This window comes from Corvus hawaiiensis, chromosome 2 (assembly GCF_020740725.1).
Source record: "Corvus hawaiiensis isolate bCorHaw1 chromosome 2, bCorHaw1.pri.cur, whole genome shotgun sequence".
Lineage (NCBI taxonomy): Eukaryota > Metazoa > Chordata > Aves > Passeriformes > Corvidae > Corvus > Corvus hawaiiensis.
The window spans coordinates 103,512,069-104,055,555 of record NC_063214.1 but is presented as its reverse complement, the minus strand read 5'-3'; the positions used below and the strand labels follow the sequence as shown (position 1 = coordinate 104,055,555).

At 40.6% G+C, this 543,487-nt stretch overlaps 2 protein-coding genes and 1 long non-coding RNA gene across 12 annotated transcripts; 2 read left to right on the top strand and 1 right to left on the bottom strand.

Moving 5' to 3' along the window:
- Nucleotides 1-63,557: 63,557 nt before the first annotated feature.
- MSL3 (MSL complex subunit 3) lies at nt 63,558-84,973 on the bottom strand. Its single transcript, XM_048329220.1, has 13 exons — nt 84,810-84,973; nt 82,830-82,912; nt 82,168-82,263; nt 81,517-81,617; nt 79,255-79,346; nt 78,410-78,532; nt 77,786-77,946; nt 75,662-75,820; nt 75,138-75,400; nt 74,653-74,762; nt 74,370-74,469; nt 73,854-73,938; nt 63,558-64,473 (listed from the first exon to the last, which is right to left on the bottom strand). The coding sequence occupies exons 1-13, from the start codon at nt 84,906-84,908 to the stop codon at nt 64,374-64,376; spliced, it is 1,572 nt and encodes a 523-aa protein (XP_048185177.1). The 5' UTR covers nt 84,909-84,973; the 3' UTR covers nt 63,558-64,373.
- Nucleotides 84,974-119,891: 34,918 nt separating this feature from the next.
- ARHGAP6 (Rho GTPase activating protein 6) lies at nt 119,892-436,409 on the top strand. Of its 5 annotated transcripts, none has more exons than XM_048329176.1 (13): nt 119,892-120,410; nt 376,478-376,637; nt 395,508-395,579; nt 404,818-405,074; nt 408,994-409,189; nt 412,229-412,284; nt 415,931-416,081; nt 417,300-417,448; nt 420,531-420,710; nt 425,010-425,107; nt 431,181-431,443; nt 433,471-433,551; nt 434,327-436,409. In XM_048329176.1, exons 1-13 carry the CDS (start codon nt 119,907-119,909, stop codon nt 435,031-435,033), a joined length of 2,874 nt encoding a protein of 957 aa, XP_048185133.1. In that variant the 5' UTR covers nt 119,892-119,906; the 3' UTR covers nt 435,034-436,409. The 5 variants fall into 5 exon arrangements, with proteins under 5 accessions (XP_048185133.1, XP_048185145.1, XP_048185142.1 ...); XM_048329188.1 differs by lacking the exon at nt 119,892-120,410 and adding an exon at nt 275,831-275,980; XM_048329185.1 differs by lacking the exon at nt 119,892-120,410 and adding an exon at nt 309,527-309,547.
- Nucleotides 436,410-444,724: 8,315 nt separating this feature from the next.
- On the top strand, nt 444,725-470,862 carry LOC125338419. Of its 6 annotated transcripts, XR_007208301.1 has the most exons (10): nt 444,725-444,930; nt 447,477-447,548; nt 449,490-449,710; nt 451,126-451,210; nt 455,237-455,376; nt 457,356-457,487; nt 463,817-464,118; nt 464,588-464,623; nt 466,753-466,849; nt 467,240-470,862. It is a non-coding gene; the product is annotated as an uncharacterized LOC125338419 (long non-coding RNA). The 6 variants fall into 6 exon arrangements; XR_007208303.1 differs by having other exon boundaries at nt 449,507-449,710; nt 463,817-464,623; XR_007208305.1 differs by having other exon boundaries at nt 463,820-464,623.
- Nucleotides 470,863-543,487: the final 72,625 nt, after the last annotated feature.

Below are 543,487 nucleotides of genomic sequence, written 5' to 3'. Positions count from 1 at the left end.
GTCCTGCCTCACAAACTCCTGAACAAGACAGAAAGCACCCCAGTAGCACTCATTAGACTTTCAGCTGTCTCTGGGCCACCTTTAGGCATTGACAGTTCTTAGGGAAACTAAGTAACCACTTAAATCTCCACATTGACTGGGGAACAACAAAACAAAACAACCGAACAAACAAAAAAACCCTACCAAACTCATGAAACAGGTCAAAAGTATAGGAGTAAAAGGACAGTTTTCACAATAAACTGTGGAGGTCATTCTGATAGGGGGTGGCAGTGATTCCTGGTATGGATGGGTAGAATTATGGAAGAGACACTCACTGAGCGCATCTGAAACAGAGCCGCCACCTCTGAGCTCAGTGTCGGAGCTGTAAATAGTTGGAGGCTAAGAAACCACCCTGGGAAGGTAGCACAATTTCCTTGAAATACTCCAATTTTCTACTCTTACTTTTCTGCTTGTGGCCACTGTTGGGGAACATTTGGCAACACTCAGTACCTCTAGTCTTGCAGTCTTTCATTAAGCTGACAAAGGTGAAAAGGAAATGTAGGCAGACAGAAATAGCAACTCTACCAAAACTACAGTCAAACAAGAGAGAATAATGTGTTGATTTAAGCTTCAGGGAATACTGGCATCACCTACATATTCAAATTACATGCTTAAGGTAGGGAATATAAAAATAGTCTCTCACGAGCATCCACTGAAGCCACTGGCACCCTTTCTACTGGACTTCAGTTGGTTGTTCATCAAACAAAGTAGTCTGTGCAAAAGCATCTCTTTTTCTATGTCTATATCCCAATCAATGGAAATCTGTCTCTGTTATACATACAGACAGAAAAGACATAATATTTGTTTTACAATTACAAACGTCATTTTAGTAGAGCTTCCTTCCCAGGCCCCAGGTTTTTATATTTCAAACATTTCAGATGTGATACCACTCTTTTTTAAGCTTACCTTCATAATTTGCTGTCTAATTTAGTGAAACTCATAGATAAAGTTCCATTTATGAACAATACATTTAGAGGTGTTAGTAGAGGAGCCTCTGAACTACTTCTCAACCATAACATTTTTTTTTTTACCTTGCTGCATTATTCATGATTGTCAGCTCTTTCAGAATTCATTCCTGTCAGTTACTGCCTGCACTTTTTTGGATTATTCTGTACATCTGGGTGAATTGACAGGCAGAAGTATTTAGCATCTCTTCCTACACTGAGTACCAATTAATGCAACCAGTTATCTGATCAAAGCTCCTGGGAAAAAGCTATACTGGATCAAAAGCTACTTCTTAAAATTACTCCTTTTGATTTATTTTGCATATTATGATTAAAAACCTCTCACCTGCTGAATTTTCCTAGAAGAAAAATATTCCTTTGCCTGGAAGAGACTGTATCTCAGCTTATGGCAACAATAAAAACAACAAAATATGTAGCTATGGAAAAACAGGATTATTAAAGAAGCAAACTTAAGTGATGGCCCTCAAAGGACCTGAGCACGCTGCTGTTCCCAAGGACCCCAGCCTCCTTTGAAATAAAGTAAGATGACACTTCTACTTGGTTCAGCTTGCCCTTGGCACAGAGAGCCCTCCCTACCTCTCCTCTCACTACTATACTGATTTGTGCAGTTATTTCTCTTAATATCTTCTCTATGGTAATACTGACAGGAGAGAAACTGCCCATGGGTATGGGCTTTAAAATCAGTTTTATATTAATACTGTTTCCCTTATGGCAAAAAAGTAATTTATTTATTTATTTCCATTCAGGCTGATCTCCTGCCAAGCAATGAACCCAGATCCAAACAGTAGGGTAAGCCACAGTGATAATTTTATACCCTGCAGAACTCTTTACAGTGTTCACACAGGGTTAATATATACATGTTAATGAGCATTCAAATTTGTTCCTGTAATTTATCAGAGGGAAGTGGCTACATTTATTAGGCTTGCTCATCAGTGCATAACAACCATTTAATGTAGCACAAAATACTCCCAGGAAAATTAGATGACCATAAAAACACCATTGACTTTAGCCTTAGAAAATTTCAGGATCACTGCTTTGCCTTCCAGCTGTTCCCAACCCTGTATGAATTACAAATCACCCTGAAAGAAGGAGAGTAAATAATATTTACTGCAGCATACATTAGTAATTAGCACACATAATAAGAAAGATGGGGCAAAGTTGCAAGAAGGGAACAAATTGCCCAGTGCCTTTCATAGACCTAACTAGCTAAAATGTATTTTTGTCCTTTGGTGAGTGGCTCTGTCGCCCCTGCTTCTCACACTAACACCAGAGGGGAGCAACCCCAGGGAGCAACCCCAGCAGAGCTGACAACAACTGAAGGAGAAATAGATGTCCCCAGACCTGAAAAGATTCTGGGCAACCCTTGCTTTATTTGCCTGTAAGCATACTTCTGAAAGAAAGGTCAAATGCTCTGGACAGTTCTGCATGGACATACAAGCTGGGCTGCCAGAAAGCCACTCTCTCTTAGGAATGGATTCTGATCCAAGAGTAAGGAGGAGAGCAATCTTTCCTGCTGCTTACCCAGCTTCCTCAACTCAGAGGCTGTTAAAGCCTTTCTGGGGCTGGCACACCAGATGTTAACAATTCGGAGCATTTTCCTGAAACTGAGTATTTACTCACAAGAGGCGAAAAAATCTGAATGTCTACATAACATAGAACCACCTGCCTCACCTTCCAAATAATATTTTCAATGATAGGCTGTGATGAATAACTCCAGTGTATGCAGCGTGTTATTTTGATGGTAAACAAGAAGGGCTGTTTTAAAGAGCTTACTGCTGCTGGGAGGAAAAAAGAAAAGAAGGTAAAACTATATTTTACAATAATGGAAAGAGTTATAACTCACTTTCAGTCTGGAAATACAGATATCTGCTGCTGATTCACAATGAAAATAGCAACCAAAATGGCAAATAGCATACCAATTAGCCCACTTTCAGAATTAGGAACACAATTCTAAGGCAATATTGAGATATATATTTAAATGCAGAAAAATGAAAGGACACAGTATTAAGGATCCCCTAGTGAATATAAAGTAGTCCTCAAACAAATACAAAGAAAATTAACATGGTTCTCACTTCAGTGCCCTCATGCACCTGTAGACAACAGCCACAGAGTGACTGATTTAATTTGTCTGGCAACAGGTTTTACAGGCATGCTTTTTGAAGCTCTTGAATTTTATTTCTATAGCCCAGAATATCTAAGACAAAAAGAACAGAGAGAAATCAGTGTGCTGGCTGAGCTCACCCTGCTCGTCCTCTGGGGCAATCTCTGGTGGTTTCAGCGAAGCTGTTACAGAACACATGGAGAAACAATTCAGGAGAAACATGAACCTTTTGCAATGAAACCCTGCACTATGCAAAAGTAGCTTTGATTCAGTTAAGAGAGAAAACTAAACATTGTATAGATTAACAGCATGGTTGTCATTAGGATCTGATCTTTTCCAGTTCTTGAAATCAGGAGCTGTTCTCAGGAACGTCCCTGCTTGTTGTGCCCAGGAGGACATGGATGGAAATGGAGATCTCCTGCCTCCAGCCTTGTGTATGTTGGCAATTCTGCTTGCAAGAACTTGGCCTCATAGAATGATTTGCTCGTTTGAACATTTTGGATTGTTCTGAGTTAGTAATACAGGGTCAGGATGCAAAGGTATCAGTGCTACCTTTGGAAAGGGACCCTGAGGAGAGATGTAGGGAGGAGGTGAACATGCTACTGAATGGGAACAAATATTCCCAACATGCTTCAAAGCTTCTCTTCTGGCTGGTTCTGGCTCTCTTCTCCTCTTGCCAGCAGCCTGAGAGAAGGCAGCAGCGTATGATAGAGCTGGGGCAATAAAAATGGGGTAGTAGGAGGAAGGCAAAGATGCTGGTAGAGAGAATGCCCCTGACATCAAATATTTCACTCCAGATGAAAAGAAACCAACCTACCAATGGATTAGGTGCAGAGAAAACAAAGCAGTTCTGCCTCCCTTTCTTAGCAATTTATTCAAAATGTTTTGGGGTGGAATCAGATAAAGCTGATCTTAGCCCCTTTTATTCAAACCATGGAAGGAAAGGGAAAGGGAAAGGGAAAGGGAAAGGGAAAGGGAAAGGGAAAGGGAAAGGGAAAGGGAAAGGGAAAGGGAAAGGGAAAGGGAAGGGGAAAGGGAAAGGGAAAGGGAAAGGGGAAGCGGAAGGGAAAAGCAAAAGGAAAGGGAAAGGGAAAGGGAAAGGGAAAGGGAAAGGGAAAGGGAAAGGGAAAGGGAAAGGGAAAGGAAGAGGAAGTCCCATGAGCAGTGAGCAAATGCAGGCTGTTTTCTTGTGTATCTTTGAAATGTAGCTGATTCAGTGTCTAAATTTAAGTTCCAATTTCAGTTTTCCCTGAAAGGATTCCCTATTTTCTATTGAAATGGAAATAAAACCCCAAACCAGAAACCCTGAACCACCAGGTTTTTGGTTATATGAGGATATTTGCAAGCTCTTTGTCCTCTACTAGGCTACTAATTTTCACCAGCTCTGTCTCTCATTTCTTTGGGCAGCTACAGACTAAACTGCCCAGCAACTTCATTAGTGGACAAGGGAAGAAAAGCCAACAACTGCACCACACAAAGGTAGGCCATTGGATCACAGCCACCAGCCCTCTCCCAAGGATTTCCCTCACCACCAGCCCATGGTACCATAATGAAAGTCGTCACTACCAAGCTTACCTGGTCCTAAGAACTGTTTACATAGGAGGAAGCAGGCACTGTCAGTCTCCATACTGACCAGGCAGGGGAGCATCAAGTCACTTAATCAGACATGCTGAACAGAGGTAACCACCCCTAAATCAGACAGCCTGGATTACAGTTTTAACACACGAGAAAAAAAAATTAATTACTTAGAAAGACCTGTCTGGCCAGAGAACTTTTCTCCCTTTTGGCAGCTTGCTGTTTCTGAGCATGTTAGACACTTCAAGAGATTTGATTTATTTCATACCCAAGTGTTTTAAATAAGTGGAGAGCATCTGCTTGTGAATGCCCAGTTTTAACATTTTAACATTTTCAAACTTAGTAACAATTGTGTACAAAACTGGTATGACAAAAGGCTATAGAGACACACAATAGAAACATTATTTTTCTTTTTATCTAGGGGGAAATTTTTAGGGAAAAATTCTGTTTCTGGTATAGCATTATAGCAAATACTTAAATGGCCTTCATAGTTTTACGCCTTAGTCTAAAATTCTGTACTTAACATTTCGGTTCACTATTGATTCTATTTGAGTATTAAAATTGAGCTAAACTATAGACAAGCTAAATAAAAAACTGCATTCAAAGAAATCATATAACTCAACACTTATTTCAGGAATCCAAAATGGATATTCACTTGGCTTTGGTCAGACTGAATGATTTTCAGTTTTAAGGCAATAAAAACAGCACTTGGGATTCCTACTTACCCTGAATTTACTCCATCACTGCTAATTGTTAGCAGTCTTGCAAGACACTACCTTGCACAGAGCTCAGCTTCTACTTTAAGGCACCAAAAAAAGCTGTAATTCTTAATGGATCAATAGGATTTGAGGTTCACTGGAGGCTGAAGGATCACTTTTCAGGACATATCCTGTGCTATCAAAGAGCAATGGAAATGCATTCATCAAAGTTAGTGAGATCACCTTAAGTTACAGGAATGCAACAAATTGGGATCAGTGGCATTACCCTGCCAAATCCCAGTTATTCATCAATCCAATGCTTACTTATATTTTCAGGTGCCTCAAATCACTCCAAAAACACTGTAGAAAGCCTGCCTGTTACAGGGATTATAATTTTAAGCCCTGTTGTCTCCATGTGTCTCCATTAATTTCTTTTTCACTTGATGGTTCAATGTTTTGGTCATTGATACACCTAACTGCAGGAGAATCTTGGGCTCAGTGGTTATCATATGGCAGTAAGTTCTACATACGGTAGTAAGTTTACTCTGCCAGTGATAAATATAAGAGTACCTTCGTATGTTTCAGATTTTTTATATTCTAGGTGCATCAAGTATCTCCTTAAACACACCACCTGATTGTCTTTCTCTGTACCCAGATTTCACGTATCTGTCATACACTCCTTCAGCTCCTCTGTGAAACAAGGTGTCCCTGTCTATTCAGTTTATATTTCTATGAAAAACTTCCATTGCTTCTAATCATTTCTGCAAGGAGTCCTTAAGCAGGAAAAATGTTATAAAAGACAGTGAAACAGGGGAAGATATTTTTATATGTAAACCAGAAATTTGCATGTACATGTTTCTATGAGCATACAGGCAGAATAGCTGAAGCATTAGCACTTCAGGGGTATAACACCACAAGACTGCACAGAACATCTGAATCATAGGATTATGGTATTAAATATTATTGCTTCTAAAAATTCAGCTCTGTAGATAGGTGAATATTTTATGTCAGTGCATATATGTACTTATGCACTCCCACCCATGCACCCACACATTATGCCTTAAGAAACCTTATGCATGTGCAATAAAGTATGCTACATCTACAATGTAGAATTATTTTTATTATTGCTTATATTCTCATTTAGACATCCAGTCACACTTTGACCATCACTGCAGATAAAGAGGACTTGGCCCTTTCCATCCCTAAGTGTTAGGGATTTTTTTTCACTTTTAAACTAGCAATATTGTCTGTGATACACTTCTGTTGATATATTCCATCTATCATTCCACTGCCACTTTACCTAGCTTGGTGAGGTCCCTCTGTTAGGTGTTTTTCACACTCGATTGCACTTCAGGTGAGCTTTTCCATCATTTGAAATGTATTTGCCAGCATTCATAGTGCAGCTCTGCAGCCATCACTTGGCTGGCCTTTTGCCAGCGTGGTACCTGGGTACTCACCTATAGTCCTTGCTTTTCTATGGCTCGCTGTTCCCTAATCATAATTCTCTCATCTCATGATACTTAATTTCTGTAACAGCCCCACCCCTTCAGGAATTTTGACAAAAGTAGTTTTTAAAAGTCCAAATAAATTTTTTCAGATTATTTTACTTTAGATATTGCTATGTTATCATTTACAATAAAGTGTCAATAGATTGAAAACACCACTTTCTCTTACAGCATCAGTGCTGATTTGTGAGTATTACATCTCTTCCTGTTCCTATTGCTTTCTAATAACTTCCTTTAATTACTGTTTCATCCTCTTGCTCAATAGTGCCACTAGAGATACTTCTTTATCATTTCCATGGTTGCCACAGAGCCTTTGTTAGAGATAGGGCTGAAATTTGCTACCCTAAGGTCTGCTTCTAAAATAACACTGTGCATTTTGTTAACAACATGACCATTCTGTTCTTGTGTTTTCACAGAATACTTGGTGGAACAGCAGCCAAGTTCTCTTTTTAAGTATGCTGCTGCTTAATTGTAGCAGCTTGTTCTAACATCTCTTCTTTTGACACCTTGGTCTCACAAGGTTTCAGCTTTATTAGCTGGAAAACAGCTATTACCGGTATTTTCTGTATCCAAAATGAACGCAAGAAAATAATTTTATTTGAAGACTTCATCTACCTTCTTTACAACTTTAAAGGGACATAGACATGTCTGAGAGAGAGGGAAGAGAGATATCTAGATTCCAATTCCTGCTCTGTGCCCTTGGTCCAAGGACTAGATGGTCCCGAAATACACAAATCAAAGTGGTTTTGGATTTTGACAATACCAAGCAATAAAATTACCACATTTTAATTATTGTCATTAAAGAACACTGTTTGTAGTCAAACTATTTTTAATTTTCTCAATTTCCATATACTATACTATTTCTATACACTGACCCAAAACATAGACTTTAATCAAGTTTTTTATTAATAATATGTAACAGTTAAGCCAGAGGTTTTCAGGACAACAACTGTGAATTTAGGAGTCTAGATTTCATCAGAATTCCCACTTCAACTGAGACCTCTTTATCTGCAATTATCATGCATCTCACTGAAGCTGGAGTACCTGAGGAAGCAAACAAAGCCACAAGGAAGAATTGGTGCCACCACTGCTTCTGAGTGACTGATTTTTTTCTTGGATACTTCCATGAAAGGAGAACACCTGCTTGTTCTTTTGAGAACAAGCTGTCCTGGCTTCTCTGAAAGCTTACTCCAGGAGGGGGCTCACAGGTGTGAAGGCATCTCTAGTCAGCCCAAAATAACACTGCCTGGAGGGAAGCAAGCTCTAAAGCTCTTTAAGTCTCTGTTGCTACCTAGACAGCTCTTGTTTTCGCCTTTACAGGTTCTGTTCTATGGTGCTAATTTTCCTCACACATTGTAGAAAGAGCAGATCCACCTCCTTAAGGAAAGTCGTACTGGGTGAAAGAACACCTTGTAAATCCTCCTTATGACTGCAGACTGAACTATTTGTTACTGTTTAAGCATATAGATTACATCCAACTATGTATCTTTAGCTCTCTCCCCTTGCTCCTGCAAAGTCCTGGCAAGATCCCACACTAAACTTGCCAATGATTTCCTTAAGGCAGTAACACTTTTGCTAACTTGGAATTGGATGTCTATTCCCCCCCCTTTCTTCACCTTACAGCATTAGCACTGTTGCTAACTTGGGAGACTGTGTGTCTAATAAAGGTTTGTAAACTTCCAGTGCAGAGATCTGCCAGCTAGAGATCTGCTTCATGTCGGCAGGTGAGTGGCTGCAGCTGATGAAGAATGCAAGCATAAGGAGGAAGAGTGAGCCTAAAGCACTAAGGAAGATTTCTGCAATTAGAGGAGAAGAGGAAGCTGGTGTTCTAGATGGAGAAGGACCAGCAGGAGTTTCTCTAGAGGTAGTGGAGCAAGGAATGAAACCCTTTGGCCCAGGACTAGCCTAGAAGTGAGTAAAGAACAGTTTGATCTGTGGACAGTGCCACTTGTTAAAAGATTAAACATAGCAAGAAAACTGAAATCTCTTACTTAGTCAGCCCCTCTTCTGTGGTCCTGTGGGAAGCAGGATTCAATAAAGACTAGGAAATACAAGGCTCAATCCTGCCTTTCTATTGAACTCTTAGTTCCTATTGACAGCTGGTTTGGTCTTCAGGGAATGGCAATTTGGTTAGTTGTTGTTCTGTGCCCACTTTATTCAAAACTTTAAACAAAAATGAACAAAACCTCATTAAAAAAGTCAAATAAAGCAAGGTGGAGGAATAGCTCCATTAAACTGTGCAAGACTTAGGACAGGTGTGTTTGCATGAATATTCATACCAAACTCTCCTGCTACCTCAGTCTGACAATCTCTGTTTATTCAAAGCAAAGTTATAAGCCACTAGATAAACTAATCAAAGGACTTGCTCTACAGATTTGTCATATATTGTTCATGAAGTTGGACATTTAGTCTATTCCCTGGAGTCATTTCATACTGAAATGGAGCGCTAACCTAGCATTTCATTAGATTCATAAGCAATATAGGCTGAAACAAATGAATAAAGGCAGAAAAGAATTGAATTTTTTGCAGGCAGCTTTCCAATTGGAATGTTTTTCATTTCTGTTCAGAATTCAAATGTTGCTTGTGTTTTATCAATGTGAAATGTGAATCTACACATATTTCAATTCATTTCATGGAGCAGTGACTCTAGAAAGTTGCCTAGATACATAAGATGACTTAAGGTAATAGAAAGAAAGTGTCGTAGTCACTCTTAATTTCACAGAGCAACTACAGCAGCAGGAATTGCAGTTACCAGCAAATAACATAGTGGCCTGAAGGTGAACATATGGTATTTGTCATACTGCTCAGCTGTGAAACTTGCCAATATGGCCATAGGAGGGAAAAAAGCCCAAACCAAAACAAAATAAACCATTTCAGTGGAGTGTATTACTGATTTCATGTAAGTAAACCATATTGTCAGAGACTGGAAACGAAACTAAAAGATGAGTGTAGAAAATTCTGAAACATTTAAAATGAAAACATTATCTCCTTGTATTGCAGAAGGCCATGTGATTGCTCATGGTGAGAAATTGAAATAATTGAAATTTAGAAAGTTTAATTATACCCCAGTGCAGCAAATAAGAATCTTTATCTCATTGTACTCCTATGAAGTATGGTGTGGGCGAGCATATGGATCTTAGAGATGATTAAATTAGTGACTAATTTACTGCAAAAAGAGAAGAAAACAGACATATAAATAAAAGTTGGAAACAAAAAAATGTCTCTTCTTTTACAGATATGACTAAAAATAGAACATACACAAAATTTGATATTTTAGATAAACATAGGTTCATATTTAAAATATATTCCCTTATATTTTAGCAAAACTTATACCTAATTGGATAAGGGTGGTGGATCTTGCTCCTCTGCTAATGAAATCTATGACTAACAGATGGGTGGTTGTGTTTGAAGTATTGATTTTCACTCACTGTGAGACCTTTGATGGGTCAGCCACTCTCTTTGATCTTGGGAGGATGATAACACAGATATGATGGTTGGGCACTGGAACAGGCTCCCCAGCAAGGTGGTCACAGCACCAGCCTGATAGAGTTCAAAAAGTGCTTGGACAATGCTCTCAGAGATGTGTGACTCTTGGCACTGCCCTGTGCAGGGCCAGGACTTGGTGGTCCTTGTGGGTCTCTTCCAACTCAGCATATTCTATGATTCTGTGATAATAATGCACCTTTCCTGTAAGGACAGAATTTACCTCTTCAGAACACATAGAAACTACTGTGGCAGAGACACTTTAGAAGATGTGCCAAAAATTAGGGTCCAAAAGTTTTATGTGGGCTGGTAAACAAAGGAAAAAATTTCCCAAAGTGCTCAGCTGGCAATAATTTCCCTTCAAGAGACAGCTGATGAGAGCTCAGCGCTGTCAGAAGGAGGTTACTTACTTAAGCATGTATGTTGGAAAGTTTGCATCAAGTGCACGGGATTGGAAAAACGAAAATGTCTTGCTTCTTTAAATCAGTCAGGGTGAAAACAATGCTGACTGAAATGATGGTTAACTGATTAATCTATATAATTTATATAATTTGCTGCCACAAGACCTTATTGAGGCTAAGGGGCAAGTATAATGTGCTATACATGCAAAGTTGTCTTGGTTTAAAAACATCTATTGGTTATCATAGGATGATGGTGTACTTCAGGCTGGGAGGTATCTCAGGAGGTCTCCAGTCCACCTCTGGCCCAAAGCAGGGCCGGGGCTGGAGCCAGACCAGGCTGCTCATGGCTTGGACCACCTGAGGCTTGAAATCCCTCTGAGGATGATGGAGATGGCACGGACACTCAAGGTGACCTGTTCCACTGCCTCCCTCATGGGAAGAGAGCTTCTGTGTATACACAGCCTGAAACTCTCATTTCAAGTTATACCTGATGCCTCTTGTCCTCCCCTCCCTGCATTGCTGTGAGGAACCTGACTCCATCTCCTCCTTGTAGGTACTGTGAGGTGTCTCTCAGGTGCCCCCGTAGCCATCCTCAATTCCTGAAGTGGGACCTGTTGTTGCAAAGCCAAATCTCTTGCTGACAACAGCTGCACAGACAGCTAAAGCCTCTTCCCCAAAGTGGCAGGATCCAGGAGAAAAGCACCAGGACCTGTTCTGGCCTTGCCAGAGGTGCCTGTGTGGAGCAGCTGGTCCCAGGATCTGCCCAAGCCCCCATCAGCAGGCCAGGCTGGGAGACAGGGGCCTCTGTCCCTGTGGGAAGGGGGATCTCCCCCTGCCATGCCTCAGTGCTTCCTCCTGGTCCTGCCATGAGTCTGGGATGCCTCCCTGAGCACAGCTTTCCATCCCCACCTGCCGCGGGGCACTCACGCTCCTTGCAGGCCTGTGCATGGAGGCCCCTGCCTTTTCCAGGACTTGGAAACCCCCCATCTTCCCTGCCATGGGAGACCTCATGTGCCCCACAGCATCCACCTCAACCCTCCTCTCTGCTCAGGGCTTGGGAGGGGCCTCTCAACCTCTCCTTATGAGATCTTACACAAAGCCTCCAGTTCAGCATTGAAAGAACATGCTTTAAACAACCAAACTTCATTCTGCAAGGCATTGTTTTATATGATCTTATATTCTGGAAATCATAAAACCTTTCATGGTTAGACAATCTCTCTCCCTTCTCCAATTTGGGCTGGATCCTGAAAGCAGAGTCACTAAGGAAGAACTGTCTGTAATAGTCCAAGAGATCCAGCTTTTATCTGCTGGTCTTATGCTGGTCTTTGGGCAAGGGGAATAACATCTTAGCTCTACACTGGGACAAGTTCCCAGCTCGTGCTGACTAGTGGGACTCCAGTAAGAGTCCCTATACCTGGAGGTATTTAAAAGATGTGTGGATGTGGCGCTTAAGGACAGGGTTTATTGGTGAACTTGGCAGTGCTGGGTTAGCAGTTGGACTCGATGACCTTAGAGGTCTTCTCCAACCTAAATGTTTCTATGATTCTATTTCTTCAGCTCCTCCTGGGAACAGACCTCCTGCTCTCCTCCTCCTCCCAGGGACAGGCACAGCCATCACCCATGTCACCTCTACCCCTGGGGATATGTCAGAGGCAATGAGCAGCTGGGCTGTGGCCAGAGCATCCCCTGTCCTTCAGCATGGCACTCCTCCCTGGCAGCCTTGTAGCACCACTTGCTCAGCCAGTGCCACCCCAGCAGCTAAGTTTTAAACTGGTTTGGCTAAATCCCACTAATTTTGGGTATGAACTCTAGTAAACTGGTTTAAATTCAGCCTGCAGTGACTCAGCTGGCATTCATAAACACCAGCATAACAAAAAACTAATTCTAAATCCGTCCTTGTGTGTACAGTTGCATCAGCTTAATTGGAGCTGCTTCCAGGCAGAGTTAAGCTAAGCTGGCTCTGCTTGGTTGCAGCAGAGCCTAGGTCTGGAAAAGTTGATGTACAGATACAAGTAAGACTGTCAGTTGTAATTATAAAGTACTTCAGCTTGGGTATCTTCGTGCTGCAGGGCATAAATCAGTCACCCACTGCCACGCCAAACAAGCCTTTCTTCAGGTGCTTTTGGGGGAGCTAACAAATGCTTCCCTCCAAAACACCTGCTGCTGTCCAGGCTTGGGGCCTGCTGTCCTCTTGGGAAGGCTTGTGAGCTGGACAGAATGGTATCCACTTCCATAAAATAATTACAATTCTCAAGAAAAACACAGTGATGTTATCATTGAATTGGGACCAAATCCAAGGTAATAGAGAGCACGGAACAAGCGGTCCCCTTCCACCGGATCAGAAGCCTTTCTTGGCATTAATTGGGAGTGCGTCAGCAGGGGAGGTAACTCTGTTAGCTAAATGAATAATGTTACTGAAGTTTCTCAGGTTGTCTGTGCCAAATCTGTGTTTAATCGGCCTAACTTGGAAAGGCTATAAAGGATCATTTTATTAATCTCTAAGGTCAGGATTTTAGCAAGGATTTTGAATTATTAAAGAAACTGGCTGATAATTGGGGCAGGAGGTAGAGTCACGCTCACCTTTGAAATCACAGCATCAGTAAAACTTTCTTGAGACCTACTACTGGATTCAAAGGGGCCGAGACATGCATTTAGACAGGAGAACTGCATTTTCTGTTGAATGATTTAAAATATACCAGTAAAATCCATGTGGATCAAGCATGTTTTAGCATTTGCTGAACCAAATTGTCCATTCTACTTTCATTGCTTAAGAGACACAGGTACAACACTGTAACCAGACATTTAACATTTCCTGACTTCCATTAAATGGAAATCGTTAAACATGAAGCCATACCAACTTGAACAATTGTACTGAGCTATAAAACATGACTTTGAGAGTTTGGCCTGAGAACACCTCAGGGATGCAGGCAGAGAAGAGAGAGTGGGTGAGCCCTCCTGTTGAGACTACCTCTTGGCAGTGTCAGTGACCTCCTTTCTGCATTGCCAAGAGATTTCTTCTCCTCATGAGGATGAGCTGTCTATCCTGTATATGGTTCTTCTGGACAGGAGGCAAGCTGTAAGACTTCTTGACCTTTTTCCACTAGCTGCCACCCTCAATTCTTAGTGTCCCTTTTGTAGGCTGTGGGACTAACAAGGAGTTTACTCTGGGCAGTGTCTAACCTGAACAATGTAAACACTACGGGTTTCATTCCCTTTCCATTTCTCTAAGGATCTGAACTCTGAACAGATGGGAAGATGTGGATCATACACCACAGATGCAACAGAATAATAAAAGGGAGCAACATCCCCTGAAGATCTGATCTAGTCCTCAGGCTGGTTGGGATAAAATTTCTATGGTTTAAAGCAAATTTTAGTGCCACATTATTATTGTGACCTCAGTTCTACAGCATGGAGGTATAGGTTGTTCTAGTTCAGCTTGTGAATAGGGAAAGAAATTCACTGCAGCTTTGCTCACAGCAACAATGCAGCTATGGCTGACTGGAATTCTCACAGCATAATAACCCAGGCATTTAACTAAAACATTGTAACCTCAATCACCTATTGTCATTAAAATCCAGGATCATTTGAGGAGATCAAAGTGATAACATCTGAAGTTGTAAGATTTCTTTCCTTCCCTTGTTTCCACATGCCTGTAGCTGAAATTGCAATCCAGTTGTATGAAAGGGAAAAAAATTATATTCCTGTAGTGCTTGCTGACCTAATACTAGTGTTATCTTATTGGATGTGAAACCATGCATCCAGACTTCATTTTCTTTTAATAAGAGTGAAACACTTGCTATGTACTTTCTTCTACTCAAGAATTATATTGTACAGAAGGGATATATATCTCCTAATAAACTTTTTTCATTTTCCACTGCTTCTACTTTCTCAGTATCAGCCTTTGAAAAACACTTTAATAGTTCTCTGAATGTTCTTTTTTTTCCATTGCCTGAGCTCTTTCCTGTGTATAAATCAAGATGTTTGGAAAGGCAATATGCTTTCAGATTATTAGAAAATAGTTACATTATTGTTTTTGAAAAAGCCAGCAGCCACAAGATGTTATTAAATGCATTTCTGAATATATTTAATATTCAATTAAAAGGCAGAAGACATGGTCCAAATCAAATCTAAGGATGGGTAGACTCCTTTGGGAAATGCCATCTCCCAAGACTTTTAGCCATAAGGGCAATAAGCCATTGGAATATGATTCCAAAGGACATAAGCAGCATTTTATTGTCTGGAGACTCTAAATCTAGATTGGAAACAAAACCCTAGCCACTCACTTTGGCAGGGATAGGATTTCGCTCTGAATATTTTCTGAATACAGTATCGAACAAAGGTGCTTGGACTTGCCATGTCTTCCATTAAAGGACTGGGGGATATTTTAGGGACTGTTTTGTGTAAATTGGAGTTGATGTTCTGAGTGGATGGAATAGAGGTTTTAAAACCTCTGAAGGATTCCAAAAGTATTAAATTTAATCTTCTAAAATATGTTTATTTTCTGTCTGGGAGTGCATAGTGCTTTACAGCTAAAAGATAAACTAAGTTTTAGCAGTCCTTTGAGATGAGTAACCATGTGCTTCCTACAGATGCAAAAATTGAGGCACATAACCTTGAAGTAACTTTCAAAGAGCCACAGAAAAATATAAAAATATCATTTTCCTGTGATTCATCTGTGCCACTTCCAATCTGACCAGACACTTGACTCCCAGCAGTGATACCTACCTTTCAGTCTACTGGTGAGATACACGAGACACACCCCTGTGGCACACAAAAAGAAACTTAGGTTACAACAGGATATGGGGAAAGGGATGCTGTGCTTTGGCCAACACAGTCCTCTGCCCAGTCTTCTCCAGGTTACTAGGTCAGATAATGGAAAAAGAGATAAAATCACACTAGAAGAAAATAGTTACTTTGAAAAGTAGAGGCTAAGTGAGGATAGGCTAGAAAGGATAATGTTTGACAATAGTCTTGAAACAAAATTTCCTACTTCTAGCTAGGCAATAATGTAATTATGTGAGAAAGACTGACATGATGTCATTTTCCATCCCACAGACATGAGAGAAAAACAGAGTTAGAAGGTACTTTGATGAGAAATCTCTAGAAATTATTTTGTTGATTTATCTCTGATGATTTCTGGTCACTAATATTTTAAAACAGCAGAAGCAAAAAGACATGTTTAGCTTCATACAGGCATAATTGGTCATAATTGCTTTTGATTTTCATTCATCAGCACTTAACTTTCCTAGCAATACACTTGACCTGAAGTTCAATGTCCATAAACAGGGTTTACTCAGCAGTTGACCTGTATCATCTCCTTGCTAAGAAATTATGGGTTGGAATAATATCCTGAGCTGTTCGTTTTTATGATGTCCCTGACCATGGCTCTGAAAGGTTTTAAAAATTCATTTACAACTCAAGAATGAGTCACTGCAGTCCTTCATTATATATGGAAAAAAAAAGTCTAATGACTTCCATTGGGATGATACTGTGTTCCAGTAGAAGGACTGTAAAATCTATTTCTGCTTATGGCACTTCTGGTTTTTAACTCCTTCCTCTGATTTTCTTGCCTTGAAGAACATAAAAAATTCCTAAGAGGCACTTAAGCATTTTTTGTATCCATAGCAGCCAAAGGAAACCCATTTTAAACACTTTCTTAGAAGACTTTATGGAAAAATAAATTTTCAAGATGTGGAGGAAAAAACCTGCTAAAAATACCCTACAAAAGAAAGTCAGTTTATTTATTTAAAAAAAAAAAAAAAAAGACCACCAAGCAAACATTTCTGCTGAAATCATATAATAAAGCTTCTTGTTTGCAGGTGAGCATGGGTATGGCAATACTAAACTGACCACCACGTATGTTTACACATTCAGCAGTACTGGAGAAGACTCACTGACGATACCTACTTCTTATATACCAATAGTGACTTTAACATTTTATTTTAAGAGTGATGTAAATTGTTGGATATGTACTCGTTAAATATAACTATATAAAAAGATACCCATGGTAACTGTCAGTAACTATCAACTCAGTTATCTGTATCTGATTCAGCATCCTGGTACTTTTACTTGCATCATTTCATAAATGCAAGCATGTATTTTCAATGGCTTTGTCATTTTGTTTTTGTTACTTTGCCTACAAACTTGTGTGTAACACAAATAAATGGTTACTTTGAAATAGGAAGAAAAGGAATAAGGTAAATATTTCTTGTTCAGGATAACTGCTTTCATTTCAGCATGTATTCAGTTATTATTTAGCACGAATTTAGTCATGCAACAAATCTGGCTTCACGTCTCAGATTTCCTCCATGACTGTTTCTGTGCCACAGTTCTCTGTCCTGGTCTCAGGTTTGTACATGGTAAGCACTTCAAGGAGGGAAGTTTTTTATGACTAATGAAGTGGTTGCTGGTGTTTTGATGACATGTAAGGTATAGGGGCTCATTTGGTAAAGAAACTAAAAATCTGGTATAATGCCCTTGTAAATTTGCCAGTTGCTGCAGTAAAGGAGGTTGGTCACTCACAACAACTTTGACATGAAAAAGGACTATTAAACCTTGTCCATGTACATGTTTCAGGCTAAAACTTATGGAGGTATTTCCAGTTACTCTCCATGTGACAGGAATGAAGGAAATTCCAATTCATTTTTAGGTGAGGAAGAATAACGCATTATCTAGAAAGTGAGTTTTGTTAATAAATACTTGCAAAGGTGGCTATGTGCACAGAAGACTAAGAGGCAGAGACAGAACTGTTATTTCAAATTTTGGCATTGGAAGAAAAGTACTGTATTTGAAAGAATGGATGAACAGATTGCTCACAAATTGGAAGCAAGCTTCCCGGGACTGAAATCACACATGTGCTTAAAACAACAGGGAATAAGGCCATTATCTCTACATGTAGCTTTTTTTCCTTTGTGTAGGGCAGAGCAGTGAAGATTCGGGCCAAGTGCATGTAACTTATTACTAATTCCCAAGGAAAAAGTTGGATGTTCAGGCAATCACAAGCAGAGGGAATAGCCTGAGCTACTTAATAATAGTGGTTGTAGAATAAATGTATTTTTTCCACATTTAGCAAGGGGAGGAATAAATTAAATCAATTTTAAAAGGAATTAGACAGTATTTTGTATGAATAATTCAAGAAAATTGCCTCAGCCTTGTTATGTGTTAATGGAGCTTTAAGTTTATGGACATCTAAAACTAGTCAGACAATGCAGGAAATCTAGCCAGAGAGATAAAACCCTGTTTGAGCTGTATGCTTCCATAGGTGACACATAGCACTCCTAGAAACAAGGGAGGATGATGAAATGTGAGGGTGCTGGTGCGGGTAGAAATGAAATAATAAATGTGCCTGTTCCCCTAGAGAGCCATGATGGGATAATGGGACTATTGTTAGTGACTGCGTGTCCTCGATGCTGCTGTCGTTCCTTTTAGAGCAAGGGGAAATCTATGAAACAATTGTGTTCCTTTCACTGCAAGGATAGGTCTAATTCTGAACCTCTGACAGCTGTACCAGAAGACCCTTTGATTTATTCTGGGACAAACTAAGGAACTTCATTTGGCTTCTATCCAGCTTCACTTCTGCTTATCCTTGAATATTTGTTGCTAGGAAGTGCATCAAGCTCCAGCTGTGTCAAATAAGAAACTTCAACTATCTACTACCACAACAGCTATATCTATTTGTACTGTGGTACAGACAAGAGTGGGGACAGAACAATTTCAGCTGAAGGATTTGGTTGTTTAAGAACCTTACAGAACAGGCAAATTACTGAGATTCTGTAACAGCTTGCCCTTTCCAGGAGCCTTTCTGAGACATGCAACCCTCACAACTGCACATTTCTTTCACTTCCACATGATCTCACTAACATTTGGTTCCTTTTTCTTCTCTCCCCTCTCTCCAAAAACAAAGCAAAACAAATAAACTAGAAAAAAGCCTTTAAGCCTTGAAAAGGACACTAAACTAAGGTTGCTTGAAGGTTGCTATGTCTATAGCTACTGATGGCACATGGAAGGTTCCTGATGAAGATACTGATGGCATACCACAGAGAGAACTGCTGACTCTAAAACTGACTACTTTAAAATATATCATACTGTGATCATTACCTGTGGTACAGCAAAAAGCCACAATCTGTCTAATTCAGGTAGGGTTCTCCATTTTCCTGTATATCAGTCCTGCAAATTAAGCATCTGCTCTCCCACTCTCAGTACTCTGAGCTGGCAGCCTGTTGGTACTAAAGGTAAAGCTTGGCTGCAGCATGTGGTGAGGTGTTTGTATAGAATGATACGGACTGATCCAACAGGGCTTCAAATGCTCCCTCTGGGACTTCCCTCCAACCACAGCCTTCTGCACACCATCACCATAGCTAGTTAGTGTTTATTTGTTATTTTTAAAAAATCAATCCAAGTCCAGTTGGCCTTCTCCTTCTCCTACACTATCCCAGGTCTCCCTCACATGGCAAAATTGGGACGCTGAAGGACTGAGTGTTGCTTGCTGTACAGAAAAGAACTTCTTGTGAAGAAAGACAGTTTGGCACCTGTAAGAGGCAAGAGAATAAGCTAGGATGGGAAAGGGGAAAACTGTGCTAGGGAGGGTTATTTGGTAGGGAAAAAATAGAAGTGACCTATGCATCCCCTGTAAGCTCCCATCTGCACCCCCCCAGCTCTGGCCAGTGATTCCTCATGCAGAGCTAAGCATAGCCTCCTCTTCAAGCTACTCTTCTGTCTCCTTCCAATCCCAATACAAGCATCTCTGCCACTGTGCAAAGCTGCCTCCCCACACCATGGGCAAGGACAGGGAAGGGATTGTGCTTCTCTTCTTCAAGCACTGAAATTTATTTTGGCTCTGTTGTGGCTGTGCTTTGAGCTGGCTCAGAGTTAAGTCATGGCTTGACAGTGCGCACTGCATCCATGCTGGGGGTGGAGGAGTGACCAGCAGAGGGAGAAAGGGGTCACCAAGCAATTATATTTTACACAATCAGCTGAGATTATGTCGTTTAGTGATCAGAGCAAGGAAAATTAGACCTGGAGCTCCTTAGTTCTATGCCTGGTTTTTTTCTGGCTTACTGCTTGGGTTTCCTTGTTACAGACAGGTCTGATAATCTCCAAATAAGCAGCCTTACATCCTCCTATACAAGCATGTGCTTTCTCATGTTAGAGCCTGGTTTCCATTTGCACTGGCTCACTGCTGTCTTTCTAGGCAGCTAAACCCCAGTATATGTGTGAAGGACACTGCCAAGGGGCTCCGTGGCACAGTGTTGCCCAGTGTCATGGATACAGGAGGCTCTAGGATGGGAAGCATGGAACTTTGTCTGTATTTACCATATTTTGGCAACTATCATCTTGTCTCAGGGCACCATGTGCAAAGGAAGCAAGACACATTTGAGCCTGGAGCCCAGGAATGGTTGTGATTATAGTTAGTAGTGAAGAGTGTACAGACCCTGGGAGAAAGGGGTAGAAGGCAACAAGATGAGAGGAGGGGTGGCTGATACCAGGTCAGAAACAGGGACAGAAGAATGGGAGAAGGCAAGGCACAAGGTGGTGAGGGAGACAACTGGGAGACAACTGGGAGCAAAGGTGTGAGTGAACTGTGACCAGGGCACTGGGGACGGGGAGGGATGCATCCTAGCTGGGTGCAGACTGTGACCAGAGCACAGAGCCAGGAGCTAGTGGTGATGGTTGGGAATAAAGAAAAGAACATAGAGGGACACAAAGGCAGAAGGGATAATTTTCTCCGTACTGAAAATATTTTCAAACTATATACATAGTTAAAAAAAACATATAGTGCCCTGTGAAGGTTTCTGTGTTTTGACCAGATTTATAGATTCTACTCAGCTGAAAGTCAAGGCCTGAGCATTCAATTTCCATTGCATGTTGCTGTTTTCCATTGCTCCAGACACAGCAGGGGGTGACACCTCTGTCTGCAGGAGAAGGTGAGGCCTCACAAAATCCTGCCTCTGGCTGCCTGCCTGAAGGAGCACCTCCTTTACTTTGTCCTCAGACTGCCTGTGTACTTATCCTGGGTTGCATGAAGAAGATGCCACGAGAGATAACAGATTCATGGGTGACAGTGCCTGAAATACCTGATATTAAGGTGTGTGCAAGTAGAGTTTTCTTGGAGGAAAGAGTGCCTTCTGAATGCAGGATAACTACTGATAAAAATCAAATAAAACAGGATGCTTAAGAGTCTGTCATAGGCAGGTGATGGAACAGTAGAAAGCCATATGGGGTTTTTTGACCAGTGCTCTTTTTCGTGATAGGAATCCAAGCCAGATTCCCTTTTAATGCCACACACATCTATTGAAGTCCAAGCAACAGAGTTAATTGCAGCAGGAAATTGCTGTTTCAAAAAGCATATCTGTAAAGAATGGGAGAATGCATATGGCACATATGTGCCTCGACAGTTTTGCTAAATAAACCATGAATTTTGACAAGTGTGTATCTGTAAGTTTGCCATGGAAATAGGATTGTATAACATCACAGCTGAAACAAAAGTTCAGCCTCTGAAAACTGCGGGGGCGTGCTGCTAAAATGTTTGCTTTGAATGTTAGCTGACTAGTTTCATAACTCCTGTGCATGTAGTTAATGCTCTTTTAGACAATACATGGAAAGGATGGATGTCAGAACTGCTTAATAAAAGCATTAAAGTTGTTATATCTAATAGTCAGATCTCAATTTCAGTGTTTCAGAAAATGATAAAAGTTTCTTGTAATAAAAAATTTAAGAGATGAGCCTTCTCAGCTTGTTTATACAGGATTCTATAAAGTGGAGGTCTGGAAAAATATTTGGTTCTCTGTTTAATGAGGAAATTACACTGTAGGGGATATTAGTTTCATTTGTAGAATCTGGTTAGTTTGACAAACCAGTAAGGAATGGGCTGTCAAGGCTTTCTCTTTCAGGTTTTTGATACAGAGCCATTGCCCTGATGCCAAAAGCAGGAATTACAGTGAAGAGGAGTTGTTACTATTAGTGAACCCATGATTCAGCTCAGCAGTCTCATCCAGAACCCAGTGAATATGTTCTCACTCCGTAAACCACTGGCATGTTTGGCAATGCATCAACTGTCCCCTCAACCAATACCAAGAGCTAAGTAGGTGTAAAAGCACATCACCAGAAGGCTTCTAGAAGTGGTTCTGGCACAGGTTTGATATGCTACTTCCTTCATTCTGCCATAAGGTAAGCATGGACATCTTTATCCAAAAGATAAGCAGCAGCATGAGGGTTCAGAGCAGCTTTTGTTGCATTGAACACTAAAAGCCACCCTGCAATGACTTTGCAAATCAGTCATTCCCAATCAACCAATCTTGACCTGCATTCAAGGGATGCAAAACCTAAATTAACAAAACCAGCTTTTCCAAATTTGACCTAAATTTCAAAATCATGTGGATCATTCTTAGTCTTCCCTGAAGATCTGTTTTGTAATTCACACAAATTGGCTCATCCCAGTTTCTGATGGTATTAGCATGACCCTAGCACCTTTTCCAGGTGAGTTTGGCTGCTCCTGGCTATAGAGGGCTTTCGTAGCCTGTCTGCATTCAGCACATGGCAAAGTGAGCCTGCCCCAGATATATGCACCAGGAATGACCACTCCACCATAGCACAGTTTTGCTCTGTCCCAAAAGGAGAACTGGCTGGGGCACGGGGAATGGTCGTGGGTATGTGTGCACACACCTGTGCATAAAGGTATGTGCCTGCACACACATGTGTGTATGTGCATATATGTTGGAAGACAGGCTCTTTAAGCTGCAGCCCTGGAGGAAGCACACTGCTGAAGAGACAAAGTGTCTATTGCTCTGGTTCAGTAGCCACAAAATGTCCCAAGAACTGTGTAAGGCCTGCCTTACCAAGTGTTTTCAGGTTAGCAGGATTTCTCCAGGGAAAATGACCTAGCAATTGCTGTGGCATCTTTCATTGTTTATAAGCAAATTGTTAATTAGGACTCTATTAATGGTAGTGCTCCTTACAATAAGAAGCAAGAAATATGTAAGACACAGTCTACATCTCAATTCAGTCCCTCTAGACTGTTACGCTATGCTATGCTGGAATTGCTTGGTTTATTCTGAGCTGGTGACCTGATTGTGCTTTTATTTTGTGCCTGACAGATTTTGTCTGGCATACACATATGTCACAAGTCCAAACTAACACACTACATGAGACTGAAGTCAGGCACATGAATGACCAAGATATGCACAAAAGCATTTTTACACAGAGACACAGATGACTGTGCCTTGGCTTTTACAGGTGTCACATGAAACATCTCTTGGACCACATGCAGGAAACAGCTGCCAGGGATGGGCATGCCATGGCAGCTGAAGCATGGGTACCAGCTTTTTGCTTTCTGCTCCCATGGGTTAGTTGAAGGTAAAACTAAACAGGAGTTTTGTTATCACAAAGCTTTGACAAATTCTTGAAGTTTGTCTCTGGCTACATCCCTTATATTGCTGTACTCTACAGCAGGGTGATGTGGTTTGCAGGATTGGGGGAGCAGTCATACAGCAAATACAGAGCCTCTTGGTAGGAAATTTGAAATCACCAAATGGCAGAGATCCTGTTACAACAGTTTGTCTCCCCCACAGCCATGACACTTGATATATTAAATAATGGAAATCACAAACCCTTCAGTTTCAGTGCACTGGGAGGATTGTATTAAACTCAGTCAGCAATTATAGGTAATATGGGATAAAAATCTTTACTCTGAAAGTAAGCTCTAAAAGGTCATAATGTAATCACTGCCACTGATGGTCTCTTCAGTGGCTGTTAGTCTGATTGCAAAGCAGCAGAGAAGAAATGCAGATGCATAAATCGAATACAAATCCCAAACTGCTATTTCTGTCACGCTTTTACTGGCAAAATTATAGATGCAGCACACATCATCTTTCTCCCCACTTGCTAGACTTAATAAATTTACCTTCATTCTTCACCAAATTTCCTCTTTATTGTTGTTCTGTGAATGCTCATTATGAGAAAGCACAGAAATGCCAGATGAGACAGGAAAAGTAGGAAGTGTACAAAGGAGACAGTGGGAGAGTCATGTAAGTTTTCCAGGCCCTTTGTATTGCTCACAGAAAATGTGATACATGAATTAAAGCTGCACTGTCAGATGAGATCTGGAGCCGGACATGGCAGCACCTTCCAGTGCAATGAGATGCAGAATAGAGACATTTGCAGCCTGATCCGGGTGGTGTTGGGGTTTGCACCCTGACAGGTGCTATGAGCTGCCAGCTTGCACCAGTGCTGGCAGTCCCTGACTCCCTCACACCAACAAGTTAAATGGTAGAGGCATTTTCTGTGTCATTTCTTCATGCCATTTCTTCATCCAAGGGGCGTTCCCTGCTCAGACACATCTGCAATTCCCTTCCCAAGGGAGACCTGGATCTCTTGGACCTCACCACTTCCCTAAGACAACTGGCACAACAGATTTCAGCTGTTTCTTGGCTGTTTCCAGAATCCTGGTCCCAACCCACGGCCTGCTTATGCACAGTGGTCAGCAGAGTTATCCCAACCCATTTTTAAGGCAGTGCAGGTAAACTTCATCAAAATCTCCTGCAGATGCCCCTCGTACATACTTTAAAAAGTCTCAGATTAATTTAGTGCTTGAGCTACAAGTTTTGAGGTAACATGTTATTGCATGCCAGCTCCTACACAAGCATCTCAGTGTGCTCTCTGCCCTAGCACCACTCTGGCTTGAATGACTTCACTTTTGCTATATATTAAGAACCATTGACAATTACTGCAGATCCCTCATACATAATAATTTGCAACCTAATAGCCTCTACTGCACCACTTAGTTTATATCACTTTGAAAATAATTGCTGCTTAATTGAGTTAAGGTCAACTCTCATTGAGAGAGCTGGTGAAGTGACTAAATGCAGTTCAGCTTATTTACTCTTAACTCATATTTCAACATTTCTGAGTGTTTACATACAAGAAGCAGATTTTTCATACAGGAAACAAACAATTAGGAACATCCTGAGCAGTACAGCTGCTTATCTTCACTGTACGTTGGGATGTGATGCTACACCTCCAAGTATGCCCAGTCCCACTGAAATTAAAATGGTCTCCCCTTCCTGGCAAATTGACTTCTTATTGTAAAATCATTAGTAAGTTACTTCTAATAGTGGCTTTACAAATGTCTCATGTGCTTCTTGAATGGTTCTAATTTGTTTAATAAAAGGACAAATTTTACTTAATCAAAAGCTTCTGAATGGATTCTTAATTAAGTGACTGAGTTGACTGACAGGTAAAATTAATTAGAATTAATTAGAATTTTTCTCCAATTTTTTTAGTTAAAAGAGTAAAATAATCTCTTGCTCATACACATTCCCCTACATATCCCAAGACAGAGGCTACCAGGAGCCTCTCAGGCCTTTATTTTCTGAAAAGCTAATAATATCAAACTCAGTAAAAAATATTAAGTCATGAGTTGGGCATGTGCCATGTGTTCAGGGCTTGTGTAGAGCTGTTTATGCTATCGAAGTGATTTTAAACAATAGAAGTTTTCAGCCTTAGAGCTGCTGCTCCTTCTCTGTTTCCTTTTAGTCCTAAACACAATAGCAACCTGCCTGACCATAGGAAAAGATGTCAGGTCCTGTTTCTGCCATCTTCCCACTGTGCCCTGCCTCCCTCAACAAACTCACCAGCAGTTTCTTCTTCCTTAAAAAGAAAATATTATTGCATGGGATTGAAGTGGGCATCAGCACAGTACCAGAACCCAAATGCTACAAGTTCTGAGTAACCCTCATTCCTGCAGCTTCCAAATCAGGCTCAATATCTCTGCAGTACAAGCTGGGCTTGCAGCAAAATGCAGCCTCTCTGACAAAACCCCAGCTGGTTAATGTAACCACCAATGCTCTGCGGAAAGATGAGACAATTCCTGTATTGACCCAAATCCAAAGCACGCTTGAATCTAAGGTGACCTTCAGCTTTAGATGAGCAGAAATTACAGAGCAACACACTGCAAATCAAAACATAAAATGCTCCTTGCTGCCTCCCGACCTTCTTCCCTCCAGTCCCAGGCACAAGGGAGCCAAAATGTCTTTCTTTCCTCCATGAGTCATTGCCTGAGCCCCAGGCACCCCTTCTGCCACCACAGAAACAGCCCCACAGTGCCTTAGGTGAGCACAGGCAATGTCACCACAAGCACTCCTCTCTGCCACCTTCTTTCCTGACCTCCTGTTGCCCATCAGTCATGGCTGGGCACCTGCCCCCAAGCTCAAGGGCCTTACACAACTGCAGAAGAAACTCTGCTTCAAACTAGCTGTGAAGTAGCTAATTACTGGTGATAGGTGAGAGACTGTTACTGGAGAGGCTCAGGAAAGCACATTCTACCTCCTCAAATAAAATGGTGCTCATTCTGCAGCTGTGATCACAAGCCTGTCATACTTGTGACAGAATATTGCAAGGTGAAGCTGTTTTTGCTTTTTATAGCATTTTCCCCAAAGCGAGAAAGAAAATGGTTGAATAAGGTCCAGAAGATTCTTATTGTCAAATGCAAGTCTGCACATTGTTAAAATACAGCTGGGGTCACTACAGTTCTGAGGTGTTTAATCAAGGGGAGTTGCTGGTTTTTTCTCCCTCAGATTAATTTATAATATTATAAGCTGTTAGAGTACCTGCCTCTGCTCTGGAGAAGTCATAGCCAGATCCAAACCTCTGCTCAGAGCCGGAAAGTTTATGTGGAATTTAATAGGTATTGAAGGTACATAGCACATTTTAGGGCTTGGCCTGGACACAACATAGTCTTCCCCTCCAATGTAAAATGCTGAAACTGAAAGTTATCTGTTTTAGAGATATCTGTACATACCTACTGTGTTCTGCTGTGTTTTTCTGGTATTGCTATCTATATGTCTACGTGTTGTTCCTAATAGCTTGTGAAGCTGCTGGCCGATTTCAAAGAGATTTGACAGAGTAGCAGGAGAATCAAGGGAGTTTGGTTTGAACATGATTCATGGAAAGAGGCAGTGAGGTAGAGAAACGACAGCCACCCAAGCTGAACCAGTGTCTGCATGGTGGCTCAACCTCAAGACATAAATCTTTAGAGAATCAAAGCATAGGACTGGTTCCACTGCTCACTGAACTGCTGCTCCACCACCCTGAAATCCATCAAAAAACATCTGCTGAAACTTCACTGCAAGTGAAGCAGGAGTCTTAGTGAATCAAAGCTTTCACAGACAGCTAACAAATCATATACTTCCTACTGTGAAGGTCAGCCAGCTGCTGTGTTTCTATTCACATATTAAATGAATAATACCTACCCTAGAACTGACAGAACAAGCCATGTCACTGCCTAAGTTCATCCTACCAACAGTGACCTCAGTGAGGGTTAGACTGATTAGTATATAAATACTTATGTCCAGCTTAAAAACAAAAGAATGTGAAACTCAGTGAAGTGGAAGATTAAAGTCCATCAGCATCTTAATAGGCTTTTTCCTGAAAGGTGTAGGCACTGCAGAACAGGAGTCAAAAGCAACTCTATTTGATGTTATTTCAGTATGTGGTATAAATGTTCATGAGAAAAGCTATGGAAAGTTTGCAAAGTTTACTGAATCCCCTATACCTTCACCTCCCATGCCTGTTTCACACAGTGGAGCTGACCCCCTCAGGTAAGGTATCCACATGATTGCAAAAGAAAATGACATTTGTACCAATGGTTTCTTATGTATCTCATTAGGGGCAACTATTTTCAACCATTAGTAGCCTTTGGAATAGACATTGCATGATGTGTTATGGAGGGAGGGTGGAAGCATGCCACATGTAGAAGTATAAATGATACTTCAAACTGGTAACAGTAATAAAGAGACACTATCATGATAACAAATGGACACTGTTCACTGTTATAAAGATTTGTATCCACACTCCCCTAATTTGTTGCCTTCCTTTATATAGTGCCCTTTACAGGTTTTTATTTTGGTCTTGCTAACAGCAAGGGAAGTGTAATTATTCTTGCTAGAAGCTGATGTGGTTTGTGCTATCTCATTCCTTTTCCCATTGATTCCTAAGGTAAATGAAAGAACAGCCTGTATGGTAGTAATTTTTTTTTCTCAGAAATGCAGCTTTTTCTTTGTGTGCACCAGCAAAGCACTAAGCTCAGACTAGGAGGATGGCAGCAACCATGGTAGCACTCACCTGTGCCTATGGGAAAGCCTAAGTCCTCGCACTAGTGGGAGCATGGGACAGCTCCCAAGCCTCCTGTTCCCACAAGCTCCCAAGCCTCCTGTTCCCCCTGTTCTGTTCAAGACAGAGGGGCTGCTTAATGGGGTAATTTATCCCAGACCTAAGTTGGCATCCATTCTCATATGTATGTATATATATTATATATATATATCTGCCCTGCAGTACTGTGTGATAGGAAAGGAGGTTGTGAGCAGTGCCTTTGCAATGTCTGGGCTACCTGCTTATAATAAGCTGCTAAGAAAATGCTGGTACAGCTTACAGCTCTTGGGATGGTCTTACTGCTGGGGGACAAAGATACACTCCACATTCCCTAAACCAGGAAAGAATAGGATGCCTCACAAGCAAATAGGCAGAGGCACGTGTCCAAGTGCATCTGCCAAACCTGAGTATGTGATCTTGGCTCAGAGGAATAACTTAGATGAGAAAAAAGGATTTAATTCTCCCCATTCCCTTGAAAGAAAGAAAGAAACAGAAACATTGCAGTGCAGTTAATACAGTCACGGCTGAAAGACCAAGACTGTGGCTGATTGTACAGCAGCACATCAGCCAACACAATCAGCCAACCCACAGCCTTCCAAAACATGCACAGAAGTCCTTTTCCCTCCCTCTTCCCTTCCCAAACCTAGAACTTCCTCCCCATTAAATCCTTTTTAATCTACAAAGACCAATGGATCAAGGAGCAGGTGGATCCAACACAACTTTGTCCCGTACCCAGCTCCCTTTAGGAATGAGGGAAGCCTGGTCAGGCAGAAGGGAATTCAAGGCCTGCAAGTGTTGTACAATTCAGGTTTTCACCTGACAGCTTTTGTATCAGAAAAACATCCTTTCCACTTATAAAATCTGATTGTTTATATGTCCATATTATTGATTGTGAAGGACATCTGAATATCTTTGTGCATTGTTAAGCAGTTCTAAAGACTGTGCTGAAGTCTGGTGTGTGTACAATGATCAAAAGAAACATCCTCAATTAGTATTGGAATTCAGCCAGGATTGTTCATCTTATCAAAAATTAAAACTGAAGCAAAATTTGGCAGTGTCACTATGCTAGCCTAAATTCCTGTCAACATATATTTTTTTATGCCAATCCTTCTCTCACCTCTCCAAACCCATCCTCTTTGCTGCAGTTTTTGTAGCTGCATACCCAGGTCTTCAACAGCAAAAGACAGTGCCTAGGTAGAAACAAGTACTCTCTGCTCTCTTATTTTGGGCAGGACTTTCAACCTCTTAAAAGAAGAAAGAAACAGACTTTCCTAGTGCTGTTTAAAAAATTACATGCACTAGCATATGAGCTAGACTGGACTTGTCTTCTCTTTCAGAAGTCCATCTAGATTGAATTTTTTTCCTCTTTCAGTTTCTCCCAAAAACTTCACAACCCCCTATGACACGGCACACACAAAAGGTGTGCCCACCTGGTAGCTGTCCTCTGCCCAGATCACCCTCTGAGGGGCTGGAGGGCAGCTGCTGCAGGCACCCCTGCCATGCTGCAGGACACACGGACCTCAGTCTGTCCCCACGTAATGCAGTGGCTGTTCTCAGCACTGAGGATCAATCCTCTGCCAGCACAGAAAGCGGCTACCAAATTAAGTGTTATTACTCACGGGCAAAACTGTTCCTCTTCCACTTCATCCATGACTTCACTGATGTCCCAGGGAACGCAAAGGGTTTGCTTTTTCCCACTGCCCGAGTCCCTCTCCATGATGGAGACAGGAATATATCACCGACCTTGCCCGTGGTGGGAGCAAGGAGCGCATGAAGCCGCTCTGCACCTGCTGCCCCTCAGCTGGAAAAGGCTGGTGCAAGCTGGGCTTACTCCTTTCTCTATCAGAGCAACTCGGGAGAAGGAAAATCGCACACAGAGAAGGGGGGAGAGTGGTGGTGAGTGCATGGAGTCCAATCACTTTACATCATTTTGCAAGTTGGAAACAAGATACGGTTAAGAGGTCATGTGCCCTGAGTGATTTACAAACATAATGTCTGCACAAGCAGCCGCATGAGGTTTTCTTTTCAACAGAAGCAGTGGCTTTTATTGGTAATTTGTCCAACATCCAGGCTTAGAGATTGCCCATCACATATAACAAAAAGTGTTAAAGCACTTAAAAATATATTAAATCAGTTTTGAAACCCACACAGTTGGGGGATGGTGCTTCCTCCAAACAGTTAGCAGAAGTGTAGGATTTAGCACTTTCAGTAGCAGACTGAAAGCCTCTCCAAGGCAGCAAGAAGAGCCTTGGATCCTAACACTCATATTTGATAAGGAAAAATAGCCTCTTTTTCTGAGCCAGGCCAATTTACTACAGGGATAAGGAAGACGACACTGCGAACATGGCTCTCTGTGTATCCACATTCCCCTTTCAAGTGAAAAATGAGGAGCACAGCAGCAGTCCTCCACTTGGTATTGAATCAAGCCAGGATGCTGATAGGAGAGTTTTACACAACACAGTCAATAAAGCACACACCTTTCCTTGTGTACCTTTGTCTGGAAGGGGCTAACCATAAAATGTTTGTAAAAACCAGAAGACGGTCTTTCCTTACAGGAGAAATTGTGAACTCACATTTCCAGTGTTTAAAGTCCACCTAAAGGGAACTTAAAATGCAGCATGATCAGAGAGGAAGTGAAAGCTGTCAGGTATTTAGCTAGCAAGAAAAGGAAAGAAAGAGAGATGCTGAGCACAGGGCAGTGGGCTGAATATCTCTGGAAGCCTTACCTCCAATTATGGAATACAGAGGATGATTTAAAGGGATATTGTAAATTCAAATTCAGTGTTTTAAATAATTTATAGTTAGAACTTGATTCCCTTGAACAGTCTATCCCTACACTGGTTTAGCTTCTCTCATCTGCTTAATATGTTTCACACCTCTCTTGTAAGCACAAACTGAATTTAAAGAGGCTAGAGATTTTCTTTGAGAAAACAAGTTCAAATTTGGTAAAAAATGCAGGAAACATTTGGCACAAAAAAAAGGACTTTTTGTCAGAAGGTATTTTAAAAATCTGCAGTGGCCTCAGAACCTCCTGGGGCTGAAGACCACTCCATGGCTCTTAGTTGTGTTCTGGGCCAAAAGGGGAAAATGTGCAGAATCTTTGTGCACAAGCCCCACCGCACAGGCAAAAAAAAAATGCTAGACAAGTCCCTGATGCTGTCCTTGGACCACCACAAGTAATTCATGTACACTGTACTTTGTGAGGGAGGGCTACACTGCACACTTGATAGAAAATGAAGAGAAAAATGCAGATAGGAAGGAGGCAGAGATCCCAGGAGAGGAAGAGCATCTACCTCTTGGCCACAGCCTTGGGAGAACCAAAGTCTGAGAAAAGGGGTTCATCAGTGCCCTGCTTGCTGCTGCTGCAAGGCGACCATATCTTTCACATCTACTGTAAGCAAGCTGAGCTGGAAATCACTGTCAGCCTTCTCAGGGTAAACCAGCTCGCTGAGTCCTCACACAATCTTCTTCTCACAGCTTTCACAAGTAGATGCCCAGGAGCAAGAGCTTCCCACTGCATTTAAACTGTGGCAGAAATTATGGTGCTAGTCCAGCTGGGCATTGCCCACTTCTGCCTCTCCACCTCCTCCTGACAGTCTCTTGGTGTATATAAAAACTGCAAGCCTGGAAATAGAACCCTCTATTTTAGTTTTACCACCATTTGGTACTGTGAGTCTATGACACACGGCCAAGGCTCCTAGGAAAAACCACAGTGTGAACAGCAATTGGAAGGATGAGAAGAGTCTGGACTGTGATGCTGCTGCCCTGCACCAAAGGTGTTGCAGAGCCTCAGGGATGATGGGAGTGCTGTATGAAACAGCAACCCCTGGACTGCTACCAGGTACCTTGGAAGCAGTTCTTATTCTGAGCCACAAAATACAGATACAAATTAATGATATAAAGTTACTTCTTCCCTCTGTCTGGGCCTCCTTTCCTAAGTTACCTTAGGGAGGTACCTAGGGTATTTCTGACAATGCAGATCTCAGACAGCATCATTTTAATGTGACAGCATTTCTATTTCCCTCTCTAGCTGGACTGTGCTTGGTGTTCTCTCTTCCTACCACATCTAAAATAAGGACACTGCAGCCGTTTTGACAATTCTCATATTGAAATTCCAAATGGTTGTGAGTGCAATGCAGAAAACACTTTAAGGGACTGTGGCTCTTCAATTATTTACGACAATATTATACATCCAGATTTGTCTTAACATAAATAGCATCAAATGGGAGCAGAAAGAGAATAAAACATTTGAGCCTATTTTTGAGACACCTAACATGCCATGGAGCTCCACACCCGCCCTCTGAGATCTGTTTGCTCTACTCGCTGCTGCAGCAGAGGGTGCATTGGTAATCCTGCCAGAGAGGAGAGAAAACCTTCCCTAGAGCAGATAGTATAGTCTGCAAGGTACTTTGCAATTATTAATGAAAATGTCCAACTCCTCTGTTTCTCTTAATGGAGGCTCTAAATACATTTTACTTCATGCTTTATTTTAGTCTGAAAATCCTGGCATGGCTGGCACCGATGCAAATGTCTCGTGCCCCACCAGGGCACAGATGAATTTGTAGGTGATTAGTGGGAGACCAGATGGCTTCTCTGAGCCCTGAGTGTGCAGGACCCCCACTCCCAGTTAAGATACTCTGCCAGACTTGTTACTGCTGCTTCATTTTTCAGGTACCCAAATCAGCAGTCAGCGGAGATTTAGGAGCACTTCATCACATAAAATGCACACTGCATTAGTATTTGGAGTCTTTGTCAAATGACTGGTGAATCTCAGGGTCAAGACAATATATCTTCTCTTGCCTGCATGTATCACAAAGTTAGGAAGTGCAAGACACTCCCGTCTCCCTGAGAACTGCTGGGAGTTACCACTCACTCCCAAGGGGCCCTGTGGATTTAAGCAACTTACTCCAGGTAAGTCTGCAGCAGTGAGGAAGAAAACACCAAAATGGTTTCTCTCCCTTGAGACTTATTTCCTGAAAGTGAATGTCAGTCCAGAAGTACTATGATGTGTTGGGGTCCCTCCCCTGCCGTGCAGCCCTGGGAGAGGGGCCCTGAGGGCACAGACACGGGGCTTCCCTGTCCCTGCTCAGCCTCGTTCCCATTGGTTGGTTTGTGTTCCCTGCGCGGGCAGAAGGACCCTTGGTCCCGTGACTGGAACAGTTCCTGGGCAGAGCTCCGGCCATGCGGCTGGAGAAATAAACATCTCTCTGAAACAGCTATCAAGAATCTGTCTGTCCATATATATTTCCTTTCCACGGGACTCCTGGTTTGATATATGCGTGTTGCATTCTCCACCACTGCAACAAATGGTGGAGATTTGTGAGCAGAACGATCCCCGATCCCTAAGCGACTGATTTGTGTGAGTAAACCCTGGAAACTTTGGATTCCTCTTCTTGGTTTTGCTTTGCTATTCCATATCTAAACTATGGAGGAACCGTGGGAAGACTCTTGGCTCTCAGAGCCGCATATGGACATTTATCTTAAACTTAAAATGATTCTTGAACAACGATTTGTAAATTTTAGCTTGATTCAAGCTCAAAAAGAACTGAAACACTTCCTGGCATGGTTGTTTAAGAACTTTTTCTATGTTTCTTGGGATTTAATTATTACCAAGGGCTTTTGGAAAACCGTTTGGACACAGTTAATACTGGAGTCAAGATATATGCCGATGGAAGAATATTTTCGTGAATATTATTTAGTTACCGAGACTGTTGAGCAGTGTCAGCTGTGTCCTGGCGAAGGGAAGCCTGGCGCAGGGACCGTGCGGCCCAGGCCACGTGCACCGAGCGCTCTGAGAGCAGCAGCGAGGCAGTTCCCGCGCGCGGGCGGAGCCACGCGAGCCGCAGTGTCGGTGGCGGAGCGAGGCGCGGCGGGAGCGGCGGGACCCGGCGGTGCCCGCCCGGTCCTGTGCAGCGCGTGGTGGAGCGAGCCCCGTGAACGCCTGACCGAGAGGGGCGGCACGCGGGCAGCGGCTGGCGGCGATGGCGATGGAACGGAGCCGCGCCCAGCCGAGACGCGCGCTGGAGCAGGGCGCGGGGGAGTCGTCGCTCGGGGGCCCGGCCGAGACGTGGGTGCAGCGCCCGGCAGCGGCAGCGAAGCTGCGACCAGAGGAGGCGACGCACGGAGAACTGAGTGGCGTGGCCCGGCCCGGCCCGCGCAGCCCCGAACGCGACCCCGGGAAGAGCGCGCAGGCACCAGCAGCTCCGACAATTCCAACACGGGAGCGACCGAAAGAGAGAGCAAAGACGGAGCGAGACAGAAAACAGCAGCCACTCGGAAAAAGGAAAAGATCATAGCAACTAAGACCTTAGGGATAGTAAAATGGTATAATGTTAAGCAAAATTATGGTTTTATAACAAGATGTGACAACCAGCAAGACATATTCGTGCATAGAACTGCTATTAAAAAGAATAACCCTGAAAAATGCATCCCAAGCTTGGGAGATGGAGAAGTGGTGGAATTTAATATTGTACTAGGGAGAAAAGGGTTACAAGCATCGCAGGTCACTGGGCCTGATGGTGTTCCTGTAAAAGGCAGTATATATGCAAAAAATCGTAGTCATGTTAGACAGTATCTCCATTGTAAACCCCCCCTACAGTTTCCCTTTCCTAATCCCACCTTTCCCTTTTACTCTATGTCCTATTACCCCCAGTGTATTCCCAATCCGTTTTTTCATCCATGGTTTCCCTCACAAAACCATGCTTTTGCCAATTGTTTCCCCAAAAATCCCTTTCCAATGCCGAGTGGGGGATGAAAAGGGGGAGGGAAGAAGTTAAACCCTCTCCTGCCTCAGTTTCCCCACAAAGCATGCTCAGAGAATTCTGTCTCCCTTCTGTCAGCCCTAAGATGTTCCAGAGAATCTGTTTGGACATTTAAAGACTCAGGAGGGTGGCTTGTTTTGTTTTGAAACTGTTCTTGTTATGTTTATCCAGTTGTTTTCATTCTCCTTTTATTAAAATAAAACGGGTGAGGTGTTGGGGTCCCTCCCCTGCCGTGCAGCCCTGGGAGAGGGGCCCTGAGGGCACAGACACGGGGCTTCCCTGCCCCTGCTCAGCCTCTTTCCCATTGGTTGGTTTGTGTTCCCTGCGCGGGCAGAAGGACCCTTGGTCCCGTGACTGGAACAGTTCCTGGGCAGAGCTCCGGCCATGCGGCTGGAGAAATAAACATCTCTCTGAAACAGCTATCAAGAATCTGTCTGTCCGTATATATTTCCTTTCCACGGGACTCCTGGTTTGATATATGCGTGTTGCAGGATCCCCACTGCAACAATGATGCCTTTATTCCAGAAAGCCAGTTTACACTGACATTTAGAGGAAATACCTTACCTGTACAGGCCCCCTTCTGGGATGCTTTGGCCCACTTCAGGCACAGCCATAGTCCCCCAGTAACTCTAACAACATCAGAGCTGGCTGTTCCCCTCACTATCACTGCCCAGAAAAGCAGATGATCTCTTTCAGACAGTTTAGGAGAAGATATTCAGAAGGGAAAGGAAGAAAATTGACCTTATTTTTTCTTAGACATGGGAAAATATCCCCTTGCTTAGGTATATGACTGTGTTGGAGTAATTTTCATAACTTGGTCATAACAACTAAGGAAAGTTAAACACAGCTCAGGGAGATGCCTTCATGTATTTAATTTGACTTCCAAGAGCAATTCCATGGAAACGTATGGGACTGATCATACAAACAGAGTTACAGGATATGCAAGCTCTCATGACAATGGATTGCTCTATATCCCAGTGACTTTTACAGACCTGAATCTTTGCTGACCAGTGCTCTTTCTTTGGAAATCCCTTCTGCAGCTGGGTTTGCAAGCAGGAGCATGGTGTACAGTGCAGTCACACAGGCAGGCTCTGTGTGTTAGTGATTCCCATGCTGCACAGCCATTCACCAGAGATTTTGTACACAACCTCACTACCTTAAACTCAGTTGTTAGCTAAAAAAGGAAAGAACAGTTGAACAAAGGAAGGAAAATGGAAAAGACAAACAGGTCAGCTTGCCTGTTGAAAGCCTTTACAAAAATACATCAGAAAAATCAAATTAATTTTTTCTTTTCTCTAAGAAAAACATCCAATCCAAAGACATTTTAAATAGGTTCACCAACCCTGAGCATTCTCTGATACATTCTCCCCTTCCTAGGACCTGCAAAAATAAAATTTGCTGGAAAACACCTAATAGCAGAGTCTCTGTTCCTCAACCACACTCCTACTGGAGAGCATCTTTGACTGCAAACCCACCTATGCAGTGCAGGTAGGAGAATTACTGAAGAAAATTATATTCCCATCCTCCATGTATCCCAGTCCTACCTTCCTAAACCCCATCAGGGAGCTGACAGGGTTTAGCATTGCTTGGAGCTTCCTGGCATTGGCTCTGCTATACATGGAGGAAACTTCTGGCAGCTTCTCACCAAAGCCACTCCTGTAGCCTCCCCACTATCAAAACCTGGACATGCAAACCCAATATACTCATCTACATTTCCATTATCTTTTAGGGAGAAAATCAGTTTCTGAATGAAAAGAGAAAACAAAAGTTGTTGTGTAACAGGTGTATCAGAATAACTTTGTTAATTTTCACTGGGTAAAAGGTAGATCAAAAACAAGGGAGTTTTTTCTTTCAAAACCTTATCTCTTCTCGCAGATAAAGAGTAAAAGGAAATCTCTCTGTAATTAGTCAAATTGGTTTTGTACTTTTCCTTTCTAGAGCATAAATCAAATAAGAAATCTTTCTAAAGAAATTATCTTCATCTACTGCAAGGCTTTTCAGAGGCAGTTCAGTATCTAGAAGATCACAGCAAACTTAATGATCTTTTCATTCACATGTAGCCTTCAAAAATATATTTTAATTGACATTAGGAACTTTAAGAACTTGTATTGACTTTTCGAGGTAGGCAAGGCACAATAGCTTTTTTGTTCTCATTCCATTAAATGGAAAAGTATTTTGGAGATGGCACATGCTAGTGCTCAGCATCAGTCTCTGGTGTTCACGCAGGCACCAGCAAAGGTGCAACCTGTAATTTGGAAGATGAATGCAGGCCCTGTCAGGGGATGAAAGTGACTGGGTGTTGTGTCTGCAGGGATTCTTGGACTCACAGTGCCTCCTGTAGGTACTGACGCGTTCCACTGGATGTCACCTTCTGATGAGGACCCCAGTGACTACGGGCAAGTGTTTTCACCCAGGAAGTGTCACCAGTGCAATAGCAAACCCTAATGTCGATTCACAGGACTCCCTTGGAGCTTCTATAGCATTACAGTCCTAACCATTTTAACCCAGTTGGTGTCAGAGAGCAGAAAATTGGTCACTGTTTACTCAATTTTCTTTCTTTTAGAGTTTGAAGCTGTAAGAGTTAGTCAATAACCACAAAAGACTGCAATCTAGATAGATGGGAGGTGGAAACAGAAACAAGACTGCAAGAGACACAAATCGCCTGAAGCCACACAATAGCAAAGAGCAAGTCAATATCCTATAGACAGAATTGGATTTTACCTTTTAATCAGAAACATACCTCAATTTTTTATCATTTATATCATTTTACTTCCAACATCAAATGATAGCTCCATAAAAGTAAAGCAGTTCTCTTAATTGAAACCCTTTCTGGGTTCCTCATTATCTCTGGTACAAGAAGCCTAATAGAGACAAGCCAGGAATCAAGGACTAAATCATTGGTATTGTTACTTTTATTATTATCATAGTTGCATTTGAGCTACCCACAAATTTTACATACAGCTGAAGTGAAGCTGAGCTTTTATTTCTTTCACTGAACCATATGGGCAAAATTATATCAAGTCTCATTACTGCTTTTTAATCCTTCCCATGTTTGGAGCCTTGTTAGCTTGGGAGGAAAAAAAGAGAAAATGCAGCTGACTTTTATCATTAAAACTCAACAACTGTCATTAAAAGACCAACAGGCACATCAGGAATGGCTTGTCTGTGTCACGTGTGAACTCGGCCTCGGCACTGCCCGCACGTGTGTGCAGGTGCACCAAACCTGGCAGTGAAATGGTGGCCTGGGGACATTGGCAGCCCTGGGGACAGCCAGCACCATCCTGTACTTCCGGGCAACTGTGGCTCTCCCGAGTCCTGTGTGGGCTGTCTCTCACAGGTTACAGGCTGAGAGAAAGAGCAGCACCAAAAATGTTGCTTTGCCCTTCCCTTCAAATCAGATTTATCCTCCATGTGGTCACTGTCTGAACCCGTATTGTGGCTGTGCTGTGGGAGAGGAGGATCTGTTCAGAGAAATCCCATCTTTTCCAAGACCAAAAGAGAGAAAAACTGCACAGACAGTGTGACATGATTCTGACTCCCCTGTAAAGCTGGTGGGAAGAGAATAAATGCAAATGCAGGCCCTGCAGCAAGACAGTGTGTGTGCCCTGCCACCAGCCCGGTGCCTGGTCTGGGAGAGCTCCACTCTGTGCACAGGCTGTGGTGGGACTGGGGATGCGAGTGACCCTCAACCCAGGCCTCTCAGAAGTGCCCAGCTCATTTCAGCTCTGAAGAATTGCTAGAAAACCTGATTCTGCATATTTTGTAAACCCATGGTCTCTTGCAACATCATTATCTCATTAGATTGGCTTCTTTTATACCTCTGAAAGATAGAGAGAGCTCTTTGAACTTCCTGGATGGTGATGAGACAGCAACCAGTGATACTCTTTAATACACTGAATTTTATGTACCTTTTTGTACCTCATAAATGTGACACTTTCCTTGTGACTAGGTGGTTGTTTCAGTGTTTACCAGGTACTTACTTCTGTCACAATATACTATTTTGCTCCTGAGACTATAATTCTGTCACATATACAAAGCTGACTTAAAGTGAGAGAACAGGAGATGAACTCCTAAACAATAACATTATTGTTTTCATAAAATTTTCCATAGGGAGGACAGATTTAGCTACTTTTGTTCTTTTAATCTTTTGCTCTTTTCAGTGGATGGGTAAGTCAAGCTGCAGGAATGGGAGCAGAATTTGGCATGTGGAAAACAGTTCTCTTATCTAAGCCTTCCCAAGTCAAAAAGAAGTATCTAGAGTTGGAGTTCTAAACAAAGTTTTTGAAAAATGGTTTTATCAGGCATCACAGATTCTTTCAAGCACTTCATCAGTTCATGATGAAATGAGCTCAAAGATGAGATGAATGGATCAAGTCAGCCTGATCAACAGAAAATGAGAAGATATAAAAAAGAAGGTAATAAACACATTTCAGCTTCTAATTAGTCTATCAAAAGCTCTGCTTTCTCTATAGTCTAAAATAAGAGAAAGATTAATAAGATTTTTCAAAGACTAGCTGTATGATCATTAGACTTTTCCTTTTATTCACATGTATTTTTAACCTTTTCTTATAAGAACATTTTTTTAAAAAAAAACCCTTTATGTAAGGAACATTATTAAGCATCTTTTTCTCTTTTTGTAACATCTACATGTGTGAACAGCAGACAAATTATTACTAAAGCTTTGAAAGAGCCTCAAAACACACTGATTCTGCTAACAGTCAATAGATGAAGGGTACAGAATTTTAACCCACAATCTCCCAAACTCTTTCTCTCATCCTCTATGCACTTGTCTGTCCTGGAGCACAGCAAGGAATATTAAAAGCATATAAAACATATTTTACACTGAATAAATTATACAAACAATTTAATTTAGAAAGTAGACTCGCCCAGACATGGTAGTTCTTCCACCCCACCACTCTTCACCTCAGGGCAGAAGGAGACCTCTGGTACAGACTGTTCACACTTCTGTTCCCTCTACACATGTGATGTTTTGTTTCTGTGAGCAGGCAAGATTGCAGCTCCAGCTTGGATAGGATTGCTAAATGTTTTGACAGTTTGAGAAAAACCCAATAACGCAGCTTGTTCTCATATTGTAAGAGTAACGGTTTGCATAAAAATTCCCAGGGATGCTGCTGGGAGCACTGTTTAACTGGACTGTAAGATCTCATTGCATCGTCAAAAGAGCACAATCAATAAGCCCTACCTACAGCTGCTTTAAAATGGAAGCCATTTAGAAACAATAACAGCTGACAAAACCAATCTAAACCATTACAGTGCTAAAGGCCTTGGTCCTGCTTTACATCCTGCATCATAAACCTGCAGGGATTGGATGGACTTGCTATTTTTTGGCTCAGCTGTGTCAAAGCTGGTGAAAATGGGAACCACACATAATGCAAAGGGCTCCAAACCTGAGCATTATACATGAAACGTGTAACTCTGTTTTCCAAACCTAACAACAGTTGCTGTCAGCTGCATGAAAAGTACAAATCTGAAATCTTCTGCCAAACCAAACTTGAGCCTTAATGTGAAAGCCCAGATTTTATAAAATGGGTAGATATTATTAAGAAGACAGCTAATCAATCAATTGCCAACACTCAGCTTCTCACCAAATCTGGTGCCATTTGTAACACGATCTGAGATCCTTGACTGGAATGAGATGCCGTAGAAAGGCAAAGAATGATTGTGGGCACTCACAGCCCCGTGATGAAGTGCCAAGGAAATGTCAATAGCAGTCAAACAGTAATTTTCCTGATTACAACATGTAATCTAGGCTGCCCTTTACTTGGGGCTGATGCAGAGTTTTAGGTCAACAGCTTCAGACAGCTGAATTACAAGCTGTGGCTAGATGAAAAAAACACGTATTGAATTCTAAATGTATACCTCAGTAACATTATCTTCAGTGGAACATAAGCATATCTGTAGTTTATAAATGTGTCTAAGTGCCATTCTGATGGGAATATGTTGTTAATGAGGCTTACTACAGTAATTTATATTGGAGTCATTTACAGGCCTGAGTCCCAGTGTGTTTGGCATAGCACAAGAATTGGAGTAGCAGTTTCTCTGCTCTCTGAATTACACAGTCAAAGTATGGGAGAGAGAAACAAGTGATTAGCATAAAGAGAGGGGAAGTGGAGAACAAGCAGCAGGTATGTACACAGCAATGGGACATTAGAAAATAATGAGGCAAACAGGGGTCACTGCACATGGAGAATTGCTTTCCTCCCTTTCGTCTAACTTCAGATTTTACAATGTAAATTTGTGAATCTGAGTTGGTTGCCCAATACCATCTGCATCGTGTGCATTTATCTGGATCACCAATTTATGCTGAAGACAAATCATACTTTAACACATATCTTCATCTCTTGGTGCTGCAATGGTGCCCCAAATGACTAACTCAGATGCAGGCATTGTACAAAGTCACTGCCCATAAAAAGTAATAAAAGACAAAGGATTACTTTTAATCCTAATAATAATGTCTCCCACAGTAACTTTAGCTGAAGGGTGGACATTCACAGTGTGTGAAGTTCCTGTATTTATCCAGATGAATTACAAGTCAGGCAGGAGTTCCTGGGAAACCTTGGGGCTTGTCCAGAGAAGGCTTGTCCCCATACAACCCATGACACTGGCCCAGGCAGCCTCGTGTTTGATGTTCAGAGAGAGCCCTTTGCCTGAGTCCTGTGCCATATGTGCAACAGCCTTGTAGCAGCAATACATGGGTGAAGCTGGTCAGGCAGAAGGTCCCTCCACACAGATTTTGCCCTTTCCTGCAGCGGGTTGCTGTGTAAAACTGGTGGGGAGCTGCCATCCACATCCCACTGTGTGAAAGCCTGCAGGCCTTGCAGCTGTACAGTGCTTTCTGCCTCACTGACACTCACCCTGAGCTTAAATGACCTCACTACAGGCTAGGGTTGGCTTTGCTGCAGTCATCCTGTTATTCTAGGTGACCGATTTGGCCTGGACTATGTGGCATTACTGAACACCTGACTCTTCATGTCTGTAGTGCCACTGAAGTCAGTGCATAAGTGTGCCTCTGTCACAACCAAATGTGACATTTTATTTTATATTTAACCAGTCACACAGCATACCTATCTCCTAAGTCTCTCTCCCCTCTCAAAGGGGTAAACCGTCTTACTTCTTGACACACTCTTGGCAGGATCAGGGTCCCAGCTTGATTACCAGTATCTTTTGAAAACACCCAATATTAAGATCTCCAGAAGCAGAAGAGATGTCTGAGGTTTAATTGACCCTAGAGCAAAGCTGCCAGGCAACAGCAGTCTTAGGGTGGATACAAGAAATGCAAGCCAGGAGCACACCTCCTTTTGCTCATTCTCCGGGCTGTACTCCACCAAGCAGGTATTCTGGACCACAGCCTGTTCTGCTAGGTACTGCAAAAGGGAAAATCATAAAGATGGCCCTTAGATTTGAAAACTCACATGATAAAGCAAATGGACATGTAGACCAGATGCTACCACTGTGATGATCTGAGTGTCATCATGCTTGTTTCATAATTTCCTTTGTAACCTTGTCTAGCAATGTCTATAAAGATACTTACGAAGAAGGCATTAGCTTTGCTATGAAGAATTCCTCCATAAAGCACATTGCAAATTATATCACACACTTTTTAAAAAAATTACAATATTCAGTATACCATACCATAGATATTTCTAAAACTTCAACAATTTCTAAATAATTGCCAACTGCAACGGTGTAAATGAAATGCTACAATGAACAGCTATGTTCTGTTGTTCTCTAGATGCATTCGCTGTTTTGGATAATCTTTTATAGTGCTGCAAAAGAGGTTTTGTATTAATTAGGTGGCTCTTTGTTGAAAGCAGCTGATTTACTAAATACCCTGCTTATCAGTGTGGAGGCATAGAACAGAAGGCAACAGTTCATAATTGCATTTTAATAAACAACCTTGAATACTCGATTTTTAATAAGTCACTGGGATACCAGTTTTTCTTTGTGAAGAGATTCAACTGATGGAATCTGATGTTTCCTTTAAATTGATGGTATCCTTTCCTGCCGTGTTCTGTCACACAGTTCTGCCAACTATTCAGGCCAAGAATCACGACTGTGATAGCTCAGTAGATTAGCTGAAATCCCAATGGATCCCAATGCACCCATTGCTGACTCATTTTGCAACCTTGAGCTAATAACCTCATGTCATCTATTCTTGTAAAAAGTGTGTGAAACTGATTCTGTGGTGGTATAACCCCACACAGCCACTCACTCAGTCCCCTACCACTAGCATGGGGAGAAGAATCAGAAGGGTAAATGCACAAAACCTCACAGGTTGAGATAAAGACAGTTTAATAGATAAAGCAAAGAAAATAAGGAATTAATTCACCACTTACCAGGTGTTCAGCCATTTCCACGAAAGCCACACTCTACCACGTGTAACAGTGACTTGGTGAGACAAACACCATCACTCCAAACATCGCTTACTCCCTTCTTCCCCCATCCCTGTAGGCTGAGCATGACACCATATGGTGTGGGATATCCTCTGGGTCAGTTGGGGTCAGCTGTCCTGGCTGTGTCTCCTCCCAACTCCTTGTGCACCCCCAGCCTCCTCGCTGGAGGGGAGTGGTGAGGAGCAGAAGTGGCCTTGGCTCTGTGCAAGTGCTGCTCAGCAAGAACTGAGATGCTGGTGTGTTACCAGCACCTCTCTCACCAACACAAATCCAAAACATAACCCATGTCAGCTCATAGGAAGAAAATTATCTCCATCCCAAACAAAACCAGTACAGATTCATTGTGGGCGTGTATGGCATTTGGAAGAAGTAAAAAGTGAATAAGTATCACCTTTTGCTGTGGGGCAGTGGTTGGGACAGGAATCAGCTCTAGAGTTAACATACCCTCCTATTTCAAATCCTGAGCAGTGTGAGAATCAACATCCTTGGATATCGCTAATGAATCTTACTTCACTTGGAAGCTTTGAAAAATCTTTATTAAAAAAGAGGTATTATTTATGAGAAAACAAGTAAAAACTCAGTTTGAGGAAATCGAATATATCAAAGTGATAAGCAGAACACTGATAACTGATAACTTTGGTGATAACTATTTATTCTTCATTCAAAAATATAAATTCATCAAATTACCAGCTGTGTTTTTACTTTTTCTTCTTACAATAAATCTTACCTGTATTGGAGATATATATCTATAGAGAGAGAGATGTAGATATATATATGCTATTTCATCCTGACCTTAATGGCCCTGCTGGATTTAGCATGCTCAGGATTTTGCCCCAGGATGTGTTTCTACACCTGTGTATGTGGCAGAAGGCATAGGGAAGATATTATTTTCCAGTCTTTGACAGCATGAGCGATTTCAGCACCAATGTTAGGCACACTGAATCTCCTCTCCAAAGCAAAATTAAATCTGCTCATGAAGCAGTGGCACAGCAGAGACTGTCTCAAGTGCATGCTTTCAGATATCACTAAAGTCAAGCAAAAAAAAGGTGCCAGACAAAAAGGAACTCTCTCTGATTAGCCTAACTAGAGATCAAAGAAACTTGGTTACAGTCAACCTGAGACTTTAATCACTAACCTTTTAGTCACCCCTGTCTTTTCCACATTTAAAAAATTAAACAACATGAAAAACACAGCTTATTTGTGGTTCTTGTCATTATGATTCTTAAATAGGCAATGGAGTTTAGGGGAGAATGAGACATAAGAAAGGTGGAATGGGATTTGAACATGCAAGAATGTTTTCTGCATGCAGCCAGGCTAATCCAGATCTCCAGTGAGTCCCTAATTCAGAGACCACTGGGACAACAAAAGGACTGCCCTGACTTCACAGGCTTTTCAGTTCACAATATAAATGCCCAAATTACATTCAGAGTTTTCTGAAATCTGAATCAGTTCAACCTAGAAAATGTTACACCACAGTAAGCACTATCAATTCTTTTCTACCCACACTTACTCTTTGTTACAATATGTTCCATTTAATTTTAAATGTATGCTATTTTTTTAATGGGAAAAGGTTGCTGAGATTTTCAACCCTCTTGTGATTTTGCAGTGCCAAGCACTCCTGGATTACGCCACTCTTGCTCTTCTTTGGTAGCCATTACCTTAGTAGATGTGGAATAGGAAATTTAAAGGAGTAGGTTTTCCTTGTTCAATCTGGGCAAAACATTAGTAAATATCCTTCAGAAAAAGAAAACGTAACAGTGGTTATTCATAGTTTTTACAGTTTTCCTGGAAAACAAGTAATCATAGTTTTTCAATAAGGTTTTCATCTGGAACTGACTATATGGTCAATTTGCAGGCATAAACAATATGGTCAACCCACGTGGCAACCTGTGCTAGCTGAAGACATCCCCAAATACACCTGCATGGTTTTCCAGGGGGAGCCCACAGCGTAAATACTAACTGGGCCAAGAAACCGTCTTGTTAACCCTAATCCTGTCTCCAGAGAAAATCAATTGCTAGTTGAACTGTAGCAATCTGAAGGTATCCATTCTGCCCAGATTGTTAAACACCAGGCAAGCATCCCACCTCAAAATTTCACTCCCTGATAGCCAGAACACGTTCCAAGGATCTTTCCAAAGGATGGAGCATGACAGCTGTGTGAGAAATCTCAATAGCATCTACTGCTGGGGAAGCCATTGGTCCAGAATAATCCACAGCAAGCCTTGGCACACGGGCTGGTGCCAACCTCCATGGCAGATCTCCTTCTCAGCATCCCTTCAAATGGGTGCTTGAAAATTTTGAGGAACACGCTGTTCTTTCCTCCATAACTCTGCATGCTCCCAGCCTATTTGTATGCTTTTGTAGCATGTGCTGAATTCTGAAGGCTGTGATTAATAAATGCTGGTGTTTGCTACTGTTTTTCCATTGAGAAAAATGCATGAGAAACAGAAATTATGTTGCTACATTAACACAGAATCAGGAGAAGGAAGTTACAATGAGTTCCCCAAAAGACAGATGATTCATACATTTCATAAAAATTGTACCATATGCATTAGCTGTCATTCTCAGATAACATTATTGTTGCAAGCATTGTTGCACATAAGTACTTCATTAATCTAAATCGAGACTTTACAGTTCTGCGCACTCTGCAGATCCCAGCCCTGCTATGATGGAATTACTAGCATGATGTAGCAATGTATTATAGTGTCAGATCGACTCACATTTCATATTTTTAACTAAAGAAGATCAAAATAACAAAATGCTGCCATGGAAGGAACAACTGCTCTATCTGTAGCTACTCCTACTTAAAATTTATTAAATAATAGCAGTAAAAATAAAAGAATATGTTGTTACTGACAACCTGTATAGACTGGAATAAAAGATTTGTCTTTTATTGATGCAATTATTTATTTCTACTAGATGAAACATCATTATTTTTTTCCTCTACTACATTTTTGGCCCTCAATATTCAATATCTTCCCAAGCCCAGAATACGTTTCCACTTGATCTTCCGGGATTTGGGGTCTGTCTTACCCTCTTATTTTGATGACTCCATCCTGCCACTTAGCCCTTGCTCACAAATAGGGTTGGTTTCTCTCCCATTCTAACAGGTCCCTGCCTACATTAAGAGTGGTGGGAATGTTGTCAGCACTAGTGGGAACTTTACCTTTCCAAACTTCTTGTTCTCTCAATCTGCTCATACAAGACTTGTGAAGATGGTACCTACAATGGGATAGATGGGAGCTGTAATGTCAACCTGCTTCAGCCATATCAACCTCAAACAGAAAACAAGCACTAGGAGTGTGGGGTCACTCACAGTTCTGATGCCAGGCAGGCAAGCTAAAACTAGATCCAAGAATATGGAAACTAAACATAATTTTAGTACGCAACACTGTGCTCCAAGCTACGTGGAAACTGTAAGAAGTCATTTACTCACTATTCACTTATTCTGCGAGCAGGAGGGAATCTGCTGGGAGACTGACATGATGCAAGTCATAAAATGATCATTGTCACAAACCTGAGCTGGCTCTGCTGGCAGCCTTTCACATTTCATATTTCCAGCTGTAATTAATGAGTCATTTTCCATAATGCAAATAAAAATATTTTTAAAGCTCTTCTTTAAAGCTTTTCAGCTTCTGTTTTCCAGCTGTGTGTTCTCTGAGATAAAGGACATGTAGAAATATAAGGTGGAATGACAACAAGATGCAAAAGGCATAGGAAATTATGTAAATATGTCTAAAACAAAGAACTTCACTTGCCTTGAGACATGTCAGAGTGCATACATTAACTTAATTTCACTTACAAATAAAACTGCCTTTCTTGCAGCTAAGTTAAATTTGAGCCAATGCTTCACTTCACTTTGCATAAAGGCAAGGATGCCAAAACGATACTCCAGGCATGCAAATGTATAAGCCCAGATATCTCAAGACAGGAGTATTGCTTAGGCATCTCTATGCAGTACATTACCAAAAAAACACCAAAAAACAAACAAATAAACAAAAAAAATCCAAAACCACACCACACCCAAAACAAAACCCAATAAACTTGTATTTGTATAGCACCAAGCACTATTGCAGTGGGAGGAAGGGCGCCCCAAATCTCTTTTTAAGAAAAGGCACAGAAGGCACTGAATAGCTGCTCTCTCTTGTAGTTTTCATGTTTTCCAAGGCCTTTTTACTGAACAGGTCAATTAATTCCCATTCTTCAAATCAGTATTTTCTTGTCTTGAATGTCTTGTGCTGGAAAAGCACTTTCAGGTATGACTTGTTGAGTTTCTCTTTGTGTTCTGCATTTAATATTATTATTGGAAAGTAGAACTCTGTCATTATGGCAATTTTTTGCCACAGCATTCTCTGGAATAAAAATTTATTGTAAAGATGATAATTCAGCAATGATGAACCTTTCTGATGGCCCTCTAGATTCAGCAGTATTTTGAAAAGCAATAATTTAAAGATCAAGCCTACCAGTGCCAGTCTACTGGTTTTTCTGGCCAGTTTTTCACAACTTGCTCTAAGAAGATATTTGATATTTGCATGCAGCTGCAGTGTCCCAGCTGGAGTGTCACTGAGGAAGCACAAAGAGAGATTTCCATTACATTCAAATTTCTGCTGAAGTTTGACCATGTATTCTTTGTAAGCTTTGAACTTGTCTTATGTCAAACTAACCAAAGAAGCCCCCAGAATATCCAGCACATAAAATTGTTTTTATGTCATTATTTTAAGAACCTTTCTGTGGTGGCTCTGCCTTGCTCAGCTGAGTTGCTCAATATATTTATGACACTAAGCAAGCATTATAAGTCACAAATTACAGAATCGGTCAGGTTAGAAGGGACCACACTGGGTCATCAGGTTCAATCTCCCTGCTCAAGCAGGATCATCCCAGAGCACAGAATTGTTTTCAGACAGTTCTGGAATATCTCCATTGGGGGAGATTCCACAACCTCTCTGGGCAACCTGTTCCAGAGCATGGTCACATGCACAATAAAGAAGTGTGATATAAATAGAGATATATAAAATACAGCACTCAATACTCAAAGCTTGAAAACACTTGAACTTTGAAAAAAACCCAAAAAACCTCTTCATTTCCAAAGATGAAATTACTTCTCTTTCATTATCTGATACTTCTTGGAGACCTCATCTTTAAAGTTCAGAACCAGAAATATCCAACTACCTTATGTGCAGTATGTTTCAGCAGGGCTGGAGATCACCTAGCAGATAAAACAAAGAGGTTGTCTGAGAGTTCTAGACCAATGAGAAATGCTTTTGTGAATCTGAGCTTTCAGACACTGACACAGCATGAAAGCTTTTGAAAATTTCTCACTCCCAAGCACATCACCCACTGAGAGGGCAAAGACATCATCATTTGATGGAGTTTCTGCTGACTCCATGTTCACTCTTTGCAAGAGGTTCTGGCAAAATATTCAGAAAAGGAGATAATTTTTCTGAAACAAGAGGAGTATATGCTTTTACGTCAGGGTGCTTACGCCTGTAACTCTAAAAATATAGACAGCTTTTATATGGAGATCAATTAAAAGAGTGATGCACTTAGACTGAGAGGCAGTGACTTCATAAAACACAGAAAGCCTTAGAACAACACGATCCAGTAGTTCTGGTGAGATTATAGTGTTGCCATGAATACATCATTTAAAAATAATGCAGTTCGTCTCTGAAGAATATAGATCAACTCAGATTTAATATGGGTTCACTGCTCTCTACTCCCAGCTGCTATTTTATAAGAAGAAGCCAATATATTGAGGAAACATTTTAGAAAGCATGAAACACATTTCAAGTTCCAGTAAAATAATTGGAACCTTCTCAGATTTGTTTAATTATGAAATATAGTTGGTCCCTAGTTAATGATTTAAAACTTAGGTTAAATATATGAGAAACGCCTGTCATTTAATTTGAAATAAATAAGATTTTTTTTTTCACAATAAGTATTTGCATTTTTTTCATATTTGAAAACTCCTATGTTATGATTATGTTGTCCTGCCAAGTTAAGATATTTTAATTAAATTGAAACCAGCTAGACTTGCTATAATCACCAGAGAAAAACAAAACATGAAAAATTAATCTGCAATAAAAAAATCTTCCTTGAGACATTTTATCAAAATGGTGATTTTGAAATCTATTAACAACTGTAGGCCAAACAAGCACATGAAATTATACAGGCTGGCAGGTCCAGAGGTCCTTTATCACTAAAGATGAAACTATAATTTCAATAACAGTTCAGCCATTATATTGTAAATCTGTACTTCAAAAGCTAGCCAGTGGTCAAACTCCTTCTACAACATTCCATGGAACAGAGTTATAGAATTACAGTTATTACAGAATTAAGTACATTTCAAAATGTACAACCAAACATTTATAGAGGTTTGCAGAAATGAGGTTCATCCTGCAGGAGCTCGAGCTTCATGCTGTGCAGAAACAAGAGTGCACCAAGCCTATGCTTGCGGCCTGCTAACGCTGTGATGAACTGGGAGTCTTGCAGCAGCCATTTCCAGAAAGCACACAGAAGGTCAATATTCACAACCTCTGCCTCAAAAATGCAGGCTACTGACTGAGAACAAGGTTTGTCGGGCCACATCCATCCTAGCAGCCCCACTCCCCTGTGGCTCCTCTGCAGCCTGTGTTTCTTCCCCACCATCATGAGGGAGGCAAGCATGGACATTCCACAGGCAAAGCTGCACAGCCCACAGAACACTCAGAAGACATGGAACATGAGAAGGGTTTTGAGGAGGAAAATGACAAAAATTTGCATTGGAATAAGTGGCATCCTGGAAATGGGGAAAATTTCTGTCCCACTGTACTGATGTTCCATTGCTGTGAAGAACGAAAAGCAAGCAAAATGCAGTTGCAGAGAGGTCTGCTATCCTCACCTTCCTTCTGCTACTGCATTGCCTGAGTAACTTGCTGGTTTCTAGCATCCCTTCTACACTATTATCTGCACTGTAAGTCAGAGATCCAAGGGTTAGATTGTGTTAAGGCATTCATATTTTGCAGCAGCAGCCATTGCAGTGTCTGCCTTCCTGGTGCCTGCTGCTGCGTGCCACCTCCACCAGGTTTGTAACAGGCAGAGCTGGGAGCAAGGAGAGACACTGCAGAGAGATATGTGCCTAAGAGCCCAGCACTCGTGTGGCCACACCTGAGTCACAGTTACATTAGCTTCAAGTCATGCCAGGGGACGTTTAGATTGGATATTAGGAAAGATTGCTTCACTGAAAGGTTTGTCAAGACCCAGAACAGTCTGCTCAGGGAAATGGTTGAGTCACCATCCCTGAAGATATTTTAAAGAAACATGTAGATGTGGCTCTTAGGGACAGGGCTTATGGTGGACTTGGCAGTGCTAGGCTTACAGCTTGACTCGATCTTAAAGGTCTTTTCTAACCTTGAGGATTTTGTGATTAGCATCAGGTTGGAACTTCTAGCCTGAAGTCCTCTCCTGCCCTGCAGCTGTACATTGCACTCAGCCCTGCATAACACAGAGAAAAGTCATTGCCTGTGTGACAGGGAAGCAGGAGGCTTCTATTTTAGCCAAATTACTGTGTACAGGTCTCACTTGCTATCCCAACCATCCTGCTGCAGGTTTTATGCTCAGGATGTTCCTCTCCCTTTCTGTTGCAGTCATATTGCTGGGCAACAAGTGATTAAAGAATCAGTGGACTAGAGAAAAGCTGCCTATTTTTTAACCAGTGACTGCGAAACTTGTTCAGAAGTATAGAGGCTTGGTTTCTAACCACTGCTCTAACAGCTATTTGTGTGCACAGAAACAAAATATGTAATACTTGGTGAACAGAAGTATGAAAAACGTACATCTAAAGAACTAGCTTAAGGAATGGCAAGTAAGAATCAAAATTTAGGGTTTAATATGTGAAATTACTCAGTCCCAGTCAGGGGTCCTCAAACCTGTATGAATTTGGGATAATAATGGCAGACCTGAGCCACAGACTCTTCAGACTGAGCTACCAGACTTGCCTTCCCCTCCACCAGCCCTTCAGATAACCATATTAAATGCAAAGGTGTATTCATTCCTGCAACAACAGTGCTTTGACTATTTGTAAAACTACATTAAACTATAATAATAATGAATAATTATAGTAATACTACTACAACTAATAATAAGAAGAACCCTATTTATTTCCTAAATAGCTATCCAACTTCACATGGCCACTGCAGTAGCTGCCCACAGCCTTAAACGTCACGCAGTAATGTGCACACCCTTACCTGGGAGGATGACAATAATCTTAGACCATGAGAAGGTTCATTTCACAGCCTGATTTCCTCCACATTTCCTCTAAAATACTTCCCAAGTTTCTGATACATACAACTACCTTTGCAGATATATTGGTTTATTGTTTTGTTTTTCAGGGATTCACAAAAATAAAAGCACATAAAATTTTGCCAACTTTTGCCTAAAAAGAAAAAATCACATTATTCAGCCAGTGCATGAAACAAAGTTATACAAATAAAAAAAATAGCAACATCTGAATCACTGCCTCAGTTTTTCCACCACTTTTTTGGATATGTTTGGTGGTCGCAGAGACTCCAGGGTTTTGCTTAAGCCTCACCTCTTCCTGTCCCTGCAGCCAAGTTACAAGCAGCCTTTCTCTGATAATCAGAGAAAGGCTGCTTGTAAAATAATCTTTTTCCTTTTATAAGTACTCGTGCCTTTTTTCAGGCAATGTCCTTTGCTACCCAGAAATCAGTTTGGTCATCTGTTTCTTGGCTACCTGCTCATCTGGCAGAATATTATTTGCTTGCCCTTTATCCAAGGAAAACAAACTCACACAGTTTTACAGCCCTGTGCTAAATACGACAGCTTTTCCAACCAGCCCTATGTGTGCCAAATCAAAACAAGGAGGTTATCTTGTGGATATGGAAGCAAACACCAGACACAGGTGGATAAAGATACGTTTAGCCACACACAGACCCACCACATCAAACATGGATGCAAAGTCAACAAGTTTCACTGGCACATTGATTTTGTTTAAGCTTTTGGCAAAGGGCGAGTCTCCCACCACTGTCAAAACATATCTCCAGCCTAACCTCATCCTTTTAAAACACAAGTTTTAAAACTGACAAAACTGGGAACAACAGATTCAAAAAATTTTGCTCGCTTATCCAGTAGCATCTGAAAACAAAATCCTGAAGCCTCTCTGCAGACCTTAGGCACAGAGCTTGTAAGACCAAAAACTGCTGTTAAAATAGAATTTAAACTAACTGTCCCTGGTTACAGGATGTGAGGTGCAGTTACATAAAACTGTCCCTGGCTCCTGATGAAATCAAAGCCCATGTTCTTCCTGAACACATTTGCATTTTTTAGCCTTCTCTTAATCCACGAAAGAGCCTTACATGTATCAAAGTTGCATCTTGTCCTTGAATGCTCCTTTTTTCTCTAAACTCTCTAGTTTATTTGGTGGTTTATCTGTTGTCTCTGCTTTCTTTGAAGCCTCTTGATACCATCTGCGAATTTGACTGATGTGTAAATTTTCTTATTGTTTTAGGTCATTTATAAAGAAGTATTAGACTCAACACCAATCCGCAGTGAGCTCCACTTTGCTACTTTACCCCCCATAGTTGCTTTGGTTTCTGATTTTTCAGGGTTTTTTCTTATTAAAACTGCAATTATTACTGTGGGTTTTTTTAAGAATTTTTTTCAATTGGATTTCCTTTACTGAAAGTCTCAGATCTTTGCAGAACGTTTTCTCCTTCACCTAGTAAAAGTACAAATGACTCAAAGAAAGGAACCAAGTTTGTTGGGCTTCTCTTCAGCCCATGTGGCCTGCGGCATATCAGGTTATATATGAGTGCTTACATAAGGAAGAGTTCTGTATTTGCTGTACTGTAAACAGTATATACACTTCTATATATAGCATACTTCTATACATACTGCATGGAAGTTTAGATTTATAGGACTTATCCACAGCATAATAAATATTTACTTTTGACTCATCATAATGACAGCTGCTTACCCTTGCATGTTTGAAGATACAGAATTTTACTATCAGAAGAGGACCTGGAATTCCTATTCCTTATCTCTTCTTCCTCCAGGCAGGATGGAAAGAGAACTAGCTCAATATTTATGTTTCCTTATAAATGCTTTCTTGGTATAAAACTTCAAAAACAAGGGGCAACTTCCTGTTCTTCTAGAAAAAAATGCAAACTAATTCTTTAATAATTCCAGACAAACAGTAAGCATTAATTAATTAAACCCCATAAAAAGGAGTCTAATGCTGGTCACATACATCTTTCTCCTCTAGAATAACACTGCCTAAAAATCACAGTTTCCACCAGGAAGCAGGGAGCATAGAAAATGTTTGATAGCCAAATCAACGAGACCCTTCCTTGCTGTTCACATTACCTTGTGCCTTGTTCAGCATCACCATGAGATGACAGCACAGAAAACACTCCACTCTGGCAAGTGGATGACCGCTGCTAATCCCAGTATTCAGGAATGGCAAGCATGTGCATCTCCCTGTCCTTACAGCCACCTGTACTTACAATTTTCAAGTTATTTATCAGAGGCAAAGGTGCTGACTTCACTTTGCTCTGTATCATTTCAGCTGAAGCACAATAAATGTTACAAGATGACTGGAAAAATACCTAACACAACCCTGCATTCAAGGAAATGGTGTCATCAAAACTAGGAGAGAGAATTTTTTTAAAAAAATATTTTGACTGATCTGCCTTTTGTGCTTTCAAGTCTGCCACTCATAACTCCACAAGGCTTGTCAAACTCACTTTTCTAAGAGGAAGATGTGAATTTTCTTCTTGTTCTCTCTGAGATGAAATCAAAGAAAATGGAGGTGACTTCTGTAATCTTTCAATACACTATGTTTCTCCCTCCACAGTGGAACAGCATAATTAAGAAGTCCTCATTTAGAGTTTGAAGCTTTAATCATAGTTGTCCTAATAAAATCCTCTCTGGTTTGATGGACTTTATATTACTTCTCCTCGAGCGAACCCCAAACTGATTACTTGACAGGGAGCATTATCTAATTAATTATTTAGAAGAACAACTACCAAATTACACACAGAGATTGAGCAGCATATGGTGATCCAGTTTTAATCTTCTAATCCAGAGTTCAAATCCCAGGTGGGAACTACAATCTTCTGAATATTAATCTAATTGTACCTCTACTGTCCCAGAAAATGAGTTTCTTGTCCTTACGAATTTTTCATTATTTCATCGGTAGTGAGAGAGAAGCCTACATCCATCACAGTTTGGAAAGCATGTACTACGTATCCACAAACTCCACTTCATCCTATTTCTGAGCAGTTCCTCTGTATTTCTGCCTTCTTGGTCCATAACACTGACTTCCATCTTCATCCCTACAATGAAACCCTCAGCACTTGTTTGCCAAGGCATCAAATGCTCTACCCTGGACAAACAAGTCTCCATCAAACCTCTTCAATGCAGGAAGCCCAATTTCTTACCATTTCCTTTCATCTATGCTCAGTACACAGGTGGCCCGTATGGACTTAAGGAAGCAGAATTGGGGTTTTGAGATTTGTGAGCTCTGATTTCTACTCACAAGTCTATTTCTTAAAGTAACCAAGCACTTGAACAGCTAAGTTAGGGTTCAACTGATCCCAAATATGTGTTGCTGCATCTTTTTTTTTTTTAACACAGCCTAAGGATAAATTAACTTCAAAATTGTTTACATATTAAAAAAAGAGAGTATAATGGGGAGAATCAAAACACTGCTTCAAGATGTAGTGCTATGTTTTTCACCCAAATGTCTGTGCAAATGACAAACACAGTGTCAAAGACTAGAATTTGCATGGTCTCAAGCTTAAGGACAGAAATGAAGTATTTAGAAAAATGTATATTCAGAAAGAACTCCTTTCAGTGTCCTGCAGTCTCTTCATCAGACCTTCATCAGACCTTCATAAATAGCCTAAACACCAACCTACTGTTAATCCTAAGGAAAGCCACATAAAATCCCATGCTGCATCCAGTTGTTAAATCCACATGATGGCCCACAGCTTACCCGTACTCAACCCCTTTCACAGCACCATATGGACCACATCCCCACCTCATTCACCAGCTATTCTCCTAAATCTAAACACTGCTCTACAGTAAGTCTCTTCTAGCTACCAACCTAGAGGCAACTTCTTTCCAAGCCAAGTGGAGGCAGGCAAGGGCAGCCTCACAACAAGGCAGTCTGTGTGATGCTACCCATGCCTAAGGTGCCATTGACTACTTAAATCCCCACACGTGGCTTCAATCCATGAAGTACAAAAAGCACGGCTCTCACACTAACACAACAGGCTAGGTGAGAAGAGTGGCAAAACCGAATCCAGGCTGCACCCTCTACTGGTTGTGTGTCACAGGCTCCTGAGCAGAAAAGCAATGACTGATGTTAGCAATTAAAAACTGTGATTGGTATGGGACTGAAGAATGCAGTCCTACCACAAGAAGGATGTTTGAGCTGGGGTTTATTTCTCCCTAAGCAGCACCAGCTGTCACAGCAAGAATTGCTATGGGGTGTTGTGCGTAGGGTCTCTGCTGCAGGACCTGAGAAAGCACAGGTTTCACTGACTGCCTGCACTTGCCAGTGTGACACCAGCACACGTGGACTAAATGTTGCAGGAGAGGCAGGTAAAACCATAGTCTTGATCCTACCTACTCTGTGCCTGTTGTTTGCCTGCTTTCAACTGCACATTGTGCACTCATTAACCAGTTATTTGCCAGCTCTCTTCCTCCACAACTAACAGGTCTTCTTCACGTGTTTGGTGCACTTATTTTTTCCAAGTCTCAATCTTTCCTCTTGTGCCACAAGTCTCAATCTTTCCTCTTGTGCCACAAGTCTCTGAATGCTCTTTTAATAATAACTAGATAGAATAACAGGCAACCTCTCCTGGGTTTGGAGCAAGAGTGATTTATATTTACAAAAATACCCTAAATAAAAGAAAGAAAAACCATGAAGTAAAAGCTCTAGAATGCTCCAAATCGGTTTAAGTGTGTAATTAATAGTACAGGGAGGGACTCCCTCATGTAAATGTATGCCTATGCATCTGTGTCAAGCTCTTGACTCTAGATTCTCTCTCTAAGCAGTGAGAGGTGTTGTGGCTCAGTAGCCTGTGTTCCACACCCACTTCAGGGCAAGATCAGCCACACCATAGAAGTACTACTTCTTTCCAAGGACTACAGAAGTTGTTCAGACAAGGGTATCTCAGATCCATCATCCCTACATGCTTGAGCAGCAACAGAAAAAAAACAAGTTTGGGGGCATTGGTGGTTTGGGGGCTTTTCTTGGCTCTTTACCAGAAGAACTCAAAATTTCAGATTTGTAGTGAGACTTTGGCCCACTCCAAATGCTCACAACCTGGGCCTAGTATTTCTCAGATAAATTACTTCTGTATCTCCTCGCAGGCTGCTGGCAAGGTTGTCCTCAAGGTGTGCTAAGAAAAAAAAAGGAATCCAAGAGCTGTATGAGGAAATCAGAACAAGCAAGTGGAAATAACACTCTCTAGCTCAATGAGAAAGAAAATCCTTCCTTCCTGTGTCTCTCGCAGCCCTTTCTGTGCAGTGAGACACTGTTAGGGGCACTCTCAAAGGAGGCCTCACGCAACAGGGTCTGTAGAGTGCATAGCAAAACTTCTGAGAGGGACTTGGTACCAAACCCAGATCTCCCATTATCTAATCAACCTTTAAACCAGTGTATCTAAAGGGCTTGCCACAGCATTTTCAGCCTGCTCCTCCTGCCACAGCAGCTGCTCTTGCTGTAACATGGGTTGAACTGCCATTGGCAAGAGGCATGTGTCCTCCATCAGATGCAAGTGCAAAACTGGTGCTCACTCTGTGCATCCCACATGGCCTTGCAAGCCTGCCAATAGCGCAAAAAGCTCCGTTTTTCTTTATCTAAATAACTTTACTGGAAAAAACTTAGGCAACTACAGCCATACAGATTACTGTGCTGGATTTAGAAAAAGAAAGGATTTGTGGATTGCTCCCTTCAGCTTATCTGATCTCAGCCTAGATTTTTCTTTAGATACCTACTACCCTTGACAGAGATGGGCCTAAGGTAACAGCAACAACTTGTTATCTTGTCTCAACAAGAGAGAGACAAATAATTCAATGAGTGGGTCTAACAACATAAACAGTACATGAAGTTTGCACATACCATATAGAAACAGCGGAGTTCTCACTTGCTTATTTTCTTTTGATGCATGATTTCATCAACTTCATCATCATGCACAGGGTAATTCTGTTACTATGGTAAACAATTTATCTCTCTCATTTTATTAATAGTCATTCTAAACAATTAAAAAATTGAATCTACAGATTTAGGTTTATGCCTTTGGCAAAGGCAGCCTGTTTTGTAGATTAGCAGATATAACTGTCCTTCTCGGAAAACCTCACTATCCAAGGCTTGTGTTATGTTCACACAGATGTTCACAAATAAATTCAGTCTATGATTATTTTCAGATTAATGACATCCTGCTCTATTAGAGCATTGCCAAATCATCCTTTTATTGTGAATCTTTCAAGGCTTTGTGTTTGTTTTTTGTTTTTGTTTTCTCAAGCTCCAACAGTAAAAGACGTGATTAGTCAAAACCCTCCGTTTTTCTTCCTAAAGTCTCAAGCAAGCCTTGTCGCAAGCTTGACTCATGTTACCTTAGGGGCCCAAAGAACAGAAGTTAATTGTCACATTTTCTTAACCACTTTCAAGACTTTTAAGGGTCTGACTCATGATTTCTAATGCCTAGAGTTGGCAATACTGCATATACATTACATGTGTCATATCATCCATCTGCCAGTAAACAAAATCTTTATGAAATGTCCAATTAGTTACTACTCACCCTGTTTTTAATAAATGAATTTTTAAAATAATGTTCAAATCTCTGGTGCCAAAGAAGTTATATCACTGCAGTAGTCACTCACAGCAACAGAAAATAAATTCCTCATTAATCTGATTAAAATCAATTAGTAAAATCTACCTCCTACTCAAACATGCATGTGAAACCTAAACAGAACCACTTTAGGTTTCTTAACTCAGCAGCCTACAAAACAGAAGGTAAGCCATGGAAACTCTTACTAAATATCAACTATGCAAGCATTTGCTGTACTGCTGTCATTGAAATACAAACCTAAGAGACAACTTGTGAAGGTTTGCTCCATCTAGGGACTCTCTCACTGTGTGCTTACCAATGCCCCAGCCCACCAATGGAAGAACACGAGCACCTTCTGTGTGGGCTGGAGGCATTTTGTGGAGAGCTGCAGGTTACCTTAATCCTGATGCTGAGAACGACACCTTCATCAGGCCAGCCACGTGGCAGCAGATTTGTCATATACTCCATTTCTAAGAAACTTCTGCAGAAAGAAGGGCAGAATGTTTCTTTCCTTGTAACATGAGATGGTAGCATTTCTATGTTTGAATTAAAATTTATGGCAAAATTTGATGTTTTGATTACTCATGTTAACATTTAATCAATTTTACACTTTGGAGAAAGGCCCTCATTTATAATGCTTGGCATCAAGTAACCAGAATCAGAAAGCCACATAAAAAGCAAAAAGACCCCCACCATACAAATATATGCCATAGAACTAATTTCAGGCATATTTAAATTATCCATTAACTCACCTAGATATTTACACCATTCAATTTACCTGACTCTCATTTTGCCTCTACTTTCAAGCCTACAAATAAAAACCTAGTTATATGTTTTACAGATGTGATGATTGTATCTCAGAATGAATCAGAAACATTTAAATGGTTAAGAAAACTATGTGCTCAGACTTGCTTAGTTTGACTCAGAACCATTCTTCTCCCTGTGAACCTCATAAGCATGTTTTTTGCAACTTTCTAGACTAATAGAAAAAATACAAGCAAGGAAAGAAGGGAGTAAAGGTAGAAAATACTTGGGAGATATTTTTGTTTCAAGGATTTTAAAGATCATTAACTTAATTATCAGATTGGTAATTATTAATAGGTTATAACTAAAGACTAAAAAATGTTTAATAAATTGCACATCTACTTGACATTATCTGTTAGAAATCCAACCTGCACACTACTGCTGTAATGGAAGTGGTGTTCATTTTGCCAGGAACTAAACACATTTATCTCCACATTTCTTGCTATATAAACACACTTTGTTTTCTGGCATCACACTGAAATATCCCCAAGAACGTATTTGTATGATTCAATGCTTTAATACCTGGGCTGCTTCCTCCAGAATTAGATCCAGTATCTTGTATTGGTTAAGAGAGAAAGTAACTTATTTTTAATTATTTTTAATCAAAACTTCCCACCATTTCTAGCAACAAAATGGCAGAGAAATTACTCTGTTCCATGGAATGCATTTTAAAGGTCTGTATTAGTGGTGGTATTTATCAATTTGCATCTGAGATTTGTTCATTCTCTTCATGCTGTTGCCCAGCTCACATGATATAAGCGACGACTCCCAACTGACAGACAGCAGGAACAATGTGCACTTCATTTTCCCCCTCATTCTTTTTTTTTAGACAGACTTCATCCTTGAGCACAAGTTTATACTTCACTGGTTTTATTCAGCTTGCTATAATCTTTAGCCTTAATGCAAAAAAGTCATCTGCTCTGTGAGTTAGATGGGGAAAATACATAATGCATGCAATAGGGAGGATGCACTGAGTTAGATCTTAGTAAGCATCTGCCACTCAGTCATTGCTGATAACATTTTCCTGAAGCCACATGTATTCCAAACTTTGGTTTAGGAGTTGGGGGGGAGGGGGTGTTGTCACTGAAGAAAAAAACACCAAAAATTTAGACAGAAATACTGTAGCGTTTCTACCTCCGACTATAGCAGTGTAGCACCTGTATTCAGCAATTTCATACAGAAAATGCACACAGCTATACAAAAAGCTGAAAATCCCTCCAAATTAATTGTTTCATAAGCAAGTGAAAAAGTTGACTATGTAAACACATCAGGGTCATACCAATTATGGTCCAACGCACAACAAACGTAACACACCATTTAGAACTGCTGCTCCTGGGAACCTCGTGACACTGAGATGTATTAACGTAAAAAAACTAAACAGGTTTTTGACTTGTTAATGTTATTAAGTGCCATCACAAAGATTCTACAGTACACAGGACAAAAATGTAACACATTTAGCCAAAGCATACTTGTGCTGTGGCTGCTTGGCATTTTATCCTTGAATTTAGACTAGCCTTTGTGTGCTCTGAAGTGCAATCTTGCTTTCTGCTGCTGCTATTGGTCAAGAAGCTGAAAGTCATCAGACATGCTCCAGCCCAAAGTTAAGACAAGGCTCTCTGTCCAAGAGCTGTCAGCATTGTGCTTTGCTACAGCCAACTACCACAATAAAGGCTTGACTTGAGACTTGGCTAAGGATAATACACATTCCTCCCTTCCCCCTGTCTTGAGCAGCTTATTTCCACCCCAGTACAAGCTTTTCTCTAAGATGCCTGTGGAAAAAATGTGTAACTTTCACAAAATGAAGGATTTAATATACACATACGCATTTTAACTCAAATAACAATCTTCCTGGCATTCTTCCCAAAAGTGTTGATAACACTCTTGATGATATAAACATTCTTGATGATATAAACATGAAAAGCAGTAACAGCTTTTTATTTCCAATCAGCTTTTTACTTCCTCCTTGACTGCAGACACTTCTCCCAGCATAATCCAGAGCAAGTTTGTCCTACACTAGTGTTTGACAAGCTCCCATCAAACATTCCTGATGTAGCAGGTGACGACAGAGTCGCTGTCAGCCCACACCAAGTGCCAAGGGAAACCCTAACATGTGCATAAGCTTGCTTTAAGAATGGGCCATGGAACATATTCTAAATTAGCACTTGGTCACATTTGCATTCATCATCTCAGTGGAAAAGGACCACCCATGAAAGCCTGAGCTTTGAAACAGGAGCTTAAAAAACACAATAGCAAAATGAAAGGCAACACGACAATTCTAGATAGTGCACTTGAAAGAACAGTATGATTTTTTTTTTCCTGAAGGATGCTAGGTACAGAATCAGGCTTAAAATAAGGAAAAAACCAGAAGAGTATTAAAGTTACACTCTGTTTACTCTTCTTTGGTAATCTTTACTGTCTAGGTAAAGCACTTCACGTAAGGTCAGCCTCATAGTCCTGTGGCACCATGGTGAAGTTCCTCAGGCGCCTTCCTGTGCCAGTCAGAGCAGGTACTGAAATAAGTGCTATGAGTGTAGCCCAAGCACCTTGGGCATGCAGGCAGCAGCTCTCTTCCCACCCCATCAGCTGCATTACCTGCTTCTAAACCTAGGCTGCAACTGTTCTCCTCTGCCTTTTCCCAAGCACAGTCATATCCAAAATCTGACACTACCCCCACTGTGAGAGCACATTCTTGAAGGTTAAGTGCAGGACTCACCTTCAGCACAGACTTACCAGTGTAAGTATGCACTGTAATTAGACTAGGATAATTTCCTGAAATACACAGACAAAACTGCCTCCCTTGGAAACAGAGCATGTGTGACGTGCACAAACAGGTATGTTGGTATGAACTACCACTGCCCCTTAACCTGCTTCCTCAGCTTGGCTCCTCCGCTAAAGGAGACTGTCTCTGCTAGCAGACCTGCTACTCTGAAGGCTCCTGTAACCTGCTTCAGTCAGGATTTCATATTCCTCCAGCTAATCCATGCCATTTTGACTGAATCACATTAGAAAACATGATATGAGTAACTCTACAAAGAGCAACTAAATATTGACAAACAGTTAAGTGCATCTTTTATCATCTCAGATAGATGTGGATCCCATCAAGTACCTGATCAGTCAAGGGCATCCAAAGAGTTCCAAATTCACACCTGGCTGTATGACTACACTATTAAGCTTCCCTAGCCACAAGAACCCTTGAACATTACATTCCAAGTGAATTTTGGGGCCCACTCTGGTAAGTCTCTTCGTATTTTAAGACTAGTAAGAACTGCTCCTCTTATGCAATCTGGTTCAAGTTTTTGCAAGTGTCTCCCAGTGCTGCAGCTTAAAAAAATTTTTAAAAATCAGGTATAAAAGCATGAATGCAGTAAATGAAGAGTGACAGTAGAGGGGGATGTCAAAGTTGCACATTACTGTAATTGAATATATAAACCTAAACTTTTAAAATTCAAATATATATTCAAATATGAAAGTTACATCAATTAGAAGTGTCAAGAAGCACAAAGAGGTGCAACTTTGGAGAAAAGTTTTTGGTTATTATGAGAGTAAGATAGTTTGTAATGTTATACCCAACAGCAGCTCCAAGAGAATTTTACCAAAAGTCTGTTCACATGAAGGCTACACTGTAACTGGACTGTCAGAATTTTTCCCCCCTCACATCTTTTGAGCATCTCCACAAGGCAATACCAACAGTATTCCTGACCCCTTCATGCAGAAATTTTCATTTCAACAGTTAAACACACTCACACTCTAGGGTTTAAACTCTGTTCATAGCTTGCCTTATACTCACAGGCGCAAAGAATGGAACAAAACCACATCTGCCCTATTATACCTGAGCATTCTTACAATAGAAAGGATTAAAGTTGAAGTTCAGGCAGCATTCCTAGACTAATCTCATGTTAGACAGTTTATATTTTGTTGAACTGCCTTTTAGAGAAACAGGGTTTAAACTTAAAATGAAACATGTTGGCAAAATTTTGATGTACATGGATTCTGCTAGAGATTCAAAACTACTGTCATTTGAGAATGATGAAAGATTACAAATATGGGGTTTTCTTGGTATAAGAGAAACAGGTTTAAAAAAAGAGTAGTGCTGCTAAATGGTAGTCTTCAGAATTAACAATCACCAAATCTGCATGCATACATGCCAAACACTGGCTTAACAACCACCGAGTTCAACAGTTTTTCTAAAAAGGAGAACCTAAATTACTAAAACCCAGGTAATCCTTATCTTTTGAGTTCTAAAGCTTGAGCACACCACTGCACTCTGAAAAGTGACAACGAATGTCAACAGCAGATTTCACATTTCTTTTGGCCCCTTAGACTAATAAGCTTGCCATTTATGTTTGAAAGATGATTCCTCCAAATTACTAGTTTCTGCAAATCTGTGGGGAAACCTGACTTCTGCATTACAGGTAGAAGTTTTCTGAACCAAGAAAGATTACAGAGTGATTAATACAGTAGTCTGTAAGCCAGAGTCCTGTCTTCCTTCAGTGCTTTGAAAATCTGTGTCTATCTTGATATAGCCAAGGATTTTGAAGGCCACTGTTCTAAGTCCTGCATGCCGTTGCAATGACAAGAATTATGTTTCAATTAATTTCTACTGAATGTGTTGTCAGATTTCTAGGAACTCAGTTCTCACTGAGTTGCTATTTCCAGAGCCAAAGTGTCTAAAACAGTCTAAAGAGACATCCTTCAAGTCTGCAGAAGAACACCCAGTGATATAGAAAGGGCTCCTCTCCATATGTTGTCAGTGCTCCCCCCTCATTATACACACACTTAGCACCCTCAAAAATACTAATTAAGCACAAACAAGATGCTTTAGACAGTCAAAATCACACATCCACACAGCAGCCACCGTGAACTTTATTAGGAAAAGAAGTCTGCCAATTAAACTGCGATGGCTTCACTGACTTTCCCATTTATTTGTAGAAAATCAGTTCTTTCATAATGGTTCTGGAAATCATTTATTGCCAGGTAAATGCAGAATCCCTGGCAGTGTATGGTCTGCTTGGAACCCTGTCAGCTTTACCATGGAAAGGCTTTATACACCTTTGCAAAATGCAAAGTCAGCAACACATCTTTCATTCAAGCAACAAAGTCATTTTTGAGGCAGATGTCATGCTAGCCAAATAGCAAAGCCACCTTTACATTAAGCAATCCTTTCTATCATGACAGTTCCACAAATGAAATGTAATTTGTGAGGAAAACAATCCATAAGATACCAGTTACACATTCTCTTCATGTAACTGTTTAGTCAAGTCTTAGTCCTCAGGCTTTAGAGGCTGAGCTACAATGAAACACAGCATGGTGATTTATCTTCATGAAAATGTCCTGTTGCCAATGCATCTGCTTTTGCCTCCTTTGCTTTTTATTATGCCTGTGCAGTCCTGTGCAGTAAAAGTCAGAACAAGGCTTCTTCATTCATCTGGAGTCAGATTTATATCCAATCCTCTAAGTGACTCACACCAGTGTCTATACACATCTCGGAAAAGTAGTTCTCCATTCCTGAGTAATCCAACAATCACAAAGATGTTCTCCAATGTCTTCAACTCCAGAAGTTGTTTTAATTCCTTTTTCAGCTTGTAGCCATGTAGCAGAATACCATTGTCATGGGCTATGTATAGTAGGATTAATCTTTATTAATAGCTTCAGTAGATTGCCCGAGGATTTTTAGTACTGTAGTAGGCTTCACATGCAGCTACATAAGCAGATTCTGGGAAGAAATCATCATGGTATTCTGCTAGAAACCTGAGAAGAAATCACACCAAAAAAAAAGAACAGAATATGAAACATTTAAGAGAAAAGCTATTTTCAAATTGATTTTTGAGCTCAGCAAAAACACAGCCTGGGAATTAAGAATTATTACTCTTTGAAATTTGAGATACAAAGGACTTGACCTATTTTTTACAAGTTCTAAATAGTGAGAAACAGCCTTCCCCTACCATTCTGAAATCCAACAAGCATTAAAAAAAATTCCTCAAGCTCAATAACAACAACACCCAAAACCAACAATAACAACAAAAAAATTCCAAAAGTTGAAGCTATACTCAGAAAAAGAATTCAAAGAACTAGCATGTAAGGCAACTTCTGTAAGTTACCTGCTCAACACACTATCGCCATTTATGTCCAAACCAGTATTTTCAGCTATCACTGTTTCAGTATCTTATACAAATGGCCAGGAGCCATTAAGTCAAACTCTATCTTTTAAAGCAAGTAAAGCTATGATTTTCCAAATGTTTCATGTGCCTGTGCATTTAGGGTCTCCACCTTACAGGAGTACCTGATTTAAATACGGCTCTCAATGACAAAACACAACCTTTGCAAATTCAGTTCCTTAATTTCCTATTTCTGCAAGATTGCCTTCAAACATTATTCAATCAGCCAAGCAATCAATATTTTATGACGTCTTCCTGCTCTGCTAACACACAACTGCTTCTTTGGTTTAGGACTGAAAATGAAAACAAATAGTGCTGCTAAGAACACCAGTAACAAACAGCTGAAATGACTATAAGCTCTCTCTGCTCCTTCCTTTATAATCAAAGACACTGAGTATATAAATGTGGCAAAAGGGCAAAATGGTTATTAAACTCAAGATTACAATCAAGCTGTACTTCAGAAAAAAACAAAGGCCTTCAAAAATACCTGGATATTAAGGATCAGCGTCAATAAACATGGCAAAATGCTACCTACAGGGTCTCTATTTAAGAGTAGGAAGCAACAGAAAACAGTATCATTTACAGAATCTGGGTTCTCTCAAAAAACAGTGGCTGGGGTGATGACTTCACTACTGGAAGCTGAAAATATCAGTTTTGTATAGCCAATACTTTGGACATAGAAAGTCCAAACTACAAAATGCTCAGGTGAATGCCATAAAAACTACAGTGCTTCTCCAACCTCACTCACTGCTGCACTGCCTGAACTAGGCATGTCCTTTGATCTAAACAGAGCCAAAGAATACTGGCAAGATCCCCTAAATAAAGCACTTTAAATTTAGTAAAGAATATATTAATTGCTCAGAGCTCATAGAAAATGGTGACAATACAAAACTGCAGATAAATGAAAACGGGTTGATTTTTCCCACACACCCCCAATCCTTGCACTTCAACACAGGCATCAAACAAGTGCTAAACTGGAGGAATAACTAGTTACATCCTACTAATTCTAGAAAAAGCAGTGAGAGATACAAACTTTTTTAGAAGAAATCAATCCTTCATGGTGACACTGTTAATTTAGAAGGCACATTGTCAACTTATTTCATAGCAGCTCTGTAATTAACAGTATATAGAGGGACCTAAATGGTTTTGGATGTAAAATGTTTCAAACCACTAAAATAGAGTACTGAAATTATAGCAATTTAGAAGTGAATAAAATACCTGAGTCATCAACTGCTATGACCTCTGACTTTAGTTAGCTACAAATCACCTTCTAGGATGAGGAGCTGGTATGAAGGAAGTGTGGAAATGCCTGAAACTTAACAGACTTGACCTTAACTTTGAACACGCTTAGATTGCACAAGATTAAGATGAGCCACAAGTGGTTTTTAATTAATAATTCTTCATTAACACACATTAATGACTCCAAGACAAAAAATTACAGGGGCTGATGAAAATCTTAGTGCCTTTGGATAATATTCAGTAAAAGACAGTACTAAGAGATAGATCATACAAGGGAGCATGTTTTAAAAGAACCTTCCGAGGGCATTGGGTAGCTGACACTTCCAAGAATTTTAACGGCAAGTAATGGGAAACAGGCTCACTTTCTCTTAAAATTTCCTGACTTTTGCTTAAATCATCCGTCATACATGCCAGTTTGGTGCATGCTAAAGTGACAGCTGGTAGAGATGAGAAATTTTAGCTGAGATGCTGTGCCACAGCTACAGCTCAAAAAAAGGCAGAATGCACACAGTCAAATAGACAAATATACATCTCCCTGTTCTTCATGTAACAGTTGTGAAAAGCAAAATATGCCAGAGCTAGCAAACACAAATTATTTTATGCAGAGAAGAAAACTGCTGGAAGAACGCAGTCAGCTTCTGTCCCAATCCCTTCTGTATCTGTATACAAAGAGTGGGGGCCCTTCTGAAGCTGCTTTCTATTCAAACAACATCACAGTGCAGAACGCTGGCACAGAAGTATTAGGAGTCTCCTAAGACTTTTGCCTACTGGGTATCACTATTGCTTTGCTCTTGGACAAGCTGAAACACCACCAAGACCAATTACAATGTTACCTGCAAGTCAGAAGCCAAGATTTAAAGACAGAGGGAGCTGTACTTAGCAGACAGAGCCAATGTTCAGCAATAGATCAGAAAGCACATTGCTACTGAGCTATTCAGAAATTGTTTCATTAGTTTCAACTTACAAATCTGATCAATTCAGTCACCTGTTGCATTATTGCCTTTTTCATTTTTATGGAGCTCATATGCATACATCTACACAGTTGAGACTGCTTATGAGTAACCAAGTGCTGGGATGCAGAGTCCACACTGATGTGAGACTGCATGCATTTTTCATCATGAACGTCCTCAAAAACAAAACTCATGCTTTACACTCATGCTTAGAACACAGAGATAACATGCTATAGTGAAGCTATTTCCCTCCCTACCACAGGTTCCTAGAAGGGTAACACTTCAGAAGGGACTAGAGGACATGGAGACAAGGGAAAAAGACGTGGGCAACTTAGGAATTCTTCAAGCTATGTTCTGATCTTCAAGCGTGGGTGTATTTAAGCAAGCAGTAGCCTCACAAATATCCTAACATCTGACTGACTTATACAGGCAGATCTACAAAGAAGAGGCACTGAATTACCACTATCCACATTAGAAGGTCATTTGACACATGTCAGGAACATATCTCAACACGAGCCACTGAATTAGTATGAGTTTTACGAGCATCCTCTGGTGGGCCTGACACCACCAACACAACTTATTACCAGAAATCTCTGAATGAAGAAAAAAAAATTCCTTTAAACATCAGCTACCATCACATGAATAAGCTCAGGGACACCCCAGAAAGTGTGAAAATGACAAAAAAAGGAAAACCTTAGTATTTGGAAAGACATCCTCAGCCATTAAGGTATAAAGAAGACTGAGTCCAAATGAAAAGTTTCCAGGAAGGTGATATTTTACACACTTCTGCTACGGAGTTTTAAAAGATAAGCAGATTCTTTGGTGAATTCAGTGGCCAGATCTAGATGCTGTTTGAAAGGCAATTGTAATGACCTATCCAAATTTGCTAGAAGACCATTATGGGTCCTAACTCTGTGGTCACCTCATCAAAAGAAATGTCATCTGCAGATTAAGAAATTACCTCATCTCTGACACTACTACTCAAATGCAGGATTTGAAAACGAAAAGGTTTTAGTTTCACAGAAAAAGCATATGCCACCACCTGACCCTCACCCCTCCCCAATTTATAGGCCTGTCTCCATCCAGAAAGCTGTTCAGGGCAAAAGATGACAAGCCCATTATAACCCCATTGAAATCAACAAAAGAAGTGAATTGAAGTTTCAGATGTTTATTCTAATACCAAATGTGTCAAGAACCACGTTAAAGGAGTAAACTGGCCTGTTTTGCTGACTGGACTCTTGTCACTCTTTGATAGATAGAAACTGAGATCATATTCCTTGGCCTTTTACAGCACAGTGTAGAGAACTCTGAAGATGTTAAGCTGCCATCATAACATTTCCAAGAATCAGATTGAGTGAGTGAAAATTAAATTTTCCCAAAGACCTTTCAGGAAAACAGTCCTACAAGAGCTCAATACAGGAGTCCTTGGTTTGTCTTGAGGATGAAGATCCACTCATGGCCAGGCCAGCACAGGCCCCTAGAGCTGCGTTCTAAAAAAGCTACCATAACACATTTAAAGTATTTTGGGCAACCTCTCAATTTAGATACATGATCCAAACCTCAGCTATTGACTAGCAATATGCTCATTCAAATTCCCAGATACCTGACGATTTGGAAAGCAGAAGGAAGAGAAGCAATTCACATGGTGAGTTTCAGAACAGTTTTTGGCAATGCAACAAAACATTAGTCAAGAACAATAAGCACCAGTGAGCACGTTCTGCAGACCAAGTAGACAGCAAAGCCCCCTGAAAGCAAGAACCTGCACAACATCAGGTACTCACTAAGAAGCATTCTACATAAAGGTGCCAAAAATTTGAGAGGGCCCAAAATGGCAATTACCTTTCTACCCATTCAAGGACTACAGCAATCCCAAATAAATGGTAGTAATGCCCTAAAACAAGGCACTGTGCAAACAGAATTCCTTCAGTTCAAAGGGTTTCAAAACTCGGAAAAAAAATGTTCCTTTACATGTTTGTGCACTCTAAACCCACATCTCCATTTATATTCAGAAACTTAATTTCCTCACATTTAAGTTCCAATTCCATGAAGTTTTCTAGTATGTCATAACCGAGTAACTGGTTAATCCAAAAAATTGAGAGAAAAACCCCCAATATAATTCAACAATATTAAGCAATTAATAATACAACATAAGAAACACTGGCACAACTGCATTCTTTTTCATCTTTCAGAAAGTGATTTTTAATTACTTGGCCTTTTGCAACTGAAGTCACAATGACTCACAATGAACAGGAACTCTATCACAAAGCAACTCTGCCTAACTAAAGATGTCTTCTATTCCATTCACCATGTGCAATGCCTAATTTTTTCATTCTCAGACACAAATAACCTCTCATGAATTGTACATTAGCACAGACTAGTGGTCGTAATTCACCACTGCAGTTCTATATAATAAAATTACTACACATAAAATGTGCTGTCAAAACCAGAAATCTATTTCTTAAGGTTACTTGAAACAACTTGTCATCATTGTATATAGATTTTATTATCACAGTCCTCTAATTTGGTCACATTCTGATTTGGCTTCCTGCTCAGGAAAACTCGAAACAGTTTCAAAATATTTTTCTACCCATGGAACAGAGAGGCATAACAGATACAAGCAGATTTTAGAGCATCAGGGGGAAAAAAAAAAAAAAAAAAAGAGATCTAAGCTTAAGGAAATACTGAGTTTGAAATACCTGTGGGTTTTTAACAAAACTAAAATATTTGACCATTAGTTCTTCATAATCTGAAATAATACATATTGGCCTCATCTGAAAAAAAAACCTTACTAGAAATTTTAGAAGCAATATTTTAGAAATATTTCATCACTTATTCATTATATTTCATGGAAGTCAAAATATCTATGTCTACGCCTTTCTGTACCACTTCATTTTGCCTTTTTTCCTAAAATGAAAATGACATTCTCTGAAATTACCTCAATGAAGATGGGTCCTGCTCTTGTAAGAAGAGACATGCTGTTTTCTCCTAACTTTTAAGTAGCTCCTATTGGTTAACAGACCTGAGAGGAGACCTCTGTTTCCAAAACAGTTTTCCAAGCCAAGGATTTGCTGTGTGCAAATCAATGGAAACAGCAAAACAGAAACAGGCGCCTTCCTGCCAATCATTTCTCATCACTGAGGCAACCTTTGGAGGCATGTTAGGCACCTTACAATGCCAGGAAATTGTAAAATAGAGCATATGCACCATTTTATTTAAAAAGTGGCTGAAATAATGGAATTAGTTTAAAGATAATACTTCCTCTTACTCAGAAGCTATTAACAGGCAAGAGGATTTAATCAGGGGTCTTTCACTAGTCCGATTACCAGTTAGTAAGCACCAGTTAGAGCATCAGCTTCCACTGCTTGGTCCTGAAGAGTAAATGCAAACTAAGTGAAAGTCAGTGAAACCAACTGGTGAGTTTTTCACGAGGTCTATTTCAGACTGCAAGCACTATGAATTATTTCAGAGCTAAATAATTTAAGACTCAGAGTTTTGTACTTAATTTGAGAAACTGATTTCTGTAAATTATATAATTGAGAAATCAACTTTCATGTTCTCCATGAATAAATTTTCATTTTGCACACTTGTAGAAAGCTGGAATAAGCACAGAGGGCAGAGTTTCTACTTAACAAGAAAGTCAAAAAGATGCATTTCATACATTCCTTAAAAACATACATTGTCTGGAAAATTGAGAAAAATCTTGTCTAGAAGCAGTCTGAGGGCATGACTGGAAAATATTATCCATGTAGTATCTCAAAGCTAATTTAATGCATCTATCGTGTCCCAAGTAAACTCAAGACAACAAGCTTCCAAAAAAGTATTACATTATCTAAGTCTCAGTTTCCCAGCCCACAGGAGACTAATAGTACAAATGGCAAGCTGTAAATTTTAGCCACAAAATCATAATTCAAAATTAAACCAGTATCTATGCAAGAACTAAATCAGTTGTGTACTGCATGACAGTTTTATTTAAGAATACATTAATTACTTATACTTGGACTACTCTATCTAGACTTCAAAAAGGATTTAGAAGCAGTTTATTAATGCAAGCAGACACATCAGTCCTTCGTCTGCTATTAGAGAAATAAAGGAGAGTACTTCAGCTTCTCACTGAAGAGCAATTCACTAAAAAAAAAAAAACTTAAGCAGTCGTAAGTAAACTGGCTGCTATTACCTAATGCATACAGACCTTGTAGGGAAGTTCTTACTGTTCAAAAGTTAAGCCAGAACAGAACTGACATAAAATATTTATAATAAACATCCATTAATCCTTTCCCAAAAAGTAAAAGACAGAATGTGAGAATTGAAGAACTAGTATTGATGCCTAAGATCTTTAGCTTTTTTGTATTTTTTTATATTTGTAGTTTTGTAGATTGCTAAAGCATGGCTGTAGTTTCTAGTATTTTTCCTATCTTTCTTCCCTACATTTAGAAACAATAAGCTAACCTTATAAACACATTCCTAAATATTGTTTAGTCTTAACCCAAGAAGAGAACTAACTACAAGGACATTCTATTTTCCAACCAGAGTCTGGACCAGACATAACAAAAGTGGGGCAAAAGAAACTTCTGGACTGCTTTCAGTGGGGCAGCACCCCAGGGAATTATTACCTAACCAACTCACCTTTTAATTGCACAATATATGGTAAGTATACTAATTGACTAACCTTATAAAAATTGTAGAATTACTATACCACATGCGATTTTCGCCATACTGTGTACCTGAAAGCTTTCAAGTAAAGGTTTGCTTTTATATTCACTCTAACACTGCTGGGAAGATCTATTCTATTTTCCAGGCATCAGTAAAAGATGTCACCTAAAACTCAAGTTTTCTTGTGATTACAAACAGATAATGCAAAACTATTTCTGTTCTGTAATCAAACATGAACAACTGTCTAAAAAATGTAATTGTTTGACCACTTTCAATGACACGTGACACAAAGAAATAAATACCCAAATGAAAGACTTTTCAAAGCACCATGTGAATATGTGTTGAGAAAAAAAAAATTAGATATTGCAGTGATTTCTGTTACCTATGTGAATGCCCAATAGCATAGCAGATAAGGAAACTAGACTAAGAAAAATATTTATGACAAAGCCACCTAAGACCAAATGCTTCCTACAGCAGTAACCGTAACTTAGAAGCTTTCTTCACACTGTCAAAAAACAAAGCACTTGAAAAAACACAGCCTTCAAATATTTTATTGTAAGATATGTGATATCCACATCATGCTTGCCTTAAGGGGCTCATTTTGCTTTAGTTGTAGCCTGGCCTCAAGGACTGAAGCACACTTCTGGCTAAGTGTTTTCTAAAAGGAATGCAGGTTGTGTACTCAGAGGACTCTCCACCACAACACAAAGTATGGAAAGTGGGAACTACTGAGAGATTTGCTTCAAAAGCACAGCTCTATCTCCACTAAAAATGCTGACATGGAAACATAATTTATTTTTATTTCTGTTTACAGATGACTACACATTTCAATGAGATGCTCAGATGGAAAAGTGAAACACACAGAGATGCTATCACTAGAAATTTCAGTTCCCTTAAGCAACCCTTTCCCAATAAGTAACCTTTATGGTATGGGGTGTAAGGGACATGTTTCTCTTTTCTTCTGTTCTACTCCACCAAAGCTTATCCACAAAATGGGTATGAAAACACTGTATTAAATATGTTAAAGAACAGAGATATACTCTGATCAACACAGAAGAATCTGAACAGGCAAAGGTCTGATAAAAACTGATCTGATCCACAGTGAGTTAAGCTCCCTACGAAATATTCACTTCAAGCAAAACCAGGTTTCCAACAAAGAGCTTTAATTCTGTCCTGTTTTAATTTAAAGGTATTTCGAATGCCAACAAGGATCTGACAAAAGATAAGCAAAATGGAATCAGTAAAACTTGACAACTAACTGCTTCCAGAACAAAACTGTGTATTGTAGAAACTTTGACATTGGAAACATCTTCTATTTTTAATAAGCAATTAAAGTAAAAGCATTTTAAAGCTTTCATCTCCCTGATCTCTAATACAAATTTTATTTATGCTGGTGTAACCTTTCTGTAAGTGGCTACTTAAGTCACTGACCAAATTTAAATAACAGTTTCTGTATCTGTTCCATTACCATCTACAACACTTTCTCCTGAAAGTTTTCCTTGGCAATTTTATTTTCCAGTGTACTTATGCTGCACAACACAGTGCCACACTAGATTTCTAACTACATCCTCAATGTCATGCAGAAATACTAATTACAGTACCTGATAACCCAATCTGATCACAGTGCAAGTATGACCTTACTGACTCCGGTGGTGGAGCTAGTGTGGTCAGAGAGAGTTGTGTATCTCTACAAACCACTGCTCTGCATCACAGAGAAACCTCTCTGTTCAAAGTTCAGTTAAGACAGACATTTATTTCTTTTAAGAAACCACCATAATTAAAAACACGTCTTAAAGCACAAGTTTCTCCCCCTGCTAATATAAAACATGCTACTTAACCAAGTCAGACTTGTCATTCTATACACAGCAACAAACTTTCACACTTCAGTTCTGTATCACTGTATTTATCAAAATTTGAAGTAGGAAACTCAGATTCCCTTCAATTTGAATTAAAGAATAGAAAATCTTATGTTCATCTTTACTCAAATTGCTATTGTTAAAATTGTATACTAATTTTATCATAATCTTGTAGTTATGGAAAATGCACATCTTATTTTAAACCCCCTTTGTCCTTCCAGGACATTTACATCTATGTAACAATAGAAACACTGCTGTGGTACATTGTGTCACATTACCTCAGAAACATCTCGAAGTGTTTTACTAAAGCCTTTAGGTTTTTGTCAGGAAAGCACATCTTCCCCAGTATTTCTGGTAGCTTTACTGTGAATAAAATAAATAACGTTTATACCTGTTCTTGTAAATGCAACTTCTAATTACTTTTATCCACTATACAAAAAAGAATACAAAAATTTCTTTTCCCCACAGACCCCACTTTTTCTTGCAAGCTAGTTTTGATCTTTCAAAGCCTTACTAAAGAGAAACATGCTGAGAAAGTGAATGCTGCTGGGTTTAATGATGTTTGATAGTGTACTGGAAGTAATGCTGCTTTGCTTTCCTTAAATGAAGGCTTACAGAGTCAGTAAAAGATAACAAAATCTATGAATAGCCTAAAAGTTCCAAGTAGATTAAAATGTACATTCCTCCAAGAATAAAACTAAATGTAAAAAAGCAAACAGAAAAATCACACCAATATCAGCACTGGGGAAAAAAAAAAAAGGAACTTTGAGCAGAGAATTTTGCCATCAGTTTACCAAACATCCTCAGCAAATGTTGAGATCCATAGATATATGAAGGAGGCGGTGGTTGATCACTTGGTGGATAATTCTCTGGCATCAATTTCCAGGACAAAACCTAGACATAAAAGTATTGGTTATGAAAACTTTATAACATCATAAATAATTTAGTCTGTACAGAACTTCAAATTCAAAGATGAACTAAGTAATACCAACAAAATCTGTTCTTACATAGCCCTACTCGGAGGTCCACAAAACCTTTAATCATTGAATCTAGGACAGTAACATCAAAATCTGTTACCTCATTCAATTCGTTGTTTCTTCTACCTTCAAAGCCAGTAAACACCGTGCTCCCTTCTTTGCTAGGAGTCAAAGTTATAGGTGAAGACGACCCGCTATGGACAGGGGTTTCTTCAAAATGAAAGGAAACACAAAACAAAAGAAAAATTTTACTACTTGTAAACTACTACTTGGAACAATAAGCCATTAAATGCTTCTAAAGGCCTGCTGCTAAAATGCTTTAAGTCTTAAACACTGAAATTCAATAAAAGCTATCCTAAAAGAGACACTCAGAAAAGCAGCTCATTGAATTCTGTGGAAAAATACACCAAAGTACTGAGAATATTGCTTTATATTTCTCTGGTAATAAGGCCTCAGAGTTAAAGAACTGATACAAAAAGTAATGAATTCCCACTTTGATCATTCAGTTCACAGTCCACACAGCATTAAAAAAAGAACAGAACTCTATACTTTGTTTGGACCAACAATGCAAAGAGAAGAACCTACTTTTTTCCAGGTGCAGGAAGAGCTTTGGCATAGAGGCTGGGGTCTCGAGGTGCCGCCGTTTAGGTTGTGGGGACGCGCTGCTCTCTGATAACCTGTCACAATTGGAGCTGTGGCGCGTCGAACGCCTGAGCGACTGCAGGATTTCGGGTTCAGCTTTTCGCCTTTTCGGCGTGGCTGGCTCCCCTGTGGTGGGCTGGCTGTCAGTCGACTGAGGCGTGGGTGGATTCAACAGAGGAGGGCTTGGGGAAAGTTCCTCCTGATTTCTAGGAAATTAAGGCAGCTTTACAGAATTGAAGAGATCAGGGCTCTACCCACAAAAGAAATTCTTCTAGCTTCACAGATCTTCTTGAACACTTATTCAGGTAAGACAGTCTCCTCCCAATAACTATTAAAGTGATGAGGGCTTCTATTAAATATTGTTTTCCAGAAGTGTACTTATCTTCAAATTAAAGTTAAAAACCACAAATACCACATTCGCCTACATTTTAAGACAAGCACTATTAAACTTGCTATATCTAACCTACCTGTTAGTATTTGTTGAATTTTCTTTGATAGGAAGAAAGAATTTTGATGAAGTCACCTTCTTAAACTGAGCTTGTTCATAAGGATAGAGCAAAATTAAGGGAAGTGTGAAGTCAAAGGTTATTCTCAGCCCATCCACCATCTCTTTACATAGCTCGACACTAGAGGGGAAAAAAAATTATGAATTTCAAAGTTGCATGGCAAAAATTTTTCTGCATAATTGTACAAAATCGTCCTTTAATACAGTCCATTAACATCATAACTACAATATGCTGATTCAATTACTAAGTAATGATAAGTGATTAAAAACACACTTAAAAAGATGATGATTGCTCTTGTTAACTTCAGAAATATGAATTTTTTTAAATGTCTGCTTCATAACCTCAAACAAAACCACACAACAGTTCTGTTGTGTTACTATTCACTAACTACTACTACTCTACTAACTACTCTACTGCTGTAGAGTAAATAAAATTAGTCGGATGTTTTTCATGTAAATACTATTTTGGTTTTCCAACTTCGCTATGCTGAAAAAAGAGGCACCTGCCAGAAAAAGTAAGTACTCAACAGACTGAATCTCTGTCTACAAGGCATAAGCAGAATTTGACCTACAGGTGCTAAGATGCCGTTAAGGCTGTGCTCAAGAGATATCCAGTGAATCAACAAAACCAGACACATTTGCATTGGAGAGCAATGGTCTGCTCTGGTAATCAGAGCACTACATTTGGAGGCTACCAGGAATTTCAGTTTTAGGTCTCTGTAAAAGACTTATAACATTAGGTGGTGAGTACACAAGCTATTAGAAGCAGAACCAAGAACACACAGTGCAGCCCACCTGCAACACCTCTCACCTTTGTGAAGGTACTCCCCTCTCATGTTTCAAGTGCACTATGTGTATGGTAACAGAATTTGGTTCCACCAAAATGATCCATGTTAGAAATTCCAAACTTCCTATATTTCATACCACCTACTAAAACTACTACATAGGAATTTGGTCGGGGACTATCACGTGCACAAATTCTAAAGAATCCAAGAAGGTCAATAACCTTTAGTGTTAGAGCAGTAAGGAAAATACAGTAAAGATGTAAGCTGAAATCTCTCCTACTTAATGGATCACTGAAACTATACCCATTTTTTTTACTAAAGCACTGCTTTTATTGAGGAAGTTACTTAAACATAAACCTGTAAAAATCTTAATGTGTATAAAACCTTCTGTTCACATTTCTGATATTTCATCTAACTTTTTGTTTGGGAGATTATACTACAAAGAAGGAAAAGTGTCAATCTGTCAAAGAATGAATGACATCAACATAAACCAAGATACTCACATAGGCTAAAATATTGCAAGGAATAGCATAATTACACACCATTGAAATAGAACACTAATGCAAGTCAGGATTTCTCTCTGATAAAATAACAAGAGTTCATTCCACTGTACTTAGATGAAGAAGCAGCCTCATCTAATATGAAAAATCTTTAACATAAGAGGAAAAAAAACCCAAAGCAATCAAAAACCACAATACTGCAAACATGCATGGTTAATGCATTTGTAACTTGGTAGAAGAACATACAGCATGAGTGAGAAAACAGAAACTAAGACACCATCAATTTGAACGAAATAGGATTGGTGTTACCACAGTTTCCCTACTGACTCTAGGATTTAAGATCATATGTCCATTTAAAATAAACAAACAACTTGCACTTGGAATTCTTTGTAAGCGTTTGTATTAAATTTTTAACCTTTTCAAAACTTGAACCTGTTCAAGTTTATCTAAGCAGGGTATTCTTGTATCAGATGTGAAATTCTTCACATTGACAACAGCAACACGTTCTTCCAAATGGATCACGATATTTACAACAATTCACATGATAAAACAGGATATTGACACTTTTGCATAATGACTTCTCAGAGCATAGGGACTCTCTCACTGATAAACAAATTATACTTTTTATAATTACTTTTTATAATTATATTATATTACTATAGGTACCTGTCAAATACTTTAAGCCCTGTAAATAGATATACATCATGGTATAAGCTCACAGAAGTGAACAGCCATAAAACAGAACACAGAATGCAAGGTCATTCTTCTTGTGACAACAGCAGTGGACTTAAGATAACTTACTTCTTCTCTGGTGGCACATAATGAAGATTCATATTAGCATGTGGAGTCATCTGATGGTGCCGAGATCTTTCATTGGCTGAAAAAGCAGCATTAATTGCAAAGTGTTTTACATATGACTCCAAGATGGTTATTATATTTGTTTGGCAAGGAAGCTTCACTAGCTGAAAAAGAAACAACAAATTAATGTCTTACAAAAACAATAAGTAAGTATACCAAGTTAGAAAAGGAGCTTGTAATGTACCAACTAATTTAGTAAATGTCTAGTGCATAAAGCAAATTCAGGACTGTGTAATTTCAACCCTTAAACTGCATCTTTTGTCAACATTAGGAGAAACAAGAAACATGGTCAGATCAACAAGTCTGCTGCATTTCCAGAGTTAAAAAGCAATCTGAATTCTACAGCACAATGAGGTACAGAGACACTACACTGTTAAATATGACAAGTGACTGTTTTAGCTGTAGAGAAGTCTACTCCCTACACTCTTTGTATTCTTCCTTACCCTGAGCTCAACATGAAGCTAAAAATGTAAGTTAAAAACCCCCAGGAGCTGTATACGCAAAAACTACTTTTGACATCCTTCTCACACCCCCATGCACATTACATTCCCAGCTTATATTTCATACCCTTTTTCTTCTATTAATATAGTAGCAGTCTTCCTCAAGTTTCTTTTTCAAGACTTCAGGAATTTCTATGCTTATTGCTCTTTCTTCCATGTCCCTTTTTGTATGAGCGTCTTGTTCTTCTTTCTACAACAGACCAGTGAAAGAAAACAATATATTGGTTTCAAAAAAGAACTTCAGTAGTAAAGATACAAGTGGATAATAGCCTTAATGTAAGCTATTTAACAATACTGCTCTTTAAAGCATCTGCAAATTCATTTTTTTAAACTTTTTTAGATTTAACATTCTCTTAAGTATTTAACTAAAAAAAAAATAAAAAAACCCAGAAATTTGTGAGGTCTTGCTGCTTCAGATCACCCAACTGTAGTAGTTAAATTCTACACATCTTTAGATCAACTGTTTACTGCAGAAAAATAAATAATTTTTTCTTGCAAACAGTCCTCTCTACGTTTTAACTTAAGACCAGGGTTGACATGCCTGTCTCAGAGTAAAATACAAGACAAACATCCTGATGCTATTAGGTTTGTCCAATCTGCACAGACAAGTAAATTTTTACAGCACCCACGAAAGTGGAAAATCTAGTCTGCTGCATTTTCTCCACATAAGCCCTTTGTGTAGAATGAGAGGAAAAGAAACAAATGTGTATTTTTAGAATTATATCATATAGTTCCGTAAGACTATGACATATTGTATAATTTTCAAAATCTCAATCAGAGTAAACACCAGGAGTAAGAAAACTATGCTTTTAATTCCAGCTAAATTACCACCTGTGGCCTATATTTCAATTTTTTCAGAGTTTCAAGTACAGATGTTTAAATTCACTCAACTTAAGGAACACATGAACATACCATTTCTGTCCTCTCATCTATGTCACTTTCTTCACTTTTTATTTCTTCATCTGTTCCTTCATCACTGTCATCAGAAGAAGAACTACTTATAGCTGCATAAAAGAGATTTCACATATTTGTTATTACATTGCAAAGGTTATGACCAGTTTGAGGCCTCAATCCAAAAAAAAACCCCAAAAAACCAAAATCCAACCCACTAAAAAAACACAACTAGCTTGTTATATTTAATGAGAATGAATCATTCTAATTGAATTAAACATGTATTATTTACAGCACACTACAAATGTTTTAAGTATGTAAGATGTGTTTAAAGAAGTATTCTTGCATCCTCTCTAATTGAAAAACACTCACTTTTAAAAGCTCTCTACATTCCTGAGCATCCCCATTTTCAGTGGATTTTAGTTCTGCACAGGGGATTAACATATTAACCATTCAATCAAAAGGTATGAATCTGGGCAGCTGTATTGGGTTGACCCTGAGTTGATGGACAGTCTTTAAGACCAATTACGCTTCTCACAATTTACATATTTAAACCGCACGGAAAGGCGGGACTTCCCCCTTTTGTCGGAGGTCGCCTGCTGGAAGGTGGGGGGGCTCCGAGCCTCCCGGCCCCGCTGGGCCAGGCCGGGGCCACTGCCCCTTTCCCCCTTTCCCAGCGCCACGGCACGGACCCTGGGTCACTGAGAGGGACTGTCCCAGAGCCGCAGGCAGCTCAAACCAGCCATGGACTGCTCACAGCTAAACCCATCCAGCGCGGCTTCTGGGGACAGGCGGGTCCCTCTCCTCTCCATGCGGAGCCGGCGGAGCCAGCGGGAGCCGGCGGAGCCTCCTGTCTGCAGCCAGCACACTCCGTGCTGAACTGAAGAGGACACCACGCAGCCAGCAGCACAGAGGGAGCGAGGCTTTCCCCACCGTAAAGCCTGAACAAGAACACTTCAACATGGCGGCTTCAGAGTCAGAGAGAAAGAGAAGTGAGTCACGTGGGACGGAGCTGGAAATGGCGACGGGAGAAAAGAGGGCGGTGCCGCGATTCTGGCGCGCAGCTTAAAAGAAACCTTCTTGCATGCCGTGGTAAGAAACTGTAATACCACAAACTGTTTGTCTCTTTAATCCATTTGAAGAACATGGGGGGATGGAGTATCTTCGTGTGCCTGTGAAGATTGTGAAGAATGCCTATGCCAGGCTATATAGAAGTAGTAAGAGGCTGTTAGAGACTTGTGGCGAAGAAAAGCCTTTGTGTGCAGGCCAAAATAACTTATCCTTAAAAAGATGAATAACCCCATGTGATGGCCCATGTTTTGTAGTGTGAAGGAACTGTGAGATTTTTCATGGGAGAGATGTTCTACACACAGCAGATTGTTTGTTTCCGGGCGGGTCTGCTATTGGTGGCAGTTTGGGAACCACGTGCAACTGAAGGAAAACCCTTTTTTCCTTAAGCATAAGAGAGAGACTTTTCAAGAACTGGAACACTGACTAACATCCCATGTTCTGTTATCCCTTGTGTGAGCTGGGTAAAAGGAGAGAAGTGCTGGGGGGGGGGGGGGATTTGCTTTAATTTTGTTTTGTTATTTTCTCTTTACTTTTAATTCTATTAGTAATAAAACTCTTTTCATTGTACTGCAACTGTTTAAGGTTTGTGCCTGCTTTGCTTTTTCTCCTAATTCTTATCTCACAGAAGGAAAATAAGTAAGTAATTAATATTTTGAACCAAAACCACTACAGCAGCGACAGTCCCCAGAACATCAGTTAAGTGCCAGCCAATGTTCTGCTGGCTTTCTAGTTGCAAAGGAAAATGAAGGAAATTAAAGACCTGGCTTGAAAGTGAAATCAGCCAGTCAGCTGACAAGAAACAGACCTTTGCACAAGACAGACCAGGGAAAAAAATAATCTTATTGCCCTCAAAAATACACAGACACTAGCAGGGAAATGTTGTGTTTCCTAAAATCAAACAAAGAAAACTGAGGGCTTCTCACACCTATTAATACTACACTAAAGAAAACAGCATTAACCTCTGAAATCACTCATTAGAATAGCTGAGTGGAAGAGATATAAGGAAAAGCCTCTGGAATACACGAAAAAAACAGATATTCTAACTTAACAGATGCTTAGCATGAAACATAGTGCTCACTCTTCATATGACTGCCTCTGTATATTTCAGATAGGACCACGATACTCTCATGGCAAGTGACATCATGCATTTCTCCCCCAGGTGAAGAAGTTAAAGGCATCCCACCAGTTACCAAAGGATGAAAACAAGCTCACAGTTTTCGCTACTCTCATCATTTTCCTCAGCAGGAAGGCTTTTTAACACAGAGTCAACACCAGGCAACCTGCAACGTCTCTTCTTTCTTCCCTTTCTTCTCCTACAAAACATAAAATGGTTCACTGACATTTGGGCAATATTATTTCATTTATTTATCCTAGCTAATTCAATTACATGCAAATGCACAGAAAACATATGTTTGAGTTATTTTCATTAATTAATGTTGACATCATTTGGACAACACTTATTTGAGAGTAGATACCTTAATGTCTGTACATTACTTCATATTTGTGTCCTCAATCAGATCCTCAAGCCATGGCCAACCAATATTAGATTATTGCCTTTAGCTGAAAAATACTTTAGGTTTTCCTAAATTATTTTGCAAGTATGTTTCTTTGGGAAGATGCAGATCCAATACACAGGCATTTCACAGCAATAGTTAAGAATAACATAGTTACTGAGCATTGGTCTTTTAGAGTGTTAACACACAGGTCTCTAGCTCAGAATGGCTCTCTAGAATGCACTGTTATCTACATATCTACTACCTACAGCATGAGCTCAGAGGCCAAGCTCAGTTGTAGACACCTGGATGTACTTGTCTGAATCTGAAAATGAATCTCATTTACGTAGAGGCCAAAAGGATTTCTTACATGCGAGCCACAGCCTTCCGTGCCAATTTACGCTGTAATCTGCGGTTTTCGTCTGTATCCCGAAGAACATGATCTTCAGCTGCCCATCTATCCCAGCTAAGGATAGGCCACAAGAAAATAAAAAATTACTACGAATATATGCCACTCATGATTACCAATGAATTGATATACTTTAAATCTACAAAGGACTCATTTAATGTCATTCAGAAGCAATATCTGTATCACAAGGTTTGCACTCTTCTCTGTTCACATCGCTTCAACTCTCATGTTGCCACCTAAAATCTCTCAAGCTTTGACTTAACCCGCGATAGCCTTTGTAGCACTGACATACTATCAATCCCAGTTGAGACACTGCACTCATGTACTGGCCTTGATAATCAAATAATCCAGGGCTAGATTTAACAAAGCATAAACCTTTATTATTGGGAACTTAGGTGCCATAAGTATATGCCACAGACAGATAACCCATAAGGTTTAAACTCATGTCTATCAAATTTATGGATACAGACCAATGCATCAATATGAGCAAGTATACTAAAGGCATTCACAAAACCAAAAATACTCCTGCAAACATCAATCCTTTGATATTCTGTGCAAAGACAGTGTTTGCAGAATAAAATAGAAGAAATGGAAGAACTGAAACTGCACATACAGTTTCTTACCTTCTGTTCCAACCGTTAAAATGGATCAGATATTCTGGAATCTTTCTGCCTTTCTCATCTTTTCCAACAACAATATCAACAATCTGAAACAGAAATTGAACATATTAAACAGTACATATTAAAAAGCTTGAGAGAAAGTAAACTTTTGGATATTGAGAGAGTTTATGCACAAAGAAAGAAAGAAAATGGAATTAAATAGACTAGTTGTTTTGCCAGTTAATATTGACATGAGCAGAAGATGAGAATTACACTAAATGACGAGAAAACCCAGCCTTCCTGTTGAGTACTCTTAACACTGCAAACTGCTCACCATCTTTGTCCTATTCTCAAATGTCCCATGCTTTCAAGACAAAGGGAGACATCAAACACTGCAGTAGCACAGTATGGATACACAGATTCAGGCTACTAATTTGGGCTTTCTCCCACATGCTGTCTCCTCCAGCCCCCTAAGCAGGAAACAACACAGGTCTCCAGACATAAACCTCAGAAATGCTGTTCTGTTGAACACAACAGACTCTCAGCCACAAAACATTAAAAAGCTTTGGGAATATCTGAGCCTTTGTTTTCTTCCTCTTTCACGAATGTGCAATGGCCAATCTGAAAGGGCCTGCACCTCAGAAGAAAAAGATGTGTTGCCCGCACTTGAGTGGCTTTCAATAGATCATATATCAGTACTTAGGCTACAGTGGTGTTTTAATTTGGGAGCTCAGAATTTAAGAACTATTGATGGATTCGCAGACAGTCATGCCGTTTAGGGTACTTGAAAATAAAAAAGAAAAGGTACTGTACACTTTTGTACTCAGGTTCCAGGTTTATAGGGATAACAACTAAAGCTACCAGGTTGTCAGAACACAGGAATAAGTGTATAAATAAAAGAGCAGCCCAAAATACTACAGGACAGGACATTCCTAATCAAAGATGTTTGAGAAACGCAGAAAAGCCTACCTAGCAAACCTGCAGCAAAAAGTACTAATTTCATCAAGAACCCAGTTGCAATACTTCCTTTTTTATTCCTCGCTGTAACAAAAAACCCCCAGAACTCTGTTTCCAAGTCAGACACAGAGGATTTAGGATTGAAAAATAATCTTGTGTACCACTGATATCCGAAAACAACACTGTATTTACATAAATCTCTATAATTACTATCAGTACTCTTAAGGTCAGGCCCTAACTGAGGCAGTCACCTCTTACTGCAACACTTGTGGCCCACCGCGCACTGCTTACTGTCGTATTTCCGTACACTCTCCTGCACCAGCGGTACCACTTAAACCCTTCTGAAACGCAAAAGGGCTGGCAGTAAGCGTGGGAAAGCGTGAGGAGAAATAAACTACAAAACTGCAGGGGTGGTAATAAGACTTCAGAATTACTTTGCAGGTGTTCAGCCGAGAAGGGAAGGTGGGAAGCGGGTTCGACGCTTCCAGCGCCGCTCGGCGGCTCCGGTCTCTACCTGCCGCGGCAGCCAGGCCCCGAGAGCGCGGGCCCCATCGCTTCTGCTCCCCAGCGCGGGGAAGGCCCGGAGACTCGCGAACAGCTGCTTCGCGCACCCCCCACCCCCGGGGCTCCCGGAGCGCTGAGAGAGAGGTGAGCCCCACCGGGGGAACCTGAGCCGCCCGCAGGGAGCGATGACGGAGGGAGGAGAGGCCCTGCGGGGACGGCACCGCCTCGCTTCGTCTCCCTGTCCCGTGGCGGCCCCCACCCCGCGGCCTCCCCGGCTGCTCTCCCCTCCCCAGGCCAGCGCCCGCTTCCCGCAACAAGTGCAGCTGCCGGTGGAGCCGCCTCCCCCCGCCGCCTGCCCGGCCGGGCCCACAGCCGCTTCCCGCGCCGCCTCCCGCCCGGGGGCGCGCGCAGCGCCCGGCGGGAGCGGTAACGGGAGAGCAGGAGCCGTAACGGGAGCGGGCGGGCCGCGCGCCGGCCCCGCCCCGCGCCCTCCCGCCCGGGCAGACGCGGGAGGGGGAGGCAGGGGCGCGCGCGGCCGGTCACCTTGGCATCATAGAGCACTTTGGCTTTGGTGGGGTCGGGCTCGAAGCAGAGAACTCTCTCTCCCCGGTGGAACTTAAATTTCATTCCCCGCGAGGTCATTTGTTCATCATGGCGCAAAGGAGAGGAGCCCCGCCCGCTCCCGCGGGGAGGTGCCGCGGACGGCCCGGCCCCGCCCCGCCCCCGACTCCTCCGGCGGGGGCGGGCGGCCGGGACAGAGCGGGGATGCAGCGCCCGGCTTCCTCTGCCTTCCGCGGGGGAGCGGCGTTCGGCCCCGGGCGGTGCGGGGACGCGCCGCCCGCCCGTGCCTGCCCGTGCCCGCCCCGCTGGTCACGCGGGGTGCGCGGCACGGGATGCGGGAGCCGGCGGCGGGAGGGGCGGCGGCGGCGGGGGGACGTGTCCCGCCGGACGGAGGGGCGGCCGCCTGCCCCGGGCCAGGGGAGCCTCTGCGGGAGGCGAGAGCTCCCGGCCGTGCCGGCGGTGCCCCAGCGCCATGGGAGCCGGGGCGTGCGCTGAGCCTGTGCCCGCCTGCGGAGCGGGGTGCGGGAGAGGGTTAAGTGAACCCCGAGAACGACAGCTGCCCTTGTCGCTGCTACTGCTTCCCCTAAACATCAGCAGACAAACCCCATTCCTCACCCTCTCCTGTGTTCTCGGCTAAGTGAAGAACCGGCCTTACTCCCAAGATGGCTTTATGTACATTGTAACCTCCCCGAAGGTTTGTTTTGAGCTCCGTTGCCCTTTCAGCCTGCCTTCAACCTGCGACAAAAATGAAGCTAGAAGTAAATAGGGTGTTGAGACTGGAAACCGGATCCAGTGTTTCATTTCAGATTCTACAATCATGCATGTAGTGCAAATAATCAAAATCAATACACAGCTTTTTTGCCAGTTTATGCTGACTGATGCCTGGAAGGGACCTCATGGGGTTCAGCCAGGGGAACACTGCAGTTTCCCACACGATGTTATTAGATGCTCCCTCAGGCTGTTGCAGTTTTTATGCTAGTTTTGGATTTCTGATTTACACAAGACCATAACAGGGCTGGGAGGCCTGGGCTTGGCCAGCCTTGTGCAAAGACCAGTTAATTTGTGATTATTTAGCATTTCTGAAGTTGTTTTTCTGTAAAAGCTGTTCAGGAGACAGATGACTCTAGACTGTGCAACTGAGCATATACTAGTTTGGTGCTAAGGGGAAGAGAATTTTAAATCCTCATATCTTTTTTCCAGTCACTGAGGTTGATAGCAAAGCTGGAAGCTGTAAGGAGTGCCATGGGAAAGAACGTGGAGTTCTAGTGTATTACCGGAAAGCTTCTGAAGGTAAAAAGTGATAGGGGGTACCCAGAAAACAAGATTCTGAGATGGTGCTCCTTGGGATAGGATGGACTGAGTACTTACTTTCTTTTGATTCAAAACTTACATATTTTTTAATAGTAGGAATGGTAGGAAAAACCTGTAAACTTGCTGCTAAGACTGGGTGGAGTGAGAGAAGCCAATTAATGGAAAAGTGTAAGAGAAAATTGAGGAAGGGTTCCTGAAATTGTTCAGAGCCCACTGATGCTAAGGTTAGGAAACAGGCTCCAAAAGTGCACGGATGCAATGTCAATTGCAGGAAGTGTTACTTAAGTTACTTTTTTTTGTGTGTGTGTTTAAGATAAAGAAAATGGTGTTGGACATTTGGAGAACAAAGCTGCTTCCAAGGGACTACCATGCTTTAAAAATGGGGGCAAACAGCAACAATAAAATAAAACAAGGGAAGGAGAACCACCAATTTGTGCATGTGTCCCTGCCTCCAACCTGATGTTAAAGAGTACCCACACAAGAGGAGCCTCACACCACTTCTGCATAAACAGTTTGTGTATTTCCACACTGCCTCCTAGATTCCTCCTTTTCCTTCCTCCCCACTGGTGCCCACTTGCGGACTCTGCTTCTTGTTCGTCTCAGCCTCTCCTAGTTCACCCCAGCCCACTTTTATGGCTCCCACCCAATCTGCTCCTCAAGTCTTTTGATTCAAATTTCTTTTTACTTGGGTCTCCTAATACTTATATACAGCTCTCTGCCTTAGCATTTGAGATCCACTTGTTTCCCTGTCTACTCTCTCCCTGCTCCCACTCTCAGGTGGGTGCACACGTGCATCTGTCCTTATCTCCCTGAGGCACCTTGCTGTTGATAATCCTTGCCTGCAGATCCCTGGCCTTGCCAGATCTCCTACCGAGGCTACTCCTCCAGCAGGGCTTTCAAAAACCTGTATGTGAGCTGTGCTTAACTAAGATTTACCCAAAGGGAGCCGGGAGAGGAGAAATGCTGGTGTGTTTATGGAAAACTCATGATAGTGCTACCCAGGCAATGCCTACTTCTAGACAAAATGCAGAACATGGATTTTTCAAAGGTACTGAATTCTCCATAGTGAAGACTGCCAAATGGCTGTCCAAAATCAAAAATAAAGAGCATTAGCCTTTTGGAAAATTATGTTTGTGTGTGTGTGTACATACTGCCCGTGCAGTGCCTGTCGTGAGTTGTACCTGCCATGTACAGCACATAAACAAAAGGCCCAGTACAGATAAATGAGATTTAGCAAAGCCTGAACGGCAGCTCCTCACTCGTAGGCAGCAAGTCTGCAGCAAGGAGAAAATCACAGGCAGCAGAGCAATGTCAGGCAGCATCTTCGGGGTCATCGTCCCACATGCTGAGGAACAGTGAAGGGCGATGAGTGGTGGGAGAGACCAGCAGCCGGGCTTGTTGAATATTGCTGAACCAGGAGATGAGCCGATCCACCACGTATTTTGAGGACATTCCCAGGACACTACATCGCCTCCAGGAAAGAAAAGCGGCTTTACAGCTCTTCTGGGAGACAGAACAGCCCGGGAGCGGAGACTCTGGCCTCCTGCCAAAGTGAACCCAACGAGATCATGAGTGCTAATTCGTCTAATTTGAGGATCTATTTCAGCTGCCCGCCTCACTGCAGGCTCAAAGCACACTCTGAGAAAGTTGTTCAAGGACAGGTTTTATTGCAACAAGGGGTTGTGTTTCAACAACGCAGCCCGCGGTGTTTGTGAGGGGGAAGATGGAGGCGGCGCAAGGCTCGCTGGGAGCTGTAGTCCGGGGCGGGCGCGGGGCCGGGGCAGCGCCGTGGCCCCGCGGGGAAGAGGTGTCGGGGTCCCTCAAAGAGGAGAATTCTCTGCTCGATCCTTCCTGCGCAGCACCCTGGGGAACACTGAGACTTAGGCTGGCCGGAGAAGAGGGGTGCCCGCGGCCTGCCCACGATCTGCTCCGAGCGGAGCCTTCACTGCCACGGTGTGCGTAACCTCAATTTTACCTCCACGTCTGCTGTTGCCGGGCTTCTCTCCGTACGTCCACAGGCAAACAGAAAGGTGACGGCACCCTACCGACATACCCGCTTAGTCTGGCAGGATGCAATATGCACGGTGTTAGTTGCTGTTGTTTGAATCTGCCCTGCTTTTCATTGTTTCTCCTGGGATCGATGTTCGGGTGCCAGGAGTGTATTTGCCTGGCCCACCTGGATTGGTGCGGTGCTGAAGCGGAAGGCACATCAGCCGAGCGCAGTAGAGACACGGCGTGTTTCCATGAACTCCAGCACCCACACTGTCAGTGCTTCTTGTAAATCCCGGTGAGACTTCGGTTATACCTAAGCAATCGGTATTTTTTTTAGCCCTGCAATGAGTTCTTCAAAAACCCTCCTTCACTTTTTTTTTTCTTTTTAAGCTGGAAACGGCGAGCAGAAACTTTTAAGAATTCTGAGGGTATTTTGGCTTTATGAGGCTCTTATCACATTGGCCACATCAGAATCTCTTAAAACTATATAACTTTCGTTCTAAACTTTTATTTAACAGCCATTGCCTTCATCTTCTCTTCTCTTTTCTTCTCATTTTGTTTGTTAGAAAGCAAAATTATTAGTTTTGGCATTGTTCAGAGCAAGATAGTATATTATTTTTTGCAGAGTGACATTCTTCTTTTTTGCCCACTCGTTTTTCAAAAGTAATTATAACCAGGAGTTTTAGTATTAGAATCATGGAAATTTCCCCATTAACATTACAGGACACTCAGAGGAAGCAGAGGATATCTACAATAAGCAGGAGGAGGAGGCAGTTAGAGTCAAAGCACAGCTCATGAGAAAGAGACAGTCCTTTAAGAATACTGTATTGCATAAAATTCTTGCTGTATTGCGGTGCAGAGAATACAACTTCAGTGAGTGTCTGCACATTTAATGAAGCAATAACACAGTTGTCCTCTCCCTGAAGTTAATAAAAAATTAGCTTAACACCAACATAATACTATCCTTGTTTCTTTGAGATAATCCTCAAAAAAGCTCAAATGGTGAATATTTAATAAGTGGAACATACTTCTTCAGGATCTCTAAACTATATATAGAGATATATAGAAGTATTAAACCATTTGCTTAATTTTATTAAGGCAAACCCTGTTGCTTAACTATTTGCTTGATTTTATTAAGGCAAACCCTGTTGCTTTCAAATCTTCTAAAGTTAATCCCTGGTGTTTACACTCATTTTGCTGTTTACATTGGCTTCATGAAACTTCAGTGTAAACAGAGAAAAAGAAGTAAGGATTCTTCCCATGAAACAGCTCAAGAAAGGAATCCTGACATCACTTAAATGAAGCATGCTTCCTGTTTCAACATAATTAAATTCTGAGATCTTAAAAATAAAAACAAAGAGTAGAAATAAACCACCCTAATTTACTGCAAAGCTGCAGACTCTCAGGGATAAAAAGGGCTACAGATGGTGAAATTATTGTTACCTATGAACGAGATTCCTCCTGATGTTCTTATTTGGGTGTCTGTTTCAGAGAGGTTTCAGCCAAAGTGATTGTTGTTTCTAGGGTCAAAACCAACATTTGTTCTGCACAAGGGCAAAAAGTCTTTCCTGGTTCTAAGGCCCTCAAGGGTTTCAGCAGGATCACAAAATCACAGAATATGCTGAGTTGGAAGGGACCCACAAGGATCATTGAATCCAACTCCTGGCCTTTCACAGCTCCATCCACCTGTGCCTGAGAGTATTGTCCAAATGATGGTGACCTTAGTGTCACATGTGCCTTCTGCCTACCCTGTGAAGGTAAGACCAGATTCTTGCAGCTGGACTATGTTTATAACACCGAAAAAAACAAGTGAAGGCACTTGGCCGAGGCCTGACCAGATCCATTTTACTAAGCAATTGCTTCCTTTCCACAGACCTAAGACACTATCATTAGTATGTTTGTGCTTTTTTTGTTGGCTCTTCCTTTTCCTGAAAAAAAGAGGGTTATTGGAGTGACATTTTCATAGTATGAAGCTGAGAATGTGTCCTATGCCCTGGGGAGTCTGAAGGCAGTGTAAAAAGGTGACGCTGGGCACAGGAAGAGGGAAAAGGGGAGGCTGGTCAGCGTTTGCCTGGTGCATGCTGCCTGCTGGAATGGGCTGCACACTCACCATGTCCTGGTCTGGATTCTGTCTGAGACAGTGTGAGCTGACATGAGCCAAACCTTTTCCAGGACACATGCTTGCAGTTAAGCATAATGGCAATTAGCAGTCAAGTGCTTAAGCTCATTTCCAGACCCTGTTTTTTCTAGTGCTGTGGTCATAGCTTTAGAGTCCTTTGGGTAAAAAAACACCCCACGTTATACTGCATGTGACTGGTAGAGATGTCTTTAATTTTAGAAGGTCTCAGGCTAGGGTTCCTTGAAGAAGCTTAAAAAGTTTCTGCTGCTGGCTGTTGTGCCCCTCCACTTCCAGCTGTCCTGGCATGGCTGTGTGTGCAGTAAGGAGCCTGGTTGGAACATAGGTTGAGCAAATGTAGCTATAGCAAAGTTGAGCAGAAGCTCGGGCTGAACTACAAACAATATATAGTGACAAATATTCTTAGAAACTAATCAAGACTTAAATAACTCCAGGTAGAGTTATGACAAAATACATATTACATTTCACTTCAGTATTTTTGCCTCAGTTCCTGTCTCATGAAATAACAATAATACTTCAAGCTAGCACAGAGCTAAAGCTAAAACTTTCCCACCTTTCTGGTTTAAATGGACTGTGAAGCAGTCTTGCAGTGTGAAATGGTGCTGGCATCAAGGCATGGGGCCTGCAGGCGTCCAGGCAGCAGGCTGTACAATCTTCAGGCCTTCAGTTGTATTTCCAGTTTTATCTTCAGATTTGCCCTTCACCGGCCCAAGACTTCTAGGAGAAAACATACTGAATACATTTATCCTGAGAGAGGCTTGACCACAGTAGCCGAGTGGGGTCAATGAAGCTGTAGAAGTACTTGAGGGGGGAAAAAAGGATGAAATACTCATAATCACAAGTAATTCAAAGGGTGTTCATTGAGGCTTTAGAAATGCTCATCCCCATCTGCATAGAATAAATACAAGGAAAATAGACAAAATTTTACTGGTTTCCTTCAGGGTCTGTCATTATTTTATGTTGCTATGGAGGGCAAAATTTGTAGGGGAAGAGGTAGAAATAAGGTATTTATACATACCACGTATCATGGAAATTATTTGTCTGTAGTAGAAAATATACTCTGGGCATTAGGATTTTGCATGCTTTTCATGGGAAAGAAATGGCTCTGTTGGAATGCAAACCTCCCTCATTCCTGGCCTTCGCACTGTGACATCGTAAATAATTCAGCAAGCTGCTGCCCCAAAGTCAGGAGCTTGGAAAGGAAGAAAAAGATACAGACCTTATGCGTGCCTTGGTGACCAGGGAAGTGCTGAGCAAGGCAGGGTGTGTAAGAGGGCACGTGCAGTTCAGGTTGAGAGGGAACAGCTGAGGCCACTGCAGGAGAGTTAGGTGGGTGTTGTGTGGCTAATCAGATGCAGCCAGTGCCCAAGAGAGCAGAGGGCACCCCAATGCCCCAAGACTGAGGGCAGAAGAAGCTGCTTTCTGGATTTGTGGAGCACGGACAGGCTGTGCAGCAGCATGCATCCCCCAGATGTCAGAGCGGGTCACCCAGGCTCTCAGGAACACAGCCTTAGAAGTCTGCCCTTTCCATTCTGCAGTTCCATAGCACAGAAGTGTTTTTTGCTTTCTTCTTCTCTGTAAAGCCACTCCCTGGGTTTTGATGCTTGTGTTGCTGTAGAGCCCCTTGTAGTTGCAGACAGTCCCTTGATGCGGTCTGTAGAAAAGTCCTCAAGTTCAGGCAGTTGCACAGGCTGAGGTGAAATTCTTTACTTTTGGAGGGGGCCTTGGGATGCACACATAGCTCGTTTTCCTCTTTAATGTAACCTCTGTAACCCTAGCAGTCCTGCTCTTTACCGCCCCCATTTTCTATTTCAACACTTTTTACTTTTCCCTCTTTCATTGTATCACTTGTGATCCCCCATAACCATTTGGTTTTTCTGAAGTGTTTTTCTCACCCATTTTCCATTTTCGTAGGGTGGGGAGAGATGAACTGACACTTTGTTCTATAATGAAATGGGCTGCTATCTCTCCTGGCAAAGAACCTTTTTTTCATTCCCGTTCAATTTTCAGAAAAAAAGAGTAGCTTGAGAGCACCTCCCTGAAGGTTTCTAGTAGTGCTCAGGAAAGACTCCCAATAAAGGAAACTTGCCCATGCCACAACTTCTGGTCTCCTCTTGTAGCCTGCAGCTTCTCACACTTCCCACTCACTTGGTTGGAGTGCGTGTTCCCAGTAATGTTCTTCGGATGTAGGGGTTTTTACATGAGTCGGAAAGGGAAGGGTGAGAATATGCACAAGGTCAAGATTTTTCCTTATGTTTGTGTAAGAGCATAAAATGGCAATTAATGAAAATAAATGGTGGCTGATAAAAACAACAACTGACCAACCAACCAAAAACTGACTTTGTGCACTTATTCAAAGAGGCAGAAAAGTTGCTGTGAAGTACAGGTAAGCAAATTACACCTTCCCCTCTTGATCTATGAAATTACCTTTTTCAAAGAAAGGCATGTCCTCATGCTGCCAAACATACTGCATAGTTTCAACCGATGTACTGGTACAGTAAAGTCTTTCTTTTCATATGCCCATTCTTTTGCTAAGCTCTATTCTTCATGGTCACCTTATTCCAAAGTATAAAGAAGGGGAGAGACTTTAAAAAAGAAATACCTGAGATAACAAGATACAATGTGGTCTTTTATTCTGTAAGATCACTCCATTGACACCTTCTGTTCCTCCTTTTGCTTCTTTACCTGTACGTTGAACAAGTCGGACAAAGCAAAGTTTCAGTCAAAGTACAGAGTGATACTGAAATATGATTTAGCATTCTTGAAAGGTTTAGCTGTTTCTCATACAACAGGATGTGGACTATACTTGTGGAAGATCAATGGAAAAAGTTACCAAGGTAACCTTTGGAAGACCCAAATAACAAGCCTGCTATAAGGAAGATGTATTTCCTTGAAGCATTCTTAACAGTTTTTCATTTGACATGACAAGAGCACTTAGGAATTATTTCTAGATGAACTGACAAGGAAAAATCCATATGGGGGAAATTGTTTCTTAACTTAACCTACATTTACTCTTTTTATTAAAGAAAAAGTGGTGGAGATAAGGCCAATTTTAAAACTTTAAATTAACATTTCATGTTTTTATAATCTGCCCAGTAGTTCAATATTTTCAATGCTTTATTTGGCCCCTATGCTTTTGAATGATTTTTTCTTTTCATAATTCACAGAAGTTTTTTAGGCATCTCCTAAGTTATTTAGACCCTGAACATAAATTTCCCTAATTAAAGCATTTTTGGGATATGTATTTCCTTTTCTTCCTTGCTTGGATAACTCCAAAATTACTTTAGCTGTAAACTTGGCAAGCAGTTGCTTTGGAATAGAGTGTCATTTTTCTGAGTGTGCAAAAAGAAAATGCTCTCTGAAACAGTGAAGCACTCCATGCTCTCCCCGCATGACACATATTTGCAAAAGAGTACTTTAGTTTAGAATGGCAGTCCTGGTTTCATGGGAAATAACCATGAATGGCCTTTGCTATCCTCAGAGTGAGGATCTGACTGATGGCTCTTAGAAAAATAATTATAGAAAGGAGTGTAGTTCTGAAAGCAGTTATGTGTCTTCCCACATTTTCTTCCTATCTTCCCAAGCTGAGACAAATTATTGTGGACAGACAATAGCCCTGTCTACAGTTATAAAATGAAGGATATTTGGCATGAGGTAGAGGTCAGAGGTGGGCTTATGAGTCAAGGACTGGGAGTGGTGAGCAGCAGATGGTGTGGGAAAGAATTTGAGATGCCAAATTGATCTTTGTGAATTGACTTTGTGGTGTGAAATCCCATCCTCTCAGTCCTTCCTTTGCTTCCAAGCTCTGAGTGACTTGGAAACCAGTTCAGAAATAAAGTGCACAAGTTCTCCATCCTTTCTTCCCAGTCAGTCCATCCTAATTAATTTATAAGAAAGGCTACACAAACCAGTCTGAAAATGGGAATGGAAAAAATAAAGCTTTTGTTTTCCCCACTCTCTCATTGCCAGAGATTTTCTCCCATTTCTTAGAATACCACCCAGCATTCAATTCACAAAGTTGTTCACAATGAGCTTTCTACAGGCTTCCCCTAATATTGTTTCACTGTGTATAAATACTGCTGTGAAAAGAGACTAAATGATGAAGACTGACTGCGCAGGCTGGTGGCTGGTCCTTCCTCCAGGAGGCAGGACCTGGACCTGCCCCTGCTCCAGGCAGTGTTTATTCACAGAGACTGAAAAGTGTTAAAACTGTCAGTCTAGCCTAGTCCAGCAGCTGGTGTCCACAGTAATTCCTCAGATATGGGAAGAGGTGGATTTAGATAGCTAAGGTAGAGAAACGGTCATAGCCTGGTCTACCACACCTCCAGAGAATTTTCAATGAACTGAAAATAACAACTCTTTTCCTCTGATAGTTCTGTGATTTTTTGTCCCAAATCAAACCTATCTAATACCTAATATTTAAATTGTTTTCCTAGTTAACGTGAGTTTTTAATTTTTTTCTTTCTCTCAGTTTTAGATATATGATTATTAAAAATCTAGTGATATAAATGTTCCCACTGTGTTTTATTAGTATAATTGAGAGTGTAGTTTATGCTAATTTAAAGCAATTACTTCCTCTTCTTGATTACTCAGGCTGCTGTCACTGTTACATAAAGAATTAAAAATGTGGGTTTATATTCTTTCAAGCCTTGAGTAATTCCCTTCTCACCATATTTATTTTGTGCTAAGTGAATGTGTCTTTGTTCTTTCTTGTCTTTTCTGCCTTCTGGTATTACTTGGTGTGCTCTGGACTAACCAGCCTTTCCCAGGAAAGAATGGTTCAGCTAAAGAACACACAGTGCAATTTATTTATTTTACCATTTGCAAATACAACTAAACAGAGGTAGTGCACCCTGGAAAGAGGAAGACGGAAGGCTTCTCACATGGTGGGCTTGCCTGTGTTCTTTGGTTGTTTTGCTGGAGGCTGAAAATTCAGCAAAACACATGATAAACCCATGTTTGAAATTCCCTGTTTTGTTGGAAATTAGGCACAAGTTGAACTCTGTTCCTATTCAGCAAAGAGTATTAACACATGCTGAAATATCAGTAGCTACTTTGGTGTGACAACACTGAAGGTGCCTGCTTTATCCTATCCAAAGTCAAGAGGCGAACATCATCCCTGTTTTATGTCCAGCATGGTTTCTCCAGGGACCCTCTTGGGCTCTTGAGGGCAGAAGAACAGACTTGAGGGTGATGGCCCAACTGTAGGGGGGACAGGACATTAAAGGACAAATTAATGTCCTAATTAAATCAATCACAAGTAGTTTACCCCTTCAACAAAGCTGTATTTGGTAGATACCATGCTATGAAGGGGTGAAAGAGGAATTACAGTCAGTATACAGTCAGTAGCTGCTTTGAGAGCCCAATGCCAGGATGAAGCTTGTCAAAAACAGTGGACCCAAGTCTGGAGAAAATGTGAAAATCTTTAATGATGATCTTCTTGACAGCCTACTAGGAAAAAAGAAATAGATGAGATACCTTGGAGTCAGCTATCAGAAGTATAAGATGTGCTATGCTTCTTTTCCTTGCATGTGCCAACTAAGAATGACTAAAGGTGGCTGGTAAATCAGAGACCTTCAAGTCCCAGGGGAGCAGAGGCCCTAAGCCCTGGTCCAGCTTCGCTCTTGTGATGCCTAGCATCTCATTGCTCAAGGGTCCTGGGGAGGGCTATGGGATTCATCTTCATCAAGCATCAGATGAGGGATATTTTGGGAGTTCATAACAAAACCTGCAAATCCAGGAGAGCTGGTGCTGGCTGAAATCTTCTTGGTGGGCAGTGGGCTCTGAGATGAGTCTTGGGGTCTCCTCAGATTGTGCATAACATAGGAGTAGAGCTGAGAAAGGCTGAATAAACTATGAAGTGGATCATTCCAACAGCCTGGAAGATTGTTCTTTCCAGTCCTGAATTTGGAAAGATAGGATGTTGGGATTATAGAGAAGCTACTTGGAGTAAGTGGCTCATTTTTGTCCAATATTAATACAGTATTTGGCATCCAAAGTATGATATTTTGCACTTAGATTTCTGTATAAACTAAATCACTTTACACTTTTTTTATATTTATACTTAATTTATTTATTGAAGGCAAGTGTTTATATCAGACTACTCATGCAATGTCCAAACTTTTTTGGATCATGTATACTAAGAATATCCTTGGCTACTGAAAGTGGCATAGATTTATATTTTGTACTTATCTGAAAATACCAAGGACTAGAAAATAGTTTATGAGAAAGTTTTAAATATCTTTTGAAAAGGAAACACAAGAAAACTGATTTATGGCTATAGAGGATCATATAGACAGAGCATAATATGTTAAGAAACATATGGTCTATATATAGCACATGAACTTAAAAATGAAAACTGAAAGACATTTTACTGATTGAGTTCCAGAAAAACTAACAGATGTGAAAAGACATGATTATTTAAAGGCTGAAAAAGGAACTCAAATACTCTTAGATTCGGACTATATTTCAGTGAGTAAACAAATGCAGTCCTTGCTCCACAGTAATGTAACCTGTCATTCCAATGCTAAACACAGTCTGAGGTAAGGAAGATGCTTCATCTGATTGTTTTATGGCCATCTCCCACACTTTAATGTGTTGTAGTGAAATCTAAGTGCGGGCAAGCTACAAAAGAATATAGAGACTCTTTCCAGTTTAAAAGACACTATGAATTGTTATAGTTTACTTCCAGGGAGGTACTGAAGGCCCTCTGAGGTTATTGCAATCTCTCACCCTGCTGAGGTGCTGTCACTGACTGTGGCAGTGTGGCCCTACCTGGCCCTCCTAGCAAGTGGTTGCTGCCGAGCCCCTTCTTGTGCAGGGAAGCAGTGCCTGATGGATAACTGCTGCTTTCTCCTCACTTTTCTGGGACTTCTCTGTGGTACTGTATTTTTCCCTTGTGCAGTAGTTAGTTTTCTTCATTTCAGGGGAGCTCTGTGTACTGTTGGCATGGATGCAGTAATGTGTATGAAAATGCCTTCACTCCAGCTTGGCATCGCCTGGCCATAGCTCGAGTGCCATGTGTTAATGATGTTCTGCTCTGAGTTCATACAGACAATTTCAGGGCAAAGGCACAGCACTAAACTGATTATCAGATTACATTTTATTTGTTAAATTTTTACTGCCAACAGCTTACAGCCTCTCTGGAGACAGCTGATTATGTTTTCCACCCTATTATGAAAATAAATCTCTCTTCCTCAGGATGCCTTTTCTGTTTCAGCAAAATTAAGTATCTGATCTTTTGAAAGACTTGCTGTGGTTAAATCACTGCCTATATTTCCTTTAGTAGTGATCTCAAACGAGTCTGGGAAGATAATAAAACTTTCTGCAACACACTGATTAGTTCTCTTAATTAATAGGGCTGAATAGAGCCAGAAGTATAGCTTCCAGAATACTCTCCCTCAGCCTGGCATGGTGCCGGGTTGCTTCCGGTGTCATTTAAGCATGCTGTTATATTTCCAGGACTTTGGATTGTTTCTTCACATAGAACAGCACTTTGCAAATAGATGATTTCTGGTGCAAATGATTTTCAAAGGCATCCTTGATTCTTGTGGAGGCACATGCAAACATTTTCCTGGTATTTGGCTTCTTCTATTAAAGAGCCATGTAAGTGAATTAACAGCACTTCATATTTTAACAACAGGGAAGCACTCCTCTAGGATGTGCCCTTTTCACATTTTCAGATGCAAAGTGTGCCTCTGGTACCACTGAGAAACTCTGGACCTCTGGTACATGAACCTCTTGAGAACTCCAGCTGCAGAGATTGCACAAAGATGTTATAGCAGCACTGTTTAGATCCCACCAGGCAGACAACCTCTTGTTTAATATTTCCAGCTGAGGGTGGAAAGATATCCATAAGCCTGGAATGATCTTTGGGGTACTAGCTAAACATTGCCAGGTTTAAGGCCAAACTGAAATGTGGAAATCATGGATTAATGGCCTTTTTGTGCAACTTCTCATCTGATTACTTAATTCTGAGCACATGAGGGGTTCCCTTGACCATGTGTGTGTTTTCTGACACTTCAGCTACATGACTGTGCTTGTAAGATTGAAACTTTCTATGAAATAGCTTGTTTTATTATATGCTCAGGCTGTGGTTTGACATGATTATTTAGGGTGTTTCATACCCTATCTAATAGACACAAATTGCAAGGTGCTGGGCAAACTCACTCTGCTGGTTCATACTGGTTCAAAACAATGTAGGTGGGAGGTATGTCTTGTCCTAGAGACTTACACAGTCTGTTTGAATTCTTATTACATAAGCTATGTGTAAGATATTACATAAAGTATTATAACACTTTCTTTTGGCTGTGGTATTGTTTGTCCTCCCATGGCTGGAAAAAAATCAACATACCTAACATATTTTTCACTCTCATTCAGCATAATGCAGAGGTGTTCACATCTGATAGCAGATTACCGGGTGATCCAGTACTACAGCTTCTGTATCCATTACCATGACTTATGTCACTTTTTATGGGAGAACCTAATCCAAAAATGAGCACAACTCTCTCTGAAGTCAGGTGGCTTTGGATCAAGTCAGTCTCTCATTTGCCTTGCTCCCTCCAAGTTGAAACAGACTGGTGACCTTAATTTGTTTCAAAAGAATGCTTCATTTTTCAAGAGAATGATTTTGACATAATCTCATTTAGTAAAATGCTATAAAAGTGAACTTGCCACCAATTAGGAGAAGCACATTTTATATTTAACAGTGGAATATCTTAACTAATTTTTTTAACTGATACATTTATGGTTTTTTTTGAAAAAATCTTCAGTGTAGTTATTGACTTGTTCATGCATCAGTCCTGGGGAGAGGAGGGAACATGTGATGTGCTATCGGTCACGAGATCACCCCTGACTCAAAGGTGACCTCAGCCTAAAACAGATAGCTAAGGCATCTAACAGCAGTAGCTGCTTAAGCTACAAAAATTAGATATAGTTTGGGATTTCAAAGACTTCAAATTATGGGAGAGTTTCAATGTGGTTTTGGTTTTCACCTGGATTAATTACAATGCTCTGTTACCACAGGCTGCTGCTGGTTTCTTTTCCGAGTAGCAAATCTGAATGCACTCCTAATTCTCTTGACCACAACCCATTCCCAAAGGCATACACGTGATATGTGACTCCAGTCACATATACATTGTGACTGGAGTGAAAAATAAAAGCTGCTCACAAAGCTGTGCCTCAAACTTTTTCAGACCTGTAGAATATTCCCAAGATATGTTTCTCTACCTTGCTTTCCAAAAGGTTTGCACCTGCCATGCTGAAGGGGGCCGGTCTTATCAAGGAGGTCATGGAGGCTGGGAGGTTTCGCATCGCAGTGAAACCGCATTGCCTCATCTCTCCAAATAATCACTCACCTGCTCACACACACATGCTTCTGGCTGCAGACTCAGTGTGACATGTGCTGAAGCCACAAAAAAAGGCTGTAGGTTGTTGTGGGAATAGTTGGAAAAAACAGTCAGTGGGCATTTGTGGCATTTTGTTTGAGTTCCTGCATTCTCTGCTTCCCCGGAACATGGCAGCCATAGACCTGAAGGCTTGGAATTGGAAGGGGAAAAATTAAGCCAGTTTAGGTAGTATTATGGGCATATGAGACACACTTAAAAAGGAGATTATTGAGTGATGGCAGTACCAATTAACAAAAAATCGGCTGCAAAATATACAATAAACCCCTGCATCAGTACAGGCCGGGGGCTGACCTGCTGGAAAAAAAAAAAGTGTGAAGCAAGATCAGGTGCGAGGACATGCAGAGCCTCGGGCAAAGCAAGAGAAGCAGAGGATGGTGGTATGGGGAGATGGAGCATGGAGAGGCTGTGGCATACAACAAGAGACAGTCGTGGGAAGCTGAGTGCATGGTGAAGGTCCCAGTTGTAAGGCAAGGGAAAAAAGTTCGCAGTGGTGTTTTTAATCAAATCAACAATAAAAAGAATTTTTAAAAATTAAAGAAGTAATTAATGACAGAGGCAGAAAGAAACAAATAGCCTAGTGACCATGTGTGAAGAGAAAGCTCAGAAAAAACTTTAGAAGAGGAACAGTTCAGATTCGATAATTAAATCTGTATTGTAGGTCGGTATTGACAAAGAGCAAATGGTGTCCTTGAAAGGTGCCTTCTCATATTATCGTCTCTTCTTCATCAGTAAGAAATAGGTCTGTGTCTTTTTACCCCCTACAACTTCCTCTAGAAATTTTTTGCTTAAAAGAAAATATTTATTTTTTCAGAAGAACAAAATGTCAGCTTAAATAGATTGAGAGTGCTTTTTCTTTTAATCTCTTGGTTTGTTTAAGGAGCTGAAGAATCAGTCTGAGGCTCAGCAAGAGCATTTACAGGTACTTTGCAAGTTGCATCCCTCTCCCAGACAGACTAAAACACATCTCTTAGCAAGGCAAAGTAGGAGTGCACACAGAGTTACTGACAAGCACTGCACTGAAACTCAATGACACGACTTGGAAAACATATCTCATTTCCATTGCTTGGCTAAGGATTTGTTCAGCACGTCCTGAAGAGAATGACAAAGCTCATACCCACGAGCTGCTGCCAGGCTGATCCTGAAGACTGCGTTGAATTTCACTGCTCTGCAGTAGGGACCCTCCTGCCAACAACAGGCATATTTCAGCAGTGCACTGAGTGTGACCTCTTGTTTTCAAGCAGGCACGGCTCTGATGCTGGCAGGGGCCAAGATGAGTGAAGTGTAGGGCCAGCTTTGCTGATTCACATCAGTCATACATCTTCCCACACCAGTGACATCCTCAGCTGACCCGTAATCAGTGCAAAGGAGGATGGATCCATTGCTAATGCTGTAACTCTGTAGTTTTTGTGATATTAAAATCTTACCAATTAACGATGCACAGTGGGATGGGTCCATAGAGCTAATCAAAAGCAGAGCTCACACGTTCTTAAATTTTCAAGCTGAAAACAAACGAGTATCTAAATGTAATAGGAACAAAAAAGATTAACAATACATCAAATTAACCATTGCAGTATATTGTCTGTTGGTTGGCTAGGACTTGTTACAGTATTCCTGCTTAAGCTGAAAATGCAAATGTTAGCTGGATGCGAACATGCAGGCAGTTACTGGAAAGAATGGGCAGATTCTGTGTGTTCTTTCTTTTGATCCAAGACACCAAACTACTGCACATACATGAGAAGAAATACACTTGAACTCTGCTTTCCACTTTGGGCAGCTACTAACTCACCATTTCCATTCCAAATGTTCATTTATTTTTTTAATCTTTTCTCATCTCTTTCCCAGGACACATGGTTGTCTCCAGAACAAATTCTCCCTGTTAAAGATCTGCAGTGTATTAGAACTTATTCCTCCAGCCAAAACAACAATCTGTGTAATAATTTCTGCATTATGAAAACAGGCCAACTACTAAAAGATGGTAAAAATCAAAGTACTCATTTGTTACTTGCTCTGTAGTCTGCTGGGAGAATGAAATTGAAAAGACTGTCAATACCTCAGAAGGATAGTGAGAACTATTATTGCCCAGGAAATAAGTTTACATTGAAACTTTGTGGATACCAACCCTGTGCATGTGAAGTTTCATCCTGTTTTAAAACAAGACAAACTTTTTTTTTGATGGTGGGAACTTTTCCTGGGATACAGGAATGATGAACACCAAGAGAGCAACCAAATCAGATTTTCTGTCCTCATGCTGCTGCTTGCCCAAGTTGGTCCAACTAGAGGTGCCTTGATTTTACATGACAAGCCTTGTGATGCTCTTGTGAGATGGCAGCTGAGCCCCACACCACCCCAAATTTCAGACAGGGACTGCTGTTGCAGTTAATAGACGCAACACACCCATGAGTAGTGCATCACCTGAGGCAGCTGACTTCCCAACAGTAGATTCTCTCTCTGCTTTAGAGCTGGGAAAAGTCTGATGGCTCCAACAAACATTTCTGAATTGCAAATGTGGCTTTGAATAAAACAGACACATACAGCCATTTATTTATTTATTTGTTTGTTTATTAATGCTTAGACCACGGACATTTTTTTAAAACTTGAGTATGAAATCCAGTTGGTATTTACACGAGTGTTTTACATTTATATAAACTTTGCTTTGTATTTTGGGGGGAGGGGGAATAAAGGTAGGCAGGCACAATGCTTTGGTGTCCTGTACAGTAGCTCACAGCTCAGTCACATGTAGGTTTAGTCATTGCCCTGGTTGGGACTGGTGTGACTTGGATCCAGTGCTCTCCTATGCCTAGACTGCTTTGTGAGTAAATCCTAGCTCTGTACCTCATGCTACAGAGGTGGACATCTGCCCTGCCCAAAAGGCACAGATGAGCAGCAGTTCCCCTCCTTTGTGTTCCTGTCTTGCTGGGGATGCTTGTGGGGACTCGGACTTGCCAGGACCCACATCCCCAGGATGCTGCCACAGCTCTGTGGTACCTGACGCCAGGATCAGCTCAGCTATCTCTGCACAGAGCACCTCCCTGCTCCCGTAGTGACAGTAAAAGTGAGGGAGTATGCAGCGAGTCACCTCCAAGGATTTGTCATGTGTTTCTTTTTATATTGGTATTGGTAAGGCCTAGTATTAATCTGTTTGCAAGTCTGGATGAGAGAAATTCAGTGCAGCTTTACCAAGCACAATAAAGCCCAGCTACACCAAATGCCTCTCGAGAGGCATCATGTTGCAAGTGTGGACTGGCTGGTACAAGTTATGTCTTGGGAAGACCCAGGAGTGTCCAAAGAAAAAATCCACCCATCTGGAATCACTTGTGTGAGAGCCCATGATTTCTAAATCCCTAAGTGTGAGATCCTACAGGCTGCACACACCCAAAAGTATGATTAACATTGACAGGGGAAATGGCTGCATCAAACAATCTTGAAATGAGAGCTTACTTGTGTTAAATACAGATTAAATTCCAAGTTTAAAGCAGCAGTTAAGTTTTTAACTGCTCTTTTCAGCTGTGGTTTTCTAAGAAGTAGAAAATAACTGCACAAGTGTTGGTTAACTTAGGAAAGTCTACTCTGAAAGTAGCTTTTGCAAAATGTTTGGAATAATAAAACAGAGCCATTTTTGCATTGTGTCAGAAAAAGTCCAAGTTAACAAAAAAAAGTCTGGCTCCAAGCCAGACCACCAAAATAGAAACTAAAGATAGTGCTACAAATATAATCTCAGAAATTGGTTCACATAATTTGGTTATCCTCTAAGGAAAAAAAAAAAAGAAATTATTTTAAATTTCTGATTTTAAAAGGTTTTGAAACATCCCACTTGTATTGCAGGCCATCTTCATTAATGTAGAAGCCAAGAATCATATTTCGTTAGCACACACAACTTTATGCAGTAAAAAGTGCATGAAAAGATTATCATGTACTTCTAGGGTTTTGCAGTAAAGTGAGAGAAATTTCTGTGCAAATTCCTAGATCAATCAATTTTTCTTTCATGGAGTAAAAAGGAACAAAACAGAATAATTGAGATGGGTTTTCAGGACCTTTTCTGTTTTATAGGAATTGCTGTTTTCTGGAAGAAACAAACAACTTTTCTGATGCCACAACCTGTTAAAATAACATCTTTAACAACGAAAACACTCAACTGGAAAATTGGAAATAAATGTACATGAGTGTGATGCTGAAAAAAAGAGGCTCATCTATTGAGAAAAACGGGAGTAATTTTTATATAGTTGCAGTAGGAGCAGCTTCACTTTGAACAATATGGGTTGAATGATATTTTTTGCCATAATGTTGCATCCTAGGTCAGGTGGCTAAGCTTTGTTTTAGAAACATGAGAAGTAAAAGCTTGCACTGTAAAGAACAGCACAGTGTCTCAGAGGACAAGAGACATGACAGGAACAAAATAAACTCGAAGACACAGAAGCTGAGCTTCTCTTACCCACTGCCTAGCAGAAGTATTTAGAGATGTTGGAAGCACCTTCACTCAGAAGACATTAGAAGGAACACTGGGATATTTGGAAATTTGTGGGCTGAATCATCATCTTTAAAGGAAACACTGAGAAATTGTCAAGGGCCCTGTCAAACTGTTGAACTACACAGAACAACAGGAGGTAAAATCCAGCATACATAAAAGCAAAGGAGCACACGTGGAAGGTAAACCATGAGTGTATCTGGGACAGCTCTAAAGAGCTTCTACTCAGGGCATTGCCACTGACTGCCCCTGGGAACTCCTAGTCAAAAAAAAAAAAAGGAAAAAGAGTTTTTCCAGGACAAAGACTGGAGTAGAAGCTGCAATGGAAATAACACAGGGAATAAATGTTCATATGCCACCCTCAACAACTTGATCTGTACAATGCATCTCTGTAATTTATGACTCAGTATTGACAGTCCTTAGCATGACACATGACAAAGTCTTACAGACTTGCTATTTCCTCACTGCTTGAAAGAGGCCTCCAAATAGAGTATTTCCCCTAGTTTATTGTTGACTATGTTTTCTCCAGCCTCCTGTGGGTCTGTAGTTACAATTTCTACAAATTCAAATTTGCCAAACTCATCTTGTCTAGACATCAACTAAATTTCTGCTTCCACCATCACCTCCCGGAGCAAGATGAGCTCAGGCAGTCATTGTGCAGCCCTGGCACAGCACGATGTTGATTTTCTGTACTGTTCCCACCAGCCCTCAGCCACCACTCACCCACCTCTCCCAGCAGCACCAACTGTTCCAGCACCACTTGGAACTCCACAAGCCCAGGTGTCACAGGCAGCAGGGGTGCTGAATTGACCCCTTCCTCCTGCCAAAGCCTCTGCAGCAAGCATGGCAAACAGGCAAGGAGGGAAAGCAGGGAATCTAAAGCCAGCCCCAAACTTCATCCCTTTTCTGGAGCTCTGTGTAAGTACTAGTGTGTGGGGTGGATGCATTTCCTACTTTTCCAAATCCTTACAATGGACCATAGGTGAAAGTCATGAAATACGGACAACTCTCCTATCCTTTCCTACCTCAAAGGGCTCGCTCCTCCTCACTGACCCACCTGGGTGCTGCTGACTCTTTGCCTCTAGTCCTGCCTGTTTTCAAGGGGTGCAGCAACAGAGAGGAGAACATCAGGTAAATGGCACTCTCTGAAGCTCCCTAAGTAAGTCCAGCCTTCACCATGATGCCTGACATTGCTCTCCTTTTCACAGTGGCATCTCTCCCACAGATTGGGACAGGGTGGAAGGGGGAAGGAGGAGGGGGAGGAGAGAAGATGACAGATGAGAAGATTAGGTCCTGTGATTGTTGTGCATAAAATAATAATGATCAATAATGCCAGTGTAAACCTGTGGTTCAACTTCACAGGCATTAAAACATGAATACATCAGTTAATCTAATTGCCACTAGTATTGAGCAGAGCAAAGTCACATATGAAGCTAGCTAGAGCTAACGTTTCAAAGCTTTCAGGTTCTTGCTTGACCAGACCCATTACTTGCATCACTAGTTTTAAAACACTCTACACCAAAAAGGCACACATGCTCAAGGCAACAACACCATCTCAAGAAACTCACTTCGCATTTTGAAAGAGAATTAAGACATATTTTACTTTCTTGTGGCTTGCCAGGTTAAGCCACAGAGTAAGCCATCTTACCAGGACACGTCTGTCAAGTAATTTTCACCTCCTGCCACAGCCAAATCTTCCCATGCCCATGCCATTCAAAATACAGGGCATGCTGTGATACACTCCTGGGCAACACAAGCTACAGCAATAAGTAGGTTTACCTTTTCTGGTCCTCCACCACTTGGAGATATTAACCAGGCTATAACAAACAATTCCCAGACTTAGGAAAGCTGAGTAGCATTGCACTTCTCTTACACTCTACATAAACATCTCAGCCATCTTCACCTGTTTCTCAGTTCCACCACTTCTCGCAGGAGCTTCAGAGAACAAGGTGTCAAGACTGAAGCTGCAGAACAGGAAAAACAAAAAGTAACACAAAAAAGAAGAGTTTCTTTGTTTCCATGCTCTGCAGAAACTGCTCATTCAAGGACTGTGAGAGATCAAGAGAAGCAAAAAGGTACTGTGTATCTCCAAGCCCAGCAGTTCTGATGCTGTGAACCAGTGGGGAACCAGCAGCCCCCAGTTTAGGCAGAGGAGGTTTTAACTCTTGGCCCATGTTGCACATTTCAAGGACATGCCTTGTCCCTGTTTATGCCAGGAACATTCACAGGGGACACACAATCCAGGTCTTCTACCACCATATTGTCTCATAGGTTTTCACCTAAGCAGCCCCACCAACCAACATCAGCACACTTTACTGCCCACTACCTTCATGTAACCTCATATTTGGGGGTAACAGAGGGCATTTATGGACACTCTGAGTATCAGCAATGCAGACGGTGCTTTAATATCTGCAGCCAGTGTAAGCAATGTAGCTGTTTTTAAATAACCACTCCTGACTTTGGATCATTAGAACTGCCATTTGAAGTGGCAAGTGGCATCTTCTACACCTGCTTATGTAGGTTCAGATAAAATGCTCATATTACACAGTTCAGAAAATAAAAAAAATCTGGAAACTGAAAGTGATCCGGGTTGGGTTTTAAATGGAATAAAAAAAAAAAAAAAAGAAAAGAAGCAAAAGAGCTACCTAAGTTTTGTGGAAAGGATTTTATGGATACAAATGTTTGCAATTAAACAATTTAAAGAAAACACTTTGGTTTTTTTATGTAAACATTCCCCTGCTGCCTCGGAAATACTGACACAGCAACACTGCACTGAGACATTGCAAAAAAGAAAATATTTTTTAAAGTAAATAAAGAGCAACAATCACCAAAAAAGGTGAAAGTACTTATTGAATTATTTCAAGTTTACAAATAGTAAGATATCGTAAACATGTTCCTGTATTTATATGTATATATATATGTATTTAAATCTCCACTGCTCTTTAACTGATTGCCCAGAAACTCCTAAACTACAACAATGCCAAGTGGTTTTGATGAGAATTCCCAGGTGAAGAAAAAAAAAACAATGCTGGACCCAGAAGATTTTATGGATAAAAATTTCTGTCCTTTATTGGGTTGGGCTGAGGCATGCTAAACTTCATGACAGGGTAAAAACCAAACCTGGGTACTAAAACAAGATGGGAAAATAAGATCTTTATAATTTCTCCAGCCAGGTTTTCAGAGACAATCTCTTTGTAGGAAGAGCTACCAAAAGCACTTCCACAGACACTATCAATTGTTGCAGTGCCTGTTAAGCATATGACCTAAAAAGAAGTTTGGTAACTCACTAAGCAACATTTCCACCAACACTAAGGCTGTTAGAACTGAGTCACATCCCTTCCCCTCAATGGTTACAACTGTCTCTGGGGCTTTTGGGTTTGATTTTACCAGAGGAGTGGACAGAAAAACATGCTGTCAATGCCACTGGCTTCTCAAAAACACACAAGCCTTGCAGGCAGCTGGGGAGCCTCCAGTGTGCTCTCCATCCAGCCACACTTGAAGACACGCTCTGACCTCCTTCATGCTAGACCACGCAACTTAGTAGAACTACCCACAGGGGGTGAAAGGCTCTGTACATACAGACAGGCTGATCAGACACTGCCCTCAGAACGTTTGCTGTGCTCACCAGGTTTTTATGAAGAAGATAACCAAGTTGGTAAGATGGAGACAGTGGAAGATGGGAAAGCAATGTTTGAAGCTTAAATTAGAAATCACACTGAGCAACTGAGAAGATCTCATCAGAGACTGGAAGTAGTTTTGTTCAACTGCAGATGCAACAGGATACCCCACATGCAAAACATTCTGCTGTCACCTTATCTTTAAAGACATATCATTATACTAATAAGACCAGAAGAGTAGTAACAGCCTTGTCTTTTCAGCTGCTTCAAATACCTCAAACTGAACTGCTGCCCACAGGTGGAAGTTAGAAATCCCATTTATTTGACTCTACCTCTGCTACAGCTCAACTCTGAGCTCCCCAAGCACACCAGCTTGCTTAAAGACTTAAGTATTTTAGTCTTATCCGTATGTTACAACTCATTTTATGCTGTCAGAATCACACTGCACTAGTTTTGGTTTGTTCTTTGCAAAAACAATGCATATCAATCCAGCACATGAAAAAGCACATCTGTGGAAAAAAAAGCTATCCTGCTAGAAATCCCTAAAAAGAAACTTATTTGAAATTACTCCTCAAAAGTATGCCCCTTAATTCTACTTAACTGAGAGAAAACTGTCTTTTCATAAGCTGCTGGTCCTCCCAAACAAATCAATTCACACACATTTCACAAATATCCCCAACTGGAAATTCCATCAGTCTTAGTGAAAAGCTCTGCAGCACTTTTGTAAAAATGCTCAAAGTTTTTTGAGCAAAGCATAAGAAATTGCAGCAACACCAAAGACATTCCCCCATTAGAGAAACAGTATTTATAGAAAAATAACTCCTGTGTATCACTGGTTTCAACTGCAGATCACAATTACTCAAAGAGTAACAGAATCATGGTCGAATCCCAAGCCTCTCTCCAAGTGTGTGCTCTATCCCAACACAGCACTTAGTTAAAGGGTTATTCCCAGTGTCAAGGATAGAAGCAAACCTTTCAGTAACTTAACTGCTGAAATTTGAAGAAACCCCTTGAAGTCCAACACTTTCAATGAGAAACTAGTGTAGAAGGAACTGTCCTGCAGAAGCTTACAGCACAGCAATGAGAGGCAAAGCACACACCCAACAATAAACCCCAAAGCAAGGATGCACAAGTACCAGTGAAACTACAGGGTGGCTCAAAGAGAGTGAGAAAAAAAACAGCAAAGAGGGGAGGAGGTCCCACACGTTGCAAAAACATCACTGCCAATAACACGAAACATACATTTCATTATGAAAGCAGGCAGCAACTTTAAAGCAGCCACTGACACTGGAGAGCAAGGTAGAGCTCTGGCAATTGTCTACAGCAGACATGGAAGACAGGGTGGTCCAACCCAGCACCAGTAGCAACCAGGAGACTGGGAGGTGCCAGAGCGCCAGGAAGGGCAACAGACTGTAAGAAAGCTGGAGAGAGTAACAAACAAACCCAAAACATTCTTGGCAGAAGGTCTCAGCAAAGAACATTAGGAAGTGTTTCAGACTCCAGCTGGCTATGCTGCTCCCGAAGAGGACACAAAAACCAAAACTGTTGCTGCTTTGCTGCTCTGAGTCAGTAGGTTAAGACCCACGCTTGTACAATTCATCAGGGAGACAGTTGAGACCAGTATCTGCTCACCCTTCCTCACTCCACATCCACCTCTTCCCACAACTCTCCCTAATTCCTGCCACTATTACAGCACTTGCTCAGGAGATATCTGCAGCAATGCAGCAGCCATTTAGTTCATATAGCAATGATGGTAACAAACACAGCACAGACCAGCGAGTAACCAAGTTCTGATTTCTTAAAACAAGAGGGCAAGGGAAAAATAGCACGAGTGATCTGATGACTGAGCTTAAGACCCTTCTTGAAAACAAAAAGTACCTTTGTAACATCTGTAAAAGTGCTCTATATTCTACTGTATCAAATGCAGGAATCTCAGCATTTACTAGATCAGTTTCAGTTTGGAGGCCATTAAGATACTGATATTTTAGTACAGAAGCTATTTCATTTTCAAGGCCTGATACTTGCTATCACTGTCTGAACAACTGGCAGATGAATAAGCTACGACAACTACAGCTACATTATGAAGACTTTATGCAAAATATTGGAAGAAAATTCCAAAGGCTGATTTATTTTCACTTGCTAGTTAAAATTCAGTTGTGCTTTAATAACTGAAAACCAGAAGTTGTGTAAAAGGTCAAGTGATGAAAAAAAGTGATTACAAAAAGGAAGTGGCAATACAAGAACAAGGGAGGAAAAAATCCGGTAAGATTAACATTTAAATATAAAAATTTATTTAGGTGAAGTCACAAACAGTTTGATATCAATTTACAAACACTTTATGTTATGCATATTATTGGAACTATCAAGAAAGGGAGAGAAGATAATGGCAGCTTTTTCCTGAAACAACTAAAGGCAAACCCTTTCCATCGTGCGCATTACTGGATCATAGTATTACCCTGACCATACCCCCTAGTATGCAAGGAAAAAGGAGAAAACAAAATACTGAGATGCAGAATGAAAACTGTGAATCAGTGAAAAAGATTTTCATGAACACCAGACTACAAAGGTCTACTCTGATGGTCAGGATTTTAAGTATTCTACTAGGATAAAAACAGAATCATAACTTAGGTCAATTATTATAATTGATGAAGAATTTTGTAATGCACAATTGGGCTCCCTGGCAATGACAGCAATGGTTAATGCAGAACAATTGAGAGAGGATACTGAGCCTCACAGAATAATTCTGTTGACAACCTGAGTTATTATACCGAGTGTATGATCCTTTTTTGAGTCAAATACACATTTATGTTGCAGATACTCTCAATGAAATGGCAAAAGTAACAGCTGTAACAAGACAAGTTATGATTTATTTTTTTTTTTAAACAAATATAATACACAGGGTTTTGAAGTGTCCGGTTGTGATCTGCAAAGATCCAGGATTGCACACAAGTTTGGTCAAATGAGAAGGTTTAATCTGCGCATTAAATTGGCTTTTACTTTCAAAGTAGTATTTTAGGGCAGGGCTCTCCTCCGGGACAGTGTTCCTGACCTCATTCAACCAATGTTCAATTTATTCACCTTCCTGAATCTTTGCCCTCTTTGGATAGTCTGTGACAAGTGCTGCGCTGCAGGAATTCCTGTTTTCCAGCAAACCGGCTTGCTCTGCGGGTTTGTAGTCCATTGTTACAATTGCTGATTGGGTAAAATGAATTTCCTACGTCTTCTCTAGCACAGCTTGCAACGCAACAGAAGCAGAGGTAAAAGAATGCACTAGAATACCAGAGCTCCACTTAAACACCAACGGAGTCAGGCTGTTGGCACCAATAAGAAATTCTGTATTTAACAAATCTGCAAATATTTAAGATCCAAAGTTATTCAGTTTTATAAATAAACTCACCCACTTAGTCTGACTCCCATCCCAACTGGTCTTCTGTTTTCATGGAGTCTGGGGAAAAAAAGAGAATTGTCTGAAGTTATACATACAGACATAAATTTGCAGGAATGAATCTCAGCTATCCTACACACACACAAATTATTGCACTCAAACTAAAACTAGAATTTCTCACTTAGTTCTTTCCAGGTAAAGCAAAGTTACAGCTTCTCACCAGTGCCACTTTGTATACCTTGACTTCATTTTTACTGTTTAACCATCTGTGGAAACGCAGTATCAAGAGATAGAGGCACTAAACTACATGCTGAAATTCAAGGAGTCTTGGACTAAAACGGGAAATGAAATCCAGTCAGGCTGCCTAATGCTATTGCCTTGAAATTATGAAAACAAAAATCAGTTCAAACCAACAATCTGGGAAAAAAGGTTTTTGTAAAACACCTCCTCTTCCTCTTGGCACCATGAATGTGGAAAAGCTTAGGTTCTGTCCAAAGTCTTAAGCCCAAAAAAGGCTATTCTCTCCCATTTTAATTCTACAATTCTTTTGCCCGAGTGTGATGTCACATCTTATTTTGCTAAAGCAGTTTTACACAACATAAATAGAGCTTGCAAGGAGCTGGGGAGATATGGGGGAAATGCACAGGTCACCTCCAAGAAAACATTTCCTTGCTACAACCTTGCCAATGATACACTCATGCTTTATCCTAGGCCTCATCAACATTTGACAGCTGCTCAAACTATCATTTCACTTAAGGACATTTTTAAACAGTTATAAGAGACTATATGCTACCCATTAAAAACTGCTCTAATAACAGAAAGGTGGCCAAAACCACAGTGATTAACTGCACAGGTTTTACTTTTTCATTGTGCTGCTAAAGTACCACTCATTTCACAAACATTAAACTTCTGATATTTTGTAACTTTGTTAAAATAAAGATGTTTATTTTTTTTTTTACACACTTTCTGGGAAAAAAAAATACATCAATGACACTGATAAAAACCACTGAAATTTCAATGAAATCAAACTGGATCTAGACCCCTGGTGCCTCAGCACACAACAGAGCAAAGCTCTGCACTGACAGACCAGCTGCTGTGGAAGAAGTTACAAGAGTGGTTAACATGACAAGCTGAAGGTACAGTCTCAGATGAGAAGAAAGCTATATCCCATTGGTGCTCACATAAGATCTGCAGGAAAACAAGAACCGAGCTATTCATCTTGAGAATGGACAAATGTAAACAGACACATCAGAAAAAGTTGCAGAACACAGAGCATAGACCACAGAAAGCACAAGGCCAACAGGTCTGGGTTTATCTATATTACTGTGTGGTGTTTGCTCCCTTTCTTTGTCACAGGTTGGCCTAGGGAAGTTACTTTTGATAGGTACCAAAGGCAAGACTCAGTGTGACACACCAAATATGTTCAGATGCCTTGTAAAAGGACCAGGCTAACATGAGTCAAACAACTTAGCCACTATGTGCTGGCAATCCCAGGGAAGCACAGCATCTGAAAAATTAGCAAAAATTCTTCTGGAAGGCAAAAGTTCTTTCTACAGTTGTAAAAAAAAAAAAAAAAAAAATTGGTTAGAAACAAACATAGCCAATATAACAGAATCTGTCACCATTCAGCTGGCATGAAACTCAACATTCAGCATTTTCTGTGCTGGGGATTTGGAAGACTGCAATCACCAGTGTAAGAGAAGCAGCACAACCCCTAATATAGGCAGGCAGCCCTTTGTAGCTGTGGAGCTCAGCGTCATGCCTCAGGCAGGAGAGAGGGTAGATGTGCCTGCATCCACCACAGGTTATACCAATTCATATAGTGATGCCTATACTGAAAGCAAAACAAGTACACTAAATCCTCCCTATTTCTCCTAATCACACTCATCATCTTTTCCCACAAAACAGGCTCTAATTTGTGGATTAAATCTACTGAGCCCCAAACCAGGTTTCATTTTAAAGTCATGGTGAATTTGCACACTGTGGCCATTGAAGTTTATCTTTATTCATATCTATTTTTCACCATCCCACACTGCCTGCAACTGCCCACATGCTCCCATAGTAACAGGAAAGTCTGTACTCTTTGTCTTACATACAAATAACTGTACTGCTGAGAAAGTTGATTTTTTTAAAGACAACTCAGAGGAAAAGAACAAAACCACAAAACATCTTTTTTCTAATGTCTTCAGGAAAATACAAAAATATACCAGGAGAGAGAATTAGTGGGGTTTCTATTTTCTGGTGGCTGGAGAAATAAATGCTCAAACATTTGCTCAGAGCATCCATCCACGTGTACACCTCTCACGGTGGCCAGCTGGGCACCCACGATACCATGTCCCTATGGTCAGCACGAGCAAAGGGTCAGTGCCATGAGACGAGAGCTGCCGACCAAGGCAAGGGCACCCCAACTGCCCCTTTCTCCTCTTCCCGTCCGAGGGAGCACCATGCCCAGCCAGCGGAGCAGAGAAACACGCGGCCATCGGCCCATCACACCTGGCTTTTCTCCTCCTGCTTGGGGCTCTGGCCCGGCGGTGGCGGCTGGGCCGGCGAGGCCTGGGTCTCGCTCTCAGCACGCGGGCGCCTGGGGACAAGCGACTTAAGGGGCGCCATCCACTTCATCCACAGGTCCAAGTCGACGTCGCCCCAGGGCAGTGAGGGGTTCTTGGCCGCCCGCCGCCGGAAGTCCTCATCGTAGTTCATCCAGGAGGTGCCCCCGTAGGTGGCGTGCAGCTTGCGGATGGTGTCCAGGTACTTGAACATGGCTCCGCAGCGCGCCGGGTGCTTCTCGCACAGCACGCTGGCGTACACCAGGAAGGCCGAGACCCACTGGTCCAGCGTGTCCCCCGGGCGCGGGCCGTGCTCGGGGGCCAGCTCTGTGTGGAGCAAGGAAAAGAGGTCAATGAACTCCCCCCGCCAGATCCGCTCCTTGGTGGCCTTGGCCAGCTTGTAGCCCAGCGGCCGCCGCAGCCCCACGTAGGGGGTGGCCGCCGCCTCGGCCTCGCCCTGCCCCGCCGCCGCCGCCGGAGCCGGAGCCGGAGCCGGGGCCCCGGCCGCGCCGCTCGCCGCTGCCGCCGCCGCCCCCGCCGCCTCGGCGCAGGGGCTGGCGGCCGCCGCCGCCGCCCCCAGCGCGGCCTGGCGCTCCAGCCAGCGCGGATTCACGTAGACGGTCCGCAGGCGCGGCGCGGCCCCGGCCGCGGCCGCAGCCGCCCGCGCCGAGCCCTCGGCGCCGGGCTGAAGGCGCAGCACGGCCAGGGCGGCGGGCGCGCCGGCGGGCAGGTCGCTGCCGTCCCGCCGCGGGGCCGGCTGGGCCGCCGCCGGCACCTGCAGCAGCGAGGGCGCCGCCCAGGGCGGGGAGCCGCCTCTAGGCCCCGCTGCCGCCGCCAGCGCTTCTAGGCCCGGGAGGCCGAGCCGCGAGCCGGGCGCCACCGCGCCGAGCACCCATCGGGTCTCGGCGATCCCGGCGCGGTCCCGGGGGCTCCGCGACCTCCCCTCCTCGCGGCGCCCGGCGAGCGCCGTCCCCAGCGTCAGCGGGGCCGCGGCTCCGGCCCGGCGGCGGCGGCGGCTCCGCCGCCTCCCACGTGGCATCGACACGGCGGCTCCGGGCGGCGCGCGCGGCGGGGGGCGGGGCCGCGCGGGGGCGGGGCCCGGGGCCCGAATCCCCGCCCCCGCCCGGCCAGGTTCGGCGATCCCCGGGACGTTCCATGGATTCGCCTGTGTGACACTGAAATGCTTGGATTGGCGCGCAGAAGGCATAATACTCTCTCTCTCTCTCTCTTTGGAAAAATAACCCCCAATACTAGTGTATACATATGCATGCTATACATATATATATGTATATCTAAACGTACATATGTATATACGTGTAGACACACACCTATAAATACGTACACCATATTTAGTTATATATTCTATATGCTATAAAATACATACGCATGCTCTGTATATGTAACTGCTGTAAGGATATGTAGTAGACATACAGTAGCAGTCCCCGTTGTCATTGTTATTGCTTCAGTGCAGCAAATGTTTTGAGGAGTAATGGCATTAGATCACTTCTCCCTTCCAGTATAAATAAGCCTCATCTTCCGTTTATAGAAAATGGCTTTTTTTTCTTTTTTTTTTCTTTTTTTTTTCTTTTCTTTTCTCTTTTTAATATTTTTTTTTTTTGTTTGTGTGTGCTGTCACACAGCATCAGCTGTCCTAGCTAAGCACTGACTAGATCACCTGCTGGGTGAAAGTTGAACCCCATGGAGCCAAATCTGGGTGCTGGCTCCTTGTGTGGACTTATGCACCCACTCCACAGCTGCTTCCACAAACACTTCTGTAGCACTCTCTCTTCTGGAGGACTAGCCTTGCGTGCTGTGCTGAAATGTCTATAGATCAATTCCACTGCAATACAGACAAAACTTCTGTAAAAAAAATAACAGCTCTTTTGTTTTCACAGAAAGACTGGAAGAGATATATTTTAGATAAAAGTATTTTTGTCCAAAAATATCAAATCCCAGGAATGACAAAGTAAGGAATTCTTCTGTAAGAAAAGAGTAAGCTAAAAGTGTGGCTTTGGGAATTTTTTTAATGCTTAATAAATTCTAAAGAAATAATTCGAGTAACAAAAAGCTATTTTCCAAATCACCCTTGTTTTCAGGGATTTGTTCAGAAGTCTGAACAAAACAGACTTTTTTTTAATTCTTGAGATGAATACACACACATTTGGATAAACAATTATTTTTTTTAAATTCAACCAAAACAACTGGCAGTATCTCCTTCCAATTTCAGTTTAATGGGGCATTATAAAACCAGACATTGTTAAAATAACAGTAAGACCATCATTTCTCTAAAACTAACCCATTCAATGGGCTTGTTATTAAGTCAGATTATAGGCATTTATGCAAAGTCTCTAAAAAATTTATGCAGGTTAAAGTTTTCTTGACTTTGACTCAAAATTAATATATGTTTAGAACCAGAGAGGGATTCAAGTTGGAAGGAACCTCGAGAGGTCTATAGTGCAACTTCCTGGTCACAGAAGGGCAGAAACTAAACTAAGACTAGGTTGCTTAGTGCCTTTCTCAGTCAGGTCTTGGAAACCACCAATGAGAGGGATTCCACAACCTGTTTCAGTACTGATGATTACCCTTGGTAAATCCATGCTGGGTCTTTCCAGTCACATTTTTTTCCTCTGTGTGCCCAGAAATGGCTTCTAAGAGAACTCGCTTTTGTGATTTTCCTGAAGTGAAGCCACCAGCCTGTAGCAGCTTGGGTAGTCCTTGCTCTTTTTGAAGATAGGTGCAATATTTAGCCTTTTCCAAGCCATTAGGTACCTCTCCAAATCTTGATGGCCTTTCAAACTTAAAAAGTGGCCTTCCAGTGACATCACCCAGCTCTTTGAGCACCCTCGGGTTCATCCCCGCTGGCTCCTGAGACTTGCATGGCCTGGGATTCCTCAAGCAAAGATCCATGACTTGGTCCTTTTCCCCTATTTACAGGTTTTTTCACCTTGAGGCACAAAGGGCTGGGACACTTTGTTGGTGAACGTCAAGGCAATGAAGGCATAAGTAGAATCATGGAATCATTTTGTGCCACTTCTACAAGTTTTTTAAATACCTCCAGGGATAGCAGCTCCACTGCTTCCTTGGGCAGTCTGTTCCAGTGCTTTGCTTCAGAAGAGAAGGGATGATGACCAACATCAGATCAACTAATATTATCTCACTAATCCTCTGCAGATATGGCTGCCCAGCCAGTATCTTGTGGCTGGAAGTTATCAGTAAAATTTGGGAATTAGGACTGTGTTTTTGTCCATGCCCACTAGAGCTCAAGCCTATTTCAGGGTGGTGCTGTCAGGTCTAACAATAATGCAGTTCATAGTGATGAACAGAAACCTCAAAAATAATTAACAAGTGCTTTTATTGCCGTTTCCCCTGAAAGATGCAGACAGCAGCTAAGACCATTACTGAAGTTGTCTACATGGAACATATCGATACATATGCTGCATTTACTCTTTGAATTGCAGCTGTGATCCTCCAGGTCTCTGTCTTATGAAAATGATAATTTTTCATGAGGGCTTTCATGAACTAAACCAGCTGGGCAGTAAGTAATACCTGGGCTGAAGCAGGTGGAAATAAGAATGCTTTGCCTCCACTTCATTTAGAGTAGCTACTCGTAAGCTGATGTATGCTCCTAACTATGCACTTATCTGATTGTTTCAGTCTCCTTTCACAGGCTGTGTGTGCAGTGTATAAGGATCTGAATCGGAAACTTGGAGGTTTGCCTGCTGGCAACCAGCTGTGCCCAAAAGTATCAGCTCTTCAAAGTGGGCAGGGCACCTCACAGAGAGTGGCGGGAACTGTTTCTGGTGAATTTTGGAAGCAAATGTGATTGTCCTCTCTACTCCTCACGTGATGAGTTCCTTACAGCTCTGAATTTCCCTCTCTGCATTTTTCCTCATGTCTTCCTGTCCCTTTATGTTCCCATGATATGTTTGTAGAGGACAAAAAAAGAGAATACTTGGAGCCACACGTATGTATAGTTGTATTGCAGATGTGTCTCTCAACCAAATTGCTAGAATGGGCACAGAACTGCAGAAACAAACACAGATTGTTGTTTTATGCTTCAGACTTTCTTTTTAGTCTCAAGCATGACAACTTATTGAAGGCATTAATGAAGAGGCAAAATGAAATGAAGCTTTAAACAGAAACAGCTGCAACCTTAGCTGTGGAGGAACTTGGAATTAGGCAATAGGACAGTTTATTAAAATAAGAGGAGAAAGCTACTTTGCAGACCAAAAAACAAAAAAATCTCATTCGGAAACATTACCTAGAATCAGAACACCTCCCTTTGAAAGTGGATTGACTTGTGTGCTCTTGCTCTTTATGAACCTTAAACAAAGCCACAGAGAACTGTCTACTCTATCGATGAAACCAGAAAGTGCTGCCATAGAGCATTTACCTGCATTGGCTTCAGGACCCCAGAGAGAACAACACAACCCTGCACTAGGGCTTGAGGCAAAAATGCAGCATGAGGAGAAAATAACTCTTGTGTCATGCTAAAGCACTTTTCTTTTTTCAAAATAACCAGGCTTTTTCTAGGGAAATTTTCTAAGAGCTGCCTGTGAGAGTTTTGGGGAGACTGGAGGGTTTATGGAGCCGGTGGGTTTTCAAGTCAAAAGAAGGGTGCTTAGGCCCCATGGAATCAGTAGTCTAACTGTGAGCTCATCTGAGACTGCGGAGGTTCGCCACTTGCACCCGAGTTGTCCTTGGGCATCTTCCACTTACTCCATACAAAAGTATAGGTCAGGAAGAAAAACAGGATTTGATTTTGTGTTTTGCTTTCCAACTTGAAAAATGTAACGGCTGTAGCGTTCACTGACACAATAGCAACAGAACCGAACCCACCCATGAAGCTAAAGGTTACTTAGTAAAGTTTAAACACTAAGTAAATGATGGTGTTGGGGATCCAGAAAGAACCTGACAAGCATCTGCTGAACTCCCCCTGTGAGGGGAGAACTCTTAATATTCCCATCTAGGAGAAGAGGCAGGAGTCAGATTCTGCAGCTGAGGGGCTTCTTCCTTCACTCCAGGTGAGGAAGGAGCTGGCTGCCTTCATGGAGCTGCATGGTATTGTCCCTCTCTGTGTGTTGTTTCTGCATTTCTTTATAATTTTGCGTAAGTTTGTTCTGTTTCTCTGGTAAATGTTTCCTTGCCTATGCTTGGAGTGGGAACAGAGAAAATCTCAATGGAAGATCAGACATGTTTAGTTACTAGTCCTCAGCAGGCTTAGCTCCACTGGTCCCACTCCTTTCTTTTTCTGCGGCTGTGAGGTACTCAGCAGAAGAGTTACAGGTCTTGGTGACCCATGCTGCCTGTGGGGCTCACGTCCATGTGCCCTCAAAGTAGGCGTTTTGGCAGAGGATAGAAAGAGAGACGTGGGCCGGAACACAGGTACAGGTCGAGCTCCGTTGAAGACCCTGTCCCGTGTGCTGCACACGGTGAGCATCCTGTTTATTGCTGGAAGTTTTTCCTGAAGACATCATCTCTGCCCGACACAGCCGGGGCGGACGGGGGTCCCATAAGCAGCAGCCGGGGCAGGAGTGGGACGCGGCGCAGGGCTCAGAAGGGCCAGACCGAGGCTTGGCTGCACCTCGGGAACGATCGTTCCGGAAAACAGCCGCTACTCGATCCCTCCCCAAAGCGCAACTGCACCGTCCCAGTGCGGCAGCGCCCGGGACCCGCAGCGCCGCTGCCCGCGCAGCCCGGCGGGGCTGGCACCCCCGCGCCCCCGACAGGGGCGTCCCGCGGCGACACCGAGGTGCAGGCGACACCGGGAGCGGCTCTCCCCGCCGCGTGTGAGGAAGCAGACGAGCCTCGCCACCGCTGGACCCGACGGGGTGTGTGTGTGTGGGGCGGCCCGCGACTCCCCTGCGCATCGCGGCCGAGGGGGGAGTGACTCTGGCAGCCTGCGGCGAGCCCAGATAAAAGCTCCGCTGCTGCCGTTTTCCCTCCCCTTTTCTCTCGTAACTTTTTTTTTTTTTTTTCCCTCCCTCTCCCTCCCAGCAAAGTGACCGCGCCGGCGGCAGCCCCGGAGCAGCCCCAGCGCCGCACGCCGCCATGAGCCCCGCGGTGCCGCCGTCGGGCCGCGCTGCCGGGGACTGAGCCCGGGCGCGGGGGACGCCCCGAGAGCGGCTCCGCGCCGCCGTGGCGGGGGCTGGAGCCAGAGGCAGCGAGAGCCCAGGCAGGACCGCCGGCCGCCCCGCCGTGCCCGGGGCAGCGCCCGCCGCGATGTCGGCGCAGAGCCTCCTGAGCAGCGTCTTCTCCTGCTCCTCCCCGGCCGCCGCCGCCCCCGCCGCCGCCAAGAGCCTCTCCAAGCGGAGGCTCCGCCAGACGCGCAGCCTCGACCCCGCCATCATCGGCGGCGGCCGGGAGGACGGCGAGGGCGCGGGGCGGGCGGCGCGGGCGCGGGCCGCCGGCAGCCCCCCGGGGGAGCGCCGCGGTCCTCGGGGCGCCCCGCCGCCCCACGGCGCCTCCTTCTCCACCCCCAGCACTCCACTGGAGCGGTCGCCGCCGGGCAGCGCTCTCTTTGACGAGGAGAGCCTCCGCGGGAAGCGGAGCCCCGGCTGCGAGCTACCCTTCTTGGCGCGCACCCCCTCCGCCCTGGCGCTGAGCGGCACCGCCAGCCCCGCCAACAGCATCTTCTCCTCGCCCCGGCGCTGGCTGCAGCAGAGGAAGGGGCAACCCTCGCCGCCGGAGCCTCGCCCCGCCGCCTACGTCGTGTGGAAATCCGAGGTAGGCACGCCCGCCCCCGGGGGACGGGCACTCGCCGCGCTGCCCTCGCCCCCGTCGTGCGCCGCCGCTGCCCGCCCGCCCGTCCGTCCCGGCGGGGCGGCCTCGCGGGGCTCTAGCAGCGCCCACCCGGTGGTGGGTGCGCGGCTCGGCGAGACCCCGCGCGTGTCCGCTCCGTGCGGCGGGGCCGTCGAGGCCGCCGAGGTTGTTGGTGCTCGGAGCTGGCATCTGCGGCGCTGGAGGGTCGGATATTTGACGTTCCGTCGACGGGTTCCATGTGTAGTTGTCCCACGCCTGTAAAACCTTCCCCTTCCAGTTTCACACCTCTTAAACTGAAGTATGTGATGGCTTCTAACAAGATAGACAAATTATTTTTAATGTGCACACCCAGTGAGCTGTGATTTATTTGACAACGCACATGTGTCAAAACCACATGAGGAGCAATTGTATTCCAAGACAAATCCAACTTTGCAATGCAAATATTTATTCATTTAACTTGGATGTCGTCGGTGTTGGGCTGCAGATACCATACCATGTGGACGAATGTTTTCAAAAAATGTAGCGTTGTTTCCTGGTAGCGATTGCTCAGCGAGTTGGTTATGCTGAGCCCTGTGTAGCAGAAGAAGAAGAAATTTTTTTGTTTTAAGAAATTCTCCATCCTGTTCATGGTGATGAGGCTTCCTGCTTAACTGTTTAGTAGTGCCTTCTGGAGAACTGGGATCAGAAGGCAGCCATTTCCATTTCCATTTCCATTTCAGATGTACTTACTATAAATAGTCAGTAATAATTAGATGCATCAATAAAACAGTCCCATTGTTGCACTGGGATGTGGAAGTCCTTGTAAAATGGTTACTTTACGCAGTGATCTGAGATCCAAAGCCAAACTAGGCACTATGACAGCACAAGATTACAAAATGTAGTTTTTAAGGGCAAAGGCTGCCTCTTACCTGAGCTCCCATATCCCCCTGTTTGCTTGGAGTAAAAAAGTTGTCAACATCTGCCAACTGGGATGGAGTGTCAACATGTGGGTGGTGACTTCAGGCATGCTGGCTAATGTTGAAAGAGGTGATGAAGAATTTTAGCAGTTTTTAAAAATGAATTATTATGAAGTCTTGTAATCAGAAGTTACTCTTAGCAAGAGTTCATCTTGATGCTTGAATTTTAAGATAGTAAAAAATTCATGATGTCAAAGAACTTTGTGGGAGTTGCAGCATCAGTGGCAAAAACCCGCCAGTGGACAGTGAGATAATAGGTGGTCACACTAATTAAGGATAAGTTTGCTGCTTATCCACTTATGATTTTATAGGGTACATCAAAAAGTATAAGATACATAAGATTTCCTGCGCAGAGTGTCCTGACATAGTCCGAGACTCACAGCACAGTCTCTGATGTGTAAATCTAAGCAGATTTTCTCTGAATCTATTTGAATGTGATGGACACTTGGGGCATTTTTTTCAGATCTGTATGTTGTCAAAACACATAGCACAACACATCTTCAGACTGCAAATTGAAAAATACTGGGTCCTTTCTTAATTTGGTGTGTGTTTAGCATTTTTAAATAGTCAAACCTTTTTTTGGGAGGGATGTCATTGTCCCAGCTGTCACAGTGGTGAGGCTGTGATGCAGGAGCAGGGTGTGCTGGCCTCCTGCAGAGGGTCAGTGTTGTCACTATGAATTGGTAGCATTTTATGTCAGTTGTCATTTAATGTGATACTTGGTAGTTTCAGAGTTGCTATTTTCAAGATGATATACAAATATGAACTTACTTATTCAGCAAAGACATGTACAAATTATATTAATCTATATTTTAAAAGAAGCTGCACATTCGTAATTTTGATCTTATTCCCCTTCATATTTTAGGGATGTGTCCTAATGGTCATTGAATCTGGTCTCATTATAAAATAGCATTATTACTGAAGGATTTAGTTGTTTGCTTCCTATCTAGCGTTTATTTGAAAAGGTTCAGTTTTTTGGAAGCCAAGGATTTTTTTGTCTTTGCAGCTTCATCCTGGCTGCAGCAAAGAAAGTGTGCTTGAGGAGGTGAAAAAATCCACATTTTATTGGGTGAAAAAGAAGTAACTGCTTATAATATTATAACTTTAAAAGGTCCCATTATTCAAATTATTGTATTCTCAATAGGAAATCTGTAGTTCCATTTCTATTCAACTTAGGAAATGAAATACATCACAATGATGATTTTACTCGGCTGTAAAAGACAGCTGAACAGATGACTGCCTAATGAAAATGAACATTGGAAGTTTTGGTTGTGGTACTTAAAAATTCCAATCCTGTTAGCTGGGAGTAAAATAAATGTTTATTGCAAAATCTGTTTTCTTTACCTTCATTCCAACACCTTCAGTGTAATTGCTCTTTTTAGAAAATATTGCTCTAGAGCCACTGTGGAAGCAACAGGGTTATGCACTAGGAGATACATGTGGGAATTATTTTCTCCCCCGCTACCTTAATGTGTAAAGGAGTAAAGAGAAGTAAAAATGCCATGGAGGTTTGCTCTTCAGAACCCCTTCAGTATTATAACTTCTGGGCAGGACCTCCTGCACCTGTCCAGGCTGGATCTGTGTGGTGGCACCTAGAGGGACATGCTGAAGGTGGGGTTTGCAGCCTGCGCTGGGTGAATCCTGCCAGGACATCTGGTGCCTTGGGGCTGCAGGGGTAGGGGCTCCTGGCCCAGCTCTAGTCAGGCTTTAAAGCATGCATGCCCTACTTATCTGGGATTTCTGTATATGAGGCCACAATGCCCATACTAACTTTGTTATGAGGCCATGAGAATAAAATGGATTGCTTATTTTACCTTTTTTGCATTGTAATTCTTTGACTTTTGCATTTTATACCACAAGCCTGTCTATTGGCCTAGGGAGAGAAAGGTTGCTGCTAAGTTCATGCCACCATTCATAAATAATTTTTAATGGAATGCCTGAATGCACAGGGGATTTCCAGTTTCAGCAGCAGGTCACACCTAAGTGTGTTAGCCCTGTATGCTTAGGTCCACAGATTTTTGAATGTGAAGCCTCATCTGACAGAGGTGTCTCTCACTACTCCGTGACCTGGTACTTCTTTATTGACAGGTTGTTTTCTTCACAATAATATTTTACAACTGTAAAGATTTTTTTTGGTAGAGCTTTACTTTGCTGACAGCTATTCATTCACCTTTCTGCTTATGTATATAAGCTGCTTAAATAAAAAAACCCATTCCTGGGTCTGTGGAAATCAGCAACAACATTTCCAGTGGTTTCAGTAGGACAAAGACAAGGGGGACTTTTAATAAGGGAAAAAAACCCATTCATCCTCCATTCCCAGCTGTCCTTTTATGCCATTTTCCTTAAAGAAAATTCACTTTCACTTGCAAAATTAAGTCTATTATGCTTTCATTAAGTGCTTTGTATGTTCAAGTGACTCTCTAAGTAAACTAAATATCATGGACAAGATGGTAGAAATATCTAGAAATACCTTGATGCCTTGATTCTGCCAAAATTGGTCACACATCTATGCTAACATATGTGAGTAGTCCTGTACAGGTTAAAGATGCAAGCATTTACATTGACTGGCTGAAATACGTTTGCTGGGTCCAGAATAACTCAAGATTAATAGATCTGTGTGAAGTCTCAAGTTGTGTTAATTCTTCTGCTTATTTTTCTATCTTAAAGATGGTAATGGAAAGCCACAACATGTGTATAAAAAATATGGCAAATCATGGGAATGTATCCGAGTAATCTATTTGTTATGATGAACCAAATCTACAACTTAAGCTTCAATGGCCTGATTATTTTGCTGTCATAGTCTGTGTGTAACTAACTAATTAAACATTACCATCTCCAACTAATATGCTTTTCTGGGGGGGGGGAAGCTGATTTTAAAGCAATGGTAGCATAACATCTGCAGCCTTCCCAGTTGCATGCCTGGCCCCTGGGTGGCAGGGGGCAGCATCCTTAGTTTGCAATTTGCTTCTCAGTGAAACCGGGTTGCTGTGGTCAGCAACCTGTCAGCTGTCAGCCCTTCGTCACCTCCTCCTCCTGACTCAACCTGCGATCCCCTGGGTCGCCCAGAAAGGCTTTCTGTTGATCACTACAGGAGGAGCTTTCCATGGCATGGGAGGGAAGGTTGCACTTGTTCCTCACCAGGTTTTGGGAGAGAAGCCAGGAGTTGTCCAGGTGTCTCCTGCGCTGCTGGTTGGCCAAGCTGTGACAAGCTGCAAGGATGTTGGAGAAGCCAATCTTTGCTATCAGAACAACATTAGTTTAACTGAATTATTTTATAGCATGGCCATCAGAAGTAGTGAATGTTCACAGCACAGGCTTCAGCTGACAGGTGCCTTGGGAGGTCAGCTTTGGTAAGTTCACTGGCTTGATACTTCAGAGTTTAAGTTCATTGGGAAGGCAGTGTCAGATTCTCTCTTTCATTGTAGCAAGGTGGGGGTTGGCTTTTCTCTCAGGCAGCCAGTGACAGGACAAGAGAAAATGGCCTCAAGCTTTCTCAGTGGAGGTTCAGGTTGGACATCAATTGTGAGCACAGTGTCTGTTGCCCTTAAGCACCTTGATACCTATCCCAGGGATTTTGCTGTATGGATAGAAGACATGTTGGAACATACTCCCTTGCAGAGCTCTGATTAACTGTCCTGGAAGCAAAATGAGGGTCTGGCATGTTTAAATGGCTAACTTGCATTTTTTCTGTTGAGGGGGATTTTTAATGAGATGTGTGAGAACTGTACTTTGGAAGATTTTTTTTTTTAAGTAAAAATCTGTGTGTGCTCATATTTACCAGTGAACTAACTGTTCTGCTTTATTTTCATCCATAAGACATTCCAAACCACTGGACACACAGATTAGTCTCAGCATAAGTCTGTCCCATTCAATGCTGTAAGAGTTCTATAATAGCAAAATTTGGTGGGCAGGAATGTTGTGGGTCTCTCATGACAGGAATGCCATTAAAAGTAACTAAATATATTCAGTATTTCTGATTTTGGCAAATGTACTCTTCCCATTCTCAACTAAATTACGTCTGAAGACACTGGATGAAAATATGGGGGTTGATGGCTAGGACAGACAGAATTCTTCAAGTGTGCATTGCTTAAGTAATGGGAAAGGAACTTGTGAAAATAATAGAAATGAGACTGAAAAGTAATTTTGAGTAACCTCTAAAATATTAACAATCCAGACTGCTGTCTTGACTTCATGGTGGAGTTGAAGCACATTTAGTTTTGCAGACTATTGTACGGCAAGAACTGCAGCTGTGACAGCTTGCAGGTGAAGAACATTGCAGAAGTTTCTTCTGCAGTGTTCTGGCTGTATAAGTGCACAGGTATTAAGCCTGTTTGGGGGATTTTTTTTTCCTTCCAGATGTAAATGTCGTAATTGAAACCAGCAGGGAGTTGTGAGCACGTAGAGCTGAACAGTCATGATGGCATAGTAGTAACTTCAGTGTAGCAGTGTCAAAGTTGGAGAGTTGAAATCTTCATGTAAAAAAGGTACTAAAAATCAAAATTATAATGACAATCCCGTCTTAGTCTCTTTAAACGTGATAAAACACCACTCATGTTTGATTCTTTGGCTATGTGGCACAGTATTTGAGAGCATAAGGATTACTGGAATTGAGCTAACATTTTAAAATGTACCTTTTGTACCTCCTGGGTTACACTGGTTGCTAACTGAACCAGGTGTCTGGATTGTGGGAGAAGAGGCCAAATATTCCATTCAATTTATGGAAAATGGAAAGGGAGCAATAAGGAGGTTCAGGGCAAGGTTCAGACTTCATTGGAATTTGACATTGCAACTCATTGGCCAATTTTGGAAGGTACTGAACTTTCATACTTCAACAGAGTACTAAGATGTGTGCTTTCCTTTTGGCTGGTGACTACTAATCAAACCAGAGTACCAGGAAGGAAGCAAAGCCTTTAGTTACAATTCAATCTTAGGAATTTACTTTCTTCACCTCTCTTTAAAACTGTTGTATTAATTATTTTCTAAAATTTTTTAAGCTGTGCTGGTTCAAAATAATTTCTATTATTTTTTCTCTATTCTTATCCTGTAACGATAATACATGTCAATGGAGATGTATGTGGAGGCTTTCTGGTTGAGTTTTAGTTTTTCCTAGATGTATACAGACTGGCTATTTCAAGTTACACGTTTTTTCCACTCCAGTTGTCAGCTAAGAATTATTAAATCCCTGGGAGAGTTGAGAGTGTTTTTGAAGGATTTGATGAGCTTCCAGTCCCTGATGCTTGCCACATTGTTGTACTGGAACCAGATGTTGGGTACCACATGTTTGTGGTTTTGGACCTAAGTAGGTTAGGTACTGTGTCTCTGGCTCATAAAACCAAGCATCAGTTTCACACCCTAAAGCTGTCATCCCTGGGTCATCATCCTCACAGTCCTGGCTATGGGAACAGCTTGCATCAGCATCCCCAGTTGTGAAACCAGAATTGTCTTTTCTGGATCTTCCTACTTCATCTCTTCTGTATCCTCTCAAAGAAAAGACTTTCTGACTTAACTATTTACCCATGAGGACTCTATGAGTCTGTAAGGTCAAAAAGAGATTTTTGAGCACTGCACTTAGTGAGGATGCACATGGACGCTCATTCCAATGCAGAAACTCTCCTGATGGCTGCTGGGAACTTGCTTTTCTCTTTCTCATCTGCTAAGTTCTGAGTTCCTGTTCCATGCACTTGGACGTTTTTAAGTTGGGCTTGTCTTTTACCCATTTCTAGGACTCCTTTTTATGTGTATCTTCAGTTATCCTCCCTGCCAAACATTAAAAAGGACGATACTGTGTCTTGTTGCATTCCTCACCTGAAATTCGTACTGAAAAATAAAAAAAAGTTGCTTTACTGTAGCTGTTGCCTCCTATTTGGGTTGGCCAAGTCTAATGTTAATGAGTACTTTTGTTCTCATAAATGGACAAATTGGTTTTCAGCAAAGTACAAAGTATGTTACAGACCTTGCTAACAAATGAAAGATTTAGTTTTAGGTTTTTTAGTGCAATTAAGATTACTTTTGCATTGCCTTGGAGTTAGCCTGGACTTGATTTTCAGTGATGGAACTGTACCTCTGCTGAGCGTCTAAAACTGATTTTGCAAGAGGAAGACTAATACAAATTTTCCATTTCTATTTTCAGGTTTTATTTACTTTATCCCTTTGTTTTCTACCACTGTTGTAATATGGCAAGATGATTTCTGAGCACTAACTTTTTCGTTTTTTCTCTGAAGGGTAATTTCAGTTGAGTAGCACCCTACTGAGAGTAATGTGGTGAGAAACCAGTTGGCCGTGCTCTGTTCAGTTTTCATTTGCCTCTCTCTGTAAAAGTTTAAAAATATTCCTCCTACAGGAAATGTTTTCAGTTCTGTTATGTCTTTTGCTTCCCATAGGAGGTATTTCTTTTAATTTATTGAATAAACCCATAAAAATTTTGGCACAACAGTGTCTTTGGGCAAGCTGTTTAAGAGATCTCACCATCTTCTGTTTTTAGAAGATGTGCAATTGTTTCATTATACAGTGCTATGAGGCTCTGGGGCCAGCTGACAATTACGTGGAATGGGAGAATTTGAAGCTAAAGAATGTGGATTGGCACATCTGCTATCACTTCTCAAGTGTTGTTATTTTGATTGTTTGAATCTCATGTTTATCTTTCTTAAATCATGAAGAAATCCCTTTTCTGTTTTCCCTGTCTTCAATCTTTAAAGGATTCTGGGTGATATTTTGCTCTCAATCTCATCACCACAATTCCTTTTGAATGTGTATGTGTTTATAGGAAGGCTAAATCCTTGTAAGGTCCTGGTTGGAAATCAGCTCTGTTTAACTGTTAAATTAATTTGATGACAGTGCAGACTAGTATTGAAAGGGGTGGTGGGGAAAGAGAGACTGGGATGGATTACATTTTCATGTTCCAGAAAAAGACCCTATCTACTGTCAATTAGAACAACATGGTTGAGTTTTCTTGTGGCTATTTCATAACACTCCTACTGACAAAATATGGCGTGCCTCTTGCTCATTGCTTCACTACTGTTTCTCAGGCATGTGTTTGTGTCTGCATCCAGTGACAGCTCTTGTTCCAGCACACCACAGGGACACATCTTGTAGGTCTTTAGAAGGGGGTGGCGGACTCAGAAATGCTACATGAAGTGGGCTGTGCCAGAGAGTGGGTACCAAACCATAGCAAGCCAGGAGAATTAGGCAGCCAAATTACTTAAATAGACACAATTGGAAGTTTTATTTCAGAGATAAAGTGCCTCAATTCTGTAGTCACTAAAGGAATGCAATGTAATTGGCAGCCAATACATATGGAGGGTTTTAAAGCAACTTTTTAATAGAACAGTTAGGAAGATTTACATTGGCAAATTTGCATATTTTAGAAGTCTCTGGCACGCTGTCCAAAATGCTTCTTGATGCTTTTCTCTGCTTGAGGTATGAGCACATACGATTTCCTCGCTCTGTAAAGGCTCAGATGGAACCTTTCTGTTTCGTAAACCTCTCCTGAACAGAGGCAGAGTGAATGTAACAGATTAAAATACTTTTCTTTCTTGGAGTAAATTACATAACAGAGCCTCCCACCTGTTTTTTAGCCCAAAAGCAGGTAAATTACACCACCTCACATGGACCAGAGGAAAACGAGTTAATCTAACTCCTTTAGTGAGCTGTGGAAGGTGCATAAGGTGAAGTGCAGGATACCTGCATACTGGGCTGCATGAGAAGAGAGGTAACAGGCAGGTCAAGGGAAGTGACTTCAGCCTTGTGAGGCCCCATCTGGACTCCTTTGCAGAAGGGAGATGTTGACAAACTGGAGCAAATGGAGTGGAGGGCCATCAGGACAATTAAGGGATGAGAGTGCTTAATGCGTAAGAAAAGGATGAGATTTGTTTCAGCCTGGAGAAAAATTAAGGGGGGATGAAAATCCACTTTTACTACCTACATGGGGACTAAGGAGAAGATGCAGCTGGGTATTGTCAGAGTTGTACAATGACAGTCACAAGTTGAAGCAAGAGGAATTTTGAGTAGATCTAAGTAAAAAAGCATTCACAGCAGGAGTGGTTAACTATTGAAATGGATTCCCCAGAGAGGCTGTGGAATCTCTGTTCTTGGAAATTTTCAGCCCTTGACAGGTCAAGGCCCAAAGGATTCAATCAAATTTTTAGGATGAGACCCAGCTTTGAGTAGAAGATTGGACCAGATGACCTGCAGAGGTCCCTTCTGACCTAATATTTTCTGTGATTCTGTGACTCAGAGTATCGTTTCTTTCCATGGTAGAATGAAAACTGCTGTTCTCCCTTGTGCTACAACATACCTTTGATGGGACAAAAGTTGCTGAGCTACAGAAATTATGATGCTCTCCAGCACCAACATTTGAAGCAGGCTTGTAAGAAGAGTAATTTCTCTCACTCAATCATTCTCCAAAGCTGCTGGTATGTTTCTACTCTGTGAGGCATATCCTACTCTTATGCTACTCCTGTTGTCTCACAAATGCAAAGAAAGCCAGGGTGGCTCTTTAAAGATGTCAGTAAAATTCAAAACAAAACCACAACCAAACCCTTCTGAAATTCAAGTGCTTTCAGAGGCAGCTGGACAGTGCTCTAGCAGAACTTCAGCAGGGATTTGGCAGGGAAGTTTTAGTAACTTCTTGCCAGGTCAGCCTGTCAGCTCATTTAACCAATCCAGCCTGCTTCTTCCGGCACCAGGGAGCCCAGGGCTAAAAGGGCTTATGCCTTCAGGACAGCGTGCTGTTAGGACAGACTTGTTCTGATGTTGAGCTGTGTCCTTTTTTGTGGCTTAAGTTTAAAAATATTGAAGATTTGGCAAAACACAGTTAACTTTTCCTACCATTTCATGGTAATTCATTGTGCTCATGATAGGCCATATGATGCGCTGCCTAAAACACTTCAGTTCGATGACTGTAATAAAATGATGGTTCAGAAGCGTAGCAGTCAATTTAGCTTTTCTAACTTTCATTTTTGTAATCTTGCATTATAAAAGTAAAAATGATCCGTGAGAGAAATGGAAGAAGGAAAAAAATTGAAGAGGTATGCAAGAAGGAAAGGAAATCTCCTGCTGAGCTTTGAGCTGGGAATTGCATCAGATACACAGAAAAATAGGTGTGGTAATAGGACTGTTCAGGATTTGCCTATATTGTCTTACATAGCAAGAGTATAACCTGATACTGACCTTACAATTTATGAGCTTAAGGATACAGTTACGTAACTGGGATCAGTCAAAGCTAAACTAAACTGGAATAGGCAGATGGGGCCACACAGCCTGGAAAAAGCTGGTACCAAATTGGCTTGCTGAAATAAATGCTTCCATTCTGCTATTTAAAAGGAGTACAGGTCATAATTTGCTGCTGTTTACAATGCAGCAGTGGGCTTTTTTGAGCTTCTGGATCATGTTGATCAATATCAGATCTGTGTGTCTTTTCTGTGCTCTTGAGAAATGATTTTGGCAAGTCTACATTGAGCTGGCAGAGGTTTTGTCAAGCAGGTGCAGCCTCCAGCATCAAGTATGAAAATGGGCTGACAGAAGGATCTTGCCCACAGTAAAACAAAGCTACGATGGCTTGGACTCATAACCTTTACAGTCTCAGTAAGTACGTTTTTCCTTCACGGATCAGAACATAAGAAGAGGAAAAGGTGATTCACAGCTATGTGGTTCAAATAGAAGAGGTAAGGAAGGGCAGAAGGCAACACAGTGTGGTAAATGAGTAGCTAAGTGAACACCAGGCTGGAAAGCATGATTGCTACTGAAGTTCCACCACTGCTGGGCAGAGAAGAGCTTTGAGTTCTGCTTGGGTGTCCCTGCCCTGTCTTGCTCATGGTGCAATGTCCTGGTTTACTGCTGGGAGCGCTGAGGCCAAGATGCCATCCTGGCGTGGCTCAGCATGTGGCAGCTCTGCCTGCCACATCTCCAGGCCCTCAGTGTGGTTCAGTAAGATGAAAGGCTGGTGTTGGACCCAGCCGTGTGTGGTCTGTACTGGCTGCCACAGTGCTTTGTGCTCCCTGAGTATTTCTCATCATCATCTCTGTGATGGGATTTTCTGAAGCTTCTGACTCACTTTTGAAGATGAACCTTGAGTTCCTAGATTATTTAGATAGTTTTTAAAATCTTATTCTAGATCTTTTGTATTGTTACTTTTTGCTAGTGTAATTAGTGCCTTCTTTCTTCTTCCTTCTCAGAGAAGGAGGACTGTAATGCTGAGGTCTTCCACATGAATGACTACTATTTTTTAGCAGTAAAGACGTCTTAGGCCTTGTTCATGTTTTCTTGTGCAGTTTTTCATTTTAGTAGCACTTTCAGCTGTTGCTGTTTCAAATGTGCATGCTTTGTTTGTGCTTGTTTTGTGACGATAGCTATGTGCTTTAGGACAACTTGCTATATAATATTTGCCTTCTACTATCGTTTGTTGTTTTCAGCTTGTACAGCTTACCTGTGTTTAGAAACACATCTGGAGGCTGTATCAGTGCATTATCAAAGTCCAAATGTGTGCACTTTAGTTCTTTAAACCGGTAGCATCCAGCTGATCAGATGGTAAATGGAAATTCTGATTGCCCTAGAATGTGGGATCTGGCATAACTGCCAGAATTAAAAAGAGAATATCTGCTGCTCTTCGGTAACTTATGTTCTGTGATAGCTGGCCTGGAGGGGACTCTCAGGGAGGGAGCTAGGCTGCACTGCTATATTTATCAGAGCTTCCTCTCTGGAAGTCTTTTTAAAGCAAAGCTCTCAGGTGTTTGAAGGCCTGGTTGTTTGGGAATCTGTCTGACAAACTGGCTGGAAACTAGACATAAATTTGCTTATCCTTCCGTTATCCTGAAAGGCTGTCAAAAGCTACAGCTCTGTGGAGACAGTGAGTGGCCACTGCAAGAGGAGTGGGTGGAGATAACAGGGCATGATCCTTATTGCCTGTGGTCCACAAACACAAACATTTCTGCCAAAGCTGCTGAATCCCAAAGATGGGGTATGGAACAGAGAGAACCCTCATCACTTGGCAGGTTGAAGAGCTGTTGAGCCCTGGGAATAGAAACACTGGGAGCAGCAATGAGCTCGTCTTTATGGCCATACTGCATTCGTGGTGGCCATGGTCTCAGGTGGTAGGACGCCTTTCTTAAGTGGTTTGAGCTCTTGGAGACCCTTCTTCTGGACCAAGTCCAGCTACTTGGACTTAGGATGCAGCATGAGATTTAACCGTAGAACTTTTCTGAGCTGAAGATAGCAGGCTTTAGATGTAACTTGAATTATGGTTGAAAAGACTGAGATTACTGCAGTGAATTATTTATTTCTGGCTCCTTTACAGTTTTTTGAAATATACTCCCTTAGTTTAGATAAAGGCATTTAATAACCATATTGCTCTGCTAGAGGGTGACTGGCCCCTTAATTAAAATAGGACGAAAGCATTTGTAGGAAAGCAGGAGCTCTTCTTGTGCTGGATCTGACTCAGACAGATGGAGGTGGAGTGGAAGCCAATGGGAAAGGAAAAATATGGTTGGCAACATCTGGGCCAAATCAAAGCAAAGCTGGATGGGAGCAATTTGTTAGGACGTTCCCAAGGAGAATGTGAAGATTTTTGTAGAAAATACATAGCAGGGGGAGCTACAGAGGGGCTTGCTTGCTGACCCCACTTGAAAGAAAATCCAAGGCTAGAGAAGGCTGAAAACAGAAAAGCAAAGGGGAGTTTGCTTGGCATGTTCCTTGGAGCCAGTGATAAAGGGCCGGAGGAACAAGCAAAGGGATTTGCTTCCAAGTTTGAGTGCTGGGGGTGTTGGTGCAGCAGAAGCAGCTGCTGAACTGTCGAAGACAGAGAAAAAGCAGCATGTGGGGAGTATAATGGGACCTCCCATCAGGTCCAAAGGTTTGGTTTTTTTTTTTCTCACTATTTTAGTTATTTTATAACCCAGCCTTTTCAGGCAGGGAGACTAAGAAGCCCTGCTGGGAGGGCCATGGAAGATTTGGGAAAGACTGGGATGACTGAACAGAGATCTGTAGATCAGTGAGCATGCTGCGAGATGGAACTGGATTAGCTGTTGTGTTAATGCACTCAAAGTGCCATATATACATTTTGGGATAAGCAATTGAATTGCTGGGGCTTGTCTTAGAAGTGGAGATTATTTTGTGCAGTGGTGAAGTGCTCTAATTTATTTGTCAAACCTTAATGAAGCCTGGAATTGAACCTCGGAGGAGAGAATTTGGGAATTGCATCTCCATTATCACATCTTCTGTGAGGTGTAGTTGCCCAGGAAAGCTGGGCTACAAATGTTTAATGGGAGAACGGGAAAGAGTTTAGGAGCACAATAAGGGAAAAGGAAACTAGAGGTACTTTGGGATGGTTGAAATTATAAACTGCAGGAGAATTTAACTTCTGTGACAAAATATTTTGCCTGCAAAATACATTTATATTTAAATTGTTTCTTTCGCTCTAAACTTGAAAATTGTGTTTGCTATGTTACATTTTTGCATGAGAAATACTCTTTGTGTCTGGATCCTTTGCTGCCGTGAGTGATTGCCACATGGAAAAATGTTAGTTTAACCATTTCACAGTCATTTAAGTACATCTGGAGTCCAGGTTATTAAAAAGCTGTTACTTATACAACATTGCAGCGTACAATGTCAGGGAAAAGAAAAATAATATAAAATGTACTACTTCTTAGTAATGTAAGTCAAGGTTTTATTGTCCATCTCTTTCGTTTTGTCAGGAAACATCTCCCAGCTCTGAGATACTGTTGCCTGCAGACAAGACACTGCAAAGCTGGGTGGGGGAAGGTTGTAGCGGGTAGAGCCGGGGCTCCTCAGACATGTGTCTGACTGTTCACTGTGGTGAGTCAGTGGGATATTGGTTTGAGTTCCAGTACAGCAGTTCCACAGTTCCGTATGCCACCACACCAGGGACCACCGTGCTTGGTTCAGATGACATTGGGTGTCCCTACTAAACTCCTTCAGACGCCTCCTGTGGAGGAACTTCCAGGAGTGGTTGTGAGATCAAATAGCTGGAGGTCATTCGCTTCCAAAGAGAACTGGAGGGCTTTTGCCTTTACTTCAGAGTGAGGAATTCGTGAATTATGCTCAACTGGCGCAACATCAGTGCGTAGAAAAGGATCTAACATACTGAATTTGAAAGAAATGAAGAAATATTTTTTCTATGCTTTGTATTAGGATAACTCTGGAAATACTCTGTTTCTGATTTTGCTTTTGTTCTTCCTAGCTTTTTAGGAAATATTTGAATTAAAAGGGTAGAGACAGTGCTCAAGACCATTAAGGGAAAAACTAATTTGCTCAGCTTGGAAAAGGATCAGCTGCAGATTTTGCTTCAGGGACTAAGAAAGTTTTTGCATTTTTCTTCTTCCTCCTCTGGTACTGTGGATTAGGGCTACATCCACTCTGTAAGAATATACACTTTATTTACAGTATGCACAGCTCAGATGTTTCTTAAGAGTATGTTTTGACTACCTCCAAAGAGTGGGACAGAAGCAGTGGGCAGGTGATTGCTTGGTCCTTAGGAGCTGCGTGGGGGTGGCTCATTGAAGCACTAGGAAGAGAGAAGGCTTGAGAAAGCAGTGTTGCAGATGAGCCTGTGGATTTGATGGCTAATCCACGCAGGAGTGTGGGAAGTGTCTGCTGTGGGGGCTAGGTGTCTGTGCCACATGGCCCTACAGAGTAGGGTAGTGGGGTTTGGCAATTGCTGCTGGGTGTTCCCCTGATGGGGGATGCAGCATTAATTATTTCTGGAAAGCACACAGGCTAGAGAAATGATATTTAGCTGTTAGGTAACTGGTTTAAGTTGGGCTTATGCCCAAATTAGGGACAAGACAGTAAAAGTGAGTGATAAGAGTATTTGTTATTTCTCCCCTGACTGTGGGGGATTGAGGGACAGAAATATGCATCCAGCAGTGTGCAAATCCATATAGAATCCAGAGAATTTGTGTGGGCATTCCTGCGTCACGGGTCACCTTGCATTGCAGAAGTGATTTTTACATTACCATAGTATCTTGGCACCCTATTTGTGGGTTAGGACATCACTGTACAAGGTGTATAAACATCAAGAGTCTTTTATTTTCAGAAATTTTACTGAAGAGACAATAGATAGATACAGTTGCACCAAGAATTGTACAGAGACTGTTTTGTGATATTTAGTGGCCTGAGCAAGCAAATGTTCGGCCTTGCTACGTTTTAGAGATTCTTAAACCATGGGGACAATGTTATAATAATAATAATAATAATAATAATAATAATAATAATAATATTAATAATAATAATAAAATATTTACTGGTAATTTCTTCAAAAATGAGGGGAGGAGATAAATTCCTAGTGTGCAAAACTGGGTGACAGAGACCTGACATGATGGAATGAACATAGGCAGTAGATGAGGATGATGGAGAGGATGGGACTAGTTAAGAAGGAAAATGTTTAATGTTTGATGTGATAAAAGGCTGAGATACAATGGAATGCTACACAGAAAAAGGTGGCATCATCAAAACCAAAATGCCTTTGCAGAGCATTGTGGATGAATATAAACAGATGGAAAGGTGAGGAAAGAGAATACCAGAGCCACCGAGAAGAAAGCAGTCTGCTTAGGATTTCTACCTGGGTTTTGTAGTGAAAAGGCTGTGCATTGATAATTTGTGTATAAATATAATTTCCTTTAGCTCCTAGACAGGGGTCAGTGATAAGAAGAATACTGCATATACTGACCTTTGTTGCCTTCCTGCCTCCCTTTCCATAGGCATCAGATTTTCTCGGTGTCCCGGAGACTGTGTGTAGATGCACAGTGTGGCATGGTATAAACTCTGGTCTAAACTGAGAAGCTGATGCAGTTTATGTCTGTGCCACAAGATCTGTTAAGATCCCACAGTAGTGCAGCCACAGCCCACAGTGACTAAGCTAAGAAATATGATAAAGCCTAATAGTCTGGTAAATCACAATAACAATAAATTAAAAGTAAATGCATTTAAGGATCAGTCTACTTTTATTTCTATAGAACTAAGTCTGTTTTGATTAGCACGTATTATACCTTACTTGGGTGGTGTTGGATCGTGCTTGTACTGTGAGAGGAGTTTGACACCTTTATGTGTGAGATTACCCAGAGATGAAGCATAAAACCAAGTTCAGCTCCTGCCCATGTAGGGATACCTCACCAGCCCACTTGTTTCCTGTCCCAGCCTGGCTGCCTCTCTGACTGCTCCTTGCCTGGGGCAGTTTTACTCCTCTTCCCAAGAGGTGTTTTACAATCTTTTTTGATCCCCCTGAGCAGTGTTGTTGTCACGCCATTGGTCTGCTAAGTGTGTGGGATGGTGCTCCTTGAGAACCAGTTACCCAAGTGCTGTGGTAGCTGTTGGCTACCACCACAAGGTACCACCCCCTGTGGTGGGCGTCTGAATCCTGCTGTCTGGCTGACACCTGATACAGCCTGATTCTGCCCTTTTGTCTGGCAAAGACAGAGGAATCATCATCAGAAAAGGAAGAGGTTATATATGTGATTTTAAGTACACAGATTTAAACCTTAGGCAGAAACACTTGTATTTAAAAAAATTTAAAAGCAGCAAAAGAATGGCTTGATGAACAACACTACTACACAAAGCAATTCCTTTTGTTTGAAAGTTATCCAGTTTATTCCAGGGACCTTTTGCAATGTTTTCTTTGCACATTCAATGTCTTACTGGAGAGCTGGCATCTTGCTGTGAATTATTAACACTTACCTAATGGGTGTTTACATATGTTTCCCTTGAAACTTAGCTCTGTAATTCGGTATGAAAACATTTAGTTTGCAAGCCTGTGCTTTAATGAAGGTGGAGATGATGTAGAAGAAAGTGGCTGTTGGTTGTTTATGTGTAACAGTTGTGCTGAACCTCCTCCAGTGCTGCTATTCATGAACTTCAGGGTTTCTTACCTGTTTGTTATGACCACTTAACTACTTCTGAACTGTTATTCTATCAGCAGCAGTGATAGTAAGCCTCCTCTCTAGATACCTTCTTCAGTGTTTCTGTATGAGAGGGTAAACCAGCCTTCAACCATACACAGTAGTCTGGAGCGCTTCATTCCCTGGAGCCCCATTCCTGCCCATACCCAGTGCTAGACCGCAGCAGCCTGTGGGGCACAGAGCCAAGCACAGCGTTTGTCTTTTTCAGCACCTCAGCCCCCTGACAAGGAGATGTGCATGCCAAAGCTTCTCAGTGTCTTCATTTGGATGGGTATCTTTGTGTTCTCCATTTAGTATCTTCTTTGGGGACAGACTGTCAAGCTTCCCCCTTGTAATAACATCTCTGGAGGAAGCTGGTGGGTATTATAGCCAAGGTTGCATGGTTCCTGGTCCCAGTCCTGCTGCCCTTCAGAACTGTCATCCTCCCCTAACCAGGGACTACTTCTGTGAGAACTTTCTTTGATAAGAAGGAAACTTACTTCAGTAAAAATTGGTTTTGCAGTGGCCACTTTGTAATACTGGAGAAAAAAAAAAGGAGAAAAAGCTGCAACAAAACCACCACAATATGAAGACCCTTCTCCATTTAAGAGGCCAAATATCTTACTTGGAAATACAAGTTCAGGAATGTGACTTGAATTATTGGTGACCTTGTCACTTGAGAAGAAGAATTAATTGTTACCTTTTGTCCTTGAAGATAGGGATTTCAGTGCCTTGATTAGATCTTTGTGTGAGAGGTTGAGAGTGGAACAGGCAACTCCTGTTTCCGATATTTCAGCCTCGTTAGGGCACTGAAGGCTTTCACAGAAGTCCCTGCCCTAGTAGTTAGCCATTACCAAGAGGAATATAATGATTTACCTTTTTCTGAACAGGACAGCAAAAAGGATCCAGTGGCAGATGCAGTGAAGCCTGTTCTGCCAGCTCTAAATACGTTGTGTTGGAGGCAAATACACAGAAGCCTTCCCTGTGCAGCAGTTGTGACTCGTGGGGCAGCTCTGCACACCCAGGCTTAGCCACTGCAGGGTTGGTCTGCAGCAATGGTGGCACTGGTGACACAGCTGAACATTCCTGGCTGTCCTTGGGTGTGTGTCCCCCTGCCCTGCGGGATACCTTTCTCCTAAACACGTGCAATCCCATTAACAGGACAAGAAAAATTATAATCTCCAGTGAATATTTAGCATGTAAGATTTTGCATACTTTTCTTTTTGAATCTTTTTGTCTTAAATGAAAGTAACCAAGTTGAATCTTAGAATTAGCAGAAGTACGTATTTCATCTTAATTGATGAATCTCTTTAAACTATTTTAAAAAATAAAAACTTCAATTTTAAAGGAATACAGTTCGCTCTCCTTAAAGGCATGTATATCAGCTTTTGTTTGATTTCTGATCCTGGGCTCCAGTTCTGCTCATAGACATAGTGGGAGAGAGTTGCTCACCTGAAGAATTATTAGTATTTATGGTACATTTATCCTGCTAGAATGTGTCCGACTTGAAATAGCTATGCTTTGATTGTTTTGCAAAAAAACCCACTAGTCTGTAGGAAAAATATTTCTAGTCAGAAAATCAGAGATTTTTGTAGCAAGTTCTGCTTTTCAAAAAAAAATGGAAGATTGTTATGGCCAGCAAGCACGAAGCTTTATCAAGCAGCATCTGGTGTTAATTGCCACAGTTCATCTATTAGTGGTGGTCTTATTTAAAACATGTCTTAACACCTTGTGGAATCAGTTAACTATTACTTTGCAAATGACATGGTGTTTCAACAGATGTGTAAACACCCTGCTCTTCCTAACAGGAAAAGGTCACAAATAACTCAGCTTTAAAATTAGGGTTGATCATATAATGCTCATGAAGGAAATGTGTTCTTTTATACTGGAAAAATACAGGGTATCCTGGTTCCTATTTTGGGACTGAAGCAATGTAACTTTTTTGTCAGGGAATCATAACACATGGTATGTTTTAAACGTGTTTATTTTAATAAAATGAAAAGTAACATTCAATAAAAAAAACTGTGGTATGATGTTGTCAGTCAGGACTCTGTTGCAGTCTTCACTTGACAGTATTTCTTTCTGTCTGTGATGGGGGTTTGTTTTTACAGTTAATTTGCCTTCCCGTAGTAGGGAAGACTGTATTTATTAGATCTTACCCTGCCTGATCTAACCTGAACACCTGCTGGGAAGCTGTAATACAATGTCAACTGCAGCGGTGAGATAAGGACCTGATTTGCTTTTATTTGACACTGTTTCATATTTACCATATTTCTTTAAAAAAACATTTTGAAAATTTTGGTTTGTGTGCATATTTGTTTAAGCTGTCCCATCAATCACAGCTGTGTTTCACTTCCATAAGCAGTGCTGTGGCTGACTCCAGTATGTCCCTGCATGAGTCTCTTGATAATCTTTTATATAAGATGTGATCTGTCTCTTTCCAGACCTCATACATCCACAGGCTTATTTAATTTTGAGACTTCTTCCACTTCACTGCTCTTTTTTCTGTAGATAACTCAGTACTTCATGGCTTAGATAGATCTTCATGGAGACACTCATTGGTATTGCAAGAGGAGTTAGCAACATTCATCTAGAAAGTGTGCTGCTCCTATGACTTGCTCCAATGTATGATTGATTATTCAGTTATCTGTCATGCTGTTTGCAACTGGTCAATGAACACATGAATGCATTTATAAGATAGTATTTATGACAAAATACTTCTGATCATTTTTGTATGGGGTATTACATAGCTTTCCTTAGACGTTTTACCATGCTTTGGAGGCAGACAGTTGACATGTCATTCATGTTAGAAATAGCATTCAACAAGATATGAGTTATTGTATCTCTATATATACAAGCAATATTGTGTTCTGAATTCCTTGAATTGGAAGACATCACTCATTTTTATGTTTCCATATAAAAATAATTTCACCTATACATGCTGAGACCAGAAACAAATATGCAGCTGAAAAGATTTGAAAGAGCAATATCCATATATCATTACAAATATATTTCTTGTGCATGTGTATATTCCTGTATAGTTTTGTGCATGAATAATTTGTGTGTTTTCAAATGCAGGACAGAATGTTTCCCATGTTTGTCTCTGGCTGGCTGAATTTTATGTGTGAAAACTGGACAAACATAAAGATTCATTATTGGCCTCACATCTGAGGAAGCTCTAGAGCATAATATTTTCCTCCAGAGTCTTCTTTAGGCTTGTTTAGTAAATGAGCTTCAGATCTTCCTGTTCAGTGCCATTCTAGCACAGGAGGAGGAGCTTTGGCTCGTCGAGTACTGACCAGCAAACTGAGACGTGAGCGTAGCACGTCTCCACATAAGTGCCACGTTAGGACAGGGACGTGTTGGGGAGCTGATCCCCATCTGCTGGTGTCAAAGAGCCACCTGAATAGGTTCAATCTTGCTTCCCTTGTGTGTAACTTTTTCCTTCATGTAGAAGTGAAGAGGCAAGGGAGTGGGGTGAGAAGGTCTAGTGTGAACCAAGGTCCTGCCCCTGGGTAGGGAGAAGAGCCAACAGGACCGAAGGGCACAGAGGAACTCCCAAGTCTATCACTGAAATACTCCATGTAGCTAATTTAGCTGAAGATTTGGTTTGGCTGTCTCTTTACATTCTTAGGGTTTTTCTGCGTATTAGGCAGAAAGCGCTGTATAACTGGTGACTTTTACTATGTGACTTTCACAAGTGCTTTTTGATTTTGCATGCAACATGTCCATTGCTTTTTCAACAGCAATGCTATTATGTTTAGAGTTACAGAAAAAAATGTGTACAGCATCATGCTAGAGAAATTCTGGTGATTGTGTACTTACTTAATGACTGCTTCCTACTTGAGTTTAGAGTCAAAGTTACACAAGAAATTTTATCATCGAAAGTTTCTAGGGTTGAACACTCAGTGTTCTTGTGAGGTGGCCTGTCATATGGGATTGTGCTTATCAACTGCCAAAATGCTAAGCCTGAAAGAGAAGGATGCCTGTTTTCTTTTTTTTTCTCTAAGTCAGTCTATCCAGATCAGAATTCTGGGAATATTCAAAAAATAACAGTTACTCTGTTACAGTTCTATATATGTGTGGAAATGTGGAGTTGTTGCAGTTGATTTTTTCTGGTGTTGTTTTATTTGGCTTTGTTAATGGTGAGCTGCCAATGAAATGATTAAAATTCCACCCACTTCAGCACAATCTGTATAAACATGGGCCTTCAGAAGGCCAGGGCTCTTTTAGTTTTAATCTGAAATATTTTCAGTGTTCATACGGTGTCTTCATTATCTTGCTTCCACTCTGTTCTGCTTTATTGGGGTCTGCTCCTTTAAGATGATTCAGAATGCTTGATGGCTCCCTGGCTAATGGCAGGGGTAGGCGAGGTGTCCTCTCCTATTCCCTGTCCGCAGTATCCCTGAGGTCCCCGTTGGCTTTCAGAGCTCAGTTGAATTGTAGATTGGCTATTTTTGTGAAAATGCATTCACCTTTAACTCTTTAAAATGGGGTTAATTTCTTTAGGATAATGTAATTGTGGGTTGCCAAACAGCCTTCAGGAATAAGAAACAGACTCCCAGAGAAAATGTAGCTAATTTGAAGTGATTTGGAGGCTCGCATCAACAAGCTTTGGCAAGGCTTTCTTGTCTGTTTTGAGTAGGTAAACATCTAAACTTTGCCTCATCCCACTGCTAAAATAAATGTAGCTGCAGACCTGAGCTGTGGATATCTAGAGAAACAAAACTTCCTTTAATCAAGGAAAAAAGAAGGAAAGAGGTCACTGGGACTATCACTAAACCTGTAAAATTTTTCTTAAAAATACAAACAAATGTGTGAATCACATCTGTAATTTCATTAAAAGTACAGTAAACTAGAAAACCAAGAATTACTCAGTTGTTTCTTGTCCTCAGATACTTTTGGCATTCTCATAGTTTGTTATTTATGAGAACTTCACAGGTGCTAAGGATGTCATATGCTGTATATATCTGAGTTATAACCCTTTGTCTCTTGACTGGGTCTTCAGTTATGATTTTATTAGTACCCCTTCACATCATATTTGGGCTTGAAGTTTGATTTTCATCACTGATTTTAAATGTGTGCTTAATTTAGTAAGTGAGGGACTTGACTTAAAACTTTCTGGATTATATTTCAGAGTTATTTTTCTTGCAAGATGATTTGTATTGTTTGATAGTTGTTTCATGTGTTGAGTGTCAATGGCAATACAATATTTTCCTTAATTTAGTACTTCTTTTGCTATTCAGACTGACAAACTGCATACACACTCTTTGTTATAAATGGTGAATAATACATATAGTATGTGGTCATGTTTTATTTGTGGTGATATCTTGGAATTCAGTTCATGAGGCAGAAAATCAGTGTTATAACATTGTTTAAATAATACTGAGTACATATAAGAGAAGAACTGGAAATCGTGTAAAACCACATTTTGTTGTTGACACTAAGGGAATTATCAGTTAAAATCGGTTAAACAGCACTTTATGTGCATTAAAATTATTATTTTAATTTGGATCAGGTGTGTGTATTTTGAAGCCGCTCTGTTGATCATCTGCGCTCATTGAGTTTGATTGGGTTCACATGCTGCAGCAGCCTTGGAGCATGTGGGTGCAATTGTTTTTGTATGAAATTAGACTGCCAAATGTACCAGTGCGTGCTCAGCCTATATCAGGTACTCAGGATCTTTGACAAAGCAAACTGTGCTTTGCCTCTGCAGCTGAGGGCAGGTTATTATAAATTTTGGACAGAATCTGCAGGTAGGAATATGTAGGTGTCTGAATAGACTGGTTTTGGTCTCCATTTCTTTCTTGAAGCTATGTCAGCCTCTTCTGCCAAGTGTGTAGAGATTTGGAAGGGGAAAAGTCCTTACTTCCAATCAGTTCTTCACACTTAAAGCAAACCTGTTCTTGAACCAGGCTGAACTAAAGAAAATGCTCTTTATTATCAACAAAATAGTTTGTGATTAGAAGTTTGTTCTTCTGTTGAGTGTTTACTTCCTTGTAAACTTCATCAGCAGCTATTTACTCTGCAAATTTAATATAAATTCTTTAATACAATAAGAAAACTTAAATTTATAGTAAATGAAATTTTCACATTCTGAAAGTGTGTTTATTTTTTTGGAGATATTTTCTGAGTGTTAAGGATGTCATACACTGTAGCTGAGCTATAATGACTCGTGTGCTGTTTTAAAGGGAGAGATCTCTAGATAAATAGTTATGTATTTTGTCAGTCACTGATACTTCTAGTGTCCAAAACCCTAGGATGCAAATCATACCTGTCCCTCTTAACTTCTGCTCTTTCTCATCTTCATCTATCAACAGTATATTTCAGAAAGAGGAAGTATGGATGTTACTTTGCTAATGTCCTTCCACTATAAAGATAGAATACAGAAGATGCAAAGAAATCAGGCATCTTTTGTGTGTTTTCCTTATTTTCTTGTCCCTTATTGTACCTATTCTGTTTGCTGTTATTGCAAAGTGGCTCTTCCAGAACATGGGTAGGAGCACCCTAGGCAGGTCAAGGGAGATGCTTCTCCCCCTTTACTCTGCTCTTGTGAGACCCCACCTGGAGTGCTGCACCTAGCTCTTGGGCCCCCAAAAAAAGAAAGACATGGATCTGTTGGAGTGGGTCCAGAGGAGAGCCATGAAGATGATCAGAAGACTGGAGCACCTCTCCTGTGAGAACAGGCTGGGAGAAGAAGGCTCCAAAGACACCTTATAACAACTTCCAGTACCTGAAGAAGATAGGACAAGGGAGAATGGCTTTAAATTGAAGGAGGATAGGTTTGGGTTAGATGTTAGGAAGAAATTTTTCACTGTGAGAGTGGTGAGGCAGTAGAACAAGTTGCCCAGCGAAGCTGTGGATGCCCTGTTCCTGGAAGTGTTTGAGGCCAGGTTGAATGGGGCTTTGAGCGACTTGGTCTAGTGAAAGGTGTCCCTGTCCATGGTAGCAGGTTGGAAGGACATGATCTTTAAGGTCCTTCCAACCCAAACCAGTCCATGATTCTCTTTCTAAGATGTGATCTTGGAGAAAATGAAACTCTTTTGTGCTCATACTGGCGTCAGCAGTGATGTAAGCACAGAAGTGGCAGGGATGCGTGGAAAGAAAAATCGTGCTCTGCTGCCTCCCGGTGACCAGTTGTATCAGCGTGGGTGTCCCGTATGCTCAGAGTTGTCCGGGTCCTTCTTTGATGGCCGGCACTGGGCTGTGACAAGTAGAGCAAAGGAACAGTGCATCTGTGTTCTGAGAAGCAAGAAGTGTTGCTTCTGTGGCTGTGGCCCGCTGGTCTGCCCTTAGTGCGTTTTCAAAAATGCCCCATGGCTAGAGAGGACTGCAGTGAGAGAAGAATTTTTGGGTGTTTTGGGTTCATGACTTAGTCCTGCACACAGCAGAGCGTGAGCCTGCAGCTGGCCAAGCAGGCAGTGTATGTACAACCTTTGTGTAGATATCCCATGAGAGCATAGACTACGTGTCTAGTGGGATGCAAGTCAATGAACTCATTCTCCTTGTGCTCACCTGGCACAGGGTTGTGGTTGTCTGTATATGCAACAACTGAAAGTGGAGGAAAAATTTTCTTTGTTGCTTTTGGACTGTCTAGGTCCAAGGTAAGAACTGATACTGAAAAATAAAAGAAGACTTTTTTTTGTTCAAAGTGAGATCTTTGCAAAATCTGTGCTTTTTTTCTACTAAGGAAAGAGTATTCCTTTTAGTATTTTTTTTTTCTATATAATGAGTGTACTTGAACAACGTGTTAAGCATTACAGCTCTTCTGAGTAGGGAGTGCTGTCAACTCTTGGCTTATTATTTCATGTAGTTTGATCCCTAGTTTGACTACAGCAGCAAAATTTCACAGTGTGTGCACAGAATTTTATGTCCATTTTCTACAACGTTTTTCTTTGGCATATTATGTGCTGTCATTTGATACTGCAGTTTTATTCTTCCCTTCCTTTCCTCCCCTGCCCCTACTGTGGTTTTCATATCTGTCAAAGTGCCTTTATGGCTATGTGCAGATATTTACCTTTTTCACAACTCTAGTTCAGTATGGTTTATATTTTCTTCCATATTGTTACATTACACTTTTAGGTCATTAATCTCTACATTCTCTTCCCAGGGAGACTGTGGAGAATCAGACCTCGATGGTCTCCTGGAATTTTCTTTAGCAGAGTCCAGGGTCATGAGGCTGAATGCATTGTTTGAATATTCTTCCAGCAAGACCTTTGGATATGCAGTGACTGAACTCAGCTGAGCACTGCTGCTTACAATGATCAGTCTTTGTTTATTTAACCCAGGCTGTGCTTTAAAGAGGTTTTAGTTACAGGCGTATTTGGAGTCGTATATAGATCACAGCACCACCAGGGCTTCTATTATCTCTGAGTATCTTTATTGTTGTTGAGCAAAAAGGGAGGCTCTATTCTTTTCACATGGTGGTATAATTAAAGAGTTATTCTAATGGCTTTTAGATCTTGTTATTTGGGGATATTTTCAAAGAAGTTACCGGGTCAACATTTCAAAAAAAGTGAGGCTGTATTTTATTGCTGAGGGAGTAAGATGCACGCATTACCAGTTCCAGTAGAATTTAAGTTTAGATAGAAACATCTGTAGTTCTTTTGGTTTCAGGAGGACCTCTCTCCCAAACGTGCTGAGCTAAAAGCTGTTTTCCAGATTTTGCCATTAGACAGCTCCAGGACTTGCCAGTTCATGAACTTTGCCAAACTGCAGACAAGTGATTCTGGTAACATAGCGGCCAGTTTCCCTGTGGCTATTTCAATCCTTGGGACAAAAAAGAAAATGGCAAAAGTCACGTGTGCTTCCACTTAAATTTCTTCTGGATGACAGGAATAGTTATAAAAGCTAGTTCATGGATATTCACGGGGAAGGAGAAATAAAACCCTAAAACCTGGAGTAGAAGACTGGAGGTACAGTGTTAGGATAGCTTTATCCTAAACCCAAACTCTGAAGAAATCCTGGTGGGGAAGGTGGGATCATCTAGAGGGAGGGAGGTAGATTTTGGATGTTTCCAGAGAGATTTATTGTAGGACAAATTGAGAACACTCATTCCACCGTTCATACATATTAAGAGGTTGTTTCTTTAGAAATGATACATAAATGAAAGAAATCTACCAGACCTGCAGTGTTCAGCCCTTCAGCCTCTTAGGGACTTTCAAAAGATACCTGCTCAGAGCAGGTTTGGTGCTTGTCTGTGGGTCTGTGGGGTGCAGTGTCTATGGGTGCAAACCCATGACACTTTGTGATGTCAGACAAAGAAAAAGGGTTTTGTGTCCTGTTTGTGATCACATTGCCTCTCCTGCTTCCCAAGATGGAGAGGTCCCCATCCAGCTGCTCACAGGCTGCTCCTACCTGCACAGCACTGCTGCAGGTGTCTGGCACAGCCATTTCTGGGATCCACACTGTGTTAAGTCTCAATTCTCTCAGCTTCCAGTACTGCGCTATTTCTGCTGAAAAGGTGCTGGAATACTCCTGGGAGCGGCTGTGCCAGCAATCCAGGGCAGGTGTTAATCTCCAGTGAAGGGGAGATGACAGGCATTGGGGCAGGCCAGGGGCTGTAACCTTTGCAGTCAGCACAGTTGGCACAGCAGAGTGACATGTGGCCAAATACCTCATCTTTGCAAAGGCACTTAATACCCACTGTGCTTTTGTTTATCATTTCACATACCAAATATGTTATCTTTAACTTATGCAGTGGGAAGTTTTTGTGCTGGAGATGAAACTCATGTGATTGCAGCTCAATTTTGCAATAGCCATCCATTCTGCATGGGATATAAGAATCATTTTGCAGTAGGAGTAGTTGCAATATAACTGTATATTGCAGGGGATCCGATGCTGGTCAGCACCCGTGTGCAGCGACCTTCCTAGAGAGAGTGTCCTGCAAGGAACAACTCTTCCAGGGGCAGTGGCCGGCCTCCCTGGGCAGCAGGTGATTCCAGCAAGTGTAGCAACTTCTCAGCTATAAGTGATATCAGCTCTTGTGATTCAGCTCTTTGTGAAATCCCCCAAGGCAAACTCGGGGACAGAGAGACAGGAGCCTCGTTTGGCAGCTCCACAGAGGTGGCTTTTATTGTCCAGCAGCCCCTGTGAAGAGAAGACCAGGGACAAATACTCCCTGGTCAGGGGCAGAAACAGGGGCTTTTTATGGGAAAGGCAGGGGGTGGGGTAGAAACCAATTAGCCAACTGGGTACAGGCTATTACCACATAGAAACAAGGCATGCTGGGGGTGGTTCACTTTGTCACCATGACCTGAGGAAGGTTGCTTATCCCTGGGGAGAGTCCTGTGGGCATCAGACCTCTCTTCTTCAAGGGAGTGCAGAGAGCTCCTGTGCCAAGAGCTCACAGCCCTCCACAACTGTAGGCTCCACTGCAGCCGTATGAAACATTTTTAATAGTTATGGGAAAAAGTATTAGGAAATACAGTGTTTGGACATGACTGTAAGTTAGTGCATGCTGCTCAAGAATCTCTGCACTAGTCAGACCTTATGCTGTGGAATCGGTCATTCTGTCACTGTCTGTGCCTAATGCTCGGTGCTGTGGAAGCAGATGAAAAATTCGTAATGCAAGTGTGTGCGCCTGTGTGAATACAAGTACAGAAGGAATTCATCCACAGTAACTTCAAAGAGCACTCTCCAGCAGGCAGAAAATCACGGTTTAACGCGTGGAGTCTTCTGTCCCAAGACATTTGTCTGTGTTGCCTTACAGGGCACAGTTTGTCTTCTTCAGCGTATACAGTACAAATGATGCAACCCCATTTTCAAATACTCAGCCGTGACACACAGCCCTGAGAAACACTCATTATTCCTTGGCTTCGCTCTTCCTTTTATTTCTTATTTATTCAAACAGATTACATTCCCATTTGGATAGGATTAGCTGTGGTTTGAAAGTATTGCTGCGGTTTGTCCTGTGAACATGAGTGTAGTATTTAGCTGAGCGAGGTCTGTTTCATGACCTGAAACCTCTTGGATAGAGCACACAAGAGTGTCAGCATTTGTATCTAACTAGATTTCCTGTTGTATAAAGGCATGAGGCACATTTGGGGACCTCTTAGGAACTTTCCCATAGGGTGAAACACAGAATTCAGGGGTTTCTTCATAGCTTTTTAAGGAAACATGGAATTTTTTTTATCCTTTGCTGTTGAGCTTCTGATTAACATTAATAAATGTATTCAGAACAAGCTAAAACAGTAGTGCTCAACATTTTGCTGTGATGGCACACACGAGAGCATCCTGCAAAGTGACCTGCCTGTGCATGCATGTCCCAGTGTGCCCCCATCCCCATATCAACAGTTAGCAAGGTGACTTTGTCCTCAAACAATTTAATTTTGCATTTTTAGGATTAAAAATAACCAGGTAAGTGCAATAGATGTAATTTATATTTGTACATTTTAGTATGGCAAACACCAATTTTTTTAGGATTATGCAGTTTGTCTTCTAAATTAATTTTTCAAAATGCAAAACAGGGCATTTAATCTGCTCTGAATAGCTGTGTTGCTTCTATGAACATGAAATATTTTTCCTAATTTCATTTAACGGTTTTATTTTGGAGACAAGTAATTCTGTTAGTGTTGGAAACCCATGCACAGTAACATAGCTCTGATGTCGAAGAACTGAAACTCCAATTGACTGGCCTTGTCTCTCTGAAAGCAGAGTGCAATGTAAACAAGAAAACATGAGCCATAAATGGTGAAAAGCTTACTTTTTGAATTTTAACCTCCTGAGCTGGACTACCAAAAATTGGTGCTGGGAACTACCCTCAGCATGAATGCACACTGTTATTTTAATAGGAAACATACAGGTTTTTATCCTCTGTAATGAAAGTATTATTAGAGTACAGTGTAACTGTTTTATGCTAAAAATGTGTTTCTTAGCCCAAATTAAATTGTTCCTTGGCTCAAATTGAAGTAAAATAAGATTTGTTTATATTAATATTATTTTATATTATATTTATATGAATAGGGTGCAAACTAAACTAAGCTCAGTGGCAGCCTCTTCCTTGCTCCTTCACCCCTGGGAAGCACGGTTCCAGCACCCCAAGGGAAACTGGTGTCCATCTCAGGGCATCCTTTTGCTAAGGTGGACTCACTGTCCGTGCACTGCTGTTCTGGAGTGGATGGCATGTGGTGCAGGTTAATGCCATTAGGCAGGAGGTGAAGCATAATCCTCACGTTAACTTAAGTTGCTTTAACAGAGGACCTCTGAGAACCCTTGCCTTCAGGAAATACAGGTAAGGGGTCTGTGTCTGAGGAAATGGTTTCTAACGTCCTTAAGCATAGCCTCTGGAAGAATAGAAGGTCTTCTTGCCACTTTGGTTTTGCAAAGCAGCAACCACAGATACCACAAGATGACAAGTTATAAACCTGGATTGCAGCTGTACATCTTAAGTCATGTGAACTCAGGCACAGTCAGCTCTTTTCCTGACTATGTTTGCGGAGCTTAAATTTTTAAGCTGTGTCTAAGATTTCATTTAAGAATACCTGAATATCTACAGCCTTAAATGGCAAATGTGTGCACCTGTTTACAGTGCTTTGTACTGCAGTAATCCATTTGTTTTTGATGTCCCAAATAAGTCTATATCTTTTGCTAACAGTTTTAATTAATGAACTTTGAAGAAACTTGTGGCTAGTGTTGTATACAATGACTGGTGCAGAATTCAGCATCAGGAATGTGAAAACTCTGGTCTGGTGTCTTCTTTTAGCGTTTCTGTGCAGTTTGGCTTTTCTGCCCATAGCCAAATATCCTTTGCTACCTTCAGGATCTTCCTGGTGATGGAGACTGCTGTTACCAGCTGTATCCCATCAGGTCCTGATGTTGCTGCTCTATAAATGAAAGTCTCCTTGCATGGTCCTCTGTACCTGATGTAAAGCTATCTGTAGCCAGAGAGAGACTTCAGTGAACTTTGTGTCAGACCCTTTCTTGGGAGCTGAAGCTACACCAAAGAACACCCATTCCCACAAGAAACTGGAACAATCTCAAAACTCTTTATGTTTGTAACTGACTCCAGCTGCCATGGTATAGCTTATCTCTTCCTGAGTAACACTGAGAACCAGAGCTTACTACTTTCCAAACTGAACATAGAAGAGGAGAATCTGTTCTTTGCTTCTATTTTTATACCCCAATGAAAAGCAGTACCTAGTACTTAATAGAAAACTTCTGATTTCTAACTGCAGTCCACTCTCAGAATCAAGAAACTGGAGACTGGTTCCTCATTTTCACTTTTCCTAGACTTTTCCTATCTCTTTGAGCCAGTGAATAATTTGCCCCTGTGTTTTCTTGGCTATAATGTGTCCTCATAGTACTCCACAGCTGAAATGGTTTCTCAGAGAGCGGAAACTCTTTTTCCAAATGTATTTGTAGTATTTTCTTGATAAGGATGGACTCTTGAACTTTTACTAGTTACCTATATATAGATTTCTTAAAAAAAAGAATTAGTCCAATTCCTTTTTAAATCTATATTACTCTTTAACAACATTCAGATACACATGATCAAGGTGGTGAAACTGTTTTTTACAAGAATTCAGCATTGAAAGAAGGGTGATTCTTTGATCGCTTTCTGAGATGCTAAAAGAGGGCACCTTAAGTGTTTTAGCAGTATAAAGTAAGTAGTATATTTTCATCTTGCAAATTGTTATGTAAAGACATTTGAAGCCTCCTGTAGTTATTCAGATTGTTCAGATGGATCCAGGGATATCATGCAGAGCTGCAAAAAGCATTTTATGATTCAGGCTGGTATCTGGTGATGCAGTCTTCAGAAGAACTGTTTGATGCTTTCCAACAGCACTTTACACTTGAAGCTATACTAATCATTTTCCAAATACATTCTGAAGGGCTGGTAGTGTTTCAAGAATATGCAGAGTGAGGGGGTGCAGAATCTAACAGGCAAAGGGAGGTGAGACTGCTGTGGCTCTGTGTCCCCAGGTCTGGTTGTATCCCCGAGAGGCACGTGTGCACACCATGTATGTGTGTGCGTATAAACAGGGTTACACAGACTCACAGATCAACACAGACAGAGGATACACGGCCGTGACACAAATAGGAGTGCCGTTGATGGCCTGGTTGGTTTCTCCTCTCCAGCTATGTAAGATCAAAGTCAAATACAGACATGTATATAGCACATCTTTATACACCAGTATGCAGTGTATGTATGCACATACATGTTCTCAGTCTAGTCTGGAGCTGCCCCTGGATCCCAGTCTCCCCAGCTGCTGGCACCCCAAAACAGGGACCTCTCTGCCCAAGGTGCTGCATTCAGATCCTTGTACAAACATGTACAGGCAGAATAGGCTGCCCACAGGGATGGCCCCCTCATGTGATCACCTGGGGAGTGATGAATGTCTGTAATCAGCTATTAATCAGCCACCCTAATAAAGAGGCTCTGTGCTCAGAGCTGCTGAGGCTTCTTTACAAATTGATGAGATAGGCAGGAACCCTGAGGTGTGTTGGTACCTAGAGTTTATGAGTTACGCTTGTCTTCTTAAGGACCCAGTTGAATATTTTTTACAGCTTTGTTTATCTTTTTTTCTCTCTTTTTTTTTTTTCTTGGAAAGCTGAGTGTAAATATTATTTCTTTTGATGCTCGAGTTCTGGGATTTTCTCCCACTGACTTCACACTGCTGAGAGAGGGGGGCTGCACAGACACAGCTTTTGAGAAACTATAGCTGAAACCTTGTGCCCCTGTGGCAGATCACTGGGAGGCTTTCAGGAAGGCTTTGAGCTATTCAGTGGGAAACAAAGAGAGCACTGGTTTGCCCTGGAAAGATGACTTGGTACCCTGGAAAGAAGGAGGTGTTGGTGTGTGTCATATTTCTCTGAGTCAGCTTTATCACTGAGGATATTTAATGATAAAAGCATGTTTATTCAAAATACAGATTTACAGGAATGGAATGAAGTCACTAAAAAAGTTAAAATCACAAAAACATATTGGTAAGGGTACACAATGCAAATTCTTCTTTTCAGCTTCAGCAATTTAGGTAGTTTGTGAGGCTGCTTTGCTCTTGCAGTGCGCTCTGCAAAGTACTTATAATTAAATGATGAATTATGGGGATCTGGCTTTGGTTTCCAGAGGGAGCTGTTTTGGGTAATCCCCTCCATTGCTGGCTCTGGAGGGAAAAAGCTCCTGCCTCTTTCCTGTGTTCCTGATGCTGGTCACTGTGGTGGGTCAAAGTCACTCACACCCACATCTCACCACCCTGGCTTAATGAGCATTTCCTTATAGCAGAGGTTTAAGTAGGCATTAAACTGCTTTCATCATGTTTTTATACTCAATGCAGCATGTGACTTAAGAGTTTTATTTCATGAGCAATAACGGTAATAGATTTTTTCCTCCCCATATTGGCTGTACTTGTTACTCTGCAGAGAAGCTACCCCAGGTCTGTAAACTCATGGAAAGAGGAACAGAGCACCTGGGCACTGTGATCTTTTCCTATCTAATAGATTAAGGGTAATATCTCCAAGGACCTGCCAGAGTCTGGTTTCTTACTGAGTTTGTTTTGTTTTGCTGCACTGGAAGTGTTCTTTGATGGAATGGAAATAATGAAGAGGGAACGCCTAAAGAAAAGGAAGTAAGCTTATTAGAAATGTTGAGCTTCAGATCTGGTTTTGGAACTTGAAGTAGTCAACACTTCGTTGAAGTACAAGCCCTTAGGTTGATTTTGTGACAAACCGAAGAAAAGGATAGAAGACAGACTGACCTTCAGATATTAAAAAAAATATTATTCTTTTTGCATTTGGGGTGAAATTAGAAAGGACTTCTGTCCTAAGTGGAGTGCAATTAGTTGATCCAAGATGACCTTTTCAGTTCCTTGCACTGGCTGGCTGTCCTGTAGGATGAAACAGCTCAGGACCAGAATCGTGGGGATAACAGAAGGTGTATTGATTAGTGAGGTTAGTAAGATTGTCCTGAGTTGTGAGCCATTAAATTGCATTTCAAATATCAGCATTTAGCCTGAAACAGTGAACCAGTCTTAAAATTAGAACAATTTTCATGACATAATAATGGGAGTGCTCGCAGATAGATATTTGAGATGCCATCTGCTGCACCAACATTAATTGTAGTCCTCAGTTTTGATGTGTCAAATACCTTCTACACCCTAAATGTCTGTGATTATAATATTGAAGGTTGCTTGTGTCATGATAGCTGCTGATGTGCACTGTCTTTCTCCATGTAAATAACATCATTCAAGTAATTTGTTCCACCTGCTGGCTCCTTCTGTAGGTGTCAGCTGGAAGCAATGCATTGGCACCAGAAGAATCACTGTTACAAAGAGCAAAATTGGTGTCATGGCTTCAGTGCTTACTTGGTTGACATTTTCTCCACAATTTTTTTTGTTAGCTTTGAGAACTATCTTACATAACCCTCTGCTGAGCTGCTGAAAGCTCTGGTGTCCTTGCTGGGACAGGCCTGTTTAGTCTTTCTTTCAAAATGCAAGGAGGTTCCTTAGGTCTACTGTGTTGCTAGCATCTGGTAAGGATTTTTTTTTTTTTTACTGTAGAAAACACTGGATTGAAATGAAAAATCAAGAACTTGACCTTATTTTAAAACCAAATATTGATTTTTCTTTTCCCCCCTACTGGTAAATGGGCTTTTGCAGTTGGTAGTCATTAGTTTCAACCTTTTGAATGTTTGTGGGATACTACACTAGATGCAGAGCAATTAATTGTTTCTGGTGGCTGGAGAGGAATATGAATGTTCTCCTGGGCAATGATTAAACCTTATAGATCTTTTAAATCTGGTAAGACTCCAAAAATGTGTAAAAACTCTGTTTTGTAAATTAAGATCAGAAACTATTATTAGCTTTTGTTTGTAGTTCAAGCATGATGTCATATTTGGCATAGTGCTAAAGAAAAACTCCCAGCTCATGGGTCTGTTCTTTCTCAACTTGGTGTCTTCGGTGTTTGCTCTTGAGGCCGTCTGTCTCTCCAAAAGAGGAATGGTTTGTGTGATACCAGCTTTCTGAGGGCTGATTTAGTGTTATCACCCTCATGGGAAGAGGGACAGGAGGATTTGTTTGGAGCTGGTCATGACTGCATGATTTCCAGCCAGCTTATCCTTACATAAAAGTGTCACAGCTTTAGCTTTTTATGCTGGTATAAAGTTCTCTAAGGACATTCCAGATAGACAGCCCTGGGCTTTGTGGGAGGGGTGCACAGGATTTGCTCCTGCATTTTTTGCCTCTTTTTCTAGTCCTTCTATTTACATAGCTAAATGACTGTAATTTAGGGTTAAAAAAGACTTGTGGAAGCATAATATCACAAAAAACCCCCTTGTATTTGGATCTGTAAAGCATCACAGGAGACAACGTCCTTCCAAGTTTCATGAACTTGCAGTATGTTAATGGCCCTTTTGTAACATCTTTTCCAGTCTTGCTTTTTCCTCTGCATTGAGGGGGGGGGGGGGGGTCGGGGGGGCGCTGCTGAATTTTGGAGTAACTACATAAGTAGGAGTCACTGTAGTTGTGCAGGAATAATTTGGTCTGTAGTAAGTCTCTTTTCAGTTATTTGAAGTTGTTAGTAATATTTATTTGAGTAAAGTTTGAATCTACAAAAAGCTTGAAAGCCTCCTGTATATTGTGACTATTTAAATTTAACTTACGCTTGCTACAATCAGGTATAAACAAATTCTGTTCATTGGAAAGGCAAGTAAAGGGAAAGGGGAATACTATTTATCATTCAGTTAAAAAAAGATTATTTCAAACCAGTCATATGATCAGTTTGTAAGGACTGTCTTACTAATTTTCTGAAATTATTGTTTCTGAGTTCCTTGGCCAAGTATGCATAAGTGTTTAACAAGAGTACTGTAAAGTTTGCAGTTAAAGGTAAAATACATATTTATCAGATGACTGGTTTCTATGTTTCGTTTGCTGGCTGAAACATCCTCCTTACTGGTGTCTGTAGAAATATTTCCTTCTTCAAAATGTGTAGCCTCTTTCTCTTACAAGGTTGAAAAGTATGTGGTAGCTTGAGGGGCAGAGGAGCCAAAATACAGTATTAGAATAATGGCAGATTTACAGCCTGGTAACTTGTGAATTAATAGGACCATAAAAGTAAACCTCACAATACTAGAAATCAAGTGCTCCCCTCTTCCTAAAGGAATTGTACAGTGTGTTTATAGACACAGTGTATCCTGAGAGAAGGAATTCTACACTGTTGTTGTTTTGGGCAAAATAGAAGAAATATTAAAGAAGTAGGCACTGAAGAGATAACTAGAAGGGTCAGTATTATAGAGGTGGAATTTACATTTAAAAATCCACAATAAAGCTAGATGTCATGAATGAAGCAGCTCAGCCTCGCAGGCATGTGGACAGAAGAGGCAGCCCAATGAATTACCTTTGTTATGGCAACAGGGAGGCAGGGTATTGTCAATAAAAAAAGGCTGATGCTGTTGTGTCTCAACCTCAGATGGCTCCTGCAAGACAAACACAGTCATCCCTGCCCGTGCTTTACAGCATTCCCTGTCAGATAAGTGCCGTGCCAAGAACTGGGACCAGTTGGAGCCCTTGGGAGCTGCAGAGGTTGTGTGGCTTTTGTCTTGCTGCTGCCCACTGCAGGCTGGAAATTCTCCTGCCTGGGTGTCACTACAGGGATTAATACAAACTTTCCCCAAACTCTAATGACTTACAGAAAACACTTGACAGCTGAGTTTTGTGGAAGGCCTTTGTTGACCTTCACTTAAGATAAACATCATTCCTTGGTGGTTTTGCAAGTCATGAGCAAGGACACGATGTTGGACTATTCTGTTAAAAGCCTTTAGACCATAACGGCAGTGTGTGCATTGTGCAAGTATTGTTGTTTTGTATGGGCTTGTCTAAACTCTTAACAAGTGTCTTAAAGGCAGTAACACCTCCAGAGTATTTTTGGAAATCGTTATTGTATTGTATTGTGTGCCATAAGTAGTCAAAATTAAACAAATGTTAATCTTCCACATTCCTGTAAAAGTTCTACCTCACATATTCAGCTTAGCCTGGCAAATACTCCTAATGTGACCTGTCCCTCTTGCTATACTTTCTACATTTTTTGCATGCATACTGAAGCATTTGGTTAACTCTTTCCGTGAAACCTAACATGATATTAAAATATCCAGTTTTCAGGGCTCCACAGAAAGTAACTGCTCATGAAGTACTACCTCATCTTCGTCTCTCAGCTTCAGTAGCTCTAGCCTGGATGGTAAGCATCTCATAGTGTTACAAAGAATCAAAACAAGCAATTTGTGGGATCAAAACAAAGCAGCACCAAGACAGTTAACAAATATCACCATTCCACGCACACAAATGGTTTATAAATAAATAAGCCATTTCAAAGGGTACACCAGTTGTTGCTCTGAAAAAAACCCAACAGCTTTTACTATGATAACTTTTTAAAACTAAACTTTAGGAGAGGTGAAAAATGTTTGCTGTAGAACTGTGCTCACACAAACTGTTTTAGAAATGGCTTTCCAAATACAACAGCTGGATTTTGTGTGTGTGTAAATGGTCTTGGTTTCTAACTAATGTAATACTTCAGTAGAGGAAATTCAATTTAAGAACTGTAATGTAAATATTTTTAATTTCCTGCTATCTTTATATATATTTCTCAATTTTTGAATGTGCTTGCAGATACTATAGGTGAATGTTTCCTGAGAGTTTGTGAGTCAGAGGAGATGGTAACTATCTGAGCCTGTTTAATGCTCTGCTTCAGATCTTCCAGATCAGAAGATATTGGGATTTATTTTCTCTCCCTGCTCTGTTGAGTATTTGCTACCTCAACAGCCAGCAAAGAAAGGACAAAGAGTGACACTGCTGAAGGACATTCATGCAGGAATTAATCTAAATTCCTGCAGCAATTAATATATCTACTGGGGATTCATCACATTTCTGAGTGCTGAATGAACCCAGACATTTATAGCTGATATTAAGACATTTGTCTTACAGCCCAGCATGATTGGTTTTTTTGTGGCTCTCCTTCACATGGTCAATAAGAGAATCAAGAAAATGGTTCTTGGACCTCTGCTGCCTTGCTGTTTAATTGCTCTCCATAATAGTTGGAAGCAGCTTTCTGTCTGTTACTGACACATATTTAGTCCAAAATAATTGTGAAAATCAATAGCCTATGGAACAAGTTCCCAGCTTTAAAAGACAACTCCCACACCCCAGGTTGAATGTCTACAAAAGGCATTTAGTGAAGTTCACTGTCTGAACTTCTAACTTAAACAGTCTTCTCGTGGATCCCAAATATGCCAAGTTGTTACAGGATGCTTACCATAGTCTGTTAAGGCTTTGAACTTTGCCAGCTTCTCAACAGAATATTATGCCAGAAATGTTTCTCTCTTTTTTTCTTTTTCCTCTTTTCTTCCTGAGGTTCAGTAGTTTCATTTGGATTCAAAGGCACGTAAGGCTCTTTTATAGTGCTTCAGGCAAATAGTAATGCAGTTCAAGTTCCAGCAGTTTATACTAAAGAATTGAATTTAAAAATTCTAGAAATGTCATACTTGCAGGTTGATTTTCCTCCTTAACTATGCTTCTTATATGCTTCTGATGGTGGATTTGTATAAAGGAGCTTCCAAAATGACAGCAGCATTTCCTTACCTTATTCCTGATGCATCTGTTCCCAGTAGTATCTGCTGACCTTTGCTATCAAGTTAAGTTTGTGCTGCAGAATCAGCTGATTTAAAACAGGGAGTTTAATTTAATTACTGTGAACTGAAGTTTTTGTAGTTTGACCTCATTTTCACAGTGTTCAGTCTTTGTTCTTATTTTCTAAAAACCCTTGAATGATTGTTCTTTACTGCCATTTTGGTATGTACAACAAAGCAGAAGAAGTCCAGTTCCCTACTACGCTGCCTCCCAGGGTATCATTCACAAACCAGGAAGAGGAAAGTTGCATGTAGAGGGCTATCCAAGTGCCAAAGCTGTCCTCACTGGATTACAAACTCTGTCACTGCACCCCTTAAAAGCGCTTTTGACTTTCTGTAATTCAGGGTGAATTTAACTTGAGATTTCTTTGGTTAATCGAATGCATGATGGAGAAAACCTACAGGGATTATTTAATGATGGATGCCAGGAAAATTTTTGAATATTTATGTTAGATGACAGCAGTTAGGGTGATGAAATACAGTCTCCTTTGTCACCCTTTTCTCATCATGTTTGTGAAATCTGAGCACGAATCTGAATGTTACTGATTTGTTCCTCCACATCTTTTGGCATTGGAATTGGGGTGGCAGGAAATCCAGTTGAGACACTGTTATTTTTGTTCATCATAGAGAGTTTCTATTTTAAAAATAAATAAAGTTATTTTTACAGAAGGGCAATAATGCGTGTGAACATAACAGAAAAGCACAGAGGATACATCAAATCTTTAAATGTTAAATAAACTTCTTTACAAATTAGAACAGTTACACCAGTTCTCATCCTATCTGAGACCTTTCTGCACTGAGACTTTGGAAGAAATGTGTGTTTTGCAATACACTGGCAACAGACAACAGTATATATTTCTTCTTTAGCATTTTTCGTTTTTTCACATGCAGATGCAGATACATAAAGAAAATCTCCCTGTGTGTTCTTCAGAGTAATTTCTGCTGTATCCAGAATAATGTATTAGACTTTAAGGCAAGAACGGAACATGATGATTCAGGTTGACCTCTGTTGAGGCCAACTGTTCCTGTATCTACCCCAGCATCTCGTGGTTGAAATAAATCAGCATGTGATATTTTCTTTCATAAGTACAAAATTAAATGCATTAAAAGCAAATGAACACTTACACTAATTTTTTGTTAGATACATTGTCTCCAGATGTCAGGTACATAACCTGTTTGAAAATTAGATCCCTTTTTTACTCTTAGCCTTTTTGTGATGAAAAGAAGATGTGTTATTGTGGACCGGATGACCTAAGTGTTTGATTTATCTTATTCACAGTAAACTAAGAAGGGCATTATTAAAAGAGACAAAACCTTGAGAGCCTCCTGGTCCCCAAAATTCTGTCCTTTGTCTGTCAGAGGCTTAACTTGAAGGCAGAATAGGTACTCCCTGTCATCTGATAACCATCCCTGGGAAGGAAAGATGGTATGTTAAAAACATGAGTGGTTAAGAGAAAAGCATTAGGAAAGCCGGACAAAATTAGAACAAGTGATTCTCCACAAGAGTGGAGAAAATACTGTAACCAACAGGTTTTTCAGGCTTACTGTTGAAGGACAGGGCTGGGAAGTGTTACCAAAGAAACTATCTTTTCATTGATTGTATTGTGTAGAAGGGGAAAGGGCATTGCATGCTTTTTGTAAGAGAGTTGGGCTTTATCAGACAAATGCACATTTCCATTGTGGTTTCTTTTTCTGACACAATTAAGATGCAAAAGCAGAAACTTGGTTTTATGGGTCAGAAATGCTTAAATGCTTATATGCACACCTCTGACCATACATGTAACTTACATTTCTGATACAGCACATTAACTAGACAGAGTTAGTAGTGAAGGTCAAAATCTAGTAAGGTTATCTGCTTCAGCATAATGTATTTCATGTCAGTACTTAAATGGTGAAGCTGGACTAGACACCTAAGCCAATACACACGCAAAACTAATGAATACATCTTGTACTGATTGATGCAGCTTGTCTTGCTCAAACTTCTTTGGCTCCAGGAATAAAATAACTATTGACCTAGTTCTAAAAATATAGAGGATCAGGTAGTATCTTAATTGTGATTTATTTGGTTCAAAATTTGAAACGCTATCACTTGTAGCTGGAAGATAAGCAATGGTAGGGAGCAGTGCCATCATGAAATGCTGCAGACTGAAGAAAATCACCTGCTTGTCCTGGGATGAGTGCCATTGCTGTCTGATGGAAACACTGGGCTGATCTCTCATCCTCTGAATGGGATGCAGATGTTTCTAATGCAAGAGGAATTTACCTGTACAGCATATGAGATGATGCAGCAAGAGGTAACACTTAGCATTTTGCATGTGACTTCTTGTATCCAAACACAGGACTTTTTATCTTTTTTTCCTTTTCTCTAAAGGCAAACCCACAACCTGGTAAATATTAAAAGCAGATTGCTCATAATACTGGAAAAAATTCTTGGCAGCTGTTTGTTTTGGCTGATTCCATTTTAAAATAAATTCCTAACAAAATAATAGAAAAAAAAAGTGGAATATTGTACCTTTGTTTGGCATTTATGCTATAGTGAACAAAGTTTCATTAGAGTTATCATCATCATTTTTACATGGTTGTAGGGCATCTAGTCAAAACTATGTATATTCATAAATAACTATGCCTATGGCTGGAATATTCAGGCAATATATGGCATTGGTTTTCCTTATTGCCCTTGCTTTCCTCTTTTTTTCTTCCTTTTTGTGGGTTGGGCACTAGATTTGAGAGCTGGGTCCAATGTTTGAATCCAATTATTGGGTTATTTCAGTAACTCCCCTCAGCCCTTTCTGCACAATCCTTTGATTTCTTGTACTGAAAGTGGGCTGCAGTCAATCTTCCAGAATGGTCTTACTGAAAAGGGAAACTGAGTGGATTGATGTTTTCCCATTTTTCTCTACCTCCTTTTAGATCCCAACTCAAAGGAAGGGATGAGGGAGCAAAATGAAAATCAAAATCCTGGAGTCTGCAGATCAGAGATAGAGATATTAGTCTCTTGCAGTCCCTGAACACTGGCTTCAGCAAGCTGCCACCAATAGCCAATTTGTTCTGTAGGATATTGCAAGATGCTTTTTATTACCTCTGTTGACAACCAGTTCCTACTCTCCCTGCATGCAAGAAGGTTTATGGGGCCTGAGCTGTCACCTTGCCTCCCCTTTGAACTTGAATCCTTGGATGAAATCTGGACCTTCTTTTAGAACTTCTTCCTTGCATATTTGTTTAATTTCATGCTGAGTTGACCGACTTCTTGCTCTGGACTTTGCCTTGATGTGAACACATTTTGTTTTCATTATATAAAGTTGCAGTGAACCTATTTCCTGTTCCTTTTTAATTCCTTAATTTAGTACATTTTAATGTATCTGTCCATGTTTTTTTCTTGTGTATATAATATCAAATAGGGAAGAAAATCCAGGATGATTTGAAAGAAAGCTTTATCAGCATTAACATGGGAATAGTTCTGTTATTTCTGGGCAAGGGCCAGCAAATGAGTTATTCGGGACATGATAAATGAAGGGGAAACTATTGTAAGAAACTTCTCTATCATGTATAACCCACATAAATTACCGTATATATGCATAGGAATACTCTCAAGAATTTTAAATTATTGTAAAGACTAGAATGAATTCAAAATTAAATGTAAGTTTATTAGAACAATCCTATTGGTTGAAGAAATTGATGGCTTCTAGAGCAGTTTAGGTGTGATGAATTCTTACCAAAGAAAGGCAGGCTCCAGGAGATGCTTGACAAGATGGGATTATTGGCTGACTCCCTTGAGGACCACATCTCCATCTCCAGTGCAGCTTGTCTGTTGTGAAGTCACCACCTCCAGAGTCCATGGGCCTGAGGCAGGAGATGTTCCAACTAGGATGACCCTAAAGTCAGGAATTTCTGTCCCCTTTCTCATCTGCTTTTTCATTCCCAACCTTTGTCCTAGCACCCCTAGTGCAGCCTGGTTAGACACACTGTCCTTGCATCTCCAGCAGCAGTTGTTATTTTGCTGAGCAGGCTTAAGAAGAACTGAAGAGTGCATGTATCTTTAGCAGAACAACATTCTAGGCCAGGGTTGATTTATAATGACTTATAAGGATCAGGTTTGGTCAAGAGAGAAAACAAATGCACTTGAAGCACGCAGGCAGGACCCACAAAGGGTTGGTGAGACATGATTTTTGTCATCTCTAATGGGGCCTCTTCCATGTTGTGCAACTGGGATCACTGGCATACCTTGGCCCTTTCCTCCAGGGACCCCTTGGAGCTGTGATGAACCACACATGATGCCTCTGACTTTGAGGATCCTCTTTTTCCAAGATTGGATTATTTAGCTTGGTGCAATTGGAGCTTGGGAAACTTCTTTGGTGGTGTAGAGGGCTTCCTTTCAATCCTGCAGAAATGCCAGCAGCCAGACTTACTTAGGTGATGAACTTATTTGTCAGAGTGCAATTACTCTTCCTGCTTTTCACCACACTGGCTTGCCCAGTGTGTCCAACCATAACATTTTTGTTCTGCAAAGTGGAAGAAAATAACATCTTCCTCTGAGATACTTAGTCAGAATAAGGAGTTCATTTGAAGCTCACTGGTGATCAGGAATGTTGAGAGAAAATCTGATGGAGGGATTAATTGTGGTTTTGGGGATGGGATATATTTGACCATAATTGTGATCTGATCCTTAAAGAACATAAAAAAAGAAAAAAGCTGGGCATAGTTGATTTCTAATGTCTAATTTTTCACTGCTGATAGTGGGTCTGAACAATCTGCTGTGCCTTAGGAATAAGACCTTAAGTTTATAACAGATAATTTTGTAGATGCAGTTCAGTAGCTATCAAAAAAGAAAAGAAAAGTTAGGAGTTACAGAGAAGGAACAAAGAGCAACGAGAATTTTTGAAGGAGTTGCCTCATCCATCCCTGCCTCCTGTGTTTTGGTTTGCCCAGCTGTAGTCTCAGGGCCCAAAAGCTGAAGTTTTTTTAGGTGAAACTCACTCAGAAGATGCACTTTGGAAGCACACCTAATGTTTTCCATGTGCAAAGGGACATTGAGTCTTACCTGTTCCAGAATAGCACCCCCAAACAGGTATATAGGGCCAGGTCCTCTTCTCTGCACACCAGCTCCTATGGTGCTGACGATGTGGAGGCAGCTGGAGAGGCTTGTCTCTCGGGGGGTGGACAGGAGTGTGCTGTATGGCTGCACTTGCTGTGCACTTGTTCTCCTCTCTGGGCATCTCCAGGGACTGGGGACCTGACACTGGGGCCAGGCTACACCTGTGGTATGTTCTGGTTGGGTGAAGGATTTCAAGGACTTAATTTTAATGGAGACATTAATAGAAATATTACTGGGAGTTACTGAAAAATAAAAATGGCCATATTGTTTTTCTTTTTAGGTCATTTGATAACTAAAGACATTACCAGGAACTATGTATTTGTTGCATCTCTTTCTCCATGTAAGAGAGAGGAACATGCATCCTGTAGCTAATACAGTTCACATCCTTTATTAAGGACAAGCTTATCTCTCTCCTGAGAATTAGATTTACTGCTGCTGTTAGCAAAGGCCTGGGAACAGGATCCCCTGGCTGAGTTGCACTCCAACTCTGTCCATCCTGGAAGTTTTCCCTCTGTAACCTTTCCATGTCAGAGACATTTTCTTCCTCCTGGTGATGCTCCATCTTAATTCATTCTGTCCTATGTAACTTGAATATAGTGTCATAGTTAATTGTCACCATCTGTATGTAAACCAGAACAGTTTCTTTCTATCACATCACAACAGTGACTGAACTCTGGCTACTTGAAATGTGTACAGGAGCAGACACCTAACTCAGGTGTTACTCAAGAGTAACTTTGAGTTACTCTCTGTCAGTCATTACTTCTCTCTGCCGATTCCATGTTACTTAGGATCACAGGACCGAAGAATGGTTTGGATTGAAGGTCTCTTAAAGATCCCATGGGCATGGGACCCCTGTCATGGGCAGGAGCACCTTCCACTAGACAAAGTTGCTAAAAGCCTTATTCAGCCTGGCCTTGAACACTGCCAGGATTGCAGCATCTACAGCAGTGCAACCTGTTTCAGTGTCTCATCACACTCATTAAAAAAAAATTATTTCTCTATGTCCAGTCTCAACTTTCCCTCTTTCCTTTAAAAACTATCACTACATGTACCATGCCTATGCCCATGGGAAAACTCTCTCTCTAGCTGTCTTGTAGCCCCCTTTAGGTACTGGAAGGTAATGATGTCTCCCTGAAACCTTCTCTTCTCCAGGCTGAATAAACTCAGCTCTCTTAGCCTGTCTCCCTAGAAGAGGGGCTCCAGCCTTCTGTACCCACTCCAACAGAACCATGTCAATCTTGTGCTGGGGCCCCCAGAGCTGGACACAGTACTCCAGGTGGGAGAGAAAAGTACAGAGGCAGAGTGGAGCAGAGGAGAAACTTAAGCTCCTACACTTTGGTGACTTGCTTTGTCAGTCTCAACTTGCTGGGAGTGGAGGAAGTGTGTACAATATGTGTTTTCTGAGCCACAAACATGTGTGAAGCTGCCTGGGAAGCAAACCTTGGGGACAGTTAATTATACGGTCATTTCAAGTTGCCTCCAATTTCTTGGAGGCATAACAGTCATTCAGTTTGAGGCAATTTCTTGGTGCAGTGCCCAAACCATGTGCCATGAGGCTGAAGGAGGTGTCAGCAGCAGAAGGTGGGCAGCAGTTTGAGAGGAAGGAGATAGGTACAGATGCACAGAACATTTGAAAAGCCCTGATTGCTCCAGTAATCAAAGAAGCGAACATTTTAAAACAGAACACTCTGCAGAAATAGTGAAAAACTTGAGGGAGGGCTCTGGCTCCATGCTGTCAAGCAGTTTCTCTTTCTCATTCAGGTATCCTAGGGAATTGTCTGCAGTGGCCCTGCCTACATGAGCAGTGAGGTTTTTGCAGGTGTCAGTCCTATTCATTCCAAGGTCATAGGCCCTGGTATCAATCTCGTTCTTTTAATATAAAAATGATTAGTAACTGACATGCATATGCCTGTATAGAAGGAATGATGCTGGTCGGGTGGTAAGCTGTCAACTCTCCCCCTCCCTCTCCTTTCCTCTTATTTATATGCAGGCTTTGGCTGCCATCCCTGGAACCAGCTGCTATCGGACTGTGGAAGATCTTCTGATGCCAGCAGCAGCATCTGGATGCCTGGCACAGCTCTTTGAGCAGTTGTTTTGATTTCTATTGCAGTCAGCATGCAGCTGGAATTTTTTATCCTGCCTGGGTGATTTTTCTCTTTGGCTCACCTTGAATTATTTGGAATTTATGTGTTTCCATCCCATGGGGGAAACAGGACTCTTTGCAGTAACTTCTCAGTACTTGCGTAGAAGGTCCTTGCAGCTGAAATATAGGGAGGATTCTCTTCTGCTTTTGTGTTTGTATGTGCTTTTTACAGGAGAAGCACACTAAAATTTACTTTCACCCTGAAGCTATTGCATACTTACAGAGCTCATGCTGGGACGGTGAGTACAAAAGGAGAAACTTTTGTAGAGATGGCTGCAAATTTTTTAAAATCTGTTTTGTATCAGAAATATCTAATTATACAGGCAGAAACTTTCTACATTGTGTATTTTTTTGGATCTAAGGTAGGATTCCTACTGGCAAGTTCAGATATGAGAGCAAGAAAACCCCTGTGAATTACCAGTGATGGACCTCTCCCATCCCATCATCTGGATATGAGGAGCCAGGTTCAGGGTCTTGCTCTACCCAATTCAGTGCTGTGACAACCTGGCAGAAAATTTGAAGTGTTTTCCATTGCAGCCTTTTTTCAGGCCAGCTGAGATGTAAGCCCCATAACTGGCTAGCATGTGTGCCTGAGAGACAGGAGCTTCCCTGAACCAAGGGGTGAGCTGGGGAGATGGAGGAGGATGTGTCTGTCCCCAAAATGTTAAGAAACTATGTTTTGTGCAAAATTAGGTATCAGTGATGCAATTTTTTTATTAAGGGTCTTGTTCGTGGCCTGGGCCATACCAAACCACTCATGCTCTTCTCATGCTTCCTTGCTCTTTTGCTGCATGTGGGTCCAAGATGTCTGGGGTGCAGGTTTCATCATCCTAGAAATACTCCTCCACTGCACTTTGCTGTGCTGAGACAGATCCTTGCCTGGCAGCAGTTTCCTTGGTCTGCAAGCAAACACACAGCCCACAGCAGGAGAAGCCAGAGGATCGCTACCAAATTAGGAGACCGGGTTGCTGGCTAGGTCAGCAGAGATACCGTGGAAAAGTAAAAGACAGCTTTCAGATCCACCAGCTGCTCTGAAGAGGCCTGAAGTAGTTTCTGGAGCAACAGCTATTTTTGGGATTGCAGTGGAAGTGAGCAAATGTTATTGGGTTGCCTGGGGCTTCCTTTACTTAGGACTGGGTGGTCATCACTTTTGGCACCTTTGGACAACTTCATTTAGGAGGAAAAACTGCACTTAATTGTGTACAAAATGAGATTCCCAAACTGCACTGGGGGAGTCCTTCCTGGCAAAAGCACAAAGCAGGGTGTTGGCACTTGTGGGTGTGGCTGCTGCTGGGTTTACAGCTGTGGCCGCAGTGTGAGCTGGGGGCCTGGCAGCCTGTGCCCTGCCCAGCTCAGCTGCTGCCCTGCTGTACTGGGTGGAACAGAGGGAGAAGGGAGATTGGCCTCCTCACACTCTTGCATTTCTATGGAAGTAGCCAAGAGAGCCAAGGGGAGATTTTTGTAGGTGATTGCTTTGAGTTCCACCCTGAGTTGTTGGTGGAAGGAGAAGGAAGGGAGAAGCTGAGTGTGAGCAGCTAGGAATAGCTGCTGGTCCCACTGAGAATGGATGGGCTGGGGACTGCTTTCATTTGTCCCCACTGGCCCCTTTCACCCGAGGTCCTTCCGAGCAGCAGTGATCCTCCTGCCTCCCCATGGCTACCCCCTCCCAGGTGATTTTGGGGTGCAGATCAAAACAAGGCAGGTGTCTTGTCAGCAGGTGTTCATTGTAGCTCTGACCTCTTCAAAATAATGGGCTTTATTTGGCTTTTGAACCAAAAGGGTTGGGATACCTTTAGTTCACTTTGTGCTAACAGCAAGTCAGCAGCGTTGCTCGCAGGACTTTCTGCAATCCTTTCTACCTGCGTTAGCTCAGTATTTCCCTCGCTTGGCAGATGTGTTAACTGAAATAATAAGGGAAGATGTGACTGTGGTTACACATGGTGCTTGGCAAGGACTCTTTGTCCTGTACGTTAGCCACAGATTTATCCTTCTGCTATGTGTACCGTCAGTTTTTCATTTCCTCCCTTTATTCTCTATTCCAATTTCCCTTCTTTTTTTCTTCATTATCTTTTCCTTTGCCTAGTCTTGTTTCTCCCCGTGGTTCAGTGACTGCTGTCTTTTACCTTGGATCTCTTCTTTAGCACCAGCGAGAACAGAGAGCATTCACACGTACCACACACGGACATTTCCTACACACACCCACACACCCCCCCCATGCGTTGGGATCCCTGCCCATGAGGACATGTGCACATGCCCAACTATGTCTGATTGGTTTTGCACCAGTAATTTAACCTAAGCCAACCAGCTTTTATTAAACCCCCAAATGTCAAATAGGGCATAGGCAAGAACCACAAACCATATGTTTCTTCTGTTCCACCACATGCTGCTCTGCCTATGTCTTAGAAATAACATGGATATGCCCCTAGGGAAGTTATGGCAAGGTGGGATGTTTACTAGAAGGCAGTCTTTGGATTTGTAGTTTGCCCTGATCATACTGCAGATAAAAATCTGTATATGTGTTCTGTGCATTTAAACTATCAGCTATTATTACTAAAGGCTTTTTTTTTTTTTTTTTTTAGCAGGGGAGGGGTAATTTTTGAGTATTTTGTAATATATTGCTTGTAACTTAAAGTCAGGTTATCTGAAACATGAAGCTGTGTGCTAATTCCAGCTCCATTCTAGAAAACACACCTTTAGCCAAAGAGGGGGCTCCAGATTCCTGGGTGTTATCCAGAGTTCAGTCCAATGACACTTTAAACAGACACAGAAAAAAGAACAATTTCAGTAATTTTTCTTTCTTTCTAGCAGGCTGAGAAAATATGGAAGGTTTTCTTCTGTTTTCATGGACAATTTACTTTGTGCCATACTAAACTGGCTCTGCTGATGATGTATACCCAATCTAAAAACCTCCCTTAATTTATAAACTGTTTACATGGGAGAATATCCTTCTCCAAAATTATGTTGCTATTTTTAGCTCTGTTAGTGTTAATGTATGGAGGATGACTGACAAGAACTGAACATTAACAATGATCTTAGGCTGCTCCAGGGAATGGGATTTCCTATCTGAAATCTCCTTAAAAATATGCTGTTTGAGGACTTAGTAACATGTTAATAGTTGTGTTAAAGAGCATTAGGCTCCACTCTGACTTTTAGTGGAAAGAGAGATCAGTCTGAAACAATTTTCGTTATAGGAAAAGTAGAGGACACTCTTTTGTCTCCCACAGACCTGAGTGAGCACACAAGGAGGGTGAATGGCTATGGCAGGTCCTCTCCATCTTTCCCATTTGTTGGTCAAATCTTTGTTTTCTTGATTCTCTGTATTTCTAAAATTCAAGTTTCTGTTTCTTTTCTGACTGAGCAGTTCTAGTCTCATAAGATTTTTATGAAATAAAGTCTGGACCAGTTACGGAAAACACAGGCAGTATATTGAACACCTTAGTAACTTTTCCAAAGGCAAGATCACTCCTTGGGTAACCATTTCTTTCTTACAAGATTTTGTTTTTCTAATACTGAATGCAGGGCCTATCATAAATCCATCTAACTTTTTGGTCCTGGTTACCAGATCAGAAATGCTGTGGCCATGTGGAGCAAAGCACTCATGCAATGTTGACTTCTTCTGCTCTTTCAATATTTAGGAGTTAACCTTATGCCAGCAAAATTTCTCTGTGTCAGATGTTGTTCTGGCCTTCTGCAGCCCGCATAAAAGTATAACGATGTGGCTTATTCAACAAAAATGTAATTGTGTGTCTGTTCCTGGCCTGGATCAAATTTCTATTGCTGTCTTACCCAGCAGTGTGCAGGATGAATATCATGGAGCATGGAACCACCCATGATCAAAGGCTCTTCCTAGGTGCATTTTCATAGTCTTTGCTATGATTGGATTAGGAATGAAAGGGTCCATACTGAAATGTAGATCATCACTAGCAAATTTCAGAGTCTATCTGTTAAAATTTATGTCATTCACAGGGCTCTTGGTGCTTAACATGCAGGGTCAGGCAGTCAACACTGCACTTTTAAGACCCCAGTGATAACCTCCCCATCTTTGCATCTGCTTGGCCTGGAAAGAGTTGACGTTTCATGCCATGTGAGCTGACTGTGTGCTGCACTTCTGTGTGTGGGACAGATGTTTTCAGCTACCACAAACAGAAGTTAAGAAAAAATAGTGATCTTAGTGTATCATCACACTTTATTGCAAGTGACAAATGGAAAAGTAATATTGCTTTGACAATATTTCAGGCATACTTCCTGACCACTGTGTTACTACTCAATCATGAATGGTTAGGAATTTCAAAGGGGAAATACAATAAAATGAGAACATTAAGAGTTTTTAAATTGTCTTGCTGTATCAATTTAGCCCAAAGTAGAGTACTGAGCAATGTTATATTTTAAACCATATAATTTTTGTTTTCAGTGATGCTGTATAATTGAGCTGCCAGTCTACCTCAATTTATTTTTTCATAATTTTGTCACTGCTTCTACAGAAGCCTCATAAAATATTCCTGCTGTGATTAAGATTCATCATCTCGGGAAGATTTCATTTTTCCTTCCATTTCCATGCTAAAGCAGTGACTGATCAAAATCGTATCATTGAATACCAGCTAAAATTTTTTAAATTGACAAAAACCATCAGTCTAAAAGAGAAGCTAGCTTTGCCATAACATCTGTTTCTTTCAAGGAAGCAATAGTTTCATTTGGGATGGAAAATATGTATTCTTGGATATGAAAATGTTCTTTTGTGGTATTTTGGTGCATTTGCTACGTTCCAACACTGCATTTTATGTTACTACAGACAGTTTAATGCTATAAAAGATCTGCTTGTGCTAACTGGTAGATGATTAACCTTCATAGTGCATTTCATACCCCCAAGTGTTTTTCACTGTCACACATTTCCCATTTTTGTTATTTGAGCACCTATATCATCCAAAATGGATGATTGCTTTTAAATTTAGGGGGAAAAGCTCTGTAAAAGGGAGTTGCTAAATAACATTCGTCCAGGCTGGGACAAGCTCTGACAAATGCTTTTGAGGATGTTTGGTGAATTTGTTGAATTGTTATAGTCATAAACCAGTCTTTTCAAGAGGAGAGGTGACAATGAAAATAGTCAAGGACTGGTTTAAAGAGGAGAAAACTCTTATTGGCTGGACCATCATGGAAAAGGCCATGAGAGCAGCAGTGGGTAAAGCACAGTGGGTTTGGTGAACCTGAGCTTCACGATGCTCACTGACTTCATTGCCTTGGCCCTGAGCATGTGTGGATGCCCACAGATGAGATAAAGCATGGTCAGAACAGGCCAGGGGAGGAGAACAGAGACAGGAGATCAGGCACAGCTACTCTGTGAGCTTGGAGAGCTGGCTGGGGCCTGGGACCACAGTGGGACAGAGGAGCTGTGCTGGAACGTTAAGCTGGCACACTAACACTTTCATGTGAAGTGTGTAACCTTTCCAGAAAATTATGTATTACCAGCGTGAGGCTGGAGTACATATGTTTACTTAAAAGACCTGCTTGTGCTCAATTTTTAATGCATTGATCTTTTTTCTTCTTTTCATTGTTTCTGTTTATCTACTATTATCTTCCTTGGTGGTAAAAACAGCCAAAATAACTCTCAAGAATTGCAATTACAGATAATGTGGCAGCTAGAGAAGTATTTACGCTGTTCTTGTTGGAATGATCTTAACAGAAAGGCAGCAAACTCTGGACATAGGCAGATCAACAGAAAAAGGGTAATTTATTACACTTGGCTGTGTTTGTTGTTGTAGTGAGTGGGTGTGAGAGAAATATTTTCATGATTAGCCTCAGATTCAGGGCATGGCATTGGATCAGATTGTTAGTAATAATGTCTATCTGGTCTCAGGTTACTATGCTTACAACATGGGTTGTCTACAATTAATTACTTGTTCCAAGGCATAAAACTTCATTGTTTTCATTTCCATTTTGTTGCAAGTCCTCACTTCATTGCCATCGGGTCACTTGTGGCAGAACTCCAGCAAGGAGCTAGGACTGCCTTTCTGTGGGTTTTGTGTTCTGGATTCATGGAGAGGGACAGCCTCTCCCTGAAGAGAAGTCCTTATGGTTGCCAGCAGGGAGGTCAGGGCTGCGATGGGGAGCAGGAGGGCCACAAAGGAGGGAGGAAGGAGATGTGAGTCTGTGCTGCTCTGCTGCCAGGTCCCAGATGGGTGGCACCATAGCTGGCACCTGCCAGCTACCTGTTTTCAGCACCATCCCTTCTCCATGGGGTCTCCATGGGGTCTCCCCCATATCTAAGTCTCCTGGATGATGAAAGTAGGCTCAAAAGCATTAAGTTGCAGGAAGTGGTGCCATATTGTAGCTGTTTTGCCTTTCTATGTTGTCATAGAATTCACCAAGAATCCTATCCATTTTCAGGTGAAGGAGGTGTCATCTGTTGTAAGCAAAGGGGGAAAATCCTCTGTGGGAAAGTCAGAGATGAGCTCTAGTAGAGTTTCTTGCTCTTTTTTAAAATTTTTTCCTTTTTTTTTTTCTTTTTTTACAGAGATTAGTGAAACAAAAATACATTTGTAAGAAGGTAACTCTGGGATTTTGTAGCATACTTCAGTAAAGCTCAGAAAGCTCAGAAAGGTGGTGACGATATGCAGGAAATATATACCATCCACTGTTGAAAAGACTGAAGGAAAAATTTGGTGTTACTGGAATGATAGAAACTGAATGCCCTGACACTGTTGTGCAAAGATATGTGGAGAAAGCCTATTTAAGAGATTATGGGAATTCATCAAGCACAAACAGCTGTGAAGGCAGCCTTAACTTTTGAGATTGATGGGATTTTTGCAATACAGAACACTTTAATTACTTAATTTAGGTGCTGGTGCATTTCTTGTCAGCATACTGACTTTTGGCACTGGTGTCCCAGTGTTTGAAAACACTGCATCATATATGGAAGCAGCAATTGCCCATGCACGCCCTTGCACTATGAAATGCCCGGGGTAGACTCGAACATTTCAGTTGTTTATCACATACAACCGCGGTATGACAGGCTGGCTAAATACAGTAAAACAGGAGAAGAAGAATGTGGGACCGCAGCCTTCATTTTTCTGAATTGCATAACTCCTTCGTAAAACTAATCTCTTTAAGGACAGAGGATCAAATTCTCATCTCTCAGTGTAGCTGAAGTTACACCAGCAAATCTGGAATTACTCAGGAGACTCTCAATCCTTCAAGCCCTTGATCTTTCCGTTAGCTCGCATAGCCCGAGCCACCTGCTGTGGTGGAAGCTGTCAGGCTGCAGGGAGGGTACTTGGAATAGCCAGAAGGACCAAGAAACCTTCAAATTAGCAGAAACAATAAGTTCAAAGTGAATCAACTTACCTGTCTTGTTATGTCTGCTTTTCTTACTAATTTTCTTGCCTTTTTATCCTCTCTCCCATTTAACTGGGTATATGTTATAAATTTTATATATTGCAACATATATGTGGCCCAGCAGTGAGTCTCCTTAAACATTTATGTCAGGCTAAACTGAGTAAGTATTGCTGATTGCATCTATTTTGACTAAACCACAAAGCAAAATGTGCAATAAGGAAATGAGATATATTGACAGGCAGCAGTGGCAACAAAAAGAAGATAAAAACAGAAAAGAGCAAACATCAAAGACAATCCCTCTGCCAAAGGAGTCACAGTACCTGCTCCATCCTTGCCCTCTTTCCCTCTTTCCACACTTAGGACCAATGCTTGTCTTGGCTAGCAGGAAGCAGAGGCACCTTCATGAAGCAAACCCCAGCACCTCCAGGAGCAATCGGTCTTAACAGTGCTTGCAAACTCTGCAGGAGCTTGTGATTGTGCTTGTGCTCATCATCCCATGCACAAAACCCTTTTGGGAATAAAGCTCATGTGGTGCAGAGCAGGAGGGAGCCCTTTGCCCTGGGGCAGATGCTGTGAGGTGCACTTCAGCACGTGGGATGTGACACACCAGTGAAGCTGCAGGCATGGCTTTTGCCAAGTGTCAGTTAGAAATATGCTCATGGACATGCTTCATCTTGGCTTGAAATGGCTTCTGGGATGCTTGATAGCCCATCTTGGGACCAGCTTGTAGATTAGCCTCCACCTACTCTGTCCATCCTAAGAATGACCTGTTTCCTTGGACAAAGAGTTCAGGCATCATAAGCTTATTAAAGAATTCATTTTACCAGAGTGGTATTGAAATGCTTCAGCCTCCTTTAGCAAAGTCCTTCAAAGCCCATGATTTTCTTTCAAATGAAAGAAGCAAGTAGTGTTATTCTAAATTTTGCCTTAGCTAATCATACATTTTACAAGCAGGTCACCATCTGCACTGTAATGATTTTCTTCCAGGAACATTCCTTTTGTTATGTTCAAATGAATTTTTATAATGGAATTGTTATTCACTTAGCTTTCAGTAATGCTGCTTTATGAAACTTCCACCTCCATGTCGGTCAAATTGTGTAAGTTTTATTACAGTATTCCTATAAATTACTTAGTAATTGAAGAATATTTGCAATGGAGAAATATTTTACTATTGTAACTTTTATAAAGAGCAAGTTTTGAGTGGTATTTTGCTTGCCCCACAAAATAAGCACTGATTTTTCAGGCTTTATATCAGTGTGTGCCAATGATGAAAATATATTTAAGGTCATGGAAGCCATTTTTTTCTGGATATTTTAAAACATCCTACACAAATAATGAACTAGGTTTTCTAATGCCAGAAATTTTTTTCTTCATCTGGTTATTCCAATGTTGCTCTTGCTCTTCTAGTACTACAAAATAAGAAATACAAATTTTGCTGCCAATCTTGATAAAAGATCTTTGCTTCTGAAATATGAAAAAAAATATTCTTAGCTTCCAGTTTCAGAGATCTCTATTATAACTGCTTGTCTTTTACAGCCTTGATTCAGCACAGCAACTTCTATGTGATTATTAATTAGATAGTAAGACATGACTAAAAAAAGTGTCCTTGAAGCAGAGCTTCTAGTAAACAACATACTTTTCCATTTCTTATCTACATAACAACAGTGCCTTGAGAGAGCACCAGTACTTTCCAGGCAGCACTTCAGCTCCCATCTCTTTTTCAAGCACAACTAGAGTGACTTTTAATGTGGGGTCAGCAGTGTGCTCCTTGTTGGGCTACTGCTGTGGCAAAGCCTTCTCAGCCACCTTTGCCTGCCCATGGAGCTATCCTTGCTCTTCACTTTTGGGCTGGCCTCGCAGGTCTCTGGGATGAATGCTGACTACCGTGGGCTTTTTGATAAAGCAAGTAGATCAGAAACTAAGGACAGGAACATAGAATCATGGAATGATTTGGGTTGGAAGGGACCTTGAAAGATCATCTTGTCCAACCCCCTGCCATGGGCAGGGACATCAGGATGCACTGCTGAAGTCAAATTTGAATCAAATGTCTGGAACTACACCGCTAACCTGCTGAAGTGCATAAATAAGGTGTAAATATTTACATCAGCCAGACCTGTGGAGGCATTTGAAGGCCCTGATAGTGTCACTGGGATGTCCGTTCACCCTTTGGTTTCTGGTTTATTGTTCCTGTTCTCCATTTGCAGCTTTGCAGCCTGCACCTTGGTTGCAGCTGGAGAATCCCACAAATTGAAATTTGTCTACTGCTGCCTCAAACTCTGATCTAGCCACTCCCTCTACTCCTCAAAACACTGTTACATTGTTTTTTTCCTAAATGTCATTTTTAGCTTCTTTCCTACTTACTAGTGACTGATATAGTGGGAAATACAATCATTGTCACCACCATTTTGCTCAATTCTGATTTTTTTTTTCTCTTGCTAATGTCTTTGTTTGGTTTATTGTTTTTTTTTAAGGAAAAATGTTTTATCAGACCTGGACATGGTCCCAGAGATCTCTCATCTAAGGAGAAGGAAAGAAATCATGCCACAAGGCGATCAGGGGCTCAGATCCCCGTGTAAACAACAGCCTCTTCTAGAACTGTCTGGGGCCATATAAACCGTTTATAACCTGAGGAGGTTTAAGCCCACAGTTGCCCCTTTGATGTCCTTCCTATACATTTCTGCAGCAATGCCTGATATTTTAATTTCCAATTTACCCTTGAATTTGACTTTTTTATGAGTAATAGTACTTGTGTCAGAGGAACTGAAAATGTGGTGCTTATGTTTCTACTTGTAATTTACTTATAATGGGTAAATTATCTTAATTATTACTTTAACATAATCTTAATTCTAGTTTACCATAGCATTTAGATAGAAAATTTGCTGTGTCATTTTTCAGAAATTGTTTAGGTGTAGGCAATTAAAAAATATGAATAGCTTTTATTGTGTCATGGAAAAATAAAAGGAAAGCACAAATTTTAATGTGCCTGAGTCACTCTGTCTCGTTTATCATATATAGAATATATGATAGCATGTAAAAGGAATATCCTTTTATTTGAAAAGGAAAAAACTCAAATCTGAATCTCTATAAAGCAACTCTTTTTCTTTCAAGCTTCCTGTCTAGACTTGTAGTTGGAAAAAACTCTCCAGGAACCGGCTCTTCCGTTGCTGTCTCTGGCACTGTGCTCCCTTGGGCTGGGTGATAGGCAGTTCCACTCTGTCCATCCAGCAGCATCTCCTGCATCCATTGAAGAGTCCTGGGAAAGCAGCACCCTTTTTGATCAGATGTCCACAGAATCCCTGGGGAAACAGAGAGATGGCTTCCTATCTCTGGAGATGTCACTCAAGTGTTTACATGGCTGAAGAAGAAAAGCACCAGGCAGCACTTGGGCCTAACAAGGACTTTGCAATGGTATGTAAGTGTCTGATAGCCCCTAGTGAAGATCCCCAAAGGGTCTCTCAGTTTCTTGTTTGATGGTTGGGTTTTTTTGTCTTATTTACGTGGATTTTTTGGGTATTTATTTTTTTTTTAAAGGGTAAAATCCTAGCATCCTGCTGCAGCTGGTGGGAGATTTGCCAATAGGTTCAACATAATTCTGTCAATGTAAATATGTTTTCTTCTGAAATGTTGCATTTTATGTTTGTTGTAAGAAGCCCTCCCGCCGGCGGAGCTTTGTTCGGAAGCCTGGGCTTTGTTCATGCCCCTTGGCTGCCGGGGCTGCCCGAGGGCTGTGCAGCCAGCCTGGTTCCTGAGCTGCTCAGCCCAGGCTTTCCAGGTGGGCTGGGCTGGGCTGGGCTGGCTTCTGCGCTAGCCAGGGGCCAGATCTGGCAAGAGTTGCCTCGTGCTGCTTGCTAAAGAGAGCTGGATGGGCTGTACAGCTTGGAGAGAAGTTTGCGAGCAAGCAGGGCCACTGGCTTGTGAATGTAAGGGCTGGGAAAGCCAAACAGGCTGGCGTAACTCCTTATGACGCTTCCAGGTTGTTGGAATCCCCTCTTATCCAGTAATTGCTGCTTAAACATTGAGAGTCAGAGTAGTGTGCTGGCTACACCCATAAAAAATGCAGGCCCTTGCCTTGAAGAGAATTCCTCTGTTCATTTTACATGTGAATTTGCTTTGTGCATGTGCTTTGGGAAACAGCAGAAGGTACTCCTTCTGCTATTTCTATGTTGTAATTCCCTGCATGGCAGAGACCCTTCCTGTGACCTTGTCTAACCCCATGGATCATTACTTGTTTGAGCTCTGAGGCTGGTTTTCAGCTCCAGACCTAATTAGGAAATTCTGTTCCCTTCCCAACTCCCGATGGAGGCTGCTCTCAAGGAGGTGTGGATGCTCCTTCAGCTCTCCCCTGGGCAGCCTGAAGTGCACTGTAATCCCAAGGAGTGTATATTTGGATTTGAAGGCAATGCTAATGCTTACAAGATAATAAGAGTATGAAAGTATTCCATGCCTGAATTTATCATCAAGGCCAACTGGAGAAGTTGGCCTTTGCATTCTTCTAAATGCAAATTTGTTACTTGTCATAATAATGCTATTATATTGTGATCAGAGAAAATCAAATCAAAGCTACAGTTCCTGTTAAATAGGAATTTAAAGCAGACTTCTAACTGAAAGAAACCAATTGCATATACTCTGTAGCCTTTGCACATGGCTCACATCATTGCTGTTTCTTGCACAAGCCTTGCACATGCTTGGTTAGTTTATTACTACAATGTTTATTTCCCCCCCCAGAACTCCCTTTGGCTCTTTTCACATCAGGCTTTGCTTCTAACCGAAGGCTGTCATAGACTGACTCCTTATATTCCAGTTCCTCTCGTGATCCTCTTTGCTATGGAGAAGTGTTTCTAGGAACCTGGAGAGTTTTTGCCTCCAGCATGCTGCAGGATACAGGCGAAGCAAAGTGTTTAATCCATCTAGAAATGGTAGAAGTGTATTGGAAACATCTGTTTTGTACACAGCATCCCATATCATACAAAGTTTCCTTTTGTTACACTTTTGAGAAGGAAAGCAGTGGGGCTGTCCCCTGGTGTTCCTGGAAGCTGGCCAAATCAGGAGGCAGGACTACAGCCAGGAGAGAGGCGGAGGGAGATGCCTGCCTCAGGTAAGGCCCTTGCAGTTCAATTTTTTAAAATATGTCTGTCAGAGAGAAGGGTAATAGGAAGGAAACGAAAAGGACTTTATAGGAAAAGGGTTAAATTGTAAACTGTTCCCATTTTGAAAGTTGAAGGATATTGAGGTTGTGACCTGATACATGATCTCAGAGAGGACTCAACTCCAGATGTTGTTTTTTCCTCCTTGAATGCTTATTATGAAGAGGAAATGTAAATTTCTTCACTAAGAACTCAAGTGATGATTCCGGGGCTTCCAAAGAAATTGCTCTAGTTATTATGTTGTGTCCTGTCTGGAGGTGTTGTAAGCGCTGTGCAGAAAGCCTATGAGCTCTCATAGCTGCCAAAAGGCTGTACATTTTGATCCAGACTGAAGTGGGATGTAGTTTAGCAATTCTTTGCAGTGTTCTTGTCACTTCCTGAGTGAGAAGGGGGCTTGGAGCAGTGCCCTGGTTTTGCTGGATGCAGGAAGCCTTGTCTGCCTCCATGGTGGACCCTGTGGTTTCTGTCCATCCGTCAGCAGCGGTCCCTGCCCAAGGAGCAGGGGCGTGTTCCCTGGGCATTAATGGTGCAATGGGAAATATTGGCAGAGTGCCTATGCCTGTGTCATGCTGATGAGGTTTTGTGTGGGGAATATGAGGGACAATGGGATTCACACCAGCAGACTTCTGGATGAGGGATATTGGGCTGCTGCACTGGAGCACGATGCCCGGGGACCCTGGGGAAACTGGTGCCCTGTGTTCCTAGCACAAATTTGCTGGTGAGAGATATGTGGTGCTGTGGGTGTTTTGCAGCAGGGTTGATCATGGTCACCACTGTGGTAGCTCCCAGAGGAACAGGCTGCACGGAGCTATTGACATGTGGTCTGTGCTGTCCATCTCTGGTGCTTCCTCCTTCCAGTCCATGGTATGTAAAAATCAGCTGCAGCTGCTGAATGGTGCCCTGGTTGGCCTCTGCTCTGACTTCCTGCTTTTCAGACATCTAATGATGTTTTTCAAGTGGTGACAATATGTTTTGCTGTTTCCTCCCTTGTGCAGCTCAGCTGCTCTCATTGCCTTTGATAAAGGTGTGGGTTTCAGGCCGCTCAGCAGAGTTCCTTATTTCCCTTCTCCTGTGGCTTTTCTTTCATTCCAGGCATTTAATCTTATAGGACACTGAAGTGGCATTATTACTAATTGAGCATTTTCAAAGCTCTCATTTCACACGCCATCCAACTTAGACAAATAAAAGCTATGCAATGAGGCCTCAATCAGGCCATCATGAAAGGCTGGATAAATGGACATTAGCTCAGTACAGTCAAACAGAGTCACTGTAGGAACTCATGAAAATGGAAAACGCTACTTCTCTTCATAGATATATTTCCAGATGATGTTTCAAAAAGAGGACTTCTTCTTCTTTTTTTTTTTTTAATGTGTGGACCAGGAGAATCCTGAGCAGAAGTCTGCTCAAAATCTGTAAAAGTACTTGTCCATACATGTCGTGAACTGGTCTCTGCTTTCAGCCTTCCATTCTGTTTATGTTTTGTAATTATTTGTGGTCAGCTGTTATTGCTTTGTATATATAAGAAACTAATGAAAGTTAATGGACTTTCTCATCAGATACCCTTCAGAATGTGTTTTGTTATTCTTGCATGTGCCATCTGTTTTTAACAAGAAAGGCTTGGATTAATCAACTCTAACAACTGGTTTAGCTGTATTATATCTTCTAAATAGATCAGTTTCATAAGCATGATTATATTTGGCATGAAGAGCTGGCAGATCTTATTCCCGTATATGTAGCTTTTCTTTTTCTTCAAAGGGAATCAATTCTTTTTCCTCTGAAAAATGTGACTGTCACCGAAGACATGTACAAAAGAGATGAATTGTGTTTCATCAGGCATCCTAAAATTCTCTGACTCCCTATCAAGGCCATTCCTAAAAGAGTTTCTAGAGCAGATATAATTTAAATCCTTTATCATATAATGAATATACAAATTATCAATAATTGTTTCCATATATTTAAAGATAATAGTCTGAAATTGCTCTTTTCCAGGATTTAATGTTTTAGTATTGCCTCCTTTAGCTTTCAAAGATGATATTTACACTCTTCCTAAACTCAGCTTGAAGTAGATGAGACCCATATGTGAGCTAATAATTCTAGATACAGGACATGCATGAGATCCGAATGTTTGTTTCTCTTTTTCATTCTTCGACTGGTCTATATTGAGTGTTTTTGCATGACTTATCAAATAAAATAAACAATTCATTAAGAAGTAGTAAATTTGTGTCAGAGAGTTTGGTTGAACATGGAATAAAAATGAGGTACACCTTCAGTGATCAATTCCAGCTGGAAAAACAAGGAGACACATTACTGAAAAATCAAAGCATTTGTCGTCTTAGAAATGAAGTGTTTCCTTTGTTGTGTTGTGAAATAGCACTCAACACTGAATGTAAATACAATTTATTTAAAAGAAAGTAAAAAGTAGCCCCTAACTTCCTAGAAAAATGAATGGGAAAGAACGAGTTGGTGAACTGCTTGATTTAATTTATATTGATATTAATTATGGGCAGTTGTTTCAGGAAGAAAATAGAAATGGTTTCTGTACAAGAAAATTGTATTTTCTGCAATTCTTCAGTTTTTATATTGATTCACAAAGACCAGTTTATGACATGAATATAGTGATACATGTAGTGTCTCAATGCCATTAGGTATCAGAATCATACTGCTCTTAGCACTTTAAATATATGTGTAATAAATAATACAGGTATAAACAGAAACTGCTTAATCATAGAATGGTTTCAGTTGGAAGGGACTTTAAAGATCATCAACTTCCAACCCCCTGACATGGTCAGGGACACCTTCCACTAGACCAGGTGGTTCAGAGCTCCATCCAACCTGGCCTTGAACATTCCGGGGATGGGGCACCCATGACCTCTCTGGGCACCCTGTTCCAGTGCTCACCACCCTCACAGTAAATAATTTCTTCCTTATATCTAGTCTAAATCTACCCTCTTTCAGTTTAAAACCATTACCCTTTGTTCTATCACAACAGGCCCTACAAAAATCTGTCTTCTTCTTTCTTGCTCTAAGGTCTTCCTGGAATCTTCTTGAGACTGAACAACTTCAGCTCTCTTAGTCTTGTTCTCACAGGAGAGGTGCTCCAGCCCTCTCATCATGTCTGTGGTCCTTGCTCTAAACCTGTTTTGCTGTGCTGAGGACCCTAGACCTGGATGCAGAGCTCCAGGTGGGATCTCACAGCCTGAGACATTTATGTCACTGTTGCTGCCTGTAATCCCTGACAACTGAAGAGTCTCACCAGATTGTTCTGACTTGATAAACACCATTGAAAGTTTAAATAAAATATTATAGCAGATATTGGCATAATTTTGAAAACAAATGTGTTTAAAGTCAGATAAATACATCTATGTTAAAAGATATTTCAATTTGACAGCATTGTGTACTTTTATACCATTTTGTTATTATGGCTTCTTATAGTTTCATGTCAGATGTGAATTGTAGCATAAACACATAAAGTAAGTTGTTAATGATCTGGGATTTGAGGTTCTGTTTGGATTTAGTCCAGGTGTAGTAATTTTGCTGTACACATAAAATGAAAAGCACATGGCTTGAAGCTTCAGTGCTATGCATATAAATGGCTTATTGCAATCAGTAGGGCTTCATGGACGTGCTAGTTGCAGGATACCCTCCATGTACTGAATTATTCCTGAGAAAAATGTGTTTACACAGGACAGAAATAGAAAAAGAGTGTATTCATAACTTGTGCCAGAGGAAAAAAACCAAACTATTTATATACTGGTAAAATAATTAGATCATATGATTCACATTTTGGAGGGGAAAATTCAGATAGCAAACAGTAATTTCTATTTTAAATCTCATTGCATTCAAAATGTACCTAGGTTAATTTTCTGTTAACTTTAACATGTAGTTTTAAAATGATAATTTTTTTTAAGGATGAGAAAATGTAACTCTAATGTTACTATAATAAATCACCATACCCCATATACATATATCCCCTCCATATATTAAAAAAAAAATATATATATACATACTTAGCCTTGAAAAGTATTCGTCATCCTATTGAAGTTACTGCTGATGACTATTGAGGTAGGCTAGAAAAGGTGTTGTTCTGATACTTTGGGAAACTGTGGGCTCATTCAGAGACTTGGAACTGCAAGTGAGAAAGGGGATACGCTTCTCACTTTACAATTTCTATGTCACTGAGTCCTTTGTTTTTCAGCCTTAAATTGTTGACTAATTGTTCCCCCTCTAAAAATCCAGCGGCAGCTGTGCAGAGTGGGGGACTGAACTGTAGGTGAGCAGCCATGCTGCAGCACCACAGGAGCTGTGCTGCTCTCTGAAATGAGAAGTTCAGGTTTGAGGCAAGGCAACACAGCTGCTTCTCCGGTGTTTTCACTAGTGAAGGCTCATCTCTGGGTGATGTGGTGAGCCAGTGCTGTTTCCATCCCAGCCCTGGGGCTGCCTGCACCTGAGGCAGTGTTGCTTTCGGTTGGAAGAAGCAAAGATTTATGATGCTCGTTTTGCTCTGGGAATCCTTATACTGTGGTCCCAAGAACTGATCTGGTTCGTCTCACTTCAGGTCCTGAATGGTTACATATCTTTCAGATGTGTTTAGAGGTGAATCTTCACTCCTGTGCCTTTTCTAGTTCTTATATTTCCTAGGAACCAGTACATGCTGCCAGTTCACTCGTTTCCCCCTTTTGGTGGAGCTAATGCCCTTCTGTCACAGCCTCTGCAGTGCTTGGGGCAAGGCAGAGGTGAAGTGACTCCTGCCCTGGCAACACTTGCAGTTGTGCACCAAGGGGCTGCCAGCCCCGTTCCTCATGCTGCCCAGGATGCAGACTGGAGGGAGTGTGTAGTGTAGGCTGTCTGCAGCTGCATTTTGACTCCAGGCTTTATAGAACTGAAAGCAAGATTTTCTAAACTTCAAATATTTTGACAGTGCTAGTTTCTGGTTGCATTCATTTTCTCATCGATAAATGGAGTATAAAGTTAGTGAGACCACTTCTTCTGCATGTAGAAGGGAGGCTACTGGAGGAACAAAAGTGCCAGCTGTGTTTCTCCTGAGGAGCCAGCATCCTGACAGAAAAGGAGCATATCATAGTCTGCTTGGCACTCATTACATTCATATTCTAAACTCCTACTTTTATTAATTTGCATGTTAATTTTCTACTTTGCCACTGATTATGCTCTATTTTTGTGTCTACTTCAGTTCTTGACGTCTGTTCTTCCCTTAAACGTGTTTTACACGTGATTATCCCTTTTCAAAGAGAAATTACCATTGCTGTCCCAAAAGGAAATGTGTTGGCCATTTAGATGAAGAGGCTTCATGGGTGAATAATTGTGAAGATTAAAGATCCTCACATATCTGGTGATCTTTACAGCAAATTAATTTTCTTGGAGAAGATGCTATTTTTGCTTAGTGTCAGGCATCAGCCTGTTAATATCATGCTCTATTTACAGAGACTGTTTTCTTTCCTTCTCTGTACAAAAGCAACTTCCTTTATGTCTCATTTGTTTCCACCATCACCGTCTCCGGGATAGAAATAAATTTCAGTGAGACTGTGAATAATAAGGAGATGAGTAAATAAACCACCCAGAGAGAAAATAGGGAGAAGAGTGCCAAGCAGCCTAATCCTTCTGCTCTGGGTGGTGGAGGAGAAGGGCTGGGGAGAGGTGACAACAGAAGCAGCTCTATGAGGTGCCTCTGCCAATGGAGCAGCCCTTTCTGCCTCCACAAGTGCCCAGTTCAGCTGCTAATGGCACATGGGTTCAGTTCTCACTGTGCTGTTTATGGGCTGTAACAGGCAGTAACAGCAGCTAATGTATGGGTACAGGCACATGTGTCGTGGCTGGGGGATGTTAATGTGAGCAGCAGGCTCCCTGTCTGAATGTAAAACATGACCCCAGGGCTCTCCAGCCCATGGTTAGCACCAGCAGGTCCCTTGCTATCATCCAAGGGCTTCCCCTTCCAGTGGGACATTTATGAGCTACTTTAGAGCAAAACAATGAAAAGGTCTCTACTCTTGCACCTTTTGCAGTGAGGTATTTAAACCTCTGACGTTGTTCTTCACATAAATTATAAATCATTCAGTTAGAGGCTGTGTGAGCTGGTCCTACAAGCCCCAGTGGTTTATAAATTGCCATTTGAGGAGGTGAGTTTTTCCTGACCCAAACATAATTGTCTGTTCCCCAGGAAGAGTGCAGTTCAGAGAACACTTGCTCCTCTTCACGTGCCTTTCTCAGTTCTGTCTCTGAAGAAGAGCCAGCAAAGGCAGGGTCAGGCTCTGCGACCATTGAGGCAGCAGTACATGTTTTAGGCTTCCAAAATTTGCCTAGCTTCCTCAGTAGAAAAGTATGCATGATTGGTCTTGCATACTGACCTTACATCTTTAGCCAAGGAGTTTTACTGTAGCCACTGACATGTGAAAAAACCGATGCTTTTCTGCTAAATCTTTGGAGGATTTGGGACTGTCTCTGCACTGCTGCTTGCTTGCTGAGATGCACACGCACTGCACATGTCCTCGTTTGGTAAGCAGTCCCAAGAGATGAAAAGTGATGTAGTGTTGCCAACCCAGATTTGTACTGTTCTTCCATAAGAAATGACCACCTTGAAATTAGGGACTGTCATTGAATACAGACACCCTCACATTGTGATCCTCAGTTTCCAGATGTGCTGTGTTGTAATGACACTCTAAATGGCAATAATTTACCCTGAAAGAAGGATGCAGAAAAGTATTTTCTAAAGGTTGTTTGAAATTTTGGAGCCAGTGCTCCCACAGGATGAGTGTTAAATAATTACAGAGGTGGCACATAAAAAGTTTTAAATAGATATCAGGATCTTTATGCTGTCATGAGATGTGGGAGCCTGATTTTCGGTCTCCCATAGTCACAGACTGCCTGCCAGCCTAGGAGCTGTCAGGGAGGTAAGAGGGACCTGGGAAAACAGGATTATTTCTTCTGAAAGGATATGGGTTTGACAGTATCTGGTGAAATGTTCATGCTCAAAGAACTGTCATGTTCCAAAGGGAAAACATTTTGCTCAAGCAGTTTCCAGCAATGATGATAGCGAGGTTTGGGATTTTTTTGGTGCCTTTTTTTCGTTCCTGCAAGTGGATTAACAAAATGTAGGTGAAAAAATAGCTAGAAAGTACCATTGCTTTCTTGTACTACTCCTCCTTTTCCCCTTTCTCTGACACTCTTGAAAGACTGTAACACACAAGGAAATACAACATTTTAGTTGTTTCCCAGCGAAGTGTTGAATTTAGGACCCGGATGTGTTTGTGGACTGTGCAAAGCACCTGCAGTGCCCTTGTGAATGTGGCTGACAGACTAAAAGTTGCCTTCATACGGCAGTGACAGATTCACCAGAACGACCTGGGAGATGTACATGTGCTCCAGCAGCACCTGCCCCTGCCGTGACAGCAGGTGGAGACAAGCAGTTTGTTTCCTGGTGTGTTTATTCAGTTGCTTTTTCATCAGCTGAGATTGCTTTAATTTCAGCTTCAAAGTTTTAAAAACCACTACGAAGGAGGCAAGTTAGGAGAACACAGCTTGATTCAGGGGAAAGGTATTGAGCAGTGATTGACATTATGGAGCTGTGGCATTGCCTTTGCCTGCCCCTTCCTTCTTTCTTGTCTTCAGGTGATGGCAAATTTGGAGAGATGGCACCATCCAGGCCTCTATGGTATTTCAGTGTTGCTGCGATCCTGCTGCATTGGGTTATTTTTCAAACCTATTTCAAGTCCCCATTTCTGCCAGTGTGTCCCAGCATTCTTTTCATTTTTCTGCTGTTGTGCATAATGAGCAGTGACCTTCACACTAAGTCATGCTTCATTGTCGTGAAACTGAGTACACCAAAGCAACAAAATGAAGCCGTTTATTTTCACATTCAGGTTTCCTTGAACATGGTGTTTATGAGACAAATAAGCACCTTTGCCACTCAGGGAAAAGGAGAATAAATTTTGCACACGTTGAACAAGAAAGTGCTATTATGTATTATCTGTATTTTTACACAACTTCTGTCTGCTGTCATAAAATTAACATAATAGTGAATAGTGGAGAAAACAGATCATTCAGAAAGTATTCTATCAATAAATCAGTCTATAGTTTCTAGGTTTGGCTGATAAACCTTTAACATTTAGTTTGTATGTTCTGTCACATTATTGCATATTACTTTCGTGGTATATGGTATCTATCTTTCAATCTGTATATAGCTCATTTTTTCTTCCTTTCTCTGTATGCAAACCTACACTTTCTGAACTCATATAAAATCAGTTGCTCCATATGCCTTGGTGTCTTATGTGAGAATTTGCTCCTTATCACTGTGCAGTAGAAAGCTTTAGGGCTTTAACTGATTCATAAATATTTCAAAGGTCTTTGCTCTCCTTGTTATCTGTTTGGTTTACATAGATAAAATGCCTGGAAGGAAACATTTGGCAGCTGTGAGTATAGAGGTTCATTTATAAACCCTCCAGAGAGAGACTGACTTCCCATCGATGTAGAAATACACTGGGGGCTCCTGCCAGCCGTCACTGCCATGAGCTGTCTGGTTGGGAACAGCTACCATTAGAAGTCCTGACATGCAGTGAACACATTGAAGAAGAAAGGAGTCTTCGGGTTGTCAGATAGTTTTCTCAGCCACTGAGGGAATCTGTTGTTGAGCAAGTGCTGTCCTGTGAGCAGGTACCTGGAAGGGTTTTGATTTGTAGGAAAAAGAACACTTTCCAGAGTGGTGCTTTATAAACTAAAATTGTAGCAGGGCAGTGTCTGCTGATAAGAGATAGGGGTTTGCAGCTGGGTGGGGAACTTGTGGCACTGCAGGTATGGAGGGGTCAGCAAATGCTTTGCTTTAGTGACTGAATCCAGCCCGCTGCTGTGGGGCATCCATCTGTCTCTGGCTCACAGACACACAGACACACCTTTTACCACGTCACTTCTGGGGAGGATGGACACTGCTGGTGTTAGCACTGTTCTCCTGGCGGGTGTATAAATATGCCCACACCCCTGTGCTCTTTTAATAGCTGTGAATTTGTTTCTTGATTGGCTGTTCACAGCACACTGAGCTGTGGGGCCAAAAACTAAAACAGCAGAGCTTTGCTCAATTTTATATATATATTTAACGTATATAACCATGAGGAGAAGAACTGATGAAATATATTCCTTCCTAAGTCTCGCCCTTGGCTTGGTAGTTGCTTGACTTGGTAGTCCCTGATGTTCCTGGTAGTCCTTCTCCCGTCCTTCCCTGTGCGGGTCCGTGCTGCTGGCACAGTCCTTGGCTGGGGCTGAGCCGGCCGTGTCACTCCCGGGTCCCCGTTTGATGGCCTGGCTGGCACACACGGTGACAGGCAGCCCAGCCCAGCAGGTTGAACAGACTTGTGCTGCACTCACTTTGTGGTTTTTCCCTCTGGGCTTCTGCTTGTCAACCAGGGATGTTGCAAAGTCTGTGGGGATGCAACTCATCCTCCACCAGACTTCTCTTCTCCTGAAGAATGTGGCTTGTGCTGTCCCAAAGTGCTGCTGTAGGAGGACTGACAGTCAGACAGGAAAAAGGGCATTAGCCTTGTTACCTTAGAAAACTGGACTCAAAATGGAAGAATATTTATCAAATTCCCTTTTCCCAGTGTGGAGTCTTCCATAAAAAGCTGTAAATGCTTCAGGACCAAGAACTCTGCTAAAATGAAAAGCATAGAAGTGTTTGGGGCTTCTTGTCACATCAGCAGTGGTAGGAATGCTAACAGATGCATGAACAGCAGGCAAGATTGGCTCTCTGTATGATGATTTTAAAGTCAAACCTATAATTAGTGATATGAGAGTTTAAAAACTGATGTGATTGTGTCACATTAAAACATTTAAAATAGTTTCTTTGGGAAGAACGACCTAGCAGCACACATTGACTAACACAGTCCATGACACTGCTGGACAGAAACCCAGGTTTCTTGTGAAGTTTTGTTACAGAATAACCCTGACACTTTCTTTTTGGGAATCTTTAAAAATAATAGCACACCATTCTTCTTGGAAGTATACTGTTCCGATGAAAATCTACAGAGAAAGATTTTTCTTCCTATTACTTTTAAATTTTTGGCACAACCTCTGAAGAAAACTTAAAGTAACCATATTTGCCTTATTTAGGGAGGGGGCAGAGGTGAAAAAGAAAACTCTGGGTCCTGAGTAATATGTGTTGCCATGTTAATAATTTAGGATTTTTATGCTTGAAATTGAGGCATCCTGATGTTATTCTAAACATAGTGTTTTCAGCATGCCCAGTGGTAGGGACAAAAGGATATATTCATGTCTATCTATCAAACATATGTATTATGTGACGTCACTTCAGCAAGATATTTTGCTGCTTCTTTGTGCTGAAAGAAAATAAGATGGTTTGGAACTGCAGCGTAAAAATTGTCAAGTGCCAAAGCTCTGAATGTAATTCTGTGGTTTTGCTCACACAGCTTATTTTTAGATTAGCCTGTCTTCTCCTTGGTGGGGAAATAAATCAGAAATCATTTACAAACAGCAGATAAAGAATTGCAAAACTTTGGGCTGGATATCCTTAGCACAGGCTGGTGGACTGGTTCTCCTGAAAATGTTAGATACTCTCCTGATTTTTCCTGAGCAGTAGAGAGTCTGGCTTTGTCTGCAAATGCATTTATCTTGCAATATGTTGGATTCAGTGTCAGGTTTTTTCCCTAGCCTTTTCAACTGTTTCTTCTTTATTTTTTCCCCCTTTTCAGGGCTCATACTTCCTAAATTCCATGCAGGTGCTTCTCTGAGTTTTTTCAGGTGAAGAGGTTCATACACCCCAGCCGTTCCTACACATTCAGATATGGAGCTTTGCAGTGCAGGTGTCCCTTCAGCTGGCTGCATCAGCCTTGTATTGGTGGTGGTGGTCTTCCTACTGCTTCCCCTGTGGCCTTGCCCACAATGTTCACTCTGCCAGGACCCCTGCTGCTGGAAAAGGTCTTTCCATGGTGTGATGCCATACCCTCTCATCCACTCCCTTTGCCACCTGTCATAGAGTCACAGGGACCCTTGCCCTGTTTCTTGTATGTCTTAAGCTTATACTCAGTGGGGGATGTACACATGTGAGGAGTGCAGCTGTCATCCAAAATGAAAAAATTGTTTGTTTGGGCTTGCAGAAAATATCTTGAAAGATAAGGACAAATAGAAACTACCCAATGGTAGTTTCAAACTATTTTTAGGTTGTTTTGCTCTGCGAGTGAGTCTCACACAATCACACCATCCCCCATGAATAACTTGTGATTTTGTGCAAGAGTTGGGAGACAGGGAGAAGCTCTGTCCAGTCTTGCAGAAATCAGGCTCAGGTAGAAGAGCAGCGTGGATGAGCCTTGTCATGAGGGCAGCTTGTGGGGCAGCTTAGCAGGCAGCTGCCATTCCTCATGGACCTCTTTGCTCCGCGTCAAGGATTTGAGGTCCTAAGTCACATTTTGGAGTGTTTTGGATTTTTTGGTTTGGTTTTCAGAGGCCTACTGAGAGAGAGGTCCCAAACGCACAGTGGCTGGAAGCGTCCCCAGGTCTGTGTCCCTGCCAGCAGTGCGAGGAATGAGGGATATGAGGGCCTCAGCCCACCTGGGGATGCACATGGAGTTCCCACCAGGCAGACACTATTTTTAGCAGCTGGGAGTTTATCAGAGATGGGAGATGACAGTTGCCTCTGCTCGGTCATGTCTCTTCCTGGATCCTGTTTTCAAACTGGTAGGAGTCATTAAATGATCAGTTTAATCTCAAAATTAAGTTACAATTATAGAAGGAAAAAGCATTTCCCCTCACTTCCCCATCTTCCTCCCCCTCCACTGATGGCCCTCATTAAGAGCTGTCATTTTCCTGTAAGGCAAGGGACATGGAGGACAATCTCAGAGTAGATCCAATTACTAAGCAGGCATTTGCCATGGCTGGCTTTTGCATGCTGTGCAAGTTCTACTGAATATATTTAGTAACTCCAATTGTTTCTGGTAGTGCTTTTTTGTTGGGAGTGCTTGTAAGTATAGCTGTGCTGTTTTTAACATTCTAATGTCTCCAACTTGCACCGGCGGCCATGAAAATCGATAGTGTTGGATGTGAGCCTGGGGTGTCACTGGTTTGTCAGCATGTCCAGAAATGCATACATTCCTGTGGGGTCAAGTCCACAAAACTATTTAAGTGAATCCTGGATGATAAATAACAAGCATATTTATTTCAGGCTGAATGAGAAGATTGATTTCAAGGGGTTTGGTGGTTTTTTGCCTTTCAAGTGTTTTTGCTGTTTATGCAAGTAAGATTTTGAAACGAAAAGATTGCTTTGAGGAAGCACACCAGATAGATCATTTTGAAAATTTTGGAAACATCAGTTGTTTTGGAACTGCTTTTGCACTGATACAAGGTCTTCAGCAGTACAAAAATGGACAGGCAAAATATTTTGATGCTATGACTGCATGTGTGACATGCACTGGAAAGTCCTGAGGGAGCACTTTCATCTTGTTCCCAAATCTGGCCCCACTGGTTTGGAAGTCAAGCCTCACAGACCCCTGGGTGAGCAGCTGCTGCCTCAGGGGGTGACAGTCACAGGGTGACAGAGGGGTAGGTAGGTAGATAGGTAGGTAGCCTGAACCTAAAGGATTTGTGAATCCTACATCAGCAGCTCAGCAACAAGGGGGTCAAGCACTAATTCACTCCTGAAGTTGCACCCAGTGTTCCTGGTGCAGAGACCTCAGCTAAAATAGGGTGTTTGGTTGCTCATGATGGCAGAGAGCTCCTTCAAGCCTCCTGCAAGGACATCCCCTCATGGACAGTGAGACTTCTGCTACCTGTGATTTTGATGAGCAGCAGGGATACCAGAATTAGAGCTAGATTTTGCCTTTTTGAGAATAGAGTAATAGGTCTTGCCTCATGCTGCTCTCTACCTTGTCAAGGGAATATCAATTAAGTGACTTCAGTAAAAGATGCATCTGTGTGATGCAAAGGAGGTTTCCTAAGGGAAATGTCAAATTGTGTCTCCAGGAAATGATGGGAAGAATTGCAGGAAATACTCTACATGTTGAAAAAGAGAGCAGCATCAGGCTCTCCCTAGAACCACAGCATAGCCTGCCCCTCTTCCCATCCCTCATCACCCAGGGAAGACATAAAACCAGAGAAAGCAAACACCAGTGTGGCAAATCAGTGCTGCAGACTGAAAATGTCGACGTGGAGGAACTGTACTGTAGAGTTCATCTACATCTGCCCACTTCACTTATTTGAAATTTTTCCTGTTCCTCAGATACCTCCTTTGCTGTATTAAAGATCTGGAGAAGGTAATTTTGAATGTTACTGGAGAAAAGAGTTTAATCTGACACAGGTCAGGACAGAGTAAATTAAATTTCTGTTTGAAACTGGCTGTTAGCACTGTTTCATGTTAGCTTCATTTTATCCCTTGTTATTTACTATTAGAAAACACAGCATAGGATGCCCTTCTAAAAAAATTCAAGTAATGCATTGGTTTTTTGTTCATGATTATGTGTAAATCTTTAGCACTACAGTCCATTTATTGTTCTACTCTGCACATTTGATTTCTTAATAGAAAGTTATCACTGAACTGTGCATCATTGAGACTTGTGCACAGCTCACACTTAAAATTGTAGTAACAATTGATCCCTGTAGTAACCATGGCAGGCTGGTCAGTGCCAGGCACAGGCTGTTGGAAACTCCATTACAGCTAAGAATCCATAAAACTTAACTTGGACTTTAATTGTTAACAGCAGCATCAGCTTCCAGTTACTGGACTCAGAAGCTCACTCACTGCAGAACTGTGTTGAGTGCTGCCTTCCAGATGAGGCAGGAGCGGCAGCAGTCCCAGTTCCCTGTCCTTCAGGATGTCACCAGAGTTTACTTTTTTTGACTCCATCTTATTGAATCTCCATTACACTGAAGCATAATGATGCTTCTGTGTAAACTTTAACTCATAAGGTACTTCTCCACCAGCTGCTGTTTGCTAAAAGGCTGCAGGTTTAGCCCTGCCATAGGTAGATTTCCATTTTTAAAATACCGTTTTCAGCTTGGTAGAGAAAAATGTGTGTTTACCTGGGAATTAAAATTTATTTCTTAGGTGATCCTGGCACTGAGACAGGCATTTGGGGTTCACAACTGTTTGGAACCAACTGAGGTGACCTTGGCTGTCCCATCTGTTGCAAGTCCAGCACAGGGCCCATGTCACTCTGCTTGGTCCCCCAGAAGTCTTGTTTGCCCTAAAGTGCATTTGAAGTGGCACTCGATGGCTATACTTAGGCCCCAGGGTGCCTCCCAAAATATATGCACACTCTCTGATGAGATGAGTGTTTCAGTGCCTCTGATTCTTCTGAGATAACTGTGTTACTAGGGAAGAAGAAGATTAAAATTAGATAGGATTATTCTTGAAAATGTTGTTTCTTGATTAGAAAAGCAGAAGCATGCTAACTGTACAGAAAAACAGAATTCAGTTCTGGATACTTTTTGGCTGTGAAGCTCATCAGCAGTTGCTGTGATGCTCAGCTGGTGTAGATCTAGGACTGCCTCATCCCGTTCCAGAGACTTTTGTGAAACTATCATGTCTCTGTTCTTTCAGTACAGATGGAGATCCCAGCTGCTCTCTAGAGACACTGTACTCTTGTCTTGATCAAGATGAAAGTTGCTCTCTCCTGCTTCTTATCACTCTGCTTTTCCTGCCTCTTTCCTGTGCTGCTCCCCCTGGATTCACATCATCTGCTGTTCTGTTGCTTGGAGTGACATCCAAAGCCACAAGATAAGGACAGCTTTAGGGTTTTGGTCTAAAGTGAAGATGGCAGAAAAGAGAACACTTACATAAAACTGCCTCTTTAGTGAGGCAATTCTCTGCCTTTCAAGAGTGCCTGCTGTAGATTGTACTATTTTGTATTGTTCTAAAGCTGTACATTAAGCAGCAAGACACCACCTCTAAGCTGCCTGCAGCCAGGATGATGTCCCCTACCATATAAAGCTTAACCTTGGCATTTGTAGCCTATAGATTAGCAGAACCCTTGGGTCACTGGGTCCAGATTCCCACTGCTGCTGCTCCATGGATGGTTGGTCCAGTGGGGTCTGCATATATCTGCCTAATGGCAGTGGGTGAAGAGGCTTTTTTCAGCACCCAAGGGCAAACTAAAAGGTTTTAATGTTGGAGATTTTTAGGCTTGAACACGACAAACCGTGTGCAGGTCTGAAGCCATGATTTTTGTGTGAAAAAATTTTTAAAATTCTTGTATTGAGGTTATTGATGCCTGTGTGTGCAAGGGCAACAAGGGCCTTTGCAGGCTGAGGGCGTCCCCAAAGCAATCATACATGTCCAGGAGAACCAATGCAACAGCTGCATGAGACATGGAGTGGGGAGACTCCTCAGAGCGTCACAGAGCCATGGGGTGGCACACAGAAAGCTCATTGCCAGCTTATGTGCCTGCTTTGGCACAGTGTGGGAGGGTGGACCCTCAGGCTGCCCCAGGGGGGCAGTTGGTTGGTTCTGTGGCGTGGATGAGACAGCTGGACCTCTCCCCTTGGTGTGGGAAAACCATGCTGCCAGTCTCCAGCCTGGCCTCCAGCAGCATCCTCCTGCTGGACATGGGGATTTTAGCTGCAAAGAACTTTTTTTGTCTCTTATGAGAAGTGCTTGTAAGAAGGGTGGATCAAAGGACCTCAGTAGCTCCAGATGAATTGCCACACACTTCGTTAATCAGCTAATAAAATGCAATGAATGTGCTGCATTTGGAAAGCCAAGTGAGAGGCCTCACAGTCCCTTACACTGAATTTCCCATGTTGTCCTCATTTAACCTTGCTGTGCAGTGGCTTTCCCTTTTTTTTCTTACATTATTTATAGAGTGAATATTAGTGGAATCCTTTCTTCTTCAGCAGCTGGTAGCATCTTCAGAAACAACAATCAAGTGCAAATGAAAAAACAGAGACCCGTATATTTTTTGAGTATATTTTACAAAGCTATTTGTAATGGCTAGAGAGGAAAACACAGTTAATAAGGAAGCAGGGAGTGGAAGCTGTGTTCTTTTATCTGAATATTTGTTTTGGCACTGATCTGGAGTTCTCTGAAACACTGGATTAATTGTCTCTTAAGTTTGCCAACTGTAATTTTCCCTCCTATTATTAGAAATAAGGGCATTTTTTGGTTCGCTCCAAGAGATTTATTTTCATAGCAAATGCGTTATGTGTATCCTGTTAATGTAAAAATATAACTTCTTGTTAACATCTTGCATTAAGTTTATTTTATGGGCCCAAGCTCTGAGATTTAACTCTAATGTACCCTGAATCAGACCACATGTGAGGAGCTGCTTGCTGCCAACTGGTCCCCTCTGTGGACTTAAACACAGCCCTGTCAGTGTGTAGGGCTTTAAGGGAAGGAAGCAGGGTCAGAACCTTCTGACCATTCTGAGCAGGAGCATTTTCCTCTGGTGAAGCACAAACTATGTCTCCTACATGGGTAACCTCTGTATCCAATAATAAGTTCCTGGCTCAAAGTGTGCAAGCTTGGACTTGAGTTCATAGCAGCCCTGTGCACTTTGCAGTTGTTCATTAGACTTTTAAACGTGCAATCTAAAAGCAAGGAAGAAAAGCATTTATTTTACTTTTGATGTGGAACCAATAGCATTTTTCTTAATACATTTTCTCTGAAGTAGCTGATGGAGAACTTTTTCCATAATGGAATATTCACATTATTCCTGATATTAAAACTACAACCAATTAACACTAAAACAATTACTGCCTGAGCAGTGATAAAATGATGATAAAAGTATGAGATGGTTGCCTTTACAGAAAGATTTCCTCTGAGTAGTAACTCTGCTGCTTACATTTCATGTAGAATGTGAAATGAGAAATCTGCAATGCCTGCCAGAGGGGACAACGTTGCTTGGCCTCAGGGGGAGCTAAAAGAGCCATTAAAACTGGCAAACTTGCAAAGTATTTATGTTTGTGTATAAATATTCCCAAATTAACAAAGTAACACCCATGTGTGCTTTATCCAGTCAGTTTTGAGATTCTTCAAAGGAGAAGGTTTGCTCTGTCCCTCAACACCTGCTATACTTTTGACTGCAGTTTATGCGAGGACTGTTTCTTATAAATGTTCCTTATCCATCCAAAAGGAAAACACTCAATTTTGTAATGGACTAGAGAATCCAGTCTTTAAAAAACATCTTTCAATTTATACTGTTTGTTTTTCCTGGCAATTCCCTATGACCATTGTGCTTCAATTATTTCAACATGTTCCCTTTACTTTTTCCTTCCATCTTTTCCTATACTGTTAGAAGCAAAAATTAAACCTTACTTTGTGAGGTTTTTTTTTCCACATAAAGGTATTTGCAAGACTGAAGTGAGAGTAACTGGTATCTTATTGCAAGACTAGCATTCTCCCTAAAAATAGGGTAGGAATAAAATTATCATTTAGCAGGTTTTGTCAGGATCTGTTTGGTATAAGTTTCAAACAGCTCTTTGTAATCAGATTTCCATATTTATAGTCATCTTGCTAACTGACAATATTCTTAGGCACTCTATAATTGTATGTCTTGTAACATTAAATGCTCTTTCTTAGTAGCAAAGGACGAATTTTGTTAAACTCCAGTGAAATTTGGTAGTATATATTTGTAATGTGGTGAGGGAAGGAAAATGAATTACAAGACCACTATAGCTTTAAAATATTGCATTTGCAGTCTAAAAAAGCAATTACAACTTCATGAAATGATGAGTTTGGGACCACTGCAATGGATACATTGGGTGTCAGGTGTATAATCATATTACTGCTGCTGCAAAGTGTACTGTATTTTAGTAAAGAAGCTGTTTGTAGCAGCGTGTGCACATGTCCCTTGCCCATGGCAAATACTAAGTAATCCAATTTAGTTTAGATTGCAGTGAAAGTATGAGAATTTAAGTTGTATTACTTGCATTTATCTAGTGTAAGCATGTGTAAGAAGAGGTAAAGGCACACCAGCTGACACACAGGAACTTGTTGACTCCAGGAAAGAACCATGTGCTCGAGCCCTTAAGTTTGCCTAGGAAAGGAATTTCCGCCAAAAAAACATTCAAAAACTTTAACACTGTTAAATGTGTTGTTCATTTTATTTCATCTTAGAAAGGAGTGAATACCTTACATTTAACCTGAAGGTGGGGTTTATGGGCATTTTTTTGCAGTGGATCCACATAAACCATGAAAAATGTACTTTTCAGTTGAACACTTTCTGAAAATAGTTTGCCCCAAAACAGAATGTGATTTCTCTCTGCAACTATTTGGAAATTTGGGATGATTTGCTGAATAGGTTTGGACAAAAAAGTGCTTCAGGCTAAAGTGGTAATTCTTCTTGATTAGGAAGTGATAATGAAGTATGGGTTCAAGACCAGAAGGATTTGAAGCCACATCAGTCATCACTTAAGAAAGTAATACGATCTACAAAATAAAGGATATTTGGGGGTATGTTACTCCTTATCTCTCCTTTTGCTCCTGTTCCTTTAAAAACAATAAAATAAAAGACTTACATATTTGATGAGCCCTAGGAATTAAGGGTGAGGGTGCCAGCACACTGGTGGTTAGGGCACGTGCTCAGATCCACACCTGGTCTAGATGGTTATCGATGTACTTACAACAGCTTGTAACTTACAACAGCTGAGCACCTTGCCACGACCACAGCTGCTGTCCTCTCTTCCCTGTGGTGTTAGAAAACGTGCCAGGGAAACGTGCCATTTCAGTGCATAGTTAGATATTTCCTTTCACTTTCAGTAAAACCGTGGTCTGCTTTTCTTTTTTAACTTCAATGAGAAAACTTTGAAGTTTATTTGGTTTTTAAATCAGCCTAAATTTTCTTTTGCTGAATCTAAAAAATAGCAAAATACAAGCAGCTCAGATTGCAACAGTTCAATTCAGTTGCAATTCAGATCCATTTTGCCACCAAAACGGGTATCCCCAAATGGGTCCACTTCTCTGTAACTTTGACCCCAGCAAGGTCATCTCTCTCATCTGAAATGCTTGGTGATCTTGCCAGCCTTGTATGACTCCACTTGCTGCTTACTCTGGAAGTGTAACTACCAAAGCTGCAAAACATGTAGCAAATCTGGTATTGCAACAGGCTTTTGAAACTTAATCATGAAAGTAAATTCTAGAGGGTTAGAGCAATAGAGGAAAATGCTGATGCCAATACTGACACCCTGTTCTGTGTCCATTTAATACGTCTCTCTATGGCACCACCATGGTTAGTCTGGCTTGTAGAGACTATGTCTGTGGTTGGAGAGAAGAGCTCTGATACACCTTGACTTCTAACTTATCTGAAAAAGAACTATAATGAATTCACTTACTGGAAGCTGGTATCTTTCTTCAAGCGATAGGGAGCAAATTTTCAGTGAGGATGTACATGATTTACTGTCCTGTGATAGGATACAGTAGGATGCCTAGAATTTAAACCAGGGCTTTCCAGCTGCCAGAAATTTGAAATGTGCTTCCTGTAGCACTTCTTGCCTTTAACTGATATGAAAAGTTGAAAATTCAAAATTTCAAGACAAAATTTATTTTTAGCTGTGGGGTCTTTTTTTGATAAAATTAAACCATTTTGATACAGACAAGTCAACAAATTTTTAGCTTTCACTTAATTACTATATAGTTTTGGAACATTTTTGTTTATCAGATATTTCTTTCTGATAGGCAAATTTTCCAGTGAAAATACATTATCTGTTAGTAGGAACCCATAGTACCTGTAGCCCAGAAACAGGGTAGATGAACATTATGAACCTATTAGAATTCAAAACCTCTGATGAAAAACTTCTTTCAAATAATTAATTTTTGCAGAACTAAATTTTCTAAGCATGAATTCCAGAAGGATAAAATGGTTTTCATTGTTCAGTGTTGGTGTATGGCATTTAAAGAATGCCTGACATTTTGAAGAGAACAACAGGTTCCTTTTAAAAATAGTAGTTAATTCAGGAATAATGCTACTCAGTGGAAGATCATGAGTGGCAAACTGGGTACTAATGCTCACTTGAATTTATAGACTGTATATTTTACCCTCTTTCCTAATAAACTTGGAAATGGACTGAGAAGAGATATTGCTTGTATTTTATATGTTCTATACTCTGAGATTACAAGCCACCGTAGAAAATATTGTATTTTGGTTTTTTTTAAAGAATATCCCACTAAAATCAGGGGATATTTGTAGCATAAGGCAACCTATAGTAACCCAAATCCATGCCTCTCATCAGTGTCAAACAGGGCTTTCTGAATAGCAAAGAGGACTTTAGAAAGAGCTCTTAGAGAAAGCCAGCCTCCTGCTTTCTTTTTAATTTCCCTATTCCATGCAACTGTGGTGTCCTTCTGCCCTCAACACCAACCATCCAGCTGGAAATGACACGGACCACAGAATCCGTCTCTGTATGGTGAACGCTGGACCTCCCTCTTCAGGATTTCTGTGCGCAAGATGCTGCCGCTGCCGCTGTTCCAGATGCAGACACAGCTTTTGCTGATGGCAGTGATGGAGATGCTGTCTCACACTGAGCAAGCCCTGTGAACACTGCTCTGCTGCAGCATCACATGCTGCCAGCCCAGCCTTGCTGCCCTGCACGGTGCCTCTGCTGCCAGGCTGGGGCTGGGAGCAGTTACATGATCTTGCTGAGTGTTTAAAGCAGTTTAAAATAAGCATGCTGGGAAAAAATAAATACACTTACCTCAATTACAAAGACATTCACACTCCTCTTTGCTTTCCTGTTTAAGTAGAGATAGGTTATCTGTTTGGTGGAGGGGTGGAAAAAGAAGAGCGAGGGTAAGGAGTGAACAAAGAAAATGACTCCTGAGTTCAAGACTCAGAAGAAATCTAAGCTGCTCATACCATCTTCTTCTTACATTGTCATTCCTCCCAGAAAAACAAAAGGACTGTAAAAAAAAGGTGATGTCAACAAGAGCTATATTTTGTTAGAGGGACATGGAACAGAGCAAGGTGAATTACTTGCAACTGTCCCTGTGGTACATGCAGGCTAGCTGTAACAATTTGCTACACATGCACAAAAGTTAGATGGCATGTTTATGTATTATGGCACATTTCTGCATCAATCCTTAATAATATCATGCTTCATCTTCTTATGCTGTGTTCACCTCCCTTCATTTGTGGCTACTGCAAGAACTCCTGTGCAGCAAAATAAAAGTCATGTTACTTTGTAATGTTCTGCACATTAAACAGCAAAAGTTACTGAGGAGGCTCAGAACTTGTCTAGCATTAAGGTTCCACCTTTTTCCTCTCCACAAGCTCTTGGTACCCAAGATGAGTCACTGGTTTTCATTTTATTACATTTGTGGGTTTTTTCTTATCTCCCATCTTTGGGTCTCATCAACACTAATAGTGAACAGGAGGATAAACTGGATTACCTTACTAGAGCTTATAAATTCCAAATTGAGTGTTGCCATCTTTCTGAAGCAGGCAATAAAATAAAATACCTCTCGTGTGTATTGCATTTTAATAACAAGAAGGAGGATCTTGAGTTTAGCTGTCGTGTATTGCTGAATTCTTTGTTTCAGCTGCTGGCAACCACGGGTGGCCCTTCTGTTTAATTCTATAGTAACTGTAAAATGCTGTGATTGCTGTGGTGAGTTTTCTTCCCCAAAACAGAGGGAGCCAGTTTTAGGAGCATTAACATAATGCCTTTGGGATTCCATTTTCATTAGAATGCCGAACAGTCCTAGATTTACATCTCTCTTTGCAGATGGCAATTATCTCTTTCTAATGACTCTTTTGTATTAAAGAAAAGTAATGGAAATCTTCCAGTACTGTTAAAATGCTTCTAATCTTCCTTAATTTGTAGGAAGACAGCAGAAATCAGTGCTGGGTGAGAGGAAAGAAATAAGGCATTCAGATTAGCTTTTCTGGCTAAGGAAATGCATAAAAAAGTTTTCACCACTTGGATACAGAAAGGACCAGAAAACATTCATTCTTGGTAATAGGAGTGTAGCAAACCAATAACAGTTTTTTGGTCCTCAAGGAGTGAATGATGTCGAAAAGACTTGCTTGGAAGTGATAGCTATCTAGGATCTGCCACGTGAGAAGTGTGTTTTTTCATTAGAGAGCTGAATGAATTGCTGCTCATACTGCAAACAGAACACCGATCTGTGGCTTACAGAATGGGTACTGTCTTCTCAGTTGGTATTTGTTTAATGTTGCTCAGGTTTTATTTTATTTATTTTATTGAGCTTTTGAAGGGGGAAGAGATTTGTTTCCTTTAATATTAGAAGTTTTACCCTCTGGTGCTGCCATCCTGCAGGAAGTCTCCACTAAGGACAGGCTGACCTTAGTTCCTCCCTGAATTTTTAAGACTCTTGTAGGAGTCCTGAATATTTAAATACAGACCTTTTCAATCAGTTTAAAGCCAAATATCACTTACCAGGCAAGCTTTCAGGACAGGGGAGCTAGAAAGGAAAGGTTAGTTACCACTGCTCAGTAAGATTGACAGCACCCCCTTTTGGCATGCAGATGGAGAACTGGATGACAATCAGGAAAATATTTAATGGAAATGTTTGCAAAAAAGAAGTGCGTCATATTTTGAAGCTGAATTAACTCTGTGCTCTGAACATTTTTAATCAATTCTGCAGAGGATATGCTGAAAATTGCTGTCACCAACAGCCCAGTTTTATGCCTTGCATCCTCATGATTTCACCCTGTAGCTGTGTGCAGCTTTCTTTCCTATAAGAGCATCATTTTTTATTTCCAGTGGCATTTAAGATCACTCTGTCTCCAGAAGTGAATGGAGATTATATTTTTTATCCTAAGTATAACTGCAAAGCTACCTCCCCAGTACAAAGAGGTGCCAGTGTCTGCCTGTACTGCTGGGGCCAGGCAGAGCCAAAGGCGAAGCTGCACGGCTGCGTCCAAAGCGACGGACATATCGATGCTGGGTTCAGCCTCCCCTGACTCTTCCTGCATGGCCATAAGGAAGGTGAAAAGGAACACAGCAGAGAGAGGGTTGCTTGGAAAGGCTCAAAGTGCACAGTGTGCTTGTGCTTTCTCCAGCAGTGGCCTGTCGGAAGGGTCTGCCTGGGGGTGTGGCACAGATGATGGAGCTGGCGTGGGTCAGTATTTATTAATGTACTATTTCCTTTGCCAATCTCAGCAGTGAGAACTCCTCTGTGATGGCTTCAGTTGCTTCCTCAGGGCAGCTCAAGGGAAGAGAATGGGGAAAAGTTATCTGCCTTCCAAAATTCAGTATCATAGGTGTAAACTATTTTGTCTCTTGCATGTTAAACTTTGCAATTCAACTCCATTTCACAGATACTTCTTAATTTTAATTTCATTAGATGGTATGCTTCTTTAATCATCTCCCCTGTCTCTGGTCCCCTCCATTTCATGTTAGAAATTCCTAAAATATCATCAAAATATTATTTTTAGGTTCTTCTATGTTAATCATGGTTTTGGTCAATGACAATAATAAGTAGTCATTTGATAGAACTGAATTTCTTGCCAGAGTTAATAAGAATGATCATGCTAATTTTTTAATGTAAAGTACACAGCTTGAAATTAGGAACTAGCAATGATGCAAAAACTCATCCTCCCAGGGAGATGCTGATGTTGCATTTTATTATTCTGCTTTCCTTTTTCTTGCCCATCATGTGACAAACCTTGTTTGTTCTGAACTTCAAATCCTTCCTAGACTCCAACAGAAACTTAAAGTTGTTGATTTGCTTGGCTTCTCAGGCGCTTTTTAGAAAAAACAAATATTTGGACCCAGGCAATAGATAAGCACTAACACTTTGTTTTTAAAACAAGTGTAATAAAAATAAAGAAATAAATGTGTATTCAGAATTGGGTAATGGTAATTCTAAGACCTTTGGTAGGGTGAGGGTGGTATCAGCTTTTTTTTTACTATCTCCTGCTAATATTCTCCCGTAGCTACTTGTAATTGTAAGAACGTGTCTTGTGAGCTTATTTTAGATTTTGGATCATTCTCATTGCTGTCCAGAGAGCTGGGGATGCATCACAGGTTTCTGCATTGCATCAGGATAGGTACTGGCATTTTCACAACTGAGCTGAACTGCCTTGTAATGAGTTGTAGCAGTGTTAAGGAAGAAGGCAGGCTGCAGAGCTTGTCTCATTGCCAGGTTCTTAGTTTACTTTTTATTATGATTAAATGCCTGTAAAAACAAGCCAGTGATTGAATCCAGTCCTTAATTTGAAAAGGATGAAATGGAACTGGGAGTAGGAAATGTCACGCCTGAATCGCTTAATCACTAAAAATCAAAGCTTTTGATGGTGTCCCTAGCTGAACCTTTTCTCCTCGCTGGATGCTTGTGTTTTTAAGATAAGGCTCTAGGAATGTGTTTTCAGAGTCACCTGCTTGGAGGCTTGGAGGATTGGAGGAAAATCTTTCGTTTCCATGGAAGAGGGCAAAGAGTTCCGCCACATGGGAGAGGACAGCCAATACTTGGGAATAAAGTGCTAATTTTAGCATTGCCAAGCCAAACCAGTACTGCTGTGATGTCATGGGCTGGAGGCCACCCCTGTGCTGATGTGTCGGATGCTCTGATTCCAGCTGGATGTACAGGCTTCATTGTGGGAACAGCCACACCCACCTGTCCCTCTGAGAACAGCACATCCCCAGGCTCACTCTGCACCTTTTCTCACCCCAAGCCCTTCTTTTTTCCCTTCTCCTTGACCTAGGAGGGTAGGGGTTTGTATAGTCTAACTCTAGATGTTTTCAATGTAAATCTCTACCTGGCCGTTACCCTCCCTGGGGTCTCTCTGCAGTCAGTCCAGTGGAGAGAACACCACCAGCATTTCTTGTACCTGTTAAAGAATGAGATAAGTAGTATCCTGGAAGTGTTGTTCTTGCCTATAAAAAGCCTCTTGATGAGCAGCTTGGATTTGCAGTGTTGAATCCTATCCTGTCAGTCCCTGAGGAGGACTTCTTAAAAATGGCAGTTAATCCAAATGAATTGTTTGGTTTTGGCTTTTTCATCTGGATGCATATTCCAGTAATACTTTATGTAAATAACATGTATTTTACATTTGGTTGCTCCAAGTACTAGGGTTCCAGAAGAGAGTGAAAGTGAAGGAGGCGAAATGCATGAAATCTGCCAGGAAGACTCCATGTTTTCTGTCATTGCTCAAAAAATTTGACCTAGAAACTGGTCTAAGAAAGCATTTCCATTTCAGGGACTGTCTTTAGATGCCTTATAGTCTAGGAAACAATCACAATTATGCTTTCCCTTCAAGCAAGTATTATGACTCTTTTTTATTCTTTAATCCAGAAATCCTTTGTACCTTTTGTTGTAAAACTGAGTGTGCACTTCTTAAAATGACATCTATACAGACACTTGTAGCCATGACATTTCCTTGAATATTACAGACATAATTACAGACCTGTGAGGGCTTTCTTGTTTTGGCTGTCATTTGCTCAGCAGCTCACATCCTGCTGTCACTTGCCACAGTGTCTGTGCTTCTGGCCATGACATGGGTTGTGCTGCTGGTGTGCTTTTCCCGTGAATGAATTTATCCTGTAGCCCTAGATTTTTGTAAAGGGAAATCCTATCATCCTGTATCCTCTCTTTTTTCTCTGGAGCAATGTTCCAGGAAGCTTCAGGCCTCCTGGCAGGAGAGAAGTTAATGCACTGGAAAGGGATCACTGCAGACAGTGTAGGTTTGGGTCTTCCCCCTTTACTTCTTGGTATTGCAAAAAACATTTCTCCTTGAATTAGAAACTAAGTTGGACCCCTGACTTTGGGATGATAAAACAAACTCATCCTGGAGAGTGGCAAAAATAAATAAAGTGGGTCCCTTTCCTTTTGAATATGTACAGGACAGTTGCTTTTCTTCAAGAAAATATCAACAAAGCCAGTCCACAGTCTGGCCAGGATTAGTACTAATAATCCGTTTCACCTTTGGCAGGGTCAGGTTGTGCTTGGGCCTTTGGATTTCAGCCTGGTGCTTTGAGTCTTTTCTGTGCTGCTCCAGAGAGACACTGGCTTTTCTCCAGATAATTGTATTATAACATTGCTTTTGTGTGAATTTTTAGGGCTTCCACTCTGAGGACCATTCTTCCAGGCTGGGCCCCATCAGAAGCTGGTGTAAAGGCAAGGGAACAACACATTTTGCCCTTTTCAAGTGAAAGATTAGACCCTAAGTCAATCTTGGTGTTTGGCAGTGGTGCTTCAGCTCTGTAGGAACAACATGAAATTCACGCAGAATGAAGAAAGCATGTGTGCTGAGACAACACTGTATCTTTGGGGATGCTCTGGGGAACTTTCCCTGCTTTGAATTTTCGTAAGAAATGACAGAAATAGGGATATCACATCCTGTCCTTGAACTTTTAGGAAGCAAAAAGCTGACTGGTGTAAGAGCAGCTCTTTCATTGTGGTATACTTTAGGTCAGTCACTTATGAGAAGAACTTGTGTGTCATTAAAGAGATATTGATGTTAGTGATGGCAGAATGCTGGCAAGAAAATGACCAAATGTTAAATTAATGCTAGTTGTGCTTAAACCTCCTTGGATCCATTAAAGAAGCCTCTTTCAGATTGCTGGTGAGTACTTTTACTCATTAGTATGGAAGCAGATCTTCTGTATATATGTGTGGGTGTTTTTGTTAAATTGAAACAGTGAAAGGATGTGGGAGAGACACACTTGGAAATTTTCCAGACTTAGACTCATCCTCTTCTTTTCACAGAGATTATTCATGAGACTTAAAAGCACACATTTATTGTATAATCACAGCAGAAATTAGTTGAAGGCATTTTGCTATCACCCCTTTTCTTTACCATGTTATCTCCTAGAACATTTTCTGAAGAACTTTTGGGTCTAATTTTAACTCTTGAGTACAGATGACAAAGAAGTTACTGCTAAAACTGTACTCTGTAGCTGCTTTCAGATTATTCCTCATATCTGCAGGTGAGCTATTGTGACAATCCCTGAGTTTCTGAATCAGACGAAAACATTTTCTTGTACAGAATTTATCACATTTTAAAATCAGGCAGCTTTCTACAAAATGGGCTGCCATCAAGAAGAGAGAGTGAGGAAGCTCAAATGTAAACACTCACTTGGTCATGGAAAATACAATAGCATTTGAGGTCATTTGGGAGAATTATCCACAAAATGATCCCATACTACAAGAACCCATCTGTTGAAGCTTGGTTTCATGCTGGAAACATTGGTGTAAGAAACAGATGCACTTTTTTAACAGATTATTTATCATAGTTTCCATAGTACCTATGATTCCATGGGGAATTGTGAGCTGAATATCAAAGGATAAATTGCTTATGAGTTTATTGCCTCAATAAATAACTTCTGAATGTGGGATGCGTACCAAGCATCTTTATCTCTTGCTGTGATACTAGTTTCCCACTGGTGTGAAGGTCCTGGTGTTCTACTTTGTAGATTGACTGCACCTGCAAGGCTCAGCATGCAAGTGGCCTGTCATGTTAGGAAAGCCCTTCTTCAGATAGCTGGCATGGCAGCTCTCACCCCATCATTGCAAGAATCAGATGCTGTGCTTTAAGGGAACAGGACAAGTCTGTAAGCATCTCAACTTCCCTTTAGCCTAACCACAGGCTGGCTTTTGTGTGTTATTTTCAGAGTATAGATGGGGTTTGCATATGAATAGGGAAGACTTGAAAGGAGTTTCCTCCTCATCAAGCTTTATGGACCAGGTAACTCCCAGGTGAAACAGCATCAGTGGCATTTACTGCATTTCTTCCACACAGGAAGGAAGTGACCACCATGGCCAATTGTGTTTGGTGGAAGGCACCTGGTCTGCAGCCTAACATGAACCCTCTAGGTCTTGTTTTGTGGCTGTTGCCGGATGTGAGAACTACTCTTTCAGATCAGAAAAGACTTTGTAAATGATTTTAACTATGCCCCAGTGTAGCTGTAGGAGACTTACTGAGAAGTAAGGTGTGGCACTGTATCCGCCAGTTAGTGGAGGCAGATGGGAACATAAAATACCTGTAACCCACAAGCTTGTATTTGTTCACACCTCATTTTCTGGTGTTGATCACTGAAACATTTCACTTTTTCGGTTTGGACTGCCTAAAAGCTGTTTTGGTTATTCACAGCTTCTGAGGGCAGCTACACAGTAAAACATGAGTGCAGTAAAGCATGAATATGTGTACAGAATAGAGATAGTAAATATTAGGTATTTAAGAAGAAAACTTACAATGATGCAGGTCGAAAGGTGCAATAAGGGAGTGCTCTGTATATATCCTGCAGATAACATCTAGCAGTCCTGGCCTAATTTAGAAAAGTGCAAAGAGGAAAATCTTTGAAAGATCTGCAAAATCCATGTTTATAAAATGATAAGAAGAACTGGCCTCTGAGTAGGAAATGAGCATTTTCTTGAAATGGAGATACTGTATAACATAAAACCTTCACAAAAGGATCATTTAATATTGAAGAGTCACAGATCCCTGGGGTATTCTTCCATGTTTTGATATCTCTTTCACAAAATAACAATATGAAGAGGTTGCTATAAAGGCAAGACAAAAGTCCTTTATTTCTTTATATCACTGGTGGATGATTTCTAAAAGTAGTGTTGCAGGACAGTGAAATGTTGCATCAGTTCAGCAAAAGAGCCGGAGAAAAGAAAGATGATTCTTAACAAAATCAATTGCAAACTCATCCTGTGTAGTGCTTGAATTCTTGAAAATGGACTTTAATATAAAAGTATCCTAAAATGTGTATTACTGACAAAGGATCCTGCTGCTGAGGGGCAGCTGTCATCATCCCCTGGGTCACTCCTTTGTAAATCCATAACCCCTAGCCTCTGATATTTTCTAATGTAATTTTTCTTAGTGTTTACTGTGACGTTCTGTCCCACAAATCCTTGGTTCCTATGGAAGCTGTTGCGGGGGGGAGTCCTTTAGAATGTGTTTGATGCAATTTTCTTTTGATAGTGCTGTCTTTCAAAGCTTTTCCTGTGCTGGCATCCCTTTGGATGGAGCACAGAACCTGGTGTGTATCTGGTAGGACTCATCCTTTGGAGAGGTCATGCTCTGAGCAGCCCAGAAGACCAAAATGATTGTCCCAGAGCACACTGGGTGAATTTGTGGACAGAGCCATGTTTCTGTTCCCTGCAGGTGTCCTGACTATGGGCTGGTGAGGGTGCTGGGTGAAGGCGATGGGAGCTTTTCCTGCTGGCTGCAGATGAGAGTATTGATATAAAGGAAAGGTAACAGAAACTGCTTAAGCCTTTGCTTGGGATTCTACTTCAAATTCTACTTAGAAAATGAGGATGACATTAGCTAAAAGGTTAGAGCAGTCAGATGTCATCTTGAAATAAATGTTTCTTCTTTGTATTTTCTTACAGAATTACTCTTGGGGATAAAAACTACATTATGAGGGCAAAAGAATTTATTTTAAAACTAATTTCTTCTTTGCTTTTGCCATTGGTGGTTGGCTGCTGTCTCATTTTGACTGCATTTTATCAGGGCAAGAGACAAAAACATTTTGAAGGAAAAATATCCTTGTATTATCTGAAAGGTAGGGCAGAAAAGCCAGTAAGTGGCATAGCAAAAAGGACTCTTGGGCTTGCATGGAGAGCTTCATGGAGATGAGCCCAGGGAAACTCTTCACTCCCTTGGTCCCTGGGCCAGATAGTCAGCATTAGCAAACTGCTGGCACTTACCATCACAGCAGGTGTGGAGGTAGGAACAAGTGATTTTTAGGTATTCCTACATGTAAAAGACTCTCATCAAATAGCCAATGAACCTGTTAATTCTGTTTTATGTGTGGTTTGGTGAATAGTGTTAATAATACAGAGGAACTGGAGGCGGTGTTTCAAACTGAGGAGAAATGCTTGCAGAGCAGCCTGCTCAGCCCCGTCAAACAAAGAACTTTATGAGGTGGTTAGAAGCAAGCAGTGCGTTTTCCCACAAAGATTAGAAAAAAGGAACAGAATAAAGAAGTGTCTAAAAGTCAGAAACACAGATCCATGGTAAAAACCCATGAGTTCTGCTTAGTTACCATGAAAGAAATGTGTCAATAGCAATGGTCTTTTAACTTTTTAGAAAATAAGGCATCTCATTTGCTCTGCAGAGATGGCAGAGCAGAGAATCAAAATGATCAAATGAAAAATATGCGTCAGGTTTCAGAGATGCCCATTGAAAGAAAGAGGACTAATGGGAGTGAAGCTTGGAAGTGGAAAATAGCACAATCAAGAGGATAACTCAAGTGAGTGAATCAGGGAGTGTTTCTCTGATTATTGCCAGAATCTTAAAGTGAATGAAATAGTAGATCTGACAAGGACTTTCAATGAATATCAAGTCAGTCAAATTGCTGACTATCCTTAAAGAAACACACAGCCAGAAATATAGTACTGGATTTTAAGAACAGGTAGAAAAATGTGGTCTAGGCAATATGAATTCGTTAATGGAATTTCTCTATGACCTGAGGGCTTAGAGCATGTGTTGAGGGAAAGACTAATTAAAAAACAAAAGAAATGGAAAATAACCTTATGCTTTTCTTTGAAAAGAGCTAGTTTTCAAGAAAGGAAGATGTAGTAGACCTGATTTTTATTTTAATTAAAAAAAAAAATTTTTTTTGAAAAAAACCAATTTCTTGAAAATCCCAGGAATTGTGGGAGATTGGTGTGCTGTCTCCATAACCACAATAAATTGTCTGTGCAAATATAATGGGAGTTATATATTGAAGAAGAGGTCAATCCTGTGTGCTGAGCTACACATCTATCATCATCCAATATGAATTAACCTTTTTTATTAATGACTTGGAAAGTGGAGACTAAATTTATTCACTATACAGCCAATGCCAAAGTGAGAGAGGAATTGCTTTACAAACACTGAAGAATGGGATTAAAACTTACTTGTTTTTGTCAGCTGGGTCTGAAATAAGATACAAGTCAAGTGCAAAATGCTGTGTTTATTTATGAGCTATCAAGGGCACATCCCCGTGTTAGGGAATGAACTGTTTGCTAGGCAACAGGTCTGCAGAGGAAAATGTGGTGATCATTGTTGCCTTGCATTTAATCTGTGGTTCAGAGTGGCATGTGTTGGAAGTAAAACCATCCAGTGAGTATAAAGAGGACTGCTGTATACAAGGCATGCAAAATAATCTTCCTGCTCTACTTAGCTCTGCTGAAGATTGAGTGAAAAAGTGTTGTGTCCATTTTCGGGCATCCTTCATCAAGAACTATGTGGGCCATCTTGAGGTAGTTCTGACCTACCAAAAGTTTACAGACTGTTACGTGTTTTGAAAGCCTGTAAAGAGTGGGTTTGTTTAATTTACAGAAAAGATGTGAGAGATACACTCCAAGTTTCTTGAATACAACCACAGGCAAAGAGGCAATATAATTCTCTGCATCCACAGGAAATAAAACTCCTCAAAACAAAATGAAAAGGAGACATGTAAACATCAGTATTTCTCTGATGATAAAGGATAGTTAAGAATTGAAATAGATTGTCTACCCTGTTCTTACCTTCCAGGTAGAGTGATTTCATGGCTTTGATAGGTAGCTGTGTCTTGGAATAGCTCAGCTGCAGCTGATTGTGGCTGTCAGGATTTTATGTCTGTCTTCAGTGACTCTTAATGTTTGTATACAGCTGAGCTCAAGGGTTTATATAGTGATAAGAAGCAAGTAGGAAAGGTCACAATGTGTGGTTCTAAAGAGAGGAGGTGCATGTAGATCTCCAATGGCTAGAGTTTGTTGGTGAATTCTACTGTAAAGTGGGATAGACCAGCTGTATTTTTAAGTCACCCAAAAATGCATGCCAGAATTTGCCATTAACTTTCAAGGGAAGGAATCAAAGACTTTATCAAGTCGTCTGTTGACAGGCTGTTTTACAAAGAGGATCTAGCAATTAATAGCAGTGCACATTCTCTGATGTGTGCATAGCCCACATATCCAGACACCTGAGAGATCTGTAAGATTATTTGCAAATCCCTCATGTGAAGAAAAAAGGGAACTCAGAACTACTGGCCTGAGTGCATCTTAAACCCAGCCTTTCTCGCATATGACAAGGTGTTTCTCGGACACAGCAGCGCAGCTGCAGCTGCATGTGAGTTAGTCTAGCTCTTGTAGCAAGACTTTTTTTCTACTTGCTAACTCATACATGATGTGGCATATGGAGCTGAAAGTTGCTCATTCTGTATACTCATTAAAATAAAGAGCAGCATCTTTGCAAGGATGGTGGGGAGCATCACTTGCCTCAGCACGACCAGAAGTGCAGTTCTGGCACCCATGGTATGTGCCCAAAAATACTGGCTCCAGCTCCTAAGAGCTCAGCCCTACAGCAGGGCTCTAGCCCAAGATTTTGGGAGTGAGAAGCAAGGAGGAAAAACCTTCTCTGCCTTTACTATAAAGGTAATGCCGAGTTCTCCAGGTGACATTGCCTCTTTGATGTGGTTGGTATGGTAAAGGAGCAGGAAGATATGTATGTTGGCCAAACCCAAACCAACGCCCAAATGCATGAATGGAGATGAACTTACAGAAAGTTCCTTCATAAGGCCTGATCCAAAACTCATTTGAGTAGGAGAGCTTCTTCTTTTGGTGATAGATTTGGCTCATATGGTTGCTATTTTTATTTTTCCACTAGTGCTTCTCTTCCAAATTTGTGAAATAAACTTTTTTTTTTTAATGGACTGCAAAATGTGTATGTGTGTAGAACATCTGGTATTAGATTTTCTTTCTTCTTCTTCTCTCCTTCTTGCCCACTTTTTCATAATTTGGATCACTCGAGAAAGTTACATTAGGATAACACTGGACAAATAGTTAAAGTAGCAGAACTGAGAAGATGGCAGATTTAGGTAGGAGGGTTATATGAACTATTGAAAACAGTAAGTGGATAAACTAGATTTGGCAATAATAGAGTAATTCTTGTATTCTTCTGCTCACTTTTGAATAACAATCACATTATAAAAATAGCTTTGTCCTGGTGACATAAATAAAATCTGTAAATTACTTTATTGAGAGGAACAGTCATTATTGGAAAAACTTCATTCCTCCTATTTTAGCCTCCTGTTAGAGGACAAAGACCAAAATAAATTTATAGCAGCTAGTCCAGAGATGAATAAGAACAAATATCATGAAGTTTCAGGAAGCAACAAAATTAGGTTAAATATGGATACTGAATGGAAGTGAAAGGAGGAAAAATAATTCCATCCTTGTTTCTGTGGGGAGGTTTTAAATACAAACCTTTCAGGGAAAGACAAATTTGGCTCTTTAATCACGTTCTTACCCAAAATGTACATGCTCGTAGAGAGAATACCAGAGCAAAGGAAGTAGTGGGTAGACCCTAGCACAGAGAGGTTTGTATTTTTCTAAATTAATTCAGCAGTGTGGAAATGCACTGCACATTGTGTCTTGAGTTTCCCTTTGCACACGCATAGGGATGAGCGGGGGCAGCCCTGTCCATTGTGCATGCAAAGGGGTGGAGGGACAGGAATGTGCAGCTCCCTTTCACTGTGTGGGAGCCAGCTTGGGACTGCTCAGGTCTTTCAGTTTGGACTATAAATCCTTTCAAGTGGATTTTTCTGGAATAAATACAAAAGAGGAAAGGTGCTGTGCAACGTAAACGACCCTCACCCTGGGAAGGTTTTATTCTCATTACTGAAGAGGGCACTACTGAAGACATGAGACAGTCCTTGGATTTTTTATTTTGGGGGAGTCGAGGTGGAAATAGGAAGGTTTGGGTTTTGGTTTTGTTTTCTCAGAAGGGTCAGTCAGGACAGTTTCCTTTGTGCTCATTCTCCCAGCTGTGAGGATGTTGAAGCCAAGGGCAAGACCTGGAAGAAAATAGTAAGATGAGAACAGAACTTCACATTGAGGGAGCTACAATATGCCAAAAGTGTTGGGTTCACTGTCCTGTCGTAAGTGCAAGTCCTTCAAGGATGAAAGCTTGATGTGCATTAGGAGGGTGCGCATAAAGACAGTCTATTTGGGACATTAACAGCGGTGTTTGTGGGGAAAGGCAGTAGAGGAAGTGTGTTGAGAAATACAGGATAACCAAACAAACAGAATTCAGGGATCATGGTCTAAGACCTAAAGTCAAACCAGATTAAAATTAAACCCTTAACAACATCAGAAAATCTTGTTAGGCTTTTACCCTGTAATCCAACCATCTATCTGTTAATATTTATTTATATGGATTCTTGAATAAAACTGGATTAATCTTTTTACTACTGACGTCCTACTTTGTAATTTTGCAAAAGGGAGGGGAAAAAAGAGATTATCGAGAAGTTTTCCTATTCCTCATGTATTTCCTAGTAGTGCTGTGTGGCTGTCTAAACCATGACCCCAAATATTTCCCAACCCCAGCATTTGTGTGTGCACGCCACTTACCTCCTTCGTGCCAATTGACACCTAACGGGTTTTAAGCCTCTTTCCTCATTCCCTGCACTTTGGTTCTACTGGAAGGAAATAGGCAGAATGGTCATGGGACACAGGTGGTGGGATTTATGGGATGCTTTGCAGAGCCCAGATATCTTGTTCGTGTGCAGCAGACAATAACATCCACCCTCTTGCCTTTTTTTCTGACACCCTCAGCACACTCCACCAAGGTATACTTGTAAGCTTGTGGCTCACTTCACTGGGACTGTTTAACTGCTTGAATGCTCAGATATTTGCTGGAGTTCAAATGCTCTTTCAGACCTAGAAGTTGTGAGTTATTTCATATCCAAATTTTCTTCTTGTATTTCTCGGTTTCACGTATGTGAAATGTGACAATGTGTTTTTACTACATTAATCCATCCCTCTGAATTTATTGTTTGTAGAGGTGATTCAACATTGGCAAACACAGTAGAATGAATTAAATTAAGCTGAAATGTCTACTTTTTTGCAGCAATATTCATTCCAAAGCTATCAGACAAGACTATTTGTCTAAGAAGAGGTAGTTTAGTTTTGCACATCAGCAGACTAGCTTAGATGGTTGTCTCAGGATGGTTGTTCTCAGGTTGTTTTGGGTGGTTTAATTCTATCGATTCAGATCAGTAAGGTGTGAGAGACATTTACTTCATTGTAGCAACTTAATGTAGTAGTCAAGTACAACTCTAGGTAGTACTTTACTTTGCGTTACTCTAGGTAGTAATGCCGCCCAGTGGAGAAGAGGAATATGGTCTGCTTCTGACTAAAGAAAAAAATGCAAATAAGAATTTCTTACTGGTAAAGATGCAAACCCACTAATTTTGAGAAGAAAATAAGATTTTTCTTCCTTTTCTATATTAATTACTTATCTTGCTCTTGTCTTACTAAGATATCTAAAATTTTAATTTTTTCCTGGCAATTTTGTTTTCTTCTTATTAATGTAAGCTGTATTTTTTAATTGTGCTGAAATGAAGCTTACGGGCTATATTAAATTCCATTATTCCATTATTCCAAACCTTTGTTTTCCATTGAATATGAATTTTATCTTACATTGAAATGTTTATAAATATACTTCATGAATATATTGAAATATATGAATATATTGAAAATGTTGAAATATACTTCATGATTCCTTATATATAAAAGAGATAATGAAACATGTTGAAAAGTCTTAATTTAATTTTTCTATCCATAATATATTTCTCCAATTCTTACATCCTTGAACTCAACTCTAGTTTTCTGGCAGAAAACTAGAAAAATACATGGGATTTTTTTCCTTGAGATTCATAAATACTTTTTTGATATCTTGAGATCTTATCAGGAACTAATTTGTTCTCTAATGACTGATACACTATAATTAGGTACTTGCAGTCAAGTATGTTCTTTTAGGCATAGTCACAAAACATGACATCAGTCCTGAAATTCTCAGGAAAACTAGGGGTTAAAAACATTCACAAAGAAAGAAGCTTGGCAAGCTTGCAGAAGTGTGAAGCTCTCTGCATGTTGCCTGCATCTTCCCTTTCCCAAGCTGTGTGTGGTGTTCCATGGTGTTCCCCCCAGAAGGCTGCCGAGGCTCCTGCAGTGTCACTGGGATTGCTCGTGCTGGTTGCTGAAGGCAGCAACGGCACCAGGGAAGGAGCACAGGTATAATGAAGGCGGCTCTCAGGTTCAAAAAATTTGGCTCTTCCTCCACCACTGCCTTCACCTGAAAGGGTGGGATTTTAGTTGAACGGTACCTGTCTGGTTTGCTGCTGTGAGTCCTGGTTGAACCCAAGTGGAACAGCCCACCCTGACATCGATACTGTCCCATCCCAGAGTGCTGCCTGTGGCCACTGTCTCTTCTCATGGGGAGAGTTCATTTAGGTCTGCTCATGAGCTGCTGCAAAACAAATTAATTTTTCAAGTAATTGATTGCTTGGCAGGTGAAAAGCGATTAAATTATTTTCACTAAATGTTTCTTGGCAGTCCTACTGTTTCTGTTGTGTTGCAAGGGAGACAGCATCCATCATGGCTCACAGCCGCACTGTTAGTCATATGCTGGCCTGGATCAGTGCTGCCCAGATTTTGGAAAAATGAATCCTCTCAGGGAAAATGCAGCCTTTGCCAACCCAGCGAATTGCTGCTGAGGGGACACTCAACTCTGTGTATACCTGGCCTGTTTGAAGCTGTAGTTGCAGAGTTGTGAAATACCACCCCATAGTGCATGAATGTTTTGACAGCTCCAGTGCATCGGGTTGGATTTTTCCAGCACTGTTTCTTTCCATGTTCTGGGTTTGATGTCTTCAGCCCCACTGCAACTCTGTGGTCCCTCCTGGTGTGGGCAATGGGGACTGCAGAGCTGGAATAGGGAGTGGCTGTCCTGTCAGCGGGAGCCAGGTGTGGTCATGGCCGAAAGAAAGCAGGTGTGGACTTCAGGGAAACCTCTCTTGCCTTGTTGCTAATGTTTCAGTTAGCAAACCACTTCCTGAGCAAATCCTTTTTCAGTCTTCTCCTCAAAAAAATGTTAGCTATTTTTTTTCCCTAGCTCCTTTGGTTTTGTTGCTTATTTTTTTCATATTGCCCATGACCTCAGAGTCATGCCATAGCCATTTTAAAGCTGCTTCTGTAAAGGTAGTGGGGGTATGTGGGTTTTTTTAAAAGAAAAAAGCTACAATTTGCCATGTGTTATTTTTTTATATATATGGGAATAAGGAGATAAGTGATTATTGGGGGTTAGAAAATTACACTGCTTTCCTCTGAAGGCTGTCGGTGACTGTTCTTTGTGGTAGAATAATGACTAATTTTTCAAAAATTATTAATTAAAAAGAACTGTGCTGAGTGATTTTCCTAACTTCCTGGGGGCTTGTACATGGTGTTTTGCAGTGACTCTGAATGGAACAGCAAGACATGATTACAGTGTGTACCAGTGGAGATGTATTAATGTTGACCAAAAAAGCTGAGGTCTGTGCGTCAGGACGCGTCTTTGACAGCATGCTTGCTGCAAATGTAGGGAACATAGTTTGAAAATGTTTTGCTTAATCATCATTCAACCTGCAGTTTTTGAGAAGGCTGATGATACAGACATAAACCTCACTGGGCCCAGATTAGAGGAGTGTGTGCATGCAGCTTTGTAAAGGAAAAGGAAACGTCATTCTTTTTTGTTTATGTATGGGTGTACACAAGTTTGTGCATCTTTAACTGTCGTAGATACTGCGGGTGCTGCACGGGACATCTGTGATGCAAAGAATGTTCAGGGAGTGATTCACTGATACACAACATGAGGATGCCTGTGATGACTCACTTTTTCCCTCATGCTTTCTTTTCCCATTAAGCAGAAGCAAAGCTTAACAACTTTTACCAGAATTTAAGGAAAGGTTCATATAGGCTCTAGTAATTTGAGAGTTAGATGTATTTGAATACAAATTAAGTTTTCCTGGAGAATCCTTTAAGGGAAAAAAAGAATCCCTTATTTCTTTAGATAAGGAAAAACAAACTAGACAAAACACTTGAGAAAGGCTACAAGTATTAAGCTTGAAGCAATGCCCATTTCTAATACCTAGCTACAGCAAAGATGGCTAATTCTTGGGAAAAAAAAGGATAAAATTATATGAAGAATGTTCTGTTCTTCCAAACCCTAGCTTTGTTCTCATTTACAGAAATAAACACGTTTCTATTTGACCACCTCAGAGTTCTCCCATAACAACAGAAAAAAAAATTTAAAAAAATTATTTTGGAAGAAAAAAGTTAAAAACTTTGGAAGCCACTCCTGGGGAGGAAAAAGCTGGGCATCTGCTGTGCTGTTCAATGGTATCTGTTTTAGTAAAAGTTTGTGAAGGGGTAGTCCCTCTTGAAGGGTTTAAACTTTTTTTGTCATTGTTTTTCAATGCCCTTTGTTTGATGTCAACATTTGGCTAAAATTGATAAGAGTTTTCCTATCCTGCTAGGTGATTCTGATTTGATGGTGATTCTGATTCAGCTTTTCAGGAAGGAAGAACTCTTATTTCAGGGACCACACGAGGGAGTGTTGTTCTGCGTGTCTGGCTGCAAGCAGCTCTTTTGCTAGGAAGGACACATAAGATCCGTGGTTTTTCACCCTGTTAAAGGAAAACATTTTCTTCAGCAGTTCTCAACTTTTTCCAGGATGATGTAGTTCCTCAATAACCCCAAACTTTTTTTTTTCAGTGGACAGTTTTTGGAATTTATTGCTTCATAATGGCACACCAGCTTTCCAGCCTGTGCACCAGCCGTGCTGGGAGTGTGTGTGTTGTGGGAGGGTGAGTCAGGGGAAAGCAGGCAGGGCTTGTTTTGTGTGCTTTCTGCTTTCCTCTTTCCCTGCCTATAGAAGCATAAGTTCAGTTGGAGCTTACCTGCAAACCTTCTATCTCCAGTTCACTGGTTCGTGTTAGAGCATCTGCTATGTTGGAAGTGTTTGTCCAAAAGTCATTTATTTTGCTCTTTAAATTTCAGTATGTAATCTTCCCAGAGTGTCAACCTTTCTCTGTCACGGAGCAGGAATTTTCCTTCTAAGCTTGCATAGACAAATTCTTTGGTGCTGCATTGTTGCCTCAAGCTGGCATCCTACACAGATTAAATCTAGATGCTTGGTAGCTGCATAGTCACAAGTTGCTTCACTTTTTTCTAGTGCTTGAGGCATCCAGGATGACTTTTTGCATTGAAGAAACAAGTGGTGCATGAGACATGAAGTCAAGGCTGGAGCTGATATCCATGTTTGCATGTCCCATAGGACAGGTGGCTGCCAGGGCTTGTAACTATTCAGGTGTTAAAATGAGGTCTCTATGGTAGATGTACCCAGAACAACACTGGGCAACTCGTCCAATATCTACTTTTTCCTTGAAGAACTGGAACCTATTTTTTGGACAAAATGCTACCACAAGTCAAAAGGGAAATGTGAAAAGCCCTGCAGAGACCACTTGCTAATCAATTTGAAGAGGAACATTATCTGTGAGTGATGCTCCAGGAGACCCCTGAGAGGACAGTCCCTTTGAAAGCATTATTTTATGAGTCTCTCCAGAAGTGTGATCTCTCCCTGCAGTGTAATTTAGCAGGTGTATTTCAGCTACTTTTCTTAGCCTACCACTTTTTTGGTTAGAAGAAAGTACTTCTCTAATGATGTGTGGCTGTTAGCCTCCTACTGACAGATTTTTCCCAAGTGGCCTCTATGCTGGAGATTGAAATATTTTATTTTATTTTATTTTTTATTTCTTACAGTATCTTGTCCATGAATTCCTCCTTCATGAAACTTCAGAGGTCAGGATTCAAAGGCTTCAAGCAGGGATGTACAGAGTTCAAAATCCTGATGTACATAAGGCACTCTCCCATGTGGTGGTAATACAGAAAACTGTCAGTTTGGCAATGCACTATAGCTTGGCCTGTGGGAGTTAAGGCAAATAAAGTATTCTGTTTGACAAGAGTAGTAAATGATCAAGTAATTCTCTCAGGACTCCCTAAATAGCTCCAAATTGTTCCAGGAAACATTTGGTTCATCACAGCTGAGAGATGCAAAATCAGACTTGTGGATTTAGCTTCCTGGAGCAGTTCTCAGTGGAGCAAATGGTTAACATGTGGCTTTGTGTTAGTGGTATGATTAAAACCTACAGAAGAACACAGACGATAGGTTGTACCACTTTTGCAAGATCAAGTACTCCAGTGCCCTGCAAAAAAACCACTCCACACTGGAATATCCATTTCAATCAGCCAGCTTGCCAGATTGTTTCCACCATACTCAGTCCCACAGGACATAAAATCTTCCTTGGTATGACTTAGTTCTCCTCTTCCCAAGTTTAAAAATTTCCAGTTTTTGTGGAACAAATGCTTCTGTTTTCTGAAACCAGCAAATGCATTTTTAACTATATGTCAAAAAACCTTTATATAACTCTGGTCAATCCGCAAATTAGAATATGCCAGCTTTCTGCATTTTTTATACCTAACTTTTCCATTTTTCTTCTCTCTTTCCCCATGCAAAAGTATATTTCTTATCTAGCAGGGTATTTAATAACACAACTGCCCTTGCCACTGAAGTGTCAACACTAATGTATCTATGACCTATTTCCTTGACAAATTCCTCTTTGTCTCTCAGAGGTGGCCTTTAAGACTGCCCAAAATCTTCAAAAGTCTCTTCATTTCCTGCTCCTGTATATTATTCAGGATATTGGGCAAACTGCTGTGAACAGTTCCCCTCTGAGAAGCAGTAAATTGGGAGGCATGGCTATGCCATATAACTGATGATCTTCCAAAAACACTCAGTTGCACAACTTCTCTTCATTTGGCCACATCTCTTGTTATTGGCCAAGCTTTCAGCAAGAGGCCCCATAAGCCAGGAAAGCTGTGCATGTTAGGCCTCTGGTTATGAGCAGGATTTTAACCTTCTACCCAGCTTCTTGGCAAGACAGAACAAATACTGTCTTGAAGCAGGTCAAATGTACCTGACAACAGCAGTGATAATGAATTTATCTACACCACTGTCTATCCCAGGTGTTGGATGCAGGGATAGATCCCTTCCAGCTGGGGCTCACACCATACTTTTTGCTGAGGGCTTCCAAGGGGTGCTCCCAGTTTATATTTCTGCCATAGAACAATGGTGTTTTTTGACAGTGCATGATTGAATTCCTGCAGGGTATGAGGAGAAACAAATGCATAAATAAAAACTAGCGTGCTTTGAATATAGCTTGTGGCAGTCCTTACACTTCGCATTGCTAGAACTGAGGGGGAAGCCAGTCAGTGTAAGGACAACTTTGTACTTGCACACTGCTTACATGCTCTTGTTAAACATGTAGTGACAGAGGAACTGGCTGAGATCAAGCCAACCTCTGCTTTGACACACCAGGCCTCAGAGAGGCCCGTTCATAGGATAGAGAAGTTGTTTTTTCATGCTGTGGTCTTCCTAAATGATGACCTTTAAGTCTTCAGACTTTCAGGCGTTGGTGTATTTGTGCCGCCATCTCAATGCCACAGCTGCTCCAAAACCGTTTTAGGATAGAAATTGTAAAGATTTATGAGGAGCACTTTGGAGGATGAGTTGCTTTACTGTAGGGGAATTTGAAGAACTGGAAGATGGGTTAAAAATGGAAACTACTTTTACATTTCACAGTAAGTGCATGAATACTTGCCCCTAATATTTCCCTTCTCAGCATATTTGTGTCTTAGCAGCATTGTTGTTTCATACCTCTCCCGTTATGAGTAGGTTAGGCATCAATATGAGCTGCAGGCCACACTGCTTTTGATACAGCCCAGCTCACAGCCGGCTCTCTGGACTGCAAGAGCAGGTCATGTTGAGCTTCTTGTCAACCAATACCCCCATGTCCTTCTCTTCAGGGCTGCTCTCAGTCCATTCTGCTCACAGCCTGTATTTGCAATTGGTATCGCCCATAGCCAGGTGCAGGACCTTGCACTTGGCCTTGCTGCAAGTCATGAGGTTCACACAGGCCCACCTCTCCAGCCTGTCCGGGTCGCTCTGGATGGTATCCCTTCCCTCCAGTGTGCCAACAGCAGCCTCAGCTGGGTGTCATGGGCTAACTTGCCAAAGGTGCACTGCATCTCACTGCCCATGTCACCAGCAAAGATATTAAACACCGCCAGTCCCAATACCAACCCCTAAGGGACAGCACTCATGGCATACATTATGATCTTTGTAAAACTATTAATTTGCTTGTGTATACATAGTTTCATTTGAAGAAGTGTTACTCCATTTTACAAAGTATGACTAAGACTTCTTGTGCAATTTTGGTCATTCATGTTCAAGTAAAATGACCTAGGGCTGGAGAAGATCCAAGTAAGTGTTGCTAAAGTCAGGGAGGAGGAAGATCAAAAGATTTTAGGTTGCTTAGCCTCGCAAAAGGACATTCGGAAAGCAATAGGATTATCCTTTCTTAGTAGGGACCAAATACTAAGGATGAAATGGAAGAGCTATTTAAGCTAAAGATTTAAAGGGCTATAACGTGCCACTGAATAACCTTAGGACAGAAATTAGAAGATGGTTTCCAACTAGTGAGACTCTGAGACATTTCAGAATGAAAGTAATGAGAGTAAAGGCAACAGGTTTGTGAAAAGACTTGTTTCCTCAGGAAGCTGTGACTGTGGCCTGAGCAAATACTGTCATATTTGTCCATATCCAGGCCCCTTGTCTCAGAGGTGTCTTCCAGTCCCTAAACCATCGTTTCTGTAGCTATGGGCCAAGCCTAGTTTACTTCCAGGGATACCTTTCAAAATTATTATTTATTTTCACATGTCAGCATGAGTAGATATCCAGAAAAGCCACCAGGCACAGTCAGCACTCATTCCAAACGTATGCTTTAAGCAGGCTGTAGGGCTTGCCAAACCTGTGGCTTTGGCTTCAGATGCTGAAGCATTGTGGCAGTGTGCTCTGTAGAAACCTCTCCAGGTGTAAGACCCTGCTCCTGACTGTCTTGACTATCAATGCCAGCTCTGTAGGGGGCAGGGGCAGTCAAGTGTGGGATGGAGTTAGGGACAGGGTATGTGAATTCCCAGGTAGGTGGTTACTGAAGCTCTGAACTCTATTTTAGAATAGTGCCCTTTTGAAATGACTACATGGTGAGCATGCTTCAAGAGGCTTGCAAAAGGGAGGGCTTACCTAGAGAAGGGATCCCGTCTGGAATGCCATCAGGTAGGAGAAAAAAAAAGAGGTCTGTGTCTACCTGGCATGTTCAAAAAATGGTACAAAATTAATGCATGATGGTTCTGTTGGGTTTTTGCGTCTTTTTTTTTTTTTTTTTTTGGGGGGGGGTGCTTTTTGTTTAAGCACCAATAAAATGTTCCTTTAAATATTCTTAAGTTCTTTTTCTTATGCCTTCCTCTTCCTGATTCTTGACTTTGATTCTTGAAAAATACAGGTGTAGGAATTTGGTGGTTTTGGTAGAAAGGTAAAGCGTTATTGTGACTGGATGTGAACTCCTGTTTTTGGATAACTAGCTAACACTGAACAAAGAAACAAGAGAGGTAAGGGAACAACAGAGCAAATATAGCCCTAGAGAGCATCAAGGATTGTAAGGAGGCTCTCATAAGCCAGTCTCCATGGTACACTGCGTACATTTCCATGGTCTTGTTTATACAAGACAAAAGAAGTATTGAGTAGGCAGTTTAGCTGTTTTTCTTCCTCTCTGCAGGCAGTCTTACGTTAGAGGATTTTAATAATGCAATTACCATTGTACTGCTTAGTACACCTACAAATTACCTTGCATTCTCCCGCCTCTTCCCTAACACAGGAGGCATACCACAGAGTGATGCTGGAGAAGAAGCTGTTCTAAGATTTCCCCTCCTCCCTGCTCTTCACAGCAGGAATAAACCTGACTCCATTTTGAGGGAGAGAAGCCACTCAAAGGGCTGGAAGGGGAGTCAGGGAATGACAAGGCTGTTTGAAGGATAGGTACAATATTGCAGAAGAGACTGAGTGGAAGAGGGATTTGGAGAGAGGAAGGTGATGGTAGGGGAAGAGTAGAAATGGAGAGGTATCCCTAGCTTGACTCCCACTGATTCCTCTTGATTCCAATAAGGACATCAGTGATACCTGGATGGAAAAAGCACGCAAGTGATGCAGCTGGACTTCACCATCTTCTGCACAGCCTCATGGTTTTACTGTCTGTTTTAGGCCAGAGCACTGACTGGCACATCATGGTTCACTGTCTGGAGCCAAGGGTCAGGCTGAGAATGTGCCAGGTCTTCCCAGCAGGTCTGGGGTGCCCCTGTTCCTTCACACACTGTTATGCCCTGACACAGCAAGAAGCATTATGTCCTAGTTAAAACTGAACTTGAATACATCTTTTAAAATACTTTACTGTTTGGGAAAGGGAAGGATTGTGTTAAAAGGCTGCTGAATGTACAAATCAAGTGTGTCCCATATATTCGACAGCAGGTCTGTGACTGGGGTCTCATGGAGCTAGTAGTAGGACCAGAGTCAGATAGATGAGCTCCTTCTTCCCCAGATGTGAGGGAGTATGCACCAAAAGGCTGTGCCAGGAATAGAGATGCCTAATCTAAAGGCCTTGAAGTGTTTGTGAGAAGGGTCGTGTGAATCTGAAAGTTGGTGGCAAGTATCCTGCCCATGGGACTTGCACTTGCTGAGACATGTTTATGTAGATGGAAGAAGTTGTTTGTCCAGATGGCACTCAAATATCTCCACTCTATTTCCTTGTAGCAGTAAAAGAATTGCATGTGGATCACGTTCAGGAAGTTGGCCTTCTTTATTCTTCAGAAGCCTAAATATTTATAATTTTCTTTCTGGGAGAAAGAAAACCAGGTGAAATTGCATAAAAGTCCATCTATCAAGAGGAATTAAATGAGTTGACTCATCCTGTTGATGGAGAGGAGAGTTCTGTGGTTACAACCCAAGGCTGAGGCCAGCTCTGTGCTCCAAACCTTTGCCAAGGCAGCTGGGTCACATCTGGGGTGTGAAGCTGTGAGAGCCTTGATACCCGTGTTTTTTCCTGGCAGGAATGCCTTGTGTGCAGGTAGTCCCTCTGGCAAAGCTGCACACAGCCTGCTGGGTGTTTCTTTTGTGGGCTGGAGGTTTTCTGTACAGCAAAAAGTGGTGCTGCTGAAACAAGGGTATCCCAGCCAGAGGCAGGTTTAACAGATCAGCCTTCCTGTGTGAGTAAAATGGTTGGGAGCCTTAGGGTAGGGAAATCTAGAAAACTGACTTGGCAGATTCCCTCTATACTTAACAACAAGCTGTATGGGGCACTTGGGGATAGGTAATAGCTTTCCCATTGGCTTGCTCTTATACCTTGGTCCCTCTTGACACTCCATTGCTACATGATAGGGCTGCAGCACTCAAAAACTCAGTTTGTCAATGAAAAGCTGCATTTGTTTCCAAAGTTTGGTGATATTAAAGAATAGTCATGGGTGATTTTGTTTGCCCAGCTTGAAGCATCTTGAAAAAGGCATGGATGACTGCATATTTTTCAGAAAACATGGTCTGCATTTAATATCCTTCCAGTTTTTCAAAAGGCACTAGCAATTTTAGATGTCTAATTTAGGCCAGCAAGCTTAAGATAGAAAGCACTAGGAAAATGCCAACACTTTTAATTTTGTCTGCCACTGGACAGGATACAGTTGGGTTTATCTGCTGCGGCAGATGAAGCAGAATTAGCTTTTTATAGTGTTAAACTATGGCTCTTTTCAGTGCGGTTATTCTGTATGTTTCCTTCTTCTTGCCTCCAACAAAAACACTGTAAAGTGTGGGCTGTGAGGGCAGGGAATACTAAGAATGCTATAAATGCTTTTTCTCACTGCTTGAAAGAGAATTGGCTGGAAAACTTAAGCCGCTGGATGGTTTCTTGCTGAATGCTGGTTAAAGTGATGTAGGTTTAGTGTCTGGGGAACACATCTTTGGAATACTTTTGTGAGGTAAAGGATAATAGAGACCATTGCAAGTTCAAAACCAAAGGGGTTGTGGAAAACAAATTTTAAATCCACAAATTGCATGTAGTACTAAAGTCAAACATATGGCAGAAAAATACTATGTAATAATCATGTACTGAAAAATAAGTATTTTGCCTGTGAATTTGAAACATGATACAACCCAAAATATAAACAGACTGGTTTAAGATAATGACTAAAATAATATTAACTCTCCATTACTAGGGTATTTTTTTCTCATTTCTATTGTGTTTTGGTCTTGTTTTCTAATTCCTCCTGGAAGCAGAGAATTTCATTTGTCTGCTCAACACTTAAGGAAATGCATTGGATACACTCAAGAAATTATCTTATAATGGCTGCCCACTAGTCCCCATCCTCAGTTCCTTGCACCCCTTTCCTCACACAGCTTCTGTTTCATCACCTGTTACTGGCTTCCCACAGTGGCATGTTGTTACAGTGGGGATACTGCAACACACATATCAGACAATGAGGCCCGTGGAAAAGAAATATACATGGACCGATTCTTGATAGATGTTTCAGAGATGTTTATTTCTCCAGCCGCATGGCTGGGGCTCTGCCGAGGAACAGAGGCAATCACGGGACCCGAGGGTCCTTGCCCGCGCAGGGGAACACAAACCAACCAATGGGGAATGAGGCTGACCAGGGGCAGGGAAACCCTGTGCCTCCCCCCAGGGCCCCTCTCCCAGGACCACATGGCAGGGGGGAAGACCCCACCAGCATGTAGTTTTTGTGTTCCTGTCCCTCAGTCCTTTCTCTCCCATCTTGCATTGCTCAGCTGTTGATGCCCCTGCACAGCTCCCCATTCACAGAAATGTGAAGTGAAAGGTCTGAGCTTCCTTCTGAGGGCTCTTTTCAGCTTAATTCACAGCATATTGCTCCTGATCACCACTGGGTTTTTGATGAGAAAACTATTGTATTTTGCTTCCTCCAGCTGGGGAAGCAGAAACCTCGCAGAAAATAAAGGTACAGGTGGAAATCAGTCCAGTTCCAGCTGCACAGATTCCCAGTAGGTTATCAGGTGGAATTCTGACTATGTTGAAATCACATATAGTCACAATTTTCTCATGAGGTTTATAGCCATGCACAAAATAAGAGGCTTTATATGAATACAGTGAATAATATATATTTTAATCCTACCATAAGAGCGAAATAGCAGTGGCCAATAAATACTGGGATTCTGAATAAATTATATCCTTTACATTCCAGTAAAGTATGAAGTACTGGTAGAAAGGATTTTGAATAAGAAAAATTAACAAAGGATTTTGAATAAGAAAAATTAACAATGTGTGGCAATATGAGTTTTAATTCACTCAGGAAGTATCCATGTTCTTTCGAAATCAGTGGGAGTACCGTACTTATTTTGCATCTTTTATTATTGCTGTCTTTTATCACAGGTACTGCCTTTTTGGCTAAGGAAAAGCATCTTCTAAGATCATATGTATGCTCCTTAAACACTGAGACATATGAGGAAGGGGTAGAAAAAAAGGAGCTAAGGTAGGCAGTCATACGTTTTCAGAAGGAGATTAATTTCTCATTAGGTGACAGGCCAGCCTGATATGATCTCTCACTGCCCAAGCACTGGATATTCTTCTATATTTCATTGTTCCATAAGCTTGTGTGGAAGAGTGGCATTAAAAGGTTCCTAGTGGAATTCAGTTTAAAAATGAATCTGAAGAAATTGGCACTGATGTGATCTTTCCTAAGGGAACAAGTCCAGTAGTGAGCTGTGAAGGACAGACTGGTTAACTATAATCTTGTCTGTGGGTTTAGGAAGACTAGACTGATTTTTGTTACATACTCACAAAGATGAACATCAATACTACTGGAAATGAGACCTTTAAAACTGACAGTCTCTCCCATTTTAGATGGAACACACCCAACACTGTCCAAAGACTGCATAACACAGTTGTCTATTTTCGCTGCTCTTTCTCCTTAAAGTTTGTGTGGAAATTAGGAGTTGGCAATGTTTTATTTATCCACTTGTTCCTCCTCAGTCTCAAGTACTTCCAAAAGACTTGCAATGTGCTAGTTTAGGTCTCTATTTTTCCAACTTTTACATACCCCTAAAAGTTCGTGCATATGGATAACTGCAGTGAGATCAACTAATTCAGTATGTAGAAATCTGAAAGACATACATGTACATTTCTTGAAGCATTATGTTGCTAACTTTTCTGAATACGACAATTCTGCATGCCAGAAAGGTTTGTTGGTTTGAGTCTTTTTAATATATATACATACCATGGAAAGTGACAGATACATTAAAACCTCCAATTGCCGTTCAGTGTGCTCCAGTAGTTTTGTGGTTGTTTTTCTCACACAGACTTAATGATGGCTTGAAAGCACTTTGCTATAAAAATGTCACTGAACTGTTTGCACTTATCATAGTTATTTTCTGGAAATAGTTTTTTACAGTTTCTTTCCAGAGATTAGGATCATATGAGGAAAGGAGAATTATTACTGTGCTTGTCAAATTTGCACAGAAATGCACTTGCCATGATGCAACAGTGAATCACCTTTTAAGCTTGGCACAAGCATTAAAACTAAAACTCAAGGAAAGCAGCATCTTAAATGTGAGCATGTGTGGGACTGCAAAAATCCTTAACAAAGGACCAATCCTGGCTCACAGTACTCTTAAGTCACCTTACGAGTGGGTCAGTCTGAGAGCTCACATCTGCCAGAAGGGACAGACTCACTCTTTCCTCACTTGATTTTCCCCAGTGTGTCTTTCCCCTCCCATTAGGTCTTGGCATTTTTTTATAGTGAACCAGTTCATCTGTCAAACCCAACCTAGGTTTTACAAGGCTAGGACAAACAGTTATTTACCCCAAAGTGACCAAGACTTAATTTGGCTATCAGGCTATTAACTGCTACTGAACCCTGAGGTAACATTTTTAGCCATTTTTCACTCAGAATGGTCTGGAAAGCTCCAATCTACCCCTTGGATGTTTAAAAAACTTCTTACTGTGCTTTCAGTGCCTGAAAACTTTCAGTATAAGGGACAGTAATTCCTTTGAGAATCTAAATTACTGGAACCAACCTAGTTATCACAGAGAAGTAGGAAATTCAGCCTTGATGTGCCCTTGAGGCCAGGATATGAACCAGTCATATATAAACTTTGTTTTCTTGAGAATCTGGGATTATCATATTAGTCATCAAGGCTAAGATCATGGGGAAAGTGAAGAGCTGAACTGGCTCGTTCCCAGTGGAGTTTGTGTATTGCTTTTTTCCCTTGTGGCAAGGATGGCGCTGTGTTTGGCTAACCACAGGCTTATGAACCATGAGTTTTGTGTCCAGGTGGACAGGTCACTGTGTAGGAGGGAACACTGTGCACTGCAGTGTCTCTCATTCAATGTCCCCCACAGCAGGCTGACAGATCATCTCTCTCACACAGGTCAGGAGGTCGCGCGATGAGCTGGCTCACCTGGAGCTGCCATCCCAGTCAAAATGGAGCCAATGCAAACCCAGGCTAACATTTTCAATCTAGGTCAGCATGTTAGCCTGCTTCACTACCCATCCTCATTCCTACCTTTACCTAGGAGAGGCTTTTGTGGGGCTTTCCCCCGCCGCAGAATGTTCCTGCTGCTTCCCTGGCATCAGTATGATGGCAGAGTGATTCAGATGAGCTCACAGATACAGAGAGGAGCTGGCCTGCCCTCTGAGGCAGCTTGTCATGGTCTGTGCAACCAGAAATTGCAGCATCAAGGACTGCATCAGGACTGGGGGACTGATAAGTCATGGGGAATCCCTCCATTTCAGTAGCGAGAGGGACCCCAGAGGATGCAGGAGAATATCTGTTGGAGGGGGCCAAAGCATCATGTGGGTGTGCTGAGGACTCCCGTCCAGCTCCTGATGAAGCACTCTGGCTAGAAGCAGTTGGCCCCTTCTGTGGGGGCTGTTTTCTGTGGAACATCTCAGCCGATGAGCCCTCGCTTGCTAAGGTAATACTGTTTGCTCTTGACATTCCAGTTCAGCGTGGAGGCATGAGACAATTGGAAAGACAAAGAAACCACATGCTCCAGTTTCATGGTCTGATAAGGACTGAAGGAGGGAGATTGTTCCCAGTCCCAGGCAGGCCTCCCAGTTTTGTGTCACCATGTTATCCAGAGGCTGAAGATAAGGTTACTGTCAGCTGTCCTCCTTCCAGTGTGGTTAACATCACCCTTGTGATTGCAGTGCGTTTAAAGGAGCCTGGGGAAAACAGGAGGACATTTGTAGTGATTGCTATAATTAAAATCAATGAGGAGCTGCGCTCACACCTTTTTCATAGGTCTTTGTTATAATCTCATTTTCTAAAACTGAAGTCACCAGAGTCCTAACTTGAACTGTTGATAACCCCAATTATTTGGATCACATTTTGAGGACCAAAGTCAGTGTTCAAGGAACTGGAGAACTGACATTAACTCCACAGTGCACTAGTGCAGGTGATTATTGTGTCAGCACCCCAGTGCTATGCATTGTTGGTGCTTGCTGACATTTTCGTTTTACCACAGGATCTTCAAAAGTGTGAACTGGCTTGCTAGAAGACATTTCTGGGGTGGGGAACAAATATTTTTTATTGCAAGTTCTTGCTTTAGTTTCCTTTCTTTGTGGCAGCTGCTGGGCAGATCTATGCTTGCAAATAAGGTCCTTGCAAACCCCCAGCAGCCCGTGGCCTGGAGTGCCCAGCTGATGTGAAGCTCCCCCCAGGTGCTGCTGTCTTCCTGCTGAGGAAAGAAGCACCTTGCATTTGACTTCTTCTGAAGGCAGCATCTCCTTTTCTTTGGCACAAGGCTAGGCACAAGTATGTCTCATAAATCAGTGTTTCTTTGAATTGGTTTCCTGGCAGGCTTCATACGTTTTGGTATGTGCTTAGTTTGTAGTTCTACTGCTGTTGACCTGTCATTCAATGTCGGCTAAGTTAGACAAAAGCAAAATTTAACATCAAGGTAGAATTATGTGGGTCTATTTGATGCCAGAAATTTTAAGTCAGTATTTGTGTCAGCCACGCCCTACAGGATTAGGCATTTAATAAGGCAATAATGAACCTCACAGAAAACTGTTTCTGAATACACCAATCATAAAAACAGAAAAGAAAGGTGCAAAAGTGTCAGAGCCAACCATTCCCTGAAATGAAAGTATGACAATATCTGAGTAACTAATGCTGAACAAAAGCAAAACCTCTGCAAAAAGGTCCAGCTTCCTGGCTTCTCACAGACCATTGCCTTGCTAGTTTTGAAGGGGTGTTTGTATCATGACTTTCTGATAACAGTAACTGCTGTTCGTGCTCTTCTTTGCACAGCACTATTGATATACTGTGACACAGACACCCTTAATTCTGAGGGGAGAGTGAGGGCCCTGTTCGCACTCCACCTGTCAGACTGCTGAGGGGTTGCTGGGGTCCTGTGGGTGAAGATTACCTTGTGGCACCACTCCCTTAACTGGACTGGTACTCTCTGCTCTAGGGACCCACTTACAGTATTTTGGTTAGGTTGCTATTTCATTATTTAAGGCAGTTGGTGTTTTTCTGCTTCCTGTGTCAGCGCCCAGTAAGGACAGGACTGCATAGCAAGTTGTTGGATCAGAGAGCTGGTTCAGCTGAAAACTTATCTTTTGCTCCTTTTTTACCACTGGGTGAATTTACACCAAGTCATTTCCTTTATCATGCAGTCACACAATTTTTAGCATTGCGATGAGGAGGAGACTGGGAACATGAAGACAGCAGAAATGGGAAGGTACGACCATCACTTTAGGAAGCAGTTACACTAAAATTGGATTAAACGAATCAGGAAAACATATTAACTTTTAGCTAGCGTAAATATTTAGCGGCTCACAGTGGGAGATAGACAAACTTGTGCACAGAGGTACTCTTTCCTATAGCCAAACAGACTTGCCTGCGTAAACAACCTCTTGTGAAGAGATTAGAATTTAGTACAGTGATCTCATACTGCTCTGGGGAAGGAAGATAATTGAGAATTATTGCCTCCAAGCATGCAGCTGGAGAGGTGGAGGAACAGAGTGGTCAGAGCACTCAGCAATACATTTCTGGTGACCGCTTCTCTAGAAGTGCTTGGCAGGAATTTCTATACCAGAACTGACATAGGACCGACAGCAGCATTTAACTTGTCAGGACAGTTACGCAAAGGCTTAATGAAGCATCAAGGTTTGTGTTTTAGAGAGCTGAGAGAGAAACCTTTCCCTGCTGCATCCCTTATGCCCTTCCTGTTTCCACTCCACCTCCAAGCATCAGTGTTGGCAAGGGAACCTAAGATCCTTTTTAGCAACAGGGAAGGATCTGTGAAGTGTTTAATTTGGAGTAAATTATAGTGCTGCAAAGATGGTTATCATGACCATCATCCTCCTGTACTGAAGAATGATGCAGTTTCAGGGTCTCTGCTACTTCTGCATCCCTTTCTGCAGATGTCTGAGTTTTCTGTGGTCTCTATTTCAGATCCATATTTTGTCATGTGGGATGAGGCATTCCTGGGTGCTAGCAATAAGGCAGGAACACACCTGCAGGATGACAAAGCTAAAGTAGTGGGGTTGGAAATCACATGGCAGAGGGGGGCAAGGAATCACAGAATCAATTAGGACGGAAAAGACCCTGAGATTGAGTCCAACCTATGACTGAACACCACCCTGTCAACCAGACCATGGCACTGAGTGCCATGTCCAGTCTTTCCTTAAACACTCCAGAGATGGTGACTCCACTGCCTCCCTGCACAGTCCATTCCAGTGTCTAATCACCCTTTCTGTGAAAAAATTCTTCCTGATGTCCAACCTAAACCTCCCCTGGAACAGCTTGAGGCTATGTCCTCTCATCCTGTCACTAGTTGCCTAGGAGAAGAGGCTGACATCCACCTTGCTACAGCATGAGTCTTAATTGCCATTGAACTCTTTTTTATAAACTATCTATGGTGGAGAAATTACATTAGAGAGGTAGAGCTGCATAACAAAAAATGCGTGATTCAGGAATGACAGCATTACTAGTTTTATGAGGTGGTGCTTTGATGTCTTTTCAGAGGTCAAGGTACTGTGCTGGCCAGCAGTAAGATTTACCTGCTGTGTGCAACTCAATCCCTTCTCTCCTATGATCTGCAGGTGGGCTTAGTCTTTTGCAATCTTTTGGATATTTGGAGACAAGCTGTGCTGCTTTAGACAAACTACATCTAGAGGTTTAGGCTGGCAGTAGCTAAACTTTGAAGGCTTGAAAATCAAGACATATTCAGAAGTTGAAATGCTTGTGGGGTTTTTTGTTTTGTTTTGTTTTGTTTTTCTGTGTTTGTTTGCTTGTTTGTTTGTTGTGAAAAACCTGGAATGAAAATTTCTGCCATTGAATAAGATTTCAAGGTCTTACACTCTTTGAAAATAAGCTGTCAGGAAACCAGACTTACTTTTGGGTGCCTCTCCTATGAGGAGCAACTGAGAGAGTTGGGGTGGTTCAGCTTGGAGAAGAGAAGGCACTGGGGAAACCCTATAGCTGCCTTCCAGTACCTGAAGGAGGGCCTACAAGGAAGATGGAGAGGGACTTTTTGCCAGGACTTGTTGTGACAGAACAAGGGGGAATGGCTTCAAACTGAAAGAGAGTGTGTGTAGATTAGATATTAGGAAGAAATTCCCTACTGTGAGTGTGGTGAGACACTGGAACAGGTTGCCCACTAAACTTGTGGCTGCCCCATCCCTGCAAGCGTTCAAGGCCAGGTTGGATGAAGCCCCAAGAAACCTGGTCTAGTGAAAGGTGTCCCTGCCCATGGCAGGGGGGTTGGAAGGACAAGATCTTTAATGTCTCCTCCAAGCCAAACCATCCTGTGGTTATATGATTCTATGATTTTGTGACACCCAAACACTGTTGAGGCATGTAGAACCAGAGTAGCAAGCCTCACACAAAAAGGGAAATTTGTGAATCTTGAGTTCTCTTGACATTTTGTAAGTGATTTAAGTTTGCTTTAATTTCACTTTGTTGATTTCTTTGCTACTGTTTGTTAGCTGGTCTACTAAGCAATAATATTTTCACTTAGCTTTATTTATATTCCAGCTGAAGTGGAGTTCTTTTACCCCTTACTGTTACGAAGAAAGTGCTGAAATTTGAAGTTTCAGACTTGTGCTTCATGGTATCTAAAGTTACAAGTACGTCTCCCAACCAGGATATTTTCCAGCTGAAGTAATTCTTGGCGAGGCTAAAAGGCCCAGAACATAAAAGATGGTATGTTGTGGTATGTTGTGTAAAACAAAACCTGTTTCTATACAGTATCTTTTTTTTTTTTTTGAGTAGTCCATAGTACTAATATGAGAAACTTGATTGAGATCAGCTTTTACTTAGAAATAATTTACTGTAGTAAATTATAATATTTATACAGCAAATATTTACACAGGCTTAGAATTTATAATATTTATATTATAAATATAAGGCCAGTGAACTAATAGGAAAAATTAACTTGTAGGAAAAAATAATGATAAATACTTGAGAAAAATTCAGATACCAACAGCTCAGCTTCTTGGGAAATATTTCTAGGTTTTGTACACTGGGACGAAGTTAGTGGAGAGCAAAACAAAAGTGGTATTTCTGAGGATTTCTGAGTGTGGGAGATGGAAAGAGAATCCTCACTTCTTACATTGTCTTTTCCCTTCCAACTTTCTGCACTTTCTAACCAGAGGAATTGAAGAACAGATTAGCTCTGTAAACTGTGCTGATACAGAGCTTTCTGATTAATTATCCAAATTCAGGCCTTCCTCTGGTACTGGACTCCTCTGCCCTACCTCTGTGCTCCAAGTTGCAACCCTCTCTGCTCTACCAGCAAAATGTCCATGGCCTCAGTGGGCACGACCTCTTTGACAATGCAATCCCTCATTGGCACTGTGAGGTGTGATGGTGCTCAGCCATGAGCCGAGAAGGGAATGAGACATCAGGGAGCTGAGGATGCCTTATGCCAGCGTTGCTGCCAGAGGATTGGTTTTGTAGAGGTTTGGCTGCACAGGTCTGCAGGATCAATCCTTTTGGAAGCAAGTCTTCTTTTGACAGCCTTCCATGCTGCTTTAACTCAAGACAGAAAGAGAGATCTAGCTCTGGCCAAGTATGTGTGAAGTGGAAGGTCCAGTCCTCTGATTTCTGTGGTGAGATTGACCTTCCAAAGCTTCACAAGGTTCACGCTGTGTGTTGTTAGAGAGAGAAATGCAAAGAGAAATAATAGTAAAGTGTATGGGATAAAGAGGTGGCTATGTCACAGCAACACAGAGTATGTTTTATAGCATATAATCAAGAATATATATGGCATGAGAGCATGGGGCAGAGCATGAGAGTGCAAAGCTTGTAGAGATACTGCTGGAGGACTGTGCTGGGTCCACCACGTGCTACGTGTCAAATGTGGCAATCGGGTCTAGCAGTTTATATTAATACTTTTAATACTTTGATGTGATTCAGAATTTATAATTTTCATTTTCATACATATTTCTAGTTCTACCATGGTTGGAAACTGCTCAGCAAGACAATCCATGTGACTTTCTCTTACCTCAGAGGAACATGAGTCATCTCAGATGACGAGATTACACATGAGCAGGATTTACAGTATTGTATATTATTTGGAGTTGGGTTTGGAAATACTTTAAGAAGAGTTTCCTGGTTGTGTATGAAGAATTTACTTAAGTACATAAACGTGCACTTTTCCATCTTCACCCTTCTATGTGAAAACAATACAGCCCTTCAAACAATGGGGGATTACTGCACTTCATGAAGCTCAAGTCTTTCACTCAGGCATGTAGAATAGGTGATATGGCAAAACTTCCTAATGTTGCTAACAGCATTCACAATTTTGTCAAGAGAAATCTATAGAAGGAAGCACATGAATTTAAAATGTTAGCATATCTCATTTGAAGTGCCATATTTTATGAGAAAAACTTACTTTCATCTGCAAACTGACTGCCTAGAGTATTTGTGTGCTTTTAAAGTTCTGCTGAGAAATGGGATACATTTTCATTCTTAATGTAGATCTTTCATTCTGAGGGTTCAACAGCTTCAGCCCCCCAGCCCACTGTAATATTTCCAGTGCAGTATCTTAGACACATAAGACTACATGCTGCAGAAGTTATCTTTTAACATAGATTCTTTAGAAGTGGGTGTAAGAGTTAAATGGACGTAAGATTAACATCGGCCTAGGATGGATTTCCACTTACTTTGCTGAGGAATGATAGCTGTGCCTCTAATCATCCCAGCCCACATCTTTCAGTGGCCATCCCTGCTGCATGACTTTAGTTGTTGCCTGAAGTAGGGACAGCAGACCTGGATGATGATGATGCTCAGACAGGCCATCTGAGCACAAACACATCCATTTTTGTTGTCCCTGTTACAGGCAAAATATTGTCTGGCAAGGGGACAAGAGAGACAGCTGGGGGTGGGAGCAACCACCTGTAAATCTGGGGTCACAGGCTTCATTGGCACAGAAAGAAAAGATAGAGAATGGGAGGGGAGAGGAGGGGAGGGGAGGGGAGGGGAGGGGAGAGGAGAGGAGAGGAGAGGAGAGAAGAGAAGAGAAGAGAAGAGAAGAGAAGAGAAGAGAAGAGAAGAGAAGAGAAGAGAAGAGAAGAGAAGAGAAGAGAAGAGAAGAGAAGAGAAGAGAAGAGGAAGAGACGAAAAGAAAAGAGGAAGAGACGAAAAGAAAAGAGAAAAGAGAAAAGTTTCATTCTTTCTATTTAAGTCTGTTTACAAATTGTTTTTGCAGGCAGCACAACTGCCTGATGAGTACTCTTATTCCAGTAAAGCTTTAAACAGATTCACTAGTGCTGGCATTGCTGTTTCTGGCAAAACTGGTTGAGAGAGAGAAACAGCTTTCTGAAAAAAACCCTGAAATAATAGTTTTTCTTCTCTCTGAATTTCTGGTATCAGCACACTGTAAGGTCAGGCAGGAGCTGGTGCAGCTGTGCTGCACCTCTTGGTGACACTTCATCATAACCTGTAACATGGAATTGCACCCTTGATTGGCTTTAATTCACTGCATCTCCTGATTTAGGGAGATTAGTTTAAAATACTCTTTCTAGCATGTCATTGAAGGTGCTCTTGAAAACCCTACTTCATCTGTCTAAGAAGTTATTCCCTCCTTTCTCACTCCATCTCCCAACAGATGTGTGCCCTCACAACAGCAGGGACACAATGAAACAGAATAAAAGGTCTGTCAGTTGGGTGGAAACTGTCAAATCCTGGCATAAAACTACTTTCAGGAGCAGCTTAACTGAACAGCCAACATCCTTCCAAATCAGCTTTGGCACAAGTGCTCCTGCAATGGAAATAACCAGAGCTGAGGTTAAAGCCGTGCCACACTCACTTTCTGTGCTCAGACTGGGTGAAGACAAAGGGAAAAGGGAGCTGAGTATTCCCCACTGGAGGACAGGCCAGTTAGCAGATGCTTTTACTCTATTATGGCTCTAGTGGTTCTGGAACATGATTTCATGAAATATTTGCCTGAGCCTTTCCTTTAATGTGGTGGGTTTTGGATGTATAGTTCTTTAATTGACCTAAATGTTTTTATTACATGGAGAATCATTATATACAATGAGTCAGATTAGTAGGAGAAAAATCTGAGATGAGTAAGGAATTGACTAATGGGAATATGACAACAATTAGTGCTGGAAGCTGAAATGCTGGAACTTACTAGAGAAATTCCTGTTGGTCTTGGGAGCAGTTTAGCATAATAGACCTTTGCAATAAAATAAGAGTACTAATGAAATATGCTGATGACTCAAAGCTTGGAGTTGTAATGAAGAGAAAGGAGGATTCAAATATCCCTTTCTTAAGGGGAAGGAAGGAGTTGGATCTTGCAAATCAGACAAATGGAAGTGGTGTGATATAGGGAACGAAGTGCCTTTTTAAAGAGGTGAGATGGAGAGTTTGTCTGTTTGGGTTAGAAAAGCAAAGCCTGAGAGGATTTGATTGTTACCTGTCTGGAAGATAAAAATCAGGGAATGCTTAGGACTGTTTCAGTTATAGGCCTGTCCTATTGTATAAACAGATGTTTTGAAGAGGGACACATTTAGGCTTAGAGGTTAGAAAATACTTTGAACCACCAGAGGAGCAATATTCTGCAACAGCTTCCCAGTGAGAGAAGTGGAGATGCTTACCTAGTTCTGTCTGTGTGCTTAGGTGATTTACAGAAGGTTTTGTGTGATGTGGATGTTTGTGAGAGTAGAGGATTTGGCTTGAGATGCAGAATTCAATATTATTTTTCCTGGCTGGGAATATCTGAAAAAAACCCCCCCATTGACATTATTGTAAGTTCTGTTCATAAGCTCTTCAAACTGCTTACTTCAGAGTGTGATCTTCCCTCTTACTTCTGGTAATTTCATTAAGTTGCTAACAAAGCTGACGTCGATTTATCACTGGCTTTCAAAATTAGCAGCCTGCTGCTCTGAGAAAGATCACACCTCTCCCAGCTGCTGTTGCAGGTTGTCACCAGAGCTTGTTCAAACACTGTGCCACAGGTATGTAGTGAGTCAGAACTTTTTAAGTGCTCTTTGCAGCTCAGAGAGACAGGGATTTACCCAAATTTCTGTCAATAATCTTGTACTTAGGAGATAAAAGATCCCATTGCAGGAAAGTGAGCCAGGTGTCTTGAGTATTGCGAACTAATCCCGTGTGGCCACCTGGGCTCAGCAGGAGGATGTTTGGCACTGTCCCACTGAAGAAGTGCTGACTTCCTGTAGGGTGGCACATCAAAGATTTGTGAACTTCAGGGAGAGGCTTTGGATATAGCAAAGTACTGCCAATTGCCATGGTTGTAGAGAACAGACAGTTAAAATAACATATGGATGAGGTCGGAGAGAATTCAGATATGGCAAACAGCACGTGTGTCTGGGTGATTTCCAGGACTGCTCACCTCAGTCCCAAGTTGCTGTGTCTGTCTAGCTGTGAGTGCAAAGGCGCAAAGAGGGCATAACAGAGCTTTGCTTATTTAGAAGTAAAATTCTATTAGTCTTAGCTTTGTTCCTGATTTTATTTTTGTAATTTATTGCCATCATAATCTGAGCCCTTTAGCTGTAGCTGGAACCATATCTGTGGGAACTTTGGTGAGCCACTGTCCCTTACCACACCTCCATTCTACATCTATAGGCCTCTTGTTGTATAGGAAAAAGAAGTCTACAAGGGGTGTCTGAGTTTTTTCCAAGGTTTTTCCAGTCTTTTGAGTAGAAGATGTGCTCTGATAGCATTCTCATCCTAAAGATAATCCCATTGGCTTTCCATTTTTATCATCATCTCTCCACACCTCGCACAGACAAAATCATAAGGATTTTGCTTGGTCTGACAAATGTGCACTCTCACCTGTACCAAACACTATCTGTATGTGAACACACATATATGTGTGCTGACCATAACGTTTAAGAGAGCTTTTGTTCAGAGAACTCTTGTATTTTGGAATCAAAATATCCCTGGTGATGTATGCAATTCTGCTGCAATTCTTCGTGGAGGTGAAGCCTGCTTTTTCCTCCTACCCATCCAGTGCAGTAGGTAGGCTATGAACAAGGCAGGCTGCTTGAAATGCTGACTGACAGCTATACAGGGAGGTGGTATGACAGCCTGTTATTTCTCAGAAATATCTATTCAGTAGAATATGTCACATTTCCAGCCTTTCACCCCATTTTAAAATGGAAAAAAGACAGAAACACAATTTTTTTTCATAAAATGGATGCTTATAATTCATGTACACCTCTAATTCGTGAGATTTTTCTAAGAACTGTAACATGAAAATTAAAGTATTAGAAAATATTTTGTTGACTGAAGAAAATGAAACATTGTTAACACTTAATGAGCTCTGTTACCTGCTGCCCATGCAGCTCCATATCTATACTCAGCTGAATGGTGCTGTTGGAACTATATAAAGCAATGGACCTAAACCAACCATAAATTAAATGAAATATCCTTCAAGTGGTTTAAGTAAATGGAAAGCAATTTTTCTTTTTTAATAACTGATCTGGAGCCTAAATTAATGAGCCATCTGTAAATTACATGTTTCCAATATAAAATTGTTCACAGAATGAAAAGATGACCACATTGAGAAATTTGTAAATTTTGTTTAAAACCTATATTAAGGATTATTTGAGAGGTGGAATGGTGTTTAAAAAAACCCAATAATTTTCTGTTCAAGCCAACTGACTGAACGCTCTGATGGTTCAATTCTCCACGAACTATTGGTTCCTTGCAGTATTGGGCAAGGCCCCACTCTGACTTTGCTACTTATGCCCAACATCATTCTGCTTCTGTGTTTCTCTAGATGTACTGTTCCCTGCATGCCTGGAAATTTTGTCAGGGTAGCTGTTGAGGATTTTTATATGATTCTTTCAAGTGTCTGACATTCCAAACTGAACTGCCATGTGATTGTGTAGCGCCAGATTCAGGTAACTCCAGTGTTTTATATGAGCTTTGGTCTCGGTGCCATACTTGTGGGTAAATGCACATAAACTCCACAGAGCTGCTTCTCTGTCTACTGATGACTTAATATACTGAGGACTTTATTAATTTTTTTAATTTAACACTCCAAAACTTTCTGGGCAGTCTCAAATAGACCTCGTGGGCCTAATGCTTTCAGGAAATAATAGATTTATTGCATCTTCTCTAAGCAAGGACTCTGAACATATACTCAGAAAGTTCTGGCTTGTGAAATAACGTTCTTCACAGTTGTTCTTGGCACAAGTGCACTTGTTTGGGGTAAAACTCTGTTTTGCAATGGAATGTTCACGGAAATTATTAGACTTCTTGGCACACTTCACCACCTGGTAGTTACTGAACAAGTTACATTATCAAGGTAAAACCAAATTATGTGTCCAGTCTGTTACAAAAGCAGTCAGGCTTCACATCAGCTTCCAGCTGCAAAATCACCTTTACTATTGCTTCTTTTTCTGGGCTATAAAGGAATTGAGGACTCATTGCCTCATCTGACATGTTAAGTAAATGAAACAGCAGAAAAGTGTACACAGTGGGAATAACAGAGCTTAGAAGACCTTAGCTTCAGCATTTTCGAAGGCATCCCTGACATGGCTGCTGCTGTAAGGGTTTATTGTACATGTGCATGTATGATGTAGCAATCCTAGTGATTAGTGGGTTATTAGCAAAGAAGAATTTTGTTATAAATGCTCCCTTGAGCATTGTCTGTTCTAAGGAAAGAAAGAAAGAGCCTTGTGAGACAGAGTGAGCTTTGCCATGCAACATGAACTACAGTTTTATAGCTACCAGTTTATTAAAGTTGTTCTGAATTTCTCTGGTTTTCCTCTGTAGCCTTTTTAAGTCCTTCTGATAACTGAAAGTTGGTGATGGCTCTCTTGGAATATTTTGTGTGATTTGGCTGTAGAAATATCCTTATTTGCTATGGAGAGGCAGAGATATTCTGTTGCAACAGAACTGGGTAGGACCCAGTACATCATGACCTGGGTCCTGCTCACCAGTGTTCGAGGCTGTTGGTATGTGAGTGATTAATTAATGCTTAATAAGAAACTAGTAAAGACCATGCATGATAAGAAACAGACCTAAAGTTGTTGTTACAGTTTTACAAAGCAACAAAAAGTGTGAAGTTTATTATGTCACTCTGTGCAGTTTTGTTATAACAAAGCAGGGATGGTAAGGTGCATTTAGGATGAGGTAGGACATCACAGTCCTCTTGCTGTGCAGATGCTGGAATGAAGGATGCAAAATCTTGATGCTGTGTTTTGTGTCAGCACAGTGGTGTGCGACCCTTAAGACAGTCTAGCTCAAGCTTTGATTATACATTTCTCCTTAGATTTCTCATTATTCACCTTTCTGAGTGATCAGCATTAATTTCCTTAAAGCTGCTTAAAATGCAACTTGGATTTCTTGCTGTTTTCTGTATCTAGTGCCATTGTTCAGTTCCCATTAAGTCTGCAGAAGTTGCTGTTGTGTTTATGAGGGTACACAGCTGCAGTTGCTCAGAGCACATGGCACTGGCTTTACTGCAGGCAGCACAGGGGGCAGTGCATTAATAGACCCTGTTGCACCTATCCTGTCCAGTTGCTGTTGTGCTATGTGAAATGAAATAGATTGGTTTTCCTCAAAAAAGGATTAAGTTCCCTTGTACACAGTATGGCATCTGAAGGTCTCTTTCATAATAAACAAAAAAACCCTAATGTTGTTCTTGCTTATAAAGGAGCCACAAATTCACTTCATAGCTGTATGATAAGAGCATCTGGATGATGCAAAATTGAGGCCGCAGCAGAGTAAATGATACAACATTTCAGAAACAAAACCTAGCTAATATAATAGAGCTGTATGGAAGGGGGAAGGAGTTTTATTTTAAAATAAAATCAATTTCACACACTTTCACCTACTCTCTCCTACCCATGTATGTACAAAAAAGCACCAAGACCATATCTCCAAGTGGTCTGTCTGGCATTCAATCACACATGACAAGAATTGCAAATGTCAAGGGATGCAGGTGAGTAATAGTAATGCCAGTGTATATCTGGTTACAATGGGATTAGGAGCAAGACTTGGGAGAGCTGGCAGCATTGGCCAGGCTGTGGCTGTGGGTGTTGGGACATGCAGTAGCTCCCAGGTCATTTTTGTTGCTCAGGAAGGAATGAGAAATATTCTTAATTAAAACAGAAGGAGGGAAAAAAAAAAAAGTTACTTTATACACATTCGCCTGCCCTTGTGTTTCCTCAGATTTGCTTGTAGAGCCAGGTTAATCAAAACCCAGGGGTTGAGTTATCTTGAATCATTTGGGCATGAGTTGGGAAATCCTTGGTTGAGCAAGAAAGCCTGCAGGCCTGAAGGGGCTCCACCTCCTGCAGAGGGGTTGTGAAGGACTGCTTGGGATGGATGAACTCTTCCTCCAGGGCAGCCAAAACCAGAGTCCTCCAGAAATCTGCTCACTGCCTTAGGTCTCATCCCTGATTGATCTGTTGTTGCTAGACTATCCTGATTTAGGAAGGTTGTTTTGGCACATCTGGTGTAAATGCATTAACCTCAAAATTCTAGAAATAGTCATATCCATCCAGAAACTGGGTGCACAGGTCAGGCCTCAGGCAGTATCTGTCCAAATATAATTTAAAGTACTTGTGTGTCTGTGGATTCTATCAGTATCTTCAGTAACTTTATTCCTAAAGATTAAGTGCACAGTGTTTTTGAGGCAATTATGAGTGTGCTATCTCTATGGAAATGTCAGACTGGTACACTAACTGAATGTCATGAAACATTCAGAAAGCAAAGAACGGTTTTAATTTGCTAGTGATAAAGCCATCACTTTTCTTGAGTAGAGTCATGTCCTCTGTGCAAGTGCAAGTGCTGGTTCCCATGACCCCTTTCTCTTAAGCATTCTTATTCCGTCCTCTCCTGCCTACATGTCCTCTGTCCCTGCACCCTCTGAGAACTTCACTCATTGGATCCTGTGAGCAGCAGTTTTCCTTTGGGGGCCAGTTGCCTCTGTGAGCCCACAGAAAGGGTTGGGTTGTCAGGAACCATATTTGGGTTTATTGGGGAAACAAATTGCTGAGGCTGCTCCTGGGCTTGCTCACAGCTGTATTTACTAGTGTACACCTTTGTTTGTTTGTTTGTTTGAGCAATGCACAGCAAAAAGAGTGTTTAACCATAAACTTGTACAGTATCTTTAACAACTGTGGTTACATTCTGATCTTTTCAGAAATCTACTGTACATCCTTTCACTCTATGCAGGGTCTTTCATTTCCATGCATGGGACCACTGCATGTGGATGTCACTGGGACACAATCTGTCCCCAGTTTATGCTCTGTGCACCCCTGCTCCTCTAGATCATTGTTTCTGAGCAGAGAGAAGAGCAGCGTTACTTGCAAGGTCTGAAATTTTTTGTTCTCTGTGTTAGAAATTGGCTAAGTACACATCAAAGTGGGAGCCCTAAAATTAAATCTTCTTGACTTCTGAATAAGAGTTTCTGTGGAAAGTTCACTGTATCTGCTTGATAGGCTTGGCTTGTATAACTTTATCATGTTAGCTTGCATTTCTGAAACAAACAAATATGGTATGTAGAGGTCAAAGTAACTAACACAAATCTCATCCTGAAAAATCTAGTATATTGCAAACACTTTGTATGAAAGACCCATTATGTATTCAGGTTTTCAAGACTGTGCCATATTAGAAATCCTCTCCTACTTCCATTACATTTCCGTGTGTGTGCAATCAATGTGAATTTAGAACCCCTTACAGGAGAGCTGATGGAAGAAGAAAGCTGCATGATGAACTGCTGTACAAAAACCACTGCTCTGGAAGCATTGTAATATTGTATCTTTGAGCATTGCTTGCTTGTGTATCCAAATTACACTTCCTTGGTTAACTGTTCTGCTTTCTGTGTTTTGTGCTCACTGCTGATGATTTCATAGTGATTATTTTTTGCTTACTTTAAGCTCTAAAGTATTGTCTTGCTGCCATTTCATCCACAGACCTAGCACAGTGGCTGGACCATGTGCTGTGCTGTCAGACACATTCAGCCAGCCTCATCTCTGAGTTATATGCAAAGAGACTTTGGAGGATGCTCTCCATGCAGTGACTATGCAATCCCAGAAGATGGAATGGCAGCAAAACATGACATGAGAAATAAAAAGCCTGGCATTTCAGATCCCACATTTAATTTGGGAGTTGGCAGGTAGTGAAAGCACCCATTAGCTTGGAAACTGTACAAATGCACTATGATAATTAGTAAAAACCAAAGACTATGGGACCCCTGAATATCATTTTAATTAAAATCATTTTTCAGAGGAGAACAGCATTTTAAACACATACTATGTTGGCAGCCCTGAGAGGAATATTAGTAGCAATATGAGCTAGAAACTGACAGTCACCTTTGGAGAAAGAACAGCTCAAATTGGTGGGCCCAGTCAGATATGCCCTTTCCAGATCCATGTGGAGCAGTAACAAACTTCCTGCCCTACTCCCAGAAGTTACTGATTTCTCAGCTGAGTAATTGAAGACGTGAGCACTTACACTTTGCTGTCATAAAACAGGTTTGGTTAAATCCCCCAACTGAGGGGGTGGTGATTTCTGACAAGATGAGGTAGCTAACAGCTGTGGCCAGTAGCTTTTAAACGGCTCTCACTTGATTGCTTGTAATTACCTAATTATATTTTGAGTAAATTAAAAAATACACTCTACTTAAACTGTCATTAACTCATGTTGGAGCTGGGAATGCTGCCTTCTAGATCAACTTTTCTAAATAACAAAAATTAAAAAATCATGTTCCTTTTTCTCTCACTCTGAAATCTGTTTCCATAAATTGCAATACAGCGTGTTAAGTCAGAGCAAAAAGTACTAAAGCATGGGAAATACTGGCATCCAGAACCAACATCCTAGAGCAGCTAGGATCTTTCATTTGCTTCATCAGAAGGTGGAATGTGTATGAAAAAACTATTTATCTTTGTTGTTTGTGATTCTAAGGGCCCCCTTGTCTACTCTGAACTTTTTCTTCATTTTTCCTGTCAGTCATCAAGGCTGTGGCCTTACGAGCCTTTGCTGACTGACTAGTTGCTGAGGATGCTTCCTTTCCCAGGGCCCCTGGCTCAGGAGCCCCCAGCTTTGAAGTGTCAGTGTTAGTAGGAAACCTAAACTTAAACAACATCAGTTTTGTCATGTCTTTGTCCAAAGGCAACCTGACAGCTCAGAGTCTTCTCTGCTTGTTTCCTATGTGCTGACCTACTCTAAAACCTAGATTTTTGGGTTATATCACCATTGGTAAAATAAATCCATGCATGTTTATCCAATACAATCTTGTTATACTTTAATAATAATTTCTGCTCTCCCAATATCCTCAAGTTTGTTGATACCATGCAAAGTCACTGATAAGATGCAGTGAGGTGGTAAGCATTATACTGTGAGGAAACCCATAAACAAATAAATCTGTCATTTGTGTATGAACACACACAGATTTCATATGCATTGACTTTTGTTTGCTGAAGGCTTGGGTTGTGCAGTTATAGTCCTCGAAGACTGTTTGTGCCATTGTTTAAATACAAGTACGTATGTATTTGTGTGTACAAGCCCAGCCTTTTGACTTGGAGCATGCTTTGAGGTGACATCTCTGAAGGTTTAAAAACCACATAAGCTGCAGCATTCAGCTCTTTCATAATCGTGAATTCAAGTCACATCTCAGAAATGCTGTTAGGTCATGGTTGCTGAGAAGTCCTGGATAAATCACTGCTGTCAGCAGCTGAGCAGTCCAGGTTGGGGAGGTTTTCTGTTTCTGCTGCCTCTATGGAGGGAGCCAGGAGTGAGGAAAGCAGCTGTGGACCTCAGTGGCTTTCTCTGGAACTAGACAAAGCTTATGAAGAGAGGAGGAGAGACCATACTAAGAAAGATTGTGGGTGTAAGGGGAGCAGTCGTGCCTGAAATACAATAACTCATTTAAGTCAGTATCCTGCCCCTCTGATAAAAATGAGGAGGGTGGAGGTTGCTCCAGAGCTGGGCAAATCCCCTGAACTAGAGAGAGACATTACTGGACTGCATCCCACCACAATGCATATCTTTGAAGTTATGCATGTCAAACTGAACTCATTGAGGGAAAATTGCCATTTACTGGGGATTTACCAAATGTGGCATTTCTTAATGTGCAAAGCTGATGCCACAGCAAATACAGATCCATGGAAAATGGAGTGAATCATTGCAGCTGTTAATGGGTTTCTGAGGAATCTTCTCTGTGCCTGGTAAGAACCGTTCTTTTATTAGTTTGAGACCACTAGAACAGTTTATCTGCCCTGTGGGTGCTACTAACATATGCCAAGAATATCAAGATAATATCAGTAACACAGAACGAGAAATAATAGTTTAGGGACTGAAATGTAATGGGCTCAGGGGAACATGTGAACTAGTGACTGAAGAAAGAGGGAAACCAAACATTAGTGGGGGGTTTCTTTCAACTATGCCACCTGTAACTTCCCTGTGCATGAGTCTATAATGAGAGTACTCATGTTTACTTACCTTCAACATGTGTCAAACCGTTGTCAGTGAAAGGCTATATAATATGACAGTTTAAAATATTGAAGATGTGCAAGGTTTATCATAGTGTCTTAGCTACAAATATCTTCATACACAAAAAGTTAGTGTGGATTGACCCTGTTCCCTGAATGAAGCAGTCCTTTGTTTTGTTAACATGTTGCCCTTTTTGTCAGAGTTTTCATTACCAGAAGAGTGCTTTTGTGAAATTAATATTTATGAATGAGTATCTTGAATTATATTTATTCCATTCCACCAATCTCATACTAAAATGAAGATCTGGCAAAAAACAGGTCCTTATTGCTTCAGTCTATGTCATTCACTGGGACTACAAGACTTTTGCAACAGGGAATATCCCTTACTCTCTGCACACCAAGTATCTTTCTTGAGCTCTTCCTGTGTTGCTTTAGTATAGTAACCACGTGGAGGATCAAAATGAAGGGATTACAGGAAAGGACACATGTATATAAAGCCTGCATTACTGCTAGATTATGTGGGCTATTTTTACAGGTAAATTATGGGCCATGTGCAGGCAAGTTTGCTGATAATACTTCTAACAAGAACAAAGAGTGAGTGTGACTGCAGTTTTAGCTGTAATGGATTGATACACATTAGTTTCTTCTATACTATAGCTAAAAAAAAGGCATCTGTAAAGAGCAGTTAAGAAAACAAAGTAATTTTAATATGTGGATATGATAAAAAAAGATTAATCTCTTCACATTTGAAAGACATTTTTAAAAGTAACAATGCAAACACTGAGTGAAAGGGCATATTATTAGTGACTGAGACAGGGTGACATGGTTGTAACTAAACTTGGGTTTAAAAGTTGTTCAGTTTTGCAATTAGCTGTGAAAAAACATGGTGAGGGGAAGGAAATCATGTCTGGACCTTATTCTGTAGGTGGGTATCTGGGGTTTTTTTCCATGCATGAAGCTGTTGAGAAGAGTGATTTTGTCATTTCTGTGTCTTTTTATTCAAAGTTTGTCCCATTATAACTCTGTAATTTCACAGAGAACAAAAAAAGATACTAAAGATTTCATAAAACAGTGAATATTCCTTAACTAGTTCAGAAATGAAAGACCTAAGCTATGTTTTCCAATGAGTTTTGGAAGCCACCACAAAAAAAAATTAAATATATTTGATGCTATCCCATGGAAAACGTGTAATCAAACTCCATTTTTGCCACCACACTGATATAAAAAATAACCCAGTGTTTCAATAATAGGCCATGACAGTGAAACTGTTGTCACAGAGGCCAGATACAGTTTTTGAGCAGAATTTAGGATGCCCACTGACTTCACATGTTGGAAAACTGAGTATTGATTTGCATTTCTGTGCATCACAAGAACACATCAGACCTCCTAGCTCGCTAATCAGCTGAAAAATGAAAACATATATTTATTGTCTATATATGCCTTTTAAATACCCTCTTCTGTTATTACCTGACATTATAAGAGTCTTGCTGTTTCTATCCTGATTTTTTGGGATATGCTCTTGCTACCAAAATGACAGAGACCAGCTATGGATGGAATTTACACCTGATAGAAGTGAAGAGCTGAAGAATATTTATTTAAGAACCTATTGTCTTTACCATTCTGATTTTTTTTGCCAGTCTTTTTATTTAAAAGCCAGAAATTCAAAGCCTTTGGTAAGGGACATACTGTTAGCCAAATGAAGTAAGACTGGCTGAAGTTAAGATGCCTCCATGGCTGTTGCTTCCTTTCCTGGTCCCCTACAGTGTCCACCTGCTGTTGAAAACCAGAGCTTTTAGTTTCTGAGTGATATTTTTGCTCTTCAGTTCTCTCCTGTGGCAGTTTGGAAATATAATTCAATGTAATGAGTCAGAGGCTCAGTTTCATCACATGAAGATCAGGTGAAAACAGCCATCAATTATGCCTCAGGATTTTGTCCCACTCATCTCTTCAGCGCCTTAGCTCGTTTCCTCATTTCATGCAGGGTAAGTCACTTTACACCAGATATCTGGAAGCAACGTTTGGCACCACTAATGCCTGGGCTGTCTTCATAATAGGCCTGCTTGATGCTTTCAATTTAAAACACAGCTGCAGATTTAGCCTCTGTTGCATCTCTTTGATAATACCTGCAAGGCAAAGGCTCGAGAGCATTCCAGAGCCACAGACGCCTCCAAAGGATCAGCTTCTGCTTCGGTGGAGCTACTAATCTCTTGGCAGTAGAGAAGTGTGGTCCTGCACACTCTCAAAGAGTGCTTTATTGCAGGTGGGGCCAGAGGAGAGGGGGGCTGGTGTACTGTTGGAGTCAGCATGGCCAGAACAGGAAAATGGGGAATTACGGAATGCATCTGGGACCTGCATGCATCTTCTTTTCATTGCACATTTCAGAAACACAAATTAATAACTGTTATTTTTTTGCATTGCTTAGAAGAGAAATTACATAACCTTCCTGTGCAATTGTACATCTCCAAGTATGGCCTAAGTTACACAAGCTAAATAGCCTCCTCAAAGTCTGTGTCCTTGATAGTGTACTTGCAATGCTTGTTGTTGATTTATGCTCTTGTGTTTGTCCTGTTTTGCAAATGCAAATATTTTCTCAGGTATTTAAAAAGCCACATCCCTGTTTTCTGTAAAATACAGCCATCCCTCACCCTTATAGTTATACAGACTAAAGCCCTTAAAAGAATTCATCTTGAGCAGAGCATCAAATAACAAATAAATCACATATCCAATAATATATCCAGCAAAGAGCCTCTTAGTTGAATAAATATATCCACAACATTTTTAAGGATCATTGCTGCATCAAGCACTTCATGGTACTCTGCCTCTTCCCTCTCCAGCCTCCCACAAAATTTAGTAAAATGCTAATAGATTTGACGTAAAAATGAGAATTCGTTGTGTTTGGGAAGTGACACTGACAAAATTAATGGACCCTGAGAGTATAATCATAACTGTATGCAAGTTTCCTCTCAGGTCCCAGCACTGTCCTGGTTTCTGGAAGCTGTCTAGCATAGGATGGGTTCCTGAGCAGGGGTGTGCCATAGATCCTCCCTGGCAGGCTGAGTGGTTAGTGCAAACAAGTGCTGTGTTGTCTGGATGCAATAATGAAGAGGGTATTCAAGGCACATAACAGATTACTGTGGATGCTTTTCAATTGCTGCAATTAAGATGAACTGGCCAAATACATGTACGATTGTATGGAGATGGCTGGTACATTGCACTGAAAATCAGACCTGTAGCTTTTAAGTATAAATTATTCTGTGATGTGAATTGCACCTGCCAGGTCTCGTTTAAAAGGTATAACCTGAAAGCATAGCAGCAGGAAAGAAATGAGAATGTCCCCATTCATCTTAGCTTTGATGTCTAAACAACAATTTAAATACCCATTATTGATTTGCTACAGAAACACTGGAGCATCCAGCAAATGGTTTTACTTCACTTTAGCTGGAAATGCTAATATTTGTCCAGTTGACTGATTGTTCCATGTGTGCATGTCTATGACAGTGATATGAATAAAATATAATAACAAAGTCATAAAATCAATCTAGGCTGACCACATTCACTTTCTGAGAATACTTGCAAGGAATTAATGTGCTTAATAACCAATCACTTTGCATTTAAAATTAACTTAGAAGAAGTTCAAGAGATACAATTTTTTTCTGGAAAGAAAAAAAGACTACATGCTTTAGTTATCTTTCCCTTTAACACCTTTGAATATAAATACTGCCTCCACATAGCCTAGAAAATGGGATGTAGAGATGCTTCTCCCTGTGTTGCCTCCAGATGCTGCTTGGGTTCTGCGCTTTGGAATAAGACTGGGCTTCTTTGGAGGTACAAGCTCAGACTTGCACCCCATGTGCCAGTGCATCATATAAATGTCCCTGCTTGGATCTGCTCTGGCTTGGGTGCAAATGCTGTGTTGTGTGGCTTTATGTAATGAAGCAAGCACTCTCTCGTCTTACTTGCCACTCATCTCTTCTTCCCCTGGGGCCAGCCTGGCCACCCTGCAGAGTGGGATAGGGGCAGTTGGGGCTGCACAGGGGCACTCCCCATGTTGCCTTCAGCTCCTGCCCCTTCCCTGCTCTGCAAGCCCCCACGAACCTTGGACCAGTTGGACATGTGTTCCCCTAGGTGCCCAGTGTCTGGGGCGAGGCTGGGTGCAGCGGGTGACAGCAGGTGACATTTTCCTTGGGCCCTTGGCTTTCACAGACTGAGCCTTGCTCCCTGTTTGCTGCCATAGGCCAGGGGAAAGCGATGGTGGGGAGGAGGCATTTCCCCCCATCTTACCCTTTTTCTTGTGCTGTTTTTGCTTTGTGTAGTGGTATGCCAGGCGCTGCCAGGACACTGGACCTGCTCTCAGTCTGCCAGTCAAAAACCTCTGCTGTGCTCAGTGCCTTGTCAGACATAGTGCTTCAGGCCCCTTGTGTGGCTACATGTTTGGAGAGGCTCTGTCACAATGAGGTCCTTGTGTTGATGACACTTCTAGTGTCAGCACAATGTAGACATCCCACTCCCTGCCAGGAACTTTCCAGGGGAGATGAAGAGGAGCAGCAGCATTTGGGGTGGTGCAGCCCAGCAGTGCTGCTGGCTCCATCCTCCCTGCACTGCCTGGGCTCTGCTTGCCACCAGCAGAGAGAAATGCCCTTGTCCATGTGCCCGTGTTTCTTTTTTCCCCAGTTTAATGAGCTCTTGACCCCTAATGGAGATGCTGCCCTTGTAATGGGTAATTTCAGCCATGGTGTGTGTAGCTTTTGGCACCGAGTGTGGCCAAGTACAGCTGTGCATATGGACCATCAGACACAATTACTGTCTCTTGTACTGCTCCATTAAGACTTAAAAAACCCAAGGAGCACTTTGGTAATTCTTATATAAAAAGCAGATACCTGTAGTTGGTAGCTCATGTCTCCAAATTAACTCTGTGGTAAGAGGCGATAGTTCCAAGAAGGGGTCTTGTGGAGGCAGGTGGGGCCAGGTCCCTCAGCAGCTCTGTCAGCACCGGGCACTGCGACCCCACGCCAGCACCAGCTGATAAACGCAGCAGCTTCTGGCAGGGGGAATGTTTGAACCACAGATTAGTTCTAACAGAAATGCATCTTTTCTTACTCCTACTCTTTGTATTCTTTGTACTGTGGTTTTGTCATTATATGGAATGGGGGTTTTGACCTATTAAGTGATACACTTGCATGTCTATATTCAGTAAAAAGGAACAAATTAAGTGGCTGTGACCACAGCTTCTGTGCAGCTGAGGCCAACTGCAGCATGGCCAGGAATCTCTTATATCCGTGGTGAAAGATTAAATTTAGCAAAACAGTTTAGAGCATTAGCACAAATCTGCAGTTACAGTACAGCACTCTGCCAGTCAGACTCTTGAAAAATCAATAGCAAGGTATGCAGTCAGTTTTTCTCAGAGAAGGTTACAATTTTCTTACAGTGACGAAATTAGCATTTAAGAGCTGGCTTCATGCAGACATTTATATGCTGGCATGAGTCATGAACTTGAAAAGGAGTCTGCCTAGGTAATTAATTTCCTCTGTGTTATTGCAGATCTTGTCTTTGCTCATGTATTTTTTTTAAGGCTACATTTAAAAATTATTTTAACCCTAAGATTTTGGGCTGAATTTAATTTTAATAGTACTCCTCAACATGACCTCCAATACAGGAGATGGTGGAAATTCAGTTTTAAATTCATGAGAGTCTTGTCTTTTAAGTAATTGCCTGGAATTAAGTAGATCTGCCACAGAAGACCAACCCATGTGTGTGATCTTTTGCAAGTTCTTCCCTGCTTTTGCTGCCAGCTTTAAAATGGGGCTAATTATTCATCATAGGAATGTCCCAGGAGTTGAAAGTCTTTGTGAAGAAGCCTGATTTCATGATGGCAGAGATTCCCTGATCTACTGTATGTCACAAAGCTGCAATCTTCCAGGGCCGATGGAAATGCCTTATACATGTGTGGAGAGAGCTGAGTCATTTACCTCATTCTTCTCAGGCTGTGGCAGAGTGGAAAACAAGCACAGGCTCGTACGAGCACTACCTTTTATAGCAACCATTTTTTTGCCTCAGACTGATGTCCCTCTGGAAATCTCATCTAGGAGCACTCCTTAAAGTGCTGGGAGATGCCCTGAATCTCAGGCAGCACTGCAAAGCCTTTTCCCTCCACCATCATTTTTGCTTCTCCCGCCAGTACGGCCCCGTAGATGAGAAGAGGTTCAAAATACAGGGCAGAATTAATGAGATGTCACAGGCACTATCTCATCAAGTAGCATCCAGTTGATGCTGAAGGTTACATGAACACTGCTGACAGGCTGATACACAAACATAATTTGTGCATGTGAAGCAAATGAAAAGTTAGTTTGCATCCCTGCAAACCTCTCTGGATCCTCATAAGCTGGCACAAAGCTTCTGAAGGCTTTCAGTGGCACAGGTGCAAAACAGCATCTGCAGATGGGCAGCAGGTTAAAATACATGCTCTGTGTTGTTGAGAACATCACTTGATGTACTTACCACGCTGATCCTCAAGAGTACAATGCTTAATTTCTGGGATATAAGAAACACAGCATGCTAGATTTATGGATTCTCATGCGACCTATGGCACCAATGAATACAAATAAAAACACATCTACAGTAAATATGCCTCCATGAGCAAATCCATCATTACAAAAAATACATGCTTTAGGTCCTAAGAGTTGCTGGCATGGAAAAATACTTTTCATTAAATGTATTTTTGTAATTCTTAGATGCATATCTCAATGACATATTTTGGACACCAAGGATTTATCTCTGGATGAAAAAGAAGTATTTTTTTTAGCTCACTGAATTTTAAGTAATCAATTGGTTGTCATGCATAGGTAAATTTATTCTAAAATTATGATTAATACGGTTTACAAGTGTTACTGTGAGAATCAGTTTGAAATAGCCTGAATACCTTAAGTGATAAGAAACTGATCATTTGCATGATAATGTAATGTTTTTCTAAAGTTTGTGCTGTATAACTTTTTTTGGAACTTGCTTTTCTTCAGGAAAAAAGGTAGTTTTTGTCTGATACTGCTTTGACAACAAGAAGACATAAAACTATTGAAACCCTTTGGATTATCATAGAAAAATTGAGTTTGAAGAGATCTTTAAAGGCCGTCTAGATCCAATCCCCCACAGTAACCAGGGATATCTTAACTAGGTCAGACTCCCATCCAACCTGACCTTGAAGCATCTACTAGGGTAACCTGTTCCAGTGTTTCACCACCCTCATTGTAAAAAACTTCTTTATATCTAATCTAAATTGACCCTCCTTTACCTTAAAACCATTGTGCCTCATCCTATTGCAACAGGCCCTATTAAAAAGCAGATTTATTCTGGATTTTTTTGTGCCAAGCCTTGTTTTACACAAGAAAAGTTTTTGTGCTGGGAGAGATTTCTGGAAAAATATGAGTCACAAGGACCAAAGTTCAGCACCACTTGTGTTTCCATGTGGGATGTGCACTTGTCCCACCTGCACTGGGTTTCTGACAGAATGGAGTAGAGCCACTCCATCTGACCATGTGCTGTGGACACCAAATGCACCGGAGTTAGCCAGATCCCTGATGTCCTACATGAGCAATACTAAGTCATCATAAGCAAATTCACTTTTCAAATTTATATGCTTATGAAGTCATTGCTGCTAGAAAAGGCCTCTGGATGCATGACTTAGGTTGTTAAGGACACAATCTTGGGAGCAATATGCTCAGAAAAACACTTGTGAAAAAGCTGTCCCAGCCAATATATGGCTCAAATGCCAAAGTATGCAGCAAGACCAAGTTAAATAAACTGCAAAATCTATTTATACTGCTGATTGATAAATCTAGGTCTTATGATTTTTTTCCTTGGGTTTATTCTTTTCCATTTTTGAGAACCCCCATTTCAAAATCTCTTTTTACCTTGAACCAAACAGGTATGAAAAGCATGGTGTCCCTTGTTTTCCTGGGTGACTAGCTATTGAAGAAAGGCAGACTTGAGGAATCATCCAGTCCCTCCTCTTGGGCAAAAGCCAGATTTCTGTCCTGCTCACAGGCTTAGCATAAGAATATGGTTTCTGTCTTCTCCACATTAGCTCAAATACCTGATAAGTGACAATCATGCAGGAAAGCAGCAGGATGATTAGCTATTCCCACTACTGTGTTGTCAATGGGCTGCCTTCCATGATGTCCACTGCGATTCCACCAGATACTCCATCCGGGAAAATACGCTAGTTTCAAAGGCTGAGTGTTGAAGCTGCTTGCAATCTCAAAAGTCCTCTTTTGTCTTGGAAAAGAAACTGATAGCATTTTTGCTAAGCCTGGTTCTTTTATTTCTCTCCAGTGGTAGAGAGAAATAGGTTAGAGCCTTTTGCTCCAAAGCCAAGGGTGAAAACAGCCATGAGTTGAAAGTTGAGAAAAATTCCCACTGATTAAAAGAATGCTTAAATGTTCTTTCAGGACAGAAGAAATTAACTGTGTTTTGTTGAAACATCTTAAACCTGGTGGGAAAACATTCTGATTCCCAGCAACTGTGCTTCTCTTTTAAAATACCATTTCGAGAGGCTCAACCTTTTTCTGAAATACTTTCTAGGCCAGACATAAATTTCTCTGCCAGCTTCTATTTCTCTATCTCACTTATTTATTTTCCCTTCCTTTGCCCTGGAGGGAGTGTCCATTTCAGGTTCTGGTTGCTTTTTCAGTAAACTCTGAATTTATGCTGTTTGTGCAGCACCTGGCAGAGAGCTCTCTGCTCACACTCAGGACTCTGCTGTCACAGCCATGCTGAAGGAATCACACTGCTCCAGGAGTATCACTGGTGCATGGACCTAGGAAAGGCTGGTAGCCCCATGTATTTTCAGATCTCTCTGGCTTCCAGTCACTGTTGGTGAAGTGATCCTGATTTACAGTCATTCTGTGGCAACTCATGCCTTCTGATCAACAAATCAATATGATTACGCAGAAGTGTCTTATTGTTTAAAATACACCTGTGTTCACTCATCTCACGACTTTAACATAATACCTTACTTATGCAGTTCACTTGCTTATCTTATACTACTTATACATATACATATCACTCTACTTACACATTTTCTTACTTATACTTTTTACAGCTTCTACATAACAGTACTTATGCATTTTACTTACTTATACATTTTACCTACTTATACATAATACACTACTTATACATTTTACAACTTTTACATAATACAGTACATACACATTTTGTAACTGCTGTGCATGAGATCTCATGTTACTTGATTGGTCTCTCTATTTTGTCCATGAGCTCTGCACGCACTTTTCTGATAACACGATTGGTTTTAATCCAGTGCGGCACAATCCTTTTTTAGCTATTCCTTGATGTCTTGGTATTACTTTTTCAGCTTCTTCTTTCCCCAATTCTCTTCCAATTTAGCACAGCTTACCTTTCAGTCCTTGATGAATTCCTAAGGGCTCTAACAGGTGGGGCTCCTGATCCAGGCAAGCAGCGTCAAGATGATGACAGCAACAAAACCCACCCAGTGATCAGCTACCAAGTTAGTCCAGGAAATCCAAACAACAAGACAGCAAAGGCCAAGGAGCAGATAAAAACCCATCCCACTTCTCCCTTCGAGCCTTCAGACTGGAGCTTAAAAACCCTCTTGGGGCTGATGTGCTGCAGCTGAAGGTGGAAAGGCCAGGTGAAGCCAGTGAGGGTAATTCCAGCCTGGTCCCACTCTGAGGGCTCTGGTACAAATAACTAAAAATGGGTTGGCTGGGGTACACTATCAAGGCTCAAACATTTTACAGCAGTTTTCTGTTGCAAGAGGGGAGATACGGATGCTGAGAGGGGTGAGCTCCCCTGTGAGAACTGGGAGAAGTGGGAGCAGGCTGTAGGAAAGCACCATGCACAGGCACTGGTTTTGTGGGGGGAGGCAGCAGCCACAGGCACATCTCCCACCCAGTCTGCACCCAAGGCAGCTCTTATGTTAAGCAAAGTCAGCGTTCAGGAGTCTCTTGGTACACAGAACTGTAGTGTTGGTCTGCGTGGTAAATATTTTTGGATACCTTGAATATGAGATGTGGGAACAGAAGATTCTTTTTACTGTATTGTATTTTAAGGAAAGGTAGTTAGGCAGTTGCCAATAAAGAAAATTTTGCTTCCAGCTTTGAGGGAAAATTTGCATTGTCTTGCTTTCTTTTCCATATATATATGTGGAGATATATATCTATATATGTGTATATATATATATGGAAATTATTTTGTTTTGTAATAATAAAGGCTTTGTTTGTTCAGCACACTTTGATGTTTAATGAATAGCTTTTTATTTTAGCAATAGAATTGCTATAAGACACGCTCTGAAGTTCTGATCATTTTTGATGGCTGCCTTCTTGACTACTGAATGTGTTTAGAACCATTAATGACATCAGTCTGGCAAGAAGTTTTATTTGAGGAGCAGTTTTGAAATCTCTGAGCTTTCTTGTCTCCATGTACAGCAGTTTATACTGAAATTCTGCAGCACACCTATACTAGGTACTAGCTAGAGGAGAGACTGTAAAAATTTCAGTCTAATACAGTTTTGTGGAGCAACTTTTGATGCATGACCACACTGAACTGAGAGGACAAAAACAAAATCTCATGAATGATGTGACTGAGATTTGGCTTAGTCTGAGCTGGGTCTTAGGTTGTCTTATTTCTCAACACCAATTATTGCAAGTTATATTAAAAAACACTCACCTTGCTGCACTTGCTTTCCCCTCTAAAGGGTATGTGAAGAACTCTGTGTGATGCCAAAAACAATATTAGTTTTTGGAACCAGCTTTCAGGATGTGCTGAAAGTTGTGTAATCAGCACCTTACCTCTCAGAAAGAGGTGCTTTACTCTCCAGCATCTCACAGGCAAGCGGGGCCTGGGAAAGTTGTTTTTATCGGATACTCGAGAGACCTGAGTAGAGAATGAAATAGTCTGGAAGTGTATCAAAAGTTTCTCCACCCCGGGTTCAAAGCTAGGCCCATCTTGACATCAGACTCTTTCTCCAGGCTACAACAATATTTGGGGGAAATAAAAACTGAGTCAAAAGAAACTTTGAAAATATCATAGTAATTAGAAGAATACAGTAGAAAAATAATAATTTTTGCTAAAACCTGAGGGAAAAGCAGTAATAACATTGTGAGAAGCACTGGAAAAGAAACGTGCACAAGTAGGGGAGTGAGCTGTTGGCAGTACTGCCTAGTCCACAGGAGAGCTATGATCCAGCATAAGGAATTCCAGGTGATCAGAAGCCATGTCCTGTGCTCTCAGCTTCGAAACCATGTACCCTCTACAGACTACAGCATTGCTGTCCGAATATGAATGTGCATACTTAATACAATATAATCATGCTTTTACCTGCATTTGGTGATTTGAAATGGGAGTTGGTTACTGTAATACCCTTCCTGAGACCACATGGTGATACAATTTCAATTTACTTTGAAGTACTGGGCCATGGAGCTCTAGAAGTTGCTTCAGATGTTGTTCAGCTTTCCTTGCTGCGGTCACTGCGTCTGAGCAGCAAATGATTGCTGGATGTCAGTACCCACTTCATCACCTCGGTACGTGTGAACCAGAGCTCTGACTTGCAGAGAAGCGGTTTCTTTTTAGATGGTTTAAATAATATTTGGGTTTAGATGATATTTATGAAGTACCTTGAAGTCCACATAAGATAGGCCATTCAGGACTATGCATGTGTAAGCAACTTGTCTCTCTTTTTCAGCAGCTGCCTAAGCAAGTTTTGCGATTAAATGTTGTGTGTTTTGGACTGTGGTTCCACAGCGCAAGTGGTTTGGCAGCAGCGCTGCATGCACGAGTTCCCAGCCCTGGCACTGTGCTTAGGGCAGTGTAACTGGTGCAAAGTGGGGTTTTGCCTTTGATACAGCTGGGAGGGAGACAGTTCTTGGGCATCAAGGAATTCTTGGGCCACTTGCCCACCAGGCTTATGAATTGCTGAATGCATTTTACAGTGTGATGTTCATAGCAGAATAATTACTAAGTGGTCAAATGTGACTGACATGAGCTCATTTGGTTAGAGCACAGTGCTAATAATGCCAAGGTTGTGGACTTGATCCTTGTGGGTCCCTTCCAACTGAGAATATTCTGTGACTTGAAAGTAGTTTTTTGTTCAGCAAAGAATGCTCCTCCTGTTCCATGGTTGTTCAGAAAAGGCTGGTCCATACTCCCCAGGGAATGAGCCAGGGCTTGGTGGGACAAGCAGGAAAGCATTGCAGGTGCTTAGAGAACTCAGCTGGAACCATACCCTGCTCCTGGCCTCCAGAGCTCACGCCAAGCCAGGGTTTGTGCAGAGGTCCAATGAGGAAAAGCAGTGTATTGTTCCTTACTCATAATAACAAATTCCTCAGTCTCCAGATAAATAGAACACTTCAGGATAAGCTAGACCTGAAGATTCAAACCAGAGTGTCCTGAAGGGAGAAATAAAGCCATTCAGATGATATAATAAGCCAGCACTTATTTCTGCTGAGATCTCCTCTTTGTAAATGGCTAAATAAAGAACCCAGGGAGCTGCTGGCCACTTTGTCTCACTTCAATATCTAGCATAGCAAAAAGCAAATAGAGAGATTCTTCTGTAAATGGTCAGATGGTAACAGGTTGATATACTGCGGGAAGTATGGGTTTTTAGAAAACAGAGAAGATTTTGCAAAGCTTGTATATTTTTGAAGCTTTTTAATCACAAGCTTTTTAATAAGGTAGTTGATATGAAATTCAGGGCTGGTATTGCAATGAAACTGAGTTTAGACATTTAAATACCTTTGTGTCAAGGGTAAATCCATATTTAATTTTGCTTTCATGCATTATCTGGAATTTTAAACTAGTTGATTATTGCAGTTTGTGGAAAGTTACGGTTTTGGAGCACTGAGACTGCCTTGGAGAGTTCTAGCAAAATCTGCGACTCCCAAGAGGAAGTTCAACATCATAAAGTTATGTCAATGAGAGGAAAAAAAATCCCAAGACAAACTTTTATCAATCAAAACTCAGAGAGAAAAAAATGTTATATAGTAACAGTGAGGAAGAGGGTCTGGGTATTAATAGATAAATTAAACATACCACAGTGTAATTTGCAAAAAGGCAAAGTCTGTTCCAGGCAAGTCTCCTAATGTTTCAGTTCCATCTCATCCAGGATTACATTCAGTTCTTCCCTATAGGAAAACTGCACAGTTTAAAGACAAAGTGTGTTAAAGTAATTGCAGATTTTAGTTTCAGGTTGTATACAGTGGGGATGTCTCAGTGTGTGTGTGCCCTGGACATGTACTATTACAGGTCATGGTAATGATTCTGAGTTCTATTTATCCTTTGTCTTCCCTTTAAGTCCTCAGAGTGATCATTTTCTCTGAACAACACAGGAAACACTGGGAATGATCAGGAATCAGTGGGAGGAACAGAGATCAAATAACAAGCCACTTCAGTGAAAAAGGAACAGGGATAACTCCAAAAGTTAGGAAAAAATAGGCTTAAGGCCAACTTTCTTGAAAAGGCAGGTAGAGCTGGAAATACACAGTCTAAGAGGAGGGCCAGAAGCACTATTAAATTATTTTGAAACAAAATGTTGGTATTTTAAAAAATAGTAACAGAAAGAAAATTATTACTGCAGGTGACCAAAGAAATAAGCCAGCACAGAAAAGGTGAGTCAAACAATGTACTTGGGAAACTATGTAAGACTGTTTTAAAAAAAAAGGAAAGATGTGCATCACCCATGGAGTTTGTTGTGCTTAAAACCAGCTTAATTCTTAGTGTGATTATAAGGAAACTTCATTTTCTATGGAAAAGCTGGGCTTCGTTGAAACACAATATTTCCTCAAAAAGTGCTCACCATACTGAAAAAATAACTTTTTGTCAGTACATTTCCTTACATTAAAAACAAATTACTAAATGTTGAGTTTTTCTACTGATAATTCACATTATGTGCTGGAACACGAGCAAAATTTTTTTGTGAAGGCAAAGGTTTTTCCAATCACCTCTCTGTCTTGCTTTGCTTGCATGAACAAGATGTGGCTGTATAATGGTACTAAACCTTGGTGAAGAGAAGATCATATCCATGATCAGGCATCCAAGCGGGCAGAATACCTCACCCTCTGAGCTTTGAGTGTCCCCTGCTGCAGAGATGTCTGAGAGCAAACAGTGATGTTAAAGCTTCCCAGCAGTGGCAGCAAGAGGAAAGAAGCCAACCAAGAGCTCCTTTCTTCCTTGCAGCTCTGAAATGTGTGGTGGGAGAGCAGTCTCCATCCTCTGTGGTTCTTCAAAACTGTTTTCCTTGCAGAAAAGGGAAACTTCTGCAGTTTTCTGCCTTCCCTTTGCCTTGCTGCCATGGGTTCCTGGAGAAGAAAAATGTGTCTGTGGAAAACAAGGAGTAAAGCTGTTGTGCACATTGTGCAGCTGTTCTGAATCCTTAGCATTTAGACAGCAGAAATAGCTGTGAAGAGCAACAGTCACTCTTGAGTTCAGCTCCATGTCTTCAGCAGACTACAAATTATCTGACTTGCAAACTCTGCAGTGTGATGGGTTAAGTAAACACCTTTTTGCTTCTGGACAACAAGCCTAAATAATATAAAAGTAGGGTCCAGTTATAAAATTATCAAACAACTGTGTTTCTTTCCTAGTCCATGCTCATAAATGGCAGCAGCCAAGGCATGCATGGGTGTTGTGTGTCTGAGCAGCAGTAAATGAGTGGGGCTCTCCAGGAGAGTGAGCAGAGCCTTCTGTGACAAGCCCAAGCACTTGGGAGGTGAGGGAGCAGAGAGGGTGGTGACAGCGGGGGAATGCAGGGACTGCTGGTGGCCTCTGCAGAAGAGCAGGAACAAGGCTGTTGCTTTTTGTTGATCTTTCAAAGCAGTGAGCATTTCTCAAGAGAGCCTATCTGCTTTTCTTGCTAAATATAGGCCTGCCTTTCTCCTTCACCAGTCAGTAAGTGTGGTTGACTGTGGGCACCAGAGCTGTCTGCAGACTCTGTCCTTTCTACTCTTCCTGTCCCCCTCGTGCCTTCTGTGACCAGCTCTGTAACACAGTTATGGAAGCTTTGCTGCTCCCGATGTGCCTGCTGTTCCCTGCATGGCACTTGCGCTGGGGAAGGAGCAGAGATGACCTGCCCCACAGTGGCTGTGCCTTAGGGAGGCAGGTGAGTGTCCAGCTGTGCACAGAACTCAGGTGGGATTTGGGGTTCTGGACAGAGTGTCTGTCAAATTATGCTCTGCTCTGCTGAGGTCTCCCGTCACTGATGAATTCAAAATATAAGTCAGAAGAGCCATCCCACAGAGGGTCTTGTTCTCTGAACGTGAGTCTGTACATCAAAGGACTGTGTTTCAACATCACGCATTAACACAGGCATATGGGAGCTGAGTCCACATCAATCCTCTGGCTACAAGTTTAGGAAAGCATCCTTCTTCAAGAGTACTCTTGAGCTTTCATTTGTAGATCTGTTTTTATGGCATCCTGGTTTCTAGAGTGAAAGGCACATTAATGTCCTGTGAAACGGGGGCTCCAGTGAACAGCAGTACTGAAATCTCTGACTACATCCCCTCCAGCCTAGTGAGACCTTAAGGCCCCTTCTGCAGAGAAACTTGATCTGTCTCAACCTGAATCTTTATGCAAAAACTTAAGTTAATGCATCGTATGTGAAGTTTAAATCAAATCTGAAATCTAAAATGCATTAAATAAAAAAATAGTATTTCCTCTTAGTATTCTTATTTATCCTTTTAGTAAAAAATATCATCTTTACTGATATCACTGGGTCCAAAAGCAATTCACTTTGCAGCCATTTTGTTTTCCCTGTTCCATATTTCTTTTTGAAGACATTCGGCTTCATGGTTCTCCTTTCTTTCCTCCCCTTTTCAGGCTTTATTTTGCAAGCAACTCTTTATAGAAGAGTTCAGCATTTGTAAACTTTTGGTAGTGGCACGGCTAGAATGCTCGTGATAGCACTGCATTTTCCTCTGAGGTACTCCACACATGAGGTGCCAAACTCCTGTGAGGTCTTGGTACATTAACATAAAAACTGGAATACTGGTGGAGATGAAGAGAGGATCCCTAACACCCTAATGCTGTTTCCTGTGGGAGGCAGGAATGATGATTAACAAAAGTGTAGTAGACAGTAGAACAATTAATAAGTGTAAGACGTAAGTTATGTTTTCCCCTTCCTTGTGGTTAGTGATTTAGGGTCTTCTGTACAATAGACAATACTCTACACAATAATCTGAGTGATGTTGTTTAATAGCCTGTCTTGGTTTGAAACAGGTGTCTGCTAAGGAAGGCAGGAGCCTCCCTTGGAACGGAAAATGTAACCCCCTTCCCTTCGAATTATTATGATTTTGAAATTAAGGGGCTTTCAGGCAAAGAAATGAGAAATAGGAATAACAGTTCTTTACTAATATATATATATATAAAACAAAGCAATAATACAGAAACACTGGCTTAACCTGACAGAGTCAGGATACAACCTGACACCCTGCTAGGCAGGGTGGTGGTAGCAGTCCAATTAAGTAGTGGCTGCAGTCCTCCTGAAGTGATGGATGTGGTTCTGTCGAAGCAGTGATCCTGTAGAAGGATCTGGTCTTCCTCTGAAGGTCCAGTAGTGGTTATGTAGCTCTTCTCCTCTGGGAACCCAGTAGGTAAGGACTGAGTGTGGTGTTGCAAACCTCAGATTATACCCAGGTAGGAATGCTTGGTTCCTCCCCCTGGGCAGAGCATCTCACAACGGGATGATGTAATTTTGTGAGTCACGCAGTGAGGCTGGATGGCCATTAACAGAAGATATGCCCCGGAGGGAATTATCAGGGATGTGTCATGGAAGAGATAAAGAACATTGCCCCACCTGGTTTTAACAGATGGTGATAGAATACATACTTTTGGTTACATCTTACATTGTAACCTAAGACATAGCCACTGATGGCTGGGAACATCTTTATTCAGTTTTCAAACTCCGTAACCCATTTTTACTCCTGGTTCTCACTGTTGTTACAGTAAATTCCACAATGAAATTATTTCCCAATGCTGATAAAGGCTCTCCTTTTGTAGGAAAATCAACACGTAATGTCGTCTCTTTTTAGAGTAATATGCCCTAAATACGCAGGGTTTGGGAAAAGAGAATGTACAGTTGCACCAAATGTTTCACTACTCCTGTTTAAGGATTTAATTACTCCAGTTAAAAGCAACCTGAAACCATCCGTTCCTCCCACTTTCCCTGCAACACCTATAGCACTTGAATGACCTCAGGAAGAATTGATGTGACAGACAATTAATCCACCATAAGACTATTAATTTCCCTTCAGAGTGGCAGCCTTGCCACAAACACACAAAACCTGGAGTGGATGGACATGAGAAGAGTAGAGGAATGCAGGACCACTCCTCCAGTGGCAATGCACCCCTGGATGGACCAAGCCCCTTGAGAGTCCGCACGGAGTCTCAATGGCAGATGTGTTTGAAAAGTGTAGGGCAGCTGTTTGTTTAACTTACTGCACAGATACCATACCTTTTCAGGGCTTTCTCCTTAAGTGAGAAACTTCTTTGGTTTTTTGCAGTCCACTAAGGAAAATTCCACCCTCAGTGACATGGGCACAACAGCCACCTAAGTTTGAACAGACCGTAGTTCAGTAGCCACAAGGAGAATGATGGGCTTAAGTCCTACTGTGCTTGACAAAGAAGAGCCTTGTAAATGTAGTTCTCCAGTCTGTTTCCCTGACCTCACTTGGGAAAAAAATCCCACCAGCTATGATAAAAATCGTAGCTCCAACTTTTCCTTCTCTCTATTATTGTTCTTCAGATCTTAAATTGAGAGTTTCCATTACAACACAAGGCATGAATGTACTGCTGTTTTGTGTAATGCACAGTGCTTATCCACATATTGGCAGCCCCTTTATGTTCCAGTGCTGGAGGGAAGAAGTAAGAATTTACTTGCAGAGAAAGTGACAGACACTGTCAAGTTCACTTAGGTATTTGGATTTAACATCTGAATTTAAGTAAAAATTCACTTAATTTCTTTTCCTTTGGATATATATCATATTATTCAATTACAGTAATATCAATTTTGCCATAATGGAATTGCTTATTTAATAATATTCAACTGAAAATAAATGTGATAGTTAAAACATGAAAAGATCCTGAGTCAGCTAACAAAAGCCATGAAGTTCAGACCTTAAAGGACTGGCAGATTCTAATAGAGATTTCTTTTTCCTATATCTATTTACAAAATTGAGCCTGATTTTTTAAAACTGAGGGAGGGGAATATTTGAGTCTCCCTTCCCTCACTTAAAAAGTCTGCAAAGCTTTGTTAAGAAACTAAACAGAAAAGCCTCTGAGAAATACATGATCTCCAAAGGAATGCTATGGTCCAGCTGCAGCCGAGGCTGAGGCACATTGGTGACTTCAGTTCACTGCAGACACAGTGTGCTCTCCTCTCTTCTGCTGAGAGCTGCCCTGCATTTGTTTAGGTTGGATTCCCACCAAAAATGGGAGAGTGTAGGTCTGTGTGTCATGCCAGCCCTGGAGCAGCAGAACTGCCACGCTCTTTTGAGCCTCCATCAAGTGGGCACCATGGTTCATGTGCTGGTACTTGCTGCAGCATTTGCTGTGCTGTCCCTCTGGCAGGACTACACACTTCAGAGTCCAAAGTGAAACACTCTGCTCCTTGGATGGTATTTTGTAGGTGAATGTGGAGGAAGTGATAAAAGGTCATGACAGGGTGCAATATTGAAGCTTTCCTGTGTAGCTTTCTGTCCAGTGAAATAAAGTGCCTGAGAGTTGGCTTCTCCATCTGAGATCCTTAGCTGGACCTGAGGTCATTCCAGACCAAGCTTTGGTAAAGCTTTGTAGCAGACCAAGCTTTGATAAAGCAGGTATCACAACAAGAGGTGTGTAGCTTCCTCTGCCTTTGGTTCAGAAGCAATTTTCCATGAGAATCCCATAGTTAAAATTTTCAGGGGTCACTGTGGGATTCACCATACTGTTCTAATGCTTTGTAAACAATCAAAGGCAAAAAAGAACCAAGTTAGATTTAGATTTGTAGAATTTTTAAAGTATGAACAGTCTTTGGACTACAGACATACTGAAAACTATGTGAGTAGTTAGCTGCTACCTTGAATTACAGCCATTGTCAGCAGCCAGTGATTAAATAAAGAGTAAGAGGGAGACGTGTATGAATGTGAATGTTTCACAATGGTTTTGAATTGAAGTAACACAATACTGAGAGCACTCATTTGCAAATCAGTAGGGCAACCACAGTAGTCTAAAAATGATCCCATTTATTGGACTAATCCAGATGGTAGACAGACATATATAAGCATTGTCTTCTGTATCGCTCTAGGCTGATGGAACAGGTTACTGCAACCATCTGTTCATCACTGGACTGTGCTGGTGGGTCTCAGAGGTGCCAACAGACCAGGATGTGTGGAAGTCGGATGTTTACGGTTCAAGCAAGAAATGAGTCAAATCTCCAGCTATTCAAAGCCAAGATGCTTTTGCTTAAAATTAAATAAGGAGCAGCATAATTTTTTTTTCTCTCTGTGGACCCATGGGATCAGTAATTTTTGTTAGGACAGTGATGATTTACCCAGGATCACAAGAGAACTTCTTGTGCTTGTAGAGCTGGGAGCAGACAGTACAGAGGGAACAGAAGAGTCTGTCATGGGTGGTTTTCAGACATGACTTTGTTGTCTCATATCTTTTGTTGGAGTGTTCTTCTGTAGCAAAACATCAGGCCTGAGCACCATCAGCAGCAAAATACTGCTGCCTGCCTTCCTCGTAAGTACCAACAAGAAGTGACAATCTACCTTTTCTCATCTCAGACAGCATGTCTGGGTTTCTGTCATGTGAACATTGCTCTCATTTTGTTTGGAGTCTCTTATGGGTTGTAGCCAGTGTCTTCAGTCCTCACAGGGCATTTCAAGGGCCATAATTTCATCATAAGGCAGCAGTGAAGTTGTGCTAGCACAGTGATTGATCTGTATCCTTGGCTGTGAGTAGAGCTAAGCCAACAGTGATTGCTTGGACAACCTTGCTGGGCTGACTGGGTTTCTAGTTTCAGAAATTTAGTGGTGTCTCAGAGAGGAGCAGTGGGAGCTTCTGGCCATCATGTGTTCATCTCTGAGAACTGCTTCAGCAGGTATTGGAGCCTGCTCCAAGAGGCCCTCAAGCTGGGGCATTGGTCACGTGAAGGTGTCCATTCTCAATTTTGGTCATCCCTGTTGTGTTGCAATATCAGTTTATTCATTCTTTATCTGCTAATGCTACCTTTCCTCGCATTATCTGTCACAGCAAGACTTAGCATGTTTATTAACAATCCTTTTCCTGTCATAAGTATAGTATATCATACTTTAGTAGAAAAAAACCCCTGCATTGCTTTGCAAATTTCAGCTCAGTACCAATGGTGGATGGAGAGATGTTATAGATGAAACCAGGGGGAGGGATGTTTTCCCATCTCACTTGCAGGCCCATGTGTACCTAAAAGGGAAGCTACAGATCCTTTGATTCCTGACTTCCTGTCTTTGAGTACTTTGGTGTACTTTTGACTCTAATTCTGAGTTTTATGGGTAAACTTTAATGTGAAACTCCATTGAAATAACAACATTAAACTGAAATCTTAAATAAGAGATACTGCTTTGGCTATGGGCTTCACAAATTCCAACTAATGAAAAGTGGAGAACCCTGTTATTATAGAGTGATATTCTAATAAAGCTGCTTTAGATGGCCATAGCAATTTTGAATGGAAAAGGAAATAAAACATATCCATTTGGTCACTGTAATTGCATCTACATCAGGACTTCAGCTACATGAGTAACAACTTACACTTCTAAACTGGTTTTGCAACACAGGTCAAACTTTTCTATGAAACTTGAGTTAAAACAGACATGTAGGAAAGGGAAGGCACGAGAGCTGCTGGGTGGGAAGGAAAAGGAAATACCTGAAATCTCTTTCCTTTTCTCCAGCTGTGCCATCTAGTTTTTTCAAACTCAGAGACCAGAGCAGCAGTCTGTGAAACAGTGGTAAAAGAGATGAAAGAGTTAAAGTGAGTTGGAGAGAAGCAGGGACAGTGCAGATCTGTGGAAGGAAAATACTTCCCAAAATGGGTCAAAAATAACAAATACAAAATGTACTGAATGAACTTTTGTTTTTGCTTAAGATTAACTAAAATTTTTTAGAAGAGAAAAAAACACTTTCTCTAACAACAGGAACCCTGTGTATATTTACCTGAGGCTTATAGAAATAGCTCATATGACAAGTCTGGCTCCATAAACTCCGCCTAAGAAGCCTGGATCAGCAAAATTCAATCTGGAAGCTGTCTATAAATTTATTAAAACTGTCTGAGGTTTCTAAGTTAACTATTGAAGTAATCTTCTGTTTGTAAAAAGATTTAAGTTTTATAAGTTACTACTGAAGTCTGTGGAAATCAACTTTGAGCATTCAGTGCTTTAGTTAACTTTAGATTTAATTCTTCTGATAAAGAAATTCTAACTCAAGACCAGCCACATAAAGTGAGGGCTATTTGCAAATATATTTAATTATTTTGAATATATTTTTGTCCTTTTTAATCAATGGAGATTTTCAGCAGTTTCATGCTTCAAATAAATCTTAAAGAAGAAGTCAAAGCAAGCAGTCAGCTGCTCTAAGGCCAATCGAATAGTGCTTTTCTGCATGTTTTACTAACAGATGAATAGGCAATCCCATTTATAGAGCATACTACATGTTGACGGAGCACATTACTTCATTTTGCAGTATTGGCAATTTGAGATCTTAGCAAAACAATGCTGAGGTCGCTCTCATTCTGTATTGCCATCCTTGGAATGTGGCTTGGGTTTTCATTAACTCTCTCACTACACGGCACTGCAGATGGAGACAGATTTTATAGCGGGGGTTGTAATAAACATCAGAGAGCAGAAAGCTGTAAACAGCCTAAATGCTTTGTCCTGTGTAGATGAATTCCTTTTCCTTACCACTTTGATGTTCTCAGCATCTTGTGGACATTTTTCTAATTGGAGGTGAATGGGTGGATAGTGCACACGGACTTTGATACCTCCCAGCTGGTGTGTGGGGAGAAGTGGTCTCAAACTCCTGCACCCAGGGAATATATGCCTCAATATAAACAGTAAAAGTTTGGATATTCAGCCTGGCGCTTGGCTCGAGGCATTCTGGCTCGGCTTAGGAGCACAAATCGTGCACAGGATCACTTCCAAGATTTCTCCTCAACTTTTTAATCAAGGAAACAGGACAAAAAGGGAGAATAAAGAGCACGGCTCTAGCACGGCTCTCTTTCACTGCTGCATTATTCCTGCTTTTCCCTATGCTGGCTTCATTGAAATTACCAGTATTATCAAGTTAGTGTAAAACCGCAGTGAATGTTTCCAAGGCCTTTTCTGTACTTACTTTTTTTTTTTTTTTGAATCTTACCAGGACAGTTTAAGCAATACAAGTCACTTGAGAAGAATTTAACTACAAAGGAACTGGGTGTCCTTATTGCAGAATGACAGCAGACTGGTGGGGGAATCTTTAGGAACAGCTTCAGTGCTTTCAATTCATAGCTTACCTTTTTACAAAGCAATTGCCTGAGAATAGGCCAGCATTTTTATACAAACCAGCCTTTCCCAAGCTGTTTTGCCTAGGGGGATCTTCCCCTCCCAGATTAGCATAAGCGTCCTTGCTCAGCAGGACTGTGACTATACCAGCTCTGGATCCCTGGATCTGGAAGGCTGTGGGTTGTGCTTTGCCTTCACCTTCCTCCAACCTCTGCAAAGGAAATAGCCACAGTATGGGATTCACTGGAATAATTGCACCCAAGCTATGAGGAATTCAGTGTACTTCCATCAGTAAAGGATCCTGCAGCTTAAAACAATACAGCTCTGCAATCGGAGAAACTGCTTGGATGATGGTGCATGCCTTATATGAATGGTGCTTTGATGTTCCTGTTGCTTTTTAAATCACCTTCTCAACAGTGCTTGCACTCAGAGCTCCAGTTTCCAGGTAACAGGGAGAACCAGACGCCCAAGTGCTGGGTGATTTAACGTTTTTCTCAGAACAACTGGGAAGCAGTTTGAGCACTAACGTATTATAACTATTATAACTCTTCAGTTAAACTCAGCTCTTTTGGTGTGGAGACTAATTTGTGAGGGTGAGATGCCACATTTACAGTAGTCACATCTAGTGCAACTGTCACGATTGCTGCAGGGGAGAACAAAAGTACGATAAATACACCTTTTGGTTTATGTTTACTGGGCTGTGTTTTCAGCAATGTGCACTGCTGGATCTGCTTGGGTAAGGTATTAATCCATTGTGCCTGGACATAGAAGACAGGCCTTCTTGCAGATCCCTTTCCCAAGCTCCAACTTGCATTGGTTTATATTTTAGAAACACATGACTGTTGAAACAGGCTATCCAGGCAGTTGGACCAAAAGTCTTTAACACAGTCATTCCTACCTTTGGGTAGCACAGCTTGTTCTAGGGATCTGTACGTGGATGTGTCTGCAATGGCAGCTTCTGCATCTGCGTCTGGAAATGTGTCCAGCATATCAAACACGGCATCTGCTTTAGACTGCCATGCCCCAAACTCTTTCATCTCTACTGTCTGTATAGAGTGGTCTTCAGTGACTAAATGGGGACCAAGATGCCTAACTCATGCATAGACAGTGATGGGTAACTATCTGAACCTGTAGGTGAGTCCCACCTAGAACACTTGGACATGGTTGTTGTTGTTTGTTCTTTTCCTAACTACTTTACAATGTTTTTAGACTTAGTGTAAGAGTCACCCAGAGTGCTTAACATTCTGCATTTCTCCATCTCCCCTTTGAGTGCTGAAGTCTGTTCCCTTATATTATCTCTCACCTGTCATGACAGGTCAGGGGAACTTTTATGCCTGAATCATTAGGTGACTGAAGTTTCTTACTAGAAAACAAATATGCTTTGATGCTTTTGCAGCCTCAAGGTGAAAACAACAGTAAACTTATGGCCAGGGAAAATGATTCTCAAATAAAACTCATTACTGCTTGAAGCCCTCAGACTCCATACAGTGAAATTGTAACCATTCCTGTTCTTCAGAGTAAAACCAGACCGTGAATGTAAATTGCTAGAGCACACTGTAAAAATGCTCATTGTTAATTCAGTGGACAGTCATATACACAAGTTCCAAATACCTCATGAGGAACTCAGTGTGTGAGGTTATTGGATATGATTCCATTTTATAAATACAGATGAAGAAACATTTCAAAAGCCATTAATCACGCTAATGAGTAGAAATTTACTGCAGTGGAAAAAGCTGGTTTTCTGGGTTTCGAATATTTTACTTGCAACTCCTTGAATTTGCTTCTAATCAATCCAGGAAAACTATTCCTGAGTTACAAGCAGGCTGCATGGAGGCTCTGGGTTTATGACTGAGAAAAAATCCTCCTGGGCTGTCCCGCAGCCCAAGGCCTGGGACTGATTCAAGAGTGTGTGTCTTTGGTTAAGTCCATCGTGTGATCCAAACCCAGATCCAGTGATCCTGAAAATTCTCAGTTCCCATTACTAGTGTGGGCTGCCTGGCAGAACTGCTCTGCAGCGGCCTCCCTGGCTATAGGACAGGCTGCCTGCCAGGGCTTGGCACCGCCGGAGATGGCACGGCTCTGCAGCTTGTCAGCGCCAAGACCTCAGGGCTTCACAGGACTGTGGCAAATCCTAATTCCATAGTAATTCTCAGGCTGCCTTTCTGGCTTCCCAGGCTCCCTGCCCTGGAGTGGAGATCGACTGGGATGCCTCCCAGGGACTGTCACTCCAAGGACAGTTTGCATGAGCTCTCCCCCAGGGCTCAGAGAAAAGAGGAATTTGTGTCAGGCTCATTGCTAACCAAGCAGACTGCTTCATGATTTGTCTTCTTCTGGCTCCAAAAAAAAGTATAAGAATTCATAGTTCACAAAAACTTTGAAAATGTTGGCTTAAGACTCAATCGGATGAAAGTCAAATTTTGAAAAGCAAAGTTCCTTCTCAGCTGGAACACTAGCTTTTCAACCAGCCCCAGTGAGTACTAATACTGACTAATAGTTGAAATCCAGAAGAACACAAAGTCCGGCTGCTTACTTGATCCCCAAATTATTGACGACTACAAAAACATGATGTTTGTAACCACTTCACATGTAGACTGAGATGTATTAAACAATGACTTCATTTGAAGAGGTTTGTTAACATTATGAATATTATTATTGTGGGTCAAAAGAGGCTTGGTCTTGTTCCAGTCTTGAAATAATTACTTTTACACTGCAAAACTGGTTTATGAATTACAACATTAAATCAATATGTACAGTAGTCACGTTACTTCTTGGGAGGTTTATTGTGTAGTTATTACTCCGCAGACTAAATGGATTTTAACAATCCCATACTATTCATGAAACAATTTTGAATAAACTTTTGGTTTGTGAAAGAGCCCTTCCTCCTCCTAAATTCTTGTCAAATATTCAGATGGTAAATTTAGATAGGAGCCCATACTTCTGACTGTTGTTGATAAGCATTCTTCTTTCTAGTCAGAGCAACCAGATCATGTATCTGTAGCTGACTCGTTTCAAGTTAGTGGTTTTAGATTTTTTTTTATGCAGCTGCAGTTTCTGTAAAAATCATATGTAATGAAAGAAAATTGTGTTTTTCTCCCTCTCCAGTTCTTGGAAAACATTTAAGGGAGAAGGATAAGTGCTAGTGAGAGCTCAGCCCAGTTTTACTTTCCAGTGAAGGTGAGTTGCAAGGAGATAAACAAGGAAGGAAATAAATGGAGATCTACCTACTCTCAGGAACCAGAAAAATCTTCCAGTGAATCGGTATTTTCCCACATGTGTATAATTTACAGAGATGAGACTTCACTGAGATTTTTGGCTTGCATATGCTTAAGTCCCTTTAGCTGTTTTGATACTCTTAACCTGGAAGTTACACTTGCTTCTTTTTTCTTCCCCCTTATTTCCCCTGCCCCAGCCCTGGCATTCTTCCCCTTATTTTTATCTTGGTCGGTGTCAGCAAGTAAAAATAAACATTAAAAAAAATTAGACCTGAAACCCTGTCATTTATCTTCACATGAAACAGTGAGTGGTCCCATTTATTTAAACTGGAGCCTCTAAGGAGCGAAAAGTATGACAGGATAACTGGTAGCTTCTTCTGCAGCTTTAAAACCCAAAAGAATTCTAGTGACTCATGGGGTAAATGCTAATTTTTGTTGTAAAAATATTTTATACTATGTTTTAGGGTAGGTGTTTTGATCTACAAGTTAGTGGTTTGTAGTTTTAGTTTAAAGATATTCCAGTGAATTTTCACTGACGCTGGAAATAAAGACCATTGTGCCCATGTAAGGGATATAAAGTAATTTAACCTTTTTCTAAACCAAAAGTATTGTAAATTAAATTTCTTTGCCATGCTGCTGATAACTGATAGTGCAGTAATATGCACTATCACATGCAGGACATCATTGACCTACCAATTATATAGTATATCTATCTATAGATATATGGACTTATAAATTAAAAAGTGTAGTGATTTATCAGATGAAATAAATACGAATGTGATAGCTAGAATTAAATACCTGAGTGAGGTTCTGGTAGCACACCAGTGCTAACAAACTCCTGGATGCTTGCTAACATCTTTCACATTAGGAAAAGGTTTCCCTTGTGATTGCTCCATGAGTTGTCCATTTCTTATATCAAGTGCTTACCAGAAGAGGCGGTTTTGGCCCCGGGGCATGTTGTCTTGATTCTCATCTTTCCCTAAGGCTACGTTTGTTGCTGCTGCTCCTTCCCAGCGGATGCCCCATCCGGCAGCAGCAGCTCTGGCAGCTCCAGCTGACCACAGGCAGAGGGCATGGAGAAGACAGGAGAGTCCTCCTCTAAATACTTACTGATTACATTCTTAAGAAAAGCTGTTCCTCCTGCCCCTCTGCACAGCACAGTTTGCATCTTTGAGTTGTAATCTGGAGTCCAGTTTGCCCTTGAGGGCTTCTTGGCACTGGGCTGTGCAGGAGCGTTTCGTAGGTGTGCACAAGGCGCAGTTCCTCTCAGCTTGCACCACCTGGTGCAAGCACAAGATAAGTGTTTGCATCGAGGACTAACACAGCGTGCTTTGTACCTCCCCCCCACGAATAAGGTACTCCTTCTCCACCAGTATGAGCAACACTTGGGCAACTCCTTGAGAGCAGTAACAGCGTCTCACTCTTCTAAGGTATTGGATCTTGTATAAAGAGCTTTTGGACATCTAGGAAATTACAGTGATCAAGCTCTTTCCAAATAGGATTTCTTTCTGTCTAAGAAGATTTGTGTCATTGTAAAGAAGCATCTCCAGGAGTGAGATGGCACTTCATTCTTCATGGGCATTCATACTATTTCCCTAAGTTCTGTTACAAACTGGTGAGAAATTATCAGCATATTTTGATAGGTAGCAAATAAATAAAAGAAAAAAAAGTTCTGAACAAAAAATTTTTGCAGTACATTATCCCTAAATTCCGATTCCTTAGTTTCTAGGTTTTGTTTTTAGAGCTTTATGCACTTCATATATTTGTCTGTCATCTTTTCTCTCTATTCTTTTTGGGAAATAGACTTAAACCGTTACTTGTATCAACTGAATGAACATTTGGCCAGAATAAGAAAAGTCCTAATTCCCCAAGGAAGAAGTATGCTGCCAGTATCACTCTCGGCTCTGGTTCAGCAGCCACAGAGGCAAGTCTTTTCCAGATGTGGAGTTAGCTCTGTATGGAAGCTGCACTCATGTACTATTACAAAGGTCAAGCAAAACAAGACCTTCATGCTTGCTTGAAGCTTTTTCACCTGAAGATATCGACTGTGTTTTCACCTGATAAGCATGGATTGTGTTTTCACCTGATAAGTATGGTAGCCACTGCTTTTCTGAATGCAATGAACCATATTAAGGACTTTTCTGAAAGTCAAGTGAGCTTTAATAGCTGGGCCCCCAGGTGGGCTTCCCCTCACTTAACTGCAGATGCCTGAAGGGCAGCCATCTGACCTAATTGTCACAGAGTCCCACTGCAGTGAAGAAGCACTTCAAATTATGTGCTCTAGTTTAGATGTCTACTTGGAGTGGCCTACATTGTCCACCAGATGTGTGGGTTTCTTCCTGTGGAATAGGGAAGCCTAGGGTGATAAACTGAGATGGAGACTGTAGATGTTTACATTTTGGTGAGACAAATCCGTTACTGCAGTAAGGAACATGCTGGCTGCCCTCCCAAAATAGGATGCATTTGGAAACTTTTTCCTACCTCATCTGGTGTGACATCAGACAGCTTGAGTCACTAGCTCCAGGTGAAGTTCATGGCAGAGAATTAGAGAAGTCACTTCTCCCCAGTTTCATAATTGTGTGCTGTCTGCAACTGAATAGCTATTTTCCTTTGTTTATTAGCAATTACTGTTGAGGAAGAACTCAGTTCCTAGAGTAATAGTGGAAAAACAAAACCTGCCTTCATTAATGATCAGGTAGGTAAGATTCAATTACCTACTCATTTCCCAGCTGCTGTGTTGTAAGCAACTAAATTTTAGCTGAAGCGTTGTTCATTCTTCTTTTCTGTTGTCAATGACAAATGATAAACAGGAGAGGAGTGAAGGTTTTACTGTAATCTATGTTTGTAGGTGTAAAGCCCACATTACAGCTCCTTAAAGCTGTGTAAGGAACAACCACAATGGGAATCATGGAAAGCATGAATTGATTGAGTTGCCCCGGCATGAATATACAGGAAGTTAACTGTGATGCTTTGTATCGTCTCTTAAGAGGAGCTGACCTGGAAGATTTACACTTCCCAAAGTGAGCTGCATCTCTTCCTTGGGTACACATTATCAGGTAAATAAAGGACGAAGGGAATTTGGAATGAACAGCAGGGAGGAATCATAAATGCATCTCAAGTGAATAAGGATAGAATGTGAAAGGGTAAAAGGTAATCAGAATGGCCAGAAAGATCTGTCTGTTAATCGTAGTTGCTAAGTGGTTTAAGAGAGGGACAGATAATTGCAGACAACTAAGTAGTACAGCTCAGTGGGTTCCTGTTCTTTGCAGACCAGGGTGGGCTCCAAACCCTGTGCAGCTTGAAATCAGAGACTCCTTGGCCACCATAAATACAGCGTAAGGGAGCTTTCTAATCACAGCCACAACAGCTTGTGTTCAAAATCCAGAAAGCTTTTGTTGAGGTCTGGCCTTTGAAAACACCTTCTGCAGTCAGCAATTAGTTTTAAATTCTGATACTAGGTATACAAAAATCTTGAACTCTACTATGAAATTTCTGATAGCTGCAACTTAAAAAAACATTTAAGATTTTGTACATGAAGACACAAGAATCCTTTCTCCCTATTTTTTATACTGTGGGTCCAGAACAAAACTGAATCTAGTAAACCTGTGTTTTTCTGGGTTGATACCCCCAAACTGTAACTGCTTGCTCATAACTCTCCTTGTCATCATAAAAAGTTCAACTGCAGTTTAGTTATTGTGTATTCTTTATTTTTAATCTTAGCTGCACCAATGTAACAACCTGTTATTATTGCAAAGCACTTCCATGCATGCTCTTCGTCTGCCGCCAGTATCCTGCTCCCTACTAGACTCCAGAATTCTTTTGTGCCAGCTCTGACACTCATCTCCTCCCTCAGAGGGCTGATTCAGTCTGCTAAATGGAAAGAAAGCTGTGGGCTTCATTTGCGGTATTGGTTTGTGAGAAGCACGGGGGCAGAGGGAAGGGAGGTGGTGGCAAGCGTGTGGCTGGAAGAGGGGGATGAAGAGGGTTAATGGGAGGCAGACTCTTCCTTTGCAGTGACAATGAGTTTCTAGGCCAAACAAGTTTGACCTGCAAAATTTCACCTTTAGTCCTTCCCCTCTCTGGCTTCTCCCTCTAGGGCATTCTTTACCTTCCTGGCATTTTGGCTTTTTCCCTTCCCCTGAATTAGTCTGTTTTCTCAGAGTTTTGCATCTCTCCCTTTGCTGGTTTGCTTCTTCTCTACTTTCCAGTTAGGGTTTATGCTCTCCTCCATACTATTCTTTTCACCTTGGGGTATTTATTAGAAACAACACCCCTATTTTAATCCTTTTATGATGTTTAGCATTTTCTTTTGCATTGGCTACGGTTAGAAGAAGCTGATGGTATAGAGCTTGAGGGTAGAAATCCTGCAAATCTCTTCCCATCTTGCTTACCTGCCTTCTGTGGTCAAACCTGCAGAGCAGACAAACAAACACTGGGAATCAGAGCATTTGATATATGTAGAGTTTCCAGTTGAAAACACCTCCTTGAAATAAAAAGCAGAAATTTAGAAGGGAAAACCAGGGACTCAGGGTTTTCTTTTACCCTTTTTTTCCCACCTGCCTGCCTGGAAATTCTGATGATTTGAAGTTTGATATACAAGGTTTCTTTCTCTTGGTGCTGCTTTCCAATACATGCTCTGCAATTGCTCAAGCATCTACCCTGTCTTGTTTTCCAGGAAGGAGAGTAGCACAGATTGTTCACCCAAGAGACAAAAATGGACTTTATTAGTAAATGCAGATACTGTGTTCTTTGTTCACGCCAAGTTGACTGTCCATGGGAACACTTAAAGATTATTTCCTCTGCAATGGGGATTAAGATCCATGGAAGATCCATAACTGGAAGCTTGTTGAGTACAGTACATCAGCATCAGAGCACATAAAAACTTTGGCTCAACTGATTTATCTTTCCAGGATGTCTTTTGTGTTATTGTACACATTTTTTTTTTCCCAAAATACCTTTTCCTTTCCCCCTAAAGTACTGTGCTACCTCTGTTTTGAGATAATGCGATGCACTAGTAGCATTTGCCTAGATTGTACGTCAGAAACAGTAAAGCTGATTGATTTCATATACGTCATGCACCACCAGAATAAGGCCACTTCCTAAGAGAACAACTGAGAGTAACTGGGAGGGGTTGCTGCCCTTACCAAGATTTGTGCAGAGAACTGAAAAATTATTAAAAAGGTGAAAGAGGGCTCAGGAAGTCATGTAGCCTGGCCTAGGCTCTGCTGAGGCTTTGCTTAGCTGAGGGAGGTTCATACATTTTTAAACACTTCCATTGATGGAATAATCTCCCCAGGCAAGTCACACAGAAGTCACTACTAATTATATAATGCAGCAATGCAATTTTCCTTCAAAATTTGTTTGATCTTCTACAGTTTGTGTAAAGACACATTCATAAAATAACAAATAGGCTGTGACATAGCATTTCTCTTTTCAAAGCCTACGCATGAAGCCAGTCCACCCAAAGCACGCATTGTGAAAACATTAACAGGAAAGTTACGTTTTATTTGTCCGCCTCTCCTTCACCTTTAGATCCTCGCCTGCAGGACGAGGTTCCTCGTCCCCAGGCGCTGCCAGGGGCCGGCGCGATGTTTGCCCCGGGGCTGCGGGACGGGACGGCTGGAGCCGCCGCTCCCGGGCGGTCGGGGCTCGGGACAGCGCCTCCACGGGGCGCCTCGCCCGGCGGGCCCCGAGCCGCCGTCAGGGTCCGCCCGGGACGGCCAGAGCCGGGAACGGAGCCGCCCCTCCGGGCAGAGCTCGCAGGTGCGCCGGGCCGAGCGCCGCGGGGAGGCACCGGCGCTGGGCGGGAGAACCGAAACCGCCGCCCCTCCGGGAGCCGCCTCCCCCCGCTGCCGCCCGGCGCTGCCCAGGGGCTGCCGGCTCCCGCGGCGGGGTGGGGACAGCCGGGGGCGGGCTGCGGGCGGGAGTTACGAGGAGGGGCGCCGGGGGCCGGAGGCTGCCGGGCGGGAGCCCAGCGCTGCGGCGGCCGCCGGACGGCAGGTCGGGTTTAGTGCCCGTGCCCAGCGCCACCGCCGCGCCTGCGGAGGGAGCGGCGCCGCCGCCCGCCCGTTCGCGCCCATGGGGGACTCGGTGTTCAGCGAGAGGCCGGCGCTGCGCTACGCGGTGAGTGCCGCGGCGGGAAGGGGCTGCGCGGGGCCGGGGCGCCCACGTGTGCCATGGGGTGGTGGGAGTGTTCGTCCCTCCGTCCGTCTGTCCGTGCGCACAGGCGCGGAGCCGCGGGTCAGGGGGAGGTGGCTGCCGTCCTGCCCCGGCGAGGACTCGATGCGCGCAGCCTGCAGGCACGGCGCCGAGCTGGAGGTTTTGCCCCGCTTTCCTACGTGGGAGTGCCGCGCTTTGCTGGAGATGACATAAAAATATATATTTTTAATTAATAAAAAAGAGGGCGATGTGGTGCCAGCCACGGGGCAGCCGGGCTGCAGCCGGGAGGAGCGGTGGCGGTGCCGCCCCTCCCCGGGGGTAGCGGGGCGCTCCGGCTTAGGGAGGCGCTCGGGGGATCCCGGGAGCCCCGTGTCCTGCCCCCGCTGGTCCCCTCTCTCGTCCGCGGGCTGGGGGTGAGCCCAGCACCGGGAGTGCTCTCGGTGGCTGGTTCCGGCACCGCTCCCGCCGCGGTTCAGATAATAACACCATACTTTATTTTATTTCCTTCACGAGAGCTGGTGCTGTTTAGAAGCCGCTGCACTTCCACCAGCCTTATTAGGAGCATTTTCTCGTTTGCTCTGGCGGGAAAAAAAAAAAAAAAAAGCCGCGTAAAAACAACCAGCTGCCTCCTCTCCTGAAGCCATAAATAAACTCCAGCACGAGTAATAGCATGCGAGGGCTGCTGCCGCTCTCGTTTGCACCCATGTCAGTGATGAATAATTTTATTGCTGTTGTTAAAGTTGTGTGGGAATTGTCAGTCAGAGCAGGCTTGCTTCACTGGTCCTGGGAGCACGGGTGCTGGATTGGTGGGATGGGTTGGTGGATTTCTAAGTGTATCACTTACGGGGTGCACTTCGATGTGCTTCTTTTTTCACTTGCTTCACTTTTGATTCCTTCAGTATTGGACATTAAATTAAACTTCTTTTTATACACCCTTTTTTTTTTTTTTAAACCTACTGTGAACAATTTGAAAGAGACAGCTTGGATTTTTTTGGGACGCAGGGTTTAAAGTCTGTCTCTACATATTTTTGTACCCACTCAACTGTAGGTGTTAGTGCATTCAGCTGCTGTAATAATACTAGAGTTTTTGGAGGTAATGGTAGGTCACCTAAATTAGTTAATAGAAGCAAATACCTTTGGTACTTTGTATGAGTAGCGATAGTGATTTCACCAGGAATCTAGTTATCATACACCAAATGAATTGGAACCACTTCTTTCAACAGGGTAATGGTGCCGTATTTCCATGCGTGGAGACCACTGCCAGTCACGTCACGTGCTAGCGCCATGAGACTTTTATTACTTCCTGTGATTGTGCTTGTCAGTCTTCCATTAACTACTAGTTGCAAACACATTATTGTTTCTGTCAGTTGGGTATCAGTCTGTTTTATGCCCAGAGCCAGCAGCAGGTAGTGCATTGAGTTCAGGACAGCAGGCGTGCAAGGGAAAAAGGATGGCCAACCATTTCAGGTGACCATTACCCCTTTTGCAAAACCCCTGCTGTTTCATTGCTGTATATTGCAGCAAAAGGGAAATTGTGCACCTAAGAATGAAACTTCAAAGTATTTTTTACTATTTTAGGATATATTTCAATAATAAAGTAGCAACACATAGTTATATCATGGAGGTAAGTGACGTTTGTAGTTGATATTACTGATTTGCCTGGAGAATAGGGATCTGGATGCTGCATTATCCATGCATAGGCTTAACGTGGAGTCTATGAAAAACCTAGATGAAAAGAAATGCTTGTTCGCTTGATGATAAGCTAAGGCTGTAGAGCTTTCTTGTATTGGGACCTTAGTAATTCCTGCTTAAATGTAACATAGTACCGTTCTCATTAAGTAATTGCATGGTGTAAATACAAATCAAGTTCTTGGATTGTTCTGATAATTGTGAAATAAAAATTATGCAGTGTTATAGCATTTAATAGCAATTAATTTATTGGCAGAAGAAATTATAGTGATTTCTGTGGTGAGCTTCTCTTCAGATTTTCAGAACTGATAATAAAAGTTTCGTGGTTTTCATGAAAGGAAGCATCTGCACTAGCATCTTTGTTCTGATCAGCAGTGTGCTTTTGAAGGAAGTCTCCCAGTCTTCCCCAGTTGTGTGCTTAGCTTCATGTCTCGGGGTAGTCAGAGCATGGGAAACAGCATTTTTTCAGGTGATGCTGAACTGGGGAATGTGCTCTTGGTGCTTCACAGAGCTTGGAGGGTATTTGAGCCTCAGGACCAAGCTAGAGTCAGCTAAACTTGGAAAATTCATGTTGTTTGGACATTCGATCTGTTGTACCAGCCCCTGAGCTCTGCAATGTGCTACATCCAGTGCAACACAATAATGTAGCCATAAATCAACAGGGATGACACTGTGATTCTGAGGCTTCCTAGTGTGTTTGCAAGCACAGCTTATACAAACACAGACTTAATATCTTAAGACTGTTATGTCAGTGGGTATGATCATATCACCTCTAGCACAGTTGATCCTGTGTGTGCGTGTGTGTAAGTGGGTGTGGGATGACTGATAATTATGTCACGGTTCCATTTTGAACTCAGCACTGGTGTTGACTTACCAAAACTCCAGTAGGCAAAGAGGTGATTTTAATAAGCTGAAACATTGTTTTCAGTGAAAAGTAAGTTAAAAGAAACCAGCCATTTGAAAATGAATAAAAATATATTATTAAAGGAGTAGGTGTAAAAAAAAAAAAAAAAAAACAAAAAACCAAAAACCAAACCCAAAAAACTCCACCAAACCAAAATGCAGATTGAGAGTTCTACTTGCACTGGATCACGGAAACAATTTTTTTTAAATGAAAACTTTCAGAAAGGTAAATAATATCTCATTCTTGATGTATGTTGCCTGGCCAAACTGTACCCTTTAATTTTTAGATGTGGGTTAGTTTTACCTGCCCACTAATCATCTGGCTGAATTACTCTGATTTACAAGCTCTTTTTGGTATCATGGTGTTTGTAACTGATACTAAGATGTCCAAATGTTCCAGGAATAGTTTTCACATAGTTTCATTAAAAAGAAATTGTCACCTTCCTGGCTTGGGACTTCTTCCTGTTTGTTGCTAAATTCCTTCTTCCCCTTCCCCCCCCATCTTAGTAGCTTTATGGGGGAACTAAAAAGCTGCTTCATATATTTTGGCTAAAACACCAGAAGGCAATATTGTACTTACTTTGAGATATCCATTGGTTACTTGAGATGCAGAGTTTTTTTATGTAACAGAAAGACTCAAAACAGCCTCAGCTGTTACCCAATCAACCGGCCCCTCAGTGGTTCAAAGCAGGAAACTTGGAGCATGATCTGGTTTGTATATAGCCATTTTAATCTTAGTGTAATATCTTTAATCTTGTTTTGTCTTGAAACATTTACCAGAAAGGATTTCCCTCAAGGGAAAGGACATTTTACCCTGATGCGGAAACTCTGGCTGCCTTTCACCAGGGAATATGAGAAAGTGGGGAGGAGCTGAGAGTTGGAAGTGGCTGCCATGACTTGAGGGGTACCTTGGGGAATTCGTCTGAAGAGATGATGTGACTCTTTCTTGGGGCCAAAACCAGAGTATTTTGGCATCCAGAGTGGAAGGGATGTGTGAGTCCCTGGACAACACAACTTTTGAGTTGGTTTAAGCTTCTGAATTTATATTTATTTTCTGATAATGAAGTCACCTCAAATTCAGACACTGGAGGAGAGTATTTTGAGGAAAGAAGGGTTTTTTTCCCAGCCTCCAGCAGTGTTTGGGGCACTGTATTGTGTGTTTGCTCAGCCCGTGCCCAGCTGACCCCTTGCTGGGGTGATGGGCAGACTGGCTGCTCACTCTTCAGTGTCTTAAGGCCATCAGTCTGCATGGAAGGATGGAGAAAACAAAAGAAACAGTTTGCAAGGGAAACTGACACTAGTGAGTGAAACTTCTGCTTTCTGAAGGGAGTAAAAGGAAGATAATAGATATTTTCCTTTAATATTCCAGTTGTAGTTATGCTAACTGTACCTCATAACAATTAGGTATTAGAATAATTCAAGGTGGAGTAGCGAGATTGGTGGTGACACTGTAAAAGCGTAAGCTGGAACGGTAAAAAATCTCCTTGTGAGGAGGACCCAAGCACTGACATCCTCTTGTGGGCTTGCTTGTGTTTTGCAAGAATCCACTTTTAAAGACAGTTGCTTGTGTTTCTGATTTCAGGACACATTGCTTCATGGCTTGAGCCTTCAGCCACTCACAGATTTTAACAACAAACTTGTATGCCGCAAGCAGACCACATTTGTTACCATAATTGTAGGAAATCCTGCAAGTAATTTATCTTACTGGACTAGTAGGTGTGCTGCCTTCACCTAGATAATTTGACTGGTTTCTCTCTCTTCCCGATGGGCTTGCCAGCAAGAAGCAGCATAGGAGCAGTCTGGCCCGGTGTGTATCCAGGTCAATCATAATGTATTTTTGTACTTAGGTTTGGTGAGATTAAGGACAGGCTGTGGGTTGGTGAGTGTGTTCCTGCCCACCAAAAAAACTTAAACATCTCTACTCCACAGAAGGTAGCTGCTTATTTTCTCCTATCCTGATTAACTCACAAGCAGAGTTAACTTTTTCAGGAAGTTTAGTTGCTCTGTAGGTGTTGTTTTCAAATTAGAAAGTTGTGAAGAAAACTATCAAATTCGCCAAATAAGCAAGCTACAGAGGAGGCAACTAGCAGTAGAGGAATGGTTAAATGTCAGATTTCTGGCCTCTGATTCTTGGATTTTATTCATCAAGGACTTATGCTCACCTTATGCATGTTGGTTTTTTTAGAAGGAGGAATATGATTTCTGATGATTGTTGAGCCCAGTGCTTCATTCTTCATTTGGGTGAAATTCCCAGTGACAGTGGTGACTCTGCTTACACTTCTGCAACATTTGAAAGTACTTTTATTGCTAATCTCTAAAGAGCATATGTAAATATAGGAAGTGAGCACTCTTTGTCACTCAATATGAACACCAAGGCCAAGCTTTGATTTGGATTGATGGCATCTGAAGTGAGTCCAGCTGTTTTTTATCTGCTGTGCAAAGTGCCCATGAGTTGACACCAGAGAATCCAGGGAAGACAGGAAGCCAGGGGCTCATGTGTGTCACAGGATTTTAAAAAGTTACAGGAAGTAGATTTCCATTCTGATCAGGTTCTATTTTTTTACAGCTCTTGAACACTTGATGTATTCTGGGAGCTCTTCAATGACATGTGGATATGAATGTTCTTCCTCTCATGTACAGGAGAAAGGGGGGGCAAATGCAGGCTGAGTTGGGCAGGACGTGCTAGGTTAGGTGCAGAGCTACTCTGATGTGGTTTTATTAGTCTGCTCCCAGATACTGTGCAGGAATAGAAGTGGCCTAAAGTATGGAGAAAGTGGCCACCCTATGTATAGACAACAGGAGGTAAAGCTTCCCTTTATTCATTTTCTCTCTCTCTGTGTCTAGCATAATCTTCCCTGCAGAGCAATTACAGCTCTTGTAATAATACTTACAAAGATACTGTTTAATAATAAACTCCCACATGAGTGGAGCTTCAGGGTTTCTCTTCGGAAGGGCACACAATCATGAGGCTCAGATGTGGTGCTGTGCTTCTCCAGGAAGGTTTATGCTGATTCTGCTTCGCCAGGAGAAGATCGAATCGACCAGCACTAATCGATTAGTCGACACCAGTCCTTTGCAAAGCTTCAGGATGAGGTTTTGGGTTCAGGTCTGCCTGAGCAGCAAGGTCATGTGTGGCTGAAGTCAGCAACCTGTGCTTGTAATGAAGGTTAGCCATGTAGATGAAGTGCAAGATGAGAATTTCAGTCTCTGTTATGTCCTTTTTTGGTTATTTTTGAGCAAGGCTCTTCTCTGGTCCTTTTAAATTTCTTTTTTCCCCTGTGGAAATACTTCTCTGCCTAAAAGAACCTGTGTGTGGAAACACATGCTAGCCTTTAGAGATTGTTTGGGTGTGAAGGTGGTGTGAATACAGAACTACCCTGAAGTAAAAATGTTGAACTTCACATAGTCAGTATTCCCCGCACAAGCTGATGGTTTGTATTTCAGTTCTGTTTGCCAAAAGATTTTTGAAATTTGCAGATGTGTCTTCACACTTCTTTCAGCCTGAAGAGTGAAGTAAATGGAAGATATTTAAGGTCACAGATATATTTAGATAGTTGGTTCTACTTTTATTTATCTTCAGTTGCAAATTGGTTACCTTTTATGTGCAAACGCCTGTGTGAGAACTGTGAAGAAGGAGATTTACTTACTTGAGAGATTTGTTTCTGTAGAGTTATACATAATAAAGTAGTTTTGCTGGCTACGTCTCTTCAAAATTTCATATATATTTAGAATTTTAATCTCAAATGAAAGGCACCTAAGACATACTCTGGTTTACATGTCATCATGTAAGTAGTGATTTTTGAACATCTTCCATTTGTCTGCTAAGTACCTCTGTTGTTCACCAAGTCTATTTCTGTGCAAGGCATGTTTGCTGCTCTTGTTGTAATGGAATACCTGTACCTGTGGCAGAAATACAGCTGAACTCTTAGTGACTTGGAAAAGATGTACTCGGAGTTCAAATTCCACACTACTGCTGCTTTTATGACATTTGAGAATATAGAAAGACATTTCGCTCCATGCACTGCATGGAGTGAAATGTCTTTTTCTTGTCTAGGAAATAAAGGAGGTCTGCATGCATTGTATTGCTTACAAAAAGAATCTGACAGCCTTTCTGTAACATGCCTTGGCTGACAAGTCCACATGGTTCACATTAAGTTTCTCTAAAGGGGTGTCAAATCTTAGTGCTCCCTTGGGAGATACCTGGATGTTATCAGGCATGGCTGACTTAAAAAGAAAAATAAGTAATGTTTTTTTCTTTCTAATGCTTACTATTCTAAGTGCTATTGATAGCCCACATTTAAAAGGATTTTCTGAAAATCTCCTCTACTAAATCAAAAATGTTATGAATTGCTGATGGAAAATTGAATATTACAGCAGTACTTTAATAGACTGTATTTAGTGTTCATTTGTTAAGGACAACCTAAGTAAAGTTTGGGTTTTTCAGGCTGTGGTGCCCTCAGGTATGCAGAAAGAGTAAGTGCTGATCTTAACTACCTGCAGGATAGTCTGCTGTTATTTCATACTTGGATGCTTTACATTTTTGAAGCAGGTGATTGGAGCTGTGGAAATTATACTGCAGGCTGTTGATATTTCATCATACAATTGAATTGTTTACTTCAAAATAATATCTCATACTTTTGCGTGTTAGTTTATATGAATCTGATTGTTGGTCACTTTTGCTGCGGTGCCGTGAAGATAGATGATCCTACGATTTTATAGCTACTACTGTGCTATGTAATTACATGTAGATTAGAGCCAGTCTTCACTGTTTCTGTTTACTGTAGATGATCAATTTCTTTGAAATCAAGCATCTTGAATAACTAAATATCCCTATAGCACCCAAACTTTGGCCTGAGTGTCTTAACAACTGCAAGTTTCAGGAGATTTCTTTTGATGTTGATAAAGGTAATAATAATTGCAAAGTTTTAAATATTTATAAAGTTAGTTGCATTGTTTGGGGTGTCAGATTTGATGCAGAGACCTAAATTAAATGGTGTTTAATGATGACTATTTTTCCCTTTTTCCTGTTCGTTTGTAAAAGGTCCTGTTACGCTCATCTGTATGGGACTTGGCATATGGATTCAGTATCCTTGCTGGCTGAAATTCTCATTTGTGTGATTACTGTATTTTTTCCAGTCTGGTCCTATTAATAAATATCCCGAGGCTTTGTTTAAACACAAGCTGTGGAAAAGAATCTGAAGATCATTGTTTGATTAAGATTTATTTAAAACTTGGAAATGTATTTCTGCTTTCCAGGTGGGAGTTCTTAATGAGCACAGTATGTAGACCTACCTGTATGAAAATCAAACCAAACCCATAAGCAAATTGTGCTGGAAGAAAACCGTAGGTACTTGGAGCCTACTCCTGTTCTTGCTGAAATATGTCCCAGCTCTTGAAACAGATGTGGAGTCCAGCTTTGTGCAGAGGCCACACCCTCCACTTCCCTTGGCAAATTGTCTTGCATTCCAGTGACCCTCTGGACAAAACATCCTTTAATTGGTACTGTGGCCTTAAATGTTTATTTTTTTCTTCTGTGGTAAATTTTTCTTGTCCTGTATCACTGCAGGCTGTCATTAATATTTGCATACTGTTATTATGTATCCTTTAAATGTCAGCTTTTGTAGCTGCACATATTGAATGTTGGAAATATTCCCCATTTCTATGAAAGTTATCTTAAATAAAAGTGAGTGATTTATTTTACTGCAGAGTATGGCACTGAGGAACTTGTGGTAAAATGTCAGAGGGGTTTTCTTGTTTGCAAGCAGAGATCTCTATGAGTAATTGAGGAACCCCCTGATTAGCTGCTTGCTTCCTCTCCCAGATGCCTGTTTCTGTGGTCTCCCTTGTGCTTTTGTAGTCGAGTTCACAGCCTGTTCTGGCTTCTGAGCACAGCTGGACAAATGGTAGGAACAGGTAGCAGAAGAGGAAGTTCGTGGCTTGGCTTTTAACTGGAGGGTACATGTCATTCAGCAAGCTCTTTCAGGGTTGTAGCTGCTGAGTCTCTTACTTCTTCTGGTGTCTGCAGTGTCTTGCAAAAGTAGAGGAAGCAGCAATGACCAGGGAGTTTTGTTTCAACCCATGAGAAGCACATGTGAGCCTCAGGGGCTGCCCCTGCAGTGAGGGATGCCACATGTTCAGGTCTTGACATCAGGTATGTACCTCATTGATGGGTTTGCACTGGAGAGATGCACATGCACAGCATAGCTCTCAGCATCATTTGAGTGACAGGCAGCACATTCTAATACCTCTGTCCAGGTCAGGAGTAGGGGAGATGTTGACCCATGTCCCTGTAACCTCAAAAGCTGAATTGCCTGTGATGACTGTTGGAGGAGCACGGGAGATGACTGCAAACTGTGATGCAGAACTGTGAGCAAATGAAAATTGCATCCCTTGCTTCCAGTTGTACATGATGGACAGAAGCTTAAGTTTTTCAGGAGTAAAAACTACAGTGTCACACAAGTACATGAGTCAGTCCTGCTCTCAGCATGACCTGGCAGTTTTAGATATAAAGCCACTGGGCTTTCCAGAGGTAGTTCACAGTCCTTCTTTCAGCAGAAAGTGAGCTCCTGCTCCATTGTGATTCAGGACACACAGTTGTATCTTTTAGGGAAGGATCTTGCTGGTGCTTCATTCTGGGCTGCTTTGTTTCTTGTGGCTGAGTGAGGCTGCAGTTGGATGCTGTGGCTGGAAGGAATGAAGTTGCTAGTGATGAGCTTTGTTTTCAGAGTTTTTGAGGACTGTCAACATGAATTTCTCTATAAATATTTGTGGATTTTTTTATTTTTGCATATCTTATCCTGAAATGTATTTGTGCGGTCTGATTTAGATTGATGTAAATCTGAAAAAAGGCCACAGGAGAATGGATTAATTAAATGCAAATTTGTTAGTTTTCTTGCCCCTTACCTGTCTTCTTCCAGAATGCATCTGCATTTTAGTCAGGATTTTCCATGCATGAATGCACAGCCCATGTGAAGTAATATCGAATTCTATATTTTAGGAATTTAAGATGAGAAAAACATTGCAAGAGGGCAGAATTAACCTCTGTCAGAATTACAGAGGAGAAAAAGGGTAAAAAGAGTAAACTGTGCAGTCCTCTGTACATTGTACATTACTCTGTCAAATGTTTTTGTTATTTTATTGTAACAAGGAGAGTTGCTTGCATTTATTTACAGAAGAGATGCTCTTGTCCTTATTGAATGCTGATCAGCTGATGATTTCCCTTCTGGCTAACTATATTTTTTTTTGGAAGACATTCTCCCTGCTGTGAATTGTCTAATGAACAATAGTTGTCCCAGTACAGGTGATTCATGGCTTTGGAAGTGGTCCTTGCAAATCTTTATTTACTGGTAGCATTGTAGTCTTGAAAGCATTCCTTGAGATGAGAAATCTGTGAGTCTCCAGTTACTGAGTCTTTCTGCATGGTTTTGGATGGCTTGTTGTCAGTGATGCTGAATCATGCATTTTACTTCCAGAGAGTATACATAATGGCTGGAGAGCATTTAAATCCTTCAGTACTAGAACAGCATTTCTGGCCATAAGTTAAAATTGCCAGAGTGCCTCCTAGTCTCTAAATTAGGCTGAACTCAAGACTGTGGCCCTTGCTGCAGTGGTATGACTTCAATTTTTCCAATACTGTGTGTCACACCGATTTGTATCATTTTTCATTTCTGCATTCCCATCATCCATTTAAAGTTATCTCCTTCTGTATTTGCATTGGTGCAGGCTTTCTCAAACCCAGGTAAGCAAGAACTATTTTTGTGCCCTTAAATATGTCATAGGGGCCTTTAGTCATCTTCTGTAAAGTGATGAGAAAAAATTACTTGGCTGATTGTCAAACGTATTGTCTTTCAGCAGCGTTGAGGTCTGTACAGCTCAATTTGAAAAGATGCCTTTACTAGGAGTCAGCCTTGTTCCTTTGGCCAGCTGAGGCCTCGGGCTGCGGCTTTTTTCTTTCTCATCTGGTGTTGCCAGATAATACCCAGTAGTTGTTGCTGTGCAGCAAAACTATTTTATGCTATTGCAACTCCTTTTTCTCAGCAAGACTGAAAAAGGTGAAAGGGACAGTATTTCTGTCCCTACCTTAAATAAAGAGTGACTGAAATGCACACAGGGAAGAAAATCTGATGAGTTGCAAGCTGCTGGTTTTTTTTTTTTTTTTCCTTTCTCTTGAGCATAACCCCAAAGTATTTGACAAGAAATACTATTGCCAGGAAGTCCTTACAATTATTATCTGTGCCTGCAAATAGAGTGCCTGTTACTTTAGCTAGCATGTAATATTAAGCAGAGTTTACTTCTATCTTACTATATTTTGTACCAGTTGTTTAAATCACTTATCCTTTATGCAGAATTCATGCCTGAAATTCCAACTGAAGAAGTATCATTGAATTCCTTTCCTTTACTAACATGTTTCTGTTGATGATTTTTTATTTATTGCTTATTTTAAAGTTCTCTTAAATTCTCTCTTGCAAGAAAGTGAGAAAACAAACCATCATGAAATACTGATGCTCTATAGATCATGCACAACAATTTTTAATAAAAATGCTGTGCAGAGCACATTTATCAGCCTAACTCATTCTGTATGACTTCTGGTGGAACATTTGCACTTTTTAATCAGCTTTCTACATCATTTGGTGTTAAAATAAATACAATACAATTGGCTATTAATAACTATTTACTTAAATGTGTGAGGCTTTGCAGATTAGAGTGTCCCTTTCACTAAAAGTCACAGGAAATAGCAAGGTTTTTCACGTCTTCCAAGTTATGTGTGTCATTTGGTAACACGCATTCTCCCAAGATAGGGTTGTTAGAGCTCAGATCTTCATGCTGTTGACATTTGTTAATTATATTTCCTTTAATTTTGCTGGTGGGATTTTACAAGGTGGCGCTTTGGTTTGAACCCTTCAAATTCAAATGAAGACCTTCAGCTGCAAAGATACAGAAGACTGATGTTAAAATGACTCTCTTCGTTTTTCCCCTTGTCTTGTATACATTGTCATTGTATCGTGTGTTAATATTGTGTGTTTGAGACACTTGTAGGTTTGATCTCTTATCTAACACTGTTCCTCTCCTAAGGGTGCAAGACCAGGCTAAGTCAAGGTTTCATTTTACATTGATGAATGTTTTCTTTACAGTATATATTACTGAAGTTTTCTGAAGTGCTGCAGCTCTGCTCCTGAGGTCTGGTGTAAAACAAACTTCAAAACTGAAAGCAGATTTCAGTCATTGCTTCTGAAAATCCCAGCAGTTGCATGGCTGTTTGACAAGGGGTGAGGATGGTTTCAGAGTTTATGAAGTCAAATTTTTATAAACTGACAAGAGCAGAGTTTGTACATAGCTTGTTCTGTAAAGTGCTTAATGCATTTTGGTGCATTTAGAAGTAATGATGTGTAATAGAGTGTGTACGTATGTCCTTGGTTTTCACAAATAACCTTGTTATGTTCTTGGTGATTCATCTCACTGTTTTCTCTCATGAAGCTTTTTTTCCCCACTAATGGTAATACTACTTAGTTTTCTGTTACCTGAGTAGAATTTCTATTTATCTATTAAGGATGCAAAAGCAAGGGGGAAAAGGGGAGGTCACACTTATTCTGGGATAAGTTTCTGCAGTTAATGGAGTTACCATGAGGAATTAACGTCTTGCTGTTTTGCCTAAACTGGCCTCTAGCTATCTTTGTGGATCCCTTTTAAAGCAAGCTTGAATGCAAATTTAACAGGGTGATTGGAGCAAAGCAACAATAAATACTCTGACTCATCACAGTGCATATTTAGGTATTTAGAGAGAGATTTAACTCTAAGTGAAGTTTCTCAATCTGGCTCCAAATAAGCAGACAAAGAAACAACCTTTTGATTCCATTCATCAGGCAAATGAGGTTGCTTTTACATGAGCTTTCTTCTATTATCCTCAAGGTTTGCCTGCTTGATGCAGAAGTGGGTAAATGAATGGCTCTGTATTCCCTGTCACCCATTATAATTGTCTTATGATGCAGATTCTTTGCATTTGAGAGTCCTTTCTGTCCATGTTGTGCCACACACGGTTCAGATGATCCCGGCCTTACGAGTGGTGCTTTCAGCCTCAGTGGTGGTTATAAATAAGCAAATATAGTGAAGACTGAAGGTCAGGGCTGTGCTGACCTGCTCAGAGCTACAGGAGTGTTCACATTTGTTTCAAACAAGAGAAGTAATGTGGTGTTTGAGTGGGCATTGTAGATGCAGTCCTACTGATGGTGTGGCTGGATATCTTCCTGAGCTCCATTCCTGCTGGCAGCAGGCAGTTGCAGTGAGACCACTGCCCCTTCAGACAGCATACACCAGTGCTTGGTTTGTGCTCTGTCTGAGTAATACTTTAAAAGAATTCCTTGTATAGAAACTGTGTTGGCACTCAAAAAAGGGTTGAAAAAATACCCCTGTCCTCTGGTGCTCAGTGAATCCTGAGTCTTGTCAGCTACTTACCGATTTCTTGGTTTTCATTAGTCCTGGGGGTTGATAGCTCGCCCAGACTTCAGCTGCAGCTTTTGTTTGCTCGCTGAAGCATCAGCATCACTGAAGAGCAGCACTTGAGACTGAGTTACACATTCATATAAACAGCCCTGCTGACATACCCGTGTAAGTAAATGCATAACCATCATTTTAGCGAGAAGCAATGCTTAAAAGATGTTTCTTTGGGGAAAAAAGATCCTTGTAATCAGAAGCTTTTCTGCTTTCTATCTTTCTCTTTCGTATGTACATTGCAATGTATTCATTGTGTATGTTTTTGTATACCGTTCTTGTATGTCTTCTCTGCTGGAAGTATTCACTTCAGATTATCCACAAGATTACCCAATCACCACATCACAGTTGGTCTTTAATGAATGCCATTGGCATCGAGGGCCACCACACTGGAGGAGTGAGCAAGTCTTGCTGCTTGGCCTCCTGAGGTTGTAACAAAGCTTGTCCACACTTAGTAGAAGATGCTTAAGTAACCTTGCCAAAACTAAGTTCAGTTATCCATTTAAAAACGCTTCCTTTATGAGTACAGTCATTTCTTGTATCTTGTAAAACAGAGCAGCGTTCCATGTTCTGATGAAAGCTTAGATTTGCTGTTCTAAGGCCTAATTGAGAGTACGGACTGTTGTGGTATTTTCAGTGTTGATATTATTGAAGCCTCACCTGTGAGTTTTGCACAATTACTTCTCAGAAATCCTTTCCCTTAAAAATCTTCTCTTTACAGTGTTAGCTTTCGTCAAATAAAAAGAAGGAAGAAAAAGAGTTGAGATTCTGACAGCAGCAGAAATAATTGTGTTAGTTATACAAATGAACAGTATGCCAACTTGGAGAAAAATATAAGGGCGCAGATACATGTTTTGACAAAGCAGAGGTGAACTTGCAGTAATTATACTGATGCACTTTTACCTGTAGCTGTGCTTGCAGGAGGGTGCCTCTTCTGCAGCACCTAGGCTGGATCTGAAGCATAAAAATAATTAATCCAGAAGTTTCTCAGGTCATATATTAGTTCTGATAGCCTGCTTTCTGGTGCCTTCTTTTGATGCTTATGTGCTTTTTCTCTGCTTCAGGATCAAAACTGTGTCTGCAGTTTGGCCTTATTCTGGGGAGAGTATATGATGATCCTGCCTTTTAGTCACGGATTTCTTATATTTGTCGGGAGTGTTTGGTAGTTTCCTGGCTCACTTACACTTTTCATAGGTTTATATGTATGTAACTTAAATGTATTTAAATAAATTACTTTCTAAATGACCTTTGAAACATGTGCTTCTAGTCTTAGTAAATCTTTGTAGCTTTGAGCATCAAGGAAAATGGGGGAAAAAAAGACAAAGAAAGAATAGCTTTTCTGGAGCTCCCTTAAACATGTGTATGCCCCCCTCCCCCATTGCTTTGATACACATCTTCCTCCCATTTGTAGTAGGTTTAGATTGTTTTTAGATTGTCCACTTTACTCTGTTTCCTGGAGACTCATACAATTTAGCACTGCAGAGGGACTGGAGGAAATGATCTCTAGACTGACTATTAATTATTGTTCTCCCGAGAACTGCTTCTTCTTCAAAGAGAATGGCAATAGCAAAGAGATAAAAAGCAGTCTGGAAACAAGCTAGTGCAATTATTACTTACGTGTCTGGCAAATTAGGGGACTGATCCTTTTCCTGAAAGTTTCAAAGAAGCATATTTGTTCTGTTTTAATGTTACTTTTTATAAGAAAGTCAGTCTTTGAGCTTGTAACTCTTCATAATTGTGTGAAACTGGAAAGTGATTTCTTGGGAAGGAAAATACTTGAAAAGTTAGCAAAATTTGCCTTGGCCAATATCTCGGAATGTAAGACATGGGGGACCTCCTGGGCTGTGGATCCCTGCCCCTTACTGTTGCACATAGCTATGTGTAATCTCTTAGATAAACACAGCAGGGTCTGTGTCTCAGAAGTTGGATGTTTTTTTCAGTTCACTCCTTCAGCTGAAGGGCTCTTCCAGAGCCCTGTGACCAACTTTTCATATTGACTTAAATTTATTCTTGGGGCAGTGTGAGCATATGAGTTTTTAGTTGAGACTGCACTTTTGCTGGCCTGCTGTTTATTCAAGTTTTCCTCTCTTCATTTTGTTTTGCCTGTGGAAGGGATGCTGGCTCTGCTGTGAGGGACACCCTTATGCTGTGTTTCTGCATAGAAGCTATCCTCTGCATTTGTTGCTTTCTTCAGGGATGAACTTCACACACAGTGGGGAAAAAATGTGAGAGCAGAGTGACAGGAGCTCATTTCATGGCCTGAAGTCAAAGGGAAAATGTCCTCTGTCATGATCCCTTCCTCACCCCAACTATAAATGGAGCCCAAGCTTAACAGCTGACATCAACATTGCAGTGTTCTTCATTTAGATGAATACCGCCCTTGGCAACCTTTTCTGCTCATGGCTTTACTTTTTTCCTTTTATTTCCCATCCTTCAAATAGTTGCCTTAATCAACATTATTCTGCAGTTCCTTAGTAAGGAAGAAGCATCCTCTCAGAGACTGAGTTCTGCTGCCTCTGCAGGTGGAGGAGAAGAGGGAAGCTGAGGACATACCTCATCTTTCTCACTCTGCTGGAGTTTCCCTTGAAGTATGTTGGTTAATGGTGCTTGGTTTTGAGGACAGAAGAGGGGAGAGGTGGTGTTGGGAGATAGCAAACTGAAGATAATGGGGAATGAAAAGGAAGGAAAACTGCAAAGTACCGATGAGAGATAGAAGGGCATAGATGAGGTGACCCTGCTGCTGTTGTGTCTGGCAACCAGCCCACAGCCCAAGCACTGATCCCTTGCAGTTGCTGCAGCCCCCTGCCCTTCTGCCCGTGTCTGTGGCATGGCCCAGGGGTATAAAAACTCTGGCACTTGGAGTAGAAACAGTGGAAGGAGGTCCTAGATGTGTTCCTGCCACATTAAACCACAGTAGGTGAAGCAGATGCTCATTACAGTGGGCAAACCCTCTGCTCATACGAACAGATTCCTTTTGTTTGCACCACTACTCCTGTGACAGTAACTCACTTTTGTATGGATAACTTAATTTGGAGGAAACCTCCGTCTTCCACATTTCACTGTCAGTGATTACAGATACACTGTCAATGGGAAAAACACACATCTGCCTGGAACTTATATAGGTATTTGACAAAGATGACCTCACCAACTTAAAAGAAATAATGTGAACTTTTTCAGTCCTCTTCCTGAGTAATTCACTTCAGTGGTACTATTCTTTCTGTTTAGCCAAACTTTTGAAAACAGAAAATATAAGACAAAAAAGTCAGAACAGTACATACTCCTTAAAGAGTATCTACTGTGAGCCTATTTATTTTTAAATTCATGTTGGCTTTTTCCCTCTCTCACGTGGCTACACGGAAGATTTAAGATCATTATCTTTGTGCTAAGCAGTGGCCCTTTGTGCAGGGTTACCAGGGATACATCGCATTTTCTGGGGGAAATGTAATCCATACTTGTAAAATTTTATGGATGACATTACATTAAGTAAAGGTGTTTTTTTGCTTGTTGTGAATCTGAATGGGGTAAAGGATGAACAGATCTATGTATGCCTCATTGTTTGAAGTGTAAGCATGCCAGCTCTCTCCTACGTAATTTTCCCCCAGGGCTGTAAAGTTTTAGTAGCACTTAGCAAAATGTTAAAAGGAAATATATGCCAGTATGATTTTAAGGACAGCATAAGGCATTTGGAAGTGGTGACTCATGCAGAGTGTTAATAAATACAACTGCACTCAAGTACTTAAAGCTGCCTTTGTTACACTACAAAGGTGAGAGGTGCTTCTGAAATGCCAAAATAAGAATAAATTGTCCTCAAACTTGTCCATCTGTAAACATATGTCTAATAATGATAGAAATCTTCTGTTAGGTCAGATTGGCTAATTTTCTCTATTTTTTGATAGAAGGGATCCACAAACTTAAGACGTTTTAGAAACCGTGGCAAAGTTTATGAATTTTTAAATTTTTCTGTCATTTGGAGTACTTTAAAAATGGATTCTGAGTAAATTTTTAATGAAATATACAACACTGTTAGTTGTGCTTCCCAGCCTGTTACACAGTGCCAGAATGGCCTGGGGGTGGTGAGAGGGTAATCGCAGTTGCTGGTTGCCTGGAAGGCCTCCTGGTTGATGGGGTGGACAAGTGCACAGGTCTCTTCTCCTTGTCTGTTTTACCTTATGTGGGCAGGTTTGAGATGTGAGGTGCAGTGAGATGGCATTAGGGGTCTGCTCTAGATGCCAAGTTCAGCTTTTGTGGAGAAGTCTACGTTGCTGGAGAAGGAAATGCTACTGGGTGATCCATATCTATGGGAAACTTTTATTCCTTGGAGAAGATGCTATTAATAATAATAGGAAGGATATTTCTGGATGTAGTAGTCAACATACTTCTTCTTCTAATAGTTACTGAATGAAAAGATCACTCCATTTCAGGCTTGGCTTTGGTATGTAGGAATGACCTTGTGGAAGAGCTGACTATGAAAACAGTACTGGAACAAATGCCGACAACTTAACCAATTTCAAATGGAATTTGAACAAAATGCAGGGAATAAAGTTAAGGGAATCAATTAACTAAACTGAAGAGATCAGGGGACTGGTTTTGGTTTGGTTTTTTTTTTTATTTTTTCTCCAGAAAACAAAGTCCCCAAGCTGTCAAAATTGCATGTAAAGCATTATATAGGAAATGCAAATGTACAATTAACTGCCTCAGAATAAAGGGTAAGCAGAGATCCTGCAAACTAAGAAAGCTAAAGGCTTCTGTGCAAATTGTAAAAAGTTAAGCTGAGTTCTTTGTAGAGGAGGCTGATGCAAATAAGAGATGTCCTTCAGACACGGAATGAGGGACTGAAATTAAGCCATGATACATTGAATAAGTAGTATACCTTAAAAATAATATAGAGATTATCTCAAAATGAGGTATTTTCTACCTTCACTCTCAATAGAGTGATAATGTTGGAGGTGCTGAATTAAAACCAAGGTTATTTGTGTAAATGTGGGCCTGAAAAATAGAATCTCTGTTTTAAGAATAAAACCTAAGTGTCTGATCTTCCCAGATCCTGGGAACTGTATGATATCAATCCTAAATGACTTTAGTAATGGCACAAGGTCCTCTGCCTAGCTACATTCATTGTTCTTGTAGAACAGATTGCTCTCTCTGCAAGGTTTGTGTTGGCTGTGTCATTAGACATCAGCTCAAAATATTGTAGTGTCTGACACATAAACCTTAAAATGTGATCTCAAGCATTTTTGATAGCTCAGTCCTTCCAGAGCTGCTCACATAAGACTGTAGAATAACAAACATATTTTTTTCCTGTTAAAAAGAAGCAAAAATCTGACTTGGGCACCTATAGATTGATTATTCTGGCATTTGTTGTGTGAAAGAGTTTAGAACAAGGAAGTCGTTATTAAAAACAAGGAATAATGATGAATGGGAGAGGAAAATGAAGCATAACTTTACCATAGCCAGATTGTGTCAGAAAAATTTGAAGGTTCTCCTTTGTAGTTGTTGCATTTTTGAAAAGTGTGGGATTCTTTTTTTCTTTTTCTAACCACAAGCCTTGTATTTGGTGTTAGATTTCTGGTAGAGAAAGAAAGTATTTATAGCATTGCAAAGAGCACTGATACAGTTTCACTGAGAATAGGAGTACATTTCCAGTGCCTTGTGTTCAAGAAAGATGAATTAATGTCTGGAGAAATTGTATGAAAACAATTAAGGGAATAGAGGTACTCTCATCTTGAGGACTGAAGGAGAATAATGTTGCTTAGCATAGTGAAAGGGAAGATGAGAAGGGTGTGATTATTGCCAATGATATATCAAGGGAATAAACAGAAAAGAAAGAATTTTTTCCATTAAAGCACAGCTATGAATCATAAACTAGGCATAAATAAACTCAGGTTAGCAATTAGAAGCTTATTCTATAGAAGCAGGGTATTTCTTGAACAGCCTCTAGGTCAGCTGATGCTCACCCTTCTCTTGTCACATTCTCTCATAAAAAAAGTTGACTGAAATAGGAAATACCTCTTCTGCCCAGGACTTGTGGAGTCCACAAGAAATACTGGTTTTCACAGAACAAGTCTTTTATATTAAAAAGATTTTCATGGAGGAATTTGTGGTGGTTTTTGTGTGTAAGGACCATTAGTGTTGTATGTATCTGTTCAAAGGCGCAAATTTCCACACAGAATAAATGAAAAGTAGAGCCTTAAGTATCCATGGAGACAAAACGTGCTGGAAGACATAAAAACTGAAAGAGTTAGGAGATATTTTCATCTCTAGAATTTTTTATTATGAAATGTATTTATGATGGGGACAGATCTTATCTACCAATTGGTCTTCTGGGCTTTAAAGTACGTTAATATCACAAAGGCAGGAAATGCAGAACTGAAGCCAGCAAAGATCAGTAATCAAGTGCATTAGGAAAATGAAGACTGAGCTTTAGTTTCACTGGGGCAGAAAAATAGCTTGTAGTTTCAGTGATTTAATCCAATTCCATTTTTCCCCACTTTCCTTTTTTTTTTTTTTTCCATTTGTATTGTAATTTTAAATTATTCTTATTTTTTATAATTTATTCTAAGGTTTCTGCCAAGCAGCAGAAATGTCACTTGGCCATCCCTTCCCCACCGGTGAGGAATGAGATGGTGGGTTTGTCCCCATGTGTCTGGGGACAGGGCACAGTATGATTCTTGTAAAGGGATGGAGAAGAACCCTGGGAAGCGCTAGCAACCCAGTCCACCAAATATGTGAGGGTTGGTTTTTGGTTTTTTTTTTTTTGAGACAGAAGCTATGCAGCCTTAAAAGGACTTGTTTAAATTTTTGTGTGTGTGTGCTGAGTATGTCAAGTTTGTAAGGAGCCAGCGATTCTTGCATCCTTTTAAAGTGAAAGTTACAGAATGTTTCACATTCTGTTTGTCACCAAAACACAGATTTCTATCTCTCACTACAAGGAGAATCATAAAGCTGATTTTAGTGAGAAACAGTGTGAGGACTGCTTTGATAATTTGCTATTTAAAAATGGGTCAGGAGGCCAGGATTTGCTGGCTTCCAACAACCTTGACATAGTGCAGTTAGAAGGAACCCCCTTTCCTCCCCTCCCCCTTCCCCTGCAAATCTAAACAAGTCCTTGTAAGGCTATATGGGAAGGATGGCTGATAGCTATGGATATAGGTGCTATGTAAATCATTAAATAATAGGAGAAGTGCTGGAATAAAATGGAAACCAGAAACAGCAGCAGAAGTGCAGAGCTCCATAAAAGTTAGCTAGAGGTTTGATGCACGTCTTGGCTTCTTTACCTTCAAATTGTTTCAAGTGGTTGGGGCGTGTGTGGTTTGTGCCTGTTGTACAAACCTAGCTGAGCTAGGGTATCAAAGAAACATCTGAAGAGTTTTACAAGCACTCAGTAATTGGCTTCCATGAGTTACTAAAGACTGCAGCGAAGGAGGCTTTTTAGATTTTGTGCTTCCTTACAGTTATTATGTAGAAGGTAAATCCTGTGAGCCTTTGAACAAAGTGAGAAATGGGATTGCTGCTTTGGGACAACTTAGTTCTTTCCTATGTGCCTTATATTTCCAGCTTTTTTCCCACATGGAGCGGTTGTGATTAAGTTGCACACTCCACCTAACTTTCCTCCCACCAGACACTGTGCTTCACTACACTTACATTCACTACATTTAACATTTAATGCCCTCTCCAGTGTGTGGTTTTATTATGAAATGTATATTGGGTTGATGGTCAGGAGGTACTTGACTTTGCAAGCTGACACAGCAATCTTTACTTTTTCCTATTCTAAAATGTATTAATTTGGGTATTAGAATGGGTTTAATGCAATATCGCTTAGATTAGCAAAATGTTAAAATAATTCCTGTAAATCAAATCCCTTAATGCATCTTCTGATCTGTGAAACCTCTCTGGAATGGCCTTGGCTTAGCCAAGGTGCTCTCTAGTATGGGCAACAGGCTGAGAGTGTGATCTGGCTGGGAATAAATGTAGTGCAGTGAAGTCTATCCTGAAAAAAATTTTGGCATTGCTTCTATTATATGTAGAACATTTAAAACATATTTGATTTCTGTGTGGCTTGTGGAATACCTCTGTCTGCAAGTGCTGATCCTAATCCCTTTAACATGAATGGGAGTTGTTTCTTCTCTCACTGTTTCTTCCCCCCCAGATACTGCTGGTATGTCAGACACTCCAGCACAGCCTAAGCATTCCCAAGGGTCTGTCTATTTTACCTCTGGAAATGGCTTTATTACCAGACTTTGAATAGTGTCTCTTTAACTGGGCATTGTCTTCATTTGTAATCATCATGACACAGAGGGCAGAACAACCTTTCCTACTTTATAGTAGTCCTCAGTATTTTTATTTCCAATAAATATTAGGATGCCATGCCAATACAGGATGCAGCTAAATCCAGTTGTGGGTAAGTACGTGTTAACATGACAGGTTCATTTACCTCTGTTAGTAAGGAACACTAGGCTGGTCGAAGGCATAAAGACTTGTGCCATCTTTTCATGTTGTCTTCTCCTTAACATTGAGTCAACTTCTACAGGTGATGCTGTTGTGACATCAGTGAAAGTCACATGTCCCATTTGTCACAGAGTATGCATTTAGCTAGTTCTGCACATTTGTGTTCCTTTTTGTGGGAAAATGTGCTCAGGAGATGCTGAGTTGGGACAGAGCTTTTGTGAAAAAGCATCCTGGCAAGAAGGCAAGGCAGGCGACTTGGTCAGGGCAGCACTGTTCCACACTGAGTGTCAGCATCAGAGGGATGCCAGGATTTGTGGGTTTTGAATGGAGCCTTGAGTCCAAATGGAAGATACTATTCCCCTATGGAGGAATTTTAAGGCAGTGAGGCAAACAAAAACTCCTCAAAGGAAGAAATAGTCTGACTTTATTGTTTTGTGACTTTAGAAAATGTCAGTTTTTATTTTAAGAATTGCTTTCTTTGGTTTTCAGTAAGAGACCAGACTGTTTCCTTGGATTTCTTCCCTAGACACGCAGTCTTGGGCAACTTCACATTCACATTTGAATGTAAATTATTTGAGTCAGTCTCATCATTGGCATGAAATAGTAAAATAAAATCTAAGTGAGATGGATTTCTTTAAAAAAGGTTATTAGCTTATTAATTTCTTGTAATTTGGTAATGAATTACTCAGACAAATGTTTTTATTATGTTCTTTCTTGCCTTTTTTTTTTTTGTTTGTTTGTTCTCTCAAGAAGAACTCCTGCTTTTGGCAATGATTTTCACTGGGTGCATGTGGATGGAATATAAGTGTGTGGCCAGCACGCTTTCATGTGCTGCCTAATGAAAAAACATGTGCTATCATCGTTTTCATAAATTTCAGTATTCTCTGGGGTGTAATTATTTATCACAACAGGTACTTTTTATTTCAACATGTACTAATTAGCATGTTAATAACTTTTAAATTTTAAGACTGGCAGTGAAGCCTTGGGGAAAATAGCATAATATACTAATTTGTGGTTTTTAAGTATTATTTTGCCACTTATTTTCTCAGCTGGTTGGTAAACTGCTGTTGATAAACTGACAGAAGAAATTTTATGGGGTTAAAACAGTTTTTCCTTTCTCTGTGAGGGGTGAAGAATGAAAGTAGTAACTCACTTGAGTCTACTGATAAAACTTCAATGACTGACACTCTCAGCTTAAAAAACCTGTATTTCTTTCTATGCATTCTTACTAGTTTTACAAGTGCTAATATACTTTCTCTTTATTTTTTACAGAATTAGAGAATAGTTAAGATTGGAAGGGTTCATCTGGAGATCATCTAGTCCAATGCTTTGCTCAGATCAGGGTCAGCTCCAGCAGGTTGCTCAGGCCTCTGTTCAGTTTTATTTTGGGCATCTTCAGAGGCAGAGACTGACTGCACAGCCTGTGTGGGCATCCATGCCAGTGTTTGACCACTCTTAACTGTAGAAGTTTCTTCCTATGTTTAAGTGGAATTTCAGCCTGTGCCCACTGTCTCTTGTCCTGTGACTGTACTCCTTCCCCCTTCCGGTATTTCTTCAGATTGATAAGACCCTTCTAAGGCATCTCTTCTCCAGCTTTCTCATCTCTCCCCATGAGAGATGCTCCCATTCCTTAATCATCTTTGTGGCCCTTTGCTGGACAGCTTGCTCCAGTAAGTCCTTGTCTCTCTTGTATTGGGGAGCCCAGAACTGGATCCCGCATTCCAAGTGTGTCTCAGCCATGCTGAGCAGAGGGGAAGGATCCTTTGCCTTGACCTGCTGGTGACACTTTGTCTAATGCAGCTTATGCAGCTTAGGAAGCTGATGGCCGCCTTTGCTGTGAGGGCACGTTGTTGGCTCAAGTTCAGAACCAGGGCCTCTTTCACAACTTCGTTTTTAGCCCGGTGGCCCTGCTATATTTGGCTCATATGCTGAGCAGTTCTTGCTTTGCACCCGAGTGTCCCTAGAGGTCCGGCAGGTCAGATGTGATGTGGGCCTGAGAGGTGACCTTGTCATGAGGTTTGTGTACCTTTGTGTGCAGAGTGCCTGCTCTGTGCAGCAGAGGCAGTCTGCATGCCCATCAGTTCATGCAGCATTTGATATCTGCAGCTGGCTCGGGACCCTTATGGTGGCAGCTGGACATGACTGCAGTGATCTGCTAGGGAGCATGGTCCTGGGCATGGAATCAATACCATGTGCTTTGTTTGTTCACACAGTGTGGACAAGAATACACGAGCTTGTTTCTGCATTGAGCTTTCTCTGTTGCGGGTAGCTTCATGTCTTATCTTACACAAAAATGTGAGCTAGTATCTGGGAGAAATGGTCTTGTCCTCTAAAGCCAGTGTAGCTCCATGGTTTTTACATACCCACTTTCCCTGAGTGGTTTGTAGATGCAAGGCTTCTTTCTTTTTAGTGTGGATCTTTTACTGACATTAAGGAAAAAGCTTGTAAGCCAACAGAACTTTGTAATATTCAGCAGACATAGTACCTGTCACTACTCTTAGCTACCTATTTGAGTTATGCTGGATTGCAGCTCACCCTTCCTTGTGTTTTCATGTCTATGAAAAATTAAGGAAGCTGGAAAGCTTTATGCGTGGTTCAGGGCCAAGAAATCCAGCATATGGACTTAAGACATCTTGCAAAAACTTTATCAAACAGGAATAATATTTTGAAACAAAAGCAAGGAAATCAAAGACCTCTAACGTTGTAACTTTACACCACAGTGCTTTTATAAAGGCATTAAATACTTTTGTCAGATGCAAGGATGCAATTCTATCTCTCTGGATGCAGAAGACTGTCAGAATGATAATCTGGTTTTCCAGTTAACACTTTTCTTCCTTTAAGTAAGGAAAGCTTACTATCTGTATAATGCCAATACATGAAAGAATTAATTGCTTTATTAAGTGAACACTCAAAAGTACTGAGATTTTGAAGCCCAGTTTGAAGAGGAAGTATGATGTAAAAGTAACATTTTTTCTTTTTTTTTTTTAATTGTATAACCTTGTATCAGTGATGAAAGTGCCTAATATTACAACTGTATTTGAAGCCAAAATACTTAAATGAGTATGAAAAGCCTATATAAAACATTTTCCCCCTCCCCTGGACTTGCTGCCAATGGATATTTTATATCTCAAAGATGTACAGCATTTAGAAGGATTTATTACTTTTAGGCTCATAGTGGTGTCATCCTGAAAAATGCATGTTGCCCTGACTTAGGAGGGTTAAAACTCGAAAGTAGTTACTTGGTTTGCTCCAAATGTTCACCAGAACAGTGAAGAATTAAACTTGTCTTTGGCTATTTTTCAGTAGGCAGTCTTACAGAGTAGCAACTAGGTAAGAAATAGAAAAGATAAATGCCTGAGTCTATATACAAACAATTATAAATATTCAATAATTTCTGGAAAAAGAACAGTTTGGTTGAAAAATCAGGTGGACTTTGAAATGAGAGTTAAAAGTATTTGCATTGATAGTAAGGTCCAGTGGAAGACTGGTAGTGTCTTTTAGGCACAGACTGTTGTGATGAGCCCCATGTACCTGTAGTGAAGAAGAGCACAGCTGTTGCAAGTCACTGAGATAAAAGCAGCTGGACCAACCATCTTCACTCAGTGAAAGGAAAGAGGGAAGAAGGAGCAGAGTGCTGAGCTTTTTAGCAGAAAAGAGAGATCAACTTTTTTGTTGTTTTGGATGCCTCTCAGTACCAGTCAGTTAGCCAAATATTTCTGTTTTATAGTGTGAGGTGATTTGTCATCTCTTTGTAGACTTCCTCTGGACTGTAAATGTATGCTCTCAGAGGTGCGCCAAAACAAGGAATGTGCTTGGACTATATGTGCTGATGTAGAAATGATTAATGATTGAGGAGGCTCCTTTTCTAACAGTGGCTATTTCTACTCAAGCTGAGCAGTATTCATCTTACGTGATGTGCACAAAGTTTTGGACTGAACTGCTAATACTTCTCAGCACTCCACAGAGGAATCCCTACAAGATCTGGACTGAAGTAAATACATGTGTGCGAGTCCTGATCGTATGTGGATATGTAAAGTGAGGTAAGGATGTGTTGGAGTAGAATAGTTTCATTCCTGCTGCCTTTTAAAGGTTTCTGCTCTCATTGAATAGTTTTCCCCATTGCTGTCCTGTATGTGAAGGGCAGCTGTTTCTGATAAGCCAGCTTCAAATTTCTCCTTAGTGTTAAAATACTAGGTTTTTGAGTATCCCACTTTCCACTTTACTTTTACAGCCCTCTGGCACCTTAGCTCCATGGAGCCCCTTGCAGCTCTTGCCAGCTCTGTCTGCGGGCAAGACCCCTCTGTGTAGAGTACAGAAATGCTCTTCATACTGAAGCAGCAGCCTTAGAAGCTCAAGTACTCACTTAGCTCACTTCTGTTGCTTAGTGTTCATTGAACCTGCAGAAAGTCTTTCAAAAAGATGTCTTCAGTTCATGAGGGAGAACTCTGCATATATCATCCCTTCTAGACATTAACCTGATCTGTTCTTTAATTCTTAGCAGCTAGGACTTAATCATACCTTCTAGCTGTGAAAGAATGAGTTTCTGTTTGACTACCAGTAGCTAGCACTGTCACACTGTTAATGTTTGGGAGGCATTAATGTGTTGTTATGTTGTTAAACACAAATATCCCACTGGATATTTGGAAGCATACAGAGATTGATTTGTTGCAGTACCAGTGTTCTCTTGGAATTTAAAATGAGAAGACTGCTAGATCTGTTCCTTTTGGAAAGCTGCTGTCTGAAGGTTGTGGCTGTGTTCCCTAGTTCATCAGAGAAACTCTTCATCAGTGGAATGAAATGAATAATAGAAATTACACAATACTCTGTCTTTACAATAGACTTTCTTTTCTCTTTTTCCCCTTCAGTTCTCTGAGTGTTTCACTCAGGGTGACCAAGGCTGATTGCCATGTACACAGAATCCTCTTATCTCTGGCAGAATATGTGATTATTCTTACGCTGGATGTATTTATAACAGGACCAGGCTCAGTGTATGAAAGACTGTTCTAGCATACATCAGTTAAATCATCCAGTTGCTAGAAGCTACTTCTTTCAGATTTTTACCAGATTCTGCTTTAGGAATTGCCTCTGCTGGTAATACTGACAAGTAAAGCAGGGGCCTTTGAGGGGCAGCAGGCAGCATGTGCTTTATGTGTGGTAAACAGCCAGGTGTATGCTGCTGTACTTGCGTGTCACCTGTCATGGTACAAATGAGAAGTAGCTTCTTGCTGAGACATTTTTGAGGTGGGAACTATGCATAACAGAGGCCCCTTGTTGAGTGTTTGATGGCACTATAAATTTTTGTTAGTGTAACTAACTGTAAGGGTTGAGATGGGGTGCTGAAAAGGGGAAATGCTCTCTGCTTGTGCCGTGTCACCTTGGGTGAAGTCCAGCATCTGTTGTCATGTAAGATAATTGTTACTTGTCCTTCAGGTAGTGTGATGTCTTCTGTCAATTGGTATTTTTGTATCTGCTTTTAACTCTGTTACTTAAAATATTCTTAGAAACTGAAAAACAGCTCTCCTCATGCATTTATATTTTCTTTGGTAAAGGTGTTTGAACCCAGCCCTTTGTCATCTTCACATTAGACTTTGAGAAGATGTCACTGGTGACTGTCAGGGTAGAGAATGAGGAGATTTGGTCATTTACAAAAGTTAGCGAAGGATCTTTGTCATACTAAATTTTTGCATGTAATGTCTGTTTGTATATTGTCTTGACTGAGTACTGCGATGGTGTCCAGCAAGGATTTGCCTGTGGTGGCCTGCCCTGCCTGTGGGTGAGGAAGGTTGTTCCTCCCTGCTAAGATGAAGGGGTGGTGCAGTGTCACACAGAGGAGGTGCTCATGGGGGAAATGTGTGCATGCTGTCCCACGACGCCTTGGGCTATTGATGTAATTTTTTTATGCTGAGAGAGAACCTCTTATTACAGTCTTGTAGGATGGTGAACCACAATCAAAACAGTTGCATTCGTACACCATGTGAAGAAGCTCATTTAATCCTCAGGCAAGTTTCAGAGGTCAAGTCCTTTCATCCCATTGCCTCGTCTTGGCAGAGGCCCAGTGCCAAGGAAGAGTCCTGTCTTCGCCCTGTAATTCCTCCTCCAGACAGCCTCCCCTGCCAGAGGAGACTGTCTTCCTTGAATGTGTTATCTCCCTGGACCTGCTATATGCATGCACAGAGCAGCTATGCTGGAAATGTGTATTGCTCAATCATCTTCTAAACCAGTTCTCGATGGTTCCTTCAGGCCCCCGATCTTATCTTCTCTCCTCACCAGAGCTGTAGAAACGGAAGTGTGTAGGGAGCCATGGCACAGTGAGTTTCCACATGGATACCACCGTGGGATGGCACCACACAAGTGGAGGTGAAAGGGCTGATGTACTGGTGAATGGGTTTAGGGTGGAAAGGACAGGTGCAAAGTCAAGGAAAATGGCAGACAATGGTGTGTAAGGGCAAATGTCAGAAGGGCTTGTAAATATTTTGTTTTCTGCCTGAGTTTTAGGATGTGTGTGTTGCTCTGTAACTTGAAAAACGGATGAAAACCTGTGAAAATTTGGCTATATGCTAACCCAGGATTTTTCATGAGCAGGGAAGCAGAAAGCATTACCTCTTGTAAAACCTACATCTTTTCAGAGTAACTTCCATCTCAGTGATGCACTTGGAGCTATGCTAACCTATGACACCCAGTTATGCTCCTTGCGAATGCAACATTCAAAATATTTACAAGAGCCACTGCCTTGGAATGTCCCAGTTAGCTTTGGAGGGGTGGGGACGAGCAGCTGCAGTGGCCTCTGTCTTCTTGCTGCCAGGTGGGGTGCCTGCAGGGAGTCTTCAGCTCATCCTGAGCTTCGCTTTCCAAAGAGTTTATTTAACACTTGTCAGTTATTTATGACGTTAGAGCCAACTTTTATGGGAAAGTCACATCAATTCATGCAAAGTAAGCTGTAGATGTATATGGCTAAAATGTTACCGAGAGCTCCAAGGCTTGAAAATGTAAAGATTTATTCAAAGACAGGACGCTGCTCACATTTCCCAGAAAACACATCATGAAGGAGATAGATTTGTATTAAATGTGTTGGCACCAAGAAATAAAAAGCTCTTTTAGGCTTGGTCTTGAGAGATATGGAAAGTACTTGTTAAGCATTAAGCATCTGGGGAACCTCTCACCTTCAGTTGCTCAGACCTTTGCAGGGTTGAACATCTGGAGACCTTTCTAAAGTTTGTTTTTTTGATATTTATTTGCCAAGTTGTCTTATACTTTCTTAACAGAAAGATACAGGAGCTAGTTAGCACATACGAAGAGACATATTAGAAAATAAATTATAGTTTTGTAGTTAAATGTTCTTTTAGGTCTTTTTTTTTTTTAAGAAAATTAAGCGTGGCAGTGGCCGATTTCGTTACTTTTGTCAGGATATTCCCATCAGCGCATTATTTTTGTTGATGTACTGTACAACTTTTGAAATGTCAGGTTGTGGGAGAATCTTAGGAAGAAGTTATTAAACATTCTTAGTTGCTCCGAAGTATACCTACAATGAAGTTCTATTGCATTATTTATGAAATTAGAATATTTAATTTTTAGTCTCCTTCATTAGAAAACCCCACAAAGTTTGTGCAAGATTTAAATAAATAACAGAAACAAAGCTTTTTGAGAGGTTTGATGGCCCCTCAGATTTTTTTTTTTTATCATATGGATATGTTCTGATGCATTTTTCTTTACATGTAATATAAAAGGGTCAGTTGTTACTTGCAGTAACATTCCTTTACGTTTCTCTGACTATGTAAAGCAGCTACTAGTGGTACAATATGTATACTCTGAAGGTACCTTATGTGACAGCAAGACTTAAACCAACTCTCCTGAATTATTTACGTTTTGGAAATGTAAGGAAGTTACATCAAGATAAATGTTAGTTTGTTGCAACATCTATATTAAGAAGTTTCTGTCCATTACAGGTGGATCACTCTTACTCAGCGGTACACAGAAAGTGGCATGCCCCTTTGTCACTGAAGAGTGACGTAGTTCACGTTCATTGTGGAGCTGCCATATGAGCACAGTCTTCTCCACTGTAATCTTACCACAGAGTTCACCCAGTGGCAATGCTGCAGCAGCTGCCTGATCTGCCTGTGTTCCATGCTAAGAAGAAATCAGACAACTGCTAATGAATATTGTTTGAGTAAGAAGAGTAGAAGCAGGGGAAGCAGCATACTAGTGGGATTCATGCTATTTTCAAAGTAATTGTCTTTTTCTCTTAGTGCATTTCTAGGCTATGGTATGGACATAAAAACAAGTGAAGAGGAAAACACACTGAAGAGAGTCAAGAACTCTTAGGAGGAAGAAATGGGGAAAGGAGAATGCAGAGCTCATCCAGGCAGATGAGATGGATTAGAAGACAAATACTACAGGGAAAGGGACAATATCAGTGAGGGGCATGTCAAATGACTCCTGAGAAAGATCCCTAACAATAATCAGCAATGGAGCAAATAGGTCATGTTTTTATAGGTAACCAGGAGATTTTGTAGATCAAGAAGTCAGTCTTTATTGAATGAAAGAAGTTAATAATGGCTGACTTTAGTGCTGAAGGATGTGGATTATATTTTTAAATTTTATCTACCATGAAAGCAGTGTCCTGGGCGGTTCTGGAGCATCAGCATTAAAGAAAAAATGCTGCGTGACTGAACTTGGTGTGTGTAGACCCACTGACTTTAGCAGACTTGTTTCTACTCTTAAGCTTTCAGTGTCTTACTAACCAAACTGACAGTGTGAAATAATACCTGAGGAGCTCTTTTTAAAAGTTTGCATTTTAAGATCTGGACTTATATAAAGATTGTTTCTTTAACATTTACAATTCTAAGCATTCCAATTCACTGTGTAAAATCGGGGTCAAAGAAATCTCAGAGTTTATTTTTTTATAGAGAATAATGGCATTATGATAAATCTTAAATTATAGTTGTCCTAACCTGGTATGTTTGACTTCTTTGAGGTGGATTCTCCCATCCTGGGGCCGATCTAATATGTCAGTAGAAATTGGGCGTTCTTTTCTTTTACTGACTTTTTTGTGGGATGTTATTTCATTGCTCAGTGGTTTAAGTTTCCCTATCTTCCTATTGATTCTGAGAATGTCTGGCATTGTTCTTATTTCATTTATTAGGGACCAACAGCTGGCTTTATTACTGTTTTTGTAGATGCTGCCTGTGAGAGATGCCTTTGTAATATGGTTGAGATGCTCTGAAGCATTAGAATGGCAGTCACTCCAAATGAGACAAAGATCTCCAGTTTCTGCCTTGCTGGGTTAAGGTTAACAAAGTTTGAGATTCTTGTGCTGGGTTGTATCTTTCCAGTGAAGTCTTTTAGTGAAGCTGTCAGACATTGATGAAATTAGTAGATTTCTTTATGAAGTTTTTTTTATAATTCTTCCCCAACTTCACATCAGTGTCTGTATATGTATGAAAGGTGCTTATAATAAGTCAGTAAATAATGTTAGCATGTATGCAGATTACAATAATTAGTGGGCTATGGGTGGATGAAAAAATGAGTATGTGTGGATATCTACTTGGTGCTCCTTTCTGGTGAAATTGTTAAGCACCTGGTGACAGGAAGGGAAGGAAGTTGTTGAATTTCATAACTGTTTTATAAGAACATCAGTACAACCTTTCTGTGTTGTATTCTGTCTTGAATTAACTGCCATTGTCTTGTTTTCACATATGTAATACAAAGTCTGCAATATACACATTTTGTGAAAGTGTTAATTTTTAAAATCCACTTGGAAACTCATCAGTCAAATGTAGTTGGTCTACTATAATTCTTTGTGCTATCTACTTTAATCTTCTTTTCTTTGTAACCTGTTGACAGATTAAAATGAACACCTAGCTAGTAATAAGCTTTTATTTTATTTTTTTTGTGTAGAAGTTTCTAATAGGTCATGGCTTGGAGACGCTTTGTCTGTGCCAAACTCAACAGCAACCAAAAAGAAAACCCCTCTAACAACACAAAACCCAAGCATGACTAAGGATATTATAAACCACAGTGAGATACAGAAGAGAGATGGAAACAATCTGTTAATAACTTTCGTTCCATCCTTTTGTCTTACGTCACCTATCATTATGTGACAAATGGAAAAACCCTTTGAGTCTCTTAGAAAGAGCAAAGAAGTGCATATTTTTTATGGTGGCATTCTTCAAATATATTTTACCTCTGTGTTTTAATTATAAATTTCAGCTGAGCTGCAAAGTGGAGCAACTGACCTAACATGCAAGATATATATATAGAGAGAGAGAAAGGGAAAACATTTAAAGCAGACTTATGTCTTTCTACAACATTTCTGTCCAGTAGAATATAATAAAGTAACAGAAAGTTGGAAATACAATTCATAATAGGAGGACTTGACTTAAAAACTTGAAATATTTGCCCTTAAAAATTTGCCTTCCTTCCTTGCCAGTACAATTATTTTCAATAATCTTAGTCCTTTTTCAAATATTACGTTGTGAAAGAGCAATTACTGAAAGACCTAATCTGGTACAGAAAAACTATTCAGTCCAAACTGATAATTTTCTTTCAGGGGCACAGTAAAAAATTGTTCTTTAATTGTAAATGGTTCTCACGTGTATAAAAAACAATAGAGAAAAATAATTCAAAATTCAACTTTCATGTCACACTAATACAAAACAAATCAGAAGCTCAGCTGATTAACTGTATGGGAAATGCTTTTAAGATTAATAGATAGAAATCTGTATAAGTGTTCTGTGTAGTTTAGTTGTTTCGTATTGATTCCTTCTTGTTTTGCAAGTGGTTAAGCTTTGGTGTTTTTTACCTGGTTCTACAGGAGGCATTATTGAGTCTCCTACCTCGCTGTCCCATATTTTTTCGGAGACAGTAAATTAGTTTTCAGTGCTCAGCTGTGTCCTGCCAATCATTTCTTCAAATCCAGCGGAGTCTCCCTTGAGTCCTGCAGGATGTGGGTGACAGCCCCTGGCTGTGGTGTGACTGGCCTCCTGCTCCCTCTTGTACATGCTGCAGTTTCCATATGGGCACCCATGTCCTGAGGAGGCTGAGCAGGCCTAGGGCTGCTGTGGCACAAGGCTCTCCTGGCTGCTGAGTGCAGTCATTCCTGCTCTGAGGTGATGGAAGCTGGGACAGGCGCATCTGCTGCTCCATAGTGGTGTGGAAGCAGCTGGTTGTAGCTCCCCTTTGTCCTGTACTGCCCAGCAGGAGGTTTTTGCTTGTGAGCATGGAAGGTTTACAAGTGAAGCATCACCAGCAGCTGTCCTTTTTGCCCATGTATTTTTTCCCCTGTTGGTAACAACGCTGGCTTTTACAGAGGCATGTGAGAACTGCAGTGCTCCCAACAGAACTGGGCTTTCACTTTTAAAAAGAGACATTTGGCTCAGACGTGAGAAATGGTGGGGGTTCAGGTGCTGCTGGTGGCTTTCTGACCTCTCTCACTCCTCCAGCTCACCAAGGGTGTTTCCTACTCTTCACTGCTTATTGGGCTCTTCTTTGTGCTTGTCACCATGCAAAGTATGTATTTATAGCTCTTAAGTGTGTAAACCCACATTGCCACAGAATTTATCAGTCTGTCTTCTGTTTTGCTGCTGATTGTGGTTCTAAAATGCTTTTACCAAGGACTATTATAATAAATTATAAATAGCTAAATAATTGTTTAGAAATTCCCTGACTCAAGCTTATTCTACACATGAGGACTAGTTCAATTTTTTGTTGGCAAATGGCAACTATTTTCCTTAAAAGTTTGGAACTCTGACCAGCAGAAAGGTCTGCAAGCAAATTAATCAGGGTGAGAGTAGTAAAACCGGCCCTGCTCAGGCTTTTTTCCTCCCTTCTGTGTGGGAAACATGACGTTTTCTAACCCAATAGTGGGAATGTTTTCTTCTGCAGGCCTGAGTCACTTGTGAGGAATGCTAAGATTAATACACAAGATTAATTTTCTCACTGCTGTCTTCTCTATTGCAGAAATGGAAGTTTGTTTGCCTTTCAACTTTTCTTTCAGTTCCAGCAAAATTTCAGGTACTCTGAACATTTCTTTTAGTACAAATGCAAACCCAGTTTTGTTCTGTAAATTCTGTAAAATTTATCCTTGCATTTTAGTGACCATGAGCACAGAGGTCCATGTGTGTTCTCTTTCAGATTTAGCTTATTTTAGAGTGTAGTGATTAATCTTTGAGCTGTGGGCATAGAGCTGTGAACAGTTTTTACTTTATCAGGGTTCCCTAGATGTACAGTATCAGTTTAATTCAGGTTTTTTTCCATTTTCAACATAATATTAATTATACCTAATCTATAACAACAGATGTTCTGAAATGACATTTATATTTATATTGGATTCTCTAATAGAGCTTACTCTTGCTGTCATCTTTCTTAATTAGGCATTAAGGATTATTGAAAGAATTAGTCTTAAATACTAAAACTAAAATATGAGATAAAGGATGTCTTCCCAGCTTGCTCCAGAGTAAGCACTACTGTCTATATATTGAATCTTATCAGAGGCCAGATTTTAATGCACATTAATTTCATTGTGACATGTACTGCGTAAGTGTTCCCATTGAATTTGAACAAAGAGACTTAAACTTCTATCTTAAATGAATAAACTGTCTGTTAAAGTAATTTCAGGAAAAGCAGTAGTACAAAAATGAGTTAATGTTCCCATGGCAAATGCACCTTAATTTATATAATTTTAAGATTTAACACATGTAGTTGAAAGCCATCTTAAGTGAAAAGAGTTCAATTGGCTTTTTCTCTGTAGTTTGTAAATAACAACATGTTCTGTGTACTATCCCTAAAGGAGCAGGAGCAAAGCTCCAGGTATCTCTCTTTGTACTTTGGGCCAGGCATTAGTTCCAGCACCAACTGTGTCAGCTTTGTCCTGCATGAAGTGCTGCTATTCCTTTCAAGACTGCCAGAGAAATGCCTGACTTTGCTCCCTGCCTTCCCTGTGTCCCAATGCTGCTGCCCACAGAGGCGGGATAAAAGGTGACCTGGAAATGATAAAACTGGCTTTGGGCCCAGCAGTGTCTTTATGTCTCTTATTTGATTAAAAGGAAATCAGTCTGGAGAACAGTTAGGAAGAAATGGAGATGCTTTGGATGAGCATATGTGTAACTTAGTATGGTCATGTTCAGGTACCACTGCTGTGCGTCGTGTGTGCCTGCTGATGCTCATCAGCTGTGTTCTCTTTGATGCTCATATGGTTGGACAAGTTGTTATTCCAATTAAGACTAAAAAAAAAAACATAATTTCCATTTTAGATAGGTTGCTTTCTCATAGAGGTTTATTGTCACAAAGATGTATGAAATCCTATTCCACTGATGTAACTGAAATTTCTGCCTTGTTCTTCATTTAGGATAAATGTTTACTTGGGGTTTCTTGTAGTGTTAAGGGACAGAGATTATCTCGTAGCAAACGTCCCATTCTTGTTGTTAATGGGTTTTGGGTCTCCAGTGTGATGAGGAGGTAATAGAGGTGGAAAAAAGGTAATATTAAAGCTCATGAAAGTCTGTCTTCTCATTCAGTCAATGAGAAGACATGAACAGTAATTGAAAAGATAATTAAAATTTGACAGGCTGCCAAAATTTATATATCACATCATTTTTTTTCAATAGTGCATTATTTTTTGAAACTATTTGTGACTCTTTTGGCCTTTTTTTCTTTCTTACCTTCCTGCATCTGACTGGTCATTTCAATTCTCCTCATTTCCTAATGCCCTGAATTTTTCTTTGCCTGTTGACAACACCCTATTTCATTCTGTGTTCTCCTTGTTTACATTTGCTGCTTTTTCATTCTGTGTTCTCCTTGTTTGCATTTGCTGCTTTTTTTCCATAGGTTTTTGACACCGTTGATTTCCTGCTCAGTCCCATATTGGCTACTCATTAACTTCCCTTGAATTTTTCCCTTTGGGTATTTACTGCTTACTTCTACAATTTTTCATGATCCTTCTTTTGTTCCTTTCTTGTTATACCACAATCAAGATTGGTCATTATTCCTATTTACCAACAAAATTTTCTGGGACTCTTGTATCGTCATTAGGTAGAAACAAAGGCAACTGTGTATTTTGGTGTACTTAACAGGGCTAGAAATTAATTAGAAGTGTAAAAGATAAAACCTTCCCCTTGGCTTGGAGACTCAAATTTCACAAGAGTTCTCTATTTAGATAGCCTTGCAATTTCTGATTTTCCATATTCAGATAAGCCCCTTTCTACTTTCCCCATATCAATGCATTGTCAGTTTAGAACTTGTTCTCTGATCAATGAAAAAGTTCAGATAACATGGATGAAAACTCAAATTTAGTCTAAATGGGAGGAAAATTTATCTCAGTAAGACTTACTGAAAATATCTGAAGCATCACACAGATTAATAACAAGCCAACATGTTAGGTTAAACTGGAGAGGAGACACATTGAATCACAAACTGCAGAAGACTTTGTGAGCGTCTTGCTGAGGCCTTTTCCGAAGGTGTTATTTATGGTGTATGTTACTTCAGTATGTTTCTAAACAGACAAGAAAGACGAATCAGAGTCATAAGAGCACAGAAATGTACTTGAAATTTAGCACTCTTCACACTTCGTTCCAGCCTGTCTGACAACAGTTGCCTGTAAAGCATCTGGAGAAGAGAAAGGATTAAGCCCTGCATCTTGAACGATGCACTCATACTTGGGCAGTGAGTAGCAGGGTGCGGTCCACATCTGAGACTGGTGCTGGACTTCTATTCCTGCCTGTGCAAATGGTTTCATGCTGACCTTAAGCAATTTCCTTGGGGCTAAGTTAAAAGAGGGAGGGGAGTGTGAAGTTGCAAAGTTGTAACACACTTGTGAAACCCTTGGCTTTTTCTGGAGGGGAAACTACAGCCTTGAGTGCGTGTGTAAACTCCCTGTGCAGTGGAAAGGATGAAGCAGGTGCCATATCACAGACCTGCCAGTGTGCCAGACAGGGCTGCACAGGACCAGAAAATGTGGGTTCACTGTTCTCCAGCATGGCCTGCAGGGAGGTTCCAACTCCAGTTTCTTGGAAGAGCTACAAGCCCCTAGGTTAGAGAATAGCCTAAAATCAGGAATCTATTTGTTTGTGTTTGCCTGGTTGATTATGTTGGTTTCATTTGATTTTTTATTCCCTACTGGTGGTCATGTCTGAATTTTGGGTTTGATTTGAGGATTTGATGGTTTTTTTTCCCTTCACCCTTTTTTTAGTTTGTTTTTGTTTTTTGGTTTTTTTCAGAAATATATTCCCATATCTGCTTAGTGTTCTGGCTATGAAGCTCTTTTTTTTTTTTTTTTTTTTTGCAGAAGAGCCTGTTTCCATGTTTCTGAATGAAAACTGTGGTCATCTCTTTGTCCTGTAAGCATGTGGCCTTTTACACGTACCTCTGAGAGACCACCTCCTGTACTTTCTGCCTTTTCAGTCGCTGCTGTGTGGATGTTAGTGTGGTGTGGTGGGGCTGAGGTATGGAGAGCACACTGACATTTTACTGGTTGTACCAGGAGGGCTGTGGAAACCTGGGCAGTTTCCCTGGTCTAAATTTAAACACCTATGTACAGTCCCTGTTAGGCATGTGGCACAAACCTTTTGTTTTGGTTTTCTCACATGTAAATTGGAGTGATTTTTGAGCTGGCTACTTCACAGGAATATGGATTGGTCCCCTCTGCTGCTCTGGATTCAATAACCTGTATATATTGTTATAAACATAGTTTGCAAGCTGATCGTGGTTGATTTGTTCTTACTAGTCACAACTCTCAAACAGTATGAGGTATTATTCTCACTTATTTCTAACAGTGCAGAAAAGAGAGCAGAGATGTTCATTTTTAAAGTAAAATCAAGCAGTCATTTTTTTTTTGTTCTCAAGATCTACCAAGAAACAAAAGCGTACCTTCTTCTGCTTTTCTCTTCATAGGATCTTATGTAACAACCAAAGTGATAGTCCTTAGACTGAACTTTTGTACATTATTAATATGATTTTTCAAGATCTTGCACGCTTTTGCACATCAAACTACAATAACATAGCATTGGGACCATCAGTAGCAATTTGGATCACTTTATCACCAGTCTTATTACATAAAATCTTTACCCAGAGGATGTGGAGTTACTTTTCAGGGACATTTGCATCTTAGGATGTCTCTAACCCTTTCTATGGAATGCTTGTTTTTTTCAAACATGTCAGAATACTGTGAAAAAGCCCAGTCACCAAAACTTAGAACATCTCTGTCTCTCTTGCTTTATAAAGTTGTGACTGAGTCTGTAAGATAAACCTTCAGGATCCTTGTGAGAAGTTGTGAACTTCTCTGTTCACAAAACAGAGCCTGGCACTCTTTAGCCCTTGTGGAAAGGCTTTCCATCTGTCCAGCACTTTTGCCAACTAAGACATTAGAAAAGCTTCCATAAACAAGGTGTGAAAGCAGAACAAATGAGTGTGGTCCTGCCCCAGCTAACATTTACTGAAGGACTGATGTGAGCTTCCTTTAGGGCAAAGTTGTCTTCCTGTGCATTCACAACAGAGAGAGAGAGATGGTATTGGGTCTGTGCTGGGTTCTGTAGCTATTCCACCCTGCCAGGTCCCATTTAGCTCTTTTCTCACTGGCTAACTTTGTCTACTGACATTACTAGGGACCCCTTTAAATGTGGCATCATGGCCAGTTTAGGATTCTACTTTCTGGATTTTTGTTTTCTTGAATGATGTACAAGCAGACCCAAGTGTCTCAGAAGTGAGTAGTGTTTCAAGGTACCTCAGGTTTTGAATGGCAAAGTCAAGTCACTGAGTTTTTTCAAAGGATGAGGGCACAGGGTCAATATACCTCAGAGAGCCTCTCAAAGTGAGTGGTTGTGACCTAAGTCTGAAGCAGCATATTTATACGAAAAGCCATACTCCCATGTCACAGAGAGTGAGATTATCACTTTACTCTTTCTGGGGGTCTTGCTCCCTGTCAAGATTTGGGAGAGGGAATACCAGAAGCAAGACATGATCTGTCCAAAGCAGCACATTCTTCTGTTGTGTGATGAGCTAGAACAGACTGAAGCTCTGAAGTCATGCAAGCATTTTCTCTAGGGGAGTATAAATGTCTAAAATATATCAGAACTCAGTTTTTAACCAGGACTCTTTTAAGTACATCTACCCAGAAGAAAATCTGACCATTTTATTCTTACGTTTGCAAAACATCGGTAGGATTTACGTAAGTATTGTTATTATTTACAGTTATAGTTATAATGTTTGGGTTGAACATTCTCTAGCAATCAGTGACGAGCTAAATTTATATCCTTGCCTGGTTTTGTGTGTCACACATTGCTATATATTAAACCTAATTGTCAGGTAAGTGTTGATCTGAACAGAACAAGTGTCTTGCTCAGAGCAGCCCTGCTCATGCTAAAGCTGTGCCTTAGCTTCAGGAAATGTACTGTAATTAAATGCCAATAGAAATTGTTAACTTGGCAGTAGCTCAAGTACTATATTGCAGTGAGGTCTTGATTTCTTTTATGCCAAGGTAATGTTAGAGCAGCACTTGATTTAGCCTGAATTTACAGGACTGTGGCAGACTGTAGTCTAGTTCTGGGCATTGGAATACTTCCCTGAAAAACAGGAGGAGTGTAGTTTACTTTTTGTAATTATATTGTTGTTTTTTATGGCTAATAGAATATTCTTCATATGTAATTCTGGGAATAGTGCTATGGGAGCTGGATAGTTGGTATCACATAGAGTTAAAAATACCAGAAAGGCAAAGAGCCTGAGTCCAGTTTATGAAGAATGTAGAGCAGTATGGCATACATAGTGTGAACGGGAAAATTCCCTGCTTTGTAGATTCAAGTAGCATGTATATATTTCCAAACATGGCTTAGTTGTGGTTTTTTTAAATAAGAAAAGAAATCCTCTCATTCTTAAGCTTCCTTTTGGAGACAGTAGGACTTTTTCTTACTATTTTTCTTATTTTCTTCAAATCTACTCACCCCCAATATTTAGCTGTTGTCTTGAATCTAAGCAGTATGCTCTGGATTTTTATACTTGGATTTTGTGTTAGTGAATAAAAACTCACAATACTCTCCATGAGAAGCAAACAGAAGATGGAATATCTCAAGCTGCAGTGTGATTTGATTATTTAAGATTCTGATCTTCATCTGCTTGGTTAAGCTATAAGGATATTGATTTTAATGGACAGACCAGGTGGTAAGTAATGTGAATGTTTTACATGAGAAAATCTTTACACTGGTGCTTATTCATTTCAAGACATAGGAGGTAGCATGCTACTCAGCTGCTTGTTCTTCCAAAACATTCAGCATCACTTCTCTGTAAAAGTTCAGTGCTAGAAACAATAAATTTATATTCATCAGCTTCATCATGCAAAACTGTACAGCTACAGAGTTAAAAGAATATGATGGTACCAAGCAATTTGTTTCTCATTTGCTTAACTGAGCCTGGGATTCAGACTTCATGTTCTGAGTGCCTTTCAATCTGGTATATATGTGATTAATGTTGGTGAGTCACTTATGATGGGCTTTTTCTCACATTGCAAGATAGGGAGACTTTCTGCTCCTCCCACCACCAGTTCAAAAGCACTGTGGAAGACAGAAAGGAGGAGATATTTTTTCGTATTTTCAGAATTGCACTCTGTTAAAGGAACTGAGGAGATAGCCAGTCCCTTTGGCATTTGCTGCACAAGTGTCTGCAAACCAACTAAGACAGCTGGGACTTGGGATAAAGGTGTAAGTAGATTGTTACACACTTGAGAAACGTTCTTACTGCTTATTTAAATTCAGAATTTAGTCTAGGAAAAAAGGGGAAGGAAGATTTGGGAAGTAATTCTGAAGGTGCAGGAAGTCAAATCATGACCTGAATCCTTTAGGGGTTCATGGTAGGAATTGTTGGTGCTCTGGAGTCTGCTTTTTCCTGTCAGAAGTAAATAAATAAATAAATTCTCGTGGTGAGAATATAATGTTTCATTTACACAGATTAGCTCAAAAGCTTGCTGTAGCTGGCTTTAAAATAATATAGGCATGTCTACAGAGCTTTCCCTGTAATTTTAGAAAATGCTTTTCCTCTGTTTCTGTATGTGTGCCTCTGCATAAAGAATACAATACATAGGTTGATTGTGAGATTCAGTTACCACAAAATTCATCAAATAGGACAGAATGGCTTCCATATTGAGGAATTTTAAAGGGCTCCACTTCGCCTGTACCTAGAGATCAGATATTTGGAAATGCCTGGGCACATAAATATCCTGGAAGTCCTCAGTGGCATTTTACAGTGTTTAAACCAAGTTAATAGCTGCTGATTGGAACAGGGCTTAGGCAACTGACTCCCTTCTGGCTTAGCTCTGTGAGACCTCTGTGTGTAATTTTAGACCTCTAAGTAATGTTAAAATATGGTCTGATACTTCAATGAGTATGCTTCAGATAAAATTTGAAGTCTACCTGACATCACTTCTGACGCTGAGGACAGACCTCTTGAGCTTGTTTCTTGTGGATTTTGGCTTCTGTGTCCGTATTGTGTTTTGTGCAGCTGCCGCCCTAAGACAGGACAGGGCAGAATCACTTGAGGCTAACCCCTGCTGCTGTAGACAACTGTGTCGGATAATTCTTGTTGTTACGGTTGTGATGTTCATTACAAATAACATTACTGACTATTTGGTGACCTCTAGGAATTTATTCTTCTATCTTCTGTCTACTACCTTTTGGACTGGTATTTCAAAACCGACTCAGCAGAAAGCATATGGCTACAGTGAGTATCAATGTCAATTACTGTGACATTAGTGATAGTGCTGTTAGTTTGGATTCACACTTTTGTTGGATGTATAAGTTTAATTCATTCTGTTATGGATTCTGCATTCTACAGTCTGTATTGCTAGCAGGTTGGAAAAGAAATTAACCCATGGGGAAAAGAAATGTTGTCTAATGCACACACTAACAACACTTTAGAAAGTGACTTCCATTAAAAAAATAAGATTTGAATAATTAATTGTAGCAGAGATTGATACTTTCCCTTCCTTCCCCCTCTGTTCCTCCACAGCTTTTGGAGCTGTGTTTGCTTTCCAGAAGTATAATGACATTCTCTGAGTGACTGAAAAGGCTTATTTCTGGCATAGGCTTAGAGCAGAAAGGATGAATGCTTTGGAAGTGCAATGCTGATCTGAATGCTAGGGGAGAAAACAGAGCTTTATGAAGACAGAAAATGAAATTATTTTATAACCTCTTCATTACTTCTAATGTTTGTTTTCAGTATTTTCTGCAGTATTTTTTTCTTTTCTGAGGAAATCTACAGCTTCCACATAAGTTCCTTTGCCCTGTTGGTTTTCATGACTCGTTATTAATTAAAAATCTATTGCTACCAACAGAAGATGCTCAGGTCAAGCTTCCGGCTGCTATAAAATGCACACTAAATACTCAGCATGCATTCTGGTGGGCATTTGCACTTAGCCAGCAAGTAAGGATACTCTTGGGAACCCTGCAGAGAATTGCTGAATATTCTGTAAGACTGCCGTCTCCAAGTTCAGACAGTATGTACAGCATGGCTCTCTGAAAACAGATTTTTAAAAAGGTGAGACCAGAGAAGAAGTTAGAGTGGGTAAAGAAAAGCAGAGCTGTGTATGTGTGGGTGAGGAGGAGAGTGTTTCTCCTGTTCTCTGACCTTATATTTTCCCTTCTCTGTATGGTTTATTCCCCATTTCCCATGCATCTCTTTCATGCAAGGTTTCAAGGGACCCTCTGTTGTACTCTGGAATAGTGTGTGGCTCAGGAGGAGACAGATTCCAATGGCTTTACTAGGAATGAACCAGCATAGGGCCACCTCTGCACCAGGTCTGCACTATGGGCTACCATCGTTGAACTTAGAAGTCTTGCCATGAGCCTGATGAAGGTGGTCCAGCTGACTGTTCCCTGGTGGCATTGTAAGCTCATGTTCCCCACAGTGCATTCCTGCATTCTGACTGAGTGGTACATGGAAAAATACACCTCTTTGATCACACACTCTGACTGTAACACCTACTAACTACTGTGACAGGCACTTTCTTAATACCCTGTGTAGAACATGTTTTTATTATTCTGAAAAGGTTCAGCAAAATGACTTGGTACATTGTCATCTCTGAATTCCCCTTTTCCCAGGCAGTTTGAACCTGTGTATGGACACCTCTGTTTTTAAAGTTTACCTTTTAAAATCTGCATATCATCTGAATTGACAAAGGAAATACATCTTTCTGCCTTCTTTACATCATCTGACAATATCATAGGTATTATACAAGGAACACTAAGAAAGAAATTATAAAAGGAATATGGAGTAGCAGATCTGGTTTTGCAGTCTCTCTCAAAGCTTAGAGCCAGGTCTGTTTTCATCCTGGCTATTATTTCCTGTATGATGCTCAATGGGCATGAGGAGCCTTTCTGGCATTCACTATTTTTGTCAACTCTGATTTGTTGAATGGGCAACTTCTTTAATAATGGTTTGAAACATTTTGTGATTCTATGCCTGATGGCGTGATGTAGCTCTGATAGTAATCCCAGTAGGAACAAACAAGGAAAAGTCTATAAATCCCACTAAGCTGTAGTTGCAGCTGACAGGTTGCTGAAAGCCTGCCATTGCTCTTGCTGATCTGGGGAGGAAAAGAATGCCTTCAGCTGGGTGCTCAGGAGTACCTGGTGAATCCAAAGAAGGGCAGCTACAGCTGTGGGAAATGCTGCACTCTTACAATGCCTGCAGGACATTCAGTACAGATCAAGGCAACCAGATAGGTAAAACAGTAATTTTTTTTTTTTTTAATGTCCCATTTCTGTGCTGCCCATAAGCTCCATTTACTAATCTTCAAAAATGGATTGTGATACACAGTAAATGGTCAGTGTGCAACAGTTAAAAATAACTAAGTGATGCCATCTGCTGTCTTAAAATCTTACTTAATATTACATCTGACTGAATTGTTATCCTAAGAAGTGGAAACTGCCTACACTGAGTATAATGCTAGAGCCATGGCATGTTGCCTGACGTGTGTCAAAGTTAGGCAATATAAATATTGATTGTGATTAAATACAGTAGACTATAGAATGTCAGAAGGAAATGTGATACTAGTGTCAGTCCAAAATAATTCCTCAGTGAACTTACTTTTGCACATCATTTGAGGGTTTTTTTTCTACACGGTTTTGCAGAACCAGAGAGATGGGAACTCTGCCTTTCTTCTTTTTTGCTTTTTGTAATGGTCTGTAAAGCACTGACATAATCTCAGTTTCCCCGTACTTTTTTTTTATCATAGTGAAAAATAATCTGAATTCTGTGAAGATAGCTATTACTATTGAACTGTTGTGACTTCATATCCTGAATGAATATGCCTTGTTTAGTATGGTGTGAGTAAGGATATGTTTAGACATAAATGTATGTAGAACCACAGTCTGATAATGAAGTGTGTAATTTCTTGTGGATGTTGGGGCTTTTAAAATTTATTATCAATACTGCAGTTATGTGTATTTCTGCTTGTATTTTTAGAAGGTACACAATCTGTGCTTAGAGTTTTGCGCAGTTTAATTTTCATAGCAAAACTTATTCAGTATACAAATATTCATTTCCAGATGTAGTACGCTAGAACTGCTCTTCTATTGGAGCACTATAAATAACAGAAATTCTTAATTTGGTTCCTCTCTCTACTGTGGGAACATATGTGTAAGATTCACAAATGACCAAACCAACAGCAAATTAATTCTACAGTTAACCATCCCTAGAAGTGTTTTGCTTTCCAGCTGCCTTTTTATTCCGGAGATCTGCAAATCATGCTTTGACAGAGAGAAAGCTATGCATGTATTTACATCCTTCTCATAGCTTGCCATACCTCTTTTAAACTTCTGTAAAATTCCTTTGCAGCCAAACTGTCCAATCTGGAACATTAAGAAATCATGAGAAGGCTTGAAAAATACAGAGATACATTTAAAAAAATACATACTCTGTGACCCTTTTGTTTTTTGTTTTCAAAAAATTGACATATTTCCCAAATTCGCTGCACAAGTCTGAGGGCTCAAACTCTGCTTTAAGAGGCAGAACAAAATGTGAAATGGAGATTTTTATGTAATCATGGGTTGGGTTTAAAAGCACAGAAACTTTTCTGCACTTCACAGAGTTTACTGCAAATTTCCAAGTGTCCATCAACCAAAAGCTGTGACAGCATAGAATTATGATGCATTTACTTACATGCAAATCTGCTGCTGTTAATGTAGTCCCAAGTGGGCATGAAACTTGTAAACTGTGTGTTAGGCTTTATTTGGGATAGTTTCCAAATGAGTGGGAAGGGAAATAGTAGTTAGTTTAGATAATATAATCTATGAGTTCCTATTATTTCCTGGGCAAATGCTGCACTCATAATTAGAGCATCAGTAACAATGTAAGGAAATGTTATGCTCTTGGCTGCAGAAAAAGCTACCTGAAGGCAAGAGGAGATTTAAAGGTCATGTTGAAAAAAAGCAGGAAGAGATTTTATTCCTCGTGAAAACTCAAGGAGCTCCTGAGATGACATTTTAAAGAAGTTGCAAAAACATACTCGTTTTCTAATTAGCACATCTTTCTCAGGGAATGATGACTGGCTGTTAGCAAATTTTTTTCTGGAAATGTCTAGGCTTTTGGGTAACACATGTCTTCCACCATGCCAGTCTGGGTGTATGGAAAATTGAACTGCTCCCTATGTACAGGATAATGCAGTATCAGGGTGCCCAGAGTGCTTCTGATTCTGTATGCTGATGTGGACAGTAGAGTATGGATTAAAGGTATGGATGATGGGAAGGAATGACCAAGATGTAAGGAAGATGGTAGAATCATAGAATTAAAGGAAACCAGGCTGTCAAAATTGTCTTTTCTTCAGTCTGCCCACCACTCTTTTATGCTACATGAATTCTGACTATAGCAAAGTGCTTCATAAATTTAAAATGTAAACGCAGAGGGTTTCTTTCTCTTATTCCCTGGTGTAATTATTACTTTTATAACTCTTGTTCTTTTCCAGCTGAGTGCCATTTCCAGGGAAGCCAATTCATGCATTTTAGAGGTGAGCAGTGCTTTGGGAACTTTGCAATATGACTGAAAAAATACAAAACCCTTAGTGAAGTACCAGTATGAAGACCTAGAAATGCAAGGAACCATGCACATGATCACTGTTTATCTTCATTCCTGCCATTACTGCTACAGGAACAGGAACACTTCAATGACTCATCTGGGTTTTTTTGGTTTTTTTTTAATGCTGAATTATCAGAGATGTTTGGTTCTGAGTCTAAACTTCACATTATGAGAGGCTTTGAAGTGTGCTGTGTCATGGGAGGGGCTGCTTCACCTTGCTGTGAATGAACCTCAGGTCTGCTTGAAAGACATCACCATGTCTGACTTGCTGCAGTCTAACACCTGTTGGGAAGATGGAAAAATACTCATCACAGAATTTTAATCTCTGAAATAGAAAAGGTCATTTGTTACAGACAATGAACTAGGTGCCAAAATGCAATTTCTCTGGTAACTAGGAGCAAAAGTGCAGCGATAGTGTTGGGGGTGCTTATGTGACGTGCTTGGCTGAATAAATAACTGATCAGGATCATGCTGCGGACGGCTGGGTCAAAATTTTCTTTTTTCTTTTCTTGTTTCTCTGGTAGTCTGATACCTACAATTCTTTTTCTGCAGCCTAAGATTTGAATGATGAATACTAACTTCTTAAGCAAATTTGGTGCTTGGATAGTTTGGAAGTCTGGTGTAGGATTTTATTGATTTGGAAAGATTGGCTTTAGTTCATTCAGCATTACCCTGTTTTGTCACCTCAGGTTATTTTGATAGCCTGCTCTGTGAAAATTGGGTTGAATTGAGTCTCCTTATATGATGTAGTAATTCAAATAAATATGGTGGTGTGACACTTTAGATCAAAGTTAGTATTCAATCTATACTTGAGAAGATTTGCAGTTAAAAGTATGAAGTCCCACTCATAATGACTTGTCAGTTCAGAAAATAATTACTTACACTTGCTAGGCCAAGCAACTATGAACTTTTTGTTCTTGTTAGAGCAAGTTCTTGTCAGGCAGCTGTAATTTTGAAATAAAGTTCGGTAGTCTACTGAGGAATAAGAATTTTTTTCCCAGGTAAGTAATTTTCTATTGTTTCCTTTTATTTTGCTTCTTGCTTGAATTAGATCATGGAGTAAAACACTAGCATCTTTGCATTAAACAAATATATCTAGTCACTCTTATTTCCTTACTCTCTTAAAATGGCTGTTGTAGAAAGAGTAAGATTTTCTGAGTGTGCTGGTTTTCTTTCCTTCCGAGCAATGTTGCAAAATGCATCATTAGTTCAGCAGTGTAAGCATGGTTGCTTTTAAGGGCCAGGAGGAATCACCGTTGGCTGCAGCACTTAATTTGTCTGGTTTGTGTGTGCAGTGTTTTATGAGAACCATTGACAGTAACTCTTTGGAGAGTGTAAATACAAGAAACAGGGTATTTATAAAGCTTCAGAAAATACCCCTTGAAGTGTGTGCATGGTAAGATATTTCTTGATGTGGTTAGGCAGCTTCTGTCATTTGTTAAATTGCCGAGCCTTTAATTGTGTTTTGTATCATCAGATCTGGACTCTATCCAGCATTGATGTTTTCCACTTAATACTTTTGGGTTTAGGGACTTTCATGCATTCTGTGGGAAATTAAGGCTAGAGATTGACAACGACTTTGGGAGTGTCCCTTGAGAGCCGATGCATACCATGGAGTTAAGAAAGGGGGGGGCAGGGGAAAAGTAGGCACAACACAAAACCTGTTAAATTTAAGCCAAATTTCTCTTTTTCTAGTTGCGCTGGTGTTTTCAAGCCCAATCTCTTTTCTGTCTTCTGTATAGTGTATTGTGTTGACTATTTAGCTACTGGACAAATTTACAACATGGTGGAAGACTGGGAAAGGAGCATTTAAAGAGCATGCTTGCTGTGGCAGAGGTATCAAGTAGATCCAGGTTACGGTAGCTTGGTCTTTAGCAGCTTGGAGACTTCATCAGTTTTGACCTGCAGAGCGGTCTTCATATTGACAGTATCAAAACTTTGTGAGGAGAAGATATAAAACAATTAAACTTTAGTCTCTCCACAGTACTTAGTTTCTAATGGCAAATTTATAGCAGCCAGTAAGAGCAGGATGGAGTTAGGGTTTACAGACTGGAAGTTTGGTGGTGCTAAACATAGTAATTTATAATTCAGTATTGTCAATTCAAACTGGTCAAGCTATGATGTGATGTGATGGTTGCAGCCTTACTTTGTTATATTGATACAGTGTGTGCATGCAACATTAGCACTCTGCTTAGAAATTAAAATCTTTAACATCCCAGATCATTGCGTGATAAACCTTCCTGCAGCAGCTCTTGCGGTCCCTGGGCTCTCTAGTTTCAGTCACTTCAGGTTTGTGAAGGCTCACTTGCAGAGTGGAGTTTTACAAACTCCTGCTCACCCAGGATCTTGAGGGAAATGTAGAGTCCCCAAATGTGGGAACAGAACCTGCAAGAATTTATAAACTTGGCCACAGAGAGAAAATGACCACGTCCACTAAAACATGAGATAATATCTCCCACACACTGAAAGAAAACAAAAAACAACATGCAGAGTCAGACTCTGAGAAAGCACTATCTAGTAAGTTTAAAACAGCACTGTATGTGTTTCTATTTTAAGATTATCTAACATAAATTGATGTTATCTAACTCCACATGTCTCCAGTGAGGGAATGTCATCCTGAGTGCACAGAACACGCACATTGACTTGGCAGAATAACCAGCTCTTCTTTGTATTTTTTTTTTTTGGAAACGCAAAGACAGGAAAGAGCGAATTTGATTTTCCTTGCCACCTTTAACTCCTTCCCCAGGCCAAGCATGTGTCGTAAGCTAGCAAACAAACAAAAAAGAGCTTCATTAGAACAAATAGGGAAAGGATCAGCTAAAGCTCTGAAGACATCTCAGCTTCTGAAACCTCTTGCCGGTTTGCATCACCAATACTCCTAATGTTCAGGATTTTGCATTGTATGAAGGTCACCTGGAAACCTGCTGATGGTTCTTCTCAGTTGAGCCTTGGGATGAAGTAGCCTTCTCTGGGACCTGATTGGGTGTGAATCTCCTTGCTGAAATCCAGAATGTTGACAGTGGATGGAAAACACAGTCAAAACAACCCTCTGGTTTTAGTAAGCACCATGGTTCCTACTTTTTCAGTTTTCTGTGTACCTGGCAAGGGCACAGATGCTATTTTTGAACTGTCTAGACTATTCTTCTAAAAGGGATCTCTTCTTTTTCCTCTTCTGGTTATTGGTCATCAGGAAGAAGGGAGTTAGCACATCTATTTGTGAATGTGCCCACACACTGAGCCCACATAAACGTTTTACAAAGCATATTTATAGAACTGTTGTAAGAGCATGTGTCCTCAAGAGCTATGCATTTGTAAAACTGACTTGCATGTAGTTTAATCAGTTGAGAAACATCGCTACTAACATAAATTTTTGCATGACATTTTCTATTTAATGTAAAATCCACTACCACTCCTTGGTCCCCCAGTTTAGCTTTAAGAAGTTTACACATGGACACAAAGAAAAAATGTGAATGTGCCACCCAGTCATTTAAAGTTCATGTTTCTGGTAATAGATTATTTAAATTATTGATTATTCCAAAGATGGAATATATTTCTCCACATTTGAAAAGTCATGGCAGTCAGGCAAAGACCCCAGTGACTAGAAAAAAGGAAACATCACTCCTGTTTTTAGAAAGGGGAGAAAGATGTAGGGAACTAGACAGGTGAGCCTTACCTCTGTTACCAGGAAGGTCATGGAGCAGATCCTCATGGAAGCATTGTTAAGGCACATACAAGACAAGGAGGATGGATGATCTGAGACAGCCAGCACAGCTTCATTAAGGGCAAGTCATGCCAGACCAGTCTGATGGCCTTCTGTGATGAAGTGACTGCGGTGGTCAACAAGGGAAAACTGACCAATGTCATCTACCTAGATGTCCATAAGGCCTTTGACATGGTCCTACACCAAAGCTTCATCTCCAATTTGGAGAGACATGGATTTGAAGGGTGGACTAATATTGCATAAGAAATTGGCTGGATGGACACAAAGAATTTTGGTCAATGGCTCTAGGTCCAGGTGGAGGCCAGTGACAAATGGTGTCCCTCAGGACTCTCATGGGAGCTTCATTAGTAAATTTGCAGATGACACTAAACTGGGAGCTTGTGTCGATCTATTGAAGGAAGGAGGGCTCTGCAGAGAGACTTGGATCGGTTGGATGGATGGGCAGAGTCCAACAGGATGAGGTTTAGTAAGTCTGAGTGTCAAGTTCTGCATTTTGGCCACAAAAATCCCCTACAACGTTACAAGCTGGGGACAGTGTGGCTGGACAGTGTCCGGGTAGAAAGGGACCTGGGGGTGCTGGTAGACAGCCGACTGAACATGAGCCAGCAGTGTGCCTTGGTGGCCAAGAAGGCCAATGGCATCCTGGCCTGCATTAGGAACTGTGTGGCCAGCAGGAACAGGGAGGTTGTTCTTCCCCTGTGCTCGGCACTGGTGAGGCCACATCTTGAGTACTGTGTCCAGTTCTGGGCCCCTCAGTTTAGGAAGGATGTTGAGATGCTTGAGAGGAGGGCAACAAGGTTGGTGAGGGGCTTGGAATACAAGCCCTATGAGGAATGACTGAGGGAGCTGGGATTGTTTAGCCTGGAGAAAAGACTTAGAGGTGACGTTATCACCCTCTACAACTTCCTGAAAGGAGGTCGTAGACAGGTGGGGGTCAGTCTCTTCCACCAGGCAGCAACTGACAGAACAAGAGGACACTGTCTCAAGCTGCATCAAGGAAGGTACAGGTTGGATATTAGGAAAAAGTTTTTCACGGAAAGAATAATAAAGTACTGGAATGGTCTGCCCAGGGAGGTGATGGAATCACCATCTCTGGATGTGTTTAAAAAAAGACTGGACATGGCACTTGGTGCCATAGTCTAGTTGAGGTGTTAGGGCATGGGTTGGACTCGATGATCTTGGAGGTCTCTTCCAACCTCAATATTCTGTGATTCTGTGGTGCCCTTTAATATCTTCATCAGTGACATGGGCAGCGGGGATTGGTGCACCCTCAGCAAATTTGCAGATAACACAACAGCAGGACAGGATGCCATCCAGGGGGCCCTGGACAAACTTGAGAAGTGGGCCCACGAGCTCCTCATGAGGTTCAACAAGTCCAAGTGCAAGGTGCTGCACCTGAGTCAGGGCAGTCCCAGACATGAGCACAGACTGGGAGAAGAAGTCATTGAGAGCAGCCCCGTAGAGAAAGACTTGGGGGTTCTTATGGGTGAAAAGCTGGACATGAGCCAACAGTGTGCACTCATGGCCCAGAAGGCCCATGGCACCCTGGGCTGCATCAAAACAAAAGTGGCCAGTGGGTCAAAGGAGGGGATTCAGCCCCTCTACTCTGCCCTTGTTACACCCCACCTGGAGTGCTGCATCCAGGTCTGGGGTCCTCAGCGTAAGACAGGCATGGACAGGTTAGAGCAGGTCCAGAGGAGGCCATGAAGATGGTCAGAGGGCTGGAGCACATCTCCTGTGAAGACAGGCTGAGAGAGCTGGGGTTGTTCAGCCTGGAGATGAGAAGGCTCTGAGGAGACCTTATTGCAGCCTTCCAGTACCTGTTACTGCTTCTCTTTCTTTTGATGATGCTGTTTCCCACTGTTAATTTTTTTTCTTTCTTTTTATCCCCCCTTCTCTCCACAGAGAAGAATTTAGGAGGATTCTAGATTTCTTATGTTTGTGTATGTATGTTTTCATACTTTCAGTGCTATGAAAGATTGGTTGTGAAATGCAATAGCTTCTCAGGCCATCTGCTATAGCTAAAGAGAGAACCTTTCTTACAGATGTCACCCTGTTGTAATCTGAGACCATAATAGATTTTCATTAAATGCGGTTGCTTCATCAAAGCTGACTGGTGTTGGAAGTTGCTGTGGATTGCTGCTTCCTTGGTGCTTAGAAACTGCTTGGAGTTGATTTTGTGCTAGCTTGGAAAAATCAGACTAAAATGACAGTACTCATCAAGTTTTGAACAGAACAGGCAAGCAAGCGTTGGTTGATAATGTTGGCTGGGGACATGATAAGTAAAACTCTTTTCTTCCCCCCCCTGCCAACTTTGCCTCACTCTTAGCTTGGCCAACTGTGCTGGCCAGTACAGCCTGACACTTCCTTTGCACTCCCATCTGCTCAGCTGTGTCCAGCTGCTGGTGCCTTTCTTGTTCCTCCTCTGCTGGGGTGTTTACTGAGACACCAGACTCTGCTCCACTGTCTCTGCTGGTATCTCTGTCTGACAGCACTTGTGGTGTTTAGACAGGAAATGGAGCTCAAATATAATACCGGGCTAGTGTGACTCTGAACAAGCCTGCTTCATGGCTTCCAAGATTGGTGTGTTTTGCATAGAAACTCATGGTATGTCTTCATCCAGATGTGAAAAGTTCTCTAAAATTCTATTCCTTGCAGAAGAGCCTGTTATTATTACTTCTATTATTATTGTTAAGCATTTGGACAACTCACTTGTATTAACCTGATCCATGACAGTAATGCAAATGGTAACTATAACAGCAATTGAAACATGAAACAGCAGTACATGCCAACAGCAGCTAAGAGTCCAATGGGGAGCAGGGAATGTCCAGAAAAAAATTACCCCTCTAAGCATTCACAGATGTATTTTATATATATGTAGCATGTTATACAAGTATATGCGTGCCTAATTTAACAAAACCAAATTTTTGTAAAAATCATGTGACATGAGAGTCAATCTTTGGAGTGATGATTACAGACAACTGAAATAGCAGATGTGCTAAAGTTTCAAAAATAATATTATTTCTGGAGATAAGCTTCTGCTTATTTCTCACAAGCAGCTATTTTTCTGATGCTCTGTGCTTATCTGTGTGGGCATGGAGGCAAGATAGATCAATATAGATGCATCTGACTGGTAAGTTTCTGTTGAATTTTGTTTGCAATATATTCCTTCTGAGATTCCTTGTGAAAAACCCACAGAACTTATGTATCATAGGTAGTTCCACAGCAAATTTAATACTGCTGGAATCATGATTAGTAAGGGCATTTATAAAGTAATTTCCTCTCTGAACTCTGCAAGATTTCTTTGCAGGTCAGAACTCAGAATGTCTTACATTCTTTGAGTGCATGTGTGAATAGGAGTCCATATCTTGACATTACAGCTTGATGTGAATTCTGTGTCAGTATAGTCATGGTGTTGTTTCATCTTCCTTTCTCCTTTTCACATTTAACAAATGCTAATCATACTTGAATATCTCAGGATTGCTTGTAGTCATTCATTTCTGAGTGCCTACATGGCTCACCTGGGTATTTTCTGCATAGATCAAGTTCTGCACTCAGATAACCAGGCAACAGTGTTAATTTTTGAGTAACATTCTGATAGCTTAGTTTTGTAGAAAACAGTGAGGGATTTTTATTTTAGTAAAGCACGTTGTGAGCCAAATCTAGTTCAGAAACATCTCTAAGACCATTGCCCCTCCTTTTCTTCCAAGCCTACTCTCTTCTACCCTTACTCCTCACGACTCTCAATCTATTTACCACCAGATTCAAGCTTTGTACCTCAGTGGTCCTGATATTTTGTCTTTTCCAAGGCTTGTTATGGAGTTCTCTGTTGCCTGACCACCAATGTTTTCATCACAGTCAAGTGTAGGCATTTCTCCAATGGATGGTTTTCTACATCATAATGTTGACTTTTTTATTATATTGTTGAATGTCATTATATTGCACTTTGTTGAAATACAGGTTTCTTATTTTATTTCATTTCTTTTTTTTTTAAGTTCTTAGGGACACCTCAATATGCTAATGGTACATGATAGCTGCAAAATTATTATCTTTGCTATGAAAATGTTGCTAAGGGAAGTGGGGGCTTTGCGGTTTGGTTTTGGGGGGGCGGGGTTTACAAACTGCCTCTGAAAGAGATGCAGTAGAAGCTATTTGTGCAGCTGCAGTGCATCACCTCTAAGGGACAGCAGTAGCTCCTCACATGAATGAAGAGAATGGAAATCCAAAGAATGAAAGGAAAAAAAACCTCCTGCTTTCTCAAGAGATTGACTTTCTTTGCTTTTTTGGTACTGTTGCAGGTGGTTATGTGGGAAAATCTGTCCTAGTCTAAGCTTTCTTAAGTTTCCTTGCCCTGTCCTGGAGTTGTTTATTCCTCTGTATTGCTGTAAAACTTTTTGTTTAGAAACTTAAAAACAAGAATACAATCCCCCCTCCCCCCAAAGAAACCAAAAAACCCAAACAGAAAACCTAAGGGTTTGTGCTATAGTGTATGATTCATAATGCTTTTTTTAGAAGGAGGAACTTGCTATATCCTGGTATGTATTCAGAAGTAGCCAAGCTACTAGGCTCAGACATTTGAGGGCTTTTTTTTCCCCTCCTTCTATCAGGCTGTATGTACTCAAACTTCCTGTCTTAGGAAATGAGTATAAGCTTCTTTCTCTCTCCTTAGGCCCTGGGGGTTTTTGCTGGGGTTTTGTTTGGTTGGTTTTTTTGTTAGGATGTTTTTTTATCCAAAGGGAGCTGACTAATCAGCTCCAGGAGTGGGATATGTGGGGTAAGAGGTCCATTTTGGTTTGTAGCTAAAGCAGAACTCAAAAGAAAATGTTAACAAATATTTGCTTGTTCTAAAGGACAGATTCACTTCATTATTTACGGGCAGACAGATAATGTTTTAAAGTTAAAAAACTGAAGTTATAAAAAAAAAAAGGAAGTATTTTAAAATCTGTCTCTGTAGTGAAGTTAGACAGATGCTCTTCCACATTTTATAATTTCAGCTTTTAAAGTGTCACCTTGTTTATATATGAATAAAACTTGGCTAGAATATGTGTCCCTTTACAACAGGTTTAAGTAAGATAATTGAGAAAGCACAGCTTCTTGTACATTATCATTCTAGAACAAAAGAATTCAGATTAAATAGGTGTGGTACTGAAAGGGAGATCAACTTTGCAACTATTGGAACAGCAAAAATGGGTGATACAGCTCATAATGTAACATAAACACATGTAACATAAAGCTGTAAATAATAGAGGAAGTATTTAAAGAGGTATTATAAATACTTGCCTCTTGCTCAATGGCTGACTCTGTCAGCTGGCTATCACATTTAAAATGCTGTATTTGAAGATATTTGTGTAATCTGGGCAATTTTGTATAGGGATAATAGAAAAAAAAAAAAAAGCTGAACTTTGGTATGCCAGCTGAGAAGTGGTGATGAATTTCTACAGTCAGTAACTTTTCAGTCCAATCTGTTCACATCTGGGAAAGTGTTCTGGTGTATGGCTTTGGGACTGCATGAATGTTTTTTTATGTTTAGGATGAAGATCTCTGGCTGATTCCAGACTGATCTTAGCTGTAGATTGACTAAACTTAGCTGGTGAGTTAATGGGATGGAGTGCTTGCTTTGCTTTGTATTTAAGCACACTGTAATTAGTTAGGCTCTACTCCATCGCACCTTTTTTGGATGTAAATCTCACAGCTGTGGTTTGGGAACTTCAGTGCAAATGTCAGCAGCCCTTGTTCATTGCTCTGGAGTTCTCTGTTGCAGCCTGAAATCTGACAGTCAAAATGTCAGAAGGTGTCCTTGAGATGCTGGCTGCCCTGTTTCTTCATTCTGTGCAAGATGTACAGATGCTAAGTGGTAATAAAAAGCAAATGGTATCCTGCACTTCCTTCAGGGTTGTTTCATTAACATAGCAGCCTGAACCCTTGTCATGTAAGTGCATGAGCCTGGATAAATTATGGGGTAGCATAAAAGTTAAGGATATGGTAAAAGAGGGGCAGCACCAGTAGAAGCATGAAAGGATGAGTGAGCACAGCAAAACAAACCTGCTTAGAGTGTCTGCTCAAACACAAATTACAAAAGAGAGAGACTAGAAGAACAAGGGTATGGGAACAGTCCAACAATCTCTTTAAGTGCAGAAGAAATATATTGGCTGGTTTCAGAATTTTTGATAGGAAGAGCAGCCACCAATACCTATTCAGTGACTGCTCTTGGTGGGCAGAACTGGGAGCAAGTAAAAACATCCCTCAGTGCTCCTTACTTAACTGCAGGGAGTGATTGCTGTTCGCTCGGGGAACAGACCGGTTTGTGGTTCAAACCAGTGGTGGTGTGTCACTGCTCCCAGGAGTCAAGTGACCTTGTTTATAATGTGTAGCTGGGCCAGTATGCAGCTGTTTCCACTGTAAACTCACAGAAAGCTGGGTTCAGGGTATGCTTGTGCATATTACTTTGCAATTAACTTTGTATGGACACACACACAAACCCCTTCTCCCATAGCTGCCTCAGTGCTTTTTGCTTCTGTAGGCAGCACAAGTGCATTGTACACTTTTGGTTCATTTTTGCCCTGTTGGAGAAACAAGTGTGTAGGTAGAAAGAAATGAAAGTGATGCATATGGTGCTGAAGAAATGAACTGCAAGGTGAAGTGGCTGGGTAGTTTAGGTATTGCTAGAGGAACCAAAAATAATTTTATGTGGAACCACTAATCCCCTGTTCTACAACACGCTTCAGAAGAATCACTATAAAACTGGAAAAGGTAAGTATATCCAAGACTGAAACTCTTGAAGAAGAGCAGAATTCATATGCATTCCTGAAGATAATCTGTGCAATACTATGATGCTTTCTTTTCAGAACAGCAATTAAAAATAATCATCCCATTGTGCACAATAGATTTGCTTGCATTAAGTGTTCCTAAAACAAAAAAACATTTAGGCGTGAACATTTTTTTTAAGTATCACATTCTAGTTAGAAGTAGGATGGAGCTGCTAAGGATTGAAGGAGGTAAGAAGGTGGGTAAGCCCTCCCTTTATTGTGGAAGCATCCTGCCCTGGGTAGTATCCTTGATCATGCAAGAACTTCCCAGGGATCTTTGCTTATCATTAATATTGGCATGCTGCACAAAGGGGAGGAATATGTTTCCACTTCCTCATGAGATTTTCTTCAGTAGTGTGTGATTTTGTCCTTTTTCTGACAGAGCTTTCTCGTCATGCTAATGGTTTCTTCTCCACTTCGTTTTTTTGTTGTTGTTGTTTTTTTGTTGTTGTTGTTTGTTTGTTTGGTTTTTTTTTTAGCCTGTTCAAATCTCAGTCCCATAGAGTAGAATTTCAACCAGTGAGAAAACACTTGTTCTCATTGGTGACAGAGCAGGGATCCCTTTGGAATGATTGAGCAGCTGTGGTTGTGGAGAGGGGTTTTCTCTTCAGATGTCGGGTGGGAGACCTGTCTCTGCCGTTGTATTTCATGATGTAGAGATTTGCAGTGTGTGTTTGCAATGTGACATTGTCCCCATTGTATGTGCCTTTCCCATGATGGAAGGAATGAGAGGGGAAGGGACATCTGACAGATGTGTAGGCATTTTGTTTAATGCTGGAAGATGTAATGGTGCATTAAGCTGAATGGAGTAACATTCTGTATAATGCAGAAAGAAGGGGAAAAAAGGAAGAGGAGAAAAAAGAGGGTAGATGTATGGGGGGAAAACCCAAGAATTCTAAGGATTTCTTAAGGATTTGTTCTCTACAGGATCATACCTTGGAGTAAAAGGCCTGCAAGGGATTTGTCAGCTCCTTGGAGAGCCTCTTTCTTTTTAAACAATGCAAAAGTGCCAGAAACCTGTCCTTTGGATGGGGAAGAGCTGTGTTGTGTGTGAGTGTTTTGGAGAAGTTCTGTATCTTGGAGGAAGAGGAACCGGAGTGTGGTTTGACAGTTGCTACAGCAACTAACGCGTTTTTAATGGAAGGCAAGGATAAGTGATGGTTTAAAGTCTTGTGTAACTGACGTACCTTCCCCCGCTTCCTGCCAATTTTCCAGTATATTAAAACAATAAGTAATTTATGACTTCAGCTGAGAAATGGCTCTATGTTTGCCCAGCTCAGCCTCGTTTGCAAGACTGCATGATCTTTACAGAGACAACAGAGAAGAAATTATTTACCTAACAGAAAGCAGGGATTCAAGCATCTCTGAAAAGTACACTTTTCAAGGGACAAATGTATTCCTTGTTCTGCCTGAAGAAATTTTGTTTGATGTGGATGTCAGTGGGACAAGCCTTTTTTATCTCATCACTTCCTTTCTTTGCATCCTCTCCCTTCCTCCCAGCCACAATTATTTTTTTGCGAAGTTTTTAAAACTCTCTTGGGTTACTATGAAGTTCTTTTTTGTGTAGGAATGATGATGTATTATAGAGTAAATGAAAGCTGATGCAAACCTGTGGCAGGAGGGGAATTCTACTGGCTGTCCTGGCATAGATGTGCTCCAGTAATTGCTGTCCAGAGAGAGACTTTAACCCTTGTAATTTTTTAGGACCCAACTGCCTGCTGTTATCCAGGAGAAATGATACATGAGTGGAAAACACACATCACATCCCAGAGTATAGAGACAATCACTTTAGGATTCAAAAAGGTGCCTAAATTGACAGTCTGTTTAAAATGACATATTTTAACTTAGTGGTGGGTTTGGTTTTACTACTGAAATTTAGGGGTATTTTACAGCTGAATTTCAGGGGAAGAAAGTTTGGCTAATACTCTTATTCTTTGAAATGTTGCCGGAAGTCTTAGGCTGCAAAAAGGCACTTTGCCTCCCCCCTTGGGTTCTTTATGCAAGATCAGAAGTAATTCTGAGTTAAGGCTGCTGATTTTAATTGAAGAGTAGGTATTAAGCCATTAATCATATTTGTAAATGAAACATAAATATGCACAAGTATAGAATCTTAAATACAGGTTTTTGCCGTTCTTACTTTTAAAGCCCTGTTTTCATGAACCAAGCATGTTTACCTAGCTCTTCAGAACTAAGATTTATTTACAGATGTCCTTGTTAATATTTTGAGCATTAACAACTCATAACCAGAGCTCCCACATTTGTAGGTTTGAACTCTGTGTTTCACTTCGCAGTTTAAAAGAAGAAAGTTACCTTCAATACAATTCATGACAATATTACACTGTGCATTTTCAAAAAATTATGACTGAACTAAGGGCCAGTTTTCAAGTGAATGACACTGAGGTATTTAACTGGAATAAGTTCACTGCTCTTGAGTTGCTGAGAAGCAGTGCATGAAGCATGCACATTTTTTTTCACGGATGAAAAAGTAATAAACCTGTGCAACCAATTTTATGCATTTTAAAACTCAGTAGAGGATAATTACTACCTTCTTGCATTCATTACGGCATTTTGTGGATTCATCTGAGATGAGAGAAATAACTGAAATATTTGAACTAAAGGGAAGACTGACAAAAAGATCTTGTTTTAGATATTCATGGGTTAGTGACCAGTAGCTATTAGAAAGGAAATTTGCAAAGTTTGAAATCCGCGACATGAATGTGTTCCTCCCCATAGCATCCTGTCTGCTGTTTTCTTCCTCCTACAACCCTCTCCTCTTCCATCCTTACCCAGACCTTGAGATGGCTTATCCTTTTTGCTTCTCTGGCTCATTCACTTGCCCCAGTGACACCACCCGATCTCCAAATCTCTTTTACTCTCGCTCTTTCAGGGTCTCTCAGGATCACCCTGCTGCAAGATTCTCCTTTGTCTCACCATCTTTCCCTCACTGAGACAAACCTGCTTTCATCTCTCTCATCAGCTTTTCCAACTGCTGCCCATGTCCTTTCTTGCTTTTTTGTCAGATAGATTGATTCAGCTCCCTGAAGGTTTTTTTGGGTTTTTTTCCATCTGGACTTCTAGGCTGGCTTTCATCCCCTCCATGGCACCTGACTGCCTTTGTCCAGCATCCTGTGACTACCAAATAGCACTGTGTTATTAGAGGGACACCAGCAGAACTTGCACTTGATCAATGCATTCTTTCTGCTCTTTAGGTCACACAAAGTGGAGGTCTTTCAGCTCCACTGAATTGTTAGTGAATGTGGAGTGATTTCCTAGGAAACACATAAGGACACCTGTGACATGAAGAACTATATGTACCTGAAAATGCTAACATTTTTATTCTTACATTGTTCTGTAAAAGGTAGAAAATGGTTGAGAAAATGTGATGGTGAGGGTGCAATTACACAGTATGCAAACCTCCCATACCTTTCAAGGTAAGGTTTTCTCCTTTCAGCTGTATGTAACTGTGTTTCAGATAAGTCTTCCACTTAATACTGTGACTTACGCTCTGGCATGACAGAAAACATGTAGGTATTTATTAGATTTTTTTTTTTTCTTTTTTACAAAACTTGGTATGCTGCTGCTTTTTCATACAATTATTGGATCTCTGATTCATGGGCACTCATCTGGAATGTGCCGATGCTGCTGACAGCTGTAGGCATGCAGCACACTTTTATAAATTGTCTGAAAACTAAACTTTGAGAATTACTGGATGATTCTAATATTTTAGTGTCTCATTTAGCCAACCACTTCAGACTTTTCTTTAGATAAACTGGAATTTCTCACCTGAAGAAATGGTATCATGTGAAAGCAAAAGCAGGTTACTTGCAGTTTGTAAGACTAATCAGTCACCACTGGCTTTAGTAAAAAACTTAGGAAGATTGAGGCAGAAATATATTAAGATACTCAGAAGAATCTTATCCAGTTTAATTTAGTAACCTAAGCTAGTGTTATTTCAAGGCCTTTTGGGCATGGATATTGCACATTCATTTTTTTCCTACAAAACTTGAAAGAAAAGTAGTCGTCTCTTTTTACTTATTTTTTCCTCAGATCAAAAATGACAGGAAATGATTTGCAGTTGTCTTGAAAGTGAATTCTTGCTAAAATGGTTAGGAATAGCTACTCTTAAGTATTTTCAAAGTAGCATTAAACCAAAGAATTTTCTGCCTTCATACTGATGACATTACAGTCCAAAGGAGTTGAACTGAAGCCCAGTTTATGCAACTGATGATAGTATTTTATTGTCAGAAAACAGCACTCCTGTCTTTATCTTCAGCAATTTTTAAAGACAGAAAACTGTAATTTGGGAAATTGAACAGAATAATTCCATGTTTTCCAGCAAATGGTTCTTTAACGAAAACAGGTGGTCGGCTGTTAATACTAAGAGCCTCCATATGCAAAATTGTCCACAAACATTAAATTCAGCATTCTGTGTCTTTGAAAGGAAAGCTGACATAACTTGGGTTCACATTGTTACGATAGAGTATTTTTTTTCCACTGCCCTTGTCATTCTCTAAGGTAGATGCACAAGCTCACCTGAGGCACCACTGAATTTTATTGGGTAGAAAGAAAATCTGATTTAGTTTCTACTGATTTTGCTCCGTCAACAAGGTCATGTATGAAACTGTAGTCGTGACTGGGTTTCCATTCTGTAGTTTAGTACTAATGCACCACTAAAGGCACTGATCTAAATTGAATGGTAAAAGGTTGTTATATTCAACACAAACCCAAAAGACAAACTAAAGCAGAAGCAGGGAGATTGGGTCCTCCAGACTGCACAGCTTCATAGCAGTGAACATGAGAGCATGAGATCTAGAGGAGATGTCGCCTGGCTCTCTCTGTGCAGCCTAACATCAAAGAGAAATGCTAAATCCTCTGCAGCAGGAGAGGGAGGGAGCTGAGTCAGTGTCTGGGGAGGTGATGCTCAAGATGTCAGTGCAAGTGCTGCCAGGCTGGGAAGGCTCAGGGACACACAGAGGGGATGCTCTGTAAACCTCGGGAGGGGCTTCTCCTCTCCATGTGGGGCAGTCACTGGCGGGTACAACCCCTTCCTAACTGGTTCCCTTACCTAAGGAATGGGGCTTTGTGCAGTGAGCTCCTTATCCTGTGGCTAGCAGAGAGGTCACACTGTGAGGCTGTGGTGAGGAGGATGTGCCTTCTTCGAGGACTCCCTTAAGCATCCTGTGATCACCGTGATCACGTCCGGTGAAGAAAACCCCCTTGGCAACATCAGTGTTGCACTATGACCATCCTCCTGTGTGGGGGTTCCTGGAAGACATGTCCAGGGGGTGCCTGGTATGTGGGAATTTAGTGTGGGATACTGGAGCATGGTGCTGTATTGCTGGAGCTTCTGGAAAAAGCTCTTCCATAGCATGTGAAACCTGGTGAGTCAATGTGAAATCTGTAGCCTTATGTAAGAGTGCACTTAAAAAAGAGTTAGCTGCAGATAAGGGGTGACTGAGATATGTTGACTGTTGTTGTCGAATAATTGATGCTCTTCTAAAAGCAGTTGGATTCGAATTTGTTGGATCAGCTGTGGTCATAGCCTGAAGCTTCTGACAGTTGCAGTCCTGTTTGGACCAGTTGCAGTAGGTCTTTCTATCCAGGACCTGGTCCACTATATGGAGAGTTATGGAGTGTTATCTCTGTTGCCTAATGTCTGCATATGATAAGTTTGGTTACATGAAACTGCCAAAAAAAGAAGGAAAGCAGTTCTGGTAGCTTTCTAAGAAAGGCACTCAGCTCTTTGAAAGAGGCAGCTCTCTTTGATATATGATACCCTGGAGTGTTAAATGTGAGCCCAACCTTGCAGCACAAAGGGCTGCAGTATTTTTTAACCTAAAGACATTTGGAGAGTTTTCAGTGAGGCCTGGCCTTTGTTTCTAAGTATTTATATAATCTACATTGCCAGAAATATTGATAGTTACATGCAGTTTTACAAGGAGCTGTGTTTAACATCTAATGTAACAGCAGCACTTGTGTAGAGCTGTCACTTCTTTACAGCCATGCTTATTTACATTCACAGGTCTGACAAGTCTTTCATCCTGGTTTGTATTTCTGCTGTTTCCCATGCATCGTGGCCAAGCAGTGGGTTTATCACTGCCACTTTGCCTGTGTGGTGGTGGTGAGGTTTCTGAACTGTGCACACACCAAGTCTCTGACTGAAAGAATTTCCATAGCTCTCACTGCATTGTGTGCAGCCTGGGTGGTTACATAGCTCTCCATGTATTTATGGGCATGGAAATAATCTCTGTTGGAAGAAGCTGCTGTTGACCATGGGGAATTCTATTAGCAAAACTGATAGGAGAACAAAATAAGGAGAGGAGCATCAACAACTGCACTTATAACACTCACTGATGAAGAAATGCAGCTTCTGCCACCTAAATTTAACAGTGCGAACTCCTAACACAAGTTACTGAAGAGTAGCAGCCGTTCGTTCACCCCTTCCTAGATGTGTTTGCCATGGAGCATCTGTGTTAGCAGAGCCAAATTCTGATGCATTGTCAAAATACTAATTTTTCTCAAAAATAACTGTTACCATGTCACACTGTTGTGAAGTCATTATGGATTTGGGTTGTAACTTCTTCAGGGGTGAAAATGAAGCCAGGCTGTAAGAGTGTAGCAGCCCTCAGCTTTTGAGAGCTTCCATACTGCCAGGGTGTTGCTTTTCCTGCAGAAGCAAAGGCAGCCATGGAAAAGCCTCTGCTATCTGCAGTGAGATTCCTCTTCTCAGGAGTGTGGGTCAAGGATGCCTCCTTTGTTATGCAGGAAAGTTGCACTGTTGAGAGTGTAGGTTCCCTTGGCAAGCAGCTGTGCTCCTGGGCTGGTGGAAAACAAGCTGGGAGATAAGATGATCAAAGACTGGCCCTCTCTTCCCAGCATATACAACGCAGAGCATCTTAGCCTGGAAATGAAAGCAGACTGGGGAAATGGTTGTACCAAGATGCCTGAGTCTCTCTAGTTGTCATTGGGGTTTTTTGCTGAAGAGTAACAGCATGGCCTTCAGTCATAATCATTCCACATAATGTTTTTTAGCTTACTGTCTTGGGGTGATTTCCTCCTAAACTTGTCTCAAACTGAGACCATTTGGGACCATTATCTATAGGTCAAATTAAAAGTACCACTTGTTGATTGCTAAACTCTGCTAACAGATATGTTACATAGGAGATAACAATTGAGAACAGATGCTGGAGGGGTTTTTTATGGTAGCTGAATGTGCAGGAGCTTTCACCAATTAAGATTTTACATCTAGATAATCCTGTGCAGTTACCTTGCTGTTACAAAACAGCTGCTTGGCAGTGGAGCGACCTGTCCACTCAGAATGGACCTCAGAAATGGGTAGGGCAAGATGTGGTCCGAAAGAAGAGATGGCTGTGGCAGGTTGGGGAAAGCTAAACTGGAGAGCTCCCAGTTAATGGGATTACAAAGAAAAATCTTGATTTGCTGTGCACGTGGTCAGTCTAGAGACTTATTAACATGGTCTTACTGTATTTTAAGACTGGTCACTCATGGGTCATCCCCCTCAGGCTGTAGATGTGCTCACAGGCATGTAATGACAGGAACTATTTACCCACAGAGAGATAGTGCTGCATTGCCTGCATCTCTTACCTTTCAGGGTCTTATCAGACAGATCATCAGGTTCTCAAAATGATAACAAATCCTGGACATTGGCTGAGGTGGTGCCAGGTTTCTTTGGCTCTGACAACCTGAACACATGGGTTGATGGATGACTTGAAAGAGAAATACTGGGGTGCTGTCCTGCCCATGCCCACTTTTTCTCTGGGTGCTTGCAAGGTGCTGTATCACTGAGTTGCTTCAGACCTGCTTTGTGTCCCAAGGTTTACTTTTCCCATTTAGTATGCTATTGTTTGAAATGTCAGCCACCTCCGGCCTCATCCCGCCTAAGTTGTAAAGTTTTCTCTCCCTCTCTTCACTTGGCTCGGGAGATGGGGAGGTTTTGGGACCATTCCAGGGCTTTTCTGAAGCTGCTTTTTCCACTGTCAGGCGGGGTCTGGCACTGAGTCAGCCACTGCTTCCTGGTTCTCACCCTTCCTTTGCAGGCAGACAGATGACCTGCCTTAAGGGAGTGACCTTTCTTGGAAGGTGAAATCAGGCACATAAATTAAATGCTGACCATGAACATTAGCCACCTACACACCTATGAACACATTAATCCTGTGTTAGCAGTCCCCAGTGCAGTGTTCATTGATTAGCTAGTTATTGTTTGTGCAGTGCTTTGAAGATGACAGCAATATTTACATTTCTCTAATCATTACAGATTAGCATATTACACCAAGGCAGAAACTTTACTGAGATAATTTATCCATATTCTGATGAAGGAAGACTGTGTCTGTTATGAGAGCTCATGAGGCACAGAACTTATTTGTTACAGTTCCTTCCTCTGTTTGTGGGTTGTAATGTGAACTGACTTTTCTCCCTGCTCCGGTTCTTCTCTGGAAGACTCCTCTCTCATTTTATGAATGCTTGAGTGCCACCAGTTTTATCTTGCCCAAGCATCTGTGGAAGAGGATAAAGGAAGACACTATTTAAGCATCTGGATGCATCCTGGGCTGCTCAGGAAATAAATAAGTACATTACCTGTCTCTACAGAGTATGATCAAGGGAATTTGATCCGCACCTCTTGACATTCACCAGGGCTGAAGGAATTCCACCTTGAGGTGTGAGTTTCCTGTTCCTTCCTTAACCTTGATCTTCATATTTCTGATCTTTTCTGCCCCCTCCATTTAGTCTTTACTGTTAAAACTGTTGTCCCTTGTGCCATGCTTAACTTGATCTGAGTTCATGCTTTGTATAACTACATGTGGGAGAACATATGATCTGATAATAATAGCAGGCATGCTTTTTGAAGTTAACGGTGTATGCGTAACCATTAACTTAAGGAGGAGCTCACTTGGGCCTAAAATAACACTCCTTGCACAGACACAAAATTTTTAAAAGACTAAGTCATGTGAAAAAAGAGCCTGTGTCTAGAAATCTCTATGTTCCTGATCTTACCAGTGGTTCTCTTCATAGAGATACTGCACTTGGATGGACAGTTGCTGTCTTCTGGGCTGCCCACGCAGTTGGGAGAGTTTGGGAGGGGAACCTGAATGGTGGGAGGAACCAAGAGGGTAGCTGACCTTGCAGTTAAGGTTTCTGTTAATTGCCTCTTTCAAAACAGCATGTTCCAGTTGGGCTCTTCAGTGTTTGCTCTAACTGTGAGCTTCTTTTTGTCAGCTGCAGGGGAGTGATCTCTACCTTAGAGGCCTTCAAAATGATCTCTTTCTCTTCATTAATCAAGGACCTAATCAGATTACAGGGATCTAAATGGACTTCAAGCACTAAGTTTTTAAGTTCTGTGGAAATTTTCCACTCCTTAACATATGATAACATGCAGACTCAAGTTAATGGCACTATACTTCTCTCAGGAGATCATTTTCTAATTGATCTTATTGCTGGTAACATTATCTCTGGACAATTAGTATCTGATGGGATCCCTTCACTCCTGCTTGGTGAAGAGATGAAGTCTCCCAGGGCAGCTGCATTCCACAGACAGCTGAGTTGCTAGGAATCCCTGTGGGGCCCCAAAAGATTCTTAACGCTCTTGTTTTTAAAAGAATGTTTTTCAGTCATTTTACATGTCTTTGATGGTAGAATGTAAGTGATGGAAAAAAAATACCTGAGTCACTTCATGCTGTTCTTTTTCGTCATGTTATGATATTTGAGACTTTGCAATTTGGTTGATTTTAGCTGTCAAGAAGATAAAATTTCCCATGGATGCTTTAGACTTGAGAATACTTGTACTTTGCTGAAATTTTTAGGCAACAATAATAAATAGTCTTTGCATGTGAACTTGTATCAAGAGAAACAGAGATATTAATCCCTTGGGGAAATCATAACTGTTTTGCTTTCTAGATGAATTTCAATTAATTTCATGTAGTCTCACATAGATTTTCATCTTCTTATTGTAAGTTCTCTTTCTCTATTTTATTCTTTGCTTTATACCAGCGTGCCTTTGCTTTTCCCAAAGTTTCATCTACTTTTTTCACTTGTCTCTAGTAGGATATTCAGCATGTCTCACACTCTCAGCCCAACTCGATTCTGGATCTTGGGAAGTTCCTCCATCTTCTTTCAGGTTGCAGGTTGGTCATGTAATGTCCCTTACAATCTGCTGGAGGTTTCCACTCTTTTCCTGTCATTTTTCCCCTCTTGGTTTTCTTCCCCATTCTGTCCCTTTCAGTCTCTTACAGGATTTTTGCCCAGTTAATTGGCTTACAAAAGACAGTTGCCTGTGGCTAAACAAAATGAAGGGTTTTTTTCAGGCATTGTTTCTCTCTACCGATGTGGGGGTATACTTACAGCTTTTTACCGGCTAGGCTTGTAGTTCAATGCCTTAGAAAGCCTCGACCAGCCTAGAGAGGTAGCCCGGGCAATCCAGCATTTCAGTAGCTCTAAAAGTGGCAAAATGGTAGCTGCAAATCTAATACCACCAGCAGAAGCAAGGAGGGAGAAATATAGCTCTTAGCTTGCTTAATTTCCCCCAATTAGAAGCTTTCAAAAGAAACAGATACAGATGTTCGCAGAAAGAGCTGCAAAGCCAAAGAGGGCGGCCCCCCCCCTTTCCCCCTGCCTTGGTCCTCTCTTTTATTCAGAGAAGGGGAAAGGGGAGGACTGGGGGCAGACCCGGGGTGACCGGCCAGTCAGACACTGCTGAAGAGTTTGAGTTACATTTGGTTTTGCCCGCGCTTGGAACAAAGGGGTTCAGCTTGGGGAGGGGGAAGGGAAGCTCGGAGCAGGCAGCAACAAACCTTGAGTTTCAGCAGTGCCCTATGCCAAATACGATGTGCATTTATAGAGGTTCCTTTTTCCCAGCCATAAGTCAGTAGCTGTAGGAAGAAAAAGGAGCTCGGCAAGATGCAGGTGATTTTCCTCAAGTTGTCTGCTCCATGCAAATATGTTATGCTTGTATGCCGCCTTCTGATGTGAAAGGCCGTATAGCAAAGGTAAAGGTGAGGGAATAGAACTTAAATCCAGGCGTGTAACTTTTTATCTGAAAGAGGAATGTGAAAGTAGTGGATATGTTGCTTCATGGTAAGTTGAGCTTACCTTTTGTTCTTCCTTGCTTATATGTGAGGAAATAAGGGAATAATTCTGTGTCAGGTGGGAATTAGTAAACTGGGTAATGCTGCTTTCAAAATTTAGAAGTGGTAAATACATGGGGAAGGGATTCTGGAGCAAGTGACATTGGAGTAGTGAGCATTTTTGTAGAAGTGAACTATGTGTGAAAGAAAAAGATTGTTTGCACTTATCATTCTCTTGTCACTTCATGTCTTTTGTCAGGGTAATAATGAAAATGGACCTTCTGAAATCATAGATGACAGTTATAAGTCATTGCAAGGTGGTAATAACATGGACATGTAACTGAGAGTTGACTTCCTCTTGCGAAGTTTCCGTCTTAGGAGACAGGTTTTCAGAAGCATGGACTCAGAGATATGCATTTCTTGTGTTTACAAATGGTTAATGTGCCAGTGGGCTTCCCAGTGGATTGTGGCTCTGAGCTGTCCTTTGTGACCTTGAAAGTCTTCTCATGGTAAGCCAATAGGTAAGAAGATGCACAGATCCCTCAAAATGTTGATAATGTAAGATTTTGGTTGCCGTTCAGATCCACTGGCCTACATGCAGAGGGCTGTTGCCTCTGTTTTTTTCTAGTCTCATTCAAATGAACTATTTTTTTATCTTCCTTTTTCTGATACCAGTTCCTGATTCTCATTTCTCTAAAAGTCTCACTTTGGTTCTCAGAAACAAATGAAGGCATTCAGTCCGGTCTTAACTTGCAAATTAGCTTTAAGAACAAACAAGGCTGAACGTTTTCCACTTGAATTCGGTGTTCTTGCTTCTGCTTGTGCTGTAAGGTTAGTAACCTTTTAATCAATATTAAAGTTTTGTCTGTCCAATACTGCTTATTGTTACCATTCCCCCCACCAATACTGTTCTCTTCTTTTTTTAATTGTCTTCCTCTGTTTTTGCCTTCTTTAATTTTTTTTTCTGAGTAATCTCTTGGAAAGGAGGTTTTTCTTCCCCCATTGCTGCTGCATTTCTCTTCTTGTGAACTGCGCCTCCTGTGTTTTGTGTGTAAACATCCATTGCTGTAAGCTGCTCTTTGAGATCCAGAGGCAGATACAGGACCAGTTCAAGGCAGGCAAGTAGAGGTTTAAACTCTTCTGTTTGTGTTGTGTTACATGGTGGGGCAGTCCCGTGCGGTGAAGTTAGAGATGAATTGAAGTGCATGATCCCCAGTGCTGCAATAGCTCCTTTCCAGCTGTCCATACTTCTTCTCTGTAGGACTTTGAGATGAGCTGTGTGTAGCTTCCTAGGGCTGGAATGGACACTAAAGAATTATCTAATAATGGGGTTCTGCAAAATGTCTGGTATAGTGTATAAGATCCTTTCTTTTTAAATAAGAACACTTGTCATACCGTTATTTTGAAATGTTTGATACCATTTACACTTTTTTGAGCGAGCATCCATGCAGGGGGACATTGCCATTATGTAGAATGAAAGTCTCTGTGTATGGGCAGCACAATGTAAAGGTTAGGTTTCACTTTGTTTGGAAAAGCAAACAGTTGGTTTGAAGTCAAGTAAAGCTTTTTCCCCTCCTTCTCTCTCTAGGTGGTTGCTGTTATTCTCACATTTCTTTGTTTTTTAAAACAGAAAAAAAGAGTAAATTTTTTTTTTTTTTAATTGGCCATGCATTCTAAAAATACAGAATATTTTGGATGAAAAGTGGATTTGGTAGTAGAAATATGACTTTCTTTTGGCTTCAGGAGATGCTGCCCTGACAGTTAAGCTAATAAGAACTAATCTTCAGCATCATGCATAAAGGAGATGAGAGCAGAAGAGATTATGCCTTGAAGTTTTGTCAGTGATGCTGAAGAGGGTCAGAGTTTGGTGCCTGGACCTAAAGCCAGGCGGTGTAGGTGGCTTCTGTTGACGCTGCTGCCAGCAACACAGGTTTGACATGGAGGCAGCTACTCCAGGTGAACCCTGTCATTTCTGGGTGGTTTTGTTCCTGTTGAATAAAGCAAAAGCACAGAGATGTTTAAGGGACTGGAAATACAGTCTCTGCAAGGCTCAGTGGGCATCTGTGGGGGTGTGAGTGTGCAGTGAGCAGCAGCAAAGCTGTGAGCCTGTGCCTGGGTGTACCTCCTGCGGGCTCAGCCTGTGCTCACTACTAGGACACATTTGGGGGATTTCTTAGCAGCCAATGCTCACCACTGGTGGCTGAATCTCTGCTGTCCCATCTCCAGCTCTGCTGCCTTTCTCCAAGAGAGCTCCAGCAGCACTTCTACTGTCAAAGCAGGCTGACAGCAGTGTGGCACTGACTTCCACAAGATCTTTTTACTGAAAAGATTGAAGACACTTTCATTGTTTTTATGGCTCTTTAGGAAAGTGAATTCTGACAAGTGTGGCAGAAATCCTCTCCCAGCGTGCCAGCACAGTGATAGTCCTCACTGCACTGGTAGCAAATACCTCTCTCCTGCCATTCCCTTAGCTGTGTCTGTTGAGGATGCTGGTATAGCCTGTGAATTGGCACTGTGACTTGAATAGTACTAACTTCTATATTATAAGCCTAATTAAAGGGTATTATAGTTAATAAGTCCCTGTGTGAGTGTGCCTATTTACAGAAATATAAATTATTAAGGCTCTCTTTTGACATGAAGCTAGTGATTTTAATAATATGTTTTTTATTAAGTTCAGTTCTCTCAGAAAAAAAGGTTTTTTTCTTTCCTCATTAGTAAGAGAATGAGTATGGCCTTGTGTTCTTGGATAATTTGCAAAAACAAAACTAGAAAGAATCCATGGAGATTTAATTCTCTATGTTTTTATTAGAAGTGTAGGATACTTTGTGGCAGTGTCAGATTCTTGCTGTCTAATATGCATACATGGTGTGGATTATATATTTCTGTATTTTAAGTAATTTTTTCAGATTAAAGTTATCAGATAGTCTTTATAATTTGGTATATTATTGTAGCTTTTCAAACCCCAGTGTGACCATTTTTCAGGATAGTGTGTTCAGTTCAATCACTGTGCTGTTTTCAGTACAAAGTGTAACACCTCAAGCTCATGTTTTAAATCCAAAGTTCAATAAAAGAATTGTTGGTTGGGGGTTTTGTTTGTTTGTTTTTTGGTTGGTTGATTGGTTGGTTTTAGTTTTTTTTTCCTGAAAGTATTTTTATTCTCTGCTTTTTACACACTTTTGTTTTTTTTAGTTAGTGCTCCCTGAGGAGGAGGGTTACTGGAGGTATGCACTGCTGACTACAGGAGATGGATTGATTTCTGAGAGCAAGTGAAAATGCTTGAAATGCTTCAGCTTTTTTTTTTTTCTGGTTTCCTGATCTTTAATCCTGAAGGAGAAGGAAAAAAAAGAAATTAAAACCAGCCTTACAGAGAGCTCTCGTGCAGTGGTGATGGGGTTTGTGTTTTGTCTCTCTTCTAGTGGTGATAAGAAATGAGTTCAAAGATACTGAAGGAATGAAATTCTTTGGCCTTTTTATGAGTAAAAACATCAGTGAGCTTAAAGTATGAAATGGGGAGAAAAGCAGTGAGCTAAAAATTGTGTAAGCTTGTTGCACTGTTAAAAGAAGCTCCTATAATCTTCATGCCTTCTGAATCACTTAGTGAGCATGTACTATATTGCATGCTTGGTTTCTTTTAAACATAACAGGACATGTTATTAACTCTCTGTTGCAAAGGCCATGATGTTTCTGTTTATATTTTCCTGTAGGATGCAAGGCCCTGCAAAGTATACTCTTCCCTTTGTACAGCATTGCACAGTTTGTTAATACACATTTCTTCCTCTGAAATTCCATGTAACTTAATGAACTTTGAGAGGACAGACTCAAGGCTGTATTGATATCACAGCTCCACAGAGAGAGAGAGGACTGTCAGATCAGATATCTGGCTTAATTACAAATTTGTTAAAATTTTATCTTTTGCTCCAATCTGGCAGAAGCTAAACTGATGTAAACCAATCCTGACCTGACAAGAGTATGACTGCACAGAGATTGAGAGAGTGATTTAACTATCACACTCTTTGCCTGAGGGGAGGCAGGTATGAAGGAGAAGCTTTTTTATTGCTGCTTCTTGCTTTTTCTTATTGGTGGACTGCCGTGGCTCCAGCTGTGTGTCCAGGAGCAGACAGGATGGTGGGTTCATGGGATACCTGGCCGGGTGGGGATTCTCCTGCCATTGGGGCCACATGGGTTGGCTGGGATGTACAGGGTACTGAGGCTGCTGGGGCGGGTTTGATTGTTTACCCACCTGCAGCTGTGCAGATTGAGCTGGGTTGGCAGGCTTGGCTGCTGCTGGGGGACTGATACAGCCTGGGATTTACATCAGCTGCTGTTGGAGGACCATGATGAGTCTGTGTTGGAGAGGTGGTAGGCTCTGCATCTGTGGATGTTGGTTGGCAGTGTAGCCAGCTCCTGTTGAATCTTTGCCAATGACTGAATGCAGAGCTGGAGAAAGATACCAATTTTATTGTGTTCTTGCTGTAAATTTAGCGTGTATACTCCAGTGGCAGGTAGCGACTCTTGAGGATGGTGCCTTTTATGCTGTCCAGACTATATAATAAAAGGTCTTGGACCACATTTTGTCTTCCCTGTGATTTGGTGGTCTTCATCTTTTCAAACCAAAAAAGAACACTATTATATTCCCCAGAATGGGGATCTTACTATTTTATTAATCTACTCTCTTCTTCAATTGGCAGGATGGTATAATAGAAGCATAATAGTGACAGGACAAGGGGTAATGGCTTTAAACTAAAAGAGAGTAGGTTTAAATTGGATATTGGGAAGAAATCCTTTACTTTAAGGGTGGTGAAGCTCTGAACCAGAGAAGCTAGTTTGGAGAAGCTGTGGATGTCCCATCCCTGAAACATCCCTGGCTGTTCACAGCCAGGTTGGGTGTGGCAATCTGGTCTAGTGGAAGGTGTTCCTGCCCATGGGCTGGAACTAGGTAATCTTTAAGGTTCCTTCCAACCCAAACCAGTTCATGATTCTATGAAAACAGAAGAAGCATGCTAGATGCTTACTGTTGTGAGATGTTTAAGAGGAAAGTGTCTGAACTCCGCAATGCAGAGTCATACCTGTCCATGTGGCATATGACCTCATGCATTTTGTTTCCTCATGTTTGAATCCAAGCTATGGAGCATGCAGGAAAGAAATTTCTTTTGCTTTCTTCTAACTTACGTATCCATGAGGGTTCTTAAGCGTTTATTTTTCAGGTGTCTTGACACAGAACTTTTATATGCTTGGCACTTGGGTTTTTGTGTAACAAATGTAAGCACTAGTGCAGGAGTAATCTGCCCTTAGGTATGTTAGCTTAGCATTTTTCCTTGCCTGAGAACAGATGGCAAAGCCAAGCTTTGTGTTGATCATGCTGCTACGCTCTGAATCAGTTGTAACACCTATGATGGCATCATTTTCTAGAGAAGGTTTTCAGTATCCTTGAGTGCTGAACAGCACTACAAGAAGACGGAACAATGTAAGTAAAATAATTCCATGAAAAAAAGTCTCAGACTTTTTGTGACAAAACTTACAAAGTTTGATTAATTTCTGGCAATTCAAAGATGCAGATCTTAAAATGACAAGGTCTTCTAGAATGACTTTTCAGGTGAGTCTGGAAGCCTGAAATTTCTGGTTTAGAGTTGCCTACATGGAGACGCTGGGCCAGTGTCGTAACCTTTCAGAAATCCTGAATTTGCTAGGTGAAAAGGCTGACAAGACATTCTGATAAACTTTTTTCTCTTTTTCCTCCAGAGAGCAGAGCCTCCTGCTGTAACACATTTTGAATGTTTTGTTACAGGTCTCATGAACTGAAATTACATTTTTAAACTGTTACAATTTCATCAGAATGAAAATTCTGTGTTTCCAGTTCTGTTTCAGCTTTGCTGCTGCAGTCCACAAGGCTAAAACTTAAAGCCATCTGGTCTTAGAAGAATGGGAAATATTTTTGTACTAGCTAAAACACTAAAGCAGGAAAAAAACCCCAGATATCATAGTTTCCAAAATCTGCAATTTTCTTTTCGTAATGTAATGATCAAGTTTTCTCTTACGCAGATAACCTTTTCCAAATACTCAACACTTCTGAACTTCGATTAGGTACAGGCAAAAAAAGCTCCCTGAAATTGATTTTTGTTTCTGGGGTTTTTTTGTTTGTTTGTTTCATTTAAAGGATATAATGGACTTTTATGAATATGGAGTTACCTGAATACAAATGCATGAACATCTCCCATTTTTAGGCAAATTCCTTTGTCATAAAATACAACAAACCCAGAATTGAATTTACCGTGTAAACTACCATGTTCAAAACAATTTCTGGACTGATAAACCAGGACTGACACTTGAAGATATTCCTTATAGTTGATCTGTTTTCATCTTCCAAACTTGTTTTAAAATGGATTGTCTCTGTCTGAAGATCCAGTGAGTCAGGTTCACTTTGCTGTGCTCTGGTTTTATATCACTGGAAGTTGTTTGACACTGATGTAACTCAATGAATCACTGCCTTCCTGCTGCCAGGTATTTTAAAGAGAACGACTGTGTCAGAAGGATGAAAATACTTTACATTGTAGCTGAAATTGATAAAACTAGGTTGTGTTGGATGGTGGTAGTTCGGAAAGGAAACTGTAAGATGTATTTTGTTTACCTTGGTGTTACGAAGTAAAATTTCTCTAAAGTAACATAGCTTTTGGCCTGGGTCTTGCTGGCAGTCTTTGAGTTCATGTAACAGATGGAGCTGTGATGAATTTGTCTCACTGATTAACTGGTCGGCCACTAAGGGTAGGATTTTTCAAGCATGAGCTTTCTCATCTGCCAGTTAAACATATAAGGCAATTGTCTTGTACCTCACTATAGTCAACACAGTGAGTACCTCTTTAGGTCAAAGGATGGTAGGATAAGTGAGATGATTTGCAAAATAGCTCAGCCTTACAAAACCCAGCCCGCATCTGTGATCCAAGAGAATAATTGCATACAACAGATAGCAAAACTTCTCAAACTAAGCATGTACTCAAATGTTTTGCTGACTGGCAAATTTGCCTTCTGTCTGAAGTCTTTAGGAGTTTATTTTTACATGAAGCATTTGCAGTCAAAACAGCGTTGCTATCTCTGCTTCATTTCTATGGAAAGATTAAAAAGATTGCAGGAGTTTGGAAAAGAAATCTTGCTCTTTGGCTTGGAATGGCTGCCAATTCTGCCATATCATGCCATTCCAGGTATCAGGAGAGCAAGTTTGCATTTGCAGTACTAATCTTTACCCTGTGCTGTTAATGGGAAGTAGGGGAGTCTTCTGAAAGCAGTGATAGCATAGGGCTGGTAAATGCCATGTGCTACCTCTGAGACCAAGGTGGGTGTCTCAGTGTTAACACTCTCCTGCACCCCCGGGGTGTGTCTGTGTGCTGGTGTGCTGTTGCTCTCCTCCATCTCCCTGAACCTCTGCACTTCCTGGCATGAGCAATCCTGGGGGTTTAGAAGGGTCCTTGATCTGACGAGGTCCTTCCCTGCACCACGGCAGCTCTCAGCACCAGGGCTTCTACCTTCCTCAGCCAGTGGCACTGTCTCATCGATGAGACAAGGCATTCATTCCCAAGAGGTCTGCTGAAATCCTGTCAGAGCGCTTACTGTACCAGCTTTATTCTTTCGTTTGGAATTTTCACTTTATAGTTTTGTATAGGTATGGTTGATACTGCATCAGAAAGTAAGAAGAGTATTCACTGTGAAGCTTAGTGAATTGCTGTTGTAGTCACAATGGGACTCTGTTACCCACTGGTGTAGCAAATGTTGCACTGAGGAGGCAAGTGATCAACATTCATCCCGCTGCCTTTCTCAAATTTTAGTATTTGTAACAAGAGGGGTAAAAAATACTGATTTGCTTATCATTATATCAGAAGAAAACAATGCTCATATATTAGCATCTGAATGAAAATAAAATATGTAGATATCAACAATATTAAAATAAAAATATGTAGATATCAAGGACAAATTTTCTGCAGTCAATTTGGAAACTTTGTTCATTTATTATTAAGGATTTAGTGAGAACAGCAAACTGGTGATAAAATTGGAATTTGGAATTTATCTTAAGATAGAATGCAAATGTTTGAACTTTTTTTGGTTTTGGTCTCCATTGTTTTTGCAATCTCTGAGGGCAGTTCCCTTTAATTTTGAAGCCCTGTTCATGAGTACCAAGAGCAAAAGGACTAAATGTCATTTAAAAGTAATGTAGCAATACTTGCCAACAGCACAGCTTTAGTAGATTCTGAGACAGGAATGTGTGAGCAGTCATAGCCTTAAAAAAAACAACAATAAACTTTAGCAAATGGAGAATCTGCAAAAATATTTGATATCTGTGCATGATCCCTACTTTCTGTGTCGAGTTTTTGCTCTCAAGATTTTTTGGGGGCTGGGTTTAGGATTTTTTTCTTTGCGAAACCTCACAGAAGACTTTAAAAAAAATTGATAAAAATATTTACTTAAGAGCTGCCTTGAAGACCACTCCCTCGCTACAGTTAAATTTTTTTTCTCCTTTTCCTGGCTGCTTTATCTATCTTAATGTAGCTTAGTTCACAGATCATAGCATTTTGTGCCAAATTCTCATATCGTTTATTATTATAATGGTGTGGTGCATTTGTCTTGCTAAAAGTATTAGCTGAAGTGACCTCTATTCAGAAGTGTGCATCAAAGTTAAGGAGGTCATGCCTTCAGTGTGCTGCCATGAGCAGAGCTAAGAATCTGGGTGGAGTTGATATTTCCACAGCAGGAATTTGTCCCACTCTCATAGTTTTAAGAAATAATAGGTTTCCAGCAAAAAGATTTCACAGCTTCAAGATTCAGTATTGGAGGAGAAGGATTAGTGTCTATTTGCACATAGTTTTAAGCGATCGCAGAACTGTCACCCATGCCTTACCCAGAGAGTGAGCACCCAGATCTCCCTACAGGGAACATCCTTGCTCTCCCCAGTGAAGAGGAGGAGAGGAGTGGACGGGTGAATTCCTGCATTTTGGATCACATTTGGAAGGGCTTTCCATTTCCCAGCACTTTTAATGACTTCATGCCTTTACAAATAAGGCTTTGAGGTCATTCATCATTTACATTGTCACAGCTGGGAGTTGAAGAGAAGTAAGGTATTTTGCTTTTCTTGCAATAAGCCAATTTAGGTCATGTTCTGTGCTAGTAGTGCTATATCAGGTCATGAAAATAAGCTTAACAGTGTGGTTTGATAATATTCAGAAATAATTTCAGGAAACAAAATTTCAATTTTGATGTATAAAGTTCCTGGCTGCTCAGGTATTTAGGTATGTATTTTGCAAGCCATACATAGTGTTTCTGCTGTTCTGATGTGACGTTTCAGGACAAAAATATTCAGGGTTTTTATGGTAATGAAAGTTAGGCTAATACACTAAATTTTTAAGTGATGTTTTCAAGTTTATTATATTATTAACGTTATTAAGGTCTCAACAAGGAAGAACATGGTAAAAATGCTGAGTAAGGCGCAGTAGATTACAGATGTTTTTTCACACAATGAAAAATAAAATGCAACAGTAGTGTAAATCAACCCAAATATTTTCTGTGGTATAAAATTTCCATCTCCTGTGAGAATTCTTTAATTAGAAGCTAGTGTTAATGTTCTGCATTAAGTAGGAGGAGGAGATGAACAGTAGTTTGGTTGGATAGTCATTGGCTGAGGTAAAACGGAATGAAAAATGCTCAGCATTAACTGAATGGAAAATGACAAGTACCTTTTTTTGCTGGCAGAGCCAACCTCTGTCGAAAATCCTTATGCAGCCTGAACTTTCTGCTCTGCCCAACTTCCACACACCCTGTTAGTGTTTTATTTTGGAGATGAGAATATCCCTTCTGCCATTGCTTTTCAAGGAGTAATGGGTTCACCTTCTGCCAAAGAGTGAGGGGAATAGCTCCTTTCCTTTGGAAAGATCATTTTCTCTGGGCTAAAGGAAAAAGATTAAACAGCCTGCAACAGCTCCTTCTTAGCCTTCTCAAGGTAGGAAAATAAATTGGTAGATTATAGGTCTCCTTTTTTTCATTTGCCTTTCCAAAGTTGAGGAAAATGTCAAACTGTTCTCTTGTCCCAGAAGAACCAGGAGAGAGGGGCTTGGAGACAGTGGAATCTCCTTAGTAACTGGGTTACTGCAGCCATCAGAGAACCCATTGTGTCAGAACAAGTCCTTCATGGTTTTTTTGTTTTGTTTTTGTTCTGGAATCAGAAGAATTGTGCAGGAGTGAAAATAGAAAAATATACTGAGCTGACAAATCTGGTTTAAAATATGCAATGAAGATGGCACTGTTACCATGCTCTCGCAGAGCTAAGGACTGCCAACAGCCAAATTTGTTGCAAGTCAAATACAACAGAGTGGCCAAAGGAGAACTATCCTTTGCATTTTCAGAGATTTACTGGTTTGGCTGTCACTGAAAAGAACCAAGTCATCTTGTGTGTAACTGCTTGGACATGTGATTCCACTGACTGGTGTGTGCTGGCGAGTAGGTAAAAGTGTTTTCTACTGTCTGTAAATCGCTCTGGTAGCTTCAGCTTTGTTAGTTGAAGTGTACATGTAATTTCAGAGAAGCAGTCCCAGTGTCTGCTTTGTAAGAAAACAGCATTGAATGGTAACAAATGTATAAATCAGCCTGACTTGTGGTACCTTGAATCTTCTGACATTTGACCTTAATCTACTGAAGGTTAGGTGAAGCTTGGAGCCAGTTTGAGAGGAGCTTGACCCTATCAGTAGGACTGAGAATACCTTGGAAAGACTGTCCTATTGTGGGTAAAATGTTAATTTTATTTAATGTTAAGATATTAATGATAAATGTCGGTTGTTTTTGTTGTGAGTTAAAACTCTGTCATATACACACAAGTTCACTCTTACATGAGTATTTCACAAAGCTTAGGCAAAAATACACCATAAAATGTAGTAATACCTTTTTTGTGCAGGTTTAAAGAATTGGCCCGCTCAGTCACAGGCCAGAGCCTCTTTCTCTTTTTCATATGCATTCTGAAGGTGAGGCAATAGACAGCACAACTCTATTACAACCATGAAAGCAGAATTAACCCAAGAAGATGCTTTTCTCTGCCCCCTTGCTTTACCCTTGACAGTACTGCTTCATGTCTTCTCGCTTGGTTGCAGAGCATGAGTAACTTTCTTAGAGACACCTCAATGCCATGCCTGTCTTTCTGCCTCCTGCCCTGCTCTCTTGGGCCATGCCTGCGCAGAGATTGAACCATGTCAGAGAGCTTCCTCTGGTGCTGGGACTCGATCTGGGCTGTTGGTGTATAGAGTGAGCATAGATAGGCCAGGAATAATTTTTGATGGACCATTTGGACATGGCCACTCTGCAAAGGGAGGCAGTTTTATAGTGTGGATTAAAGCTGTTCCCTGCCAGCTGGGTCACTGCCAGGGCACGAGCCCAGACATGTGTAGTTTACGAATATACATTTCAATCTTTGGTTATGGGTTTGTGGTTTTCTCCAGTACAGCAACACAGCCCTTTAGCCCTGAGTGAGGGAACCTTTTGGTTGACCGTATCAGCAGTGATAAGCCACACGGTATTGGGAACATCACAGGGCTGCTGAAGCTTAGCAGATGGTAGAGCTAAGGCAGTCAGTCATCTGTGTTCCCTCTGACTGGCAAAACGCTTTGCAAATACATTCATTTTGACTTTGGTCACGTTCAGGAGTTAGTGCATGGTGTCTTTCCATAGCTGCAAGTTAACAGTGCTAACACAGATAATAATTGCATTGCTGTTGATGCGTTGTCACCTTTCAGCTGCATAAGGTTGGTCATGTACAAGCTCCTTGGCTGTGGAGATCTGTGTCTTGTCCCTGTGCTTGCGGAGCTGCTGGAGGCTGCAGCTGTACAGCAGAGCAAGGTCACAGCTTGGCTCACTTGCATGGGTCCTGGGGCATGGTCTGGCTGCACACCAGCCCCTTCCTGCAAAGAAACCCAGGTGGGTGGATGAGATGGAAGCCTTGGTAAGACCCTGCAGCTTCTCCATCAGCACTGCCTGAGCAGGCACTATGGTGGGTGTCCCTAAGTGTAGGGACAACCCTGAGGGTCGCACACTTTCTGATGAATATTTATAAAATACAAGCTTCTGTTATTGATGTACGTGAAGCTGTGCTTGCTCTCCGCTGTGACAATCAATGACTAAAGCCACCTTCTCTGGGCCTCTCCAAACTCCTTTGGGGACAGTGGGGACTGTCTCTACCAGCACTTAGAAACCTCCAGAATACTCAGAGCATGATGCCATACAAACAGAACAGTCAGGACTATTCACTTTCACAGTAGAATAAACAAGGTGAGGTTAGCTCTTAACCCACTGGAAAACACTCTTATCTTACAAAAGACCAGGTAACCTGCATGGCTTTCTTTATGCTCAGGCCCTGTTGGTACCTTTGTATGGGAACTTGTTAAATATATAGGCAACTAAAACAGGTAATAACTTGTTACAGCATGTTACAAGTTTCAATAGGTGGGGTTTTTGTTGTTGTTTCAGATGTGTTTGCTAGTGCATTAGTAGGGCACAGTGAGAATTTTGTAGACTGCCCAAGCACACCTAGAGGCATACCGTAGCTCAGTCTGGGTGGGAAACTGGGAGTGTAGGAGAAAGCTACAAGGTCTTCCTCCTTGCAGTAGCCTTTTTTTCCTGCTTCTTAACCTGGAACAACTGAGTGTTCTCACTCTGTTATTACTATTTTGTCAATGAATTCCTCTAAATGTAAGGTGTTTTCCTCTTAAACTGATGATGCATGCATACCTGTATCTGTAATGCAGACACACACATATATCTGCTTCCACATTTTATGTTGAATCCTTACAGCTTCTGCAGGGCTCCAGCTGTATCTGTGTTTTGCACTGGTTTCCCTGGGGTTGTCTTACTGGTGAGGCAGAGTCCAAGATTTAGAAAACAGATCTAGATCCAGCACAGCGCAAAACCCACATGATGGCTTAGATGAATGTTTTTTGGCTTGTGGAGTTTTAAAATCCATGGTGGCTGTCAGCAGAGCCAATAAATTCTGCATCCTTGGCGTTAGATAGCAACTCAGTACTATTGGCAAGGTAAATTTTGCAGTTTGGAGTTTATCTTCTCTCCAGAAGGTATGTCTTTATACAGAGGATGCCTTTTATACAAAGAAAAGTCTGTGAGGAAGCGTGTAAAGTGACCAAGAGTGAAGCAGCAGATTGTGACTGTGTTTACATGAGGACAAATGCTGAGTGATTTAATAGCCTTATTAATTCAAACTGGAATGAGCAAATCTGGTGGTAAGGTCAGTGGGAAACAAACACTCAGTATAATTTTTTACATTCAAAATGTGGATCCTAAATTATGAAACAAGATACTCAAATAAAAACATGAGGTAACATCCTGATTAATAATGTTTTCTTCAACAGCAGTGTACTACTAAGTGACCTTTCAAGCATTTTGTTACAAAAAAAAAAAGAGTCCTGTATTTATTTCAAGCATTTGCTGATTTTATACCAGCATAATATAAATCAAAGCCGCTGTACGTACACAGATCAGTAGACTATCAAATGCTTTTTGTGCATCATGTTTTAATAAGGACAAATACATTTTTTTAATATACTTTATTTTTGGTTTAGGCATTGCAAAGGCAGTCCCTGGTGTTGTCTAGAACGAGTCAGTATGGCCAGCCCAGGGCTACATTATACAGCAAGATAGTTGTCTGCTGAGAGGCTATGCTATTTGATGACAGAAGTGTTAGGGAGCAGGACAGAGTCATCCCTCGGGGGCCAGCCTGGCCAGTGAGATGAAACTTGGACTGCCATTCTCTAGAGTTGCCTCAAATAGTTCATCACAGGTGGGTAAAAAGGGAATACAGTTTGCAAGGGGTAATTATCTTTAAAATCATACTGCTTCTGAAATACTGTATGTGCTGTAATACAGGAGAGGTATTAAACAAGATAAATTACAGCCCTTTTCCCTCCTCATCCCTCTGATTTATTGCTGTATTCTTTTGTGATGTTAAGAGCTGCTTAGTTTGTCATTTGCCTTTGTATTGTACAGCAGTTGTTTTCCTTTTGTGGTAGTCCTGCAGGGCTGAAGGGCAGGAGGGGGAGTAGTTACCACAGAGCAGTAGGACTGGAGAAAAACATTGAAGAAAAATGGGGTAACACAGTTAAAAACCTAAAGTGGTGCCAGCTGAGTTTGTCTGTGTGCCTTCAGGACTGGCCCCTCAGCTCATGGCTGAGTCCCAATGGTGGAGGTGAGCGCTTTCAGGGGGCAGGACACTGACACTGAGCTTTTAGGGGGAAGGACAGCTGTGGCTGCAGACCTACCTCTGTCAGCTCTCCCCCTGGACAGGAGCCTCTTGTCTCGTGCAGGGACAGCAACAAGGTGGTGGGATGACTGGCTGGCATTGCTGAGTTGAGTACCACTTAAAACGTATCAGTTCCTATTGCAAAAGGCGAGGCAAACTTAAATCAGTTGTGTGAGATGCTATGATTGAAATGATTGCCTATTCTGGAATGTATTCCTGCTCTCTTCTCCAGTGAGATAAACAGGCTGGGTCAGTGCCTCTTCCCTCTTTGTTCTACCACCCTCTGCCCTCTTTCTCTCCTAATTTTCCGAGAGTCTTTTTGTCTGGGTAATCTAAGGTTTAAAAAAACTGTTCATCTTGCATGTCTGAAATGATGCTTATCCTCTCACCCATGGTACAGTGAAAAAACAAGTAGGCACATTTTGTAAAGATATCTTCATCAGGATGATGGATGATTCTTAGAATTACTTCTGTAATTACCAGAAAAATGGAAAGTAAATGAGAACCTGAGATGTGCAGTCATGCTTTAATAGTTGGCATCTTAGTCTTTTACCTTAGAGCTTAAGGTTTAGATAAAGGAGTTCACCCCTCTCTTTTATGCACCTATTTGTATAAAAAACCTAACCCAAGCAGAATTTGTTGATTCTGTTCAGGTGCAATGATAGGAAACTATTTAAAAAATCAATCTGAGACTTTTTAGGCTGGTAGAAAATTTTTATTGTTTTGGAATACTGTGTAATAAACTTACAGCCAGACATTTCAGATATCAGAAATTAAGATTTCAATGTGCTTTTAAAGGCTGCTTATTGTTTTATTGTGTGCTTTTCTATCCATCCATAAAAGACTATATGGGAAGGAAAGAGTGAAATTGATTTCCAGAGAGAAATGTTTTAGGATACTGGGCATTTTTCCACTGAACATCTCTGTGGAAATCTGGAAAAAAACGTTAGTTCTCTACAAGAAAACAACAGTTTAACTGCAGTGCTCTTTCCCACCATCAATAAATTTGAGAAAATTCTTTTGTAATTATTAACTAGCAGAAAAAAATGGAGCTTTTTTTGGAAAGCAATTTAGGAGATTATTTGCTTTTAAACAGAGCCTTCTTGGAAGTGTGAACTATGGATGGTATTTGTACTATTGTTTTCTGATTTGCTTTCAGATAGAAGGCAGTTTTAGCCCATTGGAAAAGATGAGGGAGGAGGACAGTATTAACTATGTCATTGCAATCTGTGGATTCTCTGCTCTTTGCACTTCTCTGTTGCAGGCTACTCTGTGCAGTGCATGGTAGCCTGAATGCCTCCTGTGTAGAACAGACTAGCAACAGCCAAGTCCCTAATGGACTTGAGAGAGCTTTGACTCTCTTCCTGTTAAAGGCTATGGGTGGTTTTTTGAGTGAAGACAGTAAATGGCAAGGAAGCTTAAAGCACCATTGATTTATATTGGTTTCTAGTACTTGCTGTTAGTTACATAGCCACAGTGCATTGCAACTCATGATGGGTATATTATTTCTTCATCTGGTGTTTTATTCTCTGTATTGCTGGTCATTTTTGTGGGAGTTCACATCCGTAGTAACAGGACTCATTGAGGCAACTTTCAGGGTGAATTTTTGTGCTGTTGGAAACCATTCTTCTAGAGGTTGGCACCAATTTAGTTGAAAGCCAGTAGTAGTTATAATTGAAAACTGTGGCTGACTGTTGTTTGTTTTGTAATAGCACAGCATATGCCCAGTTCCTAGGGGAAGAGACTCTTGCAGCAGCTGAAGAATGCAGCCTGTGATCTCCTTCTTCCCAGGGATGCTCCACCCAGCCCCATCGCTATAAATGGCAATTGCACTTCGGGGAATTACAGCAGACAACGAGCTAAGCAATGGCAGGTTCATCTGCAGCTGACATTTTCACTGTTGGGCATGAAATTCATGAACTATAGCCGTGAGGTGTTTTGTGCACACTGCAAGGTCTGCAGCTTTGTGTGAAGTGTGGTTTGGGCTCTGTTGGCATGGGTCAGTGCACTGGAGGTGGTGGCAGTCTGATCTGCCGGAGCCACTTCTTTCAGAGGGTTGTGGGAGGGGCTGGGGCTGAACGAACATTCAGCTTTGGGAAACTTGCTGGCAAGTTTTCCACAAACCCGATGTTTTATCAAGCAGCTGTGGAGTTTGACCACTGATAAGCGTCTTCATCATGTATCTGCAGCCTTACTAGCAAAGGTCAGAGCTCAGAAGAAACTTAGTGGTGCTCAGCAGCCAGGGAAAATGGTATTTAATGGCAGAATTCAGTTCATTCACTACATGTTTGCTATTTAGCCACAGTGTAAACATATACCTCTGAGCTGGCCACTTTGCACTCCCTCCCTTCATGGGAGGAAATGGGGAGAAAGGCATTTCTGGAGTTTTGCCCTTATCTCTGCAAGCCAAACGAAATTAATTGCTTCCCCAAAGGTTCCTGTTTCCCACTGCTGGTTGGAAGTGGTGCTTAGAATGTCTAGTTAGAGATGGCAATATTTTGAACGTAGTCCCACTGTAGGTCTGGTCTGCCCCACAGCTGATGTGTCAGCATTTGAAACATCCATAATTAGCCTGCACTTTTGTTATTTTTGGCTTTAATTTCTCTGTCAAATGGAAAGGGTGAACTTTCACAGTGTTTCAGGGATTCCTGAAGGATGATCCAGTTCACTCTGTAATGAGTGATTTATGGATAATAATGATAAAACTAATAACACCAGTAACATGTGCTTTCATTAATTCTGTGCTGTGTGAAAAGTCAGAAAGGAAAAGCAGGTTTAGTGCTTATTCAGTGGAGAGTTTGAATGGAGAAGTGTAAAGGAAGTAGCCTTCTGTGGAATAATAAACACAAAGTTACACATTTAACAAATGCTTCATTCTTTATTATTCCCTCAGTTTTCCACTGCAAGCATTATTGGCTAGGTGTACCTATCTTTACCAAAACATCTCTTGTGTAAGATGTTCTCAGGTTGTCGTTTTCCAAACCTGCAGGCTTCTCTCTGCAACAACTGGAGTTTTATGTATTCCTTACATGAATACATATGATGGGATGTGCCTAGACTTTCACATACCTCCTGGAGATAAAGCTTTAAAGCAAATACCAAATACCGCAAAGATATTTTAACTCGTAAAAATGCCACAAAATGTGCAAGTGTTGCAAATGCCTTTAAAATCAATGTCTTCTTTTAGAAATGTACCAAATTTTCAGCTTGGCCCCTGGAAAGTCATTCTTGTAGCTGAGGATATTTATTCTGTTCTGTTTTTTGAATGGGATGCAGCTGTTGAATTCTTCAGACCTGAGTAAAAGCTCTTAAAGAGTTTTATTTATATCCATTTTTTTCTGTCATGCTCTGTTTCTGAACAAATAGCAACAACTTCAACTATTGAAAATTGTCATACTGTAGCTAAGGCAGTGTGACTTCTCTGAAGAGCTGGACACTTACGTGAGTACACATGTAATTATATTAAAGTGAGTGTGACTTCTGAAGGAGGTTGGCATGAGGTGGGCTCTCTCCCCTAGTGCAGGAGTTCCCGTAGGAGATCCCTGGGGATCTGGAGAACAAAGAGCACGTCTAAGGCAATCAACTAAAATGCATCCACAGCCTGTTAGAAGTGCATTGCAATGATACTTAAGTGTATAATCCCTCTTATTTCAAAATACAGGCATTTGGATTGAGTTTCCCTTGAATATTCTTTGTGATTATTAATAAGCTATGTCAGATAATTTTAATGAGCTATATCAGATGTATTTGGCTCATTAAAGGGCATAATGCAGATAAGAACTCTTTAGACCCCGTAAAGCTCAAAATTAATCTGCTCTCTAGACCCATATGTTACTGGAAATCTTTGGTAGTAAGCTGAAGTGTTGTGATATTTTGATGTGAGTAGGGTTTGATAAAAGTTCAAAAGCAATATGCAGTGCTGTTATGGGTCTGTGGGATGGGGAGTTCTTTGTACAGCAACAGTGTAAGATTCAGCAGGAAACAACCTGGCAGGCAGTTTTTGGTTTTACAAGGGTACTGCAGTGAAAGCTCTTTAACTTCCTGTGTCTGCATGCCTTTTTTCTGCAAGAGCTTCATACCAGCTCTTAAAGTCCACACTCTTGGTTCCTTCTCTTTTCACTAAACACTTTGCTCAATCAATAATGAAAGGTACAATTCGAAGAGGCTTTTGTGGATCTTTGAGCTGACTAATGTGTATTTTAATTACATAATATTACATAATAATAACAATAATGTCGATAAGAGGAGCTGTTATGGCCACTTAACACAGACATATTAAAATTGGTTTGGGGATGCTTACTAGATTGCCACAAAAAACTTTAAATAGGAGCAGAGAGCATTGACAGTCACCAGCCAAAGCATACAGGGAATAAGGGGAGGGGAAGACAAGAAATAGAAGGAGGGTAAGGAGAGGACATTGGAAAGCTTTCGTGCTCTTCATTTATCTAAAAATAGGTTTTCAGTCTGCCTCTGAGTTTGTTTATGTTTGTCTTTCCTTTGGAGACTGTGGATGGAGACATGTCTTTTCAAATGCTTTGGGAGTAGGGCCTGTGCTCCTTGAGTTTGGTTCCTGAAACAGCACTTGGAGCTGTTGTTGCACATTTGGGGAGCTGCTGTGAGCTTCTCCCTGGCCCTGCAGCTCCCTCGGATGCTGGGATAAGACTCTTCCTGCACCCCCTCTTCTTTTCTAAAATCTAGTGCAGCATTTTCCAAAATATCAGTTGAGTCCGTAGTTCTCTCTAGGCTCTGCTTTCTGCAGGTCAGATATCTAAACACCTCCAAAGGTGAGAATTTGTCCTTGTGGCTCAAGGACTGGTGAGGCATAATGGGCTGTATCGAATGTTGCTTGTTGCACTTGGATTTTGGAGCTACAATGAAGATAAAATCTGCTCTGTGACTTTATAAAAGCAAAGCTGTAAAGTGGCGTTTTCCGGATATTGCAATGACTCTGAATGTGTTTGACTGCTTTTAAAAGTCTTTGAGAAAATACAGAGCATACTCTTCTTGGAGATTACAGCACCAGCATGTTAGAGCAAACCCAGCTTTGGTTCCTCCAGGATGGCCTTTCTACTCTCCATCAGCCTTTCAGTCTCTGCAGCTCCCTATGATGTTTCCCTTTTCTGGAAAGAGGAATGATGCTGCACGTTCTCTCCTCATCTGTCTCAATGTATGGGCTTTTATTAGAGTCTAATATAACTTGTCAGAATACTTACATCATCTCTTTTGGAGTCATCAGTTTCTGGTGATGGATAACACTTAGAATCAAGAGATAGAAACCCCGAAGTTAAATATATTTAATTGGTTTTTATTTGCTTTCTGCTTTTTAGCACAGGCACAGGCAGAGAGTCTCTGGAGCAGATGGGTGTTTTGTGGTTACCGGACCAGACAGCTGAGATACAATTAAAGTGCCTTTTTTGCATATGCAACTTGGAACTGCTTCTCTATTTTCACAGGTCTTAGGATCATATGAAGTGTAAATTTAGTGGAGGTTGTTGTACTTCCCTTATTTATTTCTACTTCTGAGTGAGGTGTTTCAGCTGAACCTAAAGCATATAACCTTGTATGACTTTGGATGCTCAGTCTGTCTCTCAGGCTCCATGGTAGAGTTCAAAAAAAGAATGAAGGAAACCCTAAACTAATCAGTGTTTTTCAGTTACTTTTCATTGAAATGCAAAGATCCAGTATGTTTTTATTCACAATAGCTCTTCTGTGTCTCCTGGAAGCTGTTCTGCAGGGGGTTTTATACCCCAGGTTCTTTCTAATGAGCCTGAAGGGCTTTTGGTGGTGCAGTGACATTCATCACATGGTTTGAGTGAGCCAGGCTCAAGAAGGAGCTCAACCCCATTTCCAGTTACATAAACACCAGAGTTTTGCTCATTAAGGAAGCTCAAAAAATATTGGCACAAGGGATATGTGGGCTAAAGAAACTTAGTTTTTGAAGAAAGATTGCAAGGACTACAAATGTGCAGCATATTTACAAGAGGACTAGCAGGACACTGTTCTTTGGCTGCAGTATTTTGACAGTCAGTGGCAGTACTTTGCTGGGGTTACTCAGCTCTCTCTGCAGATAAGATGGATTTTTTGCCTGGGAAATGTGGTATGGTGTGATGCCTAGTATGCAGCACACCAGCTGGTCTTGGCACCTCTCAGCCCTGGGCAGTGCCGTGGAAAGAGACTGGAAATGGAGGTGAGGAGCTGCATAATTTGAAGATTTGATGTTGGATCTAAGAGGCACTGAAAATTCTGAGGCTTCTGCGTTGATTTCCCTGGGCTTTCATAAGGTTCCAAAATGAGAGACATCTAATGTCCGAGTTTGGTGCTACCAGGAACCAGGCTAATGGCCAAGGTGTCAACCCAGGAGGGACTGTGTGAATTTCTGAGGTGGGGCTCTCATACCCTGGCATGTGGGCAGCTCTTCAGCGTGATGATTTAGAGGTGGACAAAGCATCTGGGTAGATATTTGGGAGACAAAAATCCAAAAAGTTACATTACATAATCTCCCTTGCCATTGCCGTGAACTCTAGCCCATGGTTCTGTGCACAAAACATTGGTCATGCTGGCCAACAAACAAACTTGTCACTCTGAAGAATGACTTGGTGAAAAGCCACATAGGGCAGAGCTGCCACCAGAATAATTGGTGATTCACTGTTTATTTCTCACAGATTTCCTACGCTCCCTGCCCACGCAGTATAGATGACAGCATTCTGTATGGGGACTGTGAACATGACAGACATGCTTTATGAAGCAGCGCCTTTATAAAGGACTTTTTTTTCCCTAGCAGACTATGTAAAATGCTCAGTCTCTGTGTTGCTGTTGTCAAAACTATGTTATAAATATAGCTGGCCTGCCTGAGTAAGTTTTCAAAGGTGTTTTTAAAAAGCTCTATGTGAGAAGGTCAGACAGAAGCTGCTGAGAGCTCCTTGCTGTGTTCTAAGGTGCAACAGCAGCTGTGTCCAACACTCTTGGCTGCTCTTGCTAGAGGGAGAGTTTGGGCAATTGCAGTTGGTTCTGAGCTTGCACAGCCCCAGGTTGAAGGATTTTTGGGGGTAGATCTGTGCCTTTCTCACAGCTCCTTGCACTGTCTCAGCACATCTCTGGAGTAAGAAGCAGGGAACCCAGTCACAACTTGTCTGTGTGACTGAGCTTTTCCTTGGGCCAGGCTCTCAGCTTGCTTCGAAGTGGAAAGAGGAAAATAGAATTTTTCCTCTTTAAGATTCATGACGTCTGGCAGCAAAAGGTGTCCTGGGAGTCACAACTGCTCCAGCTGGGCTTACTCTCAGCTGCTTCGTACACAGCTTCAGATCAACAACATTATTCTTAATTTATTTTATGATACGGCATATCTGGATCTGCGTCCTTAATTCAAGCCTGGTTTGATCAAGTACTAAAGAACACTGAAGACAAAAGAGAGCTCAGTAAATGGGTAAGGAAACTGAATAACCTTGTATGTCATAGGATAGAGGTAAGTGTGATGGAGAACATTGTCAGAATGTGGTGTTCATGGTGACATCAGGTTTAATGTTTTTGGGTTTTAGATGGGTTTGAAGAGAAGTGAACAGCTTTTATTCAGTGGGAAAAAAAGCTGACACTACCAACCATCAGGCTCTGGAAATCCATCAACAATCTAAGAGCTTCAAATAGTGTTTGTATCCTGATCAGTTTCATGACCGTGCCTCTTTTCACAAAGACTGAGAGTAATGAAACTATGGAATGAGAAGTGACATTAATGTTTGGAAACCAAAGTGTGTAATTAGGCTGATTTGAATTTGAGCGGCTTTGTCAGGTGGTTTGCTTTGAAGTTTGTGGTGACAGGTTTATCCTTTTTTGTGTGCTCTGTGCATGAAGGGCACGTAACCCAGGCAGTTGTGAGCAAAATATGTTGAGGGTAAAGAGGTTTTGAAAGCTGATGGCATGACAGCTGCTGCTGAATAGATTCGTTTTGGCAAACAACAGTTTCTGTAAGCATCAGGTTTTATGGCCATGACTGTTACTGTTGCATTTTTAAATTCGAGTTAACTGCATACAGGAGAATAGAGACCCAGAGCTGTTCATCTTCTGGCTCGGTCTGTGAGGTGCTTGTAACTCTAGCAATTGTTTCTGTTTTTCATAACAGTGGAACTTTATGGCTATTCTTCCCTTTTCTGTCCAAAGTAAATGTGCTGTTTAAAAACAAAGAAAGAAGTGGTGGAATGTCTGGTGGGCACAAAACTTGAACTTGGGGTCCTTCAGTTTGGAGGGCAGTTTAGAAAAATATACCTTTTTCCTGAAAATTGATGTTGCAGCAGAGTGTTTTTATTTGTGTGGATCCATTTTACATTTCTTACTTTAAAAGTCACATTTTTAACAAGCCTCCATGTTAATAGATAATGATGAGCTTCAAGGTGCTCTTTAGTGATCTTTCCAGGTATGTACAAAGATCCATCAGTCTGACCTATAGCTATATACCCATTCAGAGCATTTGTATAGTTCCAGTATAGTTGAGGTGGTTTTTCAAAAATATTTAAACTGTTTGATATTGAACTTAATGGCAAATCAGCAGACTCATGTATGCAAATGGTAATTTTTTTTTCAGAAATGTCGAAATAGTGGTTTGCAATAAACTAAAGTAACGTCCTGTGCTGTGCTTTGCAAAAAGGGATCACATTGTGCTTCATTGCATAGAAAGAAGAGGAAAAGTAATTGCATGGATGAAAAGTATTCATGTTACTAAGGAGTGCAAAGCCACCTCTTTGTACTCGCAGTATTTTTCCTTGTTATTAGACTTTGTGTATTTTCTGAACTTTTCCAGAGAGAATTGTCTTTGCGGGGTCTTTGGGAAAAAGACAGATTCATCAAAACAGATGCTAGTGTGGGTGGAATTTGATATGCCAGATCTTATAAAAACCCCAACAAACAAAGCAAGAAGCATGGTCCCAATAAACCAGAGGACATTGGCAGAGCACTGTAACCCACTCAGTGGTACAGACTTGTCCCAGGCTGCATGACACCAGCGTGTAGCACAGGGTAGTGTTTGCACATGTGAACATAGTGTGTGAGAGTGATAAAATTGAAGTGTAGAGTGATTATGTAGCAAAAGAAGTGAAAACTCCTGTTCTTTAAAAGCTAATTGGTTACTTGTTGCATGTTTGAAATGCGCCTGTCCCTGCCTTCTAGAACTCTTGTGTCACTTACTGCAGCACTGCTGTCTGGTGATATAAAGTCATGGCTCCTACAACCTTTTTTCAGCCTTTATCTCAGCCAGGTTATGAAAAAGAGAATGTGCATGAGGAAGCACATATGGTCACAGTACAGAGTCGGTGGGTAGTCACTGTTAGAGGTGTCCAAGTCAGCTCTGAGAGTAGCCGTTCATGTAATGAGTTTGCAGATGGCTCTGGAGGGAGCTGTTGACCTCTACTGAGGTTCAGCGTAGTAGGTGTGGAGATGTTGAGGTAGGCAATTGTTACAGTGCCGATACTGCAACACGCTTATCAGACAACAAGGCCCGTGAAAAAGAAATATATATGGACAGATTCTTGGTAGATGTTTCAGAGATGTTTATTTCTCCAGCCACATGGCCGGGATCTGCCGAAGAACTGCTCAATCACGGGACCCAAGGGTCCTTGGCCACGCAGGGGAACACAAAACAACCAATGGGGAACAAGGCTGACCAGGGGCAGGGAAACCCCGTGCCTCCCCCCAGGGCCCCTCTCCCAGGTCTACATGGCAGGGGGAGGGCCTCAACAGGCAATTGCCTCCTGATTAGGGCATTTGTCTGGGATGGGGTAAACCTGGATCCATGGGCCAAGCCCAACAACATGAGGTTCAATAAGACCAAGTTCTGGGTCCTGCACTTTGGCCGCAACAACCCCATGCATCTCTCCAGTCTGGGGGAAGAGCGGCTGGAAAGCGGCCTGGTGGAAGAGGACCTGGGGATGCTGGTTGACAGTGGCTGAACACAAGGCCACCAGTGCCCAGGGGGCCAGAAGGCCAATGGCATCCTGGCCTGTACCAGAAATAGTGTAAATAGTGTGGCCAGTAGGTCAAGGGAAGTGATTCTTCCCCTGAACTAGGCACTGGTGAGGTCACACCTCAAGTCCTGTGTCCAGTTCTGGACCCCTCACCACAATAAAGACATTGAAATACTGAAGCATGTCCAGAGAAAGACAGTGGAGCTGAGGAAGGGCCTGGAGCACAGGTCCTATGAGGAATGGCTGAGGGAGCTGGGGTTGTTTAGCCTTGAGAAGGGGATGGTCAGGGGGGATCTTCTTGCTGTCTATAACCACCTGAAAGGAGGCTGTAGCGAGCTGAAGGTTGGTCTCTTCTACCAGGCAACCAGCAATAGGAGAGGACATACTCTCAAGCTGTGCCTTGGCAGGTTCAGGTTGGACATACTGAGAAATTTTGTCACTGAGAGGATTGTTAAGCATTGGAATGTGCTGCCCAGGGAGGTGGTGGAGTCACCGTCCCTTGAAGTTGTTCAAGAAATGACTGGGCATGGCACATAGTGCTTGTGATTTAGTTTACATGGTGGCGTCCAGTCGAAGGTTGGACATGATGATCTCGGAGGCCTTTTCCAACCTTAATGATTCTGTGATTGTGTGAAAGCCTAGTTCAAACTCTCACTCCAGGTCGGGTAGTACAGACTTCTTCCCAAGTCCTTTTGTGTCTTAGCTGAGTAACTGAGAGCTCTCACTCTCCTTCTAAATGTAAATGTTTAGACATGTCTTGCATTTTGTACTTATCAAATAAATCACACCCAGCCTCGCTCTTCCCCCAAAAGAAGAAAATAACACCCTAGAATTGTTTTCCAGCCAGATCTGGTATATAGGTAGTCAGATGACGGTTTTCTTGTGTGCAACAGACCTCATTTTTTTTTCTGTCAGTTGTACAAGTTTATAGAAAATACTGGTGTGAACCACTTGAAACAATAAGAATAGGGTTTTGTATTGAGTTAAAGACTTTACTATTAGTCAAATCTTAGTCCTCGCAGTTATGGAATTATTTGATTTTAACTTCATTATGAGATTCTGACAGTATCCTTGTCAGATCATGTAATCTGCATGAATCTTAAAATCTCAAAATCCAGGAAGTAAACTAAAGTACTCAAATATGTATTTTTAGCTTTGTGTACAATACTTAGGCAGATACAATTTTTGCAGGCTCATGCACATGCATTCTCTCTTTCAAACAGTAGGTAATTTTCTTCTCTCTAAAATGTTGCAATTTTTTCTTTTATATGGAACATAATAGAAATAGATGCCACTCCTAAATGTTCACTGCATTGGCTGTGGTTACATTGATACTTCTAATTGGGTGCGGAAATGTTTAACTTTTGTGCTGGGCTAGCAGAGATCCTTATTGTTTCAGCAGGATATTTTGTACTACTTCAGGATCATATATCCAGATAGGACATATGATAATATTTTTTTTCATTCCGATTGTTTAAATACAGTTCAGATACTGTTTCAGCCTTATGGTTGTGTTTGCTTAGCATTAATCTCATTAGGCTTAGGAGAAAGAGCACTATTTCATAATCAGAATCTCATTGGAAGCTTTACATTTAGTAAGGACATAGCTTGAATAGATGGCACTCAGGGCATGAATGGATTACTGTAACCTGCAATATTGAGCGAAAGTTGTCCTCAGGACGGAGCCCCCCTTTTCCCTGACCTATGGCACAGGAAAACTCAAAGAGTACGTGCCAGTCTTCACTGTATCATGGGCTGTGGTTCCTTGTTCACCTTCACAAGCAGCTGAACACCGAGAGCTGCTGGGAGCACATTTGTGTTCTCCATTGGTATTTGGAGTGGGGTCTATTTAAGGCAGCTTTGCCACTAAAAATAATACTTGTGCAGCTATTGTATTGGATTTTGGTTCAGCTGCCATTAGCTTGCGGAGTTCATGTTATTCCCAATGAAGCAGGAACAAGTTTTAACACTTGAGAAAAACATAGTACTAGCCTCTCAAAATGTACAGTAAATTAACCAATGGAAGGGAAAATAATTCTCCTCTTAATGAAGCCAGGTTATCCCAGATTTTTTGTGTTGAGATTGATGAAACTTCTGTAGCCCATTACTGTGCTCTCAGATGGTTTCATTACTGCAGTTTTTTCAGGTTGTTACTTCATGCGGTCATGGTTGTGACAGCACTGCTTGTACCCTTAAACTGTAGCAAAATTCAGAGTATTGCAGTATGGCATCATTCTCTCTTACACATGAAAATACTCAAAAATCTGTTTATGTGAAGACTGACAGAATGTCAGCTGTAATTCTGAAGTTGGATCTGGGCTTTTTAAGGTGTTCTGTCTCTGTTGTGACACCTCCAAAAAGGTATTTGGCCCCTCCTGGCTTTAATTGTGGTTCTTCTTGATAAATCCCTTAAGAAATATTGATATCTGCTGAAGTAAGAAATCAAAAAAAATCTGACCATGTATTTTGTTGCATTTTAGTGGAGCTTTCTAACCTCTGGAGGTTGGTTTTCTGGATCTACTGAAAGAGTTCAGTACAGAGTGCATATGTTAGGGATGAATATTCTGCTGTGCAATACCTTTGTACATCATTCAGGTTTATTAATGTCAGAGAAGGAATTAAATATATTTATCCATTATGCATCAGGTTTTTGTAAGAGAATGCTTTATAAATACTCTAAACATGAAATAGTATCCTGAGGCATTTAGAAAACTTGGAAAGATTTATCTAGAAATATTTTTCCCTTTAACAATTTTTATACTGCTGTGAAAGCATGCTCATTGTTCTGCTCTCTGTTTATCCTTAGACTAAAGTTAGTTTTTACTCTGATAAATGCAAATCACCACTGTAATAGTCTGAAATGTGTATCTTTACCTGGGCATGGGTTCATGCCTTCTTGCTAGATGAAGTATTTCTGTTGTGGGTGTGAATTCTGTGTCTCCTGAGTGGAGTACCAGCTTTCCAGTGTTCCCCTGGGGGTTGCCTTGCAGTACTGAATACATGGATTTCCACCCTTGGGAATGAGACAGGATGTGAGGAAGTGTCTGTCTTTGGCAATGCAGTGGTTGTATTAATTGCCGTTAAGTAGTTTTGATATCTAAACCAGTGTTTCGTAAAATGTGATCTTTCTGAAAAAAATACACTTAATACAATACAGCATGAGATAAGGCAAATTTAGTGCAAGGCTTCAAGCTGTAACACAGAATCATCTGGACTATACTTACTCTTTTCCTAGTGGAGACATTACATTAATAATTTTGCCACTGACGTCAAGGGGAACAGGATGTCACCCTAGATAACAACCTTAGTGAAGTCAGTCTTTCTTAATGAAGATTAATTGTTGGGGCCCCATGCTTTGTGCATCCATGTTCAGATATCTTCCTCTGAATGCTTTGATGTCACACAGCAAGTCTTGTGCTTCTTTGTATAGTGTTGAGGTGGCATTTCATTCATCTGAAAGAATTCTTTTGCCATACTATCAGACCCTTAGGAGCAGCTCTGTGATCCCAGGGCATCCTGAGATGCAGTAGTTTGTAATGCCAGCTGGAAACCAGTGTGCTGCTTGTAATGTGCTGAGCTGGCTATGGAAGAGCCTCTGAAATGAGGGTGGCAGAGAGAGGCGGGCTGTAGCACACTTGTACCATCTATTGCTTTTTAACTCTTCATTAATTTGCAGGTGGTTATCTAGGATGGCACTAGTAAAGCAATTTCCATGCAGTCCTTAACTGCACATAATGCTTAAAAGGCTACTTAAATTAGTTTTTCCACTTCTCTTTAATTCTCATCCTGTCCAGGAACAGTATTCTGTACATTGATTCAATAGGCCAGAGTATGTAGCTGTACTGAAGTGATTGACTTTTTCTTCAGAACTGGTTTTGGTTCTTACTAACAGCAACACCAGGGAAATGAAGAAGAGAGGGACTATCTGTACCAACAGCCAGATTGTGAGAGTTTCTGCATGAGGAGTCTGGAAATAATTGTAGAGAGGGGTGAAATAAATGACACGGGGAAGAGAAAGGTTGTTAAGTGGCAATGATATGTGGTTTCATGAAGCTTAAAGAAGTAATTAAGCAAACAGAATTAAGACACACTAATGCTATATTTGCCATGTTATTCGCAATATAATCTTTTTGTGCAAAACCACGGAGTTCTTTTACAGTGGACACCCATCTAAATACAAGTGCATAACTAAAAGTTTCTAGGATAAAAGAAAAACAAGTAGACATAATTGGTTTAGATCTTAGTGATTTCAAATGGATTTGAGCAGAAGACTAATGAAAAGTAGACAGCTAATCTGATAATGGCATTCACCTAAAAGAGTACAGAGTAAAATCATTAACAATGGCAATAAAGCATAAGACAAAAATTGCACCCTCCATATTGGATTAAAATGCTTGTTTTCTAAAACTGTGATATTTGAGGCTCTTATTTCCCAATTTGTGCACCATCCACGTAACTCATTGAGGCTTGAAACTCCACAGAAATCAAAGTTGATCATTGCCCATAGATTTGCATCTACATTCAGCATTCCATGCAGTTGTCAACTGGTTTCTGTATTGCACAAAAGACAGGAGAATGAGACTTTTCTAAAAGACATCTGAAAGATTGCCTGTCAGAGGCTCAAGAGAAGGAGGCTAGGCACACAAGAATAGCTTAGACCTGCTTAACAGTAATTTAAGTGCACAGTGTTACTTAAGTCAGGATGTACCACTTAATGTTTATTTTGGAGCCACCAAACATCCAACCTATTAGAAAAATGCTTGAAAGAATATCAGTAAAGCTGCAGTCTGTCTCCTATTAAAAATGTGCTTATGACTGTGGACAAGAAGTACAGGGAAAATGGACAGATTCAGATTCTTCAGAGGCAAAAGATGCAGTTTTTCAGTCATCTCCTTTGCTGAGTCATCTGCTCTGGTATTCTAGGCAGTTACCTCATAAGTGAACTGCTCGGTTGAGTGGAGGGAAGATGTGAAATATTAATGGGAGTGCCAGAGAGAAAATGCAGCTGAAGTTGCAGACTTGAAAGGAAAAATACATGACCAGTTGGTGGAAGAAGCCAGAGAAAACTTTTAGTCTAGATTATGGTTTCATAAAATTCATTGATGAGAGCAGCTTTGCGGTTAGCAGTTTATGTCCTGCCAGGCTCATCACTTTATCCCAGAACAGTATTTCTGTTTGTACTCTTCTGTTTGTGAGTTGCCTTTTATTTTCTTGGTGATGGAATCTTTTGCAGATCATATTCAGACCTACAGTCCTATAACGTAAATAATAGAGAGCAACCTCTGTACTACGTCAGAGCACATATGGGCATGAACTTCAAAAACCAAGTCATTCTTAATTGTTGCTTAAAGATCTTCTGCTCCTTTTAAGCTTCCAGCTGTGTCAGGCTGATGCTGAATTATGCTGGTGAAGTGTTGCCTCTCATATGAAGAGAGAAACAGAAAATATTCTTCATGTCTGTGCTGCCATTATCCTCTTTTGGTTGCCCCACAGAGTGCAGAATAGCTTTAGGCAGATGCAATTACACCAGCACCCATTCTTCGAAGGACCTTGACTTTTCTGGACCTCTCCCAAGCCTGGATTATTTTGCAATAATTTACAGGCTGTTTGTATAACTGTGCAGTGCTTTGGGAGGAAGATGAGGCCTTTAATTTACCTTGTATTATGTAAAGCATAGGAGTATTTAAATAGATTAAATTCTTAAATACTGTGTTTTGACTCATAGAAGACAGTGATATATAGTTGCAAAAGGAAACAGACTTTTTCAAGGAAACATTTCTTGAGCCTTTAAAGATTAGGAGATTTCATTGGCCCTACCTACCACATGATTTTCCAAAAATATTTTAGTTTATTAGTCATGTGTTCCATTAGCATAATAAAAACCTATGTTAATGTGACCTAGCAGAGATTTTATCAAACCCATCAAGTGTTGAAAAGGAATTTCTTCTTTAGTGCACAGCAATTGAGCAGAGTGATTCCACATTCTTTATTGATGCTCAGCAACCTGTTGTGGCATTGCAAGGTGCAGGTGTTGCAAATGACTGTTTTTAGCTAGACAGTGAGCACCAGGAACGTATGGGGAGCTTGAAAACTGGCAGAATTAAAACCGGGTTGAAAGGAACAGGCCTCATAGTCTTGTTTGGTGCTTTCACCTTTGTGTTGGCTTTAAATCCTTGAACTCGTATGACAAAAAAAACCTAGAATCATTTAGCTTGGAAAAGACTTAAGATCATCAAGTCCAACCATTAACCCAGCACTGCCTAGTCCACCACTAAACCATATCCCTAAGGGCCACCTCTACCTATCTTTTAAATACCTTCAGGGATTGTGATCCTACCACTTGCATGGGTGGAAGGGTGGGATACTCCCATATTAAAGTCAGATTTGCCTGGGTAGTGCTGAGTTGAGTGCTCTGCTCATATAAAGCAGCCCTGCTCTGTGCAAGGGGGCTTGCTGGAGTCCCCAGAGCAGAACCTTTGTGCAGGGCTGTACCACATCTTGCAAGCCCTGTCTCAGAGGTCACCTGCTCTAGCAGGGCTGATGTTGGCACTGGGCTTTGCAGTGCAACAGCTCACTGCTCACTGTTAGAGAGCCACCTCAAAGATAAGGCTGAGGATGAGGAGTTACCTCCAGAGTTAAAAATTGCCAAGGGCTAATCTATCTGAAAAAGAGGAATAATTTATGTGTTCATGCAGAATGCAGTTAAGGAACTTTTGCCTAATTTTTGGTAGTTCCTGAAAGTCCCTTGCTGCCCTTGGTTTTTGTGATCTACAGGAAACAGCACATGTATTCTATTACCTTAACATTTTCTAAGGGGTGTAATTTTTGCTTCCCATTCATGTTTTAATATTAAGGGTTTGGATTTGAAATTTTTTATGGTAGAAATATCAGTGATATTTTTGTTTATGCAAATGCTCATGTTGGAGAAATAACTAAGATAAAATACCCCTAAACTCCACCATAAAGACATATATTTCTCTGTATGTACCATTTTGACTGTAGAATACTTTATATATTATATGTTCACAAGGATTGAATTGCATACTTCTGTGCTTGTAAAGTTTCTTTTGCATTGTCAGGGTTGGAAAGGAATTAATTTTGTAGTATACGTTATCTGGTTGTGGATGCTGTTCTTGATCACTTTTATCTGTAAATGACAACAGCTTTTTAAAAAATGTAAATGTTTACTTGCAGTTTTGCAAATAAGGTTTATGTGACGCTTGCTGGTTTGGTTTTGCTGGAGTTAAGCTGCTCAGCTTGGCTTGTGACACGGTGCAAACCTTTAGTTTGAGATCACTAAATCTGATTAGTCAACAGTAAGGCACTAGAAGAGCAAGAAGAGGTGAAGAGGCAAAAAAATGAAGTAACAAATTCCAGTAGTGAAATACTGGGCTAACACAGAACTTTTGCACGTGTGATCCATGTGCATATAAATAATATAAAGACATTGGTCATAGAACATGCAATAAGTATATAGAGGTGCAGTTGTTCACATTGAGGTGATGCCTTTACCTATTATGGTTGCCTAATGACTTGCAAAAACTACTCTGGCAAAAAAAAAATCCTTGCTGAATTCAAACATACCTCATGAATCACAAGAAACAATGTTAATTGTGTGATTCCTTTAATCTGTATTGCTAAATGGTGCTGCACATTTTTAAATGGTTTTTGTTTCATACATCTGTGAATACACTCACGCAGTCATAGGTGTGCATATATATGTTCATATACAAATGTATGTACAGGTTGTATGTACACATATAAATATACATGCACATATACAGGCAAAATATATGGAAATATGCACAAAGATGTTTACATACAACAGGATGCTAAGTAAAGTCAAATTTTACTGATTTTTATATTAAGGAGCTTCAGACAATTTTTAAAGTCAGTGGACATCCTTTGACTGCAGATGGATGTGCAGATGAATCATAAGTTTAGTGTGAAAAAAATTAGTATGCAGTGAAGGTACAGATATGGAAATTTAAACTGAAAATGAGAGTGAAGTTTGTTAATTGTAAGTCTGCCATGCTGTGATGAAAGGCAGGTTGGTGGGTTTGTCTTACAGCCCAGCTGATGTACATCAGAGTTTTTTCATTATCTACAGCTGCCTCAGATTGTGCTTACTGACAAGATTGATGTTTATTTTTTAACATGGTTAGAATGAAAAACAAGTTATTCTTTCTCTCCCTGTAGTACTAATCTGTGCTCTTTGATGATGCTTTGATGAATTCTGAAAGTCTTGCTTTAAGTTAATTGTCTGGCTTTAAGCTTGTCTTTGTGCTCGCTCTTCTCTTTGAGTGATGATTACTTCTCTGGCCCAAGCTAAATACTAGGAGAATGGGTTTTTGTATAGGTTCTCACGGGTGGGGGATACAACAGCTACAGCTTTCAGTTTCCTTTCCAAGCATAATTGGTACCTTACAGAGATGTAGCATATCTCATGCTGTTTTCCTCTACAAACATTAACAAATACGTTGTTGTTCCGGCTCTTCAAAAACATGGAATAGCTTGTTCTTTACTCGATTGTATTCTAAACCCAACATCATCGCAAGGAGGAGATGGGATGTGTTGGAAAAGGGGCTCTGCCAGTGCACTCTCCAAGTCTGGTGGAGTCTCATTAGCAAGATGTGGGAGGTAACATGGTTGTTGTCCATGGACTTTGGAGGTCTGCTGCTCTGAATGATGGTGTCAGAAAAGAAGTAAGTGATGATCAAGTACTGTACAGAGAAAGCAGACTGGGAAAAGCAGACAAGGGTGCCTTTTTTTTTCCCCCCCTTCCCTGCTCTGTGCTTTTTGTTACTGGAATCCTAATATTTTTGCAACAATACTTGATTAAATTACTTCAAACAGAACTGACTTCTTGTTTTGCGTGTCTGTATCCCTTTTAAGGAATGCTGCTCTAGGGAAAATAAAGATATTTGAAAGGTTAGAGATGTCTAAGAAAATGGCCTTTTGGTAAGAAGAACCTGTGTTGTTTTTTCTAGCAGTAAAAGAGATGGTTCTGTTTATTAAACTGTGCATGTGCATTAATACGATGCTTCATATTTTTCCATTTGATTTCCTGTAGGGTGATTTCACTTGGAACAGCATGTCAGGGCGCAGTGTTCGGCTGAAGTCAGTTCCTGTTCAAAGCCTCTCAGAGCTGGAGCGTGCTCGGCTGCAGGAAGTGGCTTTTTATCAGTTGCAGCAGGACTGTGACTTGGGCTGTCAGATTACTATCCCCAAAGGTAAGCGCTTGATAAGCTGTCTCTGTTTAGATTGTTAAGCCACTGATTTCATGTTACAGCAGTAAACACTAGATTTTTTTATTCCACAGATTCTGTGTACTATTTCAGTGTTGTGTAACCACAGTCATTATGTAAAAATGATGAGTAAAGTTGTTTGTCTGCTGTGTCCAATTTGGGCCACCTGGGGGTGGGATCATCTGGTCAAGGGCAGATGTCTACAGGGTAGATAATCTATATCAGGCCCATTCATGCCAGGATGTCTTGATACTCAGTTGAGAGAAAAATGCTTTTCTTATATTTCCTGCTATCCAAAATTAAATGTCTATGTAGGTCAGGTAGATCTTACCATAGAAGTGGTTTTTTTGGTTCTGTGTTACATTGTCTGTGAAGGAAGCCAACTGTCACTAGTTCAGATACAGAGTGAAGACATTTGCATCAAATAATATGAGTCCTACCCAAGTTTTCCTAAAGACAGTGTTGCTTATTTCCTAGAAAACAAGTTAATTTTCAATATAAAACATTGAACTCCTAGGAAACAGGAGATTAATTGAAAAAGAGAAGTTCAGCTATCGGAATCCTGATGCAGGATATATGCATGTGGTAGAACCTGTACTTAGGTTACTGTGGAAGAGATCTAAACCTCACTAATGAGAAAGTTTCTGTTGTTTCCTGTAGGCTAGAGATCAAGCATAGCAGAGATAGCTGTTGTGCAATCATCTGCAAATCTGGCTTTCCCGTTGTTTCTTTGCAGTCGTATATATACATGAGGAATAATAAGAGATGACTGAATTCTCACCTTTGACTCTGAGCAGAGGTGCTGCGTGGTAGCATATACATAGTGATGCCACAGAAACAATTTTTTAATGAGTCTAAGTTAAGCAGGAAAAAAGTTGTCCAGTCTATGAAAATAATGATGTAGAAAAGAACAAATGTGAAAGAGACGGGCTTTTCTATTCATCAGCTTTTTAGGATCTGCAGAAAATTCCTATCAAAACCAGCGAAGTCCAATTTCACATATATAGCAAGGCATCAGTTTGTAGTGAGATGGATTTAATCAACTTCTTCAAGCCTCACCAGCTCCCCTGGTCCCTCAAAAAAATGTTTGATCAAAAGGAAAACAATTTTATAGGATATTCATAGGAGGAACTGGATCACTAAGGGCACTGCAATAATTTCTGACAGTCTGAGCTGCTGCTGGCTGTACCTGTGGGAGATGAAGATACACATATGGAGGTCCTACCATAAGGATGTATGGTAATACCATCTAAGACAGTAGAGTATACACAGTCATAGAATAGCTTAGTTTGGAAGGGACCTTAAAGGTCATCTAGTCCAACCCCCTGCAGTGAGCAGGGTCATCTTCAACTCAATGAGATTGCTCAGAGTCCCATCCAACCTGGCCTTGAATGTTTTCAGGGATGGGGCACTTACCACCTATCTGGGCAGCCTTTTCTCACCATCTTTGCTGTAAAAAGTTTTTTACACCAAGTCTAAATCTACCCTCTCTTGTTCCAAAACCACTACCTATAGGAGAAAGTTTCACGAAGGATGTCTGGACTTCACGCGGCTCTCTTGAAAGCTGTTTATTGCATAGGCGAAGTTACAGCATTTCAGGCAGTGGATATCCAGAGCCAGCCCTACAGCTGCCAAGCTCCAGCTGTAGGCATACCTGAAGCCACTTTCTGTTCAAGTTACAAAGCATTATATATACCTTTCTTTGCAGAGTATCTTAACACATAACAACCAATAAGCACCATACACAATACCTTTACATTTGCCTATAGCCTATCATAGCTACTACCATCACCGTATTATAGTCATTATTATCCAATCACAAGAGTAAGTAAGTTACAATTTAAGCTTACAGTGGAAAATTCTTAGACCTTTCTTCTTCTTGCTACATCAACATTTCTTGTTTGCCTGCCATATCTTTCTTTTTGGTAAAGACATGTTTTCTATTGACTTACGCTCTTCTTGAGACTTATTTACTTGGTGAAAAACATGTCTTTGTTTGTAATCACATACCTTTGTCCTGCTCCTAAAAATCTCCTTCCAACTCATCTCCAACCTTTGCCTTCTCAGTTACTCAGCGATCACTGTTTCAGCAAAACATCTTTTATTCTATATCAAAACTTGCTTTCATTTCTACCTCATCCCCAGCTTCTACATTCACAGACCTTTCTGCCAAGCCTACATACCTTACCAAACTTTCATCCTCCCCAACAACTACCCCCTTTTCCTGTTGCAACAGACCCTACTAAAAAGTCTGTCCTCATCTTTCTTATAATCTCCCTTTTCATTACTAAAAGGCTACACTGAGGTTTCTCCAGAGTCTTCTTTCTCTGAGCTGAACAACCCCAACTCTGTCAGCCTGTCTTTGTAGGAGAGGTGCTCCAACCCTCTGATCATCTTAGTGGCCCTCCTTTAGACCTGCTTTAATAGGTCCATGTCTTTCCTGTGCTGAGGACCCCAGAGCTGGATGCAGCACCCCAGGTGAGGTCTCGCCAGAGTGGAGGGGCAGAATCCCCTCCCTCTCCCTGTTGGCCGCGTTGCTTGTGATGTAGCCCAGGATGCAAGGGCACATTGCTGGCTCATGTCCAGCCTCTCATCCACCAGCACCCCCAAGTCCTTCTCAGCAGGGCTGCTCTGAATCTGTTCATCTCCAGCCTGTACGAATGCCAGGAGCTGTCCAGGTTCAGGTGCAGGACCTCATCAGGTTTCCATGGGCCCAGTTCTCAAGCTTGTCCAGGTCCCTCTGGATGATGACCCATCCCTCAGGTGTGTCAACCTCACTGCTCAGGTTGCTATCGTCTGCAGATTTTCTGAAGGTGCACTCAATATTACTGCTTTGAATGACCAGATAATGAATTTTTCTGTGTTTTAAGGTATACATCAGGAAGGAATAGCCAGTACAACTGAATTTTAAAATGTTGTAATACCATCTATTGAACAAAGTGAAGGTAATAGCTAGAATTAAAGTACGTCTAGTATTTAACTGTCCATCCTGTTTCAAAGTTTGGCACCAGTTTTGGCAACAGATATAAATAATATTTTGAAGTGGATATATATAATAATAACTCTTATCAGTCCATCATGCTACATCTGGTACTTTGGTAGGAGAGTAAGAGTCTACCATATTCTCAAATTATTACAGATTGGTTTAGGTCCGTTGCAGAGACAGTCTGAAGTCCATTTCATGTTCCTATCATTTTTAAATGTGTGGAATGAAAACTTATGACAAGAGTTTACAGGCAGCCATCCAGTCAGTCATCACAGATGAACATCATAGGACTCTGCAAACTGGGAATTTCAAGTTTTATCCATGTGAAACTGGCTTGAGCACTTTGGGTATCCAAGAATACAAATAAAATAAAATTCCGTCACAGCCATCAAGTTAAAACCAGACTCAAATTAAAAACAGACTGTTAAACATTTTCTGTTTAAAAAACCCAAACCCACAACAGTGAGATATAGAACTAGTACTGTCTGAGAGAGCTCAAAGAGCTCTGTAGATCTGGAGAGATCGAGAAAAATGAAAGATGTACTCTACAATTCATCTACTTCAGAGAATGCCTTATGAAAATATTCACGAGTAGAGGCGAATGGAACTATTTATGTATTAGAAGGTTTAGAAAGCTGTTTACAAAGTCAGACTTCTTTGTGGTCCTTTGGCTGCTTTTCAAAACTTGCTAGAGAATTACATTAGAACATGCATGTGCCTGCTGGGCATTTGCTTCCTGCAGGTATTTGAATAATTACATTTACTGGCATAGGTATTGTGAAAAGTAAAAATGCATTGTTGTTGGCTAACAGGTGTTTGTGCCAAACGTGTGCGTGGAAGTTAAACCAGAGTACAGATGCCTCTGCCTTATCTTTACAACCACAGACATGCTGTTACTGGTTGCTTCTTTGTAGTGCTTCAGTCCTCCTATGCTCAGAAGGTCCCTTTGTCACAGCAAGTGCAGTTTACCTCTTCACACATCTGGCTATTCCCACACTTGCGTAGGAATGCATAGAATGTGATAACTCATATGTAATTCCTTTCCTTCGCTGTATTGTAGCCATTACCATTAATGAAGAACATTACTAACATCTCCTAGTAAAATATTCTGTGGTCACAGAGAAGGGATTACCTCCCACAGGAATTTCTTTAACCAGCATGTCATTTAAAATATGCTAAAGTTGCACTGCAGTAGGTAATTAGAAAGAATTCAAGTTGATCAAGAATTACTAGTTTTACATATATGATGAGATGCTTCAGGTTTGTTTCTTCTTGTCTTGTTTTTCTACCTTTTATCTTTCAAATTATGTAATCAACACTTTTTTTTTGTTCCCATGTTGTTGCAGCGGGGATTACTGCAACATGTATAAGACAGTGAGGCCCGTGGAAAAGAAATAAGGACCGATTCCTGATAGATGTTTCAGAGATGTTTATTTCTCCAGCCGCATGGCCGGGGATCTGCCGAGGAACTGAGGCAATCACGGGACCCGAGGGTCCTTGCCTGCGCAGGGGAACACAAAACAACCAATGGGGAACGAGGCTGAGCAGGGGCAGGGAAACCCTGTGCCTCCACCCCAGGGTTCCCCCTTCCCCCCGGACCCCACACCAGCGGGGAGAACCCCAACACTTCACCCTTTTATTTTAACAAAAAGAGATTTAAAACTTAACATTGAAAACAACTGGATAAACATAAGATAACAAGAACAATTTCAAAACAAAACAAGCCCGCACCATGTGACCTCCCCCATTTGCCACCAGAAACTAGACCAAGAATCATTTATCTTCCCTTCGTTAATGTGTTAAGTTGCAAGAGGATGTAATTTCCAGGCAAAGCATTACACAGTTTCTTTACTAATGCAATTACTCTGTGGAAGATTTTTAATTTGCTGATGTTCTAAATGGCACAACAGTACCATTCTGGTGATGCTTCTTTGCAGTTCATGTTTACAATATAGTGTGGTTTTTTTCTCATTTCAGAGAAGTCAATCTTCTCTTTATAATAGGAGAAAAAAAAATCATGATGAAATTCACTTTAGGTGTGCTTACATTTTGGTGATATTACAATTCTGCGTATGGCCTTGCACACAAGCAGAGAGAAAAATGAACCTTTTAAAGAAGGTCTTCACAAGCAAATGCTAACTCAGGTCAGATGGCTTCTGCAGAGCAAAACTGGGATCAGAGCAGAAGAGGAGCTCATTTTCTTCTGTTCATTGGTTCCCGGTATCTCTTGAGCTGAGGGGTTATTGAATGAGGTTTGATAGGATCAGTTTCCTAAATACCACATGTTTATAATGACTCTTTCACAGTCCTGTCCCACTTCACTGATCCTGTGTTTGGAAGCAATGGTAGGAACTCCTAGGACATTATGAGTTGAGCAAATGGGATATTAGGTCTTCAACCCTAATTCAACTCTTTACGCATCTGCCTAGGTTTTCAAAGTATGATGCGAACCTGTTGGTGAAGGGGCTTGAATAGGATTTCAGACTTAGGGGTCACATTCAGGTCTTCTCTTGTTCAAGAAGAGAGAATGACTGCTTATATTCTTGCCAGTGGCTGGAGGAGTTGTGGAGAGAGAGAATAAATGAAGAGAGCATTCGGGGTTATATGTGGTTTAGCGGTGATTATGCAGGTGCTTGGTTGACAGTATGATAATGGTCTTGAATGCCTCTTCAAACCTTGACGCTTCTGCGACATTTTGGAGAGAAAGAAAGTAATTCTTTACTGCTGAATCTGGTTCATTCATTTAGTTGTAATGAATATGATGAAAGGATGAGTTTAGAAACCTAAATGCAGTCCCAGTCATTTAAGGAAAGTCATTTTAAGGGAAGCTGATGCTGCTTGAACATGTGCTGGTGTATGTTTTTGCATGCAAGTTTTGTGACACATGACACTGTGCATCTGCTCACATGAAGTGAGGATTAGTCTCCTGTACAACTTGTTTTAGTAAGGTGAGTTTGAAGAAGCAGGGCTGGATAAGTGTGTGATTACGGACTGAGAACTGAGACTACCCTCTCTGAAATGAAAGAAAACATGTCCGGGCTTTCTGAATTTTTACCATTCATTTGTGTACTTTGCCCCCAGTACATTCCAGTTAAGCTCTGAATAAAAATGGGAATTAAGAGTTACACAATTCTCTGCTTCTTGTTTATTTTGGCAGGGTGTACTTCTTTCAATCTGTTTTTTGCTTACATTACTCGCCATTGTATTTCATTATTCATTTTCGTTAATGCTGAGAGTGACTATGATTTTTATCTGGGCTTGCATTTTTGTGAAGGCTCCAAACTGCTCCTTGTTTCTAATCACTGACCATGTTACCTACTTTATAGCTGTTGTGGCAGTGGAAAACATCTAAGTGAAGTGTACATTGTGGAGTTACGGGCTTACGGACTGGGTGATTTTGAACTGGCGTCAGTGTATCTTCTAAGTGAAGAGGCTTGTTGCCACCCCTCTTAATGCCAACCTCTGCTGATTCTTCTCATATAAATACTGTCTCTAACACGGGCTTATGAATCCATGGATTTTCTTTCAGTGTAGTAGAGTTCATGAAGATTATATTTAAGATATGTAAAGCTGAGCTAAATTCTCCTCCTTTATGCTACATTAGTAAATCTTGGATATACTGTATCAGACAGACTGGTCAGAGATAAAAACTGTTTAACTTGCTGATTTTCAGATTGAAACTCCCACCTGTGCCCTCCAATTCAAATCTTTCATGGAAAAATGTATTTTTCCAAGGATTCTTTTTTTCATCCTGAGGAAAAAAGACCCAAATATCTCTCAGTCTGGGAGAAAAAAAAAAAAAAAGGAAATAAAATTGAATTAATGTTTTAAACTAGGAGAAGTCCCAGCTGCTGCAGGGTAGACATTGTAAGACACAGCCTTGAACTGTGCTACACAGGCATTTATCAAAGCGAAGGTGACAGGAGTTTTTCCAGGCAAAGAGATAAGAAAACAAGAAAAAAACTTTCCATTTTTTTTTCCTCCCAGTAAGGAAATTTGCAGAAATTTTTTGTTGGGATTTTTCTTTCAAATTCACTTTTTTTTTTGCCACTGTTGAGACAAGAACAAAATGGAAATACATCAAGCTTGCAAGAATATAATTTTTCTAACATTGCAACAGGGGAAATAATAAATTATTTTCAAGACTTAAGTTTTTAGAGGGATGTTCCTTTTTTAATTTTTGCTGTGAGGCAGTTTTTTTATAAAAGACTATGCCGTGCTCAGCAAAGTGATTTCCAAGATTTGCTTGTATCACATAGCAGGTTTTACTTGTCTGTTTACGTCAGGAAAGCTTTATTCAACTTAGCTATTCCATCAGTTAGAGGTGAGCTAATAGTTTTAAAAGCAAAAGGTTTTACTCATTACAAAGCTCACCACAAACAAAAAAGGCTTGTCTTTTTTCTAAATTGTATTTCAGTAAATAGCTAGGAGCTTTGATTGAGAAGCAGCATGCATTTTCATTGTGCTGTGTGAACACAGAACAGAGGTAGAAAATGCTGTTATCTTCATGGGGAAATCAATGGCACTGATAATGTAAATATGAAAAAAATAGTGCATACCTTAGCACACTTAAAGGAAAGATTTGTGTAACTTCTGAGAACCTACCTCTTGTGTAGGTGTATTTTGTGGAGAGAAAGGAAGGGAATGAAGACAGGGATGGACATGGAAGGAATGCTTAGCTATGGAGCTCGTTGGGCATGAGTGCTGAAGGGCAGGAGTCTTTCAGTTCCCCTGACAATGAAGGGAAGAGATCTTGCTTAAATTCCTAAGATAAATAAAATATTACAATCTGCATTTCCATATATAAATATCATGAAAAGTTAGAGGAGACGGAGTCATGACCAGGGTTTTTTATTACTAGGGCAGTTGCTTATTTAGATACTGTCTGTTGTAGGTTTAGGGTACTGCTCTTAAGCAGTCAGATCCAGAGACTGCTGCATGCGTATATTTGATGTTATGTCCCATAGAGTATAAAAATTCTGAGACAAAAAAAATCCTATCTAATGTAGTTTCCTTAAGAGTATACTTGAAATAGCTATTGACTTGAAGTACGTATAAATGTACTTGGTATTTTGTCTGCATTAGTGTCAGACATGAAAATCTTGACTTTAATTTTAAAACGATCATGACCATTGGCCATATTCAAAAGCTGAGACGTGGCAGAAAGAATCAATGTTGCGAAGCAAAATACAGAGAGGCTCTGAAACAGCTTTGCAAAATTAGGTGTATTTGGTTTTTTTTCTTTTCCTAAATCTTTGAGAGAACACTTCTGTAATAGAGGTATTCCTGGTTGTGTTCTGCCAAATCTGTCTTTAGCACTTCATGTAGTACTTACCCTTGATTCTGAATTTGCCAATAGTTGACATATCTGTCCAGTGATTCTATAGTGACTTAAGAATTTGTGCTTTATTATGGTTCAAGGCCAAAGAATAAATACCAATAAATATATGCCAAGGAGAAAGCTTTTGAACCTTTATTAAGAATACTGACATTGCAGCCTACTAGTTTGCGTGTTCTACTTGCCTTTGGCAGAGCTTTGCCAACATGTAACACGGGTATAACATGTATTCTTCAAGTATCTGTCTTCAAAAATTTCAGTTGAAAATCAGACTTATTTCTGTTATCTTGTGTGTGTTGCTCCTTTCAGAAGTTCATTAGGGAAGTATTCCTGATGATTTTTTTCTTGTCTTAGGTAGAAAAATTTTCTCTAGTTTTTCCACAGGCATGATTTAAGTGGAGTTGTGGTTGGTGCCAGAAGTGTAATGTCTTTAGATACTGATTAGGAAAGATAAAGTGACTCCAGATAGATTTATTTTATCAGAGCTGTGGTACTATATATATCTTTGTATTAGGCTTTTACGCTGAAAAGGCTGCCTTGAGATTTAATGGAGACCTAATCTCCTGCTGAAGGTTTTTAAGAATAGATTAGGCAGATGTCCATGTGACACTATTTCTGTGCAGGAAGTCAACCCAAGTATTCTCTGCAGAGCTCCTCATGTCTTTTTCCTGTGTGGTTTACGTTTTCAACACCTGTTTCTGTTACGATTGATGATACAAAGGACAGGTAATTACTACAAAGAGAGATTATTTGAAGTAAGACCCACTGGTCATTTTTCAGAGGGATAACAGCTCAGTTATCTGAGCCACCAAACTGTCCAGTGAGAGACCTGCTGCACCATGATTTCACTTCCATGCACTGAGAGCTCCTCTCTCATTTTATTTCTTCATCAAGGCTCTGAGCAGGAGTATTGGGGACTAATTTAATTAGTCCTGGAGGAGTAAGTTATGAAGGCTGCTTTATTTTCTTGCATGGCTTCTTCTTTAAGGTGAGAATCTGAGGAAAGACGGAAATGATTCATAACAGCAAGGCAATGCTCAGAAGACAGTGGAGACCTGGGTGCCCTGAACCAACTCTGTGACCACTGGCTGGTCTCCTGAATTCCAGAGGGTTAGAGGAATTTCCTCTTCATTTGAAGAGCTCAACTCATGCTTACACTAACAGCAATGTGGGGGGGAAAGGTCTGAGTGAGATGTAAAGAAACTTGGTTGCTTCTTCACCTGCCAATTCACTGCAAGCCAGTTTATTGATAGCAGTAAATCCCATACCAGTTATATGCTGGCGATTTTATCTGTTCTGCCCCTGGCCCACCCTGTACTGTAGGGATTAAAGGTAACTCTCCTTATCAAATCAAGAGTCATTTTGACTAGCAACAGCACCAAACTACTCTCTCCCCTCCACATTATAAAATTACTTTTTATTTAGGTAGTTGAGGCTAGGAGACAGTCAATTTCTCATCTCCCCCACGGCCCCCCCCCCCCCCCAGTGAAATGAAGGCGTTTTTAGAGCTCTTATTTGTATTTTTCTGTCTCAAACTATAGCATCAAGGCTCCTGTTTGGTTTTCATTTGATGTTTTTAGTTTTTTTTCAATACAACTAAAATACTTCCATTGACTGTAATTGTTTTCATTTGTTAGTGTAGATAGTTTTTGACCTGGTTTTTTTGACCAGTTCTAGTGCTGACAGTTTTCCTGAGTTATGAAAGCACTCCAAGAAGGGAGTGTTGCTCAGTCTTTCTGAAAGCTTTTAAACCTCTGCCCATAATTGTGATTTCTGAGTGTCTTCCACTTAGAAGGGCAGCAGCAAGGTCCCTGATGTATCACAGTCTATTTAAGTCAGGAATTTGCTTATCTTTGGAGATTAGGGAAACTCCTGTCACACTGTAGATACTGCTGTAATGTGAAAAAGTAGTGTCTATATTTTGTCTTGCACCTGCTACTTGACAATTGCTGTTTCATGAATCCTGTCGTCAGTGTCAATATAGCAAATACGCCCTGAAGCCTAGAAGGAGTGGTTCCCTCTAATTTCAGTATGCCTAGACACATTTTTTACTTCCACTATTGACACAAGGCATGTGCTCCATCAAAAGACCTGGACACTCTCTCTGTCTTTTTTTGCAGGTTTTTTTTGGGGGGGTGGGAGGTGCGGTTTTTAATATCATTTTATTAGGTTACTGTGACTTGGGATTTCTTATGACACACGAAACCCTGTGCTAATGTAGGTGCTGCAGCGAGCAGAGCTGTGTATGAGTTGAAAATCTGAGTTTGTCTATGCACAGGGAAGTCAGACCTGGCATCCTGCATCTGTTCTCCCTTTCCAGGAATTTGCCTGCTTTTTGCTGCTCTCCACTGACAGCCGCGTACAAGGGTACTTGGCCTTTCCTTTGTAATCCTCTAAAGGCTGCCAGGTAGCTGTGCATGGGTATTTTGAGTTATTTCCGTCATCCCTTCTATGTATGGCAGCAGCAGCCATTTTCCTCATTCTGGCATAGAAAAATATTTGAGTAACTGTTTATTTTCATGTCAAAATGAGTTTTTTCCTTAAGTATGGCAAAAGATTTGACAAATGAGCTCCCAAACAATTATAATTTAGTGTTCGGGTTCTAAAACTCACTGAATGTTTTGTTCCTCAGAGCTCATGTAATGCAGCCATTTTAAATGTATTATTAGTTAAAAAATACTTACATGTTGTAAAACTATATATGTTTTCATTACAGTAATAGCAAAGTAGCTCAAGAGGGTTTTTTTCCTGACTTTTCCAACACAATGATTTCTAATCAATAGTCCCAAATGCAAAAAGTTTAAAGAATACATTAAACAAAAAAATCAAATTAAAAGGGAAGATAGGAAACTTTGTTCTTGCTTTTGGTGTGGTGGTTCAAAAAATTCTGCAACTAATAAAAATTCTGTTATTTTAAGGATATTTATACATGGCTTGCACAAACAAGGCAGGCATCCACTTTGTACTTACTGAAATGTTTCTTTTGGTGCAGCTGTGCTGTGTTCATCTGTAAGACCTGCAGCTTCCTGCATAGCAGGAGTGCAGTGGCCTGGGCAGGCCTGAGAAGCTGCTCCTTCCCAGCTCTTCCCATTGCATGGGTGGGCTCTGACATCCCCCTCCCTCTGGCTGTGGCTTCAGGAGCCCTGACCTTGCTCCAGAGCCCAAATCCCATATTCCCTGTCAATTTAGGTTTGGTTCTCACCCTTAGAATATGTTGCCCCTGCATTTGCTCACCAGTCTCTTCATGACACAGAATCATGGAAGGACATATTTGAAAATACAAAAGGAGTTATTTCTTTACAATGTATATACTTGGAGACTAATTAAATCCTTAAACACACTTGGGAACGAATAGGAAAATGAAGTGGAAATGTCATGTTTTCTTATGATTCCTCTAGCCACAGGAGCTGAGTAGCATTTGCTATCTGAATTAGAGCGGTGACCAAAGTAAGTTGTTGTCATGTTGGTGGTCTTGTGTTTTTGTTTGTTTGGGTTTTTTCATTGTGAAGAAAAGGTCATACCTATCCCACTTCAGTTGCAGTCTGTGTTTTCTAACGTGCAACATTTTTAGTTCAACAAGTTGGTCATGGCTCCTTCTGACAGAAATAGACCTTGCAAATAGGTTTCAATAGAAATAGTGCATTTTTCTAGATTTGAATCTAGTTTGGAACTACACTTTTCAAATTTGTTTTCCTAAAACACAGGGCTGTCTACTATAATATGCTCAGCTAGTATAAATTGATTTATCACCTTTTTCTTCAGAATAGCAGTGCAGTATGAACAGATGTGTATCAAGAAAATAATGTAGGGTTGATTGTTGAGTTTTTTTAAATTTGTATCAGAACCACAGGAGGTGGTAAAGTGGAGGTATTGTAAAATGTTATTTGATTAATAAAACTATTGTTCCTGTAGGGATGCAGCTTTCTTTTGAAGTAGGAGAGATTTCCAGCAGTTTTGCCTTCTAGGCGGGTTCCACGGAAACGTATGAATACTTCCTAAATAAATAATTTAATTTGTCTAACAGTATGACCAAATTCTTACTGTTCAGCAGTAAAGAAATTGTGTATAATGCAGCTTTTAAATTTCCAGCAGCTGAATCACTTAAACATGCACAACTGGTCTTCGTAATTCCTCTGTGTTTCATTTTAACAATTAGTAGAGCCTTAGTCCAGAGGGACTGAAGCCTAGGTCTGAAGAAGATGCACTAGCAAGTTACTGAAGACTGCTGGGGTGTGCAAGAGGTGAATTAAAAGTACACTTTTATCTTGTGGTTGTGGGTTTTTCCAAGTGGTTGTATTGTATGCACTGTGTGTTGCTGAGAATGTTGTTTCCTGTGCAATCACCTTTCCCCACAGCTCTCCTGGTTTCTCGCCGTTGCCCTGAGAAGGGTTTGGGTCAGGTGCTCCTGCCTGGAGGGCTGCAGTGCTCCGGCCCAGACCCCCCGTGCACAGCCCAAGGGGAGGGACATCCCCTCTCTTGAAGAACTTCAGCTCTGCCCTTTTCATGCTGTTTCTTCTGCCATAAGCATATTCATCAGGAACTTCTCAGAGAGGGGAATGCCGAAGCTTGTTTGCTGCGTCAGAGGAAGCAGCGTGTAAGAGGAAAGCTGCCTCTGATGTGTGTGTGGTGCCTTTGGCGAGCAGCCTGAATCTGGCGCTGTGGCCTGAGGTGAACCTCTATGAGCCAGCTGCCACCTGGAAGGTCATGACTGCAGCTGAGGGATACTCATGAATGAATATGGCTTTTCTTCCATCAGCTGCTGGCTAACAAGCACAAAGAAATGCTGATTTGAGTCAAAGTGAAATAAAGCGAGCAAATGGGCCATAAGGAAAAATGGGACAATGGTCCAAGGCTTCTGAATAAATACAGTTATCTGCATCACCAGTGGAGATCTTGTGTGTGAATGGCTGAGGCAAAGGGTGAGAGTGATAAGAAATACCTGAAGGCTTAGGCTTCCCCTTTTCATATTGCGTTATGTGCCAAAATCTGTGGCTCCTGTTTCTCTGGTTGACTTTTTTTGTCTTCCATCATTGTTGCAGCTGGCAGTGCTCTGGAAGTTACTGCATGGGGACAGGGCATTTCAACATGTTTTTATAAATAAATGTTTCAAGATGGACATTTACAGTCACAGAAATGGCTAAGTAAAACCAGCACCCTCTTCTTCAGCAGAGCAGCCCCAAGTGCATATTCAGAAATAAATTTGCTTTGTATAGTGACCCGAAGAAGTAGCTGCAACCACAAACACTGTGCAACTGTCAGTGAATGAAGTGCAGTCTTGTCTTTATTGTGCTCTGTCAACAGAATTTAGCAGTGTTTTCTGATTGACACTCTCAATTACTTGCAGTATTGCACAGGCCAGAGAGACTGCAGCTTGACATTTAGCACGCAGGCTGGCTGTGGGAGGCTGGCACTGGGGAAATGCGTTGCTCTCGATGAGTGAAGTGAACCAATGAGTGCTCAAGATAGGTCAAACTTGGTGCTTTTCAGTTCCATTGGTAGTAATTTTCAAGACAGAACTGATTGCAATTTTAGAAGGTATATTCTGTCTTTTTTTCTTTAAATGCTGTTAGATCCAATTACTAGTGGTTATTAAGAAAAATGGCCATGAATAGAATTAGAATTACTGTGAAGCAGTAGTTTACAAATCTCACAATGTCAACCTTTTTATCCGTTCTGATAACTGAGCTATGGGTCTGATAATAATTGCTGAGGTAGCTCCTCTTTTTATACTGTGTGAAAATAACCTTGAATTGTAGAACATGACAAATATTCTTCCGTAAATGGACAAGAAACTCATTTCTCTTAAGCAAAGGAAGTTGCTAATAGTTGGGGAGGGAAGTTCTCTTTGTTCTACAACACTGTCAGCATCACATCATCTCTTCTGTCAAAAGCCCACTGAGTTAAATTAGTTTGAAGGATTTGTGTGAATTTATTAATTATGTTTTTGATTAATAAAAGGTGTCCTTGCATATAAGTAACATAAAAGGAACATCCATTCTTTTAGATAATCCACCAGCCCAGGTATAAGGAAAGTGCTGAAGAATCCTGATTTTGTTACAGGTTCACTTCAAATGTATTTGACAGGGTGTTTTTTCTGAACCGTAATACTGTAATAGTGTCCCAGAATTATGTACAAAGCTTGGATGGTGTTGTACTTTTTTACTGCATATTATATTAATTATTGAAAAATATATTGGATTAGGATTTCACAGGATATTGACAATTCAGTGACACAATCTGAAACTGCTGGCCAAGAGTTCCTGAATGTTAACTTTGTGTGCCACTGTGTAATTTTGAGCTAATTACCTATACCTAATTTGTGATGCTTTAGCTTATGCTGAGCAACACTTCTACCTACCAAATAGACTTGTTGATTTCCATAAATATAAATTGACTAAAGAAGTATTGGAAGTAAACAGCAACTGGATTCAGCCTGCACTCCCTCTCTTTCAGTCATATAAGGTGTTGGTAGGTGGTCTCGTGCAAAGCAACAGAACAATAAGTTTAAATATTTACAAAGTTCTCTTTCTTTCTTTTCATTTTTTAAACTGTTAAAGCTGAAGTTTATATATCCTCAGTGTGAAAATTACTTATTACCTAGATGTAGAACCATGGTCTCATTTGGAAATTTAGACCGTGAAATGGTCTGTAGAAAATCTGAGATTTGATAGTGTAAATGCTAAAGAAATAGTGTTAGTGAGGACACTTCAGGTGAATTTCAACTTTAACACAAAATATTTAAGTTTTGATAATCTCAGAAGTCAGATTGCTCAATGCTTGTCAAAAGTCAGTAGATCAATACAAATAATCTTGTATTCTGTAGGCTGTGTGGTTCACTGACAGAGTCCTAAAGAGATTTTTGAAATAGAAAAGTCTTTTTGGCATTAACTGAACCTGGAAGTGCTCACCACTTTGGAAAAACAGGTCACGTAGCAATTTAATGTGCACTCAGGAGTTTGATTCTAGACTCTTGGTCTTTTAAATATTTATTGTGCTAGTCTTAATACATAGAAGCCCAGGGAGTGATGTAGCATTGCAGTGAAAAATGCAGCAAACATATAAATTAGTAAGTACTGAACAGGTCAAGTCCATTTCTGAAAAACAAACTGATCTGCACAGCTGCCTGGACAGGTGCCCTTCAGGAAAAACAGAGTGGGCTAGCAAAGGAAAAAAAATGCAGCTTCCTTTGCTTTGACCGTTGTCATTTGAGTGTTTCTCTAGTCTTGCTGATGTTCTTGAGTGGAATCTGTTGAAGGAGGAGTGTATTGTTAATCTACAGTAAGAAGACATAAATTGACAATTATATATACAAAAGACTGGATAACAGCCCAACAGCTTTTATCACTATGTGGTTTGAACATTTCCAAAGTGGAAATTAAAAATAGTAGTCCATCCATACCTAATAGCGCTTTGCAATATAGCTAATAGCTTTACAATACTATTTTGCATAATATTTGCTAATTTATTTAAAAACATACAGTAGGTGTTAAGCATGGATAATAATGCTTTGCCACTTTCTCAAGAATATTTTGGATATTAATTATGTTCTCAAAGCCACACTGCAGCTAGTAAGTACTAAGCATTATAGTTGTGAATTGGGTTCATTTAATATGTAAAACTGCTGGAGTTGCGTAAGTCTTTAAACACATTATGAATATTTCAGCAACGTTCATGCCTGATGTACCCTGAATCAACAGTAATTTCAAAACGTGTTTATATGTACAGTGTATAGACTGCAATTTATCATGTCTCTTGCTGGGGAGGAGGAGAACTTGAACTGACCTGAGACCTCTTGGCAGATCTTCTGAGCTTTAGCTTTTCACTGAGATTCCTCTCAGCCTTATTTTCATACACAACTCCTTTTTTCTTGCCGTGAGGTAAACTGTAAATGTAAATGATCATAGAAAAACACTGCATTTTACATTAAATTTTGATTCTTTCTCTCATTTTTTTATGTCTCAGTAGACTTCAGTGGGATGTCAGAATATCAATAAATGGGTTTTTGGAGAGTAAGGCTCTGTGACTCCAAAGAAGTGTTAGTCATCCATCAAAAAGCTTCTCTGAAGCAGTAATTTGAATTTATAACATGGAAAATAATTTGAAAATTATTTTATATGTATAAAGCCAGAACACAATGGTAGCTGGGAACCTTATAAAAACAAGCTGTACTGTCAGGTGTATATAAGCAGGCTACCAACTATTCATATTGCCGAGAGGTGAAAGAATTTCTTTTATAAACTCAATCTTAGCAACAGGAAATGTCAGAAGGTGTGAAAAGTCTGATCTTTTAGTCAATCAAAATATGACTTTGAATTATAACCTTGTCACGTGGCTAAGAAAAAAGGAAAATCTAATCATAGACCATGTCAGGTAATGAATTACCACCATTATATTGCTGAACTCTCATCCAGAATACCTTCTCAATAGTCAGCCTTATTTCAGAGAGATGAATTCTCACTGGAGCAGGTGTGGGCAAAGGGGAATTAACATAACCAACACATGGCAATTCTTCCTCGAGACAGGAACTGAAGATCCTAGTTAAGTGAGTGCTGGGAACCCTTCCATCCGGCAGGGCTGCTGGTAGCCTGGGGTGCATAGGGAGATCTTTGCCAGCAGATCAAGGGAGGTGATCCTGCCCATATTCTTGCCCTCAGTGAGGCCACATCCAGAGTGCTGTGTCCAATTGTGGGCTCCTTGGTGCAAGAGAGACAATCAGCTACTGGAGAGGGTCCAGGAAATGCCTACAAAGATGATGAGGGGTCTGGAGCATCTCTCTTATGAGGAGAGACTAAGGGAGCTGGGTCTCTTTAGGCTTGAGACGCCTGAGAGGGGGATCTCATCAGTCCATATAAATATCTCAAAGTTGGGTGCCAAGAGGATGGTGCCAGACTCTTTTCAGCAGTGCCCAGCAACAGGACAAGGAGTAATGGCCATAAAGGAAAACACAAGAATTTTCACTTCAACACAATGCAGAACTTCTTTACATTGAGTGTGGCAGAGCACTGGAACAGGCTCCCCAGGGAGGTCGTGGAGTCTCCCTCTCTGGAGATGTTCTAAACTTACCTGGTCAAATTCCTGTGTCACCTGCTCCAGGTGACCCTGCACTTGGGGGGAGTGGTTGGACTAGATGATCTCCTAGGAAGGGACTAGAACTGCCTTCCAACCTTCCCTTCCATTCCGTGGTTCTGTGGTATCCTGGAAATAACTGCAGAGTGCGAGTGGAGTCGGTCCAACCACCATTACAAAAAGTAAAATGAAATGTTACTTTTAAATTAAAAGGATATTAATTGGCTGTAAAAAAGTCAGAATTCGTTGAGCAGTCTATCACGTGATGTTCTGGACTTGATTTTTAGTAGGATTTGTGGGAAAAGTATGGAGAAACAGCTTGTATTCTCTCATGACCCCTAATTGCAAAGATGAGAGTTCGTCAACAAAGATCCACTTCACTCCTCTGGGGTATGTTCCTTCCTATAAAAGACCACTTAAGATACTGACTTACAAAACTAGAAAAACGTGTTGAGACAGATTATTTGGTGACCCTCTTGCCCTAAAAGTGAAATGGATACAGTGTGCTCATTTTTGAGTTTTTGCCATATTACAAAATCAGTAAGGAAAAGGTACATGTTCATTAAACTTCATCTAGAGCAGTGTCTAGCATATCAGTTTCTGTGGCAGACCATTTATATTGCTGTGAAACTTGGAAAATTCAAAAAGTACAAGTTAAAGCAGGCCCTTGACTTAATCCCTGGTATTTGTTGAGACCTAATAAATAAAATGCTGTTTTGTTCACTTTTCATTATAAAAGATGCTGCTGAAGGAAATAATGATAAAATCATTTTGATATAATCATTTCAAGAACCAACCTGCCTCTGATATTGCTTAGAATCTTCCGTCCTTAATACCTTAGTGGAAACTTGGACAATATATCGATTGTCAGAACAATCATTCCTCTGAGACTCTAATCCATCTGAGCCAATCTGGACTTGCTGTACCCAGCTGCCAGCTCCCCATATGAGTTCAGATCAGATGGGTCATGAAGGTGGTCAGCTATCACCCGCGGATACGGTGATATATGACTGGTATGCAGAGCTTTATCCTGGCTGTTAGTAATCCTCCCTTTCCAAATACTACCTTTAGTTCCACGCCTGAATCACAGTCTTGTGACCATGGATGAAGGCTACCCAGTACCTTGTAGGTTTACTGTGCTTTGCTGTCAAGAGCACCCAGCAAGAAACCTCCATTGTTAACTCTTCAGTGACCACACATGTAGATGTTCCCAGCAGCATGCAGGGGATACATTTGTGTTCCCCAGTACAGCCTCAGCGTTTGGGCGAACAAAGGCACCCTCCTTTGGGCCAGAGGACTGTGATGGTCCCTAGTCTTTGTGAAATGGGCCTCACACCCTCCCTGATCCCCAGTGCTGTGACCATCTCACTCCATGTTCCTACAGCTTGTGCAGCAGTTTGTTCAGTGTTACTTCTCTTCACTTACTTCCTTTTTTTGTTTTCTTTTTTTTTTTTGCCTCTCGCAGATGGACAAAAGAGGAAGAAGTCATTAAGAAAGAAACTGGACTCTTTAGGAAAGGAGAAGAACAGAGACAAAGGTAAAATGAGTACATATTCAGTGGTCGGGTCTTAGTTTTGCATATGAGATTTCTTTAGTCTGAAACATACTTTTTAAAGTAGGAGAATGTTGTTGAGCTGATAAACTGTCTAGGTATTTATTTTCAAGCTGAAAAATGTTTTATCTTTTCTGTTTGACTTTAGTGTAACTCAGATCTCTTCCACTGAAAGGTTTGGTTTTTTGGTTGGTTTTTTTTTTCCCCTGAGAAAAAAAGGAAGACTTAAAGGACTGCATCTTTTCTCCATTGTTCTTTCTCCCCAATTTCACCATCCAGTGCAAGTGTGGTCTGGCAACATGATCCAGTTCTTCACCTGCATTTGCTCTCTCATCTTTCAGTTTACAAAGCACATAAACCCCGCACTGCCCAAGCGAGTCAGTTGGTTTGCTTTTCTTTCTTTAACCTTAGGAAAATAGACATTGTTTAAAATATATGAATGCTTCAGTACTACTGATCAGTTGGATTTTAATAACCTCCATGTGACATGGATTTACAGATATGGTTGTACTCTTTTGTTTGGAAACTAATCAGCTTTATGGGCTGGGTCCTAATCCAAGACCTGAAGTTGACCTGTAATTCAGAGCCATTTGAACCAAGTCTAAATACTGAGACACTGAAAAGTGTCTGTGAAATTGCATGTGGGTAATTGTGCATCTAATTTTATGTTCAATTCTGGAAAAGAATTTCTCTAAAAATGGTAGTAAAACTCTGTATTGATATCCCAGTTTCACAAACATGCACACAAATGCAGGAAATTGTGACAGGAGACATGACCTGGTTACTCTGATGTGCTTACTTTTAGTCTAGTTTAGCAGAAGAAGGGAACTTTGAAATTCCACTGAAAAAATTAACATCCCCATTTCAAAGTTACTTTAGATAGTTGTTAAGAAAAAAATATTTTTCTTTTAATTTTTTATTTGATGATTTTAAATATGTGATTATTATTTTCTTGATTTAACATTGGTTATGGTAAATATTTGTATTAATCTTTCTAAAACTGACTATCCCCTGACACATTGGTTTGATATATCTAGTGGCTTCCTGTGTTGTATTGCAAATATCAACGTTTTCATTTGTAACAAGAATTACTTGAAATATGACTTGAGCCCACATGCAGGAGTCATAATGATTTTATAGCCTCTTTTGGGGGAAAATCTTTTTTGTACTGTCCTATTAATGCATTACATTTGGCTACACTGTAATTAGTGATTGTTACTATGGTTTTTTCTGATGTTTGTACAGTTAGAAGTGCAAAGTAACTTCGTTCTGTGTAAAACCTGCCCTCCTTTCAGTGCATTTGCCAGATATTGATCTTAATAGGGCTTGTGGAGTACTCTTCTGCATCAGAAAAGGATAACCACATCCTGTTTTTTTTTTTTGAAATGATCTGTGTCTCACAAATATTTGATGTACTGAGAGCTTTTATCTTTCCTCCCTTATGGGTAGCATGACTTTGGTAGTCTCTGTTGAAAGTTTCTCTTTAGAAGCTCTTTTGAGAGTTAAAATACATTTTGGGGTTTTTTCCTCACATTCTTCTTTGCTGTAGCAGATTTTAACAATGATAAATAGCTTTGATAATTCACCAAAGACAGAATTTTGCTGTGTCACCCAAACCTGATGGATCTTTGCAATTGCACTTTCAGAGCTCCACCAATGCTCTTTGGTGCAGTGCCTTGAGAAGCAAGTGTGTCCTTTTGGTGATAGATACAAATCCTTAACCCAAAGTTGGTCTTTATTCCGCTAAATTCTCTGTTGCCAAAGATCTTTCAAACAATAATTTTCTTACATTGCCTTGCATTCTTCTGTATTTCCTTACAGCCATGTTTTATTTCAGCTGACCTCTGTTTCCAGTAATTACACAGCTGCACTGGTTGAGCAGTTCCAGATAATATTAGTTTCTGCTATTACACTTCTGTTCAGGGATTTTCTTGGGTGTCTACCTTGCATGGTAGCATTTATGCTTCATTCAGTTAGTAGGTTTGGGGATATACTTGATTTTTATTCTGAAGGGTTTTCTGAGTGCATTTTGCCTTTTAGGGCTCACTAGTTTCCATGGTGAAGGTCAGCACTTTGTACTTATTCATCATTGTTTAAATTTATCTACTTCCTGGTTTTCAGCCTTGCTCATACTATCTGGTTAACTATACCAAGCATTTTTAGAAATCACTATGCTGATTCTCTTAATTTTAATTCCTTTTTTCTTATTGTTATTTGAAATTCACGTTTCAAACATATACCTCTCTGCTTTTATCCTTTTTCTTCCATCTCTCACTGTCTTGTTCTGAGTTACAGAGACGTTTTACATGTGCTCTCCACTTATAAAATATTATAGGAGCACCCTCTGAGAAGAAAATACCCCATCACTTCTCAAAGAGTAGAATCTGTATTTCTCTCCTTCCTTTAGGAAAAACTCGGGCTGATCAATAAGGGTCCAGGAAATTGGAAGGAGTCAGGTTCTGAACAGGTTGTGTTAGCAGAGTGAAAAGAAAGGCATATTTGCTCTTACTTATTGCCAACAGCAATTAGGCAAAAATATCCCAAATGGCAGCATATGGCATCTTACTTGTCAGGTTTTCTGGCAATGGTTGGTTCTGGTGTACTTTTTTTCTGCCCCTCTAAGTTGTTAAAGAGCATCTGTTTCTCAGGTAGTTGCTGAGCAGAGTCTTAGTGCATGACAGAAGAGGGAATGAACAACCAGGATTTCTGGTTTGTGCCATGGAGACCATCACAGTGGTTGAAAGGTGGTGGTTTTCCTGTGGGAAGCAGCAGCACCAGCATCTCCTCCAGCCTCAGGAGTTAGGGGGGACAGTATTTGCCCAGCTTTCAGCTGATGAGTTGGCTCTGGAAAGAAAAATACAAGGCCTTGTGCTGCTGGTCTCCATAAAGATGAGCCTGCTATGCTCACATCAGAATTGAGCCCCACCACGTTCCCTGTACAGTGGCCTCTATGTCACCTGAAGGAAGAGTTAACCTCCCTCCACATGCCTTTCACAGCAAGCTTGTTCTGTAAAGAGAGTATCTCCCATTTCTGGCCAGCCGGTCCAAGACAAACACTCCTCACTGTGAACGTGGGTGTGCTAAACAAAGGCTGGGAGCACACGCTTACCCACCCGGGCAGGTCCCCAGTCCTCATGCCTGAAAGGAACGCCTTCCTTCTGTTTATTTTGGGGAGTTTGTGGTGGGTTTTTTTAGTAACTAGTCCAGCTGCACTGTTGTGAGGAGAAGAAAACAACAAGACCAGGCCACAGGATGTCGGAGGGGAATCAGGGAAGCTGATTTCCAGAGACTTCATACAGAGGAGATGCAGCTGCCTTAATGCAGACTTCATTTCCATCCCTTCAGCATCACTTTTGTAAACACAGTTGCAGTTGGAAGTGTCATTAATTCCAAACATTTTGAGTTTTCTCTATCCCAGCCTGGGAGCCCCCACATACCCAGACAAGTAACAGCTGAGGAGACCACGTTGTTAGGTCCTGCCCAGAGTATGTGCCACCTGAAATCCCCTTTTGTAAAGACAGACTGCTGGAGGTTAATTCTGACAATCATGCAGCACCATGTGATCGTGTGTGTGGGCCGCAATCAAAGATAACAGGGATGTACCTGGCACAGGAAGCCACAGAGGTGGAAAGAAAGGGCCACCATGCTGGTCACCAGGGATGCACGATGGAGGCCTCACTGCAGCTCTTGCCTGGCAAACCCTCTCCTTTAGCACCAATGTGCACTGAACTGCCCCAGGGTGCAGGTTTCTGGGGTTGCTCTCTCTGGAGAGGTGTCACCTCCCTCCAGTTTGTGCCAAAGACTGTTCTTCCCCCCACCACCCCACCAGATGTCTATACTTAAAAGGCACAACCAAATGGAACTACTCATTTTTGCTAGGACTGTTGGGAGATTTAATAACTTGTATTTTAGGACTCAGTCCAGTCTGTGGAGTTTTTGCTGTCTAAACTTCACATTTTATTTAGATGGATCAGTCCACCTGTCTGTTAAGTTAGTTTCAGCAACCTGTCAGGCTTCTGAAGGCAAATAAAGACACTACAGTAGAATTGAATGCACTTTAAATGAGTTTCATATCTTTATTTTGTCCCTTTTGATATCTGTCAACATCTCATTAAAAGGGGAGAAATTGTAAAAGAAGTGTTTTTTCAATTGTTTTTACATCTCTCAGTGATTCATCAAAGCAGGATATAGCAAAACTTGCTGGATGCAAACAGACTAAACAGGAGAACAGCACTCCACCCAGATATTTAAGCAATATTTTCAGCTTCTATCATTCAAGGGTTTTTGCTTTACCCAGCCTGTTATTAATGGCCATCATGACCCTCGATCCTGCTGTCTACATACGTCTCTAAACATTGGCTTTGGCTGCTGACAAACAGTACTCAGGCTGGAGGAGCAGTGACATGTCCATGCTGCTTGGAATAAGACATTCTCAGGATGCTGTGCATGCTGGCGGCTGGATCCTGTTCCCTTATGAATTCAGTGCTAATTCTGACGGCAGCAGAAGCGGAGTCTTTTGTCCGTCCCGTGCCAGTGATCTGGGTGTCTGCATAAGCAGGCCTACTTTTAAAGTACACACAGGCATTCCTGAGAGAGATGCCTCCCAGAAATTACTTGTCCTAGAATACTTTATCAGTAAACCAACTTTGTTTTGCCTTGGTTTCAGTAAACCTTACAGGTGAATGGAGAGACCTGCTCAGAAATAATAATCACTTGTTATGTGATTGTTTGAGTAACTAAGAATCATCCCTTTTGCTGATGTTTCTGTGTGGAATGTAAATAACTGGCAGGTTCATCTGTGGGGCCTTAGCAGAGCTGCAGTGTGTGCGGGACTTCCTGATAAAAGGCCTTCCTGGTAACTCTGGATTATGCAACTCCAGCAGTAGATGTTTGATTTTTCTTTAGTTCAAAATTTTTGAAAGTCTCTTTTGTGTTTACGTACCATTCATGCTCAGTAAATTAAGATGTATTTTTTAATGTTTGCCTTTGTTCTCAGTAACTCAGCCTATCGTGGTATCCATGTGCCTTGGCACAGCGTAAGGAGAGAGCTGAATAAATGAAGTTTGTTTTATTGTGGTTTATCAGAAATTGGCTTTTTTTCAAGCCTTTTCAGTGCCCTACCATGCTTCTGTAAAAATCTTTGAATCATGCTCTCTAGGCATAAAGAAAGGGTTTTTTAAGCAACACTGTATCATATTTTATATTAAAATCAAGTAAAGTACCAAATAATCTCTTAATTTTTTGTAAAAAAACCCCAGACATACTCCCAGAAAAAAGCATAAGTGATCAGGAGGGCCTTATATCACTCCTTGAAGGTCAGTGAGCTCTGAGTAGTTGAAGTGATTTTCAGCCACAGAACTGATGCTGAGAACATTGTCTTATCTCGAATCTCATGGAGTCACTGCAGGTTTTGGAGAACCTTGAGATGGAAGGAGTTTTGCAGTTTCCATTATGTTATGACGTTTCTGTTTTCCTTGTTTTCTGCTTCCATCACTGTCCCTTCAGATCTGAAGTAACTGATTTCAGTTAGCAAAACAGAGTTACCCTATCTGGCTAGCTGGGGAGATTGACTTAAAGACCCCCTCTAAATACCCCTTTAAGAGCATGTTATTCCCTGATCTCTATTCCTGTCATTTAAATAGAGGTGGGACAAACACCTTAGTAAATCTTGGTCACAGGATTTTAGCAGCCCAAAACCAGCATTTACAATGTACTTAAGAAAAAACTCCAAATGCTAAGGAGACTAACCATAGTTAATATTCACTTTATTAGTATTGAAAGACTCAATAGAATCTAGAATATAGACCTCACTGGTTCCTAATAGACTCTTACGTTTTGTGGGATGAAAAGCAGTTTTCACCAGCTGAAACTTCAGAGAAGTCTTTTAAACTTTATTTGGACAGGGTGACATGAGCTGAAGTAAGCTATAACCATGTGGGTCAACATCCTGAATATTATCATTTGATTAGCAAAAAGGAGGATTTCAGATCACTGAAAGTCTCATTTGATCTGGCTGGGAATTTTTCTGTGACATGCTGCTTTTTATTAGAAATGGTGATTTACCACCAAAGAAAGATTTCTTAGGAACTTATCAGTTTCAATCAAAATTCTGTTAAGAAACTGGCCTCAACTGCAAGATTGGCTTTCTGGTAAGAGAAATTATGCGCTTCTCCAAAATATTAAATTCTCTCCTTTGCCAGTAAACACTGAAAACTGGAGTGTATTAAAAGTGCTGCTAGCTAAGGATACGAGTCTACGTTTCCAAGCTGATTGCCCAATCTGCCAGGTTGTTTCACATTTTTACATGATGCTTTCTGCAAAACATCTTTTTAAACTGCCCAGTCTCTTCATTGAATGGTCAATTTTTTGTTGAGTTTAGAGAGAATAACTAACTTGGTAGCTTTGGCACTCAGTATGTATACAACAGACCAAGGTTTGAGCCACTGCTTTAAGGTACATTTCCTCATACAAATAAAACCTCTCCAATAGTGGAGATCCCCAGCCTACAGCTATAAAGAGGCAGTTGGTCCTTTTACCTGCATTGTGAGACCAGAGCCTCAAACCCACACATCTTGTGTCTGAGTTAGTGCCCTGCCTCTCCCATCCGTGGGGTTGCTAATTACTTCACATGAGTACAGCTTTTCTTTTTTAATGAATCTGAAATGTCAGAAGTGCTAACATTCACTCTAATTACTTGTTCAACAAGGAAGTTTTTGGGATTGAATGTTCCTGAAGAGTGGTGGATAGAACATGCTCCCTTGCCACCACAGCCCATGGTGCAAGCACACACACACATTTTGGTGGGAACTTTAGGCTGTCAGCAGTCTGCAGAGGGGGAGCTGATTCTCTCAATTTCAACAAATGAGCAAAAAGTTTCTGGGTTTGCCAACTCTTTAATGTAATTACCACTGCCAGCCAGCACCACTACCATCTGTATTTAGTCTGAAATTCAGCCAGTTGGTTTTCATCCAGTTCCACATCTCTGCCAGGCATTGCGAAATCAAGGAAGTGGTTCATGAGGTCCTCTGAGAAGGCCTACATCAGAGCAACCTGGAGTAGAGGCTTATTGTCCTTTCTCTGGCCCACACTGAGTAAGAGCAGTTAAAAACCTGGAATCCCACACCTGAGAGTTTCCAAGGAGGGCCAACGCCTACCTCAAAATACCAGCCTTTACATATTGAAGTCAGGAAAAGAGTCATTTTAATAAAAAATTCTTTTAATGAAGCAGTGCTCAGATCTTGTCTCCTGCTGATCTTGCTCCAGTTGATGTAGGATTAATGGCATCAACATGCTGTTGGGCATCACATGAGCCCAGTACTCCTGCCCTCTCCCAATCTAAAGCATAAGCAGCTCTGAGCCAAACCAGAGAAATACACTGTTTTCAGGATTTAATTTGTCTCAGTGGCTTTTCTCAGGAAATGTTGTAGAAGGACAAATAAAAAAAGGGGTGCTGGGAGTACAACAAAGCACCCAGTTAGACAACCAGAAGGGGACACCTGTTGCATATGTGCATTTCAAATTTGTCATCTTAAATGTTCATTAGTAAGATAATTCAGAACAATCAAAAAATTTAATATTAATACTGTCATAATTTTGTAGACACATGCTGCTTGAGTATAGGAGGGAAAGGTCTAACTGAACTCCTGGAACTGGCAATCCCTGCATTGCTTGATATCTGTGTGATGATCTTTCTTGTCCTAAATTAAATGCAGATGGTTTTAGATGTCATTCTACTCATAGGTCACCTCCAGAGTTGCTTGATATATGAGGCTCTGCTTCCTGATTTAGTTTTTGTCTGGCCACCAAAGTTAATTTGTGTCTTAACATTTCATGCTTCTAAAGAGCAGGAATGTTTCTACCAAATCAGAACAACAGACTCTTGTTTCTTTAGTGTGATAGATTAGTAGTGTCCTCATTCAAGATTCTTAAAATACCCTCTTCTTTTCAGTGATACAATTTGGAAGTGTCATCAAAGACCAGATACAATTTGGAAGTGTCATCAATGACCTAGTTAGACTTAAAATCCCAGAAGGAATTTTGGCCTTTAATTATTAGCACAATTGTGGCAAAAGAGAAGTATAGTATATAAGAATTTTTCTTTGTGCTTCCTTTTTTTTATAATTCCTCTTTTGATGCTTAAAAATTTGATTTTAATCTCTGGTGTTTTATTTATTCCTGGTATGAGCAGGTCTGAAGCTGGAACCTAGTAGAAGTTGCACTCATTTTCACCAGGGTGAATAACATCAATAGTTACTTTTTCATTTCTTTTGAGGACAAACCAGCTCTAGTTGGAAATCTGTCTTACTGGCTTTGCTTCTGCTAATCTCAGATAAGTCTGATTTGAAAATAAATGAGAATTTGATTGTTAGTTGCTGACTGATTCACTGTAAAACATTTTCCTATTTTGTAAAATACTTAAGCATTTTACTTTGAGACCTGTGGCATATGCTGGTTTTGTACATTACAGTTATATTGATGCGGGATGGGATTATGTTCTTTTTGTTAATTGCGACAAACATGTTCTCTTGTGTTTCCATGTGTCCCTGGTTTTTTTATTGTTACAAAGTATTTGCAAAGTTATTGTATTGTTTATACTGATATGCCACTGTTAAACAGGTTTAATCTTACCAGTATTTAAAAGAGTATAGTTCTTGTATAAATTTAAAACCATATCCTTGATGGCTTAGTCTGAATAGTGAATGTACTTCGAAGGTCTCTGCACAAGTAGATTCATACTCCTCTGAACTGTAGTGAAACCTGTGCATGTGCCAGTACCCCTTGACTCTGGTGCCCTACAGAATTTATGAGAAAGGAGCCTGGTGAAGGGATCTGAAACATTAGAGAGAGAGCTCTGGCACAGTCCAGCGAGGCTCCCCAGTCTCAGGATGGTTACCAGAGCTTCTGATGCCCCTCTGCACCATCTGTGTGTAACCAGAAGTGCCCAACTTCAGTTACTTTTGGTGGAAGTTAACATCTTAGTTAGATCTGATCTCAAATGATTTTCCAAGATTCTGTGCAGTATATCTTGCATGATGTGACTTGAAACAGGATTCAGATACCATGGGCTACAACTACCTGGCACTGTTGTTATTATTCAGTCCAATACTTCATTGGAATTTAAAGGGACTTCAGATTTCTTAACAACTTAACAGTTAATTCTTTTTGTACTAAATAAGCATTCAGATGTTTGGTAAATATTAGCATTTTCTTCTTGTTGTTGCAGAATTTATTCCCCAGGCTTTTGGAATGCCTTTGTCTCAAGTGATTGCTAATGACCGGGCCTACAAGCTCAAGCAAGACTCTCAGAGAGAAGAGCAAAAAGATGTTTCAGATTTCGTGGCCTTTCTGTTGCCATTTGGAACTAAAAGACAGAACAAAGAACTTTCAAGCAGTAACTCATCTCTCAGCTCAACCTCAGAAACACCGAATGAATCCACTTCTCCTAACACACCTGAGCCAGCGCCACGAGCAAGGAGACGTGTAAGTAGACACATCACAATGGGCTGTGTGACAGTAGGTCCAGAGCTGGACCAGGAAAAACCTCTGTGTGTGGACTGTGGAATATTTTTTTGTTATGTTTGAATAGTGAGGTTTTTTCAGGTGGAAGTCAGCCTCATCAACATCAGGAAACTCTTAACTGTAGTGGGAGTCTTCTTTTGCTGATGCTGGTGGGAAAAGATCATACAAGCTCTGCAGGTCTGTTACAGATCGCAAAGAGGCAGAGAGATTATCTAGAAGTCTTCCTGTTTGCTCCCTTTATCGACCTTCTTCTGTCGAAGTCTTTTAGATTTAACAAATTCCATCTGTCTTCAACCTAATTTTTTCAGCAGGGGAAGACTAAACTTAGGTGTTTGATATTTATAGGTATACTTATCTTAATCTAGCTCTAAATTTATAATAAATCTAACTATTAATCCCTTTCCTAATATTAATAAAAATCCTTATGGTCTAACCCTCATCACATCCTCTGGTAAGTAAGGAGTTGTCAGACTAGATTTGTACCAGGGTCTTTGAAGGATGTTTTTGCATGCAGGCTGTGAAGATGGCTGTGACAGCAGAATACAGTGTGGTGGTTTTAGGTTGAATATTAAGCTACATGTAAAATTGACCGTTTTTTAGCATAATTCTGTTCCTTGTAAGTAAATTTTATGCTCTGAACTTTCCAGTTCTACAGTTAGTAATAGTAGTAATTTTTTTTTTCTATTGTTACCATGGAATAGAGGTTCTAGACTTAACTGCTTTTTGGTTTCATTTGCAGTGGAGGGACAAAAATTTGCATAATAAAAGACTTTGAATAAAACCACTTTTAAGAAATCTGAGCAAGAATTGAGCTACAAGAACAGACTCTGGAAAATAAAAGATTTTCTTAGGAATCTCACCTTTCATACTTAGGATAAAACCTGCTTTATAGAAATTCTCTGTTGGGCTCTTCAAACCAGGGTTTAAGAGGGGTAGATCTGGAGTAAATTGCAAGTTGAGAGAAGGCAGAAAGTGGGTCATGGGGCTCTTTGTTTCTCTAGCTGCCAGCTGAAGTGCCTATATTCTGTCTGCAAATAGCTGAAAACATGATGTTTGCAGTCTTGTATACGCATTAATGCACATCTGTTGGTCTGTGCAAACCATGTAAACAGGCATTTGTGTTTACACGAAAGTGCAAAGTAACTTGACTAAGTGTGGTGGGAAACTGATGAACTTTCAGAATTTGGCAGTCAGTGACAAAAAATAAAAATTCACTGTATGCACTCATGGGCTTCAGAACCTTTTTTCATAGGAGGGAAAGATAACTCATGTGTCCAGAGGTGAGCCATCTGCTGTTCTTTTCATGAAGTGTGATAAGATTTCTGCATTTGACCAGTGAGCAAGCAGAAGGATCATGGATCCTTTGGTACATCCATAGAGCTCCATCAGGACCAAGTTCCTAGAAGCTGAGGGAGGGTTTTGCTTGTTTCGGTTTTTTGCATGGTTGGTTTTAGGTTTGGGTTTTTTTTTGTCAATACTGGCATTGCAGCTTTCAGAGTACTGAATTGGAGCCTTTAGTCCATAGCCATGAGGATGCAGTAGGACATGGTTCACCTACAGAGAAGAAAGAGTAGACTAAGCTGGGCAGTGTGACATGAGGGAGCTGGCATTTTCTCTAGGGAGTTAACTTAGCTAATGAACTTTATGAATTGTCAATTATTTAACATTAATATCAACTCATTTCCCATATGTTGTCTGTCTTCATAATTCTGTTTATCAGTATGCTTACTCCTCTCCCCTGAGCTTATTTAGGGGATGGTCAGGAAGCCTGCACTTACCTTTTATCTCTTGAGCACCATTGCACTGTTTGTCTCTTCTCCACTGTTCCTCAGCAGTCAGGTAGGTCTGTCTGAGCCCAGACTAATAGGTCTGGCTGAGTTTGATCAGCTGGATCGGTGGAGTATGTTGGTAATGCTTTCCTGTGCACTTTGTAGAATCAGAGCTGGCCTGGACTTGGTATCGCCACGCAGTGGCTTCAGTCACTGAGCTCAAGGTCACTCTTCCTAAAGCCAGCTCAGTGTGCCAGTTAATCCACAACTTTGATAAAATGCCCAAGGACAACGTCGAACTGACTGTATTTGCATCTGTTTTAGGGATCTGAATCCGACTTAAGTGACTCTGATAATGATTCATGAGGTGAGGATGCTTTGCAGACAGGAAAGGACCAGTAAAGGCAGGGTATAAAGGAGGGCACCTGTCACACAGGGGCTGCAGTGGTGAGGATGGTGTTAGGATTTTCAGTGTCAATCGATTCATTTGATGTTTGGAATGCCAAACTCTTAAATAAAACAAAATCAAAAAACCATTCAGTTGGAATTTTACACGCATGGATCATAGCCAGAGGTTCTTGTTTGGTTTGGAGGGTTTCTTTGTTTGTTTGTTTTGTTTCCTGTTGTCAGGAAATGGCAAAGGGAATCAAGCAGAGAGACATCAGAAATAAAGGTCAAAAGTTGCATTCTGAAGGATCTAGTAATTATTTACAGTAATGTGGGTAAAAAACAAAAATCTAAAAAACTTCACTGTATTTCATTTATACATCTATCATGAGTTACAAGAAACAGAACTATAGCTGGTAAGTTAAATGGGGTTTTTTTTAAAAGATACTATGAACTAGAAATTTATCAATGAATTTGAAATCTCGGTGGACTTTTTGTGAGTTTTGCCTATGAGCTGGAAATCTTCATGAAGTTCAGTTGGCTAGGTTGATGGAACAAAATACTTCTGGAGCTTGAAATTCCCTTGAAGGCAATTGAACAGTTCTCATTTAATAGATATAGAGCTCTGACTGGCAGTCTATAAATTACCTGTTAGCAGAACAGTGTGCTTTTAACAGACTATAGTCATCAGCAAAGTTTTGAGTAGGAATTTACATTTTCTTTATTATTTCTTATGATGACATGCTGCATACCTGTACAGTACATTTTATGGTAAAATTTATTCTTTGTTTGAGAAAGAAAGAAAAAAAATTGTTTATAACAGGTATTTTTAATAGGAATAAAACCTGAAGTTTTTCTTTCTGTTTTATTATTATTTGTAAGCCTACATGTCCCCTAGTATGTTTTCACCTCATAAGTTCAAGAACAATTGAGAGAAATTATAATTTTGAAGTGACAATAATCTTGTGGTTTGAAAAAAAAGTCGTGTTTTTCAAGTGTGAACACTGAAACATGCCATAAACCTCCTGCTGCTTGTGCTGCTTTATATTTTACAGACTGCTTGAACTTCTGCACCTTGCTGTAATCCAAACCTGGCTTTCAAAGCTTTCACTGGAATTTTAATGATTTTAAAATATTAATATAAGTGAAGTAGAAATACTTTAAAAATATTACCCCTCAACTTCTCAGGTGTATCTTTATTCTGTGATAATGTGGGGTTATTTCAAACTCCATAGCTGTATGTATTTCTGATATTAACTGTTAACTGTATATGGTGTATGGTTGTAGATCATTTTGCCTAAGTTTCACTGATACAATGGTCCAAGCTACAGAAGAAGTAGTCAGTAAGATTTAAAAATATCTGTGTATCTCCAGGCACATGGATAGGGTACTGCTGAGGTGCACTCAGAGACTGTGATTCATCCTTGCCCTGCAGTATGTGCAGGCTTTCAACAGTAAAAAGATGGAGTAAGCGAGTGGAAAGCTTTTAGTTTTTTCAATATTTTAATTCCTTGTAATGTGATAAGAATAACATTGGTACCATTGTGATTTTTCCATCCATTGCACTGGTATTATAACTTCATTAATTTATAAAAATGTTGTAGCAAATTGTATTTTTATATTAGTTTGTAAAAAATGCAGGTAGGCAAAAGTCTTTGTTGGATGTCCTGTGATGCTGAGATTTCTGCAGCCCTGCTGATTATTTGTGTGTGTGTATTTCACAGGGTGCGATGTCTGTGGACTCTATTACAGACCTTGATGACAATCAGTCAAGATTGTTGGAGGCTCTCCAGCTCTCTTTGCCAGCAGAAGCCCAGAGCAAGAAAGAAAAGGCAAGAGATAAGAAACTAAGCCTGAACCCTATTTACAGGCAGGTTCCCCGGCTTGTAGATAGTTGCTGCCAGCACTTGGAAAAGCACGGTAAGAATATTTTGTTTTCCCAGGAGTGGCAGATGTATTTTTACTATAATATAAATAAATGCCTATTTTGAGAAGCAAGTACATGCTTCCATTTTCAAGAACATCTTTGAAAACTAGACATTTTCCCTCCTGTTTTGCCTATTGCTAAAAATACTCTCTCACAAGTAATTACTTACATGATAACTTCCCAAACTAAAGATCTATGCTAAAAGCTTGTAAACTGGCCCATAGAGCACAGGGATAGAGGCTTTTCTTGGAGGTCACTCATCTTGTACTGGGGTGCTCAGCTCTGCAGAAATGGCTCTTCACACCCCACAGGTTTACCTGTACCTTCAGAGTGAAAAGTCTAAAATGTGCCAGTCAGTCTGGAGTCATTCTTCACAACCAGTGGATCTTAAGGTGTGAGAGCTAAATGAACTATTTATACTGTAGTGCAAGACTTTTGATATTTGAAGATGGAGGCTCAGAATAAGAAAGAATTCCATGCTAAATACATATTAAGCTCCAAGAAGCCTCTTCCTATTCACTGCAAGGCTTGAAGGCTGAATACTCAGTTTGTCTCTGGCTTGATTCCTCCTGACCAGCCTCAGGCTCAGGCCTGCTCTCTCCGAAGGAAATTACAGACTCCTGCCAGTATTCTTCTCATGTGTTCATGATTTTCCAGACACAAACCTCCCACAGCTTTACATAATGCAGAAACAATAGTCAATCTAGGTATCTGCTCACCATTTCTGCCAATGTATCTTAGTCTTGTAAAGTTTGTTAATGATAATTGAAATAACTTGGCCACAGCAAGATAGAGTTATCACATGGCCAGATAATCAACAAACCATAAAATAATGGTGATTGCAACAGCAAATGATGTATTTGATGCTAATTTCACCAGAAAGAAATAATTTACTGACTGAATGAAAGGCTTTTGCAGATGAGGGACTGCAATTCAAACAACAATGCTGAGCTTTCACAATTCATAGTTGAAAACTTACAAATGTATCAAGGAACACGGCAAAAGATAGTCACTGTTAGTCTTTTACAGAGATTAGATACCATGGCTGACAAGTATGGGATGATTAAGTTTGAGATGAATGACTTCCATCCCTTTAAACAAAGGTAGCTGAGTTTGGAGAACATAAAAGTATCTGAGTCAGCCAAAAAAGCCATCCAGCTAAGTATCATTTGGATGCTGTGATTTTATGTCACTTGATCATCTGTGATAAAATTTTTAATCCTCTTAACCCACTGCCATAACAAAGATTCTTTTCTGTGTGATGCTCTGTATGAAAATACTTGCCTTACATTGAAGTTTCCCTTTAAGGGAAATTTATGATGGGTTATTGTGCATTGTTTAAGAGTAAACTGTAATATACTACCTTGCAATAATCTGATATCATCTGGTGCACATTCTTCAATTTAACCTGCTGTCCACAAGACAGTCATTGGAACTGAGAGAAATTAAAGATGGTAGAAGATGGACCCTGTACCAGTATCATTCTAGGCTGTATGATGGACCGAGCTGCTGATTCTGAAAATACTTACTTGTATGCATAAGTCCTTTAGGTCGATTTTTCAGCAACAAATCACCAGCAGTTTCTGATGAATGCTTTAAAGGATAATTTTGAACATTATGTAACAAAAAATGGTTCTGTTTTTAGACATAAAAGTCCCTGTCCTTGTTCATCTTCCCTGTTTTCCCTGGGATCATGTCCCAGAGATATAAAGGCCTGACTTTCTGTAGACCTGCAGTGTAGAACAAGCACTGAATGTCTGTGTAGGAATGGGTAACCAGCCTGCAGGCTTTGCCCCGTGGGTGTGTCTCCATCTCAGATGATTCCCTGCCAGTGTTCTAGGGTTTACTGAATGATAGCCCATGAATGTAATTTTCTATTAACCGAAGAAAGAAGATTTTAAAAAGGTGTTATGTTGAGACTAAAAACTAAAAAGCAGAATCCTATCTGAATTTCTCTGACGAAGATGTGCAACTCCAAACACTGCTCAGGGTGACACATCTCCAGCAAGCAAGTGTAGCCTAATGGCTGTCAAAAGGCATTTGTTTCACAAGGTAATTTTGCATCTCCTGTATGTCAGTAGAGATGAGAGCTGCAGAGTCGCCCTTTTTAGACCATAAACTTCCAAGCTTATAGGTAATTTCATCCCTTTTGCAAAAATGTATGACCATGTAAAATTATATTATTTACACAGCTCCTTAAGGCTCTAAAATTTCCACTCACATTGTCATTGCTAAAGACCATGTCACCTCTCAAATTTTTCAGGTCTCGTTAGTCTGCAAGATATGTCCATTCGAGAACCATTTGTTGTATGTGTAGTGGCTTTCTACAGGGTTAAAAGGTTTGAACTGGTTTCTTATGAAATAGCAGGCAACACCAATTTCCTAATTAGTTTAAGTCTAAATGACACACTTCTGTACTTTCCCTGAAGTACAACAATGCTTCTTTATAGCTTTCCCTCTGTTTAATAGCTGTTCCTACCTTATAAACTGCACACAACTCCCAGTTAAAGTTCTTCCCTCTCATAGTCTGCCAGAGTGCCCTATTTATGTACCTTTGAAGGAAACTCTCAACTTTGTCTTGACAGGCACTTTAGAGCCGGTGAGTAACCCCAAATACCAACTGCTTCCTGTATCCAAAGACACAGCTCAGTGCCCATGTATTTAGTTGTTATACTGCCTGTTCCCTTTGATGTCAGTCCTGAAATTACACCTTCAAACCCTGAGTAGTGCCTCAGTCTCTGCATACCTCTGTTTCTCATAGCAGTGGCACTACCAAAGTGGCATCACCAGACATGTCACAGAGATGCCATTTTGCAGATTAAGTGTGATCCTTAAAAACCACAGTGGATGGCTTCTTAATCAAAACCGAATGTTGCCTCAACATCGTAAGTACAAGTTTGTGGAGAAATATGTTCCTTTTTTTTTTTTTTTAATTCTTTTAAGTACACACATAGTCAGAATGCTTTGGTTCAATGCGATTTTCAGGAGAAAATTAAACAATAAAACAGTGCTATGATGTGTTACACTTGCAGGTCTCCAGACAGTAGGAATATTCAGAGTTGGAAGCTCAAAAAAGAGAGTAAGACAGGTGAGTGGATTGGATATGGTATGATACAAATAAATCTGATTCCTTTTGTTGTGATTTCTTCCCCATCTGTAGTATGGTGAAATTTAGGCTTTCTGGTTCAGTGACTTCATTGGTTTTTTGATGGCTCATAACAGACATTTCCAGTATCTTTTACATCTGGTGAAATCCTTGTCAGGTTCTCAGCAGGTTAACAGTCTCTGTATGTTTTGCTCTGCAAAAGTAGCACAGGGTTGGAGATCCAAATAAACTACAGTGAAGAAATTTTCCAAAGGTCACACTGCAGGGAAAAAAAAATCTTGGCTGTTCGTTTCATCTCAGAAACAGCTGAAGCTCCCAAAGTAAACTCAAACTGTAAATCTCTTTTGGAAAACTGATGGTATGAGAAAGCATGCAAGTACAGAACAATTTCCTTGACCCTAAGATTGCTGCTCCTAAATGTTACCTTTCTTTTACCCTTGCTAGACTTCAAGGTCAGAGCAGACCCTTCCAAGTCTTAGTCTCAGCCAAATGATGAAAAAGCAAAGACAGCATACAATTAAGTTCCAGAGACAAAGTCAAGTGCTGGGAGGTATTACCTCCTAGGTATACCTACCTAGATATTGCACTGTTATTCCCAGAAGCTGGGAATACTTGTTGAATTAGAGCAGTGGAGAACAGTGGATAGTGTTTGCATAAGGAGGGAATAAAAAGTTACAGGAAAATACCCCTCCCAGGAAGTATAAGACAAAAAACACCAAACAGAAAAAAAACCAAAAGAAAGCTTGACTGTATCTGATCCCAGAAGTTATAGTTCTTTGCAAAAAGTTGCAAAAACTTCACAGTGTAATGTTTTATCATTCTGGAAAGTTACCTTGAATGGCTAAACTGAATTGATTTTGGCTGGTAGGACAGTATAGCCTACTGATTTGTAGCTCATTCTCCAGCAGTTCCTATTCCTGAGTAGCTGGTGTAACACCAAACTAAAAAAACATCTGCAGAGGCAGTTTTCAGATAAACACTGAACTAGATAAAGTATTGAAGTTGCCTCACATTTGCATTGCAAGCTTCAGTGTCAAAACATATATTATCATTTAGGGGTGAGTACAATTGCATCATATGTCTGGGGAAAAAGCAGAACGCTTCTATCATTTACTTGTAAACTAAGCCTTCCTTTGATCATCAATAACTTTCACCACTTTTATTCTGTTTTCAAAAGGTGAGGAAATCAAGAGATTTGGGTATCTATGTTTTTTATTACATGGACTAATTTATTGAACTAGGTAAATTGATATATTTCATTAAACAACAAGGAAGCATGAGCTTGGCCCTTGTAGTTACAGTAATAAATGCTGTCAACATGAACACATGGGAAAGTCTGGATTCAATTAAAATTCCACTCATTTTCTGAACCACAGAAAGCCAAACCCAGCACTCAGATTTTGGTGTGCTTTTGCAGCTGTTCATTAGTTTTTCTTGTGTAGAAAGTAAACATATTTTGTTTTCCTTCCTTCCCTAGTTAGAAAATGTCCTGTTTCAACTGTAGTTTGTTGCAGTAAATACATAAATAAGTAAATGCATGTGCCAGTGGGGTTTTTGATTGGTGAGCAGGAAGAGAAAATCCAGAACATGTGCATCTCCTGCAAACCACCTCCTCCATGTTCACTGGGGTATAGGACAAAGATTCCTGAGCTCATGTTGACTCAAGGTGGTAGGTCTGGTGCATCAGGATGCCAGGTACCGTCGTTGTGCCCGGAACAGATGCTCGAGCAGAGCATTGTTGCCAAGCTTGGGGTGGGCAACTGTCAATACTGGGCCTGATGACATTGTGGAAGCTTCAACCCTGAGGATGAAGAGTGAAATAGCTGGAGCTCTGTTCTCCTATCCCCTGTTCCAGCACAGATGTCCTCATCTCTCATATCATAAGATTCAATGGATGTTGTTGTTCACCAGCTGTATCTTTGAAAAGTCTGAAAGCTTTCCATGTGAATGGAGTCTGAAAGACTGAAAGTTGAAACTTACAATATAAGGTTTTAACAGCCTTGATAACTGGGCCTGGAATGTGGCCACGTCTCACCAAAACTTCTATGATATTTTGCTTCTTATGACATTTCTCTAGGTCTCACAGGATATCAGGTCAGAAGTGCCATATTCAAGACTGTAACAGCAGTTTATGATTTAGACAGCTATTTGGGAAGTCTGAATTCCTGATGCAGTGCTAATCTGTTTCTTCAGCTGCTTTTGAGCAATAAGTGCAGAAACAATCTTCTGGGTTGAGGTAATTTATGGTGCTCCACAGGGATGTTCTGCATTCGTTACCAGTCTGGAGAGTAGAATTAAGCTGGGCATGAAGTCCCCAAGTTGGTACTGGAAAATTCTTGACCATAAATCAAAGAATAATACTAGGTAAAAAACATATTGTGGTCTTCATAGCATAATTATTCATGATTAGTAATGACTGATACCAATAATGTTAAAAGTAATCTTAATAAATGAGAATGGAGGCTGTGGTTTTTAGTGAATACCTTTCACACTCATTATGAAAGCACATCTCAGCTGAAAACGCAGGATTTGCACACTGAACACACTGAGGATAGATTTGCATGTGATGAAGATTTGCCACAAACTACCACAGGTATATAGTTTGCTTGTGACTTAGCTTCTTTCCTCTCTGGTGTGTTTGTAATATTCCTGGTGAATAAACCTGATACCTCAGATTTCCTTGTCTATAAGATTTAGCTGTAATCACTCTGTGAGAAGATTAAGTGTGATATCGTGATACCTCATAATGTTAGCGAAGGTACAAATTTTTTCTAGGAAATAGGTTTAAAACGTCTTGACTGTTTTCAAAATGAAAAGAGAGTAAAAGGTGAAGCTGTCAGCTTGAGGAAAGTATTCTGCTCTTGATGCTGGAAAATCTGTCCAGAAGGGCAGGCTTTTATCTTTTCATAAAGTATCTTGGATTTGGGAGAGGGTTTTCTTCTGCCTTTGGGAAGTGTGATGCCTTTGAATTATACAGAAGTTGGCTGAGGACCAAGGTGGGGAAAAAAACCCCAGCAATACCTTGTAATGGTATTAGTTTGTGAACTCCATAATGATGATCACTTAATGAGTGCAACTAAATTAGGAAGGCAGAACAAAGTGTGTTGTAGGAAAGCTGTGAAGTCTTAGTGAACCTGTGTGCTTGCTGCCTATCTGAATGACAAGAGAAGTGTGAATTTGGTAGATATTAACATGATCTTATTAATAATATTTTTGTACAAAATCATAAATGTTACGACATGCAATTTTAGTCTTTCTTGTTCCAGGGATAATGCAGTAAGGTGGTGTAAGAGCCTGTCTTGTAGTTTTCCTTATTCTGTCTGGTTTCTGCTTTTGTTATGAATCTTGCATTTCTGCAAAAATTATACTTGGATACATGTTTTCATACAAGAGTGTCATACATTAGTTGGGAAAAAAATTGTATTTTATTACAATCTGGTACAAACGTTTTGTATCATGGAATAAGCAGCAGTTAGACATGAATTACATCTTTGACCTTACCAAAGACTAGTCATGCTCAGTCTTGAAAGTGAAAATGAGTAAGTTTACTCCTTAAAAGATTTTCTGTGTTGGGATGTATTAATTGGGACAATAAGTGACTGTGGTTTTCTCTCGTGATCTTTTTCAGTTACGTGAAGAGTTTGACCGAGGCATAGATGTTGTATTAGATGAAGAGCACAGCATTCATGATGTTGCTGCCTTGTTAAAGGAATTTCTGCGTGACATGCCTGACCCACTTCTTACCAGAGAACTTTATACACCTTTCATCAACACTCTCTGTGAGCTTTACAGCATCTTGATTTATCAGTTTTGAAAAGCTAATTTGTTTAAATTCTTTCATCTCTACTAATAGCCTTCTTTTATTCTGTTCCTTTAATGCTCTAGCCTTGATTTGCTCCAAGTATTTGTATAGTACACTATAAAGAATATAGTATATTCTAATATACAATAGTATATATATAAAAAATACAATATATGTATAATATAAATAATATAGTATATTATTTAGTATAAATTTACTGAGGTCTCTTCTTGGTTTTTATACTGTATAAGTATAATCCAGAAAACTAGAACAAGAAAGATTTCAATAACTATACATATTTTTGCATTTGTAAGGATGGAATTCATGTTGTCTGTTAAAACCTGACCTTGTCATTGATCCAGCAGTACCAGCTTACAGACTGCCATTCGCGTGCTCGTATCTTAAAATTTTTAGATCTGTCCATGGACCAAAGTTCCAGCCTGGCTTCAAAAATTCAAGTTTTTTCATAGTTAATGGTCCTTAAAGCCGTGATATTAAGTACTCCCAATTGTGTTGCTTAAGACCCAAGTCCAGACTCTCAGAGATTTGGGAAAAAGTAAAGTTGAACCTTTCAAGCTTAAGCAGCTGCCTGGTATGTGTTCTTCAGATGCTTTCTAGCCCTCATGTCTGAGATCCTGCCTCTGTCCCACTTTTGTCACTGGCTACCATTTAGATGCTAGATGGTTCAAGTGGTGGTGGTTGCAGAATGACCTTTATACCTCTGGGTATAAAGGTGTTGCTTTTCCAATCTCCCAGTACCTCTGCAAGATGAAAAATTTTAAGAAAACTGATTTAAAATGTCTGAAGCATAAACCTGACTGGAATGCTTGCCAGCTACTCTACATACCAGTAGCTATACCTAAATGAATGGAGTAAGTAGAAAAATAAGCAGAATATTTGAGTCCAGAAACACTGATGGAGTATAAAATATGGATTTTACTCTCTTATAGGATGAGAAAAGATCCTATGAACTTGTGAGCAAAATGTTGACCAACTAAGGCAAAAATCCCGTAACAGTAGTAGTTATACTTCTGATGTTTCCTTGAAGTTTTCTCTTTTTCTTCTGACATTGTAAGGAAAATGATTCTTAAACAAAGCTATTCCAATACCTTCCTTTGGGATGGGAACCGTATATTTGTTCTGCTTTTAGGTTAGTTGGAGTGATTTTCTTAGAACATATTTTTTCCCCTCTTAGTATTAGAGCCTGATGAACAGCTAAGCACCTTACAGCTTCTCATTTATCTTCTACCTCCTTGTAACTGCGATACCCTTCACCGGCTGCTGCAGTTCCTCTCCACAGTAGCTGGCCATGCAGAAGACACCAAAGACAAGGATGGCCAAGAGGTAAGTCCTGGTCACTTGTGTCCTTTGACTTTACTTAATTTGTGGTCTGAAAAGAGACCTTTAAAGCCTTGGAACGTACACAGTGGTGGCATACCCCTGAACAATAGGAGAGACTATCTATTAGCCTGCACTTCTACCATTTAGTTGTTTACTATGTTCTTAGGGCTCTGAAAGTTTAATTTTTGTATGACCTAATCAGTAAAGCATCTACCACTTCCTTTGGGAGATTCACAGTGTACCAACCTTGCTGTTAAGAACATCTAATGTCATCCATCCTTCCCCCACTGCCTTGTTTTATCCTATTATATTCTATGGAAAAAGTACTCAGAAAAGGTCAGCATGCAAGAATATGCTTTTTCGTTTTCTTTTCATTCTCTGTTGTTGCTTTTTTATATGACCTTTGGACGTAGCAGTTCGCTTCTTTGTTCTCTTAGCTTCCTTGTGTGCACTGGGTAGTGAAAAATAAAAAACAGAGGACAGGAGCTCCAGCTGTATCCTTGCAACTGACAGACCTCATCACTAGCTGGAGTCAGGGTTCATCTTTGCCTCTTTTCTTTTTGGCCACCTTAACTGTTGCGGTCTGGGCTGGAGAGTTTGGTGTGCACTCACCCCACAGAGACAAGAATGCCCGCAGCTGTGGGGCTGAGCTCTAGCCCTGAGCATTCTCATATCTGCACCTGTGCCCATTCACGCTGGGGAAGACCTGAAAATCCAGGTTTCCCATTTCCTGCCAGGGAAGTGCTTGAACTAGAGTAGGCTGCTGTGCAAAGAGGGCTACTCTGTTAACTGAATAAAATGGATATGGTCTGTCACTGCTTGACCAAATTGCACTGCTTTGTCCATGGAAGGACTTCTCACTCCTCTGAACTGCAGCAGAGACTGCTTCTGATGTTACTTCTGAGACTCTTTGGAAACTCCTAGAGAATTTTGTCTTCCAGATGGAAAATCCTGCTGGTTTTGTCAAATCTGGATGCCTTTTGCAGTTGTCCAATTTTAACAACTGGCACTTTGAAACATAGTTTTTTCAAATTTCTGCCTCAAGTCCTGATTTCCAGTTATTCTATCTTTATTGGTCCTAACTTCCAGTATTGTATGTGACTTCAAGGCCTATTTGACTTTTAAATCCACTTTAAATACTATTATTTTTGTTCTCAGCAAGGACTTGATAAAAAACTCTATCACTGTGATGGAAAGCATTTAGAAAGAGCAGCCTGTAACAGTTTTACTGTGCTTAAAAACACGTATAAGCCAGCTAAGGTCATGGTCCCTCTGGTCCTGCAAAAAATTCTCTGTTGGTTCAGGAATGTACCCAGGAGGATCTTATTGCAGGGCTAGGGGATGCTGCTTAACAGAGTTGATTTGGCTCAGCAGTTGTACATCAGCTTTGCCACAGGTATTTTGGCAAGGCAAATTTATGTAAGCTGTCTTGACAGTTCTGTAAGCATCAGGAATATTATGTGCAACTGGATACCTTTTATAGATAATACAGTATTCTGCTCACAATTTTTAAAGCTATTTGTGAATAATTAAGTGAATAAAGGCATACAGGGCAAGCAAAAGTATTTTATCAGACTGTTTGCTATCACTGGAAGGAAAACAGCCAAGCTTTGGCATACAGGCCCTGTTCTTGATTTCTTTCAACAGCCCTTTTCTCATGAAGATGAAGATGGATGACTACCTTTATTACTCATTCAGTTAATTTCAGTGGAAATGTTTACAACATTTTTTAAGGATGCCCTGAGGCTGCCCTTAAGAAAAGGCTCACTGTACAAACAGTCTGTACATGCAGATCTGGGCACAGCCAGAGGCTGCCCCAGCACACGTGTGCCTGTGCATCCGTGGTGGCTCAAAACTTGGACAGAGTTTAAAAAACAGGTCACCTGAGCTGGGTGCTCAGGGCTGTGCACATAAGGGAGTGTGCTGTTCTCACAGTCGTGCTGGGGTGAGTCTCTAAACAAAGAGCCAACATGTTTGCTGTGACTGCCTGTGCACCTACTTCGTACAGATGTCTTTCCAACATTACGCAGTGCTCCTACCAATAAAAAGACAAGCTTTTTACTGGCATTTCTGGGCAGTCTAGTTAAGCTCTTTCAAAAATAAACCAGATGCAGTCAGTGCACTTTTAAGTTTGACTAGAGTATTTGGTGAATGATCAGCTACAAAAATATTTTAAAAATACTACTTTGAAAACATCTGTTTTGTACAACTCATTTCTTGAAATTCTGGTTTTATTACCTCTTTTTGGTCCCTATTTATGTCCTTTTTAAAAATTATTAGTTCAAATGACCTCTACTTTTTACTTTGTTGAAGGAATAGAAGGGAAAAATAATAGTCTAATCACAAATATGACAATGAAATCTTTGATGTAATAATGTATATGACATATTTTTCAGGTAATTCCTGTCTAGTCTAGTATGTGTTCCTAGCCTTTTACTTCCTCAAAATTCAGGTTACTGTTGCTTCTTTGAGCACAGGTTTATAAAAGCAGGAAAAAAGGTAAAAAACCCAACAAACTAAAAAAAGCCACCTAACAAGTAGACATTTGGCATGTTCTAGAAATACAGGAAAATACTAATAAAAACAATGAGCCTGCTCCTTAATTATCTAAACAGTTTAAATATGGAAAAGTGTCACTGTGTATGTTTCAGATCATGACTGCTACTTGAGAAAGCCAGGAGTTTTCAGTATTTGATCCTAGGACACAGTAATGTGCTGAGATGGTGAAGTAAGAGGGAGGTTTCTCTGCATTCAGGAGTATGCCACTGTTGAGCTTCCAGGGAATTAAGGGCCAAAACCACTTCCACATTCTACTCCTCTAATCCACTTGAAAATATATCCAGAAAACCTACAGTGCTTGTTGCAGAGATGTTCAAAACAAGGTGTTTCTAAAAGTTGTTGATTTTTGATTGACAAGCGTGAGGTTTTGGTTTTGATCAATCAAGCATCTACCAAATCAGGGGAGAGAGTGTGTGTGTTATTGTGTGGGTGTGTAGGGGTGTGAGTGTGTGTAGATGTGTCCATATACATATCTGTATACATTAGGCCCTGTGAGACCACACCTCATTTATATTCTCTTCTCTAGATTACTGGGAACAAAATGACATCGCTTAACCTGGCCACCATCTTTGGCCCTAACTTGTTGCACAAGCAGAAATCTACAGACAAAGAATTCTCAGTTCAGAGCTCAGCCCGAGCTGAAGAGAGTACTGCTATCATAGCTGTTGTGCAAAAGATGATTGAAAACTATGAAGCCCTTTTCATGGTGGGTGGATATTTTTCCATATTGTTTGTATGCATTTGTAAGATAAATGGGAAAATACCTGGCTGATATTAAAGTAAAAGGGGATGGAATAAACTATAGAAGCTGCATTAAATTACGATCAATAATTATTGGTTAAAGAGAGTAGTCTTCCAGCAAGGAGGATGATTTGCAGTAAGTAAAAATATTAAAAAAGTGTACTTACATCTTGCTTGGAATGATTTCTATATAGGTAAGGGTATATTGTTTAGAAGATTGCCTGTGGAAATGATGGGGTTGGCTATTCAGTTGTATACTGAGCAATGCATGGACAAAACTGAAAATGCTCTTTCACATCTCAGTTTTGGAAGTCAGGAAGACAATTTTTCTGCAGGGATTAAGAGATCCTTTTAAGGGGATTTAATTTAAGGAACTGCCTTCTTTAACCAATATTTATTTGTTGGTTGGATGGAAAGGAAAGGAAGGACAAAGCTTTCTCATTTGTTAGTTGGGTAAAAGGAATAAAACATAAATCTATGTAGTTCCTGAGTTCCCTTCAAGTCTTTCACTGAAGCAAGGAAGTTCTTCATAAGAAGGCTGTTGGCCTTGGACTAGGACATGCTGTTCACTTAAGATACAGCTTAGTTAGATCACATTCCTCATGCCTAGCAGTTATCCAAGAAGTTCAGTCTGTGGCTTTGTCTTATGTTCTTTTTGTGTACAAAATTGCAGGTCAGCTCAGTGTGATTTGTGTCTAGAGCAGGGAGAGCCCTGCTCTAGGGTAGCAGAGGCCAGTCAGATCTAGTGGTGGGCACTATTCTGTCTTTATTTTGGTAAAAATACACATTGTAACAAAACCAGTAGTTTTGAAAAAGTGGAAAAAGCTTTGGTCTTTGTGGGCTAAGCAGCACTGTAGGTTACACTGAGGAGGTAAGTTCCCAAAGCAGAAAGAGCACTCTGGAAACCTTCAGTGCTTCAGTAAAGCTGAGTGCTGGAGACCTTGCTGGAAGAAGATGGATGAGCCTGAACTGTGGGCTGACGGCCACATAGTACTGTAAATGGAAGATGTCTATCAGATTTCAACAGGGAGTTGAAAGAGAGAGCATGAGAAAGCAGTCATAAGCCCTGCCTCAGATGTCTTAGCCTCAGATAATCTTCTTTGTGGTTTTCTTGGCTTTTATTTTTACTCTTGTACCAGTGAGACACTTGCAATCATTTTCTTTTTTGGATTTTTTTTTTAATGCTTTTCACAGTTTGGGAAAATGCTAGGTGCTATTTTTCATTCCAGGAAAAGAATAGGACAGAACTGCACTCTTGGGTGAAGGTCTGCTGGCCCAGAGTGTGGATGGCACTATCAAGTTTAAGATAATACTTGAATAAGAATACTTGCAGTACTTGAAGCGTTCTTATTGTTGTTTCTCTTTAAGAACTTCTCACAGCACAGACACATCTCAGAACATAATACTTAAGGCACGCATTCTGATTTTCAGCGTGGAGAGGATGGGCCTAAGGTTAGACTAACCTGCATCTGGGCTCTTTTAATTCTGATGGATGTATTCCTTCATCTCTTCAGTGCCTGCACTTTCATCTGAAGGTTAAACAAAGTGTGGGAAAAAAAAAACTCTCTTCTGTTTTCAGAGTAGCTTTTACTGTTTATACTTGACATTTATGCTACTAAAAAAAGATCATCTGGACTTAAGCATTCAGCTATAGCTATAACATAGTGTATTGATTCTCAGCTGCTTTTGTGTTGGTTTTTTTTTTTCTTTCTGTAGTTTTTATATATGGGAAGGTTATAAAACTGATTGGTTTCAGCACTGAAGCTGGATCAACATTTTTGAACCAAACCTTAGGAAACCAGGATGTGGTAGGGTACCCAGACGACAATATTGGAATGATTCTTACATATTGGTGGGTCAGAGGGATTCTGTTTGTCAGAACAACCCAGGATATTGAGCACCATTTTTAGTAAGTAACTATTGTTAACATCAGTAACATGCAAAATTGGGTTTCTTATAGAAGATGGAATCTGACCATGCTTCATTGATGTCAGTGATGATAATCATTTTCATATCCAAATCTTGCCCATTTCAGCGAGTCTTAGGGATGCATTAAAATGTTTTATGGGGATGCATAAAGGACTGGTTTTTGCCTGAATGCAAGGAGGCACAACTCAACTACCCTTCATCTTGCTGGCTTTGACTTGTCATGAAAGATGGAGAGCAGCAGCTTGGTCATGGTTTTCATCTCCTAGTGCCTAAATCCAGTCCTGCTGCAAAGAAGTGCTGCAGAGTATATGAAAATTCATATTTTTACTGTTAGAGGCTACTGTGGCCTTCCCACATGCTGTCTTTCTGTGCCAAATCAGTGGCAAGGGACAGCACAAAGGAGACACTTCAAGGGTCCCTCCATCCTTCTGTCTCAACAGCCATGACTCTCATATGGCACCCAACCCCAAGATCTCAGAATATCTGGTACTCTACTGCAGTCCTGACAGCCCTGGAGCCCTCTGATATGTCCTTCTTTGTCCTCTAGAGCTGTTATTTCAGCAGTGCCTTGGCTTCCCTTCTGTCCCAAATTTCAAGTTCTCATCCATCAACTCAGGCGTGATTACCAGTGAAACAATTAATTCAGTAATCGTTACAGTGACATCTTCCTGAGATACCAATATTGTAGTTCTCTGTAAGTTTACAATTACATGCATATCATTTCTCCACTTGCCAAGTTACTGAACTAAACTGAAGAAAATTGCTGCACAGGAGGAAGCTCCAAACCCAGTAGATAGCTAGCAAGGAGAGCATCAGTACAAATCTACTTTCAGACTCATTCAGGTAAAAGTCCTATTACTCAATAGAACTGTTAAGTTTCGGTTTCATAGAAGCTTTCTGTTGAACTGAACTTGTGGTGGAACTTTTTCAGACTTGTTTTGATGGAATGAAAGACTGATTTATCTTTTTTTAAAATAGGGCAAGATGTGTTTTTGTTTTTCTGACAAAGTTCTCTCAGTAGTTTCTTACAAGTTACTTGATACAAAGCTGAGTAGTAAGTTACAGACAAAAATGTGTGGATTCTGTTTTACCATCAAACTTTATCTGGAGTTTCTTCTAGTGTATAGAAAGGCTGTCTGAATGGACAAGTTACAGCACACCAGGTTTCCAAAAATACAGTCCTATAAAAAAATTTGTTTAAAGACTAGTATATCAGTGACCATCAGTAAGATATTTTTCCAGTTCAGAGACTGAATACAATTTTTGAAAAATGAGTAGGTGGTTACACAAGTTTTTCATAGAGATTTTGGGTCAGTTTGAATTAAATGATGCGTATCTTCATTTATTTTCTAATTACTTTCTTATTTTAAGAAATATGCCTTTTATGTAACTTTACTCCCTAAATACCTCCCAAAATGAGATATTCCTCTGGGGAATGTGTTAGTAATTCTATTCCTATTTCCCAGGAAATGTCAGGGAGAACAAATGGTCCATGAAGTGGGACTTGAAGGTCAAGAGATTCAGGCTCTGACATTGCATCCAGTAACATATATTTCCCAGCTGATGACCCCTTGCTGAGACTGTCTTGCATCGAGTTCTGTCTGTCATGAGTGAACCTGGGCTGTTCAAGTTTCTTGGATGTTTTCATCTGTTTCAGTGTTTTGAAGTTTGAGTTGAAAGTTTGAGTTGAATGTTTGACTGTAACGCAGACAAAGCAGACAAACTCACTTGAGGATTGATAAGACTCATGTAAAGTGCAGTTGGAAGCACAAAGTTTACTTGTGCAGGTTTTGGGGTGCCGTTTCTGCTACCTGCCCAGGAGATGTTGCTGTATCCTGCAGCATCTGAAGCTATCAAGGGTTTTGAAGGTTCATCCCCCTACAGAGTGCAAAGAGAAAGTTAGCAAATAAGAAGGCCAAGCTCCAAAGAAGGTGACACAAATTCTGACTGAGCCTGTTGGTCAGTGGCTGGAGAGCCAGAGAGGGAGATTTGTAAATGTCCTCAGATCTTTGAAGGGGGGATGTAAAGTGAGGACCTTAAACTGGAGCTTTTGAGATTGTGGTACATAAGTAATCCCACTGTTATTTCCAGATATAGTAACCAACTGGATACCAACTGGTTATTCAACAGTAATCAGCATCTAACATTGTACAAAGTGATCTTTAGTCCTACTTCATCTGTTGTTACATGAAATTTCTCTTTTAAGTGAAAGCCTCTGAATATTTTATATACTCTCTGAAAATGCACTTGGTCATTTAGATTAAACATTGTACCTAAATTAATGTATGTGAAAGGATATTAACCTCCAACTAAGTATTTTTTTATGTCTTCATAGGTTTCCCCTGATTTACAGAATGAAGTGCTTATTAGCTTATTAGAGACTGACCCAGATGTTGTAGACTATTTGCTGAGGAGGAAAGCTTCCCAGTCATCGTGAGTAATCTGTTTTTTCATCATCCCTTTTTCTGCTGGGAATTTCTATCTCCCACTGGAAGTGTTCAAAAGGTTCTAGTTTTCCCCAGCTCTTCTGCACTGTCTACAGTGGAGTAGAAATATCCTCCCTATTACACAGACTCTGCCAAAGAAATTATGACTCTTGTACAGCATTTTCTAAAGACAAAACTTGTTTCCCTGATTCAGAGGAAAGATTGTGTTCTGCTGCAGAGAACAGAATGCCATGTACATAAAAATATTCAGTGCACTATTATCTGACAGGATGTATTTTAGTGATCTGTTGGTTCATGTCTTGGGTTTATCGTAGTCTTCAGTAACAGGAGGCATGTATTCCACTATCCTTGAAACACACCCTACAGTGCCTTAACACCGTCACAGTGAGCCGCTTGACCACTCTGTCATTCTTCTCCTATCCTGTACACATAGGACATGGTGAACAAGCCAACTGCCACAACAGCAGCTCTGTGGAGACTTCGGATATTATTTAATTGTATGCTTTGTGAAAGATCTGAAGAGAAAAAAAATCACACTGGTCACTATAGCAGTTAAAATACATAACATATTCTGACCTTGTGTATGGTGTATATATGCCTGCACCCTCGTGCCTTAATGCTATGAGTTTGTACATTCAGATTAACAGGATTCCTGGCTTTCTCATGGGACCACACAGTCATTGTCTTCATTCTAGTGAATCCCAATATGTCAGACCCAAAAATTACAAAATTTAACAGACTTGCTTTAAATAATTTTTAAGGGGGTTTCTAGACTCTAAACTCTCTGGGATATATTGGACTTTGTCTTCCTGTGTTTGTGAAAAGTGCCTAGTGCATTCAGAATATAATTAAAATTGAATTTGTACAGTCAGTTAGCTATGATTTTTTTTCTCTCCCTCTTTAACATTGTATAATTGGAGGTAATGTAATAGTGTGCCTGGCTTTAAAGGAAGAGCTATAGAAGAAATAGTGTAACAAACACCTTGAGGAAAACGCTTTCTTTAATGATAAAATTTGGAAACAAAAATGTATGCAGAATATATTGTGTTGTAAAGGATTTTATTAGTTTGCTAATTTAACCACGTGAACAGATAACACATAGTAGCAAATTATCACAGATCATCTGATTTGGGGTAATTTTCTCTGTGTGAAATAATTTTAGCTAGTTTGTCTGACTGACAAGTAACCATGTGTATATTTAGATCACAGTAAGTGCCGGATAGTTAGAGGTACATGAGCTGTCTTTTAGACTTGTTTCCCATTTGCCAGAAGCCAAGACTACAGTTAGGACAGACGCTACAAATCACATGACATAAGGTAGTGTGTAGACACTTCTTCCTTTCAGTCCTGAGTTTGGAATGATCATATTATTTCTAACTCAAGCTAACAAAAACCTTCATGCTGGATTTCACTGTCTATATAACAAAAAGACATCAAATTGTATCTCACCTGTGAGTACACATACCAATTCTGCATAAGTTAGTCACAAATCATTGTGGATGTAACAGGTTATTGTTAGATCCTGTCTCCTTTATTGACTTCTCCTTGAACTTCCTTACTTTTAGTCAGCGTGCACACCTACGGGAGAAAATGCATCTTGTGGAAAGCTGGTCACAACTGACAAAAGGCATTTTGTAAGGAAAGGTTCTGAAGCCAAATAGGAGCATATAGCTACACTAGTACTAATTTATTGTGTTGTCAGTAATGGGCAGATGAAATATCACTGAGATAGGAAAAACTTACTGTCATTTTTTTTCTACTCTGCTGTCATGTAAGTGATTTAATGTTAATGAGATATGTTTTCACTGTGGTTGCAACTTCTTGGTTAAGATATTCCAGGCAATTAGAGGGAATGTTGCTTAGTGTTACTGCTAGGAGTGTGATGCTCTTAAGAGATTAATGTATTTCAGAACATAATCTCAATTTTGAGGCTGCAAATTTGTTGCTTATTTTTCCTATAAGAAATGTGATACAGCAGACAACAAGGAGATGTTTGTCTTGATTTCATAAAAATGAGCCTCCAAAATACATCCTTATTGCTCTTGGAAATTGCCTGGTCACATACTCAAGATACAAATGTGGATCTGTGGAACAAAAAACTTTACATATTCTTGAGACAATCTTCACCAGAAGAGCTAGCTGACTGCATAGAGTACAGAATCAACTTCAAGACTTTAATGTCACATTAATTGCTTTGAAGGTCCTGTTCTGCAATTGCCCTCACATTTCTGCTCTTGCTGTCACTATAAATGCTTTCTTGGCTCTGATCTAACAGAGAAAACACAATCTCTTTTCCTCCCCAGAGGAATCATCTTTCCTCATCTTTCAATTCTCTTAAGAGCTGAGCATTGTGAACAGTGTGTCAGGGAATTTATGGAAGTTGTTCATGGTAAAGCACTAATTACAAATGGCAGCAATTGTGAAGTGTGCTTTCATGGGTGACTTCCCAACTTTTGTATGTTGGCTTGATGACAATGGAATTTGGGTTTACAGCTGTAAGATGAAGCATCTTTAAACTAACAAAAAATAAAATCTATTTCTTATGATTATTTATTGCTTATCATGGTTAGTAGTCCTTTTAGAGTAAATAAGTTTCAAAGTTACAGAATTTTGAGGTGTTTTTGGATTATGATAATGAGTTTTAATCCATCTGACCTGTGGCACAAAGATGAAGCCATACAGTAAGTCATACAATATGTGTAAATGCAGTTTTTAAAGCTCCTCGAAACATTGAATCCTCTACCCTGTTACAGTAGCAACCACATCATAATCCCAGTAATCTGATTTGTTGTTAGCACCTGTGTTACTCAGATCTGTGTGGAAATTACTACTGTGTGCTGCCAAACCATCACACTCCGTATGATTTGCCTCTTGAAGGTGTAATTGTTTTCCCACTCAGAAGCTTTAAGTTATAACAGAAGAGGGTTTCTGCCAGCAACAGAAAGGGATTTCCTGTTTTCATAACCTTGATGCTAGTAGAAAAGTAGGAATATCCTCAGTAGAAGCAATTATTAACACATTTCCAGTTCACCCATGCAAGTGGACCCTGGTGGACAACACCAATTTATAGAAAGATGCCTGTTGTTTTGGAATCTGAAATTGTATTTTTAAGTTCAAGTGGCATAGGTTCCTTCTGCTGCTTTCAGATCTTTCCATTTGTACTTAGCCATTTCTAAAATCTTTTCCTTAACATAGTTCATAACTCCTGGAAAATACGTTACTTGCCTTCCCATTCCTCACACTTAATTGCACGTAATCATCAATTATTCTTCGTGGGGACCATAATCTGCCCTTCCTCATATACTGCATAAAGAGGAGTGAGTATCTTGCACAGTATTTATGTTTGCTTCCAATTTAGTTTTTCCCCAGTCAGTGGATAGAGAATCTCACTGTCCAAGGAAAGCAGAATTTTGAATTGTAGTAAATATTGGTTTGCTAATGAACTCAAACAGTAAAGCAAACAGATGCAAAACTTTCGTTTTAAGGAGTTTGTGAGAATTCGTTCTTTGTTTGCAGAGAAGCAAACCAAAGTCTTCTTGCAAATTGTGTTTTATTTTCGTCGTGAAGAGCATAGTAAAGCTGCGAATGTATGAGTTCAATTTCTGGCTTTTAAGTATTCAATCCATTTTGGTGGTTTCTTGTAATAAGATCGACAGGGTCCACAGCAATTCCTTTGATTTTTGAAGCTATTTTACCAAAACAAATTTGAAAGTGATATTATAGATATAAAAAATAGTATGGACTTACCAACAGAAACTGTAAATCAGTTTAGAAACTTGAATGTTTGAATCTCTCCAAAGACTTGAAAGTTTCCATTCAGGTAAATTTTTAGCAGGAGCTCTGTCATGAGAAGAGGTAGACTATAACAGATCATTCAAGGTAAGACATGAAATCAGTGTTTCACAAAGCTCAAGCTTATTTTCCCACATTCTTTCATCTCCATTTCCATTTCCCTTATTCCTTGTGTTACCTTGCCATGGCTAAGTGCTGTCTTTGCCATGTGCAGCACAGTTAGGTTTTGATGCTGCAAAGATTTACCTGCAATAAACCTTACTGGTGTTACCATTAGTGATAAGTTTGTCTGTATGCTGGCAGGTGAGGCTTAGATGACATTCAGTGTAGAAAGCTGGAAACAAAGACATGTGGTCTTAGGACACCTGCAGATACCAGCATTTCTCCCCTTTTCTACAACGTCTTTCTAGTTCTTCTGAAAATCCCAAGACATTGCTCGAATCTCATATCACTGCACAAGGGGTTTTAGGACTTAGGAGGACAGACAGAAAGAAGCAAGTGGCAAAAAAAGAGAAAAAAGGTTTGTGATAGAATTATACATATTTAAAAGACTATAATTCTTCAGTGTGTGTCTGTTTATAGATTAATTTACGTTGGACTCATCTTCAGATAAGAAGTTTAAATGAGAAGTTACATAATTGAGGCTTTTTTTTTAATGACTCCCCAGCATTACCATGCTGCACTGGGAGGCCTGGGACATAGCAACTTTGCCAAATGGCAGCTCTGTTTTTTGAGTTTGTCTCAGTTAAAGTCCAGCGATGGTTTTGTCACTGAGAGTTACTGAGAAGTAACATTATTTAATTAATTCCCAACACTGTATGGTTGCTTTCATACTGAAAAAAAAATAGGAATATTGAATAACATAAAAATCATGCTGTCAGCTGTATATATTTTATTTTTTGGGATGTGATACATAAATCAGCTGGGGAAAAAACAACAACTTGAAGTGATGTTAAATTTTGTCATTATTTCTGTACTAATATTTACTGTGCTGTGGCTAGCTGTGTATTATCTTTATTTTCTTTCTTCAGTTTTATTTGATTTGTCTGGAAACAGCGTTACTGTTCCATAGCGAGAAGTGAGTTTCGGCTGCTCACTAAGTTCAAGCTGTCTTTGGATTTGACTCTGAAGAGGGCTGACCATTTTCAGACATTTACAGGAATGAGCCTCTGTTGTTTCACAGTCAATTAGAACAGATATTAATGAGAAGTCACTGAAAGAACTGTTTGACTCAAGTGACGCAAAAGATAAGCTCTACGAAACAAAGGTGCAGAGAAGTGAAAAATGAGTACTAGAAATACAAGTTAGGGAGGAACAACAGGAGAAGAAAGTTTTTTGTTTACAGAGTAGTTCTGCATATTCTTTGTGATATTCAGTGACTCACAGCCTGCACTGTAAACTGTGACAGTTCAAGAAATCTCAGTCAATGTTCCCAGCACATTTCAAAAATGCGTTGTCTCTCTGAGCCTTGTCTGTCCTTTGGTGGGAGTTGCGTTTGCCTTTTCTTGGCAAAATTAAAGGCAGTTCATGTTGGTGGGGGTGTGAAGGTGAAAGGGTAAAAGAAGTTGTAAAAGGTATCAGCAGAACCAGTTGTTTGTTGCCCCAGTCATAAGTACAGTAAATACATGTGTTTGTCCCCTGTAAGAATATTTACCTTCTTATGTCTCTAGAAGAGGATCATTCTCATAATGTGAAAGGCGAGCCGAGTGCTTCATTTCTCTATGTAAAACTTCAGAATACAGAAATTTATTTTAGCATACTGCTTAGCATCAAACTAATCTTCCCTATCATGCCTTCAGCTTTATTGCTGCCACAAGCTAAATTGTCAAGGTAACATAAGGAATTGATTCACTGCTTAGTTTCTGTGGTTTACTGTATGGTTCTGTGGGTTTTTTCTTGTTTTCTTTCTTGACAGCAACATCTTTTGATTTTGAGTGGCCTCTGCTGGCCACTTCATGGCAAAAGTTTTGCTTATGTAAAATCCACCTCAGTAACTGTTCCTGAAGTGTTTTCATTTCAGCAGCTGTGACCATTCTTCCATATTTGATTTTATGTGTATGATCATAGAATCACAGGAATGGTTGGGTTGGAAGAGACCTTAAAAGTAATCTAGTTCCAAACCCCCCTGCCATGGGCACGAACACCTATCACTAGACCAGGTTGTTCAGAGCCCCATCCAACCTGGCCTTGATGTCAAACTGCACCTGTAACTGTGCCCATGTAGCATTTTTTTTATTAACAGTAGTTTGTTTATCAAAATTTCTCAGGAGCCCTGAGATGCTGCGGTCAGAAGGTTCCTACTCCACAGGAGAAAGACATTCTTCCACAGACTCCAACAAAGCTTCCAGTGGTGATGTCTCCCCTTACGACAACAACTCCCCAGTGCTGTCTGAGCGCTCACTGGTGGCAATGCAAGAAGAAGTTGCCCGCAGCCCAGATAAGCTGTACAAGGTACCTGAGCAGTACACACTGGTTGGACACTTGCAAACTAAGCCAAAGGAGAATTCTTCTGCATCACAGGCTGGAAAAGGTATAGTGCATCCTGCTTGTGCTCCTCCTCCTCAGTGACTGATGGAGATTCCTGAAATAATTGAAAACTGCCGGATTTGTATTATCAGCTACTAGGATTTGAGGAGCAATAGTGTAAATAACCTTATAAAAAAATGACAGACCAATATCCTTTTTTTTGTATTGAGCCCAAAGGATCTGTGCTCAGCCCTCCTCATTAGCTCTACCAGCTGTCAGGGATGCTCTTGCTATGGCACTTCTCAAAACTTGGAGATATTATTTAGGAAAACAGAACTATGTATGTCCAGTTTTTCAGCCTCTCTGTGACAGCATGGCAAAGTCTAGTCCTGATTCATGGGTCTGTAATACCTGCAGGTTTATGGTCCAGGCTTTGGAAAAAGCTGGGATTTTCAGATTTCAGGCCACAAACTTTATCCAGTTGTAAAGAATGATGTCAACACCCTCTCACTGGAAAACATAGCTGAGCTGCACAGCTTTACATCTGCAACCAGTTACACACTGAGCAATACTAGTGCAGAGATCCTTAATTCACCTAGCTACCTGGGGAGTGCATACCTGAGTGATTTCTTTGGTAAAGAACTATGGTTTAAACTAATAGCTCACCAGCACTTCAAGATGCTTTTCCTGTTAAAAATATATATATAAAAAAATTGTCATCCATGAAATTCATACTTAGTGAGCCAAACTTTAAGAACTTTCAATGCCTTGGGATGCACATAACTGGTGGTATTTTTAAAACCATTTAATTTCAGATGTACTGCCTAGGCACTTAATTCCCTTTGGAATTAATGGGATCTAGACTAATATCTCAATTATATGCTTAGTAAATGCCAATTGGAATTTATCTTCTGTATTCAATATCTAAATCTCTGAAAACATTTAAGAATTTGGTCAGATTTCTGTTAACTTATGAACAGGAAATTACATGAAGTTTTATCCTATTAACCATCTTTTGGACTTTAATATGCATCACAAAGATACTGGACCATGAAAAATTAGGAAATTCCTCTGCTGACTAGGGGAATCAGAAAAAGGCATGAAACTGTTTATAATCCAGCATTTCATTTAATCTTTGTTCTGTGGCTGCACTTCTGGGTAAAACCAGCAGCATCCTTGGGTTGATAGAGCATGCTTTACAGTGACTCCTGGGGCTGGGGCTGCCTGAGGGAGCTTTGACAGAAACTACCTTTTGTGGACCAAATCCTCCTGGTTTTGTGCAAATTCTCTGACTTCAGTAAGGCAGAGGACTTAAGGACTCAGCAAACTCTGGCACCCTGCCCATAACAGAGCTCTCTGAATCCATTGCGGGATCTGATCTTGAAACTTGTAGCTGTGAACAAATACATAGAATCATAGAATGTCAAGGGGTTGGAATGGACCCTAAAGATCATCAGTCCCAACCCCCCTGCCATTAGCAGGGACACCTCCCATTGGATCAGATTGCTCAAGGCCTTATCCAACCTGGCCTTGAACACTGCCAGGGCTGGGGCATCTACAGCCTCCTTGGGCAACCTGTTCCAGTGCCTCACCACCCTTACAGTAAAAAATTTCTTCATAATATCTAATCTGAATTTCCCCTCTTTTAATTTTCACCCATTATTCATTGTACTATGACTACAGTTCCTGATAAAGAGTCCCTTGTTGACTTCCCTATCAGCCTCCTTCAGATTCTGGAAGGCTGTTGTGAGGTCTCCACACAACTTTCTCTTCTCCAGGCTGAACAGCCCCAATCTTCTCAGCCTGTATTTGTAGACAAGGTGCTCTGGTCCTCTTACCAGGTTCATAGCTCTCCTCTGGGTTTTGTCCAGCATTTCCATGTCCTTAGGTTGGGGTCACCAGAACTGTACATAGTACACCAGGTGGGGCTCACATGTGAGATGCTCATGTTAGGTGCACGCTGAAGGTGCTAGTGGATGTTAATGACTCTGGTACTTTACATAAGGTTTTACCTTTCTATTTGTGTATTTCTAAATAATATCTTTAAGAGGATCAATTCGTCATCTTTTCCCTGCTCTTACTGCTATTTAGATGTTTCTGAAGATCATTTTGATATCTGGGGCACTTGGCATTCAACGCTGAAAAGTGGCTGCAAAGATCCAGCAATCACAGGTCAGTAATTTCTCAATTTTAAAGCCCAAATCTAGCAAAGACAGAAGCAATTTCTTGTTTTTAAGAAATCACAGTGAAATTGGTAGGAGAATTCACATTGTCCAGAGTTGGACTTTTAAAAGATGACTCTTAAGTAGAATACAGAGGAGCACACCGTATTCAGTGGAATACAGAGAGCAGCAACATTTCAAACTACAAATGTAATTTAAAAAGTAATTTTAAATTTGCTTCAAGGAAAGTTTTAAATTCTTCTAAAATTCATAGAATCATAGAACCATAGAGTGATAAGGGTTGGAAGAGACCTTAAAGATCATCTAGTCCTAACCCCCCTCCCTTGGGCAGGGACACATCCCGCTAAACTGGGTTGCTCAAGGCCTTATTCAACCTGACCTTGAACACTACCACGGTCAAGGCATCCCCAGCCTCCATGAGCAACCTGTTCCAGTGTTTAACCACCTTCACAGTAAAAATTTCTTCCCCATATCTAACCTAAATTTCCCCTTTCGATTTGCACCCATTACTCATTGTCCTATCACTATGGTTCCTGATGAAGAGTCTCTCTCTGGCTTCCCTGTCAGCTCCCTTCAGATACTGAAAGGTGCTATGAGGTCTCCATGCAATCTCCTCTTCTCCAGGCTGAACAGCCCCAACTTTCTCAGCCTGTCTCAGCCCCCATCCCTCTTCTACAGTGGGATACAAAGGAAAAGCAGTAGCTTGTTAAATGCCACATGACTGGTTCTGCAGACTCATGTTGTGTTCCTGACTCTACCCCTAGGTTCTTACGGGAACATTTATGAAAGCAGCTTGCTGCGCCCCGGACAGTGCTCTCTTTCCCAGGGGAACCTCGCCATGTATTCCCCTCGGTGGCAGGGCAGCTCCTCGGAACTGGACAGTGGCAGGCAGGTCATGCGGAGGAGCCAGACAACAGCTGCCATTCCCGAGTGTCAGCTCCAGCCCGTGGCGTCTCGGGTGTGCAGTAACCCGCACATGGAAGTTGGCAGCAGGAGTTCAGACCTGTCCCACTCCAGGTTGGAGCAGCACTTGACTTTAAGCAGTGTGGAGGACCTCAGTGAGCACGACTCAAATGCGGGTTGTTTGCAAAGTACAGCCAAGCCCTCCTACAGGAAAGAGCGGCCACCACCCCCTTACCCAGGCCCAGCAAAAACAAGCTCTGCGTTGCCACAGCGGTCGAGTGTTTCTTCAACGTTGCACTCTTTGAGGAGACTTCAACACCCAGAAAAAAGTTTGGGGCTGAGAGCAGCTGGAGGGCCACCAGCCAGAGCCCCTGACCAGGCCACCTCCAGGCAGGAGCAGCCGGCCCTGCACACGCAAGCAGGTCACAACTATTCCACGGCACCTCATAGCCAGAACAGTAAAAGTGTTTCAGAGGCGGACTGGAACGAGTGGCAAAGGGAGAGGTGGCAGATTTGGGAGCTGTTGTCAGCCGATAACCCTGATGCCCTCCCAGAAACCCTTGTATGATCTGACTCTGTGGAGCTGCCACTCATACCCATGCCTCCGTCTCATAGGAAAATGGTGACATTGGAAAACACGGAGGGCTTGTTTGTTTTATACCAACTGAATTGCATATACTTTTTAAAAACTTTGTTCACTTTAATTTCTTAACAGCACTGTCAAGCAGTTAATTTACAAATATGGTATGTTCCTGTTTTTCAGCAAACTTTTGAGAAAAAAGGTGAAAACTTCAGTGTAATAACTCTGTATGCATATGCTGTGTATAAGATAAAACTGTTGCTTTGATGTTGCTAAAAAATGTATTTATATATCTGCAGTTTTGATGATTGTATATTCTGTAATGAGTATTGTATGATAATCATGTTATGTTTTCATATACAGATGTCAATCAATCATGACTGCTTTTTTAAAAAATCACTGCACTTACATTACCGTGATATGCATTGGAATTCTATAGAAAGTGCACAAGCTGGTTTCTGTGCTTATATATATAAAAAAAAAAGCTGTTAAAAGGGAAAGTTGTACTTCTTTTCACTGCCTGTTGAAAAACACTAAAGAGTGGAACATGAAAAGCCATATATTTTATAAGGGTAGTAGTGAGCTTAGAGGGGAAAATACAAAATATTTTTTTCTTACACATATGTTTGCAAAAACTTTAAAATTTGATACCAGATTGTAAAAGTATTTTTTTAGATTCAGGTAGGAAGCAGCTCAGAGAATCAACTAAGAACAACGTTGTGCCTAAACCAACCAAGTATGTAGTGCAAAGTCTGCCCTCCCATTCTAAAGGAAAACCAATGTTATATATGCAGGATATAATATATATATTTATAAATGTATGATTTTATGTATTGCTTTAAAACAATAAACTGGAATCCAAATTTTAGAAAACCAAACCTAATAAATTGGGATGCGTAACACTGAGAAAGAATATGGCTTTTCCTTTGAAATAACAAAGCTCCAGCATTAAGAAAGATAAGAGAAAGGAAAAAACTGCAGACGGACACATGAAAGGGAGTCAAGCAGAGCTTCAGAAAAGAACATGACATTTAGAAAAGCTCACAACTTCGTTTCTATAAATATTGTGCCAAAGTCTGGGTCAGTCACACTTCCTCAGTAGCTGTATGTTGTGTTGTGTTCAATGTTGCTGTTTTATACATTTTTTTCAATTGCAGAGCCGTTTGTGGGCAGCGGGTGGCAATGTACTGCAGCGTTCCAGAGAAATTCCTTCGTAGCGCTCCATAAGGGAAAGTGTATCATATCAGAAGAATTTTATAAAACATATTAGTCTTAATTTTAATGAAGTTGAAGACTTATTCAGTGATGTTGTCTTTAAGTTCTATCTTGTGCCATAATGATGGAATAAAAAGATAAGTAAAACAGCGAGCATATTTTTTGCTCCTTTTTTTTTTGAAGTAAGGTTTACGGGATATTGATGTGTTTTTATTACATTCTTGAGTGTCTCTGTCAAAAACATCTAAAAGGCATAGGAGCTTAAGGATCACCTTCAAATGCAAGTTAAATATACAAGATTCAAGGTTTTACTTTAGTTTGAGGCTTAAAATCCATCATATATATAAGGAGTCCTTCCCCTCATATCTCCATTTCTCATCGTATCTCCATTTTCCAAGTAAAGTTATTAGATAAAAGCACCAAGCCAAGTAGAAAGGGGCAGGATTTGGCCTTTGACTGTTCAGCTCTTTTTATGCACAATAAATATCATTCTCTTCTGGTAGTTGCAAGGCTTTTCTAAATACTATCATGATATGAGACTCGATAGGAAAAGGTTAGTGTGTGTCCCTTGTTGCAGTAGCTCTGTGTCTATTTATTCCCAAAAAACCGGCAGTCCACCCCAAATTAAAATGATTGTGGAATGTAAGGAAAGACAAAAATGAGCTCTTATAAACAATCTTCCCTGTCTGATCTTGTCTCAGTATTATGCTAGGCTTGATAGAGGTTTGCTACAGGGGATTAGCTCCCAAGTAGTCCTCAAAACCAGTCATAGTGTAAATCTTGCTGCAGAAGATACTATATTCACTAGATGTCCATCTCCTGTATTTTAAACCCCTTTCTAAATATAGGAGCACCTGCACCTTTTTAGTGAAAGATGTCTGAGGATTACTCAGCCTCATGAAGAGATTGCGTTTTGCCACTCCCTCTCCCTGTATGTATTTATATATATCTGTGTGTGACCATCTCCATAGAGTTTATGCAACAAAAGATGAAAACAAAAGACGAGACAAAAGACAAAAGACAAGACCACTGCTGGAGGACAGCCTTGCGTGCACACATTTCACTAGATTGTTGTGTGGAAGAAAAGAGATACATAATAAATTCCAATAAATTAATACTTGGCAAGATTACATTATTTCTGTCATTTTCATTTTAACAGGGCAAAGCAGAATTATCCCGAGCAGGTTAAGAATGTAATTTTTAGTTGTACGTCTTTCCAGGCTGAAATCGGTGACATAATTTTTTTGTCTTTTTTTTTTTTTTTTTAACATTTCACAAGAAAGGTAGCCCTGAAAGCTTGTTTCTAGTTTTATGTTGGGTGATAGATCTGTGTGGGATATCCCATTTTAGATCTCTGCAATGGTTTTCTTCTTATGATACACATGCTCTTGTATAGCCATAAAACTCATTTTACAGGGAAAGTCCCTAGTGTGAGCGTATCAAAGCTTTTTCTCTGTTTCCCTTGGGAGGAGGATTCCTATCTCAGCAATGGGGTCACGAGCCTGTGTTTTAATGAAGAGTGTGATAGAGAAGGCCTCCTCTGGAGGCCTTGAGGCCTCTGGGCAAACTCAATTTCCCTCTTATCACTTCTTATCGCACCACACTGGTTCATACCTAGGATTGTAAATAAGCCACTTTCCCCTCCTGGTCTGAATTACCTCTCTCAGGAGGTGTCTCCCAGTTGGGAGGAAGGGTGTGCTGCACTCACAGGTGGGCCCAGGAGAGATGGGATGTGGGTGCTCCAAGGACAGGCTGCCTGTGAGTTGCCCATGGGGCAGGTATTGCACTTCTGCTGCAGAAACAAAAAAATGCAAGGATTCAGTACATCTCTAGGTACAAGCCAGATGTGGTGAGGAACTGTCAGCCAAGGGAAAAAGAAAACACAGACTTTAAAATACTACTTCAAAGATTACTGTTGCTGCCATGTTTTAAAACAAGATGTGGTTGCAATGTTGAGTTGTGCATTCTAAGACCATGCTCCTCTTCTGAAGGGTCTGTTGCACCTTGTCCCTCTTCCTCAGCTTCCTCTCCCATCCCTTAGACCAGCTCATGCAGTGGGTGGGAGGAATTCCAGGGCTTTTTGATTTGGCTGAAACTTGTCCTGAGCAAGGAACACACAAAATTCAGGTGGCTTAGTGGCTCTCACAAGTGGTGGGCACAGGGGAGGAGGAGGGATAGGGTCAGAGATGGGGAGAGGAGGAGGGTGGGACTGGCTCCTCCTCTGTCAGAGGCGCTCCAGTGAGCCCTGTGAGGTGCTTGAGCAACCTCAGGGCCTGCTGCTTCAACCTGCAGGCGCAAGCCTAGCCAAGCACTGGAGAGTGGCTCTGAGCTACAAACCTGAGCCAGTCCAGCTGCTGCCTTGGGTACATGAAATCTCAAGCACTCTGCTGTCTACATTGTGAGCCCAGGCTGCCACCGTGGCATAGATTAATGCCACTCAGAACTTCTCTGCTGTTGAAATTATGGGTCAGTGGACTGGAATTTGTGTCTGTATGGGAAGGGGAGGGAGGTGTTTTCTGGTTTTTTACTGATTTTGTTGTTTCACAGGCATCGGTTGAAGTCAGAAATCTCAATTCCAGCCTTTCTGGAGCATCAATTTGCCTTGCATTGCTGTCTGGTAGATGATCAGGGACTTCTTTCTCCTCTGGGAAACACAGGATGTCTGAGCTTCACCTTGCTCCTTCTCTGCCTCTCTCTTTCCCTCCCTTCTTTTTGCATTAATTAAAAAAAAAGAAAATAGCGGCTCCATTGTGCAATACTTAACTTCACAGAGCTGCAAAGCAGTGGAAATGGTTCTCAGTTGAATTAAAGAGTATTTTGACATCAGTAAGTCCTTTTACATCATCACTGGGAGCTGCAAAGCACTGCTGTGCTACAGTTGCTATAGGGGAAAGTATCTGCAGCCAGACAGTGCTGCAGAGACCACAGAGCTATTCCAGGCATGCATAAAATGCACTGTCTCTGAGAATAGCATTAATTTGATTTTTTTTCTGAAGTGCAAAGCACCCCAAAAGGTGGTATCTCCATCTGGAAAAGTTACTCACAGGCTCCCTTTTTATTCAGTGGAAAGAGATGGGTATTTCTGTGCCACCTTGATACAGCCTACATGTGTCTTTGAAGGACAGTCCCTTTTGAGGGCTGGTCACTGGAAGGGCCTATTTTTTCTTTCCCCTGCTGTATAAAGGGAGCCTAAATAAGTTGCCCAAATATGGTAGCCCTCCAAGTTTGGTGGAATGAATCCCACTCTGAGGGTCTAGTAAAACAGAAAATGGATGGTGAATGATCGACACAGGTTTCTAGCTCCTAGGAAAAGCGAAGCTTTTCCAGGGGCCTCAACATTGTTGTGTGGTTCCCTGGGTTCCTAGGTGAACCTGGGACTAGTGGGGCTGGCAGAGTCAGTGGTGCTCCTGGGGGCCTGGGGAGATAGCACAGTCAGCTCTGTGAGAAATCCAGGCTTTTTGCAAAGTGAGGGAGAGACACTGTCTGGAATTTCACTTTTTTTGTTGTTGTTTGACTGGTTGGTTGAAGTTGGATTTCTTTGTTCACTAAAAGCTCTGTTTCCAGGTGATGTGAAAGTGTTCATGAACAGGACTGTGATTTAATTAATTTTTTCAGTGACTTAAAAAATGAATATAGTATTTATGAAAGCAATCTAATTTGGGCATTTTATATATATAGCAGGGAGGGGGCTCGTATTGATTCCCAAGTGGCACTGGCAAATGGAAACAGGCAGATAAAATCTTCCTTTTGAAAGATAGGTGTTAATCCTCTTTCTTCTTCTTCTGAGAAAGTAAATGTCTTTGCCACTGGAGTGAGAAGGAAAGAGGATCGACTTCTCTCTTAAATTGCAGTTGGGAGGGGTGAAAGTGTGTGCAGGTGAGAGCAGTATCTCCAGCTGGGTGGTTGTCACAGTCTCTGTCTGAGGACTTCAGCCCCAGTCTCTGGACACTCTTCTAATGATTATTCAGACTTTTAAATAAAAGAGAATAACTTTTAAGTGTCTCTTTTGAACAAAGGGGACATGAACAGACATTTCAATCACCATTTCCTTTTGCTGGTTTCTCTCTGTTCCATTTCCCTTTGTCTACTTCCAACCATAGCTATGGGCATTAATTAAAAAAAAAAAAAATTAAAACAAGCCTGGGGGAAAAAAATCATCCGCCTCTGGTGTGCAAAAAAAAAAAAAATCCAATATGGGAAAAAGATCACAAAATATCTTGCCCCATCCTACCAAACAACGAGCAGCCCCTTTCTCTTTCTTGTGCAGGTGCTGGGGGCACTGGACACTGCTCTCCAGGAGGGATTGAGTCTGGGCAGCAGATGAGTGTTCAGCCATGGGGCCTTGTGCCCTCACAAGAATGAGGAGAGAAGGGGGAGCACAGATGTGCCCAGGGCCACGCAGGCACTGGGCAAGGTACTGACCCCAGCCCGGCTCTCTATGCTCAGCAGACGAGGTGCTCTTTGCAGTCAGGGTCATCCCCAGCTCTGGCCAGATGGAACTCTGCCAAGCTGAACCACCTCTGCCCAGACCAGCCAGGTTATGGACACAGAAACCCCAGCTTCCAACTGGGAATCATTGATAGATGGCTCCCTGCTCCAGTGCTTTGCCTCCCTGGTTAGGAAGGAAGATTTAATAGCATCATCTTAATAGAAATCCAAATTTTTTCTGCTTTGAGAAAGGAGCACTGACCAACCAAGGCATCCTTTAGAGTATAGAAACTCTTAAATCATTATGAGAAAAGGCCACCTGAACCATGATTACTATCTTCAACTTCACAGAGGTGAATTAGAGACACCATTCAAAAATAAAGGAAAGGGAGAATGAAAAAAGAAAGAGAGAGAGTGAAAGAAAGAGAGAGAAAGAAGGAGAGAGAGAAAGGAGAGAAAGAGAGAAGGAGAGAGAGAAAGAGAAGGAGAGAAGGAAAGGAAAAGGAAAAAGAAAAAAGAAAAGAAAAGAAAAAAGAAAAGAAAAGAAAAGAAAAGAAAAGAAAAGAAAAGAAAAGAAAAGAAAAGAAAAGAAAAGAAAAGAAAAGAAAAGAAAAGAGAAAAGAGAAAAGAGAAAAGAAAAGAGAAAAGAAGGAAAGAAAAAGAAAGGAAGAAAGAAGGAAAGAAAGAAAGAGGATCAGACTGAAAAGCACTTTATCATGCAGAAAATAACAAATTCACGTGATAACCTGCCAAGCAGGGTTACTGAAGTAAAAACACACCATTCACTCGAGGACAAGAATCATATGATCACTTTGGGGAGATGGAGTATTGAATATGGAAGCAGCATCTGGCTTTTCTCCCAAAAAAAAGGTTTAAAAGGGTGAAATGCTGAACAAACTCTTCCTTTCACCCACAGGCTATTTCTGTAGCTCCCAGCAGCAGCTAAAGGTTGCCAGCTGCACTTTTGCCCAGGGTGGTATTGACATTGTGTAGTTGTGGCCTTATGCCTGATGCAGGGAGAGCTGGAGCCCTGAAAGACCTCAGAGTTGCAAGAAGGCTCTTCTGAAATATTCCTTAAAAACCCACAAAAAGCCTTGGTTCCAGTATTATGAGCCACTTCTCAGTCTGTGAAAAAAGGAGTAAAATTGAAAGAAAAAAGAGAGCTCTGGAGTAGAAGCTTCATCCCACTGGGGCTGTTATTTTGGAGGAACCTATTGCTAACTCTGACAGTGGCAAGCAAGTGGTAGGACCTGGGGAGCTGGGAGGCTCCCCTGTCAAAGGAACAAAAAAGCTAATTAAAAATATAAAGAAAGAAGGAGACAGAGAATGTTTGCAATGCAAAGTGAATGCTGTTTTCCCATGTCTGCCACTGACAGACAAGTGTAGTGGTTTGGTCCAAAATACTCATTACTGTTTACCTTCTGTGAGATAAGAATTAGGAGAAAAGCAAAGCAGGCACCAAACTTGAAAGAATGTAAAGAAGTTTATTAATAGACCTAAAATATGGAAAAAGAAAAGAAGAAAAAAAAATAAACCATACCACACCTTCAGAACACTTCTCCTCCCCCCACCTTTCCTCCCTTCTCCCACTGACAATGTAAAAAGACAACCCTTGAGATGTTCAGTCTGTTTACCACTTCCGTAATAACCTTGTTCAGTCCATTTAGGAAGAGGAGTCTCTCTTGCTCATGCTATGGAGACATTATCACAACAAGACAGCCGCCCGGGTTGGTTCTCTGCTCGCATCATGTGAGAGTCCCTTCCCACAAATTGCAGCTTTTCCCACAACTGCTTTTGAGGGTCCAATCTTGAGCTACTGGGGTACAATTTTAAGGTTGAGCCGTTCAGAAACAAAAGTTCTTTTCACCCATCTCTGGGAGCATTTCATCTCTAAGAATAGAGGCCCTCCCCTTCCCTGGGAGAAAAAGGGTCCTCATCATCTTTATCTCTAGAACTATCTCTGGGAGCATCTCTAGGATCTGAGGTCTTTTCCTTTTCCATTTGGAGCAAAAGACCTCATCGCTTCCATCTCTCCCTGTTCAAACTTCTCGTCAATTTACAGCTGCATCAGCATCTGCCTATCTCAGCGCAGGTGCTTTTGCTCACAAGTACGAGTTGAACGTTCCACCCCCCATGCCTCCATGAAATTACAACGGGTACTCTGATATATCATAGCTTTACAACAGAATTTCAGCTTTAAGCATCTCCTCTTTCTCCTCCCTCAGGTTTTCAGCTCTTCACAGCACTATAAGGATTAATCTCACCCAGGCCTTACAGCTGGAATTTCGGTTATCACTGTTGGTCACATGATCTTTGCCGGAAAGCGGGGCAGCTTCAGCTGAATCTTGGCCACACTGGAGAGGGGGAGCCGGGCTGCTCCGGCTGCCCTCAGCAGAGCTGGGGGGGGGGCGGGGGGGTCGGGTTCCGCAGTTGGAACCGGGCCCATTGGCTCCAGGATGGCCGTGGCCCGGCCCAGCCTGGTCCAAGCAGGGCCTGGCCTGGGCCTGCCAGCCCCCGTACGGGCCCTGCAGCTACATGTCCCAGCGCCGGAAACGAGACAGAGCTCTGCCCGGCGTTTGTCTATTCTTAAGTGTGGATCACAGAGGCGGTCAAAATTTTAAGTGGCTTAAAAAATTGTCCATATTCAAACTGGCCAGCTGATAGGTTCTGTCAGGTCACAGAGGAAGCTGTAAGCACCCCTTTGCAAGAACATCACTTCTGGGACTATGCTTGCTAACCCATGACAACAAGTTTCCGAATCTTTAAGTTTTCCCATCCTTGAAGAGTCAAGATTTGTCATTGGAAACATTCGGAATTGGTGTGATGGAGTAGAATAAGGTCTCCAGAGAACCCAGCAGGTGTGATGAGGCCCTGCCATCTTGTGTGTCTTGTCCTCTGTGCCACTGTAACTAATTCTGTCTGATCCTGGTGCCAGTGAGATGATGAGTGTGAGAATATGTGTGAGTTTTGAGCTTTGCTGCAATGGCATTGCTACACAAATGCTGGGACAGTCATACTGCCTTTTGTTCTGCTTTTCTTCTGCTTTTAGGGCTCCTTTGTTCTGCCTTGTGCACTAGGCAAGACTGAAGAACGATCTTCAATATGTCCCTCCTGTCATCTGGTGATTTGAACAATACTCCTGGGATATACCAGGCATATGTAAATTCAGAGTATCTATCATCTCTTTCTCCCATTCCACTGGCTAGTGAAAGGGACCAAGGGCAGTGCAGCAGCTGCATAGCACTCATCATTGGACCACACACAACTTTCAGGTCCTGCCTTCCTCCAGCCCCTCCCATTTTCTTTTATCCCTCCACCTGGGAAGGGGATGCTCAGCCTGGATCATGCAGTGCCAGGGCCCATGCTGCACACTGTGTCTGCCCAGGGAGTTCTGGAGCATGGAGTGTCCCTGGGGCTGCAGGGCTCTGCTGTTGGTAAAGGTTGTGTTAGAGCTGCAGTGGCTGGCCTAAGGACTACACCTGTCAGGGCTGGTGTTTGTGTCTGCATGGGGCTTGGAGGTCAGGGCAGCAGAAACCTGTACTATGCAGAGCCAGGCTGCTGGACTGAATTTGGTGGGGTGGGGAGTCTCCTACAACCCATGACAGTGTGCGTGTCTCTCCCACAACCCATGACAGCTGAGGTTAGCTGAGAAGCTGGTGCCTTTCCCCAAGGACAGGGAAGAACACCTGAAAATAGTGCTGCCCAGTACTTGGGATCTATGTGGAAGATTCCGTGCCCTGGGACCCTTGGACAGTTGCTCAGCACTGAAGATTAAATTGCCTGAGCTGTTTTGGCTTGTGTTGCACTGAGACTCCAATGCCCCAAGGGTTGGAGCATATGGGTATGGCCAATGGTGTTTTAAGGCACAGGGAGCTTGGAAGAGCTTCATGTGCCCTGTGCCAACACCATATTTTGTGCTGGGAGTAAATAGAAAGCCTCATACTCTGGGGCAGCCCTTTGGACACCTTCAGATTCACCTTCAGACACCAAAGGAGATTATTCCCTGAGAGCCAGACAAGCTGATCCAGGAGCCTTGGGAAAGCAGCAGTGTTACTGCTGCAAAATGAGCCCTTGCTAGCTAGTACCAGAAACCTCTGTTTCACTCCTCTTGCAGAATAATGGGAAAGTCCCAAGGGGAGGGGCTGAAAAGAAATTAAGGATTCCAGAGAAACCTCTCTTTTAGTAGGGGAAATTCATCACTCCTGTTCCTGTCCACATGGAGACATCCAGTTGTCACTGCAGGTAAGCCCTGAGAAGTTGAGTTTCTCTCATATCCTCCTGGGATGGGGCAGGGCAGTGTTCAGCTCCCTGCTACAAGAGCTATGCCTGTGATGTGTGTCCTGTTTGTGGTTGTTCTGGGGGTCTTGGTTTTATTTAGTATTTCTCTGCTCTGCCCCTTGGTCCCACTGGTCTTCATATGCATGTGAACTGTAGGATCTGCCTTGTGTACAAAACAGGGAGCGGGAGCCTGCACTCCCCTGTGAGGAGAGCTGTTCAGAAGATTTTTGGTTTAATATTCATACTAGCCCCAGGCAATTTTCTACTCCATGTTTTAAGGGAGTGGACAGGGAGGACATGTAGTTGTTGTTTCCTCTGGTATCAAGGGATTAGCTTAAGCCCATGGATAAGGAGCATGAGGCATGCAGATGGCAGTGGAAGAATAAAAGTAACCATAGGAGACTGGGAAGACAGAAAGCCCCATCATCTCTTTTAATAGAAAAGATTTTTTGAAAAATTTTCCATGACCATTTTTCCTTCAAGCAAGTGAGCAATACCCCATGTCAATTCTGATCAGTCTCCACCCAGTGGAGAACTGAGTGCAGTATAAGGCAAGGAAATAAATTTGGACACCAAATAAAATAAAACCATGCTATTAAGGTTTGTATGCCACGTTCTGCGATACCAACACTTATATCAAATGGTAAAATGTGGATAACTTATGCCTAATTCCAGACATTTGCCACAACATGCACAGCAAGCCACTGTGAACCCCTCAAAACTAAAGGAACAGGATAAGATCAGAGTTTCCAGGTCATGATTTGTATTTACGACTTAATAACAAATACCATCCTCCCTCTTCTTTTTTTTCCTTTATTTTTTAATACCTAGTTTCTATAAGCTTGTCTAGGCACAGCAAGGAGGGCATTTCTCTGCAGTGCTGCATATTAGAAAAGGGTAGCAAACATTTCTGCATGTCCGTTTTAGGGCTAGGTTTGGACTCAAGGTCAAAAGCCAAAAGCTGACTCAGGCTGAACCTCAGGTTTACATTTACCTCTGAAAAAACCTTAAGAGTTTTCTTAGATGGGAGGGAGAGAGAAAAAGAAAACATGAACCACAGTCAGGATGCTTTTGCCACTTGGTGCATGTCCACTTCACATCTCTGTAGGCAGTTTGGTGGATTTGTCAGTCTCCTTGACTGCTATGGAGACAGCCCTCACTTGTAGCAAGCACCCCTCCACCCTCACTGCTACCATGAGGAGCACACCCAGCCTCCACCACCAGTGTCAGCTGCACACAGCCCTGTGTGGCTGCAGCAGGTGCAATGCTGACCCTTCCACAGGGCCCTGGGACTTGTTGCTATCTCCACACCCTGAGTCTCCATCTCTTCTCTGATCCCCTCTGTAGCACATCCCTCACTGCCTGGAAGTTTTGTGCAGGACATGACTCTGTAAGAGGAGGTAAGTGGGCAAGGCATGAGCCCTAGGATTTTTGCATCCTCATCTCAGCTGCAGGCAGAATCTCAGTGGCCATGCATGCAGCTCTCACTGCCAACCTACAGGCTTTGCTGTGTGACCCTGTCAGATCCAGTGATTGGAGAAATCTTTGCAGAGCAGGGATGAGATTATACCGTAAGGATTAACATTTTACACTCAGAACTTCTTGTGCTTGTTTCCAATCACCCAGCAGGGAATGTTGTTTATTTGGCAGGCCTATGCAAACACACCAGCAGGGCAACCGGAGCAGACCTTTCTGCTCAGAAAGTTTATGCTCACTGCACAATTGTGCTAATGTAAACCCATTATATTGGCATCAACAAGAACCGTGCTGAATACCTTAATTCTTCCACCCAGCAAACAGGCTGCTGGCCTGAGTTCCTCAAGGCTGGAGCCAAAATCCTGCCAACCTTGTCCCCTGTGAATGTTCACTGTAGATGTTCAGTGAGGAGGGAGACAGGAAAAAAAGGTTTTTCTTAAAATACATTCATAAAGACCTTTCCTTTCAGCTTTATAGTTTTCCTCAGTAAACTAAGATAGAAGTCACATAGCAAGGTAAGCAGAAAACTCAAATATCTGTTGCATGTCAGAGCCTGTGGACCTTTACTTTAAAGCATGACAGTTTTGGACCATGTTACCACAAAGGGATTAACCAGAGGAACAGTCTCATTGCCCAGCTCTCTCTGCCAGTCTGAGTGCTGAGCTACCTTTCATGTTTCCTGAACATTATACTCTTGTTCAGCAGAACAGACATAAAATTAGCTTTGTTTGTGGGATCTTTTCGAAGGGCATTATGTTCTGTTTCAGTTTCTCCACTTGTTGTCACATGTTTAACACCAAGGCCACTCTGGAGTGAATACTGAATGGTTGGGCTGCCAAAGAAAGTCTGGGGATTCATGTTAACAGGATGGCACTGCAAGCCAGAACTGACTCATGTAATACTGACCATTTCACTTGATTGAATGCAAGAACTGTCATTCGGAGAGCTGAGATTTCATCTGTCAGAAGAACAAGTATAAAGCAAGAGTGTCTGCTGTGACAGAAACAGTAGCAAGACCTTTGTGTGTTTTTCAGGCAGTGTCTGAAGAGCTTGATGGCATTATAAGTGCAGTGTCCCAAGAAATGTCCTCATGACTCACATCTAAGGTAATCTGTGCCCATTAGAATGACTTTCTTTTATTTTAGGCATCTGTTCCTGGATATTGTAGGGGGCATATAAGGACATTGCACATATTATCACAAGATAAATCCTTGCATGATCCCAGGGGTGGCTGGGGTGCTTTCCCAGTGTTTTGGAAGAGCAGCTGGGGAAAAGCAACACTCTAGTCCTCCTTTCAGCTCTTCTTTTATTCCAAGCACAGAGTGGGCCACATCCTAATGCCTGTTCTCAGAGGCAGGAGCAATCCTAAAATGTTTCTCAGAATTTACCTCAGTATTGCATGATAGATGCTCAGCAAAGTGAATGAGGTGGGCTCAGATGAACACCCTGAGATGTGATGAAGTAGTTTAGAAACGCTTCTTATACCATAAACTTTCAGGCAGCATGAAATAAAAATTCACAAAGTCCCCTTTCAGAATTTTTGTTAACTGACATTACTGCCCTAGCTACCCAAAATGTTTGGGTTTCACCTTCTTTTTCTCTCAATACAAACCTTATAAGCAAAGATCCCATCTTTGGTAGCATCCCAGCCATGCTGCTATTCCTAATTGTGCTGTGGTGTCTTAGGCATCACTTGGGATAGCTGAATTGCACACTGGCAACTTGTTCTCTCAAGGTCTGGGAAGGCCACCATATCCTGAGCACTGGGATGATGGAAGCATCCACACAGTTCCCCAAATCTCTCCTTTTGGAAGCTCTGTCTGGAAAAGAAGATTGGGTTGCTTTGTTAGTGGTTCCTGAGGCCTCCAGCATCACGGAAGACAAGACCACATATGGCAGCACATATGGTAGAGCAGGAGGTTCAGCTTCAACCTTGCTGATCCCATCACCTTCTGTCTTAGCCAAGGAGGGTATTACCCTGCATGTTTTGCAATGTAAAACATCAGGATGAGTATTCCAAAGCAGCTGATTACCATGTCAGGAAGCCCTAGGATTTTAAAGAGGATGATGAGCTATGGCTTTCAGTCAGGCTGTAATCTCATCCAGGTTTTGTATTGGCCAGAAAAACCCCATCAAAAGGAATAAAGCCTTGAAGGGCTTTTGAGCGGGCTTTTGCTAAGAGAGAATGCAGCAGAACACGTGAATATTAACCACAGCTAGATTTTATCAGGTGTAAAGGAAGGAAAAGAGATTGCCAGTAAGCTGCTCAAATCCTGGCATTTTCAAGGGGTGGTCCTAGGTCTTCTGAGCATATGGAGGTATGAACAGATCTAAACAGTTCTTTGATAACACCTGAAGTCTGGCTAGGCAAAGCATGGCCTCTGTTGCTTCAGCTTTGCCTTGGAGGCAAGAAGCTGTGCAAGCAGGAGTTTTAGGACATCTACTTGCAGGTCATCAGTTGCCTTGCACATGTGGAAGTCTCCACCCAGAGTGGCTGGGATCTGTCCACACACTTACTGTGAGACTGTGATGGTGATGTGACAGACACAGTGAGACCTCGCTGGTTTTGCTGCGATGGAAAGGGAGAGTTGAATGGACAAGGGATACAACATGACCTCGTGGGACAAGTCATAGTTTCAGGTCTCTCACTTTGAGGGGGAGTGGGGCCTTGGTCCTTCATGGATGGTGCCTGAGATGCAGCCTAAGCTGCAGCTCGCAGGCTGACTGGGAGCTAAGTCCTAAATTGTTATTGGCAGTATGAAAGGACAGTGTGGAGCTGGGTGAGAAATGCACTGTCCTGTTCCAGCCAGGATCAGCTGAGCTTGGTGAGGACTAAGGGGAGAGCAGAGAGCACTCTCACAGCACAGTTCAGTGAGAAGGACCTCCGAGATCATCGGGTCCAAGCCCCTGCCCAAAGCAGGCCCAGCTTCCCAGAGCAGCTTGCTCTGAATCTCATCAAGTTTTTAGATAGGCATGTCTAAACTTCTCTGGGCAACCTGTTCCATTAACTGTCATGATGGAAAAGGTTTTGCCTTGTATTTTGTCAGGATTTTCCTTGCTGCAGCTTTGTGGCCATTTTCATCCTGTTGCTGTGCATCTATGAGAAGAATCCTGGTCTGTGGAAGTGTTGGTATTTGTGCAGTGCCAGGGAATAAAGGGGAATCACAGCTGTGTATTCAACCCCTGGCTGCACTGTGTTGAGGCTGGGGAAATGCCACCTCCTGAAGGGGTCCTGCTACTGCATAGAAGAATCACTGCAAAAATGAAGGTAGGTACAAGCCTCAGCAATTCTATGAGCCATCACTGCTTATTCAGGTCTTTGCGACTGTGTAAGTAAAAATGACCACTCTTCATTCTCTTTGTACTTGCTGAATACCAATCCTCATACTGCATTGACTGTATATATATATATATATATATATATATATATAATATATATATATATATATATACATACTCTTTTTTTTCTCGTCTGCAGTAGTTACCTGTGCCTTGTGACCATCTAGAACCCCAAGCACTATCTGGGGTGATCATCACACTGTGGTCATGGGACACTGAGAACACAAGAGAAATCTCCTTGCTCAGCTGTTGCTCCTCTTTCTTAAGGTCTTCTTTAATTCAGACTTTTTCAACATAGCACTTTATTAGTAGTTGTCCCTAAGAAGCTATTTTTTATTGGTGGGTTTCTAGGGCTCATGAAAGAGGAGATGCTTCCAGGAGACATCATTAGGGATACTTGGGGTGTACCCAGATTATGAAATGGAGAACTGGGAAAAAAACTCACTCTTGTAGATCTACAGGACAGAGCACATCTCTATGTGGAAATACTAGATCAAATCCAGCTGGTGTACTGGTATACTGCTATACTGTCAGGCACAAGGTCCTAAGATTTGCTTTTTTAATCAGTTGATTAAAATCTACTGTGTATCTACTGTGGCATAACGATACCACTACTGGTTCAACAGCCAGCTACAGCAGTTTGGAGATTTTTGTATTGCACACCATTTTGTGCCTCAGGGATACCTATGCTTAGTCTACTAGGACAAATCACCATTTCAATTTTTTTCACAGCCTATCCCTATCAAAGGAATCCTTGATTGCCCTCTTTCATCCCACAAATTTTTTGTTTCCACAAAGTCTCTGGGACTCCCACCCAGAAATTCGGTATCAGTGCTTAAGATCCTTCAGCAACCGAAGGCCTTCTGTATTGTGTTTTCTGGCTTAATCTGTCTTGGCTAAAGGATAATCCAGTGACTTTTTGTGGCCCCGACTGATGGTGGCACATGTGTTCATGACACAGAGTCCCAGAACCCCTCACTGATGTAGCCAGGCACAGGAATGGTAACAAATGCTTTGTTGGTGAAGTCCAGTCTTTCCAGAAGATCACTTATTTCAGTACTGAGTTGCACAGAAAGCTGCTGGGCAAGAGGTTAAATCCTTTGCTCTACTAATTTTGTGTCAACCCCCTCCTCTTGGGACTGATGTTATAGGAAATGGCCTCCCTCCCTACAACTCATCCCGTTGTACAGTTGCTGCAGCCTTTGTTTAGTGTTTCCATCCATCTGTTCTTCTCACAAAATTGTTCATGTAATAATCATTGTTTTCTCTGTGTTGTGTATATCTTTGGTTTTCTGTTCTGTCCAGTTGTATACCTCATGCTTTCTATGCCTCTACATTTCTCAGCCATGAATTCCCCAGAAGCTTTCACACTGCTCAGCGTGGAGTTGGCTTTTGGGGCCATCCTGTGCTCAGGATGGTGAGTTGGAAGGTAAGGGTTTTATCTGAGTCAGGATCTACAGTACATAGATGTGTCACTGCTGTGAGGGACAGGAATGGAATATGAATATTTTTTCTGCTCAGGGACCAGAGAGGAGAAGGGCTCATTTCCCTGCTATTCATTTGCCTCTAGAACTGCTCTCCTCTGAGCCCATTTTAAGAAATCCCACCCAGAGGCTCTGTATTATCTTTCTTACTCTCTAAAGCAATGTACTAGATTGACTTGGCAAGATCAGTAACACTCTCAGACTCAGGATATTAGTTGCAGGTTTATTTTCTGGAACTGTATAAAAAGTTCTTGTTAAAGATATTAAATATGAATTGTTCTTTATTAGGACCAAAAAATTTTTTATTTACTAGATGGAAAAAGTGTTCTGACTCAAGAGATAAATGCTCTTATGGAGTGCTGCTTTTGTATAGGCAAGCCTGGAGGGATGGGCTGACAGATTCTTTTTAATCCCCTTGGAAACAGGGCTGGGGAGAGGGATTATTTCCTTCAAGGAAAAATGAAGATTTGGCATCCTAAAGCTATGTGTCTGAACTTGCTGGGTAGCGTGCATTCTGTTGTTTTGTGCTAGATGAATAGAAGGGAGTCAGGCATCTCTGTAATTTGCTCAATAGCCAGTCCAGCAGGAATGTGGAAGACCAAGTTTTGACAACTTTCTCTTCCTTTGCAGGAGTTTCAACTCCTTCCCCTCCTCCTCCCATCCCAGTTTCTTTGAGGACAGGTTATGAAATGCAAGGCTAAAGGGTATTTGTAGGCAGATCTTCCTCAGGGTGACCTGGTAGTGCTATGCTATCCATTATTAATGTGCAGATATTGGAAAAAAAGTATACAACAGGACATGCCCTGAGAGGTGAGACATGCTGGAAGTGTGAGACATAATCCAATTCTTCCTCCAGGCAGTAGCCCAGTATTTTCCACAAAGCTCTGTGTTGTGAACAAGAGAGTGAGGGAACTGTGCCCTTATCACTTGAAGAACAAGGCATGTAGAAGGCATATAATAAAAAATAAATAACCTTACACAGAGAATGAGATTCAACCTAAATTTTCCAGGCCTCAGGTAAAAGTCCTGACCGTTTGACTGAAGGAGTGTGTATTTGGGGACACAGCAGTACTGACTGAAATTTTTGGTTTAGGTCCTGACAAGTGTTTGCTTGATTTGGAATGAAATGTGGGATTACTTCCAAGAAAACAAAACCAAAATTTTCAGTGATAGCTTTTTATTTTGGCCTAAAGGACAGCTCTTGAACTGGAAATAACCATTCCAGGGCACATGATGCTGCCTAGCAGCAAAGTGCTTGTTCAGATGCAAGAGGGATAAAAGCAATAGTGTAGTCCTTCAGGCTGCAGTGCCAGGGTTACCCATGTGTCTTCTGGAGGACAGAGATGCTGGTTATGGCTTGCACAAGAAGTAATTTCTTGCAAGTAAGGAAAAAATATCTTCTCTCTCTTTCTTTTCCTTATCTCAGATGTTTTGGACCATGGTGAGTTCTTGGTCCTAGAGGCATAGCCATCCAGTGAATTCTGAATTGGTTCCTTGCTAAATAATCTGAAAGAACTCAAGAAAGCAGAAAAGCATGACCCTAGGTGGAGTAAGAGCTTGTATTCCTCTTCTTAGTTCTCATGGTTCCTTACTGCACACAATATATACATCATTCACTTTGTATGCTTGGCTTACTGCACTCATTTTGATGTCTGAACATTTGCATGTAATATGTAAGAAATCTCAGAGGGCAATGAAATGTTTTGCTCCTTTGGAGTGGAAACAACTGAAATCCCTCTAGTATTTTTGGAACAAGACCACATGAAACACCAGGCTATTATTTGCAAAGCTGGCCATGTAAATTTGTGCTGAAAACCGAGACTTTCTTCCAGGTGTGTCTTTAACCTGTTTTTCTATTCTAACATTAAAATCTGGCCATCACAAGCAGCAGAGTGATGGTTAAGAAATCTGTATTTACTGAAAACATACAAGACACTGAGTAGGTTCAGTCCTCCTTGCAGTGAATTTGTCTGCCTTCAGAGTTGGCTGTGAGCACTAGTGTGAATGCAGATGAGAGCACCTGCAGGTATAAGGAAATCATATTAAAATTGTTAGTGGTCCTTGAAAACAGATGCTTTATTCAATGAAACTTTAGCAGAAAACAATATAGTCTATCAAGAGGAGGAAACAACTGGTATTTGCAAGGGAAAATTTCCAAATATCATTAATACAATTGTAGTTTATAGTATATGTCTGTAGGTAAGTAAAGGTTGGGGTGGGAATGAGGGAATAACCAAAGCATCAGTTCTTTAACCTGAGGAGATTTTATCTTATCCTGTAACTTTTTCAAGTGATTTAAATATTACTGTGCCAGGTTTAAAGCCCTTGGAGACAGGTGTGTGCACATTTCTGAAAGCCCTACTTAACAACCTTTGTATTGTCAAGGATGAAAGTTCAATTTAAATGACCACCTCAGACTCTATCTGCAACAAATGGATGTTTAAAATCTCAAAATATGTCTTTTAAGACTGGGAGCTTTGCCTTGGTAGTCAGCGTGAGCATCTGCTCGTTCCTTACCTCCATGCAGTGTAGTGCATGCACCACTCAACCCTCTTCTCACCACAAGGGCAAAGCTCCAAGGGTGAGCTGCCTGCACACATGCACATACTCTCAATCATCAGAAAAAAACTGCTGCCTTGCACCTGGAAAAATCAGTTTCAGGTCTCTAGCTAAGTGAAAGGAGTGGAGACTGCCCTAGAGCCCATTGTCCTTGCCTGCCCAGGGACCTTGTGTTAGCTCAGGGCAATGGTGAACAGTGTCTGTCAGCCAGGAGGTTTAATGCTTCTCCTCTTCAGATCACCTTCCACTGTGGGTTTCTGGCTCAGGAAAGCCTTTTTTTTCCTTTTTCCTCAGTTTGTGCTGAAGACACAGCTAGCTAGACTGAGCACTCTCTGAGACACATGACCCTTAACCAGCTTATGTATATTTTACACTGCATTTCCCATAACATATTTTTTTATGATTTAGTTATGCTTTCCAGTGAGTATATCGGTACAATACAAAATGTATATAATGACTTTAAAGGGATGCATTATTTTCTCTTATTATACTGTCAGAATACTCTCACAATCAGGATTAGATCATTTCTTCCACAAAGATTTCAAACCTTCCTAATGTTCTGTTTATTTTTTCCCCTCTTAGGTTGTTAAGTATAGTCTGCAAGAGTTTGCTTTTCTGGAAGATAAGCACAGGAATAATCCAACTTTCCTCTCTTTAGTAATTGACTGGATTTCTAAAGTTAAGTGACTGGAAATGTCCTAGCAAATAAGGATTTGTTCAATGAACTGGGAAAACACTTTGAACTTCAGAAACACATGCATTTAGTGAAGGATTGATTAATTTACTTTAGGTCCTTGGACACAGCTGAGATTCTGAGAGAAAAGACACCCTGAAGGTGTGCTTGACCACTGCATAAATTTTCCTTTTATGAGGACTGACATCATGGAGGTTTATAAGGGTAGGAAAAGAAAGGGAAACCTTTTTTGGTGCTTTGATGAAATGGAAGGTGTCCACAATAGAAGACAAACTCTACCATATACCTCTAAACCAATTTCATGAGGTACTGTCTGTTTTCTTGCCTTGTGCAAGATTAGGTTTATGCAGCTTTTAAACTGACAAAAATCACATTAAGTAGGAGTTTTAAAGGTAACAATAAAAGAAGTTTTTATTGTTTTGCATAATAATAATAATAATAATAAATAGAAAACAAAGGTTTTGAGATGCTCTGTCAGGTTTTTTTTTTCCCTTTGAAGCAATCCGTGCTCCAATAATTGATTTCAAGGAAAAAAAAAATAAAATCATACTCTGCAGTGGGAATATTGGTGCAAGTTCCTGTTTATTATGGCTCTAATAAAATTGGTTTTGTTGGTACTCCCAGACCTTTCATATTTCCTGACTGCTGGACTATTTATTGGTAGAGGAATTCTTTAGCTGTATAAAACAAAAATGCATGTCCCCATCTCTCCATATAGACCTTGTGGTTCTTTATCAAGATGAAGGAACAGGACTCTCTGGTGAGAACACACCTGGAGTACTTAGTCCAGCTCTGGGGCCCTGACATAAGAAGGATGAGGACCAGTTGGACCAAGTCCAGATGTGGGCTATGAAGATGGTAAGAGAGCTGGAGCACCTCTCCTGTGAGGACAGGCTGTGAGTTGAGACAGTTCTGCCTGCAGAAGTCGCTGGGATGACCCTATAGCACCTTCCTGTACCTGAAGAGGACCTATGAGAAGCTGGATGTGGACTTGTGACAAGGGCATGTAGAGGTCAGACAAGGGCAGAATGGTTTAAAGAGAGTAGATTTAGACTAGATATAAGGAAGAATTTGTTTATAATGAAGGCAGTGGAACAGGTTGCTCAGAGAAGCTGTGGATGCCCCATCCCTGTGAGTGTTCAAAGACAGGCTGAATGAGGCTTTGAGCAACCTGCTCTAGTGGAAGGTGTCCCTGCTCATGGCAGGGGGGCAGGACCAGATGACCTTTAAAGGTCCCCTCCAAACAAAACTATTCTATCACTCTATGCTTCTGTTCTACGGCAAAGCCCTGTGCTGGCTTACATGGTGCTCAAAGCCTTTGTAGCTAATATCCTTTCACCTGGTGTAACTGCTAAAGAGACTGACTGACACTCAGTGCTATTGTCTTCTATGCCTTAAAATTTTGGGGTCAAAATACTTGGACAGAAGCTGTAAAAAGAGGAAACAAAAATAAACAACTTGGCTTGGTTTCTGCCTGAGGACTTTTTGTAGCAACCCTCAGGAGATTGTCACAGGCTGAGGGAGTAGTTACAATCTGTGTCCATGAGGATTTTCAAAGAGGTGTCTCTGGTTCTTATGGAAATCAGCAATGAAATCCTTTCAGAGGAGTGTGACCCCACTCATTCCCATTTTTCCCCTTTCTTTGACTGCTAACACTTTAGGCTTCTGAGGGTTTTGAATTAAATATTTTCTAAGTAGTCAGAGCATGTCTCCTTCATGCTGTACACTTGGCTTGGAGACGATATCTGACTTTTCTTCCATCTTTTATTATTTTAAGGACATGATCAGCATTATGTCTTTTATGCTCAGTGCTGATAATAATACATAAGGGGTCAACAACTTTATGCCACAGTAGAATAGGAGTGTTGCTGTAAAGCATAGGGCCAAGGAAAACTTAAGGCTCAGTGCTGAGTGAATGAACCCTGAATATAATCCCATTAGGAAATTGATTACAAAAATCTGAAATGAAATTGCAAACAAGGCTCTTTGTATGGCATATCTCGTCCCATCCAGATTAAGAACCAGCTGAATCTTACAATTAATTTAGAGAAAAGCAATTGCAAAGCCCTTCAGAAGATAACTGCATATCCTATTTGCAGCTTAAATTAAAGACAGAGACCTAGTCAAGCAGACAGGCATAAGCAAATTCTTGGGGTTGATATGAGTTACTCTGTTGAATTACTTTAACCAGAGGATTATATAGATTATTTGTTCTATGGATTTTTAGACTCGTTTGGCTCTACTACAATAACATAGTCTCGACTGTTTAATTTTCGTTTAAGTATCTATATTTCATTTGTTAAGCAAATATAGCATAGCTTCTGCGTTGTAACCCTGTGTGGTTTTATATTTCTTTATACACACATGGAGTGGAAGAAGCCAAACTTACCTTTGGCATCCACAGAGAGGGAGCTTCAGTATTTCATTCACTAAATGTGAATCCATTGAATTTTTTTTTTTCCTGTAGACCATATGCAAATGGTCATTGTGGCAAATCCTTCCTCCCCAAATCATATTCTTGAACACTCAATACAGCTGAACTTTTGGATGGCAAAAGGATATAAGTGGTCTGTGTGAGCCTAATCTCCATGCTGGGGGTTTAGAAGGAGAGAGGTGATAGGAAAAAGACCTAAATAAGACTTGAAGAGGTTTTTTCCATATGGTGTGCAAATTTTGTATGCAATGCCATTTGTCGCCTACTGTCTTGAAATCTCTAAAACTTTTATTTCTGCTTCCTTAAATAGGGTCCAGTCAGAGTACAGATGCCTCATTGTTCTGGCACACCTGTTCAGGTCCATAATCATTTCCCTAATCAGCTTGTCTTTGTGTTCATTCAGTTATCCACTTTGGATATCTGAAGGATTTAGAGCATGGAGAACAAGGTCCACTTCGGAGACATAAGGTGCTGCTTCTTCCCTCCTGCAGGGAAGCTGAACTCGCATTGAAACATCTGGGAGTTATGCACAGAGGTAAGGGACAGAATGGCTGTTCTCTAAAATCTTTAATTGTTTCCAGTTTTCCAGCTCAAAGAGGTGAAGAGAGGAAAGTCCCGTGGTAGTAACTTTCAGGGAACTTGTAGAAAAGCCAAAGATCTGTTCCCTAATGCTACATAGCCTAAAAATCTACAGGGAAAATAGACTCACTCTCTTTCTCTTTGACTCACTATTCCCTCTGTCTTGAAGGTCAGTATTGCCCCTCACAGTAGAGAAGTCATGTTATGCTAATCAAAACCACTAACAGGCAGATGTTCCCTTTTCCCAAACAAGACAAAAAAATAAGAGGCATATTTTTCTAGCATCCTGTCAGTTCTATTGCCACCTTCCTGAGAGAAACCGATGCAAACTCCTGGGGCTGATTCTGTCAGTCACCAATTGCCTAAACAACCTCAACCTCTGAATTTAAGTAATGCTTAGAATGATGCAACAGAAGCAACACATTGGTCATCTCTCACTTTCTGCAGCATCCTTACTTTATATGCTACAGTGTCCAATCGAGGTTTTGCTCTAAGGACCATGGAAATGATAGATAGATAGATAGATAGATAGATAGATAGATAGATGAAAGAAAGAAAGAAAGAAAGAAAGAAAGAAAGAAAGAAAGAAAGAAAGAAAGAAAGTCTGTCTTTGCTCCGTACACCTTATATAAGGACGGTCTGCATTACAGTTGAATTGTTTTTATTTATAGAATGCAAGAGGGAGGGAAAAAGACCACAAACATGGTCATACAGAAATTTAAAATAATCTATCTGGAACATGCTACAGACCATTTGCATCAATAAAAATTTTCAAATTTCTACTTTTAAAAACTCTGTAATTTTTAACTTGGGAAAAAGTTTTCAGAGAACGTTCTAGAAGGAAATGTTTTAAAATGGCATTTTAGAACCGCTGGCAATGCAAAATCATTTACACATAACTTTGTTGTTAAAGTGCTTTTATTATTGGATTTCTGTTAAGATTTTATTACTGGGCAGTAGCAGATTCTTGAGATTTCTGTAAAATTGAGTCAGTCTCATCAGGCTTCAGCAAAATCTTTTGTTCTTAGAACAGAGAAATTCAGCATTAGCTAACTGCTTCAGGGTGGTTTTTCTTCTAGTAGGATGTGTACACTGATGATAACAGTGTAAGTAGTACAAAAAATACATGCAATCTCTGCATGGCAGCCAAACCTCTGAAATGCCGAAGTTCATAGCTCTGCCACAGGTGAATGGGTTTGGTAAAAAACCAACAGCCTCAGGGTTTGCAACAAAGTAAAAGATCAACTACAAAATGTTAATGATTAAACAAGAAACCCCCCACTTCCTCTCAACATTTGCACTTTAATTCTTCTCTGACACTAAGACCACTTAAAATCTCTGGAGATTCTTCTTTTGTTAAGGCTTTAGGCCCCACAGCAGACTGGTCTTTATTCCAGATGGGGATACAGATTTCTCAAACTGACCCAAATTTTCAGGGATTAAACAGACCTCAAAAACTTCTGACGTGCTTGAGGTTTGCCCATGAGACAGCTCCCTTTGACATTGGCTGGGTCAGAGAGAAAACAGACACGTGGATATCTGTCTTACAATGGAGAGGTCCTGGGGAGAAGGATGTCCCACCTGCCCAAACCTGAAGGGCCAGGAGGAAGCCTGTGGGGCCTTGGCAGCCCTTCGGTGCTTGACATTTAATTGCTGATGCTCCTACCCACATGTCTAAAAGAGTGCCAGAAACTGTCACTCACACAGCTTTAGCAAAAGCCCTGCACTGTCAACATTCAAATAACTCAAAGTATTGTCTGACTAAGGCTGAAATTTGCTCTATAGTTTCAATAGAAAATATTAATTGTATTGAAGTGCAAAGTAAATTCAAACCTAAATGGTGTGTGATTTCAGCACAGAGCATAGGTCAACATTGTCCCCATGCAAGTTCGAGTAACTGCAAAATTAGTGCATACAGCTACTGTCACCTATGTGGGGCCTGAGACTGTAGCCACTCTGTTACAGCAAACCAGCCTTTGGAAGGAGCACTGAAAACAATAGCCAAGCCTCATGCCAAAAATACTTTAAATAGAAGGTGATTTTTTGAAGTGTTAAGCTGACTTTGAAGCTTGATTGATTTTTTAAAAGAGCATTCTGTTAGAAATAGCACTTGAGGAAAAAATGAATTTACTAATCTACTCTCTTAGAGCTGGAAGTGAGTTCAGTTCTTTTATTTAATATATGCTACTTTTAATCACACTTTCTTGGTAAACCAGCTTGGAAGAGAAGGAGGAAATAAAGGGAATCATTGTTTGCTTCTGAGCCCCAGTGTCTGCTAGAAATTATTACTGTTTGTTTCACAACAGGGTGTGAATTACTTGGTTGCAGTCAACCATTGTTTGGAAATATATTTTGGAATGTTTCCTTTATGAAAGGTTTTTATTTGCTTAGGATTCATGATTCTATATTTCTTTCAGCTGTTCAGATATTCTGTTGCTACAGAATTGCTCACTTTTATAACAATGGGTTCAACTAATAACCAGACATTTGTTTTGAACTAGATCTTGAAGCATGGTGTAAAATCCAACTCCTGAAAGCTGCATTAAACCAGGATCTCCTACATTGTGCAATCTGCTAACAGTGGTCCTGGGATTTAACTTTTAATAGAAATATTCCATTACTTCCTGGAAATAATTAAATAAAAGGTGGTCTTAAATTTTTGCAAATGTGGTGAACATATTTTCAAATGTGATGATTTGGATTGAACTGGTTTGGATCTTTTTAATATGTTGGAAGACAGCAGTTGTTTTTTCCCATTTTGTCAGACCATATGAGAATTAGCTACATAAAATGCATCTGAGTTCATTAGTGCTAGATGATCTGGGAGACTAAGGCCTAATTTTGGCAGTGGGAGGGAACGTGGGGTTTTCTTTTAAGTGTTGATTAGAACTGGATCACTCCCAGATTAATCAATTTAATCCAAATATTGCCACTGCCCCTCCTCTCCCTTCCATTTGTCAGGGGGAGGAATGTGCCTTTGGGCAGGGCAGACGTGGCTATACTGGTAAAGGCAGTAGAGTTGGAGTGCCTTTCTCACACAGTGAGGGTGTTTGAGGGACCAAGCTGAACACCAAAATTCAGACTTCAGCTTCTGGCTCAAAGTTACCATGCTGGATACCCAGAATGTCCTGCTCATGGAGTTGTATTTGTTGCTTGGCAAGCACTTTTGAAGACAAATTTTGTCCTTGGGACTTAATGAATTTTGGCATTCTGGAAACTAGGGACATGGATGAAAATTAAACTTTGCTTATCATGTAAATATTTTTGATCAAAATTTTGAAGTTTCAACTCTCTATCATTCTTTTGCTGTTGGTTTGTAGGAGCTACCCTATTTTATTTTGGATCTACTTTACTTACCTAGATGAAAGTGAGCAGGTTATCTCAGCAGAAGAAAATCTGTGAAATGGTGATGTGTGGTCTTCGTGTCACAGTTGCCATCTTTATTGTGTTCATTATGTGCAGACATACAGATATGGATAGGAAAGGACCTTGATCACCTTGTTCAGCCCACTTCTCACTTGGACAGCCATATGATACCTACACCTGAGAAATTTGTCTTTATAGACTCAAGTTCTAGTCCCATTACTCTTTTTGAAAGGCTGCTCCACAGCTTTGCTTTGTAGATGATTAGAGACCTTTCTCCAATGACACGGGAACGTCCTCTGTCAGATTTGTCCTTACAGCTGGTTTGCAGCATCTGTAGCTTCTTCCCCCCAGGCAGAAGAGGATATTGTTCTGAACTGAATGCTCTTTATACCCTTTATCTTCAGTATAAATGCTGGATCCAGACACCTGCAGCTGCAAAATGGCATCTAGATTTGCTTCCTTCTTTCACTATTTTCCAGACTGCTGCCATGTTCTTCCTATAAAAAAAAAAAATAGTAAAAAAATTAAAGGAGTTAGAGCCGAAGTTTTTCAGGATGATAATTCTGTAGAAGAACCTGGGGTTTTTTCCCCAAGAAGTTTCTTATTTGAAAATCATTGATCTTAAGTTTATTTTTAGTTTTTCTTTTCCTCATCTGCTGTGTTTGGTTTGGATTTTGAAAAGTAGGTATAGACCTTTGTGTTTGCAGCCTCAGTAAAGATGATAGTAGAAAAGTACAGTACTACAGCAGGAGCCCACAGGATTGTTTATATCCTGCTATGCAAGCTGGAAGTCTTCTTCTCCTTCTGCTACCTCTCCATACTCTCAGGCAGAAGAGGTAGATCAGGGAGTAAGGGGGATTATTGCATTCCTCCAACTGTCTTGATATTTTAACTATGGTTCTTTTAGCAAATACCATCTTGTTTTTTGCTGCAAGTCATTCTGTTAAACATTTCTTATGGAATCCAGTAGAAAACAAACCCCGGGCAGTCCTGAAATCCTATACAATCCCCAGGTACTTGAACCATCTATCAGGGCTCCTGCATCTTCTGCAGTGCCATGGCTCACTTTCCCATTGGCTGTTTGCTCATGTTTGTTGGCCTGAGGTGCTTCTTTCCTCTCCGAAGGAATATGCTTTTATATTATTTTGCATCTCCTGTACAAGATTTATTTTCTCATTTTGCTTCGTGTTCTGACTTCTGATGCGTATGGGATGTTCCAAGGTCAAACAGAAGTGTTGTGTGTCCCTTTTCCTGCCTCCTGTGATTATCATCTCTAACAAAGACAATTTTAATTGGTGCCAGTGAGACAGTGTAGGGCCAATTGTTTCTTATTAGAGATAAGATTGGATTCAGAGTTTATAGTTCCTACAAACCAGTTTCTGGTTTGTAGGAAAAAGCCATTTTTAGTAATACTTTGCTTTCTGATTCTGGCACATTTTGCACTGCATGTAATTTGGGACTGTTTACATATACATAAGATTGCCAGGTCTTGATTGAAATTGGTATTTTAGAAGCATGGAGAGAACTGGCAGGCATGAGGTACAACAAATCTTACATGTACAGCATTTCTCAGTTTTTTCATTGGAGACTGAACCAAATGTTGCTTTGCTGCCTGGTGATACTGCAGTTTTATACCAATAACCTCTGTGAAATAAATACAGTTACGCTTATGCCTGTGGGTTTTAGTGAATATATATTTTATAGGTTGCTTTCAGAAAGACCTGATTCTGTTGCTTTTGAAGTCAGTTGGAATTTCACATCTTTTGTTCCCCAAACATACAGCATGCTTGCCTAGCCAGTCAATGAGTTACTCTGCTCAACTAAGGTGCAGATTGGATTTACTTTTTTTCCCTTGGTTGGATATTATCTATTCCAGTTTTTTCTGGCATTGGAACATAAATTGATTTTTTTTCATTTGAGTTCCTCCAGGAGATGTTTAAAATGAAATCAGAAATTGACGATAAGAAAAGCAGAGTTAATAAACACTATGCATACCCAGCTACTGAACTTATATCCTTGGGATCCTTTTGGGAAGCTTTGGGGTGTATTGGATTGGAGCTTAATTTATTCCCCCTCCCGCCCCCCTTGTTTATCATCATTTAGCACAGCAATTCTTATCAGCCACATAGAGCACTGGGCAAAGGAACCATCAACTGACAATGGTCTAATGATTTTCCTTTGTCAGTACAGATGGCAGCGTTCCTAAAGCTGAATTAATTGGGATCATTTCCTGCCACTGTCCATGGGGGCAAATGGAGCTGGTTGTGCTCTGAAACAATTCCCTTCCCAGACCCTCTCCCTGAAGGCAACGGTTGGGAGGAAAGGAATTTGATGGGCACTGGAGCTATTTCCTATTAGGGGGGCAAACTTAAACAGCAAGATTTTGGAATGAAGTGTGTGTTATTTGGACTGCTCAAAGTTGTTAAACAGGGGAGAGAAGCAGCCAGTTGTGACTCCTCCATTTTTTATAGGATGGGTCAGTTTTCAAAGAGGAGAATGATTATGGGTTCCCTATGCTGTAATTGCTGTCAGGACCTCCAAAACTTCAGTCTCTCTGGATGCTCAGAGGTACAGGTGAGAAGGGAAGGCCCATCTCAACAAACAGGCCCCCTGTGTCCTAGTTTTCACAGTCTCTCTTTCATAAAGACAAAATTCAGGTATGTTCAGTTTTTAAATTTAGATGTCTATATGTAGGTGTCACCATGTGGGCAAAGTGAGCTCAGCAGAAATGAGAGGGCTGTCCAGGAGATCACTTCTAGCATTTTCAGATAAGGCAATTTGAACATGGTGGGACCTGAAGCCCCAAGTTGACATGGGGTCACATACATATGACTTTATGACAGGTCACTTTAGCTGAATCCTACCCTTTATGTCTATTGTCTGAATTGCTGTTTTGTTTTTGGTTTTTTTTTTTTCCAGTAGGGCCCAAATACTTATATTCTCCCATCAGAAGTGGACGAGGACTCCAACCAAAATCACTAAATCCTTGTGCCAGCTCATGCAAACGTAGATGGACTTTTCACATTCCTTGAAGAACCCGGCTTTGTGTATCAAGCTGGTTGGGGTGGTGGTTGAAGAGGAGCAAAGGCATCAGCATCTTTCAATACTAAATCCTAGCACAAGGAAAGCAGGAGGGTATCTGGGGCCATGTCTCCAAATAGCTTGGGACCCACCCACCTTTATGAAGATGAGCTGCTTCCTGTGTTTCTAATTATTCAGAAGTAATTACTTTTAGTAGTATTATTTCTCCAGCAAGATTTTACTTTGAAAAATGTCCTGTTGCCTGTGTAGCTGATGTTAATGAACATGAAAGTTTTGGCTCAGGGCTGGTGTTGACCAAGTGAGATGAACTGAGTCAATATCTGTACTGGTGAAACGAATCAAGTAACATTTAGATCAGATGTTTTCTCCTCACTCCCCTTTGCATTCAGGCCGTGTTTCACCAGTGTACTGTAGTGGCACCTGAATAAACACTTGCAAATATTTATAATTCCCCACCTTCTCATAGGGGCTTTCTGAGATCTTTCCCACAACTCTCCCATATAAAACAGTTGAATCCCTCTTCTTTCTTAATATAAACATGAAGGTAATGTGCCCCTTGTCACAGCAGACATCTGTTATATGTATAGTAGTTATTCTGTAGCTCACGGATTAATCACTGTGCTCCATCTCATTTTGAACTGCAATCAGAAAATTACAAGGATTCCTTGAGGAGTTGGAAATCAGGTTTGTTTGTTGTATTATTAATAAACTTTAAGTCACTCCCATATTCATAACTGGGTTTTTGAGTTTTGTTGCAGTCTCCAGATGAAAAATATTGGCTGCTAAAGACACTTTACTACAATCAGCTTTGCTAATTACCATGAACTAATTGAATTGAACATTAATTAACTATTTCTGTAAAGGGCTCATCACAGGAAAGCCTTCTACACTTGTGTAAGTTTATATTTAACATCCCATGACAAATGCACGCCTTTCAACAATTGGTTTGCAACTCCTGACAAATGTTTCTATTTCATTTTATAAGTTATGAGTTCAGTCACTGCATCAAAAATAGCCATGGCTTAGATTTGCATTAAGACAAATTACTCTTGAAATGCACTTCCAGTCTTTTGGGAATCAGCAGGCTCTCTATAAAATAAGGATCTTCCTCCCATTTTTCCTGAATGTATATGTTTTATATAACAAGAGAATTAAAAATATCCATGAGGGCACTGTAATAATTCATATCTTGGGCATGATGCGGTACTGGAATTTGTTCCAAACCAGATTCTCTATGCTTTTTTTTGGATTAGCCTTAAAATTTCCATCACTGGAAAATAATTATATATTAATAGTTATATTAGTTATACTTGGGATCCATCCTTGTATTGCCACTATCCAAAGAAGGGCTTGGAGGAATGCTGGCTCAGCTGTTCTGTGACCATCTTTTATTCCTTAGGACAGAAATTTGGCGTCCCCAATACAATCCTAAATGGTTTATTTTGCCATTGCAGCAGCAATGGCAAACCTTGAGTTGTGCTACAAAGACTGCTTTGCTTTGGCTGAGCAGCTGAGCATATAGTACAGTCTCCTACAATGTGTTAGGATTTTATTTTCCATGTGTACAACCAAGTGGTTCCTGCTGCAAATATTTGAAAGCTAAGCAGAAAGATGTGGTGAACACTCAACCCAATTTTTTGGGTTTTTTGGGTTTTTTAAAACATCAGCTAAATGATGTTTTAAGCTATTTTGATGTTGAATAAATGCTAGGAGGACAAGGCACCCATCTAGCAGGAGTGTAAAAGGACTGAAAATAAAATTACAACTACCCATAATGTCAAATATTATGGGTGAGTTCTTTGGGTTTTTTTCACAGCATAGTTTTTTAAAAGTCTTGACTTCAAAACTTCCTTATCTTGGAAAGAAGAGTTCAAGAGTGATGTCCAGGAGATGTCTCTAGAGTACTCATTTAAATACACATATAAATATATATATACACACATATATATATGTGTGTGTGTGTGTGTTTATATTTATTGTTTTCTATAGACCTTTGTCACAAAATTTCCCTTTGCATTTGGTTTGCATTACAGCACAGGATCAAGCAATTGCTCTTGGAGAAGACTTCTACAAATATACATGAATTTAATCTATTTGTGCTAATAGAAAGGATTCTCTATGATTTTCTTGGCTCAGTTGAGTTATGCCACATACATCCACTTTGCAGTATTGTCCATGGTTTATCTTCATTAGTCTCAGGTTTTATAATTCTTCGTCCTTCATATGGCTTGAATTTTGTGCAGAGCCTGGGACTGCATACATTGGGAAATAGCCTGGAATTCAGGAGAATCAGGGTCGCTTTTTTCTCTATGATTTTTTGGCCTTTTTGACTCCAGACAAGTTCTTTGTGCCTCAGACTCCTCCTGCATTTCTATCTGATTAGAATCTGAGACCAAGCTCTTCAGGAACTCTGGCTTTGTACCCACATGGTGATTGAGAAATCTGTGGGTGTCTAGGTGTCGCTATGGCTCCTGAAAGGTTTGCTTTAGGAAAAAAATTTCATCAGAAATAGAATATATTTTCAGTACTTTTTCATGACCTGTTAAGTTCATCTACAGGCTTGCTGTATGGCCACAAATGGTTTTGCAGCCCCAGAGAGAGAAATCATCCTTCTTCCTGGAATGGATTCTCACATAGACTTTACTTCTTTGGGAGCATTTGTATGTTTTCTTCCCTTCAGGGCTGTCTCATATATTGTCAGTGCTGTGTGTTTGTTTGCAAACCTGAATCTTGCTGTGTAGCTGCAAAGATTCTCACTCCTTGTTAGAGTTGGAGGAAACCACTGCCATCATATTCTGCCTTGTACTTTTCAGAGTGCCAGGTTTGGGCCAGTCAGGACTGCCTTCAGTATCTGGATCAGCTGGATCTTGAACTACAAGCTCATGCTGCCCACTGCTTGAAGCAACTCTGGTAGGTAACCCTGTACATTACACCACCACTGGACTGTTTAACCCAGCACCCTTAACCTTACAGGTTAGGTTGGCTGAAACTAATGACTGGTCCCTCTGCTGAGCTCTGCTCTGGTGTGATGAAAGTGTTGGTGAGGTTGGTTACTACTATTTGTGCTCTGCAATTATGCATCTGCTTGTTAGGTGAATTTTTGGGGTGTTGTTTCTTGGGCCTCTGGCAGCTGAGAAAGCTGCCTCGAATGTGCAGTGGTTTGTAATCAGACCCTGGCAGATATATTCAGTTAAAATTCAATTCCAGGCTTGTGGTTTACCCTTGAAAAGCTTTCTTCCATCTAACAGCAGCACTGAGCTCTCATCCAGACCGAAGGTGAGTCAGATGTCTGTTTTCCAGGTACCTATCTTCTGAAGTGATGAAACATCTTATGCATTTCACTGCCTCCTGTGTCATGGGAACCCCAGTAAAAGCAAATGACTGGAGGAAAGCTTGCCTTTCTACCATTTCCAGGCATAGCATGAGACAAGTTCATGGAAGAACTCTCCTCCCAGGCCTATTAAACGTTAAGATGCTGATGTGACCGTTGGCTCAGAAAGTCTGAAATTGTGCAGGGCCAGGAACAAGTAGAATATACAAGGGAGACATCTCTGTCTGCTTTCCTTTGTCTCTTACTCTGTTCCAAAATATTCACTACTCTCAAATCATCTTCTGAATTAAATGGATCTTCAGTGTGGTCCTGTAGAGCTGGATTTCTCTTCCTAACTTCTTGGAGTGTTTCTCAGCTATTTGAAAGCACTGTGTGGTCTCCACAGAAAGCTGTCAAGGAACCCAGATCACAAACTGGACAAAATGCATGCATTGTAAGACATTTAATATGAATATTTTAGTAATCTCTAGTGGACCAAAGGAGTGATCTGCACTGAGTGGAGGCAGACATCAGGGCTGACTAAGGAGAGTAGTCTTAAACATGCAAGTTTACCAGCCCCATCAGCATTCACATTTGGATCATGTGTTCCTGGATGGATATGAGCAAAGTGGGGTTGGAGAAATCCCGCTGAATAGTCTGAAAAACTGAGCTAGGTAGATTGTCAGGGGGCACTTGAATTAGCAGGAAAACTTGACTCCAGAAGAAAGGGAGCAGCTGGGGAAGTAGGAATGTATCTGAATTCAAGGTCCCAGGACCGACAGCAAGGAGAGGCAAGATAGAACTTCTGGCAGAGTGGAGCTGAAACAGCTATGAAGGAGCTTAAGCATGGCTGAGGATTTTATTTGAGTTATAAATTAGTCATTTATCTTTTCTTTCTGTGCTTGTATCTAAAACCCCTTCTTTAAATCTTGCAAAGTAGACAGCCCTGCTAAAAATGTCAATGCATTTGTCCTCAAACCTAGGTCAAAGTAGTAGAAGGTGATGCTGGTAAACCTAGGGTATGTCGTCCCCATGGTGGTGGTAGATCAGAGGAAAGAAGAGTACAGGTAATATAAAGGGTTTGCTCAAAGACATTTAGGGATGATATTCTGCTTCCACTAAATCAGAAAAATATGGACTCAGTTCTGACAGATGCTCCTCCTTCCTTCAAGAAGGGAAGTAGTGAGGGTTCCAAAGTGCTGAGAAGAGTTGCCCATTAGCATCTGGCAGGGCTTTTTATATATTCTGGATTATGCTGTAGTTTGAGATACATCACAAGTAACATATGGGGCAAATCATGTTTTTTTCTTGGCCCATCCCTGTGTGTAATAGGGGCAGAATGATATCCATAATCAGGCAAGATAGAAAGAGAAATATACTAAAATAAGGTTAGCTGGTCAGAGAAGAATGGCAACAACAGCAATAGAGTTACTTTAGCTAATTATAGAGGAGAAAGCAAAACTAACATAAAGTTTTACCCTGCTGTTTGGCTTCGTGGCAGAATTCAGTCCTGCCTTGCTTCTGTCATTGGAGGAGCTGTAGGACTCACTGATCAATCAGCAACAATTCATGGTTGACACAATGGATCAAATTGATAGTTTATTAATAAAAATAACTAATTGGTGTTATAGTCTACTCATTATTGCCTGTTTGTAGTTCTTTCATAAGTTAAAAACCCCACATAGATATTAAGCCCGGCAAGAGTTTTTCTTTAGAGTGCGTAGTGTATACTCCATACTACAGTGTGTGCTTAGCTATGGCACTTACCAATATGTTGTGGTAATAAAGGGAACATTTTCAGTAATAGCAGCTCACATACTGGGTAGTCCTGTTGCATGCATGGACATGAATTTTCGAATAAGTTACCATTAAATATGTGTAGCAATCAGTGACAGACTCTGCCTCTGAGATACTGAGCCTTTTCCTTAAGTAACTGATATTACTGAATGCTTGACAGTTCCACTGCATGATTGTTTTCATGAATTTCCTGCCTTTGAAATTCCAAATGGACCACTTCAATCTCTATAGAGACGTTAATTTTACATCTGCTTTTTTTTCCCCTGGGAGCTGAATTTTTTAATTAACACTAAATAAATATTCTTTACAAAGTGTTATTAACAATAGCCATGAAATCCAGTGGGTAACTGGTTTGAACTGCAGCTGTCCTGTTTCCTTTTTTACGTCACTGGGGGCAACCCTGTCTGTGCTTTGTCCATGTGAACTCTTCTGCCCATACACCTCTCTCCTGACATTCAGACCATTGTGATTCCAGTCGAATGGCAGCCTATTAGGTCCCAGTGTTTCAAAACATACAGTGATTTCCCATCAACATCAAAGCAAATTACTCTTATTTAGTTTCTCTTTAGAAAAGGACATGGTCCTTTATTTTCCCACTGCAACTTGTTCATCCTTGCTAAGTGCTGCTGCAGATACCATTGCCGCCTTACAACTTCCTTTTCCTTGTTTTCCCCTTCAGTCTGAGAAATTCGGTCAGGCAGTTTTATTCTACATTTTAAAGGAATGTATTTCGCAAGCACAGCTCTCGCTGTTGTGCTCTTCTGATGTAATTGGAATAAGTTGATTTGGCCACAAAACTTTCAAAAATTTGGAAAGGCTATTACAGAGCAAACAAAAAAATTGTCATATTTTGTGTCATTTACATCTCATTTTCATATCAAAACACATAACTTCTGAAATACTAATTTCAGAGTCTTAAAATGTTTTCTGTACACTTCAGTTAAACTTCTTTAGGGCAAGTTTCCCCCTTCACGCATTGCTAGACACCAATTCACAGATGAACTTTAAATGCCAGTAACTTTTTATAGACAGAAAGAAGCCATAATAATATTAAATGAAAACCCATCTTCCTCCAGACTCAAGTTGAAAAGTGAGATTTCTACAAATTTCTAAAAGTTCTCTCTGAGATTTCTAGATTACTCTTAAAATAGGAGAGGAAAAGAGTGAAAAAAAAAGGAATTGGCAAAGTCCTTAGAAATTACCAACAATTTTGAAATAATTTCCTTCATATAATTATGCATTTTCATCTGATTTTTTCCCTCTTGCTCAAAATCAGCTTGCATTTATGCTTTCGAGACCTCCTTAACTTCTGTAGAGAAGAGATTTAATGAGGCTGATGATTTGATGCCAGCCATCAATGGCAATGTTTGCTAATGCCATTTTCATAGGCAGTAATGTCCAGTTGTGAAAACTACCCAGCTTGACTGCAAAACTCATTCAAACTATCATCCTGCACGGTCTGATGCTAATCTCGTAGATTACTGATACAAAATGTGAGTTCAAAGAACACATTTAGATGAAAACGGATAATTTACAAAGTTTAGGTCACTAGGGTTTTCTAAGGAGCGAAGAGCATGGCCCAGTGGGTAAATTTGGACTTCTCACTACAAGTGACGACTTATTTTGGTCCATATCCAGCAAAGATGGGAGTGAGAGACCATGAAACACAATTTTAATTCGATTATCCAAAACTAACAAAAAAATGAATTCATGCATATTTCTGGGTTGGATCTGGAGAGATTTCTGTGTAGATTTGTCTTTAGTGTTTTGAATCAATTTTGTCTTCCAAATAAAATAAAATCTTCTTTCAATAAAATCTAAGTGCAAGAGCATTCATTGGGGTTTTGCTTATTTCCACTTTCAATAAACAGCAGTGAAAGCTGGGAGGGGACAGAGTGCAGGGGGTTTGTTTTGTTTTTCTCTATATACCTGGTATTGCAGACTTAAGATACAAGCGATGAAGAAATTTTTAAAGCTCCCAGCATTTTTTTTCAGTGTGTATGAGTGATTAATTATTTTTAAAGGTAAATATCATTTTGGCAGCTTCTTCTATTTAATTTATTGGCCAAATTTTCCAGTATAAGCAGGATTTCTACCACAACTAATTATTTAGAAAACTAATAGCAAAGTGTTTCTCAGATTCATTATTTTGAAATTATATCTCCAAGTAATAATTTTGGGGGTAATTACTGGGAAAAAACGGTTTTAGACAGGAATAATATAATGCATGTCAAAACCCAAAATCACAGTTTGCCTAGGGTTTTTTTTTACTACCCCATCAGAATGTCCAGAGTTCTGCATTCCCATGCCTGTGGAGCAGCCAGCCGTGGGGATTTTGCTGGGTATCCCCAGGCTTACAGACACAGGCACGTAGAAGTTCAATCTGTGTGTGAGAAAGGACACATAAGAAGTTGTTACAAAGCCCTTTGTAGATAATGACCCTTTTTTCTAATTCAAAACTTAATAGTCTGGTGTGGTTTGCATTAATCTTTACAATGAATAATCTTTACTGAAGTGCAGTGTGAAAAGCAAACAATCTGCAATTCTTTGGGGTTTTTTTTTACCATTACTGCTAGAACAGTTAAAGTACTTAAAGAGGGCACCAGGAACAGTTGGGATTTCTTCAAATACCTCTTCTCTGGTTTGGTATACATCTTTTAATCTGCTTTGCAAAAAAAGACTAGAAAACCTTGTCTAGTGTGAACCAGAAAAGAGTAGAGCAAACCTTCCTTGTCACTACACTTCCTTCTGCCGCTGTCACTCTCCCTCAGCTGGATGAGAATCATGGCTTAGGTACCAGTTGCAGTCCATGTTCAGAGAAGGTTCCTGGGCTTAGATGATCTTGATCATGCCCTTTCTTCAGTGATCTTAGGGGCAGTCTTCATGACTAAGCAGAGAAGTAGTATTCCTCCTGCTGATAGAGCTTTCACCCTTGATTTTTCTGGCTTTATAACTTCTGTGCTTCCACACTTGAATGCTGTAATACTGTAAAAGGAACGTAATTACAATAAAAAGAGGCTGTTTTCTCAAAGACACTCATGATTCTTCGGTACCCACTGAAAAAGGACTTGAGGAACTGTCGGTCCCACAGGGCTCTGCATGTGTTTTGCAGTGCTGGGCAGGATTTGACAGCTCACCCTGTCACCCAGTGCCAGATTCCAGGGAGCTGGGACTATGGGTGTTTATTAGGGTACCCTGATGGTGGATACCATTCCACCAGGCACCATACCACTGCTGTGTGAGGTGGGCTGCCACTTTTCTCACAGTAGGAACAGATGACTTTTCCAGAGGGCAAGAACTTGGAGAGAGTGGTTTATATGACCAGATGGAGCCACTGTGATAATCTGGTGTGAGCTTCCAGATAATTTAATAAGAATTGGCAAGAGCAGGCTATTAGTTCCTCGATGTTTTTTTTGATGAGGAGAGAGAGTGGTGAGGTGTTAATTGAGAGGGAATTAGCTCTGGTTTACTCTGGATATACATGCTCAATGATGTGTTTTCCTCTCTTTTTTCTAGATAGAGAACACCGTGCTTGAATCCTACTCACTTTTATTTATAAAGATTTCAGGCCCTGAGAAGGTCAGGGGAGGGAAGCAGATGACTGAATCTAGATGGTGTTAGCCCATCTAGATTTGGTCACTGGAAAACTCGGTCTGGTGGCCTGACTCCCGGGCAGTGACAGAATAACAGCTCAACACCACGGAGTGCCAAGGTCCCGTGTTAGTGAGGCTGCTGTCTTCTATTTTGGATGGTGGTAAAGCTGATAAGGTTTAAATAGGAAGTCACAGTACAAGTGTCTGGGGCATGCTGGTGCTGGCTTTTTAAAATAGATGTCCACAGCTGAAACACAGTGCTCACCTCTCTGAAATCCCTCCTTGGGGTGCAATCATACCCCTGACATGAACTCTACTGAATACATAGCAGGGTTGCCAGACTGATGAGGGCTTGAACTGCAGAAAGTGAGGGCGGGTGAAGGTCATTGAGGGTTTGATGGATAAGAGCAGGTTCCTGAGCTCCTCGTTCAGGGGTTTGCTGCTCGAGCAGGGCTGTGCCACTCTGCTGCAGCAGCTGCCATTGAGAGATGCTCGAAGAAGGCACTTTGGGCATTACCAAAAATAATGAGAAAAAAATAGCAAATGTCTGGAAGAGGACTAGACTGAGAATTCACTTCCTTATAATAAAATTATCTCTTCATCTGTGTAGGCATTTCTGATAGACTGCCATTTCTTTACAGAGCAGACAGCTAAGTGAACAGTTGAGTACCCACCTGTTCCCCCAGCACTCACACACTGAAAAACAGGGTAGAAGTGCTAAACGCTTTTCTTTTTAACTCCTGAGCAGGTTTAAACTAGTAAAATTCTTCAATATATTTTTTGCTTGGTAAGAGGTGGTCAAATAAAATTATCCAAATTACAGTAATTAGCAAATTGCAGAGACATGTCTTTAGGACTTTAAGATCCAATGTGTAGGCAATAGAACTGTAATTTATAAGCTGACACATCAATTCAGCTATAGGCAACTCCAGCAGCTGCTTTGCTACTCACTAAAGTAGGTGCACAGCTATCAGACTAATTATAGCATGGAGCTATGTAGAAAACTGAACGCAGACAGTGAGACAGAAGATCTTCTGACAGAAGTACTCCACAGCCCACTGCAGCCTGGAAATCCTGCTGCATTTTAAACTGCTGTCTCCCTGGACATGTTTGAAATGCTGCTTATTTTGTATATGTTCCTTTGTCTCTCTCTCCACTGCCTCAAGTTCCTCAAAGATACCATTGAGTCTCAGAAGAGGAGTTACCAAAGGTGGTGCATGGGATGCAGCAGTTGCTGCTTTTTTTATTTTGCTCTTTGAGAATGCAAACCCATCCTGGTGACTCCTACTTTTTTATTATTAGAACAGAATTCAGCAGCTGTCTCACCATGAGGGCAAAAAAAAAGGAATTGTTATTTTCTCCCTCACCTCCTCTCATAAAAGGAAAGACTGGATCCAATTTCACATATCTGCTTCTGTGTTAAGTTTGTGATTAGGGCCAGGGTAGTGCGTCAAATGGATTTAGGTGAATAGATAACTCAGATGATCCTAATACTTTCCTGGAAATGTCAGGTTTTGTAAAAGGTGACCAACTTCTGACTTTTCTTGCATGTCAGTGGGTTAATTTGTCTGCCTACCTGTGTTCATGTTTATGTTCTTGTAAACAGAAGTGAGGTACTACTGCTCATTTTAACTAGGCATATATATAAAATAGCCAACACTTTTGTCGCAAAGCCCTTTTTTGATTAATGAGGCTTAACTAAGCTTTTGGGGAAAGTGCTGTATTTTATTGTCCTGTGGCAGGCAAAGTGTGGCAGGCAGCTTGGTGGGCTCTGCTCTGCAGAAGATGGTCCTTACCTGCAGCACTGGCATCAGCAAGTGACTCCAGTCTTCTTCAGGGCAGGTTGTACATGTCCAGCATTTGGAAGGATTTCTTCTGAGGAAAGAAGCCAGCTGGCCTTCAGCTGCCTCTGTGATGGTGGGCTCATCTTAGTGTCACACAAGCATCCACACTTCAAGATGCAAGCTAGGCTTGCTAAATTTTGGAGTCTTAAGCTGAACTTCACAGCCTTAATTTAAATCTTTACTATATCTTGATTTGTACAATTTCTCAGAGAAGACATGTCAAAAGATAAAACAGATTTGGCAGCAAAAGTAAAAAAATAAAAGAACCCTCCTAATATCATATGCATCTGGAAAAAAATTCTAATCTGTCTTGACACATCTGTTGCTTTAGAAGAAAAAAATTCCCTGGCTGCACTGGGACCCTGCAGCTACATCTGTTGGGGGCCCGGCTGTATAATTTGTGGAGCATAATAATTCTATAATTATATTGCTAATTGTGTGCTACCACTTTTTTTATAATAACAGAGTGAAGTGATTTATAACTTAACAGTTTTACAGGAGCTTAGACAGACTGTTAACTGAAAATGAGCTCTTGCAACGTAGCTCCTAATAACTGTTATTGTTAAGGGCACGTTATCAAGCTGCACAAATGTCTGGCTGGAAGGTGTAGTCCTGCAGAAGTGCTTCAGATTTTAAATCTCAGCCTTTGTGCCTTTGTGGTCTTGCCTGTGTGAAAAATAGAGGAGAGAGGATGGAAGAAAGGTTAAGAATAACAGGAAAGTAGGTCTAAGCAATATGCACAAAGAAGTTCAAAAGGCTGCAAATGGTAGGAAGAATGGAAGAGGTACTTGTAGTGAAAAGTATAGGAACTGGATTTTGCAAAGGCTGAAATACTCTTCAGTTCAGTAGTGAGGAAGAATTGGTAGTTTGGGGATTAGACAAGATCTCCTCTTACAATACTTAGAAGAACTAGAATTTGCAAACTGGATTGCAGAGACAAGATATTTATCTTATTTTCATTGATGCTTTGGATTTTTGCTTTCTCTGAGCTGAATTTGGCTTTGGGGAGCCACAGCTGCTTTCTCTCCCTGTGGATACATTTTTTTCTGGGTGCTGCCAAAGCTGCTGTTGCTTCCCAAGGCAGCTTTACCTTGGCTGAAACAGAAAGGAGTAGCTGCTCTGAATCATTCAGGCAACACATTGTATTGGTGGATTTGCACCTCCAAATTATGTAAGATGGAAATGTGCAGCATTTTACAGAAATAAAGGGATAAAAGAAAAAAAATCTTTAATGCCTATTTACATGGAAACTGTGCGTGTAAAAAGCAGCATTTTTTTCTTCCCCTAAAAGCAGAATATTCAAGTGTCTGAGCTCGTATGTTAAGGGCATAGCAATAACTACCTGTTGGAACTCTTGACTGCGCTCTGTTTCCTCAGGAAGTATTTTAAATTGTTGAAATTGAAGTTACATTATGAAAAGAACGATTTTTCTTTCATACTTGGAGTATTAGAAGATGAGACACATCCGATATTCTTCCCTCATTCCTGCAAGTGTCATTTTATGGCAATGGTCAATTCAAGAATTCAGCTTTTAGAATAGATGATTTACTACCTTTGGCTTAGATTTTTTACTGCTTTGCCTATATCATTTCAAATATAACATGGTTTATAATTTCAGATATAACATGACCTAGGTTATGAAATCATTATGAAAGATTCTTCATTAAGAGTCATACTGGATTCTTAGAATTATTTTATTTCAAAGGATTTTTTTCCTCATACATCCCTAGAGAAATTTTCAAGCCAGCTGGTTCTGATATGATACAGACTATATACAACACTCATTTTGTAGTCATAGTTGCTTGACATAAAGATCAGTAGATTAAAGGATGTATGATTTTTCTTCGGAAAATATTTGAATTTGGAAACCATATTAAAGTGAATATATCTCAAAAAATTAGCTCACTGTGTGTGTGTGTGTGTGTTTACACGTGTAACTTAAATATTCTGCAAAATATGATACCAGACACATTATCTGACTCAATCCGTATGAGTCGTTTTGGCATGTTCAGAATTTGCCTCACAGACTGAAGTCAATAAATAGGAATAACTTGTTCAGCATGTTCAGACAAAGTAGTTATAAAAGAAAGAAAGATTAGAAAAATTAGAGCAGTGGAAATAGTTTAAATAAAGGAACAGGAATTTGGAATACAAGAAGTAAAACAGAATATATGAATATGAGGGATAGTTTGGTGTTCATTCTTTTTAGCTAAAACAGTTCAGGTCTGCTTCTGCCTCTCTCAAAATCTGTGGTGAGGTCTCTGTATTCATTAGTAGGCTGTGACTGTGCAACCTCTGGTATATATGTCCAGCCTATGAACAGTTATTTATTCTCTTTTTCAGTGTGACAAAGCTATTGACTTTGGGCTTTCACTTGTGAGAATTGCACAGTCTCTGATGAACTTGTGCCACTGCTATTCTTAGAGAAGCATGTAAAGTTCTGTTGTTAGGAAGGCAGGAATTTATTTTCTGCTAAGCATGATTGTAATTTTTTCCATTTCACTTTCTGATAAAAATATTAAGGTAGGCACAACCTTTTAGAACTCTCATTAAATGCACTGCATGAAATCACATTTGTCTTAGATTCTCATAATGTTATCCTGCTAATAATAATTTCCTTTAAAGCTTCTCATCCACAATGTTGCCTTGCACACTTTAATGTAGAGTTTCCATTCATAATCTTCACTGTTTCACACTATTTCACACTATTTAATATTTGACTTTACTTATGCTGTTCTGTAGACCCTACAGCTACATGTTGGAGCGCACATCCAAGCGGAATTCCAGTGGAAAGGAAATTAAAAACCTGTGCAAATAGGCTAATGCTCCTTTTTCTTGCTTATGCATTTCCCCATCTGTAAAATGTATATACTACTACTTGCTTTGGATCTCTGGGTGAATTTTTTTATGTGAAAGATTACCAGTATTGCCTTTTGCTCCATATCTTTTCTCACAGTTCTGATTTCTACTTCAAAGTAACATGAGATGTCTCTGGAGGTAATTTTTGGTAGATGTCTTTTCAAGCAACTAGCAACAAATTTGTTCTGTAAATGCATCTAGGCTTCTTCTTGCCAGTAAGTGTTCAGTAAAGACAGGCATATAAAATTTTAAATATTCTCAGTCTGTTAATGTAGTCTCAGTCTTAGAGTACATCCATTTGATATGAACATTCAAAGGGATTTTGTGGAGAAAAATAATTCTGAGAGATTATAAAAGCATTAATGGAATAAAATTCCATTTCTTTCTGGAGGTGAATTCCACAAAAAGACAAAAATAAATTTATTAATATTGAATAGCTGCATCAACCCCCCCTGAAACACTACTATTCATTTACCCTTCTCAGAGATTCACACACAACCTGGGCATGTTATGGTCCTGCAGAAACACCTTTTTAAATGCAGCAAGACAGAGGGATCTTTTGCAAAGGTTTGAGCCTCCCTTAGTCTCATCAGTAGGCTAAGCTTCTGTAGCCTAGGAAGGCTTGTGGCAGCAAGCACAGTGTGTTTCAGGGGTGTAAAGTCAAGTCCCTCTTGGGAACAAATGGCACTCATCTTTATTTGCACTTACAGTCAGCAAAGGGATGCAGGACATGAAGTTATCTTAGAGGATTTCCTGTAATTTGGGCAGGATCACCTTTCATCTACAATGCCCATCTTCAACTCAGGCAGTCTGTGTGAAGGCCGACCCATTTCACATCAGTCACTAACCTTCTCCAGTCACAGAGCCTTTTACACAAATGTAAGGTATCTTCCAGATCACAGCTCAGTTGAGCAGCACTGTTCATAGGTGTGGTGTATGGGCCTGGCTTTTTTTGTGCAATATTTAAAATTTGCTGAATCCACACTTTTGTGACAACTCAAACATCCTTCAGGGAAAAAAAGATATGAAAAATTCTTTTGCATCAGTATACTGAATATAAAATGTCTGCAGCTTTTTAATATACTTTATGCAGGTATCAACCCAGATAATGCTTCAGAGCAGAGAGCTGGAATTTCTGAAACTATTTTTAGAGTTGTTTTCAAAGTGGAACCTTTGCGCAGTGCACAGACCCTTTAAAATCCTCTTTAAATCCTTTTAAAAGCTGAACTGTAGTTGTCTGTCAGACATACAGGATATGGGGCTGTTATAAGTAACTAGGATTATCTCCTGTCTTTCTCATTAGCAAAACTTCTAATGCTGGTTTTAAAGTACATTTTTACAACATAATCATTTTTAACTGGAAAATATGGCCACAAAACTGGACAGTGAATATATTTATTCCTTTGGATACACTGTCTGCACCTTAAGAAAATACATCACAGTGAGTTAATAATTACTATTTTTATACTGTGTTATTTTATGGAAAGTATCTCTCACCAGCAGGAAAATACAAGGACTTCTAGGAATCACTAGTGTATAATGAAAGTTGCCAAAAATGTAAACCAATACAGATTTTCTTATGAACCATGAAAATATTATGTTTAAATTAAAACCCTAACCTTTAGCCTTTGTATGAGAACAGCAAAAAAATATGGACAGGAATTTTTTAAAAAAGTGAGTGTATAGACATCTGAGGTCTTAGGTTCTATTTATTTAATAGAAAAAAATGGCCTGAGACCTTAAAAAATACCAGCCAACTAAACTAACATCAGAAGATCAATGAATGATCTGTGAGTAAGTGGAAAATTTCTAGTGTGATTAAATCTGCAAAAAGAATCTGAACAGTGGGGTCCCCCCTTTTTGCTTCTCAAGTGTTTTAGTGTTCATTTAATTGCAGCAAGATACCTTTTCACCTCCTGAGAAAGGTATTTTTCCTGAGATTTTTCCATTCTGCTCATACTTCCATCACTTACTAAGTCCACAAACTTCAGCCAGCATGCCAGAAATGCTCCAATAAAAGAAGTGATCTACCCAGCAACCAGCACCTACCAACACAATATCAGGACAAAAGAATTATTCCTCCTGAAGAGACAAAAATAGTAAGTTTCCAGGATGCTACTTGCAAAAGTGTCAAAGTATACCAGGAGAGGATTTCAACTTCCTAGCTTGAAGATCAACTATGGGGGCATGCAATCAAAGAAGGAAGCCTATGAAGATATTTTTTAAAATGAGATAGATTTTTTTTCAGTGATTTATTTTTTTGATGAATTCAGTTGTGGATCAATCAAAGTAATTTATTTAATCCATATTAATAATTACTCTTGGCAACAACATGTGAAACAAAATTAATTTTCTCATTTTGAAATTTAACCACAAAAAGAACGATTTATGAGGATCAGAAATAAAATCCAGAAGACTGCTGAATACCTTCAAAATGGAATGGTTGCAAAACTTGTTTCCCTTTCAAAACAGAGCAAGTTTTATTTCTTTCTGTCTTTTGTTTGTTTATTTGGTGTTTGTTTTTTTTTCTTTTGCTAAAGAGAATACAAGGGTTAAATAATCTCAAAGAAAACAAAAAAGAAATGAAAGTTCTGCCTGACCCCAAGCATTTTTTTATAGCTCTGGTTCAATAACCCAAATGAAATATCTCTTGTTAACATGGTTCTAAGTACAAGGTACCTTAACAGCAGCTCCCAGGAGATGTTGTAACACCTTTGTCAAATTCATTTTAATGTCAATGTAGCTGAGAACATGTTCATTCCCTGAAATGAGAGGTATTTCAACATTTCCATTCTAATTTTGGAAGAAAACAAATGTTGAAATATTAGAATTTCCCCCAGGATGAAAATTCTAATATTTTGCTCGGCTCTGGTTTCCAATAACTCTTACACTTTAATTTTGTAATATTTAACTTAATGTTTCCCATGTGAGTATTATAGCACTAGTGGGTGAAACTTTAGTCACCTCACAGATTAGGCATGCAAAGGAAAACAGTTCATGTATGTAGGGGGACAGATTTCTCCCTTCACAAGTACCTTCCTCTTGTTTCCCCTGCTGATGAGATGTCAGTTTGTTACAGACTTGATGAATGGAGTTTCCTTTCTCAGGAAACAGTAGTCAGGCCTATAGAAGCATTTATGTAACAGCATACATTCCCTCCGTGGAAATATCCTTATTATCCCTTCCCTTGGCCGTGTTGGACCGCAGTCAGGGACTGCCTGAAGGGAAAGAGTGAAATGCTGCTTCTGGGATATTTGTGGGAAACAAAACTTAGCAGTCCTGGTCTTAGGAGTTGTGAAGTCACAATTGACCCCTGCTTGCACCTCTGTGGTGCTGAGGGAGAGACCTTCTGTGCCACTCATCCCTCCGGATCAGGACCGCTGATGCTTTCCGTGCCTGGGTAGGGCAACTTCACACGCACGTGCACCACACCAGATCTCATCATGTAAAAATCTCTCCTAGGCAGGTAAATATGCTCCTACCAGTCCCAAACAGCCCAGGCCTGCCATGACTTTTAATACCGGGCACCTCCAAACCAGCCAACCCAAATGAATTGCAACATGAGCTAGATCCAGCTCCCATTCAAAGCAGGTGCAAGATAATGTGAGCTTCTCCACAGCATACACTTCTCTAGATATCAAAATACTTCACAGATTAGCTTGATTGAGCTATCTCACTTTTACAGGTTGGAAAAGCAAGGTGTTGGCACAGTTACAGCTATCAAATCATCCAGTGTTCTGTGGCAGAATTAGTCTTGGATCCTGTGACACCAGACTCTGGGTCATACACTCTGTGTTGGACTATGGTCTTCAGCAGGTGTTTCACAGAATGTGTGTCAACAGGTCTTCGTCTTAATTCTGTCTTCCTTCCTTAAACGCAGCGCATCAATGCCTGTCCCAATACATGCCTTTTATTCTGATCCATGTGAAGGATGGAAAGTGATCAGTCTGTCTCTCTCCCCATCCGAGGAATGCCTGGTTATGACTATCGGTGGCAAAATTTGAGTTGTGGCTTAAAGTAGCTCAAATGGAGAAATGCTGTAACCATGACTTGCAATGAGGTAGACACAACTACTGCTGACTTTATTGGAGTAATATAACTACTATTAAGGAGGAAGTCAATGCTCCTGTGTCCAGAGACATGAGCTCAGTTTTTGCTGGAATTTCAAGCTCTGGTCTTATGTGTGCCTGAGAAAAGGAAAGGCTAACCTCCACAGCGTGTTGGTTTGTAAATATTGCTCCTAAGAATCAATTTCTTCCTGCTTCCTTTAGGCCCTAAGCACCTAAATCAACTTTGTCAGGTGTAGCCCAGGAACCAAGACTACTGATATAGTATGGCCTGAGGTGTCCTTGCAGAGAAATGGACCGCAGCTTCCACACAGACTGTACTCCTAGGAACATTCTTTACTGGCACTCTTAATGAGGGCTGCGTTATAAAGGAGTTACATTAAGTACAACTTAAAGTAGAGACAATTTCAAAAAAATACAAAAGCTCAAAGGTACAGGCTTTGGTACAGTAATGATTAACTCATTACCTGGACAAGGCTACTGAAGGTAGGTGTTGAAATACATACAGCAGTTTATACAAACTGATACATCGTGCATGCTAAGATTTATTATGTGATAGGATAAAATGATGGTACTAAAACAGTAAACCTAGAAATATCTTAAAACATTTATAACCAAAATGGAAAATTATGTCATTGCTGGATAAATGTTTCTTGACTTTTAAATTATTCTTCCAGTGCATTATGCTCCTTGGCAAATGTAGCCAAAGAGACAGATCCAAGAAGTTCAGGTTTCTAATAAAATAATGAGTTTTTCCATCCTCCCAGAATTCAATTCAGCAAACTACTTTTCAGGAAAATATAATCCTAGGGTGCACATAGCCAGGTAGGACTCTAAACTGATGCTGCTAGTGAAGCAGTGTGAATTGAAGGTTGTTTCATTGACTTCAATGCACACTTCAAAGTATTTTTCAGGTTTATCTTATCTCAGAACTTTCCATATGCCCTATCTTGCTATTTTATTTTTGCTTTCAAAGCTTTTTGTCTGCAATTTCTTTATTACCTGCGCACAATTTATCATTATCTTTCTGTGTTTGGTTTTTAGAACACTTTATCACAATTCATCTATCAAATATGATTCTTTAAATAATAAACCATCTCTAAGAAGAACTTAAAGATTTGAAAGTATGTTTCTGCTTTCTAAAAAACAAATACAGCTGAGTTGACCTCTAATATAAGTCTGTGTGAAAATCAAAGCCTTCTAGTTATTGACCATGTTGCTTTTGAAGAAAAAGTAAGGGGAAGCATAGTACCTAAAAAAAAAAATTCTTCTTAATAACTTGATATTAGGTAGTTTTATAATTCCATTTGATAAAATCCGAAAAATTTATTTTGAATCAGTTAAGATGCTAATGTTGCATAAAGCACTAAAAGAGATTTTAAATTCTTTTTTCCCTTCAAGTTTGCTTGTAAAACCCGAGTTCTGCATTTCCCTATTCCATCACGTGACATGTAGCATCACCACAGTTAGATCATGAAGTTGTTGGTAGAAGTCTCTTGAGATTTCTTTTGTTATATCAAGATGATGGTAGAGGGAATATTTTTGCAAGTTCAGTTGCCATAGGTGAAAGAAATAAAACTTGCTTTAAATGGTATTTCATTTGAAACAATCCAGCAGTAGCAAAGAATTTCTGGGTTATCTCTAGAAACCAACCTATTTCTGCTAGCCCATTGTATGAAATCCCACTAGTGAACATGAGAATGGGTCCTGAAACTCCTGAATTGTTGACTTTGCTATAGATTTGTTAAAGGCTGTAATGAAACAATTTTTCTGCTGTTATCTTATCTGTCAAATACGAAAGGAAGCTGCATAAATGCAAGCACACATTATGTGTTTCTTAAATGCCAGATAGTAAATACTCTGTAATTCAAAAATAATATCACTGCTGTGATAACACAGTATAGTGATCTGCGCTGAATAAATTATTTGTTCCTTCCTGAGCCAAGAAGGCCTGGTTGGATATATTATATATGTCTTGTCAAATGTATCTAACTTGTTCTCAGGAATTACAGTGATAGAAATCTCTGAGTTTCCTTAGGCAATCTTTCTCAAGTGCTTCAGGACCTACCATCCAACATGACCCTTATTGCTTCAGTTTAAAACCATTTACTTCTGGTTCTGTGCACGATGAACTTGATAAACAGATTTTTATTTTTTTAAGATTTCATCAGACTTTTGCAAAGAAAACACTTATATCTTGTATATTGAGTTGAAATTACAGACCCTGTATATATCAATTATGGCTGTCACATATCCACCTGTTTGGTTTTTTTTTTCTATTTGAACAAGCTTAGGTAAAACAATCTTTGCCAAACTTTCTATCTTGTTTCCTCTGTATGATTTAGCAACACAGGTTTCAGAAGGGTTTTTTTTCTGATTAAGCTTTGTATTTCTAGAATGTAGATACTTGCTTATGCAAAAAGATTAGTGATCTATTTTGCTTGGGAGGTGATGTGTGGTAATTGACCAATCCAATAGAAAGGTGTTCGTAATCCAAGACCAGATTCCAAAATCCCTCTATTCTTTACACTTGAATGCTTCATTTAAGACATTCAGAGTTACACACATCATGAAATACCGTGGTTTTGAGGAGAGGATTTCTGAGAGGGCCTCACTCCCTGACAGCATTCAAGCTCAGGAGTTCAATATTGACCCAGTCAATATGAGTGAGCTAAATTGCTTTACAGAAATGAGCAGAAAGTCCATCTGTTCCCCTTTGTGATAGGAATGATCATATTCAGAATAAAAAAACTGCTGTAGTAAGAACTGGAATGCTCTTTAAAACTAGCAAGTTAAAGGAATAGACATCCCATTTAAATCCCCGTGCTAAGGACTGGAACACATGATTTTTGCTGTGACACTTTAGATTCCCAGTACATCTCAATGAAGACTTTCTTTGAATTTCATTGAAAATAGGAGCTGGTTTGTTTGCAGTTTAGCTCTCGAAGAGGCTCATAGTGGGGGTAAGCAAACAGGGCCATAGGGATTGACGTAGACAGAGGTTCCTCCAGACACGCCACTGCTCTTTTCTCAGAGATAAAACCCAAGAGATTACAGATCAACAGCAAACTTCCTTAAGGTGAGGCCGGTGGTCTAATGATTCTCTTTGCTTTACAAGGCCCAGGGCGTGTTTGGGAAGGGAAGCTATTAAGACAGATGAGGTTTGGTGATATATTATGTTTGGTGCTCTCATGGGACAAAGGCATCCTTTGATTTCTGCTCACTTCTATCCCCTCAGTTGCATTGAAGAGTCCATGCTACAAACTCATTAGAGGACCAGATGTACTTAAAACCCTTTCCAAATAATTTTGTTGTTGCTGATGCTGGATCTTAAAAGCTGGGTCTATTCTGGGGCCCCCAAGCAGCAGTTTTTCCTGGCTGGGAAGGCTCAGGGGAGAGGTGTCTGGGTGGCCAGGGGTTTGGTGAGTTGCTGGGAAAATGAGTAGGTGGAAGTAAAACTGTAGGGCTCTCTAAATGATGTGATTGCCTAAGGCAGTTGTCCACAGAGATGAAGGGGAATGAGGAAATGGTGACTGCTGGCTGCCGTGGTGTTCCTGCTGGAGAACAACTGTTGGAGGAGTATCTGTTCACCAAATGATTCATGATGCTGGTGCTGCTACAGGAGGAAGCCTTAGGGGACCTGGGCACTGCAGGAGGTGTGGTGACTGGTGCCCATCTTTGGTGGGGTAGCAGGATCCACAGGTCCAACCTATGGCACCCTCCTGACTCTGGTACAAGGAGAACATTTCCCACAGCCTCTTTCCCAGTTGTGTCAGTGCTGCTGGAAGTACAGGGGTGTGGCAAGGGAAGGACGGGGACTCTTACTGGAGGAAGGAAATGCTTTCTTTGGTGAGACTGGGGAGGATGGTGAGGAGCCGAGCTAGAGAATCAGGATATCTGGTCTGTGTGTGTGGTTAAGGGAAGTGTGGTTAGAGCACAAAGGACTTTCTGGCTCTAGGGGAGGTGAGAGCTGTTCTTGTGATGGAATAAAGAGGAATGTTTTATCAGGTGGTTGGGTTGGCTTTCAGTGGGGAGGGATGGAGGTCTCTGTCCCCACTATTCACCATTGCTGCTAAACTTCCTTTCCCTTACTTGAATACCCACTAAGATTGCCCTGGCTCCTATCCCATAAAGCTTTACTGATATTTCCCAAAAGCCACTGAGTGATGCAGATGCTTGTGGGGAGTTTCCAGCAGCTCCAGTTCAGCCATTCCATGTTCACACACACGTAGTTTTGCTGGACAAGTGGAAAATGAAAGAAATTCTCCAGCTCCATATGAAGTAGGTGTGTATTTCAGCTTGTTCTCCATACTGTGTAACTCCTCTTGGAACAACTTGCTGTCATCAGACAGGCCTTGGGAGGCACAGCTGGGCAGGCATAGGCCCAGGTTGGGTGCATCCTTTTGGAGCCTGGAGGTGGGAGTGCTGTGAATGGGGTGGAGCAGCCTCTTCCTACCTCCTTTGTGATCCCCATGACTACAACTCCTAGGGCAAGTTCTCTCTAACACATCTGTGCTGGTTTGGACAAATTTGGAGGAAAATATCCTCTGGTAGAAGGCAGGTTACAACCATCCTTCCCCCACCAGGTTCAGGAAAAAAAAAAATTTCCTTGGAGGAAAGTGAAAGAGATAAAAACTATTTATTTAACAAACACACGGGAAAAGGATACTAATGCTAAGTAATGAAACATCTCACTGTGGAGAGAAACCTGGGAAGATTTCAGAATCCTTCTGTAGGTGTGGTCTCTCTCCTCCTCAGAGCTGGGTCAGTGTGGGCCCACCTCCGGGGCCTCGGTGGAAAATTCTCCAGATGTGTTCTGATGTTGAAACACTCCAGAAGAGAAAAAAGGAAAAAACCGAAGTCCCAGGAAAAGAAAGTTCAACTCTCCTTCTCCCTCCAGAGAAAAGGAGCTGAAAGTTGGTTGAAAAGCAAGAAGGGTGCTTCCTCTGCTCTTGCTGCTGCAGAAGCAGAGGAGTGTGAATCTGTGTCCTTGAACAACTGTTTTGAAAAGTTTGCTTGATGTTTTTCCTCTCCCCCCTCTCAGGCAGTTTAAAGGCACAGAAAGGCACAAAGTTAATTTCTGGGCATAGGGCAGTGATAGGGGATACACATCATAAAGTCACCCGAAGACAACACCCTAACTAAGGGCTAAGCTCTTCTGAAAGATGGCAAAACATGCAGCTATCAGTCTTTTGCCCTCTTCAATGCCTCCACTGAGCAAAGTGCTGCTGTGATCGATACAGCCTATTTGTGATTGGTATTTAATTGTTCGGTGCTGGTGTTGTAGAGAGAAGGATATAGAAGGGACAATGCCTATGTATTTTGTTTTGATCCTGTGACCTGTATCTCATCCAGCATTATACTCTTGCAGCTTTTTCCATGCCTGAGTGAATTGAGAGTGCTTATTTTTTCAATAAAATGCACAGGTGATCCCTGGTCTGAGCACTTGAGGCAGGTCTGCTCAGTGTGTGCTGACACAGTAGACAATGTTTCCCTACCATGAAAGACCAAGGCATGGCCACACAAGCAGCTGTACTAACAGTTCTCTGAGGTGTGTCTAGGAAATGAACTTTAGTCTGGGAGTGTGTGCTAATGCATCCAGACGCTGCGTGTCCAGTCCAGCACCTGCACAAGTTCTGCATTTGGATAATGCTGCATCATGCCGTGAAATGACCCCCATTCTTTCACAAGGAAGAAAGATGATTTGAAGAAAAGGTTAACAAGTGGCAGAGCAAGTATTAAAGAAAAGTTTGGAGAAGAATAGAGAAATGGAGATATAATAGGTGAGCGAACAAGAGAAAAGTTACAGAAAAGTCATGAAAGCATTGAGATCACAGATTAACATGGAGACTGAAATGCGCAAAAGGAGGGAATATGTGTTCTTTAGATGCTCTGCAGCTTAGAATACATCAGGAGGAATAGGACTTATGTGTGATTTCTAGGGTACATTACACAGTATTGGACATATCCCACATGCATATTGCACAGTATCTTGGATTGCTGGAATGGTGTTTGTAGCCCAACTGTTGATGTCTCCTGGGCTCTCCTTGCCCTGTCAGCCCATATTTGAGGTTACTTCTGCATATGCTGTCCATGAACAGGTGGCAGCTTTCATCCTCATGCTCCATGCATGTGAAAAGCGATTGCCTCCTTGTAATTTTGAATTTATTCACGAAATCAACAAGAAATTAAGCAAGAAACCAGACCAGATTTCTCTGAAGTTCACAAACCTCTCTTCCAAATATAGTTGAACATGGGTGTGGAGATACTCACAGCTTTTTACCGGCTAGCTCGTAGTTCAATGCCTTAGAAAGCCTCAGGCAGCCTAGAGAGGTAGCACGGGCAAACCACCATTTCAGCAGCTCTGAAAGCAGCAAATGGTAGCTGCAAAGCTGATACCACCAGTAGAAGCAAAGAGGGAGAAACATAGCCTTTGGTTGCCAATTCCTGCAATTAGAAGCTTTCAGAGACAGAGGCAGATGTTCACAGAAGGGATGCAAGCCAAAGAGGACAGGCCCCCTCTCGGGCCCTTCTGTTTTTCGGAGAAGGGGAAAGGGGAGGACTGGGGGCGGACCCAGGGTGACCGGCCAATCAGACACTGCTGAAGAGTTTGAGTTACATTTGGTTTTGCCCGCGCTTGGAACAAAGGAGTTCAGAGCACATGGCAGAGGCAAGTGTCTTGGGGAGGGGGAAGGGAAGCTCGGAACAGGCAGCAGCACATGCGGATTAGACTAACACTTGCTTTTTCCAAGCAATTTGTAACATAGCAAGAAAACACAACATTTTAATCAGGATTATCACAGGACGTCCTGTTAGTTTTCTGGACAAATGCTTTCGACTAGTGCTATATCATTTGGACAGATACTGCCTATAATAACAAAAAAAATCCTTACCAGAAGTGATGGTTACCATAAGAGCATAGTGTGACTGCCCATCTCTAAGGAAAATTAACAATTGGACCAGATGGCTAAAAGATAAATAATAATTCAGGAATGCTGAGAAAGAAATCAAACACATTAATAACCATGCTTGAGTCTTCTCCAAGGGCAAAATGATACACTGTGAATGTGTTTGTCTAACCTTCTGTAGTAATAATAATTTTCAGTCCAGGCATTCTTTCTACTAACCATATGGTTTATCAGGCTTTTCTTCCCAGCAGCAGTCCCCAGTGGAGGGACTGTGTTGCAGTTGCAGCACTAATACAAACATCCAAGTCTGAGGAGAATGAGAAAACTGTATTTGAAATAGTTGGAGACAGGTGCTGATAAACATTGTCAATCACGTTCCAATCTTTAGTTCTTTGTATAATGAATATCCTGCCTTTAAAAAGTTACTCAATTATTAGGGTTACAAATGTGTATCTGACTATAGAGAGTTCTGGCAATTGTTACTTGGGATGAAGGTACAAATAAAGTATACTGAGTTTCTTTGAGCAGAACTATTTACACCAAAGTATCCTTCATCTTAAGGTTCTTCATGTATGGTAACTGTGAACAGCTAGATAAACCAGTCCTCTTATGATGAAAGAACACAGGACCTTTTTTTTCCCCCTTGATTGTTAGGAACAGAATTAAGTAGTTATTTTAGTTCAATATTGGAATTTTTTTTGTTAAAGTTTTACCTCTTTACCTTGACTAATTATAATTTTCCTCTTTTTTTAATCTGGAAGATGAGAAACTGCTGCTGTTTTGGTACAAGCAGGATTGACTTGGTTATTTTTTTCTCTGGATGTTTTTCATCTTGGGGTCTTGTGCAGAGCCTGAGGAGAAGGGCTAAGCAGGTAATGGAAACAGCTCAACATTTCGTGCTCCTTATGATTAAATTAATCACAGTTACAATTAAATATGCAGTGACATTTGCAAAGATGTACACTGAAGATGAATTGAACCTAAGTCATTCTCAGCAGACTTGTTCTACATGGCATGAATGTAAGTACTAAAAGAGAATACGACTTCTTTTTCCTTCTGGTGTCCCTCAAGACTCCTTGCTGAAGTCATCCCCACCATACTGTGGGCCTTATCCTGGGATGCTTATGTGAAATTGATTATTATACTCTCTCAATAAAAAAAGGAACATGAAATGCAAGCATAAGTAACCAAGGTCAATATTAACCAATGTTGTGATGCCAAAGCAGTGTAAAGACGCCTCTGTGTAAATGAAAATCAGATTTTTTGTTTATGTGAATTACACATCTGCAAAATATCTATGAAATAGAACATAGCAGTTGTTTAATTTTTACCTAATTAGAGAGGCTTGAAAACATCTGGCATTTGACACCAATCCATTTTTTCATTGTATCCTCTCTTGGTAAGTTGGGAATGGAATATAATATATCCCATGAGATGTGCTTTAGTTTATGACAGGTGTGCATTTCCTAGCTGGTTATTCATTGTATGACACTATTTGTTTCCCACAGATACAGCTGGAAATACATTTATTTGGCAGTGAGGAATTTGCAAGGAGGGGAAAAACGTGGTTTAGGAGGAAACTTACATCAGAGATGTAGATATATAATGTTTGCATAGAAACCTCAATGTGTCATTTCGTAGCTTTCACAGACATTTGCTTTGTCAACCAAAATATCATAAATTTGATAAAGAGTTGGTGCAAAATTTCCAACATTAGTATAAAAAGTAAAATGAAATGTGTACTGTCAAACTACAATCACTCCCGTAGCATATGTAACTTTTTATTTAAGCAGTGAGCAAGTCACTTCTGTTGTGTTTTCTGCCACTAGGAATAAGGGGATGAGTGAATTTGGCCGACTGTTGGCCAAGGGGTGGTTTGGGCTTTGTGTGGGGTCTGTGGGCGGGGAAGAGGGAGCTGAGCTTTCTTCTCCTATCTCATCCTAGACGATGTGGGAGGCACTGGGACTGCATGACAGAGATTGTGGGAAAAGCTTGACACAGCTCATCATGGAGACTCTCATTTTCTGATGACAGAAAGAGCAGCTCTAGATGTGCTGCTCACAGAGTGTGCTTTGCTTAGAAACAGCATCAGTCTGGCACGTGGTCTAGACCGGTGCACTCAGCAGGGCCAGCCATTGCCTGGCCCCGAGGCCAATGTACATGCAGCAGCTCTTAGCTATGCTGTTAAACTCCTACCCTCCAAAACAGCCATGCAGACCTCCTGTTAGCAATGGACCCGAGCTGACTTCCAAATTACACCTGGAAATATTTTGTGAGTGTTCCCCAGGGTGTAAGTCAAAACCACAGCAGAAGTGAATGGTGCATGTGGCCAAACTGTAGTGCCTGGGAGCATCCCCTTGTGTCATTTACTGGTACAGGCATACTCCAAGTGTCCCTGTTTAATTTATTGCTCTTGATTTGGAGTTTCCCTAGCAAAACCTATGAGGTTTCACAGACTTGTGAAAATTTCTGGTTTTGCTAAACTTCACGGCATAAAAAAGGCCATTTCCCTAATCCAGGATTTTTAAAATTGTAACACCTCTGGGGTTTTTTGTTGTTGCTAGTTTTTTTCATTTTAAAGGAAGCTAACCTTTATAAAATCTTCTACAAATCTTTTAGAATGGAAAATGTCACATAGCCCCTCACCAGATAAAAATACATAGGACGTGTGTGTATTAACCCCATATGAATATCTCATGAAGTGTATGCACTCAGACCACAGGTATGTGAACTTACTGCTTTGTATTGCAGGCTCCCTCCTTGTCCTCAACCAAAGGAAAAGACTATGTTTTGTTTCCCCGCAGATGAATGAAGAAAGGTGACTGATTTTCTGCATTGGATTTGGCACCAAAAAAAAAAAAAATAAACCAAAGCAAAAAAAAATCAGCAAAAAACCAAACCAAACCAAACCAAAAGAAAACCCAACCAAAAAAAAAAAAAAAAAAACCCCAACCAAAAAACAACAACCAAAAAACCCCAAAACCAAAAATCCCCAAAACTAAAAAAATCCATCATAGCTGTGTAACTGGGAAGGGATTTTTTACCCATATGGAATATGGAAAACCTTCACTCCTGGTGGAAACAGGCCCAATTCAAATGCTGCTGGATGTAGAGAAATGAGGTTGGTGTGGGTTTTAATAATTATTTTTCTCCAGACTGTTAATGTTTTTTCTCACTTCATTTAAAAAAAAAATTAATCTTCTGTTATTCCTCTGAAGTTGTTTCTTGTCCTGTCATGCCCCCACCCCCTACCCTCAAAAAGCCAGTGCTTGATCTGATGACATTGTCAAAATGGATTTATGGATTTGTTTACTAACCAGGATTCAGAGTGGGGTGAAACAAGTTTGCCTTTAGAAATGGATATGACAGATGCTGCTTTCTGAGAGTGGATTCTTGTCGTAGTTTTTAAAAATAGATTGTTAATAGAAAATGATTCATAACTAATGAAAATTGAGGGTAAAAAGAGTTCTTATATAAGTTCTGAAAATGTCAGCCTGGCACTTCTAAAGCTAAGAGGTAAAACGTAACTGCTCTGTGAAAAGCATTTCCTCTTTTCTTTTTGGCATGTTTTCACTTAATATCCAGGGTGGTCCTGAGGATTTGTGGGCTCAGCGAGAACAGGAAAGATTTCTCATCATATATTCCTTTCCCTCCCATTTTCCTCTTCTTTCTTTGTTTGTTCTTTTGTATATATATATATATATATATATGTTTTGTTTTGTTTTGTATTTTTCCACTCTCTCCTGTTGTGCTCGGGTCCAAAGAGTGGCATCTCAAACGTTTGGATACAAGTATGTCCTGTATCCTTAAGGGGCACCATATGCAACCATAAACCCCTTCAGAAAACACACTCTTGGCATGAATTTCTTGGGCTAGTGTGTGCAGCAGACAGTGTCTGCTCCCCGGGGGCTCCCAGCCGTGCTGAGGTTTTGCTGCTGCTTTTCCCCATGTGCTCCCTCTGCCTGCTCTAAGGGGAAGGGACGTTCTGCATTGTGCTGCCCTGCAGGAAGCCCACGGGAGGGATGAGGCTTGATTTCCCTCTGCCCTATTCCTTGCAACTCCATTGATAGTAGGTTGTTTTGGTTATTTTGTTTGGTCGGTTCATCACTTCTTAGAATTGCATTTACAGCTTTAGGTAGTTGTGTTTTCAAGTCTCTGAATCTTCTCCCAACTGCTTTTCTCAATCACTGTAATCTAATATTCCCTGGTTTTTACACTTCAGGCCTTGTTTCTTCCAAAACACACACATTAATGCTATTAAACCCTCCTAGACCTTAAACCCTGCTCAGTCACTTCAGAAAATCAGGGTTTTTCAGCCGCTGTGGAAGGAAAAAAGTCTTGCCACTTCCATTTAATAGTATCACAGCCAAAGCAAATGATGTGAGAGAGCACACTGGCATTGAAATAGCCCTTGGTGAGGAGAAGCACTTTCCAGAGGAAATTGATTTTCATGTCACCAACTTACACATATTTTGAAAATTAGGTTCTGTGCCACAGGTTTCACAGCTGATTTATTTGTCTTTAATTTTTGCTAGATTTGTTCAAATGAATTTTTAGTGAACTAACAAGTTGCCTCTGACATGGGCTGAGGAAAGGTTCATGCAAAGAATGCACAGTGCAGACCAGCATGTATGTGGAGGTCAAGCCAGCCTTGTGAAATGCTTAAAATCGGTTGATGGCAGCGTCTGCCAAGTCCACCAAAAAACTCGGGAATTCGCAAAGCCCAAAGCTGGAAGGCGATAATGTGGTCTGCTCTCTGTATCTCGCAAGCTGCTACACTTCATCCCGTTATCCATATTGAACACATTGCTTCCTGTTTAAGTTAAACATGCCTTCCAAAAAGGCATCCGGTTTTGATCTGAAATTAGGGAAGGTTTGCTTTGATAGCTTTTCGTCGATGATTGACGAAGTCCAAACAAACAATTACTTTCAATTTAACTTTATCTGGCATCAGCTTCTGACCACTGAGGATTATGCTCTTCAATTAATGAGCCTGCTGTTTTTCTCCGTGACATAACTGTGTGCAGCCGTGTCGTCTGTTAGTCTTCCCCTTGTTAAGCTCAGTCTTTATGTCTGCCTCTTGAAGATATTTTCTATGCCTCAAATCCTTTCTTTTGTACCTTTCAGAATATTTTCAATAGTCTTCCAGAGATTCAAACTGTGGATTTTAGCCAGCATCTTAATATGTTACTGTGCACCTCCTGACAGTTATAACAATTAAGAAAATAGGTTCTTTGCATTCAATGAATTATCCCCATGTACATTAATTTAGGATTATGAATCCAGTCAGTGCCTTCAAGCTGGTGACAGCTTGCCTCCTGTCACATCAGTACATATATGGCTGGTACTAGTTTTCAGGATTCTGTAACCATTTTAGCCTATGCCAGAGGGAATTTTTTTCGTGAAACTGCTACATGCTTTAAATTAAAAATTTATGTTTGCCACATACTGTGAAATGTTCTCTTCATGTTCTCATCACCAGTCATAAGATGTTTGAAATTCTGTTGGTTCTTCTTTGAAGAAAAAAGGAAAAACAGAAAAAGGGAAGATTCTTCTAGTCTAAATTGGGTTTTGTTTGTGTTTTCATTGATAACATGCTTTAGTGAAGGAGTGAGAGGAGAAAAGCTTAGGAGAAGGTACAGATAACTCCCTAGCTGTCAGGGTGGTTTCCTCTCAGGCTGGAGACTGGTGGTAATAAAGGTGTGTCATTCCCATGCTGAGGACCTTCTCTCAGCTCAGATTACTTCAGCCTTGTGGAATCTCCTGCACCTCCTGGCAGTCCAAGGGAGATAACTCACCAAAGAACTTCTTTGCCATGCTTTGCTTTCCTTAGCTGCCACAGCTTTGCTTATCAGAACCATTTCACTTAAGAAAGTGTGCATCCGTGGGACATAAACTTGGCAATGGTTTTGATAATTACTGTTTGTATTGCACAGGGTCTGTGCTTTTCCCTGTCATTAATGGTCTCCTAATGTGTCTGGAATTCTGCAAATGTCAGGAATTCAGGCAAGACATGGCCTGGATTTTTCAGGGCAGATGCACTTTGACCCTTTTTAGGAGATGATTGAGGGGGACTGCTGGAGTTATTAGTTTTCTTTGCCTCTCCCCAACCCCCTTCTCCAAATTAGCCCCCCTAAATTATTCAGTGCTAGATGGCTGCTTGCATAGCAGAGCTAGGGCTAGGAAAGCATGCTAGTGACTCTTGTGAGTAATCTATTCATCCCAGCTTTTAAAGAAAAGAGGCTTTTTTTGTGAAAGAGCTATTTTAGTTAGGAATAACTTGTATTGTACTTCTTATATGAGGATGGGCAGGAGAGGGATTTTGTCAGCAGTTCATGCCTGTCTCCCCAGTCCCACTTGGAGGTTTCTCTTTATCTTTTTCAGCACACTGTGTTTTGCATATTCCAAAGTGCTCTTTCTTTGTCACTTGCAAGTTCATTCTTCTAGTGATTTGTGTATTGCAGCTTTTGTGGGAATGTTTGTAAAACTTGTTCGCTTGTGTTTTGAATCTTTTCCATGGCTGAGATCATGAATTAGGCACATGTTCACAACACACATCCCATGATGAGCTCAGTGATACTACCTGGGGAGCCACAGGAGTGGTGTCTGACCTGTTTAGAATATGTGCCTGAAAACTAGGAAAAGGTGTTCAGGATATTTGTGTCCTAACATATTGGGTCCATTACTTCCTAAATTATGTGACAACTCAGATTGTAAATTCATCAATTAAGAAATTATTTCCATCCTGTTTAGTTAGACATGACTTCTAGAAATGTGCTTGATGTGGCTGAGCAAATCTCACAATATGACATTATTTCTGAATTTTCATTAATACTCAGTTTCACTTTCGCTGATCTGATTTGCTGAGGGCTGATATGTGAAGTGACCCTGATTCTGCAGAGGCTGGAGAAACACAGGAGATTCTTGGTACTCCCAATTTCCTTGTACTTCTGAATAAGCTTTGTGTTCTCTACCTTTTACCTCGTGGCTTTCAACATGAGAGCTAAAAGAAACCTATTTTTTTATTAAAGTCATATGTTAGTGTCACTTTGTAGTTTTCTTCTGTGAAATGATTATTGAAATGAAAATGATTAAATTGGTACAACCTTGTGCTGTCCTCATTTGGTATAGCAGTGATCTGAGTGGATTACCTATAAGTGCTGAGTAATCCTTGCCTCAAACTGGGATAATATAGCTGGTAATAAACAGCGTCATAAAACTGACATTGCTCAGCCAATGTTTCTCTTAAGACTTAAAGGATGGTTTGTATACACTTCAAAGAGAAAATTCCTCCTATTAAAAAGGCTGGGAGAAGCCACCTGGAAAGTACACTCATCTACAAGTACAAGCTTTGAGCCTAGGGTGGTCAAATAATTTAAAAAGACAGAGAGAGAAATAGAGTAGAAAAAAAAATTTACAATTCCTCTGTCTTGCACATTTTGCAAGCAATAGCCAGAGGGATGGCTTTGACCTTAAAGTAAGGTTCACTTACAGCACCATGGATTTATCTTGCCTGATAGTTAATACTGTTAATATTTATGAAGAGTGTGTTGCTTATCCAGAACATTTGTTTCCTTCCTAAATAAATCATAGTGCTAAGGAGACAGTCTTTCAGCATGCAAAGTGATGGTGTGCTGTTCAGCATACTATACAATTTCTTTTTTTTCCCCCATACCTGAAAAGTAAATGTATTTTCAGTTTGACTCTGGTCTCAGCATTTGAAATCTTAGAATCAACTTTGTTTTACTAAACACGATCTAAGTATTTCATATGTAATCAGTTAAATTCTGGTAGCAGGCAGTCACAAATGACTCTACATATGTACATAAAGAATAGTGAAATGTTTTGCCCAAAGTCATAAAGTAACAAGCTATTGGCAAATCTCAGACACTTAGATTTATTATCTGATCCGTTGCACCTAGACCCAGGTGCTCATTGACTGATGTTATAAATTATACACCTCTATGGGAGAGTTTTTGATGAACTTCCTCTCTTAGATACAGACTGCAAAAGTTGAAAGGGGCATTTTCTACATACATCCAAACAAGCATATAAAGTATTAAAAAGTGCAAGGCATGAACCCATGAACATCTTTGGAATTTTGTGCAGTTCACTGAGATCTCAGAAAACACAACTCTAATAGGGGGCTTACTACTCTATAGCCTCAGGAGTGAAAACCCAAGCACTCCATAGCTAGCTCTAATAGTGTTCCCTTTTGAGATATTGACTAGTTTATTTATAGTTACTTTGCTTTTTGTAGCAGGGCTAATGTCAATGACAAATGAGTGTTGTAAGAAAACCCCACTGTTTTTAGAACTTTTTAAAGATAGACTTTATATTCAGTTTAAAGATAGACTTTATATTAAAGTTATATATAGTGAGTTGCTATATACTGGGGTGAATTTACTTTGCATAAGCATTTTTAATGTTTTTAATACACTGAGAATAAATGTTTTTGGTTTTGCATCCAGTTTAGAATGAAAATGGCAAGTGGAGAAATGTAATGGAAAGGAGTAATGAGAGCAGAGGGGAAAGATGAAGGAATGACAGCAGCAGCTGTTGGGTAGAAAAGAACAAACTAAATCAACAGGAAAATTGTATGTCTGTGTGTATGTATGTATGCATGTATCTAGCTAGCTAGCTAGCTAGATATCATACATCTATATCTATATCTATATCTATATCTGTATCTATCTGAGAACTGCATACTCTTTTCATACATTTTTCGTAAGTCTTTTTTTCGTACACTTTTCATAAGCATAAGTCAGAAGAAAAAGATGTCAGAGGTTAAATGAAATTAATTTGCAGGCTATATCTGGGCAATATACAGTTGTTTCCCCATTCTTTTTCTAGATCAAGACTTACCCACTAAAAGTAAACTCATTTTTTTTATGGGAGAGACAGCAAGGTTGTCTTGTACAGTCTGCACCATCTGGGTAGTGTGCACTCTTCTCCTGTGCTTGGCCTTCTTGTTGCAGCACATATCACAGCTTTCTCCCTTGCTGGAAAACCAATGTTTGTATTGGATGGAACTCAGGACAGGGAACTGTGTGTATAGGAATTAATTATAGGAATCAGGTTCATAAACTTGCCCTGTTAGAAAATTAAACACAGGTTTCAATTTTGCAAAGCTGCTATTTCCTCCACACCTATTTTTTTATCACAAGAGATTTGTACCAATTTTCTGTGGATTAATGGTGGTCGGTCCACATTTAATAGCAATATGATAAGTCAGACCTTTTAAAGAGGTCTTTGTTTGTTTCCACAGCTTCAAGAGTAGGTCCTAAAATTCTCTGAAATGAAGCAGAAACAGCTATCTCATCCTGGAATTTCACCACAAAGTTTGCTGATACTTGAACACAGAAAGTCTGAGCACAGAAACTGTTTTAGGAGAGTGGACAGGATGGAGTTACACCCAATGCCATCTCAAATGGGAAGGGCAGCACTGGGAGCTGGGGCTTGTGCTCCTGCAGAGAACTGCATTCATAGCTGTGTGGGGGAGGCTTGGAGCACTGCAGAATGAAGAAGAGCTAATGCTGTGTTTGGCCACAGGATAAGTTGTCAGCATGTCCCTGGCCAGTTCAAGCTTGTTCACAGAAGCGTTCTGTGCGACTTTGTTAGGTTAATAAAGCAAAAGGAGGGCAAACACTGGGGGCTTTGGATGAGTGTGGCTTAAACCCTAAAAGGAAAGCTGCTGGCAACTCATGGTTTACTTTGGAATCTTCTCTGATGGGAAGAGCCAAAGCTCTTTAATTTCTCAATTCTTCTAGTGTGTAGTAGAGAGGTGTTGTTAGCGGGGTGCACTTTAACCAGCAATATTATCTGGTGTGCTGCACCCTCTTCTATAAAATGTGTTGCTGTAGAAAAGTTGATATGTGAACTGACGAAAATATGTCATTATGGTACTAAAACTAAGAAAATCAGCCCTTGCTTTTGTAATGTAATCCATTTGTCACTGTAAATAAGGGAGGAGTAAATTTAAATTTTAAAATATCCACAAAACTGTTTTTTTCTTCCTTTCCTGTACTGTCTGAATCAATTCTAGTCACACAGATGTGTAATTCATCTTCCTTTTAATCAAGAGCAAATTATAAAATGAAAATCAAGGTATTAAGCTCTTTTCTCAAACTGCTGAGATGATTAGGCTCCAATTTGATGTTTTAATTTCCAATCACAGGAGTTTTACTGTTAGCCTTAGGAGGAATGCCTTAAGAGAGTTAGCTCTATAATTCCCTAGACTCTCATAACACATTCACAAGTCTGAATAACCCCAGACACTATACTGGCTTCCAGCTTCTGCTTTTGACAGCTATTTTTAGCCTGTCATATTTCTGCCTTTGAACACTATCCCAGTTGAGATCCTGACTGAGAAAGCTGAAGCTACTAATCAGCATTTTGCCTCACAAGAGTGCAGATAAGCCATCCACTGTTCATGGCTTTGTGCCTCCCCAGGGATGGAGCCAGAGGCTGGTGTGCAGTGCTCATTGTCAGATGAGAGAGACACCCGTTTCCCTCAGTGTGTTGTCAGCATGGCACCCTGTCTGCCAGCACTGTCACCTCCAGCATCTTGTGTCTTGTCCACCCATGGGAGGTGTGTGACTTGTGCCTCCCTTGACAGGCATTCTCACCATCTCCTCTAAGTCACTTTCACCAGGTTGGTCCAGTTTGTGAAGTTTAAGGCTGAGACCCCTTATTTGGAATGAGGGATGGTTTTAAACCTCGTTCAGCTCTTCCTAGATCTAGTAATTTTGTTCAGTTTGTTTCCTGCATTACACCAGAGAGTCTCAAGCCAACTTTATGCCTTGTCATCAAAAAGTGAAATCTTACCAGCATGGGGGCAGCTTTCCCTTTACACCACTCTCTCAAACCACAACCGCTGTATTGGTGCCCCATCTGTATGGCTATCTGAGAAAAAAGATGCTGGACTTCATGGAGCCCCTGGAATGCTGACCTTCCACCATCCTGGGAAGGCAGAGTGTCAACTTAAAAACTGGGTCAACTATTTAGAATTAAATGAACTATTGATATCTCCCTGTGCTCATACACACACACAGACAGAGCCAGGGGACCTTATGTAGGAGAAGTAATGGGTTCTTACAGTTCCAGTGTCTGTAGGGAAAGTCACGAGTCCCCATTACTCACAGCAGAGCAGTAGATCTCCTTAGGACTGCAGGATGCCTTGGGAAGTGGCCAGTCTCTATTCCAGGAGCAAAGCAGCCAAGTTCACTACTGAGTATATTGTTTTCAATTTGGAACAAGCTGGGTCAACACTGGACTAGGGGATCATGCACCATAACCCACTGCACTATGCACACACATCCTTTGGGTACTGATCCTTTCAGGATAACCACCATGCTTAGTCACTCTGCTGAGCCTTGGACTGAAATAGCAGAGATCTGTGAGTCCACAACAAAATTCACTGAAAGTCCCAGGTCAGAAGTGAAGTAAAGCATCAGGATTGAACTGATTTAGCTGATGGTGTGGTGGAGTTCTACAAGCGAGCTCCTTAATAGAAAAAAGAGCACAGGATGGTATGCAAGTTACAACGGGTCACTGAGTTATGAGGCATATAGGCCATCTGTCTCATCATGTCTTGGGCACTTTGTTGATGTTATGAAAGACCTTTATAGTGGGGTGTAGATGTTTGTAGACATAAAGTGTATTGCTGTGTTTGTGAAGAGAGGCAACCTTGCACGACACAAGACAAATGCTGATTGTGTACTGCTGTGTGTGCTCAGCAAATAGCTAAAATTCCTCCAGGGTTTTAGGGGATGGATCCATTCCCCAGTGTTTTTGACAATAGTATGGTAACAAAGGGAATAAAAAAGAAAATAAGAGGCTTAAAACTGTCATTTACAGACTAGAAGCATCACAGATTTTCCCATAAGGCTTTCATGTCTTTATTCAAATTTCATATCGGCCATACCAAATTAAACAGAAAGAAAATAAAGTTTCAAAGGAAGCCTTCTTGCAGTAGTTTATGCTGAATGTTCTTCTGAATGGAAAGACCTTTCCTCTCTGCTGTTGTAATTCAGCATGGGGAAAACTGATATTCCTGCACTTAGCCCGGCAAATAGATGGGATAGTCCGTAGCTAGAAATCTTCCAATGGAACTTTGCAGCAACACAAATCACTAAACCAATGTATCCAGAATATTTGTTTTGGCAACAATATTAGTTTGACTAAAGCTCATTAAATCTGTCTTCGATTTCTAAGGAAACTATTTCTATATTTCTGTTAGTTTCATTCTAATACACACATAGGTATTTTGAGCAGATGTCTTTGAGGTTTTTGACCCATTGCTCAGCATAAATAACTTTTTCAGTAATAATGTTAGTGGTGTGTCTGATAAAGTAATTTTCTCTGAGCTGCTATAAATATGATCCATGAAAATTCTTTTGGTCCATCACTATCCAGATTAGGTACTGAATAATGCATATTTATAAACAATGCATATAGATAAGGGAGGCATTAAAAACTCTTTCAGAAGCCAGACAAAAAGAAAAGAGTCTTTCTCCTTAATGTATTGAAATGAAGTCGTTAGTAACCCTGTAACTTCAGATGTAGGATTACCATTGTTGGGGAAGATGAAACAGGAAAGCCTTGGAAATATGATTGCCTGACAAAAGATTTTGGGAATATGAAAACTACAGGCAACATCGAAATGAAAGCCACTTTTGAAATACCAGGTCTTAGTTACTGAACAACTAGAAAACAATGGTATGGCCACTGAAGTAATCCCCTCTTGATGGAACAATACCCTCTGCTTGCAAACAGGTCCAAGGGTCAGAGCAGACCCTACTAGCTCAGCAGAAGGGGTCCAAAGAGTAGTTCTTAGAAGTTAAGATGTAACACTCTATGGTAATATAAGAACTCTTATAGGCTGTATGTAAATGCTATAGGATTTGTATCTTGTATTAGATTGGTTAGTGACAATTAGAATATTCAGTGCAGAGGATGATTTATTGTATTGTAACCAGGACTTCAGACATTCTCATTCTCACTTCTATTCATTCTCTCTTCTATTCATTCCTCTCTTCCACTTCTACTCTTGCTCCTACTCTCTCTCTCTCTCTCTCTCTCTCACCCGTTCACTCTCTTGCTCTCTTGGGCCTGCTCAGAGCTGAGTCTAGCAGCTCTGAGCAGTGCCCCATACCCACGCCTTTTACAATAAACCAACTGTGTCCCAAGACCTGCCTATAGAGATCTCTCGTCTCCATCCGTCACCGTCTACGTCCGGCCGTCCCGACAGGACCCCAGAACCCCCATAACCTACAACCATGACACAGGACACTGAAGCAAGGAGTAAAAATGAGAGAAAACTGCCAGTAGAAGCTCTAATTTTGAAATTTGCAAGCATCCTCGCATTTGACATGCAGAGAAAAGAGTCAGTTTTAAATGATGAAGATAATATTTGCTGTGCTGTGCTATAATAGTTTCCACTCATCTCTTTGGTAGTTTCTCCTTTTTTTCTTCCATCTGTCTCCAAGACTGAAGAGCACGTGTTAGAAACATCTTAAATATTTCAGCATAATGAAATAATATTATGATTTGAAAGTTGAAACTCCTGTGGTTTTGAATTCGGAAATCCTGGGGACCCAAAACTGTGGTTTGTGAAGTTTTCTTATATGTTACACTGGGTTAATATTGAAGCTTCTATTTTTCTTCAATATTATATTTCACTGATTAAGGGATTCCTTCACTTGTTATGTTAAAGAAGGGATAAAATTAAATTAGCTTAGCTCACCAAATTTAGGGATGTACCTATCATGATGCCAGTACTCCAGGTTTTTCTAGCTTACTTTTTCATTGACTATAAAGTGGATATTGATGAATTTTTCAAATGTTGATAGCCAAATCTTGGCTTGAGTGAGGTTTCTTCCTGCAGAGCCCCATTCTGGGAGGCTGGGGTTTGTGACAAGCTGATATTGGGGAAACTCACTTTTGATGGGCACTTCAGGCATTACAAACCAAATGAGTTTTCGTCAATTAGTTTCCTACTAATATTTCAAAGCTGTGTCTAACTTTTCTGCTGGGGCATACCATGCATGCCCTGTGGTTCTGGTCTATGCATCTCTTGCATCTTGCCTGACCCCTGTATTTGAGTTTCCTTTCTGTGGAAAGTGGGGAATGATGTCGTGTATTTGGGTTCTGTCCTTATAAGAAATAGTCTGGGGCAGGGAGACTAATGTAAAGCAGGGAAACATTGTCAAGTTCCCTGATCAGGTGTAACCTGAGACCTCACCCATGAGAGCAATTATTTATCACATGTAAATAATATAAAGACCTCACCTCTTTGATGTGAGGTCATTACTGAGCAGCAGTGGATTATACTATCTGGCATTTCCATCTTTTTTGTGCATTGTTAGAAATCCTGAGATAGTAGGTCCTTTAAATTACCCCAGATTGCCTAGTGTTTTTCATATTTCTTTGACTAAGGTGATCATAGCTTTTTAGATACCACGTTACTTGTCTGAAATGAAATAAAATTAAATCAAAGCTGCTTTGCTTCTAAATCATGTGGCATGTCTAACTCACGTCTGCTTTCTTGTAAAACATTGGTCATTTTATTAAAAAATTGTGATATAAGTAGGCTGAATGGAAACAGTAGATTAAATTTTCCTGTAAATTTTTCTGAGAAGCCAGAATCCCCTGCCTGTGAAGAAGATGGTGTCCTTACTGTTACCTCAGACACTACAAAAAAAGCATAGTTGTTCATTGCACTTACAGCTCTACTGCCTGTCCTCCCTTGCTGCGAATCAAAAGGTCACCTGAACCTTTTGAGCCTCTTAGGCAAGGGTGGAAAAGTTGTGCCAATTTTTGTAGTTCAGAGTAGATAATGATTTTACAAGGCAGTATGTTTTACAGAGAAATATCATGCCAAGGATCACATGTGGCCCTCGACCTCGCAACTCAAATCAGTAAGTTCCCATTAAAGCTGAATTTTTTGGAACAAGGTCTAGCATGAATCTAAAATGAGAATTTAATTGCCTTTCCTCTGCTGTGATATACATAAATTCTGACACACTTCCAATAGGAGCGTATATTATGTAAAAAACATTATTTTGATACTTCCATGGAAAGTTTTTTTCTATTTTTACTGTTCACCATAGCTTTTTACTGTTGGATTTCTCAGTGGGTGAAATCCTATTGATACTGTGATTTAAAACTAGTGGAAGTTCTCTGTGACATCTGTGAATTCATTCCTTGTGAAACAATTTTGTCAAATTTACCATTCAGTTGGAATTAAAACGTGAGAATTGCGTGTAGTGTTACCTTAGTTTACATAGTATAGAACATGAAAAGACCACCAGGGGAGCATAATTCTGCTAAGTCCCAAGTAACTAAAGAGGACAGCAGACAGTTCATCCGATTCTGCACACCCAAAATGATAAGTCATCATCCCACCATTTCAACCACACAACCAATTGACTAATTCACAGCTATAAATTTATACACCGAAGTCTTCATCTTAGATTATCCCTGTGACCTGTGAGACTACTACAGTCTGTGAGACCGCTAGTTTTCTTACTCCTTGCTAGCTGTCTGTCAGCCAACAAATGCTGGCCTGCATGGAGAGTCTCAGTTCCTGTTGGATTACCTTACATTTCAGGTGCTTCAATTAAACCAATAATTCAGATGCCTCTTGTTCTCACTTGCCAAGCAGCATTTGAGATGAATCTTGGTGGACAATGGAAACATACTCTGTGAAAAATCCCCATCCAGTACGAGCCTAGCCTACCTTAAGCCTAAATATGATGCACGTTTTCTCTTGCTTTCTGCCCCTGAGAAACTCAATTTAGTCTTTCATACCTAATCCTGCTTAAAATAAAGAATCTTAAAATACTGAGCTACATGGCACCTGATGGCCCTCAGGTATTTTAGAAGAATCTCTTGCTACTGCCACGTGGGTGGAGCACTGCACAAAAATTGCAGTTGAACATTGGGCTGGCAGGGTGGGCAATGTCTCTTTCACGTAGTGGTTAGACTATACTGGAAAATGAGGGACTTGTGCTCTGGAGTCCTGCCTTTGCCAAGACAGTATCCAATCTGTAGATCCTCTCTCAGGGATAACTGGTTGTGGGACTAGGTGGGAAGTCATGCAGGCAGGCAGGGAAAGCCAGCACTGCCTCTGCTGGTGAGTAGCCAAGGTGACTCTTTTGGGAGTAGGAGGGTCAGTCCTTGCTTAGAACTATTTTCTTGCAGGCAGAAGAAGGAGAAGAGGCTGTTATGACAGGGTAATTGTGCAGCTCTCCTGCCTTTGATATCTGGCCTCCATTACTCAAAAAGATCTTGGCCACTGTGCAAGGCACTGCATAGACTGTAAGGATAAAGTTTATGTCCTCAACAAGGATGGTACAGAAATATTTTATGGTCATCACTTTGCTTGGTTATATACAGGTGGCTTGTTACACAAATAGTTGATTTTTGTCTCAGCCTCTGGTATCCTTTTGTCCCACGGATCCTTTAAGGCCAGGGGCAGCCTATGTCCTAGCTTTGGACTTGCAATGTCTTACTGGAGATGAATTCTCTGAGAGGTTAGGACTCCACAGCAATTCACTGGTATGCACAAAAGCAGTTTACTGGCTTATGCTTTCTCTTGAAGCAAGTCTGTAGCATCCTGATAGATGCTGTTTATGACTGACCCAGCCTGTTTGGACTCACTTCCTTCAAAATTCTGTTTCCAGAAGTCCAGGGTATATGGGCAGGCCCAAGTAAATGAATATTGTACTTTTCAGTGATGAAAATGTGCAACATGATGGGCAAATATTATTTCTCCAAACCAGTCTTAACAAAGTTTCAGCAGGACTGCCTTAAAAATGGTGTCAATCCTATCTTAAATGTAAATATTTTATTTAAAAAATAAATGCATCTCGGTTCTTTTAATTCTGTTTTCAGTGATGGTTAGGTACACAGAATTAATTTGTTTGAGTAATTTTCCTCTTACAATGCTATAATGTAATCCAGGTAAAGACACAACTGTTCAAAGCTTTTAACATTTGCTTTCAATGTTAACTCTCCAGCCATGGTTAGAAAAATAATTCTTTCAGAAATCTGATCTCCATTGCTCCCTTTTGTAGTGATTTGGCTTCTTTCAGCTGTCTTACAAACCTGCAGTAATGGCATTCCTCTATTATTCCTATTTGCTTGCACAAAGCCTAGCTAAAGGAAGCAAGAAAGTGAGCAAACTGTCTTCTAAATAAGCAGAGATTTGAACTGAATGGACCAAAAATACCATTCTGCTACAGTCTTTCACAGTCCTTTAATTTGGCTCTTGTTAATTAAGACCATCAAACTTCTGCAGTTGTGCTTATGTCGAAAATGTGATTCTCTTTCATTCAATATAATTAGGAATATCCTTCAGGAATAAGAAAAAAAGTAAATTATGCCTTCTAAGTGGCATGGTTTACTTTGTTTAAAATGGAAGGTAGTTCTAGTGTTTTGCCTCATCACCCTGTAAAGGAAACATTTTTCAGTCAAAATCCCTTTATACCAGTTACACAAATAACCTCCTCTCCCACATTATTTCAAAACAAGTTTAAACAGGATAGAACAGTGCATTAAATGCATCACAGCTGTTACATATACTCTTGAGTTTTGATTTACTTCTGTCACAGTAAAAATAGATTTTTATAAATGGATGTTTCATGCTTTTCACTCTAATGTATGACATACATTGAGACTCACATTTCCCTTAAATAATGGTTTAGCCACTGTGAATCCCTATCACAGCTGTTGAACAGTGAGTCCAGAGCAGATGATTTAACAATGACAACAAAAAGTCTGTGAAAGCTTCGTATTCAAACTGAATCCTTGTTCAGAGGCTCCTAAAACAAAGACTTTCCAGTTTTTCATGAAAAAATGCACTTTGGTGTTCTAGATTTTTGTTGTATCTTCAAATGATAAATGGCAACCCAAATAGGCTTTGGGAAGGGGGCATTTTAAAATGATGTTACCATGTGTAGCTGCTCTTAGGAGTGAAAAATAAAGTAAAAGCCACAAGCTTCAAGGCTTGCTAATTTACTCTGAAATAAATAAATCCAAGGAATTTAAGAAGATGTGACATAAATTTGTTACAAAAAATTGTGAATAACAAAATACCTGAAGATGAATTTGTATGACATAGTTTCTTTCTGTTAGAGATACTGGTTTTTTGTCCTCTAGAATTGCTTTGTTGCCACAGGATAATAAATTTAGAAATGCCCTTAGACGTCTCTTTGGAAAACCCTTTATTTAAATAGTTTCTCCCCTTCTTTTAAATTTTAATTTTAAGAAGAAGAACAATAAAGTCCTTTAGTAAAGCTCTGGACTAGGTCCAAATCTAAAGATTAAGTGTAGGAGGTTAAGACTTCTATGGCCTTCAGAAATTTCAATTAGGTAAGGCAGAAGTACTTTATGGTCAAGTTAATGGTTTTATGGTTATTGTTGGTTTTATTTTGTTTGTTTCTTATTAGGGTCTTGCAAAAATAGAAAAACCCAATTTGGATTAATTTTTTTTCTTTTTTATGCTAACAGCTGAAAGTCAGCAAAATATTTGGAAAACATGTATTACACTCAATGTCAGAAAGTGGCCTTTGCTGTCTTTGAAATTTTTTTTTTATAGATTTTAAGGATGAAAATTTTGTATGTCTGTATACAAAGGTATTTGAAAACATTGATGTGAATAATAAAGGTCTGATTTTGTTATGTTTGCTTGAGTCTTGAGGATTTACTTTCTTCTGTGTTTTGGTCTTCCAATGCCAGAGGGAACTTTTTGAAGGTTGGAATATTATTCAGCATAATCTGACATTTGAGAGTTCATAAAAAATAATTTAGAAACCTTAAACCAGAAATAAACTCCCAACTTTCTAGGAAAAAAATGTTGCCACACATTTGTGCTAACCAGGTATATAAGTTTGGGGATACATTTTGCTGAAATTATCTTTTATAAGCACACTTTCTCCATGCCTTCCATTTCTATATTCTCAAGCACAGAAGGTCCTGTCAATTCAGGCATTACATTTTAACATATCTATTTAGAGAGAAAATTAATTTTTCTTTCCTGATGTCTTCTTGTGCTACTAAGGAGAAGCATCTGTGTATAACAACAGAAAAAAAAGTAGGCTGTATTTTACAGAGACTGCACTCGAAGACAAAGGGACTACTGATTAATATAAAGTTAAGCACACATCTAATATTTTGCAGTAATAACTTTAAAGGAAAATATTTTCTTTGAAGGCATGCTATTGTAGCAGCTAATATCATAAAAAAATTGCTTTTCATTGCTTCTGAAACCCTCTGTTGTACAGCAATCTGTGCTTCATCAGAAAGGAGAATGTGTGCCCCAGTGTGCACTCCAGAAGAGAAGAAAGGTCACATAAAATCCAGTATTTCACAATGTCTAAAACATGTAGCTTGTTGCTTGCTCTTTTTTGTTTATTTCACAAGCTGAAGTATCTTACTTTCTGTTCTAGGAAATGTGCCAATCTAACACTTCCAGTGACTAAGTATTTCTCACATGTCTCAAGGCTAAGCTCTGGAGAGGAAGGTTATGAAAGAGGTAATGGAGTAATATCTTAAATTGAAAGAGCAGGATTTTGTGCAAGATTTTAAAAGGCTTACAGTGCTTACTGCTATTATGATGAGTATCTCAGTTGTATCTAAAATAATACCCCAGATAAAAGTATCATTGTTATAGGCTGTGCAAATGTATAGGGTGAGGGAGTTTGAGAAGAGTTGAGACAAGATGAAGACAGTCATGTGGATAAGGTTATTCCAGCAAGTAGATGAGGAATATAGCAGAGGTAGTTGAGATATAAACTTTTTAGATTAAAAATGTACTTCAAAAATTATTTTGTGAGAATATGTACTTGTAGCCAAACATGATGTCTCAGAGAGTTGCTTTTAAAGATCTGATATTTTCAAATAATTACACTAAAAATATATATTTGTCTTTTCCACCAGCAGCTGTGTTTTGATATATTGAACTTTGACAAATATTATGGAAACTTAGGAAAGATAACCGAGAAAAAAAAATCTTTTTTGAAAAAAGAAAACAAGTTTATATTTAATGATAATAACTTTTCACCAGTCACTAGATGTTTGACTTAATTCAGGCCTTGGATTTAAACAGCTCACATGCCTGAAAGCCAGACCTAGATCTGACAGATATTTGTGGAGCTGTGAGAACTTCTCCTTGAAACAGACAGGAAAATGTACAAAAACATAAAGAAGTGCACTGGGTTAATGCACTGTGCTGTAAATCCACCAGTCCTACACTTCCTTATGCTATCATAAGCATGAAGCAAGTCAGTAGAATTAAATTAATTTCTTAGAAACTCCTACTTCAGAAAATGAATTGTCTGGTTTTTGGTTTCCTATCATTTTTTTCCTGTTTCAAATCCTAAAATGTTTGGCCTGGGACTTAATTTCTGGGCTGTTCACAAGTAACAAAAAAGGCCTTCTAGAATAACCATCCCTCTCTGGCATTTCATGTGACAGGAGGGAAAGAAAAGACCCTCTATACAATGCTGAGCTTAAAAATAAACTTTTCGTGTTTGCAAATAAGTGAAAGCACAATGGAATCCTGTGTTTCAATCTTGTGTGTGTATTCATCATGGATGCCTAATTATGAAGCCTAGAACTAAAGCTGAACTGTGTACCCCTGGTTACAGGACCCAGGGGATGACTGGATTCACTGGTTGTAACTTGCTCCTCAGGGGCCAATTAAAAGCATGCCAGGTAAAGTTAAATAAAAAAATATATAACTCCTGTATACTACAGATTTTACTCATTGCTGAAAACTGGCATCAAGAGAACCTTGGTAAACGGAACTTTTTATTAACTGCTTTATATGAAACTTTTAGCAATACCTGTAAATTCCCATTTATGTCACCATTTATTGTCAGAAATACAACTGGAGGAAATTTTTAGGTGCACAGTTCTTCTGCTGCCCTTGTGAAAGAAGAAGAGGCATGATCTTTGCTGAGAAACTGTCTCTGCACTCTTGCAGCCCCTACAAGAAAATATTCCTTTCTCTGCTAATGTTCATGTAGAGCACTGTATGAAGGAATTTCAGATTCTGTTTATGTCAGTAATTTAATCTTAGAGTCATAAGAGTGTGTTTATTTTAGCTCTGCTGGTGATGAATTCTTTCTGCTTTCAGATAAATCATAGTTAAGAGAGTTGTTGAATAATTCATCAATATAATTTTGAATACTTTAGTGCATCAGTTCTCAGAAAATATACCCAGAAAATGAACAGGGAAAGCATAAAACACCCATAATGTATGGCAAATGTTTGTGCATTAAAAATATGGGCTTTGTCTGTTTTTTCATTTTTATCTAGTTTTACACTGGTGTGGTTGCTTGAGTTTAATAGGAGTAGCTCCCAGTCTGCAATGACTCAAACGGTAAAAGAAACAGGAATATGACCTGGTATGCCTGGATGAAATGGAAAACACAGGAGCAGATATACCCATTGCAGTAATATGTTGGCTCATGTTTAAACATAAATGTCTGTATCAACAAGCCAACAGCCATTAATAAACAGCTGCTAACCCTGCTGGAGATTTTATCATATGCATGAATACTTTTTGCTAATGAGAAAATGCTTAGTTTATCAAAGTAACGTTGATTTCATAGAGATGTAATTCAAAGTTTCTTGTGCTGCACTGGGAATACCAAAGGAAGTAAAGACTGAGTTAATTGGTATTAGTGTACTGGAGCAGATTTAGAAAAAATTGTGAAGTAATCTGCACTCTAGTAAGACTGGAAAATCTTTAGGTGAGAAACATGTTGTTTGTGGAGGGTTTGCTAACAAACTGTGGGAAAAACCAGCAAATATTTGGGGCAAAGAAAGGTCAAGAACACTGAATATCTGGAAATCCGTATTATTTACACTTTTGGTCAATAAAAATAATCTGAACCACGCATTTCAATACACTCTGTAGGTAACTGGAAAAAACAGGCATTCCCAAAGGTCCCTACATCCTATCCTGGACACAGAAGTTTAATGCAAGTGATATGAACTACTGTCTGCAAGTTCTCCTGTCTCTCTGATGGGTTGCTTCCATGAGGGTCCCACATCCCTGCAGCACACACATACATTTGTTATTTATTAACAGAAAGTAACTTAGTATGCTACAAAGCACAAAAGAGACAAGTAACAAAGGATTTGAAAGCGATGACTAAATTAATAAGCAGATATCAAAATGACATTAATATTTAATGAACTTCCAACAGTCCCAATTTACAAATATTAAGTCGTGTTGGTTGTTGCACATAAGACACTCATTAGAGGCTTTTTTATTTTTCCAACAGAACAAAGAAGCTTTATATGAATGTTGTTTCCCTTTAAGGCCTTATAAATCTGATGCTCTGAGACATCTGGACACTCATGAAAATTCCTGAACCTATAAATTGTGAAGGTCAAGATGAAAATCCCCAGAAACTGTGGTGAATCTGGAAATAAAAGAACTATGCAATTAATTTTTAAAAGGTTAATTTTTTATTTTTATTTTTATTTAACTGTTACTTCAGTTTGTTGGCAGAACTATGTTTAAAATTCAGAAAATAAACATAGATATAGAAACTATTAACCAGCCTTTGGTTTTGAAGCAAAATTGAAATATGTGAATATGTGAATACTTGAAATAATCTTGTGGGAGTCAGTAGTTGCTGTAATTCCCTAATTCTTTATTACAGCCTGCAGCTGGCGTTTTGCTGTGTTTGTTATATTCACTCTTGACTTCTTGAAGTCAGTCAACTCTAAAGCTTTTGAAAAGAGGTGTTGAGTTTGGAAAGGGTCTTTATTAAATAAAGTTTCATCAAGGACTTATAGAAGCTTGTGGAATCATGAGGTAATGAGAGCTGATCTTTGCAAAAGTCAGGAAAGCTTGGCCTAGAAGTACAGGACAATTACTTTCTCTATCAAATCACAATGACTGTTGAGGCTGCCCATTAAACTGCATGTAATTGCCAATACCTAAATATTTTTATCATGTGTAAAGGAACAATAGAGGGTTTATATGAGCTATAAATACTGAGTAAGAAAGCCTCTGCTAAAAGTGATTCATACTCAGAGCAGTGGAGAAAAAGAGGTATGTGGCTCATGAGCATACTGAACAAAACAGTAGTTTAATAAACATCATGGGAACATAACCATATTATTTATTAGCTATGCTCACCTAAGAATTTTAATATTGAGGTATTGATCCCAAAACTATGATCCTGAGATGATTCACCATTTTCAAGGCTGTTGGAAATGGCCCCTACATGAAATCATATCAAATATTGACATATATGGCATCTTTATGGCAAATCAAGGGTGTAAAAGCTCCAGGTAATTTGTCAGAAATCCTTTAGGCTGAGGGTTTAAAAATTTGTGGATGTATGAGAAGAGATGCTCCTGCCTGGGGCTGGGAGTGCTGTGGTCTCATTGGAATGACATGATGCCCCATGCGCGTCCCTTGCCCTGGGGGCAGCAGCACGGATGCTGTGTGCCGGCTCCACGAGGTCTCTGTGGCTTGGTGCACCCAGCAGGGGATCAACCAGAGAGAAAGGCAAAACTGTGTGGTGGGATAAGGGGCAGCACGAGAGGACAGTGCACAGCACTGGCCTTACATGTTGTGTGTCTGCTCCATCAGTATCTGGTGTTTCCTCCCCGAGCTTCTGCCCATCTGCCAGGCTCACTGGTTACATCTTCTCCCTCAACACAAAACTACACAAAACAACTTCTGTAAGATGCTTTTACCAGAATTTCTTTGTAGAATTTGCTAAAAGAGCACAGTCTGCTGTTTCTGCTTGACTGACAGTGCTACCAAACAGTCCCTTTCTGCTGGAATGGGATACAGCTGCTGGTACCTGAAAGGAATCAAGCATAAATTAACGCTTTGCTTTATATTGATCACAACTCTTAGTTAAAGAGCAATGGTATCTGGTATGTGAGTTCCAAAGAAGCCTTAGTATGAATTTATTTTTCCCTTTTTTTGTGCTGTGTATAGCTACTCAGTGAACTACTGAACATCACAGTCCTGGAAAAAAAAAGATGAGAGATACCAGATCATTTCTGGTAAGTCTTATTGCTTGATTTCCTATTAGTTTAAATCTAAATTCTCTCTGAAGCATCTCATGCTATCCTTCTGTGAATTTAGACCAAACATGCAACATTGAAAAAGTCTTCTTTTTACCCCAAAGAAGACTTCAAGTAAGATCTGGAAAATATTGTATCTCATTTAGTCAAACAACCCTATAAGTATAAATATGTAGGCTTCCATGCATTCTAGCACATACCTAAAAATGGATTTCATTGAGTTAACCAATATGAAATGCCAAACATTTGCAAAACTCTTATCAATAATATGGAAAAATAGGACTCTATTGGTTCTTATTATGTTTTATATATGACTAAAAACCATTGCTAAAATAACTGGTTTCCTAAGAGCATTGATATCTAAAGGTGGATTGCTTTAGGATAAAAATTTAATTTTACTGCTAAATGGCAGAATTTCTACCAGTGGTTTCATTGATAGGAGAAGAAGTCAACACAAGGTGGAACATGGGAAATCTTGTTTATGAGGATACAAATATTTATCCAGGTAGTGGGTAAATACTTTAACAGACTGCCTGGACACCCCATGAAAACTCCAGTCCTGGGGATACTCAGTGACTGAAAAAAGCCTTGAGCAAGCTGGCAAGGTTGGATGTCCTTTGTACAGGGATGTTCAAACACTGGGCCTGACATATGGGCCTGAAAACCCCAAATAATAGCTGCTAGTGAATACTCATCATAAGACAAATGGTCTGTGACAAGGCTGCTCATGGCTGCCCTGTCAATAGAGATCTTTCTAATAACAAAATTCAACTAGGGAGATAAGTTCTATTTACCTTTAAATGAGCTTTTCTAATGAAAGCAAACTGTTAAAGAGGTAAATCTGGTTCCATGATTTTCGGATAATAGGATGATTTGGTGAGATATCTTGACAATGCTGGATACAAATTATCAATTTGGGTATAATTAATTTTCCTACACACTGTGTGGCTCCCCAATGTATTCACAGCCTTATGTAGCTGACAGATACTATACAGGATATATGGGAGTATGGCAGATCCTTGTAATTTGGCATAGCAGTTGAAAGAGGGGATACCCTAGTGTATATGCCCATCACAGATGGCACTCGACACTTTGGGAGTAACTGAGCCAAGCTCTTGGCAGTCTTCATTCAGACCATGTCCCAGACCATTGCCAGGCAGTGCAGGTGAGAAACTGCTTTGCTGGAAGTGGCTCACTAATACAATGCAAAACAATAAATTCAAATCATCACGGGAGTTCAGGGAAAGTTGTAACCTGACTTCCCAGAAAACTGGCTTTGAAGTGAGAATTGTTGCCAGATACATCTTGAAAAAGAAAAAAGAAAGAAGTGACCACCCTTGGCATGCCCACACAGTGAGTCTGTCTTGGAGATGGAGACTGCTCCCTCTGGCTTGCATGGCACCTGTCACTGTTCTTGGTGAGACATCCTGGTATGAAGATAGTAGCTGGAGAAGGCAGATGATGGCAATCCCTGGTCTGTGCTTCCAAGATACCAATCTCCAAGGAAGAAGCCTGAAAATTATGGTGTTAACTTGGATTCAGCTTCCAACCCTGCCTAAAAAGCCTTGAAAATCCTGGTTGGGGAAAAATGAGGATTTTTCCAAGAAAAGATTCTACATGTTGTTTGGGTTCTGATTTTCCATTTTTCTTCTCTTTTGACAACACCTGTGAAGATTTGAGTTTTGCTTCATTTGAGTTCTGATTAATGTAATGATGTTCTTCCTGTGAAGAAACAGACATCTATTTTCCCTAAAAGCAACATCTATAGTTTATGTACTTACAACAAAATGTTTGGGATAATATTCACAAGTTTTTAAATGGAATAAAAAGTTAATAACTTCTGCTTATAACAAGTGACTCTTAAAATTCAGCTTGAGGTCACCTAGTAGTTCACAGGCCCCTGTAAATTCATGTTTAGTCACAGGACCAGAAATAAACCTGTGCAGATGGTGGTCAGGTCTGTCTGCCAGCTCAGCCATTTTTATGAAATTTAGCCTTATGAGAGGTTTCATTTCTCTTCTTGATCCCCAACTGGTCCAGTTGCATCTCTCTACAACCTTCTTTTCCATTTCTCCACCCTGTGTTATTTTGCCATAGCTGTGGTAGTTGAATGTGGGTAGTACTCTTTCATAACACCACGGAAAAATCATAAATGTGAGCATCCTATTTAAAAAAGAATTCTAACTCTGTTTTGTACTGACAAAGGCAAGAAAATCTGAAGCAAGGGCTGCTTTGCTTCATGCTAGTATGCTGGTGCTGGTCTGGCGTGCCAGAATCAATGAGCTCCTGTGTGTGCATGCCTTAAACCTCAGACATTCACAGGATGATGCTTTTAGGTTGGAGGAGTGTCCTTTAGAGATGGCAATATGGCATCAGAGATACATCACAAGAAACAGCCAAAGAAAAATCAAATTCATTGAAACACAGGGGTTTTTTTACTCTGAACTACATATATACCCTAAGTGCTTTCAAATGAATGGCTGAGTTGGCACTCAGCCCAAATCACCCAGATCTTGTGATTTTCTAGCAATAATCCCTACATAATTACACATTTGACATGTGAGAACTGCCAATGTGATTTGACACTGCTTAACAATATGTAATCTTTCATGCTACAATCTTTAATTTTCAGAGCTGTATGAGAGACTATATGCTGTCAGCTCTCTGCAGTCTGGGTTCATTGGAAATGACAGGCTGCATATTTGTTAGCTTATTTTTGCTTACTCAACATGGAACTGTATATTGAATTCAGACTCCAATTAAGTGAAATTGAAAGGTAATTTATAGAGTTAGAATACTGTTAATCCACGCCTGCTGTTGTAAATTTTCAATTTACAAGGATGGATGGACCAAGATTACTGTTGCCTATGGAAGACAGCCTACTGGTCTCTGATTTTCCATCAAAAGCAGATTACCGCTTCCAATTTTACATAGCTCTTCTTCAGTTGATTTCCTTATAAGTAATGAAGAAATGTTGCAAGCATTATAAAATAAAGGGAGCTTTGAACTAGAGATAATTTCAGAATGTCTGACTTTCAGCCTTAATCAGAAAATTATATATGGGAGTTTCGAAACTCAAAATCCTCATTGCTTTGATTTGTACACAATATTGTGAATGAGAGTGGGAGAACAAGCATTTGAGATATCACTTCAGTTTTCCTTAATCTTTTCCTCCTGTATGGAAAGGTAACCATCTGACTGAAATAAGAGCACAGGCTCTAGAATTGGAGAAGGGGAAAATATTTAAGATCATAATACACAGTGCAATGGAACTATTATGAAAAGTATTTTCAGAGGTTTTCAGACAGCTCTTGTACGTAGAAGACAAAAAAGTCGTGTCTTAAAACCAAACAGACGCACTAAACATCCACTGAGAGATTTGATGGAAGATGATAGTTAGGATACCCTACTGCTTTTTCCAACGGTGAGTCATTACAGCTCCCATATTTCTGCGCAAACTCAAATCTGGTGTTTTAACTTTTTTGACGGTAAGTTCTTCTATAAGCAGAAGAGACCAAGTGACACTTTTAACTTCATATAAACCATCATGATAATTAGATAAATACCCTGAAGGCATGTCTTTTAGATTGTGCACTCTAATTACAGGACAGTGTGTTTCACTACTAGTGGCTTCTATAAACTTTTGCAAAATGTTCTCTTCTGCTAGTTTTTTCTTCTACTCCCATGAATATCTGTGAAACACTCTTTATGTATTCATTTTATATACTTGATTTTTTCCATATCTTCAGTACTGCGTAGGCAATTCAGCTGCCTCTTTCATGAGGCTAACAAGTAATAGTGGCTAATCTGTGTCTAGGTAGCAAGAAGGTAGAAGAGCTTGTTTGATATGTGCATGTAATTGTTGTATGAATTGAGACCTTCTCTATTAATTCATCCAGGTCCAAAACTTGTTTTCATATAAAAACTAGCCCTCTTCAGAGACATCAGTATGTTGTTGTGAGAAAAAGACTGGTTGGAAAAATGTCAAATCAAATAATTTGCAATGGTTTCCTGGAAATAAGAGGATTTAAGTGAATAAGAAAACTAAATTAAGAAAATTACATTAGAGCTCCAAGTTGCACAGAAGTTCAACTGTTCTCTATTTTCTTGACTTTATTTTGTTTCTACTATTTAACTTCGTACTGCACACTTTGCCACTAATTCTTTCTCGTCTCATATTCCATTGTTTTCAGAGAGTTAAAAGAAAATGGAAGTAAGGAGTTCATTTTCATATAGCACTTAAGCTGTTCCTTTAGGAATACATTTCAGGATGGGATATGAGTTCTTGACCTTTTTTTTCCTATGCATTGTTTCTGCTTTACTATTTTATGTTTTCTGAATGCTTCATAGTATATGTGAACACTGAAATCTTCCTCCTATAGTATACTACAAAATTTTCCACCAATTAGTTGTATGAATGAACTATTGCACTTTCATTTCATGTTTATTGAAATTTAAGCAATTTTTTGGATCACTCATGGATGCAGTCACTGTGGTATAAAATGCCTCATGAACAAATATTCACAGGCTAAATTTCAAACATTTCCTTATATTGAAGAAAAGTCAATGCATAAATTAATACTGTAGCACAGATAAGACCAGTTAGGTTGTGTTATTTTTTGTATCAGATACTTAAGCTTCCTCCCAAGCCCCTCAAACTGGAGAAATTATAACACTAAATTACCTTTTACCTGAGGCACCATCATCCTTCTCACTGCCCTGGTATCTCAATGTTTAAAAAACAAAAGTTCAATAAAAATAATTAGAGGGGGGGAGTATGATTGAGTGGCATCTATACTACATGTACCCACAGGCACACATCATTTCCTGGCTCTTGGAGCAGTAGTGAAAATGTAATGCTTGAACAGTGCGTTGCTACGCCTGGCTGGTTCTTTGCCAAAGACACATATAGTTGCATGGATTTCAAGCATGCTGCCACTTTAGGGTTGGAAAAGAAGCCCTAAAAATCAATAATTTGGCTTCAGTATTAGGTTGTGTACAGTAATTTCATTGTGGTTTTATTAGATCAGTAAAATACCCTCTGTGGGACAGTATCACAAGGAACTAATTCATGTACCAAGCTTGAAGCCTAATACATGCCTTAGAGCTTCGAGAAAGGGATTTGAAAGAGGTGAAGGAGCTATATAGAGGCTTTAGTGTTTAAAAGAGTTTTCTAATGAGAAAAGAGTAACAAGAAACTAAAGTCTAATAAAGCAGATATTGTAAGATTGAAAGTTTCACATTACCTTCATTTGCTTTGTAAATTGCTAAGGAAACAAGCTCCTGGGATGCTTAGCCTAGTATGCCCTCATCAGCCTGTGTCTCTTTCCTCCCATCCATGCTGTACACACAGAATTGAACAATTAATGATGTTGAGAATTCTTAAGCTTGTTTCAATTAAATTTGAGCTAAAATTTGATTAAAACTTCAGCGAGTGTGTTTGTTCTAAATGTTGGCGTATGTCTGCCACCTTTACACATGCTGAGTAAAGTCTGCCTGCAATTTGTGAGGTTTTGAACAAGTGAATCTTTGTGGTGCTCTTTCATCAATAGTTCAGATTCTGCTCTCATTTTCATTTGTGTGCAATCTACTGAGCAACTTTCCTCTATAGACGTGGGATTTGGAATCATCCTGGTGTTTGATATTATACTGGATTTGTGTCATTGTGCTTGGAAATCGGAATTTGAGCCTCAACCAGGAAATTAAATCCTTGAGCAGAAGTTGTTCCCACAGACCACATTTCTTTCATAATAATAATAATAATCATATTGGTCAAAGAGGTGCAGAAGGAAGTTGTGTCACTGGCATAGTTGAGTTGGCAGAAGTCCCTAAGGTACTCACAGCTATGCCAGTAACACAGCAGGTTTTTATTGCATGAGAGAAAGGGAAGATTTATTCAAAGTACTATAAATTGGAGCTTTGCCTTATAGGGCATCAAAATGCATTTCTGTGGTGTGTTTGAAAGAAACATTCCTCTAGCAACAAAGCACTTTAGAACAAAAAGAAACCTTAAAGGACAAAATACTAATCTTTGCTGAATGAGATATCAGTGCTTTTATAGTACAATAGCAATGGTAACACCTGACATGGAACATGAGGACCAAGTAGAAGGAAGCAGGGTGAATAACACTCTATTTGGTTTATGTCTGTCTATCAAATGAGTTAGTCAAAACTGAAAGAAATTTAACTCTAAATTCTGAGAAATATTTGAAAAGTGTCAAAAGAGACTGTGAGGAATATTTATGAGCAGTTTCACTGTCCTCATGTATTTCATCACAAACATTTAACACTTCACAGAGTTGACTTGATTCCATAGCATTAATTTCTAATTTTCCACAAGATTTACTTATTTTGTGCTTATAGTCAAAAGGTACAGAAGAGATACAGAAAGACCAACGGAGTCTGGTGATAGTGAAGTACCAATTTGTGGCATGAAGTACGATGCCACTCTATGGCAGGTGGGGGAAAATCTTGAACCCCAGAACAATATGAGTACCATTGTTTTTAATGAAAATCATGATATGATGAAATTGTTTTTCCCTTTCTGTGCAGTCACACATCTCAATGTTTTTGTATATTATGAATTTTCTATAATAAATTAATTTCATGCATACAGAAAACTGAATAATTGAAGACAAATATGCAAATAGCTGTGGAAGCACTATCTGCCCATTCCCGATACAGTCTTTGATATTCATAATTTGTTTTCAATATCTTTCTATTTGCTAGAAAAATCCACAGGGCTTGCTTTTGTCTGTGCCAGATGCCTCTCAGATGAGAGGAAGTAGTTGCCAAATTGCTCACCATGCAGTAGAAATGGCAACTGAAAGTGATTTCACCCAACATATGGTCCAAAGACAGACATCTGCTAACAAAGATTAGGGATACTGTGGCAGATTCTCACTTGTTCTAATGAGCCAAATAATCTTGAACATAAGTCCATTAGAACAAATGAGAGTAGCCATCAATGAATTTTGCATCAGACCTGCCTCTCCCCATACACTTCTATGCTTTGCAAGCCTGGGTGCACAGTGGTATCATGGGAGATGTGGGTGTATTTGCCAGAAATATTTCATAAAACCATTTAAATTAGTTACAAAGTAGTAAGAATAGCAAACCTAGCAGTAAGAAAAGTTAACCTAACAGTTTTAGCAAAATTCAGCAAAACCTGAAGGTGGGAACCTGGAGCTGGCAAGCAGTACGCAGGGGGGACAACAGTGCATCCATTGTTTCTCCTGTCTGGAGATGAAGTATGCTCTTTGTTCCTGACCAGATTCATCACTGGAGAGGCAGCGCTCTTCCACAAACATTAGCAATGCAGTCTCTTAATTGTTAAGGGGGGAGGGGAAATTATTTGCAATGACAGAGTTGAGGATTCAGGGCCATGAGTTCTAGGTGGAAAGAGCTCAAGGTTAAGTACCTACATGGCAGATTCCTGTCTCAAGGTGTCCTTTCTATCACAAGGTGCCAAACTTACTAAACACTGGGGAACCAGGCATGGAAGGTGCAATCAGTGGCATGCAATACTGCATCACCTCATGGGACAGGGATGGCAGAGCAGGAGTGCTGGTGGAGAGAATGGCTTGAAGGAAGGGTGAGTACTGGTCACTGAGGAACTCTGCCAACAGGTACATCTGAGAGTGAATGCCAGGGAAAGGAAGCAACTTTGAAAGCTGTATGTGCAGTTCCGGGGGCACGACTTTTAAGCTAAGGGCAAGAGTAGTAATAGCTGGAAATGTAGAGGCAAGAGGTGCTAGCAGAGAGGAAAGAAAAAGAAAAACAACTTGTGCAGTGAGAGCTGCAGTAGTGATGAAGAAAGATAATACTGACTTCATTGGTAACACCAAATGAAGCTGGTCAAGGGAGGAAAAATTGGGACAAGGAAGTTTGGTAAGTAGGCTGGTCACTAGTACTTGCTGAGCAGTGTAAATGCTGCTGTAGCATAATCTCACTTTGAAACAGAGATCTACTTTTGAGATCCTCAGCAAAATTAGGAAGAAACTTGGGGTAAAGAGAACGTGCACAGCTATGGAGAAGCAAAAAATATAGAAAAAGACAATATTTTGCACACTTTATTTACAACTAAAAGATTATTTTTCCACAAGATCATTTTGATGTTAAGTTACCTCATGCTTTTCTTCATGTAATTAAAAAGAAGAAATCAAATGGTCAAGAAAGTTATGCACGATGCTGAGTTATGAGGGAAGATATTAAAACACCAAGTGTTTGTGAGAATGTGTGTGATATGCATAAAAATCCATGTATATATTGTACATAAATTTTTTGTTTTATTACATATATATATGTCCTGGGTTCCAGTGTATTCTATTACCATCCTCATGAGCTGTTGAAACCAGGTGGGGCAGTGTTTCCTTGCCTCCTCCCCCCAGACTATCTTGCTGTTAATTGCCCATCATTGTCCTGCTGCCTGACTCAGAGATAACTCCCTCCGGACTATCTTCTGTTAATGAGCCTAATCAACACTTGGCCTCATGACTCATCACCCCATTGTGAGATGCTCCACCCAGAGGGAGGAACCAAGCATCCCATCATGGATATAATCTGGGACTCTGACCACCAGAGACCCTGGCTTCCCACTGGATTTCCAGAGGACAGGAGCTACACAGCCACCACTGGACTCTCTGAGGAAGAGCAGACTCTTTTTCTACAGGATCACTGCTTCAGAGGACTGCAGCCACCATTCTACCAGACTGCTACCACCACCGTGCCTAACAGGGTGTCAGGTTGTACCTTGACTCTGTCAGTTTGAACCAGTGTTTTCTTTTACTTTTTTTCCTTTTCTTTAATTTCCATTAAATTGTTATTCTGACTTGGTGCCTCCCACTGGTTTGTTTTCAAACTAGTACAATATAGTATATAGTTGTATGTATATTACCATACATTACATATGCAAACTAAATACATATCTCTATGTCTAGACACAACTATAGACACAGATATGGATGTATGAGTATCCACCTATAATTGAAATATATAAAGCCATTTTAGGCTTTCTCCTCTTATGGGGAGACTATAGTGCAGTATGTCCCGGTGCATGGCAAAGCTGAGGTCCTCTCCAGCTTTATGAGAAAAGAACCTCTACTGTGCATGTCGTTTTTCTGAGTCTCTGGAGGGTTACTTGATACATTTTCAGTATTGTTTTTAAAGTACAATGGAAGCAGTCCGGTAAAGAGGTAGAGCATTACATATAAGATTATTAACATCATTCCTTTTTTGCTAGGCAGGTAGAAGGTATGCATGCTTTTTAACTTTTTGAGCATTTAAAAGAACCTAGCTCTAAAGTTTTAAATGCAAGTAATTTAAAGTTATGACTTAAGAGAGGTAGGAGTAAGTCTCTGATTATTTTTCAGTTTTCTACATGCTTTGTTTTTATCTCATAACCTAAGAAGGAGGCTAAAGATCATAAACTTTGTTCAAATTTAGATGTCTTAATTGGGAGATGTTTAAATAAATTTGGAATCCATGTGAAGAAGTTGCTTAACCCATCTACTATCTAACAAAAAATCAAATGCCTGGACAAGGGTTAAAAGTTTGCCATTTGACTTAGGGAAGATATACAGTTTTCCTTGTAGCTGCAAAAATCAATGTGCAAGATTGTTTCAATATTAACATTTCAGAAGTTGACGTGTTTTCTCTTTTGATTGAAGAATGTTGTCTTGCCCTCTGGTCTGGAGATGACATTTTTCAATTTCTCTTCATTTAAATTGATAACACAGTGGAATTCAGACTTTTCCAGAGTCAGAATCACTTATCTTAATTTCAAATTGCCAAATATCTGGGTGTATGACATCTTAAACATCTTTTTTTTTTTTCCCAAGTGAAAAAATGGAAGAGGACACTCTGCTTGTCAAACATTTAAACAGCTTGTACTCATGCTTGGCCCCTTACAGAAAACTGAAAGTTAATTTTCCTTTATATATTTATTCAGTTACCTGCTGGGTTTTGATTGAATACCCAGGCCAGAGGCTAAACTGAGGTGAGAGTCTTTAATCCACATTTTTCCTGCATTTGTCTGACAGATCATATAAAGCAACATCTTCAGGATATTTCAGTGTGGAAAACCTCTTTGCATTTTTTTCCCATTTTTGTTGAAGCAGTGTTTTGGGCATCCTTTAATATTAAATTAGGAAAGGCTGAGGCACTGAAGGGAACTGGCTGGGTGAGAGCTGTCCTCAATGTACCTTCAGAATTAGGGCTGGGGTTTGGTAGCTCCCTTTAGGAAAATATTGCATCTACATTCTGCTGAAATAACCCACTTTTGTACATCATCCGTCTGTGAGGTTGTCTATTAGGCTTATATGAATGAATATAACTGTGTAAACACAGAAAAAAGCAAATCACAAATGCAGTATTGTAGGTAATATATCTGTGTCATCCCCCCTGTGTATGAATTGCAATGGTAGGTGGTGGCACATAAGAGAATTAGACACCCTTTGGGTATTCAGTAATTTGTTGTTGCAATTGACTTTTTTTTGAAACATTTGGAGACTCATTTCTACTTGTAAATTGTTCTCCTAAAATGTATTTATGAGTCAATGTCTTAAATTAGGCCTTAATGGAAAAATGGATGAAGCATTAGATAATTCTTTCCTCCCCTAGTCATGCAAATAAAGTTAATAACTGCTGTCTTTCAGCCTTTCTTTTTCTGTTTACTTTAAGATGCTAATTAGTTGCAGTGATCAGAATTGTATTCTTTTGACTGTAATAAATGGAATTCCAATAAGGAAGACTGAAGTTGTCCTAAAAATAAACTGTGCTTCAGTTTATTTCAACCAGTGTGCAGAGTTGTCAAGCTGTTTGCAAAGGGATACTTGCAGCACTTGAGTGGTTTTGTTTCATTCTATGGCTTATGTAGGGAAATTGTGCAGCTTTACTGTAATTGTAAAAGATGAGGTGGAACTTTACATGAGCAGATCCAAAGCTGGAGCCTTGTAAAAGTTCACTGAGATGAAGAATATTCATAACTGCATAAAATGTTAAAAAACCTAATCTTTTTAATGTGTTTTAAAGCAGAATACATGGTGGGTAAAAAGTTATAACTATATCACTTCAGAAACCTTGTGTCATTTATATTCCCAGGTGGTCAAATACTATATTTAGATATATAAAGAAAAAATTACTTAAGGATCCTATCCTGCTCTCCTGCTGAGCTTGAATTCTGAGCAAATTCAGTCTCTACCAAAGCAGTTAATGGAATACTTACTCTACAAAGGTTACAGAAGCTAGTGAACCACAAACTGGAAATAATTACTGTTAACATGTTCAAGGACATATCTTATATTTCTGTCATAGTAGGGCTTGATTTCTACTGAACTTTTGTAGTGTGTTTAAAGCAATTGTTAATAACAATGTGGCTCTACTGAGGATGTCAGCTATGGAGTCCTCAGCATACATTTAATTTAGAGATTGATATGATATGATGATATTGTGGATACCTATATCAAAGTATTCATGGTAAAAAGCCACGGAAGTTATTTAATAGATTTATATCTAGTAGGACTACTACAAGAAATTGTGTAGCTATTTATCTTTAGCTTAAGTGTTTCAACTGGTTTCTGCAAATTTCCATTATCCCTATAGGTCTCATCTATTCAGAGCACTTCTCACCTATAGTGATGTTGTGACCTACTTTTCTATAATTATCGCAAGCATGGCAAACTTGAGTGAGTTTCTTGGTCAGTTAAATCCTCTATAATTTTTTTTCAGCATCAAATTAATGTCAATAGGCAATTGAGAAGAAATGTAGTGTAACCAAGCTTTGGTTTTATTGACATCTGTGAGGAGATCTAGAAATAGGTCAAATATGATCTCTTCACAGGTGTGCAGTCCTTTAACTGACCTTTTTCCCATGAATGTCAGCTGAGTCATTTTAGCATTTGGTAGTTTTATATTATTGCTGAGGTTCACATTTGAGTGTCTTATAATTCTAAGATATGAAAGGATACTTTCACACCGTTGGTTTACTGAGCTCAAGAAGTGGCACTCCTACAGCTGAGACAAGACTGAATCTTCCCATTTTGTGGCATCTACTTTCCTTCTGAGATGCATCACATCCTGCACCTTGGAACAGCCCTGATCCGAGCAGTCACACAGCTGGGACAACTGCATCCACAGTTACTCTGCTTAACTTCCAATATGCAGAGAGATGCTAATTCAACTATACTGGATACTTTATGGTGAGTATTTGGGAATTTTATTTTGCAGTCCTAAAACTGAAGTTGAGTTCAAGAGGATTTATAAAACAATAACTGAATATGTTATAAAAATTATAGAAAATCTGCAATTATCAAGGCTTTAGAAATAGTGAGCTATTATAACTCCCTATCCACAAAACCATATTGTTACCTTATTAATATAATATTCCTGATATGGATCACATTTTATATAATTTACCAGAAAGCAGGTTTATTTGTAGTTCAACAAATTTTGAAGTAATGTCTTGCATAGACTCAAAAGTTCAAGGCAAGAAATGTAGTCAATGAGAATCCTACCATACTGTCTCCATTACATTGCTGTAACTTTCCCATCAGTCAGGGAATGGATTTGTTAGGGATTCCCTGCCCTTGGGCAGCTCAGGGAACCATGTCAGTCAAGGAGGTCATCCTCCTGGTTTGGCTTGTCAAATGCACAAGAAGACATAGAAAAAGGGCAGAAATGACAGAAACACCAGGTGGCAAATGCTATTGTTGTTGATGTAGTCTGTTTGAAAGCTTGGTTTGGGGGTTGGTTTTTAGCTCTTTAAAGATGCATTGCGGCGTTCACAGGTATCAACTTGGACAAAAATTGTTAAGGGCGTGTTTTTGTTAGGAGTTAGTGGAATCTGACTGCACTACTATGAAGTTTTCTGCTGTTCTTTCTGTAGGTTTACTAAAATCCTGTGCTCAATCACTTAATTCATTATAACTGAGCAAACACCCAGAGACATACCTAGACATTTTATTGAAACATAACAAAAGTGAAAGCAATCTGTGGAAGCAAATAAAATTACATCTGTTTGCTGATCCCGAACTTGCAAAAATGGGAGTTAAAATTAGCTACTAATTTGTTGAGTAAACTCTTACTGACTTCTAACTACAAAAGCAATAAGACCCAGGGTCGCTGGCAAACATTAGCAGTCCTCTCACCACAGGAATAACTTAAAGAAGCATAATTCCAACATTCTCTATTATATGGTACTATTACAATGTGACCCACAGTATTTAAGAATTTTGGGTGGAGGGAAAACCCTTCTGTATTAGTACTTGATTGCTCATCAGATTCTTAAGTGCTTATATACTTCAGATTTCTGTCTCCAACTGCTTAGGAAGGCACTTACATTTTTTTATAACATGACTAATAAATAGATCCTTGTTTGTGCAGGTTATACTGATGCCTTAAGAGGCCTCCTAGACACAGAGACTGGACAGGAATAAAAGAATAAAATAGGTATTTATTTCAACGGCCTTCAAAGGTACACCCTGGGAGCCACAGGCTATTGCAAAAAATGGACCCCAAAATGGATGACAGGTCACGAGTTCTTCATACCTTTATAGGTTTGGTTCATTTGCATATCAGGGTTAATTCTCCAATTAAAGCTTCAGTTCAGTGATATAATTTCCCCTCTGCTTGCCCCCCTTAGAAGCTCTTTGGATTATACTTTTTGGGCCTGGGACAGTCTGGGTGACCTTTGAGAACAGGTCTGCAGAAGCTTTGTTATGTCTACCTAGCACAAGTGAGCAGAAATTAGCAAGCTACAAGAAACCTCAGAGTTACACTCTAAGCAGTACAGAATCAGGAAAATATAAAAGTTAAAACCTAGGTATCAATACTCTTAAAAAAATTGCTCACTCTTAGCATACAGGTATGATGGTATGTACTACAATCCAGCCATACATTGTTGGCACTATTGGCATCCAGGTGATGGTAATGGCAACAGTGCCTTGCCTCCAACTTTTTAAATGTGCACACCTCTACCATTCTGCAACCACCAGGGATGTAACCAGAGGTTTTGTTTGATTTCATGTTGCCTGCATTGATCTTCATGAACTAGGCCAGACAAAAGCTTAAAGAAATCCAGGATAAGATGGTGGAGTTGGAAAAGGGGTTAACTATATTTTGTCCGTCTCTTCTCGTACCTTCAGTTTACAACAATGGCAACAGCTACTCCCTTTATGTTCCTCATTTTTGAAACAGTACAAGTATCCTCAAGGTCTTGCCAGTTTGAAATTTGTGTGCTTGAGTTGTGTGAGAAAATTGGTGTTGTCTTGTCATGCGATGTCTGTCACTCAGCCTCCCTCAGCTTGGAGTCGCTATGTCTACTTAATGTAGCAGATTATTTCAGCCACATTGTCCTCATCTCTCCTCAACTTCTGCTGCATTCCCTTTGCTGGAGGTAGGGTAAAAAGCTGCAACACTGGTAACTGTTGGCAAGTTTTATTTTATGTCCCATGTCTGAATCAGATCCTCTGCCCTGTTTCATAAGTTGTGTCTCAATTTCTCTTCCATATGAGGTAAAGAAGGGATAATATTATGAAACCATGGATACTATATATGTGTGTGTATATATATATAATTTTTTTAAAAGGAACTCATAATATACTAGTGCATAAATGGGACTAAGATAATTTCCATCTTATGCCTAGAAAATGGTATGATAAGATTACTCTCCATCATCTATTAAATTCACCTCCTTCCTGAAAGAATCAATACTGGAAGTAAAGTTTAGTCTTCATAACTTTTTTAGTGTGTTACATTTGTGCAGTTGTGAAAATTGAATGCAGCAGGGAAGATGGAGTGCCTCTTCAGACAACTGAAATGAGCCATTCTGTAATATTATTTTTAAATTACTAATGAGTTTTCCCTATTTTCTCAAGATTATGTTACAGTAGAAAAGCACTATTATATACAAAAGGTTTTTTTTCCTCTCAATGACTGAAATTTGCTAGCATTACTTAAGAAAGATTTCATATTTCTATCAAATGAACCACCTCTGCTGTTGCTATTTGTATTACTGGTATTTCAGATTTACTTAGCAAAAAGTATACTTGTAGTGTCTGCTTAAAAACATAGAGTAATTAGTTATATCAAATGTATGCACATTATCACACATGCTGAAAATCTTTAAAGTTAGGTTTTAATGAAAAGCACAGTTCTCATGTTAAAGTACATGGCTTTTTTCCCCCATTAAACTAAAGGAAACTGTATCTTGACTCACGTGTTTACCAAAAACAGCTACTTCTATTAAAAATTTAACTTCTACATTCATTTTTGTATGTTCATAGAATCATACAATAATTGGAAGGGACCTTTTAAAGGTCATCTAGTCCAACCCCCCAGCAATGAGCAGGGACATCTTCAACTAGACCATGTTGCTCAGAGTCCCATCCAACCTAATGTTGAATGTTTTCAAGGATCAGGCATCTGCCGCCTCTGTGGGCAACTTGTTTCAGTGTTTTGCTGGAACAGATTCTGAAAAATGTTCTAAGAACACTTTTTGAGGACCAGGAACAATTATCAGGACCTGAGGGTTCTCAGTAAATGTGGAAGCAACAGTGTTTTAGATGTTCTTCTGTTACTATTCTTTGTGCTATTTAGCATTTGCATATTTCAAGTCTCTTCAAACATTTACTTTGGAGACAGCAACAGAAATAATGTGCTGAACTAGAGCACAGTAGGTTTCTCTGTTTCTTGGCTGCATCACTGGAACTTGCCTATGAAGAGGCAAAAAGGCTTGTGCTGAATCAGTGTGACTGAGGGTAGGTTTAAAGGCTTAAAGGTGAAGGGAGACACCCTTGACATGCAGCTCTGTAAATATGAGGGTACATGTTGGAGCATAACCTAAAGTCAAAGGACCTGCCATTTTTCAATTTGGTCTGAATCTCTTAATCCTAATTCCAGTCTGTTGATGCATACAGGAATGCAAGTTCAGGGTATGGGGCCAGTGAGGTGGAGGAGACATTTTTGGATAGCCTGAGCAGCAGTTCACTTTATATTTTGTTGCACATTATCAACACTTCAGTTACACTGATTAAGACTCTTTTAAATTGATTATGCTGGCCTAAAAATGGCAATACACCAATATTTATGTACTAATTATACCTGTTTATGTCTCTGCCTGTTTTAGTATTTTTGGCCCTTGTGATCTCAGAAGTTCCCCCCAGCTGAATTGATTTCCTCTCAATTTTGTGGTGGTGGAACATTTTTCTAAGTACAGTGTTGGGAATAACAATCAAAATCTAAAGATTTGTGTCTTTTCTTTGGAGTCTTATACGTGTAACACACCTGTCCATTCTTTTTTATCAACTGTTTGGAAAATACATTTATATTTACTTTTTTACACTACATTGATTGGACTTTGGAGTAAAAATATGGCAACGTTTAATATGGAAAATATTTTCTGGTGGGAATGATGCCTATAAAGGCTTCATAATGTTTTCATTGTCTGAAGCTCTAGTACAATATCATGTTCAGGCAATACTTTCTGTGTAATTCAATGTTAAAAGCCCCAACACTGTAAAAAAACTCCCCAGCGGGGAGGAAAAATGGCATTGCATAACCAAATTAGAGTCATGTACAAACTTTTTTAAAAAGGCCAGGGAATTGACATCTACACTTGATTTAGGTGAATAACAGGTAAAACACAGCAGCTAATCTTGAGAAGATTGCCTGAAACAATTAGCAAACTTGGACTTTACTGCCAATAAATTTGACTGGAAAAAACCTGACTTAACATGCGTCAACCAAAATATGCTTGGCTTTGTTTGTCTGTGGCCCAAAGTTTTGTATTATTTGCACTGTGAGAAAAAGGGTTGTTTTTTAATGCAAAGTACAACATCTCTGCCCTGGCAACTGCAAGGACAATGCACTTGAAAAGCATGTCTATTGTACAGTGTGCTCACAGTAACTTCTGGTTTCCTTTTTTTGCTTCAGGATATCAAAAAAAGACATTCTGATTATAGATGCGGATTTGCTGGTGGAAAGGAGGGAATTTTGTCTTTCTTGTAGCATTACCTCTTGTGTCTTCTTACGTTTTTATTACTAGACACATTGTTACATACCCATTTGCTCAAGAGATCTAAATAATGAAGAAATTTGCCAGTGTTGCTCAGCATGTGTGAAGATTTGGCTTTGTCCAGATTTTTTTTTTTTTTTTTAATGTGAAAGGTGTCTACCCAGGTCATTTAGTAGTCACACATGCATGTAGTGTTTCTAATTCATGTTCCTCCCTTGGCTGTCTTGGATTTTCCAAGTGGAATTACATGCAAGATGTGGTCCCGTGTCCTATGCCACTTAACACAGCCCATCTTCCTCCTCTGCCATTCAGTCTGGGACTCCATTTGCCCTGATCATTGGCACAGACTGACTCAGCAGGAATTAAGAATGATCCCCTTGACTTTTCCAGACTGTCTGTATCCCAAATGCACACTTACTCCTCAACCATTGCCATCTTGTAGCATATGCTCTTTTTTCTTCCTCAGAGTTTCTTGATGTGGTCACCCCTCTATAGGCCCCTTGAGCCAAATACTGTTTGGAGTGATCTTTTGGACACATAGGAAACCTAAGAGTGATTATAAATTTGGCAGACAAATCTAAGACATAGACAAAAATGCACCAAACCTACAGTTTGTTTGATGAGCTGTAAAAATAAGTACCTATGTCACAAGGAAACATACATGAAAATCAGTTTTCTTTCCAAAACTCTTGGTTGTTGCTTTCCATATTGATACCTCCAAAACATAACAGAAATACAATAATTGACTGTGTACACATATTATTTAGTTTCTGTAGGAATAGATCATGTGAATCAGCAAGGAGTGGTAGATCCAAAATTCAGCCTTACTCTTTTGTACTGTTCTCACAATCCCTGGAGGCTGGAAGAGTTCATTGAAGCACATGTAATTTAGTGTAGTGTCTCCTTCGACTTTTTCAAGTGGACCTCTGGTTGGCCTAGGACAAAGGGGAATGGCCCAGAAGTGTGCAGCCAAGTTAAGTTGGAGTGTGACCAATGTCCTGTCTTCCATATGGGAAATTAATTTCTGTGGAGCAATATTCAAATGCTAAAGGGTAAACAGCATGATATATTGTACTGAAGTGCTCTTACAGGGCTCTGTGTAGTGATTGGATTCAGACTGTAACACAAAATTTATTCTGTATATTGTCCCTGAATACTTAAACAGTTTCCCCAAAACACATTTTAGCAACTAGGTTCTTCAGCTTAAAAACTGCTAAAGGAACTTATGGGTCTGTTTCCATGGTTTACAAAAACACATCCTATAAATAGATTTTTCTGCTGCAAAACCCTCTGTCAATTAATTCTTCCAATTAAACATTAATAACATATACTCCTTGAGAATTTGCATTTGTGCCTTAGGCATGGAACCATGCATGGAAATTCCATGGACTATAACAGTCCTCAGCCTACCCTGGGATCAAACTTGTGTCCTTATTCTTCCCCTGTGTTTATTGGAAGCTTTTGATTCCATCAAACCAAGGCAATGTGAACTTCAAAAAGGCACTGCTGGGTTACCACGAGTACTGTTTTGGCATGTTTGGAGTAGTCTCGGGCAGAGCTCACCAATAGTTATTCTGCTCAATTTTTTTTTCCTCTCATAGCTCCTCAGGGTCCCATCTTCAGACCTTATTAGTCTTTTGTTGTTTTTTTAAATGCTGGTATCTAGGCTACAGTAGCCTTTTAAAAATATTAGATGTACCATGCAGATGACAAGGCTTCCTTTCTGAGCTGTCCCTTCCAAACTTGGTTTGGTTCCTGCAGTTTCTGAGCTGTCCTGAAGTCTTATTTCTGAGTTTCCTCCCAAAAAAAAGCATGTTATTTTCCTTTTGTGAGTCTTTTCGACAAAACATAATCTCTGTGTGTGGAACCCACTATCATGCTGGACTAGCTCTTTCTTCACAGTCCCTTTGAGGCCAATTTTTCCGTTTCCTGTCACTACAGATTGCACTCTTGGAGGCAGTTTTAAATCAGTAATGTCTTTGATGTTTTTCTTTTACCATGCCAGGAACATTCCCAGAATGACACTGATGCTCTCCCAGGCTGTCCAAATGTGTATTCATGGCAGGCTTCTGCTAAGCTGCTGTAACACTCTCCTGCTCTGTTTGCTAGCTTGCCAGATGTGAGTAAGCTCCAGTTAATTGAAAATACCAGATTTTGAATAGGTTGCAGTTAATTCAAAATGCTATGGCTGATACCAAAATATGATGTGGCTAAATTTTAACCATTGCATCTCTCTTCAGTGAAAATAAAATGACAGAAATATTTATCAGATGTTTTGAAATTTTTCTTCTTAGGCTTCTAGTGCCCTTAAAGAAAGATGTACAGAAGATCTTTCCAAAGAAAGCTGAATGCATCTGCGTAACTGGAGGTCAGGTAGACTAAATGGACTTGGTGTTTTTAAATGGCAGCTGAAAATGAAGTGCTAACATTGTGAATCGTTTTCTGACACTGCCATGGAGTTGCACACCTACAGATGGGAGGAATTAACTTTCTGTCTGTCATTCTAAGAGCTTCTTTTCTTTTGCTTGTGCCCCTAGTATGTGAAGCTGAAATTTAGACTTTTTTGCATAATTGTACTTTTGTGGTTATGGCAAAAACAACTTAGAAAAAAGATTCTGTTTTGTTGTCACTGTTTGTATATTGTATACTCTACAGTATTTATATTCCATTCATTTTGAAGTAAAGTGAGGCTGTTTGCAAAACCAGGTATTAATACTTACAATATTGTATCTTGAATAAAATATTTATGTGGCTAGGATTTTGAATAGTCATGCTACATCAGAATTTTTGTATGTGCTAGAGCCATAGCCACTTCTGCCTTCCATGATGCTACTTCAATTAAAAAAACAGCTATTCAGGAAAAGATTTTGTGAAGAATATGGAAAACCTATGCTCTTCTTTATAACTGGATGAATCTATCAATATCATATGATTTAAATAAAATCCCTGAGTTATCTATCTGATGGCAAAGGGGCTCCAGGCAGGAGGGTGTGTGCTAAGGTAATACAAGTAGCTGAAAAGGGCAGGCAGAATCACTGGAGCTGTTAGACCAACCAGGCTGATGTCAGTCCTAGACAGCCGGGTGAACATCAGAATGCTGATATGGGATTTAATTATTTACAATTCAAAAGATGGGAATATGAGTCAACCAGCCTTTATGGCTTGTGTATCTGGTTTCATTCCTCTGATGAGATTAAGTTTGCTTCATTGAAACAATTGATTGCATACCATAAAAACTGCCTTTCATAAAGCCCTGAACTGCATGTTACTGTGATTAGAAGTTGACACTGATACTGATTAAGTGTAAATTAAATGGATTTAGACACTTGGTAGTTGGTATATATCAAAGTGGTGTCATGGAAGATTTATCATTGAATAGAAGTATTTCAAATAGGATTTTGCAGAGATGAGTTACAGGTCAAGACTATGAAAGAATATTTTTGATATTACTGAAAACTAAATATAAAAGCAGTGTGAATAAAATTTATGGATGATTTAAAGCATGTCAAAATATTGAGAACTGAGCGGCCAAGTTAAGCAATCCGGATGTCTTAAAGTGGTAGGATGAAAGTGAAAGGTGAGCTTAGATGTCAGGGTTCCTGCCCACAGGGTCTTGCGTGAGAAGGTGCACAGGCTGGGATGCAGCTTGGCTCAGGTTGCTCCCAGTCCTCTTGCTTGGCATGGTTGTTTGTCTGAGGAGAATGACACTGACACTGGTTCTGGCACCTGAGCCAGCTCCCCTGCCTGGCTGCTGCTACACACTGGGGTGTCTCTGTAGCTATCCAGTCCTCCTGCAAGTGTGGTTACAGACCAGTAGAAGTGGGCCCCACAAGTAAGACTGAGGTTTGCTATGGACTTCAGAACCATTTGTATGAGAAGAGTATGAAAGTAATATTTTGAAGTCTTAAGTTATGTCTTCACGTTAGTTGTAATTTATTTACTGACACTAAGCCTAAAGAAAAGCAAGAGAACAAAAAAGTTTTGTATTATGCAAAACTCGTTATGGAAAACTGAGTCTACGAAGATTACAGTAGTTGCACAAGTTGAGTGGGTGAAAAAGGAATTTTGGTATCTATGTTTCAAGATTAGGATGAGTTAAGGATGGAGTATTATAAAATTAAAATATATGGATTTTTGAGGTCTATAACCTTAATACAATGTTATGTGTGGATATCTAGAATTATGTATATGTTTATCTGCCTGTTTTCTCTCTGTCTGGTATCAAATTTTACAAAGAAGACAAGTAATTTCAAAAAATTCAGGCCAATTACTGGTTCGTGCCAGGTAATCCAGGGTGAGGGAAGGTCAAGGAACAGTTCTTTCTGAAGCAAATTCATCCAGGAACATTGCCTTCCAGCTCAAAAGCTTCCCTGACTTGTCATTGGCCATTGTGAGGCCATTTGGGCTCTATCTCTGGTGGCAGGTAAGCACAAGGGAGGCACTGATTCTTCATGGCACAGCTGCAGACTTGTGTTGGATCAGGGCCTTGAAAAACCTCACTAGCTCACTACTCAAATTTGGCTTTGCTATTTTCCTTGTCATTGTTGTGTTTTGTTGCTGCTCTCCTTCCTTACCTGTGGGATTTCCAAACCCATTGATTGTATTTTGCACACCTGTTCCTCTTGAGGTTAACAGTTTTATTTCCTGAGTGGAAGGTAGCTTCCAAGGGATCAAAGCTGTTGTGGAGAGTGTTAGGGATGACATAAAAGCTTTGCAAATAGAAGTGGAGTGGTTTTTTGCCTGTTTTTGCCATGTTTGAAATACTGCAGAATAATAAAAAGAGAGATTATGCCAGAAATGGATCATCCAACTTTCTTTCAGGCTAGTTACACACTTCTGGGTTCTCCTTGTCACATCTGGCAAATCACTCAGTCAGAAGGACAAGAGTGAAAATGGATTGTTTGACTCCATAAAGCAAATGTAGCCCAAGTGGATTACTATATAGTACAGAGCATGAAGGTATCAGATGAAAACTCTCATCCCAAAACCATATGAAACAAATACCCCATTAGCTTAAAAATACATTTTAAGAGATGCCCATGTGGAAAACCTGACTAGAACTACAGCTGACTTCTTACGTGCAAGAAGGTTTATAATTCACATTTACTGAAAAGTTCAATCCAGCATTACCAAGAACAATTCATGGTGTTCTGTATGAGGGGAACAACTTGGAATAATATTTATAAGTAACAAAGAAATTATGGAGACGGGGAAAATCAGAGTGATGTTTACAAACCCAAAGTCTGGCAGCAATGACATTGAAAATGGCAGTGAGAGCCACATACTCCAAGTGAAAAGAGGAAGCTGGTCTACTGAGAAATGGATGTTGTTGCAAGGCCAGGGATGTTCCTCTTAGCATCTCTAAGATTAATTAGAAGCATGTAAAGAGAGTGAGGTCTCCTGGAAAACAAAACAAAATATTTAATACCAATATACCTGTTTTGCTTTTCACAATAATGGAATAAAATATTTGGAATAAAATATTGATCCACCTAAAAACATTTCAGAAAACCATGAATAATTGCCCCATGGGGACATGAGGGAGGCGAACATCAGATGTAGAGCTTGTTTTTAATGTGTGAGGGTAGTGTAGAGGTCCTAGGTCCCCCATCTGTGAGAAGCAATAAGGGGAAGGGCAGTAGCTGCGGAAGGGGAGCAGGATTTCATATGATCCAGTCCCTCTCCAAGCTGCTACCTGGGGCTTCACTCATGACCTTTGGAGGCCCAGTTATCTTCTGGCTGCCCCACCACCTGTAACCATGCTGACATCCTCCCAAAGAAGCCAGGCATCATTCTGGCTGTGACTGACAGGGGCACAGCTTTCCAGGGCAGCCAGGAAGGTGGAAGACAAATCTGAGAGAGACTGTGTTACTGCTGCCACAGGCGGTGAAAAATAAATACAGCTGAGTCCCAGAGAAAGGTTTTTCTTCAGCCACTTGGAACATTGAATGGGGTGGGGCAATTTAAATCTAATAATCTCATTGTGGCCTTTCTCCTTCCTGGTGTAAACAGATGAGAGAAGCAGAAAATGAAGGTAGGTAAAGAGGACAAGTTTGAGACAAAATGAGGAAAGAGCAGGCTGATTGCAGTAGAAAACAAGTGTAAATAAATGGCTTCTCTTGGCCTCCCCAGGCATGCTTTCTAGCAAGGTGTAAATTCCAATAACATATGTGTAGCCTGTGAAGTAATTTAGCAGAGAAATTAAAGTACTAACAAGTGGACAGTTAGGAATTACTACCATTAACACGTTTAAAGACCTCTAAGTAGCTCAACGTGATGGGAGGCTGGGGGAGCAGCATGTTTCTCTATGTGTATTCCATAGATGCCAGTGACTGTTCACAGGTAGCATGAGACTGTTTTGTGCACCGTAGTCTGAGATGGTGTCTGCTCTATTTTATGACATTTCATTACTGGACTTGAAGGTGGCAAGGCAGAGGGAAAAGAGGTGCAGTGGAGGTGAACCAGCACTCTGATGATGGAAACAACTTCTTTCAGTGGCATCTAAATCCCAGTGGTCTTTTACTGTGTTGCCTAAAGCACAGCATGCTGAAATGACTCTTTTTTTTCCTGATAAAATGCAGTGTTTCTCCTCCTGGGACTTAACATAGGTGGCTTTTTCTCTTGCTTCTGTATGATTTCCATGCCTCTACAGACACTCTGTGAGCATTATTGTGCTGTTGTTTATGCAAAGGCTTTTTTCCAACATTCAGTTTATAGTGAATTTCTCAGGAACTGCATTATATTTTTATCATCTAGTTCTGCAGACTTTCCATAAATCTAACCACAGAATGGAAATATGTATGGTACATTTATAAAATCTTCCATATGTAAAACAAATTAAGCTTTAATATTACGCCCCAGGCTGTTGTGCTAGTGGGAGACCAGGATTCTGCAGTTGCACTCCATGGGAACGTTGCCTCTTTCTGAAGAGTACATGTAGGATGATGTATTATCTACCTGATGCATGTTGGAAAGTGTGACCTATGAACTACCAGGTCAATAAAAAGGGGATACTTCAAAGGACACGCTGGAAACGGTGTGTATGGAAGTCACAGTGATGACAGCTTGTCACTTTGAGCTGTTTCAGCAAGAGTATCTAGCTAGCCAGTGTGCAAATATGAAGGCGTTATGACACTACCAAACTCATGGATTGCAGAATCCACCAAAAAAGACTGGTAACTGGGAAGCTCAGCTTGATGTTGCTTGCTGCACACCTTGCACAACTTAACCATCTTGGTTAAAGGTAGACATCCCCAAGAGAGCAGTTCTACTTCATATGTACCAAACGTGTGATCCTACAGGACTAAAAACTGGACTACAAAGACCAATTGTGAAAATTAAATCCTAGTCCTGAGATTCCATTAACTGGCACCAAAGACTATTTCATCTCTTAGCTCACTCTAACGAGGTCTGATTATTTGCCTGTAATTCTAAACCACAGAAAAGGTGTTTCTGCACTTGCACATCATGCTTCTGCTGTGGACAGGTATAACTGTCTTGTTTCTGCTGTGCACGGGTATGACTGTCTTGTTAGCGACTGGGTGATTCCCACAGAGTTTTTCCTGGCTAAATGTGTCCTGTCAGGAAGTGGCTTCATAAGTGCTCAGACCCTGTCTGAACTGAGAGCAAAAAGTTTCTTAAAAACAGCTGATGCTTCCCTTCTCTACTTTCACCATCCAATAAGTTGCTTCATTACAGTCAGAAAAAGCTCCAACTATTTTCTTATTTTTGGAAGAAAATGTAAAAAATTTGCCATTCTCTTCCTCCTTCTATTTTATGAAAAAAGAAAAAGAGAAGAATTTGGAATACAGTTTTGAGGATATAAATTATGTACAGGCCTGTCTCGCTCTTTTACTTTTTATGTTATGTTTTCAATTTTGCTCCTAATGTATTATCCACTCACATCCCAACACATTAGGCTATGCATTTAGTAACACAACTTATGCAAAAAAGAATAATACGTTTAGGAAATGCAAATGCTATATTCCTAATCAAAAGGCAGTAGCTGTTTTTACACTGGTCTGTTAAATTATGAAATCTTTTCTTTCCATCTTTCTCTTCCAATCAATTACTATTTTTAAACAGTAACCAAAAAGACAGACTCAGTGTTTAGTCTGAGACTGTGAAAGCTACATCTCTTGTCTTCCTAGCTCATAGCAGAGTACAGTCTTTATTACTGTAAAAATATCCAAGTAATTTGGCAATATTCTTTTCCTTGTTTTTATATCATGAGACATTCTTCAGGATAAACTTAAAAGAAGCATTACAAAATCTTGAATCATTTTGCAAAGAGTTCAATACAGTTTAAAGAATTGAATAATGATGCTTTACTTGTGCATGCATATTTGAATATAATTCCAGTCTAAGACAGAAACAATCTGATGCTCAGATGATCTTTCTTTTTCAATATGAAAATGGGGAAAAAAAGTGCAGTTTTATCATCATGTAAAATACAGTGATCAGTATTTTGTATGTTGCAATCATAGAGAAATCTTACCTGTATTTAGGATAGCCTGTGCATGATTTTGGTAGAGAACTCAGAGGCAGAATTTTCATAATTTGCATAGGTTTAAAGTTTACGTATCCAACCCTTATAAAAATATACTTGTCCAATCCTGTAAGAGATGCATCCTACATCCAAGGACAGACAGTGGAAGCTCCTCACTGAGCTCAGCCATACCATGCCAGCTCCCACAGAGTCCCACTCCTGTTCAGCACAGCACTGCTGTTCTGGCTGCCCTGCTCTCTGCTGGACATCCCAAGGGGCAGCAAATTTGTGCTGCTGCTTGCCAATAGATTCCTTTTCAGAGGACTGTGCAATGGGCATAACATGGATACAGATTTGACAGTTCTGTATTTCCTACACAGCAGCTGTCTTTTTCCTTTGATAGAAGAGTTTGTCTGGAGTCTGGAAAACACTTTCCAATAATTTTTTTTTAGTGGAATTTTTTTTTTGTTTCTTAGAAATATAAACATTTCCATTTGCAATGGAGAAAAAAATCCAGCCCAGCTGGTTACTACCAGCACAGTCTGAGTGTCCCATCACACCAGACAAAACCCTGTTATACCCTACAATAATATCAGATTTCTGTAGTTGCTATGTCTCACAGGTGGGCTTTACATTATCTTCACCTGGTCTGTGGGGCAAGCTTCAGTCCAGATACATGGGGAAATGAAGGTCCCACCATAAAGGGACTAAGAAGAGAAGACCCCAGGTTCTCAGAGAAGCAGTTGGAAAGCCAGGCAATCCCCACAGTGGGGATAACCACCCCACTCATCCCAGGCAGGTGTTCCTGGCACAAACAAACCTGCTGCTACAAACCTGCTGGCAGGTGGCTGTAATGACTTTCAGCAGAGAAACCAGCTGGTGAACGGCCATTGGATCTGTATGCCTCCTTGTTCCTCAGCAGCCAGGCTGGTGTGCTGTGTTGTAGACTGATGGGTTTGGCACTTTCACAGGCTGCAGAAAAATAGAGAAGTTTCTGCTCCTGTCTGTTTTTCAGGTATATCTTGCTATTTGCCTTTTAGGACCTGTAGGCTGGTCCAGGGAATTGCTGTATATGTTGAAATATGAAGGGAACAACACAGCAAATGTTCTTTTGCATTTCAGTGTTCTCTCTGTTTTGCTGGATCTGTCAGTCTCTCCAGCAGGAAACATAGCTGTAACTCAGGAAGGGTTTCAATTATCTTCTTGTTTGCTGGAAATAGAAGAAACCTCAAGCTGACATGTTTCTGAACAAGAATTCCAAGGGATACATGCTTCATACCACAGAAACCAGAAAGAAGAAGAAAAAAATAAAAAGAAAAATTCCTAACTCTAAACTCTTCACTGTCCAAAATAAAGGGAAGCAGAACATTATTAGCTTTGTTATCTATTTACTAGCGCCTTACTGTCACCCATGTCTTAAAACTGTAGTGTCATACATGCTGGGGCACCTTGCTGTCATGCTAATGAGCTGGCTTGTCACATATATCATATATCTCATACTTACAAGAAAGGGAAAAAAATCAGAAACTCAGTTTTTAAATATATGCACAACCTACTGCAGGAACACGTGGCCCTCAGGGAAATGTACACTGTGGATGATTATAGAGAGGTCACAGTTTACCACCTGAACCATCTCCCCTGGGTTTAACAGGACAAGTATATCTCAAAAGCTGTCTTCTTTACATGACTAACTACAAAGCAGTATAAGACTCTTCTTTTTCCTGCATGTTAGCACTACCATTCTCTGAAAGCAAAGTTCTGCCTTCTCCCAGCTTTCCTGAAGGCATTGTCCAGGGATAAACCTTGAGCCTGAACAGTCCTTCAGCTTAATAATCTGCTACTTCCATACCTTGGGAGCAAATATGACAAGACGGGTTGAGCCATTTAATATATAAGTAAGATGAATATTGGAAAGCATTTTCAGGTTAATATAGATTTCAAAAAAAAGCCATTGTTGCTTTCAAAAAAAAGCAGTCTGTTGCTCTAGTACAGAATTTCCCCATTGCTGCTGTTATTCATATGCTGTAGACAGCATAAAAAGTGCTCCCTCTGTTAATTTTTTAAATTTTAGGTGGGTTTTTTTTAGGCTCTACAGGAAGCCATAACATATCACGTAAATGCCAGCTGAGCCCTGCAGAGGTGAAGCCAATGTCAGCAGTATCACTTCCTTTCCAAACAGTTCAGTAGCCTGAAACAAACAGCTGGGATCACCTCATCCACCAGCACTCCCACCCAGCAGGAATGGGTGGCTGCCTGTTCCTGTTACTGGCAAACCAGAAATATGTTGCAGATATATAAAAAGGTAAGGGTAAGGAGCTGCCTTTCCACCTAGCATCAATAAGAATCTTAAGCCTCTATACACATCCCCCCACACAGACAAAGAGCAGCTCCAGCTGATGAGAGAACACATCAGTTGCTGAAAGAATTTGGGCTGTTGTACTGAGGCTGCCCAGGAGAAAGCTACATCCTGCTATACTCTTTGTGCTGGGAAAGGATTGAAGAGGAGAAGGACAGTGGGAATCCCTTCCTGGAAGTGTGGGAGATGTTTCAGGCCTGGGAGAGATCACAGTAAGGTGCAAAGTTTTCTTGTGGTCTGAACATGAACTGAAGTATAATTTTTTGAATAATCCTGATACAAGATCACATTTTCAAACGTTGATGAGTGACTCTCCTGCTGATTTTGACTGTTTAGAAGTCTGCTGTGGATTTTGTTGGACATGGCCATTACATACAGTTGCTCAAGTAAAGAAGTGGAAGGTGATTGGGATGATTGAAGGAAATGCCATGCATGGAGCAGGTTTAACTGAACTGGAACTTACTTAACTGTTAATATTACAAAGCTTATGAAATTATTATAAGTAATAGTGCTCAACAAACATAAACAGCTAAATTTTTTACTCCCTGTCTGCTCTAAAATACCTTGTTTCCAATACCAGAGTATCATTTCTACATTATTGAATAAGCTGAAATAATAATGTTTCATATATAAATCGTACCTAAACTTAGCTTCTTCTAAGCCTATGACAGATAAAAATGTCATATTATCTTCTGTTAGTATCCTTCTTATTTCAAACTTTCAATACCATATAAATGAAGCATGAGTAACTATTTTTTCCCTTTTTAAAAGTGCAAGTCATTTTCAAGCACCTGCCTTTTGAATAGGAAGAGACAGGCCATTGGAACATGACTTCTTAAAGAAGGGCAAGTGTTACTCATTTTCATTTTGTAATGAGTTAACTGAAGTACATTTAGTTACTTCAACAGTGAAAAAAAATTATTTTTTGCAAAATAAAATCAGTAATTAAAAGTTTTTATGTGAATTCTGATGCTTCTCTTTGGAGTGTATGTTTCAAGTCACAAAAACTCCTGTTAGTTTTTTTTCAATCACATTTGGAGACAAAACATGAGAAAACTTATATTGCGACATAGAAAGGTGAAATTTTCAGGGAAAGAAAGTTGCTTTCACATCTTGACCTTGCTCACATAGATTTCTTAAGTTATTCTGGCATCTCTAGGCTATAAAAAATAGATACTTCTTTAAAATCTCCCATTTTCCCTGACCTATGAGCTCCCAAAGTAAACAAAATTGGTTTTTGATTCCATGAAGACTGTCATTCTAACACTGTTTTAAATTCAAAACTCCTGTACTGAAAAAAAAATAGTACTGCCTTCAATTTTTAGACACAACTGGTAGTATTTCCAAATTCATTAAAAAAATGTACTGCAGCAGTTTCCATAATGGGCTGAAAAATTTTGTCCACTTCTTCCTTCAATTACACCTTCAATATAACTGGAAGAGAGAGTAACAAGAGATGTTTAAGCAATAGAGGAAATAGGAAAGGAAAAGAAGTAGATGTTGTTGCCAGAATAATGAAACCCCAAGGACAGTGCCTACATTTTCCTATCTATAGATCTGTCTACAGACTAAGTTTCTTAATAGTTAGAATTAATTAAACTTCTTTTACTGTATCTGCCATTAATTGAGCATTTATTCCCACCTCTGTGATTAACATGGATTGGGCCAACATGTTTGTGCAAGAGTCTGTAGATTTTTCAACTGAGAAATAGTTTTTAATTATTCATGCAACTCTAATTCCTTTTAGAGTCAGTCAAACTGTGGACCTGAAACAACATTCACAGACCTGTTAGTTTCCTACTTCTTAGAAAAGAGTGCAGTGTTTCAGGACGGCTTTGAAGAAGAAAAAGACAAGAAAAAAATCTAGTTTTTTGCTTTTCTCTACTAAAAAGAGTTAGAAGACTCATAGCACTCCTGTGAAGTTAAACAAAAAAATATAAAGTAATCTAAAAAGTAAGATAACCAGCCAGCTTCTATCCACCAAATATTTGCAAATGTGATTATATTTAATCAAAAGAACAAATAGCTAAACTTTCTTTATTGCACATACTGTCTCCAGGGATGCTGGTGGTGAAGATGACTGGTTAGAGGTTATTTGATGATTTGGTTTTATTCCTCCAGTGACAGATCTACTACTTTCCTGCTGTCTGACTACTTGCAGTAGTTGGTAAGGTGATGTCAAATTTTACAGAAAAATAAGTATCTAGAGGTGGGAATCAGCTGACAAAGTGTTTGAGTCAACAATCACTATTCACTTTACAGTCCCCAGAGAAAAATAGGCACTTAGAGGGCATAATTCCTAAAGCAGATGCCTAAAATAGCTGAGCTAAACCGAGCCCTGGAAGTGCTGATTTCATATACAGCAAGAGCCTATAACTTAGAAGTGGAGGCAGCTGTATTGTGGATGTGGGAAGATGTTTTCATTGCAGGAATCTGATCACAGAACATGCTGCTATAGAGTAAGGTGGCCTCCACGTACACAGAGCTGATTGTTGTGCTACATGCAACACACGTACCTGGGAGCTGACTTGACAAGTGAGTTTAAGCTTAATTCCTCCACATCCCAGCGTACTATACCAGGTGTAAATGCTGCTTGAGAGAGCAAGCAGCTTGGCAGGGCAGTGCCTTCCCTTTGCCTTGGGTTTGTGACTGGCAGTGTAGATGCTGTGTGGCAGGGCCAAAAGAGCAGAATAATGGTGGAGTGGTCTGGCATGATAAAGCCTCCCCCTTTTCTTTCCTGTGGATCTCCTGAACTTGCTACTTAACAACATTTAAATCTACATCAGAAGAGTATTTATGGGTAAAAGTAATAAAATCCTTGGGAAGAAGGCTCCAGTTTAAGGAGGTTCAGGTGTCACTCAGTAGCAAGCCTTGGGTAGCAGGAGGCAATGGAACAATGGAGGAGACATATTTCCTTCCGGGTAGATGAAAATTTTCCTCCGTTATTTCCTATCTGCTGGTCTTCAGCTATAATCCTTTGCTTGCTGTCAAAATAATTTTCAGACAGTTAGGGAGGGTAACCTTCTGAGCATTTCTGGTCGCTCTATATTATATGTATTTAATTATATGAATTAAGTTAAAATAAACTGAATACAGAGAGGCTATTTGGATAGCTATGGAATTTTACAGTCCTTAAGACTTTGCAGAACTGGATCTTTTCTACTCTCACAAGCCAAATACTGTAAAGGAATTTTTATATGTAAAGTCCTAAACAAAGGCTCCAAAGTATAGGCTGAAAGAAGT

Coding starts and splice junctions, on each gene's coding strand:
- MSL3 (XM_048329220.1), bottom strand. CDS start 84,908: ATGACCTCGCGGGGAATGAAATTTAAGTTCCACCGGGGAGAGAGAGTT. Junction 79,347..81,516: donor TGATGAGAGTAGCGAAAACT/GTGAGCTTGTTT, acceptor TCTTTTATGCAG/CTATAAGTAGTTCTTCTTCT. Junction 75,401..75,661: donor AATTCAACAAATACTAACAG/GTAGGTTAGATA, acceptor TTAATTTCCTAG/AAATCAGGAGGAACTTTCCC.
- ARHGAP6 (XM_048329176.1), top strand. CDS start 119,907: ATGTCGGCGCAGAGCCTCCTGAGCAGCGTCTTCTCCTGCTCCTCCCCG. Junction 405,075..408,993: donor CGCCACGAGCAAGGAGACGT/GTAAGTAGACAC, acceptor TGTATTTCACAG/GGTGCGATGTCTGTGGACTC. Junction 417,449..420,530: donor AAGACAAGGATGGCCAAGAG/GTAAGTCCTGGT, acceptor TCTCTTCTCTAG/ATTACTGGGAACAAAATGAC.